The sequence below is a fragment of the Colletotrichum gloeosporioides genome (assembly GCF_011800055.1).
Source record: "Colletotrichum gloeosporioides strain Lc1 chromosome Unknown consensus_65, whole genome shotgun sequence".
NCBI lineage: Eukaryota > Fungi > Ascomycota > Sordariomycetes > Glomerellales > Glomerellaceae > Colletotrichum > Colletotrichum gloeosporioides.
This window is the reverse complement of record NW_025544710.1, coordinates 441,612-981,776: the sequence shown is the minus strand read 5'-3', so window position 1 is coordinate 981,776 and position 540,165 is coordinate 441,612. Positions and strand designations below refer to the sequence as shown.

At 53.8% G+C, this 540,165-nt stretch overlaps 145 protein-coding genes and 1 pseudogene across 146 annotated transcripts in view; 81 read left to right on the top strand and 65 right to left on the bottom strand.

Moving 5' to 3' along the window:
- The window catches only part of GCG54_00012548 (uncharacterized protein), a gene marked incomplete at both ends in the record, with an annotated part of 2,068 nt that extends 476 nt beyond the window's left edge, over positions 1–1,592 (bottom strand). The window contains 3 exons of the mRNA XM_045412424.1: positions 1–951; positions 1,011–1,124; positions 1,478–1,592. The exon at positions 1–951 is cut by the window's left edge and continues 476 nt beyond it. Of these exons, the coding sequence (XP_045261459.1) occupies positions 1–951; positions 1,011–1,124; positions 1,478–1,592 (1,180 nt within the window). The remainder of the gene's footprint in view (positions 952–1,010; positions 1,125–1,477) is intronic.
- Positions 1,593–7,430: 5,838 nt separating this feature from the next.
- On the top strand, positions 7,431–7,976 carry GCG54_00012547 (U6 snRNA-associated Sm-like protein LSm7; the record flags this gene model as incomplete). The annotated part of the gene is made up of 3 exons (XM_045412423.1): positions 7,431–7,644; positions 7,706–7,777; positions 7,846–7,976. 3 exons carry the CDS (start codon positions 7,431–7,433, stop codon positions 7,974–7,976), a joined length of 417 nt encoding a protein of 138 aa, XP_045261458.1.
- Positions 7,977–8,688: 712 nt separating this feature from the next.
- GCG54_00012546 (PAN2-PAN3 deadenylation complex subunit PAN3) lies at positions 8,689–11,678 on the bottom strand (the record flags this gene model as incomplete). Its single annotated transcript, XM_045412422.1, has 8 exons — positions 8,689–9,773; positions 9,818–9,973; positions 10,029–10,173; positions 10,222–10,404; positions 10,463–10,563; positions 10,613–10,773; positions 11,410–11,564; positions 11,592–11,678. Coding segments are annotated over 8 exons (2,073 nt in total), but the record flags the coding sequence as incomplete, so codon positions are not given.
- Positions 11,679–13,435: 1,757 nt separating this feature from the next.
- Positions 13,436–15,052, top strand: GCG54_00012545 (uncharacterized protein; the record flags this gene model as incomplete). The annotated part of the gene is made up of 2 exons (XM_045412421.1): positions 13,436–13,573; positions 13,640–15,052. 2 exons carry the CDS (start codon positions 13,436–13,438, stop codon positions 15,050–15,052), a joined length of 1,551 nt encoding a protein of 516 aa, XP_045261456.1.
- Positions 15,053–17,444: 2,392 nt separating this feature from the next.
- On the top strand, positions 17,445–19,248 carry GCG54_00012544 (uncharacterized protein; the record flags this gene model as incomplete). Its single annotated transcript, XM_045412420.1, has 5 exons — positions 17,445–17,511; positions 17,613–17,689; positions 17,744–17,779; positions 17,841–18,215; positions 18,271–19,248. The coding sequence occupies 5 exons, from the start codon at positions 17,445–17,447 to the stop codon at positions 19,246–19,248; spliced, it is 1,533 nt and encodes a 510-aa protein (XP_045261455.1).
- Positions 19,249–27,707: 8,459 nt separating this feature from the next.
- GCG54_00012543 (uncharacterized protein) lies at positions 27,708–29,414 on the top strand (the record flags this gene model as incomplete). The annotated part of the gene is made up of 3 exons (XM_045412419.1): positions 27,708–27,797; positions 27,877–28,130; positions 28,187–29,414. The coding sequence occupies 3 exons, from the start codon at positions 27,708–27,710 to the stop codon at positions 29,412–29,414; spliced, it is 1,572 nt and encodes a 523-aa protein (XP_045261454.1).
- A 9,624-nt stretch (positions 29,415–39,038) lies between these two features.
- On the bottom strand, positions 39,039–40,461 carry GCG54_00012542 (uncharacterized protein; the record flags this gene model as incomplete). Its single annotated transcript, XM_045412418.1, has 2 exons — positions 39,039–39,743; positions 39,796–40,461. The coding sequence occupies 2 exons, from the start codon at positions 40,459–40,461 to the stop codon at positions 39,039–39,041; spliced, it is 1,371 nt and encodes a 456-aa protein (XP_045261453.1).
- A 20,842-nt stretch (positions 40,462–61,303) lies between these two features.
- Positions 61,304–63,262, top strand: GCG54_00012541 (putative methyltransferase C1347.09; the record flags this gene model as incomplete). The annotated part of the gene is made up of 4 exons (XM_045412417.1): positions 61,304–61,341; positions 61,624–61,861; positions 62,051–62,137; positions 62,762–63,262. 4 exons carry the CDS (start codon positions 61,304–61,306, stop codon positions 63,260–63,262), a joined length of 864 nt encoding a protein of 287 aa, XP_045261452.1.
- A 116-nt stretch (positions 63,263–63,378) lies between these two features.
- Positions 63,379–64,477, bottom strand: GCG54_00012540 (Sedoheptulose 1 7-bisphosphatase; the record flags this gene model as incomplete). Its single annotated transcript, XM_045412416.1, has 4 exons — positions 63,379–63,472; positions 63,548–63,766; positions 63,918–64,181; positions 64,299–64,477. The coding sequence occupies 4 exons, from the start codon at positions 64,475–64,477 to the stop codon at positions 63,379–63,381; spliced, it is 756 nt and encodes a 251-aa protein (XP_045261451.1).
- Positions 64,478–65,985: 1,508 nt separating this feature from the next.
- GCG54_00012539 (uncharacterized protein) lies at positions 65,986–66,895 on the top strand (the record flags this gene model as incomplete). Its single annotated transcript, XM_045412415.1, has 3 exons — positions 65,986–66,521; positions 66,578–66,686; positions 66,737–66,895. 3 exons carry the CDS (start codon positions 65,986–65,988, stop codon positions 66,893–66,895), a joined length of 804 nt encoding a protein of 267 aa, XP_045261450.1.
- A 466-nt stretch (positions 66,896–67,361) lies between these two features.
- Positions 67,362–69,116, bottom strand: GCG54_00012538 (Ubiquitin carboxyl-terminal hydrolase 6; the record flags this gene model as incomplete). The annotated part of the gene is made up of 2 exons (XM_045412414.1): positions 67,362–69,046; positions 69,101–69,116. 2 exons carry the CDS (start codon positions 69,114–69,116, stop codon positions 67,362–67,364), a joined length of 1,701 nt encoding a protein of 566 aa, XP_045261449.1.
- A 619-nt stretch (positions 69,117–69,735) lies between these two features.
- GCG54_00012537 (Actin-related protein 2/3 complex subunit 4) lies at positions 69,736–70,900 on the top strand (the record flags this gene model as incomplete). The annotated part of the gene is made up of 5 exons (XM_045412413.1): positions 69,736–69,891; positions 69,957–70,283; positions 70,387–70,512; positions 70,576–70,620; positions 70,775–70,900. 5 exons carry the CDS (start codon positions 69,736–69,738, stop codon positions 70,898–70,900), a joined length of 780 nt encoding a protein of 259 aa, XP_045261448.1.
- Positions 70,901–73,034: 2,134 nt separating this feature from the next.
- On the top strand, positions 73,035–75,823 carry GCG54_00012536 (uncharacterized protein; the record flags this gene model as incomplete). The annotated part of the gene is made up of 5 exons (XM_045412412.1): positions 73,035–73,355; positions 73,417–74,556; positions 74,616–75,032; positions 75,086–75,472; positions 75,545–75,823. Coding segments are annotated over 5 exons (2,544 nt in total), but the record flags the coding sequence as incomplete, so codon positions are not given.
- Positions 75,824–78,313: 2,490 nt separating this feature from the next.
- GCG54_00012535 (Phosphatidylinositol transfer protein sfh5) lies at positions 78,314–79,814 on the top strand (the record flags this gene model as incomplete). The annotated part of the gene is made up of 2 exons (XM_045412411.1): positions 78,314–78,981; positions 79,052–79,814. 2 exons carry the CDS (start codon positions 78,314–78,316, stop codon positions 79,812–79,814), a joined length of 1,431 nt encoding a protein of 476 aa, XP_045261446.1.
- Positions 79,815–83,621: 3,807 nt separating this feature from the next.
- Positions 83,622–86,222, top strand: GCG54_00012534 (Histone-lysine N-methyltransferase ASH1L; the record flags this gene model as incomplete). The annotated part of the gene is made up of 3 exons (XM_045412410.1): positions 83,622–84,816; positions 84,869–85,248; positions 85,299–86,222. The coding sequence occupies 3 exons, from the start codon at positions 83,622–83,624 to the stop codon at positions 86,220–86,222; spliced, it is 2,499 nt and encodes an 832-aa protein (XP_045261445.1).
- Positions 86,223–95,400: 9,178 nt separating this feature from the next.
- GCG54_00012533 (Palmitoyltransferase PFA5) lies at positions 95,401–96,711 on the top strand (the record flags this gene model as incomplete). The annotated part of the gene is made up of 3 exons (XM_045412409.1): positions 95,401–95,515; positions 95,572–96,006; positions 96,056–96,711. The coding sequence occupies 3 exons, from the start codon at positions 95,401–95,403 to the stop codon at positions 96,709–96,711; spliced, it is 1,206 nt and encodes a 401-aa protein (XP_045261444.1).
- Positions 96,712–100,846: 4,135 nt separating this feature from the next.
- Positions 100,847–102,863, top strand: GCG54_00012532 (N-acetyltransferase eso1; the record flags this gene model as incomplete). Its single annotated transcript, XM_045412408.1, has 2 exons — positions 100,847–101,064; positions 101,114–102,863. 2 exons carry the CDS (start codon positions 100,847–100,849, stop codon positions 102,861–102,863), a joined length of 1,968 nt encoding a protein of 655 aa, XP_045261443.1.
- Positions 102,864–106,848: 3,985 nt separating this feature from the next.
- On the top strand, positions 106,849–108,100 carry GCG54_00012531 (uncharacterized protein; the record flags this gene model as incomplete). The annotated part of the gene is made up of 3 exons (XM_045412407.1): positions 106,849–107,091; positions 107,150–107,834; positions 107,889–108,100. 3 exons carry the CDS (start codon positions 106,849–106,851, stop codon positions 108,098–108,100), a joined length of 1,140 nt encoding a protein of 379 aa, XP_045261442.1.
- A 5,588-nt stretch (positions 108,101–113,688) lies between these two features.
- Positions 113,689–117,524, top strand: GCG54_00012530 (putative importin; the record flags this gene model as incomplete). The annotated part of the gene is made up of 7 exons (XM_045412406.1): positions 113,689–114,120; positions 114,154–114,232; positions 114,322–114,788; positions 114,844–115,028; positions 115,080–117,123; positions 117,174–117,300; positions 117,352–117,524. 7 exons carry the CDS (start codon positions 113,689–113,691, stop codon positions 117,522–117,524), a joined length of 3,507 nt encoding a protein of 1,168 aa, XP_045261441.1.
- A 2,608-nt stretch (positions 117,525–120,132) lies between these two features.
- GCG54_00012529 (Secondary metabolism regulator laeA) lies at positions 120,133–121,625 on the top strand (the record flags this gene model as incomplete). The annotated part of the gene is made up of 9 exons (XM_045412405.1): positions 120,133–120,183; positions 120,232–120,261; positions 120,341–120,431; positions 120,480–120,521; positions 120,572–120,735; positions 120,799–120,836; positions 120,898–121,035; positions 121,086–121,505; positions 121,565–121,625. 9 exons carry the CDS (start codon positions 120,133–120,135, stop codon positions 121,623–121,625), a joined length of 1,035 nt encoding a protein of 344 aa, XP_045261440.1.
- A 760-nt stretch (positions 121,626–122,385) lies between these two features.
- GCG54_00012528 (IMP-specific 5'-nucleotidase 1) lies at positions 122,386–124,103 on the top strand (the record flags this gene model as incomplete). The annotated part of the gene is made up of 5 exons (XM_045412404.1): positions 122,386–122,410; positions 122,541–122,600; positions 122,731–122,889; positions 122,954–123,259; positions 123,319–124,103. 5 exons carry the CDS (start codon positions 122,386–122,388, stop codon positions 124,101–124,103), a joined length of 1,335 nt encoding a protein of 444 aa, XP_045261439.1.
- Positions 124,104–135,161: 11,058 nt separating this feature from the next.
- On the bottom strand, positions 135,162–137,254 carry GCG54_00012527 (uncharacterized protein; the record flags this gene model as incomplete). The annotated part of the gene is made up of 6 exons (XM_045412403.1): positions 135,162–135,742; positions 135,799–136,082; positions 136,146–136,370; positions 136,435–136,935; positions 136,996–137,064; positions 137,136–137,254. The coding sequence occupies 6 exons, from the start codon at positions 137,252–137,254 to the stop codon at positions 135,162–135,164; spliced, it is 1,779 nt and encodes a 592-aa protein (XP_045261438.1).
- A 479-nt stretch (positions 137,255–137,733) lies between these two features.
- Positions 137,734–139,689, top strand: GCG54_00012526 (Efflux pump roqT; the record flags this gene model as incomplete). The annotated part of the gene is made up of 5 exons (XM_045412402.1): positions 137,734–137,958; positions 138,024–138,411; positions 138,474–139,003; positions 139,065–139,174; positions 139,227–139,689. The coding sequence occupies 5 exons, from the start codon at positions 137,734–137,736 to the stop codon at positions 139,687–139,689; spliced, it is 1,716 nt and encodes a 571-aa protein (XP_045261437.1).
- A 13,083-nt stretch (positions 139,690–152,772) lies between these two features.
- Positions 152,773–155,077, top strand: GCG54_00012525 (Serine/threonine-protein kinase HAL4/SAT4; the record flags this gene model as incomplete). Its single annotated transcript, XM_045412401.1, has 2 exons — positions 152,773–152,842; positions 153,012–155,077. 2 exons carry the CDS (start codon positions 152,773–152,775, stop codon positions 155,075–155,077), a joined length of 2,136 nt encoding a protein of 711 aa, XP_045261436.1.
- Positions 155,078–161,870: 6,793 nt separating this feature from the next.
- Positions 161,871–163,011, bottom strand: GCG54_00012524 (Autophagy-related protein 3; the record flags this gene model as incomplete). Its single annotated transcript, XM_045412400.1, has 3 exons — positions 161,871–161,924; positions 161,980–162,451; positions 162,506–163,011. 3 exons carry the CDS (start codon positions 163,009–163,011, stop codon positions 161,871–161,873), a joined length of 1,032 nt encoding a protein of 343 aa, XP_045261435.1.
- A 916-nt stretch (positions 163,012–163,927) lies between these two features.
- On the bottom strand, positions 163,928–164,929 carry GCG54_00012523 (Pre-mRNA-splicing factor cwc24; the record flags this gene model as incomplete). Its single annotated transcript, XM_045412399.1, has 1 exon — positions 163,928–164,929. The coding sequence occupies one exon, from the start codon at positions 164,927–164,929 to the stop codon at positions 163,928–163,930; it is 1,002 nt and encodes a 333-aa protein (XP_045261434.1).
- A 3,994-nt stretch (positions 164,930–168,923) lies between these two features.
- Positions 168,924–174,673, top strand: GCG54_00012522 (Anucleate primary sterigmata protein A; the record flags this gene model as incomplete). The annotated part of the gene is made up of 3 exons (XM_045412398.1): positions 168,924–169,379; positions 169,436–174,497; positions 174,552–174,673. The coding sequence occupies 3 exons, from the start codon at positions 168,924–168,926 to the stop codon at positions 174,671–174,673; spliced, it is 5,640 nt and encodes a 1,879-aa protein (XP_045261433.1).
- Positions 174,674–176,017: 1,344 nt separating this feature from the next.
- Positions 176,018–185,612, bottom strand: GCG54_00012521 (DNA polymerase zeta catalytic subunit; the record flags this gene model as incomplete). Its single annotated transcript, XM_045412397.1, has 5 exons — positions 176,018–178,559; positions 178,610–179,154; positions 180,566–183,576; positions 184,207–185,301; positions 185,363–185,612. Coding segments are annotated over 5 exons (7,443 nt in total), but the record flags the coding sequence as incomplete, so codon positions are not given.
- A 380-nt stretch (positions 185,613–185,992) lies between these two features.
- On the top strand, positions 185,993–187,390 carry GCG54_00012520 (Pre-mRNA-splicing factor SLU7; the record flags this gene model as incomplete). The annotated part of the gene is made up of 1 exon (XM_045412396.1): positions 185,993–187,390. One exon carries the CDS (start codon positions 185,993–185,995, stop codon positions 187,388–187,390), a length of 1,398 nt encoding a protein of 465 aa, XP_045261431.1.
- A 261-nt stretch (positions 187,391–187,651) lies between these two features.
- On the bottom strand, positions 187,652–188,460 carry GCG54_00012519 (40S ribosomal protein S9; the record flags this gene model as incomplete). Its single annotated transcript, XM_045412395.1, has 4 exons — positions 187,652–188,063; positions 188,155–188,253; positions 188,332–188,388; positions 188,453–188,460. 4 exons carry the CDS (start codon positions 188,458–188,460, stop codon positions 187,652–187,654), a joined length of 576 nt encoding a protein of 191 aa, XP_045261430.1.
- Positions 188,461–188,809: 349 nt separating this feature from the next.
- Positions 188,810–189,520, top strand: GCG54_00012518 (60S ribosomal protein L21-A; the record flags this gene model as incomplete). Its single annotated transcript, XM_045412394.1, has 3 exons — positions 188,810–188,845; positions 188,910–189,025; positions 189,190–189,520. The coding sequence occupies 3 exons, from the start codon at positions 188,810–188,812 to the stop codon at positions 189,518–189,520; spliced, it is 483 nt and encodes a 160-aa protein (XP_045261429.1).
- A 1,496-nt stretch (positions 189,521–191,016) lies between these two features.
- GCG54_00012517 (Endocytosis protein end4) lies at positions 191,017–194,454 on the top strand (the record flags this gene model as incomplete). Its single annotated transcript, XM_045412393.1, has 5 exons — positions 191,017–191,103; positions 191,134–191,264; positions 191,319–191,800; positions 191,860–194,270; positions 194,368–194,454. The coding sequence occupies 5 exons, from the start codon at positions 191,017–191,019 to the stop codon at positions 194,452–194,454; spliced, it is 3,198 nt and encodes a 1,065-aa protein (XP_045261428.1).
- Positions 194,455–199,904: 5,450 nt separating this feature from the next.
- GCG54_00012516 (uncharacterized protein) lies at positions 199,905–200,923 on the bottom strand (the record flags this gene model as incomplete). The annotated part of the gene is made up of 2 exons (XM_045412392.1): positions 199,905–200,578; positions 200,629–200,923. The coding sequence occupies 2 exons, from the start codon at positions 200,921–200,923 to the stop codon at positions 199,905–199,907; spliced, it is 969 nt and encodes a 322-aa protein (XP_045261427.1).
- Positions 200,924–203,190: 2,267 nt separating this feature from the next.
- Positions 203,191–204,034, top strand: GCG54_00012515 (mating type protein mat1-2-1; the record flags this gene model as incomplete). Its single annotated transcript, XM_045412391.1, has 3 exons — positions 203,191–203,390; positions 203,458–203,783; positions 203,835–204,034. 3 exons carry the CDS (start codon positions 203,191–203,193, stop codon positions 204,032–204,034), a joined length of 726 nt encoding a protein of 241 aa, XP_045261426.1.
- Positions 204,035–204,882: 848 nt separating this feature from the next.
- Positions 204,883–206,958, bottom strand: GCG54_00012514 (DNA-(apurinic or apyrimidinic site) lyase 2; the record flags this gene model as incomplete). The annotated part of the gene is made up of 5 exons (XM_045412390.1): positions 204,883–206,525; positions 206,580–206,712; positions 206,762–206,807; positions 206,861–206,873; positions 206,931–206,958. The coding sequence occupies 5 exons, from the start codon at positions 206,956–206,958 to the stop codon at positions 204,883–204,885; spliced, it is 1,863 nt and encodes a 620-aa protein (XP_045261425.1).
- An 807-nt stretch (positions 206,959–207,765) lies between these two features.
- Positions 207,766–208,595, top strand: GCG54_00012513 (uncharacterized protein; the record flags this gene model as incomplete). The annotated part of the gene is made up of 3 exons (XM_045412389.1): positions 207,766–207,916; positions 208,064–208,088; positions 208,322–208,595. 3 exons carry the CDS (start codon positions 207,766–207,768, stop codon positions 208,593–208,595), a joined length of 450 nt encoding a protein of 149 aa, XP_045261424.1.
- Positions 208,596–208,802: 207 nt separating this feature from the next.
- GCG54_00012512 (Anaphase-promoting complex subunit 5) lies at positions 208,803–211,276 on the bottom strand (the record flags this gene model as incomplete). Its single annotated transcript, XM_045412388.1, has 3 exons — positions 208,803–210,303; positions 210,355–210,448; positions 210,496–211,276. 3 exons carry the CDS (start codon positions 211,274–211,276, stop codon positions 208,803–208,805), a joined length of 2,376 nt encoding a protein of 791 aa, XP_045261423.1.
- Positions 211,277–212,035: 759 nt separating this feature from the next.
- On the bottom strand, positions 212,036–212,934 carry GCG54_00012511 (Complex I intermediate-associated protein 30; the record flags this gene model as incomplete). Its single annotated transcript, XM_045412387.1, has 2 exons — positions 212,036–212,793; positions 212,856–212,934. 2 exons carry the CDS (start codon positions 212,932–212,934, stop codon positions 212,036–212,038), a joined length of 837 nt encoding a protein of 278 aa, XP_045261422.1.
- A 1,080-nt stretch (positions 212,935–214,014) lies between these two features.
- GCG54_00012510 (uncharacterized protein) lies at positions 214,015–216,672 on the bottom strand (the record flags this gene model as incomplete). Its single annotated transcript, XM_045412386.1, has 8 exons — positions 214,015–214,950; positions 215,008–215,078; positions 215,134–215,553; positions 215,606–215,696; positions 215,754–215,883; positions 215,931–216,185; positions 216,238–216,352; positions 216,462–216,672. 8 exons carry the CDS (start codon positions 216,670–216,672, stop codon positions 214,015–214,017), a joined length of 2,229 nt encoding a protein of 742 aa, XP_045261421.1.
- A 3,461-nt stretch (positions 216,673–220,133) lies between these two features.
- On the top strand, positions 220,134–222,124 carry GCG54_00012509 (MFS-type transporter; the record flags this gene model as incomplete). The annotated part of the gene is made up of 4 exons (XM_045412385.1): positions 220,134–220,361; positions 220,416–220,474; positions 220,523–221,196; positions 221,247–222,124. The coding sequence occupies 4 exons, from the start codon at positions 220,134–220,136 to the stop codon at positions 222,122–222,124; spliced, it is 1,839 nt and encodes a 612-aa protein (XP_045261420.1).
- Positions 222,125–222,844: 720 nt separating this feature from the next.
- GCG54_00012508 (putative aspartate-semialdehyde dehydrogenase) lies at positions 222,845–224,150 on the top strand (the record flags this gene model as incomplete). Its single annotated transcript, XM_045412384.1, has 3 exons — positions 222,845–222,872; positions 223,033–223,287; positions 223,348–224,150. 3 exons carry the CDS (start codon positions 222,845–222,847, stop codon positions 224,148–224,150), a joined length of 1,086 nt encoding a protein of 361 aa, XP_045261419.1.
- Positions 224,151–224,746: 596 nt separating this feature from the next.
- GCG54_00012507 (uncharacterized protein) lies at positions 224,747–228,751 on the bottom strand (the record flags this gene model as incomplete). The annotated part of the gene is made up of 6 exons (XM_045412383.1): positions 224,747–227,210; positions 227,260–227,314; positions 227,444–227,745; positions 227,991–228,190; positions 228,300–228,412; positions 228,718–228,751. The coding sequence occupies 6 exons, from the start codon at positions 228,749–228,751 to the stop codon at positions 224,747–224,749; spliced, it is 3,168 nt and encodes a 1,055-aa protein (XP_045261418.1).
- A 5,136-nt stretch (positions 228,752–233,887) lies between these two features.
- Positions 233,888–235,081, top strand: GCG54_00012506 (uncharacterized protein; the record flags this gene model as incomplete). Its single annotated transcript, XM_045412382.1, has 1 exon — positions 233,888–235,081. The coding sequence occupies one exon, from the start codon at positions 233,888–233,890 to the stop codon at positions 235,079–235,081; it is 1,194 nt and encodes a 397-aa protein (XP_045261417.1).
- A 1,121-nt stretch (positions 235,082–236,202) lies between these two features.
- Positions 236,203–238,866, bottom strand: GCG54_00012505 (uncharacterized protein; the record flags this gene model as incomplete). The annotated part of the gene is made up of 4 exons (XM_045412381.1): positions 236,203–237,239; positions 237,291–237,552; positions 237,617–238,553; positions 238,619–238,866. The coding sequence occupies 4 exons, from the start codon at positions 238,864–238,866 to the stop codon at positions 236,203–236,205; spliced, it is 2,484 nt and encodes an 827-aa protein (XP_045261416.1).
- A 377-nt stretch (positions 238,867–239,243) lies between these two features.
- GCG54_00012504 (putative polyketide hydroxylase) lies at positions 239,244–242,390 on the bottom strand (the record flags this gene model as incomplete). The annotated part of the gene is made up of 5 exons (XM_045412380.1): positions 239,244–240,102; positions 240,174–240,321; positions 240,392–240,417; positions 240,657–241,440; positions 241,502–242,390. The coding sequence occupies 5 exons, from the start codon at positions 242,388–242,390 to the stop codon at positions 239,244–239,246; spliced, it is 2,706 nt and encodes a 901-aa protein (XP_045261415.1).
- Positions 242,391–242,896: 506 nt separating this feature from the next.
- GCG54_00012503 (6-hydroxynicotinate 3-monooxygenase) lies at positions 242,897–244,276 on the bottom strand (the record flags this gene model as incomplete). Its single annotated transcript, XM_045412379.1, has 1 exon — positions 242,897–244,276. The coding sequence occupies one exon, from the start codon at positions 244,274–244,276 to the stop codon at positions 242,897–242,899; it is 1,380 nt and encodes a 459-aa protein (XP_045261414.1).
- A 352-nt stretch (positions 244,277–244,628) lies between these two features.
- Positions 244,629–247,750, top strand: GCG54_00012502 (Pisatin demethylase; the record flags this gene model as incomplete). The annotated part of the gene is made up of 7 exons (XM_045412378.1): positions 244,629–245,098; positions 245,163–245,314; positions 245,367–245,709; positions 245,928–246,286; positions 246,345–246,703; positions 246,762–247,361; positions 247,418–247,750. The coding sequence occupies 7 exons, from the start codon at positions 244,629–244,631 to the stop codon at positions 247,748–247,750; spliced, it is 2,616 nt and encodes an 871-aa protein (XP_045261413.1).
- Positions 247,751–248,345: 595 nt separating this feature from the next.
- On the top strand, positions 248,346–250,450 carry GCG54_00012501 (uncharacterized protein; the record flags this gene model as incomplete). The annotated part of the gene is made up of 5 exons (XM_045412377.1): positions 248,346–249,066; positions 249,134–249,323; positions 249,387–249,789; positions 249,871–249,992; positions 250,078–250,450. 5 exons carry the CDS (start codon positions 248,346–248,348, stop codon positions 250,448–250,450), a joined length of 1,809 nt encoding a protein of 602 aa, XP_045261412.1.
- Positions 250,451–251,805: 1,355 nt separating this feature from the next.
- Positions 251,806–252,320, bottom strand: GCG54_00012500 (uncharacterized protein; the record flags this gene model as incomplete). The annotated part of the gene is made up of 3 exons (XM_045412376.1): positions 251,806–251,865; positions 251,930–252,103; positions 252,165–252,320. 3 exons carry the CDS (start codon positions 252,318–252,320, stop codon positions 251,806–251,808), a joined length of 390 nt encoding a protein of 129 aa, XP_045261411.1.
- Positions 252,321–253,029: 709 nt separating this feature from the next.
- GCG54_00012499 (uncharacterized protein) lies at positions 253,030–253,425 on the top strand (the record flags this gene model as incomplete). Its single annotated transcript, XM_045412375.1, has 1 exon — positions 253,030–253,425. The coding sequence occupies one exon, from the start codon at positions 253,030–253,032 to the stop codon at positions 253,423–253,425; it is 396 nt and encodes a 131-aa protein (XP_045261410.1).
- Positions 253,426–254,542: 1,117 nt separating this feature from the next.
- Positions 254,543–255,225, top strand: GCG54_00012498 (uncharacterized protein; the record flags this gene model as incomplete). Its single annotated transcript, XM_045412374.1, has 3 exons — positions 254,543–255,041; positions 255,105–255,133; positions 255,187–255,225. 3 exons carry the CDS (start codon positions 254,543–254,545, stop codon positions 255,223–255,225), a joined length of 567 nt encoding a protein of 188 aa, XP_045261409.1.
- Positions 255,226–255,622: 397 nt separating this feature from the next.
- GCG54_00012497 (uncharacterized protein) lies at positions 255,623–256,480 on the bottom strand (the record flags this gene model as incomplete). Its single annotated transcript, XM_045412373.1, has 3 exons — positions 255,623–256,005; positions 256,073–256,162; positions 256,222–256,480. The coding sequence occupies 3 exons, from the start codon at positions 256,478–256,480 to the stop codon at positions 255,623–255,625; spliced, it is 732 nt and encodes a 243-aa protein (XP_045261408.1).
- Positions 256,481–257,563: 1,083 nt separating this feature from the next.
- GCG54_00012496 (uncharacterized protein) lies at positions 257,564–259,096 on the bottom strand (the record flags this gene model as incomplete). The annotated part of the gene is made up of 3 exons (XM_045412372.1): positions 257,564–258,220; positions 258,303–258,397; positions 258,451–259,096. 3 exons carry the CDS (start codon positions 259,094–259,096, stop codon positions 257,564–257,566), a joined length of 1,398 nt encoding a protein of 465 aa, XP_045261407.1.
- Positions 259,097–262,576: 3,480 nt separating this feature from the next.
- Positions 262,577–264,504, top strand: GCG54_00012495 (Sulfate adenylyltransferase; the record flags this gene model as incomplete). The annotated part of the gene is made up of 2 exons (XM_045412371.1): positions 262,577–262,745; positions 262,949–264,504. The coding sequence occupies 2 exons, from the start codon at positions 262,577–262,579 to the stop codon at positions 264,502–264,504; spliced, it is 1,725 nt and encodes a 574-aa protein (XP_045261406.1).
- Positions 264,505–267,587: 3,083 nt separating this feature from the next.
- GCG54_00012494 (uncharacterized protein) lies at positions 267,588–270,245 on the top strand (the record flags this gene model as incomplete). The annotated part of the gene is made up of 1 exon (XM_045412370.1): positions 267,588–270,245. One exon carries the CDS (start codon positions 267,588–267,590, stop codon positions 270,243–270,245), a length of 2,658 nt encoding a protein of 885 aa, XP_045261405.1.
- A 1,494-nt stretch (positions 270,246–271,739) lies between these two features.
- On the bottom strand, positions 271,740–273,756 carry GCG54_00012493 (uncharacterized protein; the record flags this gene model as incomplete). Its single annotated transcript, XM_045412369.1, has 2 exons — positions 271,740–271,917; positions 271,976–273,756. 2 exons carry the CDS (start codon positions 273,754–273,756, stop codon positions 271,740–271,742), a joined length of 1,959 nt encoding a protein of 652 aa, XP_045261404.1.
- A 4,818-nt stretch (positions 273,757–278,574) lies between these two features.
- GCG54_00012492 (Rho GTPase-activating protein 27) lies at positions 278,575–281,095 on the bottom strand (the record flags this gene model as incomplete). Its single annotated transcript, XM_045412368.1, has 5 exons — positions 278,575–278,852; positions 278,900–280,051; positions 280,100–280,712; positions 280,770–280,823; positions 280,877–281,095. The coding sequence occupies 5 exons, from the start codon at positions 281,093–281,095 to the stop codon at positions 278,575–278,577; spliced, it is 2,316 nt and encodes a 771-aa protein (XP_045261403.1).
- A 2,923-nt stretch (positions 281,096–284,018) lies between these two features.
- Positions 284,019–284,444, bottom strand: GCG54_00012491 (uncharacterized protein; the record flags this gene model as incomplete). The annotated part of the gene is made up of 1 exon (XM_045412367.1): positions 284,019–284,444. One exon carries the CDS (start codon positions 284,442–284,444, stop codon positions 284,019–284,021), a length of 426 nt encoding a protein of 141 aa, XP_045261402.1.
- Positions 284,445–286,362: 1,918 nt separating this feature from the next.
- Positions 286,363–287,374, top strand: GCG54_00012490 (uncharacterized protein; the record flags this gene model as incomplete). Its single annotated transcript, XM_045412366.1, has 2 exons — positions 286,363–286,500; positions 286,562–287,374. 2 exons carry the CDS (start codon positions 286,363–286,365, stop codon positions 287,372–287,374), a joined length of 951 nt encoding a protein of 316 aa, XP_045261401.1.
- A 1,519-nt stretch (positions 287,375–288,893) lies between these two features.
- Positions 288,894–289,783, bottom strand: GCG54_00012489 (Protein CMS1; the record flags this gene model as incomplete). The annotated part of the gene is made up of 3 exons (XM_045412365.1): positions 288,894–289,181; positions 289,241–289,464; positions 289,552–289,783. 3 exons carry the CDS (start codon positions 289,781–289,783, stop codon positions 288,894–288,896), a joined length of 744 nt encoding a protein of 247 aa, XP_045261400.1.
- A 1,387-nt stretch (positions 289,784–291,170) lies between these two features.
- GCG54_00012488 (putative RNA-binding protein) lies at positions 291,171–292,335 on the top strand (the record flags this gene model as incomplete). The annotated part of the gene is made up of 2 exons (XM_045412364.1): positions 291,171–291,783; positions 291,845–292,335. The coding sequence occupies 2 exons, from the start codon at positions 291,171–291,173 to the stop codon at positions 292,333–292,335; spliced, it is 1,104 nt and encodes a 367-aa protein (XP_045261399.1).
- Positions 292,336–293,125: 790 nt separating this feature from the next.
- Positions 293,126–293,997, bottom strand: GCG54_00012487 (Ras-related protein ced-10; the record flags this gene model as incomplete). Its single annotated transcript, XM_045412363.1, is given in 6 exon segments — positions 293,126–293,189; positions 293,242–293,510; positions 293,527–293,707; positions 293,761–293,819; positions 293,873–293,905; positions 293,968–293,997. The coding sequence occupies 6 exon segments, from the start codon at positions 293,995–293,997 to the stop codon at positions 293,126–293,128; spliced, it is 636 nt and encodes a 211-aa protein (XP_045261398.1).
- A 5,447-nt stretch (positions 293,998–299,444) lies between these two features.
- Positions 299,445–300,479, bottom strand: GCG54_00012486 (NAD-dependent epimerase/dehydratase FUM13; the record flags this gene model as incomplete). Its single annotated transcript, XM_045412362.1, has 1 exon — positions 299,445–300,479. The coding sequence occupies one exon, from the start codon at positions 300,477–300,479 to the stop codon at positions 299,445–299,447; it is 1,035 nt and encodes a 344-aa protein (XP_045261397.1).
- A 1,498-nt stretch (positions 300,480–301,977) lies between these two features.
- Positions 301,978–303,784, top strand: GCG54_00012485 (uncharacterized protein; the record flags this gene model as incomplete). The annotated part of the gene is made up of 3 exons (XM_045412361.1): positions 301,978–302,825; positions 302,885–303,523; positions 303,625–303,784. The coding sequence occupies 3 exons, from the start codon at positions 301,978–301,980 to the stop codon at positions 303,782–303,784; spliced, it is 1,647 nt and encodes a 548-aa protein (XP_045261396.1).
- A 17-nt stretch (positions 303,785–303,801) lies between these two features.
- GCG54_00012484 (Surfeit locus protein 1) lies at positions 303,802–304,884 on the bottom strand (the record flags this gene model as incomplete). Its single annotated transcript, XM_045412360.1, has 3 exons — positions 303,802–303,901; positions 303,959–304,064; positions 304,116–304,884. 3 exons carry the CDS (start codon positions 304,882–304,884, stop codon positions 303,802–303,804), a joined length of 975 nt encoding a protein of 324 aa, XP_045261395.1.
- Positions 304,885–305,418: 534 nt separating this feature from the next.
- On the top strand, positions 305,419–306,992 carry GCG54_00012483 (uncharacterized protein; the record flags this gene model as incomplete). The annotated part of the gene is made up of 3 exons (XM_045412359.1): positions 305,419–305,601; positions 305,651–306,895; positions 306,951–306,992. 3 exons carry the CDS (start codon positions 305,419–305,421, stop codon positions 306,990–306,992), a joined length of 1,470 nt encoding a protein of 489 aa, XP_045261394.1.
- Positions 306,993–307,327: 335 nt separating this feature from the next.
- GCG54_00012482 lies at positions 307,328–309,167 on the bottom strand (annotated as a pseudogene). The gene is made up of 5 exons: positions 308,990–309,167; positions 308,768–308,940; positions 308,537–308,718; positions 307,700–307,974; positions 307,328–307,592 (listed from the first exon to the last, which is right to left on the bottom strand). Coding segments are annotated over exons 1-5 (1,073 nt in total).
- Positions 309,168–309,615: 448 nt separating this feature from the next.
- Positions 309,616–311,967, top strand: GCG54_00012481 (DNA-binding protein; the record flags this gene model as incomplete). Its single annotated transcript, XM_045412358.1, has 4 exons — positions 309,616–311,099; positions 311,406–311,433; positions 311,500–311,606; positions 311,685–311,967. The coding sequence occupies 4 exons, from the start codon at positions 309,616–309,618 to the stop codon at positions 311,965–311,967; spliced, it is 1,902 nt and encodes a 633-aa protein (XP_045261393.1).
- Positions 311,968–312,203: 236 nt separating this feature from the next.
- On the bottom strand, positions 312,204–313,061 carry GCG54_00012480 (Ubiquinone biosynthesis protein coq4; the record flags this gene model as incomplete). The annotated part of the gene is made up of 1 exon (XM_045412357.1): positions 312,204–313,061. The coding sequence occupies one exon, from the start codon at positions 313,059–313,061 to the stop codon at positions 312,204–312,206; it is 858 nt and encodes a 285-aa protein (XP_045261392.1).
- Positions 313,062–313,841: 780 nt separating this feature from the next.
- GCG54_00012479 (uncharacterized protein) lies at positions 313,842–315,021 on the top strand (the record flags this gene model as incomplete). The annotated part of the gene is made up of 2 exons (XM_045412356.1): positions 313,842–313,961; positions 314,017–315,021. The coding sequence occupies 2 exons, from the start codon at positions 313,842–313,844 to the stop codon at positions 315,019–315,021; spliced, it is 1,125 nt and encodes a 374-aa protein (XP_045261391.1).
- A 348-nt stretch (positions 315,022–315,369) lies between these two features.
- Positions 315,370–316,935, bottom strand: GCG54_00012478 (uncharacterized protein; the record flags this gene model as incomplete). Its single annotated transcript, XM_045412355.1, has 3 exons — positions 315,370–315,526; positions 315,822–316,502; positions 316,553–316,935. The coding sequence occupies 3 exons, from the start codon at positions 316,933–316,935 to the stop codon at positions 315,370–315,372; spliced, it is 1,221 nt and encodes a 406-aa protein (XP_045261390.1).
- Positions 316,936–318,364: 1,429 nt separating this feature from the next.
- GCG54_00012477 (putative protein transport protein Sec61 subunit gamma) lies at positions 318,365–318,632 on the top strand (the record flags this gene model as incomplete). The annotated part of the gene is made up of 2 exons (XM_045412354.1): positions 318,365–318,449; positions 318,505–318,632. 2 exons carry the CDS (start codon positions 318,365–318,367, stop codon positions 318,630–318,632), a joined length of 213 nt encoding a protein of 70 aa, XP_045261389.1.
- Positions 318,633–318,954: 322 nt separating this feature from the next.
- GCG54_00012476 (LEC14B protein) lies at positions 318,955–321,075 on the bottom strand (the record flags this gene model as incomplete). The annotated part of the gene is made up of 4 exons (XM_045412353.1): positions 318,955–319,103; positions 319,153–320,622; positions 320,678–320,812; positions 320,880–321,075. The coding sequence occupies 4 exons, from the start codon at positions 321,073–321,075 to the stop codon at positions 318,955–318,957; spliced, it is 1,950 nt and encodes a 649-aa protein (XP_045261388.1).
- A 1,099-nt stretch (positions 321,076–322,174) lies between these two features.
- GCG54_00012475 (GCR1-dependent translation factor 1) lies at positions 322,175–323,839 on the top strand (the record flags this gene model as incomplete). The annotated part of the gene is made up of 3 exons (XM_045412352.1): positions 322,175–322,792; positions 322,845–323,718; positions 323,769–323,839. The coding sequence occupies 3 exons, from the start codon at positions 322,175–322,177 to the stop codon at positions 323,837–323,839; spliced, it is 1,563 nt and encodes a 520-aa protein (XP_045261387.1).
- A 974-nt stretch (positions 323,840–324,813) lies between these two features.
- On the top strand, positions 324,814–327,370 carry GCG54_00012474 (uncharacterized protein; the record flags this gene model as incomplete). The annotated part of the gene is made up of 2 exons (XM_045412351.1): positions 324,814–325,471; positions 325,533–327,370. The coding sequence occupies 2 exons, from the start codon at positions 324,814–324,816 to the stop codon at positions 327,368–327,370; spliced, it is 2,496 nt and encodes an 831-aa protein (XP_045261386.1).
- A 1,319-nt stretch (positions 327,371–328,689) lies between these two features.
- On the bottom strand, positions 328,690–328,953 carry GCG54_00012473 (uncharacterized protein; the record flags this gene model as incomplete). The annotated part of the gene is made up of 1 exon (XM_045412350.1): positions 328,690–328,953. One exon carries the CDS (start codon positions 328,951–328,953, stop codon positions 328,690–328,692), a length of 264 nt encoding a protein of 87 aa, XP_045261385.1.
- A 1,435-nt stretch (positions 328,954–330,388) lies between these two features.
- Positions 330,389–332,056, bottom strand: GCG54_00012472 (uncharacterized protein; the record flags this gene model as incomplete). Its single annotated transcript, XM_045412349.1, has 1 exon — positions 330,389–332,056. One exon carries the CDS (start codon positions 332,054–332,056, stop codon positions 330,389–330,391), a length of 1,668 nt encoding a protein of 555 aa, XP_045261384.1.
- A 1,371-nt stretch (positions 332,057–333,427) lies between these two features.
- Positions 333,428–334,246, bottom strand: GCG54_00012471 (uncharacterized protein; the record flags this gene model as incomplete). Its single annotated transcript, XM_045412348.1, has 1 exon — positions 333,428–334,246. One exon carries the CDS (start codon positions 334,244–334,246, stop codon positions 333,428–333,430), a length of 819 nt encoding a protein of 272 aa, XP_045261383.1.
- A 725-nt stretch (positions 334,247–334,971) lies between these two features.
- On the top strand, positions 334,972–336,472 carry GCG54_00012470 (Secondary metabolism regulator laeA; the record flags this gene model as incomplete). The annotated part of the gene is made up of 9 exons (XM_045412347.1): positions 334,972–335,088; positions 335,144–335,176; positions 335,235–335,328; positions 335,384–335,425; positions 335,479–335,633; positions 335,690–335,727; positions 335,790–335,927; positions 335,972–336,391; positions 336,442–336,472. The coding sequence occupies 9 exons, from the start codon at positions 334,972–334,974 to the stop codon at positions 336,470–336,472; spliced, it is 1,068 nt and encodes a 355-aa protein (XP_045261382.1).
- A 7,026-nt stretch (positions 336,473–343,498) lies between these two features.
- GCG54_00012469 (Mediator of RNA polymerase II transcription subunit 12) lies at positions 343,499–348,195 on the bottom strand (the record flags this gene model as incomplete). Its single annotated transcript, XM_045412346.1, has 3 exons — positions 343,499–346,669; positions 346,716–346,920; positions 346,970–348,195. The coding sequence occupies 3 exons, from the start codon at positions 348,193–348,195 to the stop codon at positions 343,499–343,501; spliced, it is 4,602 nt and encodes a 1,533-aa protein (XP_045261381.1).
- A 4,514-nt stretch (positions 348,196–352,709) lies between these two features.
- GCG54_00012468 (uncharacterized protein) lies at positions 352,710–353,289 on the top strand (the record flags this gene model as incomplete). Its single annotated transcript, XM_045412345.1, has 4 exons — positions 352,710–352,746; positions 352,810–352,978; positions 353,028–353,125; positions 353,186–353,289. The coding sequence occupies 4 exons, from the start codon at positions 352,710–352,712 to the stop codon at positions 353,287–353,289; spliced, it is 408 nt and encodes a 135-aa protein (XP_045261380.1).
- A 471-nt stretch (positions 353,290–353,760) lies between these two features.
- GCG54_00012467 (uncharacterized protein) lies at positions 353,761–354,776 on the top strand (the record flags this gene model as incomplete). The annotated part of the gene is made up of 2 exons (XM_045412344.1): positions 353,761–353,913; positions 353,937–354,776. The coding sequence occupies 2 exons, from the start codon at positions 353,761–353,763 to the stop codon at positions 354,774–354,776; spliced, it is 993 nt and encodes a 330-aa protein (XP_045261379.1).
- A 254-nt stretch (positions 354,777–355,030) lies between these two features.
- GCG54_00012466 (uncharacterized protein) lies at positions 355,031–355,639 on the bottom strand (the record flags this gene model as incomplete). The annotated part of the gene is made up of 1 exon (XM_045412343.1): positions 355,031–355,639. One exon carries the CDS (start codon positions 355,637–355,639, stop codon positions 355,031–355,033), a length of 609 nt encoding a protein of 202 aa, XP_045261378.1.
- An 818-nt stretch (positions 355,640–356,457) lies between these two features.
- Positions 356,458–359,251, bottom strand: GCG54_00012465 (uncharacterized protein; the record flags this gene model as incomplete). Its single annotated transcript, XM_045412342.1, has 2 exons — positions 356,458–357,080; positions 358,972–359,251. The coding sequence occupies 2 exons, from the start codon at positions 359,249–359,251 to the stop codon at positions 356,458–356,460; spliced, it is 903 nt and encodes a 300-aa protein (XP_045261377.1).
- A 306-nt stretch (positions 359,252–359,557) lies between these two features.
- Positions 359,558–363,602, bottom strand: GCG54_00012464 (uncharacterized protein; the record flags this gene model as incomplete). Its single annotated transcript, XM_045412341.1, has 2 exons — positions 359,558–363,004; positions 363,060–363,602. The coding sequence occupies 2 exons, from the start codon at positions 363,600–363,602 to the stop codon at positions 359,558–359,560; spliced, it is 3,990 nt and encodes a 1,329-aa protein (XP_045261376.1).
- Positions 363,603–364,108: 506 nt separating this feature from the next.
- On the top strand, positions 364,109–364,900 carry GCG54_00012463 (uncharacterized protein; the record flags this gene model as incomplete). The annotated part of the gene is made up of 1 exon (XM_045412340.1): positions 364,109–364,900. One exon carries the CDS (start codon positions 364,109–364,111, stop codon positions 364,898–364,900), a length of 792 nt encoding a protein of 263 aa, XP_045261375.1.
- Positions 364,901–364,924: 24 nt separating this feature from the next.
- GCG54_00012462 (uncharacterized protein) lies at positions 364,925–366,457 on the top strand (the record flags this gene model as incomplete). Its single annotated transcript, XM_045412339.1, has 3 exons — positions 364,925–365,426; positions 365,461–365,729; positions 365,759–366,457. 3 exons carry the CDS (start codon positions 364,925–364,927, stop codon positions 366,455–366,457), a joined length of 1,470 nt encoding a protein of 489 aa, XP_045261374.1.
- A 33-nt stretch (positions 366,458–366,490) lies between these two features.
- GCG54_00012461 (uncharacterized protein) lies at positions 366,491–367,078 on the top strand (the record flags this gene model as incomplete). The annotated part of the gene is made up of 1 exon (XM_045412338.1): positions 366,491–367,078. The coding sequence occupies one exon, from the start codon at positions 366,491–366,493 to the stop codon at positions 367,076–367,078; it is 588 nt and encodes a 195-aa protein (XP_045261373.1).
- A 121-nt stretch (positions 367,079–367,199) lies between these two features.
- GCG54_00012460 (Bifunctional dihydroflavonol 4-reductase/flavanone 4-reductase) lies at positions 367,200–368,320 on the bottom strand (the record flags this gene model as incomplete). Its single annotated transcript, XM_045412337.1, has 2 exons — positions 367,200–367,843; positions 367,930–368,320. 2 exons carry the CDS (start codon positions 368,318–368,320, stop codon positions 367,200–367,202), a joined length of 1,035 nt encoding a protein of 344 aa, XP_045261372.1.
- A 1,488-nt stretch (positions 368,321–369,808) lies between these two features.
- On the bottom strand, positions 369,809–370,507 carry GCG54_00012459 (uncharacterized protein; the record flags this gene model as incomplete). The annotated part of the gene is made up of 1 exon (XM_045412336.1): positions 369,809–370,507. The coding sequence occupies one exon, from the start codon at positions 370,505–370,507 to the stop codon at positions 369,809–369,811; it is 699 nt and encodes a 232-aa protein (XP_045261371.1).
- A 7,770-nt stretch (positions 370,508–378,277) lies between these two features.
- GCG54_00012458 (putative aspartic-type endopeptidase) lies at positions 378,278–379,875 on the top strand (the record flags this gene model as incomplete). Its single annotated transcript, XM_045412335.1, has 4 exons — positions 378,278–378,694; positions 378,777–379,214; positions 379,271–379,493; positions 379,562–379,875. 4 exons carry the CDS (start codon positions 378,278–378,280, stop codon positions 379,873–379,875), a joined length of 1,392 nt encoding a protein of 463 aa, XP_045261370.1.
- Positions 379,876–380,516: 641 nt separating this feature from the next.
- Positions 380,517–380,870, bottom strand: GCG54_00012457 (uncharacterized protein; the record flags this gene model as incomplete). The annotated part of the gene is made up of 2 exons (XM_045412334.1): positions 380,517–380,588; positions 380,682–380,870. 2 exons carry the CDS (start codon positions 380,868–380,870, stop codon positions 380,517–380,519), a joined length of 261 nt encoding a protein of 86 aa, XP_045261369.1.
- Positions 380,871–382,156: 1,286 nt separating this feature from the next.
- GCG54_00012456 (uncharacterized protein) lies at positions 382,157–382,562 on the bottom strand (the record flags this gene model as incomplete). The annotated part of the gene is made up of 3 exons (XM_045412333.1): positions 382,157–382,249; positions 382,307–382,472; positions 382,531–382,562. The coding sequence occupies 3 exons, from the start codon at positions 382,560–382,562 to the stop codon at positions 382,157–382,159; spliced, it is 291 nt and encodes a 96-aa protein (XP_045261368.1).
- Positions 382,563–383,833: 1,271 nt separating this feature from the next.
- On the top strand, positions 383,834–385,008 carry GCG54_00012455 (Alcohol dehydrogenase 2; the record flags this gene model as incomplete). The annotated part of the gene is made up of 3 exons (XM_045412332.1): positions 383,834–383,985; positions 384,045–384,769; positions 384,827–385,008. The coding sequence occupies 3 exons, from the start codon at positions 383,834–383,836 to the stop codon at positions 385,006–385,008; spliced, it is 1,059 nt and encodes a 352-aa protein (XP_045261367.1).
- Positions 385,009–385,138: 130 nt separating this feature from the next.
- GCG54_00012454 (uncharacterized protein) lies at positions 385,139–386,545 on the bottom strand (the record flags this gene model as incomplete). The annotated part of the gene is made up of 1 exon (XM_045412331.1): positions 385,139–386,545. The coding sequence occupies one exon, from the start codon at positions 386,543–386,545 to the stop codon at positions 385,139–385,141; it is 1,407 nt and encodes a 468-aa protein (XP_045261366.1).
- Positions 386,546–387,183: 638 nt separating this feature from the next.
- GCG54_00012453 (Fujikurins efflux protein) lies at positions 387,184–388,597 on the top strand (the record flags this gene model as incomplete). The annotated part of the gene is made up of 2 exons (XM_045412330.1): positions 387,184–387,631; positions 387,690–388,597. 2 exons carry the CDS (start codon positions 387,184–387,186, stop codon positions 388,595–388,597), a joined length of 1,356 nt encoding a protein of 451 aa, XP_045261365.1.
- Positions 388,598–388,730: 133 nt separating this feature from the next.
- On the bottom strand, positions 388,731–390,720 carry GCG54_00012452 (High-affinity glucose transporter; the record flags this gene model as incomplete). Its single annotated transcript, XM_045412329.1, has 8 exons — positions 388,731–388,910; positions 388,967–389,113; positions 389,178–389,468; positions 389,523–389,664; positions 389,700–390,151; positions 390,179–390,258; positions 390,317–390,552; positions 390,617–390,720. The coding sequence occupies 8 exons, from the start codon at positions 390,718–390,720 to the stop codon at positions 388,731–388,733; spliced, it is 1,632 nt and encodes a 543-aa protein (XP_045261364.1).
- A 1,390-nt stretch (positions 390,721–392,110) lies between these two features.
- GCG54_00012451 (uncharacterized protein) lies at positions 392,111–393,974 on the top strand (the record flags this gene model as incomplete). The annotated part of the gene is made up of 6 exons (XM_045412328.1): positions 392,111–392,234; positions 392,294–392,547; positions 392,600–392,689; positions 392,731–393,303; positions 393,349–393,724; positions 393,787–393,974. 6 exons carry the CDS (start codon positions 392,111–392,113, stop codon positions 393,972–393,974), a joined length of 1,605 nt encoding a protein of 534 aa, XP_045261363.1.
- A 3,639-nt stretch (positions 393,975–397,613) lies between these two features.
- Positions 397,614–399,089, top strand: GCG54_00012450 (putative aspartic-type endopeptidase opsB; the record flags this gene model as incomplete). Its single annotated transcript, XM_045412327.1, has 3 exons — positions 397,614–397,836; positions 397,893–398,141; positions 398,191–399,089. The coding sequence occupies 3 exons, from the start codon at positions 397,614–397,616 to the stop codon at positions 399,087–399,089; spliced, it is 1,371 nt and encodes a 456-aa protein (XP_045261362.1).
- Positions 399,090–399,800: 711 nt separating this feature from the next.
- Positions 399,801–400,893, top strand: GCG54_00012449 (Glucan 1 3-beta-glucosidase; the record flags this gene model as incomplete). The annotated part of the gene is made up of 3 exons (XM_045412326.1): positions 399,801–400,066; positions 400,166–400,524; positions 400,655–400,893. 3 exons carry the CDS (start codon positions 399,801–399,803, stop codon positions 400,891–400,893), a joined length of 864 nt encoding a protein of 287 aa, XP_045261361.1.
- A 6,395-nt stretch (positions 400,894–407,288) lies between these two features.
- Positions 407,289–408,296, bottom strand: GCG54_00012447 (Zinc-type alcohol dehydrogenase-like protein; the record flags this gene model as incomplete). The annotated part of the gene is made up of 1 exon (XM_045412325.1): positions 407,289–408,296. The coding sequence occupies one exon, from the start codon at positions 408,294–408,296 to the stop codon at positions 407,289–407,291; it is 1,008 nt and encodes a 335-aa protein (XP_045261360.1).
- A 439-nt stretch (positions 408,297–408,735) lies between these two features.
- GCG54_00012446 (Kelch-like protein terF) lies at positions 408,736–409,696 on the bottom strand (the record flags this gene model as incomplete). The annotated part of the gene is given in 3 exon segments (XM_045412324.1): positions 408,736–408,992; positions 409,031–409,252; positions 409,264–409,696. 3 exon segments carry the CDS (start codon positions 409,694–409,696, stop codon positions 408,736–408,738), a joined length of 912 nt encoding a protein of 303 aa, XP_045261359.1.
- Positions 409,697–410,398: 702 nt separating this feature from the next.
- Positions 410,399–410,791, bottom strand: GCG54_00012445 (uncharacterized protein; the record flags this gene model as incomplete). Its single annotated transcript, XM_045412323.1, has 1 exon — positions 410,399–410,791. One exon carries the CDS (start codon positions 410,789–410,791, stop codon positions 410,399–410,401), a length of 393 nt encoding a protein of 130 aa, XP_045261358.1.
- Positions 410,792–412,562: 1,771 nt separating this feature from the next.
- Positions 412,563–413,181, top strand: GCG54_00012444 (Protein RTM1; the record flags this gene model as incomplete). Its single annotated transcript, XM_045412322.1, has 2 exons — positions 412,563–412,735; positions 412,842–413,181. Coding segments are annotated over 2 exons (513 nt in total), but the record flags the coding sequence as incomplete, so codon positions are not given.
- Positions 413,182–415,386: 2,205 nt separating this feature from the next.
- On the top strand, positions 415,387–415,719 carry GCG54_00012443 (uncharacterized protein; the record flags this gene model as incomplete). The annotated part of the gene is made up of 2 exons (XM_045412321.1): positions 415,387–415,518; positions 415,585–415,719. 2 exons carry the CDS (start codon positions 415,387–415,389, stop codon positions 415,717–415,719), a joined length of 267 nt encoding a protein of 88 aa, XP_045261356.1.
- A 569-nt stretch (positions 415,720–416,288) lies between these two features.
- On the top strand, positions 416,289–418,548 carry GCG54_00012442 (uncharacterized protein; the record flags this gene model as incomplete). Its single annotated transcript, XM_045412320.1, has 4 exons — positions 416,289–417,293; positions 417,341–417,398; positions 417,459–417,666; positions 417,717–418,548. 4 exons carry the CDS (start codon positions 416,289–416,291, stop codon positions 418,546–418,548), a joined length of 2,103 nt encoding a protein of 700 aa, XP_045261355.1.
- Positions 418,549–418,723: 175 nt separating this feature from the next.
- On the bottom strand, positions 418,724–419,928 carry GCG54_00012441 (putative carboxylesterase 6; the record flags this gene model as incomplete). The annotated part of the gene is made up of 2 exons (XM_045412319.1): positions 418,724–419,817; positions 419,868–419,928. The coding sequence occupies 2 exons, from the start codon at positions 419,926–419,928 to the stop codon at positions 418,724–418,726; spliced, it is 1,155 nt and encodes a 384-aa protein (XP_045261354.1).
- A 506-nt stretch (positions 419,929–420,434) lies between these two features.
- On the bottom strand, positions 420,435–421,301 carry GCG54_00012440 (uncharacterized protein; the record flags this gene model as incomplete). Its single annotated transcript, XM_045412318.1, has 1 exon — positions 420,435–421,301. The coding sequence occupies one exon, from the start codon at positions 421,299–421,301 to the stop codon at positions 420,435–420,437; it is 867 nt and encodes a 288-aa protein (XP_045261353.1).
- Positions 421,302–422,181: 880 nt separating this feature from the next.
- GCG54_00012439 (uncharacterized protein) lies at positions 422,182–423,096 on the top strand (the record flags this gene model as incomplete). Its single annotated transcript, XM_045412317.1, has 1 exon — positions 422,182–423,096. The coding sequence occupies one exon, from the start codon at positions 422,182–422,184 to the stop codon at positions 423,094–423,096; it is 915 nt and encodes a 304-aa protein (XP_045261352.1).
- A 574-nt stretch (positions 423,097–423,670) lies between these two features.
- GCG54_00012438 (uncharacterized protein) lies at positions 423,671–424,872 on the top strand (the record flags this gene model as incomplete). The annotated part of the gene is made up of 4 exons (XM_045412316.1): positions 423,671–423,978; positions 424,033–424,085; positions 424,137–424,224; positions 424,278–424,872. 4 exons carry the CDS (start codon positions 423,671–423,673, stop codon positions 424,870–424,872), a joined length of 1,044 nt encoding a protein of 347 aa, XP_045261351.1.
- A 678-nt stretch (positions 424,873–425,550) lies between these two features.
- On the bottom strand, positions 425,551–427,046 carry GCG54_00012437 (Oxidase FUB9; the record flags this gene model as incomplete). Its single annotated transcript, XM_045412315.1, has 8 exons — positions 425,551–425,626; positions 425,676–425,752; positions 425,815–426,068; positions 426,122–426,196; positions 426,249–426,416; positions 426,474–426,811; positions 426,865–426,898; positions 426,953–427,046. 8 exons carry the CDS (start codon positions 427,044–427,046, stop codon positions 425,551–425,553), a joined length of 1,116 nt encoding a protein of 371 aa, XP_045261350.1.
- A 968-nt stretch (positions 427,047–428,014) lies between these two features.
- Positions 428,015–429,798, top strand: GCG54_00012436 (putative quinate permease; the record flags this gene model as incomplete). The annotated part of the gene is made up of 5 exons (XM_045412314.1): positions 428,015–428,117; positions 428,172–429,144; positions 429,195–429,335; positions 429,387–429,451; positions 429,503–429,798. The coding sequence occupies 5 exons, from the start codon at positions 428,015–428,017 to the stop codon at positions 429,796–429,798; spliced, it is 1,578 nt and encodes a 525-aa protein (XP_045261349.1).
- A 2,839-nt stretch (positions 429,799–432,637) lies between these two features.
- GCG54_00012435 (uncharacterized protein) lies at positions 432,638–434,492 on the bottom strand (the record flags this gene model as incomplete). The annotated part of the gene is made up of 4 exons (XM_045412313.1): positions 432,638–433,224; positions 433,359–433,454; positions 433,504–434,162; positions 434,215–434,492. 4 exons carry the CDS (start codon positions 434,490–434,492, stop codon positions 432,638–432,640), a joined length of 1,620 nt encoding a protein of 539 aa, XP_045261348.1.
- Positions 434,493–439,994: 5,502 nt separating this feature from the next.
- On the bottom strand, positions 439,995–441,147 carry GCG54_00012434 (Nuclease S1; the record flags this gene model as incomplete). Its single annotated transcript, XM_045412312.1, has 3 exons — positions 439,995–440,239; positions 440,311–441,003; positions 441,084–441,147. The coding sequence occupies 3 exons, from the start codon at positions 441,145–441,147 to the stop codon at positions 439,995–439,997; spliced, it is 1,002 nt and encodes a 333-aa protein (XP_045261347.1).
- A 1,159-nt stretch (positions 441,148–442,306) lies between these two features.
- On the top strand, positions 442,307–443,577 carry GCG54_00012433 (putative vacuolar amino acid transporter YPQ3; the record flags this gene model as incomplete). Its single annotated transcript, XM_045412311.1, has 4 exons — positions 442,307–442,450; positions 442,496–442,595; positions 442,751–443,302; positions 443,366–443,577. 4 exons carry the CDS (start codon positions 442,307–442,309, stop codon positions 443,575–443,577), a joined length of 1,008 nt encoding a protein of 335 aa, XP_045261346.1.
- Positions 443,578–450,168: 6,591 nt separating this feature from the next.
- On the top strand, positions 450,169–450,714 carry GCG54_00012432 (uncharacterized protein; the record flags this gene model as incomplete). Its single annotated transcript, XM_045412310.1, has 1 exon — positions 450,169–450,714. The coding sequence occupies one exon, from the start codon at positions 450,169–450,171 to the stop codon at positions 450,712–450,714; it is 546 nt and encodes a 181-aa protein (XP_045261345.1).
- A 3,600-nt stretch (positions 450,715–454,314) lies between these two features.
- GCG54_00012431 (Heterokaryon incompatibility protein 6) lies at positions 454,315–458,273 on the bottom strand (the record flags this gene model as incomplete). The annotated part of the gene is made up of 4 exons (XM_045412309.1): positions 454,315–454,393; positions 454,448–457,054; positions 457,118–457,772; positions 457,829–458,273. 4 exons carry the CDS (start codon positions 458,271–458,273, stop codon positions 454,315–454,317), a joined length of 3,786 nt encoding a protein of 1,261 aa, XP_045261344.1.
- A 352-nt stretch (positions 458,274–458,625) lies between these two features.
- On the top strand, positions 458,626–459,553 carry GCG54_00012430 (uncharacterized protein; the record flags this gene model as incomplete). Its single annotated transcript, XM_045412308.1, has 2 exons — positions 458,626–459,059; positions 459,145–459,553. The coding sequence occupies 2 exons, from the start codon at positions 458,626–458,628 to the stop codon at positions 459,551–459,553; spliced, it is 843 nt and encodes a 280-aa protein (XP_045261343.1).
- Positions 459,554–459,938: 385 nt separating this feature from the next.
- On the bottom strand, positions 459,939–461,933 carry GCG54_00012429 (uncharacterized protein; the record flags this gene model as incomplete). Its single annotated transcript, XM_045412307.1, has 1 exon — positions 459,939–461,933. One exon carries the CDS (start codon positions 461,931–461,933, stop codon positions 459,939–459,941), a length of 1,995 nt encoding a protein of 664 aa, XP_045261342.1.
- Positions 461,934–463,759: 1,826 nt separating this feature from the next.
- On the top strand, positions 463,760–464,728 carry GCG54_00012428 (uncharacterized protein; the record flags this gene model as incomplete). The annotated part of the gene is made up of 4 exons (XM_045412306.1): positions 463,760–463,829; positions 463,883–464,008; positions 464,059–464,081; positions 464,129–464,728. 4 exons carry the CDS (start codon positions 463,760–463,762, stop codon positions 464,726–464,728), a joined length of 819 nt encoding a protein of 272 aa, XP_045261341.1.
- Positions 464,729–465,964: 1,236 nt separating this feature from the next.
- On the top strand, positions 465,965–467,057 carry GCG54_00012427 (Hydroxyquinol 1 2-dioxygenase; the record flags this gene model as incomplete). Its single annotated transcript, XM_045412305.1, has 3 exons — positions 465,965–466,192; positions 466,249–466,730; positions 466,784–467,057. The coding sequence occupies 3 exons, from the start codon at positions 465,965–465,967 to the stop codon at positions 467,055–467,057; spliced, it is 984 nt and encodes a 327-aa protein (XP_045261340.1).
- Positions 467,058–468,801: 1,744 nt separating this feature from the next.
- GCG54_00012426 (Eukaryotic translation initiation factor eIF-1) lies at positions 468,802–469,314 on the top strand (the record flags this gene model as incomplete). Its single annotated transcript, XM_045412304.1, has 3 exons — positions 468,802–468,904; positions 469,018–469,110; positions 469,166–469,314. 3 exons carry the CDS (start codon positions 468,802–468,804, stop codon positions 469,312–469,314), a joined length of 345 nt encoding a protein of 114 aa, XP_045261339.1.
- Positions 469,315–470,124: 810 nt separating this feature from the next.
- GCG54_00012425 (uncharacterized protein) lies at positions 470,125–471,296 on the bottom strand (the record flags this gene model as incomplete). The annotated part of the gene is made up of 4 exons (XM_045412303.1): positions 470,125–470,391; positions 470,454–470,601; positions 470,657–470,712; positions 470,772–471,296. The coding sequence occupies 4 exons, from the start codon at positions 471,294–471,296 to the stop codon at positions 470,125–470,127; spliced, it is 996 nt and encodes a 331-aa protein (XP_045261338.1).
- Positions 471,297–472,702: 1,406 nt separating this feature from the next.
- GCG54_00012424 (uncharacterized protein) lies at positions 472,703–473,955 on the top strand (the record flags this gene model as incomplete). Its single annotated transcript, XM_045412302.1, has 2 exons — positions 472,703–473,216; positions 473,279–473,955. Coding segments are annotated over 2 exons (1,191 nt in total), but the record flags the coding sequence as incomplete, so codon positions are not given.
- Positions 473,956–474,176: 221 nt separating this feature from the next.
- On the bottom strand, positions 474,177–476,669 carry GCG54_00012423 (uncharacterized protein; the record flags this gene model as incomplete). Its single annotated transcript, XM_045412301.1, has 5 exons — positions 474,177–475,264; positions 475,321–475,665; positions 476,268–476,300; positions 476,440–476,519; positions 476,608–476,669. 5 exons carry the CDS (start codon positions 476,667–476,669, stop codon positions 474,177–474,179), a joined length of 1,608 nt encoding a protein of 535 aa, XP_045261336.1.
- A 2,335-nt stretch (positions 476,670–479,004) lies between these two features.
- Positions 479,005–479,232, bottom strand: GCG54_00012422 (uncharacterized protein; the record flags this gene model as incomplete). Its single annotated transcript, XM_045412300.1, has 1 exon — positions 479,005–479,232. One exon carries the CDS (start codon positions 479,230–479,232, stop codon positions 479,005–479,007), a length of 228 nt encoding a protein of 75 aa, XP_045261335.1.
- Positions 479,233–482,103: 2,871 nt separating this feature from the next.
- On the top strand, positions 482,104–482,577 carry GCG54_00012421 (uncharacterized protein; the record flags this gene model as incomplete). Its single annotated transcript, XM_045412299.1, has 1 exon — positions 482,104–482,577. The coding sequence occupies one exon, from the start codon at positions 482,104–482,106 to the stop codon at positions 482,575–482,577; it is 474 nt and encodes a 157-aa protein (XP_045261334.1).
- Positions 482,578–488,170: 5,593 nt separating this feature from the next.
- Positions 488,171–488,608, top strand: GCG54_00012420 (uncharacterized protein; the record flags this gene model as incomplete). The annotated part of the gene is made up of 2 exons (XM_045412298.1): positions 488,171–488,380; positions 488,435–488,608. 2 exons carry the CDS (start codon positions 488,171–488,173, stop codon positions 488,606–488,608), a joined length of 384 nt encoding a protein of 127 aa, XP_045261333.1.
- Positions 488,609–489,474: 866 nt separating this feature from the next.
- On the top strand, positions 489,475–492,345 carry GCG54_00012419 (uncharacterized protein; the record flags this gene model as incomplete). Its single annotated transcript, XM_045412297.1, has 1 exon — positions 489,475–492,345. The coding sequence occupies one exon, from the start codon at positions 489,475–489,477 to the stop codon at positions 492,343–492,345; it is 2,871 nt and encodes a 956-aa protein (XP_045261332.1).
- A 1,078-nt stretch (positions 492,346–493,423) lies between these two features.
- GCG54_00012418 (uncharacterized protein) lies at positions 493,424–496,265 on the top strand (the record flags this gene model as incomplete). The annotated part of the gene is made up of 7 exons (XM_045412296.1): positions 493,424–493,580; positions 493,642–493,697; positions 493,748–493,849; positions 493,909–494,571; positions 495,116–495,364; positions 495,446–495,547; positions 495,597–496,265. 7 exons carry the CDS (start codon positions 493,424–493,426, stop codon positions 496,263–496,265), a joined length of 1,998 nt encoding a protein of 665 aa, XP_045261331.1.
- A 763-nt stretch (positions 496,266–497,028) lies between these two features.
- GCG54_00012417 (uncharacterized protein) lies at positions 497,029–498,217 on the top strand (the record flags this gene model as incomplete). Its single annotated transcript, XM_045412295.1, has 6 exons — positions 497,029–497,129; positions 497,189–497,730; positions 497,779–497,810; positions 497,868–497,941; positions 497,997–498,067; positions 498,117–498,217. 6 exons carry the CDS (start codon positions 497,029–497,031, stop codon positions 498,215–498,217), a joined length of 921 nt encoding a protein of 306 aa, XP_045261330.1.
- Positions 498,218–500,073: 1,856 nt separating this feature from the next.
- Positions 500,074–500,948, top strand: GCG54_00012416 (uncharacterized protein; the record flags this gene model as incomplete). Its single annotated transcript, XM_045412294.1, has 3 exons — positions 500,074–500,350; positions 500,402–500,715; positions 500,772–500,948. The coding sequence occupies 3 exons, from the start codon at positions 500,074–500,076 to the stop codon at positions 500,946–500,948; spliced, it is 768 nt and encodes a 255-aa protein (XP_045261329.1).
- A 117-nt stretch (positions 500,949–501,065) lies between these two features.
- GCG54_00012415 (uncharacterized protein) lies at positions 501,066–503,630 on the top strand (the record flags this gene model as incomplete). The annotated part of the gene is made up of 8 exons (XM_045412293.1): positions 501,066–501,216; positions 501,284–502,134; positions 502,188–502,201; positions 502,256–502,510; positions 502,575–502,773; positions 502,821–503,154; positions 503,207–503,281; positions 503,335–503,630. 8 exons carry the CDS (start codon positions 501,066–501,068, stop codon positions 503,628–503,630), a joined length of 2,175 nt encoding a protein of 724 aa, XP_045261328.1.
- A 708-nt stretch (positions 503,631–504,338) lies between these two features.
- Positions 504,339–504,766, top strand: GCG54_00012414 (uncharacterized protein; the record flags this gene model as incomplete). Its single annotated transcript, XM_045412292.1, has 2 exons — positions 504,339–504,375; positions 504,435–504,766. 2 exons carry the CDS (start codon positions 504,339–504,341, stop codon positions 504,764–504,766), a joined length of 369 nt encoding a protein of 122 aa, XP_045261327.1.
- A 222-nt stretch (positions 504,767–504,988) lies between these two features.
- Positions 504,989–505,360, bottom strand: GCG54_00012413 (uncharacterized protein; the record flags this gene model as incomplete). The annotated part of the gene is made up of 1 exon (XM_045412291.1): positions 504,989–505,360. One exon carries the CDS (start codon positions 505,358–505,360, stop codon positions 504,989–504,991), a length of 372 nt encoding a protein of 123 aa, XP_045261326.1.
- A 2,220-nt stretch (positions 505,361–507,580) lies between these two features.
- Positions 507,581–507,948, top strand: GCG54_00012412 (uncharacterized protein; the record flags this gene model as incomplete). Its single annotated transcript, XM_045412290.1, has 2 exons — positions 507,581–507,828; positions 507,885–507,948. The coding sequence occupies 2 exons, from the start codon at positions 507,581–507,583 to the stop codon at positions 507,946–507,948; spliced, it is 312 nt and encodes a 103-aa protein (XP_045261325.1).
- A 500-nt stretch (positions 507,949–508,448) lies between these two features.
- GCG54_00012411 (uncharacterized protein) lies at positions 508,449–509,513 on the top strand (the record flags this gene model as incomplete). Its single annotated transcript, XM_045412289.1, has 1 exon — positions 508,449–509,513. The coding sequence occupies one exon, from the start codon at positions 508,449–508,451 to the stop codon at positions 509,511–509,513; it is 1,065 nt and encodes a 354-aa protein (XP_045261324.1).
- A 1,066-nt stretch (positions 509,514–510,579) lies between these two features.
- GCG54_00012410 (uncharacterized protein) lies at positions 510,580–510,917 on the bottom strand (the record flags this gene model as incomplete). Its single annotated transcript, XM_045412288.1, has 2 exons — positions 510,580–510,663; positions 510,756–510,917. 2 exons carry the CDS (start codon positions 510,915–510,917, stop codon positions 510,580–510,582), a joined length of 246 nt encoding a protein of 81 aa, XP_045261323.1.
- A 2,079-nt stretch (positions 510,918–512,996) lies between these two features.
- Positions 512,997–514,645, top strand: GCG54_00012409 (Bifunctional solanapyrone synthase; the record flags this gene model as incomplete). Its single annotated transcript, XM_045412287.1, has 3 exons — positions 512,997–513,159; positions 513,217–513,629; positions 513,695–514,645. 3 exons carry the CDS (start codon positions 512,997–512,999, stop codon positions 514,643–514,645), a joined length of 1,527 nt encoding a protein of 508 aa, XP_045261322.1.
- A 2,198-nt stretch (positions 514,646–516,843) lies between these two features.
- GCG54_00012408 (uncharacterized protein) lies at positions 516,844–518,988 on the bottom strand (the record flags this gene model as incomplete). The annotated part of the gene is made up of 1 exon (XM_045412286.1): positions 516,844–518,988. The coding sequence occupies one exon, from the start codon at positions 518,986–518,988 to the stop codon at positions 516,844–516,846; it is 2,145 nt and encodes a 714-aa protein (XP_045261321.1).
- A 2,134-nt stretch (positions 518,989–521,122) lies between these two features.
- On the top strand, positions 521,123–522,895 carry GCG54_00012407 (uncharacterized protein; the record flags this gene model as incomplete). Its single annotated transcript, XM_045412285.1, has 2 exons — positions 521,123–522,571; positions 522,806–522,895. 2 exons carry the CDS (start codon positions 521,123–521,125, stop codon positions 522,893–522,895), a joined length of 1,539 nt encoding a protein of 512 aa, XP_045261320.1.
- Positions 522,896–523,817: 922 nt separating this feature from the next.
- On the top strand, positions 523,818–525,551 carry GCG54_00012406 (uncharacterized protein; the record flags this gene model as incomplete). The annotated part of the gene is made up of 1 exon (XM_045412284.1): positions 523,818–525,551. One exon carries the CDS (start codon positions 523,818–523,820, stop codon positions 525,549–525,551), a length of 1,734 nt encoding a protein of 577 aa, XP_045261319.1.
- Positions 525,552–526,256: 705 nt separating this feature from the next.
- Positions 526,257–528,812, bottom strand: GCG54_00012405 (Protein goliath; the record flags this gene model as incomplete). The annotated part of the gene is made up of 2 exons (XM_045412283.1): positions 526,257–526,560; positions 526,609–528,812. The coding sequence occupies 2 exons, from the start codon at positions 528,810–528,812 to the stop codon at positions 526,257–526,259; spliced, it is 2,508 nt and encodes an 835-aa protein (XP_045261318.1).
- Positions 528,813–533,252: 4,440 nt separating this feature from the next.
- GCG54_00012404 (uncharacterized protein) lies at positions 533,253–534,421 on the bottom strand (the record flags this gene model as incomplete). The annotated part of the gene is made up of 2 exons (XM_045412282.1): positions 533,253–534,249; positions 534,303–534,421. 2 exons carry the CDS (start codon positions 534,419–534,421, stop codon positions 533,253–533,255), a joined length of 1,116 nt encoding a protein of 371 aa, XP_045261317.1.
- A 566-nt stretch (positions 534,422–534,987) lies between these two features.
- On the top strand, positions 534,988–536,936 carry GCG54_00012403 (60S ribosomal protein L37; the record flags this gene model as incomplete). The annotated part of the gene is made up of 4 exons (XM_045412281.1): positions 534,988–535,826; positions 536,438–536,510; positions 536,617–536,665; positions 536,797–536,936. 4 exons carry the CDS (start codon positions 534,988–534,990, stop codon positions 536,934–536,936), a joined length of 1,101 nt encoding a protein of 366 aa, XP_045261316.1.
- Positions 536,937–537,600: 664 nt separating this feature from the next.
- Positions 537,601–538,550, bottom strand: GCG54_00012402 (uncharacterized protein; the record flags this gene model as incomplete). Its single annotated transcript, XM_045412280.1, has 3 exons — positions 537,601–537,888; positions 537,941–538,225; positions 538,320–538,550. The coding sequence occupies 3 exons, from the start codon at positions 538,548–538,550 to the stop codon at positions 537,601–537,603; spliced, it is 804 nt and encodes a 267-aa protein (XP_045261315.1).
- Positions 538,551–540,165: the final 1,615 nt, after the last annotated feature.

Sequence of the window (540,165 nt, the reverse complement as noted above, 5' to 3'; positions counted from 1 at the left end):
CTTCTTCTGTGATAGTCTTCCAGCTACACTTGGCGTGCTTTTTAGTGCAGCCTTGGCAAGCTGTCAAATGCTTTACACAAGGCGATTTGAGTCTACGACAGCGGTCGCACGGGGGCCAAATCTGATCCCCTTTGCTCAACTTCTCGATTCGTGCTGTGATAATGCCTCTGTGCGCGGATGAAGGGTCGTATGAAGAGTCTCGCTGAGGGATGACCGGGGGATGCACTGCTACTGGCGGACGGCCCTGCAGAGGAAGCGAGTGCGGATGAGGGTTCGTTGCAGGGGGCGTATGTTGCCCGGAGTGAACCTCTAGGCCGGCACTCGATGGAACGCGCGGAGGATAGATCTGAGATGTTGATAGAAATTGCTGGAGTAGATCGGCATGCAAGTCATAACCGGAACCATGACTGCCGACATGACGTTGAGAAAGGTTGACGGAGGAGAACGTGGAGTTGCTCGATGTTTGGCCCCCGTGGCGTGAGTTGATGCCGGCTTTTCGACCACTCAGATGGTAGTTTAATTGTCGCGCCCTCTTGGCAATTTCGTCGGCCTTCTTGATGAGCACCTGCAGTCGTTGTTCCACGATTTCCAGGGTGGCCACTTCGGCCGTCTCGTCCTCTTCCAATGGGGCCGTAGAGACAATGGAAAACCTGTCCAGAGCACCATTCATAATGAGTCGCCAGTCGTCCTCCAGGATCTGGACCTGCAAGCCGTTCAAGTAGAACTGGCAAGTGCGCTCTCCGTCGTGGCCGGTGGTCAAGACGAACTTCTCTGGATTCGTCTTGGCAAATGAGACAATGTCCAGCCAGCCCACAGACGCCGCGCCGTATGCGGCGGGCGGATTTGTGATGATGGGGCCTTCAAAGGCACCCTCCATAGCCTTGAGCAGGCGAGGGCCTGTTAGTTTCGCGCCCAAGTTTGCTGCCAGACTTTCATGTCTATTGAGTACCCCTATTCATGGCTAAGTCTTGGCATTCAGTAACACGAATCAGGATCAGGGCAAATCTTACCTTCATACTGGTTTAATAGGCCAAGAACATCGGTAAAAGTGTCAGGCTCGCCCTGTATGAGCCTGAGCTTGCCAGCACTGGCTTTGGAGAGGTAGTTGATGATGGATGAGTTGCCTTGGAGGTGACGATTAGCACTTGCTCCATGGCAGCAGTCTGGATCGCGCGCGAACGAGGTCGAGGGGAGAGTGTAAGGCAACGGGCTTCGGGCACAGAGGTCTCGATGCAAATTCCGAGTGAAAACAGGCGAAGAGACAAGACAGAGAGGAAGGGGCATAACAAGGGCGGCGGCGCTGGCAGGCAGGCCGGGGCGAGGGATCAATGGCGAGTCTAACCTCGATTGCCTCCGGGCGCGATGACAAGATGCAGTTGCAGTTGATGGACGAGATCGACGGCTCATGCTTTCCGCTTGTCTTGTTCTTGTTGTTGGAGTTCGGCATGGATCACACACACTGGCGCACCGCACATACCTGACTGAGGCGGAGGAGGCTGGGGAATGCGATCGGAGTGAGCTGGCTGGCTGCCGCTGTCGTCTGCGTCCCGTTTCCGTTTATGAGGTTCTTGGGAATCCTGGGCATGCGCCATGGCGAGCAGATCACCAGCGAGTTGGAGATGATGATGGGTCTCACGGGGTGGTTGGAGTCGCCAGGTGTTTGTGTATGTGTGGCTCCCCTTCTCTCTCTTTTGGTTTTCTGCGGTTTGCTTCTGCTGCAACCCTCCCCCGGTCAAAGGGCACAACAAAAGATGAGAAGGATGAGTTGTCGGCGTCAGGTTGGAAAACGGGGGGGCAGAGAGGGCTGAAGGCTGAAAGCCTTGGAGGGTAGCAAGAGAGATCGGAAACCTAGTAGTAGGTCGTTTGGTTCATGGCGAAGCAGCACCTTAATAGGTGCAGTGGCAATGCAAGCCGAGGGCAGGCAGGCGAAGAATGCCTGAGGTAACGGCGGAGTGGGAGTTGGAGCTTGACTGGAGCAAGCTTCGAACGAAAGAGGAACGAGAGAATTGTTGATGGAGGGGAGAGCGCGACAAGGCGGCCGGGCCAAGAAAGACGGGGGTGGTGGTGGTGGTGGTGGTTGTGTGGTGGTAAGAGGGGGGGAACCCAGGTCAGACAGAGTGAAGGACAGAGGGAGACTGGGAGAGCATGGAGTGAGAAGAGGGCGAGGGTTAGAATTGGGATTTGTACGGGGAGGTAGGAGTAAGGACGGAGATGGACGTTTGGCAGCGGCAGGCCTGGGGTGAGAAACGACGAGGGACTGGACTAGACAGGACAGGCTGGAGACCAATGGGGGCGAGACAGGGCGAGGGATTGCAGTGCAGTGCACCTCAGCAGCGCAGTACCGGAAGCAAGGTAATTAAGGTACAGTGCCGAACAAGAGAATGAGAGAATGAGTGGAGAGCCTGACGGGACGTTTAGGTAAGGTAAGGCGTGGTAATTAACGATTGGAGGCGTTTGAGCGAGACTTACAGAGCATCTCGCCTTCTATTTACTCGACGGGAACCACTCACTGCCCGCGCAAGAGAGAGGAACGGCGGGCGCAGCTTGTAGCGGCGAGGAGGAGGAGGAGGAGGAGGAGGAGGAGGAGGAGGAGGAGGAGGAGGAGGAGCAGGAAGGGGGAGGAATTGTCCAATTGCAGGCGCGGAGGAGGCAGCTGGCTTGACGTGCCGTGTTTCCCACCCCCCTACACTGTGTAAACCTGTGTGAGTCTGCGGCAGGTCCGCTCACTGCTGTACCTTCCAGTACATACCTCTTCGGTGTAGGTGCTTGCTCGTGGTGCTGGAAGCTTGAAGGGGACACCACGCTGGGACTGGACTTGGGGAGAATGAGATGCAACAAGGGCGGCGGGGTTCCACTAAACGGATGGGGCCGGGGGTGGGAGGGTGAGGGGGCCCGTCGTCCTCTTTCGTTCGTCGGGAGGGAGGGAGCCTAAAAAGCTTGGACAGACGGAACCCGAGGAGGGCGCTCTGGCGCTGGTTGAAGCTTTTGAGCAGGGTGGAGGACGCCTAAGGGAGGCAAGCGGGAAAGCGGGCACCGGCAGCAACTAGGTAGAGTCCTGGACCACAACCCTCATCGGTCCCTACCTACCTACCTAGGTACCGTACATGACGGCACCAACAAAAGCACGATGGATTACGGATGACCTGTGGACGTGCAATGTACGCTGCGCTGTCCTGCCTTCCCGACTCGGGACTGACGATGATGCGCCTTTTTGCGTCCCCGACTCTTGCGACTCTGCGGGCGTCTCGTCTCGTCTCGCTCTTGTCCCGAGGCAGCCCAGACCGGCCCAGCCCAGCTCAGCCCGGCGGAATAAATGTCGCAAATATCCCACTGCAATGAGAAATAAACTGCGACAGGAACTACCTTACTTGAGGTAATAGATCGCTACGGGGGTGGCGCGGGGACCCGGCGCAACAACCTCCAGTGCTCTTCACGAGCCCAGACACGGTACGGATCTGATGCGCATTAGCTAAGATGAGGTAAGATTGAAGGGCATCCATGCCATTCGGAGGGCAAGGCGAGTACTAATAAGAAAGACGAGACAAGGGACGGCACCACGGCAGCGGCACCACGGCAAGACGGCGGCGGCGCGGCGTCGTTGAACGATGTCCTCGCCGGCCCTCGAGAACCGAAGGAAGGAGGCCGCTGGGCGCAGTCTACTTGGGTAAAGTCCCTGCCTGCCTCCTCCCCTAGCGCAGCAAATCTGAAATTAAGAGATCAAATAATACGACGAGCGGGCCTAACAACCTTTGGGGTGCCTGTTTTGTTTTCAAAGGTGCCGGCGACTCCAACAAAGTGCAGTGCACAGCCTGGAAACTGGGGAAATGGAGCCCGCCGCGCCTTGTTTCGACCAGTCGGCTTGGACATGACACCAAAGAGAGAGACTTTCAAGAACGGCCTATTGCGTACGGCGCTGGTACTGGTAGCTCGACCATCATCTGGCGTACACACCACACCGCAATCTGGTGCTGTGTGTCCCCTGAAGAGAAGTCACTATACATTCATTCATTGAATGGCTGACCTTGCCGTGAGACACGCCCGCCCGCCCGCCTGGATTGTGAGACTCCCAGTAGCGATCCGCCAACAGAAAGAATGGCAAGGTTGGCGGGTGGGAAACCGGGGCGGCCTTGACCATCTCCTTAGTCCCTGAGACATGGACTTTTTGGGCCCGCCACACTCTACCTACAACGTCTGCTTGGTTATATGGGTGGTGATGTATAGGCTTAGAGGTAGCCCTCTGATTCGCTAGAAAGGCTAGTACTTGACGTTTCCGGCCTCTTCTGCCCTTATGTTACCCTCATAGCTGCCCTTACTACCTCTCCAGTAGGTGGCTTTGTACTGTGGGCACTGAGGGCATCTCCCTACTGGCTGCCCTGGCCCGTTGGAAAAAAGTCCATGTCTCAGGGACTAAGGAGATCACTCGTAGTGTAGATCCTCACCTGTTCACATGCCGCTTCAGGACACCGAGCCTCTGCACCAAAGAAAAACCTCGGTGGATCGATACACCGTGTCTATCCTATGTCCATGTGTGAGTGTGAGTGTGGTGTGTGGAAGCATCTTTCCCATCCATCATCACCCAGCAGGTCTGCCGTCTTACCCTGCCCAGGCTTAGACACAAGCATAACGTTAAACAAATACACGCACGCCTTGCCTGACTGGCTTCACACATCGCCTCCCGCGGGGACCAGACCAGAGCAATTGCTGGAGCGGAGAGGTGGCGGATAGTCAGTGCGAAGCCTGTAATTACCGCCCATTTGCGGTGCGGCGTGGGAAGCAAAAACCCGTGCCTTCGCCCGCTCATGTGTGCAAGGGCACCCGGGTCATGGCACAGGACCTTGGATGGATGGAACCTTTCTAGAACTGGCACTGGAAACACACAGAGACCCGACGGTTAGGAAGCTTTGTCTCCTTCGGACGGAGCGGAACGCGAGGGAGACGTGGGAGTCTGGAGACGGACGGTGGAAGGGTATCAGGGTATCAAACTTACGCTGTCAAAGTATCTACACCAACTTTCCCATTACCACACACGGTACATACCATACACCAAACCATCCTGCGTAAGGTATTCAGACATTCTCGGGTAAAGGCAAAGGTACCCGGCAGCATGCTTCCTCCCTCCGCCTGGGATGCCTGCCAGCGCGCCGGCCCCGTCGTGTCGTGTTTCGGGGCGACTCAGCAGGAGTCGGGCGCAGGCTGCGGAATGAAATAGACGGCACTTGAGAGGATGCCGTATCAAGAGGCATGTTCCTAGGGCCAACCTGAAATGTTCCCGCAACGCTTCTAATTATGTCTAAATCTCACATGGTATGTTCCCGCCGGCTCATCCCTGCTTCTTTTCATCTAGGTAGTCTCAACTTTTGCACTCCTCCACAGTGTCTTTGCCGGATCTAGCCCGACTTTGCCGTTGTCTGTCTCCTGAACAAGACAGGAAGTCCATGTCCAAACGTCCCAAGTTCTTCTCATCATGCACGTGCGGATCTTGAGGGCCGCTGAGGTGGGATGCAACACTTTGCGACAGTGATGGGCGAGAAAGAGTCCTCGGCAACTAACGACTGATCAGACCACGAATACACACAAATACTAAGTAAACGCTCTCTGACAGCATACCACTGTTTCCGAGCTCCCCCCAAGTGAAGTAACAACTTACTTTTTTTTTTTTTTTCTAATTAATTAATTAGGGGGACTGTCATGTTTGAGACTGTCGGCCGGGTCACTCCTCCGTCGCAATGCATATTGTTTGGTTTGGTTTGGTTTGGTTTCCCTAGGGTGTTAGTCCCCGTCCTTCGTTCTCGTCGATTGCGACCCCCTGTCCCGACTCTCGTGATCCCCCTCGCTTCGTAACTGCGGTACGTAAGGCATGTGGTCCAGAACCAGATTATCGGAGAAGCGCAATTTCGACTGTTGCCCGGGGCCCGGCCGTCCTCTTTGGCTTTGTCGTAAAGCAGAGATTTCCTACTGGCATTTTTGACCTGCCTTACGCGACCTCGCTTTGCCTAGGTACCTAGGTAGGATATGAAGTAGGCATACATGTACTTGCTCGAGGTAAGTAGGAAAAGTAGGTACTTGACAAAAACCCTGGCTCCTGACGTAAAGCTTAGCGCGTCCCTCTCTGCATGGCAGACCTCCTGTGTGGCACGGAGCGGTGTGCCAAGACTTGCTGGAAATCAGAACAACGGCCGAACCTCACACCAGACACCACAAATATCGCTCACCACGCGTCGCGGTTCCCCCAATCAGGCAAGAAAATTGCATCCAGCCACGATCCTGGATGACCAGTACCTGGGCCAAATCTTCTGTACATGATCCATCTTGCATATGACAGTGGCAGTGTGCGTAAGGTTAGGTAGGCCTAGGCCTCCCCTCCGCCCTCTTCCGTCGCCATGCCGGGCGCGCCCATCTCGGCCAGTCGACGCATCACTTACACGACGATAAACTGGCCGTCGCTGCCGTAGCATTTGAACGACACCAACCTAACCCATTCGCGCCAAGACGTTTCACTTTCCCCTGCCTTGCTGCAAAAGTCGCCAGTCAGACTGGTCGATCTGAACGAAATTAGATTGCAGTTCACTGCATTCGCAACGGTGACGAGTCGACCACACACTGGTTGTTTTTGATTTGCCCTGCACTGCAGAGACGTGCTCGGTATCGCTTGGGTTTGCACCTTGGTCTTGGCGTCGAGATCATCACTGTGCTTTTTTGGGACGTGTCTTCCGTCGCTTGCCGCTGTCGCTGTCTGAAATCAATCATTGGATAAGTTCCACTGTATCCTCAACTGCTTCAGCTCCGGTATCTTGGTGACCTAAATGAGTTTCATATGGCGGCCAGCAAGCGCCGAGTGAAAACGAGTTCATCCCGTCAAGCAGAGTTCTCGATCGCCATGGTGTGGTGACAAACGCCGAAAATAGCTCCTGGCCCCTGGGTGAATGCGACAAGTCCATCCACGAAGCAAGCAAGCAGCGAGTGGGATGCATGCATGCGATGTAGTTCAAGTAGTAAATCTCATCTCACCTCAGTCTATCGAGAAACCCGGCCAGAGAAGCTGCCTCAGTGCCCGTCCCGCTCCGATCTCAAAATCATCGAACCAAGGTTCCCCGCCAATCACGGGGAAGGGTCGCTTGACGGCGGGGGACGCGGGCCCCACTACAGCCCGGACCAAGCTCAAGCTTCCTCTTTTTCCCTTTCCCGCCGCCCACCACCGACCTCACCCCAGCAAGTCCAACGACGACCAGCGGCGCGACAGGCACACCACGACGTCACACCAGCCAGACCCGTACCGAGCTCGCGCATCAGCCAGGTACTCGGCGATCAAGCACACCGCTTACCACGCACGAGATTACGACGACGGGCGGCCAATTGCGAGCACTGCAAAAAACAAACACGCATACAATCACAACCCCGCCACCACTACGACACACCTCGAGAGTGCGACGATGGCGGACAGAGGATCCCACAGAGGCGGCGGTCGAGGGGGCGGAGGCGGCTACCGCGGCGGGCGGGGAGGGGGAGGTCGCGGCGGAGGAGGCGACCGCGGAGGAAACCACGGTTCCGGCGGCGACCGCGAGAGACCCAAGAAGGAAAACATTCTCGACCTGTCCAAGTACATGGACAAGCAGATCACCGTCAAGTTCAACGGCGGACGTGAGGGTACAGATTCGCCGTCATCCATCACACAAACAGTCCGTCGTCTCGCTGACCTTGGTAATAGTTACTGGTACCCTCAAGGGTTACGATGCCTTGATGAACCTGGTCTTGGACGAGGTCCAGGAGGTTATGAGAGGTAGATGCACCCAGGTTCACCCACTGCCTTACGAGCCGAATATTTACTAACCCGATTCTCTGAATCAGATGAGGAGGGAAACGAGACCACTCGATCGCTCGGCCTCGTTGTTGCCCGTGGAACTTTGCTTGTCCTTGTTAGCCCTGTCGACGGCAGCGAGTCCATAGCCAACCCCTTCGCTCAGCCCGAGGATGAATGATCGGCCTTAGTAACCATACCTGGAAACGAGTCTAGACGACACGATGTGTGGTGGAAAATCAACGCTACCGGCGCCATGCCCGGGTTATGCAGCATGGTGTCCAACTTATACCCACAGCCAAGGGCACGAATGAATCAGGGCATGTCGTAATATTTGTGCTCATGGGAAGCAAGGAAATACTTCCGCGCATCGCAATTGCGCAAGATGCTAGCAGCGATGGGAACCGCCCTTCTTCGACATCCTGGTGGCCAGTTGTAGTACTGGTGGTGCGTCTACTTTGATGGATACCCCCACATCGACATGCGCAAGAAAAGAAGGAATAGGAAGAAATCTGTTTCGCTGTTCTCTGCATCACCTCGTCTACCAATGTCTCGAAAAAAGGGGAAGAGTGAGATGTCAACCCCTTTCCTATCTATACCGCTTTCCCCACTCTGGGTCGCTTGAAACGCACTCGCTGTGATAACATTTGAACCGTGCAAGTCTGTTTCCCGCTCCCGTCATTTCTCCGAGCATAAAATCCTAGCCCCGTCCATTCAGTCATTTCCAAACCTCAATAGGCCAACGTCGATATTCGGTTCCAGGCCGTGAGTGTCTTGCCGCGCCAGAGACTTCCCGCTTCACACGCAACCGCGAGATCTCATCTTCTACCTCGCCTCCTCTGGTACCCGCGCGCCCGTGTGCTTCATGATTTTTGATGCAGAACATTCCGGTCCTAATGGGATGGGCCTTGAAATCCCCGACCCGCCGGCTGTTTCCCCCCTTTGAGAAGCTCCCCGAATGCATTGCCAAGCTGCTTCTTCAGCTCCTTATAGCTGACCACGAAGCTGGTCTGTTCATCCCGGCTTGTCAAGCAAATTCGGTCATCACTGCCAGCATCTAGCCTGTTCAGACACCGGATGATGTGGCCCATATCGACCACAGGGTTTCCGTTGGCGTCGACTTGGTGGAAAACATAGTCGCGGAACAGCTTCAACATATACCTTTCGCCGTTCTCTGACCATGCTCTGTCACCGTCGAATTCTTGGCGTTCATTGACCGCACCCAGCTTCGCCATGAGCCGCACCAACCGGCCATTTTCCAGTTCCCTGAAAAGCTCCGACTTGAGTGTGTCGGCTTCGTGGAGGCTAGCATCCAGGGTTGCTACCATGTGGACAGCGATGCCTCTCACGAATTCTTCGATTCCCTTGGGTGTAGCGCCTGGAGGAGCCGGCGTCAGAAGCCACAAGACAGTATCGGTGATCTCCTTAGAATACGTCCGGCCCATCTGCTCAATCGGCCCCTTTAATTGACTTGCTTGCAGGTTGGTCAGCTGATTTGGTAGCGTGTTTATCGCCAATGACAGAATCAGCTTGCCAAAGTGGATCAAGTCCTCTTGCTGGAGATCCTGTATAGGCCGACGTGCTTCAAAGTGGACTACATCCAAGATGGAGCAGGCGCCAAGGCGAATGCGGTTCTTGTCTGTAACTATGATTTTGCTCATATCTAGACACCGAGCGGCAAGGTTCAAAGCGTGAATGGCCTTCAACGCGTTGGCTATCTGCGAAACGTAGCCCCACAAGACGCCTTCAGCAATCGGCGTTTTGGCGGCAAACCTGCTGGCGTGGGCGGTGCCCGCGTGTGGGAAGTGTAGCTCCGCAAGGGTCTTGGAGAGCGGATGGTAGTCCTGGACAAAGAACAGGGAGCTGTCTCCGAACGCGCGCGTGGTGAACGCATCATGAATCGACACCACGTTGCCGTTATAAAGTCGTCGCCACTCCTTGACCGAGCGAATAGCGTGCTCGTTTGTCAACCGAAAGCCTGAAACTGTTAGCAGATGTACGGGTAAAGCTGGGATAAGCCACCACCTTCTAGTCTTCGGAGGCAGTAGGTCCTGCCGTTCTTGGAAGACGTTGCCTTGTACACCCACGTCGTGTATCCAAAAACACTGGAGCTCTTCCTATGGCTGGTGTCCAGGGGAACGAGCGAGAAGTAATTGTCCAGCGGAGGCAGTGTGGAGTCTGCCGGGTCGTTAGCGTTTATGGCCTCCCCCGTCGTTCCTGTGGTGATACTCACTTGGCATAACTTGTTGCAAAGCTTCGGATCTGCGTTGCATGTCCTCGCGAAGCTTATCAGGAATAAAAAAATCATGAACCTGTCTCTGGAAGGGGGCCAGATCGTCTCGATACGGACCAACAGGGGAGTATAGATGATATTGCAGCTACAATCGTCAGTAACCGTGAAACCCTGCCGACTAGCTATTTCTTACGGGTTGAAGGGGTCCAGTGTAAGCGTTTTGATGTGGGAAGAACGCTGCATTAGAACCAACAAGGCCTGTCGGATCATCTGCATAGGGGTTGAATTGTGTCGTCGGCAGGGCCTGGGCAACACTTGTCATTGTGAAGGGATCATAATTGATTCCTGCGTCAGAGGTAGCACCATTAGCGGTGATCTGGTACAATTAGCCATGACTGTTTCTGATTCCTGAATGTTCCGATGACTCCTCTTACACCAGTGCTTAACTCAAAGTTTTGGGGAGTGAATTCTCGCAACGTGGCGGGGTTGAAAACGGTTGATGAGGTTTCGTTCTCTTGTGCAGCAGGTGTAGCAGCTGGCAGGCATCAGCAGCGACTTCGTAGTTTCAAAACTTCTAGACTTACAGCCTGCTCCTCTGGGAGTAAAGACTGCTGCACTCGCAGCCTGCGATGAGAACGTTGATTTCTTTGTCGGGGCCCCAAAGACATTGGAGCTTGGAGATGCTGTCGAGGGTAGACCAGCGGGAGTGAAGGAGGGTGAGTCGACGTTAAATGTCTTCTTTGAGCTATTATCAACCTGTTAGCTCTGCCTACCCATTGATTGCGTGTGGTATGTGTGTTTTTTGTGTGTGTGTGTGTGTGTGTGTGTGTGTGTGTGTGTGTGTGTGTGTGTGTGTGTGTGTGTGATTTCTGCCATCACGTTTATGGCAGATGATAAAGTGTAATGCCTGCACCAGCTCAGGGCCCAAGGGAAGCTCTGACATCTCTCGATACCCCCTGGACTTTGTTGTGGGAAACCTTAAGATATTTGTTGAGCCGCATGTCAAGTCTCATTCCTCAACGAGACTCGATTTCCTTGCCCCCTGGCCGTTATCTCTTCCAATACCGCTTGGTTCAAACATGCCCGATACAACGGCCTGCCCTCTGCGCGAACCTTCTCCTTCTGTCTGCCTGGACATATGTGTCGTGGAAATGACGCGCTCGTCCCTTGCGATGACACAGTCCAGTAGTGCTGCCTTGTTCGCCTTATTTGTAACTATGGAGCATCGGGGAGTCCTCAAGATACGGGGGTGACGCCTAGTGTATCCGAGTGCTCGCAACGGCACGATTCGACAGTCTCGTAGTGGTACCAGAACGCGGCGGAAGGTGGGCAATGGGAGGAGTGCGAGGCGGGGTGGATGAGGGAGAAGGAGATCACCTACAATTCTGATTGAGTGTTCTGCCCTCCCGGGCTATTCTGGGCCGAGTTGGGTCGATTTTGGTCATGGTTGAAGGCGCAACCAGCGTTTTCGTACCGGCAGTGGCCGTATATCATCACGTTTCGGCATTGCGTATCCTTGTTCTCTGAGCCAATTGACTACAAGTCAGTTATACAGGATTGGACGGGTCGGGCAGGTTGCAAGTTCAGTCGCGGTTGTCTACTCGCCTCGGGTTTTAGGCTTTGGTGATCCGACTTGACGACGGAGGTCGGACTGCGGGTATCGCGAGGTGGCCATGATCAGTATGGTTGATAGGTGAAAGTTTCGCCCCCTTGGTCGACGCTACGACGTCTGCAGAGAGTCAGCCAAATGCTAAGCCCATGATCTCGACAGCGAAGTTGGTTCCATGTGTTGGTTGAACGCGCGCGCGCTGGACGTGGAACTGGAACTGGGACGGGGCCTTGGACTGGGCGGGGGAGACAAAGCGGGCAACAGAATCGAAGCAGAAGGACTGGAGCTCGCGTGGGGCTGGGGCGACGGGGGTGGTGGTAGAGTGAACAATTTTGGCCCGACGCACTTGATCCTTGCAGACATTTCCCATGCTTCGAACAATGTTGGTGGGGTAGGCTTCTCGGTCATGGACACGACACGGGCAAAGCTGAAGCTGGCTGAAGTTGGCCGACGGCGATTCGCGGAAAGAACTGGTAAAGTGAGGTCGAGCGGCTGGTAAATAATGCAAGGCGACGTCGGAAGAGTTGGAGAAGGGTGGTGATGGGATAACGAATGGTATACCAGACGATCGATTTGCGCGCTCCGCGACGGCGCAGGTGGAGGAGACAAGAGATCTGCAGCTCACCGCAAGGTGAAGTTGGGCGGCGCAGCGACGTCGGCGGCAGCTACGAGGACGATGAGGACGTCGAGTGGTAGCCGCGACGATGCGAAGACGACGATGCAGGCCAGGCCTGTTCTGTTGTCTGCCAGGTGGGAAACTGGGAGAAGTGCACGCGCGGGACAGCCAGCCAGAAACCTTCCCTACTTACGTGCCTAACCGTCGGTACCTTGCCTGTAAGCGTCTCGCCTTGTCCAAGTCGAGTCCCGTCCCGTCTCAAGTTCGGGGGCAGGAGGAGGGGAGATGATGACACTGGACCCGACACCTGCATGAAAGGCCTCCTCCGATGGGCAGGACAGACAACTAAAAAGTGCTCTCTCAAGCCTACAGATGTGCTGAAGCCACTGGGCTGGACGGACAGTCCTTGGAAAGCACCTAAGGTACCTAAGGTAATCACCTAACCCAATGGAAGGCGCCAATGTCCTCCGCTAAGTGCATTAAGCGCAATGGACATGATTCATGTTCTCCGCGATAAGCGATAAGCCTGTTAACACGTTGCGACGCCCCGAACGCGGTGCACTGCAGACGCGATTCCAGGTATGTAGCCTGAGGTGGGAGTTGGGGGCTCGGCAGAGCAGATGCGTAGATAGGTAAATAAATACTGGATACCTACGGGGTACCTTAGGTAGCTTTCCTGCCTGGCAGCCTCTTCCACACGCGGACAAGTGTCGTCACCGGACGACAAATGCCTGCAACGATTATTGTCTTTCGTGGAAGCATCAAGTGGACCGCTCTTGGCTGCCCGCCTTCAAACACCTCACCGGTGCCTTACCTGCCTCCTCAAAGCCAGCTGCTTACTCTTCATTTCTTTCTGCAGCGCTTTAGCCTCTTCCCTCAGCCATTCAACCTGTGTGCGGCTGACCACCTTGTTAGCTCATCCAATTACCTAAAGATACCTACCTACATACTTGCCTTTAGACGACCACCGTCGAGTTGGTTTCCTCCAACAACCGACTTCTTTCATCCTTTGTTCCGCCTGCGACATTGGCGTCGCCGCCACCAAGCATTACCGTCTTCACGACCCTGTCATAAAAACCTTCCAGATTATTGCCAAGGCACAGCCCGCTTGTCATCCACCTCCCTCATGGGCTGCCGAACCGATTCTACATCAAGCGCACCAGGACAGATCTACAGCCCAGCATGGCAGAGACCCAGGACATCGACGTAGGACAACTGTCCGCAAGCGAGCAAGAAGCTTTGCAGCAGTACACCCAGGTTACAAATCAGGAATTGAAGGATGCGATACCGCTACTGCGAAGATCACAATGGAACGTTCAGGTATGCACCAGTCCCACCAGAAATAGCATCTGGCCCCGGCTTTCGCTCACAAAAGTCTTTCAACAGATTGCCATCGCCAAATTCTTTGACGGCGAGGGGCCTGACCCCGTCGCAGAAGCCATGGCTCAAGAAATTCCCAGAACAGCCGCACGACACGAGAACCTCCAAGAGAGTCTAATGGCCTCCTCAGGTCGCCCGCAGCCGCCCCGAAGAGATCGACCCGACCCCGCCCCGCGAATCGTCCCCCAGCCGAACAACTACCACAGGCCACCATTTCTCGTCGGACTGTTCTTGGCCCCATTCTCTATCGGCTACACCATTGCTTCCAAGCTGTTCCGCACCGTCTTCTACTTGCTCAACTTCCTGCCTGCGCAGCTAAGGCCACGAGCGATCACGGCTGGGTCGAATGCCGGCCTGAGAAGTACAAATGGGCGTCGCATGCTGATGCCGCGGGACACCGCTGCCCGATTCAAGCGGGAGTTCGAGGAGGAGTATGGCAACACCGAGCTTCCGTGGTTTGAAGGCGGAGTTGCCCAGGCGCAGGACCTGGCCAAGAAGGAACTCAAGTTCCTACTGGTCGTCCTCATGTCACCCGAACATGACGACACCGAGTCTTTCACCCGCGAAACTCTGCTCGCTCCCGACGTCGTCAGTTTCATAAATAACCCGGCCAACAACATTATCCTTTGGGGCGGCAACATCCTAGATTCGGAGGCCTATCAAGTCGCGCAGGAGTACAATTGCACGAAATACCCCTTCTCGGCCATTGTCTGCTTAACCCCAAAGGAAGGTAGTACCAGAATGAGCATCATCAAGCGTCTGGCCGGGCCCATGCCCGCATCGACGTATCTCTCGGAAGCACAAGCTGCGATCAACAAATATGCGCCAGACTTGGCTGGTGTCCGGGCTGAGAGAACAGCACAGGAGGTGGCACGGAGCTTGAGAAATGAGCAGGACTCTGCCTACGAGCGCTCACTGGCAAAGGACAGGGAGAGGGCACGACAGCGACGCGACGCAGAAAAGGCTGCTGCAGAGGCCGCGCGAAAGGCGGAAGAGGAGGCAGAGGCTGCGGCGCATTTGGCAGAACAACGGGATCAGTGGAAACGTTGGCGAGCAACGACGATCGAGGACGAACCTCCCGCCAGCAGCAAAGAGATTGTCCGCATTGCGTTGAAAATGCCCGAGTCGTCCGGAGCGGGGAGAATTGTGCGCCGGTTCCGCAGCGACACTACCATGGAAGCGTTGTACGCTTTCGTGGAATGCTACGACTTCGTGGGGGCGTCGGAGAAACCTGCGGCACAGCCTGAGGGTTACGAGCATGAGTATCAGTTCCGAATTTCATCAGTCATGCCCCGGGTAGTGTATGAGCCCAGCAAAGAGGAGACAATGGGTCAGAAGATCGGGCGGTCAGGAAACTTGATTGTTGAGGAAGTATCAACAGACGGGGACTCTGATGAGGGCGAGGATTACTCGTCTTGATTGGCGCAGGTCATAGAACAACCCCCCATTCTATGCAGGACGGGTATACGATGATTCGGTTAATAGAGTAGACGGCGGCAGCATAATGATGTACAGAACAATTCAGCAGTATTTACAGCCATATTTGGTCCTATGAGGCGGCCGTGTCGGTCTAGACCGCTACTGTGCCGGACCCTCCGAACAGAAAACTTATCGCCGAAGACGTCAAGCGGGAGCCGTCTTGGCAGACGAGTGAAGTGGGTTGTCGCAAAGGAAGTCAAAGCTTGAAAGAGGCAGCCAGAGCCCGATGATGAAGTATCGCGGGGGCGCTACGAGGGGTGATTTGCGTGGCCTATGAGGTTTGGTGTCTTGGGAACCCCACAGGACAAGACTGACAGGTGCGTGAAGCTGCAGGTGCCGTGGCGCTGTTGATAACCACGTAAGTGGTCAGCTGTCATGAGGGTGTACGGCGGCAAGTGCTTGCGTGGAATAATGAGGCTGTGCAGCAAACGACTTGGCTGGTGCAGCCGGAATTTATGGATAGCAAGGAGAGAGTGAGAGAAGGACGCGGACACGGGGAAGGAATTGGACAAGTGTGAGCCGTATAAGACAAGAGAGTACGAAAATTCGATATATTCTTCTTAGCTTCTGGCATGGACTCGAAATAAGGGCGAGCGGTTCTGGTGACGGCATACAATGGCCGTCCGATGATTGTATGGCCTTGCCTTACTGAGTGCGAGTAGGTAATAGGTGCGGAGCGGGTGGAGGAGGACCCTGAATTATGGCATGAATATACTTTCCAAGTTAGACCTTTACCAGCACATGTCCAAACGGGGGCTGTCTCTAGTTGATGCGACTCCAGTTTTTGCTCATGTTTCTTTTTCTTTTTTTTCTATTGTTTAATGTTGTTATTTTTGTATTTTGCGATATGGTTTCACTGCGTATAACGGCAGAGCAGTGAGTGCTTGGTGGTTTAGTTCTCCATGTCGTCTGTTTTGACTGGAATGCCATGTTGCAGATTACATGCGGGTGGACTGCTAGACTGGTCACTGGTCTGGGGACGGCATTCGCCCCGGTCTTCGGGACTGCTACCTACCTTATCCTAAGTTACATAGTAGGCACGGTTACGGGTAAAGTACGATAGACTATCTGTATGGTGGAGATGGATGGGGATTTTGCGATGGCGTCGCCTCGTCGTCGTCGTCACGTCTGCACACGGGTCTGGACGCCGTACGAATACCTGGGGCTGGCGTTGGCACCTTGCCGCAGCAAGCAAGCCCTTCTTTCCGATGCTCCAGCCTCTCTCCCTCCTCTCTGATACTTCAACCCCAATTCCTCCGACTTTCTCTCCGCAGCGGTTAATAGGTATACCTAGATCTTGCAGCGACCAAACCATAAGCTTAAACTCATTGCCTCATCTCCCGTACCCTACTTATACTTACATACCTACCCGACTTACCAACCTACTCGTGTTACCTTGGACGCAAGACCGCTACCGCCGGCTTCCGCTGTCGCACATTGCAAGAGGAGGCTCAGACTCAAACACCCGACCCGGCCCTGGCCCTTGCCGTCGACTTCTGCTGTCTCCCGTGGCTGCTGAGCTGCCCAGAGGCTAGCGGTGGCCCGGTGCTGTCAGCTACCTAGCTTGCCTACCTTACCTAGGTCGAGTGCATTCGTAGGCAAGGAGACTAGCCCCTCCAACCACCCCCGCGCCGGCAGCAGATCGTCTACAACGGTCGAATCCACTGCCCATCCTACACCCACCAACATCCAACACACACTTGGCACCAGACAGAGACGCACGTACGCACGCACTCACTCACTCCCGTCACTCACTCCACGCACTTAAAGGGACCCCGTGGACCATAGAGCGCGCGGGAAGCCGGGCTGAGGTTTAATTTAAAATAACCCCCCAGTTCGTCTGGCCCTTCCCACCACCGAGCGTCACTTCCAGGCTGCAGCTCGACAGGCCCTGCGCATCCGTACATTCTTCGTTCCGACAAACAACAGCCCGCTGAACTTCCCGTCCTGTCCGTCGCTTCTTGTCACGGACAATCCAATCCAGTCCTGTCCCAATCCCAAACAGCTGCAACCTACCTACCTCACCTACCTTACCTCTGCTGGCACTGCACCCGTTCGCTCCAACCCTTCGACCCAGACCCAGACACAGACATCTGTCACTTCTGTCTGTTCTTTCGCATCAGCTATACTCGTCCGAGATATCCCCCCTCCCACTGCTCGTCCGCCATCACTTTTATCCTACGCCCCAACCTAGAATCCTGACCGCCCTGCCTTTTTTTATATTCCGCCGGTTGGTGCGCCTCTCCATCTTCGGACCCTTGAAACCCGTGCTTCCTCCATCTTTTCCCTACCACCACTCAGGCGCTCCGACGCCCGCCTACCAGACGCAAAGATGAAGGCCATGAAGGGGCTTAGCGTTAATCGCATGATGAGCACGCTCAAAAAGCGAACGACCACAAGTGAGTAAAGAGGCGCCTGCGCGCGTGCTCGCCCCTCTTCCTCGGCCGGCACGGCATGCACGGTCATCGCGAAGGGAGTGCTGATCGACGTCCCTCCGCAGGCTTCAGTGGACCCGGCGAGGTGTCGGCGCCGGACCCGCAGAACGATACCCCCGAAGCCATCGCAGCTCGCAGCGTCGTACGCCAGTCCCGCCTCTTCCGAACCAACCTTCGCCGCTAATGATCTTCTCAGAGACAATTCTGCGAGTCTGGAGGTCCTAATGCCCAAGTACGTTCTCTATCACGACGCACGCGACTCCCAGGAGACACCCGCTGACCCGAACCTCTAGGGCGATGAAGTCCTCTACCTCCCGCCCATCGTCGAGGCCGCCGAATCCTCTCCCGCAGCCGCGGCCGAGTGCGCCCGCATCATTCGAAAATACTTGTCAAAGGACAACATGGCCAAGGCCTCGTGGCAATACAACGCCATTATGTTGATTCGCATCCTGACCGACAACCCGGGCCCAACCTTCACTCGGAACATGGACAAGAAGTTTGCCGATACCGTCAAAGATCTCTTCCGTTCTACGCGCGACCCTAGTGTCAGGCAGATGATAATGGAAACGTTGGATACCTTTGAGATGACAAAGTTCGATGACCACGGCCTCGGAGAGTTGATTGCTATGTGGAAGAGGGAGAAGGAAAAGAGCTTCAAGCAGCACGGGGTAAGCCTCGCAACTTTCAAGTCATATACATGCCCCTTAGCTGACGATCACGCAGCAACCTAGGCAGCAGCAGCCTGTTCAGCCTGAACCGCGATCAATGAATGCGCCTCCCTTTGATCCCCATTCACAAAACTACTTTGCCCGCCATCACAACAACCCGAGCTTGCCGAGTCCTTCGGAACTAGCAAGCAGGTTAGAAGAAGCGAGGACGTCCGCGAAACTGCTCTCTCAAGTTGTCATCAACACGCCTCCTCAGGAGGTGCTTGACAACGACCTGATCAAGGAGTTCGCTGATAGATGTCAGAGCGCTTCGAGAAGCGTGCAGCTGTATATGAGAGCCGAGAATCCGTCGCCTGACAACGATACCATGGAGAACTTGATTGATACCAACGAACAGCTTCAGTCAGCCCTGAACCAGCATCAAAGGGCAGTACTTGGTGCGCGTAAGCAGCTTGGCATTGGTGCGCGGTCAGAGAACGCCAGCCCAATCAGTCCACAGTCAGCCACCGGCCAGCATTCGGAGCCGCCACAACAACAGTGGTCGCAGGCGCAATCATCATCATCTAGCTCAACGCCCGCTCCCGTTCTGCCAGCCCGGCCGGCCGAGGGTAACGGAAAGGGAAAAGCAGCTGAGTCGTTTGCGCCGCCTCCCGGCCCCCCGCCAAAGTCTCAGCCAGAACCCCCGGCCGAAGATCCCTTCAAAGACCCCCAGCCGCAAACCAACTATTCGTCTTCTAGCAAAGCCGGTGGATCAGGCTACGCAGCGGAACTTCCATCCGAGGAACCACGCCTTGCTTTCGATCCATACCACCCAGGCTTCAATACCACCCCGAGCTATCTTGGAAGGCAGGACAGTGCCGTGGGCAAGGTCACTATGCATGGTGCTGATGCCGCCACGACGCCTGGCCCCCTCTCAGGTAACCCAATTCAGACGGTTGACCTTCGAGACCGTCACGAGGCGCCTCAGGAGGCATCTGATGACGATCTCTACGAGTCCACCCCGAAGAAGAGAAACCAAGGTCATAGGTACTGAGTTGGCTGGTAAACCTCAGGCGCAGGATGGAGGCGATCCTCTTGGCGTATGGTTTTAAAGGCTGACTTGGGATAGAGTGAAGCCTTTTGCGGCGATACATGGGTAGCTTTGGCGTGGAGCAGTCACGCACGCTGCATAAGCGGAAGTTGTACATTGATTTGGAACTAAGGCATCAACAAAGCATGGCGTCTGGCTGGGGAAGCTTTGGGTGGAATCAGGCCGTTTACAACTCATGAATTTGTTCTTCAGTTATATTTGGCAGTTTCCGTTCACGATATGCCTCTTGACAAACCAGCTTCTTTGTTTTCCTTTCCTCCCCCCCACCCCACCCCTTCCCACTCATGAACCATGACTCTTCGCAACCACTTCCCAACTGGTGTAGCTTTGCATACTCACCGACAATGTCGTTATATGCGGACAAGCAAGACAAGGACCCATGTGCCACGACATGCCTTGGCCTCGAGGGTTGACATCACCGGGGTTATATCCGTCGAGGACCAAACAATGGCCAGGAGGCTGTGGGCTGATGGCAACCCGAAGGAGGGCTTTTGTGGATCGACGAATAGCATGTGCCATCCCATCCACTCCGGTTAAGAGCCAGGATCATTGCTTATTTCTCCGGGCGGCGTCGTCTTCAGCCTCCTGTATTGCCTAATCCGTTCGTTACTTGATGCGCAACTCCGTACAAAGTCGGGCTTGCGGTGAGTGTCAGATTTGGGCGAGCAACTCATACGCTCGAGATTGCTCGACGAAGAGAGAAACACTCCACAGGCAATGGATGTCGAGATGAGAAATATGAGGAGCACGGCATCAAGTTGAGACGTCAAGAGAAAGAGGTCAGATTTGCAGTGGTCATGCCACAGGGCCCCCTCGCCTCGTGATATTTCGGGCCCGAAGCCCAGATGATCCGATCTCTTCTTCGCCGCCGACGATGTACGCCGGGCATCACCTACCTGCGCGGGCGAAAGCGGCAGCGCCTGCCGGGTTTACTCGAAGCTCCACGGTGCTAAATAAAGAACGAGGTGCGCTTCTCTTCCTGCCCAACCGGCTCTGTTTCGGCAAAACGCCCTGACATCGCTGTCTGGCGAAGCGACGTCCTCATCCGGAGTCTGAGAGCAGACGGGAGCTGGTGAGGGCTTGGGGCATTCGGGTGCTTGGACCCTCTGGCGAACTGCATGCTTCTGCGGTCGACTTTCGGCTTGGGGGAGTGGCTCGTCTGAAGGCATTTGCTGAGAACGCGAATGGGGTAACAGTTCCGGGGCAAGTACGACGAGGAGGTCGGATCGTGGAGGCAAGGACTTGATTGAGTCTGCGCATATGGAGAATCTTGCATTGTGAGAATGCAGGCCTCACTCGACTTGTCGATTTGTTGTCAAAGCCAAGAGGCTCCCAGAGACACGGTCAAGAAAATGACAAATACCTATCAAGGTCGGCGACCTTCCTCTCAAGGTGACTTCAGGGGATCATAGAACCAACAGCAAAAATAAAGACAATAGCAAGTCATGCCAAAAGAAAAGACATACAACACCGGGTATTCGCTGGTCGTCACCGACCCAACTACTAATCCAGCCCTCACTGGCTTATCTATGGGAGAGCGGACGGGATCCCGAGTTTTCCAGTGGGTATGGTCGTATGTGCTTGTGTTTCGAAGTTGTTCTGCCTAAGTTGCCAGTCAAGCTGTGCCCAAACTCCTGAGTGACCTAGCCGGACAGCCTGGGGCGACATAAGGGGATGGAGGTAATCAAAGCAAGACAGGCTTGCTAACGTAGCCGACAGATACTCGGGAGGTGAAAACCCTGTCATTTGAAATATCCATACCAGAGGATGTGTCCACGCCTGCTGATGGAGTGCTCGAGGCCATGACAAAAACCACCAGAGGCTGCTCGTAGATTGCAAGCTTCCTCCAAGAGATCTCTCACCCTTGCTAGCTCTTCACATCCGGAGATCCGACCCGAAGCAATATGCAAGACGAGATGAAATCTGACAAATGGGCCTCTGGCGCACGATCACGGGCGTTACCTGCGGCAATCAATATGAAATCTTCACTTACGTGTCTCCCGCCCCCCCCCCNCCCCCCCCCCCCCCCCCCCCCCCCCCGCGGTGGCTAAGAACGGTGGTATTTCGCCGGCAGTCTCGGCGAACGCTGGCCGGGTCTTCTCGATCTCGCATTGGGCGAATCGGAGGGCAAGAAAAACGATGATCGTGAGCTCTGCATATATTGGCAGCCACTTGGAGATCCTCCCTCCGGAGGGTTGCAATGGTCTCGTCTCCATGAGACGGACGAGGTTGGTGGGAGGAGCGGAGCAGCATGGTTTGTTCTGCGGGAGGCGGGGAGGGGGGGCGGCATCTCAGGCATGTGGTTCGGGATTCGACGTCAAGAATTTTGGGACGGTTAATGTGCCTCTGTCTCTCTTTGTCCCTAGAGAGAGATGGGATGGAATCGCCTACCATTCTCCGACGTTGACGAGGAACTGTCAGACTTCTCCGTCTGCTTAAGATGATGAAGATGGCCGGATCGGATGATGATTGCGAGGGCACATGGTTCAGCTGATCCTGTGTGGCTGACTCACTAAGAATGCAGCGTTGCGGGCTCTGGGATACGTCCGTACTCGAGAATGTGATGCTGTGGAGGAAGAGCTTGTTGTTTTGAGTGCCTCTGGGTAAAGGCAGTTCCTTTCCCCAGACGGCGACACGTATTTAGATAAATCATATCCGATTTCACTGAAGCTCCCGGCTGTGGAAATTCCAATAGCGTTCTTGGCTACCGCCGTAGCACGGGCAAGAGCCATGGAAGCCATTTCGAGCCGCAAGCCAGTCCTAAAAGGGGAAACGATGGAAGGCGTGAGCGCCACCAATCGCGACTCTTGAAGCGCTAGAAGCCCTCCCTCGTCGGCACTGTGCTAGGTTGATCCATTGTATAGTCAGGCCGTCCCTCCTTGCCCCGACTCCAAAGTCGGCAGGCAAAGACTTCTGTAAGCTGGGGAAACGGCTGGAGATGGGACGTGCTGGGTGCTGCAAACAACACCCGTCTCGGCAGATGGGACGATGAAGTCAGCGCGAGCCCCCTTCTATCCACAGACGTTAGAAGCCTACTCTGCACGACGACCCTTTTGCTGCCAGCGTCCATAGTAAAACCTTCTCCCGCACAAAGGCGGCAAAACATGCCAGGTTCGCCTGGCCTCAACTTACGGGTTTGGAGGGAGGGCTCGGAACCCTCGTCCGCCAGCCTTGTTTCAACGACGCCCTATCAAAGATGAGCAAGTGCCGCGATACTCGGGCGTTGGAGACGCAAGGTCTCAAGTAGGCTTAACGCTCATGAACCCCTTGAATCAGACATTGTGCGGGCGAGAGAGGGGGGGGAAAGGGTGACGAGGCGGAGAAGATGCACAGAGCATGTTCGATCATGTCAGCGAGGGGTACATCCCACGGATCATGTTCAAAGGTCCATATCGTGAGCGAGCGTGACAAGGACAAGACGGAAGTTACCACATGCAGCTGCAGGAAAGCGGATTCGACGGATTGTTTCGTTGGTTGTTAACCCGGGCTGTTGAAACCAACCACGGTATTGTTTGCGTGCTGGGCCTCTTTACAGCAGCAGCAGTCTGGGCGAAGAAGGAAATGACAGTCGTTGGTATCCATAATTCATTGCAATCGACTGTGGTGTTGATGGAACCAGGCCAGGCCAGGCCAGGCAAGGAGGGCATTGTGAAGAAAGTCGTCAATGGCTGGTTAGCCAGGATGCAACGTGGAAAACCTAGCGGCGGGCTGTGCAGGGAGCCTGACATGGGTGCGATGGACCACTCGCATCTCTGGAATCTTTGGGCGGAGATCAGACGATGCGGCTGATGGAACAAGATCGACCAGCCCCTCAGCAACCTTAGGCTCCGTGCGCCCTGTTCTTGGGTTATTATCCTTTTGTTCTGGAAGGAGAAATAAAAGTAGGAACGTCAAGTTTGATCAGGGATGGCGTCGGGTTGGGTATACATTCTTGGTGCTCAGCGGCAATGGCCAGCGTGCCTCTCGGTACCTATCGTTGTAGGGGGGCCGATTTAGAGTTCGCACCTATGTTCTCAAATCAGGGCCACCCACCATGGCTTGACGCGTAAACGTCTTGAGATGAAGTGGACAAGTTGCCATTTGGATGGACGTGGTCGTGCTGACGCCTGGGAGTGCCTTTCGTGGTGCGCGCTTGTAAAGGGCTAGTTTGGCGTCCATGTGTTTGACCGACAGTCTCTTTGTTGAAGAGCGGCATCGCCACGAGACGAGATCGGGAAAACGCGAGGGACTCGGACCGAAATTTGCGTCGACCTACGTATACGTAATCATCAAGGCGGGTGGGTTTGTGTCTTCTGTATCGTTCCGATCTCTTCTTGGGTACGGAGGTGCAGTGAGGGCGGATGATTGAGGAATGGAATGACGAGCTCGTCAAAGTGAACTCAACATCAAGCGCCCCCCATTCAAGTACAAGGATTGCATCGCCAAAGCACAAGGATTTCGATAGCAGTGTCGTTGCGGCGTGTGGGGCGGGTCATTCACCTAAACGGTATTGGAGCCGCCGCCCGCATGCTGCGCTGCGCTGCCCTGCGCTGCAGCCAGTCAAGGCTTTCTTGGTACCGACGTCGCGACTCGAGCCAAAAGCGGTTTCGCTCGTTGACGTATGCATGCATATGTGCACGAATAGCGCGGCGGGCAGTAGTCGCGACGGCTAGTCTGCAGTCAAGACGCATATTGACGCAGCATGTTCTGACATTGCGGCTTCTCACTGACTGACGTGGATGTTCCTCTGGCTTGGGTTGGTTGGGCACAATCATTCGTTCGTAAATAGCAATCCCGCGACGAGCGTGCACACAATGAGGTGGGATGTCATGCCGCACATAAGGTAAGGTGGTGTAGGTACGCACGTACTGCATAGTATGCCTGTACCGTATGCATGCATCTATATGACGCGTGGAACCGCGGACGGCACGGAAATGTGAGCGGTGGCAGCCGGGATTGATGCTGCTTTTGCCCCTAACCACAACGTTGTTTTTGGGTGCCTGTCAATCCTGTGCCGCATCGGCGCGCATGTTTCTTGCGGCAGTGCAGAATCGGTACACCGTTCACAACAGCCCGGGGGATTGAGGGAGATGGAGAGGGGGAAAAGCAAGAATAAACCGAATACTAAGCAGGCCGACCTTCAGCACAAGTCGCGGGCACACAGGGCAGAAAGCACGGGCGATCCGGGGGGCCCTGTTCGACAACGGATGCATCAGCAGGGGTGCGGCCGAGAAACCAGACGAGCAAATCGCATCCATTTGCTGGCCAGCAGCCCGGATAACGGAATATTGCCGACTATGCCTAGCTGGTGTGAATACACACAGAGTTGAGAGCCTTGGGCGTAAGACAGAAGTCTTGCTACCAGTTCCCAGACAACGTCGTAGGAGATAATCCAACCCACCATGGCCCTGGGTCGTCATGGGATATGGGATATGGGTCCCGTCCCGGTTGGTTTACGCGGGTCGGTCACTGGGTGGGAGTGTTCAGTCACGACCCACCCCAATCCAAAACGACTTGCGGGCCGCGAGTCGCAGGGAGCACGGAGGTTGTCGAGCAGGGGCTTTCGAGTTTGACGGCGGGAATCTGAGCGTCACAAGTCAAAGGGTTCACATTTCTTCATGCGTTGTGAGAAGGAATCGAAAGCATCCATACCACACATACTATGCCATAGAACCTCCTGAAAACTGAGATGGCTTGACATGACATGCAGGGAAACGGTAAACCACACCTATATCCCATCCCGTCTTCTGTCGCCAGCTTTCACCAGCGATTGGGTCGTGAGGTTGAAAGTTCACGTGTCAGGTCCTACACCCCTGCGACTTCATGTCTGTTCGCAGCCCGGCTCGCGATTGGGTTGTGGGCTGGATGACAGGTGTGCCAGACGTGCGCGGAGGGAGGCTGATGACTCGAGCGTTGTCGAGATCAACATCCTTATGTCGCCTGTCGCCCGTTGGGCCGGCTTGAATGGCTCGACAAGGCACCGACGTCCACTTCTCAAGCAGGGCAGAGCAGGTTTGCACGGCCATAGTACCCGAGAACGAAGTGGCTCTGTCTCGGTCTTACAGCCGGCGACCCTCAAATCAGCGAAGAACGAGTTTCTTGCCATCTCGACAAACACATGTGGTCATCTTATCAACCGGGCAAGCGTCACCGTGGCCATGGACTGTAACAGAGGGCCCCAGGCCAGACCCAGAATCGCAGATTACGAGGTTGAAGATTGGCAGTGACTGCTGGGGCGGCAACGTTGGCATACGCAGCATCTACCATGTTGGTCCCATCCAACGTCGTCCGATGATATGACGAGCGGATGGCTGGTGGTCGAGGGTATGCCACATGCGTTACCTCAAGTGGACAGGATTGGGTAACAGAGACGAGACAAGACACGGAGGTGGCCGCGGGAATTCACGAGCCATTGCGACGTGCCGAGCGGTAAGCTCCCTTGCTGCCAGCCAGCTAGCCGGGTCCTTGGGAAAGCTGGGAAATGAAGATGGATGTGGCCAGTCTAGTAGCGTAGTATGGAAGACAAGAATGTTTGTAGACATTGAATCGCGGGTGAATGATGTACTAGCAATACCCAAGGTTGGGTTGGAGGCAGGTTCCGTTTTGCTGGGAAGCAGTGGAGAGGGGCACTTTGCAAGGAAGCAAGTCTCTGGGATTGGAATTGGGATCGTGGTTCCATCCGGAGACGAAGACGCGGAAGATTTTTTTTTTGGTCTTGACGAGAGGAGACGACAGCAAGACAGGGTTGCAGAGCAGGGCACGGAGCAGGGACAGGGCGGGCTGGGAGTCTGGGTAGCGGTTGATTGGAGGGTCATGAACGGCGGGCGGTGCGTGGGACTCGACAAGTGTCGAGCACTCGAAGAGGAACTCTGATATCTGGTGCGGATATGCATAAATACCGTGTTTATGCATGCAGACGGCGGCGATCTTCGGATTGCTGCAACCCCCGCATTAGCCAGGGGGTCTTTCTAGACTCTGCCGGGATCCACCCATGTTGCTGAAATCTGCATTTCCCTTTTGGGACATTCTTGCGAAACGTCCCTTGACCTACCGGCTGCTCACCAATGGGCGCGCTCCCATCTCCTTCTCTCTCCCTCTCTCTTTCTCGCGGCCGTGTCTCTCCACGTCCACCACGTCTGATGTTCATTTTCCTCGCACCTTCGCTTTTGCAGCCCTCATTACATACACCTGTCTTCTTCGATTCGTCTCCTCCTCCAATGTTTCTTTCCCTGCCACTGGCTCATTGACGTTCCTTAGCACCAGGGGGTACACATTTACCACGCAGTCAGTACCTCACCTCCAGTAACCAGGACCCCCGTCTCAAGGCGGACAAGGTCAATTGAAACATGTTCTATCCACTCGGTCTGGCTGTCCATGTCCAGGGTCCCAAACCTCTCCAATCCCTACCTGCTTTTTTCGCTGCTGCTCCCAAAACCACCAAATGTACGAGGTACGGGGCACCCGGCGAGCTGCCCGCAGGTTCGTGAGTATCTGGTATCTCTCTCTGTGTGTCTGTCCGTCTCTCTGTCTCTCTCTGCCGTTGCTTCTGATGGCCTGCGTGTCACGCATAGCGCTGGCACGCTTGTTCGGCCTGTCTCATCATTTCACCTCCTTCAATGGCGCTTGTCGTGTTAGTCTTAGAAAAGTGTCTACCACCCTGACCTCCGTCCACATATTTGTTCCTCTGTTGACCCATTCGCCTCTTTTTTTACGACTGTGGCCTCTCACAAACGCTGCCTGGGCCGCCATTTTTAGGCCGCTTTCCTTGTCCCTTTCCTTCATCACAGTCGCCCGGTGCGAGTCGGAAGACGGATCAATATCAAGACGCCATATTCGCCTCTCCCACCAAATCGAGACATCGCGGCAGCCAAGAAACCTGTCAACATCTATACGTACATACGCATACGTACCACCAAGACCTGGGCTGCATCTTGCTACGCCTTCGTCTTGCAGGCGGCTTCCGCGAGTTAATGTAGATGGCCCCTCGTTGACTCCATCACATCCCTAACCCGGCGCTGGATCTGTCCAGTCTGCCTCCACCTGGACCTCCTCCTCATCCTCCGCCTTTTCGTTGCCGTCGTCGGTGCGCCTCTGTGTTCGCTTCCGTCCCGCAGTCGCCACACGGCTAGTTAGCTGCTGCTGGCTAACCTGGGTCATCTTATTGTACCCGCTCGTGACATTGTCCGCAAACAGATTAGCCCCGTCTGTCAACCGGCGGATCATGACTTCGGACCATCCCAGCTCTCTTCAACAGAACAACGCTTTCGCATTTGATGGAACCGTTGATAAGACCCTTACTTCCCCCCTCGATGCCAACTCGGAAGCTTCTCTGCTTGCCCCTACCTCTACCTCCCTCCCCCTATACCTAAACCCATCCCTGACTCTCTCCTGCTCCTTCATGTGGAAGCGCCACTTGTTGGCGAATGGCTACCGCATCCTCCCTCCGCTCACCTCCTCAAAAATGGTCTCTTAACGACCTGAGCTCTGAGCTGCTAGCTCTGATTTTTGAGCAGGTATGTGTCTCCCGCCGGTCGAGCTCAACTGCTCCACAGGCATAACAACTCGAAGCATTGACTTACCAGGAACCTGCAGCTGCGAGAAATTGACGAGCGTGCCGTTGCCGCATCACGATGCATATCAAAACGTTTTGATGCGATAGCGACACCCGTAACGTACCAGACTTTACGTCTTAATGAGCGCATTGTGGCGCCCGACGCCGAAGCGCTGTTTCCTAATCTTCTGCGCCATGTTTCGACCTTTACCAACCACGTGGTCGTTCGTAGCGACCTGGACCCGGACGGCATCCGGAGAGTGCTGGATCGGGTCCAAAGGCTCAAAACTGTGCGGTGAGCTGATCCACGCACCTGGCAGCGGTTCCAACACCCACTGACTCCTTTTGCAGGTGGCAGTATGTAGACGCGGAGTTCAGATCAGGGCGACTATGGCTTCCGTCAGACGTACTTAACCCACAGCATACGCGGTTCAACGGGACCAAGCTGTTTGTAGAGGATCTCCCGCTCCGAGAGTTCGAGGGGCAGCTGCGAGATACCTACGTTCGAGCGATACCGACCGACCTCCTTGTTTCCCTCAAACTCGCGAGCCCTGCACCACCGCTCACGACCCGGCTCAACTCGCTGAAACAGCTTCTCCTGCTGTCGCGCCGTCTCCAGACCTTTCACTACGAAGACCGAGGTCAGGGCACAAACTTCAAGTTTGCGAATGGTGAGCGAATGCCTCCGCTGAAGGACCTGGTGCTTAAGTCGTACGATTGGAACCACTCCAAGGAGGAGACACGTGCGTGTTGGGATTTCGCCCATCTCGAGTCGCTCGATCTGATATCCGTCCCGGTCTTTAACTTTCTGTCTTCCGTCGATTTCACCGATCTGACAGGCCTACGACGGCTGCACTGCGAGGACTACAGTGCACACTTGGTGGACAAACGCCAGGAGGCGACAGGGGGCATGTATTTGCTCGTTGCCAACCACATACGGGCGCTGCAGACGCTGAGCATAACATGCCACGTCCAGCTCTTTCCCTTGGACGGTATCTTGAGGCATGGAAACTCGCTACAGGAACTTCGATTCCGCGATCATGTGGGATTTGGCGAAGAGGACAGACGATGCCCGACCCTCTGGGCCGAAGACATCGCGACCTTGGCGCAAGGACTGCCGTACGTTCATACGCTCGAGTTGGACATGGACGTGGCTCTCTGCGACCCTCCCCAATTCTTGCGCGCGCTCTGCAGTTTCCGTAGTTTGCAGACTCTTACACTGCACGTCCAAACGGTCCTCCATCCTCTGGAGGTCGTTCACCCAGGCATGGACCGCGACTACGACGCAGCTGTCCGCACCTTCCAGTTCCTATTGAGCGGAAGAGAGCATACCAACCCTGAGTTGCCCTGGAAGCAAATCACCATCAACGTGGGCGGCTGGCGGAAAGTCATGGTTCGCCGGTTCAGCGCCGCCTGGCGCCGGCAGAACGAGAACGGCGTCTACGCCGAGCGGTGTTTTGTGCTTGAAAGGAATGAACACGGACAGATGAACTACCGCGAGGAGACGAGCGTAGAGGGACGCTCGTCGACGCCAACGCCTGATCCACCAACACCCAACATGGATACTGATTACGACTGACGGTGAGGGAAAGGTTTCAGGGATCACAGCATTACGTGCGCGGTTGGATGAGACGGTGGACATGTGCATGCGAAGGATGCACAATAAAACAAAAACGGAAGGAAGCCGAGATACAGAGCCATCACCGGCACACAGGCATAGATGGAGGCTGGTCGAGGCTAGCACTCTAATCTTAATGATACCAACGACGTTCATGATCTCTAAATCTGGCTGTCCGGTCGTCCTCGACCACTACCACCGCACTATGAATATCTGTGACTATTTCCGCGCTGGGTATGACTTCCCAGGCATGAGAAACCGTCCGCGTGATGCAATTGGCTTGGCAGGTTAACCGAACAGCACAAGGTTTGCCATGCATGACGTGTCGGCGACCAGAATTGGAACAGCATCCCAAGACGGGTGTTGTTCGCGACTTGACCGGGCAGAAGATTGGGCGCGACAGCAGACAGCCGTAAAGCGTAAAAGAGAAAACCACATGGCTTGGACGACGTTGACTTCTCATGGTGTGAAGCCAAGCCTTGTCCAGCCCGCTGGTTCATTCGTTCCGCCTCGGCAGCTTTGACAGGTGACAGCTCGCACCAAAAATGCAGACGGCCCTTAAGCCTCCCCCATACATGGCAAGGGTTGGTCGAACTTTGCGTTTGTCGCGACACGCAGAGCCGGCTTGGAACCCCCCCGGGGCACCCCTGGTCGCCGCTTCGCTTGGGCATGGCGGCATGGCTGCCGCCGGCTTCGGGAGCCGGTCTTCTATCCGTCCCGGTATCCACAGTCATCGGTGAAGCTTTCGGTGAAGCAAGTCGGTGAATATGCGCTCACCGATCACCATCAGAGCACAGGCACCTTCACCTAGGTGAAAGGTGAGGATATCGTGCGTCAGGCTGCTATTCACCGAGATATAAATGAATGGTGGGCAGAAAAATTATTAATTCAATTTGAAGCCATTCCCGATAAGATCTGATCCTGGTGACTTGGTCTTTGTATTTCGCTTGCCTGCTGGGTGTTGAGGTGGACTTGAGAGTCGCCGAGAAACTTGAGACACAAAGGTAAATATTTAGTTGTTTTGGAACCCACAAAGCACCCTGCAAGCCTGATAAGCCCATAGGTACTCTTGAGTGAATTATGATAGTCTTCTAGCTGTAAGATGGCATCTGCCAGAGTCAAAAGGGCCTAGTTGGCCTAATTGACGGATCCTTTAGGTCCTTTGACAGCTTTGCAATTCACAAAGTGCAAATCGATTCAAGGTGACGAAAGATTCATCTTATGATCAAGGTAGTAGGAATAAGAGAGTATGTATTCTACGTCAAGAGACAGAGCAGATGACGCATTGAAGCCTCCTGTTGTAAGAGGAGCAGCGGCCTGCAGGCATGCCAATGCATATTTCCACCAGGACGAGGGCATCAGCTACCAGTCTTCAATGCGTCCAAGATCTCTGGGGCTTTCTCATTCCTTTTACGAGAGTAAAGAGACAGACGGAAGGAACGCAGATGATAAAGCGAATGGTGCCTTGCTTCATGACCATGACTTTTCTCCTGTCGTCAGTGGCTGATATGCGAACTGCAACAAGCAGACGCAGTGCTTCTCTCTTGCCAAGGCCACTCGGCCTTTTTCTTCGCTTTTCTTCTCTTGTACCCAAGGTTTGCATGAGCTACACTCGTCGCTGACTGGAATTTCTGGTCGAGGGACTCAAATCGCAAAATGGATCAGCTGGCTAACTGTCGGATATCCTCAAAGTCACATTCGACCTAGCAACCACTACTGGAATCTCGACCGCATAAAGCTTCGAGGAGTCTCCATCCAGGTCGGTCATTACCTCGTTGTTCGCAATGATACGATTTTGAAGAGCGTCCCCAGCCGCAAACATCGCCATAGAGGTATGGTGGTCAGCACCAAAACAAAAGCTCCACACGGTGTGGGAAGCCCCATATCCCGTGACAGATTGCTAGTCAAACATGGTGGTCTCCCCATGAGGTACGTATGGCGAGACATTGCATTTGCTGGGCAAACAAGCCGAGACCGAACGCTCCTGAGCGTTGACCGCATACGGCAAATGTCTCACGGCGGCGTCGGGTGTCGACTCAGAATCGACTATTGCCACTGAGCCGTATACGTAAACAATGAGACATTGGTCCCGACAGTCTGGTCCAGACTAGTTTGTGCCAGGGGAATTGGAATGGTCCGCAAGACATGCTCCAGCCGTGCCGCCTTCGCTTAACCCCAGGATGCTTGCAAGACCTTTTGTCACTCAGACCTTGTATACCCTCGGATGACTCGAGCGGAGACTGTACTCGGTAAACAATACCTGGATTTGCATCAGCGATTGTAACCCTAACCCTGGGGAGAACCAGAAGACACGACAGAGAGGATACTGGCAGAACCATAATTAGAAGTAACCATACATGTCGAGCATTTCAACATGATAGTTCTCATGTCTCAGGTGTCCCACCACCCCCGGCCAGCGCACGCCTCAACAAGTATACCGGATAGAAGCTGGCAGCTTCGGACTAGGCGCCGCGAAGCTGGCTTTGGATCGTCCAAATTCTACTTTTCGAAAATGTGTCTCGATCGATATTATGGCTGACTCGCAAAGGCATTTCGGTCGGTGTTCCTCGATCTGCTGCCTTCTTTTCGAAGCCACACCAATGGTGCTGTCTGTGGCACTTTAGGTCCCAAGGAGTCGGGCCTTCGGGCGGGAGGAAGATTCCGCAAGGGATCGGAAAGGGTAGTGGTATCGTTTTTGATCGTTTTTGGCTAGCCCAGACCATCAGGATGCTTGAAAAGCTGATGTGAGACAGAGGCCCAGTAGTTGATAACCATGATTCTTCTTGTTCGGAATGTCTGTACTGAAATGTCGGCCTTCCCTGTTCTCTGTATATGCTTTCTCATGGGCCCAAAATGCCCTTCTCAGTTTGATGATTGGAATCTCTTCGTGACTTCGACACTAGCCGTCATAGTGACTCCTCTCCCTTGATTGCTCGAGCGGGGAGAGCCGAGAAACAGGCGTGGGCGGGAGGGACAATCCGATCCATCCCAGGAATGCGCAATAAATGTGATTCATCTGGGATCGACAAGTATCCTCGGCCGCCTAGCGCGAACGGTTCAAGGGAGAACCAACCGAGTCGAGAGATGGGGTATGTAAATTAAGCATAGCCTGTTTATCTTGCTAAGGCCGGTCGTGTGCAGCTTCAAGGGCAATTCGCCTTGCTCTCGAGTTGTCTCGGCGCCTTTTAGATCACATTTCGCTCGGATAACTTTCTTCTTGATCGGCGGAAAGGACTGTGGTTGGACTGGCTTACGGCGGGCTGTCACTGGCAACAAATCGCTGTTTGTCTTCTGGAGGAATGTAATTAGCTGGACATAGTTTGAAGCAAAGGACGGGTAGAGGTAACCGTGAAACTAGAGGGGAAGATGATGGTCATTGAATCAAAACCATTGGACTCTGGAGAGACATATGCGTCCCCTGAAATCGCCACACGTGCTTGGCCCATGGATCTACCGCGATGTTGTCAGCCGGCCAGGGATATATCGAGTTCAGAAGCGGCACAACAACTCCACCATAACAAAATGGATTGGAAACCGGATTGTGACAGCCGCAAGATGAGTGAGCAAGAGGGAAGGCACAACAGCACGTGTCCAAGATGACCGTGGTATTCTTCGCACGTCATGGAAAGTAACTTCGATGCACTTCACGGGTCGAGTCTCAAGGTTTGCTCTCGCCATTAAACGTTCAAGCGTAGCAGCACCATACCATCTGAAATAGCTTGCCGCCTCCAGCTGAAATGTTCCTGCCGTCTGCCTACCTTATTACGTCTGTTATGGCGGCGTGGTTTCCAGGTTCTTTCCTGTTTGTTTGCTGCCAACCCAAGACTGCAACGCACTCCCTTCTCTTCCCTCGTTCGTACCTTGGCGCGGCCCAAACGTTCGTCCTTTCCCATAACTTTAGCTCTTCAGCCAGGCTGGGAAAGCCACAACGTAAATCCAACATCCGTGCCGCTTGGGAGAGAGACACATCCATAGCGCCGCCGTTTTCAGTCAGCACGCCTCATTCCATCCCTTCCTTCGTTGCCCCTCACGCCCAATTCCCACACCACCCCCTTCAGAACCAACTGGCCGCCCTGCCGTCATCTGCGGCACGTCCATCGTCCGAGCTTCGGGTTCGTATCGTCCTTTCCATGTATGTTGGACTCTCCCGGGTTCTCTCATTCCAGAGACCGTGAATGAGTGCGTGGCCAGAAGACGACACTCAGGTACATGGCCGTACAGTCTCCGATGTTGTCTGACACACGTACCTCAGGGTGCTGTCTCGCAGTTTGTACGGCCCACGGCGACAGGCCGCAGGCAGAGACGTCGCCATATCCTGGGGAATTGCGCCCGCATAGCGTCAAGGACATGTGACGTCCCTTTTCGAACCAGTCGACAGAAGACTGCCCAACCACACTAGGTAGGAAGACCCATTGGAATTGCCGTTCACAATGCGCCTCATCGTTCGTTGTAACGAATAGAGACAAAATAACCATCCTGGCCATTTTAAACGGACAGATCGAAGACCAAGGCTCATACGGACGTACCTTGATGCTTCCGGATGGACAGCTGTCCTGCAAGATTGATGCACGTCAGGATGTAACCTCAGAGCCAGACGAGAACGAATCGAGGCCAGACGAACGTCTGGTGTTTACGTCCCGTGTCCCGCCCGCCCGTCGGCCTGCCTCCTCCAGGTCTGTGAATAGGGACATTCGGATCTTCCCCTCATTCTTCGGTGGCCCCGAGCCGTCAAGTCCAGGTGCCGCTTGGTGCCCAGTGTCTGGAGCGAAGTAGATGGTACCTGACGATTACACCGCTCAGATGACTTTTTCTCTCGTTCCCCCTTCTCTATTGCCCCCTCTCCACACCATGTGGTGGTGTGCACGCTGCAAGATCCCACCCCCTTCCCCTCCATCTTCCCAACTTTACGTCTCCTCTTCTATTCGTCCATTCTATCCCGCCTGGTTTTCTGACCGTCTGTTTCATTCTCTTCATGGCCAAAAAAGATGAGCCCCTCCTCGCCAAGCAAACCGAACTAGAGCCGCTGGACAATACGATCCATGGTAACTAACCCAAGGCCGCTAATATCATGTCATCTCATTCATCCGCTCCATACCGCCAGATAGCGCCTTTTCTATCGGCCTGTAGCACCTATGCCCCTACTCCCTTGGCCTCGCTAGCAGACCGCCAGGCCCGTCATCTTGCCGCCACCCTTCCAAGCGTACCAGGAGCCGGGTGGATGGCCACGTCGCCATTGGATTCCTCTAGTCCGCTGTGTTCCTTTGTCTTTCCGCCGGCTAGCAAGCCCTTCCCTTCGGAGGTGGCCCTAAAAGAGCCAAAGGCCATTTTAATCGGCAGAAGGCACGTTTTAGCACATCACGAGCCTTGCGCCGTGTACACACAGAGATTCAATGCCTGGGTTGACTCTCCCGACCCTGCTCCTCTTTGAACAATTATCCATTCCATGTTTTGGAACTTTGATTCAGCGTCTCTCCTGGTGCTCCCCTTCTCCCCCAAGAAGTGGATAAATAAGAAAGTACGGTGTCTAGTGCGCTGCCGGTGATATGGAAGTTGATTGTACGTCCATGTAGCCCCAAACACTCTAAGGATATTTCTGAGTTCAGAAAGTAGCTGCCACATAACGTTTCTGCACGCGCCATATCCACTTTGAGAGGGCAAAATGAACTAAATAGAGAGAGGTACAACAAAAAAAAAAACAAAAAAAAAAAAAAAAGAGAGAGACCAGACCTGCGTGCTATGCGGACCTGCGTCCGAAGGATTTCCCACGAAGCAGGGACGGGGATAGGAGCGAGTAGTATCAACCCGGCGGCTTATCGCCCTTCAGCTTCCCCGTAGGACGTGTCTCCGTAGTCGATGTCGCCCTTCAGGCTTCAGCTTCAGCTTCCCCCGTTGAGTTTTGTCCCCGTCGTCGTCTGTTCTCCCTGTAGGTGACAACGCAGCCCCCTTTCACACCCTCCGTCCCCATCAACAACTGGTATTGCTCCAGCCGCACATCTCTCTCTCGACTCGCTCCGCCCACTGGTCTGTCTCCTACTGGGTCTGGCTGGCTGGCCGGCCGGGACAAGGAAGTCGGGCCAAGCGCGCCCAAACCGAACTAAGTCCTTTCTAGGGACTGCTATCACAGTGCCTTACAAATGTGTTCCCTGCTCGCCCGCGCGCACTTGCCTCCGGCCTCCGCTTCAATCTTGCGCAAACCCAAGGCACCTACCTAGCTCATCTGCAAAGCATCGGGAGGGTACTTGAGTTTAGTCATGTACTTCGTGGTAGTAGTTCGCCTTTTTGGACTGGGCTGGCTGGGGCTGGCTGGGGCTGGGCTCACCGTTGAACTTGGAACGGCCCATGAACCGCCCGCGCGCAACGCGGACACACTGACTAGGCAAGGCGGAGGAGCTGCTCACTTGGAAGCCACCACCTTCCCTTCCCTCCTGACTTTGCGTATGCGGCGCTTCGGCCCCGACTGACTTGCATCCATCAAGCACAGACGTATGTGAGTAATTAGCCCTGCGGGTGACAGAGAAGCCGGTGTTCACCCTAACTGCGAGCTAGAGCTATGGAAACCTATCAACTTTCAAAGATCCAGAATCTGCTCTTCTCTTCTTTTTTGCTAGTGTAGTTAGCAGTAATTGGTGATAGTGGTGGTAGTGGTGGTGGTGGTGGTGGGTGTGTGTGAGTGTTGCTCTGTTCTGATATTGAGGGCGACAGACAGACAAGGGAGCTCCAGCCTCCTCACCCCTCGTGTCATGTCGGTGAGCAACGTACGTGTGCGTGTGTGGTGTGTGTGTGACTCGAGTGTACATACCGGTTCTTCGGACCACAGTGCTCGACGACGCCAACGGCATTCTCCTTTGGGTGACCGCCCTTACCCTCCCCTCTTGAACACCCCCCCTTGCCTTGGCACGCTCGCGCGGTCTGCGCAACTAGGATCAACCCAATCCTGGTTCTCCATGAGTGTTGATTGCGGAGAGGGGCACCGAGGCCCGGCCGCCTCTCATCCAACCCATCACTCATCCGCTTGCCTCTTGTTTGTCGTTGACCCGCTGGGCAGCTGGGAATTGGCGGGAGGGGAGGGGAGGGGAAAGGGGACCAAAAAAAACAAAAAAAAAAAAGACACAGAGAGAGAAGGTGAGCGAGCGAGTGAGAGTTGACAGAGAGAAAGAGAAGAGGCAGAGAGGAGTAAGAACGAGCACTAGCGTCAAGGGTCCCCGAAATCTCGACAAATGGCCTGTCGAGTCCTCGTCCACTCCCCAAAATGTACCAACCTTGACCTGGCCTTTTGCCTCGAACTGCTTGCCTGTCTCGCGCAGCAGCGGCCATCCAGCGCGGAGTTGTTTAAAGTGGCCCTGCTCAGAATTGGGACAGCGGACGGTAAACGGTGGTACTGTTGCCGCCCGTACCTGACCTTGACCTTGACCAACATCCATCCGTAACAAGGAGGTCCAAAAAGAAGGGGAAAGAAGAGTGAACACGACTTCCATCCACCACAACCACAACCACCACCAACACCAGTCCGCCGCCGCCGCCACACAAACCACAGAAAATACGCACAGAGGGTGGAACGAACAATCGGCGTTGATTTTATGTGGGCCAATAAAATTTGAACCACACAGATCCAGCTGACATCTTTTTTTGGATTTAACTTCTTCCTATTGTTCGTTGATGTTGGATATTCTTAATTACATTTCATTCTTGTCAGTAGTTCTCGGCCTTGTCTGGTGTCGTGTGTTTTGGGCATCTTTGTTCTTTGTGACCTTTGTGTGTGGTTGTCTGGGGCAGAGCTATTGCAGTGGCGTCGACGTGGTCTTCCTTTGTCCGAATTGTGCTTGTACTCTCCTCTGGAAACCCGATGAGCTGCCTCGGTTTCCATGTCTTTTTTTCCCTTTCCAGCCCGGAATTAAAATCTGTCCCTTCTTTTGCCCCCTCTACTGATTCGCTCTATTCGAGTCTCCCCGAGGAACAAACCGGCTTTGTCGCCTTTTTTACTCTCTGGTGTCTTACCATGCCGTAGACAGCAACCTCGCCGCCGGCTTTTGACCGAAGGAGGCAATGGAACAAGGGATGGATACCTACCAAGAGAAAGGCACGGCACGCACACCGCGCCGTACCACACAATAAAAATCGATTAAGCGGAGCAAACCATAAAAAAATAAAAAAAATTCCGTCGCTTTTCACAGTTCTTCCCAACCGCTAAGACGGCACGGCCAACGGCTGGCTGGCATCGGACCGGCCCCAAACCTTGGGTTGGGTTTGGTTTCTGGGCTGGGGAACTGCCACGCGCGTGCGCTGACCTGTCCGTCCGTTCCCCCCCTTCCCCCGAGAGTCTCCCCTCCCCTCCCGTCCTTTGGCCCCCAAACCGGACTGGCTCAAGCTTTTCGGTCGGGGGGTGTGTGTTGTTGGCACGTACGTTTTTGTTATCGATGTATTAGTGCTTGACGTCCGTTTTGGCAGACGTATGGCGTGTGCCAGACAAATGAATTGCATTTGGCAGGTCAAACACGATTCAGAAATAACAAGCAAGGGCCATGAAGTTCAGCAGCAATTGCAGTAGACGCCCAACGACGCCGACGCTGGCCTTTGACATTTTTTGTGTGTGACAAAATGTATGCTACGCTCCTTTCATCTCATTACTGCCGCTTCGTCTGTTCCCCTCCCATTTTCATGATTGTGCGTCATTATATCCGATGATGGTGGACGGGACAGAAACATGAGAAACAAGATGAGAAAACAATGTGGTGGATGAGCAAGAGAGAAAAAATAGGGGAGGGAACACAAAGCTGAATTTTGTAGCCCTCGCGGTGCCATTCAATAATTTCTGCCAAGGTCGATAACAAACGCAAAAGTGATATCTCTGCCGCCCAGCCCTACCGCTTGCGCGATTTCACATCGTAATAAGTTCGAGGTTTTTGGGTAACATAAGTTTCGGAAATGACACAATGAAAACAAAGATAGGACAATTGACGCAAGAAAAACATTCCGTGGCAATGAATTGTGGACGATAGGATAACGTAGAAGAGCGCATCAAAAAACCAAAAGAGACGACGTGTGCCGTGAGGCAGACCATTCTTAACCCTCTCCGTTCCTTCGGGGAATGACTGTATGAAATGAAACATGCGCAAAGGAAATCGAGATTGGCCATGTGATCGAGGCCTCATGCGGTCTGTAAGCAAGCAAAATACCTCCCACCATTTTCCCCCAGCAAACACCTAAAGCATAAAATCAAGGCGATGCTGGCCCGTTTGGCTGAATGCCGGTGTTCGTATGGAATATCGTCCTCGCCCTTTTCTTTTGTTCCAAAGAAAGCCCTCGAATTGCTTCGTGCTCGCAACAAACAGAGCCGAATCAAGTTCGTCTGTATGCGACCAGGATGATACCACATACAACGCCTTTGTTGCTGCCGCTAATCAGCAGCCCACCAGCAATCGCCAAGTATTAGGTAAGAGTGGAGATTTCTTTGTCGTCTTCGTCTTCGGGAATTCAGAGACCGATTACCTGACCAGCAGATTCGTCCTTCTTGGGCCAGGCGAGGCGGTCGAGACCAGATATCCATATTGGCGGGCTGGGCCAGAGCGACTTTGCGGTTCTGCCGATTTACCTCCTGGGAGGTGGTCTGTTCAACCGTCCCAACATGTTTCTATCAATGTCATGAGGCGCAGGGTTGTCCACCAAATTATTCAGGCTCATGACAGAGCTTGAGGATGCGGCAGGAGTTGATGAATTGCTCTGGCGCTGAATTGCTGCTGCCGCACGTTCGTCGCCTGTGGGCTGCGAAGGAGCCGAAGACGGCTGTACTGGGCTGTGTCTGGCCGGAGGTGCTCTCGGGTCGTATCCACCAGGCCCAGGTGGCTGATAGTTCATGTAACCCGGACTGCTGTGGTTCGAGCTTGATGCTGGAGATCGTCGGCGAGGATCATCTGCCGAATTGGGGTCAGGTGGTGGAGGTCGAAGCTGCTCGTCACCCTCGTCATCCCTTGGACGCCTTCTGCCTCGCTGCGCATCGTAGGGCGAGTAACCGCCTGTCGGCGAGGGCAGGGCCTGTTGTGGGTAATAGCCCCCGTTGCCTGGCTGAGGAGCGTATCCCTGAGCGGGTGGCGGAGGTAGCGAGCCCTGAGGCAGTGGTTGACCGTACGCTCCGTAGAGCGGTGTGCCGGGAGGAATACCACCTTGAAGAGCAGATACCGGAACGAAGGCGGTCGAGCTAGACGAAGACACAGGCTGGAAAATACACTCCTGGTTCATCCTGCTGCAGTTCACGCATTTGCCGCCAGGTGCGCTTTGGTAGCCACTGCAGCGAATCTAGATACTGGTGTTAGCAAGAGAAGACCAAAAACGGCGGATTTTGACCAACCTTTCTTTTGCGGCAGTATCTGCATGCAATGGAAGTTCGCTGTCTCGGAGCTGCTTGTTGCATATTTGGGCCTCCCGGACCGTACTCGTACCTTGGCGGGCCCGGGGGACCGTAGTCGTATCTCGGAGCACCCGGACCAGGCGGGGGGTAGTCGGGATAACGACCCGGTGGCGGAGGACCCTGGCGATTGTAATGGTCCTGGTAGTAGGGGTCATATTGCTGAGGAGGAGGCTGTTGCTGCTGTCTCCTGTAGAAATCATCCCTCGATTCAGGCGGTGGTGGGTAGCCTGGAGATCTCGGATCGCCTCCTTGAGGCTGCAGGGGTGGCAATTGCTGGTGAGCGCCCGGCTGCGGCGGAGGATATCCGTTCACAGAGTTAGGAGAGGCATTGTAGCTGCTGGCACGTGGATCGCCTCGCGGGTCAGGATGCGGCGGGTATGATCTTGCGTAGGCAGGCTGGCCGTATGCGCTGTGAGGATCTTGGATGGACGGGAGAGACACTGGTGCGGCCATGTTTGGTCTTTGATGTCTGTCGTCGTGATATCTAGAATCTTCAGGGGCTCCTACAGGAGGCAGCCGGTGACGAGCTTCGTCTTCTCGCTGTTGGACGGACAAGTCTTCTCTGTGTGTAGTAGAAGGCGGCCCTCGTCCTTGCTCCTCTGCCATGCCTTGGTTGCGGTCAATCCAGCAGGATGCCGCGACTGAAACCTGTCCTTTGGACGCCTTGCGATGTTAAAGTACTGAAAGTGAAGTAGAAAAGGTGGTAGAATGTGCTGAGGTCTTGGCGTCTAGACTGTCGCAACCAAGAAGCTTGCTTTGATGATGGCAAGCGCGTAGGCTAACCGTCAAAGCCCACTATCAGAAAAACTCGGCGGGCAGGCGCAGGAAGGTCAAGAATCATGACCAAGCAAAGCGTGGCGAAGAATTGGCGCAGTCAGCGAGTTGGCGATTTCGGGTTGTCCGTACACAGTCTGTCGTGCGAAGAAAGTCGAACGTCAAGAGAGTGGTGTGCCGTGTAAGCCGTCAGACTGCGCAGGCGCAAAAAATAATAATAAGCGGAGCGGCGCGGCGCGCGATGCAGTGCGGCAACAAAAGAGAGAGCGTGCAGCTTTGACTTTGAGCACGGCGCAACTGGAATGATTAATCTTAAAAGAGGCCGAAATCGATAATAATCCGACTTTCTTGGGCGACGACGAATGACGCAAAGGCGGGCGACAAGTGGGACAGGAGTTGGAAGCTGCTGCTGTCGAGGAATGGAGGTGAGCTCGGGTCGGCGACAGTCAGTCACAAATGCCGATGCTGCGGTTGGCGCGCGATAGAAGGCGGCGCGGTGATGACGAGTGCTTTCGTCGGATTGTCCCCTTCGCCGCGGGGAGCAAGAGACTGCGTCGCTGTCGTTGTCGTTGGTGATGTTGGGTAATTGTGGCTGCGATGAACGCTGAAGGACAAAATGTTGGTCAGTCGGCAGGTAGGTAATGTATGGTCAGGTGAGGATGACCAGGTTGGGAGGAAAGGTAGAAGCAGAGGTCGGAAGTAAAAGCCAGACAAGGCAGGCAAGGCGGGTAATGTAATGTTAAAGGTCGGTCGGTAGGTGCCAGGCCAGGTGCCAGGTAAGGTAAGGTAAGGGTATTGGCAGTGGGGAGAGAGAGAGTGAGAGAGAGAGAGAGACGGAGTACTGGGAGGGGGGGGCGTGTGGAAGAGACAGACTGGAGAGAGGGGAAGGATTGCGCCAAAAAGATGGGAAGATGTAAGAAGAGAGCAGCGGCAGCAACTTCGCACTAAGAAGTACGGCTAGGTAGGCGAGCCCAGTATTCGTACTTGGAAGGGTTGCCGTGCGGTGCGGTACGGAGCGGTACTAGGAAGGTACGGACGGCACTGGGCCAGGGACGGTAAGGTACCCAGGACAGGACAGAGACCAGCGACCAGGAGGCCAGGACAGACCGGGAGAAGAAGAAGAAGAAGAACAGGGCCAGGGTAGGGCAGGGTAGGTAGACGTGCGCGCGGTGTGTGGCTCCGGCCCAGGGGGGTGGATAAGTTGTAAGGGTGCGATGCGGTGCGGTCCAGTGCGGACGGGGGTGTAGGGGTCAGGTACGTTAGCTTACCCAGGTAGGTTGGAGGAGCCAGGCAGGCGGAGGCGGCAGCGGCAGGCTGGCCCCAAAAGAAGGAGAGGGAGCGGCGGCGGCGGCGGCGGCGGCAGCGGCAGCAGGGCAGCAGCAGGCAGTGGACACACGCCGTGGCTGCTGTGGCAGGAGCCGTGGAAGCACGCCCAAAGGCCCAGATGCGCGGTGAGTCGAGTGTGTGCGGAAGATTCCTACCACCACAACCATCCATCATCAGCTCAAAGTGCTACATACATTGCGGTGCGCAGCAGAAAGTGCAGTAAGTGGTCGATGTGTGCCAGAGCATTAGGTAAGGCAGCGAGGGTAAGGTGAAGAGACACCATGGGACTGGCAACAACCCAACGACATACCTCTCGTATGGACACTCTAGATGAGCGCGTCCTTGCTGGCCTGTGGTTAACCAGGTAGTGAGTGGACTGGCGATAAACAACAAACGGAAGTTGCCAGTTGGCAGAATCGTAGACCAAGATGAGACGAGTTGTTGTGGTCGAGGCCAGGAGAGATGCCGTCCAAAACAAGAGATGGATGATAAGAAGAGCGAGCGTGCGTGCGTGCGACAGGCGTCGTGAGGTAAGATAGGCAAGAGTGATGAAGCGTGTCGATGATGCAGGAGGTGCAGGAGTTGAAGTAGGTAGGCAGGCTGCCTGGGCAGGTAAAAACGACTTGTTGCGCAGTCCCAGCCTCAAGGTCCAGGTCTCAATCAAGGTGCGTGCGAAAAGTAGGTGAGATGAAGTCGGCAGGGTGCTGGGTAGGTAAGGTAGGTAGGTACCTGACAAGTGTTAGGTAGGGTATCATCTGTGCCTTTGCTGCAGCACGTACCTTATTTTACCGTGTGTGCGCAGCAATTAAGGCAAGGTAGCAAGGAGGTAGGTAATAAGGGAAGAAGAGCCTTGAGGTCCCGTCGATGAAAAAAGAAGGGCGGGATAATACACGGGAATGCGGCCGGGGAAAGGCGGCGATGGACGGCAAGGCAAGGCAAGGCACAGAACGCACATCCATTGAATAGTCCAAACGCTCCCTACCCTACCTTACCCTGTCTACACCTTCCTCACCCTTTTTTTTTCTTTTTTTTTTCTTCTCTTCTTTCCATCGAGGTTCCTTACTGCATTTGCATGGTACAAGTGCCTGCCTGCATCCAAAAGGTTAGGAAAGGTGAAGGTGAGGGTTGAGGAAGGCGCAACGGTGTGGACACCACGGTCTCGCTCGTCAAGAAAGGTACGATACCTTCCTTACCCTACCTGGGAAGTGGTAGCCCAGGTAAAGCAGGTAAGGTAGGGGAAGGTCCAAAAAGCAGGGAAGGTCCAGGTCCAGGTCCAAGCTGCAGTCCGAGGTGCGTGCCTGCCTTTTTACATCCTGTACCCAGTACCACCTTTACCGACTCCCATCACCAGTGCAACAGTACAGGAGCAATGTGCAGCAGGTCGCAACAGCAGAAGCAGAAGCACCATCGCATCTTGCCTCCAACTCTACTGTACCTTAGGCCCTGCGTCCGCACCCGCATCCGCACACGCTGCAAGCACCTGCAGGCTGGGCCAGCTGGAGCTGCGAGTTCCTACCTACCTACTATGCAGTACACTGCACTCACTACACCACACGGTAAGGTGAGGTATTCATTCGTACGGGCACCTTCCTTACTGCCATAGTACCTAAGGTAACGAAACGACCTTTACAACCTGAGGTGGGCAAAGTACCTACCTACCTACCTCTTACCCGTTCTCTCCTTCACACACCCCCTCCCCCTTCCCCCGGCCGCCAGGGTCACACGCCCCCTAGTCGACATCACGGTGCATCCCATCTCATCCCATCCCATCCATCCTCACTTAACCTGGAAAGTGTGGATGGTGCAAGTGCGTGGTGGAGAGCGGGAATGACAGAGCGGGCGGATGATGTCGCGCCGCCCAATGGGTGACTTTCTTGAAGGCGGGAGTATCCCCCCTCCCTTCCACCCTTTCCCCCTTCCCCCTTAGGGGCTCCCGTCCTTGGGTTCGGTTCCCATGAGACGGGCTCACTTCCAACTTCCAACAGGTAGCACACTCCGTTGGCACTTGCCCCCGCGAACCACTCACGATCCAGAACCCATCACCGGCCCAAACGGCCTGGCATTAGCACTCCTCCGTCGCTGCACTTCGGTTTGCATCGCGCAGTGCAGCCGCCCAGCCCTCTTCTTGAAATGCCCTTCGCACCAACAACAGCAGAGCCACGGCCAACCCCGTGTTGAAACTTCATCCAACAACGGAACTTAGTCACACCCTCTCGTCCACAGTGTGTGTTGCCCAAGGGAACCCGCAACACCACAACCGGCCATACACAGCCAGCCATATCGTACCCGACCCCGTGCTACACAGAGACTGTATTCCCGAGGTCAATGTCTTTTTTCACCAAAATGTCGGTCGTAATATGGGCAAGCATCGAGGCGAACCAGCCCGCAACCCAGCTGCCTTCGTTGGCTCCCTTGACCGGCCCGTCTGCCTTCTTTCTGCCGCCTCCCTTGCTCGGTAGCTTGCCATGCACCGTGGCACTCTCGACATGGTACCGATCCATTATACCCTTCAAACGAGCCGCCTTCCAAAGACGTCGGTGGCCAAGTCATCATTTGGATGGCAAGGTCGTACAAACCTCTTGGCCATGACAGATGAGCCGTCCAAGGGCGTGTGTATTATGTGTGCCCGCGCGAGGGGCCAACAAAGGGATTGAAAGGGTACTTCCGTCGCTTTGCAATGTTTTCTGCCGGCTAGGTGTGAAAGGACCGAGATAGGTCTAATCCGCAATTGTTCACCTTGCGGCGACCTCCGTAAAAGAGTCGCAAATCCTACACGTAAGTGGTGGGAAGCACCTGACGGGGTGGGGAGCCGACCCGGGTTTGCTGTTGGGACTTGGAACTTGGAACTTTGGGGCGTCGTGTTGGTTCCAGCTTCCGTATGCCATCCCGTCCATCGCCTTACTAGATCGACAAGGTCTGCTTCCAATCCCTTCTGGTCCGACTGGCGACCCCCTCGCACCCTCCTCCTCCTTCTTTTTCACCTTCTACCTCGCACGCCGAGGTAGCAAGTTTTCTTTGCTGCAGACCCTAAGATTTTGCGGGCCGTTGGCGGTGGTCGCCGGCGTCGTTGCTGCTGCCGCCCCGTGCTCGGGTTTGCCCGCTGATTTTTGGCCGCCGTTGTGCCAATCCTGGGTAGTAGTTCCCCCAAGCATCGCCATTCCCTGAACAGGCGGACAATGAATGACTCTCGACATTGCTTGGTCTCAGCGCGCACCGGATCGTTGGATTCGGACGACCTCGTGACAAAGAGAGACTAGGGTCCGGGGACGCGGCAATAATGCAGAAAGGAATAAGAACAAAGGACCTCCGCAGGTACCTGCGGCTGGACGGCTGGCTTGGGGAACGGTTTTGGGATGGGCCCCGAGCTATTGGATGTGTCACTTTCCAGCCAAGCCATTACGGGATAAAGAGTCAAAATCACTGTCGACGGGCGGCTGAGAATGGAGGCGGCCTGGGTCCATTTTAGACCCGCGTCGCTCGTCGTTGGCGGCTGAATGGTGGTTCAATCTTGTCCAAAGTGACGTGGGCGCCTGTCTGCTCGACGCATCTTGGGGAAATCGGACGTGTGCCCGTCCGTCTGAGCCCACTTGTTGCTGCGGATTGCTGTGCCGCGTTCACGCAGGTGATGTTGGTGCATGTGTCAATTTTAGGACATGGTGTTGAAATGAGGAGCGTAACCCGCACGGAGTCCGACGATGGCTGTTGGAATAGTGATGGTGATGGTGCCCTGGACGCAGCAGAGAGCGGCGCCGGGACGGGAGGACGGCTCATGGGCGACCCCGCTGGTTGGCTTGTTGGTCAGTACGGACATCGCTGGATACACCCACAGCATCTTACAGCCACCTAGGGCGATGAACCCTTCATGGCGTGTTCACAAGTGCATCATTGGACTCGTAGGAGTCTCGCGGCAGGTCTTCTCCCGTGGTTTGTCTCTTTTGCCCGCCATCCAACGCTGTTGCTGCGAGCCGGCCCCCTCATCTCACCCCCCTGCTCGTGTGGCCTGTCCTGCCCTGTCCCGTCGGGCCCTGGCAAGGCAAGGTAGAGAGTGCCTTAGGTACGGCCCTGGCCGGTGTCGTCTGTGGGTGAGGTGTGTGGTGCGGTGCAATAATGTGGTGGAAGTTGTGGAGTGAGGTACCAATCAGGGTAAACGTGCGCCTTGGCTGGACTGGCCGCGCCTAATCCCGTGTCTGAATCCACCAGCCCGGGCGGTGGTCGCAGATCTGGCCGCAGGCAAGCCAAACAGTGTGTTGGAACTTGGGTAGTTGGGGGCGGCCACCACCGCCTGCTGTCTGAAGCATCGCATTGCCTCGCCGCAAGTCAGAACAAGACGCAGCGTTGCCTTGGGGTCGTGGCTTGTTGCCGTCCTCGTCAATGATCATTGGGGCTGCTGGTGGCGTCTCTCTCTGTCGCTTCGACACAAATTCGTTCGCCATCTCGATTGCCTGGCGAAAATAAAGGGTTAAGACCGGACTGCGCAATACAACGCGACGCGACGCGACAAGAGTTAAGTTTTCGTGGTGTCTGCAGGGATGAACATGGGCCGTTGCTCTTTCTCATCACTTCCTGAGCTGATCTTTGTGAGCACCGTCTCTACACTGGCGACATGTATTTCCATCCTTTGCCGATGTGTCTCAAAGCGGGACGTCCCTTCTCACACAGTCCCGTCTGGCCTCTGTGTTCCTCGATCTCTGTACACCCACGCTTCAATCACTGCCGATCCCACCACCAATCATGAGTGTGTATCATAAGACCTTTCAAGTCCATATTGGGTTGGGAGGTGGAGTGAAGAAGGCGAGGCTTCGCAATGGTTGAACCACGTTTCATGACATATGTCATTGCTTGATGGAACCTGGCGAAGTCCAGGCCCTGGAGCCAACTCGTGTCGAAGCCACTACAAAAGTAGGTAGTTCGGCTGGGAAATAGCCAATATCGGCCCGAGCGAGCCAGAGAAAATCAGGCAAAGCCTACCTAAGTCAGGTCAGATCGGTTCGGGCAACAAGCAGAACGGCTGCCCAAATCTGACGGGTAGCCCGCAGGGCACACGCGGGTGTGCAAACTCTGTTGTTCACTTGTGTCCGTGTCTCTCTGCACTGCGGATCTTGCCGCCGACGTCAAACGGTCGCGAGATTTTTGCCGTCATGGCCGGGATCCCGCTGTCTCCAAGTCCGTGAGCTCCGCCGTGGTAGCAAGAACGGATGGCGGTAATGCGGAGATGAAGGCTGAAAAGCCCCAGCCCGAGAATAAGGGAAGAACCCAGAAAACAGAGTGCGCAGTCAAACCAAGCCCGCCGATGTTGAACAAATTTCGGCGCGCACCTGCAGCGTTAAAACTCGTCGCAGAAAATCGTGAAGAGACGGGAATGCTGCAGAAGCAGGCTCGCGGTTCTGCCTGCGGTGAGTACAGCTCACAGCGGTATGCTTGGATGTGTCTCAAGATGATGGCAGCGGGCGGTGAAGGCAACAGGGAACCATGTACTGCGTAGTATGTCTGTGGGTGTGGACATGCAAGATGCGTGCCAGAGCAATGTACCGTTTGTACTCCTTGGTGCACATACGCCGAAGGTACTTCCATGTTGACCTTTTTCTTGCCTGCGTATCGCCAGTCCCGGGCCTGCGCGTCCCAGTCAGCAGCAACGCCCCCTTGCCCGATTTCGAGCTGCGTCACAGGGCGCCGTGGTCCTGTGATGTCGACCACCTGCGCCTCGCCGCCATTCGCTTGTTGGTGGATAGTGGAAGTATGGATCACCGGGTCTCGATCCGAGCACACCCAGTCCACTCAGATGAGTTGAGTACGCTGAGGAATTGATGCGTAAGATGGGGTGCATCTCCGACGCACGCTGTCAAAACGGGGGTGTCATTTGTGGTCATTCCAGGCCTAGGCCTTTCAATCCCCGATCCCAAACACCCAAGCAGGTCTAATCGCTCAAATCTAAGGGCTCAAGTTTTAGTCTGGTCTTGTCCTGGTCAGCCCAGAGCTCCTCCACACCCACCGGGGCGGGAAATCTGCGATGATCGGGTTTCAGAAACTCCAGACGACGTCTTTCGTCAACTCCTTCAAGGCTGGTGAAAATGGAACATCTGGGGTCCTGGAGATACGAGGTTTCCAGGAGCAACCTTCTTGTAAAGAGTTTCCAATATCCCTCATATTCCTGTGATTAGAAAGGGCAGCCCTGCTTGCTTCCACTCCATGCCGGGCTACGCCGTCCTGCTGACCGCATGTGGCTTAACTCAATTTCCCGGCAACACAAGGTCGCGCGATGGGCCAACGTTCGACAGTGGTGGGACGGGAACCGTTGTGTCAACCATTACATAGATCGAGGTTTGTGTGGCGGTCGAGGTAACTGCCCCATGGTGCCATTTCAGGTGGTTGGCGCCCGAAGAGGATTTTTTCAACCTCAAAACCTTGGAAAGTGGTCAATGCTGATTCATAATGATGAGTGCTCGGATCAGCTCGCCAAATTGATGTCAAATCGAGGCTAATTATGGCCAATATCGTCGTCTTCGAGTCGTCTTCGAGAAAAGCCATACTGCATGACGAGGCTAATTCCAGTGTTAGGGATTTCGGGCGGTTTGGAGAGGTGGACAAGGATAACAGTTGGAGTGGGTTTGATTGAGTATCGACTCGGGGATGATGTCTTGCTTTGGCGGGGGTTCTCCTTTTTTGGGTCCCTTTTGACAGCAAACGATCCGCACCCGTTCGTGTCTTTGCCTGCGTCTTCTTCTCGCCCGATTTCGATGTTGTGGTATGCCTGGTATGCTGTGTGCGATGAGCAGGTGAAGCAGGCATTAGCCTGCTCCTCCAGGCAAGCGGTCTTTTCTTCCTTCACGTCGCCTTATTCTCCGCTTGTTATATGCCCCAGTGAACTGTTGTTTAATTCAGACCATTCAATTGAATTGTGCGTCGTTTGTCGTTGTGTTGGCTCTGGTCTGATTTCGGGGTTGTCGCTCTGCTCAATGCTTCTTCTGCGCTGCACGGCTGCGGTGGACACGGTGGCTGGAATAAATTGACGGATCAGGAGGCTCAGCCATCAGCAAAATCCCAGGGGTCGACAACGGCTGGGGCTTTCTCTTCCGCAGCACCCAATGCGACTCGGGTACCCTCTCCTGAGTCTTATCCTCGTGCCTGGCCCCATGTTGCTTCCAAACCGCGTGCGGATGGGGCCTTGTTTTCCCATCAGCCCTTCCCGGTCCCTGTTCTGCTGCCCTGGCTTGTTGACGGCCGCTTTGTAGGTCGCCTGGGATGGGATGGCCTAAGACTGGGACAGCCCACAGGAACCGGCGGCAATCTGACGTTGACAAGGACAGCCGCTCTTGCCCCAACTGTGGGGTAGGGATAGTGGGTGGAACCGGTCGACGGGGAATGGGCCTGGTACACGAGGTGTAACTCTGAAGGCCGACACAGGTATTCTTCCGATGAAAGTCGTGCAGGAGATGCTGTGAGCCGTGGTGCCATACCATCTTCACACACCAACAAGAGTTGTAAGTCAATATTGCAGGCAGCACACCGCAGCTCGTTCGCGTAGCTCCGAGGGCCCGATCGTCGTCCGAGATGGCGCACCATACAGAGTTGTCGCATGAGAGCACGGTGCCCTGTGTTACGACGGCATGGTTGAGGCTGGGGTGAAGCTCATCCTCGTTGTATAAAACAATTTCCTTGGGCGGGCTCGAAAGTGTTAGTCTGCAGAAGGCCCAGGAAACAGCCATTTACGCTCGCAGAAAGGACAAGGCTTTGCGCATGATACCTTGCATGACGGTGGGCGGTGGGCGAGGAAATGCCCGATTCCGTCCGCCCACGAACCATTGTTTGTTGCCGCAAGCCCAGGTGCTAGTACAGGGCCCTGCACGCTCCAAGCATTGCATGCCGTCGCTATGAAGGGTGACAGAGAGATTGGTGCCAGCTAAATTCTGGCTTAATGCGGAGGAAGACCCATGATATCGCACCATCATTGTGACTAGACGCGCAGGCAGTTGACCCCAGTGGTAGTCGAAGGTCCTCGTCCCGGCTCCAACGCCGTTCATCTTCCATCAACTCGCTGAGCTCAGCCGAGCAAGACCTCGTGCTCGCCTGAGATTTTGAGTCGGCGTTGGATACGAGCCAATGATGGGCTCTATCCGGGAGGACGCAGGCTAGCTGTGAACATGGGTATGCCAGGGCGGCAAGGTACGGTGTGGCCCTGGCGCATGTCGACTTGCAGATTCCCTTCCCGCCCGCGCCCGCGGCTCACCACCGAGTTTCCCATGTCCCCGTACACACATGGCTGTCAAGGCCGGGTGATCCACGAGTAACCGTTGTCCCGCTAAAGATTGAGTCGTGCTGAATCTGAGGAAGGCCAGATGGGATCTCGTGGAACTCCACGACGTTGCCGTGGCCCCCAACGGAAATCTATTTTCCTTCTTCCCTCTGTTTTCCATGATGACCGAGACATTCAACATGTCACAATCGGCCGGGTGTGGCAGAGCACTTTTCCATGCACGCGATGCAACGGCGGCAGACTTTGTCGGTCATAACCAACGGCAGAGGGATGCGGTGTTCCCCCAGGATCCAGAGCTGGATGATGTCTCTGTGTCCCATCACATTTGCGGCATGGCACAGGCAGCACCCCAGCACTCCATCACATTCGGAGTAGCCACCATAGCGGAACTGCAAGCACAGGTTGGTCAACGAACTTTGTTTGACCAAACAGACGAAATCCATGCGACGTTGAAAGTATGGCGTGGTGCATGATACAACGGCGGGGTTGAAGGGCGCAGGAGGCAGATGGGACGGGCGGGAACTCCCAGAGGAGTGCCATGTGCTGCTGTGGTGCCGGCCGCTGATCAGCCGGTTCAAGACGTGCGAGACCACCAATACAGGACAAGGCGCGTCAACGACTCGTCGCGTTCACAAGTTGGCCCCAGGGACACGCCTGTTGATGGTGTTCCTGGTTGACTTGACAGAGTTAAAAGACTCGGTCGCGTGAGGTGGAGAGCAGAGTCAGTGCGGTGGTGTGTCTGCTAATCGAACTGCGCCCGTCAGACGGCGGCGATGTCGTGGGTGTTGAATTCGCGACACGGTCTTTCGGGTATCGTCCGAGCCGAGGAGGGTTTGGCCGCTAGCTGACGCAACGAGAAGCTGAAGATTTGGAAAGGCACTTTGATGTGTCTGCACCATGGTGAACGATGAACACGCGGCTCGGCCGATGATGCGAACGTGAAGTGGGCTGCGGAAAAGTTCACCAGTCCTGGCAGCAGGTAGGCGATTCACCTATCTGCGAAGGAGCTTCTTTCCCTTCCATTGCTAGAATCCATCGCTACCTTAGGTTCCCTTCAGATTGTTGGCAGGAAGGAGAGACGGCCGGTGCCTGGACCTGGAGGAAGGAAGGACTGTCCCATCCTCAGCGCCTGCCTTCATCTGACCCGGCACTCCGTACCTAAACTTGTTGCTGCGCAGACCGACGGGAAGGCAGGACCCTCCCTGCCTCGATACCTGCCCAAGATGACCAGTCTCTCCCTGCACCGCAATTCGTCTCCGTGTCCCATGGATCTCCATCCGCATCTCCAACCTCCCTCCCATCTCTGCATCTAACCACTCCCTCCGCCTCCGGGTCTCCCATCCCGCCCGACGCCAAATTTTGCTCACTTCTTGACCGGAGCCCCCCGGCCATCCGTGACCAAGGCACGATCGTCGCTTCCGCACTCCTCGAGTTCCCCGCCTCTTCGCTGCCGTTACCTTCGTCTTGGATTGCGTTCCATCTTTCCGGGATATCCATCTTCGACTTTGCCTTTGTTCAACTAACCTTGACCCTGACAAACGTTACTCGCGTCCTCTCTCAACTTCCCCGATCCTCACGCTACGTCTAGTACGTCTTTCGCTCCGCCTCCGTCTCGCTCCGCTTGCCACACTGCAGCCCGTCCTCGCCGAGTGTTTTCCTCCACCGTCGCAAATACGACACTCCCACTTCTTCAGACGCCCCTCACTTCTCCGGTTGTGGCTCCGCACATCTGGCCCCTCCCGAAAACGCAAACTCCCACGCGGTCCTGAAGCCCCAAATCTGGGTCGACCGAGGCATTCCGGTACCGCTGGTGATTGGTCACTGATGCTACCCCCCCTCCCATCTTGGAGCTCGGCTGTGACGAGTTCTTTGGATGCGAAGCCGACAGACGTCCATGATCCAACAAAACACCACGACCAGGGGATTGGCTCCGCTGGATGCGGGAGCAAATCGACGCACGTTCTTGCCATTCTGCCCGCCCATCCATGATCATGATCCATCAATCAATCACCTCAACTGCTCCTAGTCAGCTCGCCAGCCAGCCGTATCCGACATGACTTGCCCGGCTCCATACCGGCGCCAAATTTTCAACCAGTACCAACGTGCCCTTCACCAACAACTCTCTTGGCCAGTCATACCGATGCCATGGTGTGCTGTGCCCTGGACTCAGCCCGACGCCGTGCTAGTGGCGCACTCCAGTTCCCCTCTCGTCATCCCTTCTCTCTATCACCGCGAACCGAGCTGATGGAACGCCGACGAGCCGTCTACTAGCTACCGGGTGAAGACCCGCATCTCTCGATGTTCGAACCAGCAACCACTGCACCAGCCCGCCGTCCTGCGCAATGAGCCCTTCACTCGTCCCATCTCCGCCCACCCAAGCAAACCACCAAACCACGCCAGCAAGCACTAGGCCAGCTCCCGTCCACCAACTTGCTAACGATCTGCGACGATCAAGAGTTTACTAGGTGCGTATTAACATCATACCCTGCAGAGCGCGAAACAGAACACCCGCTCGTGCCGCTGCCGCTCCCTCCACAGACCTAAAGCTTTCGCAGAATCCTTTTCTCAATTTTTGTCAGAAGAAACCGATTGCAACGGGGAAGCGCACCAGTGACGGACTCGGTCCACTCTGCGTCATCAGAATGCGACAGGCGACATGATTTTACGGTCAATATTGGCGAGGATGGAGCATCCATAGATGGTACAGACTTTGGTCAAGATTGCCTTTGTTCTCTCTCCCTCTATCCACACACACCAGCCAGAGATCACTTGACTGATTTACCTGTCCCATGTGCGCCCCATCGGCTGGCAAACATGGGCCATTCAACGCCCGCCCACACCCAATGGCGGCGAGATGTCCACCGCCCCTGGGCTTTAGAGGCTTGTGCTGACAGCAGCGTCGGGCCATGGGCGACTAAGGCAGTCCCAATCGCCTGTCAGACTTTCTTTTTCCGTCCTTAGCGGTCCATACTGGCGGGGGGGGGGGGGNCCCCCCCCCCCCCCCCAAGTTCCACCGGGCTCATGGATTCCCTTGGTGTTTGCCAGGCCGGCGACCCTAAGTAGTCTTGTACCCGGTACTTCCACAATACTCGTACCGAGCTCATGGGTCGGACAGAGACAGCCCCGCCCCCCTTTGTCTCGCGTCGCTTGACGCCGCTCTGGACACTCCTTGTTTGGTTCGAGTGGCGCGTATGAATTGCGCCCTCAGAGGAGTTTGGATTCAAGCCGCCTTGGGAGCTCTGCTTGCGAATGATCTCATGGAGAAGAGGTTGAGAGACAATTGCGACGGTGTACCAGTAAGGATTCTGACGACGAGTGCTGACATGGGTTGATCGCTCTCCCCTAATCCCAGTCACACGCTAAGGCAAAAGGACAGGGGGCTGGCGCAAGGACCGGGGCCTGCCGACCATGCAACGCCGCGCCGCCCGCTCCCTAATGGGTACTCCCGTTTCTGCCGTTTCGTCGTACATATCCCGCATATCCATCTCCCTCGCCAACGCGAATGGCCCTATGACAATCTACTTCGCCGCGGGATCAACGCCTCCATTCCTACGCACCACTACAGTCAGGGCACCGAAGGTCCATGACGGTGCAGCGAGACCACCTCTGCTGAACTTGCATCCGCAAACTAACCAATTCCGCTATCAGCTGCAGTGTCATACCATTTGTTGTGGCTCCAGAACAAGAATTCAAATAAATGACACAGCACTCAGCTTGACCGCTTGATATGGGACGCCACTCAAGACTGGGGCTCCATTCTGTTGCATTTTCCCAAAGCGACTGATTGAGTCTATTTCTATCGCTCGCGTCTAAAGCGCGATTCAGGTCGAAAAAAATCGGACTTCAGGGAACCTCAGCTTCGTCATTAATCAATTATCGAGGAGATGTTTTGGATACTAGGCGCAAATTCCAAGATTGAGCCTCAAATTGCGAATCGCGTAGCCGATCTCGATTCGGGCGTCGTGAAATGGACCAAGCAGTCCCAGCCCTTTCCAGGACATCCTCAATTATTCCAAACATTCAGACACGGCAACCCCGCACTGCTACTCCCCGTGGCTGGTGAACAGAGTAGCTTGGACTGATTGGACCTTTCTGCTGGGGCTCCAATGTGTGAATCGGAAGTCATGGTTCATCTGGTTGGCCGAGGCGCATGAGTTCAGGCGTTGAAAAGGGCCGTGTTGTCGGGCTTCCCCACAGTCTAACCACGAGGGGGAGTCCAGCAAGCTTTCTGAGGCCTGTGTTAATCTTCAACCGCCTGTGGACTCATACACACAGAACCAGACAGACAGCTCAAGGGATCTCAGCTCGTGTCCACGACATTTTACTGACGCCCCTCACCAGGTTGACTCTTGCGTGTGTCAGGGGAAAGCTTCTTGGCCGAGGGTTCATATGGACGGTAACATGCGTCAAATAGATCCTGGCTGGCCGACATCTTCTTGTGCATGCTGCTTATAAGCCGCAGCATTCTGTAGACTTTGAGGTAAATTTCACCGCTTTCATCGATGCCCCGCGCCAGACAGCCTCTCTTTTGACACAATGATACGGCATCATTCTGTCTGCGAGTGAACACAGCAGATGTCAGCGTAGCGTGTTTTCCGGTAGATGCAATAAGTCACTGATCGTAAAGTAAGGTTGTTAGGAAACAACACGAGCTCTCTGGGGTTGGCGATCAGGGGAAAGCACTCCACCAGATGAGGACGTGCGCTCAATCCAACTATTAGCGATAAGGTTGCCATCTGATGGCGAGGAACCTCTCAGCTGCGGCACGACATCTCTCTGCCACAAAAGTTCGAATCTCGAACCATAAGGGCAAGCTACCAGTTGGATCATGACTTCCGATTCTGCACGAGCCTTGGGCTTCTTGGGAGGCGTATGAAATTGCGATGGATTGTATGCCGAGTCACCCATCCGAGAGAGCCTGCTCTTGTCTCGTGGTTAACTTTAGGCTCTTTGCATCTCTATCGCGACCTTTACATAGTTGCAGATCGGGTTGGAGTGTCCAACGACCTCGAACGCGGGCAGCATACCTTGGGTTGATGCGACAACGAAGCGCTATCAGTAATAGGGGTCATATGCAACAGATAGGGGTCCTATTGGCTACGGGACACCCCAAAAATGCAGTCGGATGGGAGGTTTATGGCGTATGGAAATCATCGATCATGCCGTTCGCAACGAAGCTGGCGGCGAAAGGTCCTGTTGCGTCGCGCCAGTACTATCCTGTCAAGCAGACACTTCAGCCATCCCGGGCCACTGCAAGGCGCCGTGGAACAGAAACCTCCCCGTTCTCTTCCATCCTTTCGCTTATGTTCTTCCTTATATTGCTGCGTTTGCAACGATGAAGCTGTGCCTGTGGGCCTGTGGCAACGACGCCGAACATGCCTCTTAAGATGCCAAGATGAGTTCTGGTTTGGCAACGCAGGCTAAGTCTGCGCACCTGGTAATGCGAGAAGATCCGACCAAAACCGAAATTTATGACCAAGGAGAAATCAAGAAAAAGGCACGGACGGGCCAACCCTCGTCAGCGATTTCGTCCGGGAAACACGAACGGATGATGGTCCCTGGCTCTCAACGAAACGAACCAGTCCCCTGAGCGGCAAGAGTGCAGCCATGACCTTCTGTGAAAATCAGAGTTGGAGCGGACGCTGTGTTGAGATGAATCAAACACTCACTCCACTGCCGCCGCAGCAGACAACCTCATAATACTACTACTATTGCTGCGATGCAGGTTAGCTGCACGCCCGCCATCCATTGGCTCGGGCTGACGGATTGAACTTTCAAATCATTCCGCAATCGATGTGGCTTGCTTTGTGACTAGACAGATTGAGAGTTGGTCCGGCTGGGTGTCGGAAGAGGTTCAACTTGACAGCCATCTTTCTGCTTTTTATCGACTGTGCTCTGCATATCTCACCTCAGCCTAAATAGCAAATCTCCGTCGGCCACAACAAAAGTCAACGCCTCGAAAAGCAACATCGAGACTCGAGATTGAAATGCCGGCATTCAACATGGGGCTGTAAAAAATTGACTGGGGCAGGTCAAGGGGATCTCATCAAGCAAGCCATCTCCAGGTTAAGAAGGACCCTACCTTACAAGCCCATCAACGTGGCACAAAGATCTGGCGCCATCTTCCCTGGACGGCAGGACGGTAATTACGATGTACTTTGCGCGGTACCTCACTCTACCTGGCCGACGGCTACCTGGGCAGACGGGGACGACGGGACGGGGTGGTGGTGGTTTGGGTTGAAATGATTGGATGATGGAGCGGACATTGAGTTAGGGAGGGTCACGTGACCGCAGGCGTATGCATGCAGCCGCCTCTGGCCCGTCGCTCCCGCGCAGGTCCCCAATTTTACCTTCGATTCCCTTGTTCTGGCACTCCACGGCGGGCCACTGGAAAAAGGAGACGAGAGCCCGCTTGCCCCGATCAAGACCACACCTTGGGATCACGGACCTCTTCTCAGACAACCTCCATCCCAGCCTACTCGCCACCTACCTGCCTGGTCCTTGCCAGAGCCTGCTTCTCTCACCTCGCGCCTTGAAGTTGGATTGGATGCATCTCGGTAACATGGTAGGCGACTGGCAAGTACCGCACGACGCCAGTAAGGGAGGGAAGGGATCGATGGATGGATGGGGGCCAATGTGACTGCGGTCGCCCCCCTCAACGCTGCTCTCGCCTTGTCACCGACTTTCAACCATCCGTCTCTGATCTGTCGTCTCTGATTACCGGTCCCCGTCAACCAGGTGTGGTGAGCAGAGGTGTGCCTTTGCTGTACATACGGACGCTACTGGCAATGTGGGCTCAGAGGAATGGATGCATGGGTGAGCGGATGGATTCAAGGGAGGCGGCCCTCGTCCTCACACCCTCGAAATGGATCAATCCGACCATGCGGCGAATTCAGACTGAACAAGCAAAGGAACGACACGGGCGACGACGGCGACAGCTTTTGTGACGTGTCAACCGCTCCGAAGACGTGAACACGGACGCAGCCAGCCTTGCAAAACCGCACGTCCCTGTCGCAGCGTGACCACACCATCCCTTTGCAATGAGAAAAGCTGCCCGTCCCTCATCTTCAGGCTCTGGGCGTCACGGCAGGCTGAGGTTGGAAGTCTGTCTGGTACGGATGCCTTGCCTGGGTACGCGACACGAGCAGACAGAGCTGGGAGAAAAAGTGACTTTGTGATACAGTGCGACAAGCTTCTTGTCACACATGCCATGGTGCCACGGTTTGACAGCCCGGCTGACCTGGCACGCCTGGCGGAATCGAACCAGTAGGGAAATTGCGGCTTTGTTGAGTCAGGGCCACCGGTGGACTTTCATGATGGAGCAGCCTCAACAGCTCCGTTCAATGAATATCAGACGGGGAGAGAAGGCCAGGCGACTGGAGTCAGTCATGGTTCATGGGTGAGGCCTATCTGCCACTTGAGTGCTAAAGACAATTGTCATCTACAACAGAATCATCTTGTTATGGTACACGAGCTACTTGGCCTACATTTCATCCAGTGACACGTTTGTGGCCGACACGATTCTGGAGAGTTGTAACCGAAACGCCGCCGACAATCACCAATCGAAGACGCACTCAAGTACGCACAGCATGCCACCCTACGCAGCATACTACATGTCGCGTTGGCTTGCTTTGGGCCTAAGAATCTGCCCACACGAAATGTCCATCGGTAGGCAGCGTTTAGGCAATAGCATGCCGCCGGCGTTTGCGTGGCGCCGACAGAACCGCTGTGTACCTCCGAGATGGAGATGCAGATGCATACGGAGTACCTAGCTAACGACTGAGAGCTATGCACCCGCGTCTCTAGTCACATCAACCGTCTTCCACGGGACGTCGGCGGCATGCAGGCAGGACGGGTGGAGAGTGGAGAGACTCACCCGCAGTCAGGGCAAGCTCAGAACGGTGCCATGCCATGACAGCGCCCAGCGGAGGACAGGACAGCCGGCCGAACACGCTAGGACCCATGCCGGATGGACGATTGACGGTTGCTCGACAGACTTCCCGCTGCGCATTAACTCCCCCCAGCCAAGGCATGTGCCGCGTACGGTTCGCTAAACTGAAGAGCCGGCTAGCAGATGGTCAGGTTCAACGGCGACTGGATACCTACTACTGCATTACCCTAACCACAAGCTATGAGACGGCCTGCCGAAGTGGAAGATCTCGAGACTGTATCGTTGGCTAATGTACTCATTACGGCACGGCACTCTAGCGCGACCTCACCCGGCCTAACGCGGCACTTATGGGTCTGTCATGGTGTTAGCTAAGTACATTAATGCCCTACTTGCTATGAAGGCACGGAAATGGCTGTCTCCTTGCCTCACACAGGCTTCACGATGGTTGAGTGAATGATATTGTAGTGACAAGTCTTGGGGCCGCGGCTTGGGTGATGGACCGTTGACTGGAAAGTGGAATTGGAAATGATCAATCAGTACTGACAGGGCAGCAGAATACATTCACGTTCTGGTCAGAGACATGGGCGTGCTGACTGAGCGCGCTGGACGTGAGATGGTGGGGGAGAGATGGAGACGAGCCATCGCGAAAGTAACGAGGATGGTTGGTCCAGGTTGAACAACATGGGATGAGCAAGGCAGCAGACGCATTACGGCGGCAAAGCAGCGGTGAGCAGAAAATCTGACCTGTTGCGTACTCTCAGCTCGGCCACGAAGTTCAGTTCGCCACGGCCTTTTATTTTGTCAATCATTCTGTATCGTTTGTTTCTCCCCCATTTCCTGCCCAGTTCCTTATCTTACGCGGGTTCGACTCGGTGTTCCCCTGAACGTCTTACTGTGGTCGCTTTTTCACTTCAAGCATACATGATGCAGCGTCTAGGCCCAGAGATTTCGCTGTCGTGCGATGCGGGAGTTTGTTGTTGGTTGGCAAACGAGCAAAGATGACCTGTCAGATCTGACAAGAATTTCGGCGCAAGACTCGCAACAACGATAACAGCAGCACTCGTTCGCAGACAACAGCGGAGACGGCGTCAGCGACAGTGGTATGTGCCATGGTACCGACTAGACTCGTGTAGGAAGTCAGGCTCTAGCATCGAGGACGGCAGATCTGGGGTTCCGGGGTTCCTGATTTCTGCCCTAAGCACAGAATGCGGGTGAACCCTCGACAAGGCATCGAAACGGCAAAAAGAAAGCAATGGAGAGAGACTGGGAACGCGCCGTCATCTGACCGCCTTACTATGTACGGACACTGCGAGTACACGGATTCGCTGCGGTGGACGGACGGCCTGCGTGAGGGGAGGGGGCTGCTTGCTTCTTTTCCTTCTCCTCACCCGCCCATTCCCAGCCCCGGTCCATGATCCAACATGTTCTTTTTCCTTCCTTCCCCCGCTTGTCTACCGACCAACCGTTCATGGAGGAAAATGCTCTCGCCCCTCCCTCCGGATCGTGTCCGTGGCTGCCGACACCCTGTAGCAGATGCAGGCTACAGGAAAAATGGTCCTGCGGTGCCCTGTCGTGCTGTCGCAGCCGGCGACTGATATGGTGGTGATGATGCATCACGTTGAGGCATGTATGGTACTTTGGTCACTCTCTCCGCGCCCAGCCCCCAGGCAACCGGGCATCGCCCACCGACCACGTCGCTCACACCCAAGTCGGACCTCAGACGGGCCTGCTTGCCTAATCGTCCCTTCCGGGCCACCTGCATGACAGGTTGCACTCAGAGAACGGGTCGGACCAGTCAGGCGTGGCGGCGATATTTGTGCTACTCCAGCTTGGGCCCGTCACCGCCCGCATGGTGCTGCAGTCACAAGCGGCGGACCGATGCGGCCTGCAGCAGGATCGGCGTCGATCCGCTTGTTTTTACCACCAAACCTGTCCACGGCAGCTGTCTTGGTCAAGTCCGGCGACCCGTAAGCCCCGGCCACGGTCACACCGTTTAGGCCCCCGTCTCTCCGGCTCTTGCACCTCCGCCTCTGTCGTCTCCCCCCCCCCTGGTGACGGGGATGCGTCGTCCATTGCGTGCCTGTGCGTTCTGTACAAGCAGACGCTGGTCTTCGTTTTCCAATCCCTCTCGGCGACGGCGATGGCGACGACTCTTGCTGACTGCGTGCGATTCGCTGCGTGCAGACTACCCGCAGCTGCGTGTGAAGGGCGTGTGATCCTTCCCTGTACAGAGTACACACACAATATCTTAGCTGTTGGTATTATGGCGTACGTGTGAGGTGTCAGTTCCTGTCGTCCGACCTGTCACGCTTGCAGTGGGTATTTCGAACGGCCCTGGCCCTTTCTTGCCGGCCCCGTAGCTGTAACCTGATTTGGGCCCCGGATGCGTCTTCGCATTCCGCCCGGGGCGGCCTCGGTCGCAAGAACCAAACACACCACAGAAGAAACCCTTCTGTGCTACAGAAGTGAGGAAAAAAGCATGGTTGTACATGAGCGGCTACATACTACGCGCGCAGCCGGTAGACTGCGGAGGGGGCACACCCATAGCCGTCTTCGACGCGGGAAACGATTGAAGTCGTTGTCTTGAACCATTTCTGACATACCCCGGGTCTCCAGGTACGTCCGAGAAGGCATGATCTGTCTGAGACAATATCGTTCACGTGATTTCGACTCTCGTGTGAATGGCATGGCGCGCTGTTGTGTGGTGTTCGGGGACCAAGTTCGGGGCCTTTGAAGTGGGCCCACGCCTCTATCTTACCTAAGTACGGTACGGTACCTTAGTGCTGAGCAAATGCGGTCTCCCATCCGGACCAATTCCGCGCTGAAGTGGCCGAGAACTCTCCGCGATGTTGATAAAAGCAACTTCATCGAGTCTGCGTCGCCTTTTAGGAGGAAAAGGAAGCAGACCGGAGCGTGTCACAGTTCAGCGCTTGATTTAACGAGTCAAGCAAGAGCACACTATCTTTTACCGAAGGTCCAAGGTCAGGCATATTTCCTTCTTTTTACCATATGTCCCCAACGAAAAGGCGGGGAAAGAAGAAAGCAATCCGCAAAAGAGTTTGCAAGGGAGACATAGACCAACATCTACCGACAGAATTCAATTCAATCCAATCCAGCACCAACCCCCAACGAGTCCACACGCACCCCTAAGTCCCAAGACCGTGACCGCCTACCTCAGTAACAGCAAGTCACAAATCTACCACACCATGACGGACACGGCCACCGCCAACAAGGCTTACTTCAAGTGCGTATAGAGCAGCACCCTGCTCCAGATCACCTACCTACCTACCCACACACCCCCGTGCTTGCAGCACCGATTCAGCCCCCCAATCACGTCTGATTTGCCCACTGTTTCTCTCGCGGGTTCCTGCAGATACACCCATCGCGTTTCCATTCCATAGTCGACGGGAAGGAGGTTTGCATGGTGATACGACGTGCCCTTCGTATATCGATGGCGTCTGGCAAGAGAGGCACCCTATTTCTCATGCCAACCCTCCATTCTCTGACTGACGTACTGTCGCCATAGTAAACTTGCTGCCGAATACGACTCCAAGTACGAGAAGACCATTTTGCAGCTTGAACGAGAGATTCGCAAGCGCAAAGGTTTCATCGGCGTGGACTGGGTCGATGAAGACGACGACGAGGATGAAGATGAAGGCGACGAGGACAGCGGGAAGCCCGCCGCCGCCGAAACAAATCCGGCTACCGATAGCAGGCCGGTGAGACTGCTCGACTACGCTTGTGGCACCGGCCTGATATCAAGGGTAAGTTTGCCTGCCTCGAGTTATGTCGAGTCTCAGCAACGCGCCGGCAGTTCTGTTTGCTTGCGCGTTTGTGTACAACGCTCTCGCCCAAGTTCACGAAACCTGTCTCCCCGACAACAAACACGACAAGAGGGAGGAAGACGAGACACACACTTGGTTCACTTGACTGACAAACATCGCATTGCCCAGGCCCTCGCCCAGTTTACCACGCATTGCGTCGGCATTGACATCTCGGAGAATATGGTGGCCGCTTACAACGCCCGGGCCGAAAACCAAGTAAGCCAAAGCTTTCTTCCGTTGTTTGCTCCTTTGCCCTTTACACACAGACGCAACCCAAGTTGTAAATACACCCGAGTCTCCCGAACGTGGCTGTCTTTCTTGTTTTCGCAATGGTGAGAAGGGCGCAGCAGCAGCAGCGAGCGAGAGCGAGCAGGCAGTGAATTATTGCTGGGCGACATGACACACAGAATCTGTTCGCGTGCGCCGCCTTGAATCTCTGCTCTGGTAACTCCAAGCACAGACGGCAGTCTGGTCCGGTCTCTCGATCTCACCTTGGTCTCAACTCAGCCCTGCTGACCCCCATGACGTGGACGCGGACGGCGGTGCTGTGACCACTTTGACACTCTCATACGCCGCCGTCGCGCACACACACCCGACGGGACCGACGGCGGCTCATCGAACCACCCCTCCCCTTCCCTCCCTGCCTCCATCCCCCTCTCTCTGTACTGCAATTCCCCCTTCCTCGTCCGGGCCACCCTTCCCCCGCGCCCAATGTCATCTCATCACATCCCAGGAGCAGGGCGGGAATGCACGAAATAACCTGTGACCGGACAAACTTCGTGATTACGTTGCAAAAAGGAGTGTGGCCTTCAGCTGACCCCGCAACCTCTTCCGGCACAGGGCCTGAGCACCGACGAAATGCGCGCGTATGCAGGGAACCTCACGGATCCCGCCGACCCGGACCCGGCCGCCTTCGTCGGCGCCGGGTTCCGTGATTTCGACGTCGCCGGCGTCGGGCTGGGTTTCCACCACTTTGCGGACCCCGAGTACTCCGCAAAAAAGCTGGTCGAACGGCTCCGGCCCGGCGGCGTCTTTATCATTCTCGATTTCCTGCCCCATGAGAAGATGCACCACGGTCTGCCGGCCGCGCACACCGTCATGCACCACGGGTTCTCGGAGGAGAGGATGCTTGCCATCTTTGAGCAGGCCGGGGCCGGGAAGGACTTTGCCATGCAGGAGCTTGGGAGCGGCGTGGTGTTTGGCGGGCAGGGACATGGACATGGCGAAGGTCATGATCACAACCACGGTGACGGGCATGATCATGGCCATGGTCACGAACATGATGCACCGAAAGAGGGGATGAAAAGGCGCGTGTTTCTGGCGCGTGGAACCAAAGCTTAGAAGAAGATAAAGGCGTTTAGTCTATGGAAAAGAAAGGATGTCTGGTATGAATCGATCACTCCACGAACATGAAGCAAGTGATGGAATCGATACGCTGGCCTGCCCAATATAAGACTCTACTGCTGCTGCGCTTGGTCCTTCTCAATGATATCGACGGCGAAGGCGCCTCCGAGCAGGATAGCCGGCTCCTCGATGCTGTGGTGTTCGTAGCTGCAGCACACGTGTTAGTGTCTCTGCCAAAGAACTGAATTGCTGCTGCCCGCGAGGATGTGTGATGATACTCACCTCAAGGTGCCGACACCACCGGCCTCAAGCAAAAACGCGGGGCCGTCTTGAAGCGTCTTGCCGGCCCAACGCATGGCGAAGGCTCGTAGGATGTGACCGTGGGCGACGATCAGGACGTCTCCCTTCTGCGCCTCCTTGTCGCCGATGACGGGTTGGTGCCATCTGTCACGGATGTCTTTGATAAGTCGGTCCAGACGTTCCGTGACGTCTTGGGGGCTCCTGTGTGGTGCATGCGGTCAGCTGCGATACGCATTTCACATGGTGTCCTTCACTTCCTTCCCTCGAATGGCCCACGCAAGATGAGTTCTTCAGCAGGAAGCATAGCAACGGGCTGATCCTCCGAGGATTGGGACAAGCGGAAAGTACTCACTCGCCACCCGGGCAGCCATCACGCCAGATGTCCCAGTTCTCGGACAGGCCCTGTTCCTTGCGGATGCGACGGATCTCGGGGGATGTGATGCCCTCATAGTCGCCGTAGTCCCACTCGCGAATGTCCTCGGTGACCTCGACGCAGGCCTCGCACTTGGGTCCGCCGCCCTCTACTTGGCCATGCTTTTTCCAGGGGAGCTCGTCGGTGAGGCCGAAGTTGAGGAGCTCAAATGTGCGCTGGGCACGCTGGCGCGGAGAAACGTAGCTGGTGATAGATTTAGCATCTTCCAAGGCAAAGGCAACACAGATTGAAGTCGACTATTTCAACAAATGTATGCGTAGGTAATGATTGCAACAGCATAAAGGAAGAAGGCAGGCGTACATGTGTGATATCTTCTTTGGCACGATGAGTCGGTCACTTCCCACAAGAGCCCGGCCGGTGGCCCGGACACGCTTCTCGCCGTTGGCCGTCAGGGGAATGTCGGTGGAGCCGGTATGGCGGCCGTTGAGGGACCACTCCGTCTCGCCATGGCGGATGACGAAGGCGCGCGGGGTCGACATTGCGGCGGTGCGGTGCGGCAGAGCCTCTTTTCTCTTGCACACTAACGGGGCTTTGACAGCGGATGCAACCTCGGATGAGATGGGAGGAAGCCGTGGGTTGCGGCGTGACGGGGGGCCGACGGTTGGATGGTGTGGAGGAAGTCAATGCAATGTTTTACGGCACTCCTCTCGTCGGCTGGTGGAGGGGAGACAAGGATATCGAGTTAGTCTGCGTGGCGTTCTGCGGCAAGATGTAGGCAATTCTGTGATGTCCGCGCATGAGAGAGAAATATCGGGCAGTAGAGCAATACCGCCGTAGGGCCGGGGAAGTTGAGACGACGCGCGGGAGAGGCAGATGTAGGTGTCGAGTGACGTGCCCCTCGGCGGTTTGGCTTTCCAGCCGTCCCGCCTTCCCGCGGTTCCGCCCATCTTCAGCCCAGCTCCGCACAGAAGAGCGGGATCTCAGGAAAGAGGGTTGAACCGGTGCTTTAACATGGAACTCCATAGAGTTCGGCAATCGGACATGCGAGCGCCAACTTTGGCTGATGAAGTCGCTGGTCCCAGCCCATCATCCCGCGTCCCGCGATATCAGCCAAGCCAACGAGCCCACCACCAACTGCAGCTGCGGGGGAGGCGGTGTTTGAATCGAACTCTTGTCGTCCTCTCGATTCGACTTGACGTGTGGGAAAAAACAGACAAGCCTTCTTTCCCACGTCTTCCGCGGATCCTCCACCCCTGTATCCTGACCTCTTTTTCTGGTCGCGAGAACGAGACATGATCCGCAACTCCTTTCGCGTGCACTTGCCACAAGTTGCGTCCCATCAGCGGTAGTCACCTGGCTCTGTGACAGACGTCTGGCTTCATGCGGCCAGGAAGACCGGGGGAAGAGAGCAGACAAGTGCCAGAAGAGAGATTCCTCCGTTGCGGTGCCATGAGATGGATGCGTTTCAGCCGGGGTTGCGACGGACAGGGGGGCCGCACACTTGTCTGCTTATTCCCCCCATGCAGGCAGATCAGACAAGACAACACATCCGGGTAAGCCACCGATAAGAGGATATCCGTATGGGAAAAATCCCGCCGTTGTCTGGCGGCGCTTGGTGCCGAATAGAGCGAGCAGGGGGGGAGCAAGTCGTGATTGTCAGGCAGGAAGACGCAAGGAAAGGATGAAGGGTGGAGGAAGAGACAAAAGAGTTGCGGACGAGGGAAGGCCAAGGGGTGGTGGTGGAGGGGGGCCAGAAAGAGCTCTCACGAAGTTTGTTTCAACGCACCAGAGATGAGTGGGCAATGAATAAGCCCGCTGAAATGCTACCGAAGGACAACCAAAAAGGCAGTTTGGTCCCTATCTCTCTCGCTCGGCCGGTCGCTTTGGGTGTTGCAAGCGAGGAAACGCAAAACTTTTTTTCAACACTTCCTCTGTCTCTCTCTCTCTCTGTTGTTTGAAAAGGTAAAGGCACGGGATATATATTAAATAACTCGCTTTTTACTTGCGCTTCTCCATTTACCCAGCGCCTTGCCCTTTGCAATCAGTCATGGCCGACGTCACGCCCGCCGCCGCAGCAGGTCGATTACTAAGGACGCTGGGGCTACCGGAATCACAGCGACAAAGTCTTGGTCTTCAGCGGGGCACCGGTGTTCCCGCTCCCGGCCGCTGCTCACACGGCGTCGCCTCTGCAGCAGTCCACGCTCTCCATTGTTCGACAGAGGAAGCCCCTGAGGCGATCTCGCCAACAATTTCCCTCGAGCTCGAAGCTTGGCCTTCAGAGCCATCGACGCCATCCACCGCCGAGTCGTCCGAGTGCGATTCCGTCGGCCCCTCGACGATCCCCCCGGCCCTGCGACGCAGGTATTCGCACTATTCGCCGCTTGGCAGGTTACGAGGACACTCGCGAACCAATTCCCTCGACTCGACGGCGTCTATCGCCTCGTCTTCCTCTACATCCTCCACGCGGTCACGCTGGAACATCTTCGCGCCGGTGCTGGACGAATTGACGGCCTCAAACCACCGATCCGACTACGCCAGCGACAAGAAGAGCAGGCAGTCAAGAGAGGTTTGGAGGGAGTACTGGTGAACTTTTGCTCGCAATAGGGAGGAGACGAAAAACCAGACACCGTCACAATGAGCGGGTTCACAAAGTTCCGCGCCGGCCTAACCGCTGCCGGCTGCGCAGCCATCATCTTCACGGGCGCAACATACGGCGCTGGGCTCAAGACGCAGGAAGAATGGACGGAAGTGGGTAAAACGCATCTGGTCCACGCTACCTGTATATTGACTCCTCGCAGGAACGACAAAAGTTCCATGGGTCGCCATATGATGAGCAAATTGCGCTCCTGGAGGGCCAGCGAATCCGCCTTCTTTCTGAGCGTCGAAACTGGGAGAGAAAGTCGACGGCATTGGAGGAGAGGATACGTGCGAGAGGAGCGAAGAAGTCAGACAGCTGATCGAGTTGAGACGCCACTCGGCCCAAGTTGCCATGCGATGGCTTGAGGGGGCCCTTGGGTCTTGAGCAGACCTGAACACGCCCCACACGACTTGACAGGGCCAAATGGAAGAGAGGCGAGCGAGAAAGATTTAGTAGCAAAAGAACCGCGAAGCCCGGTATCTTGTCGAATCTACTGCTCGTATATACAGCAGCAGCAAACCTGCATGCACACGTAGTCAGGGAACGGAGACCATCCCGACGAACGGGCGGCAATGTAATAGTAAATGTATCACAGAGATGGGAGCATCACCACAAGCGAGAACGAATAGAGTAATGAACTCTGGCCATTACGTTCACCGACCTGTCTATCTATTCCCTAGTTTCATGTCCCTATGTCATTGTGTCGTTTTGTATGCCACCCATAAGCTCGTTCCGCTCGTAAACGCCTAGGCCGATGCTCTCAGCAGCTTCTCCGGCTGCCAAATTTACTCAGACTTCTCCTCGACAGTGGGCAGTGGGATGGCTCTGTAGAGAAGAATCAGAGCAGAGTGGGACTCGCCACCGCCCGCAAGAGCATCGATCTTGTCTGACGTAACCTCCGAAACCTTGTCATCGTTGAACCACCACCACTTGCCGTCTTCCTCGCCCTTCGCGCCGGTCTTGGGGTCGATAGGGGCAGTCTTCTTGACGTATGCAGTGTAGTGACCGCTATCGGCGCTGGCACCCTGGTGGGTGACGACACCGCGCAGCTCGTAGATTCCAGACTGGTTGGAGCCCTCGTCCTTGGCCAGATCCTGGTTGACAAGTGCATAGAGCTCCTTCTTGGCGGCGAGGAGGGCGGCGTCCTTCTCGGCCTCGACTTCGGCGTCGGTCTTGAATGTCTCCTCCATCTCCACATCGCCATCAGAGGTCGTCGCAACTACCTTTCCAGCACGCTCAGCCTTCTTCTCGTTCGCCTTCGCCAAAGCCGTCTTCTCCTCCTTGCTGGGAGCTCCGGACGCCCCCGCAATGTCGCCCCGGTCGTTGGGGTTGATCTTGCGCCTCTTGCGGGCGCGCTCGATATCCTCCTCGTCCTTTCGGATCTCGCGAACCTTGTCGCGGACGGGGATGAGCGCCTTCTTCAGCTCATCGGTGCAGAACTCGACGACGTCAAGCTCATGGGGGAAAGTGACCTTGCGCATGATCTTGGCCTTCTTCTGGACCTCGCGCTTCCAGAAGAAGCGAACAAAGTGAACAGTGAGGTACTTTGGCAGGCGAGAAATCTGGGACTTCTTGGTGTAGGTGGTGTCTCTGTCCAACACGGACGACTTCTTCTCCAGCTTCTCCGTCAAAGCGGCCAGAATACCATCACGCAAGTGGTTGATTGTTTGATCGATATGGCAGTTGAGCTTGAGGAAGGTCTCGCTGGACTTGATGGGCTCCTCGCCGCCGTCTCTGGCGGCTTGCTCATCAGCCTCGAGTGTAGACTGTAACTCTCCAGCCATGTACCTGTCGATGAAGGAGGAGCCTTCGGACTCGGCAAGCTTCTGCTTCAGCTGAATGAGAATCTGAGACCAGGCCTCCTCGGCATCCTGCTGAGCATATCCGTTTCCTGTCTTGGACTTTTCGGCGAATTGGGGGTAGACCATGCGCAGCGTGCTCAGGAAGGTGAGCGGGGGAATGCTGCCCTGGGTCTCCGACATATTCTTGTAAAGGTCCGTCAGCTGGGTAGCCAGGTCGGTCGATCCCATGCCAAAGCTGCTGCTGCCACCGCCGCTACCCGACTTGTGTGTAGTCAATGCTGTCTGGAGTTCGGGAATCGATCGGAGGGTCTGGAGGGTCGAGTTGAGGTAGCAAGTGTTGCCCAAGTTGGTGAGACCAGCGGGCGTGGCACCCTCCTGTTGGGCAGCTTCGGCTTCGGTCATGTCCTCGACGAACTTGACCGCTTCCTTGGGTCGGGCGAGGTCGGCGTTCTCTCCGGAAGGCTTTCCCATCATCATGAGGGTCGCTCCGGCCTTGAGGCCGAACTTGGCCATGTCGTCATCATCCTTGACCTGCTTGCCCTTCACCAGGATCTTCTGTCGCTCGGGCTCGACGCCGGTCAGGCTGTAAAGTTGATACTTGAAGGTCTCGCCGTTGGACGAAGTGTCGACCTCGACTTGGTACTTGGTGCCTTGGTGGCTAACGGTAACTACGCCCCAGTTAGTAAGCATTGAAGCTGCCGATTGCTCCTAAATGTTCTCACCTGGTATTGACGCCATTGTTGCAATGCTGGCTGAACTTTTTGCGGAAAGGAAAGGAAAGGATGTGTGCGGTATCTAGAACAGAACCCAACTGCAAGAAGTGCAGGTACAGCAGAAGTTTGTTGAAGGCACCAGAGATTTGCGTCAGTACTGGCAGCTGGTGGCAGAAAGATGTAGTACAAGGCAACGGGGGGCATGTAGGCGGGGAAGCGGTGTACCTGCAGGGCCCGTTTCAGCTGCCGATTCGTTTATTGGGATATCCCCTTGTAGCACCCTTTATCACCTCTTATCACCTGCATTCGACCGTCTTCGAACGTCTTCGGAAGGCGAGAGATGCTCCTGTTCGTGAAGGGAAATTTCAATGCATGCGGGCTCAAATATTCTTGCAGTATATTGATAGTGAATCTAGGAATCTTGGCACCCAACCTGGCCCAGATTATCTCCAGAAGCACTTGTTGACTGAAAGTGACGTCGGCTGAACACCTCCATCTCAACATGCGCTTTGGCTTAACGGGGACATGCAACAAACAAGCACAGGCGGGGGATCGCCACTCGGGAGCTTGCTCTCAGATCACGTGGAGAAGTTCGGGGATGACTCAGCAATGTTGCGGTGACAGCTTGCGCATGAGCACGGTCGATGGAGCTCTGCGGCGGTGCTAGTCGCCCCACTACGAAACGTCAGGCTTCCGGCTGTGCCAACCTCAGTGCTCAACCTCACGAACCCCGCGGTCAACATCCAACTCCAACCTCTCAGTATCACCAAGGTTGGACGCGGCCAGGCTTCGCCATCATGGTAAGAGCTTCTGTGTGATATCAGGCTTTGTCTTTTGACTCAATTCGCTAACGTGACTCTGATAGTCTCAATCCTTGCGACCCTACCTCCAGGCCGTCCGGAGCAGTCTGACGGCCGCCCTCACGCTCTCGAACTTCGCTTCCCAAACCGCCGAACGTCACAATGTCCCCGAGATTGAGGCCCAAACCTCCCCCGAGGTCCTCCTGACCCCCCTCACCATCGCCCGCAACGAGAACGAACGCGTTCTGATCGAGCCGAGTATCAACTCCGTGCGGATATCCATCAAGATTAAGCAGGCCGACGAGATCGAGCACATTCTAGTCCACAAGTTCACCCGGTTCTTGACACAGAGAGCCGAGTCTTTCTTCATTCTCAGGAGGAAGCCCATCAAGGTATGCCAGATGCCCCAGTCGCTGGCCGGTCTCGGCGGCAGTTCCATGCCACGTGGCACACGAGCCCCTTTTCCAGAGTTAGGATGCTGATGAGTCTATTCAGGGATACGATATTTCTTTCCTGATTACGAACTTCCATACCGAGGAGATGTTGAAGCACAAGCTGGTCGACTTCATCATTCAATTTATGGAGGAGGTTGATAAGGAGATTTCGGAGATGAAGCTCTTCGTACGTACCACCGATAAATGCAGGGTCACTACGCAGGAGGACTTCATTGCTAACAATCCCCAGCTCAACGCGAGAGCGAGATTTGTTGCCGAATCTTTCCTCACTCCCGTAAGTTGATTTGCTCCTCACACTCAGCCTTGACGTCATTGACTGTGTACCTCTAGTTCGATTAAATACCCATCAAAGCGTAACAAAATCTGAGAGGCTAGTATCGGGAAACAAGTGAATGTTTCCCGCCTACTTCGCCCAAGATACTAGCCAGATCGAGGTTTCGAGCAAGGATCATGAGTTGGAGTTAGATGTTGGCTCGAGCGTAGCCGGAATGCCGGGATCCACATTGGGTCCGACTTCGACATCGGTCCGCAAATCCGGGGCCGTATGGGAATGATGATTTGGGACATACTTGATACACAAAAATTCAGATATGATCATGACCCTGAACCTTCACCGTGCGCTGACAACGTCAAGTCGAGGACCGCATCTTTCTGCATCATCCTGAATCAATGATCTTGCCAAGGTTGTCGCTTACTTGGCAAGAGATGTCTGATGGGCACATCCCTAGCTGCGCTCGAGACTTCCATGCACCTTCGTTCATGTGAGCTGGATGGAATTAGCAAGAGACCGCCTTATTATTCCCTGTGTGCGCGGCTAGATTTCCTGTGTACTTAGTTACTTATATAATGGGCGATAGCAACGACGACGAAAGTGACGATCACGGTGATCCTGACGACGGCGATGACGACAACGACGACGACGAAGATAGTAATAATAACGACGACGATAGCAAATCGGAGTAAGGTGCATAGCCACAGGAGAAGTAGTCGTTTTAGCACAGGAAGAAACACTCAGGCGGTTTCATTAGCAAAGCATTTCGTAGATCAAGTTGCGGTCACAGAACAATGACTTGTCACCCTTCTACCGAATCGGCAGGAACTCGTCAGATATAGCGGCCCAAGCCAATTCTCCACAGTTCCGAGCTTCTGCTGTCTTCTCTTCGGCTTAATTCAGAAGTTTGGGACGGGGTTGGCTGCACCTGCCTTCGTGTCAGTATTCAAGACGAATTCGCCAGCATAGACAGGAACAGTGAGATGTCTTCTTCCTACTGAGCTACGAGTCTGCCGTGATCGTTCCTTCCGTCTTATGGAGAACCTCTGGGTATCTGGTTTTTATCCTCGCTTAGTACCTCCCAGTCAACAACCCTCATTCACTACCGAGCAACCAGAAGACCAATCTCATAGCAACTTTATCGCCCTGCACGGTCCTTTCCCTCCCGTGGTTTCTTTCCATTCCTCTCTACCTTGTCCGAACAACCGCTTTGGTCCTTTTGCAACTGGCACACGCCTACCTTCACCTCTCTCATCACCATCACCATCACTACTCATTGTGTTTGGCCACGATTCAGCCAGCCCGCCAGCGGGATCAAGTCTATCTTCTCGCTGGACTTTGTTTTGTCTTCACAAAATTTGGTTCTTGTCGCAACTTTGGTAAGACTCGCTCTTCTGATCCCCGCCTTCCTTCTCAGTCTCGTTCGTCTGGAACGAGATGTGATCTTGACGAGCAGCTTTTCTCTTCCTTGCAATTTTCACTTTTCTCCCCTCCTCACCTTCTCGCCTCCTACTTGTTTTTAACTTCCTCCTGACTTTGTTCTAAAGAAACTACTTGCGGTCACTGGTGTCAAGAAAACTTCTTGCTCCCATCCCCCAAACAACCAACTCATTCCTTTCTTAACCGACCCTAACTTCCCACACACCTCTGACGACGATTACTATACCTCTAGCACTCGTCTGTATTGGATTGGTAGGTGACCTCTTTTTCTTCCAAAAATCCTTCCTTCCTCTTTTGTCTCTTGCCTTGTTTGGTTTTCACCCGGCACGTTCGGTTTTCCTGCCTTCACTCAAACAGCGGGAACCCAAACTCGTACTTCTTCCTCACTCACACCAACCTCGCCCCTTCACAACCCACCAAAACACATCCTTCCTTCACAATCTTGCTCTCAAATCAGTTTCTGGTTGTATCACACACCTAGGAAGCTGTCTGAGCCGGCTGCCCGAAGGAAGCTATCGCGTCATCACTCCGTCTCTGTCCTTGCCCTGTCGCAAACTTGCGCCTCGCGCGTCTCACATGTAAGAATTCATTCTATCACGGATACTTTTTTTCCCAGTATTTTTGCACTGGAGAAATTGTTGTATCAATCAGATCCGAGGAAGGAGCACTGGGTTTGTCTTGCTCTTGCCTATTTTCTTCACTTTCGTCTGTCGTCCTCTCGGCAACCGAGCACCTGTCCCTCTCATTCACCAAGAGGATTTTTCTCTGCCCACATTGCAATCTTTTCTCTCTATCTTCTATTTTTCGACCCTCCCTTCGGCACTTCTTACCAGCTCAACCCCCTTCCCCTCTGTTTGCTCTTTCCCTTCTTCGCTTCTCCAATCCTGTCGCTGACCTTGCTCACCCAGAACACCTACTGTTCTCCCTCTCCTTGCCGACCTCTGCTCCTCATCCGCTTCTCTATCCTTACTTGTCAGCCTTATTCTTTCGCCCGAGATCATCTGGCTGTCGCTGCTTATATGGCTGCCCCCAAATTTGCCGGCATAGGCAAGGTGGATCAGAAGAAGATGCGCAAGCAGATGCGCGAGATGGCCCGCCAGGGAGCCTTCAAGGTCACCGATCTGCCTCAGACTGTCTCTGAGGAGTGCGAGGCCGTAAACGAGTCTGGTGGTGTACGTCTCAATGGTATTTCCTTCACTGCCCATTCGGACAAGTTCCAAGACAAGGCATCGTCGGACCTGAACCCCACGTCCACCCCTTGGCTTCCTAACGAATCCAAGGTCGACAATAACGACAAGGTATGTAACAAATTCCAGTCTTCACACAGCCAGAGATCGCCATGACTTACAAACACAACAGCTCAACGGCCAAGTCTCTCGCACCCAGTCATTGAACGGAATGACGAGCGGCTCTCACTCGGTCGCAACTTCTCAGGCTGGCGAGATCGACGAGGACCAGGACAAGTCCGACATTATCGGCCAGGTCTCCTCTCCTGCTATCACGACCTTGCCTCCAGCTGTGTACAACAACAGCCAGATCATGTCCGGCTTGCAGTTCGCCCCCGGCCACTGGGCTGCTCCCCAGCAGAATGCTTCTGTCTCTACCAGCAGTGTAGCCAATGGTGGACATCTCAGCGGCAGCGCTTCGATGGGCAATCTCCTTTACCACACCCCCACCCGCCAGAACAACGGTCTTGGTGTTCTTCTCTCCAACGCAGGTAACCGAGCTACTGTCGACACGGTTGTCTCCAGCCCGGTTGGCAATGACACCCCCACGCCGAACAACCTTGGCATGATGACCGAGCCGCGCAACTTTGCTCCCCGCATGACCGACAACTTTGCTCATCTTGGCATGCCGCCCAAGTTCACTTTGAAGAGTGCGGACGGTAACCCTACGACCACGACTGACTCTCATGATCCCTTCGCTGCTCAAGCCAACCAAGGCGGCCCTGTTCAGATGCCTCTTTTTGGCTCTCAATACAACGCTACGCAGATGTTCATGAATGGACAGGCCTCCTTTGGCACCCCTACTGGCGAGACTCTCAACTTTGACAACCTTCCTCAGGATGACCAGTCAGCCAACGCCATGGGACCTAGTCCCCAGCCTTCTGTCAACAACGGAGGCCTAACTCAGAATGCTCAGGTCCACAATGTGCAGAACGTGCCCCTTCAGCATGTTCGTGACAATGGTAACGTCACGACGCATCAGGGATCGACTCAGTCCTACACCAGCCAGGGCGAATTGGTTCCATACCAAGTGGGTTATCCGCCGCGAAATGTCGCGCCTCGAACTGTCGTGACGCCCTACCTGGCCCCTCCCGAGGCCCCTCTTACCAACTACATTCGCAGCCAGCGGTCTCCTCAGCTCAACCGTCTGACGGGTACACCCACGGGTTTCCCCTCTGTCGAGACGGCCCTGAACCATGTCAACTTCCCGTTCATCGAGCCAGCCAACCGCCCGGGCAACTCTGTGGTTCGAGGTGTTGTCAAGATTGGTAACGTAAGTTGGCCTCAAGACTTACTGTGATAACTTGTGCCACAGGTACTGATCAGCTATAGATTCCCTTTGTGACCAACCGTTCCGAGATCATTGCTGTTCTCGGCCGCAACTCCCGCATCCTCAACGATACCGAGGAGCCCGTTCACATCATCATGGAGCGTGTCACTGGCAAGACCACTGATGCTTACGTCGAGTTCCACACTCTGGAGGATGCCACCAAGGCCGTCGAAAAGCATCAGCAGAACCTCAGTCGCGGCAGAATCACTCGCATCGGCCAGCGCCCCGTCGAGATTGAGCTCTCGAGCCAGTCTGCTCTCATGAAGGACCTGTTCCCTTCCTCTCGTGGTGTCTTCTGGAACGGATGCAACCCTCAGGTGCTTCCGGACAACGCTCAGGAGCCTTGGGAGAACTTCAAGGGCTTTGTCTCGAACGAGGAGATGACCATGCTCGTCAAGCACGTCGAGGTGCCTCACCGCGTAAGTCTGTCCCATCCTAATTACCTAAACGGTACCCTAACACACCGCGTCAGTCCCCCTTCTCCAAGGAGTGCCCTCAGCGTCCTTTCGAGTGCCTTATCAGCACCTTGTCCAAGTTCCCTTGGCACATGAAGACGCACATCACTGTGCAGCAGCGCCATGCCATGCACAGGGCCACATGCGACCTGCTTCGTATCCTGGTCAGTAGCATCCGCGACCACCGTGACGAGGTCAACTTGACCCAGCGTCTCCTGAAGCGCGTGGTTGCTGCAGCGATGCGCTGTGAGGGCTTCTCGGCCACCCAGAAGGACGACGTCGCCTACCTGGTTGACATGGAGGAGATGGAGCAGAGGTCTTTCGGACAGCCGCGTTTTGCCGAGAGCTGGCGCCACCTCTATGTGCTTGTGCCCAAGAACGGCGTTCCCCTGGACGTGATCGAGGTAAGCTTCCCACCGAGCGGGACAAGATTTCGTGAAACTTGAGGGTCCAGAGCTAACCGCTTGTGTCTCCAGTGGTACATTTCTGTCATTCGCGACGAGACCAATCGATTCCTTGAGTCGCAGCCGTTCCAAGAGAAGTGCCAGACCCGCGCCGTCGGCGACGCCACGGATGGCTACTTTGGCTACTTCTGGCGTGAGCTGAACCACCCCGTGGGTCCGGTCTTTGACACCATGACTCTGGCTCAGCTGGCCTCTCACGAGTATCAGACGATGGAGTCGATCATTCGTCGTGCTCTGATCACTGCTGACCTCCACCACCGTTCGGCGCTGCCTGGCATTGCTGCCCACTGAAGGGTACGCGTTTATCGAGAAGACAACCCAGCGACAACGGCGAAACTTGATTAGGGGAGTTGCTGCTTTCTAACTGGAAGAAGCTTGACGCGTTGCACTTTCTGCTCTTGGTACTTGCAATTTTGCGTTTTTGACTCTCGTATACATACACATACGTCGGGTCAGCTTACACATACGTCGGGTCAGCTTTTCTTTTCGCTGCAGTTTGCATCCATACAGGTCGCTTTCTTGGGCCCGTTTATCTTTTTTTTGCGCTTTGGACGAGTCAAGGATAGGGCAGAAGGTTGCCAAAGAATTACGGGCTGAATTTGGTTTGTCTCAGGCTGAAGCTCACAGGAACAATGGGGGTTTTCTGGTTTTCCTTTCATCACAGGCGGGGGATTGCTTCGGATTGACTTTTTTGAGGTAGACTTGGGGGTTCGAGACAGGCTGATCTCTATACCCGCTCAATGAGAATCCTACGGTAGTTTCTTGCGTCTTTTTGTTCGGTTGCCCCTTGAGTTCCTTTGTTTGAAACGAGAGTGCCACGGCATCTAGCCCGTAAGTTTAAGTGGCGTCGCGACGGCGTGGGTGGCAGAGCGAGAGGTGGGCGGTTTTGGTGGTAATGGTGAAGTTGAAGTTGGCGAGTGGAGTGCCGTAGTCGCCCACCTTAGTGTTGGTGGCACGCCTAGCGGCCCAGTCAGATGCGGCTACGGGCCACCGGGGTGGGGGACGTGGAGGGGGGAAGGTACTTCGTACCCGTGGACATGCTCTGGCTGCAGGAACCAGCGCGGCATCAGGACGGCATCGGCCGGCAGCTGCAGGTTGAGAGTGCAGGGCAGGACCGGACAGGGCGACCAGAAAGGGACGTGATAGGGCGACGCTCAGTGGGAATGGAATTTGGAGGGTTCCATACACTAGGTTCCCCTAACAGGGCGTTCTACCGGCCCGCCACGGTGGTTTTTGGACGTGTAGCGTGCGTGCCCAGGCGTTGTTTGACGGGCTGCCCTGGCGAGCGCGAATTGAAGGGGCACGGGCCAGAGGCGGGGCTCGTCTGCGGTCTGGGGCCACTAAGACGACGATGGACCGTCACAAGGAAGCAGGAGCCCCTGAAATATTCCATGCAGGCTGGCTGCAGGTTGGCGACGACTGGACAGTGGAAGCAGTACAACAACAAAGTGTGATGGGCCGGATGGGCTCCGGCATGGCTCATTACGGAGGGCGGGGCGGATGGAATATTGGCAATGGAAGGTTGTTGGGAATTTGGTAAATGGCGACGGGGTGAGTTTGATGAGTTGAGGAAGAAGTAAGGCAAGTTGCCGGTATTTCTCCGATGTTCGGTTTGATCACTTCAGTGCACCGAGAGCAAAGTCTGGTGGAAAGCTGGACATAATTGCCCCGACGATTGATTATGCCGAACATGTCGAACAGCCAACACAGACTTCCGGGGTTACATCGATCAATGACTAGCCGGGCAACATAGCAGGTATGTCCAGTACCTTAACTAAGGTATGTCGTTGTTCCATTGGCCCAGTTGCCCAGGCGCAGAATACGGATAAGTCTACGGCAAGGCGGCCGTTGATGGGGAACGGTCAACACAAGTTAGAGCACAAGCACAGAGAGACCAGCAGCAGAAGTGAGCTTGTCAGCGAACAAGGCAGTAGATGTCCGGACCAGAGTGCTAGGTACGGACAGAGGCCCCAAGCAAGCACCGTCGAAACAGAAGGCGCGAATCACTTTCAGGAAAAGGGGGTCCATCTCCACTCCACTCTCCCGAGCTGCACAAGCTTGAGCAGGAGCAGTTTGGGATTGGACAGATTGAAGCACTGATTGGATCAAGGTGGATTGGCACCATCGAGTTCCCCGGAAGCAACGCACGGGGCACTCAGCGGTTCGATAAGGTAAGGAAGGCAGGTATCTGAGGTGAAGGAGCAACGGATGTGAGGTAACAGACTGGGCAGACAGTGTACCTGCCTATGCCACCCAGACCTGTCACTTCTTTTGTTGCGGGCTGCTCGTGCTGCTACGGGTGCTGTCGTATCGACTGTAGCCGGACAACTAATGCAGAATAGGGTCAAGAGCATAGACAGAGTACCTTACGTTGCGGTAGCAAGGTTCCATGCCGGCGTGATGATCGTGGTGGTGGTGGTGGTGTGGTTTGTTTGTTGCTGCCACTTTCCGTGCGTTTCCTTCATTAATAGTACTTACCCAAGCTATTCCGCACCTCCTGCCTCCGCTGCCCTGTTATTACCCAACATCTTTTTTTCCCCCCAAAGGAAGAGGGAGAAAAAAGAAAAAAAAAAAAAGAGAGACCCCAACGCGCACTCACTCAGCACACGGCACACACCTCAGGCAGCTTAACGCGACTTGCAGGAAGAGGGGCGGTAAACCTTTTTTATTTTTATTTTTAATTTCTTTCCGTCCTTGTACAGAAATACAGCCAGGAGTTGTCACTCGGTTTACACACGCGCACACACCACAGATCACATTCTCACGGATTTTTCTGTCACCATGTCTGCTCAACCTGCAAACGACACGCCTGCTGCTGCGGCGGCTCCTGCTGCCGCTCCCGCACCGGTTGCTGACGCTCCGGTTGCTGCTGCTGGCGGTGCTTCTACTCCTGCTGCCGATGCTCCTGCTGCTGCTGCTGCGGCTCCCACCGCTCCCGCAGCCGCCGCTGCCCCTGAGGCCCAGCAGCAGACGACCGAAGACGCTGCTCCTGCTCCGGCCGCCCAGGCCACCGAGACGAAGCCGGAGCAGAAGAAGGAGGAGAAGCCCGCTGCTGCTGATGAGAAGCCTGCCGAGGAAAAGAAGACTTCTCTCGCCTCATTGTTTGAGAAGCTTCCCGGCATTCTTGAGGCCGCCAAGCACAAGGAGATGTGGGGTGTCCAGCTCTCTGACAACACTCATGTCCCGACCACTGTTGTCCTCCAGAAGTTCTTGCGCGCCAACGACGATGATATCGCTAAGGCCGCTGACCAGCTGCAGAAGGCTCTTGAGTGGCGCCGCGATACTAACCCCGGCAAGCTTCTCGACGATGTTTCTTTCGACAAGAAGAAGTTTGATGAGCTCGGTTATGTGACCACCCACAAGGACACCGAGGGCAAGGAAATCATCATCACTTGGAACATCTACGGCGCTGTCAAGGACAAGCAGGCTACCTTTGGCAACGTTGATGAGTGAGTATTAGTCTCATCATATGAGATTTTGATCTCGCCGAGAAAACGTCTTAGCTCACCGATTTCCTAGATTCATCAAGTGGCGTGCTGCTCTCATGGAGCTCAGCGTTCGCAAGCTGGCCCTGGACAAGGTCCAGACCCCCATTCCCGAGGGTGGCGAGGATCCCTACCAGATGATCCAGGTCCACGACTACCTCAACGTCAGCTTCTTGCGCATGGACCCCGCCGTCAAGAACGCCTCTTCCCAGACCATCAAGATCTTCGCCATGGCTTACCCGGAGCTGCTCAACCACAAGTACTTCGTCAACATCCCTGCCCTGATGGGTTGGGTCTTCAAGGCCATGAAGGTGTTCCTTGCGCCCAAGACTGTTGCCAAATTCCACCCTCTTGGCTACGGATCTGAGTTGGGCAACGAGCTCCCTGCTCTGAAGCAGTCACTACCCAAGGACTACGGCGGCAGCGGCGAGAGCATCAAGACCACCGGCCAGACCGTAAAGCTTGCTGATGCCGCAGCTCCTGCTGCCCCCGCCACCGAGACCAAGGCTGCTGAGACTCCTGTCCCCGCTGCCCCTGCTGCTGCTGCTGCTGCTGCTGCTGCTGCTGCTGCTGCCCCTGCCGCTTCCGAGCCCGTCGCTGCTGCTGCCGCTCCTCAACCGGAGAAGGTCGCCGAGGCTGCCCCCGCGGCCTCCGAGCCTGTCAAGACGGAAGCTCTGGAGGAGGAGGCTCCCAAGACAGAGGGCTCCGAGGTCCCCAATGTCGCCGACCTCAGCATCAAGGACGACGCTGAGGCCAAGGAGGCCGGCAAGGAGGAGGCTAAGCCCACCGCTGCCTAAACGGCGGCCTGTCTTCGTTTCCTTTCTTTGTATTCACTTCCTCCGGCTTGACTTTGGGATCGTTGTGGGTTGATTTGCGGGACAAGGAGATTTGGTGGCCTCGCGGAGGTCGAGGAGATGGATACCGCCGTTAGACAGACTGGATTCGCCTTTTTCGGCTTGGGGTTGGTCTGTGTTTATCCTTGCGTTCATGCCATAATACCCATCTTGTGTGTGTTCGTGGCGTTTTCCGAAATTCGATTTCGATTGGAACAGAGATCCTCAGACAGACAGATTTCTTTTAATAGGAACAATCAACCAATGTGATTTACACTCTTTTTCTCCCCTTGTCATTTCAAGGTTTTTCTTTTATGGCCTTGCCTGACTCGGTGATTTGTCTGCCGTCTGAAACAGATTGGTGAAGACGCACATTGGTCTTTTTTTAATGGACTTGCTAAGTCTAGGCAGACTGTGTGCGATCGAGGTCACAGTGCTGGTGGTGCGCACCCACCTCGTCGACCCGCCCAGGGGGGCATCGCCTGAAATCCGACATCCGGAGGTTTTGGGGCCATTGCTATTATCAGCACGACTTCGTCATGTTACATTCAAGGCAGCTTCAACTAGCTGTTTCGATTTTTATAGCGGACACGGTCTTCTGAGCAGATGTAAATTGAATCAGCGTGATTCAGATATCCACGTCATCACCGGGTGGCGTGCTTCTCCGCTTGGTGCAATGCTAAAGGCGGCATCCGTTTCTTCCGTAGTCTTCTGTAGATCACCTGTTTTGACTGTGCCTCTGTAATCAGTATGTCTACTATCATCGCCATCTCTACTCTTGTCGACGTCCTGGAGCCTCCAGTATATGTACTTCGAGCACAGGAAATAAAGTCGCACATGCGCCGCGACGAAGGCGAGTCTTCTCTGCTGTCACTGTGTAGCCACGCTTTCAGCTAACCTCCAGAGCAACGATTCAGATATTGCTGCAAGCCCGCGTAGCTGCCTTGAATCTCGTCCTAGGTATCATCTTGCCTTCAACATTCCGCGCAGGCAACTCTGGTCCGCTGGTGACAGACCTCTTAGCCCCCCCATGAGCCTTACATCTCTCCAAACTTGGAAATGAGAAAAACAATTGAGAGACGCCTATGTCCCCTGTGTCTGCGCGACTAAACTTTCCCTATCCGAGACGTAGATGATCGAAAGAAGCAGGAATATCGACGATAGTAAAGACGGCCATAGTAGAAATGCAAGAGACGTCACGGGAGATGCAGTCGCCAAAGCAAAGCCGAAAACAGGTCGTCTCACAATTAAGTCAATGGGAGATAGGTAGTGCTTCGTCATGAAGTTGTAACAAATTTGAGGTCAACATCTCTTGTTATCTTCATATCCCGTTGAGTCTGCGGTCGAGATGTGCTAATGTGCTAAGTTATTTGGCTTCATTCCGCCAATGGCATTTTGGTGCGAAATCTCACGTCTTGGAGGTCTCACAGCATGCACTCCTTCCATCATTTCGGCCTGGTTTCACCACTTGAGTTGTTTGAGGATTCTAATTGCAACTCACTTTTTCATTTCCTCGTACATGGAATTGAGTCGATGTAGGCAGTTCTCACGGAGCAGTCCATGGCCCGTATTGCACCTACCTTGCAATCAAGTCGCTTGCCTCTCTGTGTGACTAGGCATCATGGGCGAAAGTCCAAGATCCCCTCTGAAGAGTTGAAATTGAGTCATTTCAATGCAGATCTCGCGAGCCCATGAGACTGAGGTTTTGTTGTGAACGACTGGTAACTAACATTTTGGTGAATCGGCTGAGACTCAAAGCAGGCAGGCGACCTGGAGACGGCGGCAAGCGGCTGGGGTAAAGAAGACGATACGTGCGGGAAGTCCGAGGTGTGGTGTTGTCCATCATGCCTCTATCGGGGCGAGGCTCGGCCAGCACAGGCAGGAGTGGCGCGCCGGTAACAGAGACAGAAAGTAGGAGGTGGTCCGAGGAGATACAAACAGCACAACCAGATAAAACTTGAACATGTTCAACTCGAATCCCCAAAACCAACCACACATGATGCGATGGAGGGCTTTCAACTTATGGAATCAATTCGTGTTCCCCGAAGCATTTTGACTATATACAACTCAAATGCCCCGGGTCAGCCGGGAACTTGGTCAATGGCTGCGTAGTCAGCTGATGGAAGGATCCAATGTTCAACTGGGATGTATATAAGTGGAGGAGGACAGGATGGGATAGGACAAGAGCTGAGGAAGGGACAAGAGGAGACAGGAGAGGAGAACGGGAGACAGCCCGAGGGGAGGCACACACGAACCGTGGGTTTCTGTTTACCTTTTTTTTTTTTTTTTTTTTNCAGCCCGGGGGGGGGCCCCCCCGAACCGTGGGTTTTTTTTTTCCTTTTTTTTTTTTTTTTTTTTGTAGAGACCAGGTCGGCGGCCAGATCACGCTCTTCTGTGTACCTCGCTCATCCTTCCATGTCTGCAGTCTCACTGCCCAACCTCATTCTCATTCGCACAACCCTTTGCCATTCGCATCCGCGTCTATCTTCCTTGACTCGACTTTTGACGAAGGACCGGACCTTACAAGACCGGCCGCAGAGGAAAGCGAGGCACTCGTAAGGAGAGACCAGACTGCTGCGGCGTATCCGTCCACATTTAAGGTCCTCTCTGACACAGCGCCAACACCTCGCAGCACGCCAGGCAAGTCTTCCCGCCCTGGGCCCTCTCGCTCTCTCTTTCTTCGAATAAAGACTGCGTGGTCTGTCTCCTCACCCCAGCAAGCACTTTACCCACCACAAGCACCTCCTCCGGGAAGTCTTCTCACAACCACCGGATCTCCACCACCGTCTTCCACTTCGTACTTCTTCGCTCAACCGCGTTCTTCATCTCTTCTGTTTTTGGATTGCCTCATCGCACAACCTAGACGACCTATCTGTCTGTTCCAGAAGACCCTGACGCTTTCTCACGAGATCATCGCAAACAGTCGAAGAGGAGTAGCAGCAGCAACAGTGCGGTAGCAACGCAAGCAATCAACCGAGAGGACAAGCGGGCGAGCAGTCACATCCGTCAATCAGCTCGCTCCATCCCCCCAACCATCCACGCATCCATCCTCGATCAATCAATCAATCAATTCACATCGGTCGCGTCCCCACTCTCCGCAACACGACACGGAACGTCCCTCAAGCCATCCCGCCCTCCATCAAACCGCTCACTCACTCACATACCGCGTCTCCCACCTCATCTCACACCTTTTCGCGCCTCTAACCGCGCAACCTCTCTACACTCCCACACATCAGCCCGCTCTTACCACAACCCTTTTTGCTTATCTGGCACGGTCCAGAAATTTTCATCAATCGACACGCTGCAAATTCAAATCTAATTCTCAGCAACAGCCAACTTTTTTCAAGTTTCTTGTCTTTGTTGCAGACTCCAATTTTTTCAGCCTTTCCCTTGTCAAACAAACAACAGCCCCCTTTTTCCTCCCTCAGGGCGCTACTGTTTTTGCACGGTAGCTTCTTCAGCACTTGCAGCACACAGAGTAGCTCGCAGACCAGCTCCGGAGGTTACCTTATTGCCACTCAATGCCCGGCGAGTAAGCTAAAGGGTAGCGAACGAACGAGCCAATTCTGCGTACCTGCCCGTTTCCGCACCCCGGTCCAATCCAAATCCCTCCTTCCGCTTTTCGTGTCGGGACCTCTGCCGCCCCCAACTTTCTTCCACGCACACACCTCATTTTGGAACGCGTCGCAACTCGACTCGAGATACTCTCGAGAAGCTTGTCGACTTTGCCAACGCTCAAAATCGCGTCGAGACTGGGCTTTTCATCCCAATATGTCTCTTTTTCCCAGCGAAAGCGGCTTGTCCGCTGCCGCCACTGATTGCTCTTCCAACATCGCGTCGTCGAGCTCGACACCCCCTACTAGCATTTCCGACGTTGCCAGCCAGGCCTCGGACGGCCCCAAACTCGACGATGTGCCCGTCCTCCTCGAGACCGAAACTCACATCGAAGCCCATATCGAGGCTCAGATCGAAATCGCTTCCGAACCTACTGTTGCAGAGCCCGCTGCTCCGGTCGAAGAACCTGTTGCACCTACCGAAGAGCCAACACCCGAAACTTCCTCAGAACCGCTGTCTGCTCCCCGTTCTCGTCGGTCTTGCTCCGGAAAGGCCGTGTATAACTTGTCTCAACTGAGCGGTACCGCTAACCGCGGGCACCGACGCGCCAAAGGCGATGATGTGGCCAGCAGTCGTCGCAGAACCATTTCAGGCGACACACTCGTCAATGGTGAAGCTGATGCTGTCTCCCATGTTGCCGGCAACCTTGTTCGCGACGGGATCGACGCGTTGGACCTTCAATGGTCTGTCGGCGAGCTGAAGGCCCCGCGCGCGAAGAAGGCCAAGGCGGAGAAAGCAGAGACTCCCAGGCTTACCCGCCACACTGCCCGCATTTTCAACACTCCTGTCGACTCGCTTGCGACCAAAGTTTCAAGCCTGGGCAAGCGAAGTCGCAAGACGTTTGAGCAAAAGATCACCAAGATGTCACGCGAGCTGCGCCGCCTCCAGGACACGAACGAATTTGCCGGTATCGAGGAAAAGCCCGTGATAAGGACGGTCTGGTCAAACGGAAAGATGGTTATTGTCGATCAAAACGGCGATCCAATCCAGCCCAAGAAAAAGGCCAGGTCTGAGGAGCCGAAGAAGGAGGAGGCAGCAGTGGAGAAGCCCGCAGAGGCCGAGAAGCCCAAAAAGACGAAGCGCACAAAGAAGTATCTCGATCGTGGACTGTATGCTGGCCAAGCGACTCCTGCCGACCTGACCAAGGGTCTGTCGAATGCAGAGCAAAAGAAGCTCGCACAGACTCCCGAACTTCAAGGTTACGGGCGTCCCAACAAAGCGCTTCCGCTGCCCATGTTCAGTGGCTTGCGACTGCTTCTCAGTGGACGCGACTTTAAGCTACCATTTGATGTCTGCAACCCTCTGCCGCCCGGCCAACCGAAGCCTGACGAGTTCAGGAAGATGACGAAGAGTATGTGCCGATTTTGTACGCTGAAGTGCTTGGTTATACTAACTTTTGGTAGACCGTTTCATCGGCGATTCCATCATCTACTGGAAGAAGACACCTCATTTCCTGGACCAGTCCAAGTGCGTTTGCACACCCGACGATGGCTGTGGCGAGAGCTGTCAGAACAGAATTATGCTCTACGAGTGTGACGAGAAGAACTGCAACGTTGGGCGCGAAAACTGCACGAACCGCGCCTTTGCCGATCTTCAGGAGAGAAAGGCGGGCGGTGGAAAGTACCGCGTTGGTGTTGAGGTCATCAAGACGGCAGACCGTGGCTATGGCATCCGCGCCAACCGTTGCTTTGCGCCGAACCAGATCATCATGGAGTACACGGGTGAGATTATCACAGACGAGGAATGCAGCAATCGCATGGAAACCAAGTACAAGGACAACAAGGTACGTCTCCGCCCAGTCACGTGTTACGGACATAAAGCTCACATTACCAGTGCTACTATCTCATGAGCTTCGACCAGAACATGATTATTGACGCTACGACTGGAAGCATCGCTCGCTTCGTCAACCACTCATGTGCCCCCAACTGCCGTATGATCAAGTGGATCGTATCTGGCCAGCCCAGGATGGCGCTTTTCGCAGGAGACAAGCCCATCATGACGGGAGAGGAGCTTACGTACGACTACAACTTCAGTCCTTTCAGTGACGAGAACGTCCAGAAGTGTCTCTGTGGCGCACCGAATTGTCGCGGCATTTTAGGGCCGAAGCCTCAGGAAGTCAAACAGCCCAAGCCGCCCAAATCGACTCTCAAGGCTGTAGTGAAGGGTGCTATGAAAGCTAGCAAGCGCAAGTTCGAGACGCTGGTGGGAGATGATGACGAGACTGGCAGCGCTGTCAAGAAGCGCAAGATCAAGGCTGCTAAGGGAGCGAGACATTCGCTGTCGGCTACAACCAGCCTGAAGGCCGTCAGCAAGGCTGCTACAAAGGGCGCCGCAACTGTTAAGAGACGCGTGTCGGCAATGGCAATTTTGAGCGGCAACACAAAGTCAACTCCGGCAAAGGCGACGCCCACGAAGGCAGCCGCCAAGAAGGCGACACCGAAGAAATACACGGCACCCAACCCGGCGCGCAAAGCTACCGCTGTCCGTAAGTCGGGCAACGGAAAGATGCTCAAGACGTACGGAAAGGGGTCGCCCAAGAAGGTGTCGAGCCGTGCACCCAGCATGACGATCGTGGCTGCGGGAGCAGATGATGACGAGACACCCGTGAAGAAGACGACGATCGCTACCAAGCTGCACAGAAGCCTTAGCAAGGCCTCGCGCAACGCATTGGAGGAGCTCTCTCGCGAATCTACTATCAGGCTCGTCAGCCCCGAACTTGTGAGCCCCGGGGCGACCATCACAGCGCGACAGGACTAGAAGAGGGGGCGTGGCGGATGAGCTGTACTTCGGGTGCACGGCCAGTGGTTAATCATTTAATCGAGTTCTGACGTCGACAAACGAGGGCGGTCCGGATATGTTTGGCGTTCGCAGGTGATTTCGGTCTCTCAACAGGCGAAACGGGGACTTGTATATTATGGGATGGACGGACATGGGGACGACGACGAAAGGGTTGATGAAGGGGTGACGGGAGGCAACAGCGTCAGCTTGCCACTCGCGGAGCAGAGGGCATTTTCTCCATCTCGCTGCATACGTACGATCGGGCCCCTTGGCCAGTGCCGGGTCATGTTTTTGATAGTATTTTTTGCGGTGGCAGCAGAGACAGGTCTGGGCATATTTTTTCTACTGCATCATTTCCGATTGGCAAGGGTCTCTCCGGCGGCGGTCATTGTCGACGCTCTGAATACATAAAGCACACATGTTTAATGATGAAATGGGTTTTTTGCATCGAGTTTCGGTCTCAGCAGCGCAGGGTTTTTGAACGATGCGGCTCACAGAGCGGTGAGCTCACCGAAGCGTGAATTATAAGGCGGCAAGCGCTGATTGATGACTTGATGCCATCTGAGGCGTCAGCGTCGAGGCGGCGTGCTTGGGGCCATTCGTCTGACCGAGAATCGCAGATGTGGATCCGTCACCGACTGGGTCGGATAGAAAGGGAACTTTTGTTCCCCCGCCCGGTTTCGAAACAACTGACATTTTCTTGGAGTAGCAGTGTCTCGCTTCTCTTCTAGAAGCCTGCCTCATATGAGCTAGAGCTGGGCTGTGTGCTCGGGAGTAGATGACAGGAAACAGGAAACAACACAAAAGCTATGCGCTCTCACCCTCGTCACCTGACGCTAGCTGCATGCCGTGTAGGCGCCTTATCAAAACACACTGGCGGGCTTGCTGCGCAATATTGTATTCAGATACGTCATGTCAACGAACATTTGTGGGAGAGAAGCGGAATGATAAACCTCTGATGTTTGTGCTGTGATGTTACATAAGCCTGCCCTGAGACCTGAACAACTTAGGCACCTCTGACCTCGGCCGCCAAATCTTATACGTCATGTCACGGAAAATATGAGAGTAAGTGGATTATTAGCTGAAACAAGACACGGGCTGATATTACGAGGAAGCCGCCTGTATGCCTTGAGTGAGACCGAGTGAGAGAGGCAGAGACGTTTAGTGTCACTTGGTAGGCCCTTTTTTTTTTTTTTTTTTTATTGAAAAGACCGCTGGATATCCTTTGGTTGGTTGGCGTTGGTTTGGCTAGCTGGGTCTGTGCCGCACGCGACAGCTCTGCCATTGGTTCGCACCACCCAGATACTTTGCAGCTCCTGATGCATCATCCTGACCTGACATCAAGCACAGGTGCTTCTGACTTGAAAAGGTGCTCGACGACCAAGAGGCAGTGTTACATTCAGCAAAGACCTTACCCAAGTGCACATTTTTGGTTGGAAACAGACTGTCGGGTTGCACTTCTGGTTTGCCTCGAATGAGCTACTGGTCCAGGGATATTTGGAGACTACTAAGGTAGGTAGGTGGGTACCCACGTACCTTACCTACACCTATCCCACGGTCTTAAAGGTTAGTGCGGTTCTTGCGGGGCTTTCCATATCACGAAGCCCCGCAAGTACTACGCTAACCTTTAACACCGTGGGATAGGTGTAAGGTGCCTTAGGTGGTGGAGCTCCTCGGCCGTTGTTGATGGTCTGTGCAATCGACCAGTGCGTGGTACTTTGAGCCGCATCGCGTGTGTCCAATCAGAGTGCCATTGAGGCAAGCCCCACTAAGCCAAGGACCCCTCTATCACTTTGGGGGTGTTCACGTCACCCAACCTCATCCTCAATTTTCCCCAACCACGGAGCCAAACGGTGACGGTGAACGACTTCGAAATATTTCGCGCACACAACCTGCGTAAATATGCCCATGAAAGATTCAGGCTACCGGTAAGCAAGGCATCTTTCCTTTCTCTAACGCGAAATTCCAAGTGGAGCTCTGAGAAACGCGCAGCCGCGCAAGGATAGAGAGCTAGTTTCGCGCGTTCACCGACTAAGTGGGCTTCCCGCAATGGACCCACGCCAAAAGTCGACCTCACATCCTAGTATGAGGTTCATTCGTTGGTGGCTTGATGCGGATGAGCCACGAGATTCATAGATTCACCGAAGATTGTAATTGGAAGAAAATGTTATTGCTATTCATGCTGCTATCAAAACTCCTCTATCCTTCTATCCCGAAACTCCATGAACAAAAGAAATGGCCGTTGATGGCGGTGCTGGTTACCGACGGGCGGATGACACTAGGTACTGCTAATCGTTCCGCGCCGTAACATGAATCTATCTATCCGTGGCTGTGCAGTGGTCCTGTCGCCTTACTCAACGATTTCCTTACGTTTGCTCTCCGTGTGCAAGCCACCAACCCTCCACCGCTAGTCGCGAGCTTGAGTGAAGGCGGTTGGAGTGGTGGCGGCAGTGCTGGTTTTACACCGAGAGATGTTGGCTTGAGATAATGCTCGGTCCGCCGTGCCGTGGGCGAAGTTGTTTGCGATAGCTGGCGGGCCAGATATTGTGAGCGGCCACTCGATCGAGGCAGACGAAGCGCGAGCTTCCCCTGCTGGATTTTCCATGGACTCGGCCGAGCAGCTTTCCATGTGTCGAGATGGCATTTATCGGTTGGCTGGGATGGCAACCTGCTGCATGTTGCAGTACTCACAGCGCCAGTGGTGGCAGCTGGGACAGGCTTGGTCTGTTGAAGGGTTCAAGGGACCAGTGCTACAGTTGCTACAGTACCAAACCCAAGCGTAGGTTACCGCGGGCTTGCTTGGTCTCTTGCTGCTGCCGCCGGTGGCACGGCTGGAGGAAGAGGAGTGCTTGTGGCTGGGCATGGTTATTGATTGAGATATTTGACGGGGCTTGAAGTTCGTGGTGGAATGATCTAAGAACGAAGACAAGGTCCTTGCTTGATTGCCTGTTTGTTGCGAATGGGAAGAGTGTTGCTTATGAGGAAAACTGATGTTGAGGCGGATGATCTGCTTCTGAGAGTAAGAATCGAGGGCATCGCCGGGCTTCTTATGTTCCTTCTGAGAACGCCGGATGGTGTACAAGACCTCTCACGAGATGGTATTTGGTTTTTGACATTCTGCGCAATTGGGCATTGCAAATGAACGCAACGTCATTGTCCTCAAGTTCGCGATCCTGGACACAAATACAGCCCCGGGGGCGGAGCGCCAGTCCCGCTCCTCGGTGAAGATATGGAATCGCGCATCTGCGCTATACGCAAATACCACAACAATTCCCAAGTCAACTTAAACAATTCCTTGTCTACCGCAACTGTCTCATCTCAATATAATTAAGGAATAAGTGTGAGAGCTTTTATTTTGCAGTTCGTGACAGGGCGAGAGGCAGTGCCTCCGGTGTGTGTACCTCAGGTATCGGTGTCAGCTCCGCGATCTTCCAGCCCGCCCCGCCCCGCCTCGTGTGTTTCCGGCACCGAGACTTTAGACCGGTCCTTTCACACCTCCTTCCACTATGTGCACTTCTGACTCTGGTGCCTGACTACGGTGCTTTCGAAACTCCCTCGAAAACTTCTTGTGCATGAGACTACCGACCCCGCGGCGCTTCACCACACCCTTAAAAAGGACTATGCGTGCTCTAAAAACGGCGACAACCAATCGCGACGCCTCAAAATATCAGAGAGATGTTGGTCCCTTCGCGGGTAGGCGCGGTCCTTTTGACTTCTGTGGGTTGCATTCCGCTTCATGCGCATGCGTGGAGCCTATGACTCAATATGCAATGCGAGAGAGCTTGAAATGACGGCACTGTAAAAGTACCGATGCAACGACACCATGGCCGTGAGAAATCGGGATGCTGCTGCTGCTGCTGTCCTCAGCCGTGGGCTTCACTTCTCGCGATAGCTCTTCAGCTCTAGGAGGCGCTGGCTGCCAGGTGTGGCTTGAGGATGAGGTTGGTTTCACGAATGAGGCACCAGGGGCGCCAGAGGCGATGCAAACTGTCTGAGACTTCTTCCTAATGCTGAACTCAGCGACAGAGAAGAGGCGTGTCTTTTTGCCAAGGCTTACTGTAGCACGAGATCTATTAAGATGCGCGCTTATCTTTATCTTTGGACGATGAAGCCACTGAGACAAACCCATTCGCATCTCACATCAACGTCATTAAGGCTTACTCGAGGTTCTCAACGTTAGCTCACATCGCACAAAGTTCATGGGAGCCTTCGGAATATAGAAGTGTGGCTGAAAGAAAGCAAGTGAGATCTATTGTAGAGAGTGTGTCGTGAGACATCTAACCTGTAGACATGACCCCAGACCCAGACAGACATGGATGGAAAAAGAAAAGTGATACCAGAACCGCGCCAAGAAGTCTAGATGTGAGCCAGTCCATCAATAGGAAACCGCGTGCATGTCCCCATCTTGACTCATTCGACAGCTAAGAAACGTCGCCAAAAGAAAAGAAAAAAACACCAATGAGGCAGTTCCCCGTAAGAGGAAAAGGTAGGTCCATGCAGATCATAACTCCAAAAGATCAACTCCCCATGCGTATGCTCACAAAACCCCCGAGTGGCAAAAACCACCTCGGCCACTTCGATTGGTCCAATTGACCAATGAGTCTTTGCAAGTTCCGTCTAATCCAGCTCTTCGACACATGACAATTGGGTCGAGATTTGACTTGTCAGAGCTGTATCGGACGATTCTTTTCGTTGACCACTTCTCGAGAGCGAAGCGGCGACGTAAAAACACGACTCCTCGTCGAGGAAGCTCTCAGGCGACCCTGACCTTGACCTGCTGTAGAGGGCAGTTTGCGCAGCGGAAGACATTGCAATTGGGGCAACCCGGAGTCGAGTTGCAACTCATGCCCGAATCACCACATTGGCACTAAAAATCATGAGCATTAATCAAAGAAGATTAGGGATCGGGCTTTCACTTACGCATGTCCAGACCCAATGATGCTCGTACTTCTTGGAAGAAGACTTTGAAGAGTGTTTGTGGGAAGATCCTGAAGGCATATTGGAGTAGAAGAGACGGAATCACTGTGAGACAGTACTGTAGATAGAGTAGTGCAAAAAAGTGATTGAGATTTTCAAAGCTCTGTGAGGAGTGACGATGGAATCTGAAGACCGGTGATGATCCAAAACTTCAGGCCACAACGACATCCAGCTCTGTCTTTTTATACATATCCTCCCAGAGGTAGATTCGCGACTTCTCACGGGCTCCCATATGAATTCGAGGCCAAGTGTCATTGGCATTGTAAGGCGATGTAATTACAGACAACCAAAGCTCTCAGCCACGTACGGCGACCACTAGACGCCTTTTCACGCGATGCCTTAGGCGGTCTTGCCGAAGATGTGAATGAGCCCTTGCTCGGTGGGGTCCCTTTTGTGAATCGGTGTCGGTAGCTGCTGCGGAAAGGCATCCTCGTCCAATATCAAGGATTCATGGTTCAAGACAGGATGGAGCAAGACATCCACCCCCGCGTCGTTCCCAGGCTTGAGGTTTGCGCCTCTCGATTGGAACGTCTCTGCGCGATTCATTGGCAAGGAGCCTCGCTCGTCATGGCCCTGCGCGTTTTGCGCCTTGAGAGTCAGGGCCGTCGAGACCGATGCTACGGTCCGCCTAGGCAGATATGGCATACCGCAGTCCCTGTGGAACAGTTAGCTCGAGACAAACTAGCCGAGTTAATCCACAGGGCATGGGGCCAGATGACTCTCTGGTTGCCGAAGCTACGGAGAAGGGCAGCCGAATGAGAGGCGAGCAGCAGGGTGCGAAGAAAAAAGGACCGCAGGAGAGTGAGGACGGGGAAACAGTAGGGGACGAGGCGAAAGACCTTGATTGCGGCTCTGCGCGCGAATTGGCGGTGGGGGCAGGTGTTGTCTGGCTGCATTGCCAGTTCTTGGTGAGGATTTGGCAACCAGGAGGCTCAGGGGTTACCACACACCAGGAAGGAGGCTCTACGGTTTATTTCGGGTTGGTGCGGATTAATTGCGCCTGTTTGGTACTTTGAAGGTTGGCATTGCGAGAGTCCTCTTTGGGGAAGCGCAGCCGCCTGGTTCCCAAGGGTTCCCAAAGTCCTGTACACCGACAACTAGGCAACCGGACTCCACTAGTAACCATGGAAGGCGGGCTTGTCTTCGAGTGTTGGGCAGCGCAGAGCCGCAAAGGAATCACTCTTCGGCTGAGTTTGGCTCTGTGGCACACTGCGACCCGCGACAAAGTCGACTCATACGGCTGTTGCGGTCGTACATTCCACCAACACGAGCCTGATCCTGTGTCTCTGTCTCCCTGCAGGCGTGCATGGTCGAAAACGGGGATTTGAGTCGCATGTGTTGACATTGACGAAAGCTTGAAGGTCTTTCTCGCTCTTTTGGCTAGACCCGCACCAGCTTGCAGGCAGCAGTACCTTCCCATCAGAAAGGGAAACGAAGCAGGCTCTGGTCTCACTGTCGGACACCATGTCCCAAGTCTTGGGACAGCGTAAGCATGCAGCTGAACCCCGCCTTCTTCGTGTATCCCATCACGTGACCACTGAACATCCCGGTGATCGGCTCTTGGCCACAGGTGATCGAACACTGGGGTCATTTTTGTTGATATCTCAGTGTACTTGAGTCCCGGTTGGCCGATGGAAGTGCAGGACATTGACGATCCCACTTGTCGAGAAATTTGAAAGCCGGGGATGTTTTGCCGTAATGTGGAGGCTTTGCCGTTCAGGATAATACGACGGCAGCGACATAACACTGCTATACGAAAGCGTAAGGCTAAAAGGGGCGAAGAAAAGGTTAGTAAACATGATTAGTAGTATAGAAAAAATAAGAGTAATGTCGATGATAGGAACAAAGGGGAAGTAAAATACTCCCTGTTCCAAAGGTGTCCACCCGTATGTATGACAGAACTGTCGTTCGAGAAGATCGATAAATAAAGGGGTGAGGGGAGGGGGGGGTTCCGGATGCAATGTTAGAAGCTGAATGAGCACATGTGGCTTCGATGGGTTCCGTACCTCTGGGAATGAGCACAACATCGGTGGAACCTGGATCGTTGATGCGTTGGTAGTCGTTGACAGCCGCTACGTATTGAGACTCGGCAGACATATTCTTGTTCATCTTGATTCCTCCCTGTCTGGTAGTGAGTCGATCGTAAATGCCAAACACAGCCAAACTGTTGGCCCATTCATCGATGAAACTCTTCGTCCATTCGTTCATTCAGTCGGCGAATCAGTCGAAAGATTTCCTTTAGGCGATTTGTGACTGGAATTCGGGTTGCCGGTGAGAAGACAATAAGAGAGGATGTGCCGTTATATACTTGATATTGAGGCTCAACACCACAACACCTGACACTTCAGGCCAGCACTTCAGGCCAGCAAACTAGGGCATCCCTGCAGCAGCCGTGATCAGAAGGCTCTCGCATTGAAGCCTTGCGAGACCGACCAGCTGACGACTTAGGAATAGAGGCCTTAGGAGGCTGCAAACTTGCAAGACTAAAAGTGCACACTCGAAAGAGCCTCGGCTGGAGTATGGCAGAGATCCACTGTGAATGGGCCCATTTGATCATGCCGTTCTGGCGGTGGCTGGCTGTCCGGCTTACAACACAGACCGCAGAGCCGCGGGTCAGAACCAGTTGGAAGCGAGATGGCAAGTGGTCTCGGTGTTACCTCACTAAACATTTGCGGCTCCTTCTGTCGCCGTTAAGGTTGTTGAGCGAGGGTGTGAAGCAATGCTTGGGGGTTTTGAGGCATGCAGGCGCCTTGAGCAGCGAATGACCGGGCTCGCGGTTGATGAACCATAGCTGGAAGGAGAGAAGATGCTTTTGGGGAGCAGTTGTGGGACTGGTAACCCCATAAATCTGTGAAAAGTCGAAAAAGTCGTGTCATAGGTGTATGATGCACGGGGTTTGTGAAGTTCGTTGCAGCATACATCTGTAGGTTCACCCAAGTGTGGTGTGCTGCACCTCGAATGATGGTAGTTCTCGATATGGAAATAGCAAATAAGCGAGACGCTTCTGTTTTATCAGTAGATGTTGAAGCAGACCGGAGAGGAATCTGCGATGGACAATTTGGGGCTCGTATGACAGTCGGGGTCACCATGGATGCCTAGATGAGAGCTGAAATGAATGCAAAAGCGCGGGTTGTGAAGTACGCCGCGAATGGAAGTCCCTTGATCACCATGCCCAAATTCAAGTTGGCGACATCGCTGATTACGGCAACGTAAACACTCGCAAAGCCACTTTAGTTGACGCCCAACTTTGCTGGGCAGCAAGACGGATCTCAGGCCACGATCCGTTGCAATGTTTGACGCGCGTTTGTAAACAATCATCGTGATTCGTTGCCGGCCATCAATGTCTGCGAAGGAGGGTTTGCCGGACGTCAGTGCCTGGATCGTCCGGGGGGAAAACGAAGGTCTTTCATTCGATGCAGCGAGGCGAACAGAAAGAGAGAGAAAAGTAGCAGTTTCAGGGGGCTGCCAATGGCGAAGTGTGTAAACGAGGGACACACAGAAAGCAAGATGATTCGCATGAACGGGTGGTGGGTGTGGATGACGACGATCGTAAAATGATGGAAAGGCAGTGTTTCCGGTTCCCAAGTAGGTTGGGTGTGACAGAGCCAGAGAGGTTGGTTGGTACGGGAAAAGCGTCGGCCGAGAGGCAGTGACGAGACAATAAAGTTGCAAAGAGAACACGCGATGTCCCTATTCGTAGAAGGCAAGTACACTGTAATTAATCGGGTAGGTGGGTGGGTGAGGTCATAGGGCTGAGTATGTATGTTCCACTTTGGCAGGCGTTGTTGCGGCATTCTTCTGCAGCGCGTCTTGCCGTTGCATGCCACCCTGTGTGAATGGACCGCTGCTGCCAAAGAATCTGAACAGTACGCTAGCCCTGTGTAAATTGCATGGAACGGGTCTTGCGCGGAATGGACGGCGGAGCAGCACCCGCTTCAGCGTCTACATGTGGACACCCCTGCTCGCCTAGACGCTTGCTCGGCTGTCGTCCCGCCAGACGCATGGCACTGCGGCCTCCCAGCCAAACTCGTCTGGTGACGACAAACCCGATTGCCCGCGCAAACTTGACGCGGCCGCAAGTCCGCCGTCGATGCGCCGACCGAATCCTCATTCGTACACCTTACTCGTCACCAACTTGGAAACAGAACCTCAATGGTCCGGCAATGAATGTGCAACCGCCATGTCGGCCGCCACAAGCACAAAGTGCGCTTCGCGATGGGTGACGCGAATCATCCCAATCATCATTACCAGCACCAGCGGCTATGCTACCTACGTGATTGTTGCGTACTTGGGAGGTTGGTCTGCCTCTCCCTTGCTCCGTTGCCCATTTGTTAACCACTCTGCTCCGCAGTCGACTACTTGTACAGGACTAGACATGAACACGGTACCGCCATCGCGACAATCACGATATACCTCTTCTTCTACCTCTCAACGATTGCAACATACCTTCGAACCTTTCTCAAGATCAAAAAAGACCCTGGCCTGGTCCCGCTGGGTCCTCAGGCGCAGTTGCCCGATTCCAACTCGAAACGCAGGCGGAAGAAGGACGGAGACTTGGAGAGCCAACCGTACTTCACTGGTCCCGACCAAAACCCGGATAGCCCGGGCTTGGAAGATTTTTACAGCAGAGATGTCTTTGTGTGCGAAAACGATGGGCGTCCCAAATGGTGCTCGGAATGTCGCACTTGGAAGCCCGACCGCGCACATCACTCCAGCGAAATCGAGCGATGTGTTCGAAAGATGGACCATTATTGCCCTTGGGTCGGTGGCATGGTGTCAGAAACCTGTCAGTGATGAATCTGTTTGTTGGTGACAGTGATGCTGACCATGCACAGCCTTCAAGTTCTTCGCTCAATTCACCTTTTACTGCACCCTCTACTGCACAATCTCACTAGCGACCGCGGCCTACTGTTTGTCGAGACAAGTGCGAGAGGGCGGAGCTGATGGCCGGACAATATCTGGTGTTGCAATTGCCGGATTCTTTGGCATCTTTACATTCCTCATGACCGCAACGTCGTGGAGGTTCATTTTGCTGAACATTACTAATATTGACGCGCTCCGCAAGTCTTGGGTGCATCAACTCGCAATTCGAGTCCCCAACGACACGAGCCCCGGCAACGGATACGGGATCGTCACATATCCTCTGCCAAAATATCCTCAGCGAGCACATGAATCATCAGATGCCACTGTTGATAGCGAATCGCCTAGAGATCGCCTCGCAACCCGAGTGTTCGCCATTGTCAGCACCGACCCCGACGAAAACCCCTGGGACCTGGGCTGGAGGAGAAACTGGACGTCTGTAATGGGTTACAGCCTGATCGACTGGCTTCTTCCGATACGCGGCTCGCCGTGCGCTGTACACGATAGCATGGAGAGCGATTACGAGATGGGACCTGTGGTGCAGGTCCTGAGAGAACGATACGGACTCCGGGACCCGAACCAACCAGCCTCGCAGGTTGAGATGCAAGAAGTGAGGCCAAGCGCACGTTGAGCACATATCCGAGATACCCAGTAAGACATGAGTTGGCGTTGGTTGTTCGATGAACATACTTTGACGAGCGTCTGCTTTGGAATACGCGGCCCCGGCCACGCCATGCTCATATCCGTTTTTGTGTAATACTTAATCTAGTACAGAATAACCGTCATGCTTTTATTTCCTCGCTGCCCATAGCCATACCAGTGAAAGAAGTGTCAGTCGAGGGGGTTCGGAGGATGAGTTTAAAAAAGGGGAAAGAAATCCTAACTGGGCTCCGAACCTGTGATCCCTGGCAGCCACTCACACCTCTGGTCAGTTGACCAGTTGAGCCAGTTGGACCCAGGGCAAGTCCGACAGCGCAGTTAGCAGACCTGAATCCGAACCACTCTATAAGGTGAGCAGGCAGTCAGTCCTCAGGGGAAGGTGCGAGGTGAGAGAAGCGAATAGTGAGGTGAGCTAAGTGAAGTAATGCAGCGAACACAATTTCATGAGGCAGACGTCGGTTCGGCTACATGCAATCTATCTTCTTGCCTATCAAAGCCCTAGATTATATCTCGATCGAGAATAGTTGGAAGTTACTCATGGTGGGAAGGTCCCAATAGGGAAGGAAGCCAACCGCCACGTCTGATCCGACACGCATCGCTTCATGTGATATCGGTGCAGGAACTGCACTTCATGTGCTCGCATCCATTGGAGCACTTCATGGTGCCCTCGTCATCCGTCCCGCACATTTCAGAATTGTTGTCCTGCTCACAGCTGCAGCATGTCCAAGACCCTTCAGGCATCCGTTGCCGGCTGTTGTTGGGAGGAAGGGATTCGGCGCCAGAATCAGAATCAGACCTGCCCCATGATTAGGTTAGCAAGTCTATACAGCAGGCATTAATTAATTCTCACATCTTGTGCAGTTGTCTTCCAGTTTGACGACAGATCGAAGAGTGATATTAATGATTGAAATTGTTTGTTTTCTCTCTTCCAGATAAAAAACCAATATGAGTTGAGATAATATTGAAATGGGTTCTTCTGTAAATGATTCATATGTTCTTATAGATATTCCCTTAAAGGTTTTTGTCTGGCAATGTCACGAATCCGACTGTTTGAACTCTCGTCCTGAGTATGCTCGACTTTATAGCACCGCGGCCTTTCGACGAGTAACGGCAAGAAAGAGCCGCCCCTGATGTTTCTTACCTACCTAGTAGCCACAATTCTTGGCCTGCGGTGAGAACTACGGAAAGCACTCGATTTCAGAAAGTCTACCCCCAGTCATCAACATCGATGAGCACCCGTCGTGGATAGGAGTATCCGTTCTGACGACTCCTTCTGGAAGAGTATAGCTAGTCCAGGGGTGCATCCATTCTCCGAGATCCGATGGGTGGGTTGAATCTTGCAGCTGTCTCAGACGCAGCAGGCAGAAGTTATGGGACGGCCCCCTCTGGGCTGGTTCAGTGATACCTTGGCCCCGATATTCCTGGTAAACAGCCCATGAGGACGACCTCTGACTGGTCTAGCTGCGAGATCAACTCTGGGAGATGACCTGATACCGATGACCGGGTACGTCGTCCACCTACGCAGACCGACAGCCACCGCGGGATGCCCGAACTCTAGTCCGAGAAAGGGGCTAATCAGATGAGAATGCTCGACCGCCGTGCTTCTTGACTTTACCGAGCCTTCACCCTCCCGGACGATGGATCGCTTGGGGTCCATGGGGCCGAGAGACAGAGACAAAAGTGCCGCTTCATTTCTCTCTTGCTCGGACAAGGCGACGTCAGAAGGCAGCCAGAAGACCCACCCCATACGGCGTTACAGGACAGCATAGAATGAGGTTGCGTCAGGTAACTCGTTACTAGACTCCCCCTTTTTTACCACAAATACCACCTCCAGCCTTTCTTCTCTCAGTGCATGCTGAAATAGCCAAGCCCATAATGGTTCCAATTGGAAGGGTCCACAGCTTGAAGTTGTCGTCCGTATGAAAGCGATTCGTTCCCAGCGCAAGATACCTACAAGTAAAACACCATCAAACCAACTCGGTACAACTCCGTTGGATGATCGTAGTCGTCCAATCTGGCTTTGGCACCACAATATTGCTTCGACATTCCAAGTGGCTGGCGGGCCGCAAATTAGAGGTTTCAGGTAGGGCCAGATGCCTGGTGCTGCTGGCGAGCCTCGCCTGTAACTTTGAGTTCTTACATCATAACCCAGACACTTTTTGCACTTCTACGGCCCCCCTCTGCCCGTAGGATCACGGGCCTCGACGATTCACGCGATGGAATTGATATCGAATTCGTCGAATAGGTGAAGGCGATGGTCACGGCGTTACGTGAAGCGTGGGGTCGGGAGTATGGAAACTGACGCTCGTTGGCCATATGAAAGCCCATGTCTCATTCCCCTCTGTCATCTTGGAGTACTAATTTCAAAGGGTGTAACCTCGGGGCCTAAGATTCTGCACATGGTGATGGTTGGACCTGGGAGCCTTCCGTCAGCGAGCGGGTGCAGGACAACCAGAGGCTCCAAGCATCGGCGGCGTCGGATTGGCCAAATAAACGCTAGGGCAGCATATACGCCATGTGGTAATGGTAGCATTGGACAAATCTTAGCGCATAAGGCTGTAGGATCTCCCACAGCGTATGACGATGTCTTGCTTGAAGCGACGAAAAACGGAGGTGTGAAGCGGGGGAACCGGAGCGGGCAGCCAACCTGAGTACGATGGCAGCTTGTGCCACCTTTTCCTTTGGAGAGGTGGGCATCCGGAATAGAAGCTGCAGCCTTACGAGCAGTGTCCAAGAAGATGCTGAACGTGTTCGGGGGCTGCGTCTTCGCAAGGTAGGCTTGATTGAGGATGGCTGCCTCGCTCTCGATGCATGCCGTTGATGACGCCTGATTGCATCAGCCTGTTCGATGTTGAGCTGTCGGTTCCAGCGGATAGATGTCAAATTTGAGCAGCATGGGAGTGGAGAAGAGGAGTTGTCGTCACTGCCCCGATTGGGAACAATGGTTTCTTGAACTGAAGAAGCAAACCTGTCAAGGAAAGATTTGCAGGTACATGATGCTAGAAAGGGAGGAACATCCAATGGCGCACCCATCCGTGTCTCGAATGCCTAGAGTAGAGCAGGCCGTGTCAGGTCTCGCGTGGAATGAGCGGCCGAGTAACACCACCATCCCGATGTAGGAAATACTGTGTCTTTCGTCGATAAGACCCCAGTCTCCGGAAAGGCGTGTTGCTGCCAGTAAATCGACCAATCAAGAAGACTCACCTAGTATCGTTCGTGTGAGGATCCATTTGTCGTCCACCGCCTCGCGGGACATCGGGTAACGAAGCTGAACGGAATTTCGTGGGGGAGGCAGCAACTATCGTTGCGCAGGCTCTAACTAAGAAGAGCTGCAGGCCTGTCTTTTCGTTCGGTTGGAATCAGGCTGGGCTTGCACGCTGTGTGCGCCATAACTCAGTGACGTGTTGCTGGATGATGGTAATGTGGTAAGGCAGGTTGGTACTCAAGCCTAGACGGAAACAACGTCGACTTTCTGAACGATGTGGAACTTTGACACAGGTACCAAGTAGACGTTGCCAGCCAAAGAAGTGTCTGAGAAAATCAATGATTGTGACGGTCTTGTATCAACGAGTCCCGCGGTGTTGGTCGGTATCGTTGGAATCCTGAACCGTTAGTTGGAAGTGGGAAGGTAGCGAGCGGGGGAGGTGATAGATCGGAAAGTGACCCACGTCAAATCTGCGGATCATCGTTGGAGAAAGAGTGGGTCCAGACAGCCACTAAGCGCCTTACGGCAAGCTCGTCTCGGTGTTGAGGACGTTGCGCGCCGGTGACCAGCACTTTCACGTCTGTTCTTAGTGCACTGTGTTAGTGGAAAAAAGACAGGCGCGTCAAGGATCGCGTCTGCGTTTGCTTCGACTACCTACCTACCCACCTAGCAAGCGCAATCCAATATCTATGCAACGACCTCCAAACCTCAACTTACACCTGCCTTCCCTTGGTATCGTCGAAGGACCATTCATGCCGCACACTTTCTGCGTGCTGCGACCATCAAAAACTCAACACCCCCTATCTTTATGCCAATGTCTGTCTCACCCGGCCACTACTGAACTGTGGCAACTGCGCCGACGACACCGGCACTTGTTGCTATTGCTGCGACTCTTGAAAATATGTCGTCCTCCCAGTCCTTTCGGGATTCATCCCCCATCGCAGGCACCGGCAGACGCAAATCACACTTCACCTACCGACATCTGTCTCAGCTTGCCTCATACAATACGTCTTGTCCTTTGCGAGTCGTTGCGCACATCGATCTAGATGCCTTCTACGCTCAATGTGAGATGGTCCGTTTGGGCGTGCCCAAAGACCAGCCCCTGGCTGTCCAGCAATGGTGAGCATGGCGTCTGCACCATCTGCTTGCGTCTACTAACATGGCATAGGCAGGGTCTGATTGCTGTCAACTACCCAGCACGGGAGCATGGTATCGGCCGCCATTGCACCTTGACCGAAGCTAAGAAGATGTGCCCAAATATAATTGCTCAGCATGTAGCCACATGGCGGGAAGGCGACGACAAATGGGCCTACCGCGATGATGCAGCCGCCAACATTCAGAGTGACAAGGTCTCTCTAGACCCTTACCGCCTGCAGTCCAGAAAGATCTTGGCAATCATCAAGGAATCCTTACCCCAAGACCTCCAAAAGGTTGAAAAGGCCAGCATAGACGAGGTCTTCTTGGACCTGTCTGCGCAAGTGCACTCCGTTCTGCTGGAGCGGTTTCCGGAACTCGGGAACCCACCTCCATACGACGACCCTACTGAGAATCTGCCCAGCCCGCCTGTCTCAGCACTAGATTGGCAAGCAGATGCTCTAATCGATCTGGACGAGGAGGAGGAGTCTGTGGACCCGGACTGGGACGACGTGGCGATCCTCATTGGATCCGAAATTGTACGAGACGTTCGACGTCAGGTCCTAGAAAAGCTCTTTTACACATGTTCGGCCGGCGTTGCCAAGAACAAGCTGTTAAGCAAGTTAGGCTCCGGTCACAAAAAGCCCAACCAGCAGACTGTGATCCGGAACCGAGCCGTGGATCAATTCCTGTCTGGTTTCAAGTTCACAAAGATGCGCAATCTCGGGGGAAAGCTCGGCGAAAACGTCGTTACGACCTTCAACACTGATGCCGTCAGTGAACTGCTGCCCATTCCCTTGGATCAGATGAAGGCAAAGCTGGGGCATGAAACGGGAACATGGGTATACAACACCATTCGAGGTATCGACAACAGCGAAGTCAACTCTCGTACACAGATCAAGTCCATGTTGTCAGCCAAATCCTTTCGACCTTACATCAACACGCCCGAGCAAGCTGTGAGGTGGCTTAGAATCTTTGTGGCCGACATTTTTGCCCGACTGGTGGAGGAGGGCGTTTTGGAAAACAAACGCCGGCCAAGAACAATAAATCTACACCACCGTCATGCCGGTCAGATGAAATCACGGCAAGGCCCGATCCCTCAAGGCAGGCCTCTGGATGAGCAGACGCTCCTCGAATTGGCAAAAAGCCTCCTCAACCAGATCATAGCAGAAGGAAATGTCTGGCCTTGCGCGAATTTAAGCTTGAGCGTTGGGGGATTTGAGGATGGTATCACTGGTAACATGGGCATCGGAGCCTTTCTGCTCAAAGGAGAGGAAGCCCAAGCCCTAAGGCAGGGCGCCCGTGAAGCAAGCGGCACATCGATACCGGAAGAAAATCCATCAAAACGACGGCGGACTGAGGAAGGGGCCATCCATCGCTTCTTTACACGGGGCGTTTCCACCGACGACGAACTGCTGCCCGACGATGCAACCATCACCGAGGATATCAAATCCCGAAAAAGGGCGACCACGGCAGACTCGCCAGCGGCTACACTTACGGCGGATCGACCGCAGGAAGCAGTCAACGATAGCTGTGGCCAGCCACCAATCACGCCCTTCGTATGTACGCGCTGCAACACAGGCTTCGAAACGCCAGAAGAACACCAAAGCCACGCAGATTGGCACTTCGCCAAGGATCTACAGGAAGAAGAACGTGGCAATGCCGCATTTGCCAATCGATCCACTGCACGCAGCTCTGGCACAAAAGCATCGGGTGCATCGGCCAAGCGAGGCGGCCGCGGAGGCAAACTCGAACAAGGCCAGAGCAAGTTGAGGTTTGGATGAGTCCTGATCACACACCAAGGGTATCACTACGTCAAAAGTTTGTCGAGCGGGTCCTGCCACTCGATACCTGATCTGATCAAATTGAGGACCTCGCGCCCTGAGACTCGGTTCAAGGGTCATCGCGGCAGAGCAAATTAACGATGTCGTCCCTGGCGAACCTCAAAGAACGGTTCCTGAGGATGCCGAGCTCATATCTGCTCACCATACGAAGGGCGCAACAAACCTTAGATGAAGGGACCCATTAAGCAGGGACGTTGTTGGTTCGGATGCTCTGCAATGGCCACTTTTGGCTGCGATTCAACAAGTATTGCCAACTGAGATGCTGATTCGATGCCCACCTGACGCCCTCATCTAGTATGGAGTTACTTATTGCCTAGTACAGGCGTGTGCTGGGTCACATTTCATCGGAGTAAGCGGTTCGAACAATGAGGTCGGAGAACTTGGCCGTGACAGCCTGACAAGACAAGGAGAAACATGCTTTCCGTATTGTAGGGGAGCGACGCTATCGATGGCTGAATGTGGATATACAATACCCGCCAGTGTCGTCATCCCATCTTCCGCCTGCACTATCCGCGACATGGTCGGGTCCCCGCGTGTTGGATATTGGGAGCGTCAGGGGCGATGTCTACTGAGGAACAGGGCCTCAGTCATGATAATTCCAGATGGCCCAAGGATCGATGCTGAAAGTGACAGAAGAAACATTGCAGCCGCGCTTTTTTCGGAATGCCAGGGCCGGGATCGTGTCTCTGATTGAGGTCGTTGCCGCGAAAATGCCAGGCCCGCTCGTCGCGTATGGTTTTGGATGTGTCGGGTCGTCTTGTCAGAATCCAGATGGCGTCTGTCGATGATTGGCCATGAGTTAGGCATCTTTTGGGCTAGTGTGGGTTGGGCCACAATTATTTTGGCGCGAAGCATTGATACCCAACGACACCAACCACCGCCCGCTACCAAGTTGCGATCGAGTTACCTCAGCACGGATTGTTACTTCTAAGGCGGATGAGGGACGCAGAACACGCGTGATCATCCGCACATACCTTCTTGACAATGACGGAACACCGAGGATGAAGGGGGAGACCAATCGGCGAGGGATTCGTTCGATACAAAATACTCTTATATCGTCGTCGAGGCCGCCCGCGCGGAAAAGCGCCTAGTCGAACGAGTATTGCTCACCGGTCTCTAGAAAGTGACCGTTGTCCGACAAGCGTCAACCGCACCAAGCCGCTGGGATACGTGGGCGTCGAACGGTAGACGAACCCGACGCAAGGACGTGCCGACCATACTGAGTACGACCACAGTACTTCGCACGCACGGGGCCTTGGTTCAATCAGCTGGAAAGTGAAGTCAGGATCTGCCTACCTCACGTTACGCCGCTGCCACCGACCTGTCGCCATTTGAGCAGCTGGGATGGCCCGGCTCTGTAGGGTATCAACAACTGTGACGGCCAAGTTGATAAAAATGGAAGAAAAACGGAAGAGAAAATGACAGGCATCACCTCACTTAAACTCGCCTCACCTTGGGCAACCTGACGAAACAATGATCATCAGGGTCTGGCAAATGAAGCCTATAGTGGATGTTTGTCTCCGCGCTTTTGAACATGGAGTGCGCGAGGGGTTGGCAAGAAAGTCTGATGTTTCGAAAGAGCCGGATTCGCATCCGATTTCAAGTGGAAACCCATACTCATGGCATATTTCGTGTGGCATTGTGGTCCGAAGTTCAAGAATCAGAATTCTCATGGGCCCCGGCAATAAAGCACCGGGGAGACAACCGACAACACCCTTTTGCGCGGTTGCCCAACGCCGCTGTGCGCTAGCAAGCCGTCATTCTCGACACATCCTGGACACGACCAAACACTTGTTGGTCTAGAAGGGACTACTCACGAGCCACATCTTCCCCAAACCTCATCGTCCCAAGCCGACGGACGGCATCTCAGCCTCAGCTGCATAGGATTCCTCAAACGAGAGTTTTCGGCACTAACGGTCTAGATCTCTGTCGAGCCCTCCCGCAGACAGGAGAGATAGCGATTTACAAGATAGAGAGACACGAGTAACAACGCCTGAATCACATTCATCTGAGCCAAGTCTCCCGTCAAGGACCCAATATCCGTGCTGGAACGCGAGAGTTTATCGACTTTGTGTTATTCGCCGGTCCCCTAGGCACTCGCTCCCTCGGCTCTCCCGCGTGTTCCACTGATCCGCAACATCCTCTATTGGGCACCAAATAGCCTTGTCGCATTAGACTGGAAAGGCGGTGGCAGTGACAAACAAACCATGCCGGTGCCAGAGTGAGCCCGTACAACGACACTGAGAGCCCTGTTGCGACCCTCGTGAACAGCCGATAAACCTTGCATTGGATCTCACCGCAGCTCGTCGCCTTCCGATGTCCCTTGGGTTCAGGGACAGACAGACACGCTGGGAATACCGATTCCAGGGCTGTGACCGCAGTTGATGGGGAAGCCACTGGCAGTGCTGAGTGCCGAGCCCTACCAGACCGCCCTCACCTCGGTTGTGCTGCCTCTCTGACTCGCCTTACTCTTTACGTATTGCGCCCACAACGGCTACGGGATCACCAGCCGCAGGTAGTATCCGGTCGCTTGCTCACGACGTTTGGGGGCTAGAAACCTGGAAAACCCAGAGGATTACCTCATCTGACGCTCCCACTTAGCACGCAGTAAACTGTGCAAGGCGGGCATTGGCGAGCCAACGTCAGTTTGCTTCTCCGGTGGCGCATCTCCACCGTGGAAAAACGCTCATTGGATTTGCTTCTTCTTCTCCCGACGTCAAATACTGCCTTGCGAATCCACGCTACCAATTAAAAATGGCGGCGACGACGTTGGGATTGGCGCGTGCTAGAAGCCGGCAGCCAAAGTCGCTTCGAATTCTGCTACTCTAGTGCGTGCACCGGGCAGGGAAGCGGGAAGTACACGCCAGATACTCGTTCTAGACGAAGTACAGTCTCCTCGGTATCCTTTTTGGGGCTGCCCAACCTCCAGCAGCTGCACCTCATCCCGTCTCCATCCACTCAGAGCGGCCGCCACCCAGCTTCCTTGCTGCCGCCCAACCGCTGTCCGCTTCTTGCCTTCCTGCTGCTTCCCAACTTTTGTCTGGCTCGTCAGCTCTCACTGGCTCTCTGCTGGTCCTTTTTTCCCACCAAACCAAGATGCAGGCTAGGCACAGGCAGGCTCTCATCGGTCAGCCAGGCCAGACTTGGCCGCACCAAAAGACGCACCATCACCCACCCCTCCCAGCCCCTAGCCCCTCCCGGGCAAGGTCCAGGGAGTCACAGAGTGGCAGATTTGCCAGGTTGCTGGGGTTTTGCTGGAGCGCCTGGGAAAATCCGCACGGGACTGTCAGCCAACAACGTGGTGCCAACAAGCCCTGTTTCTCTGACCAGTCCTGAGGCCTGCGGTTACCGTTTCCTGTGTACCTGCTGTACCTCTGCGCTGGGCCACGCACAAGACAGACATAGACAGCCAGTCAGCCAGAGACACACACACGCACACGACGCACACATATCCAGAGTGTGAGGACGAAGAGGGCCTCCCATCCAGCGCGTGTACATTTACGGTACATCCAACCCGACCGTTCGCTCGCTCTCTCCCGCCTCCCGCCTCCCGTCTTGCGTCTTGTCCTGTCCAGTCAGAACGAGGACGAGGGTGTGCTGGTGACCACTCACCACTCACTACTTAGCACTGACTTGATCACTGGCCACTGGTCCACGTCGGTGACTTACCGCTGGGGGTCCCGGTTTTTCGAACAATCCCCACCCCCAAGAGAAGAGCCAGACTCTGGCCTGTTCCTTTTCTTCTCCCACCACCCACTCCCTGCCCGCCTCTGCGCTCCCATTCTCTTTTTCTTTCCGCCATCTCGCCGACATTTCCATCCAGCCGTCCCTCTCCTCTCTCCTCTCTCGTTCCCTCTATTCCATCTTCTCTTCATATTCCGTCCGTGTCCTCGTCTCCGTTCGACCCTCACGAAACCCTTCGATCATGTCGTCCAGAACATCGCGCGGTGCCCCTCCTTCGGGCAGCTCCTCTACGGCACCCCCCTCCAGCGGTCGTTCCAACGAGTACTTCGTCCCACGAGATGGTATTGATCGCGAGGTCATCACGGCAGACATCTGCCGCTACCTCGGAAACGATGCTTTGGTGCGACCCGGTCACTACGAGAACCCTCAAACCGGCCAAGTGGTTCAAGGCTACTACATCACCGCGTACCGGAACCTAACAACAGTGAGACCTCCGACTCGTCATGCTATCACAATACGCATGCTAATACGAAGCCCCGCAGGCTATGATTGATGATCTCAAGGCCGATTCTGCGCGTTGGGAGGCAGAGAGGCGGCAGCAGGCCGCCCGGAACACCCAAGGAGGTACATTTGCCTCGAGAGACGCGGCGGCTCCCTCTTTGTCGAGACGATCTAACTCCCCTACAGCAGGGTACCGCCAGTCGGAGACTCATTCCGCGCGCCAACACTATGGCCCCACGGATCCCGCTGGCTACCCGGACGTAGGACGTGATTCCTATGAAAACACACCCAGATACCCAGGTTCTCAAGCCCCAGGATACTCGGGAAATGCTGCGCAGGGTTACTCTGGATCATCTGCTGCTGGTTACTCCCAACAGGCCCCGTCTCCTTATTCTTCAAGTGCTGGGTACTCCTACCCATCGGGAGGTTCTGCCTTCTCTCCCCAGTCGGACCCGAGAGATCCCAGATACTCTGGAACTCCCCAGTACGGAGGAGAGCCGTACACTGCCGTCAACGCGAACATGGCCGCTTCGCGCAACTTTGACTCCTATGGTTCCTCTGGACAGCCCGCAAGGATTCCCACCACTATGGCTCCTCAGTCGGGACAGACTTACATTCCATCCGGATCTCAAGCTCAGGCAGGTTACCCCTCCGGCTACTACCCGCCGTCATCGCAGGCGCCCTACGGAGCTGCGCCAGTATCCCAAGATCCGTTGTACGGACGCGGTGCGTATAAAGTCACACATTCCCTGTCCTCGCCGACATCCTCTAATTATGTAGCGTCCCCAGCAGGTGCCGCTCACCCTTCGTCGTACAGCTCAGGCCAAGGATCACAGTATGATACAACCCCAACCCCCCGCGCTTCGGCTACCCCTTCGAATTCCAATGCTCAGATGGGAAACAGTGGATCATCCTCGTCGCACTCCCGCCGCAGTGAGAGGGACTCCGACAGGCATCACACATCCGACCGCCACCGCCCTCCGCGTCGCTAATACGTTCTCTACCCGGAGTTTGCTCTAGCCATCCCGACTGCATGAGATACCTGTCTCGTGAGTTGTCTGTTATGAAATTTCTTCCTAATGACCCTGGGATTTGGACCCATTTCCGGCGTCGGCTTCTTTCATCATTTGTTTCTCCCGGATAGAACCTCCCAGGCCCGGAGGAGGTTGTGGAAACCATCTCGAGTTGCAAGTCTGCATCTCTTGTGCTCCGTTGTCTGGCTTTGCTGGCGTTTTGGCTTCGCGCCCTGGCTCGGAGCTCCTTAGCTCTATTTCCACTTGGACCGTTCCCGGACTTCTCTACCATCTTTCCCGGATATCGCCCCAAGAATGGATTCTTGCCGCATTCTACTCCTGGACGTTTCACGACTGCATATATGGATGGACCCAACGATTTTTGCTATTCGATTTGAATGCCCTATTGGTAAGCAAGACTGCGCCTTGCTTCACATTTTTAAGGCCCTGGACCTGGATCGGAAAAAAAAGACGCGCTTTTCAGATGAATTATGTCGGCAATTTGCTTCTCATCAAGGACCACCTTGCTGTCTGGATCCGTCCTGAAGGTGGGATGTGATGTCGCTTGCTCTCTTCTCCTGGTCTGGGTTTTGTTTTTTCTCTACTTGGACTTCCGGAGTTCTGGGTGAACAAGGCTTTTCTAATAGAACGTTGAGGTCGACATCTAGACAGCAAGGTGAGTCTCCGGACTGTATATACTATCGAACCCTTATGGGATTCATTCTATGACGACCTCAAGCCCTTATCGAGGGGTCTCATGGATTCCTCCTGTGAGACTTCCCATTTACTGAGCGCAACAGCCTCCAGCTGGATTTGCACACCTACTGGACCTCAATCACCTCCTCGGAAGTCTGCCTAGACACAAATCTGGATTACTGGAAACCTTCAAGCCCTGGACAATATTGCTGCCTGGAAGACACTGCCTGGACAATCTCAAGGAGTTCGCCCCATTGCAAAGGATGCTGGACAGCTCCTCCCGGACCCAAACGTGGCAGTACCACTATCTGCACACAGCCATCTTGAGACCACCTTGACCTGTTCACTCAGTCAAATCATCGTGTCTACCAACAAGGACCTATGGCTCGCTGAGCTCAAAAGAAATTCTATCAAGATGGAGAGCCAACTCTCCCTTCTGGGTAAGCTCGGATCATATCAGGAAGCACGATCCAACTGGTTACCCACACCAGTACACGTCCATGGATTGAGTGAAATAGCAATTGCGATTTTTTGCTCGGTTCAGCAATGAGCTTCAGGTTTCCCGGACATGCTTGTAGCTTTGATGCCTGCAGCCAGCCATGGGACATCAAGTCTGGCGGTTCAGATGGTATACCGTTCACGGGGAACTCTACAGTGCGGTCCCAAGTTGCCTACTTGGCTCCAGGAGACAAGCAAATTGCCGGACCAGCCACTCAGGAACATTCTGCCAACCCGAGGATCATGTTTCCCGAGCCACTCGTGGGAATGTTCGTCGCGACCTCGCGGGCTAGCTCGTTAGTTACCACTATTTCTTGTCATTCGTCCTTTTCTTTATTTCTAGTATGGAGCAGCCATTCTGCCAACCAGGAGACCACTGCCGGAGGACTAGACTAACTCATCACCACAGGTCAGACCACAGGCAGAAGCAATCAGGACCATGCCAGAGGGGCGCTTGGGTTACGTCGGAAGGTTGATGCTGAGGGTTGTATGCATATTATGTGCGTGCTTTGGTATTGTGATATGTTTCTCTACTTTTTGGTTTGAATTAAGGGAGCGGATAAGAGTCTTTGGGTAGACTCGGTTTACGATTATCATTATTTACGTACTTGGCGCTAGTATCGGCATATGGGTGCGGCACTCGTCAGCCGTTGATTGAATGACACTTAAGAGTTTTTATGACTGAACCACAAACCTGGGTCTTCCCGCGACTCGAATGCTGATCATGAACATTTGTCAACCCTACTGTGGTATTTCACGCAGTGCCATGATACCGTGGAGGTCGCATCGCGTCCACGTTTCTGGCATCAACCCGGCTCGGGACGTTATTGTGTGATGTCACCCACCACTGCCACCACTCAGATCCCCATGCGGAAATTTTGGATCACAACTTGAATAGGCGTGTGCGCGTGCGTGTCCCAGTGTTTGAAAACCCAACTGTCAGGCACCACTGTCCTGGGCCGCCTCACGTGGGGGGTGGGGGGAAAGGGGAAGGGATGAGAGAGCATAGTTGGGCAAAGTTGACACTCATCGGACAGGGTCCTTGGGTGCAGCCTCTGGCAACCTTGATTTTGTATAGGATGCGAGTTGGCAAGGCACAGGGGATTCAGGGTGAGAACACACACGCACACACACACACACACACACACACACACACACACACACACAGTTGGTAAATGAATAGAGTTTGCGACAAGAGACGTGATTGCGATCCATCGCATCCGCGGTGGTGTACGGGTTTTGAAAGTCGTCCTTATGAGAAAATGGAGATGAACTGCTTCCCATCTGCTTGCCGCCCCCCTTCGAATTCGTATTGCGTATCTTTTGAGTTTCTCTCTCTTTTTCGCCACGTTGATCGTCAAGACTTCAGACTTTAAGATGTTTCCCCATCCCTTTTCGAAATGCAGAATTTGGCAAAATCGAATATGTGCGTTTGAAGCGGAGAAAGGTGGCGAGTGGCTACAGGGAGCATCCGCGCCGGGCGGAAGCTGTTGAGCTGAACGGCTATAAGGAGGGAAAGTCCTGGGATGAGGCTTGGAGCATGATTAGACGGTGACCCTGAAGATCGCGGTTTTATGCTTTCGGAGGGATCTGTGGAGGAAGGCGCCACGGCGGTGTTCCTTGCTTGGTTCTATTCACAGATCACGGCGGCAGGATTGTTCGGATTACGTGTCAACTGCCGGAAGGAAGTGAGTTAGTTGGGAGATGGGACATGAGGCTCTCGCTTACTTCAGGGGCGGGCTGGGTTCCCCGACTACTTAGCAAAGGCCCCCCGACGAGATCACGGGGTGTTACGAAGACGATGCTGAAAATATTGCCGTCCAGGCCGGGAAAGGGACGGTTTGCTCGGTGTCCTTCTGTAAAGACTCATCGGCTTTCGATGGAACTCATTGAGGGGTGGTCCCCTCCACGCCCCGGCTATTCCACTCCGGTCGGTGGGTGAGGCCCGCACCGACGGACGGGGCGATGGCGTTCGATTTCCCAACGATGAGACGGAGGGGCAAAGAAAGGAAGAGGCCACGCACTCGGGACTGGGCTTGATGAGTAAGAAAGAGTGTAAATAAACACACGCGGCGGCGGCTCGCGGTGAGCCTCTTTTTTTTTTGCCCGTCGATCTGGTGGCACGGTACGCACGGCATGAATTGATTGTTGGAGATTTTTTTCAGGAGGGTTACAGCGGGGAGCAGCCCTGTGAATTCAGCGATGGCACTGATGGGATGGACGGAGGTGGAGGGGCTCTCTGAGGGGGCCGCGCGCAGGGCAAGACGGTGCCTCAGCGCGGAGGGGAGGGGAAGGGGACGGCGGCGGTAGCTGGTGGTGACGGTAGTGGCAGCCCGGCTGGGCAGGACACCCGGGGCAGGCCAGTTTCATGGGTCGGGTAACACTTTGAGGTAAGGTGGGAAGAGAGAGTCGACGAAGCAAGCGTGGAATCGTGGGAAAGGGGACGGGGACCCTTGGGGGGGTTTCGGAGGGGTCGAACACTTCACCTTCTAAGGTACCTTACCTAGTAGTATATGAAAGTTGACCGGGGTCCTGCTGGGTTCCGGGCGGTGAAGAGAACGAGTCCTTCTGGGAAGGGGGAAAAACACCAACCCAAAAACAATGAGATGCATTTATCGCGGCTGTGGAGACAGGCACGGCTGCCCGATACCCATAATTACTGAAAAGGGGCCAATTAGATACTCGGGTTAACGCCTCGGGCTGCCCTGATGCCATACCGCTTTCGGGGGCCAGTGGAGGCGGTGGGCGGCGCACTTTTGCGCTTTTGCGCTTTTTCTGCCGACAATAAGCTCCATTCCAGCGCGGCGCCGGCGTCTGTCTGGTCTGCCATGGATCGCGGTGACAATTGACCCGCAACCTGACAGATGCTTAGGCAATTACCAACCACCGCATTGCAGAGCAGCACATGGACAGAAAGATGACACACGACACACAAACATCTGGGGAACTGAACCATCGACGCTAGCTGGGAGTCTGTAAGTGTGTGTGTGTGTGTCTCGGTGTCGAGTTACAGGCACTTGAATGTTCTTCCAACAAGGCAACCTCGGGGAAAACACACTCGAATCCAGGAGCCAACCAAATCAATGCAGGCAGTGAGTGTACTGTTGCATCCACGTCCAAATTCATAGATGGCCTTATGCCTTAGCCGTCGGTACCCTGCTTGCTTGGACCTTTTTTTTCTTTGCTTCTTCACTTGCGTCGACAGTATGCCCACACACACACCACATATATACACAGGTACACAACACGTCTGCCGCTCCTTATTTCCATGAGACGCGCTGTCATCTGTCTGGGGAAATGTGTAATCAAAACAAGCCTAGCAGGCCGACCACTGATGCGAGGGCTAGGCAAGGCAAGCCAAGTCACCGCGATTTCCTTCGGTGAGTCCACGTTTAGATGCGTTGAGCCGAAAGCAAACATCGTTTCTGCAGCAGTCAGCCAGTACCTTAAAGTAGACAAATACGACAGCGTCGTTATCAAATCAAAGATCATGCGCTGGTTACTATGTATCCGTCATCCATGGAGATGCCGCTCTGATAGCGCTCATGTCGAGGCATAGAGAGAAGAAGAGCGGGACACAGAGAGGGAGAGGGCATGGTCAAATAAATTATCACGATACAGCCAACACACCGCACTGCTCACCCGCCGGCCTGAGGTCCGATCCTGAATCCGTCAGAACCAGAACCAGAGTCGCGGCATTCCAGCCAGTCCGGCGGCTGTCACCTGGGACCTTGGGGTTGCTGCCTCTCTTTTCTTCTTTTCTTTTGAAGAGAGAAGGGGCGCGGATAAACACACACAGCGGTGGCCTGAATCTGTCTGGCTTTTTTTTTCCCCCCCTCTCTCTCCAGGTCTCTTTCTCTTACCTAGATATTTACACCATTGTTGGTCTTGGTCTTGACTCTGACCCCCCATCACCTATTCACCCAGCACTTGCACCCGCACTCACTTGTACTGATACTTGTACTTGCACCCGGCGCCGCCCAACTCGTCCAGTCTTTTCTGCCACCCGACCTCTGGAGCGACCCCGAAATCCAGCGCCTTCGCATTCACTCGGCGACCCCTTCTCCCCCTGACGCCCTACGTTATTCCGCCGACGATACGCCTGGACTCACTGCTACAGTCCTGTCCCTCCCCAACTAACTACGCCCGTGCCCTGCCAAATACATAACCAACTACCACCTAGATAGGTACGGGCACGCACAAAGGTACCTCCCGCCTGTACCTGTCGACCACCGCCGCCGTGGCATGCCCCGCCATTTCGAGGCAACACAGACGACCCGCCCAAAATTTTGTCTTCACCTCCCGCACCGCTTTCCTTCCTCTCAACTCCTATCCCGCCTTCGCCTCGACATCACCCCGTCAATTCACCCAAGATGGACACCACGGCGATTCGAGGCCTCCTCGCGGCCAGTTTGGACCCCGATGCCGACACGAGAAGGAGGGCTGAGATCCAGCTGAAGCAGGTACGACAACTCTCGTTTATCTCCAGTCTCCCACCACCCCCGATGCCGTCCAACATGGACGTCGTCCTCCTTCCTGGCCGTCCCCCCTCCCCCACGAAATGGCCCCCCTACCGCTCCGAACCGATCCGCACCATATCGCACGCACGTACTGCACACATATCACACGCCCGTACCAGACGCACACGCACACAAGTGTCTACACGTCCATGGATGGCCGGCTACCTTCGCATCGTTACTCTACGCTTTGTGCTGCCCGCTCCGATGAAGACGTGTACAGTGCCGAGCGCTTCGGGGGAGGAGGGCGGATGGACCATGCCCACGTCGCGACTCTTTGTTGAACCGGTTGACTGACACCATGTTTCTCTGCAATTATAGATCGAAGAGCACCCGGGGTTTATGGACGTTCTCCTCGAAGTCCTCCAGAACGAGCAGGATAACAGTGTACGACTATCAAGTACGTTGACGAAACACCCTTCCTTGCCATCGCCTCGCTTCTCTCGCACCCCACACGCAGGCATACTAAACGCGCTCTCCGCTCTGCAGCTGTCATTTATATCAAGAACCGCGTGAACCGGGGATGGGAAAAGTCGGATCACAACCCCAACGACACACCAATCGCCGAAGATGAGAAAGCGCGCTTTCGCGACCGCCTGCTGCCCATCATGGCCGCCTCTCAGGGGCTGGTCCGGCAGCAGCTGATTCCCGTCCTCCAGCGCATTCTGCATTTCGATTTCCCCGAGAAATGGCCCAACTTTATGGACTACACAATGCAGCTCCTCAACACGAACGACGCCCCCTCCGTCCTCGCCGGTCTGCAGTGCTTGCTCGCCATCTGCCGTGCCTACCGCTTCAAGTCTTCCGACGGCGACAACAGAGTTCACTTTGACAAAATTATTGAGGCTAGCTTCCCTAGACTGCTGGCCATCTGCAACGAGCTGGTTGCTCAGGAGAGCGACGAGGCTGGCGAGATGCTGCATCTGGCTCTCAAGGCGTACAAGCACGCGACCTGGGTAAACACGGATGTCTCTGCATCTGATTTGGTGCCGTTGGCTGACAGGATATTAGCTCGAGCTCTCTGCTTTCCTGCGCGCGCAGCAGACCAACTTTGGCTGGTGCACCGTTTTCCTTCAGACCGTTTCCAAGACGATCCCGGCCAGCGCCATGGTCGACGACTCATACGAGCGTGAAAAGCACCACTGGTGGAAGGCGAAGAAGTGGGCGTACTTCAACCTCAACCGTCTGTTCATTAGGTAGGGTCTACGCAAGAGTTGGGCGTTGAAGGTTTTGCTGACATTGCTTAGACATGGCAACACGCAATCTGTCGCCAACACCAAGGACGAAGATGCGGTTCGCTTCGCCAAGGAGTTCTCCGCCACGATTGCCCCCGAGATCCTCAAGCACTACCTGCAAGAGATTGAGAAGTGGGTTGCAAAGACAACCTGGTTGAGCAGACCCTGTCTGTCCTACACCCTCGTTTTCCTCGACGAGTCCGTACGCCCCAAGGAGATGTGGAACCACCTGAAGCCCAACCTTCAGAACTTGGTGACACATTTCGTGTTCCCCGTTCTCTGCCTTTCCGAGGAGGACATCGAGAAGTTCGAGGACGAGCCCGATGAGTACCTCCACAGGAAACTCAACTTTTACGAGGAGGCATCAGCACCGGATGTGGCGGCCACCAACTTCCTCGTTGGCCTGACCAAGAACAGGAGAAAGCAGACCTTTGAAATCCTCAAGTTTGTCAACGCCGTGGTCAACGAGTACGAGCAGGCGCCGGATGACAAGAAGAACCACATTGCCAAGGAGGGTGCCTTGAGAATGATCGGTACTCTGGCGCCTGTCATTTTGGGCAAGAAGAGTCCCATCGCCGACCAGGTCGAGTACTTCCTCGTCCGCTACGTTTTTCCCGACTTCACCAGCCCCCAGGGCTATCTCCGTGCCCGGGCTTGCGACACGATCGAGAAGTTCGAGCAGCTCAACTTCCAGGACCAGAACAACCTCCTCACCATCTACCGCCACATCCTCGACTGCATGGCTGACGTTGCCCTGCCTGTCCGTGTTACTGCTGCCCTCGCTCTGCAGCCCCTTATCCGTCATGACATTATTCGCACAAGCATGCAACAAAGCATCCCTACTATTATGCAACAGCTTCTCAAGCTCGCCAACGAGGCCGATATCGACGCTCTCGCCAACGTCATGGAGGACTTCGTTGAGGTCTTCGCCACTGAGTTGACGCCTTTCGCCGTCGCTCTGAGTGAGCAGCTTAGAGACACATACCTTCGCATCGTGCGTGAGGTGCTCGACAAGAACAAGGATAACGGTGACGATGAGTATGGTGACTACCTCGATGAGAAGAGCATCACTGCTCTTGGTGTTTTGCAGACCATTGGAACTCTTATCCTTACTTTGGAGAGCACTCCTGACGTTTTGCTGCACATTGAGGCTGTTCTCATGCCCGTCATCCAGGTCACCCTGGAGAACAAGCTGTACGACCTGTACAACGAGGTATTTGAGATCATCGACAGCTGCACATTCGCTGCCAAGGGCATCTCACCTACCATGTGGCAAGCTTTCGAGCTCATCCATGCTACCTTCAAGGCCGGTGCGGAGCTCTACCTCGAGGACATGCTGCCTGCCCTCGACAACTTTGTCCAGTACGGTGCTGGCCAATTGGTCCAGAAGCCAGAGTACATCGAGGCACTCTTCTCCATGATCTCTGATATGTTCAACGATAACAAGGTTGGGGGCGTCGATCGTATCTGCGCTTGCAAGCTGGCCGAGGCGATGATGCTGAACCTGCGTGGCCACATCGACAACTACGTTTTGCGCTTCATCGAGTTCGCCATGAACGTTCTCAACGCCCAGGATGTTAAGGTCAAGGCCTACAAGATCCACCTCATGGAGCTGGTCATCAACTCCATCCACTACAACCCCATCCTCACTCTGCACATCCTCGAGACCAAGGGATGGACTAACAGATTCTTCAGCCTGTGGTTCGGCAGCATGGGCAACTTCACCAGAGTCCACGACAAGAAGCTTTGCATTGTCGCCATCTCTGCCCTCCTCAGCCTCAAGGCTGATCAGGTTCCCCAGAGCGTTTCCGTCGGATGGCCCCGACTGCTCCAGGGCATCACTGAGCTGTTCAAGACCCTCCCGGCTGCCATGAAGAACAGGGAAGAGGCACTCCGTGACGATTATCACCTCGAGGCCGGCACGTACGATTATGGTGACGAGGATGAGTGGGCTGAGGATGAGGCCAACTGGAACGTCGAGGATGAGCCTGAAGAGGAAGAGGCTACCGAGGCTCGTGATGAGAGCACGGCGTACCTGGAGTTCCTCAACGAGGAGGTCAGTAGAAACCATTTGCTATCAAAGTCATTCGAACTAACTGTTATCAGGCCCAGAAGTTCAGCCGCGGTGTCGAGGACATCGAGTCTGAGGATGACTTGGGTGAAGACAGCGTTCTTCTTGAGTCTCCGCTGGACAAGGTTGACCCTTACCAGCTGTTCAGCGCTACTTTGATGAGTAAGTGATGGCTGCAGGTCCTAGAATGGCCTATGACTAACAAACGTACAGAGATGGAGGAGGAGCAGCCTCAGTTCTATCAGTCTTTGGCTTCTCATCTGACCGCCGAGGACCAGGCTGCCCTGCAGGGTGTCATGCAGAAGGCCACCGAAAATGCCCAGGCCGCCCAGCTGGCCCTTGCCCAACAACAAGGTGCTGCCCCCGTCAACGGCGGTGCCAGCTAAAGCCCTACCCGCGATTTCATCGATGACCGAGCCGGGCCCCTCCACGACACGGGGTTTTTATCTTCTTCCCGAGCAAGAACGTAGTCTTCTCTGACCGCCCCGGTATTATGACGTGAGAGGGAGACGCGAGATGATCCGAGTGAGCCGCTGCCGCTACGCACGCCGGTGGACATGGCGCGCAAGTGCCGAGGAGTTGTTGTGGACGAGCGGTCACAGGAGAAAGATTGACGAGGCAAAGAATTACGATTATCCCCATCCCCTTAAGAGTACAAGAGGCCCCAAAAAGGAAAGATCTTCAAGAGCATTAGAGCGTGCAAACGATGGCTGGAGGCCAGCTGGATATGAGAGATGATGCTGCAGCGGGGAGCTTTGGTAGGTGCTCAGAGCAAGGCTTCCCCCTATTTGTTGTCTGCGTGGGAAGCCCAGGGGAGGAAAATAGTCTTGTTGCAGCTTATTAGGTGTCAGTGAGGACACTTCGATTGTCATCATGGCCGTCGTTTACTGTCGGCAGGCATAGCGCTGTGGGAGGCCTGCGTGTGGAGGTTGAAGCTCATGATGTCAGAGTTTTCTAGGTAGTTTAAATTCCCCCCAACTTCAAGAATCAGAATCAGTTCACAACCACCTGTCTCGTTGCTCTATCCTATTGCGGGTGAGTAGTGATACCAACGATGGCATCAACTCATAGCTTTATGATTTTGTAGCTTCGTGTTTCCGTTAGTATCAGTTGTCTCCCGAAACCTTTACCTAGCGACAACGGATACATGCCCCGCGCAGTGTTGATCGAGGAAATGATGGCCTTGTTCGCTCACTAGTTATGGCATAGTTGGCATTTACTAGGTTAGACATGCTTCCTTCGAGAGGCTGGGTTGCACATCGCCCTTGATCGCAGCGGGTAGACGTTCTCGCGGATAGATGACAATCCGCAAAAGGGCGGCGGGCACGAATGTTACAGCTAGAGCGCTACAAGACGATATTCCTACTTTATTTATTAAGTGACGCACTTGGCGGATCGCGTGGGCATCATTGACGCAAATGCGATGAACCACGTAGGTGCTTCTCATTCCGAGCTGGTAATTTTCTTCACTGCATTTTGAACCCGCTCCGTAGGTTCAAGTTTGGCAACGTACGTGGGATTCCTCCAATCGAGGATTGTCGCTATTGCTCCTTCTGCTTGCACCTTGAAACAGCACGTAGTTGATTGGGCTGACTTGGGAAGTATTAAAAAATGCTTATACCAGCGGGCATCATAACAGAATGGATTGGCAGAGCAAAAGTGGCTCACCTCTGACGTTTCTGCACTTTCGTCTGTGATGGCACCAACTGAGACTACAGGTTGCCAATCGAGTAAGCCCGCTCGTTTTGTTTTCGCTTTGGGGGGCGGGGTTTGGATGATATCAAGACACCAGGCACGAAACCGTTTAGAAATACAGGTTAGCTTCACTCTTCACTGCATTTTGAAACCGGCCCGAAGTGTTCTAAGTCTAGCGATTTCATTCAGCTAAGGGTTCCTCCGGATGGGTTAAGAATGCAGTGAAAGTGAACTCGGGATCCCGTCCGCTCTGCGATAGATAAGCCCATGAGCGGGGGAAGGAGGACTGGAGTAGGAAGAGTAGCTAAAAAAAAAAAAAAAAAAAAAAAAAAAAANACACCGGGCATTCGCCGGTCGTCACCGACCCGACTACTACTCCAGCCCTCATTGGCTTATCTATGGGAGAGCGGACGGGATCCCGAGTTTTCCAATGGGTATGGTCGTATGTGTCATGGTCTCCAAGCAAAGAGGACTATATTGTGCGCAGTGCAGGGTCGGGAACAACGTCTTTGAGAGGGCAAAGGGTTCGCAAGTGGCTCTACTGATTGGCACTGTCGTACTCAGCGCTTTCGACGAATCAGATGGGCCTTATGGTTATTTGAGCTTTCAGCGGATGACATATGGTGCTACTTCAGACGACTTGGGAGCGGCGCGATTGAAGGCTACATTAATCTGAAATCGTGACTTCGGGACAGCCAAATAACCTTCTTTCTCCTAGTGCATGTTGTGAAAAGAACGCTTCCCCACCGGTCACTTCGTTGTCTCGAGTCAAAATATTTTCAATGAACCTCACGGTTGTCTCCAACCTCTTGGCAGCTCGATACTCAGCATGTGTTTGCTCTGGAAAACAGTTGCCGTACTAGGCATGTCTCTCGTGGTTCTTGACTGGCTACCCTGTGCGCGGAAGCGGGTGAGGAAGCCGAGAGAAGAGGTGCGGCGATATCTGGACTGCTCCAACAGAGGGAAACAACGTGCAAACATAATTCCGCTTGCATTCACCCCCTGCGAATATATTCCCGTTTGCCGCGTCGTTTTTCTTCAGCTCCACACTGATCGCTGCAAAGAGGGAAGTATGCCTTGGCGCGCATATGCATGTTGGCGCTTCTGTTGGTTCCTCTTCCCTGGGGGCCGGGCCTGGGGACTGTCTCGCCAACAATAAAGGGCTGTCCACCCCTCCGCAATCTCCAGTAGCCCCGTTCATCTTTGCAATTGAGGTCGAGGTTTCATTCAGTGTCGCGTTCGATAAGTTGTGATTGAAGTCCACCGAGGTTCGAACGCATACCGATCGTCAGCACGGCCATGGCTGAGACTCGCGCGATCGACCACGAGGTGGCGATCGCTGCTGACGATGTGAGCATTGCTCCTCCGAATCTTGTGGGTTTACTAACGATGTAACAGGTGACTGACGATAGCGCATCGGAATCAGGAGTAAGCTGACATTACCTATCTCTGATTCTCCTGGTGCTGTATTGTGCTTGAACTCGATCGCTCACGCCGTTTTGCATAGAGTTTCGCTCTTTCAAGTAAAAGTGTGACCAGTTCTCTCCTTCAGTATCGAGTGGAGAATGGCAGAACCTATCACTTCTACAAGGAAGGCAGTAAGTTTATTTGTTCTCGCTGTCGAAACTTTGACTTACGAATGCCAGAATATGTCATGCCGAACGACGACAGAGAAAGCGACAGACTAGGTATGTATCTCACAAGCAGCTTGGTTCTTCAAATACAGTGCCACTGACAGAGAAGCCAGACGCTCAGCATCGAATAATGATCCACACACTGGGAGGCTGGCTTGGATTGGCTCCCCCGTGCGACCCCGAGGCCAAGGTCGGTCGCGTCCTTGATGTCGGTACAGGAACTGGAATCTGGGCGGCCGACTTTGGCGCAGTACACCCTGAGGCTGATGTAAGTCATACCGTGTGGAAATCTACATAATAGTCGCTTGATTTCTCGGTCTCCGCGTTGCAGGTCCTTGGCATGGATCTCTCTGCCCCGCAGATAGAAATGTAAGGATGCACCCCTCCCATGGAAGACTCCCGCACATACCTAATCATTGTCGTTTCTCAGCGCCCCTGATAACGTTAGGTTCGAGATTGATGACCTGGAGGAGGAGTGGATCTACTCGCGCCCGTTTGACTACATCCACCATCGACTGCTGAACTCGTGCATCAATGATTGGGACGCGTACTTGACCAAGATTTATGAGTAAGATTTCATGTCTACTTTCCATGCTTATTTAGCTGACAGCACAAAAGAAATCTGGTGCCAGGTGGTTACGTGGAGCTACAAGAGGGCGAGATCCGCCTGAAGTCCGACGACGACACTCTTCCCGCCGACAGCGACCTGGCCAAGTATATTGACCTGCTCCAAGAAGCCGCGGAAAAGAACGGCCGCAAGTGGATGGACATGCGCGCTGTCAAGGCTAAGATGCTTGAGATTGGTTTCGTCGATGTAGAACTTTACTACTACAAATGGCCGATCAACGATTGGCCCAAGCATCAGTATTATAAGGACCTAGGAACCTGGAACTACGAGAATACCTCCGACGCCCTCGAGGCTATGTGCGTGGCCCTTTTCACCCGCGTTCTCGGATGGAAGCGGCACGAGGTCAACGTCTTCCTCATCGGTGTCCGGAAGGATCTGAAGAACCGGACTTATCACGCCTACTTTCCAATGTGAGTACCTTCCCAAGGTAGACATGTCTTCCTGGTGAGCGTTACTGAAGAGGCGTCAGCCCCATCATTGTTGGACGCAAGCCAGAGGCCAAGAAGACTCCTGCGAAGACCGATGCCTAAATGGGCAAAAGCAGACATTGATGAAGCATCCATGATCTCTATGACGTGTATACAATCAGAAGGAAAAGAAACGCTGGACAGCAAGAAACTCGGACTCAGCTGGGATCGAGTGTTTCCGGGAAAATGACTGACGAAGCGATGTCAGGACTTCAGCACTACTCGCTGCAGTCAAGTATATAGGCACTTGCCGCAACCTTATATAAGCCAATCATGTCTCGCATCTTCAACGTTTTGATAGATCAACCAGAAAAGAGTCACACATCTTGTCTTCTTAGTTTCCATTACACTAAAGAGGGGAAGTCGTCCAGGAAAGCGGTCCAGGCCAAGTCAGGTGCAACAATCACAAGGTACAGGGATGGCGGGGAAAGCTGCCAGCGCCGCGTTAGTGGTTGGCGCCGAGCCCAAACCGCGGGTAGCGGCGGCCTCCGGGAGATGGTTTAGCGGGATCCGACCCCTGATTACTGGTGCATTCCGGCGACAGCTGCAGCGGTGTCGCAGGGCGCCTGGGCTCTGCAGTTGGTGGTGGGGGGATCCACCTGTGGAATCTCAAGTGTCAACATCACTTCACCTCTTGCTCACCGTTGACTACACTTCCTCTCTTTTCCCTCTTCTCAGCCTCTTGAATCTACCGAACTTGTGTGAAAGCGTACGAATCGAGTGATTCCCGGATCGATTAACTCAACCCAGGCACCTAGCGTCAAGACTCTACCGACCTAAGAGACGCCTTAACCCTTCCCCGCTCTTCCCCAACACGGCCAACATGACGACCAGATACAGAGTAGAGTGTGGGTAATACTTTCCGGTATCCGTCTATCATGTAACTAATACACACTCAGATGCTCTGAAGACTCACAGAAGAGATCAATTCATCGGTAAGACAACACCAGCGATGTTTCTCGGCAGCCCGTCCCGCAGCACGTATCCGAGCACTTGATGCCAGCTTCACCGACCCCTCTCTCACCAGCAAGGGCCGAGGTATCACCAAGCTCATCACCGGGCAATTCATCTCAGACAATGGCCCGGATGAGATGAGATGATCTTCGAAACCTCTTGCCATATTCTCGTCATAAATCCCACGAAACGACTCAACTGACATGTCCCGCAGAATGGATCAAAGGCCTCCTCGCCGTCCCCTTCGTCCTCTACTCCCAACCCACCGGAGTATTCGACACAAACACAACAAACCTGGACCGCATGCGCGAAGAAGCTCACCGCCGCTACGCCGAGATCTTCCGTGACGTCGAGCACATGATTGACGACCACAGTAAGCCCCAATCTCTCACTCACTCATCATCGGTCACCCACTAATGCTCCCTCCCCCCGCAAAGTCGGCCGCCAAAACGAATCAAACAACCTCCCCTCGAAACTAAAGATGCTCGTCCCCAGCGCAGGGCCCTTCTTCACCCGCCTGCCCCTCGAGGCGGCCTTCAACCACATGGACAGCAAGCGGTACATCTCCTCCCGCCGCTATGTCTCACCCTCCTTCAACGACGTCCGTCTCATCCTCAACTCGGCCCAGATCATGGCCGTTACGGCCGGGTCGCTGCAGCTCGTCACCTTCGACGGTGATGTCACGCTCTACGACGACGGCGAGAACCTGGAACCCTCCAGCCCCGTCATCCCCCGTCTCCTCGGTGAGCAGCCGCAACATCCTCCCCGTCACCTCTGAGAAGCATCTAACACCCTCCCGCAGACCTCCTCCGCAAAGACATCAAAATCGGCATCGTGACAGCCGCGGGCTACACCACAGCAGACCGCTACTACGCCCGCCTCCACGGCCTCCTCGACGCCATCGCCGCCTCGGAAACACTCACGCCAACCCAAAAAGAATCCATCGTCATCATGGGCGGCGAAGCCAACTACCTCTTCGAGTACTCCGCCGCCTCCCCGCACCGCCTCGCCCCCGTGCCGCGCGACCGCTGGCTGACGCCCGAGATGGCCGCCTGGTCCGCCGACTCCATCGCCGCGCTCCTCGACGTCGCCGAGGCCGCGCTGCAGGACTGCGTCAAAACCCTCAACCTGCCCGCCACCATCCTCCGCAAGGACCGCGCCGTCGGCATCATCCCCACCGACCCCACGCTGCGCATCCCCCGCGAGTCGCTCGAGGAGACGGTCCTCGTCGTGCAGAAGATCCTCGAGCTCTCGGCGCTCGGCAGCCCCAACGCGCAGGCGGAGGCGGGGGAGCACGGCGGCGCGGGGCGCCCTGGCGTGCCGTTCTGCGCGTTCAACGGCGGCCGCGACGTGTTTGTGGACATTGGCGACAAGTCGTGGGGCGTCACGGTGTGCCAGCGGTGGTTCGCCGCCAAGGCCGGGCAGGCGGACAGGCCCATCGCCGGGGAGAACACGCTGCACATTGGCGATCAGTTTCTGAGCGCCGGCAGCAACGATTTCAAGGCGCGGTCTGTGGGAACGACGGCGTGGATCGCGTCGCCGGCCGAGACGACTGAGTTGCTTGACGACTTGAACGAGCGGGTTTAGACGGACGGACAGATGGACTCAAAGAGGGAGAGGGGGAGAGACCGCAACCGCACGAAGAGCGGCCTGTCACTGCAGGTACGGGGCTCATCTTTTCGAAGAGGGCTCACCGTGCAACAGGGACAATGGAGAGAGGAGGAGGGATAAAGGGGCCAAGTCCGGGAGAATTTGTTTCGGAGAGGGGATATGCATTGCCTTGCCTGTTTCTTTCGGTGCATCTTGATTTTGCCAGACGGGCGCTATTGCGGGGAAATGGAGGGATAGGAAGACTGCATTGCCTCTATCTACGGTAGAGAGTTAATTTATGACCTGCTTGCTCACGGCGCAACAGAGTTAGTTCATTAGTATGTCATATTAGGACTACCATGCTGAGGCCATCATGATCATGAGCAGAAACGAGCAGGGGCGTGAGAGTCAGCATTGACGATCATCAGAGGCATGTCACATGTCAGGCATTGTTTCGCACAAGGTTGACAAAAAGCGGCCGTCAGTGGCCGCATAAGCAATGGTATTCTGTATGACCAAACACTACATTGCCCTTTGTCTTTGGTGGCAACAGACAGCTTTGAAGCCGCCATTGATCCAGTGTCATTCTACCCCACCTCCTCCGTGTGGTTGGCATCTGATTCCAGCCATGACCACTTCCGCTCCGTGTACTCCTTGCCTTCTTGGGCGCCTTCCAATCTTGGGTCGAGACGTATGCGTCGCGGTACCCATGTAAAACAAAACCAAGCCAAATCATGAGGATTCCTTGTCCTCTGGGGGTATTGTGCATTTTGTGTCGAAACCATCAAATCCGTCCCTGAAAAGTAATGTTGCTCCGCGGGGCACTGGTCATTTCATCCAGTCGCCCCTTTCTATCGCCGTGGAATCGAAACGCAAACCGCTTGTCTCGCGGGATTATACAAAGGAAAAGAAAGGTGTTGAGGCCGGTCTATTCTGGCGACCTGTGCCAAGTGGTTGATGGAAGCCCATAACTTTGTACAGAAGCCCGGGACCGTATGTGCAGAAGGGGATCCGAGGATTATGAAATGTCCATGCGTTGTGTTGCGTCTGTAGTGTCGTGGAGACTAGCTCCCAATAAGAATTGTAAGCGACGAGAATGCCCCGTCAATGTTTAGAACATGGAGCCCAGAGGCGCGCCAAAGTTGGTGCTCTTCTTAAGCTTCAGAGGAATGTCGACCTCTTCGATCTTTGGCTGAGACTCGGAATCGTCGTCTTTGTCGATCGTAGAGCCAATGTCGCTGGCCGCGTCGGTGTCGGCCTTGGCAGCGAGGATGTTTTCTTTCTGCTCCGAGGGACCAGCCAGCAGATCATCGGCCGAGTCCCTCATACAGGTCGGCAGGGCATCCTCGCCGCGACTCACGTCCTCGAGCTTCTCTGACAAGCGGCGGAAGAAGATTTCGTCGTGGGCCGGAATGTTACGGATCATCAAAGGGCCCTTCAATCCAGTGTCGTCTGTTGCCTCCATAGGGTACTCCTCGTAGTCGTCCCCGAAAACGTCATCCTTGACATCGGACGACTCACCTCTAGCCCTGACGTCACAGAGGGTAGCTGGGTTGGAGCTCATGTCCGTCGGAGCCAGAGTAGGTGTAGAACCACCGGTGCCATCAGCAGCAGTGGGAACCTCAGTGCCAGGCGCAGTTCCCAAGTGAGACAACGAGTGACTAGGAGTGTGGCCGGCGTGCATCACGAGCCTGTCAGTCTCGGGCGCCGCAAGAACTTGCATGGTTTGCTCCTTGGAGGGGCTGCTGCGGCTTGCCTTGCCAGGCTCTCCTGGAGGCGACACATTCCGAGATGAGTTCTTGGAGTTCTCTGGGGTGACGCCAAAGTCGGTAAAGGTAGGCTTCTCGATGGCAGGCACCTTCAGAGGGACGCCTTCGAGTTGAGGGTTGATGATCTGGATGTCGACGATAGGAACCGGCTCCTCATCTTTGGGAGAAGCAAGGAAGTCGACGGCGTTGCTTGTGGTGGGCTGCATATTGGGGTTGAGGGGGATGAATGGCGAAGACTCTGGTTGTCTTGTGGGAGAAATCCTGGAACTGCCGGGGCTAATAAAGTGAGATCGGACTTGGGCCGGCGAAATGGAGGCTGAGGCAGAGCCGTTTGTTGGCCTCGGCTCGCCAGCGTGAGTGCCGTGAGAGAGGCCGAACCGCGCGTCATTGGGGTGCGAGGAGAAACCTGGGAAGGAAACTTCTGTGGGGCACTCGGCCCCACCGCCGCTTGTTCCTGTTCCTGAAATTGCAACAGTGACGCCGGCGACTTTGCCTGCCTTCTCTAGCTCGTAGCGGTGCAGCGCTCCTTGCAGCCGGTTCTTGTCGCCTTCGATCAGCGCGACTTGTTGCTTCAATAGGCGAATCTGCTCCAGCAGGTCCGTCTTCTCTGAATCCCAGGCGGAACGCTCTTCTTCCATGATGACGCGCTCCTCCTTGTAAACCTCTTCGACTCGCTCGCGGTTGGCTTCCATGTACTTGCGCTCCGCTTCCCAGGCCTCTCGAATGCGTGCATTTTGCTGGGCGAGTTTGCGAATGATCTGTGCCGACGCTGGAGCCGAGGCTGCATCGGCCGAAACGGACCGTGGGTGAGGCATGCCGTTTGTTGACACCCTTCCGACGGCGGGATTGAGACCGACGACTTGATCCAGGTTCGTCGGCGAAAATGTCATGGACCTCGGTTCGTAGGGGTTGACACCGGGTTGGTAGTTTGAGCCGTTGGCGCCGTTAAAGCCGTTGGGGAGGAGGTTCGGGGAGAGGAAGCTCTGTGGGTGACGCACTGCGCCAGACGACTGAGGTGAGTAGATGGAGGTTGCTGCGTTGGACGTCGACTTGGTGTCGAAGTAGCACGAGGAGCCGGCCATTTTTGACAGTGACAGTGGTGAAATGACGGCCGAGAGTGGCATGTTGGGATCGTGGTCGGTGAAGCCCGAGGGCAGGAAAGAATCGGAAGCCAACATAGCGACCGGCCGTGGGATAAGTCGAGGTAATTAGTCTGGGTTTTAGGCCCAGGAACGCAGCATCGAAAGTAGTGGTGCACTGGGCTGAATGTCTTGGGGGTGTGCCTGCGGCGGCAGGGAGCGAGGCGATGCAGGATTCGCAGGTGACAGTGCAGCGCGGTCGCAGGGGGATGACGCAAAGCTGTTGAATGGCTTGTTAGCGCAGTTGCTTTTTGGGGCGGCGGCAGCTCCTTTGAGCCGTGCTCTTTCCGCCGGGCGCCTTCCAGTGTATCGTTTTTTGCCCTGTGATTCTCGTTTCCTAGGGAGCTGGAGACCCCGCGGATCGCATGCCAGAACTAAATCAAACAAATGACTTACAATATGTGCCTCTTGCGGGCCGAGTTGGTTGTGTATGAAGACTGCGTAATGTGTACTTGATTGGTGCTGGCGAATTTGGAAGTCGAGACTGGGACTGTGGCGGATGTATTGGCGCTGAAGGTCGGTTGGCGTGTGTATATATGTGTGAATCAAGGGCTTGTGAGAACCCGGAGATTCTTGTCGAGGGATAAGGTTCGTAGTCTCGTATGGTTCAGTCGCGATCCAGGTCACAAAGTAACCAGTATAGTAGCGGATGAGTCATTCGCGGTTCGGTCGTGAGGGAGAGGAGGAAAGAAGAAGGGTGCGGCGAGGGACCAGCAGTTATTGTGAAAATAATAATGGGTGGTGAGCTGTTGCGGTGGTTCAGTCCAGTCAATTGGGAAGAGGAGGTGACCAGGGTGACGACGGGTTCTTGTTCTTGGTGTCCCTGGTAGGTGGTAAGGGCCTTGGTAAGGACCTTAGGTTGGGAAGGTAAGGTACCTTACTCCGCAAGGTCAGGCAGGTACCTCGAGGTCAGCCGGACATAGGTGAATTTCGCGGCTAGTGGTGACGGGTCGAGAAAGCGGGTTCGCGGGTCGGGTGGATGTGGACACTGGATGAGGGTGATTGTTGGCTGAGGTTGGGGTTGGGCTGGACCGCCTTGCTTGCTTGGGCTGGGGGGCGGGCAATTATGGGAAATGCAGCAATTCGATTGTTTCGGTAGGGCAGCGGTTATTGTTATTGTGGGCGACTGACTCCAGTGCTCCACGTCCCATGCCGGACACTGCCGCCTGTTTTTGTCCCTCCTTCTTAGGTTTTCCTTTTTCTCCCCTTTTAGCTGTCGTCTCGGGCGGTCTCTATCGCTCTCTTGACACGCGATCAGCCGGGGAGGCGGCAGATCAAGGGTCGTTGGGGGCGGCGCAGACGGTACGGTACTGTATGGTGGGTGGACAAATGGGACGAAGGGGTCCTGTAGAGGATTGGCGGGATGTGCAGCCCGTCGGTCGCCAGACGGAACGGTTTGCCTGGTAGCCGAACGCCCCGGTTGTTGCGACCTGCGCCTGCTTCCTTTGGAGCTGGACCCTGAAGCTGAGCGGCCCAAACAGGGAAAGGAAACGCTGCTCGATTTGTCCGTCGGGACAAAAGCAACGAGAGGAAAGGTCGTTGACAGCTCAGAGTGCAGGAGGCCAATCGACGACCACCCTGGAGAGACAACCGGCTGCCTTTGTTGCGGCTGGCCTGGGCTGGGCTGGAAGGGAGGGGACAAGACGAGCAAAGTTGGGGTAGGCGTGCCGAAGTCGTGGAACCAAGATGGTAATTGGTGGCAATATATTTGGTCTCACTGGTCGGGGGCTTGCCACTGGTAAAGTACCTGCCCTGGGGTGCAATGCTTGTGTGCAGGAGAGCTAGGAAAGGTAGGCAGGCAGCTGAAAGAAGGGGGTGTATTCGACCATTCGGTAGGGCGGGAAGCCGGTTGAATGAGAGCGGATGGAGAGTTGGAAAGTGAAGGGGGAGTCTGGGAAGGAGACGTATTAGAAAGTGGGAAGCTGACGATGCTAACTACGAAGGAGAGTCCAAACTCTCGATAGAGGAAGAGTCCTGGCCGGAGACTAGATGCGCCCCGCAGCCTTTGGGGAGACACTTGATCAATCACATGCGCCTGAGAGAGGGAACGACTGAACGGAAAGCAACACTGTGAAAGTGTCTGTTGCTTTTTTGGCTTTAGGTGAGTGAGCAAGCATGGAGCAACAGGAATAACCCGAAGCTGCATGACCGGTGCAATACGAATCGCATTTCCCAGAATCTCTTATCCCCCGTCCCTTTTTTGCCCTTCCATCTCCCTCGACCCGGCTTAGCCTTTTTCCTTACATGAGCTCCGATTAATTGTCCATCCACACTTCATCGCCGCAATGCTAGGTAGCCAAGGTACGTATGGCGGTACTTGATGCATCTGCTGGGTTCCTTACCTCTACACGTGTACAGTTGCACACAATTGGGTAGCTCCTTGCCAAAATCGGGGTCCTCCATCCTCCATCCGACCCTTGTCAAGGTACCCGTACCTACACCACGGACAAAGTCTCTTACGGCTGGCTGGCTGGCTGGCTGGCGTCTGGAAGGGACGGGAGATGGGGACATCAGAGATGGTAGGGTGTGCCTCAGGTTCCTGATTGCGCATAGCATGCCTGCCTGTTCTGCCAAACAAACCCACGTCCGTTTCATCTTTAACCTCAAGTTGCTCAAAGAATACATCCGTGACTTGGGGAGCTCGGCTGGCTCTCTGGCTTTCCAGTCTTTTTGGGATACCAGGCTTGCAGGCTTTCCGATTTTGGCGTCGGAGTGGCCTTTCCTCGTTATCCGTTGCTCTGAGCGCAGGTCTGTCAGCCCGCCGGACACCCCAAGAACGGCATCGCGGGGGTCGTTGCTGTCCCCATTTGTGTCTTCGTCAGCTCCCCCGTCTGCCTCCCTCCCTCACGCTCCGGATGGTGAGGCTTTCAAAGTTCAGGCACCTCTACAGATACCACGGACTCAAACACGTTCTCGTCGTCCAAACCGCGCAGGGGACAGCTGGTGCATTGGATCGAGCTGGTGTTTGAGTTCCAATCGGGGAGGGAGCGGCTTCGGGCCGTGTGGTTTGACTGATGATTCAACTGATTCTTGCCCGCTCTTTGTGATGGACGTCGCAAGCCCCTCGTCCCTGGACGTGTCCACGTTGCTTCAGATTTAAGGTACAAAGAAGTCATTGGAAACGGGCGTGGAAAACGCTTGCTTGCTCTCGTTTGACACGTGAAGAGGCCCTGGCCACCGCTGGTTTGTGCTTGTGCCGGTGCCTCTCGTCGAGCCTGAGAGCCGGTTGATGCGACAAAGCATACCCGGTACGTATTGGTCATGGTTCGAAACGGACGGGAGCTGTTCTTGCTGCTCCGGAAGTCTGGCCTGCGTGCGTTCCTGGACAGCATACATCGGCTGTACTTGTCTTCCCCGCATCGTCACAGTGGTGAGCCAAGTACTGCGTATGCCGACGGTACGTAGCTGATAGCGAGCCAATCAGCTGGCTGCCCTGTCTGGAAGAGTGCCGTGCCTGGGACGCGGAGCCCGTTCCTGCTGCTCCTTCCCCCCGTCGGCTTTCCTGCAGTGGTGTTGGACACCCGCCGAGACGTTAGTCCGGGGCGACAAGATGCTTCGACCACGTCGTTCTGGATTGCATCTATTGGATCACTTCCTATTGGTTCGGCTTCAGTGGTCTTAGCTTCCCTACGGAGTCGGGTCGGAGGGGCAAAGGGAAAGTGACTTGCGTCTTGTGCCCCCTCTGTCCTGCCCCTGTGCAACACGTCGATAGCCCCTCAATCTCGACAACTCATTCCTCACAATTTGATACTCTTTTCGGACTTATCTAGGTGCAGTTTAGAGGTAACGCAGATAACGCGGTGTACATGATGAAGTCATAATTCTTGCCCAACGACTTGCCCAGCTCTTCGGATACCTCGCTCTGCCTCCAGCTCGCTCGCACCTTCAGGGCTAATCCCAACTCAGCCATGAGCTAGACAATTATTAGGTCCATGGAATACTAACCGACACCATCGACGCCGGGCTTTCTGCTCCGTCAGGCTGACCTGTGTCCCGCCTAGCCGCAACAAAGGCACTGGAGCCACGCACGCAGCACTGGCTGGTCGGTTCGGTTTCAGTACGATACACTGCGCAGCTTGAGGCCTTTGACTACCTGGCTCCCAGCCCTCAGCTCAACTGTCACCATGGCCAGCCCAGACATGACGAGCCCGAACGCAGTGTCTGGACCAAAAGACAACGAGTCTAGGCCAGCCAGAAAGAATTACTCAGGGCGATTGAGACAGGCGAACGTTGGCTAGGGCGCGATCTCACAATCTTCAGTTTCCATCGCCATGGGGAGAGGCAAGCAATCGAGAATCTGCGTACGTCACAATCACCAGCAGCGAGCCCACTAGGCCGCAACCACCAGAGACAGCATCATTCTCTGCTTTGCTGCTTGCAGAAGCCCCGCCGGTGCAGACGTACAGGTCCGCATGTGAATGATTGCAGATACGCCATGGACAGTGAAGTTCCAGTACGCACGGGAGATCTGGTAGTCCATGTGGTGCCGGTAAGCCTGCTCCAAACTTGCGACGAGACGGACAGGAGCGGGAACGGAGCGGGAACGGCGACTGGCCCTTTCACCATCTGCGTCCTTGTCCAATGCGAACGCTCCGTCGACGATAGCTCCTCAACAGTGGCAGCCCAGGATTGACAACAAGGCGTTTCATCCCAGGAAAAGATCCAGAAATAAGCCGCATACCGCCTTACAACTGCGACGGGCGACTGCTGCACCTCCTAGGGCCGGTAACACCCAACCGCCACGTCGGCCAGCGTCGCCTGCGTGCCTGAATCGTCTCACGCCAACAGCCCTCACCGGCGTCCACGCCGCCGGATTGGGACTGACGGGCGATGGCAAAACCACATGGGGCGCCCGTCTCTCGCTGTCAGCTGCCAGCCACAGCACCTTACGTTTTCTTGTTCCTGAGACGCCTGGGGCGGTGTGGCCCCCCGGAGCTTGTTCTTCTCCTTTCTCGGTCAGGTTCCAGGATCGCTGGCCAACCAATGAGTGTGCTTTTCGGGATATTTTTCTCTCGCTCAATCGATCGGGCCTTCTCCGAACCACACGCGGATCCACTGTCTTCATGCCCATTTCTTCAAGCTGTTATCTCGACCCTCACAGTTACCGCAATTGTTATTCGGCGCAATTCCTGATGCCGCGATACTCGTTGAAGAAAAGCAGCCTCCGTTGATGAGAAAGCTTCCTCACATTAGCGCTGTCTGGGATTCATATGACGCCTTCGTCACTGCCCAGCCATTATCCATTCAGCTTCGTTGGTATTTTTTTCGCCAGTGGCCTTACTGGTTCAGGCCGATGGAAAGTCTCGTCGGTTGAACAAGTCAGCAGAGTGGTCCCTTGGTTCCAATCTCTACAGATGCGCCAGCCACCATGATTCAAAACCTGGTGGCAATGGCAACATGAATGTGGCAGAGGCGACAATCATTCCCACCGTCAGCAGAGTCGTTGGAACAGACCAGCTTGACCAAGTCACCAAAGTTGCCTCATCCACGTCTGACTCGCCCGCCGAGCAGGCCCGCTTTTGTTGGCCGACGCCTCCGGGGGGCTGTCCCGAGCGCTGCCCCGAGCCGTTGCCGGACTTGGATACACGTACGGAACGCAGGACACCTCGGCAACCACGGCAGAATGTCGGCCCTTTTCCGCATTCCGATGGCAACGGTATCCACATTGCCTGCCAGGGGAAAGGAGAGAGATCCGCAACCTGTGGTCCTTCTAGAGTCCACCTAGAACAAAAATTGTATGGCGCCGTCGAGCGGCATCAAAGAGCCTCCTGCGTGCATCCACATCCTCAACGCTAGACTCGAAACTCGGGATGTTATCAATTCGGCCATTGCCCGGCAAAATTCTGCTCGGGTCGTTGGGGCGATGGGCTCATTCGTTGTTGAGGCTACATGGCAACTGATCCGTCAAACTGGCTTCGCCCGCATGCATTCGTGCCGATTCGGTGTATCAATCGGTTTACAGTGTTCACTTTGCGGTGTGGTCTAGCAAGCAAGCACTTCGGATTTGCTTAAACCGCCTTGGGGGGAAATCCAAGGTCATGCGGCTTTGCATGGTCGGGAGCTAGGCCCAGTCCTGCAGCCGACCTACCTACCTCAGACACGCGCGTAACAAACCAAAGTTGACGATGTTTCGAGCGCATAAACCTTCGCTGTGCCTTGAATTGGCATGGCGCTAGATTGAGGAGAAGCGGACCGGTCAACCACCGCACTTCGACCAAGGTAAACGTTTAGGCATGCTCTCTCTTTCTCACCTCTGATGCCTGCAGCACCAACGCGCCAAGAGGTCGCGCGTCGCCCCTTCACCGACACTCTAGAAAAAAGCCAACCCCCCAGCTCTCGCCATTCCAGACCTGCATCGTGACCCACTTGGCCAGCTCACACCGTCTGCTTCTCGCCTCTGCAGCTCTGCCTAACGCCGCAGGCCAGCGTTTTTCAAAGGCAAAAAAGGCTGGTGCGTGTTATAGCATAGCTTGACTGCAGAGTACGTGAGGAGCGGGAGGGAAAGTTCAGGTGACTCATTTTCGATAGGAGTGAGTGGCATGCTCTGGATCAGGGCGGCTGGTCTCCTCCGGGCATGGCTACGGTATGGCCAGCTGTTAGGTTCATGGCCATATGTCATGGTTCTCGGATTCAAGGAGGTTGGCACGTTAGCATGTGTGGCATTTCTCCTGTCGAGGAGGTATGGTATCTTGCAACTGGGTAAGTTGGCTGGCTCCCAGGGCCTGCGATCAATGGCTCTTGGTAATGAGGTGCAGTCCCTGTTTGGAGTGCCGGTGATCTGCTGTGATGTTCCGTTCATCCCAAGTTGCAAATCTGTTCGGATGGTCAGATATGGATCATCTATCGCCACTTTGAACGTGTGCTCATATGGTTTGTCCCGGGAGGAGTGAAGTTGCGCGACAGGGAAGCTTCCCTGGTGTTGCGAGGACTGTTCGATTATTGCTTTCAACTGCCTCTGGATCGATCGGGTGTTCGGTGCTCACGTAGAGGCTCCCGCAAAGAGGACACGCGAATCTGCAACCTCAAGACGTTGACGCAGCAGCCAGGCTTCGTCACAAACAAAATTTAGCTGTGTTCGACCGTCCTGAAGCTCTTCGGTCTTCAAGCCTTCCCAGGTCTTGTGCTGAGACGTGCTGCTGATCCAAAGTAAATAGCCGATATCGTGAGCTCGTCTGGTAAACGTGTTGATTTGCAGCATTTTCTTTGTCAGTAAAAGCTTGTAGATGTAATAAGAATTACATGTTGCCGCTGTAAACTCTGAGAAGCGTATTATTTGACACAAGGGCCTTTGTGATCTAAGCTCCAGAGAGCTGGATTCAAGGAACGCAAAACACCTCAAGGTTGGAGCAGAAATTAACTTCATAGTAAGAAAGTTTCCTCTTCGGAAACGCCAAGTAATGGTCTTTAACATACTCGGTCGTTGCGTAGGATTCTAGGGGGGTGGAGAGGCATGGATGTGTCCAGTCAGCTCCACAACTTTGGACCTCACCAACTTAGTCAGACTTACCGCAACCTCGGACACAACCAATCACCACAGTCGGATCGATAGCTCAGTGGTAGAGCGAGAGATTGCAGTTCCACGCAGTTATCTCTAGGCCCCGCGTTCGAACCGCGGTCGGTCCTTCGCTTTTTGTCGTTTCAACTTGCCACGTTCCTTTTTGCACTCAACAATTCATTCTTCGCCAGCGAAATGACTTTGTCCCCAAAATGACTACCAGCTACAAGACTGACTAGCCTTTTCTTGCAACCCTTCTCTCTTGCTGCGCGTATGAAGACTATCTGGATGGTGTAAATCGCTTGCCCCCATTCATTCCGCAGCTAACGTTCAGCTCTCAGCCGCCGTAACCCAGATATGGCATATTCGGCTCTGGAAGAGGAGAATATCGAGTTGGCTTTAAGTGATCATAAATCCTAGATAGTGCGCATCAGTCGAGATTTGTGGCTTTCAATTTAGGGGATCCATAGAGCAAGCAATTCCGCGCGATCACCAAATAGTCCGTAATACTGCCAGCCATTGCAAGTCTAATTTCATGCCCACGCGAGACATCTCTCTGGCCGTCCAGCTACACGATACACAACCGCAGATTCCTCCCAGCATGACAGCTGCGGTAGCCTCGCAATGCTCGTCAATAGGAACACCCCGAAAATCAAGTATTCGGTAGGGCTCCATAGGTCAACTCCGACAACTGCTGCCAAAACTCAAAGCCTTCAGGCACTCCCACACCCCCCGCAAACACAGGATCCATCATCGTCGGCATCGTACTGGTATTACCTGCAGGACCGACCTTGGACAGAAACCAGCGCCTGATTGCTCTGTAGTTCTCGGCATATGAAGATAGCAAGGGCTGGCGGTTAACAAGAGACGCGCAACCGGCGGCGTCGATACGAGTGGCAGTGTCGAACCGCTCGCTCAGGATCTGAAGCGTGTCTGCTAGGCTGAGGCTCGCCCTCGCCGTTTCGAGGTCCCAGTCGCGGTCTTTCATGCAGAGGAGGCCGCACGCCTTGATGATGGCAAGCGCCAGGTGCAGGATCGAAATGAAGGTGAGCGATGCGTACGCTTTAACGGGCAGGGCGAGGAAGGCGTTGAGGAGCTCTTGGATGCTTGTCAGGCACTGCCACATCATGCGGGATCTGAGGTGAGGTATCTGCGGTCGTGTACTGCCTTGGACGTGGATGGCCGGCTCGAAGAGTCGGACACGGATGGCTGCAGATTGCTCTCGCAGGAGGTCTTTTCAAAGCAAAAGGTCAGTAGATTTATATGCAGCAAAGAGAGGAGAGACGTACAGTTTGACCGTAGCGGAGCGGGCAAGGAGTCCATGAACGAGTCCAACTCCTTTTCGACGGTTGCAATGGCCAGGGCGTGGAGGCCCCCGAAAGGCTGGTCGTTGGCAAGCTCGCTCTGCTCTCTGAAAGTGTCATCCACCCTGAGCGCAACTTTCCGAACTCCAATCAGCTTCACAAGCAGCAGATCTGTCGAGCATTCCTGGGAAGTGGCCAGCTTCTCGCAGCAGTCGTCGAAGTAACGAGTAAACACCAGCCAAGATGATCTGCCGAGAAGACCGGACAGCCTTTGTCACGTTCAAGCTTGTCAGCTGTTGGAGATGTGATGGATGTTTGCCTAGCCGACTTACACAGATGACACGTGGAACAGACCTAAAACAGCCCTTCGACCAGCATTCGTGTGCTGGTTTCTTACCTGAATGTCCTCCCTCAGGAAGGCGGCATCTTCGTAGATGGAGCCAGACGGGGACACCGGAATGCCGGGGCGTTTGGTAAGCCCCAAGTCTTCTGCTAGCCCGCGAGCAAGCTGCATGAGGCTCGTGTCGCTAGACCTCGCGTAGTAAAGAATATCGTTCCTATCGGTACGGAGACGTGTCAGAGAGACTAGAGCAGAGAGCCAACGCGGAGTGAATGGATTACCAGGCAAAGTAAACGAGCAGCGCCTGCAGAATCTCCAGGTTCTTCTCCAGTAGGACGACGACTCTGTAGGCAATATGTTGCCGGAACCATCTCTCAAAAGCCACGCTCAGGTCCCGGCTGGGAGGCATGCATGTCCACAACACTGTTTTGAAGAGCAACGGCTTGCTCCTGTAGAAGTCGTATGCGTTGTCGTTAGGCAACGGGACGAAGGGGAACTGTGGAACGAAGTCGGATGTGTAGAGTTGGAAAATCAGCTCCGCTTCTTGGAGTGTTACTTGGTAGCCAGGGATGATGGTGATTGCCTCGGCACCAGGATCGATGATGGTCGGAGGTGTGTAGAATGACAAATGCGGGTCTTCCTCTCCCTGACTATGTGAAGCGAGGCCGACCAACGGCGAAGGTTGACTGTCGGACGCCTGGCTGTTTTGAGCTGACAGGTCGCGTTCTCGATTCAAGAGCAGCACGATATCATCCAGCTTGCGTTCAAGAATCTTTGCGTGGCTTCAGGGGTTTGTAAATCATCAGCCTTGCGTGTCTTCAAAACAGTCGGAGACGTCTTACGTCGCCTTTCCTCTCTTCCTCTTGGCCTGCGGCTCTGACCTCGAGCACTCCAGACCGTTGCTTGAACATCTACGACGTGAACGTGGTCAGCTCAGATCTCCAGAAAGAAACATGTTCTTCAATTTTCCAGATAGACGAACCTTTGGCAGACATGGGGCTCGGAGTCATCTGCTGCACTAGACCAGACACATTTTGCCTTGGACCGGGAACAGTTTGTGCAAGCTCTCCTTTTCTCACCTGCGTGAGGAACATCCGGCATGACCAGGGGCCCAGTCAATTGTCGTCGTCGGCGTCGTCGAGCAATTTAATTTTGCATCCGGGATGAATTTGCAGGCCGCGGAGATCCGTTAAAGAAGCAATCGGCGTATGAGTCACCGAACTCGAAGCGGGAGGAAGTCGGACGGGTGTGGGAAGGGGCGACACAAAACGCATGAGACGCCCGGGCCCGGGAGTCAAAAAGCCTTCCGAAGGGAAGTGGCCGATCGTCACAGGTAATGACCGTCGTCTGGCCGCGCCGTTCAATTACACGGCCGACGTCCAACTCCCGGGAGGCATTTTGCTGCCCGGCGCCGCAGACATGTCTCGTGTAATACCAGTATATAGAAAAGATGACATTTTGTCGATGAAGGTTCGCTCGTGAATTCTCTCCCTCCCCGTCACAATAATTTTACTTCTACAGTAATTCTTTTCTTTTCTTTTTCACTTGACAATCTTTGACATCACATATCCTTTGCAAAAATGGCTTCGGATCACCAAGTTCAGACCAGCGAAGTCCCGCTCCGAGACGTGGGCAAGGACTCTGGCCGGCTTGAGAAAGAAGCCATTCCCAGTGACCAGTCCGACAAGAAGCTAGACGGCATCACGGAAAGTGACTCTGATGATCCCGAGCCCGAGTATGCAACCGGCCTTGGCCTGGTCTGCATCGTCGCCGGTCTCACTCTGGCGGTCTTCTGTCTGTCTCTGGTAAATCCCCCATCTTTCAATGCCGCATTTGTCCGAACCATACAACTCACATTTGTAAACTCCAGGACCGTACAATCCTCGCAACAGCAATCCCCACCATCACGACCGAGTTCAAGTCTCTTGGTGACGTGGCCTGGTACGGAACCTTGTTCCCCTTGGCCACGTGCTGCTTCCAGCTCATGTTCGGCAAGCTCTTCGCCGAGCTCAGAGTTACCTGGGTATTTCTCGCTGCGCTAGGCATCTTCGAGGTCGGATCGATAGTCTGCGGCGCTGCCCCAAACTCCATGGCCCTCATCATCGGCAGGGCGATCTCTGGTATCGGCTGCGCGGGGATGCTATCAGGAGTCTTCATCATCATCGCCTTCAGCTTTCCGGTCCAGAAGCGTCCCATCTACACGGGCATGATCGGTGGCATGGCTGGTATTGCTGAGATCATCGGTCCGACGATTGGAGGTACGAATATGCTTTCCTTCCATATGATACCAACTAGCGCAAAACGCTCACAACACTCTTAGGTGCCCTCACCGACAATGCCTCCTGGCGATGGTGTTTCTGGATCAACCTCCCCCTCGGCGCAGTCACAGCCGTCATGGTCATCCTGTTCGTCAAGCCTCCCAAGAAGACGGGCGAGACCAAGGCGATCGGCCCCCTCCTCAAGAGCATGGACCCCCTTGGGAACGCTCTGCTGATGCCCCTCATGGTCTGTTTCTTGCTGGCCCTGCAGTGGGGAGGAACCGTATACGCCTGGAGCAACTGGCGCATCATTCTCTGCCTGTGCCTCTTTGGCGTCCTGTTGATCGTGTGGCTCTACGTGCAGTACCGTCGCGGCGACGAAGCCACGCTGCCGGTCCGTCTCATGCGCCAGAGATCCGTCGCCAGCGGGACCCTATTCATGCTGGGAACGAACGGCACGGTGTTCGTCATCGTGTACTACGTCTCCTTCTGGTTCCAGGCGGTCAAGGACGTGACGGCAGAGCAATCCGGGATCAACTTCCTTGCTTCGTCCCTCTCCGTGTCGGTTTCCTCAATCGCCTCAGGATTTTTGGTAGGTAGCAAACCGAGAATGAGACTTTGTGGCCTCGTGGCTGATGTATCTCTTTCTCTAGGTGTCCAAGATCGGCTATTGGGTGCCCCAGATGGTTTCCAGTACGGTCCTTTTATCGGTTGCTTGCGGACTCATCTACAGATACAACCTAGAGACCTCGACGGCATACTGGTGTGTACATAGGACTCCTCTCTAACTCTGACGTACGCAATCTCTCTAACAGCTATCCAAAAAGGGCCGGGACGCTTGTGATGTTTGGCCTCGGCGTTGGGCAGGGCATGCAGATGCCGCTCTCAGCCGTACAGACCGTCCTCAAAGGGCCAGACATCGCTCTGGGAACATCTGTCCTTCTCCTCGCCCAGACTATGGCCGGCATCATTCTGCTCGCAGTCGCGCAAAATTTGTTCCAAAGCACGCTGCTGAAGGAACTCACGAACAAGGTGCAGCAGGTTGACGCCAAGGTCATCATAGACCACGGTGCCTACGGGCTCAAGAGCATGGTCACGGAGAAGTATGACGCGGAGGCCGCGACCGCGGTGCTCAAGGCTTACAATGAGGCACTCCGGTCAACCTTCCTGCTGTCCATTGTTCTGGCTTGCCTGACGTTCCTTGCCTGTCTTGGTACGGAATGGAGAAGCGTCAAGGAGCAGACCAAGAAGACTGAGGAGGTCGAAGAGGCCAAGTAGGGCATCCGTGAACTGTCGAGCCGCGCCAACTGACATTGACTTGGGGCTCTTCTGACACCGGGCTGGTCCACGGCGAGGAAAGCTGTCAAGCATATCTGGGGGAAAGTCCTGCGGGTGTCATCACACCATAGGTTCTCTTCGGCCTCTTTCTTGTACCATATTGCTTGTAATCGTCCAATAGAGTTTAACACCTTTTGAGCCCGAGATGGCATCACAAAACCCTGACCTTGACCGCAGCGTAGTTGCGACGTGCAACTCGCTTGACCGTGAACCGTCGTCACCGAACGGGACAGACTGTGAATGCTTTGCAAACGAATAGATCTGAATTCGCAGCCGATCAGCAAACTACACTTGTAGTCCAACGTAGGCGACCAAACGGACTTGACTTCAACATGGGATAAAGGAGAACGAACGCCTGAACACGTCTTTCTACTCCATCTACGGTTCGCTGAGCGGACAGGCGCCGGGAGCATATCCATCGAGACCCCAATACCAGTCTTACACGGCTTGGTCTGCCAGACTAGCCCAGCTTCGTGACGAGAATCATGATTTCAGATATCTCAACAATGATGTGAAGTGCACTTGCAAACTCGCAGGTCAACTGAGATCAAACATCCGTTAACTCGAAGCATCCTCTACCATCTTCTCCCACTTGAGGGCCCAGTCGATGATTTCGACCTGACCCCTCGAGACCTCACTCGAGGCAGAGACGCAAACCATCCTCATCTACCTAAAGATAGCAACGCCGCGTAAACCCCCTAAGTCGCCCTGCGAAACGCGCAATCCCGTCAGTCACATCCCAATGACCGCCGTCCACTTGGCAAGACGCTGCAGGATCTCCCAACAACGTCCAAATCGATATCCCCAATGATCCTCAACCAAAAGGTTCCAATCAATTTTGCCAACGAGACAAAGCTGTCCTCACAGCCACCCCGTTCCCGCCACGGCCCGCACGAAGATCGCCAAAAAACACAGCCATCCCGCAACGCAAGCTTTCCACGTCAACGCCGCGCGAACGCCCCTCTCACCGCAAAACCGTCTTTTTCTCTCTGTCTCCGACACGAAAGCACACGCCCCCTCTTGGCAAAAATCTTATACCAAGCCCCAAAGAAACGAAATGTCCATCACCTTGACAAGCCTAGATTGCCAACGAAACGAGACAGAAACCATTGAAACTCTCTCTGTACGTCTGTCTGGCCCAGTCTCACCAGTACCAAATTCGCATCCTCGAACGTGGGAAAGATCTTCTCGGTCAGGCAAATGCACAACCCCCTTCGCCTTTCCCGCCAAGAGACTTCGCCAAGAAGTGCGAGGAACGCATCGGGAAAAGAAAAGCACGCTCGAGCGGAACGGTGCGGAAAAGGTGCACTTTCAAAACCAATGCCAAGAGGGACATCATCATCATGCTAAACCGCCGTTATTGCTATTTTTCCTTTTCATCCCATGAAAGTCCTTGAGCCGTAGACAGCCTCGAACGGCAAAGGAGCTTGATAGCCGCGCGGACTACGGACCATGCCATCTTGGCGTGCAGAGACACACGTCTACATGAGTACCGCTTTGCACAGCAAAGGCACCGGGAAGCCATCCCCGGGAATGTGTTGGGAAGGCGCAAGACGCAAGAGAGCTCCGGGTGTCGGAGGGTGCATTCCCCGGGGCCGCACAGGTAGACGCCTCCTTTCTCACCTTTGCCCATCACGTCCGAACTTCGGGGTGGGTGTCTGAGTTGCGTACCATAGATTTCGTCCTTGCTCTTGCCCTGTTCTGAGTTGTTCGTCCTGTTGCAATTCGCCTTGCCAACCTTGAGATGGTATTCGTAGAGAGCAGTAAAACCGTCGTCAAAGGGGACAAAAAGCTTGACACGTGGATTACACGAGATCGACCGTCGCCTATCGCTCAATAGGAGAGCCCGAAGAAGCCAAGATTTGGAGATGAAAATCAGAGCAGACAAAACTGGCGTTACCTTGCAGAGAGACTTGGCAAGGTCCGGTGGTCTGTTCGGACTCTGGGCATTCAGCTCTGCTGACTGGCTGCCGGTTGGCTTGCCTTTGCAACTCGTGTGGTAGCATCTGGCAGAACGCCAAGTCTCCGCCATTCACACATGTTCGAGTCTCTTTACTTTGGGTGGTTGATCGCCGTCCACCGCACTAGACATGCGGACGTCGCCGACTCGGGAAAGGCAGGAGAACCGTTCTAGAAGATCTGGCCCGGACGTCTTGAGCATGCCACTGTTTCTTTGCCACCAGAGATAAGGTACTGCCTCCGAATGCTCGTAGGCTTCATCACCCCACTCAGGCTGGTGACGCCGTATGCAGAATGAAGAGTTTGTTATCAGAGGACCGCTCTGGAGACGCTCCAGGCTGAAGGGAGAAGGAAAAAAAATTCAATCCGACCTGCGCATTTGGACAGGCTGATCTGACCGTCGATTGTTGAGCCGCAGAAGTCTCTACGGCAGATGGGAAGAGGCCAAAGATGTATCCGTTACTTGGAGTCCCTATGAGCAGTACTTCTAAGCCGTGGAAAGGCAGCCACCACCTCCAACCTCATCTTCGCCTTCGTCATCATGGTGCATAGAATGTGAGGGATTTTCCGGGGCTGTCAGGGAGAATGGACTGTTCCCTCTCAACGACGAATAGAGTTCCTTGGGTGGGATTGTGTCGGGACAAAGGAGCATCGTGATAGGACTCTCCATTCAGCCCTCTCACCCCGCGAACCCCAGACTTTTGCCATATTGAGGGGTGTGGTGAGAGCTCATCCGCGTATTCCTGGAAAGACCCGGCGCAGCTGCCCGTCTGCGGTGCGACCAGGACACCAAGCAGCAGCGTTGTATGAAATGGCCAGCCAGGAGCCACGCTGCTGCGGCGCGGGAAGCTGCGGTGAGAGGCGGCTCGACAAACAGCTCTTCGAAAACAGAAGGCAGTCGCATGAGCTCTCAAGGGCTTGATGCCGGGGGCAGCGGCTGAGCATCGTTGCGTCCGGTATTCGCATCTCCTACAGCGAGATGCAGCAAGCATTGAAGCGAGATTCCCAACCCCTTTCACCAGCAGCATACTGTACAGCAGAGCACAGCACAGCACATCGGCGTCACTGTCTGGCATCCTTTCGCTGGCACCGCAAGGCCCGTAACAGTTGTTCAAAGCCCCAGGGCCCGCCCGCTGTGGGAGACTCCGGTGAGCGAAGGCGGAAGGCGGCTTCCAGGACGGGGATTGGAAGGAAACGAAAAGAGGGGCGCGCCGCCGGGCGAGCGAGTGCGAGGATCAGATGCAGGCCGACGCTTCCAGGGCTTGACGGGCCATTGCTACGCAGTAGCTCACCGCCACTTGGCTTGGCGGCAAATCCGTCTTCAAGGCGTGGAGAAGCCGCCCGAGGGGGGCGCTTGAGCGGACGGAGGGACGGCGAAGTGAGCGGCGGGAAGAGGAGACAAGCTCGGAAAAGAGGCTGGTACTGGAGGTGATCGTGGAGACGATGATGTGGTGGTGGATTGGCAACGGAGAGCCTTCAATTGGACAAAGACGCCGTTTTGACAGCTTCTTCTCCGAACGCCGAACCAAGTGTTCGTCCGGATGCCAGCCCACTGACAATCGGCAACAGCCAGCCACATTCGCCCACAAATCCCATCTCATTCCACACAATGTGTTTCCTATCGAGACACCGAGAGACCGAGTGAATGGAATGGCAACACGAAAAATCGGAAACTGTTCCCCCACCTTACATGTTATCAAATGCTGCTGTGTTTGGCTGTTTGACTTGTACCAATACTGGTGGCATCGTCGAAGTCAAGGGTACCCCGTCATGGAATCCTTCACCTCATCAGGAATATCGGTATCCGTCGCCATCCCGTGTGGTTCTCTGCCGCATATCTCGATGCGAGGCAAGCTGCTGCAACCCCTCATATCTCATCAAAAGGCCCTTCTCTGATTTGTCGCCGTGCTTCAGTGTGGCATGCCGCACCAGCAACGAGGAGGCATAGCTCGCGCGTCTTGGCTGAGGCTTTACGAGATCAAGAGCTCTCGCCTGGCCCAAAAGGCGTCCTGATCTGCGATTTTTGGCCAAGGCCAGACCTGTACTTGCCGTTGCCTTTGCTGTTCCAGATGGCAGTCCCCCCATGCAACAACCAACTTGCAGATATGCATGTCGATGTCGAATGTCCAATCCGCTTAGAGCTTCCAGCTGGGGAAAATTTGAGTTTCGGCGGCGCCATCTCAACGTGTTGCAACCACGGAATTGGGGGTTCAATTTGGGGGCCCAAGTCGCTTCTGCTAGGGACACCAGCAGAATCATCAATGTGAACCAGTGTCAGTGGTGCAAGCCAAGGCTCGCAAGGAGCAACGATGAAAAGACGGCGCTAGAAACACCGAGGCTCGAGCGAGGCACCGCTGTCTTGGACGCGGAATCGACGGGCGCGACATGATTCCAGGAGAGTGTTGAACAGTTTCCGCCCTGACCCTCGATTATTATTCATATCGCCTGGCCCTGGTCGATAAAGGCGTGTGCGTGTGTCCACCGGCGGCTCCAGCGCCGTCGGCAAAAAGTCTGAAGAGGGCATATTAATTTCTGGGGCCGACTGTCGGTCCCTCAGTGACAGGAGACTCCGGGGCTTATTTCGGAGCAACTCGGTCGCCAAGTCATCGGCGAGAAACAGAGCGCGAGGTGTCTTCGGGTCCAGACGGTCAAGTGATGAGACCCATGATCCGTCCTCTGCTCCCTTCCACCCCTCTCCGTCGCGCGCATCGCCGGCGGCCAGCGCCAATGCCAGCCTTCATTTCGTTATGCATCTCCCGCCTCATTTGGGCCACCTGCAGTAGTGCATCAAGCGAACCACTCACCGGCGCTGTCGTAGGCGTCGCGGTCCTGTCCAGCGTGGGGGACCAAAAGCTCGCGGATTTGCGCTGAAACAAGTCGTGGCCAACAGGGCTGTCATAAAACCACTTCCAGCACACCCTCAGCTCCTATCGAATGTCGCCTTGGACGGTCCCGACCCGCGCGAATGTCACTGGGTACGACGCGGGTGACCTGTGAAGCAAGTTCAGGTAGCAAGAGAAGCGGTGACTGTTTGATGATCGGGACCGCCCTCCGTGTTTGCAAGTTTGGCACAGTATGATTGATGGTAGACGCCAGCAGAAAGGATCGACCGTCGGGAAGGACATGTGGTACCGACGAACATCGTCGTTCTCCAGTTCAGCTTCATTTGACCCCATCCTCCATTTGCCAGTTGTCGCTGACCTTGGGCCTCTGCGTCTGGGGAAAAGACTCGACAAAGAGCTTCCAGGCGAATGAAACAAGCCGTCAGCCGAAACAGGGTTCGGCCGGAGGGATGCGCATTTGCAGGGTGACAAGTGCTTGGCGTACGCAAGGCGCCTCTTGCTGGACCACTAGATTTGAGGCGCCGAGCCTTTGGTACGCTGACCAGCAGTGCTTCTGAGGTTTTCCATGTAAGGTACTGCAGGGCCTGGTGCTGCACGCATTTTGATTCCCGGTACGGATCCAGCCCGGCCCAACTCTGTTGACAGTAGCCGCGTTGGCCAAAACACCACTGATGGTGATCAACGAAGGGCATTCATGACCGGAGGATGAAACCGGCACCGATCAAGACATCCGGTTTAGGTAATTGTCGACAATTGAGACAGAGCGCAGCGGGTTAGTTCGCGGTCCAACAGCTGGGTATGCTTATCCTCGTGCCGTTGCAGATTCCCGGAAGGAGGCCGCATAAGGAACGCAGCACAGACAACGCACTATGGGTTGGCGGTGCAAGTGCCAACGGCAAATTTCACCCTTCGTGAACGCCCTTCTCGCGATATTGGCGATAATATGATATGTGGCATAGCCAGCCACCAGGTGTGAAAGTCTCCTTGAAGCTCGCAAGGCTGGGTTAGACCGTAAAATGCATCTCTTGGCAGGCGGTTCTCGCTGCTGCAGTATAAGAGCATGCCTTGCTGTTAGATTTGGCTTCGAGACTTCGCTGAGATTGAGTTGCTGGGCGTGCGCTTTGCTCCCAATTGCCAAGTGCTTCCTGACGATCTTTATAGCCTTATTTGAATATGGAGTGCAAGCTCTAGGAGATTAAGCAGCTAAAGAGGCGAAGCTCTGGCCGCAGCGAAGTCTCGAACGGCATGTCGAGCCCAGCCGCCAGCATAAGACCGTTACCGACGTTGGCAAAAAGGTACTGCCCATACCACGACTTTGGCGGTGCAACGTCCTGGAACAACCGGTGTTGTTAGATTTGGCGGGAGCAAACAAACATTACTCGAGGCACTGCCAAGAAGGCGCTGCGCCTTTCCCTTGCGTCCTATGCCGGGAGAAGCAAAAGGCCAAAACATGAGACGACGGCATAAACCGTTCAACTAGTCTTGTCATCCCAAGAACGATGTGGCCAAGGAATTTGCCATCGTATTGTGTCAGACAGGATTGTCCCCTTGAATCGGTGTCATATGAAGATACCGATGACTGTATCTTCCCTCGACCCAACGGTCACGATGTACCAATTAAGTAGAGGTGACGTTGGATTGCTTGGTGAGGCAAAGCGGTAAGCAGGTGAAGACAGGTTGGCACCCTCATATGCTATCAGCAGTAACGTTTCCGACGGTCGGTATTGGTGAGGTGTGGGAAAGACCTCCACCGCAACCTGGGGAGCATGACGCACCTTGCATCGTGAACCGTACCCCTGTCATTTTGTTCCCAGTCTGGAGGAGGCTGGAGCCATCGGAGTCTCGGCACCTGCTTCAGCGACCCTGGTGCATTTATCCTATTTGATAATTGAGCCGCTGCAGGCGCTTGCAAGATATCGTGCCTTTGCCGTTTGTCTTGATGATGGAAAGCTCCAGTATCTCCGCCTGACGTGTTAATGATTTATGCCAAAGATCACGCGGTGCGGACCCGTGCTTTCTGGAAGAGCGACGACAGGTGACGATGGACGATGACGGACGCGACTGCAAAATAATGGATGTCGCTTGTGGAAGATATGAGAGATGATGCCGAGGACGGACAGTGCTCGGTACGTATTGGGTGTACCGAGTAAGGTGAGGTCAGTTCACAGGAAGGTATCGGCGCAGGGTCCAGATTAGGGCCGTTTATTTTCAAGCTAGCATTCCCTTGCGGGTCGCGATACCGGTTATCGAATGGCGATCCACAGACAACTGGGGTATTGGAGCATTCAAGGCGGGCTTGGCTGCGACTGAGAACAGATGCCGCAGAGCGCGAGAGATACCGAGACGTGTGCATGAGGATCCAGCAGAGTCGAGCTTCGTCCCTCCGTATTGGGAATATCAATCACCATGTCCGTGACGGGCCAAGACTGTCAAGACTCGCATGACGGTGATGAGGATCCTTTGAGGCAGAAAGTGGTGAGACTCGATGGAGCGAATGCCTCTCCGCCAAAGTTTATCGTTTTTGGCCCTTCCAGAAGGTCTTCTTTCCGAGATCCTGGGGCTGCAAAGTCAATCGATGACAGCGAGCGAGAGCGACAACGAGACTTGTGGCATTATCGTCCGTCGGGAATCGACAATCTTTAGCCAAAAAACGCCTAACCAGGATGTGGCGTCCGGCTGCTAGGCCGTTCCTGGCCGTGACATGATGATAGACTGCGCCTGGCGTTCGTTTGGATTTGCGCCCAAGACCAGGTCGGATTGAAGTCCGTGTCGAGTTCAAACTTTGCAATGTTGCCATCATCCGTAGGCGTAGGTATGCCAAACATTATTGTGAAATGTATTTTGGCATTATTTTTTCTCAGATCGGATCAGTCCGACAGCACCATAACCCCTGGTGAAGGGACATGCCCAAGTCAGGCACTCCGAAGTGTTTGGTGATGAGCGCGCTTGTCGTTAGGTAGATGCAATCAGTGCCGGGTCTGCCGAGTATATCCAATCGGCGGAAGAGGCACACACGGCGGACGCTGGATGCTGGAGCAGCCGCGGGGACATCGGCCCTGCTGGTCCTCCTCGAGGGCGCTATTATTATTATCGGGGCCTCCATCTCGTTTAGCCACTGAGGATGGGCACTGTGGCGGGACTCTGTCCGCCTACCGTGTTCTCTCTCCAGGCTCCATAACTCAGGGAGAGTGTCTCTTCTCTGAGGCCTTGGGGCCTCTGTGGTCAGCAGCGCCTCCGAGGAAGGACCCTGACAGCCTGACAGGTCCACTGTAGGATAGCGGCTGGTTGGACGAGATGCTAATCAGAGGGTCAGTGACAGAGACAATACATATATGTGTGTGGGTGCCGAGGCGCTGGACGGTGGATGGTTTGATGGATCGTGGGTGGATGGCGGCGGACATGAGGACGACGAAAGAATGCCGGGATTTTCCCATGACGAGGCAGTGGACGTGGACCCTGCGGAAGCGGCCCTGGTCTCCTCTGTTCCTGTTCCTGCCCTGCTGATGAGCCCGGGACTCTCACTCCAGGCTGACTTGCTGGGCGCTGCAGGCGGAGATTCCCCTGCCCAGTGCCTGCTGTGTCTTCCTTTCCCATTTATTTTAGGTATTTTGGGTACAACAGGGAGGAGCAGCAGCAGCTGTCATTGTCGGTGGTGTCGGGTATGTCTCGCGAGACACGTCAGGTACCGCCGTACCTATTGTGCTGTGTACCACCCGGGTTCCTGCCGGAGCGCGTGTTAAATCACTCACCCAAGTGCTGGCCAACCCGTTGGGTCTGGTCGATGGCCACGGTCATCCTCCGGCAGAGATATCTCGAGGCATAACTCATGTACTCTCGTAACAGCTTCTAGTGGGAATCAACCAACAGAGTGACTGTTGTGTCTGCATCCACCGATCTTCTGCTGCTTTCCACTTGCCGAGGCATTTGTACCAAGACTGCCGCTGCTTGTTTGAATGCCTGCAGAATCGTCATCATCACCAAGGCTGTGGTGATGAACGACCTGAGCCAAGCAGCGGCTCAGCATCCATGACCTAAATGGAAGCCGCAGCCGCAACTCCAGCCACGAAGCAGCTGACTTTCTCAGTGGCGGGCGGCCCTGCGGCCAGCAGGAGCCAGCCTGGCGGGTTCTCCAATGGTGCCTGTGACTTGAATCCCGTCTCAGCAAATTTGCTCCGCAATAAGCAAAATGCCTGCTGGCAGCAAGGCCTGTGGACAGCTTCAATCATGATAGTCACAGCCAAGAAGCGGCCAAGGACAGCAAATGACCTGGTGTTAGTCTTCAGAAACAAGCCTGACCCTTACGGTCTGAGGTAAGAAGATCCAAATCACGAATTGGTAGGTAATGCTCAGATTGTGTCGGTGCGCGTCTCCATTCATCCCCCCCAAGCCCGTCGAGCGGAAACACGGATAGAAACACGGGAATACGGATACCTCCACGGTCAGGAAAAGTGCACGGCCGGGATGACGATGGGTTCGGTTTCCCCAAACAAGCAGCGCCATCGTCATGGGCGGGTTAGCAGGCCCGGCATGGATGTGCATGTGGATGCATGCGCGGATGCGGAAGCAGCCCTTGGACAGGGACCGTGAATAAGACGGTCGCTCACTCGTGTCGACGACCAACGAAGAGATGGACCCCTCCCCAAAAATCAGTTGGCTGACGGCCGGGTTTTTCTGACTTGTGATGAGGCGAGGCGACTGAGGAACGAAACGAGACAGAGAAGGCACGAGGGCAAGAGGAAACCCCAGATGACGCTGCGCGCTAGAGCAGATACGTGAGGGCAAAGTTCCCCATTCGCATTTCCTTTTCTCCAGAATCAGCAAGACTGCCAGGCAGGATATGGAACCATGAAGGATGATTTCCAGGAAGGCCGAGCATGGCATCATCCACCCCACAAAGAGGGAGACGTCTTATTCGCCCGTCTTGTGAAGGAATCGAGTCGGAGTCGGGAAACCCCCATGCAATGCGATGCAGGCCCCCTGGGGGGGGGGGGGGGGGGGGCGCTTTNGGGGGGGGGGGGGGGGGGGGGGGGGGGGGGGGGGGGGGGGGGTCCTTGTCTGTCTTTGTCTCTCCCACATTGCAGAAAGGCAGCGACTGGATTGGCCTGGGCTAGGCTTGACGGGGGTTGACGATGGCGGTCACGCATGTTGGGTCTCGCGCTCGCCCACCCAGAGTACGCCCCTCCCCAAATACGCGCAGGCGAGGGGATAGTAATTCAGACACGACGGATGGAGCTGGAGCTGGAGCTGGGGCCGGAACTGACTTGGAAGTTGGCCTGTTGCTTGCTTTCGATGCTGGTCACTGCCAATACCAAATGTCATTAATAGTAGTAGTGTATGATAGTGCTTCGAGTAATGCCAACACCACAAAAGCTATGTATGGCAGTTGTCGTTACAGATACATGTGCATGTTGTACGTACTAGATTGGCTAACAGATATAGATTTGCAAAGTCGCAGTAGTATTTCGCCAATTCCGTTACATGAACACCGCTAGTAGACGAGAAAGAAGGTCGATATCTGAGGCGTCCGAGTCGTTGGTGCAGGCCGTTGCGATCGACAGTGTCAACAACGAGACTAGCAGTAGCAGGAGCCGGTCACTGCCGTAGTTGGACTTGGTTTGGATCTTCTCTCGGGACGTCCATGCTTCTCGGGGTATTCTCGCCCTGTTGCTGTCCCTGGCATGATGCGCGGTTTCTGCAGTGACTGTCCTTCGAACAATGGTATTTTGTCAGTTATCGCCTCGGATGGGACCGGTCAGGTCAGCAACATGATGACAATGACGGTGGTGGGAGCGTGTTGTGCTGCGGCATCGCCATCAGGAAGAAGTCGGTGGAGGAGCCAGGGAGCCCGACTTCGGGGTCCCGTCCAGAGGCACCTCAGCAGTGGAAGCGCCTAATGCGTGTAGGATGCGCCGGGCGGCCGTCTGATGTCTGAAATGTGCCCTGTCTGGGCTGAAATGCTGTGCTGTGTACGGCGTATTGGCTGCGGCACAAGAGAGGATACCCTTACGCAGTGGTGAGTTGATTGACGGGCAGGCCAGGGCAAGGGCAGGGCTCATCGGTGCAAGTGGACGACCAGTGGAGTGGATCCCCAGATACCCACCGTGGAGGGCCCGCCTTTTCTTCGTCCCAGCCCAGGGCAGGGCAGGTGCAGGCCGCGGTGCAGTGTCGTGTTCGGTGCAGCAAGATGGAGATTGAGCGGGTGCAAGTGCCAAGTGTCAGTGTGCGAGAGTGTATCGTTGTTGGTGGTCACTGGTTACTGGCTGTGGTAGTGGTGGTGGTGCAGCAGGTGCGAATACTCGCTCAAATCCAAAGCCTGTGTCTTGTGTCTTTCTTGGCTGCGCGCTGTCTTGGCAGCAACTCTCGCAAATTCTAGACGGGCATTGGACACGCTGAGATTGATACTGGAATGGACGAGGCTTGGCTCTCGGCACCAAATCCAAAATGTCCTTTTTTTTTTCTTCCTTTTTTTTTTGTGCTTCGATGCCATCGTTGTCTGCCAATCTGCCTCCACGTCCCTCCGCGGAATCGCAGCAACGAGAGACAGGCTCTCAAGGGAAGGCAAAGCAGGCCGCCACTTGTAAAGTAAGAGTGCACCGAGTGCATCCACTCCTCCAACTCCGTCAGTCTTGGCCAGTCAAGTCCATTTGTTGCCTCCAGTGTCTCCTCCCCCCCAAACCACGACATCCACCAATCCACCGTTTCCCCCAATCCCCATCGCCGCCCATCCACAATCCCCAATCACTCCAAAGTCATCCCGGCTGGCCCTGATTTCCCGGTACCTTTCGCAGTACGCAGTACGTACGGCGGTACTCTCTAATTCTCTCTCGCTCGCTCGCTCCCTTCCTACCCAGACAGACTGGAGACAGACGCCTTCCCGGAACCAGCCCAGTATCGTCCAGTAGTAAGGTACTCAGTACCGTACCCAATATTTCACAGAGTCCAGTGTCCCAGGCCTACCACCTAAATAAAACCCACTTTCACACAGCTCTACGTACCGTTCTTCGTCTCTCACACCCGCCCCGCGGAAAATACCTTACTGTGGTACAGCTAGCTAGACCACTCTACGACTTCAGATTTTTTCCAACACACACACCCCTCAGGACCTGGTCCCTCCTCCCCTCCCCCCTCTAAGCGCAGCACTGGCAGCGGGGGGTTCTTGCTCAAGCTTGTCTTCATCCAAATCGAGAAACCGCTGCCCCCCTTCTCGTTCTCTCGCGAAGGTGCCCCTCGACGATTCAAAACTGACAGCCTTCCCACCACCCGCGCCGCCAAGCTGATTCCAGAAAAATGGACGCCTGAATATCATCACGCCCATTCCCTCTTCTCTACCCATTACCTCGTTTCCCTCTCTTTTGACCTAACTCTCTCCTAATATTACTTCCAACGACCTTCAAACTCTTACCTCATCGCCGAACCGGACCCCGACTTCTCTGATCGTTGGTTCTCACCTTTAAGTACATCACCAAAGAAGTCGGCGTTCCTCATTTCTACATATACCTCGACGGCGACCCCTCCAAAGAAGCACAATCCTCGCCGACCTCCCCAGACGAGCTTCCCGGGTTGTTTGCTTCTTCAACACTGCAATCCTGCAGACGCTCGCGTGCACACTCTTCGTTGGACTGCGCTTACACACACCCGGGCAAAAGGGTCGATTTGTCTGCAAGAAGCAACAACTTGAAAAAGCCGCAACAACCGTTTGATTCGATCAGAAACACACAAAAAAAAACCTGGCGGAGTCTGTCACCCACGCGACACGAGCACCCAAACACCTCTACAGCCACGAGCAATGGGATAAAGCTTTACGGAATTCAACTCCGTTGTCTTTTCGTCGCCTTCTTCTTTTTCCCTCCCTCGCCCTCGCTTCTCTTGGCCTCCAAGGCTTATCACCCTCGCGAACTCGCCTTGGCCGAACACACGACCCGACTTATCGATTCGCTCACGTTGTCGCACCAAGACCGATAATTGGGGGGAGTCTGTCACCACTCCGCCTACTGGCCACCATACTCTGCTACCGCCTACCTACCCCTCGGTAACGCCGTGGAAGTACCTAAACCCATTCTTAGCGATAAAAACGACACCGGTACCGACACCAAGCATTTCTCCTGGTGGTGTGCTGCCCAATTACGTATTGACCCATACCTGATTGCACCCAGCACTTCGCCTTCAGCTATCTTGTCGTCCTGCACACCGGACTCAAGCCGACCCGACAGGCGCTCCAACAATGGCAACCGTCATGTCCAGCAGCAGCGTGCCTAGCATGGCAGCGTCCCAACCCCAGCCCATCCCCCAAGGTACGTTTCGCTGGTCACTGCACCCTCCCCCAAAACCCAATGCCATGCCCCCTTCCCCCCTGTTTCTCACTGTCAAAGCCCTTCCGTCATTGAGCTGCCGTTTCCAATCCGCCCTGTTTCCGTCCACCGCATCCCTGGCAATAGCCGCTAACAACGCTTGCGACTCCAGTCAAGCAGCCTGCTGCCCATCAACAAAACAGCAGCTTGTCTTCGTCTCCTCGTCAATTTCCCTCAGACCTCACTTCTCCCATCCTCGAAGCCGATGAATCCGAAAGCGAGTCCCCCAATGAACCTGTGACCCCCATTAGCAGCGGGCGACAGTCGCAAGAGTTCACCACCCGTCCTAGTCAGGACCACGACCTTCACCAGGCCCAGACCACCCCTAAGCCTCTGCTGGTCAACACCGCTGCCACACCTTCGGCCACGACACTGAAGCCCGCTAACTCGGAACTCCAAGCCCCATCATCAGCTCCTGCTGCTGACCAAGAACCGCCACCGACTCCGCTGTCCAGGCGGCCCACCCGAGGCTCTACTTCAAGCTTTAAGCGGACCATGTCCAACATCTTTCGGAGATCCAACTCGTCGCTGACTAGACCGGATTTCGGCTTCACCACTGACCAGCTGGCTGGCGCTTCAGAGAGTGCCTTGGTCGATACCCAGCCTCCTAAGAGCAGCGGAAGACGGCCCTCCATGAACACATCACACAACACAACGAGGTCCAACTCGCCTCCTTCACCAGGCTCCCCCGTCGACCATCCCGCCTCTTATAGAGAGTCTTCCCACATGCCTACCTCGGATGACTTCAACAAGAAGAAGAACAGGGCGTCCACCGGCCTTTCTCTTCGCGGACGCGCCGTCAACTTTGTCAACGCCAACGTTCCCGGGCGCGAGAAGCATGCGTACAAAGTGCACACAGTCCGGCGCCGCGCCAGTAGCTTCGACGATGTCCCTCGACAGAGTCCCTCGACAAATTACCGTATCAACGCAAACTCGGCCGTGCTCCCTCTCGACCACAATACCCCGTGGGCGCAACTCCCCGACACCGGTGTTGGTGTGAAGGCTCGCCGTCTGAGCATCTCTCTTCCCGATGACCTTCAGGTCGATGTCGCCGAGCTTGCGTCCGAGTTTGAGTACTTGTCCAAATTTGGCCGCCATGGCAAGCATCTCGGCAAGGGTGCCACATCAAAGGTCACATTGATGTGCCGAAAAGGATGCCCTGGCGAGCTGTACGCCGTCAAGGAATTCCGCGCCAAGCAGAAGTCTGACGATACCCCGACTTACGAGAAGAAGATCAAGTCCGAGTTTACCATCAGCAAGAGCTTGCATCACCCCAATATCGTTGAGTCCATCAGACTCTGCACCGACCATGGCCGTTGGAACCACGTCATGGAGTACTGCGCGGCCGGCGATCTTTTTTCTCTCCTTGAGAAGAAGTACTTGATAGAAGAAGACCGTCTCAACGACCGCCTGTGCTTATTCAAGCAGGTCATCCAAGGCATCAACTATCTCCACAGCAACGGCATCGCTCATCGCGATATCAAGCCTGAGAACCTCCTCATTACCCAGGACAGTAAGCTCAAGATTACCGACTTTGGCGCCTCAGAAGTCTTCAACGGTAGCCACCCAGGCTATCGAGAATCTGGCGGACAGTGTGGCAAGAACATGAAGACCGACATTGAGCTGTGCAAACCTGGAGTCGTGGGCAGTGAGCCGTTCACAGCGCCGGAGGTGCTGGCCAAGGACTGCGAATACGACCCTCGCTGCGTTGACGTGTGGTCCGCCGGTGTCATCGGCATTTACCTCTGCTTCGGCGGCGGATTGTGGAAGAAGGCCGAGAGGAAACCTTCAGAAGAGTGGTACATCAAGCTCTGCGAGGCCTGGGAGAAGTGGTACAGAAGAAACCCCGAACCCGACGCAAAGGTCACAGAATCGAGCTACCCGGCCTACCTTCCCTTTGACACATCACTCAAACCACCCGCGTTCCGCCGCGTCTTGCTCAAGATGCTCAACCCTGACCCCAAGAAGCGGGCGACGATCACCGAGATCATGAACCACCGCTGGGTCAAGACCATCGAGTGCTGCCAGCTGGAGACGTATGACGATCCGGCCACCATGATCGATGCGTCCAAGAAGAACGATGCCAAGCTGGTCAAAAAGGTTTTCTGCCACAACCACCTGCCGCTTGTGAGCCATGGACATTCTCTGGGAAAGATGCCTGGCCAGGCTGGGTATTGACTTCTATACTCGGCCACGAATGTACGAATTATTACATGTTGGATCTGCATAGCTGCGATCTTCCTCTTTGGCGTCGGTTCTCTTTCATGAACCCGCAGGAAGATACGCTCTCAACATTCACGGCGTTACAAGGGTTCTTGGAACAATCCTGGACGGGTGGCCTTTTTTATTTCACTTGGATGGAATACATCAATAATCGTTTTTGGCACCATGGGCTACGAGCCTTTTCATGCCACAAAGATTTGTGCACGCATGCGACCCGGACTGAAGGTCTTTGGGACTCCATGTGCTGCAGCCGTACATAATCAATTCTTTACTTTGGTAAAGGCGCGCAAGAAGTCTGCAGTGACAAGCACGCGAAGAGGGAAGTGTGTTGAAGAAAAAAACACCAGTATAGCTTCCATGGCATAGACAAAAGTCAAATAAACACAAAGAGAATTACAGAACAAAACCATGATGCAATCAATTTCCGGGATGTTGAGAAGTAGTATGTTCTGTTGGCTCTATTCCTGGCTTTCTGCCTCTCAACAACTGCCAACCTGGTTGCGGTACTCCATACTTGCAATAATGGCCGCCATTGCTTCGGGCCCGAGAAGGATTCGCCAAGTTGTGTCGATACGACGTATGTGGCTCTCTGAGAAAGAGGGGGAAGGTGATATATTCCCCCGCAGCCCAGCCAGGTTAGGTAGGCAAGGTACCTTACACAGACCTACCCAGCGATCCGGGGCGAGCAGTGCGGAACATGTAGGTATCCGTGACACGACCACGACCCGGGAAAAAAAGTCGTTTGTTATCGTGGAGAGGGGGGGGGATGGTAAGCCCGTTGGCACTAAACATTCAGCCAAGATGGAAAGGACCGGGCTGGGGAAGTGTTTGTTTGGTAGGCGGCCCAATCAGCCGGAGCTCGGGGGTTAAAGAATGACGATGTACCGAACACCGATCCAAGCGCTTTCCCGCCCGGGGTCTTTCACTGTTGATTCTTTGCTCGCTGGTTGTTATAATGATGTTGCTCTAAATGGCCGTTATTTTTTCGTTCCCGCTGCACGGGGGTTTAATCGGGATGGGTGAGCCGGCCGGCCCTGTGCGTATCTCACGTTGCTCGAAACTATCATCTGTTTCCGGGGGGCGGGATATGCAGCCATTTGCTTGTTTTTTGCAATTCCATGGGGGGACTGGATACACACCCCTCTCCCTCCCTCCCAAGCGGTTGCTGCTCCTCCTGCTGCTGTCCGTCATTCGGTACTTGCCCGGGACGGTTGTTTTCCAAGCAACTACGCGGGAAAGCAGAGAGCTGATGCACGTTCATTGGTGAGGACTGGTGTGTTGGCCCTGACCGTCGTCGCATGGGACAGTCGCAGGCCGAGTCCGGTGAGAAGGCGGGTGGGCATGCACGATCATGCGTGGGGTTTGGGGTGGGAGTGAGGGGGGAAGAAGTCGGCGAGCGACGCAGGAGATGTAAAATGCAGCAAAAGATGGACGCAGCACACACGAGACACACGAGGGATGCTTCTCCTACTGCCTTGTAAGCGGTCGAGAAGGGGGAGCAAGGTAGCGCGCAGTTTTGTTGGTAGCACAGCACCATCACCAGCACCAGCACGCGGCGCGATATCTGCATTGCAACGGTGCTGGTCTGCTGCTGCAGTGCTGTTGTGCACTGGTTTGGCGCTTGCTAGAGGCCAACGACCTAGCAAAAGCACTGCTGCTGCTGCTGCTGCTACTGCTGCTACTGCTGCAGGGTGAACAGTTCTAGGCAGTGACAAGCTTTTTGCCGTTTCTTTCGAACTTTTCGATCGACGCGGGACCGAAGAGCTGGATGCCGTCTTGGCACACGGGGTTTCCCCGTGTGCTGCCTTTGTCTTGGGAGCGGCGGTGTGGATCACTGCACTGGGATGGAGGGCGAGAGCGATAAGTCCGCGGCGGCGGCGGTTGGGGGAACGTCGCGGCTTGAGGTTCGGGATGCCAAGTCGGGGATGTCGTGCCTGTACCTGCCTCTGGTTTTTTTCTTAACTCACATGTTCACTCCCTCTCTCTGTCTCTCTTTTTCTGTTCCCCCACGGATATGTCGGGTTGTGATAGTTAGTAATCCGTACCCTGGTGACGATGGTGGGAATTTGAGGATTTCGAGAAAGTGTAAGCAGCCTCGGACGGGAACGGCTGGGGATCTCACTCCCCCGTCTTTGGGATTTCCAACCTCTCTCTCTCGCTCGCTCACTCGCGAGGCCCCGACTCGGGCCGAAGAAAGGCGAGGGTATTACTAGTCAAGTTAGGTAGCCCCGAGGAGCTGGGAGCTGGAAAGCCGGCGGCGGTTTTGAGGCTCGCGTGGTACTATTATTGCTTGATTATGTTAGACCGATCGCAGACATCGAGTCAAGCTTCTGCCAAGACGGCGGTGGGAAGCGGGTATGTCGGCAACCCTCTGGTGGGAGGCCTGTCAGACTTTGTTGTCATGCGGCGTTGTTCTTTCCAGCGGCGGCGGGGGTTGAGTGGGAGTGGAAAGTGGGAATGGAAGGATGGCAAAAGGCTGGCATACGCCGTCGGTTTTTCCCTCCCCCCCTTTGGAGGATGCATTAGTCTTTTTGGTTGGGGGGGCGTGTCTGGTTTGAGGTGACCACGGCGTCGGGCTGGTGATGGGCGGTTGCGTTAGCGTCGTGATTAGTGTTGCTATCTCTCTGACTGTCTCTCTCTTAATCTGCTGCGTGTGGTGTTTTGGGTGGTACGCGTGGCCCTGGCGAATCATGGCTATAGCGGTGGGAGGAAGATTGGGGGTCAACTCGCGAGGTATGGAAAGAATGCTATGCGTATTGGGTGGTAAGAGGAATGTATGTATGTACTGTGTACTCAGGTCGTTGGGAGTGTGTCTTGTTGGTTTAGTTCGTGGGACAAACTGCATATTGCCCACGCCTTTCGGATGCTGTGTGACGAGCGGAGCAGCGTAGGACAGACAGGACGGGAATGTTGCGGAAATACAGCGGGCATGTGAAGCGAGGCATGCGGTTGAGGAACAGGAGGCTCTTTTCGGCCAGGCTGGTTGGCTGTGCTGTGCGCCGATGACTGACACCTGAGTCCTGAGAGGGAGTGAGAGTGCGTGGCGTCGGCCGTCCAGTAAGGGGGAGTGAGGCTTCGCGCCGGTCACGGCGCACATACGTCGGCCGCTCCGTGTGCGGAGGCACGGAGGCAGGAGGGCTCCATCCCCGCTTGGTTGGCAGCTGTTGTGTCTCTCGCGGGCGGAGACTAAGCTTGAACCCTGCCGGCTGCCGTTGTCGGGTTTACTGGGCAGGGGGCTGCGAAGTTGTGTCACCTTCGAGTCTGGCGCGTCCAATCTTGCTTCACCACTTGGCGTGCTTTCGCGAGGCCGGGTTGAGATTAGTCTGTTTTGTCTGAAGGTATGTATGTTGTGCTGCCAGGGGCGAGGTGTATGGTGGCGGGGAGGTGTCATGCTTGCCGATGATATGTCAGTCTCACTGTTGTCATACTGGAGGATTAAAAAGTGAGACCTGTCACGCGGAGACGTCCACGGTACTGGACAAGGTCATTCCTGATGTCTGGCATGTGTTTCTTGTCATCTTACATGTGACGAAATATCGGGCGAAATCATAAATCATAAGGGTCCCAGGAACGAATGAGGCGTTGAACACGGGCGAAGGAACCATTACCGAGCAACGTGGCATTCAAGATGTGATGGGCGAGTCTGATGCCTGTGATAGTTGACAGTTCGTCGGTAAGCCGAGGTACCAAGACTGGATTGATCGACAAGAAGACGGCGCGGCACAGTGGCAATTACGGATCAGTTTTCCAGGAGTTAGTTGCACTCATATATTTGACCGTGGACTATGAACTCTGGCTAACAGTTTACATTGATAACTCAGTCACCTGTAATGTCATAACACAGGAGAAGCGAGTCATCATCATGTCGCTGGACGCAAAGTCTTAGAAACAGGATATGTAGCCCCTGATTTCCTCCTCTAGTGAATGATATGTTCTGTTGAGAACTTGTAGATCTTTATGTCTTGAAATTGTGTTGAAAGACATCTTGGGCACCTCTTATACAACGCAGTGGTCGACTTACACCCATATCAGCTCAGTAAGAGTAGATTGACACTCGTCCTCTGCAACTGAAAACCTGAATTTATCATCATACTAGTAGTTTCTTCAATTATGTAGTTTTGACTTTCATGTGCTCCGTCCAAGTTCAGTTCCTTGTCACCAAAAACCGCGATATCTGGGCCGGCTTTGAATCTTAGAGGGAACCAGCATCTGTCAACTTTCTCATAGACTCAAGCCATCTGATATTTTGCGTCCGCTGTCAGCTTCACAACCAGCCTCGTCGTAAAAGCTAGCCACTCGACTACGCGGATAAACTTACCTGGCTAACGGCTAGGCAAATCCAAATGCGAAACATGGTAAATTGCGTAGAGATCAAATTAACACATGCGATCGCTTCCTTGCTGCCTGCGCAGTACAGTCTGCATTCAGATGCAACAACAGTTCTATCTGGACTATTCTCGCGGTCAGTGGTCTGATGACATCGGGGGTTAAATGGGGAGTGGAGATGATTTGACGCGGTCCAAACGAGAGGCCACATTGTTGAAGGAGTGATAATGCAGCGTCAATAAGGAGTTTCAATCCGGTAGGGAATTCTTCTGGGCTCTTTCGAGCTGCCGTAGGTCATTGTCTCCACCTTGATCACCAAGCCTGTCGGAAGTTTTGGTAGTTAGACCTTGACTCTGCTGCTTCATCTCGCAGTCTGCAGAACCTATACTGAGATGAACACTGTCTTGACATTCAAAATTCTCAGCCTTACTCTTAAATCAAGATTGACATTTGTATACAGAACTCGGAACAGCACAATTGAGTCACATCTCACTGAACAAGAGCAATATACGTGGTTTACCTAGGTGCAGCGCGACAGCGATGGCAACAAAAACAGACGACTATTGAATCTAAGCCTGATAGAAACATGGCTGATCATGAGAAGAGTATTGTTTCTTGATTTCATGATGCTTTTCCTACACCAGTAGACATATTGGCCCCAGTCTCGGTAGGCCTTCCATGTCTGTCCATGGGTTCTACGAGATCAACGGCTTATAAGAAACCTAACCCGAAGGTTGGTATACAGAAAGAAGCTGAATAGTATATGATGGAACAACAAACTAGCTACGTGGTTGATGTCTCATGAATATGCAGAGCCATACCCCATCGAGGCAGCTAGGAGTTACGCAAGATGAAGTTCCTCGCTCTGCAGAGGGCTCTCGATGTCTCCCAAAACGCCAAGTTCCTGGAATATAATGACAGAGAAGGTAAGCTCTGACCCTAAACAACATCACCGTCTTCCAGAAACCCGCACCACCCAGCTCGGTCTCCGCCATCATCGACCCCCACCCCAATATGAAGCCGCATCCACCCTCAGCCCCTCACCGATTCCAACATCGCCAGGATCGTCTAACCAGCGCCGATGGTTTAGTGGTAAAATTCTCCGTTGCCATCAAGCAGCGTCGGGGAGCCGGGGGTTCGATTCCCCCTCGGCGCAGCTTTTTGGTATATTTACGTGGGTTGGCGGTTGTGGGTGTTAGGATGTTGGCTTTTTGGTTTTCTTCGTCCCTGAGGTCAGTCAGTCAGTCTTTCAGATGAAAATTTGCGTGTGGCGATAATCACTCGGAAGTGCCCCAACGAGAAGAACGAACGACAGCGTACAGTTCTTGCTTGTGTAGACTAGAGCTGGGATGTTCTGCGCGGTCAGCTAGACGCTGAGCGCTGTGATAATTTTACGCTACGACGCACGAGTCTACGGGAAGAGATCTATCCGCGTTGAAGCGAGTTCTCAGCGTGAGTAGAAGTAAATACGAGACATCTTAGGCTGCATTGGCTAAGGCAGTCCTGTTCGTCAAGCCAATTGATCGGGTAAAGACAGCTAGATGGTTATAGTTTAAACGTACAAGATATTGCACACGTAAAGTACACATTGAAATGTGTGCATACAGGGTCCAATGCCGCTACGAGGTCGGTTGGCTTTGGTGCCCTCTCTCGCGGTCAAAGTATGACTAGACGAGTGTTCTGTCCGCAAAGCAGAGTCTTCTCACGCGCAAGCTCTCAAAGGCTTACTCGTGGTTTACTTGGAATGGGTTTCAGGAGACGTGGCCATATCAGGAATTAATGACTCTATCTGGTCCTCGCTCGGAGGTAGTAAATAGTCTCAGAAGAAGAAAATAACATATCTTTCCTGTGATTCTGACACTCTATCTCCTATGCACTAAAAGTACGACTGCATGATTATAACCTCCAGAAATAATCTAGAGAGAAACTACGCGGTTGTAGATCGAGGCCAAGTTTTCAAAGGTGATACTTATCTCATCAGCGGGAGGATATCGAGGAGGCATATGACGAAGCACCTAGAAGCGGGACTGCAGCTAACTAGAGAATGTGACCGAGAGTAAATCTCAGGTAGGTCTTGACACTAGTCGAACCCAGCTGAAGCTCACTTGCGCCGGATAGTTGGTATTGAATGAATCTCACTGCCCCATAATTTCTTTTCGGATGCTGTGTTCCCCTGATTGCACATTATCGAAACCGGAAACACGGCCGCAATTCACGCAATGCCTACCCATGAGCATGGACGAACGAAGACCGGACTTAAAAACATGCCATAGTGTCTTCTTGACTTTGTACTCTAATGGAATTCTCGTTATCGCCGTTACCCGTAATCTAACCCCGTGTCCAAATCTGATAATGAAAACCTGCAGTGGTGCGCAAGCCATGAGGAAACAGACTCCTAACCCAGAACCGTGCCAAGTAGCATTTACACTCCCATCGTGAAATCGTGCTCGATACCAGGTGTCACACTGGCCATAAACTGCGTTCCTGTTAGCAAACACACTGGCCGTGCCTCCAACCTGCGAGGTACGAACCTTCAAGAAAACAACCAGGTACTGATCCACCCGGATAGCAACCTCTTGATCGTCAACCTCGCTTTGCTCGACCTCCTCCCACTCGTCGTTCTTATCGGCGATGGCCTGGGCGTCCTTGACATCGAGCTTGCCGAGTTCGTCTACGAGACCTTCCATGCCCTGGTCGCCCCCCACGGCCTTGCCGGCCCTCAGCTTCTCACGGCGGATGCGGAGCGCGGCGTCGGCGCGGTCGAGCAGCGTCTTCATGACAGAGGCGTGCTTGCAAGGGTGCACGCTCGCCATCTTGATGTTGTTGGCGAAGAAGGGGAAATCCTCGAGCGTCACCGTCTTGTCCTTGTAGTCGCCAACAATGTCGTCCATCATCGACTTTGGGGGAAGAGGCTGCCCGTTGGGGTTGTAGCCCGACAGGTAGAGGCGGGGTGTGCGGTAGTACGCCGAGTACATGATGTAGAGGGTATATGTTCGGCGACCACTTTCGCAGGTGTCAGCATCACATTACGACGGTTAACCCAGAGCCAGTCCCTACCTGTTCTTGTTCTCTCCTGCGTCGGGAATGATAGCCTCGTCGTCATCCTCGTCCTCCATGTCCGGGATCTCGTCGTCTTCAACAACCTCCCTCTCGCCAACGTTGCCGGAGTCGTCCACCGTCCGAATCTCCTTCACCTTCAGCGGCTGCGAGCTCGCCAGACCACCCGTCCGCAGCCAGCCATCCTCGTCGTCGTCACCGCCTCTAGCGCCCTCGACGACAGCCTCCTCGTGCCCCGCGTCGCCAGCAAAGTCGTCATCCAGCCGGCGATTGCAGGGGACGTTGCGCGTGACGAGATATTGCTTCCCGGGAGGCAGGTAGCTGGCGCGACGGCTGTCGGCGTCGGCGTCGCCCCACGACCAGGTCGGGAACTTGTAGACGAGGTAGTCGCCCGCTGCGACGAACTCGTCGGGCGTGATCTCGCCCGTCTGGCGGAAGGTCGACTTGTTCGATACCGAGGCGTACCGGTCGCGCAGGGTGTTTACGGTCGAGTAGAGCAGATTCATGGTCGTTTGCTGCGGGCACGTGGGTGCGTGCGGTGTGTGTTCGGTCGTGCTGTTGCGTTAAGGATGGCGGGGTATGTTGGATAGTCTGTACTCGTTGTGATGCGATGCCGTGCGATGCGCGCGGATCTGTTGCGGTGCTCGGCTCGCGGGGCTGGAGATGTAGTTGGTAAGAGTGAAGTCGGCGTCGCGGTCCGGCTCTCTGTCGTCACCGGAATGATGTAGCCTCTGAGGTTCCGCCTGATGTCGATGACTGGGAGTAGAGCTGTGGCAGCTGTTCCGGCCGATCACATGGATGGCGGGGTTGTCTCACGATTGGACAGGGAAGCAGGTGGCGGGGTGACGCCTGTCTAGGGGCTTATCTTATCGGCGCTGGTGGCTCTTTGGTGAGGTAGGCAGCTCTTGACTTTGAAGTGGAGGTGACGGGATCTCGGAAGACACTGGCGCCATTCATAGTGACTGAGGAGGGGCACGGATCTCATTTGCCAAAGCCGTTTGAACCGTCTTGAGTGTGCCTCTGCCACCTGCGCAGTGTTTTGTGTATTCGTAGGTGGTGCAGCACAGGCGCTTGCCGATCCCGCCTGAAACTCGTGTATGCTAGCTTTCTTATTCTGGGCGTGGGTGTTCTCAAATTCCATTTAGAAATCATGAAGCAAATCAGAACTACGGAGTCAAGGATGCGATGAAAGAGACGGCCATGCAAACTGAACCACAGCCTGCGAGACGATTCTGCGTACTTCATGACTTAAAGGACAACCTGTAGTTTGGAGCTTTGTTGTTGGTGACTGGTTTAAAAGTCAGGTTTGTATATTTGCATGGAATATCTCACATGCCCAGATTATACTTCTGATGACGCTTCTTGAAAACCTCAATGGTCGACTCTATTTTGGCTAAATAGCCACTGGTATCTACGTGTTAGTCATTCTTCTTCCTCATCGCTGACCTCTTCACCGGCCTCAATCGCCTCCTGGCGCCTCTTTGCAGCGCGTTCTCTCTTGCGCTCCAACAGCTTCTTCAAGCGCGAGGCAGAGTTGAAGACGCCGTTGGTGCCTGAACCGCACGCAGCACACGTCGGGTCTTTTCTATACCTCTTGAGAGCGCATGGCTCGCAGAAGTAATGCCCACATCTCGTGATAATTGGCGCCTTGTACATCTCTTTGCAGATGATGCACGCGAACGGGATGTTCTCCAGCATCGCTTCCTCCTCATCGTCGTCATCGTCGTTCGCCTTGGTCCTGTCCGCGCTCGCTACCACGGTGCCTCCCATGTTCTTCTTGCCCTTTGTGACGTTCTCCCATTCCTTGTCGAGCTGCCAGCCCGCCTTGTAGTCTTCACGAGCGTGAAGGAACTTGCAATTGTCGCCAAATCCACAGAAACCTGTCTGTTTATAATCTTTGCAAACGTCTCCTTGAAAATCGGTGAGGGTGATGGTTCTGATATTCGTGGGTGCCTTGATGGGCCCTACTGTTCGACTCGGCGCATCGGGGTTCTTCTGGATGAACGATGTCTGGTTTGCAAGCCCCTTGTAGGTTCCGTCAGGCGCTTGCGATGGCTTCGTCCGTGTTGAACCAAGGAGGTTCTTTGCGTCGAGCGCGCCTTTGCCATCCTCGTCATACCAGTTGCTGTGTTTCGTCGCATCGTTGCTATCCGTGATGGGAACGTTACGATCGGCTTTGAAGACTGTGGCTGATAGCTCCTGCCTCGAGGCAGCTTGGTCTTTTGAGGATGCGGTGATGGCGCCAGTCTTCTTCCGTCTCTTGACCCTTTGGCCTGTTTCGTCTTCGGAGGAGTAGTCGGAATCAGAGTCGCTGTTGGCGGGTGGTGGCGTAGCGGGCCTCTTGCGGATATTGGCCTTTCCCTTGGCGCCTCTCTTCTTGAATACAGCAACGGGAGCAGCCGCTGCGTCTGCGCCTGCGTCCATGTCTTATGGATTATCCGGACGGGCTCGCTCGTGGGGGTGTGTGTAGTTGATGGAGGACGGACAGTATGTATCTCGTCTGCGGGAGATTTTGTCTTCGCTTGTGGAGCGCGTGTGTCTGATGAAGAACGGAAAGTGTTTATCTCGTCTGCCGGATATTCATCAACTGGTAATTGGCAAAGGCGGTAGTTGAAATGAAGTTTGGGTGATCCTGGGGCGCTTCTTTAGCTTGGGCGTCGATCGCAAATGATGAACTTCTAGAAGGCTGAAGATCAAGCCACAAGGCTGACAAAGCGCGTGGCTTGAGCTGGACGACGATGGTGACGGGCGAGGCCAATCAGCTGACGGGCGGAGCAGTTGGAGCTGGGCCGGCGCCGGTTGACAGGTGCAAATCAGCGGTATATCAGGGCATGACATGATTGGGCAATAGCGGGGTCATTACGAGAACCTTGCAGGGATAAGCTTCCACGACCAGCTAGCGCAGAATCATAGCGGAACCACTGGACCAGGCTAAAATTGGCCAAAGTTATGCGGGCAGCGGCCAGCAGCCTGCAGGCAAAAACACATCGAGCAGATCGCGTCTTTTTTGTTTTGAAGCGATGAGATATGGCGGTATGGATTGGCGGGGGAAGAAGCGAGAGGTTGTGGATGAGTTGTGCCTTGCCGACGCCATGCCATGCCATGCGCGATGCGACTGATTGCTTGCATGATGCCGCGCCGCGCTGGGGAAAATTGGCTTAGGGCGCACTCGCGGGGACGAATAATCCGTACTTTGGAGGTTATCGCTCTACCTCACTTGAATATGAGGAGGTTGGGAACAAGGTCGCCAGGGTCAAGGGCCGTGTGAGGACGAGGTTGTGTTGTTGAATCTGACCCCCTCGATTGGCCACGGCTTTGGTCGTGGAGGGATACACAGCTACAAAGAGTGTATGACTCTGAAGGGTGAAAGATGGGACGAACGAGTAAACATTGCCCCTCGATGGTGCATGAAGCCATGGTAAAACACATGCCACTGAAGTCTAGTCAGACTGCCGATAGGTGCTCCCGAGCTTACCTTACCTGAAGAGCGCAGTAGCATGCAGAAGCTGTGCTGCGTGCAGCAGGAGGCGCCCCAGCATCAGACCGTACAGTGCCCTGTACTCATTCTGTGTAAGTGAGGAGGAGGAGAGTGATACCCTGTGCTTGTGCTTGTGCTGCGATCTGATTCCCCAACGCCTGGCTGCACCCGTGTGCGGCGACCCTGCAACTGTCGTCACAGTGGCTTCGCAGTGCCTCGCTGGATGGATCCCCAGAAGCTTTCGCTAAGGCATGCTGAAATTGAAGGCTCCCCAGAAGGGGGTCGAGCTGAGCTGGGGCAGTTGTGGTGATGATGATTATGATGCGCCGGATGGATGACGGCCAGGGGAGTTTGTTGCTTGGTTCTGGGAAGTTGGCTCTGCCCATGCCATCATGCCGTCTTAAGAAGATTCAGGAAGCAATAACGGTTGGCGAGGGGAGCTTTGCACACCAGCTCAATAGCGCTACCGAGGGTAAGGTAGTTGGGTAGCTACGCCATGAATAGGCGTGCGATGGCTTGACAGGAAAGACGAATTATCGAAAAAGGCACGCAGCGTACTGCGCGAGAGCACACGATGCGTATGTAAGGTACATGCGTTGTCGGCGCATCCCGGCCAGAGTTCATGTACCTGATCCGCCAACACCCACATACTGTAAGGTACCCGAGTTGCACACTTTCACACTTGCACAACTCAAGAGTGGCAGCTCCACGGTGGAACCCTGAAGTGCACCTGGTCGTGGTTCATTGGAGAGGATGGAGACGTTGCCAACAATCCTAGACAAGTCGCTGAGAAAACCCTGGGCCAGACAGGCATTCGCAAGCAAATGGGACAGGCTCAGGCTTGGGCCTAGTTCACAAGCGAACGGGCAGAGAGGAGCTGGCTCTCTCGTCAAAACCTCATGTGCTGGGTCCTGCTCTTTCTGGTCCTGGTCTGGATCCATCCTGCGGTCGAAGAGGAGGAAAACACATTCTCAATATCCCCTCGCGTCTCCTCTCTCTCATTCTTTCTCCTCTTTCCCATTAACCCTCGCCTCGCCTTACTAACCCCCTTCTCCCTCCTTTCCATCCCTCCACCCCTCTCTCTGTTTTTCGTGCCGACGCCGACAACCGCGACCGCGTTTCTTTCGTCCCTCACTTCTCTTTACGGACCGCCACTTTGTACTCGTAGTATTCGTATCACGAAGTCGAACTGACGACCGTAATCGGAAACCAACCACGCACAGGACACAGATCAGATCAGATACAAGAGACGTAATAATCTCTTCTCTCTCTGGGCTGTTCATGTCTATGCTGGTTCGGGGCATTTTGTTTTAATTTTACCCTTCTTGTCACCCATCTTTTTTATTTCGTCTTACATCACCTTGCCCTGTACACATTTAGGTGTCGCGTTTACTCCCACCTTCCCTACCTCACCTCACCGCGCGGTACCAACCATCATCCAGCTTGGTCGCCAACCTACAGGTATCTTACCTGCATCTACCCGACCCTACTACCCTCACTACCACCTCCCGTTACCCTTTTTGTTATCTATTATTCTTGTCACTCTTTTTCATCTTTGCGCAAGTCTTTGTCGTCCGCCCACAGCCCACTCCGTCCGCCGCAGCGCACTCTCATTCGTTTCCGACCGATCGACCGACCGACTTTGCGACCCTGCGAATACCCAACTAGCGGCCACACAGAGAGAAACACAGAGTCAGTCACCGCCTCGCCAATTGGAAAGCTGCAGTCTGCTTGTTGCCCGTCGCCAATCCAACGGCGACCTGTCACTGTCGCTCCCACGCCCACCTGACTCCTCCTCCACCGCCGCCGCTGCGCACACCGTATCGCACTGCATTGCGGGCATCCATCGTACAGCTCAGTGCCGCAATCTCTGGATCTGCAGATAGTCAGCCTTTCCCAGGGACTGACTGAGACTGAGACCTCTGCTCCTCCCGAACACGCCAGATCATTTGCTTTTTCTCCCCCTGGCATCGTTCGCCCGTCCCAACCGAGACTCCGGGAAACGGCAGACCTTTCCTAATAATACCTTTGTCTCTCCTTCTGGCGGTTAATTCCTCATTGTCTTTTTTACCCAGCTCGTCGGCAACACCTGTCCAAAAGACGTCGTCTTCCGCCCGGTCTTTTCAGCTGACCTCATTGCGTCCGTGTGTGGAGAGCAGCCTGGAAGAAAGAGAGAAAGAGAGAGAGCCGCTGGGACCTGACGTTCTAGCGCTGCAAGCAAAGCAAGTCAGTGGTGCGGGCGCGTCTAGCTTAGGGCCATCCCACCAACCCCGTCCCATCCCATCCTCTCTAGCTGCAGCCCCCGTGCAGATACTCTAGGCCAAACAACAAAGCCGACAGGCACTGCCCTGCTTTCCTGGGCACATCCTGCTGGTCGCGTAGCCCATTTCTGGCCAGCGGCTCGATCACACAACCCGGACCGGGAACCACCACTGCTGGGGACGCATTCCAGTCAACAACACACAGCCTGCACCCGCTGTCTGGGGGGGAAACAAACAACAAAGTCAAAGGTCAACAAAAAACATCACCTCTCCCCTCCCCTCGTCCCAAGCTGTTGTTTTTTCCGTTTTCGACCATACACGGCCACCGCGATCCCCTCTCCGGACCCCTCCCCTCCTCTTTCTTGTCCTTCTTTTTCTTGTCCGACCTGTTGTGTCGACAAACTTCCTGCTAGGTTCTCCAGCAGAACGGCAGCCGGCTCTGCACGCCCCGCGCTCCCCTTGCAGCATCAGCAGCAGTAGCAGCAGCAGCAAACACAACCTCGTCCACCTCGGCCAAACTACCGGAGCTTGCTTGTTCTCGACCCGGTCGCCAATTGCGACAACCACAACCACCACCTAGACACCGAGGCGACAACACGACAACAACCTACACCGGATAATTGCACTGAATGTGGCCGCAACGAATCTAACGGCGGCGCCCCCCCTCGTTACCACCAACATGGCTACTTCACTCGCCGTCGATAAACCACATTTGCCGCCCGGCGATGCGGATGCGAACGATCCCTTTGTCTCTCCCCCGGGTCCCGCCAACCAGCGATACTCTGGATACGACAACCAATTCTTCGCACTCGGCCCCGGCGCATCGCCCGACCAGGCCAAGCGCGCATTGCAAGCACACATCGCCGACACCGAACGTCGCCTGGATGAGGCCGGAAAGCTGGGAACAGCTTTGGTTCAGCAGCGCAAGGAGCTTGCCGAGCGATTGAAGGAGGTAGAAGAGCAGCAGACTGAAGGAGAACTCACGCCAGACCTGCGCTCAAAGCTCGTTGAAATCGAAAAGGAATTCAATGATGTCGCCCGAGAGACTGCACGGGCGTTTTTGCCCAAGCAAAGGGTACCCAGCAACGAGGCTGCTGGAGGTTCACCCTATGTTCCGGACGGCAAGATGGGAAGAGTAAGTTTCGCATCTTCTGATGAATGCGCGCTCTGGCGCTAACCTCGACGCTGCAGCGCTCCGTCAGCCCTTCAAAGTTCGAGAACATCGCCACAGGCTCGCCGTCCAAGTTGAGTGTACCAAATCGCAAAGTCCGCAATCAGCCTTCAAGTCGCATACACGATATCGAGTTCGCCGCCGAAATCAGCACTTCGCTTATCGCACAAGTCCGCAATCTTCAGTCCCTCCTCGCCGAAAAAGATGAGGAGCTCAAAGACACCAAGGCCGAAAAGTCAAGGCTAGAAATCGAGACAGAGAGCTTTCAGCAGCGCGTGAAGACACTAGACGAGAGCGAAAACAGGTACAAAGATGAGAACTGGAACCTCGAGACACAGGTGCACGACTTGGTTGCTGCCCAGAAGGATGCCGCCGATCGCGAAAAGAAGTTGACGCAAAGTCTCAATGTCCTGCAAGCAGAGAAGAATTCGGCGCAGAAGGAGCTCGACGAGGCCAAGGTCTCTATCGCCAAGCTGACCGAGGAGCACGAGAGATTCGCCAGGCATCTTGACCTGGACTTGACAACAGCCAAGAAGAATGCTGCCGTCGCCGAGACGGAAAGAAACGCGCTGCAGCGCAAGGTCGATGACCTGATGAGCCAGAACCAGGAGCTTGCCAGAGCCATCTCCTCTCAACGTGGACGCCTGTCTGACCGCGATTTCGGTCGTCTCCCTAGTGACGAAGACTTGGATAGCGGAGCGGACGGCTTCACCCCCGAGCACTCACCGCCGCCGTCCCCTATCAAGGGAACTCCCCGCCATGCCATGCTCGAGTCTGAGACTCTCAAGAGCTCTCTTCTGCACGCTCAGCGCACCATCCAGAGCCAGAAGACGGTCATCCACCGCGAGAAGACTGAGAAGCTCGAGCTTAAGCGACTGCTTCAGGACACCCGCGATGAGCTGGAGAAGCTTCGCACCGACGCCGCTCCCGCTCCCGCTCGTCGCAACCGCAAGGTCGAGTCTAGAGAGTTCAAGAAGCCTTCCCGCGGATTGCTTGGAGGTCACCGCCACAGCCGCAACGAGATCTACACCGACGACGCTGAGTGGGAGGAAGCTACAGAAATTGGCAGCCCCAGAACATCGCCTACCTCGTACTCGACCTCGACTGTTCGCAGACCCGGCAGCAGGATGCAGATCACGGACACCAGTGATCAGTTCGACACAGCCAATGAGACTAGCGATGCCGCCTTTGAGACTGCCAACGAGCGGGGAACTGAGACTGAGGACTTCCAGACCGGCGCCGAGGATCTCTCCGGCTCTGATTCCGGAACCGAGACCGAGAGCCCGTCTAAGGGCCGGGAGCTCCGCCAGAACTTCGCGCTTAGTGGTGGGCGCAACTCCTACGACAGCACTGCATCGACCTCAGCGGATGAAGACGACGACTATGTCGAGTACGTGCGAACACCGACATCGCAGCACTCTCATCAACGCATGCGCGTCAAGCTTAGCCGGGGACTTCTCAACCGCCGCTCAAGGCAGGCGAGCGAGGAGCCAGCCTACCAAAGCAGCCCGGCCAGCGCCGCCACCGGCAGCGCTGCTGGAACACCTCAAGCTGGTGGTCAAAGCCTGTTTGCTGAGCTTGCTGAGCTCGAGACCAGCGATGCCGAGTCCGTCGAAGGCACTCCCAGCCGCGCGAGATCTGCTACCCCGAGTGCTGATTCGGAGGTTTCTCAAGCCACGACAACCATTCCGTCGTTGTCTCTCACCACTCCCGACACCAGCGGCATGACGGACCCCGTCAAGAGGCCAGCTGCTCCCAGACCTGCTATGGTTGATTCCGGAATGATGACTGAGCCGATGGTCCACTCTCCTCCGATGTCACCCGTCAGCGTTGTTCACGATGACCGAGATATCCCATCACTTGGTTCTCTGGTGGCCGCAAACCAGATCTCCGACGGACTCAAGTCTCGGCCGCTGTCTACGATTTCCTATAGCGATGCAGGCGCTCAGTACGACATGGACGAGAAGCTCGCGCAGTTCCCCATGCCGCCATCCCCCAACAAGCAGTTCGTCCTGCCGCCACTGCCCGAGCTTAGCATGTCTTCAATCGATATTCAGGACATCGAACCCATCGTGGAGCCTGAGACGCCTCCGCCGGCGCCAGCCCCGCTCACTATGACATCGATTGTGTCTGAGGCGGTTGAACCCAAGGCTGAGCCTGAAATCGTGCCACCAGCCCCTGTCTTGGCCTACACTCCTCTTGTCTCGGAGGTTGTTGAGCCCAAGGCTGAACCTGAGGTGCCGCCTCCCACGCTGAGCATCTCATCCTTCCTTTCCGAGGCGGTCGAGCCCAAGGCGGAGCCGGACGTGCCACCTCCAGTGTTGAGTCTTTCTGCACTCCACGCACACAACCTCGAGCCCGTGGCCGAGCCACCGGTTCTCCCGCCGGCACTCAGCCTGTCTGCGCTGCAAGCTCATGACATCGAGCCAATTGCGGAGCCTGAAGTTCCTCCTCCAGCTCTCAGCCTTTCGGCCTTGCATTCCCACAACCTGGAGCCGGTTGCTGAACACCAGGCCCTTCCTCCAGCTCTGAGCCTTTCTGCTCTTCACGCACATAACCTCGAGCCCATCGCCGAGCCCGAGGCTGTGGTTCCTATGCCCGACCTCACCATGTCTGCTCTTGTGTCTGAGGACATTGAGCCCAAGGCTGAGCCCGAGTCCGAGGCCGTCAGGGCCGTGCCTGCACCTATCCCGGTTCCGACACCGGCGCCGGCTCCAATTCTTAGTCTCTCGTCCATTGCCTCAGAGCAAGTTGAACCCAAGGCCGAGCCCGAAGTCGTTCAGGAGACTCCTGTTCTCAGCCTCTCTGCGCTCTACGCCCACAACCTTGAGCCTAGAGCAGAGCCTGCGGTTTTGCCTCCTGCCCTCACTCTGTCGTCCATCGTGGCGGAGAATGTCGAGCCCAAGGCAGAGCCCGAGGTCGTTCCTCAGTTGGCGTTCTCGTCAATCGCGGCTGAGAACATTGAGCCGAGGGAGGAGCCTGAGATCATCCCCGCTCCGCCAACCCTCAGCCTCACAGCGATTGCCTCTGAAAACATTGAGCCCAAGGCTGAGCTCCCCCCAACTCTCACGTTGTCTTCGCTCTCATACGCCAACATTGAGCCTCTTGCTGAGCCTGAGGTACTGCCACCGCCGCCTCCTGCGCTTAGCCTTTCGTCCATCGCGTCGGAGAACATTGAGCCGAAGGCTGAGCCCGAGGTCCTCGCGCCTCCCCCTGCGATCCTGGCGTACTCCAACATTCACTCCCAGGCCGTGTCGCCCCGCGCCGACCCTGTCCCCTCCTTGGACTTCTCTACGCTTCTCTCCCAGCAAGTCGAGCCTGTTCAGTCGCCCGAGGCCAAGATTCCCAAGCCCAACTTCGCCTTCTCGAACATTGAGTCGATCGAAACTCACCCGATCTCGCCTCGCAGCCTCAAGCGGGACGGCTTCATCATCCCCGCCGACATGGAATCGCCATTTGATGAGGATGTGCCCAGAACGCCCAAGAACGGCCTCATGGGCTCTGTCTTCGGTCGCGGCAAGAACAAGGCCCAGGCCGACCCCATCATTGCCGAGGACGAGACCCGACAATCCCCTAGTGAGGTTCGACCGTCTGAGACTCCTGAGTCTCAGCGTCCCTTCAAGGAGATCTCGACCAACGCCAACGGTCGCCCTGCCCGCAAGGCCACGGTCCAGACGACTGATATGGGCGCCCAGACTTCGCTCACAGCCGAGGCTATCGATGAGATGCTCCTGGCCAAGACTCAGCCTGTCGAGGCACAGGATAAGTCATCGGTTTTCATTGGCACTCCCAACTCTTCGGGCACTGTTCGCATTCGCCGCCCGTCTCACGACAGCCTCAGCAGCATTTCCACCGAGCAAAAGATGGGAAGACCAAGCAGTGCCAGCAGCAACCGCATGCTTAACCAGCCGCTCCCACCGCTGCCGACGAACCACAAGGAGGCCATCGAGGCGGCAAGGACTGGCTCCAGAGCTGGATCGTCACAGGGAAGCATGGGACCCCCTCTGTGGCCCGCTTCTGCCATGAGGAGCCAACGACCGCAAACCCCTAACGGCGGACGGCCGCAGTCTCCCCTGTCAATTGTCACCAAGAACTCGGCTACTCCTCGCATGGCTCGGGCTGGTCCTTCGTACGGAACCGCCGAGGTTGCTGTTCAGTCCCCGACTAAGCTGTCGACCATGAGCAGACAATCATCGGTGTCCTCCTTCGTCTCCGAGATTGACCATCGCTTCAACCCTCGTAACGAGCTGGGTGGCATGGACCCATCTGGATTTGGCGCCAACACCGACCCTCGCATGATCCAGGCCATCACTTCCACCATGATTGGAGAATACTTGTGGAAGTACACTCGCAAGGCTGGCCGTGGAGAAATCTCCGAACACAGACACAGACGGTACTTCTGGGTCCACCCATACACCCGCACCTTGTACTGGAGCGACCGTGACCCGGCAGCTGCCGGTCGATCTGAGCTCCGTGGCAAGAGTGTTCCGATTGAGGCTGTTCGTGTGGTGACGGACGACAACCCCATGCCCCCCGGCCTCCACCGCAAGAGTTTGATTGTTATCTCTCCTGGCAGGACGATCAAGTTTACATGCACAACCGGCCAGAGACACGAGACATGGTTCAACGCTTTGTCTTACCTCTTGCTCCGCACAGCCGATGAGGGCCAGTCTGACGTCGAAGAGATGGCTGGGCACATTACCCAGGCCGATGTGGACGAGTTCAACCCCCAGTTTGGCCGTCGCACCAACTCCACGGCTCGCCCACGGCCGCCTCCATCCGTGTCCTCGTACAACTCGAGGACGACCCGCAACCAGTCCCCTGCGATTGACATGTCGATGAACGTCCCTACTCTGACCCCCAACAAGGGTCAGGCCCAGAGACCTTCCATTGGGACCCTGGGAAGGATCAGCGGCTACTTTAACACCTTCTCCAGCATGAGGAGCCGCAGTGGAGTTGCCCCCAACTCCAGCATTTACGAGGCCAGCGAGGTGCACGATAGTGCCGAGGACCTCCGGGAAATTATTGAGAGACAAGACCGGGATGCCGACCGACTGGAGAACGTGCGCGCCTGCTGCGATGGTAAGTCTGGGCCGCAAGAAGCCTCACATTGCAACGATGCTAACAAGTTTACAGGCAAGCACGACGTTGGTACACTTCATCACCACTCTAAGAGAGGCCAGCCTTCTGGCTCCCACTCCCACTCTCAACCCGGACGTTCTGCGTCTGCCATGAGCACCTTAAGGTCGCGAGCCTAAGCTGGTGGTTCGCATTCCCATCGAACATCTCCACGCGGCTGTTGAGCAGCCTTCCTTCCCAAGTAATTTTAAAAGCAATGAAGCATTCTTCCCATCCACTCGCTACGCCACAACTGGCTCGGGGGCACCATCCCCACTCTCATGATCAATTCGCTCGCACGCAACGGATCACGACGTCTATGACAACCTTCTCCTTGCCGTCTAAACAGCCTGGGATTACCCTGCATGCCTTGGGCACCATTCTCCTTCCGTTTCCGACCTAATCAATCACGACTTGCATCCAGGACACCGCGTCCTACGACCAATTTCCTTTTGCGCGTCTAAGTCGAATGACTTTTGATCAACAAACCCACCACTACCGCCATCACTGCTAAAAACCAACCCGCGAAAAAAATTACCGGGGATTGCCAACATACAGATTATCTGGATCATGCTGGCTCTTATCTTTTTTTTGTGTCCGTCTCTTGTTGTACTACCGGGAGCAACCTGTTCTTGTTCCATATGGGGAGTTGGGTTAATCAAACTTGCCGAGCTCTTCATTTCACCGGCGTGTCGAGGCGAACTGGGGGACCCGTGGATTAAAGCATGCATGGATCGGCATTGGGCAAATGTATCACAAACACAAACCACCGCGATGGGAATCAGTGTGGAGTTTTCCTCATTACCGTTTTGCTTTACACAGCGCGGCACTATTGTGTTTGTTGGCACTCACACACTCACACACACCAAAAAAACAACAATCTTCTATGTACAACCTCTCTTGTTCTTAACTCTCTTTTTTACGTTCAGTATCAGCTCGGGCGTGGCTCCGGCTGTCTAGTGTAGATGTAATGCCTAAAGTTGCTTCTGCCCTTGATCATTTGGCGCGCACGCGTTTGCGTTCTAGTGTGAGTCGGGAACAGCTCCGACTGGGATCATCCCGCGACTTGACATTTCATGCGCCGTTTGTCATCTGGCACCGCCATCCGTAAACGGGGGATTGGGGATGGCATTTCGAGGTTAGCTTCTTTGCTTGTCGTAATTTCGGCCCAGACGGATGGTGAAGATCCACCAGCCAGACCAGACTCACTCGGATGCACAGACATAAAGTCGACGGATGTGTTGATAAAGTGTGGATATGCTATTCTCAGCCCAGGGACACTAACCGTCATATGTACAGGAACAGTTTTTAAGTGTATCAAAAGTATGTTGCGTCCTCTCTCTCTCCTCCTTTATGCTGCTGCTGCTGCTTTGGTAATGATCATGGTATCCTGAAATAACGCCCCTTCCGTTTGCCCGAACCCGATTTCCCCTAATCCCAGAAACCCTGATGCCAAAGAAACACACATACAAAAAACTCAATATTTAACTCGTCGCTGCTGCGGGGGCTGCAGTCCCATTGCTTCCCGTAATGATGGGCTTCTTATTCTCTTCCTCGTATACGTCGTTGGTGTTATCGTCTTCCATCCACGCGGAGTAGTCATCGTCATCGTCTAAGTTGGCGGGCACCGCCTCAATGGGGCTCGCGCGCCTCTCGGGGAGGGGCGGCGGGGTGCGGCTCGCTTCTTCGCTGGTGGTGCTGCCGCTGCTTCCACGGCTCTCGCGGGAGGGAGCGGTTGTAGAGATCGGTTCCTCATAGTCTTCCGTGTCTTCGGCCCATGGCTGGACGTATGCCGGTGGAGGGCCGTTCTCGTCCATTGGGGTTGTGGGCTCAGAGTCGAGGGGCGCTTCGACGACAAGCATGTTTTCGCCGCCGTCGTTGCTGTTGTCGATGTGGCGGCGTGAGGGCAGCGGGGGAGGCGGCACTGGTCTGCGCTCTGAGCGGTCCGACTTGCTTTCGACCAACGGTGGCGGAATCGGTTTGCGAGTCGGCCGGCTTTCGGACAGCGCAGCTGAATGGGGTCGCTCGGGCAGCTCTGGAGGGGATATAGGCTTTCGCTTCTGCACAGGGATCGTGGTGACCTTTGAGCCCTTCACGGGAGGCGGGAGGGGTGTGCCGGGTGGTGGCAGAGGTTGTCCTCGTCCCATGGGCTGGTTCAGGTCTACCGGCGGATTTTGCTCACTGGCGTTTCCATTTTTGGCGTCCTTGTGTTTCTGGAGAGCGTTCCAACCCCACTGCCTTGCTGTGACTGCGGCGTTTGCGACCGCAGCAAGCGTAGTGCGTTTGCCTTCGCCGTTTGTAGAGGCGGCGCTCGATGCCACCGTGCTGTTAGTGTCTCGCCTGAACAAGCCCTTGGAGATTGAGCCCGTAGCGCTCCTGATTGAGGGTGCTCTCGAAGTTGCCGCCGTTGGTGAGCTTGGATCTGTTGACTCGGTCGCTCGCAGCGACTCGGCGGACGACGTCGTGCTCCGTCTCTTATTGGCTACCGGCGTTCGATCGGTCTCGTTCTCATTATCTGTAGCTTCGCGAGAGGACGCAGAGGACTGGCTTCGTGCTTTCGCGACGGGTGGGGGCTTTGCTGGAGTATCGGTGGGTGTCGCAGCAGCAGAGTTGCCCTGGGACCGCGCAGACAGCGCTGCCATCATGCTTGATGCATGGTCCGGCGGTGAACTGGACGGCTTAAACATGTCTGCGTGAGCCGCATCCGTTCCGACCACTGGGTTCGCTGGACTCGATACGGACGGCGATCTGAACGGCTTAGGCTTAGATGCCGGTGATGTAGGCGAGCCCACGACATCGACGCTTGTGGACGAGCTGTTCAAGGGGCTGCTGGTTCCCTTGCCTTGTATCTTCCTGCCGAACAAGCCAGTGTGCGACGAATTCTCAACGATCGGCATGCTGTGACTCTTCTCGAACGGCCTCATGTCGCTTGGTCTCAGGTCGCTTTGCAGGTCCCCCGTGTCCTCCAAGCGGTCGACTCCCTCCACATCGCCCTCTTGTGCCACGTGAGCCTCCATGCTAGGCGACCCGACGACAGCGTCATCGTCTTCCCAGATTCCGCCTCGCCACTTCTTGTGCTCTGTATTGAAGAAGGGCATGTCGTCCCAGAATGGTTGCACCAATGTTTCCGCAATAACCTCCTTGATCCGGTTTTCAATCTGTCGTAGAATAATGGTGTAGGTAATTTGCCTAGCACTGACAATAGGCTCGATGGTCATCTCCACTTTCGGCTGACTCTGGAAGGAGAGCCAAATTCGATTACTCGGTGGCGGCTTGATCTTGAAGAGCATGTGTCCTTCAAGCTTCTTCAAGACGACAGCGAGAACGAGGTCGACCTCGCGGACCTTGAAGCGTGACCCAAGGTCGATGCGAGCTGTCGCAGCCACCTCGATTCGGAAGTTTCCAGTATACCGTACATCTGCCTCCATCACACACTCACCCTCCACGTTCAAGTCCCTGTGGCGAGGGTTAGTGATGATGGGGGCTGATTCGCCAGTTTCAATCCCGCGGATGGCAATGTTAGTAAGGAATGACGGCCGCTTCACCCGCGCAATCTTCTTAGTGAGCTTCTCTCGAATCAAGTGCTCCAAATCGGTCGTCTTGTAAATTCCGAGGAATATGCGGCCAATCATGGCATTCAACCATCGAGTGGATAGATGCTCTTCAGAAGAGTGTAGCTTCTGGACCAAAGATATGATGTTCTTGACCTCAAATTGCTTCGGTTTGGGCGCTATCCGGTCATTGCCAAAAGTCTGCTCCTGGTTGCGGAGCAAGGCGAAGTAGAAGTCTTCCTTTGCTGAGCAGTTCTCCGAGAAAAGGTAGAACGGTTTGGAGAGCTGGCTATCTGGACCAACTTCCGGCCCGTCTGGCCTCCTCGACAAACACAACGCATTCCTCTTGATGTACAGCTCTCCCTCGGGCGTCACGTCTCCCCCGGAGTATATACTGACATCGTGGTGCGCAAGTGATATGACATGTCGGACTTCGATCTGCTCGTCATCGTCAAAGAGCATCAGATGCCCATGCCTGGTGCTTGTCAGTCAAAGTCGCGAGGCGCATGGACAAGGTGCACCGACCTGAGAACAACATAGAAGACATTGCCGGCGTTCTTGGGACGCTGGCTCAACCCGTTCCTGTCCAAAGGTCCTGGTGTCGGCTTCCGCTCGAAGATGCTCTTATACATGGTCTGGTAGACGCTCTGGCTCGGGGCGGCGACGGTAGTCGACCCGGTGGGCGTGGCTCGCTCGATGGGTTTCGCGTTGATCCCCATGGGCGTGTATTCACGACACACGGCGAAGTACCCCGCTGCTACGTCGTTGTCCTGGGTCGCCGGCCGCTTCGCCTGCCCGTCGTCCTTATCGCCAGCCTTTGCGGCTTGCAGGGCCGTGAGATCGTCCCCGGGCTGCACGACGGAGTCCTGACCGCCATCGGCGTCAAGGCTTATGTCGGCATCCTGGCGGTAGGGCAGAGTCAGGTAGGCATGGACGAAGACGGCGACGACGACCAAAGGTATGAAGGTCAGGCCTCCCAGGAGATAGGTGAACAGGAAGCCGGTCCAGCCCCCCATGGCTGCTGTCGCTTCACGTCCGTCTCCCAGGCGTTCCTCTGTCGCGCGGCTGCACTACGATCTGCAGTGCTGCTAGCAGATGGGTACGACGAAGTGGAGGGGTGTTGTCGGGAGCATCGGACGCTTGTTGTTGCTGGCGAGAATCTCGGGGTGGTACGATTCGGTGTTTCGCGGGGAGGGAATGGGAGCTCTTGTTTCAGGACGAAGGCAAATGAACACACGATTTAGCAAAGGCGACTTTTCAGAAAGTGGACAAGAAATCCCACGCGGGTTTCTAGGTCTTGGCCGCAGGACGGCGTTTCTGGATCGGAGATGGATCAGGTAAGACCAGTGGGAGGTCAGGTAGGCAGGTACTCTGGTCACTTTTGGAGCTTCCGGCGTCCAATGAGTTGCTCGAATGCCGTCATGTGATGGAGTTGCGGCGGGTGCCTCCCATAAGACAGCTGGCTTGAAAGCACCTGGGCAGGCACCTGTAGAGAGCCTGTACAAAGACCCTTTGACTTTGGGGGCGAGAATGAGCGCTGTAAGGTTGAGCTGTGGCCCTTGCGAGGCGTTCTCAGGTCTGACCTTGTGTGGATACGCAGGGCGGCTAGTAGGAGTCGTAGCGCACCAAGAGCCTGAGAGTGCCGAATGACCCGCAGACCGCTGTTCCTCGGCGGGAGAGCAGCAGCTCCGATCGGGTCGGCAGCCCACACCCTGTCTACCCCGCGAGAATCATTGGGAATGGGTCCCCTGAGCAGCGTGAGGTCACTGAGCAGCAGCAATAAGTACGCTGAGTGATGGGCCATGACAGAAGCCCAGACACTCTAATTTTGGGTTGACTGTTTGGCTTCGAAGAAAGACTTCTCAGGCTTCATTAGGTGTCGATACCTGGTCATAACAAGTCGCCTCACTTCCTTCAAGACAGAGTCAATCCGGCGCGATGAGATGAAGGGAACCATTTCATTGCGGGGACCAATCTACATGCCACTCGCTTGGTGGTGTATCGCATCAGCACTTGAATCGCTCTCTTCTCATCTCCTGAAAGCACAATGAAGTCAATAACACGTCTTAGCGTATTTCTTAGTCCGTAGCGTTGGACCAGTTGTATCCGTCTAATCTCCAGCTACTTTCCGTGTGTCTTTGTTGCGACCATCCAACCGAAACAACCGCCCGTCCAACAGTGACATCATAGCTCTTTATCAACCCAAGGCCGTTGCATCAGCCAAAACGTCCCTCACAAACGCCGGGGAGGAAACATCCCACACCAACATGGTATCTTGATTAAAACACAAAAGCCTCACCATTCCAACGACACCTTCCCTGCCTTTAGGACTAGTTCCCGAATGACCGGATCCAATACGCTCTTCTCCGTCTTGAGTCTCGCGCTTTGTTTGACGCGCGAGTAGAACACGGGGCAGTCTTTGCTGTCGCAAGGGACATCGTCTGCCGCAGGGAGTCCTGAGCAGCTTCGGCATATTCTGACCACTTCCATGTACTTTCTTTCTTCGTGATTTAGGCGCGTCTGGAGGTTGAAGAGAGACGACGGCGCGTCTTGCTCGCACTTCGGGCACAGGACGCCCTCCACCTGCATTTTGGCGTTGCATGAGATGCAGGATGCAGACTTCAAATACGATTCTAGAGTCTTCTTGGCCATCCCACCACCGAGTGTCTGGTCGACGCGACGGATTCGCTGTACCTTGGGCATCTCGTCGTACCACTGCCGGACGTTGGCGCCCACCAGGTTGAAGATCCTCTCCAGCGGCGGGATGAGGTTCTTCGATATGTAGTATTCCGCATCCAGCTGGGAGTGTGAGTCCTTTAGGAGATCTTCTGGAGCGACACATCGATCGATAAGACGCGCTCCTGGGGCACCAGTTATAACCACGTAAGGCACTCGCTCTCCATACTGTGGCTCTGCTCGCGCATCTTCGAGCATCCTTTTCGTGCTAATCAGCGCGCCGGGCGGCGGTGGACCTTTATCACTGTATGTTCCGAGCTTGACTTCTCTCGCGTAGCAAAAGTCCTGGACCGAGACGGACCCACGCATGATCTTTTCGCATTGTTTCTGGAAATACGACTTGACCTCGCTCAGGTTCGCCGTCTCGAAGAGAATCTTGAGCGCCTTCTCCTCGATCTTTTGCTCTGCAGGCGTACCGTCTCGTCGGACAGTCTCGATACCCTTTGCATCAAAGTCTGGCTTGACCTGATCCTTGCTCTCGTATTTGTAGCCAACGTAGCGTTTCTTCGCAAGCAGCACGCATGGGTGGTACACCTTCTCGAACTTGAGTTTGATAGGCCGCGGGTTCATGTCGGTGATAGCCTTGGCGATCTCGTTGCCAATGTCGAAGGCTTGGTCTTTGGTCCGGCCCTTGAGGTAGACAAACAGACTGTCAGTGTCTCCGTATACAACCTCAGCCCCCCAGCGCTCCTGCGAGTGGATAAATGCAATGGCTCTTTCCAACGTTTCTCTCCCTGTTTGCACAATGCTGTCGGCGATTTCGGAGCATGGCATCCGACCGGAGAAGGACGCCGATGTGTAGCCGTAGGTGACGTTAGCAAGGAGCTTCAGTGCGAGCTGTCGATTGTTAAGCAATTGCTGCAACGTCTTGTCGTCCTTGTCTTGCTTCATCCCACTCTTCACCATGACTCGAGTTTCGAGGATCTCACCAAGCATCTTTGCGAGCAAAGACTTGCGAATCTCGGGCCTCACATACATCATCCCGTTGGGGGTAATGTTAATGTGGTCTTTCAGGAGCTCCAGAAGTCGCTTGTGTCTCTGATACTCTGTGAATCCCATCTTGTTCATTCCTCTCCAGTTGACAATGCGGCCGAGGAAGGTCGAGTAGCAAAGATTATAAGCGATCATGACGCTGGGATACAGACTTTGGAAGTCGAGCACCAGGAGTGGGCTGTTGTAGAATGCGCTCTGAGGCTCCATAACCAGTGGGAGACACTCAAGTGCATTTTGGCCACCGACCTGCTTTCGGCTAGGAGAGACAAGCATGAAGTTCTCGGGTTTGGCGATCCTGAACATGATAGACTCGACCTTGAACTGCGAGCCGCGGGAGAACACGGAGAAGAAGTCTACTCCCAGTAGTCGGGCCTGCTCACTAGTCCTAGGAATCAGTTCGTTTGATTCTAGGATCTGAATGTCAATCCGTGTGCGAGCAAGATAGTAACGCAGCAGCTTGTCAAGATCCCGTTGCTTGCTGCTCTTGTACCATTCCGTCAAGGTTCTCCAGGAATAGTGAGGTATGCGGCGGTGGAGCACATGCCACACGACGTTTTCCATGGTGTACTGGAGCAAATTCAGCTCCCCTCGCATGGCTCGCCAGATGTTGATCATATGTCTCCCTGTGACACGAATAGTTGAGGTCGTGTTGAAGCCCCAACGATCATTCTCTTTTCCGATTCGGCCATGGGAGTTGCTCTTCATACGAGAAAACTCGTCGCAGAGGTCATAATCGTACTTCAGGCGGGCTCTCTCAATAAGGTAGCCCCATGAACTGCCGTGGACCTCGTAGCCCGTCAAGATGTCAGGATCATGGGCCCTGACAATCTCCACCATACGGACCATTAGATCCAGCTCAGATGACTCTTCCAAGATTTCTGCTGCGATGTATCGTCTCATTCGCGCAGCAAGCTCACCATCGGGTGAAAGAACGACAACACCAGCAATAATGCCGCCAGCCGCGTCCTGGCTAGCGCTAATTGTGCCGTCTGCCTTGATAGACCAGAAGATGCATTGAACCTCGTCCTCTTCAGGATTCGGGACAAATTTCCCTCTCGTATTGACATGCACCTCCAAAGCCATGGTACTCATATACTGAGCCTCATGCTTAACGCTTGTTGACTTCTTTTTCGGTGAGTACTTGAAGCCATGCTTGTTCTTTGGTGTAGGGCCGTCGATTTGAGAAAGATAGCGTTTTGAAGCCAGTGGGGTTCCTGCAAGTTTACCATCGATTTTCTTGGGCCCCTTCTTCGGAGGATGCTTCTTCTCCCACCATTCTTGCACCTCCTTAGATGATGGTGGTGGTTGAGCTATCTCCCAGCTTCGGTAAGAGCAAATCCTACCTTGCGCCTCATAAGCTTGGTCTGTCTTGGTCCTATCGTACGGCGTGTCTGGCTTCATTCCCACACTTGCTGCAGATGTCCCAGAAGGATCAAAGTCTGCAAGGTAGGGCAGCGTGTTGCTCTCGAGCCGGAACTCCCGACCAGCATATTCTCGTGGCCGAGGAGGGACATCCTTTTCCTCGCTGTAATATGCATCTTGGTAGATCGCATCGGGTATTTGCAAGTCCTTCAACGATGACGTGATGTCCTTGAGAACAGGAGGCAGCGTTCCGATGATAAATTGTCTCTTGTTTGAGAAAGCCCCGAGCGCCGTCTGCGCTCGATGAATCAGATTTTCTGTTCCAGTTGAATCTTTGGGCGGACTCGCGATACGGACTTTCTTGGGTGTAGGGTTGGAGTCAAGCTTGGTACCCACGGTGTCTGGAGCGAGATTGAAGGACACGTGCTTCTGGGACTCTTTCTGCTCTTGCTGGGACCCCCGAGGTTGGCTCTTCTGGCTCAGCCGAAGCCTGGTGGTTGGATCTTCCTGGCTTTTGACTACCGGAAAAGATAGTTGCTGATTCGCCATCGGCTTTCCATCAGGGCCTTGTGAAGAGCGGGGGTTGTTTTGGGAATTGGAAGGAAGCATCACAACCTGTTTCATTTCCGAGTCTCCTTCTGCTGGAAGGTACGCTTTTGCGGCGACAGGAGGCGCAGAACGTGGTTGTTTTGATGGTTCTGTGGTGTCTGTTCGGGTACGTTTGATTGAAGGCGCCGCTGGATGAGGCGACACCGACCTCTTTACTGCCACTTTTCGTTGCGTGTTTGAGCGCGCCTCTTCCTTCGATCTGGAAACGAGACCCTCCGCCTCGGCGGCATCAAGCAACTCCTGCCAAACAGGCATTACAGGCGGAGTGCCAGTTTTGAGCCTGCTTGTACAGATGCCCTCGTATGGTGGGAGCGAAGGATCTCTCAGGCCCTTTACTGTGTTTGAAGCCTTCACAACATGACCTCCGTTGGCATTATTACCTGCCACATCTGTTTTCGGCTTCTGAAGCCCCGGTCTCTTACTCTCATTTTCAGCAGCCGGGTCCAATTGGTCACCCTTCTTCAGACCAAGTTCGTCCAACTGCATGAGAGCCTCCTCGTCAGAATCGACCGGAAATGGGTCGAAGTCTTCACCTTCTAGTTCAAGAACGCCCTGCTCGTCGACTTCGATACTGCTCGCGGGGTTTTGGTTTGATGGGGCGTGATTGGAAGGTAAACCTAAGGCGGGCAAGAGATTGGTCGGGTACAAATCTTCTACAGACTGTAGCGCTGTTTTGACTTTGGATTCCAGAGGTTTATGCTCAACAAAGGTGTCGAAGTTCGGCTCAGAAGTGTCTTCTGGGTCCTTCTCGGCTTCGATGAGCCTAACCACTTCTTCTTGGTATTCCTCTTCGTGAATCCATCCTTGCGGCTGCGAGTCGCGTGCATTTGCTGACATCGAGATCAAAACTTCAGCTGGGAAGGGACTGCTGCCAGGGTCTGCGTTTGGCATCTTCAACTTCCGCCGGCGAGTCTCATCCTTCCAAAGCCCTGCCATGCTGTAGACCAGTTTAACATCCGCAGGAAGCGGCTTCACTCTCTCCACAAAGTCATGATGAAGCCTGCGTTCTTTCACCATCCGGCGGTTGATGATGTTTTGCACGCAAATATCAACTTCGACAGAGCAATGACTGACCCTGGGCAAGCTCAAGTCCTCCAGCACACGGCCTCTTGGGATGGAATGGTCATGCCAGAGGTGCTGGGAGTTTCCTTCGACGTCGTAAGACGGTATCGGGCCTCTGAAATAGACATCAGACGCATCCAGATACCCGCAGCCGTATAGGTTGTAGTCTGTCATGAACTGCAACAAGTACTGAAGGTGCGCTTCGTAAGGCTGGAACTTCTTCTTCAGAATGACACCCTGTTGAAGCAAGTCGGCCAGCCTTGTCATGACGATCGGGTTGAACATGTAGATCTTGAGAAAGAATCTGTAGCCGACATGAAAGCCGTAGAAGGGAACACCCTTCACAAGGGTGATTCGCGCCACGAACTTGGCATTATCTGCATATTGATCACGCCGATAGCTGACGGCCAGGGCATGATCAATGGAAAGATGAAGGCGATATATGTAGGCTCCCACTGTACGCTTGATGAGATTGTGATATTTAAAAAAAACAAAAAACGGAAAAAGTATACTTACCATCCTCTGGCTCCAAGCTGCCTTGATACTCGACATACAAGTACGGGAAAGCCCCATGTATGTGAGCGCATACTTTCTGGCCAGTTTCCGTTGAACCAAAAACTCTAACGACCGGGACCTTGGGGCCCTTCTTGGCTTGTGCAGGGCCTATGTCATTGCGAAGTTGGGGGTCGTAACGTGTTGGTGTCGCCTGGTAGTGGTCGATGCAGTTCAACCTCACCCTGAACAGGTCCATCGTGGCTGCGAGCGAAACTCATGGAGGATGAGAGAAGGCGGAACCGACAGAAATCATGGTCAGCAGGCACCGAACACGCTGGAGCACATACTGAGGGCGTTTGTCTCCTTTGGGAAGCTCAGCGGCGACGCGACCTTGTCGTGTTGTTGCCGATGGGAAGCGCGTCACTAACGCCTAGGATGAGCGGTGTCACGTGGCGATAAGATTCAACCCACACAGCCACGATTTAGTGTCTCAGCCACGCTTTCGGATTTGCTCAAGCTCGGCCTTACTTTCGTCGCGTTTGCCTTCATCTCGTCCAACCTGCCTACCTATCTCTTCGTTAGGTGCACTCGGCATATCTCGTCTCCCCTTCGCTACCAAGCAGAACGACGCACTTCTCTTCCAAAGTCAAGATGCCTCCACCACCGCCCCCCCGAAAACCCGATCCCAAGGCTTCAGGCGCCGCTTCAAAGGAAGAGAACATTTACATCCCCTCTTTCATCAGTAAAAGGCCGTTTTACGCCGGCGAAGAAGGGGACCAGACCGACTACCTCGAGCACCAGCGTCTACAAAACAAGAAGAACGATCAGTCAAAATGGTACGATCGTGGGAGGAAGGCTGGCCCGGCCGCGACCAAGTACCGCAAGGGCGCCTGCGAGAACTGTGGCGCCATGACACACAAAGCCAAAGACTGTCTCAGCAGACCGCGCGCGAAAGGCGCAAAGTGGACCGGCAAGGATATCCAAGCAGACGAAGTCATTCAAGACGTCAACCTCGGCTGGGACGCCAAGCGAGACCGCTGGAACGGATATGACCCCAAGGAATACCGGAATGTCGTGGAAGAATTCAACGAGATGGAGGCGCTGAGAAAGAAGGCACTCAAGAAGGGCGACGCTGAGGACGAAGATGATGGCGACAAGTACGCAGAAGAGAACGATATGAGCAAGCACCAGAGTACTGCTACGCGCCAGCTCAGAATACGAGAGGACACCGCCAAGTATCTCGTCAACCTGGACCTGGACTCGGCCAAATACGACCCGAAGACGCGATCCTTGGTGGACGGAGGTGCGACTGCGGACAAAGCGGCAAATCTCTTCGCGGAGGAGGGTTTCATGCGCGGTTCGGGAGACGCCAACGAGTTTGAAAAAGCTCAAAAGTACGCTTGGGAAGCGCAGGAGAAGAGCGGTGACACCACGCAGCATTTGCAGGCTAACCCTACCGCCGGAGAGTTTTATCGCAAAAAGGAGAAGGAGGAGGCGGAGAAGAAGCGCGCAGAGAGGGAGAAAAAGCTCAAGGATATGTACGGCGACACCTCGCAGTACACGATGCCTGAAGAGATGAAGAACCTCATCACCGAGTCGGAACAGTACGTTGAGTATGACGAGAGCGGCCTCATCAAGGGCGCACCGAAGGTCATCGCGAAGTCCAAGTACCCTGAGGACGTCTATATCCACAACCACACCTCTATCTGGGGAAGTTGGTGGTCTAACTTTCAATGGGGTTACGCTTGCTGTCACTCGGTAGTCAAGAACAGCTACTGCACGGGCGAGGAGGGGAAGCAGGCATGGGAAGCTTCGGAACGTCAGCGAACTGGCCTTGCCTTGGCTCCTCAGGAGGAGGCTCCCGAGGCTCCCGAGGCTCCCAACGAGGAAGAGAAGCAGGAGATTCCTCCCGAGAAGGTGGCAAAGAAGCGAACGGTGGAGGAGATGATGGGAGGTGTATCAGAAGCCGAGATGGAAGAATACAGGAGGAAACGGACGGCAGCAAACGATCCGATGGCAAAGTTCCTGGGCAAGGATGAATTGGTTTAGACTATCGAGGCATTGCATTGGACAAATATGATACCCATTCCCTTCATCACTGGCGTGCAAGGGTGAAATGTGTTTCCTGAACAAAATTGACTTTTCTGTAACATTCATTCGTGGTATCCCGTATTTGATGCAATCATTCCATTTTGCCTCTGGCGAACGCCGTGACTATGAACACCCCAATTCCCACATGGTTGGTTTTGTTTTCCAGCCAGTCCCAGAGCTTTTGTTGACCTATCCTTAGCCTAAATGGTGGCGTTGCATTTACTCCTCATCCTCCTCCTCGTCACCACCGTCGGCCTTCTCGGCGGCGGCGGCCTTCTTTCTGCGGACACGGCCGGGGCGGCCACCGCCGAAGGGCGAGGTAAGGGCGAAGTCAATGTGCTTCTGGGAGTCGAGACGGACGATGAAGGAAGGAACGTTGACGATCTGCTTGCCGACACGGATGTGGCGCTGGCGGATGAGAACACGGGCGTGGTGGATGGACTTGGCGAGGCCGAGCTTGTAGACGCAAGTCTGGAGGCGACGCTCAAGGAAATCCTCGACCTTCAGGGCAAGGACGTAATCGAGCTTCATGCGAGACTCGTCGAGGACACCGACACGCACGAGACGGCGAATCAGGGCGTTACCCTCGAAGAGGCGCTTGGGGTCCTTCTCGTCAAGGGTCAAGAGCTGACTATGATGGGTGTTAGCTATATTGTGCCCCTCCCACACCAAGGGCGCAAACATGTATGTTCACATGCGCAACCGGGAAGAGCAACACATACCGGGCAGCACGACGAATCTTGGAGAGGGTAAGCTGGACACGCCAGACCTCACGCTTGTTGCGGAGACCGTACTCGCCCACGAGCTTAAGCTCGGAGTCCCTGTTATGTCGAAGTCAGTTTTCGGAATTCACGACGTAAACCGAGCAAGCTCAAGTTCAGTGGCCGGAGAATACTGACAATCGGGCGGCCTCGAAGGGGCGACGGGGGACCTTGGAGGTCTTGGAGTAAGTGAGACTGATGCGCAATCATCGTTAGCAAGTCGAATTGCAGTGCGCCATCGCCATCACCAGCAACTTACGGAGCCATCTTGCCGACCCGTCGATTTTCCTCGTTGTCGTTGTCGTTCGATACACGAAGAAAAAAAAAGTGTCAAGGCAGACAGTAAAATGCAAAGGTGGGCAAGAAAGGCGTGGGACAGGGCTCGCTTGTGGTGGAGACGCCCTGCGCTGGCCTTGCCCAATTGGGGATGGCGGGTCACGTGGCGGACCCAGGTGCCCTAAGGAAAGTGCGACCCCCAGGGCCCTCGGGAAACAGCTCCCACACGACGGCTGCCGAATGCGAAATTTTGCCTGGAGTTTTTTTTTTCGCGATCTCCTCAGGACCTCGACGACAACTAACCATCACCAACCGCCCTTAACGACAAAACACCGGCAAAATGGGTCACCCAGCGGGTCTTCGCGCGGGAACGCGCGTATGTCTAACGATTCCAACGATTTTTCGAGATTGCGGGCGGATTGCTGACGGTTCGTTTGCAGTATGCGTTCTCCAGAAACTTCCGTGAGAAGGGTATGATCAAGCTCTCCACGTACCTCCGCGAGTACCGCGTTGGCGACATTGTCGACATTAAGGCGAACGGTGCCGTCCAGAAGGGGTAAGCAACGAACCCGCCCGACCTTGGAATTGCAATGGCACGGCACACGGCGCAATCGAGGAAACTTTGAAGTTGGCCGAAATTGTGGTCGTGTGTGCGTTGTGGTGTCAGGGTCTTGTGTGTCTTGTACACAAAACAGGATGACTGACAGGACGGGTCTGCAGTATGCCTCACAAGGTCTACCACGGCAAGACTGGTGTCATCTACAACGTCACCAAGTCCGCCGTCGGTGTCATCATCTACAAGAAGGTCAAGCACCGCTACATCGAGAAGCGCATCAACCTCCGCATCGAGCACATCCACCCCTCCCGCTCCAGAGACGACTTCCTCCGCCGTGTCAAGGAGAACGCTGCCCTGAAGAAGAAGGCCCAGGCCGAGGGCAAGCCCCTCCAGCTCAAGCGTCTCCCCGCCCTCCCCCGCGACGCCCGCACCGTCTCCTTCAAGGAGAACAAGCCCGAGACCGTCACCCCCCTTCCTTACGAGACGACGATTTAAGAGTGTCTTTGTGGGGGGTTTGGCAGTTCTTCTTTTGCATGGGGTGTTTACGTGAGGAACGGAAAGAATTCTAGCATGGAAAGGCATCACGTTTTCGGCAACGTTCATAGGGAATGGAAAAAAGAAACCAATGACACTTCATCGTCTGCCTGTACGCCGGAATGCTACTCGTGAGACCCGTTGGCCCCTCTGCGACCTTGCCGCCGTGCCTCGGGGTCGTCCCTCTGGGTCGGGAGCGCGGTACAGGTCCGGTGTCTGGGTGTTTTGTGTTATTGAGGAAACCACTGTCAATCCAGTGCGCCTGTTTGGTTGACAGGCAGAATAGATCGCCCAGGTCCTCCGCCGGGCTTCATGATACCCTCGATCAATGGAAGAACATGACCTTGCGTATTGAATGCAATTATTGAAGTGCGATGACAAAGCAAAAAGCTTCACTTGCCATCCTTGAAATCCCATCAGATCCTCCTCGTCTGGGTTGGTGACTTTCTTATTCTTTCAGCACTACTCCCGTGCCCGATACAGTACCCATCAACAAGGTTCGGGGCCGGCATTGCATGAGTAACGGCCACAATTGTCCATCACAAGCTTATAACTGCCCAGCATATGGGAACAACCAATTGGCTCCGGGTCTGGTCTGGTTCAGAAATCAATGCACTTGGGCAACTCACTTGAAACCCGCCATCGATGCGAGGGGCGATTCCTGGTGCATCCGCATATGCACTGTAGCTGAGTTCATCCCCTTGACTACAGTCATGAGTTTGTTCTTGATACATGCAATGCGCCATTGTAACCGTGTGTCGAAGGACCGGCTGCACAAAAGCTTCCACAATTGCTTGCATTCCGTCTGTCTCATTCCAACTGTAGTTCATCACTTCGCTTGACAGAATTGTCGAGAGACACATCTTTAAGGGCCTTTCCGTGTGCATCGCAATTAGAAGTCCGGGCAGTGCCGCAGGGACCTCTTGGGGCCAACTTTGATCGTTTTACCCCACCATTATCGTCATCAAATCAGGCATCTGTCCGGAGCTTAGGTACCTGGCCCCTCTGTGGCAGTGGTAAAGTGACAGCCCGTGTCACTGACATTTGCCCCGGATTAGTGTTGTTCCATGGCTTTATGCCCAACCCGACTGGAACCGAGCCGAATCGCAACCTACGGGGTCGTCTTGGCGCTACTATCGCCGGAGCTTGCGCATGTTGCAGAACCCAGCCACACTCGAGCTGCCAAACGTTCTAGAGCTTTGTCACCGCTGACGACTCTTCCCGCCTCTCTCTTCCACTCGGCACGGAAGTCGCTGACGATTTCTTCTCACGATTCTCTCGTTAATTGCTGCTTCCTGTAGTCTGGTTCCCTGCGACCGTCAGGCAGCATTGCACGTGGAGCTGTCTCCTTTTAAACGTTTAGGAGACGTCATATCCTCGGACCATTTCGATTAGAACACCAGCGTTAACCACCCCCCTCCCGAGTTCCGCCTTTGCGCGCGTACGAAACCGACGAGATGGCTGCCGTGCCTGATACCAGACATACCAAGTCTGTCATTTTCCTCCATCATCAGCTCAATGCCTGGCTTGATTTCGCGGTGACGGTGCACTGACACTTCTCCAGGACCGACCAGGAGTTGGCAATCAACATTAAGAAGGCCACGAACCCCGACGAGACTGCGCCGAAGAGAAAACATGTCCGAAGCTGCATTGTTTACACATGGGACCATCGTTCCTCCCAGGCCTTCTGGGCCGGGATCAAGGTGTAGGTGAATGCGCTCGCAACGAAAAGGCAAACGCTGACAATGCTGCTCTGCAGCCAGCCTATTCTCGCCGATGAAGTCCAGACGTTCAAGGCTCTGATTACCTTACATAAAGTCCTCCAAGAAGGACACCCTAACACCTTGAGAGAAGCCATGGCGCAGAGAGGGTGGATTGACAGCTTGAACCGCGGGATGAGCGGAGAAGGCGTGCGAGGATACGGACCTCTGATCCGGGAATATGTGTACTATCTCCTGGCCAAGCTTTCTTTCCACCAGCAGCACCCGGAATTCAACGGCACCTTCGAGTACGAAGAATATCTCAGTCTGAAGGCCATCAACGATCCTAACGAAGGTTACGAGACGATCACCGACCTGATGACCCTCCAGGACAAGATTGAGCAGTTTCAGAAGCTGATCTTCTCGCACTTCCGCCACGTCGGAAACAATGAGTGTCGCATTTCTGCTCTTGTGCCCTTGGTGCAAGAGAGCTACGGTATTTACAAGTTCATCACGAGCATGCTGCGCGCCATGCACTCCAGTGAGTCCCGCAATCCCTTTTCCGTTTGAAGCGATGACCGATCGGACTGACTTTCGTAGCAACCGGCGATGCCGATGTGCTCCAACCCCTGCGCGAAAGATACGATGCTCAACACTACCGTCTCGTAAAGTTCTACTATGAATGCTCAAACCTCCGATACCTGACCAGCTTGATTACCATTCCTAAGCTGCCGCAGGATCCGCCTAATCTGCTGGCGGAGGACGATGAGGCGCCCGCGCTGCCCGCCCGACCGAAACAGGAGATCGAGAGACGCCCGACACCGCCCCCTGAGCCGAAGTCGCAAGAGCCGGATGATATCTCTGAGTTCTGGAAGAACGAGCTCGAGCGTCAAAACCGCGAATATGAGGAGCAGCAGAGAGTATTGGAGGAGCAGGCACGACAGCAGCAAGCTATGCAGTTGGCGGCACAGGAGCAAGCGCAGCGCGACTTCGAGGAGCAGCAGCGTAGGTTGGCTGAGCAGCAGCGCCGCGAACAAGAGGCGCTCATGCAGCAGCAGCTCCAATATCAGACGCAGGGTAGACTTGCGGAGCTGGAGCAGGAGAACTTTAATGCTAGAGCTCAGTATGAGCGAGATCAGCTCATGCTGCAGCAGTATGACCAGAGGGTGAAGGCGTTGGAGAGCGAGCTTTCTCAGATCCAAGGACATTTCGGCCAGCAACTCGGCAGCAAGGACGACCAGATCCGGGCTCTGCAAGAGCAGGTCAACACATGGCGCACAAAGTACGAGGCCCTTGCGAAGCTCTACTCACAGCTTCGTCACGAGCACTTGGACCTGCTTCAAAAGTTCAAGTCTGTTCAGTTGAAGGCAGCCTCTGCGCAAGAAGCTATTGAGCGCAGGGAGAAGCTGGAACGTGAGATCAAGACCAAAAACCTCGAACTCGCGGATATGATCCGAGAGAGAGATCGCGCGCTCCACGATAAGGACCGCCTTTCAGGGGCGAACAAGGATGAGCTTGAGAAGCTGAAGCGCGAGCTCCGCATGGCCATGGACCGGGCCGACAACATCGAGAGAAGTAAGGGTAACGAGCTCTCAACCATGTTGTCCAAGTACAACCGTGAGATGGCCGATCTCGAGGAGGCTTTGCGTCTGAAGTCTCGCGCTCTGGATGATGCGCAGGCTAAGCTCAGGGATGGCAGCAGCGACCTCGAGCAGCTTCTCCGTGACAAGGAGGAAGAGCTCGAGGTTTACAAGGCGGGCATGGACCAGACGCTTATTGAGCTCAACGAGCTGAAGCTCAACCAAGGTGATACGGATCAGGTTATTGACGGACAGATTGATGCCCTGATCATGGCCAACCTGGACAAGATCAACGACATCATCGACTCGGTGCTGCAGTCGGGTGTGCAAAGAGTGGACGACGCACTGTACGAGTTGGACTCTACGATGCAGGCAGGAAACCAGAACGCCTCGCCTTCGTACGTTCTGTCGCAAATCGAGAAGGCCTCTTCCAGTGCCATGGAGTTTGCCACGGCATTCAACAACTTCATCGCTGACGGCCCTAATGCCACTCATGCTGAGTTGATCAAGACCATCAACGTCTTCGCCGGTGCCGTCGCGGATGTTTGCACCAATGCCAAGGGTATCACTCGCTTGGCTACCGATGAGAAGAAGGGTGACTCCTTGATGAACGGCACTCGTCAGTCTGCCATGTCGACTGTCAAGTTCTTCCGCGGTCTCCAGAGTTTCCGCCTGGAGGGCATGGATCCCATCCAGAAGACTGATGTTGTCATCAACAGCAACAACGAGGTGCAGATGAACCTGCAGAAGCTCAACAAGCTCGTCGAGACCTTTGCTCCCAATGCCGGCAAGCTCGCAGGCAAGGGTGATCTTGGTGACATTGTCGACCAGGAGCTCAGCAAGGCTGCCGATGCCATCGCGGCCGCCGCAGCTCGCCTGGCCAAGCTCAAGAACAAGCCTCGTGACGGCTACTCCACCTACGAGCTCAAGGTTCACGACACGATCTTGGACGCCGCCATGGCCATTACCAACGCCATCGCACAGCTTATCAAGGCTGCCACGGCGACTCAGCAGGAGATCGTCCAGGCTGGTCGCGGCTCCTCATCGCGTACCGCCTTCTACAAGAAGAACAACAGGTGGACGGAAGGTCTCATCTCGGCAGCCAAGGCCGTTGCGACGTCGACCAACACCCTCATCGAGACTGCGGACGGCGTCCTCTCGAACCGCAACAGCCCCGAGCAGCTCATTGTGGCTTCCAACGACGTGGCGGCATCCACCGCGCAGCTTGTCGCCGCCAGCAGAGTCAAGGCGGGCTTCATGTCCAAGAGCCAGGAAAACCTCGAGCAGGCCTCCAAGGCCGTCGGCGCCGCCTGCAGAGCGCTTGTGCGCCAGGTGCAGAGCATCATCAAGGACCGCAACGAGGAGGACGAGGCGGTCGACTACTCCAAGCTCGGTGCTCACGAATTCAAGGTCCGGGAGATGGAGCAGCAGGTACGTTATCACTCGGCATCGTTGCCTTCTTGGCAGACGAGGCTTTTCTTGGCGATGTTTAAAAGGATGGTTTGCTGACGCGTTGCGCTACTATTAGGTCGAGATCCTGCAGCTAGAGAATGCGCTGTCGGCGGCACGACACAGGCTAGGAGAGATGCGCAAGATTTCCTACCAGGAAGAGTAGAAGTCGCGCTGGCTGTGGCAGTCAGTCCTATCAGACGACGGATATATCTTCCGTCGTCAAGGGGGTTCCGACGACATCGCCGGTCACTTCCCGTGAGAGGAGCCAGTTGTGTATTCGCGTTTTTTTTAAAGCTTCAAAAAACATACCGAGGTGGGTTGGCGATGGCGGGCACTAGTAGCATTCGTTGGTAGTCGTTGTTTATTAGCTCTATTTTCACACCCAATCTACCGCGCGAGCATTTACTCAGGGTGGAAAGGACTGGCAGAATTTTGATGAAGTTTCTTGGCTTTTCAACTATCCGCATGCTCTACTCACCCGTTACCCGGTCTTCTCCCTCGTTTGTGGCTTGTTGTCTCTTGTCACCCTCCGTCTCCCGCCCTTCACCTCCGCCCCACAGTGCCGACGTGACAAGCCAGACATGAAAACGGAAAACGCCCTTTCTACGACCCAATCCTAGCTGTATACCCCTCAACAGACGTAGGTCACATCACGAGTAATCAGCTTAGCGAGAAGCACCTCAACGTCCGAAAGCCCGGTAATAGGAATACGTCCGGAGTTCTAAGGGTCTGGAGCGTAAGCGGTGAAAGGGCAGCGGCTGGGCGGAGGCGTTGGAGGGCGCGTCGGAGCTGAGGCCGTTGGGTTAGTTGGAGAGGGGATTCGGACCTGAGTCCGAGGCATGATGTTGTGGCTTTTTGGCATGCGGTTGGCGTTTGTCAAAAATTCCAGGTGATGGTTCGTTTGTCGAGCGAGGATGCTGCACTGTGCTGGGAAATATGGAACTTGTCCGAAAGATGGGTCAATTTTGGCAGTCATCTTTGGTTTCGATAGCTCAATGTTGCTAGAGGAGATATCATAACACCAATCACCCGAAGCCAGACATTTTAGTATGAGGTTGTTGTCACGATATTGCTGCCGTCACAGCTACTATGGGGAACATGCGAGCACCCGCGGGATCACGGAGCACTCCCCCGTCGAAACAGCAGGTACCCGTGTCATAGCAGCCTCACACCCCAGCGTCGCAGCGGCTCGAAAGTGAAATCCGACGACATTTCTTGATCTGTCATCTCCCGCTTCCGCCAGGGAGAAAACAAGAGCGGCTCCGCGGGTCGTGGGAGGCACGCGAGAGCGCCAGCTGACGTGCTAAGACAGCTCGAAGGCGGGTTATCGTCTCTTCTCATCCAATCACTGAGGGCTCAGTTGTCACCATGGATCAAATTGCCATACTGTTTTCTCGCGCCGGTCCTTTCCTCGCGTCCGCCTTCGCATCCCCTGGTTCATCTGCTGGGCGGGTCTGGTCTCAGCTGCTAGAGTAGACCAAACGCTTTCCGTCGATAAATGGCAAAGGGGGCTCTCAGACATTTGACTCAGTTCTGAGTCGCCCGAGATCCCGCGTTGAGTCAAAGTATCTTAAAAACGCAACCCGGGGCGGGGTCCGGCCCTCCGAAGAACGTGATTTTGTCAACTTCATCTCGGAGGTCGAGCCCGCCTCCGATGGAGCCCACACGAAAGTTATACAAGGTGTTCTCCGCGGTGTCAGACGGATTACACATCGGATATACTCTCCGGCCTAGACCCTCCTCATGGTAAAAGCCACTGCTCTTTGTCATTTGAGTGAAAGACAGAGAGGTTGAGGAGAACCAGAGTGGCCACGACAAGCGATTAATCTCGTCGTTCGGGATTACCGTGACCCCGAGCGTTGACTTCAAGAGTCCAGACTGAACTACAAGATCGAAGTCGGGTGAGAAACCGGGCATGCTGTCCAATCACGGTCCTCAGAAGATGCCGTCTGGAAGACATCCATCCCCGAGGGTGGGCCCGGGCACCTCCTCCAGCCCCGGTTCGCCCAGAGACTCCGATGAGATCTGAGCATCGGGACCTGTCCATGCGTGAGTACTGGAGCGTCTAGCTGATTGCGTCTCTGTATCGTAGTGGGTTACTCCAAGGGGTGTAGCTCCAGCCGTGGGCACCGTTGAGAAAGCGACCAGGGGCATCAACCATCCTCGTGTGATGTTGTTGCTTCGTAAGGGGCTCCTGTCAGTCATTGTGGCGTACGTGGGTGATGATCGATTGGCTCGGAATCAAAAGCCTCCTTTAGCCAAGGAGGCGGGCTGCAGGGCATGGCGGACGACATGGTGAACAACTCTTTGGAGAAGCGGCAAGGAATGACAGGGTGCTGGTGAAGATGGGCACTGCTTTGGTCAGACATGAGCCGCTTTTCCTTGCTCTGTCAGTAATTTCAAGACGCAAGGCTTGGCTGAGACGAGTATGATGGCCTTGGAGATCCCTCTTTCATGTCTTGTCGGCATGTCCTGGTCCTAGCCCACTCGTTTCCTCCCTGCTCCCTGGTATGTCTGTCTTGTGTCATTAAGGTACGAAGCGAACTCTAGTACGCTAGCCAGAGGAGGAATCACGCCTATCGAACAAGATGATTGGATATTAGAGACAGGGTTGACGCGTGTTGTCGGAGAAGGTTATGTGACGAAGAGAGTTTGCTGGTGGTTAGATTCGGAACGAAGGCATGGGTTCTAAAGCGCAGATGACAGGTCATTGGAGGGGCTGTTGGCGACCAGTGCTCGCCTGGTCTTTGAGCGCCTTGTACTGCTGCCTGTAGACTTCATAACAAACGAACCTTTGTGCCACCACACGAAAATAGGCCACTCCAAGACCATGAGATTCCAAGCGCGATCGTATATCTCACCAATCGCCCCATTATCAATCTTCGCGCTTGTCCGCCACCTCCTCAATGATGCCCTGCACTTTCTCGCTCGCTGATACTCACTCTAGAAGCTCACGAGGTATCGTATTGGGTAGAGAATGTACTTCATGCAAGGCCGCTGAAAAGCGCGCGTCCCGCGCCAACCTGTGGCCATCGGCGACGAGAAGTCTCTGCGCCCGCTGCTGGGAATTTGTGACGCGCACCGACTGTTGCATGGTGTGGTGACCTCGTCTATCATTCCCAGCATACGCCTGACCAGTTGAGCCCTGGATCGGTCACTTTGGTCTCCCGACACAAGAGAGCGATGAATCTGACAACCCTCCCGTTGCTGGCGCGACAAAGGGAAGAGCTGCTTCAGATCTGCCCATCTCTCAGGTCCATCTGCTACTTTACTGGGTCTATCAACTCGATGACCCCAGCCGCTGGTTTTTGACCGCATTTGTATCCGCAAGGCTTTGTGAGCCAAGTCGTGGGGTTCGGGATATGGAAAGCAGGTAAAGCCCCCACAGGACTACCACATAGCGACTCTAGCTAGCGCAGGAAACGCCAGGTCGTCACGGGGGTGTTCTACAGGCTGCCGGCCTCATCCAATATGTCTTGTTCCCACCTAACATCGGTCCCCTGTTGCCTTACGGCCGTACGTCTGTGCTGGAGACCAGGTGTAAGATCGAGTGCCGGGATCTGGGTGGTTGGACCGGGCGGTGACTTCCAGAAGGCGGGCGACGCTGTATTTGACAATCGCTTGGCAGCCGGAAATTAGACGCCGATAGCTGATTGCAGCCGTTGCGCAGAGTGACCCAGGGGATCGTTTCCTGTGAAGACGGGAATCCCAAAGGGGTCCCTGTTACGTTCGTACCCCTGGACCTCCAGGCGTGTTCCTTGGGGGCCGTTACTAGGCGGTCAGGGAGGCCCGCAGGCTCGGATCATTTCTCACCAATGCGGGGGAGCAGCAGCGGCAGTCTAAAGCGGTGATGATTGGTCGGTAGAAGCGTACAGTATCCTGATTACTGTGCCGGGGCGGTGTTGAAGAGTGTCGATGAGTCGACGATGCTGGACAGATTGCGTGGGGCATGGGTCGATGGGTGTCGAGTGGCATCTTCCAGATTCTTGGCGATGATGTCGGCAAGGTCGGTGAAGGCCTCCCTTCTTTCCTGACAAGGGCAAAAATAGGTTGGTAGGTGCCGCGAGGATCACAAGGGGGACACGTTGTTGAGCCCTAACAGCCAGCTCCTGCCGCAGCTGCAGAAGGGTGTCGCAATTTGGAGAAGGCGGGGGGGAGAGAAGGTCCGCCGTCATGTATGTCTGATCGAAGAGGGAAGGCTGCAACAGTGACGATGGCGCCTTCTTTGCTCCGCCTGATGAAGACAAGTGTTGGAGATCAAGTGGGAACATCGGCGACCACGGGGACCAAGAGCTGCAGGGCCAGGGTTCCGCGTCCATCCCTTGAGCGCGTGAAGTGATGGCAGGGGCGGTGCTCTCCACCACATATCTCGGACTGGATTGAATGCCTCAAGAAGCAGAGCGGCTTGCTCAGACAGCCCCGGCATAGCCAACAAGACTGTGAACAGCCCATTTCTCAAGGAGACGACTGCAGTGCCTGGGTCAACATCCCTGGAGGTGGAGGCAGTCCTCCCTCTAAAGTTCCAGGACCCAAGCGTCGATCTTGCTCAAAGCGGCAATGTTGTTTGCTTGCGCTGGTTCGGTATTGGTGGCTTTTGAAAGTGGGCTTTGAAGACGGTCAGCTTCTCCTGCATGAGTTTGGGGGTTATCCACCACACCAAGCGCACGTCTCAAGCAGATACGAGGGGCGCAATGATGTTCCTGTCCTCTGTGTTCTCGCGCAAGGAAGTATGCTGTTGTTTCGCAGCCCTTTTCGCGCATTTCTTTTTCGTAGATGAGACATGTCAAAGATTTGGAGAAAGGAGGGGGGAACCGTGGAGCCTTCAGATCGCAGAAACGGGGCCCAGAGGAGCCCAGTTCGGACGGAATGTGGGGCGTTGACAGGGGTCCTTCTGCCGCTAAGCGCAAGAGGCTGATCTAATTCGGCTTGGTCTAGATGCTAATCTCGACGACGAGGGTCTTGCTGCTCTTGGGGGTTACAACGTTTGTTTGCTCTCGCAACCAGTGTCTCGGTACCCAATCAAACGCATCCCATGATTTCCAGCCAAGATTCAATTCGTCAAGCATGTTTGCCAACCACACTCACTTGGCTCTTGAGGCCCTGCTAGCGACAGTCACGTCAAGTGGCCCGCTTCGCGCTTCGCCGCACTGAGGCAGGGGGAAAGGGGAGGTTGAGGGTATGCTAGAGTGAGGAAAGTCTCGGTCATTTCTCTCTCGTCTTTCGGCTGATTTCTATCTAGCGTCTAATCCAGAAAAGTGCCAGAAACATGCGCAGAGCCTGATAATTGATCACGCAGAAATGCATGGCGATCCAAAACCCCTACCAACGCCACCTTCCAGAAGCTGAGGTCAAATGCCCTGCAATCATACCCCCCGTCGATAGAGCCAAATTCTGCTGAAGACAAGCTGCCATTTGTGGCCCTCCCAACTGAATTTTGGCAGAAAACATCGAGCGTGCTGACCTTGTTCAGGACCAAACTGCCCAAATTGAAACATGTTTGCCCAGAATTACAAGTGATTGCACCGAACCACACAACTTTAAAAGAAAAATGAAAAAAACGTTTACCACATTTGTTTGATAAACTCAAAAGAGAAAATTTGATTGGTAATGAAATTATCTCTGCGCCTTGACGGGAATAATCTCGCTCTCCCCGTGAGCGTCTTCGTCGTCGTCGTGGCTCTGGCCACCCCTGCTGGATTCGTTGCCTGTAGGAAAAATGTCGTCCAGCGCCAGCTCATGGAGGTGCGTCGTCATCGGAGGGGCAAAACCCATGTCAAATGAGTCGCTCGCAATCATTGCCTGGCCGTGAATGTTGGCAGAGAAGTCTTGTGATGTGAATGATTCAAAGCCGTGAATTTCTTCCGATTCCGGGCTCTGACGGAAGGAATCGTTGAAGATTGTGCTGGCAAAAGAGCCCGCCCCTATCGAAGGATGCGCCTGAAATTCGCCGACGATGCTTTCATCCGGGAAGCTGACGAAATTCTGGCCATGCATCGGAGCGGGAGGCAAATCCGTTTCTTTGTCTCGTGAACGAGGTGCATGCAGGTGGGTGGCCGTGGCGGATGCGTAAGAGGGAGGACTCGCAAAAAAACTGGTGTCACCCGAGGGAATGAAGGGATCCTTCTTTTCTGAGTCAAAGCGATACTGATCGGTAGGTTGGGAATGGGGCGGCAACTGCTGGTAGTCGCCGTTGGTTGCCGCCAACCCGCGACCGAGATGCTGTTGTGGTTGGTGGCGGGCTGCGTTGGAAGCGCCGTTGAGTGCTGTGTCACCTCGGCTTTGATATGCTAGTGGGTGTCAGTCATGGTCCCCGAGTGATGATTATGGTGTAACTCACCAGGGGCAAATTGATAGACGGTGCAGTGGTTGTAGATTTCCTCTTCGTTGGTGACCGCCGAAATGTTGACTGGAGGCATAGGCGCGGGAACCAGATGTCCTCGCTGATTTGGAACGCAGTAGGCTGCCTGAAACTGATGAGGACGACCGACTTCTGAGAGAACCCAGTCCCCTTCAGGAAACATGCGCGAGGTAGTAAAAATGTCGAGATCGCGGCGTGGTAAAACTTCGTTCATTGCCTGGGCCCTCAAAATGCCAGGGCTCTCGCTGGATGCAATCTCTTCGTCCCGAGACATGTTGGAATGAGGTGGCGGCAAAATACTAACCAAACTCGTGGCAGCCGTTGGCTGAAGAAATGCGGTGTAAATGGATGCAAGAAGGGAATGAACAAGAGGCTATCGTACAAAAGAAGAAAACGTCGGATGGGGGCCAGTCCGAAGATATGCTGTAAAGATGAAAAACGTCGGATGTCCTGAGATGCGAAAATAAGTAGAGATGAAGGAGACAAAAAGGTCCAACGCTCGTGAAATGTAACAAAAGCGACCCTTGACCGAAAACAGCGTCGCGATGACATCCGGCAAAAGTATTTTTGGGGAATGGTTTTTTGGAGAAATGAAGATGAAAAGAATACAGAATTGTGGGCACCAGATCTATTCCCTCTTGGTCGCTGCCTTATTGATGTAGCCAGTCTTGAATCCGGAGAAAAATGTCAAATGTACCTCGAGGGCAACGTGGGGTGTGTGTCCGAGCAAGACGTCAGGAAAGCTTCTCGAAAACATCAACTTGGTGCAAAACTTCGTAAAGCCTACCCTGAACATCGCACGGCTTGAGGCTGTGATACGTTAATTTACGAAAGCAACAAAATGCAGGAACATCCACGGAGAAGCTCGGGCGATGCCATTGATCCCAGACTTTAGGGTTGAGATAGCGACCGCTGCAACCACGATGCATCAGAACTAACATGCCCCCTCTCGGCACAGGGCAGCATGCAGCACTTCGTGACCCTCGCCCGGTAGACTAATATCTTTTGTCTTTTTTTTCTTGCCTGTCACCGAGGTGGATGCTGTTGCTGGCTGATATGTACAGGCGGTGTTGGCACCTCTGTCTTCCAACACCAGGGTTCCAACACCGACCACATCAGAGGTGCAGCAACAAACCCAGCAGGGTGGTGTGCCTCTGTTGGTTGCTGTTTTCCACCCAAATGTGCTGAGAACCCAGAGAGCACAGCCCATAGTGTGCACCCAGGAGCAAGACTCGTTAACAGATGCCCAAACCGTCATTAGCTGTTCTATTTTCCTCGCACATCATCCATGCCTGGTCTGCTCATCCAAACATGCACCATTGCATCGTGCGGAGAGCAAGGTAACGTATCATGGATTGCTGCTGATATTGCCATCCCTTCTATATCATTTGTTGTGCTAAAATACCATTTCAATGTGTAAGAAGCAGGGCACGATGTTTTCGCGAGAAAATGGGGAAATGATGGGGTTACTAACTGCTCAGATCCGGGGGCGAGATGCGTCCGGGAGATAACACCGAACCCAGCTTTATACCCGAAGGATCCAAGAATCTCAGCTACCTATGCTCGCGCTAGAAAGCCAAGACGACGGTAGCGAGGAAAGACTGCAGCTAGCAGTGCCGGTGGATGACGGTCGACCAAAACTGCATGGTTGCATGGAGACGTAAGCGGCCGTTGAGATTCTCTTGACAGCTGGGCAGACTGGACTTGCTTCTTTTCCCCAAACCGGTGCGAGGTACCTGCATCTCGGGCCGTAATCCAGCAAAGTATCTCCCTGCCCTTTTGCCTCCTTCTAACTACTTGGAGACAGGCGTCGCCGCGTCGCAGGGACAAACATGAGGTGTACAGTGCAGCGTCGGGGTTTCGCCTACAGTGGAAGGAAGCCAAGGAAGGTAAGGTAGACAGGTGCAGATACCGTAGGACCGCCGGTCATCGATGCACCTCCACGTCCTCGTCCAGGGCTGGCGGCTTCCTCTTCATCTGGCCCTGACCCTGGCCCTGGCCCTTCATCCCCTCCAAGAGCGCAGGGCAGGGCCCCAGACACATCATGTAACCGGAGCTTGCCATGACCATCCAGACCTGCCACGGCAAGATGGATCCCCTGCAGTGATTTCTGGTTTAAGACACTGCCCCACACCAAAAAGCTGGGCACTCTCGCCAACCCGTTCCTCGAACGTCGTCCTGAGGCATTGCGCTCTGTGTTCTATGAGCTTGGTCTGTGATGAGGGGTGCTTTCCCCAAATTTAGGACCCTTCCATGAACGAGCCTTTCCATATGCGATGTACACTGCGTATCTTGCCTCTCGCACCCTCCTCATATCTCTCCCCCAACGCTGTCCCGGACTACCTATGCCTCGTTTGTAATTGGCACTTTCTCGCCAGTATATCTTGCCCGAGACCCCTTCGATCTTGGAAGATCTTGTCTCCATCTCACGATTCATCCTTTCATCTACACATACCATTTCCCATACCCATAATTCCAACAACGTCTGCGCCAACTTCAACCCCGCATCCTGTCCGTCTTACACCGCCTCGCCAGCTCGCCATGTCATTCCACGACTTCAATCCCGGCCAGACCATTGCCGGCTGCATGGATCCTTCTCGGTTACAACATGACATCCTACAGATCGCAAAGGAGACACTGGATCTCCAGCTCAATAGCTTCCAGTCCGTTGTTGCTGTCTCTCAGAAGGATTACCTTGGTCTTGGCCAGGACGGGCAAGCATTCATGGCCTTTTATATGGGGTTGGTCCACCTTCAGCCCCAATTCCTTGAATCGACATGCCAGAACGCACCTAACCAAAAACTGCAGACGCATATTTAGGAAGCCCGTCATGTGGGCAAAGGATGGCATGGACGGCAACGCAGACAGATGGGTCCTCGGGCCCTGCGAGAAGTTCGTCTCTGGCCCCCATATGATCGTCTCAGTCAACGGCATCGCCATCGTCGTCCAGCGACCACCAAGCCATTTTCTCGAGGACGCTTCTGGTTCAGAAGCTGGCGCCCATTGCACCGAAAGCCCAGAGCCAGTTTGCAAGATCAAGGTTCCTCGACCTCCCAACGCCTTCATTCTCTACCGAAAAGATCGCCATGCCACCATGAAGCAGGAAAACAGTCATCTAAGCAACAACGATATTTGTGAGTGCCTTAACTTGATTTCCCTCGGGAACAGGTGCTGACCAACAACAGCCATTAGCCTAGGCAAGAAATGGAACAGCGAATCACCAGCAGTGCGCCAGAAATACACCGAACTTGCAAAGATGCACAAGGAGCGCCTCCTGATGATGTACCCCGACTACCGTTACACTCCACGCAAGCCGTCTGAGAAGCGTCATCGAAAGCCCAGTGGCCAAAGCAAGAAGGCCAGCTTAGCAGCGTCGATGAGGTAGAGGTCGTCTCCTACCCGAGAGCGACGACACCATCAGCGCGCCGACTTGTCAGCTCAAGACGGAGGAGTATGAGTTACACCTACCGACTGCGACAAGTCGCTGTAGCATCAGCAACGAATTGGAACCGATATCGGCGCTGCCAGACCACCTTAAGTTGTCTTTGTGCCCTTGACTGGCAGCATCAGCGACCAGGGAAGCCTAAGAATATGGCGCCTTTGTGCAGCTGTCTTCGATCTCTATCCAGTCAGCGTGGCCAAGCAGGCAACCATGCATCTGGTCATCGATTCCCTTCTTATATGCTGCGGCAAGAGTTACCCTGCGCCGGAAACCAACAGACCTTTGTGCGGCGATACTTAGACGTACGAACGCTAGGAGATCACCGGATCTGACGAACCAAGAATCATCCTGGCCCATCTGCTTCGATAGCTACGCGAACCAGAGATCTTCGATTTGATGAACATATTGGTAGAAAAATGTACTCACAACCCATGTATTCGCATGTTCAAAGCGAACACGAACCTTTTTCTGTAATTTGATCTGCAAGCCAGTAAATATCATCTTCATAGACCATCTATTCCAGCCCGATACCTAGAGTGTCATTTCTTTTCCTAGCATAAAAATAATGATTCGCCCATGTGATGCTCTTCGCCACTGCCACGACCGCGCATCACGGGAATACTAGGTCTGATCTTTTTTCCAGTCGCTGCTCCAGATGAAGGTCCCGCATCTCCACTCCGTCCCCGATTCTTTGACCCCCGACTTCCCCAACGGGCGGGCACATACGTAGAATGATCTCCCTGGACAGCTCGTCAGCACGCACTGCACCAATCACGACCCGCGGCATTCGCCTAAGTTTTCCGAATAGGGAAGACGTTGCTTGGATAGATCTCACCACAATTGATGCCGGGCTTCTTGGTTTGGAAGCTGACACAAGGCTCGCCGTGTTCGCATTTGGGCACGACCCTCTTACCCAGGCTGAACTTGGACCACGCTTCTTTGGTCTCGATGGGATCAAAGACCTTCTCAGAAGTTTCGATTGCCGACGGGTCCAGGGTTGATGCCGGCTGTTGCTGTTTGCTGGGCAAGGGCGAGGTCAACGACTCCGCAGCCACAGGGACCTCTGCTACCGTTGGGAGGGAACCGGCTAGCACTGCAGCCTTGTTCTCCTGTGACTGGTCCTCGGGACCATTGTTCTTGTCGCTGAAACCGAGGATCATCTCGCTCTCTGCGTGGGCGCCTGTCGGCTTCGGGGCCGGGGCCTTGGGTTTGAAGAAGCCTGTCAGAGTGCTCTGCTTGTTTGTCTTGGAGTCGTTGTCGTTCGTCTTTGTTCTCTTCAGGGACCGCTTTGTGTCTTTCGCTTCTGCCTGCCTTTTTATGGGGGCAGATGAGGATGGAGGTAACGTTCTATCAGGGACGCTCGGAGGTATCTTGCTCGTGTTTGACGGGACAAAGGTTTGTGAGGGAGGATCGTCGGGAACATTGGGAAACGAGGGGCTCTTTGGCTGTTGAGAAGGGATATCTTTGGGGATGGAAGAGGGAGGGGTATCAGTTATTGGCTTCGAGGTTGGCTTCTTCATGAACATGTCTCGTATACTTCGTCGCTTGTCGAATTCGGGGATGAGCTTAGCGGAGAGGGGGAGGAGGTCCTTTGCGGCCCACTCTCGTAGGCGGTCACCTTGTCGGAACATGTCGCTCGGGTTCATCAGATCGACGATTGGAACCTCCTGGTCGTCCTTCTTGACGACATCACCAATGATTGCGTATACCGGGCAGTGATCCGACCCCATCAGCCCCTCCTGAATGTTCGAGTCCGTAAACCAGTCCTTGATGCCCGACGAGCAGAGGATGTAGTCTATCCTGCTCCCGTTGTTGGCTGGGCGTGTGTTTCGCTTGGTGTCCCAGCAGGTGAACATGCCCTGTCGGTCGGGGTGGAAGATGCGCGTTAGGTCGTGTAGCACAGGCTTCTCCCGCCCCTCGTCCCGGGCTCCGGTAACGTTGCCGCCGACGACCAGCTGGTTGAAGATGCGCCGCGACGGCATGCCCTTCCAGTCCTCGACCGTCATGCCCTCCTTGCGGAGCATCTCGCGCAGGTTGCAGGTGTCCAGCTCCTCGAGGATGACGTTGAGGTCGCCCGTCAGGATGACCTCCTTGCCCTGCGCGACGAGGTTGCGCACGCGGACGTCGAGGGCGTTGAGGTAGCCGAGGCGGAAGTCGTCGCGGGAGGAGTCGCGCGTGGCGGGGCTGTAGGTGCCGATGAGCACGAAGGCGGGGAACTCGAGGACGACGCAGCGGCCTTCGGAGTCGAGGGTCGCGGCGTCGACTTCGGACGACAGCTGGCCGGCGCGGGGATAACCGCCGATGTGCTGGTCCGGGGGGAGGTCGCGGTACGGGGTGGAGGAGCACGGCGGGGTGAGGACGCCGAGGATGCCTTCTTCCGCGCGGATGGGGGCGCAGGTTGCGTTGCGGGTGTAGATTGCCACGCCGGAGTATCCTGGGTGTGTCGGTCAGAGGTGAGAGAACAAAGCGTCTTCGGGAGAGGAGCTACCTTTCTTGTGTTTTGGCAGGCTGAAGAAGACATCCCAACCGGGGACGAGGACCATCTCATCTGTAAGGTCTTTTCGCTGGATTTTGCATTCTTGCATGATTACAATGTCCGCCTCAAGGATGTCGAACATTGCCTGGGCGGGGGGTCAGTGAGAGATTCATGTGAAGATGGGGGCGTCGGACCTGGTATGTTCGCTTCTCCCGCCATGGTTGGTATCCGAATGGGTTTCTGAGGGTTGTTAGGCTGGCTTTTCATGGGCGCGCATATGGAGGCTTTCAAACCTGATGCCGTTGACTAGAGATGAGTTAACAAAGCCGGCCTTGAAGAGACGTCAGATGTGCGCTCACTGACCGTTCCATGTCACGATGCGAAGCCCCATCTTGGCGAGGAGGCGCTCTTGAAGCTGAGCTCTGCAATTTCAAAATCAAATGGGTATCGCTCGAACGCCGGTATCAACTCGCTTCAACATCAAAAAACCCCAGAGATGCCGATTGACGTCGATGGAAGGACCAATAGAGAAGGTGCAGAAGCGAGCGGCGAGTCACTGATCAAATGAAGAATATGACCCGAATACTGGTGCTTTTGGCTTCATGAGTACAAAAAGTGAGAGCGAGGCGTCTGGCTGGAGCAACTTCGCCCTCGACCGCTTACACGTCGTGAGTGACCGCGCGACGTCGCTGCCGTCATGGACGCGGCACGACTTTGAGGCGATGTCACGTGACCCGATTCAACGCTGCCTCGACCCATCAACTGGCGTCCTTTGCATGGCAATTCAGATCATTATTTACACCCAAGAAGCAAGCGAAAACTCAGGTTTGAATTACGCCAATTTTATTTTGGGTTTCCCTTTTGGTAAACTCTGACTGTTTGCAGGGGGTTTAAATGCCTTGCTCCTCCATCGGCCCAGGAAAACAGTTCCTACTTCCTCCGCAAATGACCTGACATCATTTAGTCATCCCGCAAAGCCCGCCCACCAAAAAAAGAGAGAGCAGCAGATCCCTGCCCTTTATCCCTGCCTAACAATCCAGGCCACAAACCCGGCCATCACCACCACCGGTTCCCGCTAACCGAGCTCCATGACCTGATCCCGTCCCGCAACGAACCTCAATCTTCACCACCCCGACCGACGACCGAACGTCACAAAAAATCTCCCCTCCACCACCACACCGGATACCGCACACACACCATGAGCGCCCGCCTCTTCTCCGCCGCCGCGCGCAGCGCCGCCCGCGCCCCGGCCGCCCGCTCCACCGTCCAGCGCCGCTTCGCCAGCACCACCGACAACGCTTTCGTCAGGGAGCGCGAGGCTGCCAAGCACCACGCCGCCGGCACCACTGGTTCGTCATACCACATGCACCCCTTTGCTGTTGTACGGGATTGCGAGCGGAGGAGGGAAGAGTGACATTGGGGACGGGGAGCCAATTGAGCCCCGCGGGGAGGAAGTCAATTGAGTGAAATATAGAAGTGCTAACGAACGTGAGCAGAACTCTGGCGCAAGATCTCCATCTAGTATGCCTCCCCCCCGAACCCCCGAACATCACCCGTTCTCCGACTGAGTGAATCCCCACGCCGTTGAAGAGAGTATTCATGCAGGACATTGCGACGGAGGAAGTGTTGGAACTCGAATTGGAAGTGAAGGGGCATGAATCACGAAGTCGACGGCACGCGGGATTTGTCAATCGGGGATCGAGCGAAACCTTGAACCAAGGAGACCGTAGGCTGACCATCTGTGTGTGATACAGCGCCTGCATTCCCGCCCTCGCCCTCGCCGGCGCCAACGCCTACGTCCTCTGGAACGAGCACTGGGAGCACTGGAGCCACATGCCCCCTCTGGAGGAGCGCGTTGAGTACCCCTACCAGAACATCCGCACCAAGAACTACCAGTGGGGTAACGGTGACAAGACCCTCTTGTACGTGTTCATCCCTCCTGCGGGCTATGAGAGAACGGGCAAGTATGCTAACGTGGTCCACAGCTGGAACGACTCCGTCAACTACCACAACAAGGACAAGGCTTAAATTGCCAGAACTCGGGCACCAGTATGCGTGAACTCGCATCGGGGAGGGAGCGATCCATAGACTCGGGACACGCTTGTTGGGGGGTAGACTATTCTGTACATTTTCCCTATGTCACAGCAATCGAAGAGATGCGGCCTTCTTAAAAGAAACCCCCATCGCATTACTTATGCACCGTCCCAATGCAAATGAACTCTGTCGGTCTATAGCCTATGATACCGAGAGCGAAGCAGCGCTCTTTCGTAACGCTACATATGCGGCCGCGTAGTCGGCTGCGAGGACCTTATCTCCCGCCACCTTCATGATGGTGGCCTTCTTGGCCATCATCTCACACTGCCGTGTGATGTCCTCGATGCTGGAATAGTAATCAAACGCCTTTTGGATGGCGCTGGTGGCTCGAGTCAGATATTCTCTGCGCTTCGCTGACTGTGGTGCCATCTTGCCTGCCATACCCATGTTGGCGTCTGCGAGGAAGGAATAAAGCTGTCCTGCCAGGGCCGCAGAGTCGCACTCGAGGCTGCGTGGGAGGATGGCGTTCAGCAGCTGGATGGAAGCCTCGAACTCTTCTAGCGACGTCAGGATGTTGGCGATGGCACCGATGGCCTGCCACAGGCTTGCTACCAGCCTCGACCTCCAAGCCATGCTAGCTGCCCGCATGGCGATGGTGAACCCTCGTTGTGGTCGACCACACTTGTCGTAGAGATGGACCTTAAGCAGCATCAGCCTAACGCGGAGCTGGATGTCCCTCTTGTCGTCCCGAAGCGAAGCAAGCATGATTTCTACCTTGGAAAAGGCTTCTGGCAGGTTGCCCCGTCGGATAAGACAGTCGACGTGAAGGAAGTCGATGACGAAGGCCATGTCTACCTCGAGGTCGTCTTTCTTCGACTGTAAAAGTTGGGCGAGTAGCTGCTCCGCACCATCAAGGTTGTTATGGTGCAGATCTCTCCTCAGCTTGATGATTCCGCGATACTTGAACCAGTACTGGTTCGGCTTCCAAGCTCGCAACGAGTTTTCGTCTAGCGTCTCCATTTTTTGCAGAGCCTCGTCAAATTTGCCCCTTGCCACGAGCTGTTGAGCTAGGCGAGCCGTGATCTTCAACTCGTCTTCAAAGGTCGAATGCCTTGCATGACAGCGAAGAAATATCTCGCAGTTCATGGCCGAGAGCGATGCGAGGCCGATTCTGTCCCACAAGGCAATCATGATGGAGAGCTGACCCCCGAACATGCTCTTCATGTTCCGCTCAACAACCAAGTGCGAGCTCCGGACCATAAGCTCGATGGAAGTGGCCACACTTTCACCGTTTGCGAGGCCAAGTTTTGCCTCGCTGAGTAGCACTGAAGCCCACAGCATCCACATTCCCGTCTCCTTGGCCTTGACTCGCAAATAGGCAAGACTCTCCTTCGCCGTACCCAACAGGCTGTCCGCTTCCAGGTCCTTAACCAGGTCTGGGTGGGCCATTCCAAAATGAAAGAGCCAACTGAGGGCGAAGTTCAGGCAGGACATGTCGCGGTTTTCGCGAGCCGTGGATACGGTCTCGAGCATCGCGGCCACGGCCTCTTTGTAGCAGCCAAAGTCTGCCTGAAGTACGGCCAGGTTCATTAGCGCGTATTGGTAGAATGCTCTGTCCCGGTTCTGCATCGTGTAGTCAAAATACTGGTGAAGGAAGTCGAATGCTGTAGGATAATCGCCGGATTTCCACGCGTCCAGAAAGCTGTCAAAGGTTAGCAACCTAGCTGCAGCATGAAGGGCAAACGAGACGAACCTCAAGTAATGCCTCAAGCTGGGTACCATGAAGCTGTCGCCCAGAAGGTCATGAAATTGATTGCGGAGTTCGAGCGGTATTCGTGTGCCGAATTCTGGTCTGGTCAGCTACGCTTCGGGCTTCTCAACGCGATGGACTGACTCTGCATCTGATCGATTTGAAACTCCAACAAGAGCTCAATGTCATCTGTACTGACAGGAACAGCAGAGGGCATGCCGCTTGACACCATGTCCCCGTAGACGACAGAAGTCAGCGCCGCCACGCCCTCCGGATCCCAGTCCGCCTGGTCTCCTGTCATGAGCACATTGTCGAAGCTCAGCCGTCCGAATGACGGATTCCTCCGACGCAGGTATCCCGCTGTAGGTTGTCGGTACTGAACAAAGTCTGTCCAAAGCTGCGTGACATCGTGAAATCGCAGTCGTGAGAACTCCAGCTGACTCCTCCTGATGAACTGCCCCAGGGGCGAATTTCTCGACAGTGTGATGCCCGCCCGTTTTAGTTGCTCCTGTGTCGCCGCATCACCCTCAATCCCAAGTCTGCGCAGTTCCTCTTTCGTCTTAACTAGGCAATTCGATTGTCGACCAAAGAATTGATGGAGTGCATCCAGGGAGTTAATGTCCCATAGCTTTGCAAGGAATGTGTCCCACAGCTTCCTCCCGGGCAGACCAACGACGACGGAGTGAGCGCTGAGCAGCTTTTCGAAATCCTTAATGCCGATGACAAGGCTGACGGTGCTCTCTGCCTTCTGCCAGCGATTTTCTATGCTGGCGGCCGTTGTCAGACTCTGCGGGTCGGGGTCGAGAAGACGGGATGTGATGAAGGACAGGACCGGGATGATGGCCGTGCTGGGGACGTGTTCGTCTGTGTAGAGCTCGACGAGGGCGAGGAGGCCAATCTTGGCTGGCGTGAGGTAGCGCGCCATTACGGGCCTTCCTCAATGCGCAAATGCTTTGGTCTCGCGTCAGTATGACTTTTGGAAGCTGTTCATCTGAAGTCGTGCTGAGAATCTCCAGGGTCGTGGATGACCATGTTTTGGAGGTTCCAGGCAAGTGAAGGCGGTAGGCGCGTCGGGTCCGCGCCAAACGGAACCCCCTTGAGCACGAGCTGAACCAGGGCGTTAGGAACGTAGCAGCTTCTTCTGTCGGGTACAATCAGCGACTAGACGACTTTTCGGCACCTTCCACCTTTACTCAAATGACCAGTGGTGATGCGATGAGTGAGTTCGAGTGTGATGCTTCGAGGCCCACACCGTCTTTGGCGGGGTATGATTGGCCATAAATGCCAGGGGAATAACATCGTGATTTTGACCAATCATCAGCACAGCTACCCTCTCCAGAATTGGTATCTCCCAAAGATATATCACCTTTCAGTGGGATGACAGAATGATAATAAATTCACGGCAAATATTTATGATCGTCTGTCTTATCGGCCAATTGAAATGGTCAGGGTTGTTCCAAGTGCATTGATATTCGTTTGGTATTTTTACAGAATATTTCTACACTGTCCAATCCGGCTACGAGCATGCCATCAGTCTTCTCTGAGCTGCCCGTGCTGCACTCAATGGTAACTGTCTCGCAGACCTGCCTGCCAGCTTCCGCCGGCGATCTAGATGCGCGCAAGCAACCCCCATACTTGCACATTTCCCAAAGCTCCTCGTGGAGCCTGATGCAACACTGGCACATCACCTAATTGACCACCGGATACTTTGCCCCTGCTTATTCCTCAACTCGCTTTCCCTCGCTTGCCTGGCCTTCTCCGTAGCAGCCGCATCGGCTTCCGCCTCTGCCGCCTCTGCCTCCTCGACATCATTTGTAGCCCATATCCTCTCGATGCAGAGCTCAAACGGCCCCGGCCTCCGATCCGTGAGTCCAACGCCCACCGTCGTGACCTTGGACCTCAGCATCTCCGTCTGCGGCTCCACTACGAACCCGTGGTTCGTCCGCACAAAGTCGTTCCACTTGACAAACACCGTCTCCCACTCGCCCGGCCGCTTCGCGAATAGCCTGTGCTGGTGCAGATCCGTCGGCACGACCGAGTCCGTCTGCAGGTTGATGAAGTAGCTGCGCCCGTCCGACTTGACGCGCATCGCGAGGTATACGTAGGGGTCAATGTCCCATAATGACTTGCCGAACACCGTGGGCTGCTGGTTGGGCGTGCGCCATGCCGCGAAGCCTGTGCGCTGGATCTTGGGGTCGTCTTTCGGCAGCGCAGTGGATATCGTGCCGTGGAAGCGGGCGTAGCCGGTCCTTGTGGGTGTGCTGCTTTCGGTGGTTTGTGTCGGGGAGGAGGATGTTGAGGGGACCCAGTCGAGGGCGACCTCGGAGAAGCCGCCGATTTCGCGGTCGGAGAGGAGTTTGCAGTCTTCGGTCGAGTTGGGCGCGCGGAAGTCTTGGAGTATGTAGGGGCCTTGCGCGCCTTTTATGCCTTCTGCTTTGAAAGCTGCGGCGGGCGAGGATTAGTGGGGGGCCGACGAGCAGGCCTTGGAAACGGGAGAAGCTCACCAATGGTCGCGCTTCGCTTGAAATGATCCAAACTCCGAGCCCAGAAGCCCTTGCCCATGAGTGATGGTGTTGCCCGCATCTTTTTGGTATTTTGCCGGCGTAGCCAAGGGGTTTGGTGGTGTGGTTTTTGGAGCCGAAGCTCAGTCTGTGATGCGCCACCAGTCGCGGGGCTTGTTTCTTCGATCCCTCTCGCTGGGTAAATTCGGTGCTGTCAATCTCTGTGAAGTGGGAGATTAAATTTCCATAGGGCACGCTTGTAATGGTCCGTCGCGAACTTGGAAGATCTTCAGTTGCTTCCTTCAAGCTCCGAGGATGTACAAGGGTACATGGAGCTGAAGCTTCTCATCGGGATAAATATGGCCCGCGCTACGACTGCTTGACGACATGCCTAGGTCACCGACTCAACCTAGATGTCAACACAACATGACTTCCAAAAGCCGCAGGGAGTGTCAAACTATTCAAGATCTGTGGCGTTCGGCTCAATTAGCCGGATCGAAATTTCGGTTCCGCCGGGCTGAAGGGGACCCTCAAAGATGTGTCCCCATCACATCACACTGGGTCGATGCCAGGTCTCCCATATCTACAGATGTCCTGGCTTTTGACTCGTCGCGATAGCTTCAGAGACGAAGATGATGGCAATCTTGCAGCATATTAGAATCCGTGGATCGGACTTTGCGCTCGCCAAACCCGACACCCGCAAATGCTCTGGTCACGAGATCAGCAGCACGGAAGCTTTTACTCAAGACTGTATTGCTAACTAGATGAAAGTCGGCCTGACATCGAGAGTAGAAAAGTGCTCTTTGGCACAAACAAAACCTTCTATGACTCCATTTTGTTTCCATTTCTCTACTACCGAACCTTGAATCCATCAACCATTACCCTGTGTCACAAGAAAAAATCCCATCTGACCACACACCAAATCCCAACACCAATTTTGTTTGTTTATGGTTTGTAAACCACGTAAGAAAGAAAGAAAGATGAGATTTGTCGAGCAATACGATTGGGTACCAGTTGGTTTCGAACCGAAATGTTGGATTTCCGAATGATAAGCCGATGTGTAAGTAGTCGAATGATTGGTTCGGATTGTGGAGAACCGAAACGTTTGGGAAAACCGACAACTGGAACCGGGATGATTGAAAATCGAACAAGAGAAAGTGGCCTAAGCCTGGGTGATGCTGTTGTCAGTCATGACAGGCTCAGACTGGGTGACCTGGTTGGCCTCAAGCTGAGGACCAGCGGGAGCGACGCCGTTGGAACGAGCGGGGGGAACAGGGCTGGTGAAAGCCATGAAGGCAGCAGGGTCGACAGGGAACGGAGTCCAGAGAGGAGTTCCGTGACCGTAGCCCCAGAAGGGAGCACCAGGGGAAGGCTGAGGAGTCATGAAGCCATAGGCCGAGCCAGGACCCTGAGAGAAGGGACCCTGGGAGAAGGGAGTGCCCATGTAGGAGCCAGACTGGGGCATCATGGGGGTGTTCATCTGAGGAACGGGGGGAGGGCCCATCTGCTGGTGAGGGTGGTGGCCCATGGAAGTGCCCATGTGCTGCTGGTTAGGGTGAGGACCCATGGGGGTGCCCATCTGAGCAACGGGAGCAGGACCCATGGGGGGAGCCATGTTGAACTGCATCTGTCCCTGAACGGGAACTTGGACCTGAGCAGGAACCTGCTGGGCAACATAGTTCTGAACCTGGTTAGGAATCTGGTTCATGATGGGGCCAACCTGCTGCTGCGCCTGGGCAGGCATCTGCTGAACGTGCTGGGCTTGCATGCCGTTCTGGTGCTGAGGGGTCTGAACAATGGTAGGCTGCATGGCGTTCTGAGTCTGAGCCATGCCAGAGTTCATCTCGTTGCGGAGAGGAGTCTGGCGAACGGGAGTGTTCTGGACAGCCTCCTGGTTGAAGCTGGTACCGGCCTCGATAGCCAGAGGACCACGCTGCTCGCGAGCGGGAGTAGAAGGGGCTCTGCCACCCATGTTGGAAGGGCCGGCGCCACTGAAGCCGTTGCCATGGAAGCGGCCGGGGGTGTTGGAGACACCACGACGGTTCTGGTTGGTGCGACGCTCGACGCGGATGTAGTAGCCCTGGATGTTGTTATTGTGCTGTGAGGTATCAGTCACTCATCTTGATAAGTTGTGAAGGGAAGGGCGAATACTTACGTAGCGCTCGATGGCCATCTCGGGGACGGTCGGGTTGGTGAACTCGACGAAAGCGATGAGCTTGGGTCCCTCTGTTCATGTGTTAGTTTGACTCTTGGATGTGCAAAGGGAGAAATGGTAACTTACCACGGTGGTAGTCAAGGCGCTTGACCTGAACGGAGACAACGCTGCCAACGTCCTCCATGAGAATGCGAATGTCGCTCTCGGTGAATTCGAGAGGCAAGTCGCCGATGAAGATGGAACGACGGTCGCGGTCGTAGGTGTCGAGGTACACGCGCTCAGGGTTGCGAGACCTGGCCTGCATAGCCTTCTTGAAGTCGTAGGCCTCGACATGGTAGACTCTGTTCAGGCGGAAAGCCTTGAGAACCTGCTGGGTAGAGTCGAACTCCTTGAACTGGACGCGGATCGTGACGGGCAGACGCATCTGCTGCTGGATCTCGTCATCAAGGAAGCGGGCGGTCTCGAGGTCGCCGAAGGGAGTGAGAAGCTCGTTGGCCTCCTCGACGGTGATCGCAGTGCGGTTGCGACGGTAGATGATGTAAGTGCCTGTGTGAAGAGTCAGTATGGGAAGAAGATGAGGCGGGAAATGGCAACGTACGGTTGGCGCGCACAGTCTCGGTGCGGCAAGGACGGCCGAGGATCATGGCACCCTTGCCCTCGATGCGGGCCTCATTGGCGTTCTCGTCGTTCTATGATTGGAGTCAGTATGATGAGGTGGTAATAGAAGCGATGGTGGAGTTACTTACGGTGAACTGAACGAAAGCGAATGGCATTCCGTTGGTGTCGCGACGAATCTTGACAAAGACGACGCCGAAGCGCTGGAACTCCTTGGTGACCGCAGCCTCGAGAGTGTAGTCCTCACGATGCTCAGGGAGGCTGTAGAGGTTAGCAGAGAACCGACCAGAGCTTGTGAGAATACTTACTTGGCAACGAAGATGCAAGCAGTTGCAGGCCAGGTAGCCTGAGGGTCAACAAGCTTGTTGCTGGCAGAGCGGGGCTTCGTGGGAGAGCCCTCGTCGTAGTTGCGACGAACCACATCCTTGCCCTTGAAGCCGGCCTGCTGAATGTGGCTCTGGTTGAGCTTGTAGGCAGAGGAAGACATGCCCAGGGGCTTGTCATCGGCGGAGCGGTCGTTGAAGACATCACCGTCGTCCTGAGCAGGGCCCTTCTGGGCGTGACTAGGGACAGGTTAGCTGCGGTAGAAACAAATGATCGGAAGTGCTGACTTACACAGACAAGGTGGCAGTAGCCGACATGGTAGGGCGCAGAGCCTTGCCAGCGGCCTCGGAGCGGCGAGCGAAGCTGTTAGGGCTTCCGCGAAGGGAAGACACGTCCAGGGGGACACCTGTGACCGAGACGTCAGTTTTCATCGCAAAGGAAGCGAATCGCGGAAAATGGAAGTTGGCGTCACCGGAGCGACGAAAATGGAGGGGAAAAAAAAGAGGAAGGCTTACCACCGCCGCGCTCAGGGTCGCGATCCTCGGACGAGGCCGACGAGAAGTCAGGCGACTTGCTAGCCGAGACAGACAGGTTCTGGAGGCCGTAGACAGGCTCAGCCATCTGGGAGGCGGCAGAACCAGCCATCGAAGCCTGCTCAAGCTCGTGCTGGAAAGAGAGCTTCTGGAGCTGCTCGAGGAGCTTTCTGTTGTCGGTAGAACCAGACATGATGGACGATCTTGATTTTTCCGCGACGCAAAAAAAGATGCAGCGAAGTAGTCAAACGAAGCTCGTGAAGCTGGGGATATGCGAAGCAGGGAAGGATTCGGGTAGATGGAGATGGAGAGATGGATGGAGTAAGATGGGTAAGGTGGATGAGGGTAGATGGAGATGGGTAAGTGTGTGTGGGAGAGAGATGGAGAGTTGGAGAGGCAGGGTAGGAGATGGGTTGCTTGGGGGAGACAAAGAGACCAAGTCTGGGGGTGGGTAGGGTTTCAGAAACCAGCTGGGTAGTGGTGGACAGAGGGGATATTCCAATATCTCAAAACGTGGGCTGCATAGGGCTTCAATCGTGGTTAAGAGAGCTCTCGGCGTTCATGATAATTACAAGAATGGCGAGAGCAGCCTCCAGGGAGAGGGGACCCGCCAGCTCTCGCCCTCTGTGAAATCAAGAGTGGTGGCACTGGCCTTTCGAAGCAGAAGAGATTGGGTCTGTGTTGATCACGATGCTGGCAGAGGTGGTGGTGATTGGCTCTTCTAGAGGTGACTTAAGGGTCACACGCTCTGAACAGCCCCTGAGGTGTTTTGCACTGATGTTGGTGCTGGCCGGAGCACACCTCCGAGTTTGTGGGCCCTCCGAACCGGTAGTAGTCAAAGAACCCCCGGTACCTCCGGGCATGTGGGTGCAGAAGTTCACAAAGTGGTGTGAAAAGACTTGGTGCCTTTGTTGATATGAAAGCAGATGAGTAGAATGGCCTTGGATCTTCATCTTCGAGTGCAATCCTTCATCATCCAGCCCTTGTTTATGCAGACCCTCGTGAGCTGGCTCAAAGCATCCACTTGTTTGCTGGCTAATCTTCTTATTCACGAACTGGAGATAAATAAGTTGTGATGTATCTTTTGCCGAGGCAGGCTAGGAAGGCTACGGAGCTCCTGAGTCTGCTTGCTCATAACTTAGGCGGCTATCAGATGAGCTCAAGGAGGCGGAGGTGCCAGGAAAGCCACCAATCTGGGCCTTCACTCGCTGCATAATTGTGGTTAAAATCATTGAACAAGATAAGAGTATGCTGTCGGAGATAAGTTGCCTTGATTACACGATGACGAAGAGCTGAATGATGGTGGGCGTGGAGAGAGATGTGATCACCTGTGTTGATGCAGGATCAACTTAATACAGACACGACCATGCGATATTGGACGTAATTGAAGAAAAGAAAACCCATCGTGTTGGTCGTCTTGGGTACGGAGCAAATTGCGAAGCACACATGGCGTCAGGTTTGGCAGCGCAGGGTCACAATATCGGGGTTACGAGTGGAGTCACATACCACAACGCACCGGGGTTCAAGTCTTACGGATCTATAGTATGATGTACAAGGCTTTTCGTCAAGTCAAGTAAAGATTGCAGGTTTCGACGTAGTCAGGCCAAAGCTGGAGTAACCATCCACCGATAATCGGCCTGGGCAGGCTCGAAAAGATGTCTATCCGCCATCTATTCAATATTGCAACTCCATGATGCTTCGGGTTTGCCTCTATAATCTTCGTCCGTATATCGAGTTCGTCATCCATGATTGGTGTCTGCACTGGCATATACTTCATCTCGTCGGATAAAAAAGCAAAACGTCACATACAACAAGGCAGAAACAGCATTAAAAGGACACGAGGCAGAGCAATAGCCACAGAGACGGCAAATTTGACGGCAATGACGTCTGTAGGAAATATGTAGCGCTGCGCGCAGATAACAATCCCAATATTTGGAGCTCTCATGTTTCCTCTCAACCAGTGGCCGCGTCATATCCTCTTCCAAGAGCCACCTTGGAGTTGAGGGTTGAAGACACGAGAGATGACCAGTATTGGGCTACCTCTTAGATAAATGCGCCATATAGAGGCTTCTTTCCTTCTATTTTATCGGTCTACAAAGCTGAAAACCGTTTGATTGCGAGACGTGCTGATTGCATGGTGGCCGTCGGTTCTTGTTCAACTTGCGCGGATGGATTGCTAATCAGTGCCTTGAGGCGGGATTATCGAACATGTGAACGGGCTTGAGTTGAGCAGCTGAGACATATCCCACTCCGGAATTGATTTCCCACTGCGAGGTGGAAAGTTTTGTGGCTTAACTTTGGTGACCCATTGAGCTTTTGTACTTGACGTTGTCTCCCACTGCGGCCCAACCTGGTCCTTGATAGAGATTTGATCCGTCGTCGGGCTTGTCGGGGAATCTGCTCAAAAGCCTTCAGGTAATCAAGTTCATCCGATTCAGCGTCCTGCAGCTGGGCTTGCATTCGGCAGTCGATTCCCAATACGGAGGTCGGCTACCCAACGATTGGTTCCGCAGTTCCATCTCTTGGCGGGTGGGCATTTTTAAGCACAACCGTCGGGTCTTTCGACTCCAAGGTTTACGCCTCTCGCTTCTGAGCCACTTTCCTAGCCTGAAAAGACCAACTATTCTCGATCCCAGTCTTTGACGTGAACGTTGGAGAACCGTGTGTTCGGGACCTTCTCCGCATCTCCAAAACCCCTTGTCACCGCAGAGCTAGGGGGCAAGTACCGCTCCCCGGATTCCTCAGCCCTGGGACGTTTCTCCCCCCTCCGGAATTGGTTTTCCTCCTCCCGGTCTTCGACCTCGCTCATGTTCATCCGAGCCCAAACATGCGGAACGATGCGACCGCAGCATGTATGCCACACCATGCGCCTCGATGATTCAGTGTCTTTGCTTTTCTAAATGCCAAACGCAGGGTGGTAGCCAGGCTACCTTACCCAACCCTTCGAGTCCGAATGCCCCTATCATGAGGACTGGTTGCTGACTGCTCACTAACACCTGCCCTACGACGCGAAGGCTTGGTGAGCTGACTGGATGTCATCCTGGCTGCGACATCGCCTTGTCTACTTCAAGCCACTGCACGTTTGTGGCCCGCACTAAGTCGCATCGATGGAGATCCATCTCGAGTACGCGGATCCAAGCGAGACAGGTCTGGGCTGAAAGACGCTCTCTCAGCCACTGGGCTCGCCGATGTCTCGCCCTAGAGCGCCCGAGGAATGCGACTCCCCAAGCCTATCTATCTTCTGTACCACCTCGACGGTGCTAGTTTCACTCGTGAATGCGCAAGAGCCCAATCACCCTGGACTCTTCATTATCCATGTCTCCAGCCTCTCACCTGCCCTGGGGAGGAACCCCCCCCTGAATCACCCTTCTTGCCGGCCACGACTTCCCCAGATCCCTGGATTCCGGGGTTGCGTGGGGAAAGAATAACCATCCTTTCCCTTGAACTGGGGTAGCACATTCCGGCGATCCATACGCTTGGATGAAGGCGTCCGTCTGCTGAGGGGAGGGTGACCGTTCTATTTAATATTGGCTATCGTCCCGACTCCATGGTAGCGAGACCCGCAGCCAGCAGACTGGATGTTTTCTTCGCTGGATCTGAAGACTCTAGACGTACAAACATCTCCGCCGATATTCGGTATCTAGTTCAACGGCCATGTCTTCCTCAGACGGGCAGTCCGGCACAGAGGCCAAGGAGCCCTCTGCGCGCCATCTCGAGACAGAAAATGATATCAGCAAAGTACAGACTCACGACGGCAACGTCACCAAAGTGGTTCATGCCGATGGAACCGTTGACTACATTGATACGAAGGCCGTCGGTGGCAACTACGATGCGATGCCTGCCGGTTACTTTCGCAGCCCACAGTTCCTTGGAACGTTGACCGTATGCTAGATTGACCTGATCGGTGTCTTTGAGTTGAAGCTGATAGGGTCCTAGGCTCAATGCCTCGCAAGTATCTGCGCTTACTTGGGATGGGTACTACCTGCGAACACACTGTAAGTCATCAACAATGTTCACTTGAGGAGATACTGACCTGATTGAAGTACACTCATCAACGCAGACCTCGGTCCCTCCAAGAACATCAACTGGGTTGCCACCATGTGGACCATGGGCAGTTCGATTGGCTTCCTTCTCGTCGGTCGACTCTCTGATCTGTACGGACGCAAGTGGATGGTACTGGGGACATCGATCCTCGGTCTCATTGGCTGCGTTATCGGCTCATGTGCGCAGACGGTTGAGACCCTCATTGCCGCAAATGTCTGCAACGGCATCGCGGCGGCCGGGCAGCTGTCGTTTGGCATCGTCATGGGAGAGCTTGTGCCGAACAAGTGGAGAGGGCCTATCGTCACTATCGTCTTCCTTTCCTCGCTACCCTTCGCTGTCTTTGGCCCTGTCATTGCTCGATCCCTCTTCGACAACACTGTCTCAAAGTGGCGATGGAGCTACTACATGGGGGACATCCTTGGAGTACTCTCGTTGGTTCTGTACTGGTTCTTTTACCACCCGCCATCATACGACCAGCTACATGTCCACGGGAAGACCAGGCTCCAGATGACCAAGGACTTGGACTTCGTTGGCATCCTTCTGTATGTTTCCGGGTGCGTGTTATTCCTCATCGGACTCTCGTGGGGAGGATCCGCGTATCCATGGGCGAGCGCCGAAGTACTCTGCACCCTTCTTATTGGCATCGCAACTCTTGCTGCCTTTGCCATCTACGGTAAGTCTCAAAATTGTTCTCCACGTGGTGCTTCAACTAACCTCCGGCAGAGGGTTTCTTCTGCAAGGTCCAGCCATTGATGCCTCCAAGGATGTTTAAGAACATCGGCTTCGTCGCTATCATAGCCATCGCGACAGTCGGGGCGATGGTCTACTACTCCCTCACCGTTCTTTGGCCTACCATCATCGGCAGCATTTACACCACAGACTCGATGAAGATTGGGTGGCAGAGCTCGGTGGTCGGCGGCGGCATTCTTCTCGGCCAGACTATCGCAGGGTTTACCATCTCTTACGTGCCCAAGGTGAAGTGGCAGTGCGTTGTCGCGTCAGCCTTATCATTTGCTTTCATGACTGCATTAACCACGATTTCGCCCGATCGATGGGCTGCGACTATCGCTCTGGGAACCCTGGTGTGTACCTGGATTGGCTTCGTCGACAACATTTCGTTCCCTGGAATCACACTGGTCTGGGAAGCTCAAGATATCGGGCTCGCAACAGGCGTTATGGGATCCATTCGTGGTCTTGGTGGTGCAGTGGCGCAGGCGTTGTATACTTCTGTCCTGACAAATGAGCTGAACAAGAACTTGCCAAAGTATGTGGTTCCGGCAGCAACGGAGGCAGGTCTTCCGTCGTCGTCGATCGAAGCTCTCTTCGCAGCCATTACGGCTGGTGACTTTTCGACTGTCCCGGGCATCAATGCGGACATCACTTCCGCAGTGGGGAGCGCGCTCAAGACGGCGTACACGAGCTCCTTCAGGATCGTGTTCTACACAACAATTCCGTTCTCGGTCATTCTTTTGCTAAGCTCGTTTCTGGTACCGAACATGGAAAAGTTCCTCAGCTACGATGTCGCAAAAAAGCTGCAGAACAGCGAGAAATCCGATGTGCAAAGGAAGACGGAGAAGACGACAACACAGCCTCAGGTCTGAAGTTCGTGGTTGTCGTCAGTCTGTAGTCAGCAATTGCGTTCAATTAAATATCGGAGTTTTATCATCGTCGCTTTTATCAGTGCAGTCCGTGGTACGATTTACACTTGGCCGCCATCTCAGCTTGAAACCTGGACAGTATGCGGGGTTGAGATACACTGGAGCAGACATGCTGTGGAATCAGAGGCACAATGAGATGAGAGTTCGTGATGGGATGACAATGCACCGAGCCGGGAACTGCTACTCCTTGAGTATGCCATACTCGTGACAGACCACCTGCAATGACTGCATGATTCCAATCGCCGGCCGGCGATGTCGACAAACACCAGATCCCGACCGGTCTCTGGACCCTTGCCATCTCCTGGCGCAACAACGGCGGGAGAAGGGCGGCAGATGGCAGTCGCAAGTGGGAGACAGAAAAAATGAGCGACAAAAAAAAGTCAGTTCCCAATCAGAGACGACCGATTTACCGCGCTACAGTTGCTCAGTCCCCTGCACTGCACAGAGACGCAAGCTCCGATGGCGGGGCATGGCGGGGTGCTACCGACGTCGCTCCCTCCCCCAAAAAATAATCGGGCCAGGGCGCGGCACGACATGCCACTCCCCTCTTGACTCACATCACCGTCGCCCATATATCAAGCCCTCCCGCTTCTCGGACTGGTCTGTCTTTGTTTTGCTCAACCCAATTGATACCCTCGATACCCCCCGAAACACTCAGACACCATGGGCGAATTCCCCGTCAAGAAGTGCGGTACGTGCGAACGCGATTGCCCCCAAATTGCCCCTCCCCCGCCATGAACCGCTGCCGCCCCTGCGCTCCTCCGTCAACGGAACCTACCACGCACACGAGACCACGATGATGAAGCCCAGACTCGAGAACACACAAATACTGACATGATACGATTACACAGGCGTCCTCGGCTGCACCGGCTCCGTCGGCCAGCGCTTCATCCTCCTCCTCTCGCAGCACCCCTACCTCAAGCTCGTCGCAGTCGGCGCCTCTTCCCGCTCCGCCGGCAAGAAATACCGCGATGCCGTCCGCTGGAAGCAGGCCTCGCCCATGGGCCCCTTTGGCGACCTCGTCGTGCGCGAGTGCAAAGCCTCCGAGTTTGCGGATTGCGACATTGTCTTCTCCGGCCTGGACTCCGACGTCGCTGGCGAGATTGGTTCGTTCCCTTGACGCACCTCTCTGTACATTGTCACAGCTAACACAACCACCACAACAGAGATGGAATTCCTCAAGGCCAACCTTGCCGTCTTCTCCAACGCAAAGAACTACCGCCGCGACCCCCTCGTCCCCCTCGTCGTCCCCACCGTGAACCTCCCCCACCTCGACCTCATCCCCCACCAGCGCGCCCAGCACAAGCTCCAAAAGGGCTTCCTGGTCTGCAACTCAAACTGCGCCGTCATCGGCCTCGTCATCCCCTTCGCCGCCTTGCAGTCCGTCTTCGGCCCCGTCGACGCCGTCTCCGTCGTCACCATGCAGGCCGTCTCCGGCGCCGGCTACCCGGGCGTCTCCTCCATGGACATGATCGACAACGTCGTTCCCTTCATCTCGGGCGAGGAGGACAAGCTCGAGACCGAGGCCCAGAAGATTCTCGGCAACATCACGAGCGACCTCACCGCCTTCGAGGACCAGAAGGACCTCAAGGTCAGCGCCGCCTGCAACCGCGTCCCCGTCCTCGACGGCCACACCGCCTGCGTCTCCCTGCGCTTCGCCCGCCGCCCGGCCCCCAGCGCCGAGGACGTGAAGAAGGCCCTGCGCGAGTACGTCTCCGACGCGCAGAAGCTCGGCTGCCCCTCCGCGCCCGAGAGCCCCATCATCGTCTTCGACGAGCCCGACCGCCCACAGCCGCGTCTGGACCGCGAGCTCGGCCGCGGGTACACCGTCAGCGTCGGCCGCGTCAGGGAGGACGAGAGCGGCATCTTCGACATCAAGTTCGTCGCCCTTAGCCACAACACCGTCATTGGCGCCGCTGGCTCTTCCATCCTCAACGCCGAGGCCGCCGTTCTCAAGGGCTTTGCCTGAAGCGTCATTGAGTGATTTCTAAAGATATATATACATACATCAGGTGTCGGGCATGGGACGGGGTGCATTTTCTGGAAAGTCAAAAAAGATATATAGGGAATCTTGGACATATATTTTACGGTAGATGAAAACGGTGCAAGCGGTTTTCGACGAGCAATTCCTCTCAAATTATGATGCCACTGCAGACTTGAAGGGTGAATGAATTACTTCAATACTGAATTTCTAATTCTAAGCAGCTAGGCTCTATCTTGGGATGCCAATGACCACTTATATCTGCAGATGTATCCACGGGCTGCCTTGTCCAAGGCCGCCAAATATGTGCCTGATGCAATCTGGTTGCAAGCAACCAGCCGCTCATCCCCAACACTGTGGTGCCATTACAAAATATTCCTTCTTCTAAATGAGTTCTTTTTCCCGTCCAACGCCTCATAATCCGTTTCTCATGCAAATTCGTTCAGGCCGGGGTTGCGGCCGTCTATGCAATGCTATGCAATAGTGAAGAAAAACGCCATCAAGGCGTGTCAAAACGATGAAGTCGCAGGCTTGGTACACGGCTTGGTGGTGCCGTTGAAAACAATTCGTGTCTAAACACCATTTCAAGACTTCTGATCCTTCTCTTGGATGGGCGAAACATCCCCCTTTGTCGCAAAATATTTGTCCTCGTCTCCCTCATGGATGGGCGAGATCGTGGACTCATCCGACTTGCTGTCGCGCTTTTCGTCCGCAACCATGGCGCCGGGAGTCATAATGTGCTCCTCCGGAACCTCTTCGGTGGGCGTCATGATCCGGCGAAGCTCATTCGTTGACGCTGACCGCTCCGGAAGTGGCGTGTTATTGTTAGATCCACGACCGAGATCTGGCTGGGATTCCGAGTGAGACACCTGTCGGAAGGAACCATTTCGTTGATGACCATTGCGGTGTGTAAGTGAGCCAGACCGCTCACGGGTCACCTGCTTATCCCACTCGGCGAAATCGGCTGAACTCCATGACGCGCGGTGCGAGTTTGCTCTGGCACGGCGTGGCAAGGAGTTAACTGAGTAGCGCGAACTGGCACTATTCGCTCGGTTTCTGGTCTTCGTGCCCGGTGCAAACTGTACAACCGATGCATTCACAGGCCGAATGACGTCCTCCATCTCACCCGCTTCGTGCTCATCTTCAATCTTGCGAGCTCGACGAACACTGGTTACGTTGAAGTACGGCTGTGGGGGCTCCCGAGGGGGAAGTTGGCTGGGGTCGGGTTTCGGGGGCGGAGGGAGATCGTCCGCCTTTGCTGCCATGTGTTCGTAGTATCTAATGCGAAGTCCGTCCAGCTTCTCGGGGAACTGCTCGCGGTTCCGGTTGAGCGACATCCATGACGAGATGCAACCGAGGACGATCAAAACCAACACCGCGACGACGAGGAAGCCCTGAACCACGATGATAATGATGCCAAACACTGTCGATAGAATGCGACCAATAGCAAAGGCGGGCAAGAAGGCAATGGAGAAACCGGCAGTCGCCACCTTTGCAATGCCGAGCATCCAAATCGCCAGGGAGTTGTTTCGCTGGCCCTCAAACGGGTTCAGTTTGATAAACACCAGGAAAGCGATGATCTCCCAGATGAAAAGTCCAAAGACTTGCGCAAGCGGGTTTCGGGCTCCACCGCCGACGAAGCATGCCCGAATGAACTGGTAGCCGAGCCAACACGCGAAGAACCACCATCTCGTCCGGCGGTATCGAGCAGCAAGCCAGCCAAATCGCTTAATGTACGCCTCGTCCTTGTGGACTGTCGTTCGGTTGGGGTCGTCATCAACGTAGCGAATCTTGAAGAAAGGCATCGATCCGTATCGTTTCGCCGTCGTTTCCTTCTCTCCGAGGTTGCTTGCGCGGGTCGCAGCAACAGCCGGGACCGAGCTAAACAGCTTTCCTTGCTCAAAAACGATCGTGTCAGGACCCATTTCGTACTTTCCGAGGCGTAGACGGAAGAAACAGGCATAAGTGGCTATGCCACCAACGCCAACCAATAGTATGAGAAAGACGATGGCAGCAATAGCGGTAGGACCGGCGGGTGCGCGGATATTGAACTGGAACAGGGCCAGAGTCATCAGAGAGAAGAACGCAACGAGGAGCGTTCGCAGAACACCAGCCGCCAGGTACCCTCCTAGATGGTTCCTGAAGTACAAGAAGCGGTCCTCGTTCATCAGCTTGAACCGTGCCATTGCATCAAGGGAAAACTTGAGAACGGTAATGGACAGAGCAACGAGGCCGATTGCTACCAACCACCAGACGAGACCGATGGTGAAAGCATCCGCGGCCGGGATGCCAAGAGCTGACAGATCTCCAGCGAATCCAATCCATTTGCCAGGTGTAGGCATTCCAGGGGCTACCGGAGAGCCGGACCAGTAGTATTCGTAGGGATTGCTTGTGTTGAGCTCTCTGACAGCGAGCTTGGCGATTTGCGGGAGAGGGGCAACTTCGATGGGGGTGTCCGAGAGACTATCAAGTGAGCGTCCGTAGATCTGTTGGACTATACCGCCGCCGGTGTTGATGACCGTCGATCCTGCACCACCGACTTGACTAGCATTACCAGTCACTCCGGCAAATCCGTCAATCGAGTCAACCATTTGCTTGCTGTATATCATGCCTGCAGCCCATCCAAAGTTGCTCCACCAGGCAGGCAAAACGCTGGGCCAGTCGACAGATAGGGCGCCGGAGAAAAAGACGGTCTGGAAAGTCTCAAAGATGACAAGAACTGATAGAGAGTGGGCGTAATGCGTTCTAATGTGAGTAATGCTGACGCCGTATATTGCGGTTGCAACCGAAGCAAGGATTGCGGCCAGAGTGAAGACGCCAAGAATCGAGGAAATGGCTGCAGGATGAGAGAAGCTGTTGCCATTCCGCATAACGGCCTGGAAGCACCCAATTTGAGTCTCGCTCGAGTTTGCGAAGATCTGGATACGGGCTGAACCTTCAAAGTCGGGGATGTCGAGGGCGATGGAGGGAATGCCATCGATCTGAGCTGGCGTGAGCCTGAACTCGGCGAAGGCAGTAATCGGAACGCTCGCATTCAAAGGGCACAGACTATGCAATGTCAGCGAGTCATTGCGAGGACGCAGGGACGTTGACGCACCTCGCGATGTTGGTCATGCACGGGTTAAAGTTCATCTCGAATCTCGTCTCGCCATCTGCGCCAAGTCAGCACATCCCATTTCTTGCATGCAAGTTCGTCTCAAGTCGGCTTACAAGCTTCGACGTTGATGTGCACTATTTCAACGTCAGTAGTCTGGAAGAAGCTGGGAATCATTCAAGCATACTCATCAACGACTCGTTCCGGATGTTGGTTGTTCCATCGAGATGGAACTGGACCGTCATGTTGTCGGCATAGTAGGCGGCGTCGAATTTGGTGACGTTGAAAAGACTCTGTCCTCCAAGGCAGTCGCCAAAATCGCCAGTGTACAAGGCGGGACGTCGGTTGGTGGCGAGCTCTGCGGTGTTGCCATCCTTATCCTGCCCGGTAATGTAAATGGTCTCCGTCGCAGCAAAAGCTGTCGTGAACGAGGCGAATACGGCGAGCCAACTCGCAGCAGGCGATAGTGAAGCCCCCAATCTGGCCATCCTGGGCAATCGAGGCAAGTGACGACAGAACGGTTCCGTGGGCTCGCAGGGCGAAAATGCCCGAGAAAAAAGATCGGGTGTGACGATGGACGGGTGTTATCTGGTAGCTGCAGAAGCGATGTCTAGGGTGTATCGAACCGAGCTGATGGTGAGCAAGGTCAAAGACATAGAGATGTTTCAAGCTGCGAGAAGCTGTGTTGCAGGTTGAGACTCGATGTTGTTCGGTGGTCGCGGAAGATCGTGTACGCTCCCGAGGAGACGGAAAGCGGGTGGTGGAGAGCTCTAGGGGTGTCTCCGAGACGTAATGGAGCTGTTTTAGATGGTGTTGACCGGGATTCTCGGTACTTATTTCGTTTGTACGGTGATGACGAATGCGTAATGTTGTGGTGAGCCGGCGAAGCGGTTCTCAGTCGGAATTGGATCGCATTCACGACGTTCGGAGAAAACTGGTGATGTTTGACTCGGTGTGTTTTTGGCAGACGCGGTCGCAGCGGCGAGACGTGGCGACGGATGCTGGCAAGAAAAGGGTGTGTTGCTTTGGCGGGAGGCAGGTACAAGATATTGAGAGAAGTTGCAGGGGGGGCCTGTGATGTTCAAGAATTCCCCCAAACCGGCGGCAGACCCGATGGCAAGGATGAGCGCCCAGATATCCGCAAGGCGGTTCGCACCTGCAACCTGCAGTGGTCAATCGAAGTCAATCGCGGGAGGAGGAGCGGCCTTCAGCAGGTCAGGGTTCATTCACCTCTCCCGGTTTGGTCAGGCAGTCTGGGGAAGAGGGAAGGATGAGGCAGGCCTGGCAGGAAGGACATGCATGGTGGAAGTCAGGTATTGGCAGACACGGGTGGGCTGGAAAGCTCGTATTCTTAAGATGATTCTACGGCGGCAACACTGGGCGGCCTTCCTGGTTGGAATGCCCATTGCCATGTCATGGGCCTGTGGACAGCACTGCAGACGACCGTGGATGTGGACTGACATGGGTGGGTTTGGCCGTTTTCCCTCTGCACCATCACTTGCCCGAAACTGGTCGAAACCGGGATGCAAGCAGGGATAGCCCTCCAAAAGGGGACAAGACGGTGGGCGTTTAGCGGTGTTTTTGTGCACATATCTCGGCCTATCGAGCAGCCAGGCAAGGAATCTTATTACTGCGTAAGTGCAAATCAAATGGAAGTGATGGGCATCGGGGGCACGGAGTGAGCAAGCAACCGAGTGGTGCAGTGTAAGGTAGGCAGTGCGGCATCCGTACCTGACAGGCAGTTGGCAGCTGCAGCGGCGCGAAGAGCTCGGGAAGGAAGCGCAAAGAAAGAATTACAGAAGGAAAAAATGTTGGCGCCATCTTCGCACGTGTAAATAGACTAATTCTGACCTGGCAATCTAGCTTGTCAAAGAGATACGAACCGATGGCGTTTATTGGATTGACAGAATTCTTGCTTTGGCTGCATAACTAGCTAATGCCTACCTTACTTAGGTACTCGTACCCAAGCAACCACCTCAACACCACACTGTATCCGTACCTTGTGTACCAGGTAGGCAGGTAAGCCGCCCGAGTCTGGACCTGATTTGCACCGCTCTGCTGCAGATACGCGGACACACACTTAGGTACCCGACGAGCCATCACCCGGCGATGACACCCTGTGCGGTGCCCGTCGGTCGGTCGATTCCAGGCCATCAGTGTTTGCTGCGTTGCCCTGTACAAAACATCCAGCGGATCGGTCGGACCGCAATGCGACGAGGGTGCGGTGATTGCCATTGCCACCACCATCTCTGCCCGCTTTTAAGCTTGCTGCTGGCGCTTCCTTCAAGGTACCTACGGATACGTACCTGTTGAAGGGGTACGTACTCGTCTTCTGAGTTGTCGCTGGCCCAAGCGCCATCGTGGCCGCACAGGTGCATCTTTCATCCATCTTTCAACCTTTCAACGTTATCTTATCTTCCTTCCGCTAACGCAGTTGCCTCCTGCCAGAATCATGGGACGGGATGGGCCAGTCTGGAGCCCAGCCCTGGCTATTCTCCTCCGCTGGCGGTGCTGATTGGCGCGTTGTGCTTCGAGATAACCTCATCGCACCCTCTTCTGCGGATCCAGCAGACGAATTCGCCATCGGACTTGCGAGCCTGGAATTCGACACCTCTGTCATGTCTCGATTCGCATGCACAAATTCAAAGACCGTTGACCGGACTGAAACCAGCCGCCTGACGACTGCGGTCCACTTGTCGCCAAGCTGGAACACCATTGCCATAGCGCAGTTTGCGGCATCAAAAAAAGACACTGGTCGAAAACGCAGCGGCCAGTCCATGGTCCATCAACGGATGCTCTTGTCTCACAGTTAGTGTTACGCGCGCTACTCCAAGCTCACCGCGGCTCTGGTGTTGCTCAAGTGCCAACCAAACGCACTCGGCCCCCAATCCTTCTGCAAGTCCGGCAACGTCGGGCTTGACTCTTGTCCGCCGTTCCAATCCAAGACACAAAACCCCTCGCACCCCTCACCCCACCTCGGCGGGAAACCAGCATTGTCGTTCCACCCAAGGCCCATTCCCAACCACCCGGAAGCTTGCCAACAAACGTCCACCGCCCAATCTGACCGTTTTCTCTGTCCAGCAATACCAAGCCGGGATAGCCTATCCATCGCCGCTGCCAAAGACGGTCTCTTGGATCTTGGCTCCATCCAACTCCTCACCGCAGATCTTCGTGTCCATCTCCCGACCACTCGTCTGCACCGTCGCCCCGAATCCTACCTTGAAAAGCTCCGTTTCCCTCGTTGCGTCTCGCCATTGGCTGAGCGACCTTTAACCACGAGGTCTGGAAGTCTTTTGGCTCTTTCCCTGGTCTCGACGCGGCTTGCCCTAGAACTGCCGCCACCGTTCCACGAATGGTAGTGGCGGCTGTGTTTGAGAGGTGCACAATGGATGCATTTTACCCAGGAACAGGGCGAGTCAGATCATGTCCATTCCTCAAAAGCGATGCCGATGACGGAATCAAGCACGTCTCAACATTTGCGTTCGACATCTTCAGAAATGCATCGGCCCCAAATACCCATGCTTCGTGGCTGCGCTAGTCGGCGTTAGTCTCACCGTCAAGCATGCCGAATCGTGATTACGCAGAGACGATTTCCCAACCATGACTTCACCATTCTGGACAACGCACAAACCGCGGGATTATTCTTTTCAGTCTGGTTTCGGCTACGAATGAGGCCATCAATAGTTTGATGGCCACGATGTTGACACATGCTGCGCAAGACGATGTTGCTCGATCCGGCGGACGTATCGCCGATCTCATCGAACGAACACATGGACAACCGTATTGAACTCTTTTGAAGTGCAGTGTGACTTGCCATCCCTTTTGTCGTCCTCGTTGTCGTCTCTGTTACCCCTGTCCAATTTGGATCATCAGAAGTATCTGCGCAAAAAACAAGACGCTGCCAGTTTATCTAGGATAACCACATGTAGGGGCAGAGGCAACCTGGGACCGAGAGTTATCAGTGGTCATCGAATAGAGCCGGGTTCACAAAGACGAAAGCGAGTTGCAAGTCTGATGAGTCGCCGGGTCCGTGAAATCAACTCTGTCCTCGCCGGAGGGTTAACATCTGGGATTGTCATACTTGCGCAAAAGGTCTGTCAACGGCAACCCACGACCGTTCTCAAGTGACGGCCGAAGGACTTTTTGGAGCGTTTGTGATCTGCTCAGTGCCGATCAAGTGCACGAATTTATGCCCGCCCTGAGCCGACTCAGACTCCTAGGAAGCCATCACAGAAAGGACCCTCGCAGCTAGGAGTGGCCTTCTAAGCAGCCATTCTGGCCAGACAAAACTCTCACAAGCGAGCCTAGCTAGGGACGTCACTGCCTTCGTTGCACTTGACGAAGTTGCCCAGATCGTCGAAGTACACCGAGTGGTGCCGTCTGACCAGTCCCAAGGACATGGCTCTGCACTTCTGAGCTCCCTTGCTGCAAACGGTGACAGACGAAGCAACCCTTCTCGATAATGTTGCGAGTGCTGAAATACTTGGGCTTCTCGGCCTGGAAGCAAGGATCATAGCCTTGCCTGGTGCAGTCGCCAGACTCCGTCTCTCTTCTGTAGCTAAGGGGTCGATTCAGGGGCCTGAGAGTGGAAGCTCAACTCCTGTGCAGGGCTCGAACCTTTCGAGGTACACCCGAGACGGCAGCGGAGCCGTTTTCTGCCGCGCAGATCTCAGTCGTAGGATTCCTTGTACTGGGCGGCGACTTTCGTGTGGTTGAAACACTGACGTCTCGGGAATCTTTGTTCAGTTGGCAATCACCAGCGATCCCGAAGCTCAATCTCGTTGGCGTTGTTGCTTGAGGACCTACCCGCTGGCGCGGGGGAGCATGGCTTCGTTGGGTGTTATCCCGGCGTCATATGTCACAGCCAGTTCGAAGCGTCCAAATGGATTCACAAGACTCAAGGGATTGGGTCAATGTTGGACGGTGTGCATAGAAGCCAGCCTGGATGACGTCCTCTTCTAGAAGCGGCGTCTATGCTCTAATACAGACTCCTACCGTCATGAGCGTGCCGAAATTGGTTTCGGCGAGGGAGAAGATGCGCGTCAGCATGGTTCATGGTCTCCAGGTTGAACGAAGCTGATGAACATAGGGCCACGGGTGTAGATGTCGATGGCTATATGTGTTGAACTCGTATTCATCAGCCCACGGCTAGCAATCGCCAAGTTAGAACAAGGGTGTACACGCGAGAGAGACGAAGCAGATCTAAGGAGATGGCGCGGAACGACATGGACTCGGCTGCAGCGATGAAGGGGCGGTGTCGGGTTGGGTGAGAATACCAGATGGTGGCATATGACATTAGCCGAGGAAGATGGACAGGCAGATATATTTGTATGCCCCAAAGGCGCCATGCAACCCGGTTCTCCGCTCCCTCTTCCAACCTCCTTTTTTTTTCAGCTTCTGCCTGTTGATCCAAGGGTAAGGCTACGGCTGAGGCCATACCCCTTGTAGCGCCTGTTGGTTGGCTCGCCTCCAAGAGGCCAGCGAAGAAGCCAGGGAGAAGGAGTAGTCTGAGAAGATTGGGCGCGACGATAGCTCGGATAAGGCCTCTCATGAGAGCGGCATCGCCCAGCCCATATCGTTGTCGCTTCAAGCAGAAATGCCTGACCAAGATCGTACCCTCCAAATAGCAGGCAGTGTCTTTGGACATTGACACTACCGGCCAGACGCCGGGAAGTCGAAGCCACTCTCACCCTGAGGAGAGCATACGACAAGGCTGGCGACAAGAGGGGTATCTGATATGACAAAAGCATGGCCCTGATTCGCGGTGCAGAGTCGCTGAGTGTGATGGGCCCGTTGATGGTGTGTCCATTGAGGATAAGGGGCTTGGCGGCTTGCCGGATAGAACGTCCTTCTGATTTGTGCATGCTGTCAGCGCAACGATGGTCGGCGTGTGGCTATATGAGTTGTACTTCAACCATGTTGAGAGGGTTGACAGCTGTTTGACCAGCTTGCACTGCTCCCTCGCGTCACCGTCCCAGATGCCAAGCTCCTTACAACACATCCTCGAAGGCGCCCGTTTACTGCAGGCTCTGGCCCTGTGACTGCTCGTCATCTGGTCGCCGGATATTTATGGATTGCGGCTGAAGCTCAGGAAGTTCTCGTTCAGGGGTTATGGGTGGTCTCCTCTCCTTGGCTGCTGTCGTGATGGCGTAGGCCGAGCACATCAAGTCCGCGGTTTCCGAACAGCGGGCTTTGCTTTCAAAAGACAGTGCATGGGGTACCGTAACCGCCGGGACTCCACATGAGTCTATTGCACATAAGGCGTGTGCTAGATGTAACCCGAGATCAGGCGTAGCTTCACCAAAACCTGATTCGTTCTCAACGTTCTCGTGGTAACGTCTTGTCGAGATTGCAAAGGACCATATCGAGAGATGCATACCGGTTAGTGAGATGCGAATGATTGCACCAATAAGGAGATACTACATCCCCACGCAGCGAAGGCCCCGTTTTGAAGGGCAGATACGCGCAGGGGTTGTGATAGTCAATCAGGCTGCGCTGTTTCAATACAGATCAGGCTGCGTCTTTCCAGTATAAGAAGCTTGTCCCCCCCCCACCAACAAGATTTGAGGCTTTTTCACTGCGTTTATGGCAGCCTTTTCTTTCACCGGTGCCGGCGCGCTCCCTTTCCAACATGTGTGGCCCTACCCTCAGCCGCTGGCATTGGTTATTTGCCTTCATCATCGTCACAAACGTGCCCTCAACTCTTGCCGAGGGTCCATTATTCCAACAGTTCTTTCCAGGATGGGATGGTCTCATAAAAGGGTATTTAAACGAAAGTTGCTCCGATCAACTGGCCGAATACAACAAAGATCCTATGGGTGAAGGGAAATGGAAGGTGATCGACTGTTTGTTCGATGATCCATTCTCGGAGACGCGAAAGGCAGAAGCTGCAGCCGCTGCACTCACACTGGGTCTCGCTCCAATGGTTCTCCAGACCATTGGGCCAAGCACCTCCGAGACGAGTCTTTTGTTCACGCGTCGGCCTCTTCTTGCTTTACTGCTGGCCATCTCGTCACCCTGGCCGCGCAACCCGGACGATAACGCCATCTACACAGACTCAACAGACCCTGCAATTCCGACGAAAATTTTCACGGAATCTCTTTTGTGGTTTGAACCCATGGTGTTGTTAGTTGAGTATGCTTTGGCGCTGGGTGCAGCTGCAAATGTGGCGTTACTTGCATATCAGCTCGGCCACTGGGCGTTCTTCATGTCGGCGAACAACGTCAACGACCCAGTGTGGTGGACCTACTGCTCGTTTCTCATCCACCTCATTGGGATACTTGGAATATTTCTACGATTCCGTTTGGGCGAGTCCAATGGGGTATTCGACACCGAGACGGCGAAGATGCACTGGTTTCAACGGTGGAGTTATCACGAGTTCAGACCAGCAGCTTACAACAACAAGGACAACGACACCAACAACATGAACGGCAGCCCCAAAGAAAAGAAAAAGAAAAACCTGTTGACACTAAAGACGCGGAAGTGGTCCGAGAAACGTTGGAATCACTGGATAACACTTTTGTCGGTGCTAGCAACGTGGACTCTGTCAATTGCACCGACGTTGCAGGTCCTCATGGGAACAATCATGTTATCTGGGTCGCTGCTTACCAACCAGGCGGATGCCCGCAACTGTCTGTTCAGATATGTTTGCAGCGCGATTGTTGCTCGCGCTCTGCTCTCCTTCGAACTCACGTATTTGACGCGCGTGGTAGACCCGAAGGACCGGAAGGACATGAAGGACCCAGAGGAGGGCGAGCGGGAAAATTCCGAGAAGACGATGCGAACACAAGAACGTCATGTACTACTCACGGAGACATCATTCTGAGCGCTTTTGGCGGTTCCGACAGCCGTTGTTCCCAATACGGATTTCGTCGATGCTCTCAGAACAACACCCTGCAGCACCGGCAGCTAATTAGATGGGCTAGTCTTGGAACGACCGAAGAAACCTGACAGCTTATCAACCTGCTCCTTGAGCGGTGGATTATGTTTTATCCTGGCATGCGATATTATCTGGTGTTGCCATATGCTTTTGGCGACATAGCGCATATTTCGTTGGTGGCTACGATCATATCGTTGATCTCGGAGGGAACAGGAACAAGTTTCAGCCCGGTATGACCTGTATGTAGGCTTAATTCAACGAAAACCTCAATCTCTGTCATATACAGTGTACCATGTGCGTGTGAGATGGCCCCTCTTCGATTGGCCAGCCTGTGAGAGCAGTCTGACATGGATGGAGATCAATAGTTATCTTCACCTTTCTGCGGTGAGCAGGCCTGTCTAAGAGGATCACTGCGCAGACACCTATATTCATTGGCTATGCCCCGTTTTGCCCCTCCTCTCCCCTCCTTTCCCTTCCTCCCTGACCTTGGCATTTCATGATCTGACAATCTTCCCAGTATCACAAGCGAAGTGTTGGGCCGAAGTGAATCTGTTGTCGATTCAAGAACATCTTTCGCCACTTGTTATCTTCTCTCGCACTGCATCGAGACCGGTTGTGCTGCCAGCCTGATTCTGAGGCGACCGGCACCGGTCATCATGGAAGCTTTAGGCGTCGTCGCCAATGTCATAGCCGTTGTCGACTTGTCGTTCAAGCTAGGGGTTCTGTGCGGCGATTACATCAACAAGGCCCGCAACGCGAAAGACGACATACAGAAGCTGAAGGTAGAAACCGTCGCATTGAGTCGGAACATCTCACAAGTCAAAGACCTCCTGAACGGAGAGAACATAAGCCAGAGGCGTCAGCTAGTGGCATCACAGAAGTTCCGATACGATGTGAAGCAATGCGAGCAGGTACTTCAAAAGCTACATCGAGGGTTCCGGCCCAGTAAAATTGTAGAGGAGATACTAGGAAACTTTCAGATATGCTTAGTATCAAGATACGATTTACATCGTCGTGCCTTGCCTCATTCTGCACCGTCGTGGTTTTCGTTGTGACTCAACTCAGCCTCACACCGCTCTCTGTACGTCATGTCGGTGATGTATAAGGTCTGGAGGATGACCTTTACCTTGCGTCTCGAGAATAATCGACATCTCCTTAGCCATCCTCGAGACCGAGGACCCACTTGCCATAATCCGTGACGCGTCTTTATACAAACGAGGCACGCTGCGGCCGTTATGCAACAGACCGACCCCAGTAATGTGAGGTCTTCTATGGTTTCTGACCTCCAACCAGCCGTTCAAAAGATTTGCATCAATGACTTGGTCGAGTCGGATGATCTCCGTGCTAGACGTTCTGGCGCTGGCCCCGGTTCCGGCGGAATTGGGATCTTGTTGCTCAAAAATATCTGCATACACAACCATGTAGAGCACGCAGATTAAAACGCTTAGGATGTCGAGTATCGTTGCGACTCTCGTGGTGCGAAAGTATTGAAGAACCTGAGCCGCGTAGTACAAGCAGTGCCTTGCTCTGCCGACGTTCTGCGGTACGATGTCCAACAGTTCGGACCGGGCGTTGCTGTGGCCTGCATCTGTCGTCTGCCATTTGCTGTAGGAGTTGAGTAGCCGCAACGGTGTAAACGAGCAGATGGAAAGAACTCGAGACAGCAAGGCGAAGTCGTTCGAGTTGGTGCCGGCGTCCGTTTCACGCAATACCTGAGAGCATCCTACTTGGGACAACGCATCGAAAGCTTTCTGGGAGAGCATTGTTCCCATCCCTAGAGCTAGACCGGGTTGACTAGTAGTACTGCCGGCAGAGCCGAGTCCCATAGCTCGTAGCAAATCGCTTTCGGCAGCTTGCTGCACGATGGCCGAGAGCAGTATTGTAGACTTAGCCGGTTGCTCTAGACTTGCCGGCACTACATCGCCGAAACCAACGCGTGCAATTAGAGCACAAAGAGTTGATGACGGCTGCGGTGGCGGGTGAAGGTGCCACTGCTCGTAACTCGATGACCAGTGCGCATCAGCTGTGGGCACCGGAATTTGCAGTTCAGCAATTGAGAGCAGAGGAGGCAGCATGAAGAATGTCGCCTGGAGACACTCCCACCCTTTTTGTGTAAGTTTAGTAGCCGAGGGTGGGCTTAATGAAGATCACTTACTCCAAGTGAAGTGGATGATCCGGCGTTTGGCTTCGGCTTGTATCCACTGGGACCAGGCGTGGTTCGCGTCTTCAGCGGATGTATGCGTGTGCATCAAAGTGCCCTCTCGAGACAGAAGTTGGCGACACAGGGTGATGAGGATGTTCCGGTGGAATTGCACCTCCATGACAATGTTCCACTCGCCCGAGAGCCACTGGCTTTGATGAAACAACAATAGGGATTGGGCACATGTCAAAACATCATTGCTCGATAGCTCTCGAATCTGCATGATGTTGAAGATCTTGTCAGCACGATATCATGACGAATAGTTTGATGATGGGCCTTACGTCTCTTTTCAGCATATGCTGGGCAACTCGCTGCAGTAGTAGAACATGATCGTGATGGTGGTGCGCCAAGGAGTAACGACTCCCGAGACACACCACACTGAGCACCAGTTGCCACGTCTCGGGCGACGCCTGAAATGTCGACTTGTGTAGCAAAGGCATACGTGGATGAAAGTGCTCAAAATACAACTGCATGTATGTATCAAGGTGTCGCAAGGATGGGAAGTTGGCGTCAAGCCCTGGGGCTTCCTGCTGTGGCAGTCGGGCTTTGATGGCTTGGATCATGTATGCTCGCGTTTCTGCTGTCATAGGAGGTATATGAGGAATGTGCTCGGCGACCAAGGTGTCTTCTTCTTCTGCTGTCAGACTGTCTGGTACATTGAAGACCTCAATGGCCTCTACGCCTACTCTTGGTGTTGCATTGGCACCGAAGCTGTTCTGCACGCTCTGGTCATCCGCAGATTCACCGATGGCAGCCAAAGCGGTGTCTCCGAAGCAGAAGTCTGTTGATGTCCCTGGTCCAAAAGAAGGCACCGGCGAGAAAGGAAACAGGAATTGGGCAGGGGTCAAGAGGGCATCCCAAAGGAGGTCTGGCTCGAGCGAAAGCTGGTCTGAGACACAAGATTGCGAAGTGATAGGCTGCAAGTGCTGGCGAGGTGGAGAAAGGGCAGCGGATACGTCGCCATCGGCTGCAGGTTGCGCAACGAGGATAGTCTCGTCGTCACCAGAAGTTAGTTGGTACAAGCAGCGACGACCTTTGTTTGTACAATTGGTACAAGGTGCCGGCCTGCGACCATCGCAGCGTTGTTTAGCTTTGGCGCAGGCTTCGCACGCACGACGTTGGTCTCGTGAGGAATTATCATCATTGTTTTGCGTCCATTCAGCGAGGACTGCAGTGCCATGTGTGCGAACATGCCGTTTCAAGGTGTCCCTTTTCCCGCTGAAAGTCAGTCACAGACGCACGAAACATACAACATATTGAGCATAGGCACGGAGAATACACACCTCCGAGAGAAGGCTCTCTTGCAAATACTGCATGTGTGAGAACGACGGCCGGAATGGCGGTCCAGATGGCGACTGAGATGCTCACGCCGACGGAAGGTTTTCCCGCATTCGGGGCACGGCAGTGATGCGGAGGCGGTGGAGGAGGAGGGGAAGGATGGGGGGCCATTGTCGTCACTGATGCCGTCGGCAGCACCATCGTTATCAGTATTATCGCCTCGGTTGGCAACAGCGGAGGCACGCGATCGCATGTTGAACGATATAGTGAAGTGTGGAATTGCGGTATGTCTGGGGAGCAACAGGGGAAATGTTGGGGTTTCCGAAATCTCGGGGCGGCGGCGGGGGTGGGGTAACCCGAAATATATGGAGATTGCGGCGGGGCCGCGGGAGTGGAGGGATGCCGAGGAGTAACTCCCGTCTTTCACTCTACCGACCGCCACCGCAACTCGCGAATGTTGAGTAGACGAGACGAATTTCACCCTCTCAAACAAGTGCGTTCACATTAAAATCTAGAGATCAAGTTGCCTCATGCATGTCAAGAAGTCATTATAGCTGATACTTTATGAAAGACATCGTATTGCTCCAAGCCGTAATCTGAATCCTTTGTATTACAATGATTTTGCGATATTCAGAATAGTACATCCGATTTGCCCAGTTGCAATGAGGTCACCTTAGAACTCGTCTCCTTCTCAACCGCTTGCGTAGCTGGACTTACATCCACCGTCCACGGCTTGATCGGCGCCTCATCATGCAAGCACCAAATCACCTTCTTGGGCTCTCCCAGAAGTTTCGACACTTGCACCGCGAACTGCGCCGCCGATCCATCAAACGGTCGCCCGTTCAGGTTCGCCCGCCCAGCAATCGCCTGAATGAGCACGTCTGGCTGTGGCTGCACCGTCTTCAATATTCCATCGTACCCGCCCAGGTGCCCGTTCCACAGCAGTGTCTTGCCCTCTCCAAACAGGAAGTTGTGCATTAGCTGCCCTCCGTCAAAGTGAGACATGCAGTCCCTCGCCGGACCGTTGACGTAGTCGACGAAAGAGCGCATGCCCGAGTCCATAGCGTCGCGAGGCATGTGGTCGCCGATCTTTAGGAGGCCGTATTTCATACCGAATGTGATGTCCAGTGTGCAAGCGTACTGGCTTGCTCCTCCAATATACTCTTTGCCTGTATCCATGATCGCGGGCACATCAGCATGCGACCCACCAGGCATCAGACAGTGCAATGAAGGCCAGACATGGACGGAAGCCGCGGCCAATTTAGCATCTGGAGCCTCAGGGGCGCCTGGCGGCCCAGGAGCGATGTCAATTTCACCACGAGCTGCTGCTTGACGACGCTCGAGAGTAAAAAGAGGGATGCGCTCGCCGCCAGATACCGGGATCAACTGGTCTTCGGGCACTCCAGCTAGCCGAAGGACGTTGATAGCTTCGCCGTTAGCAATAACATGCGCTCCGGTTTTGATTGCGATCTTGTCGGCTCCGGGAAGACTGAGAGACACCTAGTGAGCCGGTTCTGTGTGTACGAATTGGCATGATTACATTGCTGGTGTGACACTCACTGGTCAAAATGTGCGTGGGAGATGAAAATGTAATCCGCTTCAGTCACATCGTCGATAGCCAACACTTTCGGCAGGACATCTGGTCGCTCAAGCCATGTGTCCAAAAAGATGACGAGGCCGTTGGCTTTTACGCGAAACGTGGTAGCACCTGCATGATTAATGAGCCTCATGAGCCTCAGCTGGGCAGTCAAGAGACACTGAAGATGGTGGCAACTTACCGAACCACTCGATTGTTGCATCCATGCTGTGAAGTGGTTGTCGGTCAGCACTGCGAAGTAGAGAACGAAGCAAGTTACAGTTCAGATTGACATGACTTCGTCTGGATTGAATCTGATACATCCACCTAAATATAGCCAGTTTGGAGTCGGAGATCCTCCGGTGACCAAGCCCGGGGACCCCCGCAACTCCGCACCGCAAGACGAACTTGTCCCACACTGCCGGCTTTGCTGAAACTATTCCGTCCAACGCGGACTCTATAACTACTTAACGACTTTCAAAATTCTGTCGACAAGCCGTGTCCAGCCTTCATCTCTGGCTTGTGTCAATGATCCTCGCCAAGCGACAATCCCGTCGGGCCTGACAAGCACGCCGCCAGACCAGTCTACACCGCGGTACTTCTCCCATTGCCCGGTCTGGTCTTGCCATCCATCTCTTCCAACAACCACCACTTTCACCCTGTGTTCGTCGATCCTCTCCTCCAGTGTATTCTCTACAAATAGGGTCAGTGCGTCCAAGTCCAAAAGATCACGCAATGCCACTGTCCTATCGTCGCGCGTCACCCACGCATGGGGAAGATGATGCCCTGGAATCGTCGACATGTAGTACGTGTGATGTACTAGTGTGCCGTCTGCCAGCTGTTGTCCCCCATGCGTCGCTCCACCTTCAGAGTTGATATCTGCACTTGGATAGAACCAGCCTACTTCGTACCCTGGTGCTTTGAACTCGGTATCGAGCGCTTGTGATGCCAACTGGATAAGTCGCTGCTTCTCTGCGTATTCGGGGTGCCCTTTGTCGAAGAATGCCGCACCTGCTGCGAGGTTCTCGGCTTGACTCTGCGACGCGCTAATCCCCATAACACGATCAATCTGGCCTGAGTGAGAGCGCATGTTGTTGAGGCTGGTCTGTCCGACTCGTTTTCCGACCTCTGCGCGCTCCTCGTAGTAAGTGTCCAGGAGACTGTCATAATGCCTGCCTGGATCCTTGAGGGCCATGGACAGTTTCCACGCGAGATTATTTGCGTCTTGTATGCCAGAATTCATTCCCAAGGCTTTTTTAAAATCAGCATTGTTGAAATATCACGTCAAACTGAAGGCATGTAGTTTACTTACCGCCCCATGGTGGAATGCGGTGAGCGCTGTCGCCCACCAGGAAATGGCGTCCAACACGCCATTGCGATGCGTAAAGAGCATTCACCGTCCACTCACTCAAGGAGATCAGCTTCATGTCAAGGTCCGGTATGCCGATGGTCTTCCTCGCTCGAGCCAGAGCCGTCTCAGCATCAAACTTGGTCGGGTCGTCTGCTGCCTGCGCGCAGACAAACATCCATTCCTCTATTTCTGGACTGGTCATCGCTTCCGGCCAGGGTCCCAGCTGATAAAGGTAGCCGGTGAGCGTGCTGCCCCCCATTGCTGGGTTCGTGAACCACGTTATGAAGTTGCGATTATCGGGATGCAGATCTCTGATCGGAGAGCGGATATGTGCGCTTATCATGGTCAAGAGGTCGCCCTCGCCGCTCCACTCGACTCCCAGTTGTGTTGTGAACTGACGACCGCCATCCGCAACGATCACGTACGTCCCTCTGTGTCGGGAAACGTCACCCGTGCGGAGGTTCCTTACAGTAACTTCCGCAAATTCGCCATGGTCCTCTGTCGTCAACACCTCATTCCCGTAGAAGATTTGATGAGGATTCAGCTCCACGGCGCGTCGTTTCAAGATCGGTTCCAGTTTTATCTGCGGCAGAATGCAGTATCTCGACGGGCTGTGCTGGGCGTACTCCGCTGCGTACTGGCCGCCTCCCCACGCATCTCTGGAGAACACTTCTTTCCCCTCTTCTCCAAGCGACGTATACCAGGCGGTTCGTCCGGCTATCTCGGCCGGTGCTGCAATGGCGTAGACATTCTCTTCTACTCCCATGACACGAAGAATCTCGGTCGTACGCTGGTTGATGCCGCACGCTTTTGGATGGATTGAAGTTGACGGATGGCGTTCGAAAAGCATGTTTGAGATGCCTCGCAAAGACAGCAGTATGGAACATGTCAGGCCAACTGGGCCGCCACCAATGATGACAACAGGAACGACTGTATTATCTCCTTCACTGGCCATCATTGCAAATCTCACTGGTTAATTAGCTGAAACATGTAGCGAGAGCTTGCTAACGATATATCAGATGTACGAAGAAAGCAAAGTTACAACGAGTAGAGCAGGTGTTCCGTGGCACACCCCGCACGAGAGAACTCGCCTTAATACACACTACGACGCTGCAAGTGGATTACGAAAGCACTTTGTCATTGCTTCTGGTGATGAAGCGGCGGGGTCCCCCGTTTGCTGCGGAGAATGTTTTGTTGCGGAAAATGTGCAACAACAAATGCAGCGGTTGTTCGTTCTAGGATATCCGTCACAAAAGGGGGTCGGTAAAGCAAATCCCTCGTCATTCTACACTCATGAAATCCTTCACGTTTATGTACACCTCGACTGAATTGCTAGGTACAGATCTCTTACGTGCACTACTTCTCATGCGATACATAGTCTACCTTGACTTCGGCTTTCAAGCCAACAGTCTCCAAGGCCGAAACAAACCAACCCATCGCGGTCAAAGCCATCCCAATGAAACTTATGATCATCTTGCCCGATACCGTCGTCAAGTCCAGCGAGGTTACAGTCTCACTGGCCTTCACCATTTTGAATGCCCGTGGGTACATCTCCGCGTCGAATGTGCGCACCAGAGCGACAAGCTCTCCATCAAACGGCACGTCCTTCTTGAATGTTGCTTGGTGAAAAAGCTCGACAAGATTTCCAGCGTCAGTCAGTGCCTGGTTTGCACCCATACCTCGGCCGGGCGTCATTGGATGCACGGCGTCGCCGAGGAGGATCACCCGCGAATTCTTGTCGACACCTTTCCGCCAATCTGTCTTCGGTTTGAAGGAGCTGGTCACAAGACCTGTCCGGACAGCCTCAGTCGCCGATCGCATGATAACTTCTAAAGGTTTTCCGTAGCCGAGATCATTTCGGAAGTAATCTATAAGGAGAGGAACGATCTTCTGAGGGTTCGAACCGGCCTTCGCTATCAGCTCATCTCCCCGAGCTCTGGGTATACCGACCGACCAGAACAACGTGTATGACTCTGTATCACCGGTATTGAGGTCCTTCTTGGCGTCGTAGACAGATGAAAATCCAGCAACGTCTTTGCCGCCCAAGAACATTACCGAGCCAGATTGGACGAGCGACTCGGGTAGCTCATCCAGTACGGATCGTGAAACGGTGCCGCGAGACTGAATCAAGGTCATGGCCTCCAGCTTAATTTTGTTATTTAGGCCAACCTGTCGGTTGACCTGGCTGCCGCTGCCGTCTGATGCGATAAGAATGTCGGCCTCCTGTGAAGCTTGGCCATCGAAGTGCAGCAGGACGCCACATTGCTCGCCTGGCATGAGCTCAAAGCGCGTAAAGGTATGGCTGAAGTGAACCCGCCCTTGAACGAGCAACGGCTGTAGGAGAGCACCACGAAGTCCCGTTCTGGGTATGGCCTGACTCTTGGGATACAACTTGAGATCGCCTAAGCGTAGGCGAGCGGCGAAAGTCTTGGGGTCAACAATCGTGGGCGCTTCTGCCTGATCACCAGCCCAAACTTCGCGGATCAAGGACCAAAGTTCAAGGTCGGAGACTGTCTTCAGAGCGTTCAAGCCATTGGCACTGATACGGAGCTGATACCCGCCACGCTCTGAGTTGAAAGCAATCGTATCGCGTTCGAAGACCTGGACATCGAATCTTCCAGCTGGGTCTTTCAGCAAGCCGTTGGCGACGGCAAGTCCAGATATGCCTGCGCCAATGACGGCGACTCGAGTTTTGCGATGATCCCCTTCGTGAGGGAGAAACTTGGACGAGGCCATGGTGACTTATATGGTTAAAGTGAATGAAAAGGTTATATGCGTGACAACCAACTGCGGTATTTGGAATGAAGAGAAACTTCCCATCTCGGAAGCCATGAGGTCTGGCTAAAGTAATCATCGCCTGTGCTAAGAGGCCTGCATTGTGGCCTTGTTGAATTGCTTTGAGGGGACGGCGCAACACCGTGCCACATCGGAATACCCCACAATGCGGAGGCGTCCGTATGAAGCACGGAACCTTGGACGACGGCGTCATGTTCTTCTCCTCACCGTAAAAGCACCCACCGACCGTACGAGGGCTTGTTGTGTGCTGCCAACATTCAACGCATCTGACGTCCTGAGACACACAACAGCCATGTCAACGATCAACATTTCAGGAATAGCCATACCCCGCCTATGCTTCGGAGTGGGAACCCTCATGAGATGGGCACCCGGCCACACCCACCCACTTCCCACAGACAGCAGCGTCGAAATTCAACAAGCCATTGACGCTGGCTTCCGCCACTTCAATACTGGTGATATCTACACCAACAATGACAGTTTTGCCAAAGTCCTCCGCCGCAGCAATCTCAAACGCTCCGAGATCTTCCTGTCCCTAAAGATCAACACCTACGCATCGTTAGGATGTCGAGGGCGCGATCACATGATCCAAGCCGTAAAGCAGGAGGTTGAGCGGTTTGGGATATTAGAAGGTTATGTCGACATTCTGCAGTTGCACTTCCCGCCCCGCGGTCACGCTGGGAACATGACAAATCGCGAGGCATGGCGTGTGCTGGAAGACCTCAAGGATCAGGGACTTGCTCGCATTATTGGTGTGTCAAATTGGTATGTTATCAATAACGCAATAATGTGGTGTAAGCAGATCAAGGCTCACGAGCGCGACTTGTAGGACATTGCCTGATTACCATGACATCTTTAACGCCAGCGACCTCAAGCACCCTCCACAGCTCAACGAGTACGAGTTTAATCCTTTCTTGCTGTCTGACCCCAAATTCCGGCAACTCCGGGAGTTCGAAGACAAGCACAACGTTGTCACAATGAGTATGTATACCATCCAGCCAAGTCTTTAGGGAATCTGCTGACAGCCGCGCAGACTATGGGGTTTTGACAGCCATCAACGGTCGCTTGCCTAATCAAGATAGCACAACATTATTCCAGAAGTTGGAAGAGCAGTCGAAGCAGACGAAGCTGTCCGTAGCTGATCTGCTGCTCAGCTGGGCATATTACCGGCTTGGCGGCATTCTTGTGACATCTACATCGAAGGCAGACCGCGCTAGAAAGACCTTCGAGCTTCTTTCGGCTAAGCATGCGCCATTCAACGGTCAGATCTACGAGGAGATTGAGAAGGCGGCAGCACTGGATGGCCCCGAAGGCAAGGTATTCTATGGCCATCCTCACATGGAGAAAGCTCGCCAGGAGCATTTGAGCGCTCAGAAGTAGGATAGCAAGTAGTTATTTCAATATCTACATCTATCAACTTAAGATGGCTTGGACATCCCATCCTTCATAGACATTGAATCACATTTAAGCCTTCAAACCATGTGCTCTATTAATCGACACGTTTCGCTACAGTTGCGTCGTCTACTATTTTAATGTAGGCTACCGAATTCTCATAATATTACTTCAACCCCGCGTTAATACTCTCTCCTACAAGAGAGCTCAACTACCCCACCGCCACTTACCATGAGAGTTTCGGCACCCCACCACAGCCTGCGACGTCACTAGTGTTTCCCCACGCCCTCATTCCTCAAGAACCACACGATATAAGCTTTGTCTACACCACGAATTTCCAAACGAAGCATCTCCAGGCGAAAATTGCCATGTCTTATCTTGGGCTCTTTGGTTCTCTCGCGCTCCTTGCCATTAGCTGGCTGCTCAGCCACATCCGTTCATGTCTTTCTCCCCCCGGAGCGTACGGTCCTGCATTCGCCAGATGGACTGACGCATGGTACATCTGGGAAATATGGCAGGGCAAGTATGAGGCATACGACATCGAAGCACACAGAAGTGGCTGTAAGTGAATATCATTTGGCTCCAGTCAGTCCTCGGTCGTGGCTGACGACCACCAAAGCCAGAAAAATCGTTCACATCGGGCCTCGCATGTACAGCATTGATGACCCGGCCATGGCCCGTGTAATCTATGGCATCTCATCTCCTTTACCAAAAAGCAAATGGTACGATGCATGGGGAGATCCTCGCATCCCGAATCATAATCTTTTCAGCGCGCGCGATCGCGTCGTGCATGGCCTCATGCGCCGCAAGGTTGCCAGCATGTACTCCATGTCGACAATCAAGTCCTACGAGCCCTATGTGGACAGCTGTGTTGCACTTCTTCTGAAGCGTTTCGACGAATTCTCCGAAAGCGGAGAGACGATCGACCTGCAGCAGTGGATGCAGTGCTATGCATTCGATGTGATCGGTGAGATTACTGTGAGCTTGGTGTTGGCTTGCTTGCCCAATTGTATCAATTTTCTGACTTTCATAATAGTTCGGCAGACGAGTGGGTTTCTTGGAATCTGGCGGGCAAGATGTCGACGGCATCATGCGAGGTCTGGCAAATGCCAATGCCTTTGCCACACTTTCGGGCGTCAACGCTGTCTTACTGCCAATCCTTTTTATCCTCTACGGTAACCCTGTTCGTGGTATCGCAAGTTTTGCGCGAAAGCTCCAATCTGAGAGCGATGAAATTGACATCAAGGAAAAGCATGGCGGAGAGACCTTCCTGGCAAAAGTCCAACGACTGCAGAAGGAAGACCCGGAGGAATACGAAAAATTTCGTATCCGAACGATTACTTTGACAGGAAACGTCGCAGCTGGAAGTGACACCACAAGCATCTCTCTGACAAGTGCGCTATATCATCTCCTTACCACAAACGGTGTCTCAGAGCGCATGTATGAAGAGCTTGATTCTCAAGGCTTCTGCTCTAGTCTTGACGAACACATCACTTTTGACCAAGCCCAGCAACTTCCATACCTCCAGATGGTCATCAAAGAAGCCCTGCGACTCCATCCAGCCGTCGGCTTGCCCATGTGGCGCGAAGTCGTAGGGTCAGGTCTGGACGTGGATGGAACCCATTTTCCACCTGGGGTATGCCCTTACAACGTGGCACAACCGCATGTAACTTAACTGACAGTTCTTTACAGGCACTCATCGGTGTCAATCCCTGGGTAGCGCACCGGAACGCAGATGTCTTTGGCACGAACGCCGCGGACTTCGTACCAGAACGGTGGGATCCCCAACACACCTCCTCGGAGACTTTAGCAGCGATGGAGCAGTACTACCTGCCTTTCGGAGCGGGCGCGAGGACTTGCATAGGGAAGCATATATCACACCTGGAGATGGTGAAGTTGATCCCAGAGCTAGTCAGACGGTATGAGTTCAAGTGTACTAGTGGGGAATTGAAGACAACGAATAGGTGGTTTGTAAAGCCGCAGAAAGTGCTCTTCAGCGTCAGGAGGAGAGGAACACGAGCTTGAGTTTGAATAGCACAGCAAGGTATTTACAACTTGTGTAATAGGCAAAGGGAAGTTAAGAAGTCCCCATCCATTATTACTGGCGGTATGCTACATTCTTAGACGACTTCCGCATGGCGTTCCACTATTCCAGTGTTATAACTGAACACAACTTAACCTCGCAAGCTAATTCTGGATTTCCTAGGTCAATATCAAGACCGGCTCGATATTCATATCTGGAGAGCGCGCAAATCATACATATTCCTAGTTTGTTGTGTGATTCAAGGGAGCTGCTTGGCCAATCTAAAATGCGAGCCACCTCGCATCATAGACGACAACGGGACAAAGCTCTTTCTCCTTCTCCCCCCACCAGGGGCTCATCTCATCGCAAGTCAAAGAGTTCAGAACATCCTTGCTCATTCGGTTTCTGACCTGGATGCGGCGCGTCTCCGATTGCGGGGGTGGGGGGCCCGTCTTTGGAGCACCGCAAAACGAATCAAGGGATTACAGAGTTCTTATTCGGTAGTATACTTTATAATACGTGGAAATCTGCGTCTATCTCTCCACAATCCCGACCTTTGCATTATTATTGTATGTTGAATTACGAACAACTTACACCATGGCACAAACTGCACAGCTCTTCTCTGTACCCATCTTATTTACCAAGCTCGATCATGAGCCAAAGAATACTTGGATTGCCTATGGCTCTTACGAGAGACGAATCATTTCCAAAGGATGGGCCAAAGAAGAGGGTCGCAAGGCTTTTGCGGTCGATACGGTCTGGGAGAAGGATGTCCGCATTCCGCTCCGAGATGGTGTCGAGCTCTTGGCTGGCATTTTTCGTCCGCTGACATCCGACGACGAGCCTGTCCCAGCCATCATGCCCTGGAGCCCATATGGCAAGACCGGAACTGGTATGCTGCAGCTCGACATGTTCCCGTGGAGAGTCGGCGTGCCTCGCTCTGCGACGAGTGGCCTGGAAAAGTGGGAGGCTCCTGACCCTGCTGAATGGGTCGCCCGCGGTTACGCTGTTGTCAATGTCGACGCGCGAGGGGCGTTCAAATCCGGCGGCGATCTTCACGTCTACGGGACTCAGGAAGGCCGTGACGGATACGACTGTATTGAGTGGATTGCGCAGCAACCATGGTGCAACGAGAGGGTCACCATGGCCGGAAACTCGTGGCTTGCGACAACGCAATGGTTTATCGCTGCTGAGCAGCCTCCTCATCTGACTTGCATGGCACCTTGGGAAGGCCTCGGGGACTACTACAGAGAGTCTATATGTCGTGGTGGCATTCCTGACCATGCCTTCTGGGACGTGTTGATGGGATGGGCATGCGGTAGGCGTTGGGTGCTTTTCATATGGGTGTTATTTGCGAGCCTGCTCTGACGTAAAATTTGTCACAGGACCTGGGATGCGCGAGGACGTTGGCGCGATGGTGGAAAAGTATGGTACTTGGAACGACTACTGGGAAGACAAGAAGCCGAAGCTCCGCAACATTACTGTTCCGATGTATGCCACTGCCAGCTTCTCGACTGGACTACATACCGAGGGATCAGTCAGAGGATTTCAGCTCTCTCGATCATCTGAAAAGTGGTACGTCTACCGTCGGGGTGAAGCGTATTAATATCCACTCTGATTACTGAAACGCCGGAATAGGTTGCGCTGGACTGCAACCCAGGAATGGCACGATATCTACAAGCAAGAGAATATTGACGACCTGCAGCGATTCTTCGACAAGTACATGCTTGGCAAAGACAATGGCTGGGAGACTACGCCCAGAGTCCGATACTCACTGCTGGGCTACAATCGGCCAAGCATAGTCAACGAACCGGCTTCGCAGTTTCCGCCGGCCAAGTTCAAATACGAAACCTTGTTCCTCGATGCGACGAGTGGAGCTCTGGAGAACCAAAATCCCTCAACTGAGAGCGTGGTTGAGTACCAAGCGGATTCGCCTTCTGACGATGGATGCTCGTTCCTCCATAGCTTCAAGGAGTACACCGAACTGTGTGGCGTCTCGAAGGCCAAAGTGTACATGTCAACACTTGATCATGACGATATAGTAAGTTTCCCGTTCAGGAGAGGTCATATATATGCGTACATCAAATGATCAAATTGCTTAATAATGAACGAACCTCCGCAGGATGTCTACGTCGTTCTACGCAAGCTCGATAAGAACGGCAAAGCACTGTGGCACCAGAATATTCCCATGGAAGACCTCCCAAAGGGCACAACAGCTGACGATATTCCGAATGAGAACATCTGGTGAGTTATAACCGTGCTTCAATTCATCATTCATAGTCAGGATCATGCGCTCCAGGGGCCTCTGACACTGACGAACCATGTACAGGCGCTACATTGGACCCAACGGCCGTCTTCGCGCATCGCATCGCGCCATCACGAATGAGTCGCTCGAAGGCATTAGTCAAGACGAATACAAGAGACTCATGGGACCCGCGTGCGTGTACCATCCACATACAACACCGCAAGCATTACGCCGTGGCGAAGTCGTCGAGCTTGAGATTAGTCTCTGGGCCGGGGGTATGATCTTCGATGCTGGAGAATCTATGAGGCTCGAGTTCAAGGGTCGACTCCCTATTATGCCCGAGTTTGAAGGTCTGGACAAGCGCATGGTGAACCATAACGTTGGGCGGCATAGACTGCACACTGGTGGAAGATATAAGTCTCGGTTCTTAGTGAACCTGTGGAGGAGCGGTAAATAAGGACCAGACAAAATCGGTTTTTTACGTAGCTATTCTCATGTGAACATTGCTTAATTTAGCCAAATGAGACATTTTTTTTAATTTTCTTTTTACTTGCAGGTTTATGTTTTTTTAAGAAGGCTGAGTATGATCACGTCGAGTGTTGGCTAGCTGAAGGATATCAACATAATCCTATTAGACTCACGGGCGCGTGACAACATCTCAAAGGACTTCCCGTCTTATGTTTCTACTTTAAGTGAATCTCTAAAGCTAGTCGCTTTAAATAATGGCTTGGCAGGGATTTGTCACGACCTTTCGACATGGCAATCTTCGCCTCGGTCTGCCATGATCCTATTTCGATCATCGCACCGGAACTCAAGCTTTCTGTGTCGGTATTCAGGCCCGACACAATGCGCGGTCCTTGGAGACATTTACTTCAAAGCCACTTGGTTTCGGCACGTCCGTGAGCATATGGGTCGGTATGAACGACATTATGGCGGCTTGGCATGCCGGTGGCATGAGATATTCAAGTCAACAGCAGTAACAGTACTAAGGCATCTGGAAATGCACTTTCTTACCATTTCTGAAGCAACAGATTGGTGTCTTTCATTGAAAAATTTACGAGTCTGGATAGGGGCGGCTAAGTTGGCATTGACGATCAGCCCGACCACCAGTCATAATTGACTCGACCCTCTCCTGTTGTCACATACGACCATACCCATTGGAAAACTCGGGATCCCGTCCGCTCTCCCATAGATAAGCTAATGAGGGCTGGAGTAGTAGTCGGGTCGGTGACGACCGGCGAATGCCCGGTGTTGTATGTTCTTTTTTGCGCATGCTAGGTACTCAACTAGGTGAAGGTCTTTCAAGTGTAAATGCTTTCTTTTCAATTCGTTCAACAAGTCACTTAAAGAAGTGTCTTAGATAAATTCTCTTTTTAGAATAGATTCAACCAGCTATTTTCATGTGGGAGTTGTGGTTTTAGGTTTTAACATCCCTTGCGGACAAGAAACTTGGCTGGCCACGATCACAGGGAACCCTAACCCCCTTGGTAACGTGTCATCCGTTTCTCAGAGAACGTCGAGCCTTGGCCGTTGTCCCGCACGCTACTCATGTAGGGCGTGTAGATGTAGATGTAGATGACCAAAGTGCTGCTACTTGTGACTACGAGTTCTAACGAACTGGCCAACTGCCCGAACCGTACAGCTCTTCGGTCGGCTTGACAAGATACACATTGCAGCTTGCTCACAAGTTATGTTCCCAAGGTCACTTCTAAAATTACGTGAACAAAGTTAGATTGACTGAATGATGCATTTCTGGCTAGAACGAAGATGGTATATTGACGAGTTGAAAAAAAAAAAAACAATCGAATGCATTTAGCAGGTTTGGCAGACGTTGCCACTGCAGACCTGCCCTTTGTCCGCGCACGACTCAAACTGTATATCGATGGTCAGCTTCACTGGCTCTGGCATTTCACATAATGTGAGGCGATGGACTTACAAAGTTCCATGTCATTTTGTCCCTGCCTGGGAAAACGTTGCACTGTACGATATTGTTCCCAGAGCACCCAAAGGCGTCCTTGTATACGCAGTCTTTGCCCTGATCGGCCTGCATCGCGACCGTTTCACAGTTTCCGGTGTTGCAGATTTGTCCCTTATCGGGGCATGATGTCTCCTACGTAGAAGGGTTAGCTTTGGTTGTTCTTGTTGGAGGACAGCCGGAGCAAGAAGCTTACAAAGTTCCAAGTCATAGCACTGCTGCCTGGGAAAACATAGCACTTTACAACGTTGTCGCCCGAACAGTCTATGGCATCCTGGGTATCGCAGCCTTTGCCTTGGTCTGCTGCCAATGCGGCCGTGGCGAATAGTGGGAGTAGGAAGGAGAAGCGCATAGTGAAAGTACGATGTGAAAGAGGGTAATTGTTCAATGACGAATGGCGAAGTGCAGTAATGACGATGTAGTTGAGGTGATTACGTCTGATCTTTGTAAATGCGGAAAGTTGGGCCCACGCACCTGGGCAGGCCATGTTCTTTAACTCTCTTGACCGTTGACATTAGAGCAACTCCCGTAAACTAGAGTTTGCACAATTTTCGAAAACACATCGAATTTGTCTTGGCATTCAGGTACAATCCCATTAGTCGGATAGGCCGACGAGCATAATTGAAATTTTTATGCATAAGCGAGTCAGGACCCGTCAACTGCCTCGCACTTTTAATAGGGGAAATGAAGATCATAGGTGCATTGACATAATTTTCTGAGGCCTTTCACAGCCACGTTGATTAATTCGACACTCGAGTCAGTTATGAAAATGTCTATTAGATTGATCTCCTGACAATACACGGCTCTAAATGGGTTCGCCGAGTTTATTCTACCCCAGTGAGCCTAAATTACAGGCCAAACTTACCTCTACCAGTGCTTCAGACAGAGCACATAAAGTCTACAGCTCAGAACCCTCCGGTTGTGCTGAATCATGTTGCTGTCGAGAACCGAAACCGAGTCTTTGGAATAAAGACATAACAACTGGCACAGCACATCACCAGGTCTTTCAGCGCACATCTTGTCTCTCCACAATTCGATTCATCTTCTACTTCTAAGAAACCATGAAGCGCCACATCGAACTCAACAGCTTGCGAGCCACTGCCGCAGCCTTCCTTCTTGTCCAAGGCGCCAACGCCGGCAAGGTCTACTGCGCCAATGCAGAGGAGAAAGTCGTAGCCGAATCAAATTGCGACGGCACCGCACCACCAGGGACTTTCTACATGTTCAACAGCGAAGAAGAACTCGGCATCGGCTCCAAAGTCTCACTAAAGAACGCCGAAGTATACGACAGCAACGGAGCATTCGAGAAGCGACACGAACTATTCCCGGCCGACGAGCCAATGCAAGATCTCGAGGACAATGGTTTTGGGAAAAGAGCCTGTGGAACCGGATATGGTGGTGGTTACCGTGGGGGTGTATTTATTCCTATTGTTGTTCCCGTTATTGTTGGCGGTTGAATAGGCGCGCCGCGCGCCTCTCCAACACACAACACAAACTTGTCCCCTCGCGCTTCAGCTGAGGATGGTCAACCGAGCGATACCCCTGAGTTGAAAAAGCAATAAATCTGATTCGTTACATCTTCAAAGTTCAGCGCCACAAAAACAGAACGTGACTTTCTTGCTCATGATATCGTGTGATCGGCCAGAGACAGCTCCGTGGGCCTTACAATGTCCTGCTCTTAGCCGGACTGTTAGAACGCAGTTACCGTTCCTGCCAGTTGTAGCGCTTTTAAGATTGTACTGCAAGGCCGTTCGTCTCATGTTCGTCTCATGCTGGCAACTTTGGTGGCACACTGATCACCCTGCTGCCCTGCACTGGCGCAGTTGCAGGGCCAGAAAGGCCCCCACGACATGAGCACACTTAAGCACTTAAAATGCCCACATGATGCGACTTCTTTAAAATTAGCCTATTTCAAGGGTCCATCAGAAGCTGAGCTGAGCTAGGTCGCTCGTGAGTGGATCGAGTTGTGAATAGTGTCTCGATTACTCATCGCCCACCTGCAGTAGCCCCATCAAGAAGGAGCTTAAGGGTAAGCGACATTTTTGTCTTAACAACTCCACACCTTTGCGTATACGAGCCAGTCTTCAGAAATCTTAAGTGAGACCAATGTCAGCTCATAACCACAAAAAAGGGGCAAGGCTATTTGTTCCTAGGTGGTTGTAAGTCAGAGTTGGTCTTACTTACAGTTTCAGCTGCCTAAATACCTGGCGCCACGATGCAACCCAAGGGAGCGGTTGCTTAGTAGAAGAAAAACATCGTGAAGTGACAAAAGTTGGGCCGAAATTCTCGGAAAGACTCGGAGTCACGATGTCTCTTCGATCGGACCTCTGTCCCTTGACCAACAGTTGTTGAAGTTCAGCCGTGGACGGTTGATGTGGAGATTAGTTGTCAGCTTGGAGAATGGGAAAGCCAAAGATCTCTGCCATGTGAATGACCTCCGTTGCCGTTTGGATATAAATAACATAACATTTCCTCCCTCTGTGCCTTGTCTTCACCAAATCTGGACTGCCATCAAACATTCTTCAGAATATCTTTCATCCGCACGACGAACAATCTCAACCTCAGTTATTCGCAATGAAGCTTTCTTTCATCTTCCTCTCCGTGGCCACCGTTGGCGCAGCCCTGGCTGAAACCATTCAGCTCCCCGACCTTGCTGATGGAAGCTACATCATCAGCATTGACGGAGAGGGCAAGCCGACTTGGACCGACATTACTGTCAACACCACCGACTCTGCCCCGGCCACAATCCCGAAGCATGACGGTGCCAGCAACAGCTTCCGCGCCAACAAGCGGTACAACTGGCCTTCTGGAACCTACCCATGGTGCCCCGGTGGGGACTGGTTCTTGGAGAACGACTTCTACCAGCACGGTTGGGACGCGTTCTATGCTCAGTGCAAGGCGAACGGCAATCACAAGTTCCCGAAGAACACCGTCTTCGCGAATTACCAAGGAACCTCCGTCTCATACATGTGCGCGTACACTACGAACCCGTGCAACGTCAACGAGTGGGCTGATGCTGTCGGCTGGGCCGCTTCCAACTGCAAGGGCCGCAGCAATGGCTGGATGGAGCCTGGTATGTATTCTAACCAATGCTTCAAACGAGACTGATGAACATGGAACTGATCATTGAATACAGGATATCTCCATGTCCCCGGATGGAACAAGGTAAGAGATCTGGAAAGAGTTCGAAAGTCGAGAGAAGCTGATTGCGGGTACAGAGATACGGCTATGCCAAGTCGGGAGCTTCAATCTGCTAAATGGGTTTACCGCCGTAAATTCCTCCCTTGAAAGTCAGAGTAAGGAAACTAACGCCCGTTCCAACGACATTGCCAGTCGGCACATAAAATTCTCGTTCACGTTGGCACTTGTTTCGCACATTTGGAAGAGATCGTATGGTCAAATATGTAACTACGCCGAGCCCCTGGGTCATGTGTTTCTTCGCAGCATTGGCACTACACTCGAAACAAATAGTAGCTAATCACGTTAACTGCGGATTTCAATACAAATACATATGCTCTTATCCAAGACAGAACTCGTGTTACCATTAGAGCGCTATGTTCAGGGTTGATATGTACTGAAGGTGATGAACATCACAAATGGCCAAACTATACACACTGACGTAGCCCAAGCCTTGTTTCAGCCGACATAAGATTCCTAAAACTTCTTCTCGAACTTCAAATCAATGACATCTTGAGGCTTGATAGCCTTGACCCTGCTCCCTCTGATGTCCGTCCTGTTGAGTAGCTTCTCAAATACAGGGGCGAACTCCCTGCTAGTGGTGATCGGGAAACCGTGGAAGTTCGTCATCCCCGGCTCAACCTCGAGCTGAACCCGGTAGGCGAGGTAGACTTCGTTGAAGCGGATGTTGGTGTCCTCGTTCTCGCGAGCCGCCGCGACGGCAAAGCTGAAAAGGGCGCCCTGGGTCACGGCCGGGGCTACTCGAAGGCCCCACTCGCCCTGGGCGCCGGTGCACATCGTCCAGGTGGTGCCAGGAAAGCCCTGGTCGAGCAGGTAAGGCACAGTAGCGCGGTAAGCAACTGTATTTTTCGTCAGTTAGATGCTGATTTATTTCTTGAAGAAGTGAGTCTTCGAGGTTTTACTGACTGATGTACGTCTCAAAGTTCGCGGTCATACTCGCACGAAACGCGGCCACGTCGAGGTCTAGTATCTTCGCGTCCGCGTAAACCCAGCCAGCTAATCAAGGTATTTCAGCTCCGCGACCTAGCACTTCAGAATATCCAATGAAAACTTACGCGAGGCCCAGACGTGTTGGAAAGAAGGCAGCTTTCCTGCTCGCACTTGGTCGACCACCCCCTTGATCGAGTCTTCCGAAGTCGTGTCGGCCTCGACTGTCGTGATACCCTCACGAGTGCCGACATATTTGAAGATCTTCTCCGCGCTTGCCTCGTTGCGTACGATGGCAATAACATTGTGCTTGGCGTTGAGGGCGCCGATAATGGCGGCGATGCCCATGTTGCCAGAGGCGCCAAACACGAGAACAGTTTCGGTCATGTTGTCTTTGATCTTGATGCGTCGTTGATAAAGTGTGCGTTAGTCTGTGACTGATGATCTGAAGTTCTTCTCAGCGATCTCGATGAACTCCAGGCCTTTATATGACCTCACTCCCGCCCACTATCACCATCGCTCAACCGAGTCTCTCGCAAATCCGGAGGAACGGCTGGATACGACCCAACTGAATACTAAGCAGCTTACACAACAGACGGCGCAACCCGGAAATTCGTCGATGTTGAGGTGGTAGGTTTTAATTGTGCAAAGGATTCCTCGGTCTTTTCGCGTGTTAGCAATGGCCGAAAAGGCCGTACGGTGGTGATACGGATGCTCGTAGACCGAAATGTCCGTGCTGCGTTGGTTGACGCGGTTCGCAAACACGCGGGGTTCCGTGATTAATAATGAGTCGTCTTACTCTGGAGGCAGCGGTATAAAACGGCACAACCCTGCCAAGCATGAACAGTTCGTAAGTCAGAGTACAATTGTGTGTCGAAGAGCAGATGGGTGTCGGGAGGAGGTCTGTCGGAAAATCGAACCGCCAGTCTCCTTTGGCATGGTCGGTCGGGGTTTTGGTTGATTACCCCCGTGGAAGGGTATAGGTTCATATAAAAGAACTTTCAAAGCGTATATGAAATTAGACTGGTCTCCCTTCTGTAGGTCCTTTGTACAATTTCGAGTTCGGCATCCCACTCCGTTAGCAGAGGCCCGGTTCATGTAGCAGCCGGTGTGAAAGGATCGGCATCCGGTGTAGGCCCCACAGCCAGCGACGCAACTCCGCCGGCCAGGCAAGTAGCGAAAGACATGCTGAAATAAGGTTACTCTAAGTAATGAGCAACAATGATAAATCTGATCGTTTCTCCCCAAAGACCTAGAGAAGATATTTTGATTGTATTTGTAGGAAACAAATGGCATCATGATTGAGTCATGTCAAAGCCCTTCGAGCTTGACGTATAACTAGCGTATGTTTATGTTTCAATAAGATGTGATATCTGTTGTGGGAATGCGTTTAATAATATTTAACACCCGTCACTTGGCTAACTTTACTCAAGTCCGAGACATGTCATCTGTGTGTGACCTTACATACTTTCAATCCTTCATTCGATCATATGTCTCCGTTTTCCATTTCTCGACCAGTGCCTGTTTCTTCTCTTCGCTCAGTCCGGTAATTCTACTGAAGTCGTAGCCCTCTCGGAGCCAGTAGCCGTCAGCACCTGCCAACCAGAGGTCAGTTCTCTGTCTTTCGGATCGTTGGACATCCTCGTCGGTCCAAGAGGCTCCCAGCCGTTGGGTGGAAGGCCCTACTCGTCTAATCGCCGAGGATCTGCCTCGCAACCGCGTCTCGGGCAACTCATTGACATCCCACATAACGTAACCACATTCCCAAAAGCCTTGGTCCAAGGAGTTGAAATTTGTACTCCAGATTCCATCGGTCCAGTGCATAGCCAACCACACACGGAATGGAGTCGAAGAGAGGGAATCCTGTGGACCATCCATTGGCCCGGCTATTTCATCTAGTCTGCCCCTTTGATAAATTAGAGACAGCTCCGCTTCGTCTGCTACATTGAGGAAAAACAGGTCTTCCTGATCGTAATAGTCGTCTGCAACTGCCGTCAGATACAGCTGTTGGAAAGGCTGGTAGTCGCCATCTACCAACTCAAAGTCGAGTAGATCTAATAGTTTAAGTCTTTCTTCGTAAGCTTTTGCGTTTATGACCGACACCAAAAATGGAAGACCATTGCAAAGCTGCAACTCAGACGTAAGCTAAGGTGTCTATAACTAGTCTCTGAGAGATTGAAGACACGGAATAACTTGGTGCATAACTCACATAGCTCTGGACTCGGTCCAACTCCTGAGGGTCACGTCGCCATTGCACGGGAAGTTCGCCCCACACGACGTCATGTGCAGCAAGCTCATCGTATGCTCGGGTGCTAGTTAGTGATGTTGAAAGCTGAAACGATGCCTTCTACACATACCAGTAATGACATTGTTCTCAAGATAATGGTACACGCAGACGAGCTGCTCGTTGACCCATGGCGAGAATTCTGTGTAGAAAGGATGTCTATGGCCGAAGTACGGGGAGTACTCCCTTTCAGAACCCTTCCTCCCGCAGTACAGGTTACACATGATCTGGTAACGATAGAAGGCCCTGTCCAGACGGAACGTTTCCTGCGGGTTAAGATGTCCGGCATGCTCCAGCTCGAATCTTTCGACAAACGCGGGAATCGCCTCTCTGGCAAAGCCATCACGGAGAGACTTAACGGCCTCATGATTCTTGCTTAGAAATGCGTAGTCATCTAGAGACAGGCCGGTGAGAGCTGCTACGGCACGGCGGGGCTCGGATACGCTCCAGGTGAGATCTTTCAGCAAACTGTGGATGCTATCTTCAGCATCGCCGTTGATCTTTGTCGACCCGAGAAGTGGAAGAGCGAATGGGAGTGTGATGTCAGGAATCTGATTTGCGATGATGCCGCGGACTACGGAGTGAATGTTGTCTTTCAGAGCATCGTGGAATATGCGGTGACTGAGGATGGCGAGCCCGAGCTGCTGGATAGAGGGCAGGTGGGCAAGAATGATGGCTACCACATGCAACGGCACCCGTTGAAGTGGACTCGATGCCATTTCCAATACATGAGGCCCCCTGAATTTTGCCAAGGCAACGAGCAATAAAAAAATCAAAAAAGAAGGATGAAAGCGGCAAACAAGATGGACTGGGTATGAGCATAGGAAGCAACAGACTGTCTGAGTCAATGCCGACGCAGGCAGCAAGCAACCACGCCAAGAGCAGGGAGGTCTGTTTGCTGCCGGCGAGGCATTGACTTGGTTGGTTTAAGTCAGGCTAAGAACAAACAAAGATTGGATAGCTGATTGGCTGCACCCCGGCCATAAACGCGTCTCTGTCACAGCGATCTTGAAGTCGTCCGACATTTTTCAGCTTCTTGCCCGCTCAGACTGTAAAGTTCAAAGATGGGTCGAATTTGATATATGAGTGCGAAATCTAGTGGTTAACTTGCTGCTGAGATTTGGAATATATCTTTAAACAATCTTCATGTATAACTTCTGTTTATAAATGGTTGATTCGCATGGGGACTCAGAGAGTGGGGTAAGTAAACCAAGAGATGAGACGCGCCATAGAATTCACCAAGGGTATTTTCTTTGTGTTCTCGGTTGGCGTTGTGAAGGCTTAAGTCTGTCGGTGAAGGGGACGGGTTATGTGGTGGCCGGTGAGAACCGGTCGCAGCCCCACTCCGACTGTTGCAGGGCTGCTTCGCGGGCCGGCGGCAGGCAGATATGCGGCATCGAGCCACCGTTCCAAAGCTCTCGGCGACAAATACGATTGTGGAGTATGGCTGTTGCTTCTGCAGGACTACCACGACGCAAGACTGAAGGAAAATATCAATGAGGATCGAGGAAAACAGAGACGAAGAGGTTGGCGAAGGCGGCGGCGGCAGCAAAGACGACATCAGCAGTGGTGAGGATCAAGACGACTGCAGAGACATCGAAGAAGACATGGGAAACGTATCCGTAGTTGGATAGCACACTGAGAACGGCTGGACACGCCCTCCTGGACAACCGTCACCTCCAGCTTTGGGGCAGTGAGGTCAGTGTTTGCGTCCGATCTAGTTTCAGCTCTTTGCCATGGACAGGCGGCTAGGTCATTCCAATCGGCCACATCTTTCTATACCACGACCGATTCTTGGCGGGTCATCTTCGACCAGTAACAAAAGTTCTCGCTCCGGCCGACGACGCTGGTCTCCGAGTCGCGGCTTTCTGGGAGATCCGCCCGTGTTCGGGTGAGATCTGCTACCCGCCGAGCCAAGATCCGTGTGATCTCGAGAGATCGGAGTGTCAACCCCCGGTTGATGTGACGTTCGAGAACTGATGCATTGCTCCGACTACTAGTGCTCCCCCCGGCTAGAACTCAGTAGTTTTCCCTTGTCATATGGGTCGACTCAAGACAACGGCAGATACTTGCGAGTATCTGCAATCAAATGGATCGATCAGGCAACTAGCTTATGTTTGTGAACAACAACTTCATATCCAGTCGCAAAGCCGAAGACATCTGCCGTCATTAATGGGTTTGCGGTCAAAGTCTTCAACAACCAAGCTAGGTAGAGCCCCAGTTAACTCTGCATAAAGCCCGATTCGACCTCTACTGCGTACACAACCTTGAGGATTTCCATCGTCTTTGTCATCGTTTCCGCGCAGCGCCAAAGGCGGGCAAATGTTCCGCAGCAAGCCCAGTCCGTTCTCCGTGGCTGGGAGAAACGGCAGCCAGCCATCTCCAGTCAATTGGCCAATTGCGTCAGCGGATCGTCAGGAACTGGATCTAGCGTATAGAATGTTGGCGACGGGTGGGTGTCACGGTGGAGAACCACGGAGCCGAAAAGTGGACATGGAATGTCATCGTTGACCAGGCAAAACTCGCGGCGTGCCATCGTTTGCCCATCTCCGCGCAGCAGCCAAAAACTGGAGATGATGGCTCTCGGTGTACCACTAGCGATATCGGGTCCGACCCCGCAGGCCCCGGCAACCGCGAACCGACAGCCGCTAAGCCGATCGACGCGGACGTCGGGGGGGTCTATCCGTACCCCACCGGCCCTGACCGAGCTGACCGACGACGTTTGTCCATGCTTTCGCTGGAGCGATGGGAGGCAGATTTGGGATCAAGGTTAAGCGGGCATGATCTGCGAGCTGTCAAACTTGCTGCCGTCGAGGATCCTGATCCAGAATATTGGGTTCATGTTGGTTGGAATGAAGCGCGGCTTTGTAAGACTCGCAAACGCCACATGTGATGCGCCAAGCAGGACGTTGGACGCTGGGGGATCACGACATTATCATCACCGCAGACAAGTCTGTTGGAACCAGATATCTCACTGCTTCCCTGTATGATACAGAGCGGTTTGTTTCTTGGAATGTCTTGCCAAGGCGAGTAGCTCCTCGGTGCTCTTAGCCCATCCCGCGCGTTGGGCGGGAGGAGGTCGAGTTTAACGGGTGGTTAGCCCGCAGCCAAGAGACTCGGCACCAGCACGCCAGACGAGGCTGGGATTGCAACTTTGACGAATCTACTGCATGTCTCGTCCAGCAAACGTGGTCATGCTTCGCAATTGGCTTTTGGGCTAAGGGAAGACAGCGTGGCGCGAGGACCCTGAAGGACGAGTTCGGTGAACAAGCCACATTTGGCGGGGTAATCATTTCGCTGTATCAACGCTCCGGAACCAGACCCCGGCAGGACACCACGTCGTTGTCTCGTCGTCTGATCGCAGCTGGCGTCTGTTAAGGTTGTTTCTCTTACAGCTGGCTAGGCGTAGCTCTGAACACAAGGCACAAGCAACCACAAGGTGTTGTCTCTCGCGGCGGGCTTACAAACCTTTGCGCCCATTACCAATCCGTCTTGTCTCCGGTGTGCAACGGATGGATGCCGGAACACCGAGCCGTCGCTCAAGAAGACTTGCGACACAACAACAGAAAGGGACCCCACGGCTCCATGGATCTCCCATGGGTCGTCATCGGGGTTCGTTGTGTCAGCCATGCGTGGGTTCAGACTTTTTTATCCCTCCCGCGGCTGCACCACGAAAATGGCCATCTCCATTGGGACGGGGAGGATGGATCTTACGGGCACTTATCGTGGCGATACATGACTTATGCGTCGCTACAGAGTGCTAAACACGCCGCCAAGGGGGGTACATCTGCAAGGTAGCGATCACGTCATTTGAGCTAAACAGCCTCCATTTTTACCTTGGACAATGGGCATGCAGTACCAGCAACCGCAGACGACAGCAACGCCGATTTCACGCCGGGGGACACTTGAGGGACAATTTTTTTCTCTTTACGTGTCGAGCCCGCATTTCGCATTGAGGAAATAAAAAGACACCGTTGCGCCCCTCTACTCTGCCGCATTGTCTCTTCCTCCTGCTGGCTCTCTCCTGTGTCTCTCTCCTCCTCCTCCTCTGCAACTCTTCCTCGACCAAGCCAATTGGTTGTATTGTGCCTCTTCTGAGCTTTTCAGGAGCTTCGTATACCCCCTCTAGCGTCTTTGTTTCTGCTCAATCCCGAGTCTTGTCCTTGCCCCGCGCAACTACTCTCAACTTCACATACACAATGGCCAACTCTCCCCACGGCGGTGTCCTCAAGGACCTCTTCGCGCGCGATGCGCCGCGTTCCGCTGAGCTGCTCGCCGAGTCCGAGAAGCTCCCCTCGCTCGTCCTGACCGAGCGCCACCTCTGCGATCTCGAGCTGCTGCTCAACGGTGGCTTCTCTCCCCTCGAAGGTGCGTTGTGTTTTGCTGCTGCTGCTCCCTTGCTTGTCTGCGATGGTGGGGTTGTTGCTACCTGCTGCGGCTGCCGCTGCTGCTGCTGGACGGAGACGACCCCGCCATGATTTTTTGGAGGGGCAATTTGTGCCCCACCATTACGTTGCGCTGTGGAAAAAAACAGTGGGAACCTGGCTGACCGAGGCACTCCCGCATCGCAGGCTTCATGACCGAGAAGGACTACAACGGCGTCGTCAAGAACAACCGCCTCGCCGATGGCAACCTCTTCTCCATGCCCATCACCCTCGATGTGTCCCAGAAGACCATCGACGAGCTCTCCATCAAGCCCGGTGCGCGCATCACGCTGCGCGACCTGAGAGACGACCGCAACCTGGCCATCCTCACCGTCGAGGATGTCTACAAGCCCGACCGCACCGTCGAGGCCATTGAGGTCTTTGGCAGCGACGACGACACGCACCCCGGCGTCAAGCACCTCTTCTCCAACACGGAGGACTTCTACGTCGGCGGCAAGCTCGAGGCCATCCAGCGCCTCGCCCACTACGACTTCCTCGACCTGCGCTACACCCCCGCCGAGCTGAGGCTTCACTTTGAGAAGCTCGGCTGGAACAAGGTCGTCGCCTTCCAGACCCGCAACCCCATGCACCGCGCCCACCGCGAGCTGACCGTCCGCGCTGCCCGCTCCCAACAAGCCAACGTCCTCATCCACCCCGTCGTCGGCATGACCAAGCCCGGCGACATTGACCACTTCACCCGCGTCCGCGTCTACAAGGCCCTCCTGCCCAGATACCCCAACGGCATGGCCGCCCTCGCCCTGCTGCCCCTCGCCATGCGCATGGGCGGCCCCCGCGAGGCCATCTGGCACGCCATCATCCGCAAGAACCACGGCGCCACCCACTTCATCGTCGGCCGCGACCACGCCGGCCCCGGCAAGAACAAGAACGGCAAGGACCACTACGGCCCCTACGACGCCCAGCACGCCGTCCAGAAGTACTCGGACGAGCTCGGCATCCAGATGGTCGAGTTCCAGGAGATGATCTACATCCCCGACCGCGACGAGTACCAGCCCGCCAACGAGATCGCCGCCGGCACCCACACCGCCAACATCTCGGGCACCGAGCTGCGCAACCGCCTCAAGACCGGCAAGGAGATCCCCGCCTGGTTCTCCTACCCGGAGGTCGTCAAGGTCCTGCGCGAGCAGAACCCCCTCCCCGCCCAGAAGGGCTTTACCATTTTCCTGACGGGCTACACCAACTCGGGCAAGGACCAGATCGCCAAGGCGCTGCAGGTCACGCTCAACCAGGGCGGCGGCCGCTCCGTGTCGCTGCTCCTCGGCGAGACGGTGCGCTCCGAGCTCTCGTCGGAGCTGGGCTTCAGCCGCGAGGACCGCTTCCGCAACGTGCAGCGCATCGCCTTCGTCGCGTCGGAGCTCACCCGCGCGGGTGCCGCCGTCATCGCGGCGCCCATCGCGCCGTACGAGGACGCGCGCAGGCAGGCGCGCGAGCTCGTCGAGAAGAGCGGGCCCTTCTTCCTCGTCCACGTCGCGACTTCCCTCGAGTACGCCGAGAAGACGGACAAGCGCGGCATCTACGCCAAGGCGCGCGCCGGCGAGATCAAGGGCTTCACGGGTGTTGATGATACCTACGAGACCCCCTCCAAGCCCGACCTCGTCGTCGACGTTGAGAAGCAGACCGTGCGCTCGATTGTCCACCAGATCGTCCTGCTCCTCGAGAGCCAGGGTCTGCTTGACAGATTGTAAAGGAGAGGCGCATTCGATTTTGGGAGGGGCATAGCGTATCAGAGATGAAATGAACACTGGGTGGGCAAAGACTTTTGTTCACGGAGTTGATGAGAAAAAAGACTTACATGGATATGGGTTTTTAGAAAAAGCCGTTGGGGTTTTTGTGTTTTTTGGATTTTTCATATATAACATACACTTGAGATGAATATCATGGATATGGATATGGATGTGGATGTGGATGGCATTTAGCATCTAGGTCAGAGTCTTATCCTTCCCCCCTCTAAACAGGAGGAGAAGAGAGAAGAGGATTGAATTGACGAATATGATTAAGCAATTGTTAGTATCCATGTGTCCTGCTGCATGGTGATGATATTTTAGAGTTCCTTATCGCGATCGTATTGTTTAGTCTCGCATTCGAGTTCCGATTGTCGAGGCGATCAGATTTAATAAGCATGGACGACACGGCGTTGCAGGGCGGACGGACCCCTCCCAGGACAGGAACCCGAACGATCGCAAACGGCCGAGCTCAAGTGCATGATGCATTCCCGCCGACGGGGGTTAAGAGACGTGAGTTCAGACTTGGTGGAGGGTGGAAGTTGGTTCGGTTTGAGATGTTGGTGTCTGTACTGCTGCAGTGTGTGGTCGTGTGGTTGTTCACGGTTAGAGTGATGGTGGTGATGATGGTGGTGTGGTACGGCCTTGTTGCAGTGGTGGAGTGGGGGAGACACCCGGTTGGGCGCTTAGCTTGACGCGGGTATTGGGCGGGAAGGGCCATTCTTGGTGCCCGACGATGGGGTTGGCGCATTCGTTGGCGGGTAGCAACACATGGAGAGGTGGTATCAATGGGATGGGCATGCAACCGATGTGAACTGGTGAGGGGTTTAGTTAAGGTGTGTTTTATTTTAGGAAGCGGCATCTTTTCGGTGTTGAGGGGTAGTTCCGATCTTGGTGACCATGGGTGGTGGTGGCCTGTTGTGCTCTTTGAAGTAATAGGTTTACAAAGACAGAGAAGATGGAACTGCAAGACAGGTGCTACGGTCGGTGAAGTGAGACGAGTGCTTCGGGATGGCAGGTGAGAGAGCTGTGTGAGGCAGATATTTGATGGTGTTTGCCGGATTACTACCACAGTACTAGAAAGAAGCTAGGAGAGCTGTCTCGCGGGGTGTCAGACCCGTGGCTCGTTTGCCTTGGGCCGAGACATGGCATCGCGACCATTGACTGAGCTGACAGTCACCTACCTTAGGCCTGCGGCTTCGATCAGGAACAGATGGTCATCTGCTGCCTTACCCAGAGACCTTCATGGTGTAAAGCAGAGTGAGTAGCCGACAGCTCCGCGTACCTGACGTGGGGCCCAAGACCAGTTGGTTTGCCGCAAAGCGATGCGATGTACAGGCCAATGATTTGCAGATGCGATCCAATGGCGGCGTCCTGCTTGCCTGCCTGTCTTGCCTTGGCCGTAGTGTAAAGCATCTGTGCCTGAAGCTTCTCACCCGTCTCTAGGTGTGTCTTTCTTGCCTTGACCAGCAGCTCAGACGGGGCTCAGGAACGCAAACCCACGGGCCTTTTCCGCCATCCCCGGAGGCTTCTTCAGATTCAGCCAATGTTATGCCTTTCGGAAACATGCGGAAAATGCGCCACTCGCTGGGCTTCCTTGGTGACTTTTGGCCGGCGACCGTCCACTGCCTGCCAGCCACGCCGTCGGATGAAGGATTACAGTGTGCAGTTTGCAGTGCGTATGACGATGCGGTGGTTCAGTGCCTGAAGTGATTGACCTTTTTGCCGGGTGACTTGGATCTGGCCCAGGCCCGAGCTTCTGGCAGTGGCCGTTGTGGGGCTCAAGGGACCTCACTCACCACTACGCAGTAGAACCACTTCACCTCTCACACACCACCACTCAGCCCAGTACGGATGCACTAAACCTGCGACTCTGCCAAATGCTCAGCCCGGCGAGGTGAATGCGCCCGCCACGTCAGGATCTGGCCACTGTGCAAGTCAGCTGTTCCGAGTCTGTCTTTGGGTTTGCTTCTGGCGGGAGTAAAGGGAGTAAAGAAAGGAGGGAATGAACGCAGTTTGCAGCCAACAGCCCAGCAAAGTGAGTGACTTGTGTCACCGCCCCAGCCCTTCACATCCTGACGGGAGGGACAGGTTCCCACTCGCCCCCACAGCCCAGCCCGTCGACGGCCAGGTTGCCAGCGTCTAGTGTGCAGCATCTTCCCACCGCCCACCGCCCTCCGCGTCCACCCCCTTCCCAAGTGCGTTCCCAAAGTGCGTTTCCTTCCCTCTTCAGTGACGGGTGATCCACACTTGCCGGCCCTGCCCAGCCTGTCCAGCCTACCAGATCCGTCCCAGGCATCGAAGCCCGCAGCACCAACGCTGGCAACGCAGCAGTCGACAGGGGTTGTTGCCTTTGCCTTTGCAGACCACTTACCACAAGAGAAAGGACACTCGTGGAAGGTACGCCAGTACGGATACAGTACTCTCTGCTGTGTGCTGTTCCATTCTCATTTTTTTGGTCGAATCACACCCGTCCGAGCTGCCTTGTGTCAACGAACACCTCCTCCCTCGCAACCGCCCACCGCCCATCGTACGTACGGCTCCTTCTCTCCTCCGTCTTCCTCTGGCCGCTCTTCCCTCGCTCCTGAAGCTCTGCTACCTCACCATACATCATCCCGACAGCTGAAACCAGCCTCGACGGCGAACGTCACTGACGACGGGACAGACACTAAATCTTCCAGAAGAACCCTGAACCCTCGACCAACGCTCGCTCGCTCAAAACAGGGGGGCTAGGGGAAAAAAGTCACCGCAATCCCCGGTTTTTAACGACTGCCGAGTCGCCTTCAACCTCTTTTGATCGGTGAACCCCAGACCAGGTTCTGCCCGTTTCCTACCCGCACCTCTTCACAAACTCGTCCAAAACCTTGACCTCGACGACGGATCGCTCGCCGACGGGCCCCAAAACCTTCCCACCCACCATCTCCTCCCTCGACAAACAGGTTTATTCAATCCCTCCTCGCCCGTCGCCCGACGACCACCACGCCCACGCCTAAGCCTCGCCGCGCAGCTATCTGAGCTTCCGGGCTCGCATCCATGCGCCAGCCACTATGTCTTCCGTAAACCGTGACGTCGATACCGTCGTCGACGACGTTGACAAGCTCCCCCGCGAGAAGAAGTCGTCCCGCAGCAAGTCGGAGCGCAGCCTCAGATCCGACAAGGGCGACAAGGAACACCGCGCCTCCCGTGTGAGCTCACGATCCTCGAAGTCGAAAATGGTCGACGGCAGCGGCCTCGGAAGCGATACCCACTCGCGTTCCCACTCTCACCGCCGCCACCGCACCCGCGAGGAACGAGACCGCGACCGCGACCGCAGAGACCGAGACAGAGACAGAGACAGAGATAGAGATCGCGGCCACGACCGCTCCGCCTCCATGACCGACCTCGTCCCCGAGCTGGCCAGAACCTCCCTGACCAACTCTACCGATCGCGTTTCCGTCCCCTACCCGACGTTCAGCAAAGCGCACAGCAAGGAGGCTGTCCGCAGCAAAGATGACGTCTCGGCCGTCGCCGAGAAAGAAAAGCAGAGAGACCCCTTCACCCCCGAGGCGACCGACCTTGGACAGAGCGATGTCCACCGATCCAAGAGCGTGAACGATGCCTCGCGCAAGGTGTCGACCAAAGAGAGGCCTCCCAGCCCGCCCGAGACAGACTTGTCCGACAAGAGACGATCTGAGACGCCCGAGTCGTCGCGCAAGGAGCGTTCAAGCTCAAGATTAACCGAGAAGAGGGATAGGGATGACAGACCGATCTCGCGACTCAGTGGCCTTTCGATTTCAAGGTCGGGATCTAGAGCCGACGAGAGATCCCGGGTGAGCTTCAAGTCCAAGAGCAGTAGTCAGGCCACCTACGTCAAGTCGCCCTCCTTTCCTCCCGGCGTGCAGGAGAGCCTCAACATCAAGCCGAGCAGGTCTTCCTCCAAGCGCAGTTCGTCGAGCAAGAAGAGCCGACGGTCCGATATCCAAGATGGCGACTCGTCTCCGGAGAGCGTGATGGATTCGTCCCCCAAGACCCCGACGCAATGCCCGAACTATCCCCCGCCCCTGCCGCCGGACCAGAAGCCGCACCCCGGGTTGGCTCAAGTGTATGCCGAAGAGATCACGCCCTCAGGCACCCCGGCGACCGACCTCCCTGGACCTCCTCCCCCGCCGCCACCTCCCCCGCCTCTGGACGTCCACGAGGCGCCTAGGGTCGACTACCTCTTGCAGAACGGCGGTCTGCTTCAACCTTTACCAAAGACGTTTTTGTCTGTTCTTCCTCGTCAGAATGGCGCCAGGCCTTCCAACCCTCCTCTCGTTGGCGCGCAAACACTGTTTGCTCCTTTCTTCAACTTGCTGGATCAGTACAACTCGGTGCTAAACAAAAATGGCTCTGTTGCCGTTGCAACCGGTCACCGATCGGTTGCTCGTAGACTCCTGGACCGCCTTGAGAATGTGTTCTCTCGGGAGCTGCCCGAATACGGATGCACCTGCGTTTTGTGTGAGAGAGGGCCCGATATCCAGCATCGCGGCCTGGGTTGGGGCGAGGTTCTTGAGTGGGTTAGCGGCCGCATCGAGCTCCCACAGTGGCCTCCTTTTGACTTGGCGACCTTGGGGTCTGCTGCTGCGGACATTGCCGCAGATCTTCCCCCTCGTCCCGACTCGCCCATCCAGATCGATCCCGATATCGCCGAGGAGTTCCGCGAGCACTACCTCCAACGGTCTAAGAAGGTCAGGGGAGCTGTGGACAAGTGGTTGAACAAATGCGGTGACTCGACCGCCCCGACGCCACAAGACGTTGACGACGACACACTCACGTTCGCCATGCTTACGAACCTGGACCCTGAGGATCAGCCGTACTTCAACGCCATTCTCACCGGCTCTAGCCAGCTCAAGCCCACGACAAGAGCCCCTACACCCTCTCACTCTCACCGTCCCCGCCCCGACTTCGTCATCAAGGCCGGGCTTTCCCTCCAGCGTCTGTATCGCTTGCAACAAACACCTCGCGATGCCGAAGTTGCAATGTACCTTGTCAAGAACCCTCATACGCACGACCTCGTCGTGACAATGTCCGACATCAACACCCAAGAGTGGGAGATCTTGACTTCGGGCAGGTTCGATGGCTTCTTGTGGTCTGGCGCCGACGGAGACGACGTCAACACTCCGATCGCCGACTCCCGGGGAGCCACCCCTGCGAGCGGCTACTTCCCCTCTCGACCTTCAACTGGAGGGCCTTCTCGCAACGCCACCCCGTATTCTCGTGGCGCCACTCCAGCTTCCTTCGTGAGCGGTATGTCAGCCGCCGCGAACCGTCAAGCAGTGTCCCGTGATGAGGAGATGGAGATGGCCGTCTTGGCGGAAGTGGAGCGTGAGATCTACCAGGGTATGGAGGTGCTGGAGGATGCCTTCGAGGCACTTCACCTCAGGGCGGAAGTTGTCCGGACGGCACTGCGCAACAGAGGTGCCGGTCTCGCACACAGCCTGCAAAGCCGCCGGCGTATCGATGTGCTGCCCGGCTCCGGCAACTCCCAGTCTTCGGGCTACGAGCGCCCGGGATGGGCCCAGGGCGATTTGGACAACAGCGATGACGACTGGATGGGCGGCGACGACTTCGAGCTCGCTCCCGACGACTCGGCCAGCAACATCAGCAGCTCGAGACACCGCCGCCCCAAGCGCCGGACGGAACGGCGGACACCTGCCCCGATCGAGGAGGACGACGAGGAAAACTGAACTCAAGGATAATGAAATGCGATTGTTACTGCTCAACTTGTTTTGACGTCAAAGTGAGCGGGCGTCATGAAAAGCTGCATGTGCGGGGAATACCAAGGATTGATGAGTAAGGACGCCTGGACATGATGGGATGAAGTGGGAAGTCATGCGATGAAAGTTTCTGTTGGAATCTGCTTTGTTTTTTTGGTCACGACGTGTTCATCCCAGTGTTTTGCGCCGGGGAAGATTCGAAATGCCTCCCGGTTGGATGGGATGATGACATAACGAGGGTGGTGGAGGTCTGAACGAAAACGCTTGAAATTGGAGGTTTGAATTTCCAGGGAGGTTTGAATATCTCTCGTTGCGTGGCATCCGTCTGCGTTTGAATTTCTCCCGCTCCCCTCTCACAAACACACAACACACACATACACACCTTGTTCGTAACGCTGAGCTTGGCTATGCCGGGTCTTGGTGGTAGCTGCATGGTCTCGGAGTCTAGGTTCATTACTGCCCGTCCTGGGCCGGTTTCTGTTGATTTTTTAATGACAAAGTTTTTGAGATGAGTATCTTGTGTGCCTTGATGATTGCACTTGTGATTGTTATGATTGTGAAATGTCGTTGGATTGGGGAAGGGGCGAGCGGGCGAAGGTGACGGACGGACGGCCTGCGTGCCTTACTTGGGTGCCGATGCTGCCTGGGTTGTCAACTCCCGGCGAGAAGAGCAAGATGGCCCAGCGGTCGGGACAAGCGCAACCGCAGCGCCCTGGTGTTGCCATGTCTGATCGATGGGAGGTTAAGGGTTCAAGTGGATTCTTTTTGGCTCTTTTGTTTGTGTTGTTTTGGGTGACTTGGTGTCACGGTCTAAGATGCATGTTTTCTATGCCCTGCCGCATCAATTAAAGCAAGAACAGCGACTGTAGTCGCTAAGATGAGGATGAACTCAGGGAGCAAGTATTATCAAGTAGGAAAAAATTCAATAAGAAGTATGCGGCGAAGCTTCTAAAATACTAGTGCCCCTTCTTCAACGTCAAATCAACGCCGAAATCCCGTGGCTGCCACCCGTCTACCGCAACTATGCTGCGTGCTTATGAACGTATGCTGCTGGAAATGAGCAGCCAGAAACTCTGATTCGAAAGCCAGTCCCGGAAAGCCAAATGCTTGACGCCTACCAGCGCGTCTAATTTTGGTGCTTCCGTGACAATGACGCTGGTATGAATATTGGAGCGCTGCCGGGGGATCCATGAGGAGAATTTCAGAAAGCACTGTTAACCAAGGAAATGCTATCAACTCCTTCGGGTATGGCTCCTAAAATACAATTGTCCCTTCTGTGCCAATGCCAAATTCAACGCCGAACTCCGTGATCGTCTTGAAAATCAACTTCGTGACCGACCGGTGCCTCCCCTGCTGCTCCAGTGACGATGATGCTGATGAAATATCCGCTGAAAGATACAATGCTGAGGTATCGATAAGAATGCTGTCATAATGTGGTGAAGAAAACTTGGATGGCTCCTTCCGTCAGGCCTGACGAAGATATTTGAAGAAATTGAAGCCTCCCTGGGTGAGGAAGTAGCCGAGAAGGATGAACGTGTGGGTGACGTGTAGTACCATAAACATGCTGAAATGCGAAAGCGTACCGAAGAGCTGCGGGAGGCTAGACTCTCGCTCGCGCGTAAGGGCCTCGGGTTCGTCAAGACTGGTTAGAAAACTGTGAGCTGCTGAGAAACGAATGACTGTGAGATTGGCGCTCTTACTGTACCGGATGCGCCTCAACTTCATCAGTGTCGAGAAGGGTCTTCAGCGTCACGATGGTGACGTTCTGCTGCTCGAGGGCCATGTCGAGGTCGCGGCGTGCAATGTCGAAGGCGTTACCGGCACGTCCGACTTCGCGCGAGGCGTGCTCGACGGCGAGGAAAGCGCGGCGGAGGCGGTCTTTGTGGTGGTGGTGCTCTTCGTCGCGGAGCTGGACCTGGGCGGTGACGGCGGCGCTCATGTCTGCCATTTTGGACATCATGTCGTGGAAGATGGGAGGAAAGGATTGGTCTGAGGTGGGAGGTTGGGATCGCATTGGCGTGCTAGGGATGGTAGTAGGTTGAGGAGTGCGGGTGCCGGGGAGGGCTTGGTCTGCTGGGGGAGCGACGGTGGCTCTGGCGAAGGTTGCTGAAGGGAAAGGCGTGGGAGGTGGTGGTCTGGCGGGGTTGTTGAGGGAAGACGCTCGGGTGTTGGTGTTTTGAGGCGCAGATGAGGTGTCGAAGAAGTTCTGGCGCGGACTGGTGACTCCACGCGGGTGGGTGGTGCTTGAAGGGAAGGTCTGATAGTTGCTCCTTCTTCCGGGAGTAAAGCTCCCACTTACACCGAGAGGATCGCCCGGCAACATGCTCGTTCTCTGTCTCTTTGGGTGCTGATCCGATTCTCCGTGGTCATCGGCCGAATGACGCTTGGAGGCTCTCATCTTTGGAGGAGGAATTTGTCCCTCCCTGTCTTCAGTGCTCGGTGCCGGGGTTGATCTCCAGAGCATTTCCAAGCGTGGACAGTCATCTGGGTCGAATTGATGGTTGTACGAAGACGCAAAGCCCGATAGTTGAGGTGGTGTTGGCGTCTGCGGTCTTTCAACTTTCTCGGCAACTTCAGGGGAAGCGGGAGTTATCTCTTCATCGCCCTCTGGGGTATCCGGGGGTGTGTTCGCGGCCTCTTGACCTCCGTCCACTGGCCTAGGGGTAGCCGGCTGTTGATGCTGCGTGGTTGTCGGAGGGTCGGTTGAGAGTTTCTTCTCCGCGATGGACAGCTTCGGGTTGCAACATTTCTCGGCGTCCCAACCGGCATTGGCAAGCCACTCGCACAGCTCTCGAGGCAGCTTGCCATTGTTCATGATCCTCGTTGCCTCGAGGTCGATGACGGAGGGCACGTCATCCGGTCCGCGTTCTCCATCGGGACCCCAGCGCCCCATGAGGAAAATAAAGGGCTGCTGCAGCTTGTAGCACTTTGGGGTTTTGACGTTCCATCTCACGGCTTCGAGGTTGTCTTCGAGCTCCGCCCGCTCAGGGGCGTCATCGAATGCCGGATTCTTCTGGCGCTTGGCCCATTCCATCCAAGGTATTAGCTCTTTTGGAGCAAGGTCTTCTTTCTCCTTCTCTGGTGGAGGCGGAGGCGGAGGACGCAAGATTCTTTCTATCGCAATCAGATACGGGTCGGTGCATAGGCTGGGCTCCCAGCCTGCGTTCCTGAGAAGGCTTGAGATGATGTCGGGAAATTCGCCGCCGTTCATGATTCTCACTGCCTCGCAGTCCACAGGTGAAGGCGGACGCATTCTGTTGTTCTGGGTATTGCCTAGGAAGACCAGAAGTCGCATATAGGGCGGTTCCTGTTTGACGTGTACTCTCTTGTGCATCTTGTCCCAGGAAATGGCGTTGATAACCCGGCGCAGTTGGAAGTCCAAGTCTTGTACTTCGGCGTACTTTGGGTGCATTTGAGCCTTGGCCCATTTCAACCAGCCTCTTTTGCATCTTGGAGGATCCTGGGTAGTGGTTGTGGACATGGTGATGAATGTTTTGCCAGCAAGGGCCTTCCAATGAAATTAGAGAAAAGAATTGTGCTGGCAAAGGATTCGAAACGAAATGTAGAAGGAGTTTCTGTAAGCTTCAAAGGTACGAAACCAACAATTAAGAAATGACTTGGATGGTCTCGGAGATAGAAGTGTTGCTGTGCAGATAGAGGACGACGTCTAAGTGATCAATATGGTGTGGTTGCGTTAAAGAAAAGATTCAAAGGTGATAAGGAACGTGAATGATGAGCCAAGGAACTCTGTTGAGATGGAGCTTATGTCTCGAGATGTTTGGTTGATAGACAAGTAAGGAATGACTTGAGTGAGAATGATGGTGTGTGGGTGGAGAAACTAGTCGTGATTTGAAAGGTGGAAGAGCACCTCCGTACTATGTTGATACGGGTTGCACCTGCTCTTGCAGTGATGAATGGCTGAACAAATCGGAAGCATACGTCTCGTATGGGTTGAATCGTTTGATGCGAAAGTAATGAAGTGGAAGTAGCTCATACGGATATCTAATTTTCTAGTAATGTAAACTGAAGTGTGGAAGAAGTTGGTGGGTGGGAGTTGATGGAGATTTTGGCAGCTGGGAGGTATGTAGTTGTGCAAGTTGCATGGATCTCTCGACCTCCTGCCACATTTATGTAGCCCTGTTCCGGGTACACATGGCAGGCTCGAGGAAGACGACGACGACAACGGCAGTCATTGATGACGTTGCCGCTTGCCTCCTGGTGAGAACAGTGGCTAGATTATCCCTGCTAATCTTGTTCCTGGTTGGAAACATCCTAGAGCCCTTCCATATCACCACTCACACTTGCGCAACGACATCGCTTTGGACCCTGAATGGCCTTACTATCATATAAGTTGTGGACAAGAAGTCGCACTATCTGTCCCTCGACACCCAGAGTCAACAAACGGTTCGCCCTCATGTTCGAATTCCGTGGCAGGTGCCTACACCGTGTCATACTTTTGGAATGAGAGTCAGCTTTCAATAGTAGTCTTGCCAGGTGATTCGGGAGGCTTCGTCTGCTGCGCTGACATTCACAGATGGTGTTACCGGTATAGGTGATGGCATAGTGGACATAGATTCCAGAGAGTAGATACCTGTTTGCAATTGACCCTTGCCTCATCTGCTTTCACTAACGCCGGAACGTATAAGAACTCTGCCCATTCCGGAGGGCATGACCTGCTTTGTCAACTGATTTGGGCTCATCATCGCCTGTATTTGGATGATTTGGAGGATACCTAATGTGCCATGAAGGCTACCACGCGAGACTTCGGCTCTCTCGTATACTCATTTTCATCCGCCGGCTTCGTCTCACTTGATCTAAGAGCTATAAGAACCAGAATAAGCCCATGGCAATCGCAGGCTGTCCAACAGGCTGACATCGAATCACTATCTACAAAAGAAAAGATACGGCACTGATGCGAGGAGAAATTGGGATGCGGTTGGTGCCGTTCTTGATTGCGGTGAATCGCGATGGTTGTCTTCATGTGTTGTCCCTGCATGAACAATAGCGGTTGCTAGTTAGGCCATATATGACCTTTCTCCATGCTTCGTAAATGCCTCTAGCTTATTTAGAGATTTCCTCAGATACTTCGGTCGTCTATTGATCACTGATGTTTGTTGAGCGAGGCAAGTTTGTTGATGTCTTCGACCTCTTAAGTATGCTGAATACGATCAAGGTAAGTAACTCTGAGGACAGGATATAAATATAGAACAATTCAAGAGATTCTGGAGGGACCAAACCGGCCAATTGATCGGACGCATCTTTATTGGTGTCGATCGACCGTAAACTTAACGCTGTCTACTGGAAGTCTGTCCCTCTCCATCGAAATCAGAATCCATCCAAGTGTGTCTAAGCATGGGGTGACATCCTCGATCGTCTTTGTCACTCACTTTGCGTCGGGTATTGTCAACGCATTCAGACGAATATTATCATTATGCGTCTGGTGCCTCACGCTCAAGGAAGAACGGGGAAAGAGAAGGCCCGTATGAGGTGCGAAGCGCATCGTAGTAGCTGGAAGGCTGGCAGTTTCAAAGTCTGCGGTTAAGATTTGTCGCTTGAACACATACAATACTACGTTGACATAGACATATAGCATGTCAGAGATACAAACTGATATACCAGCGTCCGACGATGCGCCTGGGACTCCATTCCGGCACCTACGGGGTCTCGCTAGGGGTATAATTAGGATGCGCCAACCGCCTCAGAGTGCGTTTCCAGGCCAAATGTGAATCAAGCAATGTTGCGTTTTTCAGCCTACACGAGTCGTTACCTTGCGTCTTGGTCCGAAGATGTCCAAGGTCGAGTGCGTAAATCCCAACTGCTATAGACCTGTACTCCAAGTTTGCTCTTTCGTAGTCTATCACCGGTATCTCTTAAGGTGTATTCAGCTGGTAATAGGTAAAGGGAGAAGATTGAAGGGCAGTTCACATGGAATGGCGGAGACCAGTCGACACCTCCAATTTCATCAGTAAGCGAAGGCAGCAAAGACCCTTTTGGTTATTCATAAAAATAATTGATGAATCTGAGAAGATTGTTCCAAGGTAGCGGCATTTATACCAAGTTGTCGTTGGTCCATCACACCGACAATGGCGAAAGCAAGCCCTATAAAACAGCTGGGCCTGGCCGGTATAACTGATTCCACAATGCATTCGCGTTGTCATGATCGTTCGCCGATACGAACAAGTTTCAAAGATATCGTGATCCTGGTTATTGCTTCCGCCTTGGCTGACCTCGGATGCAAGGCGCGGTTCATCCAGGTATTCATCGTCACCGCCGGGATGGTATTCATCCCACACACTCCGCGAGTACCTCCATCATGTAGCTACTCGTAGTCTCCTGTTACTCAAACAGCACTAATAACATGACACCAGGGCCCACATTCGACTCCGTGTCTGAACCAGATGCGGCTCAGTTCATTTTCTGCGGTACAGAATACAAACAGAGTATCCCTCGCGAGCTCTCTATATATCATTACGGGGCTCAATGCCACGAACAGTTCATCCTTTAAAAGGCAGGGATGCGCTCCATACCCAAGGTCGTATTCTCACACGCAATTCCGTCCTCTTTGTCTTGTTCGTGGCCGATGGCAGCCGTTGGACTCATCAGGCGTCTGAGCAACGTCCAAACGTCATTGCTCGTTCGTATTTGTGTCTGAAATCTCTGCAATGAGCCGCGTCTATCGTTCATGACCTTTCCTAGGCTATTCATCGACGCATACTCGACTCTTCCACGTGCAGAAGTCGAATGCTTGAGGCAGTATCTCGCGTGTCACGAAGCGGAACGTCCTCAGCTTGGTGGTCAGGTAATAGCCAGTGGAACGTAGCCGCCAAAGTTGTAGAAGCACAGATGATTCCCTTGTCCAGCTCGTCCAGAGAATGCACCGCCAGGCACGCCTTTATACAAAATGCAGGTAACTAGACCATTACCATCTCATACTAAGACAGTAGCAAAATTCTGATCGTGGCCCGCAGCGACCAATCGGCGGGTTCCTATATAAGTATCAGAGACAACGCACTCTTCCAGACACAAGCAGAAATATGTGGTGAAGAAAAAATGAAGTTCTGCGGCTGATGAAGCGAGAGAACATGATCCCGCCGTTACAACTTCCATTGCTAAGAAGATCCGATCCACCGTTACATGACAGCATGACCGTAGCCTCTGTCTGATTATCTATCGGGAATACAGCCACGGCGATGACCGCTAGTAGTCAAGAGCCAGAAGCACAAGTACCTAGGTAGGCGTCGGTGTTCAACCCCTTCTTCGAAAGACGTCATTGGTTTGGGTGACTCGGTAATTGAGGTTGGCCTCGGGCAGAATGCTTGGAAACATTTTGCAGATTTCTTTTAACAAGCAAAGGCGGAGCAATTTATACTCCAAGCTAGATCAAAATGCCACAAAGTTGCGTGAAAAGGAAGAGGAAGGGAAGCGCGAGATGAAAGTAAATTCAAAGCATGCGAGAAGAACAAAAATGAAATCGAGCACGAGGATTCGAATCTGAGCTTTCGAGAGGATAAGCATGATCTCTGTGTTCAGCTGGCATACTAGTTCTACCATACGGCGCATAATTACGGCCATTTATTCCAGCTCCGTTGTTGGGAACTCTCGGGCACTAACCATCTAAAATACCTGGTAGCGCTCTAAGGTGAAGTCCAAGGTGAGTTTTCAGGCCGGCCGCCTCAAGTCTCCAGGCTGCAATACCTCGGGAGGTGAGAGGAACTCACTTACTCTTGTTCAGTTGATGCCTGGCTTCGTCGTCCTCTCCTCACAGTCGCTCCGAAGATGGAGGATTAGCCTACGCCCCCACACCACGGACCCTTCACATATTACACAGGCAAGTGTCATGAACGGCAGCAAGGATTGGCTATAAAAGGAGGACGCAACGCTGTGCTGCAGAAAACCTACGGTGGTATCCCTGAAAATAAAAGATCACCGATCAATGACGGCGAGAAGACAAATACAGAAGACCATGTCCACCCACCTCCCCAACGCCGCCGCCCCCTCGGTTTACGCTCAATGACCGTGAATAAGGGAAAACAAGGTGAGTAAAAAAAAAGGCCAATGGTTCGAATATTCTCGCATCCTGCTCGCTAGATACCTGGAGAGTGGGAAGTAGAAAGGGGGAGCGTTCCAGCCGCACGAGGACGCAAGCTATATATGTGCCCAGGATATGCGCCGTTCATATGTACGGTCCGACCAGGGTGGCGAGAATGTACAAAGCGAGAGATGGAAAATCCGCCAACGCCGTGATGCTTTTTTTGCTTTTTGAAACACGCTAAAGCGAAGAACTACAACGACGCGCTGTCTACTCGTCGTCGAAGATCTCGTAGCAGTTCTGCAGAATCGTGTCGACGACCTTGATCTGCCAGCCCGCGTCGGCAATACTCGTGCTCGGGTCGGTGCCCATGACAGTGGGACCGAAGATGACGGCAAGGTTGTGCGAGTTCATGCGGTTGACGTGGGAATTGTCCATGACGCGGTGCAGGTGGAGGGTGAGAGAGCGCAGGGTGGCGTAGTTGGGGTCGGGAAGGCTGTTGATGATTGCGTGCAGCGAGTCGCGGCGGACAATGTCATCATCGTGTTCTGGCAGTGTTAGATGGGGACGACTCGGGGATATTGGTGAAACTTACTGGCTGCCTCAATCAACTCGCTGTGATGCTCTGTAGTAAGCAACGGGTCAGGGAGATCGCGGCAGAACTGCTTCAACAGGCCCGTAACACTATTGACGTCGTGGTAAAAGTTTTCCGGATTCCTGAAATCAAGCGCAGGGTTGCTGGAGTCGGTATCGAACATGGTCTTGAGCTTGTTGATGTGCGTCAACGAACCAGACTGGCGGTAGATACCCTCAACGCCAAGGCCGTAGAGGTCCACTGCTTGGATACACTGATAGACGACCATAGGCACGGGCAGACCATCCCGCTCATACAGGCGAGACAAGGTGAGCCCGAATACGGGCCTCGCGGGGTTGGGCGTTGGTGCCGAGTTGTTGCCGGCAAGAGGAGGAGACTGCCTGTTGTACGCTTGGTATTGAGGAGCTCCGGTAGGCGGCCCTTGGGCAGGGTGTTGCTGCAAGGGGTTACCCTGCTGCCGCTGCTGAGGTGGCTGCTGGTACTGGCTCTGAGCTGGCGGGGTGGGCTGCTGCTGTGGAGGGGGCGTTTGACTCTGCGAAGTCTGGAAGGGCAGAGCCCCAAGCTGTGGCGGGCCCTGAGAAGCAACGGTGCTGCCACCGCCATTGTACCGCGATTGCAGAACTCCAGAGTTGCGGTTGGCCTGGAATTGCTGCTGCTGGCTGGGCTGCTGGTTCAGCATGTTGCTGGTGCTGAAGCTACGCCCATGCTGCTGCGGCTGAGGGGCGGACTGCTGCTGAGACGAGGGACGCTGCTGTTGAGCTGCCGGCATGCTAGGCGGTTGGAAGCTCGACGGGGACTCGGCGGGCGGTTGAAAGTTGTTTGGCCTGGCGGGAGGCGGCATTTGCTGCTGCTGGTTCTGCGCAGGCGGCGGACCGCTCGGCGTCATCTTTGGCACGTTGGAGACCGAGGCGTTTGGTTGGTGGCTCATATTGGGATTGCGAGGTGTCGCCAAGATGGGATTCTTCTCGTACTTGATCTCGTTGTTCGTCGGTAGCTTGGAGTGGTGGCTCATCAGAACGTCGCTCAGGTCCTTCTCGTTGTTGATGGCCATGACGGCCTCGCGGAGGCTGCGCGGTCCTCCCCCAGAACCCTGTCCCTTGATTGGGCTAATACTAAGGCCGTTGCTCAAGAGGAGCTTCTCGCTGAAGGACGCTGCCAAGATGTTAGCTCAGATTGGCCAAGTTGATCAACATCACCCACCGAATTTCTGCATCTGAAGTGCCAGTCCGGCATCTGTGTCCCTAACCAGGTCCTGGAGCGCAGCAATAGCCTCGGGTCTTGTCCTCGCAATCAACTCGGCCTTCTCGCTCTGCAATGTTTGAACCTTGGCCTGGTAGTCCTGGTCGGCGGCTTGTGCCTTTCTCAACAGGTCCTCCTCGTGTTGCGGTCCCGACTTTGCCTTCAAACTGAACATCTTTCCGCTGTTCCTGCTGGTGTCGCCGGTGCGGGCGCGGTCGTACTCCTCTGCCAGACTGTCGTACTTGGCCTTTGACTTGCGCATAGCGGCCTCGAGGTCTGCCACGCGATGCTCCGCCGCCAAGCCGTTCGCCTTCCATCCTTTCCGGCTGCGCTCGGCCATGGCGGCCATCTCGATAAGGTCGTCGTGCATTTGGTGCAGTGAAACGGCAAACTGGATGCCGTTCTCGGCCATGCGCTCGTGGATGTACATCATTTCGGTGTAAGCCTGGGCAAAGGAGCCTTGCTTGTGTTCGGGCTGGTGCATGGTCTCCTGGCTCATGCGGGACAGTTTCTTCATCGCGGACGCGTGTGTTTCTTCGATGTGTGATCGCTTCTTGAGGAAGAGGGCGAATTCCTGGCGGGGTAAGCGTCAGCGGCCGCAGCGACTCGCGAATGGACCAGCGTTGCTCACCTTTGCAGACGCGATGCTCGCCTTGAGTTGGTTCAACATGGTTGACACGCCAATCTGCATGCTTGTCAGCGTCCGGATTGTGGGAACATGGCATGCGGCCGCCTTACATCGGACGACAGGACTTCTTGGACCTGGCGCGAGATTTCTGGGTTGGGCGCCGAGGGTGTCTCGGCACTGGCGGCGGCGGAGGCGCCGTTCGCGGGGCCATTTGCGCCATTCTGTGGTGGTGTTTCTGTGTTTCCAAGCGACATGCTGCTCGTCCTATCGCGCTGCTCTTCGTTGGTTGCAGGCAGGTTGTCGTCGGAGGGGGAGCGGACGTCGGCCATTTTGAGGGATCGGGAGAGTTTGGCAACTCGGCGCAAGTGTCACGGAGTGGTAATACGAGGATTCGGGGCTCCAGTGGCGACGGCGGGAGGCTTGAATCGGGGGGTTGGACAAGGAAGTTCCAAGAGGTCGGTGGTTTCGAGCGTCGGGCGTGTGATTGCTCGGTATGCAGTGTGGTGGTGTAGTCTGTGTTCGCCGAGGTGGCAGTCTCTGGTCGAGGCAGGTTCCCGGGCGCTGGCTCTTTGGGAATCTGATCAGGTGGAGAGGCAGGGGGTGAAACGGGGGAGATTCATGCGAGAAGGGAAGCTCGAAGACGGGTAGGATGGGTCGTCCAATGTGACTCGTGAGTACGGGGAAGTGATGGGTATCGTGTGGAAGAAATGTGGCCTCGAACGGTGCACACGGATGAGCGCGGCGAGAGGTGGTGGTGGTGGTGTGCTGTGTGTGTCGAGCTGCAGTGACCGGGGAGCACGGAGGACGGAATAACGTGGGACGAGAGCGACGAGGATGCGGACGAGGACGAGGGGGGTAAAGGCCGCTAAGCAGCTCAAAGACAGCCGGGGCGACGGGGGTGGCGCCTGAGGGGAGCTGTGGGTGATGGCGAGTGGGCTGGACGAGGGTTGCTTGGTACCTTACCTACCTGGAGCCTGGAGGCAAGGCAAGGTACGTCAGGGTCCGGCGACCACCAAGCAAAAATCCAGACAAACAGTCTACAGAGACGGACGGACGGAGAGAAAAAAAACAGAGAAAAAAAATAAGTTGATCTGGAAGCAGCATGGAATCTACGATGGAATGTCTCGGGTTCGGAAGACGAGACGAGACCAGACTACTGTGCCTTAACCTTAGCGCAGCCAAACTCCTACCGCAGTACTACTAAACTTTGAGAGCGAGGAAGCTGCTTCCGCTGTTCCCTCGGGCAGGGCAGCACGTCGCACGGACAAGGACAGTCGAGTAGGTCTTGCAGATTGACATTAGATGCTGCTGCAGTCAGCCCAGCTGGGAGGAGCTGTTGCAGCTGCAGTTGGGCAACCGTGGTGCGCTTTCGTCCCGTCTGCTCGGCAGACGCAAACAGAACCTGCAGACAGCCTTGCGAGACAAGACAATACGTCGAAGCGAGCTGTGTAGGTGAGCTAAGATATGTCTTGCAGTTTGCGACGCGCGGATTCGGAGGCGAAGCACCACCGAAGAATGCTGATATGCGCCGCCAGAGCTGCGACACAACCCAACACGTAAGATGAAGTACATGGACCATACAAATACAGAATCATTGACGAATATCATTGTGTGTGTGTGTGTGTGTGTGCATGCAGGAGGGCATAACCAATTGCTTCCTTCATCGGGCATCAACCTCGTGAACCCGCATCTATGAATAGCGACAGATAAACATCCATGATCCAGCAGATCGCGCGCCCTCATTCCAATTCCTCCACTCTCCAGGCTAAAACAACTCATCGAACATTTTAGAGTGGTTCCCATGCGCCAACACCACAGACCTCGCACCACCACCGCTGCCAATCGCGGGTGTCCTACTCCCCTTCGAGTCTAGCCCCCTTCAGTTGAGAGCTGAGCACAGCCACCGCTGAAGAATTCGGGGCCCGCGTGGGATGGCCGTCATCATCTGCATTGCTGAACGACACACACGCACACGAACCTGAAGCAAGCCGCACGGAACGGGGGAACCAAGCAAGACAGTAGAGCAGCGCAACACAGACAGCAGTGTCGTAACAACGAACCAAAGCTTCTCCAACTTGTTGATCCTCTTCAGCCCAGTGACACCTCGCTTATTCCGGGAAGCCAAGTCCAACCCAAAGAAAGTTCGCAAATCTCACTCACGGTCCCGTTCGCTCCCGGCCGCAGTTAAATTGCCATCCAGACGACCCTGAGTGGGACCCCATCCCAGGCTAAGCCTGCCTCTCTGGCTCGTATTCCGCGACTTTTGAGTTGCAGCGCTCGCAGTTAATTATCTGATCAACTCGACTCAGGCTGCCGTTGCAAACCGCTCAACTATCATCTCGTGCTCAGTCCTCTCTCTCAACACCTCAACTCACCAAGTTCTACAGGCGTCACACATACATCATGTTGAGGCACCCCGTCACGTTGCTCAACGCCAGCAACCTCCTGCGCCTCGCCAACCTACCTTACATTCCTTAATGCAGGCCCCCGTCAACCCGGCACAGCGAACTGCTGCATCTTCACAAATCTCCAAACCGGCGCCGTCCTCTTCCTCTTCGTCCCAAAACCGTCCCCTCGACGTCGATCTTGGTTAAACTGTATCAGCCCCCTTGTCCCAGAACCCCGGCACCACCACCACACCCACCAGCAGACAAGCACTAAACCCCCGTCTTTCTCAGACCACAGAACCACAACTTTCAGACCACTGCAACCGAACAGCTTAAACGGTTCGAATCCTCCTCACTTACAACCCAACCCCACTTGCTCGGCACCTTTTTTTTTTACTTTTCAAACAGCCAAAAACTCGCCTCAATTAACCATGTTAGCTCACAGTCCCGTTCGTCTAGACTAACCGCATGAAAAAGGTGACAGCTGACGGCCCCCAGGTGGCGGGCGAGTCCAAGCGCCCTGCAGCAATCGCTAGAGAATGAGAGCAGAGCCTCAATAGCTACTTAGCAATAACCTCATGGTCTAGCAGATGGATTAAGATAGAGGGTTCATAACCTGCGTGAGGTGTCTTGATTAATCTGTCTACAAGCACCAGGCGTGCCTGGTCACAAAGAGGCGTATGCGATCCCTTACGTAAAGACGGACTCGGGTTGGCATTGGCCAAGGGCCGACTTCCGTCTCGCAGAGACGTCGCCAAATCCGTGAGCTGTCAGCTTTCCGATGATACCATCTCGTGTTCGTGGACGACACAACAGTGGTTTTCGGGACACTTTGGAATTCTTGTGAATTTCTCGACAATCAAGGCTATGCTTTGCACCTCTCGTAGCTTGAGTACCCCATATCTCCCGACCATTGAGTGAAAGCCGTGACCAGCGAGGGACTGATCCCTCGGTTCGTTTTGACGAAAATCGTCTCGAACGGATGGACGCTGAAGCCGAAGTATGCTCCTTCTCTAAGAGTATCTTTAATATCCGGCATAACTGAACCGCAGTATGTATCAGGATCGGCGTCTTTGTGGAAGGACGTCAGCAAGGCGTCGGCCTTGTACCCCGCCTTAGTAATGATCGAGGTGCTTCCTATCTCGGCATGGACAGCCTGCCCATGTTCGTTGTAGCAGCCGCTCAGCCCAACCCCGTCGTCTTCAGTGCCATAGAAATCTGGATTGGAAGGCTTGCTCAATGCTGGATCAAGGAGCAGCCCCATTCCGATCTTGTCCGTCGCCCAGATCATGGATTGAACATGATACACAGGCCAACAGTTAACCGTCATTCCAACAAGCTACGTGCCACGTCAATTAGGCTGGGATTCAGACAAAACAGTAGACCAATCAAATCGATTACCTTGACTTCATCTGTGACAAGATCAAGAAACAAGTCAGACCAACAACTCTTACTCCAATGTGGAAGGAAGGGACCCCGTATGCTGGCGTTCATGGTTATAAAACGGTCGTATTTTTTCCACAGCTTGTCTGTTTGCAGAACCTCCCCCATGGCTCCCAAGTCGAAGCAAGTGTTGTCCCTACTGACGACCCGGATATTTGGTTCTGTGCGTGGCACCAGCTCAGTCGCATTCGTCTCACCATTGAAGATGAAGACAAAATCAGCAGCCGAGTGCAAGCCATGCTTGAGAAAGAATTGTATGTTCTCTCGTGCTTCTTCAGATTCGTAGTACGTGTAAAGTATCAAAAGTCGATTTCGTGGTTTAGATATGTTCGGTGTCTTTGGGGGAACGGGAACCTCTACGTGAGGTTCCTGGGAAACCGACGGCTCAAGCGATCCACCTCCGTACTAGTAGAAGTCAGTGGTGAATTACGAGCCACGTATTCGAGACCATGAACATACTAATGATGTTGTCGGTGAGGTAAGAAATAGTAGGGCTGCGGCAATCGCCAAAATCGTGATTGCGCGGTAGCTAGCAACCAGATAACTCATGGTCGTAAAGATTGGAAAGACCAGGTAGCCTATGATATTTCCAAAGGAAAAACGAAAAAGGAAAAAAGAAGAAAACAGCCTCAACAAAAAAACACTTCCCATGCTCTGAGGGTGAAGAAACACCTACATATGAGCTTTCGATCTGAAAGATCCCCGACCAGACCACGTTACGGATCGCAAGGATTCTTCTCTCCCTCCTTTTCCCCCCTTTTTTCTTTCTTTTTTCTCCGACATATTCATCAAAGCGATGAGCCACGCCACGAGGAAAGTGCGCTCACTAGTCTTGACATCAGAAAGGGGGCATTCTTTTCCCTCAACTTTCGAGACGATACATAGCTTGATCTGCCCTTGAAAGGCGTGTGTGGCTTTGTCGCGGAATGAATGATGTCCGATCCAGCTATCAAGAATCACATAGCGTGGTACTTCGTTAGGAGAGTCAAGACTGTCTCTCTTTAGTGCCTACTTAAGTCTGTAGGAAATATTCTCTTGTCTTAGAGATAACGACGCGGTTCAGGCAGGGGGCGTAATAAGCTTTCAAGGATCGTGTTGTACATCCTCTCAGTTTATGCGACACTATGAGTGACAGACGGTGTTAACTGGTTTGCCAGGAGAAGAAGGGTTGCGTTTCTCAGCATACTGTGCAAAGAATCATATACCGCCGCCCACCGCTATCGCCCAATACATACACAGGGAAACCAGAGAAACAAGGGAAACAAAATCCAATAATTCTTGTGCTGTCGTTGATCAAGGGCGGGATCGACTCCACCAATTGATTGCCAAGGGAGTTTTCGGAGAATCCCGGCCGCCCTGGATTCTTCCCGCGCCAACAAGGCGTAAATAAGCACGCGATTCCCATTCCGAATCATTCAACTTGATTCTAGATTCATTGGTGGTCATGCCGGGAGACGTGTGAGGAATGGCAGCACGACAGCCTCATGCCAGATGCGTGTGTGTGTGTGTGTGTGGAAGCCCGGCAAGGGAGCTGAAAATACGGCTGACAGAACAAAGAGACGCGTCCGCCTTCACCCCATCTGATTATAATACCAGGTTCAAATTACAAGAAGAGAGATACAACAAATATAAGAGAAGTGGGCTTAAAGCTCAAGTGGGCTCGCCGAAAAATTCATGATCTGATTGCACAAAGTATCAAGCCCATTGTTGCTGACGCGTTCACCTTGTCACTGTCCATTCTCTTTACAGGTTCACTTATTCTTACCATGGTCGCCATCTTGGGTTTCAAGTTGACCAGTAAGCATCCTTCTTGGGACCATGGCAAGTTTAAGCGGAAGCATCGCACTCAGTTGATAATCATCACCGTTTTCATTTTGCTGCTGACAATCTGGAAGATATTCAAGGTATGACTTTGGCGGATCTACCGGTCCTTATTCTGCAACCCACTGACATATTTTGATTTAGGAAAAACCCTTGGAGCACAGCGGCTACCTCGCAAGGCGTGGTGTTCAACATGTCCTTGTCGGAGACGATTTCTACACCTCAGATGCTCTGAGTGCACGTCAACCCCGAGAAAGCAGCAGCGTCGCCGTCATCATCGAGACGGACATTACAAAAGTACCTAATCTGGTTCCTATCGTACTTCATTTTGCCATGGTGTTGGGACCTACCTGGCCGGTAGTTCTCATGACACTGGAAGCAAACTGGAACCCCCCCGACTCTCCCGCCTTCAAACGCTTGATGGACGCCAATCAGATACGGGTGATATTCCTTCCATCAGAGACAAGCTTGTCAGAGCATCACTCAGTGTCTGTGTTCCTCACATCACCTTGGATCTGGGAACAATTGTATTCCTTCAACCGGGTGCTGTTGTTTCAAGCGGACAGTATGATATGCTCCAAATCTCCAATGCAAATCGAGGACTTCTTCGAGTGGGATCTGATTGGGGCTCCCATCGCTCCTCAGTTCGGCCATGGTTACAATGGCGGCTTGTCGTTGCGTAACCCGAAGTTGATGTACAATATTACCAGTGATCCAGGCGTTGCTCTCGGGGCAAACGAATTTGAGGATCAATGGTTTGATGCAAAAGTCAGGGAACGCAGCGGGAAACTGCCAACCCCGGAAGAGGCCATGAAGTTTGCAGTGGAGACCATGTATCACGACAAGCCTTTGGGATATCATCAACCACACCGATGGCAACAGGGAAATTTGGACGAAATAGCTGAGTGGTGCCCAGAGATTAGCTTATTGCAAGGAGGTGGTCATTTTTTCCGCTAGGATACCAATGGCAATAATTCGGATTGCAATAATAATTTTAAGTTAATTAACAGGATGAAATATGTGGTGACATTTAAAAACAGTTCTCTGGTTGCCACCTTGCACAGAGTCGGGCACGGAGAGTGGTGAGGGTATCGCGATTTAGAGTGACTTCTGACCCCCACTCCCTCACTCCCTTTTTGTTTATATATATATAAAAAAGAAGCTTTCTCTTCTAGAAACGCGCTGTTTGTGCAGCGTTCTATTTCCTTCTCAATTTCCACCATGTCCTGTGTCTAGACCTGAACCTATGAGCCTGAAAATATCTTTTGAATGAACGAGGAACCTACAACCTTAAAACTACCGTGGGCAATGTCTACTGTGAGCTAACGCTTCTTCTCAGCCTATAGATGGGTAGTGTTCGACGTAGAGACCCGATGGTCAGTCATTTATTAGCGGCCAGTGAAAAACCAAATGCTCCAAGCGGGTCAGCGCAATCAGCTGTAGCACGACGTAAAAGCTTTGGCAATGATTTCTCCGGCATTATTAATCCCTGTTCCCGTCCCTGGCCACGCTGATCCTAACACAGCGGGTGCTCCTCTGACATGACTATGTAAGGCGCACGAACCAGAGCATACCTGTTCCATAAGGGCTGCAGTGCGTGGAGCAGCTGACAACCTGGATTGCACGGGTAATAAAGGGATAGAAATCATCCTCAAGATAACTGACACAACCAGTGTCAATCATGCCGAAGATGCATTCCAGCAACCATACAATCCCGTACTCGTCGACTAACTTGGCCCCATGCAAGGAATCCCTTCGTTCGCTCCTCGAGTCCTCTCCCAGGGAGGAACGAATGCAAGTCGGTAACGTGCGAACCCTCCTGCCTCATCAGCACTCGAATGTGAGGCGATCTCTGCTACCGAAAGCATCATGCTCCCAGACCGATGTGCCGTGGAATAACAGAGATCTGATATAACACACCATCGCCGTCGTCAAACCACCTTCAGACGAGCGGGTGCATGATCCCCCCCGGCGGAGCATATGCGCATAGGGTACACCACAGATGTCAGCCAATGCAAGCAAGCAAGCCCTGCTTCTCCCCCTCACTTACAAAAACCTTCATGGATCCAGGGCGCGGTCATTCAGCCAAACAGCAGGTTCGCATATCGTGAACCATCCGCAAAAAACGCCCGTCGTCTAGTAGCAGCGGCCCACTACATGCCGGGCGTGACAGCCGTCATCGTCTCATGTCTCTCACATCGTGCGGTACTGAACGCGCAGGCATTACACTCGACGGTGAGATGTTGGCGATCACGTCTGAACAACAACCCGGCTCTCGCCTCATATTCCGATTCGTCTTCTATGCCATTCCCATATGATGGTCGGCCTCTCCCGGTATTATGTCGTTCCGGATTCCCACAGGACTTCACGGCCGGTATTCCTCAAAAGCTTCGCGCGCTGTAGACCTTCTGCATCAGCAAATGCCTCCTCCCCCTTACCAAGCATCCTCCCATCATGACCAACCCTTCCCACATCCTCAGAAAAACACCAGGTCCAAATGCCTCTTCTCGTCCGTGTACCTCTCCTTCAGCTCCTTACGCGACAGCCACCTCGCAAGCGGCATCATCGTGTCCTTCATGTCCATCAACCCGCGCTTCTTCGAGTCAATGTGCGACGCGTCGACCACGACGCGCTGCACCTTGTCCAGACACAGCGCGCCGTTGTCCGCGAGCTCCATCAGCCGCGCCGGCGTGCCGACCGCAATGCCCGTCCTCGTGCCCTGAAGGAACTTGACCTGTTCCTCGACCTTCATGTGTTTTGCAAACTGTGACAGTCGTTAGCGAACCCGTCGTGGTTACAAAACAAGGAGAGAGCAAAACTGACCAGCTTCGCCACGGTGCTCTTCTTCGTCTGGAACCCCCTCACGGCCCTCACAATGTCCGCCGCCCTCAGCCCCGCGCCCGCGACGATGATGGTGTGCGGCGTGCCCTTCTTCTCCGGCGCCGTGGGCAGCTTCTCCGGCTTCTCGGCGAACTTTTCCAGGAACGCCGCCAGCTTGTCCGTGGACCGGGGTTCCGTCCATGACGTGGTGTCCTTGATTGCGTTTGCTGCATGCGTGTAAGCGTTTGAACATTCTCTATCTCTCATTACGTGAGAGGAACATGTAGTGAGTAAGATGCGACAGAGAAACTCACCTGAGAGGGACAGATCGGAAATCTCGACGGGGCTGAGGTCCGTCGCGAACCGCGCGAGCTTCTGCGCGGTGTAGTCCGCCAGCAGCTGGTTGTCCATGACGGCGAAGGACTCGTTGATGCCCAGCTCCTCGTTGAGCAGCGTCTCGTCGACGGTGTAGGCCGACTTCTTCTTTTTCTTCTTGCGCTCGCCGTCCTGGTCGGGCGCCGCCGCTCTCTTTTTGGAGTTGGACATGGTTTTGATTACTCGGGGAGGGTTTCCTGCCTGGTGTGGAAATTGGCCGGGCGGCGAGGTGAAGCGGAAAATTGCAGGTCGATGAAGGGTATCGAATTTTGGGTGAGAGTTGGTGTATGAGACTGAAGGTGTCGCCGCTGAGACGAAAAATTCAGATCCATGTCGGGAAAAAGTCAGTTTCGCACTGTGGGACCAGGCGTCCGGGGGGATTGGACCGTGAGCTAGGTCGCTGGACTTGACCGCTGCAAGGTGCACAGTGCGGGAGATGTGGTGGCTAAAGCGGCCGGTGACATGCCCGTGGCAATTCGACTTCATGGACTTGACTTTATGTTGACGACCCCAAAAGCCAGGCAACGCCTCGGACTGAGGGCTTTAAAAATGACGGTGATTCCGTTAAGTATGTGATTTTACAGACGGAACGATTCTCATAATGTGGAAAAACGGCCAGAGTGGTCTCCGCAGACATAACCGGCCACGGTCTAAGCCAGTCGCGAGAGATGTAGAAATGCTGATATTCCGTACGTGTGAGCAGCATATCCGGCTTTGAGGAAATATCAGTCTGCTCTGGGTCTAAAATCACATGGCTTCCATGAGTTCATGAAACATTCTACTGGAGACTGTTTGCATTTCCCTCACATACGCAACCACATTTCCTACGTTTGCAACATGCTTAAAGCTAAGAGAGGTAATAAGAGGAGAATAAGTAGCAACAGTACTGACTTGATGAGAGCCGATAAGAGGCAACGATAGCCAAGACGACAACTGCAACAACAGAGCCATGAGGAATAGAGCTTCTATAGCATAATCAAAATGTCTTCACTGCACCCAAGTTCCCATACTAGGCCATAGTGCTTGCTTCAATGTCTTCAAGCACTCTCAACCCTCAATTCTCACCAGACAACCGCAGAAATTATTACACCGGAGGTATCAGTACCTCCTCCTCTGCAAATAGTACTAACCATGCAGTGCAACCACCCCCCAAAAGGCCATGCATCACAACAAAATCCCCGCCGCCGCCGCCGCATCCTCCGGCGACGGGAACCGCTGGTCCCCACACCCAGGCCGCCGAACAGGCCGCATCCACCCACCCCTTTCCACCTGGTGCAGTGCGCCTCCGACCGCCTCGGCGGCCCCCACAAAATTTTCACAGGCGCGCTCCCTTATCCCCCCACACCGACGACTCAGATAAGAGATTTTTTTGCCCAGCGCCGTCTCGTCGTCCGTCGGCCTACCTGCGTTGCGTCCCTCAACCAAACTGTTTTTCCTTACGAAAATTTCTGGGGCAGCATTCGCGTCTCGATACTCCACCAGTCGCGAACCGTCCTCTCGCAGACTCATCCGTCTCTGAACTGATTGAATCACCTGCGGCCGCTGAGACACCACCACAATGGCCTCCGCCGAACTCTCCAAGAAGCGCAAGCGCGCCGACGACGACGCCGCCGCGGCGAAGAAGTCCAAGTCCGACAAGAAGGACAAGAAGGACAAGAAGGAAAAGAAGGCCAAGGCCGCCGCGTCCGCCGAAGACGAGACCGCCCCCGCGACCGACGAGTTCATCGCGCTCGACGAGTCCAAGAAGGACAAGAAGGAGCGCAAGCGCAAGGAGAAGGAGGCCCGCAAGGCCGCCGCCGCTGCCGAGGAGCAAGAGGAGGCGGCAGACGTCTCGGCCATGGACGTCGACCCGCCTGCCGACGGCGAGAAGAAGAAGAAGAAGGACAAGAAGAGCAAAAAGGCCAAGACGGAGGAGACGGCGGAGGAGGCTGCCGCTCCCGTGGAAGAGGGGGTGAAGGAGGAGAAGAAGAGCAAGAAGGACAAGAAGAAGGAGGCCAAGACCAAGGAGGAGGCTAAGCCCGAGACGAACGGCGAGGAAAAGTCCAAGAAGAAGGACAAGAAGAGCAAAAAGACCAAGGAGGAGTCCGCCCCGGCACCGACGCCAGCTGCCGAGGAGCAGGAGGAAGAGCCCGCCGAGGGCGGCAAGAGGGAGAAGTACATCGTCTTCGTCGGTGAGTCTATCTGCGCCAGTCCCCGCGACGACTTTCCAAATACTGACCACACCGTCCCCAGGAAACCTGCCCTACACTGCAAACAAGGAATCCATCCGCGCGCACTTCTCCGCCTACAACCCCTCCGCCGTCCGCTGCCTCAACAAGGACAACGACCCCAACGTCTGCCGCGGCATCGCTTTCCTCGAGTTCTCCAACGGCTCCAACATGCGCACCTGCCTCGACAAGATGCACCACACCGAGTTCGACGACGGGCTGTCGCCGGCGCGCAGGATCAACCTCGAGCTTTCGTATGCACTGCCCTCTACCCCTCCCCCCTCTTCCTCAACGGACCCGTATGCTAATCAAGGTCTCTCGTACAGCGCCGGCGGTGGCGGCAAGAGCAAGTTCCGCCGCGAAAAGATCAAGTCCCGCAACGTGCAGCTCGACGAGAACCGCGTGAAGCGCATGCAGAAGGAGGAGGAGTACAAGAAGCAGAGGGTGTCGGAGGGTGGCACTAACACCCAGCAGGATAGCATCCACCCGAGCCGTCTCGCTTTGATGCACCAGTAATTATCGGTTGGAGGATTTTCCGCAAAATGTACGATTCGTAATTAGCAGCAGGTGTCGGAGCATAGACAGAGAGAGCTCTTGTATACACCTCTTGACAGCTTTAGGCAGGATCATGATTAGGATTCAGAAAAGTTTTGTTTCAATGGCACAGGGGCAATTCATACATTTTGGTCGCAAGGACCTTTTCGTTTTGTTGCAATAGCTGCAGGTTCCAGTCTAGATACCAAAGGGCACTTGCAATGACAATCAATTCTCAAGGCGAAGCTCGTATCCCGTCCCGACCCCAATATCTAGTTCCTCCATGAAAAAAAGAAGTGTGTGTGTTTGTGACTGTGTGTGCTATCTACAGAAAAGCTTGGGATATCCTTTGTGATGAGATGCAAAGCTTGCCTGCTACCAACGATCCCCCCTCTCTGACATTTGCAGCAACTCTCTTTGATCTTTTCCGATGAGAAGGAGTGAAAAAGAGCGACAACAAAAACCACTACCATTCCTCACACCGCCACACCTATCTGAAAGGTACTCTCATGTCCAGCACACACAAGCGCAGGCTGAGCAAGTGTGTAATAATCGGGGGTCATTGCCGTCATCGCAGGCTATGCTTAGCTCGGCCGTCATGTGGGGTGCTTCCGAAAAGTATTGGTTGTTTCCTCCAAGATAAGCGCAAGGCGCGGGTCGAGCAACATGGTTGAGCCCTGACGGTCAGGTAGTGAAGATCGGTTCATGTAATCCACCCCGATACGCCGTTTCCAGTGTTAAAACCCGCAACGCTGAAGTTCAATTGACGTGTTCACAAAATCGTGCACTTGGACTTCTTCTTCTGCTGAGGAACAGGTCTGGGGTTCAGGACAGCACTGGGAGGAATTAGCAGGTTGGTGGTGGTAGATTATAATTATCAAGACGTACCGGATGGCCTCGTCAAAAACACTCTTGAGATTTCTCTGCGTCAGGGCAGAGCACTCCAGGTACTTGTGTGCCTTGATTTCCTTGGCGCAGATCAGAGCTTGATCGTACGACACGGGCTCCATGCGCTTCTGGCGGAGAGACTCGAGGGTGTTGGGGTCTTCTCTCAGATCCAGCTTGGTGCCGACGAGGATGATGGGGATGTTGGGCGCGTGGTGGTCGATTTCGGGGTACCACTGCGCATGATTAGTGCTGATCTCCACGCGGCGAGGCTGCAGGATGTCATACCTTGGCCTTGACGTTGTCAAATGATGGCGGGCTGACGATGGAGAAGCAGATGAGGAAAACGTCGGTCTGGGGGTAGGAGAGCGGGCGCAGTCTGTCGTAATCCTCCTGACCGGCAGTATCCCACAGTCCCAAGCTAATTGGCTTTCCATCGACCATGACACTCGCAGAGTAGTTGTCGAAGCTGTGCCGGTTGTTAGATTGAGTCTTGCCGTCGATCGAGGACGCGAGGCTTACACAGTGGGGATGTACTCGCCGGGGAAGGCGTTCGTTGTGTAGGAAATGAGCAAACATGTCTATCCGCATCGTTAGCTGGCACTGAGGAGATGCGATGCTGGTCGAGACTCACCTTTCCGACGGCACCGTCACCCGTCACCACACACTGAGATGATCATTAGCCTTTTGCTGCCACCGGGCGCTGTCGAGATGGCGGTCGCGACGAACCTTCAGCGACTGAACTCCTGGCTGAGCCATTTCTGTGATATTTTGAAGAATGCGTGATTCGATTCCACGACAGTGTCTAGCGCGAATAGAGTTCGCGGGTTGGGAAGGGCGGCGTCGAATTGGGAACCGATCCGAAAGGGGAGAACGGCAAGATCAAGTGTGACGCAAGGTTGCTGCTGAGTTGGAGGGACAAGGGAAAATGGCTGGATATTTCTCGGCGGCAGCCCTCGGGGATGTTTGGACCTTGGTGCTAGGAGCTCGCAATTATTGGTGTGAGGTATAGGATGGTCTGGTATAGTGAGGTGCGGGATGACACGATGTGGGCGGCGACGAACGTTGTGTCGAACAAACGGAGCGGAATGCGTTCCAGATGGTAGGGCGTCGATTGAGCGAGTCTCGAGCGGTCGGTCAGCGACGGGAAACGATGGCTCTGTGGGCGGTCGGTGGAATGGTGTGTGATGTCGAGGTGTGTGGTAGAGTAAGGTAAGGTGCGGTAGGCAGAGCAAGGAGAGAGGCAAGATGCAGAGCAGAGCAGACACAGACTGCGCGGCAGCAGCTTCAGCAAAAGACAGTTGCGGAGTCTAAGCTCTGGTGGGTTCCCTGGGCTGCATAAAAAGTCGAGGTCAGAAATGTTTTGACACAGCGGAAGGAATTAGTGCCGCAGGAGGTGAAGCTGGAAGGGTGATAACGGTACCCTGTATATCTAACCTTCTTCTCAAGCAAAGAAAGTGGGGATGGGGGCAATTGGGAAACCTGAGGGAAGGGAAGTGGAGGGGGTCGGGGTGGGAAGCGGTTTAGGTAGAGTCGCAGCGCGGTAGGGTCGTCGTATGGTCCAGTCTGGTCTGGTCTGGTCCCCGGCTGCTTTGGGTGCTGACCTGGTGCGGTGGTGCGGTGCTGTGCTGGGTGTTGGTGGTGCTGGTTGGTGCTGATGCTTGGTGTTTGGCGCTGGTGGTGGCACTCGCTGCACAGTACCTGCTGCTGCTGTGTGAAGTAGTGGCCGGGGCAGGCAGGCAGGCAGGCACAACCACGCAGGTCGATTGGGAGTGGGAGGAGGAGCGGACGGGCAGTAAGGGGACAGGCAGGCAGGTAGGCCAGGAGGGGGGAGGAGAGGCGAGGGTCACGAAGGATAATGGCTGGAGGAGAGATACAGAGGCAAAGAGGAGGGGGAATAGCTACCGTTTGGCAAGAGGGAGAGAATGACTCTGTGTTCGTGCGCAAGTCAGTTGGGTGTTGGAGTTTGGCCGTTGTTGGAAAAAAAGACGACGGGCGAGATGGATAGGTAGATGTCGAGGAGACAAAGGCGACGAAGCAGAAACAAAAGGCGAGAACAGACGCTTCGAGTGTGGAGGGGGAAGGATGGGAGGGTGCAGCAGTGGTAGTGGTGGTAGTAGTGGTGGTGGTTGGAGACGGCGACAGCGAGTAGACGGACGGCGGTACAGCCAGATGCAGTGTGGACCAGGTACAGAGGGTAAGGGGAGCACAGCGATAGGTACCCGGGACAGAAGAGAAACAGCCGTACAGACTGCCACCCAGGCAAAGTACACGCAGCAGTACTTGCGGACCCAAGCAGGTTCGGGTTCAGGATGGCACGTACCGGTGTGCGGTCTGCGATGTGATGCGATGCGATGCGATGCGCTGCAGCGTGTGGTGCGGTGCGGGCAGCAAGGAGCTCCTGGCTGCAACAGTTTCGGCGTCAAGGCGCTTTATCCCAATGAGAAGAGGAGAGGAGACGGTGGCGGCAAAACGATGATGATGGTGGGCAGACAAACAGAGCAGCAGAGCAGCAGAGCAGCAGATGGATTGCAGTGCAGTCTGGTAAGGCAACGCAAGCAAGGCAAGGTATTGTACCATGTACGTTGAGGTAAGGTATGGGGAAAAGGGGACCGGACGAATGATGCAGATGCAGCCCGGCGGCAGAGGTAGGTACTTTGGGGCAGTGGGCGGACGTGTGAGAGGAAAGATGGATAGGTACGAGTAGAAAGTCCTCCGTAAGGTACCTAAGGTAGGTCCCGTACTTCGTAGTGGATGAGGGATGCAGCAGATGCGGATTGTGGTGCACAAGGCGAGACGAGGCGAGGCGAAGATGAGACCAGCGGCGCGCTGATGACTGTTGCTGCACGGCACTGGCCTTTTGGTAAGGCAAGGCAAAGCAGGGAACGTAGCCACCACACCCAAGGGACCGACCTTATTACGCGGGTAGGTAAAGAACGGCGCTGGCACTGGACTGGTTGATGATGCTTGGTTGCTTGGGTGCTCGAAACCACCTTACGCAGTAGTACTAAAGTATTGGTCGGGACTTGGTATGACTTGGGACTGGATGCTGCGCTGGACTGGAAAAGGAGAATTGTCTCGATTGGTGAGAAAGATCCGGCAGGCGGGCACGGTGCCGGGGCCAGTGTGCCAGGAGCAGGACGGGAGGGTGTGGAAGTGGATTTCAGGATGGGAATTGAATCTTTGCATACATCACATCCCACACTACTGCTGCAACCTGAGTGGATGTCGATTGTGCTTCTGTGGCCCTGTGGATGCCGATAGTCTCAAGTGTGGATGATGTTGAAGACGTTGAGGCCTGGCTGGTGGTACGAGGACCAAAGCATGCGCCGACGTTCTAACAGCCTCGCTGAGTCTGCCAATTGCAAGGCATCTGGGTACGGATAAGGTATCTATTAGGGAAGACGAGAGGCTGGTCGTGGTCCATGTGAATCAAATCAAAACCGGTGGTTGGAAGTCGCAGCCGTAAGGCATCTCGAGGCGCATCCAGGCACAGACGCCGATGCTGGCCACTCAAAGCCGACAGTCTTGATGACGATGCTGTGATGCACCTAACTAACCTTACCTTACCTCGCTTTGGTTCGATAGCGTAGCCTCTTAGCGCCGGATATCAGAGACGGGCGATTGGAATTGGCAGCACACAAACGGAGAAAAAAACAGCAACAAATCACGGCATGAAGTTGCATTCTTGCCGATTCACTGGTTGGCAGCCTCCGGCTTCTCACTGAGAAGGGTATTCTACAAAACACCCCGCTGCTAACGCTGCCGCTGCCACTGCCACTGCCGCCCGTTCTGGGTCTGATTGCATTTGCAGTTGAGACTCGATCAAGATTTAGTCGCTATGATTGGCTGCAGGTCAACGACAGCCATGTTGGAATGGACAAATGACGGTATCAAGTCTGACGGGGCGCGATTCGGGGAACCTCAGCAACGAACCATGGGACAATGTCAACGTTGAGATTGGTGCTAGGCGTCTGTGTGGCCTACGGCAGTCTGCTCTGCTACGACGGCTTCCACTTCTCGAAAGCTGTCCGATAATGGCCGCCCAAAAGAACTCTGCCGTTCATCAGACCAAAGTGTGTTCAAGGTTAGCCTCTCGCAATGTGTTTCGCGCCAACCAGCTGTCATGAGATTTACAGGCCATGTGCGATGATGCAAGCCGACAGTGACACTGACAGACGCGATTCCAGGAACGCAACGACCTGAATGGGTGGCAGTCCATGTACTGCAGCGCTGCAGCGAGGTGGTGAAGGGCAACACCAAGCAACAGGAGGCAAGTGCTGGTTGCAACATCCAGCAATTTCACTGTGAGCTACTGCTAAGGTATATGATGGTCGCCGTCACTCGTCGGCCACGAGATCGGATGTGTGTTCCATGCGCACTGGTGAATGGCAGCCTCGATACCTGATCCCTGAGCGCGCCCCCATCAATCAATCTTCACTCCTTCCGTTTGGCTGTCAATGGCCGGTTTATCACTTGAATCGGGGCGGACCACCGTTTCTGGGAGGCATGGGAGGGGGTTCTTTCCCTTCACAGTGTTCTTGCTGGACATCCACGGCAGGGAGGCCAGCACCGGATAAGCGGGTCTGTGGCCCAAAGGGGCATGGCTCCGGCCCGTCCATCCAACTGGGAGACTTTGCGAGACTTGCGAGGGGTTGGCCGTGGTAACTGCCAGTCGCGCCAACCGCACCAGAAACATGTTAGCACCTGCCATGTGCTCCCTCCGGCTCGACGTCGCTTCAATGTTTCGACGACTCGTCGCCTCTGCTCTCCTCTCCTCTGCGCTCCTCTCTGCTCCTCTCCCAAGCCTCCTTTGTTTCTTGTCCGTCTCCATCTCTGTCTCTACCTTAGTCCACCACGGTCCATGGTCATCACCACCACCACTACTACTACCACCACCGGCCGAAAAAAAAAAAAAAAAAAAAAAAAAAAAAGGAAGATGTCTCCGTCTCTTCTTAGCACTTGGTTTGAGGATCCTTCTACAAAGAGGGGGAGGGGGGAGAAGACGAAAAAAAACCAAAATCCAGACCAAAAACAGGAGGTCCGTCCCCCTCGCCGCCCGCCCTAGACTTTCTTTGAGTGAGTTCAAGCGTCACTTGACGCATCTCTTGTTACAATCTGCAGTCTCTGATGGAACACCCGAGGAACGTTTTGAAGCTCCTTCTTTCCGCCTTCCAGCCCGTGTCCACCATGCCTGCTTTCAAGGGGTGCCCAGTCACTGGCCACACCATACCACAACCACTTACACACCCGCCCATCTTCATATTTCACCTTTGCACGCGAAAGACGAGGCTCCGCAGCAGTGAGATTGACGAGCCCAAGGCGGAAGGACCGCTGGTCTGATTTGCTGGGAATTGCAACGGTCCATGGCTCTATTGATTCCAACCGCCGACCAGCCCACATACCCGACCGGCCATGCCTCGTCGTTCGTCCGCCAGGCACGGATATTGAGTCGGCTCCATCCATTATCCTAGTCGCAATCCCTCTTCGCGCCACCTCTTCGCCGTCCACTCCAGTCATTCGCTGTGGGGGCCCTGTCCGCCGCTGTTCCGGCCGTCCACACCAGCCGCCTTCGGAGTCCATCCGGCTGCCATCAAGCACACCTTGTTGCTGACTTTCTCTGATCCCGCCAACCCGTCCTATCGGTTCCTTGCCCAGCAACTCCTGTCAAGTTGAAAGAAACAATCGTCAGATCATCCGTTTGCTTGGCGGCTACATTCCCGGCCATCACGACGTTTCCCCGGCTCTCGAGAGCACCGCCCTTGGGGCCTGCTCGGGGCTGTCATGGAACGTCGAGAACCAGGGCATGTGTTTCCTCGAAACATTCAGAGGTCTCATCCGTACCTCGTCTTCGAACCGACCCAACTTGTTGCGTGCCGCACAGATCACTTTCTCACATGTAACCGCACCTGTTTCCTCATGCGCCTGATTACGCACTACAGCACCACGGACGTCGTCACATCGCCGTGGCTTGCATGCGAAATGCACAGCATCGTCGGCCTTGCAGTCAGTTCGTTATTTGCAACGATTATCGAGATGAGCTTCGCAATGCTGCATTCGCCAATGCAACCTGGCGGTGGGCATCCGGTTTGAGAATCGGAAAACGACTGGCATTTCTTCCAAACGGGTTCTAGTGGCCTTCTATGGATGCAAGGTGGTTGCATTACAGTTTGCGAGCTAGACGAGCTGTCTTGCTTTGCTTTTTCTCAGCTTCTCTGCTCAGCGAGCTTCACATACTGCGCCGCAACTTCCTTGACAACCTCCTCAGCAGTTGCAAACCTGCGTCCGAGTAGCTTCTCGCCATCGGAGGCATCTGTCGGAATGCTGACAGTTGGCTGCACGCCGCTGTCACTGAGAATGCCTTTCTCAAACGCCTGGGGGAATGCCTTCTTCGCGATTTCCTTGGCCTCTTCGAAATCGAGATGTTGAGAGAGGATGACAGACTGGCCGCCCGAAACAGACGGGGACAATGCAATGACATGCGCGTCCGCTAGATCGCCAACCGAGATGTAACCCGTGTTAATGGGGTAGTTGCGCTCGCCGCCCACTAAGAAGTAAAGTAAGGCATTGTTGGAGCCTGACAGGATAGCTTCTGTCGATGCGGCAAGTTCTTCGTGTCCCAGGACCCAGCCGGGCATGATCGATATGAGGTCAAATGGCGGACGGTGCTCCTCCATCCAATTCTCAGAGGCTTCGAGGGCGGCAGTCTTGCTGGCGCTGTACGGGTCCTCGTAAGGAGGAATAGGCCATGGAAGTCGGGATTGTCCGGTGAAAGCTGGTCGATCCAAACCCTCGCCCCGGAAGCAGGACCTCGGCATGATGGCCACAATGGAGCTCGTCACAACAATCCGCTGTACTATATCGTTGGCATGCGATGACGCACTTTGAAGCATGCCCAGGACACCTTGCACAGCAGGTTCGACGTAGATCTCGTCTTCTCTCCCCAGGCCGCCGTCAGGTTGGAACTTGACCACCGGAGACGCACAATGGATGATGTATTTGGCGCCCTTGACTGCCTCGTCGAAGGCGCCCACTGTGGTGAAGTCCGGGACGACAGCCCATGATAGTTGTGAGTCTGACGGGTTGAGGTCCCGCAGACTTGGCGCTGCTAAAATCTTGTCGATGCCTGACTGGGACCGAACGGCACATCGAACGCGATATCCAGCTCTCAAGGCTGACAGAAGTGTTCTGAAGCCCACAAAGCCGGTGGCACCGGTCACAAGTACGAGATCGCCTGACATTGTATAGAAAGAGGGCGTGGAACTAGATATGTTCAACACGTAGGTCCGGTAAATTTTTGGTTGTTGTATGCGTCCACAGATGCAGAAGACGCCCCTTCAACCGAAAGCCAGATATATTTTCGGGTTACTACTGAGAAAGGTAGGTAAGATATGAGATCTGGGCATCTGTAATTCACTACACTGGCCCAAGAGCGGACATAACGTAAATACGGCATACAAGAAGACAACGTTATGGTATTAGTCTACTTGATTCCTCATCTTCACTCAAAAGTCCATTCGACTCCGGTTGGAATTGCCTGGAGATGTCGTCGCATTTGTGAGACACTGGCTTCATTGGCTAGAGAGGCACGAACCTGCAGCCGAAAATTTACGGGCTCCTACACTGTTGATGCAACATGCCAAAGTCCGGGTTGGACTGCGTAAGAACAGACGGCTTTACTGCTAAGTCCGAGATTGAAGACCATATTTTGATTTTGTAAGCGAGGGTGCTTGGTGTGAGCACTTATGGTGGTCTACACTGATGGGATTGAGGACCGACCCGTGTTGGATGGCATAGAGGTTGGGGGCGATTTGCACCAAGGTTTCGGGAGTTTAATCTTGACTGAAAAGATCCTCCTGGCAGGGCTGAATGTTCTTTTTTTGGAGTTCGGTGCACTGAATCCGCCGCAACGCTGCTTTTATCGAGAACGAGAACGAGATGTTGGGAGTGGAAGACGAGGCGGTGTGGTGTGGTATGATGAAGGCCGCGAGGTAATCACTCTTAAGCTTAGTTGAGACCTATCCCGCTAGAGTTTGACAGGTCGGCGGTGGAAACTGCAAGGTCTGTAGCGACCTCGGGCTAGAAGTACGGCGAGACGATGCCGAATTGACATCATCAGACCGTCTCGCGTCGATGAACCACATGTCATCCTCGGAATCATCTGCGCATACCTTAGCTCAGTCGTCAAGGCCTCAACGACTCAAGAATCGCCCCCAACGTTTTCGGGTTCCAGAAGCTGTACCGCCAGAAAGGAGATAAGAAGCTGCATGTTCTTCCAGAAACACAACCCTTGCCCCCGATTGACTTTCTGCTGCACGAACTTCAGTCAACCCTTAGTAATGGATAGAGTTCTCGGCGCGCCGGACAACTGAAGCCCGGCCGGAAGAGATCCATGTTGATGGAGGTGAGTTGTGCCGGTGGGTGGGGCCGAGAGAAAACATGGCCCGTGCGCACCCTGCTTGTTTGACGACATGCCGTCGAAGCTGGGCGCGTCGATTGAGTCGCGTCTGTGTCTGCCGCGGGGGAAGTAAGTGAACTACCAGTATTGCAACCCACACAACGACGACCGACACAACTCCACCGGCACCCCGACTCCGGATCGCGGCCGTGATGCCGCATATTGAATCAGTTTTTCAGCTCTAGGCCTCATCAACTCACACACCCCTCCTGCAAAGCTAAACCGACGACGAAAGCGAGGGTGTAGCACCCCGTCGCAACACACACACACACGCCACGACAATGTCCTTCAACACACCCACCACCGGCCGCGACGGCGCCTCCTTCCTCTCAGACGACGACGACCCCCTCTTCTCCTCCGCGATCATGGACACGCACACAGGCCGCCTCAACGCGGCAGCACGCACCCCGACCGCCCGCGGCCGCGCCTTCAGCCTCGACCCGCCCTCCAGCCGCGCATCCCTCCAGACGCCCTCGAACCCGCCCCCGTTGCGCTCCTCGCTGCGCAGCTCGGCGTACCGCGGCGTCCCCGGCACGCCGGGCCTCTCGGCCTCAGGACGGCGCAGTCTGGCGGCCACGCCGCACGCGCGGGCGGCGTACCGCACGATCGACCAGCGGCGCGCGGCGGCGCTCACGCCCGGCGGGAAGAAGCGAAGGGAAAGCATACGCCCGCGGCGGGAGAGCATGTTTGATGTGCTGAGGGGTCTTAGTAGGGTGGCGAAGCACGACACGCAGGCGATCGCGTCGAGCTCGTCGCCGAGCGAGAATGGGGCCACGGGGCGCGCGACGAGTCTGCCGATTCGGAACCGGAGCTTTGCGTATGATGAGGAGGATGATGATGACGACGAGTTGCCGATTGATCGGCCGCGGCTGTCGCTGCCGCTGGATGTGGACGAGGATGATGATGAGGATTTGGTGCCGCCGCGGCTGAGCGATGTGAATGACGAGAATGCGACGATCGAGTTCTCGCGGAGGGCGTACACGGAGCAGAATAGCCGGTTGTCGATGGGGGATGTGAGGGAGTACCGGGACTACGGCGATTTGGACGATGACGATGATGGGGCCGGGTTTGATCCGGGCTTTGTCGATTTTGACGAGGATGGGAGGGAGAGGGAGCGGAGTCTTGAGAGGTGAGAGCCCACTGATGATTCTAAGAGGAAGAAGACGGTGATGCTGACGATTATGCCAGGATCGAGGAGGACGCGACCAGACGGGAGACGCTGATCCCGGCGCGGGAGAGCGACTTCGGATTCCAGGTGCCCGTGGACGCGGACCAGACGACGTTCATGATGGCAGTTGAGGGGCAGAGCTCGCCGGCGCGGCCGCTGCCCGAGATCACGGACGAGCAGCCGTCTATCAACATCGGACCGCTGCCCGGCGACCAGCCGCCGCCTGCGTTCGGGGACTTTGAGGACTACGGGCCGGCGTACGATCTGCGCAGCTCGAGCCCGGAGGATTACGGACCGCCGGCGCCGGAGGACGGGATGGATCTCACTGGCGTAGATGCGGATGCGACAGAGGAGGAGGGCGGCGGGGCGAGTGTGCATCTCGAGCAGAGGCGGAAGCAGCTGTCGAAGAAGGGGCTCAAGCTGTCCAGGTATGGTATGGAGTACCCCTCGCTGCCGCCTGCGGTGGTGAAGAGGCTGGCGGGGACGTTTGCCAAGTCAAGCGGTATCACGAAGACGAAGATCAGCCCCGAGGCGCTGGCGGAGATCCAGCGAGCTTCGGACTGGTTCTTTGAGCAGCTTGGAGACGACCTCTCTGCGTACGCGAAGCATGCGAAGAGGAAGACGATCGACGAGAGTGATATGCTTACACTCATGCGAAGGTATGTTGCCCCTTAGGAGAAACATGGTGGCCCCCGTTTTGGGTATCTATCTTTTGCTTCACAGACTGTACATGCATGGTGCTGATATTTTACATTTACAGACAACGCCAGACCAACTCGACGACTACGCCCTTCTCCCTGGCGCAGAGACATCTGCCCCGGGAGCTGTTGCAGGAGTTGAGAATGCCCAAGCCATTACCGCCCGCTGAGCCTAGGAAGAAGCGGCGTACCACAAAGGGCGGCGGCGAGGATGGGAGCTGAGACTGATTAAGTCTAATTTACCAGTGCTTGTTCATGCGAACCCGGCGGGAGATGTCGGAAGCAGGCTTCTTGACGACCATCCACAACATGATGGACGTCGCAAAGGCGAGGCCATACCTATGATTAATGTCAGCATATACCTATTGGAATCAGGAACGGAAAGGGGAGGAATACCATGTAAATATGTACTGGGCGTGGTTGTTCCGCAGGTTCACTTCTGCGGCTCTGCCGATGGGGATACCCCTGGACTTGAGGTCGACGATACGGAAGAACTCGTGCTCTGCGCGAGCGTAAGCATGCTGCACAAAGAACGAAACACAACGAAACATACCCATAGTAGCCTCAATCCATACCGGTTGGCTGCCCGTGAGCTCCGCCATCTGGTGAACGTCGGGGAAGAAAAACTCCCACCTATCCGGCCTGTTCTCGGGCGTGAACATGTTCTTCTTCCACGGCTCCCGCAGCAGGCCCTCGACGGTGACCTCCCCCCGCGGCAGCCCGTACGGCCGCTTGCCCTGCTCCGCCATGGCCTTGCTGATCCACCCGCGGTTCACCAGCACCGTCGTGCCGTCGCCCTCGCGCTCCAGCGGCGTGACGACCATGTAGCCCTGCTCGCCCTCCCACATGCGCGGGCCGATGAGCATCTCCTTGTCGTGGCGGAAGCGGCCGGTGGCGTAGACGCGGCGGTAGTCGAACTCGCTGACGGCGTCCGGGTCGATGCGCGGCGGGAGGGGCAGCGGGTCGCGGACGAGGCGGTCCTCGTACTTTGCGATCAGCTTCGTCTTCCAGTCCAGGCGCTGGACCTGCCATGTGCCGAGGACGAAGGCCGTCACGGGGATGAGGGCGAGGATGATGAGGCCGGGCCCGTGGCGCCGGCCGGTGCGGACGAGATCCGGGGGGTTGTCTACTATCGAGTGGAAGTCGGGGCCCGGTTGGACGTCGGCACGGCGGGGGGTTGTGTGGAATGGGCGGCGGGAGGACGGTGCTGGTGGTGGTGCGGGTGCTTGTCGTGATGATGCGCGAAGGGCGATTGACTTTAGGCAGAGGTTTGTCGTGGACATTGGCGCCCGGAAGAGGGCTCGTGGTATTGGCGGCGGCATTGTGACTACTGTTGGCGGGAGAGCGTCCGCCGGAGTGTTTGGCCAAGATTTGAAGCTTTCCACGAAGCTGCGGATGAGGTCAGGACGGTTTGGATTTTTGGGGTCTCGATGTACCCCCTGTAAGGTACCTCCAGCTGCCCCGAGAGGAGCTGCAGCGCGGGAGGTTCGGTGGCGTGGCGTTGGGTGTGGGGTTCCCTTGGGGTGGTGTGTGTGGTGTAGGCCTTGCCGGATTGGTGCTGTCTCGGACGGAAAGCGGAAAGGGAGGACGCAACGGACGACACCTTGTCCCTTGTCATCATTGCATGTGCGTTTTTGATATCTCGTCTGCGGGATCACTTTCACTGTTGAAGCGTTTGACTCAAGCTGACAGACGGAAAGCTGTGGTGAATTTCGAAGCTTCAACGGATCATTGCGACCCTAGAAGCGTTTGCAGAAGCTTTATTTAAGGCAGCACAGAGCTGTTCACATCTCAAGCTTCAGATTCTCCTGTCTTCTGCGCCCAAACGTTTGCGCCTACAGCTTCGATCTCGCGCCATGTTCTTCACAGGAAGCTTGCAAGAAGGCATAGCCTCTGCGCTTCAGCAGAGCAAATGTGTCTTTTGCTTCGTGACAGGTAAACTCTTAACGCCGACGACGCAGCGACCACTCACTCACATGCCTACAGATGAGCAGGAAGAGAGCCAGCGCTGGGAGACCGAGTATCTCACCGAGGACTCTGTAAGTCACCCATCTCAATCCCTATGAGCCATGATCTCACACGTACCAGGTCGCTACTCTACTCCAAGATGAAGCCGTCGCCCTGCGTCTGAAGCAGGGCTCAGAGGAGGCAGGCTTCCTGGCCGCCATCTTCCCCCTCCCCAACACGCCCACCGTGGTGGTCATCAAGAACGGCGACCTGAAGGAGTACATCGTCGCCGGCACCACCAAAGACGAGTTTGTCCGACGTCTGACGACTGCGTTCCGCGGTGCTCAGGGCCAGCCCGCCGCAGCGCAACCTGCCCAGCCGGCTCCCGCCCCGGCGCCGGCAGCTCAGCAGGCTGACGACCTGTACGACGAGGAGCCATATTCCGCCCCTCAAACTACCACCCAGACCCAACCGCAGACCACTGAGCCCACCCCAGCAGCAAACACCCAGACAGACCGCGAGCGCGAAAACGCCCGCGCCCTCCAAGCCGTGCTCGCCGAGCGCGCCGTCCGTCTCGAGGCAGAGCGCGCCGAGAACGAGCGCAAGGCCAAGGAGGCCCGCGCCGCGAGGGCGGAAGCCGACAACTCCAAGCAGGCCGCAGACACCCGCAACCACAAGGAAGCCCTCAAGAAGGCGCGCCAAGAGGCGGCCGAGGAAAAGGCGCGGATCCTCAAGAAGATCGAGGACGACCGCGCCGAGCGCCGGGCCAAGGCCGCCCAGCGTGCTGCGCTGCGGGAGAAGGAGGCCGAGCCGAAGCTGGGGGACGTCGCTGCGGCGCTGACGAGGTCCGAGTCGAGCTCCCTTGCGCCGGGGAAGTCTGCCTCGAGCGGTATGACCGCGCTGCAGGTGAGGCTTCTGGACGGGTCGACGATCCGGAACCGGTTCTCGAGCGGGAAGAAGATGGCGGAAGTCAGGAAGTGGGTGGACGAGGCGCGGACGGATGGGAGCAAGGAGCCTTACCGGTTCAAGGTTGTGCTTGCGCCGTTGCCTAGCCGGAAGATTGACGACACGGAGGAGGGGAAGAGTCTTGCGGACTTGGGGCTCTCGCCTTCGTCTACGCTGGTTCTGGCGCCTGTCGGGGCGCATGTTAGTGCGTACGAGGGCGAGGGCGTGGGAGGCATGTTGGTCACGTTCTTGATGATGCCGCTGTCGTTGCTGCAGTGGCTCTGGGGGCTGATTACTGGTGTGTTTTCTGGTCTCGGCAGGAGGAATGAGGAGGGGGCGGCGGAGCCGGTCACGGTCAGGGAGCAGCGCAAGGGCAGGTTCTCACAGTTTGAGAATGCGGATGATCGGAGGGGTGACCAACAGTTTTACAACGGCAACTCGGTAAGTGCAAATTTCCACCGTTGGGAGGGGACGAGGCGGATGCTAATCCTTGCAGACCAACTTTGAGCCACGACCCGATGAGAAGAAGGACGAGTGAAGGGCGAGGTCACGACGAGCGACAGCTTGGATGAGGGAAAAACACGAGTTGGCGAGTGGGAATTTCCATCTATTGTACACCTAGGAGATGTAATATACTTTCGAGAAAGCCCCTCATTCTGAAAATGCTTCCGCCAATGCAAAATGCCCGTGATGAATCAACCCCAATGGAGCGAGCCTTGAGCCCATACGCTCCTTTGTTGATATTTTGGTTCCCATTTCCGTTGTGTTACATTAAGTACATAAAAACATCCGACGTTAACTCGGCATCACCCAAGTCGCCCACATGTCTACTCGAGAGAGCGGACCGCAGGTCAGCACCTGAACAGAAGAAGCTTAGTATTGGCTGGCGGCAGCTTGGCAGGCCTTGAGCTGCTCGAGGTACCAGTTGCAGATCTGCATGTTGCCGTTCTGCTCGTCCATGCACTTCGTGAACTGCTGGGTGGCGCCAGCGCAGTTGTTGCCCCATTGGGAGGTCGTCTGGGACTCGGCGCCGGCGGCGACGGGGGAGGCGGACTGGGCCTGGGCGGGGGCCTCGGAGGAGCCGCCGGAGAAGAGGCCGCCGATGGCGTGGCCGACGGAGGAGCCGATGGCGACACCGCTGGAGGGGTTGTTAGCATTCTGTCATGGTCTTGGTGGCATAGGGCGGGGGAGTTTCCGGTTTCGAGATTTGAGGATGAGGATCTTGAGGGACGGGACGGGACGTACGCAGCGGTGCTAGCCATCTGGCCAAAGAGACCGGGGCCCTGAGAGGGAGCGGCAGCGGCCGGGGGAGCGGCGGGGGGAGCGGCGTGTTGAGGGGGAGCGGCCATCGTGGTGGCAGGGCGAGCTTGGGTGGGAGCGGGCTTGGAGGCCGGGGCGGTAGGGCGCGAGGGGGCGCGGCCGACGGAGCGTTGACGAGGCATCTTGGATATGTGTGTGGTGGTGGTTTGTGTTGTAGAGACGGGTGTGGTTCGTTTACGGCGGGCGACGGTTGTTGATGTCTTGGGGATATGTAGTTTTTGGCGTGGATTGGGAGGGAAGTCGGCAGAAGTTATGCGCCGGAAGGGTATGCGAAAGGTGGTTTGGAGCTCGGCTTTTTTTCTGGGCTTTCGGCCGGGGGTGGCGAGGTGTGGCCAATCAGCGGAGGGCGAATTCGGTCGTGGTCCAGAGCGTGGAGAGGGGTCTTTTGTTTCTTGTGATTGGTGGGTATGCTTCATACGGGCATATCGCTAAAAAGGGGTACATTGAGATGCGGTTCTGTCTTTGGTGATTTCATTAAGTGATTCCGTGTCTATTTGAGGGTATAAACTTTTGATTCCGATGCGTGAAATGATTCCTTCTCCCCTTGCAATGTACTGATGTCTTCTGCCTGAAGCCGAGACCAAAGCTCGTATGTCCGCATTGCGGCCGCCTGCTTGCCACCTGTTTAGCCGTTGGATCCGGAGAGCAGTCTCCTACGCAGGCACCCCTCGTGACCCTGAGTCACATTCTGGATCCATTCCGACCGAGTGCAATTCCTTTGCTGCAAATTTCGCCAAACAATCCTAAAGCTGCTCTCAAGACTTGTTCTTCTTGCCGGAGCTCTTTCTCCTCGAGTTCCTCTGCTTCTTCTCTGGGCCAGAGGAGCTGGCTGACGGCGAGTCTGGCGCCGGTCTCTTTGTCTTCTGCATGGAGTTGAGCAGCGCCTTTGCGCGCTCTTCGGCCAGCTTCTCCTCCAGCTTCTTCTTCAGAACCTTGTCGTCGCTCTGTTACAATCAGTATGGCTCGGCGAGCAAATAAGATGGATAGACTCACCAGATCCGCCTTGAGGATTCTCGTCGCTGCTTCCGTGTTGACAGTCATGGTCCGCTGGGCGGGGTTCTGTGCCTCCTCGACCTGCTTGATCTTGCCAAAGTACTGCTGTACGCGCTTCAGTTCCGTCATGACATTGTGATCCTTGGCGTCGACGCCTTGAAGGCGAAGGGAAGCTGTGAGGTGGTCAGTTGATGGCCTGGGAGAAACGAGGGGCTCACTGACAGAAGAGGAGGGATTCGATGGCGTAGGCGGTAAGAGCGAACATTTTCGCTTTGTCGAGAAGGGGCAGCTCGCTGGACATCTGAGGCAGGTCGGAGACTAGGGGCTTGAGAGCATCCTCGAGAGAGTCGATGTGAGTCTCGAGCTTGTCGAGCTCATTTGACATATCCTTCATTGCCATCTTGAGATTTTGTTGTGTCAGATTGAATGACGGTGGCTCTGATGAGTTAAAGAAAGCACCAAGAAAGAGTGAGCAGCGACGCGTTGATATGGTATGTCACCCTGATTGAGACCGCGATGAGATTGATGTTGAAAATTCAGAAATCCGGTTATGGAAGGATGATCATGCATCTAACGAGGCGCTGGGGTACCTGCAGGGCCAGTGGGCCGGGCCTGCAAGCCGGGAATCCACGGCTCCCACGTTGAGCGCCAAATTTTTGAGGTTAATGTCCCCGTCATTAGTCTTCGCCGCCTTCCAACTCCGATATCGACCCTCGGTTTTAAAATAACGAATTGGCCGCCCCTCGCGCTCCGGGGCTCCTCGACATACAAGACGAAATATCTTGGTGGCACACGCAAGAACCACGCTGCTCTTTCACTTTGGAAATCCGACGTACATCGCGCAGCGCATGCGCCGAACCCACCAACCCGTCACCGTGGCAGTCACTCTGGCAAGCCTCCCGAGACCGCGGCTCTCCGCGCGGATACCTAAAACACAGTCGATATGGAAAGCAGGTAGCACTTGCGCCGGCCGGGGAGCCAGATGCGTCTCGACAGACACCTCGAACAAACTCGGCCTAGGGAGACCAACCCATGGCATTGCCCCCGGGAAGGTGGCGCCCAACGAGATGATGGCCACGGTACCTGGTTCCTCGACACTGGGTGTGCCAGAAGCGACAAAGGAGAAGTTTAATAAAGTCTTGGGTCTGCAGCCAGAGCAGCACGAGAAGGAGCTCTACGCCATCTTCAAGGCGGATTCTCTGTCGAGGTTCTACGTGCCTGCCGTAATGATGGGGCACGACTCACCGCCGCCGCCATCATCGAGGATGGTACACATCCTGGGGGCAGACGAAAAGACCAAATTTATATCGCATGCGCTACACGGAGTTTACGACTCGGTGCAGACGCTCAACATACCGAAGGACACGCGCTATATGAACGTCACTGGTAATGTGAGCAAAGATTCTAAATGGAAGGAAAAGGCACCCTGGAGTGATCGCAACCATGCGATTGCAGAGCGTTCGGAATCTGTCGACGACGACGGCCATATCAGCAATCTTATCGTGGGCGGACGGCCCGCCCAGGTACTCGAGGTGTTGGGCAAGGTCCGGCACCGCGTGGACGACCGGACGGCCATCTGCTATATGTCAGACGGGCTTGGAGTTGCCGAGGCCGCGAACAACAAGTACTTCCAAGATGAGGAAAGGAGGCCCTCCATCGTTCTCGGGCATTTCAGCAGCCCAGTCGCATATAATAGGAATTCGAAGTCGGTGCGGGTCATGCAACCAGACTACGCCACATCACTCACGGGGGTGCGACCGCTCGTGGAGGGTAGGGACGAATACCTCTCGGAAACGGCATGGCTTAGGACGCAGTCTATGCTGCAGAAGTTTGCGACGGCGGACCTGCTCAAGGCGCAGGGGATGCAGCTCGAAAACTGGATGAAGGTCAAGATTCCGGCGCTGATGTTCTCGGCCGTCGCAGAGCCGATCTGTGTGCTTCTGGATAGGCCGTACAAGGACCTCACTAGAAATCGTCATGCCAATTTGCTGATGGACCAGCTTTTGGAGGAGATTGCGGATGTGGTGGCGATTATGCCGGAGGTAAAGCGGTCGCCGGAGCTGCAAAACATGCTACGGAGGGGGTACATGAAGAAGATGATCATGAGCCAACTCTGGGGGAAGAAGGATGCACCAAGCAGGATGGCATTACAAATCCGGAGAGGGGCGCTTACGGACATCGACTATCTGAATGGGTTCTTCATACAGAGGGGTGAGATGGCGGGCCTGAAGTTGCCTGCGAATAAAATGGCCGTCAGTATGGTGAAGGCAAAGCACAAGACCGTCTGGAGAAAGACTCAGTCGTATGTTCATGTAGAGGAGACTTCAAGGCGGTAGATCGGTCATGAGCATTTGGGCATTTTAATAGCGACATGATTTGTATGATTTTGTTGGAAGCAGACGAGACGAATTCCGTTCATCTGACGAAGAACGCCATGTCGGATATGTTTTGCGAGTGATATGTCACTGCGTCGGCTGGCGGTCAGACCACCCACCACACCCAAGCAAATTGGCTGTGAAATTTGTAAGGCGCCAGTTGAGCAAGGTAACCCCGCCAAAAAACTGCCGTCAGGCAGGGCGGCCCCGCGTTTCCCTGAACCAAACATCAACACCGGCGCAACCCACGCATCACTCCCCAGGAAAATGGACGACTCCGAGCTTGACCAGGTGAGCGCATTCATTCAACGCTGCGATTGAGACTGGCGAAAAGCTAACCCCACATGCGTGCCGCAGATTCGCAAGGCCCGCCTTGAGCAGCTCAAGGCGCAGGCCGGGGCTGGAGGAGGTTCCGGCGGCGGCGGCGGCGGCGGTTCCCAGCAGAAGCAGGCCGAGCAGAGGCAGTACGTCATTCCGCCATTTTCTTCTCCTTCCTTCTCTTTCGCACAAAGATTGGCTGACTTTACGGACGTATGACATAGACAACAAGAAGCCGAAGCGAGACAGCAGATCCTCAACCAGATCCTCCACCCCGAGGCCGCGGACCGGCTGGGCCGCATCCGCCTCGTCAAGGAGCAGCGCGCGCAGGACGTCGAGAACAGGCTCATCATGCTCGCGCAGTCGGGGCAGCTGCGCAGCAAGGTCACCGAGGCGCAGCTCAAGGAGCTCCTGGCCGCCGTCGCGGAGAACAAGGAGGAAGAGAAGATTGTGGTCAGCCGGAGGAAGGGATGGGACGACGACGATGACGACTTGCTGGATTTGTGAGAGGGGCACGTGAGGAGATTCTTCAGGCACGCCGTTCTCGCTGCGGACGGGTGCCCCAAAAAAGGCATCTGCCATGCAACCTGCCGCACACGCGATGAATGTGCTGGCGATGGAATGGCGTTATTAGCATGCTGCAACCGCAGATTGGTTTGCGACTATTGCAGTGCACCGCGAAACCTACAATTTTTAACCTACACTACAAATACATTGGCTCGTCATGATCACAAGAGCGAAACCTACGGCCCCGCCGCCGCCTTCTCCATGGCCTTCTTCCTCTCCTCCCGCTCCTTCTTCCGTATCGCCCTCATGTTGGGCGGCCTCTCAATCCCCAGCTCGGCCCTCAACTCGTCCACGTCCCGCTCCATCTGCTCCTCCCAGTAGACATTAATAACCTCCTTCGCCCTCAGCCCGTTCCTCACCGCCCACGGCCCGTAAATCTCCCTGAACCGCCTGCGCTCCCCCTTCTTCAGCGTGAGGTAGCTCATCGTCGCCAGGCCCGTCATGGGGATCAGCGTGTTCGCGAACTCGAACGCCTTGAGCGCTACCTCGCCCTCCCTCACCACCGGCAGGCCCGTCAGCGCGTGGTAGAAGTCGTGGCACTCGCGGTAGCGCTGCATGACGTACGCGCACTCCGGGTCGTCGATGAAGCGCACGCTCGTGCGGGTGTCCGGGCTGACGCCCTCGGCGTCGAGCCAGCCGACGTAGGCGCGGCCGACGCTGTTGTCGGGCAGCTGCCGCAGGCGGTCGAGGTTGAGCGTGGTGGAGGTCATGCGGGGCCGGTCGCGGAGGATGCGGCGGCCCGTCGGGTCGGCGAGCATGGCGTCGCGGAGGCGGTAGATGAAGTAGGGCGTCGCGGTGGCCTCGCCGACGGCGGCGATGAGGTCGGCGCGGTACGGGGAGAGGAGGGACCAGATGCCGGCGCCGATGGCGAGGGAGGCCTTTTCGATGCGGTTTAGGGGGACGTGGCCTTCGTAGTTTGGCGGCGGGCGGTTGAGGACGGAGAAGGGGCGGGAGGACGGTGTTGTCGTCGTGGTGGCGGCGTAGAGGGCGGGGAGGCCGCCATTTGCGCGGGGAAGGGTGCGAAGAACTTTCATTTTTGGATGTGGGAGGTAATTGAGATTGTAGATGCTGTCCAGAGGAAGCATTCACGGCGCGGACGTGGGATTAGAGCTTTTTGGAGCTGTGAGCTCAGCTCGGCGTGGTGGTGGTTCGATCACGAAGTGCAACTTTTGGGAGCTCGGACGATGTCAATTACCTCACAAAGTACCCCCGAATGGCGGTGCAGAGGGGCCGAGGGGTCGGGGCATCAGCGGGGTTTGGCACCGACCTGCAATGGTGGGTGGTAGTGGCATTCCAGGGTACCTATTTTCCGATAAAATCGAGACTGCGTCGAGAAGAAGCCAAAAGTTCAGATTTGGCAAGCTTTCCTGGGGTGGCAGGCCCCGCAGGTGAGCTGTGATTGGCCAGTCTGGTTTTTGACGGATGACCGTCTCATCTTGAACTTGAGTCTCTTTAAACTCTACATCCATAACTTGCAAGCTTGAATGACTCTATTCTGGAACATCGTTTCGATTACGGATCTTTTGTCCTCATCTTGCTAACTGGCCATGTCATGAATGAGACTCGGGCATACTATTCGTGTTGAGATACGGTTGCCGTGTATGCTCATTTGAGAGGCTAGGCAGTGTGACTGGAACTCATCCAGACCGTTTAGAAGGCTTAGTTACACGATTAAAGTTGGCGACTTTGGTGGACACTTATCCTCCCTGTTGAAGTGTTTTATTCAATCTTGGGTAACAAGCTCCGGTTCCTCTGTCAAGGACACAGCGGAGAGGGGTAGTTTCGGTGAATATTTCAACACTCATCTATTCACCATGGACGCCATCGAGAACCTCTTAGCCTGGGCAAAGACCCAAGGCATTACCATAAACAACGTCGGTCCCCGCGCTCTTCCCGGCCGCGGCATAGGCATCGTCGCAACCTCACCCATCAAAGTCAGCCTCCCATCCCTCATCCTCGCCCGCACCATCACTAACACAACCCCCCCAGAAAGACGACGCCGTCCTCGACGTGCCCATCCCCTGCCTAAAAACAATCGCCACAGTCCCCAAACCCATCTCCCGCCTCTTCCCAAAAGACACCGCCGTCCACGCCCTCCTCGCCGCCGACATCGCCCTCGACACCTCCCCCTCCTTCAAAACCTGGTCCGCCGTCTTCCCAACGCCCGCAGATCTCTCCTCCTGCCCGCTCACCTGGTCCGCCGCCCTCACAGCCCACCTGCCCCCGACGGCCGCCGCCCTCCTCGCCGCGCAGTCCGAAAAGTTCGAGGCCCACTGGTCCCTCGCCGCCGCCGCCCTCCCGGACCTGGACTACGCCGCCTACCGCCACGCCTGGCTGCTCGTCAACTCGCGCACCTTCTACCACGTCACCCCACGCACAGCCAAGCGCAGCCGCGACGACCACATGATCCTGCAGCCCGTCGCTGACCTGCTCAACCACGCCTCGCGTGGGTGCAACGTCGCCTTCGACACCGAGTCCTTCACCATCCGCGCGGACAGGGACTACGCCCCCGGAGAGGAGATCCACATCTGCTACGGGCGGCACAGCAACGACTTCCTCCTTGTGGAGTACGGCTTCGTGATGGGGGCTGGGGAGAATGAGTGGGATGAGGCGTGTCTTGACGAAGCGCTGCTTCCGAGGTTAGGCGCCGTGCAGAGGAAGAGGCTCGAGGAGAGGGGGTTCCTGGGGAAGTGGATGGTCGATGCGGAGATGGTGTGTTATCGGACGCAGGTTGCGTTGAGGAGTTTGGTGCTGCCGGCGAGGAGGTGGGCGAGGTTCGTCGATGGGTTCGAGGACGGGGAAGCGGAGCAGGCGGAGGTTGATGAGATTCTGAGAGAGGTGCTTGTGGCATATGACGAGGAAATCTCCCGCAAGGTTGAGCTGATAAGCAAGCTGAGCGAGGGCGAGGACTTTCAGCGGGAGATGCTTGTGATGCGGTGGGGACAGATACAAGAGCTCGTCCGCACGACGATACAGAAACTCAAGACGAGATGAAAAATGTGAATACAGTAACTTTGATAAGCAAACGCAGCCTGGATGTGTGTACAAGGTGCGGTTTGTTCAAACAACTCTAACGCCAGGACCGAGCTGCCGGAAACCATTCTTCCCATGCAATCAAAATTCTAATAGTACACTTTGTATCCGATCCAGTGATTTAGCAAACGAGCAGGCAGCATTGGTCTCATTCTATCCTGCTGTACAATGTGCTGGGACAGGTGAGCAGACGATAATCTGTTTGCGAGCAACACTCCATTATTCGTTGAAACTCTCCCATTGAAGTCCAAGACACTATTTCGAGGTGGGGCGTGGGTGAGTTGCCGAAGAGCCTTTTCTCCAGGAGCCCTACTCCGGCCGAGGTCTCTTTGCACCGTGAGGGTTGCCCCAGTCGTTACCTCCGCCCTGGTTTCCTCCAAAGAATGCTGGGTTGAACTGTTGGGGCATGCCATGGAAGCCTGTTTTGTCGTTAGCGTGCGGCTCTCGACCGATGAAATAACTGTGACTGAAAACAAAACAAAAGTAAATCGAGGTCAATGAAAAGCTTGAGCTTGTCCAGGAGGCCGTTTGAAGCCTGAAAAAGACATGGCCGTCATGGCTCAGGAGAGGTTCTGGCAAGCCAGTCTTTCAGACGTCGGTTCCTCAGGTCTGGCAACTCCGCCATTACTTCCGCTGCGCGTTTGCTCCTCAGGTCTGACGCCTCCGCTACTACGTCTGCTGAACGCATGCGTTTTGCAGGTTGCCCAGGGGTGGGTTGAGACGCAGAGAGAACGGATTGCCCGGGAGCGGAAGAAAATAACGAAAGTGGCCAAAGGCTCGGTTGAGACGGAAAGACAAGGGATTGCCCAGGGGGAAGACGAGCAATTGAAGGTGGAGGACGAAGTTGAAATCCACAGGGAAGGGGAGTCGTACCAGGCATTCCGCCGCCCATCATGTTCATGTTGGGCATACCTCCCATCGGCATACCGCCCATCGGTCCCATACCCATACCACCCATCGGGTTGTTCATGCCGCCACCACGGCCGCCGCGCATTCCGGGACCGCCGCGCATACCTCCACCGAAGCCGCCGCCCCGGTTAAAGCCGCCGCCTCCGCCGAAGTTTCCGCCCATGCCGTTGTTGAAGCCGCCACCCATGTTGTTGTTGAATCCGCCTCCCATGCCGCCGCCACCTGAGAAGTTGCGGTTGAAACCCTGGTTCATACCTCCGCGAGGTCCGTTAAAACCTCCTCGGCCGCGGTAGCCGCCGCGGAACTCGCCGCCCATCGAGGAACCTTGGTTGTTGTAGCCGCCGCGAGAGGATCCCTGGTCCTTACCCGCGCGGTTTGGTGCATCCTTAGGCAGCGTACGGAACGGGTTGACGTTGGGGTTCGAGTAGGTGACGTTGTGCTTCTTCGGGACACCGTTGACGCCATCTGTTGATTCAATCGCATGCTTGGCTGCCGTTGCTGCTTGTTGAGTGGTAAACTCGACGTATACTTGCCTTTGAGAGAGTTAGCCAGCCGACAATCCCTAGGAGGACCATCAACCTACCCTTTGCTCTTGCCGTTGACCTTGTGTTCACTAAACGTTATGTCCTTCAGCTCGTCTTCGCAATGGCCTTCTCTGCACCATCCCCTGATGTCATCGTCGGTGTTCCACCAGTTCAGATCGGAAATCATGATGGCCGTCGTTGCACCTGGGTCGACAGGCCGGTCGTCGCCCTTTCTCTTCACGCCCTGCTGCGGGGCAGGTGCGTCCTGCTGGTCCTGCTCGTTCTGGTCGTGATACTCTTCGTGGTTGTCATGCTTCTGCTCCGCGTGGTGATCGTCGGCGTGTCCGTTGGTGGCACCTCCATCGTAGGCCTCCGCGTTGCCGTCGTGGTTATCTTGGGGCGCGTCGCCGTAGATGTCGATCTCGAATTCCTCTTCAGCCATGGTGCCGGTGGTATCTGGTAGCCGTGAGTTGAAGTAGAGAGCTTGGTTGTGGTTGTAAAATGGTTGTTATTAGTCTGCGAAGATACAGGGACCGTCTGCAGTCTTTGAACGGGATCATCAGCCGCTGCCAGGTACAGGGTCATTGCCAGAAGAAATCTTGAGTCAAATGGAACTCGAGCAAAAAACAGGATGGAAGCAGAGAACAACTGATACGTACACTCCTCGTTCCGCAGACAGGACAGGATGGGAAGAGGTTGGATTGAATGCCCCAAGCCAGGAGTCCTCTCCCTTTTCTTCTCACCCAAGTAAAAATTGAAGACGAAGCTCTGTGCCTCGGTCTTCCGTCTTCCCAGAAGGCGTGATAATTTGTCTTTCCTTGTTTTTCCGGCCCCAGAAAGCCTTAGGTACAGGCAAAAGATAGAAGTTGGACGAGGGAGAGAGGTGGAAACAGGATCCCGAGATTCCAGAGTCCGTTTGCCCGTTCTGCCACCGCCTTTTGGCCGTCGCCTCCTTGCGCGTGCCTGCCCGCTCAATTGTGCGGCCGAAGCTGTCAGCCGGGGGTGGTTAGTAAGGGATCTAGGAAGCCAGTCAAGGTTTCCGGGTGAGGTCAGCAGCCGCAGGTGCTTCGCTGGCGACTCGGTCTGGTATTTTCAAGGGCGTCAAAGCGACGCGTCGGTTTCGATAACGTGTGCTGGATCGGTATCGGCCAGCGGATGGAGGTAAGGTCGTCTTGGTGTTGACGCGATGAAGAAATGCAGTTGAGGTGGGAAGCCGGAGGAGCGTTTGGAAAGAGAAGAAAACTGGGGGAAGCTCCTGAGAGAGCTGAGGTCGCATCCTGAACCAGGCGGGCACAGACGCCGCCGGTGGATGCCCAAGTGGAGCCCATGTCCAGCTTTGAGGTGCTTAGCAGTTGCGGTACGTGCCACTATCGCTAAAGCACCTTATCATGTGCTGAAGACGCGGGACTCTTTGGCTGGACCAGGCCCAGTCCAGCACTCCAGCACTCCACTTGTCCACTGGCGGGGGAAATCCAGGGGCTCACGAGCACCACTCCACTGAAGGAGGCTCCATTCGCGCAATCAACCTTGCGACACCTTAGATAAGCAGCCCGTGGTGTGTGCATCGGGGCCCGGCGCATCATTCCTCCACGCCTCCTTTATGGCAATCTGGCTTCCTGCCATAGCGGGAGCTTAGCCCGAAATTTTGGGACCCTTGGTGACAGCGCGTGCTCTCTCTCAATTTAACACATCTCCCTTCGCCATCGACCTCTCGAATCTTCCACCCATCCGACCTGCACGTCTTAAACACTCGACGTCGCGCCCTCCTTTAGTCCACTCGACGGTTTCCCTTTTATATCGCGACCCATTGGGATTCTACTGCGTCCTTTACCCCGTCTTCTCTTCTCGATACCCACGCGCTTCTATCCACAATGGCCGACCAGGTTAAGGAGATCCTTGAGGTTCCCTCCGAGTTCGCTCAGGACGGTGTTCAGTTCATGAGGAGGTGCACCAAGCGTACGTAGCGCATCACAGTCGCCATCTCGTGCGCCAATTGCTAACGTGTCACTAGCCGACAAGGTCGAGTTCCTGAAGCTCTGCCAGGCTGTTGGTGTCGGTTTCCTCATCATGGGCGCTGTCGGCTACATCGTCAAGCTGATTCACATCCCCGTCAACAACATCCTCGTCGGAGGCGCATAAACGGCGAAACTTCTCGTCAAGCGGGAAGTACCAGTGAAACGGACCAGCTTCTCAAACCAAAACCGCGTCGACTTGTTGTCGGCCAAGATGAACACGTTATACGAATAGCAAGGGGTTCAAAAGCATCGCACGGCTAGATTGCAATACAGCAACTTCGAGAGGCGGAAGACGCATGCAGCGTCAGGAGATACCCCGGACCCAGAGGCTGCATCGATCATGTATCATTGCCAAAAGAGGGGTTGACATTTGTGGAGGATGTACAAATAATCGAAAATAATCATCCCATGCCGCCTTTTCGCCAGTGATGTGTGCCGCAAGAGATCTACATGTGGAATCCGACGTCGCCTACCGGACGCAGCTTCTCGTCCAAACTACGACCCATTTCGGGCTCGGCCTCGTCGTCCTCGGTTTCGTTGTATGAATGCAAGGTGCACGTTCCATGGGCCATATTGAATCCGTTCCAGGCAGAAGCTGCGATTGTTAGCTATTGGGTTGTAGACGTGGGTTTACCGTTACTTACCAACGAGTACTGGCGCATTGGGGTGCCAGCTTACGTCGCGCACGCATGTATTCCAGCCTGGGAAGTCATCTCCATGGTAGATGCGATACCTGCGCTCAAGAGGCCGTGAGTTCTTGGTCGCCTTCCTTACATCAATCGTGCCCGCCAAAGTGGCATCCAGGTTCCAGATGTACACCTTTCCGTCCTGACTGCCAGAGTAAACGTATCGCGAGTTCGTGCTGGACGGCGGCGAAAAGTGGCAGCGAATCAGTGTGCGCATCACCCTATGGCCCCTGAACGTGACGAGGGAGTTGTCGTTGGGATGGGGAAACCAGTCCTCGTCCCTGTACGTTCCCCATCTGTAGTCGAAATCGCTATTTCCGGTTACCCTGGTGGGGTTGACTTCGTCGTACTTGGACATGGACATGACCATTCTCAAATCCCAGAGCTTCATCGTTTGGTCTTTTCCGTTACTTAGAATGTATCGGCCGTCGCCCTTACTGTCGATATACGTGAGACCTTCGACGTGGCCAACGAATGCTCCGGCAGGTCTTTGGTCTCCCATACTGCGTCTATCCCAAACCTTGATGGTTGCGTCGTCTGAACCGGAGTAGAGGATATGCGGGGAGGATTTATCTGCAAAGCAGACAGCGTTCACGTCGTCCTCGTGGCCAACAACGTTGTGCAGTACCGTGCGCGACTCAATATCATAGACGACAATAGATTGCGTGTTGGTACCAGCCACAAGTTCTCGACCGTCGCCTGAGAACCTAACCGACCAGATTCCGAAAGCGTGTCTCGTCCGCCATCCCTGAGCCCGCTGTTGCTCTACGCTTTGCTGGGCGAGGTCCAGCGTGTACGGATCGCCGGTGTCGTTTGGATCCGTAGGTGCGAGGCATACGTTACTTTGAATGGATGTGTAAGCCAGCCAGCGGTTGTCAGGGCTGAGAGATGCGTCTGTCAAAGTCCATTGACCCCAGGGGTAGTTGACCGTCTTGTAATACTTCCAATCGTACGGGTTCGAGGTGTCGTACATGCGGACCTTGAAGTCATGACCGCATGCGTAGAAGAAGTTGCCGTCGTCGGAAAACTGGCCAGAGTAGACCGGGTCGTCGTAGTGTACAATCATCTCGGGTGTTGTTGATGGAATCATGCCCTGGGCCATGAGGTCTTGATTTTGTTGTCGGTCCCGTCTGCCACCGAGTCCCAGCTCGCGATCAAGCATCCGCCTCGCCAACTGCTTCTTCGAAACGCGGTACTTGTTTGAGCCAAACGCGCCAGAGTGCATCAGCTTCGTGCCCTCGTCGCTCGGGACCTTGGGAAACTTGACCGGCTCCCGGGGAGTCCTCCTCCTGCGTCTTCCGGCTCCCCACGGATTGACGTCGTCGTCCTCGTCGTCTTCATCAACACCGCGCAACGTCACTTCGCCCCTCTCAATCAGACCGAGCAGCTGGGCCCTTGTTAGAAAGCCCGTTCCGGTGCGCGCACCCGCTGTTATGTAATGTCAGTCGCGATGCCAAGAACTGGTCATGGGAGCAAGACATACTCAAGAGCGCCATGATTCTTGAAATTGTATTGTCAGGTCCAGTTTCATCATCGTCATCGTCTTCTTCCTCGTCATTCTCGCCTGCGTTCAAAAGCATTTCGACTTCGACGTTGCCGTCGCCACCATCGTCGGCATCTGCGGGGTGTAAGTGACGAGGTCAATGAGACTGTGGCAGCTCAATGCAGGCGGTAATCTAGCTCACCATGATATTCACTTTCATCGTCGTCCTCTTCATTGGGCTCGTCTTGGAAATCAGGATCATATTCGTCATCGTCATTGTCCATCTCGTCAACCTCCTCGGGATCGAAGAACAGCCTCCACGTGGGTTCACCGTCATCGCTGGACGGGGCCATATTTGGAGGAGAGGGCGACCGCGAGTCACCACCGAATCGAGGCATTTCGAGCCAATAGTGTTCACGGAAGCTCGGATTACAGCGGATGATACAACGGAGCTCGGATATGAGACTGCCGATGTGTGATGGGGGTTGAAAGCGAGAGCGTATGTGGCAGCTTCGCTATCGTCTGGCGCGCGAGAGCTTCTATGGTGAATTCAGGTGCAAATGGACGATTATTAGGTGAATTACGTTGAGAAGCGATGCTCGGTTTATGTTTCACGAAGAGGCGGTCGTTGACGACATCCATAAAGAGTCCCGGGGTAGGTGGGGTTCCCTAGCAAGTCGCCGGTCGGCGGAGATAAGATAACGAAGCTGCTGTAAGCTCCGGCACTCAGTGCACCAGCAGCTGGAGCTTCTGCGACAATCCACAACGATGATGCTGATCCGGTACGTATCCTGGAGCCCGTTGTGGCCAAGCAAGCTCTCGGAATTCTGCGAGCAAATCTGGGGTTGGTTCAATGGATGCAACCCGGTCCACGGCTGCATCCACCTGTCAGGAAACACGATGAACAGCAATACCTTATTTTCCCAGTTAACTGTGTCCCTGTCCATAAGGTATTGGCAGTCCGAGGTAGATGTAGTCCTGTGCCTGTTGCGTGTCGCAGCCAACAGCAGCAGCATGATTTCCAACGCCACTGATGAAGCTCCGTCCAGTACCCGGGCTGACCGTGTCCTCTATCGAGTTATCCCATATAGGCCCCCTCAGTGGAATGGAACGACTCACCCGCTGCAAGAGGAGGCGTGTTCTAGGGGGCCGCGGGGGGCCCGCCAACACTTCACAGTTGAACCTAAGACTGAAGTCGCCCCTTGTGGGGCACGTTTAGCCCGTCGGAACATGGGGGCACCGCGCGGCGCGTCCTCCAAATGGCTCCCCCGTGGCCGTGCAGCAGAAAGATACGTAACAATTTAGAAAACCCGTGGCTTAGCTGCAGTCGCATTGGCACAGTAAATCAGAAACCCGTTGCCCTTTTCTTGCTATTGCCCCTGGCGAGGACAGAAGACTTTCTGGGCACTCACCACACTTTCTTTCACATCCCACCCTGTTGCTCCCTGCTGCTGCTGCTGCTACTTCGAGGCACGATCCCTCGAGAATCACTTCACCATGAGGCGACCCTCTCCTCTGCTCCTGCTCCTCATCCCTGGTCTTGTTGCAGGCCTCTCCGTCGATACCGCGGATAAGAATGTCGCCAAAGCCGTAGCTTCCACCGACAAGTCTACGGACGAGTCCGCCGATGCGCCCGTTGGCTCAACCAAAAAGACACGATACGGCACCGAACACGCCCCCGTCGACGGCAAGGATGGCATGCCCCATCAGGGTCCTTGGGTCGACAAGAGCGACGGCGACAAGAAGTCCGCCGATGCCGATTCGAAGAAGGGCCTTCCTCCCTTGAAGGGACGCCCATCGGACCCTACCGTTATCGATGGACAGAAGATTCCCGAGTCCAACGATGGAGTCATGGACGATAAGACCCGTCAGAAGCCCAAGGAGGGCACCACCGGCACCGAAGGAGGTGTCAGCGAGAAGGACAAGGCGCGCAAGGCCGCAGAGGGCAGGACAGGCGGAAAGGTTGACACAAAACCAGTAGCTCCAAAAGAGCAGCCTCCTCTGCCACACAGCGAGCAGGAGAAGGTTCTGAGCGACAAGACTGCCAACAAGGATACTAGCAAGGACAAGGAACATGAAGACCGCTACACGCCTGAGCACGTCGCCGGCCTTGAGGTAAGCTTGTGGTAGCTCAGTGATCTTGAAGCATAATGCTGACATGTCCAAGAAACCCGCAGATCTCCCCAACAAGCTCGACGACAAGCCCAACCCGATCCCGAACTCGGCCCACAAGGATCATCTGGATCTCCCGAAATCCAAGGGCAAGTCTTCCACCTCCGCCGGCGAGGCCGAAGAGGGTGTGATCCAGCCCTTCCACTCCTTCGTCCTGTCCTTGACCATGATTCTGGTCTCCGAGGTCGGCGACAAGACCTTCCTTGTTGCTGCCCTCATGGCGATGAAGCACGACCGCATGGTGGTTTTCTCGGCTGCTTTTGGCGCCCTGCTGGTCATGACCGTCCTCTCTGCCGTCCTCGGCCACGCGGTTCCGACTTTGATTCCCAAGCACATCACGAGCTTCCTCGCCGCTGCTCTGTTCTTCGTCTTTGGCGCAAAGCTGCTGCGTGAGGGTCTCGCCATGGACCCCAACGAGGGCGTCACGGCTGAGCTTCACGAGGTCGAGCGAGAGCTTGCTGAGAAGGAGAAGGAGGGCAAGCGTCGCGGCTCTGCCGTGTCCCCTTACGCCCTGGAGATGGGCCTGAACGACAGGAAGTCGAGATCTAAGAGCCGCTTCCCCTCGCCTCCGCGCTCACCGTCTACCTCTCCCGCTCGAAGCCTGTCTCCAGGCCCTGGTGGTCTCCGGGGCTCCCTGCAGGGTCTGAACAACCTCTTCTCCCTTCTCCTCAGCCCTGCGTGGGTGCAGACGTTTGTCATGACCTTCCTCGGCGAGTGGGGTGATCGCAGCCAGATCGCCACGATCGCCATGGCCGCCGGCCAGGATTACTGGTGGGTCATCCTAGGTGCCATGGTCGGTCACTGCATCTGCACTGGCGCTGCCGTCATTGGTGGTCGTGCTATTGCAGGTCGTGTCTCTTTGAAAGTTGGTAAGTTTTGGTATCTTTCTCTTGTAATGTTCACCGCTAATATTTCGCAGTCACCGTTGGCGGCGCCGTTGCCTTCCTCATCTTCGGCTTCATCTACTTCATTGAAGCCTTCTACGCATGATTCGTCCTGCGTCCAACTTCGACTCTTAAAATTCCTTCTTGTATAGAATACGCATTCCACACGTTTCATCAGCCTTACTCTTAGTGTTGTCCATCGAAACGACGCAATCCACATTCGCTGCGTACCAACTTTTAATCAGAAAGGTCCTCGGTTGATTTCTACTATTCGGCGCGGGAAAGGTACGAATCATATGGCTGAAAGATCACACGAGACGTCGAGTCTGCCTTATTGTTCTGGATCATACATATGAAAGCAAAGGGTTAAGGGGAGGGGACATCCCCTTGGGAAATCAGCGTTCGGCTGCCATGGAAAGCAAAAAAAACAGAAAGATGTGTGAGAGCGGGATCATGTATAATAGCGACAGTGCTGGCCATAGGGGCATGGGTTGGGAGTTACCAGGAAGAGGAGCCTCTCGGGTGTCGTGACCCTGGAGGCTCCAACTCTACACAATGTATTGACGTTATCTGCACCACTCCGACTTGTTCTTTTGCGGCGCTCTTGAACTCATCATCATGCCTTGGATGGTATCAAGATCTATGGAAGAGGAATCGCAACATTCGTGCAACAAAACGACGGTAGAGACGAACAATCACGAGTGACAACCATTTTCAATGACTTCACAGAGAATACACCATGACGCACTATCCGGAGCTTGTTAGGAGTAGCTCGAAGCCATGCTGCACTAGAGTCGTAGTTCAAGGATCCGGTTCCTTGGACCAACATGCTGACAACCATGTTGCTCCCCTTCCTCCCCCACCTTTTTTTGACGTTCATCCATGGCAATTGAGTCTTTCGGACTACAACACAAAGACGACACAACCATGGGCACCATTTAGCGAAGTCATCCTACCTCTGCATATCTAAGTAGAAAACTGCATCACCAACCCAATTACCCACTTTAATTGGCCCCAGACCTCACCTCTCTTAAGTCTCAAACCGAAAGCCCACAACTCAAAACTCCACCAAGAACCCGAATGCTCGGGCGGACATACTTCTTCCGCGCAGACATCGACTTCCCCAAAGGCGGTGCCCCGTCGACAAAGCACTACACCAGAGACCTCGCCGCGCGGCGCCCCGACGACCCGAGCCCGCGGCTCTGCGCGCGGTGCCAGGACTGGGACGTCCCCGAGTTCGCCGCGGGGCGCGGGTCCAAGGCGCATTGCTACCTCCCGCTCGCGGCGGTTCTCCGGACCGGGGCCGGGTGTCTTGTCTGCGCTGCCGTCGGGGCGGCTGTGGAGGCGAGGAGGAGGGCCGGGTCCGGGTGTGAGAGGGAGGAGTGGTTGAGGCGCGCGAAGGTGGAGGAGGTGTATATCGCTGTGCAGGGGCCGTTTTTCCTGGACTCGGGGTATGCGGTCGACCAGGAGAGGAGGCTGGCGAGCGGGGAGGTGAGGTTGTTTTTGGAGGTGACGGTAAGTCTTGTAAGAGACGGGGGAGGCGAGGTGCCGGTGCCGGTGCCGTTTGCTGTGACGCCGCAGTTCCGGATGAAGTATTCTGCGGGAGGGGAGGAGGTGCCGCGGCTGGTTGGGGTTGAGGAGTGGGAGGTGGATAGGTTCGATATCGGGACGTTGAAGGGGTGGATTCAGCATTGTGAGAGGTGGCATGATGCTTGCGGTGCTGAGTATGCGTCTACATGTGAGTTGTTCCCTGACTTCGGGAGGGAGCATGGATGGCTAGCTGATCATGGGGGGTGCAGCTGAGCTGCCGCGCGGGTTCCGCGTGATTGACATGCGGGATATGAGGATCGTGCAGCCATCTGAGCCGGTGCGGTTTGTCGCGCTGAGCTACATGTGGGAAGCCAGTGAGGGCACCGGCCACGCGCAGCTCGTGAATGCTAACACGGAGGATCTCGGGGCGGAAGGCAGCCTTTTATCGGTCTCGCTACCCCGGATAATCACGGACACCATCTCGCTGTGTAGGGACCTCGGGGAGAGGTATCTGTGGGTGGACCGGCTGTGCATCGTGCAGGACGACCAGCGCTCGAAGCCGGACCAGATTGACGGCATGGATCGGATTTACAGGTCTGCGGCGTTCGCCATCATGGCTGCCTTGGACGACCGCACGGGAAAGGGGCTGCCGGGGTACATTGACGAGAGGAGGTCGCGGGCTTCGCTTTGGGGACCGCCGAGGAATCGGAACAGTCGCCGTGGGATCGATCCGAACGGCATCCAGGCTATTGTCGACCCCTCGCTGTGGAACAGGCGGGGATGGACGTTCCAGGAGAGATTGTTTACGAAGCGACGGTTATTCATCACGGAGTATCAGGTCCTGTTCGAGTGTTGTCGCGCGCAGGCTGCGGAGGAACTCACGTGGGGGCCGCGTTTGAAGGACGATCCGTTTTACTCGCCCGTTGAAGAGGCCGACCACCAGGATGATCATGATTGTGGCGATGCCGATGCAGATGCCGGCGTCAGTGACGATGGCGAGAAACGAAAGAAAAACAAACACTCGTTCGGGACAGGATTCTACTGCAAGCCGAGGTTCGGCAAGTCCATCACCATCCAACTCCAAGACCACATCACGCTGGCGGATTACTGCCTCTGGGTGGAAAACTACACGCCGCGCGAGCTCTCGCACGGCGGGGACGTCCTCAACGCCTTCGCCGGGGTCGGCAACGCGGTGAAGAAGGCGATGAAGACGGAGGTCATGTACGGGCTGCCTGCGGTGTGTCTGCCGCAGGCTTTGATGTGGAGTCACACGGGCAGGGCGGCGCGCCGCGAGGAGACGGCCTGGATCCCGAGCTGGAGCTGGGCGGGATGGGGTGGGAAGGCGGGATACAGGTGGATCCATGGAGAGGAGAAGCTGAACGACTCTAAGCTCGTCCGCGTCGTGACGCTGGTTGCATTCCACTTCCAGGATCCAGGCCGCGGCCTGGGGAGGGTGGGCGTCAGGGAGCGATGGCTGGGCATGGAGATGCGCAAGATGAACATTCTGGGCCCGGACAAGTTGCCCAAGCTGCAGCGGCGGATGAGCGGCGGCCGGATCATCGTGTCGGAGGAGACGGACCGCATGTACGAGGAAATGTGGAATGCGTGTCCTCATAGCCCGTGGGAAGCTCTTGCGCGCCCAGGGCTAGATCCCGCGGCCGTGGAGATTGCGGGCGATTTCCCCGGGTGCTTGGTGTTTAATACCACCGTCGCGTCGTTGCGGATTGGGCGTGATCACAGACGACCGGGAACGAGGGCGGCGACAGGCGAGTTCGAGGACGCAGAGATTCTGGACGTGATGGGCCGGCCAGTTGGGTACCTTGACAAGATGGACCCGGAGTGGATTGCTGGGCGGAAGGGCAAGAGGGATCGCAGGAGGATGCTCGATTTCATCGTCATCAGCGCTGGGATGCAGGAGGCCACCAGCGAGAGAGGCCAGTGGGCGTTCATCGAGGGGCAGTTTCATGAGTTGTGGCAGTTTAACGTCATGCTTGTTGAGCGGCTTCCGTACGAGCAGTTTGTCGCAAGGAGGGTCGGGGTCGGGTGTGTGAGGGTGAGTCGATGGAGGGAGTGTAATCCACGCTGGGAGACTGTCGTGCTATGTTAGATCATGTGAAAAATGAGACCTCTTGAACGTTCAGATGTTCGTTGTGAGCTGCCGTTGAGGTGAAAGTTGCTGCGCTGACGATATTGGGCGGTTTACATGGTTGCTATTGGTGATCGCGGCGCGAACCTCACAACGTCTGCTGGCGACTACTTAACGGCTTTCGAAGCGGCAACTGTAATCCAACTGCTCAAGTTCTATCAATGGAGTCTGACATGGGCACGAGACGAAGTTGGACTCGAGGGCTGAGGTGGACGGCAGGTGCGGGAGCGTCGCGAGTTCCAACCTCAAACGACAGCGACGACGAGAACTACACGCACGACGACAGGGCGACAGCAACGGCAGGACCGACAGCATGCTCTGAACGCTCGACAGAGCAACTCGAATTACGCGTACATGGGCGTTGCATTTCAATCAGAGGTAGCGCAGAAAGCGACACACGGATTACAGGTCTCTTCTTCATACCACTGCTCGAGGCAGTGCGCACAATGAAAAGATGTCTTGCGACAGGCAAAAATCAAAAATTGCACCCACGATGGCCCCGAAGGACAATCGAGAGAGGTCGACTCCGCGATGTGCAATGCAGGCCTCCCTCTCTGCCGCCCGGATTTCTTGATCCCCAGACGGCCAGATAAGGTAAGTATGAAGAAAAGAAAAGAGAGGAAAACAAGCAAAGACGCGCGAGGAGGCCACATATTTATAGACTTCGTGAGGCGGATTGGATGCCTGGGATAGCCTGACTCGGGGCCGAACCACCACGTGACGCGATCGGAGCTTTGCTGCTTTGGGGGATGGTTTGGCAAATTGGGGAAGAGAGTGTGGGTCCAAGTCGTTGCTCATTAGGTTCACTTCGAGAATGCTGGGTCCTTAACGCCGATGTATTCAAGTTACACAAGTTACGCAGTATCTTAGGTACATTTCTGGCCTCTGAGCTTTCGCAGAGATGAGTGGACTGCCATAGATGTTGGAATGATTTACTGCTTTTTGCGCTTTGAATTATCAGCGATGATCAACGGGACCACTCGCAAACGCTAGCTACGGACTCAACTCAGAGGCGATAACTACTCAAAGTGGCGTTTGCTGGAATGAATTTTCACTTTTTCCAATTTTCTTTTCGTTGAAACGCCAGTGTCTACTGCAAAGCTAAGTGCGTATTGAACGGCACTACTTGGCGAGAATTAGTTCGTGAAAAGGTCGCATTCATTGATGTACGAAAGCATTAAAAATAGGTGCCCCCAACAATGACTTTAGCTGCCACTTCTTGGTTTCTCAATGAGATCGTTCCTTGCTGCGTCTCTCACGCGCAGCGTTGGTGAAACCGACTAGCATACTTTGGTCAGCTTCTGTAGTAATGGGACGAGAGAGAGAGGAAGAAGTTGCGGACCAGCTTCGTCGCGCCATGAGGTTAATCTCTTGAGCTCTTCGGGCAAGTCATTAGCCCATCGATAATGCCGTTCAAGTGCGAGACGTAGGCCCTCGCCACAGTTCTTCTCAAAGTTTCCATCTTTTCCAAGGTGGCGTTCTAGCTCGCGCAGTGTCTTTCCATTGCCCGCATGCCAGTGCATTAGCTCGCGTGTGTCGTTCATGACTTTTATGACTTGATAAATGATATTATGGAGTACACGCGTCCAAACATTGGATACTGGCTGAGACGACTTCGGTGATCATTGTGTCGATTTCGGCGACGATAGCGTCAGTGGCTTGTTCGGATAGTTGAGACATGGGCGGTAGTGAATGCTTGTGTGCTTGCAGTAACCTAGGATGAGGAGTTGTGGTATTGTGTACCTTATTGTCCAAAAACAATTGAATAAGAAAGTAAAATGGTGGTATATGGTAAGGGAAGGAAGAAACATGCGGTTTGTGACGTGAAAGGACTTGCAGTGAAGTTGAGAAAATTCACGAAGCTGTTTGCGTTTAGGTCAGCGGAGCAAGCAGGGCCAGGTTTTTGCCAACTTGGATACGAGGTGCAAAGGGAAAAGTTAGAAGGGAAGAAATATGCATGCCACCGATGTTGCCATATAAGGTAGGGAAGGAACATTTTAGCCGTCCTATCACGCCAGCAGAGCCGAGAAATAGAATATCGGAAAAGCCACAGCTTTAAATACTTCCATATCGAAGAAAGCAAGAGCTTAGATCGCGATACCTTACACTCATAACCAAAGGCTACCCGGCTGAAGCCGACATCCATGTCACATCTAGAGTCAGTATCATGACTTTGGCTCAAGCTGATCTCTCAATTAGCTACGTACACTGCGATGGCACTGGAGAGAGCACTAACCAAAGTACCTTTGCTGCTTCCCCCCCAAGGTACCTTACTGTGAAAACCCGAATTGGGAGGGCGAGGAACTTCCTCAACGTGTTGCAGTTGGCAAGATGATATGTCCATCATATTCGTGCGCCTGATATTTGTGAGAAGTATAGGAAAATGTGAATTGTAATTGGTGCTTTGCTTGAGTGTCAGCCTCCATCTTGGAAACAGGCCATCGAAGGTGTGGACCTCGGTTTCTGACGGTTTGGACTGCGTCAAAACCCAATCCAATCTGACTGATAAGCAACTCATTCTGAAGTCTTTTGATTCCCTGAGATGCGCCTGCTTTCTCTGCTCCCGTGACTCCTGCGAGAGAATCTACGTTCCGAATGGGGCGTGGTGATGGAAATTTGGCGGTATCGCGAAGTACTGGCCCGAATGTCTGGCGCAGGTGGCAGTATCAGTACCTAACTCTTAGAGTCAGAAAATATATCAGGAAGTTCTTTCTTCGTCTGTTTGCGAGTTTCATTTGAGCCTTTGGCGGGGATGATGCTTGCGTGTTTGCCATGGAGAGATGAAGGGATGTGGCGCAAAGGCTTGCCTGCTTAAGAAGAGTGGCAACACGATTTATTAGTTTCTGCTACTACATAGCTACATAGGGATTGACGGACTCCTTCATTTACTGATCAGTGCCTGTTACTCGATGCCTGAGTGTCCCAAACGCTCCAAACGTGTGATCGTCTATACTTCATGTTGGCTCATCGTCTGATATCTCAGGCGAAAACTGCGACCTTCGCGATGTCTCCCAACACTCCCTCAACGTCTCCTAAAACCTTTCCCAACGTACTATCAGCTTCTCCCACTCTAGCCCCACCTTCCCCAGCCCCTCCACGTTCCCCAGGCTCTCCAGCGTGACTGTTGGGATTCGTGGGCCCTGTAGTGGGCTTTGGATTTTCTACAACAACCGTTTTGGATCCCAGCTGGTTGGGATTCCCGGACTCCACGACAATACTCTTCCCGTTCGGGGCCGACCCAGGATTCTCAGCTGCATTGTTCGCATCGGATCCACCAGAGCTGTCGTTCACATTCCCAGATGCTTGGCCTTCTTCGCCTTTGGGAGCGTCACCATTTGCTGGTTTGTCAGCTCCTGACGGCTCAGTCTCTGCGGGCGTCGGCTTTGGCGCAATATTTCGAAATTTCTGAATCAAGGAGCTAACACCCTTGAAAAGAAACTTGAGAGCCTTCCAAACGTAGGGCAAGGCGTGGATGACTGCCTCTCCGAGTTGTTGCTGCATATACATGTTCATAGCTTCATTCCCAAGGGTGACGAGTGCAGACCATCCATTCATGTCTTGGATAGCCCCTTGAGGGGTTTGAGGCGCAGTCAAACCTGCATCGCTTCCAGAATCCGTTTGATCTCCGGTAGTGTCGCCGGAGGAGGAAGCGCTTGGGCCGTTGACATAACCATACCAGTTGAAATCTGCGGGTTGTTGGTCTCCGCTGGCCCAGAAACAGCCTCCAAATTGGTCGCCAGTGTAGGGACTATCAGGATCAGAACCCGCGATAGTATCATCTCTCATCTTGAGAATAGCGTTCGAAGAATTCCCCGCTGCCGAGTTCCATTCCAGTGTGTCGTTATTGAAGGTTGGTTGGATGATTGTAACGCCGCTGAAGCTGACATTCCCACTCGAATCGATTGTAACTGTATCAGTACTCAGTTGGATACCAATGTTTGGACCCTGCTGAGTCTGATCAACTGTGTAAATGTTGTACTTGCCGGCCCACTGTGGAAGGGACGAGGCTTGGGTTGGTCCTTGACTGGTTTGAGCAGCACTGGCGCTGGTGCTGGAACTGGGGTCGGGGAATTTCCCCATGCGGCCCATGAGGTTGGCATCGCTGGGCTGGTTGTGGCCCTTGGCCCAGAAGAAGCCCTGAAATTGTGGCCCAATGTAAGGATTCGCAACAAGATCATCGCTAGCATTCTTGTTATCTCGATCAGAAGCGGGATCCAGTTGGGAACCGAGCCCAACCAGGCTGACAAAGTTGAGCCGGCCATTATTCCCATTGGTGCTATCCGACCAGGTCAGGGTCGATTGCTGGAAGGTGTAGTTATTAATCGTTATTCCAGAGATCGTGATATTGCCGCCTTGAATCACGATCCTGGGCCCCGGTGTGCCCTCGTCAATGAGCTGAGTGTTGTAGTCACCCTGCCAATAGGACAGGTCATTAGCGGAGACGCTCGCCAAAGCGGCGTTGACATCGGAGAGTGTGGTTTGATAACCCTGCTTTTGGAAGAACTCGTTCAAGGCGGCGGCGGTCGGAGGCACGTCACCATTGACGACGAACTCATCGTTGTAATCTTGATACAGACTGTCGTTGCTTCGGAGGGCTTGGACAAAACGGGCGGCTTCAGTAGTTGGGTTGCTGGTAGTGGAAGACATAGTGCCTTGAAGTTTGCTTGTGCTTATCTTTGATGGATATTTGTACCTAAAGGTAAGGTAGTAAATGTAGAATCGTAGATGAAGAACTTGGGGAGACAAACATATTGGGCGTCACTGGGTGCCAGCCTTTATAGATTTATCCCCCCATATACGCCAACTCCCTATTGCGTCGACGTGAGATTCACAATAGACTGTCCGGAAGGAACTCCTCAAAGCCCATTCCTCCTTCGGTTTACGATTTACTGTAAGTATGAAGCGTATCTGATAGTATTTGCCGCGGGACTGGACTGTCTGAAGTCTCACTATCTCAGGGCCTGTCTCGGTGATGATGTGGGGCATCGCGTCACTTAACGCATTCAGCATTAGCAAGCACCAATCTAATGTGAACTAACAGGGATTTTGAGCGCTAGATTTCCTTAGTCCGCATAACGCAGCATAGTGATGTGCTATAAGCACACAGTTTAGTCCTTGTAGCGAGTGTGCTCCGCGAGCCCCTACTCGAGGAGCTTCCAGCCGCAGCCACGCCAGTATCACCCGTTTGTGATCGTACGACAACGCACCAAATACGGATAATCAAGCAGTATGATGGCTTCAGCTATGAGAACAATTGTGGTCAGTGGAGAGCTGAAAGCTCATGAGATCAGTCAATACACTTACGCATGCAGATTCAGCTACGAAATATGACACGTTTGTCCCCGGACAAGAAGCAACAACTTACAAGCATCCTGGGCAAGGGGTAGCACACTGTGAGAATTCAATCTCATTTGATACTTGGTTTGGACCTGGAAAACGATTAGATTCCTGTCTCAGCTGAAGTTCGGGGTACCGTGACCATCTTCTTTCCAAGTGCTTCGTTTCCCATGAATCCGTGTGAAATATTACGAAAAGAGGTACAGCATTACATGGACAATATGACAGATTCAAATTGAACGAAAACCTCGCCCAAATGCAGAACGAACTTATAGGGGAGGTTGCGCCCCAGAGAGTGAAAGTGGAAACTGAAACCTGGAGCAGTGGGCGCTCATCGTTCCTCTCGGAAATACAAGGATGTCCTATTTCATTCGCTTATTTATTTGAAAGACCGTAGATTGCGATATCTCTGCTGAGCGGAAATCTGTTCACAGATACTTTTTGCTGTCAAGATTTGATGTGAAGGCTTCCAAAACCGCAGTGTCATCATGCTCAGAAGTGAAGAATTTCTGTTGTTGCAAGAACGAACTTTTGATCAGGAACTGCTCCGGTTTCTTCTATCAGGGCATAGTTTACGTGATGTGCCGAACTAGCCCGGATTCCCCCCATCCCACTGGTCAAAATGTGCAGCTGAAAGACATCTTGTCACACCTTTAAACCATAGCCGTATATGGTATGTGATCAGAAATCGCAGCTCAGCACTTTGTTTGCATTCAGGTCGCTCATATCAGGCACCTCATCATCCTCTCCGAAATGAGTGTACCAGGCCAGAAAGTCCGGGATGGTCTCAAATATGTGCTCACCATCAACGGCTGTGCACAGAGTGTACCTCCACTGCCAAGCATCCTCGTCACATTGGCGGCAGGACATCATGCTGAAGTTGGCATCAGGTCCGGTTCCCGGCGTCCAGCCTCCCGCAATCTGCCAGAAGCTGCCGAGGCCCGCATACTCCTCCAGTTCCTCGGGCGTCATGACTGTTGAGGCATACGAGCCCAGGTACCGTCTACACCCCCACCAGAAAGCTGGCTGAGTTGCGTTGCGCCAGAAAGGTATGCCGTAACCGAGGACGCCGTCGACCAGCCCGGCCAGAATACGAAAATCTTCTGGGATAGAGATCGTCTCCCGTACGTCCTCTCTTGATTTCAGCTTGATATTCTTCTCGATTTCGTCAAGGTACTCGCGTCGCTTAGCCTCGCGCTCCTCGTGACTGCCCTGGTGCATTACGTAGGTGCCGTCGGCGCCGATCTTTGGGGCGAGCTCGTTGTAGCGTGTTAGAACCTCATTTGGCTCTGAAACACCAAAATCTGGGAGAGTTGTATCGAGAAGGGAGCCCAAAGCTTCCAGGCGGAGCTCATTGAGATCTTCGTCGTCTTCCAGCTCATCGGGTTCGGCTGTGGCGATGAAGGGTACGTAAACGTCCAGAACGCGGCGGTTTTGTGCTGCGATGAACGATCGGTAGGCTGCAAGCGAGGCCGCGATATCTTCTTGAGATGAGGGCATGTTGTGAGGTGGATCAACGCCGATATCTCGTTCAGAAAAAGAACCAAACTTCGATCGCGGTGATAAAGAAACAAATTGGTCGGGCACATATGATGTTTGGTAACAAAAGAGCTAATGCAGATAATTCAATGACCCCACATCGGACGCTGGTGCCTAGAACTGATAATAGTCTTCCATCGTTAATAATAAGATCTCAGGCTTCATGCTTGCTGAGGTCGACAACGCGAGTTGCCTGGTCCTGTTAGGCTGTCTTCCACTGACGCGGCATGTTATTACTCCAAATTTTACAATGAAGCAGAAGTTGCTGATGATCGCTTCAACTTGATCGTATTTTCTATCTTTTCTGTGTTGCCTCAGGCTTGCTTCTGATTGCTGGAAACGAAATTGCGAACCTACAGGAAACCAACGAGAGTCGTCTCATAGCCGCCAGATGGGCCCTTGCCGCTGTGCCGCATCGCAACTGCATGATTTTACGAGTGGCTCGCTACCAAAGGTAAAAGAATGCGGGTTTCTGCAAGTGAATTGCAACAAATATGCATGGTGTCTTCAGCCGAGAAGAGGGGAACCTGGAACCAACAAGGCCGAGTCTCCCAATGTAGCCACATCGCCGGAGGGCAGAATGAGTTATGATCTGACTTATATACGCTCGAAAGAATTCTTAGCCGCTTGAAAATCAAGATTTCTTAGTTTCTCTTTTGCCGACAACCGTGCTGTCTTTTTCCAATATGTCTGATCAAAACGCTACAGCCAGAGCTGGGCTCAGCAATAACGCTCTCAAGAAGAAAGAACGACCATCTCACGCTGCCAGCGACGATAGCAACAGTGTGCTCGCTGCCGATGAGGTCAAAAATCACAAGCACAATGAAGCGTACAATTGCTGACTCGCTTGACTTTTAGGTCGCGGTTGACGATGTCTCTTCCATCAGCGGAGTGAGCGATAGAATCTGACACATCATGAAAGCACGACGTTGAAACATTTCTTACACAGGTAACCTTCGCCTCTTCAACGACAAGCGTCACTGGCTCCGTTCTCGAGTATCGACAAGAGAATGGACGGACTTATCACGCGTACAAGGAAGGGAGTAAGTCTGTATTTGTCATCAGCTACAAGAACGAGGTCTGACCTACCGAATTCAGAGTACATGGCGCCAAATGACACCAAAGAGATCGATCGACTTGGTAAGAGCTTATGATGTTGCACACGTGGAGCGTTTGTAGCTAAGTAACCGTAGACTTACAACACAACCTGTTTATTCGCACCTTTGACGACCGACTTGGAACTGCACCGCCCAGCCAGTCAGGCTCTAAGGTTGGGCGTGTATTGGATGTTGGTACAGGTTCGGGCTCTTGGGCCATTGACTTTGGCGACGAGCATCCTGAGGCTGAGGTTGCTGGATACCCGATTACTCCTTCTCCTTGATGCGGTATACTGATCTTTCACAGGTTCTCGGCATTGATCTGTCTGCCGTTCAAACCACATTGTATGGGATCCCCTGAGAAACTTCTCCCGAGTTTCATTCCGAAATATTGACGCTTGTTCTAGCGTACCGCCAAACGTGACTTTCATAGTCGACGATATCGAAGAGCCATGGACCTTTTCGCAGCATTTCGATTACATACATAGTCGAACCATGACCGGAAGTATCTCTGACTGGAAGAGATATGTCCAAAGATGCTACGAGTAAGCCACATACCTCGGCCAATACGCCACGCTAACAACACAAGCAACTTGAACCCTGGCGGCTACTTGGAGCTCAACGATATCGATGCTGTACCTGTCTCAGATGATGGGACCTTGACTCAAGACAGCGCGATTTTGAAGTGTGCAGACCTCTGCCTGAAGGCGATGGTCATCTTCGGATCGCCTTTCCAGGAGTTTGGTCGTCTCGAAGGGGTTCTGAAAGAGGTCGGGTTCACCGATTTGCAGGTCCATCGCTTTAAATGGCCGACCAATAGCTGGCCCAAAGATCGGAAGCATAAGGAGATTGGTGCCTGGAACTATGAGAACATTGCGCCCAACTTCGACGGGTTTATCATAGCTCCCCTGACACGAGCCCTCCGCTGGACGAAAGACGACGTTGTCGCCCTTGCCACTGAAGTTTGCAAGGAACTTGGCGACAAGAGCATCCACGCCTACTATAACATGTGAGTGGTAGTCGTTGTTAAAGGGAAAGACATGTTGCTAATTCGGGTAGTTGGTCCATTCACGGAAGAAAGCCTCTGTGAGCCAAAGGAAGTTGATTCATAACGGAGGTTGGGAATTTGACCAAATGATGATTTACCGAGAGGCCAATGGGTTAGGAGAAGCGAGCTGCTTGTCAAGCAAAAGATGTTACATGTACTTCACTTGGAATTGGACCAGATGTGCACTTCAGAACAAAACATCGAGAAGTGACAGCGACTATTACGGACCAATGTCCTCCAGAGAGCTGATTCAAGCCTACTTAAGAGTTCACTAGTCAGGCAGGTGAGTCTAATCAGTCAACCAAAAGATATACCACCTCATCATTGTCATTACAATCACTCTCACTGCCCTCATTATCTGTTGTCTCTGTCCGGTGCGCCAGCATAGCAGAGTTCCTACCCAAAGCAAACCCCATCATATTACCTACGGAAGGCAACTTAACCAGAGTCGGCTGCAATCATCTTCTATCTGAATGCTCCACAGCTCAGATTTCGGCCCTGACTTTGACCCCAATCCTCATCCGTCCATGTTGTCCTACACCACAACGCCATGTCTCACCTCAGCTCTAAGCAACCAATCCCCATTTCCTCACACCTCACGATCTTTCCATCATGGTTTCGAAACATTCATCGTCGTTCATTCACAAGCGGGCGATTGGTTTAGTGGTATAACGATCCCTTCGCATGGGATAGGTCCTAGGTTCGATTCCTAGATTGTCCATTCTTTTGCCCCTCGTGATGGGGCTTTTTGCTGCCGTGCTTCCTGAGAACGCCACAAGTCCGTTCTCGACTTCCGACTGGACCAGACCTCCCCCAATGCCCATTCCGGAGCATTCCTGTGCATATGAGAAGCTGAAAAGCATGCTCTTTCGTTAAATGGGCGATTGGTTTAGTGGTATAACGACCCCTTCGCATGGGGTAGGTCCTATGTTCGATTCATAGATTGTCCACGCATTGCTTTTTGCTGTGTTTTACCCGTGCCTGGTGGCATCTCGCCGAGAGTGTCAACCATTTGAAGCGTTTAGGCACGTGGTAGGAGGCTTTTGTGACCAACAACGAATCATACGGCGATCGGGCCTCCTTACCTGAACCGCATTTAGGTCTAAACCAGGTAAGGATACATAGAGCAATGAACAGACGACGGTGAAGGAGCTGCGAGTGCTGTACTCAACCTTTACCGTATAGTTCCCTAACCATCATTCTTTTTTCTCATAGCATTCATTAGGATAAACGAACAGCACACTTCAGGTCTGAGACAATGGCGGTGAACGGTCTACTGAAGACACATACTTCACCAGCAACAATAACATTCGTGCAGCAGCCTACGAATGCTGTGAACAGCTGAAGAGAACTTGAGCCAATGAAAATGGCTATGCCAACACATCGCGTTCCTCGCGAATAGCTAACCAATGCATAAGTCTCCTAGAAGAGATCGCAAAGATGCTCAGGTTGCGTTGTTGAATCAGTGACTAAACATCACCACTGTGGAGAATTGGGAATGCAGATTCAGCCATAAAAGCGCATATGAGCTGCATCAGATCTGACAGCAAACCAAAATTGTTGTGATTGTCGTCGTTTTCTCTCTGCATTCGCTGCATTCGACAAGGGAGCCGTATATAAATTACGCGTACACAACGTGCCAGTCGAGATCAAGATTCGATCTCATCCATCAGATTCGACTACCACGTCTTCGAAGATTTGGGAAGGAATACGCTCCAGACGATGGCAGTGATCTATGATAGAAAGGCGAGAAAGCCTATGAAGCGGTGCGCGGCAGATATGAATCAAACTCCGTGGAAGTTTGAGGAAGGCTGCACTGCTGAAGTAACGTTGAGACTTTGTTTATAACATCGCATGCACTCGGTCTTTATCGAAGCCAAATCGCAAAAGGGAGATCTATAAGATACTAGACTACCACCACTTTAGCGTAGTCCCATAATGTTTTCAATGCATAAAAGAGCTGTGATCCATGCCGAGGTTTTATCTATAAGAACGAAGGAAACAGATATCTCAGGTGCTGCAGTGGGCTCTTCTGTTTAGCAAAACAATCTAGGGCTGATTTGAGACGAATGCAAATTAGATGATGTCCCATCACATACGAGAATGTGTCACAAGAGTCACTAGGTTATAACTAAGTGAATGCACCGTAGAAAATACGGGTTCCAACCGGCGAGTCCGAACGGCACCCTCAGAGCAAAGTATCATGTACCTAGGGGAGAGACTTGCCGGCTCGTGGTCACTACTCACTTTACAAGTACCCAGCAGGCCGCGATTAACGAGATTTCTTCTTCTTCAGATGCGAGTGCTGTTGCCGACTCCATAGACGAAGGCAATGCCTGGTTCTATATTACACCCAGCTCCCTAACGCAATTGGCACTCACGAACAAACCACGCTCAACTGAGCATATATAAGGCAGGACACCTCGCCGTTAAATCTCACTGAAACGCACAATGCTCTGGCCGCGGCGTGCTAGAAAGATCGCTGATTTTCTCAATTGAAGTCGAAGTAGGGCCAAAAGTCAGCAACGGTAAGTGAGGAATGGAAAGGCTTGCTCTTTACTACGGAGCCTCCAGAGCGCTGTTCACCTGGACTTCAAGGCGAATAAGCCATAAGAACTAACACAGGAAGACGGTATCATTGCCTCCGACAAAATATCAAATTAATCGGACAGACTCCACACTTTCACCATACTCAGAAAGGCTATCCTCCCAAAAAAAGAAGTTCCGAAAATCCCGAAACTCAATTTGATGTCCTCTGATTGGCACCCGCAAGTAGACCTTATAACCGCTTATTGCATAGTAGCACAGCTAGCAAGACTGGCACCTGGCTGCTTTTCGTCCCGCGCAGTATATATTCAGATACCCATCTCCCTTCGAAGACGACTCAGGCACAAGATGAGCTCGCTCAAAGTCGTGGATGGCACTTCTTCACGATGGTCACGGGGACATTTGAAGCAGCTGCAATCACCAAATGTCACCCTTTGACGAAAGAGCAGCTCGCGCTACTGATGATATGATATAAGGACTCATCCCCATTTTCTGCCGTTTTCCCTCACGTATTCACCTCTGAAATAATCTCACATTGCCACGAAATCCTGCCATCTATTCCTCTCAAGGTCCACGGATTCGGGAAATCCTTGCCAAATACAACGGGTGAGCGGGGTGGCTGAAGACTCTTGAGCAGCCGCTACTGTACCGACGACTAATCACGGATGTCATTGTCACGGTTGATCGGGAGTGAAAAGAAGAACGAACGCAGACGAGCAATCCATAATTTAGATTAGACAACGTAAGGTATGTTTTCTTTTTTCAACACGCGTGCCCCGGGACCCTTAGCGCTTAACCTCTGCCACCTTCACAACGTTCCAAGGCACCTATAAATGTGAACACCCCTCTTCCTAAAGTGTCCTTGTAGCGAAGCAACGGGAAATGTTTCTCATCCTGTATCAAGTTCCTAGAGGGTCGTTCTCGACAAGTCAGCTACACCAATCCACTCCAAAAGTGTAAGACGTTGGAGTCACGGCTCCCGCAGTCACGTCACATTAGTTAAACATCTTCATCCATCATGTTCTCTTTCGTATCCGCCTGAAAAACAATCCCGCACCGCTACGACATCTTATCGCCTGTTTCCTTGACCCTCAGTGTTCGCAATCAGGGGATTCTCGCTGAAAACGATAGGTTGCTGGGATTTCCTCAGTATTCACTAGCGCAGTATAATTGTTGGGATGGGGAAAAAGCTAGAACGAGACGAAAACACCGTGATTTATACCCAAGAGTATCCGAATCAAGTGTTCTTCCAGCGCGGACCCCGGCCCTCATTCATTCACCTCCTGTGGCTATATAATCCCACCACACTCTTATCTTTCCTGCTCACAGACAATCGAACCCAGTCTTATCCTCATAAATGACACTAGTAACGAGAAACAAGTATCAACCAATCAAATCCTGGAGGTGGTCACCCAAATTCAAAAAGACAGAACACCATTCAACCCCATCTTCCTCCAATCCGTAGCCGTCCCCGCCTTCTGACGTGTATCACGTCCACAATGCCACAAAGTCAACGATGCCAGCTAACAACCGCAAATCCACGATATCCCACCGCCTGTTGATTGAGTCTGATTCCTTACACGGGAGAGATTCTTGTTGTACATAACAGGTCATGAATAATTCTTTAGCAGATCCCAATGCAACCACTTTGAAGCGACTTGTATTGTGAAAGAAGAGAAGGGGTATCATACGAGCAAGTTATGTTTTATACCTGACAGAGTCAGGCATACTGCCTCCTCAACATAGTCTCTTCCTTCACACACGTCACCTCTCCACCACTCCAACGTGCAGGGCTTCACCAGCAAACTTTGGGTATATAACACGGTGGGAGTCGCGACATTACTTTTCCTGCAGACAAGTAATGGAATCTTTTCGAAAAGCGAGGTTTGAATAAAGAGAAGCATCCAGCCTAGCGCTCAGCGGTGACCCCTTCCCTGAGGCAGTGATCCCCAAACCTCAAGGAATCCACGCTCCCTACAATCACATCTTGGCCTGTTTCTCCCACTCATCGCCGTCCTCGGCTGCGTATCCCATTTTTAAACCCAAAAGAAACCACGCCAGCTATTGTATGCTCTTCAAATTCATTCATCCATGCTACAAGATCTCACGCGGCCTCAGTTTCCAGACGTACTACAGCTTATCAAGCTCAACACGCAAATCCTCAGTCATCACTTGTGTCAAACAGGCTGCGAAGATTGGATTGAGCCTGAACACAACACGCTTATCACCCCCAATTTATACAAACACCCCGCCCCTAAGCTCAGCTACCCCTTGACACGACCACGAGAAGATCAGATGAGCCCGCCGAATATAAAAGACCAGCTAAGCCCCATGCTTAAATCCCAGGCGGCCAGGAATCGCCTTTTCCGTTGAGTCTGTTCCTAATAACCAAGGTTCATTTACACCTAACGACCTACATCCTTTCCAAGTCCAAGAGTATCTATTACAGGGCGCAGGATACCCAAAAGTCCCTTCAGACCGTGTATTACCCCGTTCCGTTGTTATCCCCGTCCTCGGGCACGTATTCTATCCGTAATGTGCTAAAACACCGACGACCGCCCACTCGCGAAGATGATCGTGAGACCCTCACGATAGGTCTAAGCCACGACATCTTATTATGCCCAAGGAAAATTCCCGCCCTCTGAGATCACGACATTATGAATGGTACTCACGATTGCGCCGGCCCCAAAAGCAGCACACCAACCACCTCCCAATTTATACAGCACAACGCTCCACAAGGCTCTGCCATCCTGCAACGCAACCACGAGAACACCAGACTGACCCGCAAGGTATTAAAGACCAGTCAACGCCCGTCCTTGTCTCCCAACAACCAGCAACGAGCCGAAATCGTAGCGTTTGTAGCGCAAGAACTTGCCCGGTTCCAACGGACTCCCGCGAAACTTTCTACACGTAGAGAGGATCACAAATCACTCCCTCCAACATCCCATCAGTTGCTTCCTCATCCTCCCCTATCCATCATTCATACCCTCATATCCGCCAGGGAATAATCCAAGCCCAGACTCTAGCCCACATCAAAAGGCACTCTCCACCACCCCTCCTCGAGGACCAAAGCCGTACGTTGGACAGCGCCCGCACATCTTCTATGACACCTGGAACCCGAGCTAGTTTGGGTGGACTGCCCACATTTTGCTTGTCTTCCCCATGACTGTAAGTAAACTCAAGGGCTTTTGTACAACTCGTCATACCAATCAAGTCTGGAGTCGCTACTCCTACCTACCTAGGATGCTGAAATCGAACCGTCAAACAAACCAGAGAAGAAGCAACTCACCCCGAAACGTAACCCACGAGAACCCCAGACCGACCCGCCGCTGATAAAAGGACTCGAAGCCCGCTCTTCATATCCAAGCAGCCAAACAATGCAATTGTGACACGTTTGGGCAGATCAGATTGTGCTCTCGTTTGGACACCGCAATCCCTCGTGTTCGCCAAAGACCACAGACCTCAACACGCAGACCACACCATAAACCTATTTTCCCTTCCCCAATCTACAGTTCTCTTTCTGTATCCATCATCCACACCCTCGTATCCGGCAAAGAATACTCCAAGAGATCGAAGCAACGTCCACAAGATCTACCCACCATCGCCCTTTACCCAAGTGACCGTATCCTAGATGGCGATACACGACCTCCCGGAAACATTCACAATCAGCACCAAATAACTCATCATTATGATCACATAATAATCATGAAATATGCTGGAATTGAGTCGTTACAAAGAGAAAAGAACAAAGGAACTACTAAGTCATGCTCGCCCTCGTAAGAGCATCAGAAGACAACGTGGAACCACATTTCCACCTTCCATCATCCATGCCTTCGTATCCTGCGATGCATACTCCCACAACGAAGCAGAGTCCACAGGCACCCATCTCATCATCCACCTCCCAAAGGACCGTACCTGTATGCAGGATAACGACGTCCGGCGAACCAATCCCATCAACAACCTCAATGTGTACGATTCCCAAACAGGCCGATTGCCTTGCCCATTTCAGCATCTGGACTGGAGAGCTTCTATACCGAGCGCCTCGACCTGACGCCGCAATTTTCACTTCCATCCGTCTCGGTGCCATTGCTTGAGGAAACAGTCACAGCCATCACTAAATGAGTCATCATTACGATCATAGAATAGTCATGAAATATGCTGGAATTGAGTCGTTAAAAAGAGAAAAACAAAGGAACCAACTCATGCTCGCCTGCCTGTGCGTCACTGATACAAATGAATTCCCAACCACCCCTTGCTCGCTCGCCCACTCTTCTCAAGCCAGCCCCAGTCGACGCCGGCCATTTTGCCCATCCTGGTATCAAAAGCAGCCTTTCTCTCGTCAATGTTTCGCAACCACCCGAGTCGTGGTTTCGGCTTCTAAAACCGCGAAATAGCGGAACCCCAGTAATGGATGGTATCTATGATGAATGAAATATCCTCCTCGTCCTTCCTACAAACATAAAAGATGATGATGCAATGATAATGTAATGTTGTATGCGTGTGTTCTGCCTCCATTCTCGTTTACTGAATCTTAATGGCCTCGAATAAGGTAAGGCTCAACGCCGTATCGTTTTCTCCAATGTTGGGGGTCGGCTCGCTAAGCATCTCCCATCTGCGGTAGGTGAACGGCGTGAGCTTGTCGGTTCCCTGCATGGAAATGGGAACCTTGAGTCGCGGTGGACCGGCTTGCTGTGTGGTGGGTTGCTGACGGTGGGCGAGCACGAACTGGTCCGTCGGCGGGGCCATCTGGCTGAAGAGGTATCGCAAGCGGGCGTCAGAGGACGCTGGGTTTTGCGGCGTGCCGTTCGTCAGCAGGACACGTACGCACTGCAGGCGTGTGTCATCGGGCAGGCTGTCGACAAGGAGCAGGGCCAGGTCGAAAACTTGCTGGCTCAGGGGTCTGCCGGTCTGGGGCTCTTCGAGGGCGAGCCCGTCTAACTCGAGGGTGAGGCCAGCCAGAACGATAAGAATCCGTCCGCGAATCTCAAAGGCGGTAGTACTGGTCGGAGGTTTCATGTTCGCCCCTTGGGCCGGGACAGGTGCTGCTTCGTTGGCGTTCGTGTGGAGAGTGATGAACTTGAGCAGCGCCGGAAGCCAATGTCTTAGGATAGAAGTGCGTAGCTCCTTTTTGTCGTCACCGCCAGCTGCCAAGATCTCCCAAAGTTCCGAGAGCTTCTCGACCATACCGGAGGTAAGTTGAGAAGTCCTCAGTGCGGGGCGGCCGCGGACAATCGCCTCGACCACAGACAACAGACTGCCAGCAAGCTGGATGCTGTCCTGGGAGAGGGGGTCGGAAGCGGAAGGGTTCTTTTGAGACGGGAAGAGACCTAGGAACCGTAGGTGAGCCTGCCTCTTGAGGTGTTCCGTAACCTCCTCGTTGAGATAAGGCAACATGCTCGTCCACATGACGTTGTTCGCAGACACAGCCCGGTCCATAGCGCGGGAAAACATGTCGAACTGCGACATGGCCTGCTCTCCGCCTCCCGGGCTTGTAGTGGTGTCTGCGGGCAGGCCGATGGACAGCTTGAGCTGGCAAAACGGGAGAGTGAATTCATTGGCGAGTTCAAGCACAGTCTCGAAACTAAGTGGCGTTCCGTCTTGAGCTCCCGGCATCAGCAGCTTGGACGTGATCTGCGCGAACAAACCGCTCAAGGCAGGGTCAGCTGTCTTCGTTCCCAGCGACTGAACAACGGACGGCGCATCCAGCAAGACTAGGAGCTTCAGAAGCTCTAGCATATTGTCTCCACATGTCGTGTTCGACAAGGGCAAGGAGATCCCGGGTTGGCTCTGCAGACGCGCATATTCAACAAGAGCGTTTCGGACGAGAACCACCATGTCCTTGTGATTCTGACGAGGCGCAACTTTTTGCTGGATATAAAATCGGTACGTCTCTTCTGGCGTCAGGGCCGTCTTTAGTGCAAGAGGCATGACACATAGGCTGAGTACCTCCTGCATGTACGTGGTGGTGTTGTTGACGGGCGCTGCAGGGTTGCGGGCGACGCTGCTCGAATCGACGGTCGTCGTGGTGAGGAGAATCGGCAATGTTAAGCAACCTATGCTGATGAGCAGAGGGTAGATGTCCGCAAGGCCAGGCCGGCTCTTGAGCGCGCTGACGTGATGGACCCAGTCGGTCATCCGCAAGTCGAAATGCTGGGTGTCGAAGATGCGCAGTCGGCCGAGGAGCGCGCTGTAGGCACGCTGCCGTTCTGGCGAATTAGACCATGAAGATTCCAGTCGGCTGACAACAGTTTGGAAAAGACGGTCCATAGTCGGTCGGTCCACGCTCGTCCCGCTGGTCAACAACTTCTCGATCTCCTCGTGCAGTTCCCCTTCGGCGTCCTGAAGCCTGCCAGCCATATTATCGGACACGGGCGAACAAGCGTCGATAGCAGTATTGCGGTCACACTGGTGGAGTTCCTTGCGGAGATGCGTAGCCGTGTTCGTCAGGCCTGGCAGACGAGCCGCGAGGTTCGCCAAAGACGCCAAGAGAGGCCGAGCGGCGACACCCTGCTCTTCTCCAACCACCTTGAGTCTTTCCAACAACACATCAAAAAGCTCCTTGCCCACGCTCAGAGCAGCGAAGATCGGCAGGTGGACGTTGACGGTATCGGCGCAGGAAGCGAGAATCTCGGGATTCGACACACGGATAACGACCTTGACGATTTCAGCCAGCACGGAAAAGTCCGAAGCAGCCTCCAGGATCGCGCGGGCAAAGTTGAACATGGGCACAGAAACCTGGGGCCCGTTCTTAGTCATGACCGTCTCGGTCGTGAAGATTTGCATAAGTCGAGCTCCAACCTCGGTCTGAAGAGCACGGTTACTGTTACAGATTAGACGGCAAAGTTTGCCCAGAGAGACGGGCTTTCGCTGGAGGATCGGATCCCCAGGCGGAAGGGGGAGGCCCATGGCATGTTGAATGCATTTCAGGGCCGTATTAATATCTTCTGCTTCGTCGTTGACATCGTACGTCGCTCGTCGGAGTAAGCTCGCTCGCGTTGCTAGAGACGCTGGGTCCAAGGCGTGAAGCGGCAGGTCGACAAGCAGCCTCGTTGCGCATGAGCCCTCTCGTTCCGTGTCGGAAGGTTCCCGAAGACCGCCTCGCGCAATCAACCAGAAGACATATCCTTGAAACTGAAAGTCCCCGCTACGCGCGATTTCTGATACCAACATGTGGAACGTCTTCTTCGCGTTCGGCTCGGTCGGCGGGCATTTGCTGAGAAATTCCAGGATGGCGGTCGTCACGTCTAATCCGGTCGGAATCCAAGCTCGCAACAGGCTGGCAGTTATGTAAACTTTGGCAGCGCCGGGTCTGTGAGGCGAAGTGCACCATTCTAAAAGCGTGCGCACAATCATGCTCTTGTCCTCGCTGACTATCCAGCACTGCGTAGCCAAATCGGCTGTGTATATCGTTTGAAAGGTTGTGTCAAGTTGTTTGACGAGTATTTGGCGGTTCGCTGGCTGGGAGTTGTTCGCCGACGCAACCAGCTGTTCGTTTCTCGAGTTGATCGATTTGAAGGCAGTCTGCGCAAAATCGTTGTCGATCGGGATAGAGGCGAGGAGTGCGTCCCTGTACTTGAACCAAGTCGCAGGCGCAACAAAGTTGTCGGGATGAGATGATACAAGGGGGATAAGTAATGATGTTAACCTCATGGACAGTTGGATAAGAATGTCTCGGTCAGGGTCGTTATGAATCTATATCCGTCAGATATGCGCGCGAGTCTATGGACGAGTAACTTACCGTGTTGAGATGGCCGAGGAGCGCATTGACTAGTCTCCGGCCATATCTTCTCAAACGAAGCAGATCTTTCCAGTATATCTGTGTAATCAAAATCCACATGGGCAGCTTAGCCTGTGTAGAGTTTTCCAACCCGGATACGAGCCAGTCCATGTAGTGGTCGCGCTCGAGCAATTGTTCGGCATATAAATGTGTCGCGAGTCGAATGCTGCAGCTTCGTTAGCTTCGCCAGGCCAGGCCACTCAGAATAAACTCACGCATATTGAACCTTGGCCTTCCAGTCGTTATCGCCAAAGGCCGTGGAAACTCCCTCGACAAATTGCTCGACAAAAACCGTCCAATCTCTCAACCACTTTGCCTCGCCAGTAACGACGAAAGGGCCGTTGGGGCCGGTTCCTTTCCTCTTGACTGATCGGATCTCGTTCGCGCCGACACACTTGACCAGCCACACAGCCCTCTCCGTCGGCACATTCTTGTTGAGACAGTGGTCCAGCAGGACCTTGCCTCTGATGCCGTGGGGGATGGTTCGGCTGAGGCGGCGCAACGATATGGAGGGGTTTGCCAAGTCTCTCAGCCACATTTCTCGCTTCGTATCGGTAAGGGTGACACGCGGTGGCGGCTTGAAGGTCGAGGGCGACGAAATCTGGCCATTCAGTTTCCGCTGGTTCAGAATGCCGGTGAAGATGTTGGAGAGCAAGTTAAGCCCAGTCTTGTGCTTCAGGGCAGGGAACAGTGCGGCCTTAGCGGACGTGGTCTCGGCCGTGGTCGCGGGAGGCTTATCGAAGTAGCCGTTCTTGATGATGGTCTCGGACCACTGGTCCTCCGGGTGGTTGCCGGTCCATGGGAAGAAGTCGGCATGGCCCAGGTCTTGGGAGTCGCGCGCACCGCCGCCGCCAAAACCTTGTTTCGCCGTCGCGTCGGATCGAGGCTTGCCAAAGGGCGCGTATCGGGGGGCGGCGGCGGGAGTTTCGAGGTGGTAGGGCTTCGGGCGGCCGTCTTTCTTGACTGCGACGACGGGCGCAGGGGAGTCTTTGATGGGTGTGGGGACGACGAATCGCGGTCGGCGCTTCGGCATGGGCATCGGCGGATTATCGACGTCGATGGGCTGGCCTTTTGCGGAGGCAGGAGAGCTCATGTCGGTGAGGTTTGAGGACTCGTTCTTGGGCATGAGGCGGTTGGGGGTGAGGATGTTTGGCGAGTCGCTGGGGTGGTGCTGAGGAAGCATGGCGTCGTTGGACAACTCGAGCTTGAGGCGGGAGCCTCCCCTCCGCGGCAGGGTGCCATATCTGTTCTGGGCGACGGCAGCATCGTTGTCGGCGCCGGTCAGGTCGATCAGGTTCTCCTTGCGAACGGGCGACTGAGGCAGATACTGTTGGGATAGGGTGCGCTGGTGGGTTGGCCGTTGGACCGACAGGCCGGAGCTGCTGAGGGTTCGCTGCTGGGGCGGTCGCGGCTGGACGCCCATTGGGGTCCGGGAGGTCATCGCAGGCGGATGGACTTGAGCGACATTGCTGATGATTCGGGAGAAGTCTTTTGGTGGATTTGGGGGGGCTCAAGGCGGGATGGATGGGCGGCGGGCTGGGATGGGATTGTGTGCGGCGTTGAAGGGTTGTCGTCGTGATAGGAAAAGGGAAGGGGGGATATCGGTCGATGGGTTTGGGTGATGTCGGGGATCTGACGGCGTCAGCCGCGCTATCTGTGCAGGGCCTTGGGTCTGGTAGGGAAGGCACAGGTACCGTCCAGTGGTAAGCAGGTGCGTGCGTGCGTGCGGTGCGGCCAGAGCCCGAGGTGCGCGCGGATATTCCACGCCTGGCGCTGTGAGTTGAGTACGGTACGGATACGGGGGGTTCGGTTCGGGGAGCAGTGCGGTGTTACAGTGGGCCTCTGGTGTGAACGTGGGAGGCAAGTGCCCCAGCACAGTGGGCGAGGGAAGTTCAGGCGCAGTATCTCCGAAGGTTCCCGCGCGTGCCAGGTTCGGCTTGTCAGATGACTCGCGACGGCCCGCTCGAAATCTTGTTGCGCTCAACGTCGCGTGGCGATGGCGGAGGTGGTGATGTGAGGGGAAGGGGAGATGTCTTGATGCAAGAGGGACGGAGAGGATATCATGGGCGAGGGTGTGCGAATGTGACGAGCGAGTTGCCAAGTGATGATGGCGGCCGGCTGAACACCACGTTGGGCAACTAATCGAAAGAGACAAGTTGAATCGTCCAACTGTGAGGGAAGGTAGCTTCAGCTTGCAGTCAGCCCAGTGCAATAAAGTCCGAACCCAGGGTTTGGGTGGTGTGGTGGTGGTGGATGGGAATGCGATTGGGATTGTGATTGGGGTTGGAAAATGTATGGCAAAGGGGGGACAGTGGCAGCAGCAGCGGACAGCGGACCCGACAGCAGTCGTCCATCGGCGTTAGCCCGTGTTGGTGGTGTACCAAAGTAAAAACCGCTAGCCGTGGGGCGCCACCGATGCGATCTGCAGTTCCAGCGGGACGACGTCGCTGTTTGGGACACGGCCTGGGGGGAAAAGATTCCGAGCTCACGGACGATTCCTTACATTACGGAGCATCCGTAGCTTTGAGTCTTTTGTTGACGGGGTTGAGTTGCGAGGCGCTGTTTAGTCAGTCTGTTGGGCTATCTCTGCATCATGTACCTCCACCTCATCACACCTTCAGTCAGCGAACGTGTTCAGTCTCTCTGTTGTTCGGCTACTGATACCGCTGAGTGTATTACCGAATACCGATACGCAACCTGCAAAATCAACTCGGTGGCAGGAACGAACTCCACACGTCCTCAGTCACCTCAGGCTCAGCATCCGCTAGCACGCCGTGGGCGCGCCAAGCCCGCGTGGGCAGGGTTGCCTCTCATGGGCCGCCGCGCCTTTCTTTATTACGGATCCTATTGGCTCCTCCGCCCAATGTCGTACAGCTGATTCGCCCGCCGCACCGCAGTCCCTGACTTTTGCCGGGCCCTGGCTGGCTGTGAGTGGCTGGCTGTCGCGAATCCACTGTCTCTCCACGCCGGCCAACTTACCAAGTCTCTCTTCTCTCTGCTCCGAACATTGCCCGGACCAAGACACCAGGTCTCGGAGTATGCAAGTCACAGTCGAATCGAGAACCAAACACATCTTCATCGTCATCCTCATTGTTCTCCAAGCAATCTGTCATCCTCGCCAGACACAACCTACATTAGCTCCAGCTTAGATCCAAACTCTTCCCAGCGTTAAAAATTGGAAGCTGACAGAGCGGACCCTGGGCTTAGTCAAACCATACCTAGGTACCTACCTACCTACCTATCCAGGTAAACTGCTGCTGCCGCCGGCCGGGAACCCAGGAACACCCCCCAGGCCCCCGGGGCCCCCTTCAAACCCTCTCTCTCGGCAAACCGTACCGCTGGAATGGGTCTGGGAGACGAGAAACCACAGAGAGCACGCTCACGGAACCCGGAGAGGGAAAGCCGCCAACGAGAGAAAACCTACCTACCTAAACACTGCACCTACCAAAACGCCTCAAGGCCTGGCCCGCGCCCATGACTTCAAGCTTCCCCTTTCGGGAAGCCATCCCTCGCCTGTTTGTCCCAGCAGACGCCACCAAAGCCCACAGCCAACCAACCACTCGCTCCCAACACCGCATCGATCACCAGTCACCAGTCACCACCCATCGCTGGCTGTCTCTGTTCATCTGCATCCGATTTGCCCTGCAAACCTCCACTGTCGTTTTGTCTTTGCCTCCTCCTGGGTGGGCAACATACGACGAGCAGCAACATAACAAGGCCCCCCCCAAAGACGAAAACATCTGAGCGGCGCACCGCCGTCAGGGAAACGTTAACGGCACAGCTATTCGTAACAACCACACACAAACACCCGGCCTTCCTTTTCCCGCGTTTCGTCCAGAGAATCCAAAATCCCACCGGTCCTCAGCCAATGCGGACGTCGCTATATTCCCCTCGGCTTATACGATCCCCATCCTGGTTGTTGTCCCAAGTCTGCTTCCCCCCTCTACGAAGATGCCTACCACGAATAGCAAGTTCGGTTTCTGTTCCCCAGGTACGTACGGAATCCTCTAACCTGCTGGCGCGAACGAACCAGCCATTGACAGCCCACCCGTCGGGGGGCCTGTAAACGCAAAATCGGACAAGACCAGACCAGACCAGACCAGGCACCGGGCCGCCATGGGATGGGGTGGTGCGCCGCCGTCTATGTGTATCGTGCTAAGGGCCCTGTCTCGATATGGCCGAATCGTCGCCAGGTGTCACGCAATCTGCCATCGTACTGCATGCGATCCGCCGCCAATGAAGTGTCTCGCTCACGACGCCTGCCGAGCCGGTCCAGTGCCAAACAAATCACCACTGATGCACACAACGATTGCGCATCGGGGATCCCTTCAGCTGACACCCGCCGTGTGACCCCATCAACATATCGCACTTGGCAGCGTGCCTGGACTCACTGGCCAACATGTCGTGGAAGCCGGTGCAAGGTTCACTAAAGGCGAGACGGTGCCAGCTGGACTGCCTCTCTTCGGGCTCTTCGTCCCACCACGGCCATGTCCATGTGGCATGCCGCGCTGCCCGACTGGGACAATGTCTCGCTCGCTACCTGATTTAGCCAGCGGGTATTTGGCTCAAAAACACACGGGTGAAGTGGCGGCATGCCCGTCTAAAACCACAACAAGTGGTCGACATTGACGATGATGATGATGATGCCAAAGACAGTGACAGACAGCTCGGCAATCCAGCTGGCCCACTCGTCGTGTCGCTGCAACCAGGACTTGTCCCGGTACGCGCACCATACAACGCAAACACACCGCATCTCTGGCCGACGCACCTCGACGGGAACACCCTCCATCCGGCTGAAGGGACCTGCAGGGCCCGTGTGGGGGCGGACTGGAAGCAAGCACCTCAAGCAAACCAAATGCTCCTGTAGGTCGGCCGCGGCGTGCCTGCAGCAGCAGCAGCAGCAGCAGCAAGGCGGCCTACGTACCTATCTTTCCCTGGGCATGCAAGTCTGCCTGCCTGCCTTCGCCAGCCTGCAGGAAAGGTGGCCCGCAGATGACGAGACTTTCCGCCCAAGATAACAAGACCATCGTAAGAGCTGGGCATGCAGGCCGCTCAAACGACACCAACAAGCCCCCGAGAGAAAACCTCCGGTGGGCAATCTCGGAGAATGCGGAGGAGACGGCCGCTGACCAACGACTACATTTTTTTGCTGATTTTGTGATTTTTCGGCTGCAATCTGTAATCAACGCTCTCGAAACCCAGCTTTCTGAAAGATTCAAGTTCCGCCGTGTCCATTGGGAACTCCATAGCCCGCGCCCCTCCGCAGGCCGCATCTCCCGAAGTAAAAGGCCCCGCAAAACCGGCCCCCAGGATTTCTTACACTGTTGGAGTTCGCAAAGCCAGACTCGCACTTCGTGGCATCTCGCACCGCTCCATCTTCACAGCCGCAACTTCTCCAATTTTCGCACCGCGGCAAAAAGCAACGAACGAGAACAACCGCATCCTCGTGAAAACCCCCCTCGCAAACCAACCGGGATACGCCCGGCCCGCGGCACAGCTCAGACGGTGCTCCCCGTCCGGTCTCAGGCCAAGACGACACCCAGAATCTCAGAGTGTGTCCCTTCGTTATCGGAACCTCACCCGCGTAAAGTATCGTAATCATGGACGTGAAGTAAAGTAAACTTGTCGGATCGGGTTGAGCAGCGCGGCGTTCGGAGGACCCGCCCGACGGCTCGCGCGGCCAATTGCAGCTGCAGCGGCCACGCCGGGTGTGGCTGTATCCGAGAACGTGGTCGGCGGAGCGGGGGCGAGGGATTGGCCCGGATTTGCTTCCCCAGCTTGGGAGGATGCCTAACTTCCCAGGCGTGAAGTTTGTGTGATTGCGCCTGGGGAGCTGGGGAAAGCTTCACCTCGCAAGGTAGTAGCAGCACGTGAACATCGCGACGACGTGCAGCAATCTTTCTCTGTCAATTTGCTCGTCCCATAACCCCAATCTTCCGCACCGAATCCGAAACAATGGCGAGCAAGAGGGATATGCGCCGGCCGGACCTGAGTAAGCACTTCACCCATCCTTCAATTGGGAGGTATCGCGATGGCTGACCCGTGCTGCGTACAGTCGTCCCCTATCAGGAGCCCCGAGCCAAGGGCGAGAACGCCGAGTTCTCCTCGACGCTGTCGTCCACGCTGCCCATGGCCGCGATGCTCACGCGGAACAAGTTCATCGGATGGTACGCAGACGCCTTTGATTCCCTCGCCGGCCCCTATTCGATTCCCGCGGACGATACGTGGCACATTGGGATCTGGACAAGTTGCTGACACGATACAAAAATGCAGGGCCTCCGTCGTCTTTTCCGTGCAGACCTGGCTCGGTGAGAGCGAAGAGACTAAGAAGAGCTCCGCGACGCCGGGGTACTTCTCCGTCGGCATGTCAGGTACGTTCCCCTCCCGAAGCTGCGGCACTGGGTGGCAGATAGCTAACGGGCGCGCGACAGTCATGGCCCTGGCCGTTACTTACCTCCCCATGTTCCTCCCCCCGCCCGTCCAGCGCGGCGCCGCCACCGGCACTGGGCCCGCTGCCCCCGTTCCCCCGGCGTAGACGACGGGTTGTGTATGATTATCAGTCCGGACGGATAGTACGAGGTTCAGGCGGATGAGGCTTTTATGGCGGTACGATATCATGGGAGGGCCAGTTGCAAGAGCAAAATACAGCAGGCGCGCGGATGACGAGATGCCGGGGAGTTCGGCGGACGATTTGTAGCATAATACCTCACCGGGCCCACGCACCGCGTGGCGCCTTTCTCTTGGTACAGAATATCTTAATAGCAGCAAGCAAGCATTGAACGCACATGATTCCGTCAAACAAACCTCCAGATTGTCATGTGATGGTGCCTGCGTTGGTATGTGTAGGTGGTTTCTAGGGAGGATGCGTCTTATGTCGTCATACCTGGCCGTCAGATAACAGCCCGGGAGTCGCAGCCTCGCCTCAGCTGCGACGTTACAGGTTCAACCACCAGATCTGCGCAGCACAACAATTATTTCCCGAAATTGCGGAACAGATCTGGGAAAGATGGGATCCCAAGTCATAGACGAGGCTTCCGTCCTCAAGCAATTCGACGCCCTCGTGCGCAAGGGGACGGTCCTCTACAGCGACGACCTCAAAAAGATTCACCACCAAGATGGCGGGTTCGAGGCACACCACCCCTCCCCCATCTCGTCTCCCGTACACCCAACTAACCAACACAGTTTGAATTCCGCCTCACCTCGGCCCTGAAAACCAAACCCGCAGCCGTGTTCGACAACTCGGAGCTCGACGCCGCTACCACACCGCCAAAGTCGCCCTCACCCGCCGCCTCCAACGGCACAAACACGCCAATGGAGCTCGACGCAGAGGGCCAGATCCCCGGCGGCGACATCTCCGTCGCGGGATTTGTGATTAATCCCGTCAACAACACGCATGTGCTCATGTTCAACAAGTTCTGCGCGTACAGGCCGCACCTGATCCTCCTCACGGCGAACGGCTACCGGCGGCAGTTTGAGCCGCTGGGGAGGGAGGACCTAGAGGCTGCGAGGGACGTTCTGCGCGGGCTGAATTCGAAGGGAGGGAGTGAGTATCTTGTGATTTTCAACTGCGGGAGGGACGGCGGGTGTTCGCGGCTACATAAGCATATGCAGGTCATACCCGCCCCGTCAGATTTCCGGCTATGGCCTGATGTGAGGGAGTTAGAGGCCGCGGTGCCGTATGAGTGCCTCCTCAAGAGGTTCGAGAACGGGAATCCCGGGGGGGAGGGGTTGGGCGGGATGTATCGCGAGATGCTCCGCGCGGCGACGGCGCTGGTGCCTGGGCGGGAGGCGGTTGTGGAGGAGGACGGGGACGGGAACGGGGTTGCGGTGCCGCATAATGTGATCCTGAGCGAGCGGTGGATGGTGGTTGTGCCGCGGACGAAGATGGATGTGGAAGGGGGCGGGGTGAATGCGGCGGGGATGCTGGGGATGGTGTGGGCTTCGGGGGAGGAGACGTATGAGCAGTGGATGAGGCTGGGGCCGAGGGAGGTTCTGGCGGAGGTTGGTGTGAGGAAGAGGTAGAGTGTGGAATGATGATAGATGGTTGAATTCGTAAAGAACAATGTACAGGATGTAAGCGATATTAGAGCAACTAGACGACAGTACGGTTTGGATTAGTTTCTCAGCAGCGAAGATATATGTGTCATTATAGAATTGCTTCTTGCGTCTCTAATACTTCTCATCAGCATCTTGACTGGCTTATGCGCCGCCGTTGTCGTAGGTAGCAAGAGACTACTCTCGCGATACCCTCTCAAACAAACCCCAGCCCTCACCCTCTACAACTTCCCCTTCCTCTCCTTCTTCTCCAGCACAACATACCCCGCCTCTGCCCTCGCCAGCACCGCCCCCTCCTCATCCACCATCTCTAGCTCAACCGCAAACGTCCTCCCCTCAACCCTTACCAGCCTCGCCACAACACCCACAACCGCCCCCACCGGCACCGCCCTCCGATACTCCAGCTCTAAAGTCCGCGTAACATGCGGGAGCATCTCCATCCTCCCATACATCTTATTCACGAACCCCACCGCGCCAGCGCACTCGTCAAAGATGGAGGCCACGACGCCGCCATGCACGCGCTCGCGCTCGAGGGTGCTTAGCCCGTGGGAGAGTTTGAGGAAGAAGCGGACGTGGGCGATGTAGCGGTCTCCCAACTCTGTATCTGAGTCTGAGGTGGAGGGGGAAGTGGGGTGGAAGCAGCCGATGAAGTAGGGGATGGTAGCTTTGCTGTTCAAGGTGACGCCCCAGAACTCGGAGGCGCGGACGGCGGGGTCGAAGTGCCGGGTTATGGGCGGCATGGAGATGAGGCCTGGCTCGCGGAGGGTGGCGGAGACCCAGGGGATGGTGTTGAAGTAGGCGATTTGGTCGGCGTAGGCTGGGTCGGACATTGTGGCGGTGATGGTGGTATGTGGGTGATGCCGTGGATGGTTTTTGAGAGGTGAGACTGAGTTCGTCTTATGTTTCTTGAGATAAAAGTGAGATACCGTAAAGAAACGGCCGGGTTGGCGAGGGTCATGTTCCCGGGTCTGCCGTGTTCAAGTATCTACGGCGGAGGTAGCCCGGCCACCCGGCAGTTGGCCGTCGGATTTCCGGAGTACGGCAAAAGCCCTATCGGTGGATCACGGCAATTGAAGAATTGCATGACGTGGAGCATCGCGATATCAGAGTTTATTCTTGGCAAGAACTCTGATATATCATGTTCGGGGGTGTTCAGTAATCTGGTGGTTTGAGTTGTGTAAGTTGGGATGGCATGTCTTGAGATACGAGTTCGACAACTCCAGGATGATGAAATATTAGAGAAAGCAGCTCGGCTTTATTATCACGGACTACCGAGCATTGTAGATTGTATTTCATTGAATGGCATTTGCCACTTGCTGGTTACTACCAGCCAATAAGGTAGAGAGTACTGTGTTGGAAATGAATTATTTATCTCTATTCTCATAGCTCTAGTTGTCATCATTGGTTTCGTTGCTGTTACTACGCTCTCGTCATATCTGTCGTCCTCATCGTCTCTGTTTTCTTTCCTCTTGTCGTCCTAGCAATACCTTAACTACGGTTTCTGCCATCATTTCCTCTTTTCAATCAAAATGCAGTACCTCCATGGATATCAGCATTGAATAAGTCTGTCTTCAACACCAGGGAGAGTACGCTACCACCATTATCAATCTCTTCTCAATGGTGATGAAGTTATTGTAGTGTGAAAGCTTTAAAGCTTCACGAAAGCATCTGTCTCCCTCCAAAACTCCTCTGGCGCCTCGATCCACGGAAAATGCCCAGCTCCCGCAAGAACCTTGATCTCAGAATGTTTGATACCATCGGCAACAGCCTGCGCTCCCGCTCCACTACAAACCGAATCCTCTTCCCCTTGAAGAACCAGCGTCTCGGCCTTGACTAATCCAGCATCCTTGATATGAGGCAGCGTGTTCTCCTCAGACATATCAAAACGGTTTGTCTGCCACGCAGATGCAGTCGCGGGGTTCTTGCTCGCCACGGGCCCGGCAATGTCCCGTCTCAGAACGTCAGCATTCTTCACATCAGCGAACCACCACACGAGCATCGTGTCCAGAGACTCCCTGAAGTGCTCATCGTTCCTGGGGCCCCCGGCCTTCGCAATCTCAATCAGCTTCTTCACAGAAGGAGCATACGCCTCATCGTCCTTTCGCTTCTCCATCCAGGCTCTAACATGGCCCGGAGTGCAGTCCATCACCTGCGGCGCGATAAGAAGCAGCTTAGAGACGTTTTCCAGGTACCGCTGGGCATAGCGCAACGCGATGGCGCCGCCGTGCGAGTGTCCGATAAGACCCCACCCCAACTTCCGAAACACCCCCACTTCCGAAACGCATCAAAAACCGCGTTTTCGCATGCTACCCTCTATATATCTCTAACTTTATCTTCTTCTTTCTTAACTACTATAATTAATATTAATATTTTTAAAAATACTACTATACTTTAGATAGCTATATATAATAAAAGCTATATTACTATAGCTATTATAGCTATATATAGTAGTAAATCCTATTAGTAAACCTTAAGAGAATAAGGTGTACTATATCTTACTATTTATTATAGAATTAATAGTAAGAGGCCTAAAAAAGAAGCTTATATAGGCTAGTAATATATCTTAGTATAATAAGAAACCTCTCTTGCTATATAGGTTCTTATGTAGGTATTATTAAGCTTTACTCTAAACTACTAATATATCTAAATCTTTATAACTTAGATCCTCTATACTAGTAGTAATACTTAACCTCTCAGTAAGAAGTAGATAGAGGGCTTCTTATATTATAACCTATCCTATAAGATAGTAAAGGCTTAAAAGATAGATACTAAATATATAAAATATATTATAATTAATAGTATTAAGTTATTCTTTAAGATCTTCTAACTTCTAGTAATTAAGATAATCCTAATAAGTTTTAGATAGAATATAGATAAGATAGGTATTACTAAAGGCTTATAAAAGGATTATTTAGTAGTAGGATATACTAAGAAGCCCTTAGTATTTATTTAGAGTAATAAAAACTACACCTAGATAATAATTATTAAGTATATCTCTACTACTAGTATATATTTACCTCCCCTTATTATCTTTAAGGGGAAGACTATCTAATAGTAATAGTTCCTTAATAATCTATAGGAGTTTAAGAAGTAGTAGTTTATATTATTAGTAAATAGCTAAATATTAAATACTATTAGTCTTAAGTAGTTAGATAAAATATTTATACTAAGGACTACTATAGAGGTGAAGAGACTATAATCTAAGTATCTACTAGTTATTAATAGCTATAGTAACTATATTTCTAATGATTTTATATAGTAATACTATATATATAATATTTACTTAATATATCTACCTATATACTTATTATATATCACTTAGCTACTTAATATATTAGTCTTTTTACCTCTAAAAGTGTTATATAGGTATTAACTAATAGATTAGAACTTCTAGCTAAATTTAGTACTAATTAATAAGTAGAACTTCTTCTAATACTATTTATATATAAGATCTAAAGCTTTATAATTATATATTATTAAAGTAGGATAGGTAGTAATAAAACTATAGCCTATTAATATCACTAAGTTACTAATAAATAAGTTTATCTTTACTTTAGCTCCTATAGATATTCTAAGAGCATTATTATAAAAAGAGGTAGCTATAGATAATCAGAATATTATTATAACTCTAGAAAGCATTATAGTTAAAATACTTAAGTCCTCTACTAATTTATTATAGTTTAAATAGCTATTTTATAATAGCTTATAGTTAAGACTAAAAGCTATTAATCTAGTAGTATATATACTATTTATTAAGAAGCTAAGTAAATATCTAAACCTTAATAATATATCTAATACTAATAATTAATAAATAATTAAGTCTCTAAAAGCTTAAGTTAAAGTACTATAACTAAAAAAACAAACTAAAGTTAAGCTAGATATAAATAAACACTTTATAATAATTAAGTAGATAATTAAGAAGAAATAAGAGGTATAGAATAACCTAAATTAGGTGAAATTAGTATTATTTAAAAGTAAATTATTAGATAATAAAGAGAGTATAAAATTATATATTTTTATTATAGATTAATTAAGATATTTAGCGATATAACAAAATATAATTATTGTAGTGAGGGTTAAAATGTATCGAAAGTGCTGTTTCGGAAGTGGGGGTGTTTTAGAAGTTGGGGTGGGGTCTTAAGAAGCGGGAACGCTTTGATACCGAGGTGAGATCGTAGGTGTTCCAGGTCCTCGACCATGGTCCTCGCGTTCATGGTCGATGGATCTGCTTTGCTGGAGTCGCCATTGCCGCGGGGCTCGAAGTACAACACTGTGCGGCTGGCCTCGAGGCGTGGACCTAGGCCGTTCCAGAGGTAAGATGCGGAGAGACCCCAGCCGACGGATTGGATGACTGCGAGGGGGCCGGCGCCGCGGATGAGGTAGTTGAAGCGGACTCCGGCCGAGTGGAAGAAGTGCTGGCTGACGGAGAGTGGAGGTGACATTTTGGGGAGGTACTTGATACGAATTGCAAGATTTTGCCGGGCAAGGTGGTAGACGTTCCGGTGCATCTGACCGCGTTTCTGATCCCCCAGGATGAAAGGGTGAAGGAGTATATCCGTAAGCAAAGCTCATTGGGGTTAGATCCGTCAACCACACTAAAGTCTGACATCAATCCCGCGAAATGATGCTTGAGAGAAAAAGTATTACATCCTGGATGACTTATCCTTAGACGTTTGGGCAATTTCCCTGCCTTCGCTCATAAGAAGATCACCTGTTTTATCTCTTTTTGTACGATACTCCTCATTCTGCTACATGCCGTGAGACACTCGAGTGCCTCGTTCAATCGTGTTATCAATGCTGTCCACATCAGTTGCGTAGAAATCGTCGAGCTCCTTTTTCCACGACTCCAGTTTGTCCATCGCCTCATCCTTACTAAGTCGATGACCATCAATGCCTTTCATCTGAATGTCGACTGCATGAGCTTCCATGAGAGTTTTCATGGTCTCAAATCGGTCGTACCTCTCATACACATGCATAACAGGTCCTCTTGATGCTTGACAAGCCTGGCGTGACCCGTTGTAAACATCGTCAGTAATAAAAACAGAAAAGTCAGACCCAATACTTTTCAAAAATAAGTTGACTTGGTATGATTTCCAAGAAGCCACTCTTTTCATCATGATCTCCGTGATCGTGATGTCATCTCCGCCCAGTCTCATAAGATGGCCTACATGTAAGAAGAACGAGTGTGGGAAGAACGAAGAGTCCAGGACCTCCTTGTTTTCAAAACAAGTCTCCAAACAGCCTTGTGTGAAGCCAAATCCATCCTGGCATGCCAAGAAGTCTAAAGTGGCCTTTCCCCCCAAGCGGTTGTCCGTAGCACTTAAAATCAAGTCAGTTGTGACTTTTTGCCCGCCCTCTATTCTGAAAAGCAGATGGAGCATCTCTACGCTGATTTCGCCGTTTCTAGAAGCCGCGCAAAAAGCCTCTGCAGGGATCTTGAGTTCAGGATGCTTCTCAGAGAGGAACTTCACGATATCCAACCCAAGCTTCCGGTTTCCAGCCGCCAAAGCCAACGCACGGTCACTTGCTTTGGCGTCTGGGCTCCGTTCATAGAGGATTTTCAGCACTTCCAAGGCACCATGCCACCTGGCACACGCTTCTTCTACCATCTTTTCTGTTACATGAAGATCAGAACGTCTGGAGAGAAGAACATCCACAGTATCTGGATCGCAACTTCCGTTTCCGATAGCTGAATAGATCATTAGATCCGATAGCTTCAGAGCAGGCCGCTCGTGCATCAGTAGCTTGAGTATGTCGCCACCATGGCAAATGTTTCGGACTGCGAACTCAAACAGCTTCGTTGAAGATTCCGTATCTGGGAGCCTCTTCAAAATCAGGCTCAATATGCGGATACCCTCGGTTCTCCTTGCTAAAAGTTCCCAATCTCGTTCTGTGATAGCTGGCGCGGGCGTACATGTGAAAAGAAACTCAACGGTCTTCATTTTTCCGTGACTATTTGCAAGCTGTATGGGTGAACCGATGTTCAAGGGATTGTAGTTAACGTCGGCGTTTCTTTGGACAAGCATTTTGACCATGTCCAATTGTCCGTTCCATGATGCAGCTTGGAGAGGGCTGACCTTGTTGCTCATTGCTCGGCGTGAATCAAAAAGATTTGTTGGTGCGATCTTCTCAAACAAGTGCACAAATCCAAAGAAGGCGGCAAGGCTAAGCTGGTCAAAGCTCTCGAGTTCCAGGTTGAAACTGCGCCTAAACATGCTAAAAGACGTATTACGATCCAGCCATTTGACAGTGCCGGGTTGTGCGACATCGCAGAGTGCCCGGATTTGGTCATGATATTCTTCTTGTTGACCAGGATCTAGCCTTGCGTAATGATAAGGCCAGTATTCAGCGGCGTACTTTTTGAAATGTCCAGAACGAAACTCAAACCCTTCTCCATCGCCTTCATTACCCCGCTCAAGTGGAAGTAGCGACGTCCGTAGTGATTTCAGGCAAGTAGAGAACATTGCAGTCTGCGTCTTAGGGTAGCTGAATCTCCCTTTCCAAGAGCCAGGGGTATGCTTCGGGCTGAGTAAAAACTCCCTGACCGTCTGGTGTAAGAACGACAATTTGTATTCGCGATGCCAATTTCTTCTCATTATCACCAGAAACCCCGTCCAGTTCTGCACGACACTTGGGAAGCCTTCGCCCCAACAGTCGTTATCAAAATCTTTCAAGGACTTCCATTGATTTGTCCTCGAGAAGAGAATAGTCAGCGCTTCGTCTGCCTCTCTTACAGTGAGTGGCCGAGGAGCGGCCAGCATGAGTTGGAAGAGACATTCTGTCTTAGAGTCCAGGTCGTTATTCAAGCGCCCGAGAATTCGGTCATAGACCATTGAGACTTTGGCAGGTAGACTGTCAAAAAGTTGAAGGATGTCTGATTTCCTCATGTATCCCGTGGGTTCCTCTTTGATCATCTGAAAGACGAGGCGTAGCCAGAGATACGTGCGGTTTTTCATGGCTTTCAAATGCTTCCCAATGTCTTCCTGATCGCTCTTGGAAAGATGTCCTGTGATAGTTGGAAGGTTCTTCTCGATAACCAGTTCGATTTCCTTACTAATTTTAAGCAGGGTTTCATCTCCGTTGATACGTGAGCTCTGCGAGGGGTGTTCAGGTTCGAAAAGACCCTGTAGAGAAAGTTGTATGGCTTTCCAAGAACGACTTGTGATGACAAACTTCAAGCTAGAGGTTGATGGCGATCCATGTTCAAATGTGTCGTAGAAGTTCTTGAGATAGCCCACGAGTCGCTCTCTTTCCTTCGATTCACATTCGTCAAGGGCGTCCAGAACACAGATTATCTCACCCACGTCCGGCGAATGAATGCAACTTGTGAGGATGTCGCAGAGCTCGTCGAAAGAGTCTCTCAGGCCAGCACCTGCACGGTGGTAGGGAGTCTTTGCCTTTTTGATGAGATTACCGGTCCAATCTTGAGCGAATAGCTGATGAAGAATGGCAGCAACAGCATCACATGCCCTCTCTCGCTTGTCATCGCCACCTTTGAAGAAGAAATAGCAAACAGACGAAGTTGCAGCCCTCTCTGGAGACTGGAGAAGGCTTTCATCGATAAGAGCCCTCGATAAGACTGACTTTCCGTAACCTGGCCCGGCCGATATCCAAAGGAGACTCGAGGATCTGCTGTCTCGCCATCGACGAAATTTCGGATCTTGTAAGACCCACTCGCAAGTTCCTTGTACTCGCTCGGGATTGGCGTTCTTGTGACCTTTGAAATTCGCATACAGACTTTCTAACAGCCTTCCCTCAAGCTGGTCTTCATACTGAAATTGAATTTCCTCCAAGCCCCTGGAAATGTCTTCGAGAGCGAGTCGAGAGTTGTGGATTTCGACGAGCTGCATCTCCATACCATCTTGGGATGCTTTACGCTGAGCGGCTTCGAGATAGGTCTGACAACTCTGGTTCAAGTCGTTCATGCTTCTGGTCTCGGCCTTCCAACCATTCCACCCAAAAAGATTTTCCCGCGCTCGGGAAGTCTGGGTAGATGACAAATGGCAAACTGCATGAGCGTAGTATCTGATAATACGACAGTGCAAGTCGATGAAGACGTCGTAAAAGCTTCTTCTTTCGTGGCTCCTGAATGGATAGACAGAGCTCTCTGAAATTTTCCAGAACACCAACATGCGGTTGATCTCTTCGAGGCCAGTCATCATTGCCTCGTGCAACTCGGTGCCCGCATTCACAAGCTGAACATATTAGCATGTGTATTTAGATAGCAGACTCAGACAATTTATATCTTACAGGTAGAAGGATGGAAACTGCCGACCATGCTAACGCGGCGTACGGCTGTGTGCTGAGTGCAGGCTTCACGACGGTGTCTGTCCATAGCAGGAATTTCACCATCTTTTCGACTTGCGAGCGGACGTGAATACTCTTCCCGGCAAACGCAACTTTCCACTGCTTCTCGTCTCGCTTTTTTTCAAGATTCTTAACGGTCGACTCGACAAAGTTAACATCGAATCCAGCGTTATCCTCCTCATGTGCAGGATTGATAATCTTGGCGTAAGCTTTTGCTAAATCACCATCGCTCTCCTGGAACTTTCGAAAAGCTGCAGCCCACACATCATCAGGCGTTTCAGGCTCTTTTTGCTGTATGTCCAGTGCCTCAAGCTGCTTCTTTGGTGTTGGGTCGGGTGTATTCGCTCGAGGTGGCGAAAGCGCTGTGGGTGCGAGCTCAGAGGTAGAGGAGACCAACTTGCTATCGTCCGCTTGCGAAGCCGCCAGTCGTCGGTCTTTGGACCCGAATAGACGGAGAAAGGTATCTCTTTTGCGCTCTCGCGCCATGGCGATGTTGAGATCCTGCTGCAATGCACTTGATCCCCTGGGAACTGCCGAATGCCGCAAGGGCTTAGGAAACGCTCTTCTACCGAAGTGATGTGATAAACGTAGAATGCATGACCAGGCTGGCAAAATGAGTCGATGGACATGCAGTAAACCCCGCATATCACGTGTGTATGCTACACAGAGCTGCATCCGTATTCTGAGATCCACTGCTGGACCGCGATAATCCCATGCGGCGCAGCCCTCCCTCGCTCGTTGGCGATTTACTGACGGCCAATAGTCTTCGCCGCTAAGCGCATGCAATAGCATCCTCCTGAATTCACTGATTCTTGGTCTCAAAAGGGGAAGGACATCCGCCAGGTGACTGCTGATCCCTGCTGGTGGGTTGGTAAATGGTGGATGCAGCAAGATGTGGGCGACCCAAAGCCGGCATGGGTCGCCAGAGCACGAGGCGGTTATCTCGACAGTAAAAAAAGCCTACAATTACCTTGGTTGTTGGGGATCACGCGATGAACTTCACCCCGATAACAGCTTTCGTCTGCCCGACATGTCCAGCTCGTCTCAGCCCCATGATTAAGCCCGTTGATATCCGCAAGGCTTCTATCGAGAAATTGCAAGATGGCGCCGATCGCATCGACAACTTTCTGGCTACCATGGACTCAGGCCACTCGGACCGGGCAGCCATATTGAACGATAAGTGCACAGTTTACTATGTGAAGTGGAAGAAGTCCGGAGTCCCAGAAGACGTCGTCAAGGCTGTTCAAGCAGGCCGGGCAGCTGTCGAGGCGCTTACGCCAAACGAAACTAGCAAGGGACCGGTCTTCAACAAGTTGGCCGCCTCACTCAAAGGTCGATTCCGATACTCCAGTCAGGCCGAGGATCTCGAAGATGCAATCAAGTACGGCAAACGTGTCTTAACATGCTTCGCTCATGGTACCCACCAGTGGAGGGCGGCAAATGCAAACCTTTGCGATATGATTTGTGATAAGGGTTGCTTCTATCGCACCAAAGAATCTCTTGACGAAGCCTTCGAGTTTCTGGAACATGCAGGCGCACCTGGCATCCAACCGACATTTTATGAGTCCTCGCGACTTTCATATCTCTCGGCTGTCCTAGTGTCTCGATTCGAGGCGACTGGATCCGTTCAAGACCTCGAGAGAGGCATAGAAGCGGGTTACAAGTCAATTGAAACACTCCGGGACGGAGCCATACGTGACCACGAATACATGAACACGTCAGCGGCTTTGATTACGCACTTTCATCTGACTGGTTACTTGAACAGCCTGGAAGAAGCAATTTGACTTTCGGAGCTCTTTTTGGCTTAGATGAGCGATGAGCGATATAGCGACGCGATGCGTGCCTTTGGTCTCTGCTCACATGGCTCAATGCTCGAGCTGAAAAGCAGGAGATACCAAGACCCAAATCCGCAATTGTCTATGGAAACCCTACAGGAGGCAATGAAGTTTGGCCGGGAAGCTCTTTCAATCGTTCCGCCTCACGCAGAAAACGTGCCGATGCTAATAAGTACTGTGTCTTCGTGGATGAGGACCATGGCCAAGTTGACGCAAGACGTCAAGTGGACAGAGGAGGGTATCGAACTTCTCAACCGCGGACTTGAACTGAACAAAGGCTATACAATCGATAACTCTGACCTGTTTGCAAGCTTCTCGTGTCTTTGGGAGATTCAGTACGGTGTCCTCTGCGGGAGCACGTCAGATGGAAAACACATCGACATTCTCCAAAGGGCGATAGAGACCGGACAGAAAGCTCTATCGAACACCAAACCCGACAGCAGCATTATTGGAGAGAGAGACGAAAGAATCTTGCGTCGATGATGTACACCAAAACCTTGTCTTTCAAGACCCCGAGTCACGCCCAAAAATCAAGGAATTGTTCATTGAGGCGGCCAGGACAGAAACGGCGACACCTCTGGTCTGGATCCCTTCGGCACTCCAGGCCGGTCTCATTCACTGGGAATATGGAGAGCTGGCACAGGCGAACGACATTTTCCAAAATGCTATTGGTCTGTTGACTGAAAGCAACATCCAAGCGGCATCTGCAGAAGACTTACAGCAGACGCTACGTGAGATACCGAACCTCGGAAGCCTTGCAACATCTGCTTTATCGGCCGTGGGACGCCCTCCCATTGAAGCAATAAGCCTTTAGAAGCTGCGAACTGCATTCTGGCGGGGCTTGCGATGAATTCAAGGAACGATGTTTCAGAACTCGAGAGAAGATACCCCGAATACGCCAATGCCTACATTGACCTCAGGACCCGAGTTGCACATGCAAGTAGACAGTCCCAAAGCGCCGCCAACTATCAAAAAGACACGGCCCTTCAGCAATCTCTGATCCGGGAAATGGCCTCCATGAAAGAAGAGATCAGACATTTGGAAGGGTTTGAGAAGTTCCAGTTGCCCCTCAGCGCTATTCAGATGATGCAACTTGCGACAGATGGTCCCATCGTAACGATCAACGTGTCCGAACTCCGCAGCGATGCCATAATTGTTACAGAAGAAGGGGTTCAATCTCTACACCTGACGCCTGCCGCTCTTCAGAGCCATGCCTTAGTTTCCAACAGCCGTTGGAACCCAGCCAGGGACATCCGAAGACCGCCGATCTCCCCAAACGTTTCCACTGAGGCTGGTCTCCGTTGGTTATGGGAAGTGGCGGTACGTCCATTTCTGGACGGCACTAAACTCACATCGTCGGGGCGTTTGTGGTTGATCACTAGTGGTTTGGCGGGAAGGGTGCCGTTTCATGCGGCAGACAACTATGCCGGCGGCCCTGAAGAAATTGCGCCTAGTCGGGTAACCTCGTCTTATATCTCATCGCTCAAGGCCCTCAAATATGGTTGAGACAAGGGTACCGCAGCTTTTTCTAGTCACAATATGCTCCTGGTCACGATGTCCACCAATCCGCCGCCGCATCGCCATCTGAACACCACCTATGAGGAAGAGGCTATTGGAGCAGTTTTTGGAGCAGACAAGTTGCTTCACCTAGCCGAACCTGACCCGGAAAGTGTTCTCAAAAAGATACCGGAGTTTTTGTTTGTGCACTCCGCCTGTCATGGCGCATCGATCAACAACGACCCGAACAGGAGTGGGCTTTTACTCGTTAAGGACGGAAAGCCTGCAGATCTGACGGTTGCCAATCTTGAGGACATTGAGCTTAAAGAGGGCTCCGTAGCTTATCTTTCAGCATGCTCCACAGCCCAGCAAACAGATAGCAAGCTTGCCGGGGAGGCCATCCATCTGGCCAACTCTTTCCAGGCGTTGGGCTTCCAGCACGTTATCGGGACCATGTGGGGAGCAGACGACGCTGCAGCTGGGGAGGTAGCGAAGAGGTTCTATGAGAAGCTCATGTCACCCACAGAAAAAGGTATGAGAGACGGCCAGCTGAATGTTGCGACTGCGCTGCACGAGGCCGTCAAGGAGTACAGATTGGCATCTCCGGGGCAGAACAGCGTGCTTAAGTAGGGTCCTTTCATTCATGTTGGTATATAGGAAAGCATGCTATGTATGCATATGCAACGAATCGTCGTATAGTTGATGGTAGAACCGCTGTTCATGTCGCTTGACTCAATAGTCCCATCAACATCTACCCTTTCCATGCTTGGTAATGCTCCCTGAGAGTAGTCTCCAGAGGTCGATACTTAATTCCGAGTTCCTTGATACTCCGACTGTTATCCACGGCGAACTTGGTACCCAGGTTTCTTGATATCCACTTCCTCGTTAACCCAAACAAGGGTCCTATTACTCGAACTAGAAAGTCAGGCAGAAGGTGGTCTGGAATGAGCATTGATTTACTGAGACTCCGGAACAGCTTTGATATCTCCAAGAAATGGGTCATGTCTCGTGACGCCACGATGTATCGACCGCTTGCTGTGGGTGTTGAGGCAACTTTGATATGTGCCATGACAACCTCACGCACGTCGACTGTCGCAAAATTGAGGTTAGGCACGCCGAAGAACAGCTTGCCACTGAGAAGCTCGTCGATCAGAAACAAGCTGCCTGAGTCCGATGCGGCAGACAATGGTGGTCCAAGGACTAGTCCTGGGCAAACCACGACAAGATCCCATCGGCTTTCTTCTTTGGCAATTTCCCAGGCTTCCTTTTCTGCGAGTACTTTGGAGTAGTGGTACGGGTTGTGCGTTACGGTGCTGGTCTCGTTGAAGTACTTTTCGGATAACGTGCCTCCCATCTTGTCGTTGACGTCCTCGTAGTCTCCAAATATGGCACCGACTGCAAACAAGATTTAGAAGTCAGCAGCTTGTTCCTACTGAAACGACGTTGCTTCGGTCGTAGAAAAGTGGAATGCGTGGACATACTTGTAGATGTTAGAACAACACGTTTTACTGACGTTGTCTCTTTGACGCTGGCGAGCACATTTCGAGTACCTTCCAAAGCCGGTTCGACACATTCCTTCTGGCCGTCCTTGATCATCTCCGCCATCATGAACGGTGATGCAACATGATGGACCACCGAGCACCCCTGCATCGCCTCCTCGAAAGAGCCAGGCTTGAGGAGGTCGGCCTCGAAAAGCTGCAAGCGCCCTTCATGCTTTTCTTGAAGAGCATTGAGGGAGACTACCTTTTTGGCATTTCGGAGGCTGCGTACTGTCGCGTTTACGCGGATACCCTGCGATAGAAGTTCGTTGACGAGGTGTTGTGCGATGAAGCCGCTGCCGCCGGTGACAAGGTGCGTTTCGGCGATTTCCATGCTGTATTAAGAAGACAGCAGAAAGGCACTCCTTCTCTGGACGGCTGGTCTTTGCGTAATGTATAACTTTGGATGAATTCTCTTAGCATCCCATTTCACCCAGAGCGGCGTTGTCTTTTGTTTGTCAGACCTTTGTTCTGGTCGAGAACCACTAACTCTTCGGCGTCCGCGGATAGCCGGTCCGGGGGCGTTGCCATCACAGAGAGGCATTCTTTGGTGGAGCTGATCGACTTTTTCGCAAAATACGATATGCTCGGGTTACTCTGTAAGATCCGCGGGTTGAAGCCGCGATTATGAATAGAGCTGACATTGTCTCGTTGCGTTCTTGTTTGTGTGTGTGTGTCGTCGCATTAATCGGCGCGTCTCGTCAATGACGCGGTTGTCTCCGGCATTGAAACACGCATCCGTTTTACCGAAGATTGAGGGAAGATTCTCTCATGTCTTAAGTCATGTCAATTTTGGCCGCGGAACACCGAGCTTCACTTGAGATGGCAGTAGCTCGGCTATTCATCAAGAGGGTTGACCACTGAAGGAGCTGGGTACTTGTATATATAACCCCTGATCGCGTACTACATCGACCGAGAGGACCGTTCAAGCGCAACCATTCTTCTATGGAAACCAGCAATATTTACCGCTAAAAGTTTCTGCCGTCTTATCTTACCATCAAAGGCCATCCCCTGGCGTCGATCAGTCGTCAAACCAAGATGACCGGGCTCCATTGTGGATTCGCGCTCGTCCAAGTCTCGGGGCTTACTCTCCCAAGAGTCAGCCTTGAGTACAGTGGACCTTGTCTGGATGCCACCATGACAATAATCGCCCAGGGCTCGAAAAGTCGAAAGTATGGATACTTCCCTGAGAAAAACACATTTTCTCTGTCAGCACTTTTGAACATGTGACCAGCAGCAAGAGCGAAAACAGGGTATTTTTCCTCAACGAACTGTCTCTGAGCCAATCCCCTGTCCATCAATGCAGTTTCCCCGACGAGTAAGCCCTCTTCGGTGTATATACCCATTCGAATGGCCGAAGTCTCTTGACTCTCTACATCGTCCCCGGGCAGGACCCTGAGTCTAAGTAGAGCCACAGTAGTGTTGAAGACCAGACAATGAGGATGCTCTTCAGCCATTCCCCGGGTGTCATCATCGATATCAATGTGTTCGAGGGCATTCAAAGGGCCATGCACGCAATTGTTCCAGACACCAATCGGGTCCTTTCCAGGTCTGCTTTTGCTGATGGTGTTGCCAAGTATTTGCTGTGAGACGTTGGCCTGTTTCCCCATTTCAAGTGGCTTTGAGTTGAACCAGATTCGGTCTTCTTCTAGCGGCCGCAAGCACGTAATCCCATTGACTTGGTCGCAATAGAACAGTGAAACCAGGCTGCCGAAATGGAACCGACTGAGGGGACGCAAAAACCTCAATGGGTGGTCATTGAACAGGACTTGGCCTGCCCACGCCGCCCATGTCCAGGTGGGCAATCCGGGGGGCTTCGCCGCTAAACCTGCGTGCCTTCGTAGCCCCAGAGAATGGCCTGCAACATGAAACGTTCAGGAATACCGAAGAGAACGAGAGTGTTGCTCAAGTAACAGAAAACCTTCAGCACTCCCTCAAAAGCGTTCAGGATGTCGCTCCTGTAAGTCATTGCTCGACGAGTATAGCTCTCAGTCAGCCACCCATACATTTCGGCAAAACTTCCGTAGTAGGATTCGCTCTGACGAAGACTAGTCTCAAATCCCTGGCCGTGCGATTGTCGACTCATTCGTTGCAGGGCGCTAGGATCGGTCTCCTTTGCACCAAGTCTTGAATTGTCGTGGAAGCAACTGAAGAAGACGTCTGAGTCGCCGAAAAAGAAATGCCGGCGACTAAGCAACCTTTCTTGATATGTCCACGCTCTAGTGTTCCATTCAGACTTTTCAACAACCTCAGATATGGTGATCATGCTAGCTCCGATGCAGTGTCCGTCGATACTCAAATGCCAGCATCGGTTATCAAGGGTTCCTTGCCGTGGTCTGTCAACAAGACCAGGCAACCCAGTGCCAATACCATCAGCGCAGGCAACGATAGTAGCAAAGGCCTGCTGATATATCGTGTCCATGCTCTGTATCTGCGAGAGTTTGAGATCGTCATCATCTTGGACAATGCACAGTCGATCTACCCACAGGTACCGGCGGCCCATGTTTCTACACAATAGCATCGCGTCGCTGATTACCTCGGGTATCAGTGATTCCTTCAAAGATTGAGGTCTCTCAAGCTCATCCATGTTGTTCTTTGTCAACTGGAGATCTGCCTCTGGGGAGGCCGTCGCGGTTCGCCATTGATAACTCAGGGCCATGTATTCCATCCCCTCCTGAGCCCGAATGACACACCGAAGAGCGGCATCGATGAGTCTGAAGCCACCTGGAACCGGTGTTTGAGATATTGGAACATTGCATTTGTGGTCATGGTAATTGGTGCAGTTTCCCAGGTATTGCTTGAGCTTTGCTATATTGCTGTATGATCGATTCCAGCGATTAATAGCATGTATCCTTTGGCCCCAAAGCTCATATTGAAGATCGAGCTCCAATACTAGGGGCTCAAATTCAATGATACCATTGGACTCTGTTCGCAAGCATATGGGGAGAATGCATTGCTCAACCATAGCTCGAGCTTGTTCGTCGGCGGTTAGCCCTTCAGTGGGTCGACAGTGGTGCACCGGAAAAGGTCTCCAAATAGCAAGTTCAGCATTTCCCTCGCCGAAGACATCGAGGTAGGTGAGCTGCCGGCCTACGTGAGAACAGAGAAGACATCTTTTTTGCGATGAATAGAACTGTAACGGATGGAATTTGAGGTCCGAGAAACCCTGGTCAAATTGAGAATCCCTCTGCGGGTGGTCTTGCGAACCGTTGGCTCCAATGTCGAAAAAATGAGGATTGATCCGCGTGTAAGCTTCATCTCGACAGAATACCACGTGTGTGAAATCATCCCATGGCTGGCAAACTTCGCAGAGGAGCGGGTTGTCGGGTCGCTTGGAAGATGTGTCATCGCAGAAGGAACAGGTCCAATCATGCTTCCATGCATCTGGGCACCAACGGCACTTCTTCCGCAGGGTAACCTCTTGCGTGGGCTCAGCCGGTGGAATCTCTGACGCCGGTAAGTCCATATCCGCAAATTACGCCTAGCGAAAATGTGTCGAGGTAAGCCTGTTGAGCTCCAATACCGATTGAAATTCCCAACACCAGAGTGCTTTCGTGAAGCCCACTGTGAGTCTGATGATCAGGCAGCAGTGTGACGTCTTTACCCAGTAGAGATCGACGTGCAGCAACAAAATATGGGGCTGCCAAAGTTCGGGCGAATAGAAACGCACCATCTGTTGCGCATTCTTATGGAGATGTACATGGTCAGACATGAGAGGATTAGACATGTAGAAAGAGAAGAGAATAAAGGGCCCTGAAATGGTCTAATATGAAAGCATCGGACAATATATAGGCTAATCGACTAACAAATATTGATCGAGAAGAATTTCGATAAGGTATGGCGCACGTCTGATTACTCACGAGACTGAGCGTACACATTACAGCAGTGCGGGTCAGCGACTCAGTGAAACCAGGCACGTCCAGACCTGAGAGCTTTGATAGCGGACTGTAAGTCAGCTCCTAGATAACCGTGGACTCAACTCAGCGTCCACGCTTCTCAACTGTGTCAGCGGTCGATCTAATCTCCAAAGACATTGTTACTAAACATCTGGGAAAGGAAATGCTCGCCTTTGTAAGGACTGCACTGGAGACAAGAGAACACGAAGTCGGCATAGCTCGGTATACTTATGCCGACTGCCGTGATCAGGCGACTCCACACACTACGAGTGAAAGAGCACACCTTATCGGGGAGACTTGTCGTCTGACGATGAATAGCTGTTAGTCTAACTTAAGTTTAACAAAGGGTCATAAGATCTTATCGTCGATATTAAACTGCCGCAGATGTTTATCGTCGTCTTCGTGGGCCGTTCAGACTAGCTCACTGACCCAGTAGATCGGCAACAAAAGCTTAGCTAAAGCTTAAATCGCACTTATTTGCGTTTGCCTTACCTAAAACCCCTGTTAGTGCGTAATTTATTACCCCTCTATACCACTTTTTACTATTAATAATAACACTACTAATATTAATTAATACACTTTTTGATATAATTTAGGCTTTTTAATACTATTTAGAGCGTAATATAGATATAATATCATAATACTAAAGTAGGATAATAATAATCCTACCTCTATATAACTAATATAGTTATTAAGGCTGGGCCGCTAGCCTTATATTGTGAAATTTGACTGGTATTAACTGCGAAAGCTAGACTGGTCCCCTCGCCCTCTACTAACGACCTTTGGGTTATATAATTACTTAGATATCTTCTTTACCTCTACGCTCCTCCGTTAGACTTCGACTATTATAACGAGCTAAGTTAACTATCTTCCTCTAGTCACCTCTATCTCTATTAGTCTCCTCTATTTCTCACGCTATATTTGATCTACGCCTATCTTCTATCCTCTCCTCTACTATTCGGATATCTGCGCTATAAATAACGTCTTCCGCCCTACTATGTAGTCTTAATAGCCCTACTGCTATTAGCTATACTCTTAATATATTCACCCTTCCTAATTTACTAACGTTCCGCTTAGGCCGCCTTAGCTATCTTAAGGAAGCTTATGAGATATTTATAGGTATTAGGATTATTATTAGTAGCCTTAACTATATCTATATTCATCTTAAGGCTATATAACTACTATAGATCGTCTTTATTAGTTATAGCTTTAAGTAGGTATAGCTAAGTGAATTTAAGAAGGGTTATCTTATTAGTATAAGTAAGTAGGCTATAGCTAGAGCCCTTAATATCTTTAACTTTAGTTTTATAGATTAGGTTATCTAACTTAGTTTTACTTAGCTTATATATATATTTAAAGAGGGGGAAGGATATTATATAAGGTTATTACGTATATAGGAGGAGGATATAAGGAATAGGCTTAAGGCCTCATTTGAATAATTAAGTTCTTATACTATAGCTATAAGAACTTTTTTAGTTATATAAAGAGTTATATTATTAAGTTTATACCTTTAAATATAGGTTTAAGTTATTACTAAGCTCTAGCTACTGCGAATACTATTAGTATTCTATATTATAAATAACACCTTTATAATATTATAAACGACACTCTCATAATTAGATAATAGTATTATAAATAACACTCTCACTAGTATATTTTGCCACCCTACTACCTACCTACCTACCCTCTTCTACTAGGGATAAGTTAAGCTAAGAGTTAATAACTAGTTATACTAAGATTTATTTATTTACTTTATTAAGATTAGATATAAGTTAAAGTGCTACTATTAGGTTTAAAGTATAGGGAAAAAAACTATATAGAGTGAACTGCAATACCTACTTATATAGGTTAACTAGACTACTAATATAGTTATTAAGGCTAGTAGTATTATATAAAAGTAAGAATATCTCTTTTAAACTAAGATTTATACTAATAAGATTAGTAATATAAAAATCTTTCCTACTTACTTTAGTTCTCTAAGAAGAAGATTATAAGAGAGAGTTTATATTATATTAACTTTAATTTAACCTAAAATATATTACTTTTAATAAGATAACTATAATAGGAAGTCCCTAGTTAACTATAAAAAAGATAGTAAAATCCTCTATTAGCTCTAAAAGAGGTAAAGCTAGCCTAATTAATAAAGAGTATAGTAGTAATTAGAACTCTTAAAATAAAATAAATATAAAAAAAAAAGGTTTTATACTAATAGTAATATATATAAACCTATAATTATAGTTATTACTTAATAGCTTTAACTATAAATAAACTTTATAAATAAGTAGTATAACTTATTAATACTAAAAGTAATAGAGGATAATACTAATAAAGTTAAAGAGATACTTATAGAATAGCTAAAAGTTAATAATACTAAGGTTATTACTAAGCTTATAGTTAAGACTTCTATTAAGCTACTAATTAATTTTACTACTAAAGAGGATAACCTATTTAATAAGTATTTTTTACTACTTTTATTATAACTATTACTATTATTACTACCTCTTATAGAGGTTTAAATCTATATAGAGATTAAGATTATTAGAAATAAAGTTAAGATATAACTAAACCTTAAACTTAGAGAGTTAAACCTAAATAACTTCTACTTAGTAGTTAACTATATTATATATAATATAATCTAAGACTTTAACTATAAATATAAGTTATAATATAGTAACTACTCCTTTAAGTTTCTCTCTATTTAAATCTCTTTTACCTCTAAGTTAAACTATTAAATAGTATTCTTAAAAGAGATATTCTATATAAACCTAGAAAATATTAGAGTATTATAATTATAGCTATTTAATTATTAGTAATAGCTTATTAATACTATCTCTAATAATAATAAGAAGAATAAGCTATTATAAATTAAGATTCTTACTAATATTATAATAAAAAAACTTAACTAGTATATATTAATCTCTATAAACTATTATTATAAGTCTTAGTAGTTATCTCTAATACTATTTAGTATAAGTTCTATTTAAATAAACCCCTCTATTAAAGTAATATTAGTTTAAAACTCTATTAAGATACCTTTATAACTAAGTATTACTTTATAAACTTTATAGTAGAATAATAACTTTATTAAATCTCTTTTTATTAAGTTTAGTAATACTAATAAGCTATTATATTAATAGAAGTAATAGAGTAACTTATTATTAACTAATAAGTTAAGGTAGAAGCTAACTTAAGATACCTATTAAGTAATTTAAACTATATATAGATATAAGTTAGGAGTTAAGTATATTAATAACTATAATAATATTACTAGTAATTATTATATATCTTAACCTTTTACTTTAATAAGACTACTATTATATCTTTAAATTAATAAAATACACTTTATAACCTAAGTAGAAATTATAACTAAAGGATTAGTAACTATTAATAAAGTTCTAGAAGAGATTATTATAAATATAACCTTATATTATAATAGATATTTTATTAAAACTAAATTTAAGCTATAGAGTAAGATTATATTAAAGTTAAGAGGTAGTAAAAGTAGTAGAAGTAGTAGAGGTAGTACTAATAGGTTTAATCTACCCCCTTACTTAAATATTATAAACTAAGTAAATATCTTATTACTATTATTATATTATAACTATATACTATTAAATTTTCCCTTTTATAACTATACTTCTATTTAGTTATTATTATTAATATTATTATTAATAAGGTTACTATTAATACTACTATAAGCTAAGAAGTAGAATTTACTAATTTTATCCTCTTTATTACTTATTTCTTAAATTAAGCTTATACTATAACTTCTCTATAAATATCTATAATATCTATAGAGAATAGAAGAGATAAGAGATAATAAATAGGATATTAATCTCTATACTACTCTTAATATTATCTTATAAATTTATTTTTAATTTAAATCTCTCTAAAAAGTATTAATAGATTAGTTTAAAAAGAATAATATCCTTATAGGTATTATAAAAGTAATTAGAAGCTAAATTAAGTAGTTTCTACTTAAGTAGTATATTATAGATTTAATAGTAGAAGATAGTTTATACTTATTACTTTATATTATTAAAAACTAACTAGTTTTTAGGTAGAAAATATAATACTTCTTATTAATATTACTAAATAAAATCCTCTTACTAAAATAACTAATTATATTTACTCTCTTATTATATCTCTTACCTAATTACTTAATAATAATAATAATAATAAGCTTTAATAGGTAGAATAAGGTTTTTTCTTATTTCTTTATAATAATATAAAGATTTTAACTTTAATAACTAGTAGTAATTTATCTAATAAATAAGATATACCTCTAATACTATAACTAAAGAGAAATATATTATAATTAAGGTATTATAAGGCTAACTAACTATTAAGATTAGATTATTTTTTTTATATTAATATTATATTATTTTAAATAAAAGAGGCCCTTAATAGTATTAAAGTTAAATATAACTATAACTATAAAATTAACTTTATAGTAAGCTCTCCTCTCTATTAGTATTTTTAACTATTTTAATATAAACACTATAATAATAAAAATAATTTAAAATAGTATTAATATTACTAGCTACTTTAAGAGTATAATTATAAAAGAAATTAGTAAAAAAGGTATCTATTACCTTAAGTTATTTAAATTATATAAATTACCTCTATAAGTAACTTTTAAGGTCTCTAAAAAACACCTTAATAAGGTTAAAATCTAATAAATATATAAATAAGTATAGTAACTTAACGCTATACTATTAATAGACCTCCTCTAACTATCTCTTATTATACTACGCTATATTATCTATAACTAATACTAATTTTAAGCTAAGAAATACCTCTATCTTTAATAGTATAAAATTCTTAATCTAAAATAAAAAGCTATTAATATCTATATATCTAAGATAAATAATATAATTAAAAAGACTATTAATAGTAAGGGCTAATAAGATATAATACTATATACCTCTTTTTAGAACGCTTTACTTTAATAGCTTTATACTTTTTAGTACTTAGTCTATATATCTAATACTACTTTAATAATTAATACTACTCTTATTAATAAAAACAAATATATTAATAATATAGTTATAAATTAATATAATATATACCTCTTATATAACTTAATTTTATTACTAAGTAATATACTAAATCTTCTTCTTCTTCTACTAAATCTTTTTAAAGTAATAAGAAATTACTAATATAGATATAAATAAATTAAACTCTTCTATAAGAAAAACCTAAACTTTATTAAGGTAATAGTTAGTTTTATTATATAAAAACTTAAAAATTACCTCCTTATAAATTAATAATATTTTATAATACTTAAAACCTACTAATTAATATAGTTTTAGTATATCTCTAAATACTTCCTATTATTAATAATAGATCTAAACTATTATAATATTATACTTAATAAACTTTATAATTACTTTATTATTAAAGTAGTAGATAAGTAGTAACTCCTTTAATTAAGTTTATTACTTACTACTTAATAGCTTTAGTATTATCTACTCTATAATATTAATATAATTTTAATTAAATATAATACTAATAAAGAGAATAAATAGTAAGAAGGCTATATTATATATACTTTATATTCCTAAATAGGTTTAGTAATAAGATCTCTAATATTAATATATTTAAAGTACTTTATTACTAAGAAATAGAATATAGTTATATAAATATTATACTATAAAAAGAGACTTATTACTAAACCTATTTAGGAATATAAAGTATATATAATANTACTAATAATTAATTTATACTTAGATTTTATAATAATATATATTAATTTACTAATAATACTAGTAGGATAGATAATAATAATATTATAAGCCTTAAATTAATATACTTAATAATAATTTTAGCCCTCTAATATCCTAAGATATATATTTAAGAGGAGTTAACCTTATAAGGATAAATAGAGTATTAGCTTATAGATTTTAGTAAAAGAAAGCTCTTCTAAAGCTATTAATAATTAATTTATATAATAATTTATAATAATTAGTATTAATTAATATGTTTTTAGTGTTAGTATATATAAATAAACAAAAGTGGCGTAGAGGGGTAATAAATTACGCACTAATAGGGGTTTTAGGTAAGGTAAACGTAAATAAGTGCGTATCCCACGCACTGTCTGTGCTCCAGAGACCTCTCCTTCCTTTTCAGGCAGGAGACTATTCTTTAACCCCAGCTCTTATCAATAACACGAGCAACGGAGAAATTGAGAGTTCGGCTATTCGGCCAACATCAAATGGGTCCATGTAGTGGCACTGCGATCACGAATTCCTGTGTACGAACGCACACTGAAGGGATAGGTATAAAATCATGGCGCCTGGTCGCCAAGCCGTAAAGTATCTCTCGTGGATGACTGCGCAAGGTGTGTATACTCGCAAGACTTTATTCCTTTTCACCAACCTCTTACGCTCATTATGAAGTCCGTTGCCGCTATCGCGTCGGCGGCAGGCCTGATCGGCTCTGCTGCAGCCGCATCTCGCGTGCCTCTCCAGTTCGACATCGCTGAAGTCGACCTGTCTTCTCTGCAGAAGCGCAGCGTCGATAGCGAGCCGTTGGAAGTGTCTCCTCACGTACTCCAGCTGAACAGAGTTGCCGGTACCTCCCCTGCTGAGACATGGATTCAATCCATTCGAAACGGACCTAGTGCGAACGGCCTGTACAAGACAGGTCATGTCACTAACATGACCGACCTGAACGGCTTCGAGTACATTGCCAGCATTGGCTTCGGCGACGAGACTCTGCAAGTTATCGTTGACTCTGGATCCAGCGATACGTGGGCTGTGCAGAAGGATTTCATTTGCCAAGACTCTGACGGCACAAGATTGAACGACGTGAGTAATGCGTTGTGACAGAGCACCCGACGCAGGGGCATATTTGCATTGAGACGATCTGACTTGGAGCCTTGGGGAGCAGACATCATTGTGCGATTTTGGTCCCACATACAACGGAACATTCCAGCATGGCTCCATTCCCGGCGTGCACTTCAACATCACCTACGGTGACGGCGAGTTCGCAACAGGCCTCATGGGTTATCAGGACATCACTCTGGCTGGTCTTGAGGTACCACATCAAGAGGTCGCCTTGGTGAACAAGTCTTACTGGAACGGCGACAACGTCGCCAGCGGTTTACTCGGCCTCGCCTATGATCTGCTCACCAGCGAATACGACGACGCCACTGGTGCCTCTAAGCCTTACGACTCCATCTTCACCACCATATCTAAGAAGGGCATCGTCAAGCCCGACCTCTTCAGCATGGCCATGGACAGCAAGTCTCAGACTGGTCAATTGGCTTTCGGTGGCCTGCCTCCCGTCAAGACCAAGAGCGAGTTCATTAGCACGCCCATCCGAATGGTGAGTTGTTCAAGTAATAGTTGACGAGCTAAAATAAGAAGCTAAATTGAAACCAGATCGCCCTCTCCTCCCGCATGCCCAAGGCGAAGACGGAGTACTCTTTCTACACCATTCTTCCTGATGGCTATGTCATCAAGAATGTGACCATGGCTCCTACTACCAACGAGACCTTGGCTTCGAGCAAGTGGAACACCGCGGTTTCCAAGCCTTCTGGTTTCCACAACAGCACTACTCCTACCATCGTCGACAGTGGCACTACTCTGATGTACGTGCCTTCTGGTAAGTAATCGAGCAACTTTTCATGTCCTAGCACTAGTAAACGACGGCTGGCTTACCCATATGTCCAGACATCTCCGATGCCTTCGCAGCTGCGATCCCTGGTTCTTTGTACAACTTCTTCTCAGGCGCGTACTACGCTCCTTGCAACGCTACGGTGCCGGACTTTGGTGTTGTGATCAATGGGCACACCTTCTACGCCGACAGTGCCGACCTCATCCAGACCAGTGACCCCGTCGACAATGGCGATGGCACTTTTATCTGTCTGCTTGGTGTTAGTGACGGCGGCGAGGGACCTTACATCTTGGGTGACACTATGATGAACAGCTTGGTGACTGTGTTTGACGTCGGAGCCGGTATGATGCGCTTCGCTAGCCGCGAGTAATTAAGCTGGACACATTTAATGAGAACGCACATGCGGCCCAGCCTTCACTACCACAATTCGTAAGTGCTGGGGCGCATGACTTATGGAAGCTTGTATATAGTAATTGTACATACTGAATTACAGTAATGAGATGGTGAATTGGAAACATTAGTAATACATTTGAGGCAATTTACAATATGCAAATTCCAAACAAGGATGCTTTGAAACAAACGATTCGTTTGGTGCGAGTGTTTCCTAACCGCTCTGGTCATTGTTATTCAAGTACGCTTGTTTTGGTTGCCTCCTACTCTTGACAAGACCTCTTGCGGGTATAGGAACCAAGTTAGGCGACTAGTCTTACAGCAATATCGCCCTGCCTAGTGGTTTCTCAATGTTCGAGGCAGAGCAGCCTCCTAGCTGATCTCCTAAGGGCCTGGCGAGAAGGATGGCTCTGCAATATCACATGGAGACGCAGTAGTAACCGTAGCTGCATGGCTTCTGATGTGCTTTCGTACCTGCTCTTGGCTAAAAGATTTTACAATCACTCAAGTTTCATAGCATGCTTAATGGGATTTTTGAAAATTTGAAGTTGACTGTTGTCAAAGCCCGCAGACATTGCGAGCGTCTTATTAACATGAAATGAAGTCCCAACCCTCGAAGCCTTAGATCTCCACACATCCAGGGAAACCGCTTCCAGTTCCCGCACCCTGTCTGTCGCAGCAGTTCTGGTAGGTCTGTTGCCTCGTTAGTAAAAGTAGTTCCATTTTCTGGCGCAAGGGGCCTTGAAAGGTCTCCGCGTCAAGGTTTGCGTTTGAGTTTTGACATACACCGGGGTCAGGACCATTGTAGCTGCAGCAAAGGAACCATTCTCCCCACACAAGCTCGTGGGGGAAGGGGGCAGAAGTGCCGTTGTTGTAGGGCTCGCAATTGGGGGATTGGCGCTCGACGACCGTGGAGGGGGCGGCGCTCGTACCCGCAATGAGGGGAAGAGCAACGGCAATGATGGAGAACTTCATTTTTGTTCCTGTGAAATTGAGATGACTGAGCAGATTGAGATGAATGATTTGGAGGTGATGAAAGTTGCTTCGAAGACTGGATGTATGTTCGTCTTATAAAAGCATTAGCACATGGCCTGAGTTGTCTTGGCTCAGGGGTTGTCATGATTACGGATGAACACTGTAAGGCGGTAAAGGCGGGGGATAGCCCACTTGCCCGCGCGCCGTGTCGAATCATTTGTCGCGATCACCTCGGTCGACTCGGTTGTTACTTTTTAAGTTGACCAAATTTCCGGTTTCCTTTTCACTTTAATTGCCTGGATATTAGCCAAGATGTTATCGATGTGGCTAAGCGAAGTGTTGATCCTTGCATAGCCTGACAGGACAACTAACGATCAGCGTCTAGGTGACACTCTTGGCCAGAGTTCCAATCCGCACGTAAAGTACCATGAGTTCCAAAATTTTACTCTATCCATTCAAGCCTTACATTTTGGTGCAATCGCAATTCGCAGAAAGATACAGAGCCTCCGATTGGGGTTGAAGATTGCGACGGAACGCTGTAACTCTGCGATTGCTTGAAAGAGAAACAGTGAAGGCCGCCAAGGCGACTTTCTGAGCTGGCCAGTCTGATTGCATCATAGCCAAACTCGATTGCAACTTCATATCTTGGATATCTGGAGATGAATGCCCATCCCTTGTGACAGTCGGAGCAACAATTCACCCGTGTTCACATCTGCACGGAGGACTCTAGTGCCTGATTTAGAAGGCGGAACGTCCCACAACGCCGTGTGACAGAATTCGCGGGGGGCCAAGGACCAGCCATACAAGCGATGGGGCCTTGCGCGGGGATATCACTCCGATTCGGGAAGGATCTGAGACGAGCCATCACGGACACACAAGGATGGCTTGTTACCCAAGCAATAACAAAGTATCTCAATGTAGGCATGCACTTGTAGTTATTGAGGTTTTGAGACTACCTTAGCTGCGCAATAAGCTTTGAACTGATGTTTAGGTTCCTCCCACATTCGGCTGATATTATGGAGAATAAAGAACAAAATGGAACTCGTCGACCCGATAGAAAAGTCAAGCGAGCATGGGCACAGGGCACCCAGTCTTCTGCGTCCAGATGCATTTAGAAGATTGCTCTAAGCATTTCTAGCATTCATCTGGAGTGTAGCTGACACATGAAATCTAACCATGAAAAATGTGCATTTTGACAGACTATGTGCATGATCACGGGTGTGTTTCCCTGCTTCCGACGTCTTGCCAATGATCCCGGTAAGAAGCACCGAGGATATCAATCGTATCTAGGCGGGGTTAAAGTTGATGGCGTTCTTGCCGCTGTCGGAACAGCATGAAGACATGTAGGAAATAGCCGCAGAGTCAGAGGTGGTGCAACACTAGATTGCTAGTTAGCTATGTTCCCGTTCAGACTATGAAACCAGTGGAGAACGAACAAATGTTCCAGGGCCATCATGGTAGGTTTTGCCATGAGGAGATTTGCAGCAGCTCTGGGTGAGTGCGTCATGAAGAGCTCCCGGGGCGTGAACGTCCTGGCAAACGCCAGCGTAGAAGCTTCCCTTGCAGTCGGCAATAGACGCAAGCGAGCCGGATGCGAATGCGCTGTGATTGAGGGTAAGCGCTGCCCAAGTAGGCAGACAAATGGTGTCTGAATACTTACGCGATGATGACAAAGATCTGTTGGGAAAGCATTTTTGAGACGTGCCGGTAATGACGGCTGATCAGATGAACACCTAATAGTCGAGATAGGGTTTGTATGGCTGGAGTTATGCTTGTGTATGAGATTGCTACATTAGTCGGAGGTTACGACTCTTTTATATTCCAGCTTCACATCTCTTACCTCGCAGAGAATGCGAGAAGAGCGAGATACTGACTCAATTTGCAATTTAAACCCTACCCGTATCAGAAGAAGGTTGAGACTAGTTGAAGCATTCAACGTTCACCGCCTTCACGAAACCCGAGGAAGTCGGAACAGTCGGGCCGATAACACGATATGGTCTGTGGATTTCCAGATTCCAAGAAAGCGTGATGCTCAAATTTTCAGCCGTGTTGACATGCCGTCCGCGTTGGTGCTGTCATTATACTTTTCAGCTCTTGCATTCGGCCGAGTTGATTATGATTTGAATTACTAAGAGAATGGATCCCTTATTACTTCCGTGCCAGGTACAGAGATTGTGTTCTTGCGAATTGACATACACTCTGTATTACTGTGACGATGGTCTTCGTCGCCTCTACATTTATCATTGCTGCTACTACTGTCGTCCGCACTGCTATTGTCTCTACTACTGTTGTCATCGTTCGGAGTAATCTGAGTGACAGAAAACGAAGCCGCGCAGGCACAAAAAATTCAGCAAGCCCCGACGGGCTCATCCGCTAGCGTACATAGCACGAAGTTGAAAATGTATGCCGTTTGTTGCATGTAAATGGTTTGCAAACGTCCCTGGGCTAATGTGTTCGTCCAAAGAAACAAGAACTGTATCACAACATGGAGATGCTACGTTGGTCGCCCAAACCAACGACCTACGTCATCTTGTTTCAGTAACCATAACGATTCATTCGGAGATACATTGTTTACTTCATCACATCCCAAATCATCTGCCTAGTCCATGGCGTTCGCCAAAGTGAAATGTGACTGGCCTCCAATTTGCGAGAATCCGGGGCAAGCCGCCTCATTCAACAAGACAGATCTGCATCACATGTAACTCCTAAAACCTTATCACGGACTTCAACTCACTAAAAAAAGAAAAAGGAAAAAACTTCGGATCTTGCAGCCCATCGGCTCTACTCCGAAAGTTCCCCACATCGACGGCTGCGACAATGCCGGCCGCAGGACCCGGCGCGGGGTATGCTCCACCGTGCTAGACTACTCCGTCAGCGAGCACCATCTCGCAACGTCGTTGTCTATTTCAGCCTCAAATCTTTGTGTTTGATCTTTCACATTACTTTCATCCCACTTTATCAACATGGACGAAGACGACGAGCTACCTACGGTGCAGAAGGCCGCTGTCATTCGAAACCCAGGGCCGAACGCCACTATTGTGGTACAGCACAACGTGCACGTCGGGACTCCCGGGCCTCATGAGGTTCTCGTTCGCATCAGTGCCACAGGCGTCTGGTACATCTTCTCATGTTCTTTTTGAATGACTGTTCATGGCTGACTTAAACTCTGGAAAGCGGATCGGAGACTCGAGCTTTCCGGGGTTGGGGTGTTTACGACCCCATTGTAGGCCATGAGGGCGTTGGGAGAATCGTCAAACTGGGCCCCGGTGTTTCTGAAGATTTGCTTGGCCAAAAGGTCGGGGTGAAATGGCTTTACAGTGCCTGTGGAACCTGCTCCGTCTGTGTCCGCGGACACCAGAATAATTGCCCGAAGCAGCGCAACACCGGCAAACATCGCCCCGGAACGCTTCAGCAATATGTCGTGGCTGATTCAAGATATGTCACGAAAATTCCCGACGGTTTGCCTGATGCTGAAGTTGCACCTTTGCTGTGTGCTGGTCTGACCATGATGGGCGCGGTTTCAAAACTGGAAGGAGACCTTTCTCCTGGCGATTGGGTCGTTATCCAAGGGGCTGCTGGAGGTCTGGGCCATCTTGGTGTGCAAATTGCCTCGCGAATGAGAGGTTACCGAGTGATAGCAGTCGACTCTAGTGGCCACGATCAATTTTGCCGAGACAACGGAGCCGAAGCGTTCATCGACTACACGAGGGAAGAGGTTGACAAGAAGGTCATGGAGTTGACAGGGGAGGGATCTCACGCCGTCCTCGTGGTGCCTGAGTCGGAAGACGCTTACATCATGGCGCCCAAGCTGGTCAGGTCCATGGGAACAATTGTATGCGTCGGTTTGCCTCGCAACGATTTCGATATTCCCATACCAGTCACCTTATGTGCTCTCAAAGGTAAGTCCTCACTACGTTTCAGTTGGTACCAAGGCTAACCTGACTGCTCTCATATAGCTCTCAATGTCAAAGGCGCCATGGTCGGCACCGAGAAGGAAATGTCTGAGCTATTGAGGGAGGCTGCCAAAGGTCGCATTCGAGCATCCGTCGAATACTTTCATATTAATGACACGGAGGAAATTGTAGGACAATTGATGAATCAGGAGATGTATGGGAGAGCTGTTATCACTGGTATTTGATAGATGTAAACAAGCCGAGGCACAAGACAGGTAGATATGTTTGCCGAGCTTCTGGTACTATTAGAAAACTTCAATTGCCTGAAGAAGACAAGTACTGCCTCTGAGAAAATGACACGTTATTGATCTAATTCTAGTAGTCTTTCGCTGTTGAACCAAATAGGTGAACCCCAGTTTCTAGCACCTCGATTTCATCACCAACCTCAACATACAGCCCCGCCCTCTGCTCCTTGGCTTCTTCTAAGTCCTGATCCTCCGGTACGCAATGCATACCGATGTACCCCAGCGCGGATGGGTTCCCTGTCTCGACCGTCCGGTGTTCTATCAAAGTCGCGCTCGGCTGCGGCTTGCCCTTCTTCTTTCCCGCAACTGGTATGTCTGCTTCAAAGGTCCCCGTTTCAAGATTGACATTCGGCATCGTGCACCGCGATGTACGACAAACAACCGACAATTTTGGCGCCACCTCCGCCCTTTTCTCATCTGAAACGGCCTTTGGTAAGATTCGATAGCGCTTCCAGGACTCTTCGGCAAAGGCCGGAGCTCCCGTGATCCAGATGTTTGCGCGGAAGCGTAGTGCGTCTAGGGGCTGGTTTTCTGGCGGTAAGAGTGCCGAGACGGCGTGTACTGAGGAGAGGGAGTTGAGGTTGACGGGTTGTTGATCTGTGTAGCCGTGGACTGAAGGTGTTCCGATGGACTTTAGCGGTGCGAGGTTTCTGTCGCAGCGGGTCAGGGTCTCTGGGGTACATCGCATAAGCGTGAGGCCGCGCTTCTCCGGGATTTGGAGGTATTTTTTGAGCTTGGGTAGCGCTGCTGCGACGGACGGGACGTCGCCCAAATCCAGGCCGCTAGCCTCACGAGCGTGGATGCCGAACTTTTTGATTCTGATGTTCAGCTTTTCCACTTCTGTCGGCGTAGGTTGAAGAGGTGCCACCAAGAAGACCTCCGGCACGGCGGAAGGATCCCAAGTATGAAGAAGGGTCTCCAATCTTTGAGTCCAGGATGGAGGATTCGGGTCTCTGAATGACAGCACAACGCAGCCGCCGGCTTGCGCGAGAGGGTCGCTGGGATCACTATCCTTGTGCGGAAGCCATATCTCCGTCTTGATGTGGCACATGTTGGGTTTAGTACGTTGACTGATGAATTTCCATGTTATTGAGCCATTGTCTGGGTCGACGACTTCGGTGGAAATGGCGAAGCATCTGTCGTACAGAAATCCGGTTTTGGTGAGCAATGCGCGGTTGACCTCGATGAAGCCGCACGACTTCACTGGGTGGATGTAGAGAGACTTGATCCGGATCGGGCCGTTGGTTTCGGTGTCCTCCGGAGCAGCGTATTTGGTATCGAACTGATCTGTCATGTTGCTTGTTGATACGCCAAGTCTCTGGAGGTGGCGGAGCTCTCTCCGTACCCTGTTGATGTTGCCATTACGAAGGACAGCAACTACTGTCAAGCCCAACAGGAAGATAAGACTGGCAACCAGCTTCACGACTGGGAGAGTCCCCAACTGGCCAAAGAGGCCGCTGAGCAAGCTGACAAGCATCTTTTGATCGGTCTCCAACTCGAATGTTGGTACAGAGCCAATGAGAGATGCTGCTCTGCAAGAAACTGCCTCTGCGATATGCATCCAGTCGGAAGCTGATAGAGTTGCCGATTCTCGGATGTCGTCATATCGCGGAAAGAGATCCCGCCAATCATTCGGCATCCCGCAGGACACGTCCCCACCAAACGTCAATTCAAGGCGCGATTGACGTTGCCGATGCGCGTTGAGCCGAAGCCGAGGCCGGTGCCAATTTTAAGGCGAAACTTTCCCAAATCGACTCGAAGATGTTGGTCAAAGGAAGGATACACTCAACGATTGGTAGGATGGATTTCTTTGTTGTAGTTTTGGGCCATTAGCGGGTCTAGCCAATTGTTCCTCTCTAGCTAATTTCCAACTCCAGCGGGACATGTCATTGTAGGGCGCGTTACCACATAAAAACATGGCGAGCGAAAAGTTTGAGCCGACAGGTTGGGGGCTGACTGAGAGACATTAATTGGAGAGGGGTGAACTATTTGATGACTCTATGATTGAAATAAGATCAATTGGCTGTCGCGTTTGATATAATGACCTTTGAGTTCTTGGCTACTCAGCATTGTGCTGGGTGAGTTTTGTGTCTCCAATAGATCCCAATCCCAGCCATGGTATCTCGATCTTCAACTCCGAGGCCCACGCCTGACCCAGAGCTTGCAACGCAGACTGGTTCTGTTACTCGACAACAAGAACAGTCTGAGAAGTCTGAACAACCACCTAGCGTGACAACCGACGCGGTACTGGCACCGATAGAGAATGACTACCCAGAAGGAGGACTTCGAGCTTGGTCCGTCGTCCTAGGTTCCTGGTTTGCTTCCTTCTCAGCGCTTGGCATATCTAACACCATCGCAACGCTACATGCGTACGTCGGTACGCACCAACTCGCCGGATACAGCGAGGGCACTATCGGATGGATCTTCTCAACGTACATGTTTCTAGTCTTCTTCTGCGGCATCTACGTCGGGCCCCTCTTCGACAAGTACGGGCCCAAGTGGCTCATCCTGGCTGGCACCATCGGCGTGGTAGCGGCGCAGATGCTGTTGAGTTTCTCGACAAGTCCGTTTTTGGCCCCTAAGACCATGTCTTCACCGCATCCGCTAACCTTAGATACTAGAATACTGGCAATTCATGCTCGTCTTCGGCGTCCTCAACGGCTGCAGCGCGTCACTCCTCTTCACGCCTTCGTTCGCTGCCATCGGCCACTGGTTCTACCACCGCAGGGGACTGGCTACGGGCATCGCGTCGACAGGCGGTTGCTTCGGTGGGATCGTTTATCCCATTATCCTGCGCTACCTATTCGAACGTGGGGGATGGGGCTGGGCTATTCGGACCATTGGGTTCATCGTGCTCGTCTGCTGCGGCACGGCGACTCTCCTCATCGACACGCGTCTGCCTCCCGCCCCGAATGCTTCGCCGCATCCAGACCTGCGTATCTTGCGTGAGCCAGCTGTCGCGATGACGACTATCGGTCTCTTCCTCTTCGAGTGGTCCCTCTTCATCCCCCTCACCTACATCTCCAGCTATGCAATCAGCAAAGGCTTCGAAACCGACTTCGCATACCAGATCCCGACAATCCTTAACGCCGGCAGTGTGGTAGGTCGTGTCCTAGCCGGCTGGTGGGGGGATTATGCCGGGCCCTTCAACTCGCATACTGCAGCGCTGTTCCTGAGCTGTGTTGCATGTTTAGCGATCTGGCTGCCAGCGGGCTCTTCCATGGCGGGTATCCTGGTATTCGTAATTCTGTTTGGATTCGCTAGCGGTAATAACATCAGCATCAGCCCGGTCTGCATCGGACGGCTCTGCAAGACGGAGAACTATGGCCGCTACTACGCGACGGCATACACGGCCGCCTCTTTCTCTTGTTTGTTCGGGGTGCCCATAGCGGGAGAGATCATTGCGGCGCAGGGTGGAAGTTATCAGGCATTGATCATATTTACTGGAGTGATGTATGCCGCTTCAGTTGTGGCCTTTGCAGCGGTGAAGATTATGCGAGTAGGTTGGAAGCCGCTAGCTATCTTCTAGCCTTGGGATCTTCAAGAGAAATCTTCTCATATCATGGTGATTGGCCATTATCTCTTCCGTGCTGGTTTAATGCGAATAGCGCTGGTGTAGAATTCACTGTTCTTCAATGTGTGGTCCATTTGAGCCAGAGTCCTTACCGATTGACGGCGTCTCCTCGCTCAGTATTCTCCAATTGCTCAACAACCTTGGCGTCAGCTTTTCCTCCCTCCAGCACAGCAAGATCGTGGCTGAGACCATCCGTCTGGAACTTGTGGAACTGCCATGCGGGGATGTTGGCTTCGAAGAGCTGGTCAATTTCCTCCAGGTTTCGGCCCTGTTGCATGATCAGCTCTCAACCTCATGAGATTTAGGTCTGTCCACTGTACTCACCTTAAGCTCAGGCATAAAGAACCATGCCCAAACTGACGTCAAGAAGGCGAAACCGCCCCAGATGTAGCCCAGCCCGGCGCCAATCTCAGCGAGGAGGTACGGGGTGACGAAGACTACGATGAACCCAACAACAACATTAAGCGCCGTCTGAGGATTAAGTCAGTACCCATCTCCCCAAATCACGAGTAGTCATGGAAACTGGAGAACTTACCGACAAAGCCATCGTCTTCTCTCGCAGAGTTTGCGTCCCCACCTCCGCGGCAGTGATGTACGCACCCGGGCCCAGGGTCATGTGGAGGATACACGTATACAGCTGCATGCCCGCAACGATGCCGTTGCTCTCGTGGACGTTGGGGCTAGCCTTGCGACCGAGCGCGCCGATGGCGATCAGGAAGGCGCCCTGGGACCAGCCGCCGTGGAAGACGAGGGTGCGGCGGCCGAACATGTCGAGGAAGACCATGGCCATCATGGCTGTGACTACGGAGGTTGCGTTGTTGACGACCTGTGATTGACTATTAGTGATGAGATGGACCTGACGTGGGTGAGGAGGGCTTACGGCATAGACGAAGGCCTTGTCTGCTAAGCCTACAGATCTGTAAAATGTCGGGCCGTAGGAGCTCGAGAAGGTCACTCCAGTAAGCTGCTGAAGAGCCATGATGGAGCATGCGATCCTGTTCCCCTCTGTGATTAGACCAGATCTGCCAGAGTAAAGCACAAAGTTCATGCAACTTACCCAGTCCTCCTCTTATTCTTCTCACTAAACAGATCCCTCCAAGGCCCCTTCTCCCGCTTGCCGGTCTGGCCCTCATCCCGCATGGCCGCAATCTCCATCTCAGGTCTGCCGTTATCCACATCCTCCTGCCTCCTGACCTTCCTCAGGACGGCAATGGCCTCGTCCGATCTGTCGTTGAAGACGAGCCACCTGGGCGAGTTGGGCGTGAACCACAGCCCGCACATGATGAGGACAGCAGGCAGAGCCTGGATCGCCGTCGCGATCTGCCAGCCTGAGCTGTCTGTCCGGCGGGACATGGACTCGTTGACGATGCCGGCGATGAGGGAGCCGAAGGTGAGGCAGAGCTGGATTGAGCCAACGAAGAAGCCGCGCAAGGGGGCGGGGGCGATTTCGGATTGGTATGTCGGGACGACCTGGTAGTGATACACGTCAGAAATCGAGGCACGGTTGAGCTACTCTTTGGACTTTTGCCAGCTTACGTTCTCGACCAGGCCGACTGCCGTGTACACCAAAAAACGGCCCGTGACAAATTGCGCGGCGTGGTTACTCGTAACCTGGACTTCATCCTCTCGTCAACCTCTCTCCCTGCCTGGACGCTCTCAAGCGTGTGTACTCACTGATGGCTCCCACAATCTGCACCAAACACGTCACCCCCATCGCCCTCCTATGCCCGATCCTCTCAATAATAGGCCCCACGACCACCGTCCCCGTGAACTTCCCTAGCAGCGGCAGACTATTCATCAAGCTAGCCGTCCGGCTGGGGAGGTAATATGCCTTCTTGGTCGCGCTGTAAGAACCGAACTTGTTCATGAAGGGCGTCATGGCCTGCACTCCGCCGAATGAAGCGCCGTCGCTGGTGGCAGACACGTATCAGATCTTGACCTCTGAGGAAGAGGAGGGCACCAAGGGAGACTCACTAGCCGAAGAAGACGCTTCCCATGGCGTAGATGAGGCAGTAGAGCATCAGGCGGGGAGTGGCGTTGGCGAAGGCCGCCTTGCCTGCGAAGATGCCGCGGCCCATTGTTGGTGATCGAGTCAACTCGGGTTGGACGATACTTAGGGCCCAGAATTGAAGATCAAGACTTATTCATATTTCACTGCAACATCTGGGAGCCAACGCCTTTTGAGCCATCAAGACAACCGGTGCCAACCCACGCAGCCGAGCTTTCAAGAATGGGCCGATGACCGGAACCCCTGCGACAGAACGTTTTCCGTCTTTCACCACTCTCCCCCGCAGTAGAAGACTTGGGGTTCGGGGGTGGGTTCTGTGGGGGAGCGAGAGCATGGAAGCGAGGATTATCTGACCGACATTCTTGCCAACTTCCTAAACCCGGGGTTTAAGGCGGGGGTAATAGTGAGAGTAGTACGTCGGGACTTGTCCGACGCGACGAAGACAACCGCGGACTTAGACGTTTGCGCGGTCAACTTCTGCGTGTGATATGCCTCCGCAGCCAGGTGGCCTGTGGGGGATCGACCTCGGCTTTCTTCAGCCAGAATCATCATCCAGAGCCGCCGTTTACCAGGCCATATTACATGCGATCGGCACCGCCTTCACCCACAGAGATCGCGAGCAGATCCCCCGAGAGACCGACTAAACCCACTAGCCAGCAGAATTTTCCATACTTGTTCAGCAAAGGAAGATTTCGAATTGAAGTAGCGGAGCTCCAGTTGGTTCAGACCCATAACGAATCCTTCGTCGGAGTCTCCCCGCTTCGACTGTCTCGTTGACTGCGTCGCTTGACGGCGCTTCGTATTGCTCAAATAGGCAATCTCCGCTAGTAATCCCAGAATTCGAACCAGTTCTTTGGCAACCAAATCTCATCAAATAGTTACTTCTGAAGCCTGTCACTTATGGTGAGCCTCAACCGTGATCTCAAAATCCGGCGCTGCCCCGATTCTCCGCGTGCAAAATCCGGGATGCGGGGTCGGGCCCGCTTGTGCCCCTCCTCCAGCAACTGGTCAGGAACGCCCGCGGGCCAGGTGAGGGATCAATGTTTTGTAAGAATGTCAATCAAAAGAAGGAAAGAGACAGGATTCGTAGGAAGCATGGCCGGCATGTTATTACAGGACTGGCTGCAAAGTTGATGTGAGTCAAACGTGGGTGGATAAACATTCATCATCGCAGCGAATGACGCCAGTCCTTCCGCGTCAGATGCGAGGGGAACAGGGAACTTTAATAGGGAATCGCACGCGCCCGAACTCGGAACGACGAACACCTCTCCGCAGCGAAGCATTGCGTCTGAGTCAACTTTGCGATACGCCTTCACCAGTAGGGTACATACACAATTGCGACGAATCAGGCGGCAGCGGAAGACGACTCTACTTTGAGTGCGATTGCTGCGAATCCTGGTTGCTCTCATCACTCGATGATTGCCTCATTCGTGAACCTCTTTCGTGCGCCACGCCTAACCATGTTGCAGCCCGGGACATACGACATTGTAGTCTACGGCTCGACGTCCGGCGCCGTCGCGACGGCTATTCAAGCATCTCGGCTCGGGAGGTCAGTCGCGTTGGTCTCGCCGCAGGAACACATCGGTACCACCCCTAATCGTCTAATTAAGAGACCTCACGCGTGGAACTGACCATATCGTCAGGCGGCATCCAGATCAACGGCCTCGGTGCCACAGATATCGACAACCAGGCTGAATTCCAGAACAGCACCACGTTGGGCGGTCTGAATCTCGAGCTTCACCAGAGGATCAGTCGTCACTATGGCCGTCTGGACAGGCTGAAAGAGGTCGTTGAGAAGAAGCTCAAGGATCCTGATGTCTGGAGGTTTGAGGCTAGGGTTGCGGAGCAGGTGATCAAGGACTGGCTGGCTGAGAACGCGTCGATTACCGTCGTCAAGGTGAACTCTTGGTGAAGCGCTTCCGTCAAGAGTGCTTGCTGATAGACACCAGTCGAGGCTCATCGAGAAAGATGCCGTTGAGAAGGATGGAACGACTATTCGGGCGATCCGTCTCGAGAATGGCCAGACGATAACTGGAAAGGTAGGGTCACCCTCAGATGTCGAATGTCGCCCTTCTCACAGACCCAGATCTTCGTCGAGGCAAGCTATGAGGGCGACCTTCTCGCCGCCGCCTCGATATCCTGGACCCACGGCCGCGAGTCCTCGGCAACGTACAGCGAATCCCTGGCTGGCGTCCGCGCGGAGACGCTCTACCGCCAAATCGACGTCGACATCGACCCGTACACTGTACCCGGCGACCACTCCAGCGACCTGCTCTACGGCATCTCCCCGGAAGCCTTTGGCAACCCCGGCGACGGAGACTTGCATCTTCAATCATACTCGTACCGTATGCCGCTGACCGACGTCCCAGAAAACTGTGTGCCCTTCACCGAGCCGGAGGGGTATGATCCTGCATGGTATGAATTGCACAGACGGTTCTTGAAGGCTGGAGGGGAGATTTATGTGCCAAAGAAGAGGTTGCCAGGAGAAAAGACGGACTTGATCGGAAGCGAGGGGGCGTTATCGACGGACTTGCTGGGGATGAACGATGAGTGGCCTGTGGCGGGGTATGAAGGGCGGAAGAGGATACTGAAGGATACAGCGGACTTCACGAAGGGATTCTTTTGGTTCCTGGCGACGGACGAGGCCGTCCCGGTAGGTTTGGCTGTCCTCCTGAAGTTATAGTGCTAATAGCAGCAGGAACCGATTCGCAAAGAGTGGTCGCGGTTTGGGTACTGCCGCGACGAGTTCCCTGACAATGAGCACTTTCCACACGAGCTCTATGTCCGGGACGCCAGGCGAATGGTATCGGACTACATCGTCACGGAAGCGACGGCTTCCCAGAACGGCGCGCCGGAGGTTCCAGACCCAGTCGCCGTAGCGTACTGGCCGACAGATACGCACAGCGTGCGGCGCATACTCCGGGACGGGCGGGTCCACAACGAAGGCTTCATCTTCAAGGACGGACACCGTTGGCGGCCCTTCGGTATCGCTTACCGTGCGATGGTGCCGCGGAGGGAGGAGGCGGGAAATTTCGTCAGTGTTACTTGTCCCAGCTCGTCGCACGTCGGATATGGTGAGCGTTGCATCCTTGGTGATTTGTGAATCCGTGGTGAAACCTGGCTGACGGGTGGTTAGGGGCTGTGAGGCTGGAACATCAGTTTTACGCGCTTGGCCAGGCTTGTGCCAACGCGTGTGACATCGCTTTGGAGAAGGACGCCTTGGTGCAGGATGTGCCGTATGCGCCCCTGAGAGAGAGGCTATTGAAGCAGGGTGTTGTTTTGGATGCCTCTACCGTTGGCGTCCCGTCGTTTGGTGACGAATGAGGCAGTCTTGGGAATTGGCATTGAGACATTGCCGAACCAGCTGGAATAATGCCGTCAATGAGGCTTATTCGGGGCTCAGAGGTATTGGATCTAGTTAGTCTGGAGCCTGATTTGTATCATGATACATTTCGACCGTTACGCTACACCAGCCGATCGATGGCTTGTGGCTGATTCAACCGTGTCTTCAGTAGTGGGCTGCGTATTATTGCGGACTTTTCGCTTTCGCAATTGAATATCGACAGATATGACAGCTCTGTAGGGCTGAACACCGACAGATTCTAGGAAGAATGCTGCAACTGATACAAAACCTGAAAGGAATCATCCGACTTTGCCTCTGGATTACCTTGGCGCTTACTGCTTGGGCGCATGGCATTCCTTTTGGCCCAGGCAGCCGAGGCGGGTTGGCGGGAAGGATGCGGTAGCACGACCAATCAATTGCGGAGAGACTGAACACGCTTTGGCACGAATAGACGCAGCGGGCAGTTGGGGTTGGCCAAATCTATCTCTGGCAGGTTGGCAGGGATATCAAGGCAGATCTTGAACTCTGTGTCGGCAACTGCGTTTCCTCAGATAGAGTTGCCTGCTATCCGCAGGAACAGGATTCCATGACTTGTCTTCCAATGACGTGAAGCATGTGGCAGCGTTACTGAGCGGCAAGCAGCCAACCATTGGAACAGATACTGGAATCGCGTGGTGTCCATTGACCACGATTATGTCAGGAGGCGAGAGCAAAGTCAAGGCAGGGACAGCGGTGAGCCCAATGCTGAGAGGTGACAACCTCGCCTCTCGAGCCGTAGCTCATCCCCGCGACGTGACTCGAAGCTTGCATGAGGAGCAGCGTGGCCATGATTCGAAAACCGCCTCCTTGACTGACTAAAATCTCAGCTGGCTGCGAAAATGCGGCTCCGTTAATATTTGCGTCGGAGCTGAGCTTGCAGGTATCCATCCGGGCACATGTGTAGTTCAGGGCTGAGAACAGAAGTCTCGCAGATTGCGCCCGAAGCAGATGAGCGCGGAAGCTAAGCGTTGGAACAGGGCGGATTTTGGGTTAAATGGCAGGCAGCAGGCTGACGGCTCGGTCACTAATCCACTCAGCAGGTATCCACACGGGAAAAGATGCATAATTTCGTCAGCTGCGGACCCCGAAAGCTCCAGGTTGGAATGATTCCCTGTTTGGACGTCACGGTGCCAGATCAGCGAGACGGGGCGGTAACGGTGGCTCGAGCTGGGAAATTCGGCAACTATTTCCCCACCGCTGGACCCAGATCTGCAATCCTGCGCATCCACAGGGGATTCCAAAGGCTGCTGTTTGTCACTGGGAGCCGGGAATCACGCGGTGTGCGGTAGTGAACACGGTCGACAGCCGAAATCAAGTGGAATGGGAGCCTGCGAAAGTTCCAATCCGTGAGCCGATGCCAAGGGTCCGGGACGGTGTCGGGGATGGCAAAGATCAATAGCGTAGGCAGACCCGGAGAGATTTTCCTTCTTTTTCAGCGTCATCGACTCTTTTGGTCGTTGGGGGCTGGGCGGCAGCGCTAGTCAGAGACATGCCTGGTCTTGGGACGAACGAAGCCTCCCCGACTCGCGGCGGCAACTCCAGTGGAATCCGGTATGACAATGACAGAATGGTTGCTTTCTAGCCGCACACAATCCGGGAATGCCGTCGGACGATGGTTCGCCATGGCAGCTAGAGCAGAGCGGTCGACAGATTCATACGTCAAGACTTCCAACCGGCCGAGGCGGAAAGTCGGAGACTAAGGCGAAGGGCCCAGTTGCCATGGCTGCCGTTGCGTCCCGTTCGAGACAGGATGCCAAGACCCCTCCGAATTCTCACCAGCATGGGCCCAGCGGCGAGAGATGAGTTGACGGGCGCGAACGGGCTCCTCCTGGCCCTCGTTGGAACGGGCACCAAACAGGGTCGCCACAGACGGGCAGCGAGACAGCGAAGCCTCTTGGCCGTCGCGAAAGGCCACGACTGGTGAGGTCTGAGATGGATGGCAACAGTCGTCGTAATGCACTTGCCGTGTGGTCCAGTCAGAATGCGGCTGGGCGAGAGGAGGTGGACTGTTTGGCGACCACAGGTGCATTCAATATCGCCGACAGCCAATGGTGTTTGGTAACTATGGCTCTGACCGACTCGACCGTCTGATGAGAACGGGAGTGACAACAGCTCAGCGATTCAAGGTTGTGCAGTGCATCACCCCAGGCTGAGAGGGGGCCCCGGGTGCCAGCACCAACTGTGCCGAATGGCCGCTGCCTATGACTTGGGAGGCTGTGCACGGCCGTCGCTTCCGACGCCACGTTTGGCCTCTGTGTTGGCGGCGGTAGCTTCTAATCTCGGGCGCCGCTTCGATCCTTCTCGTCCGTCGGTCGTTTTTTGCTGCTGGTTGATTGAAGGATTCCATTCGTGAGATACCCTGTATTGTGCAATGAAAGAGAGCGGCAGTGGCGTGATGGATAGCCTCGGCGTTGGTTGATGGAGGAAGTCGAGTCAAAGAAACGGGTAGCCTCGCGGAAAGCTTGAGGGGAAGAAGATGCTGACAAAAGACATTCCTTTGGGCAGAGCGGAAAATAGCTTGCGTGTGTCTCAGTCGGGAGGCGCAATTCCCCAGCCTCCAATCACGGGCTGGCTGCTCAACCCCAAGGCCGTCAGCTCCCGTCTGTTGCGCTGCGACGGCACAAACGAGTGTCAGCATTGGGCTTGGTGATGTTGATCGACTGGAGCTGAGGGCCCAGAGGCAGAGAAAAGGCCTGGGAGTGGCTGCAGGTCACGCACCGCGTAGTGTTGCTGGCAGGAGAAGCAGGTCCCCGCAGTTCCCAGGGACGGGCCAATCGATTTGCACCCGCGCCAGGTGGGTGCGGTGTTTGCATGGCCCATGCTTGCTGAGACAGAGGGAAAGTTCGATGAGCTCAGCCTCAGGGAGGTTCCTTCCCTCCAATGCGCGGGACCTTCGTGCCTTCCTTCTCCTGCCCACTGCCGAGCACAGCATGCACAGCGAGCGCAGCCACGCTAGAGATGCTGATGCTGAAGTGATTCGGTGAATGCCCGCCTCCCCACTGCCTGCCTGCTTGCTCTGCCCGCTGCCCTGCCCCCGGTACGTTAGCGAAGGAAGGAGGGAAGGAAGGTACCTGCCTGCGGGCTGCCTTCCTGAGGTGCCATTACGGATAGGTATCCAGATTTCCATGGATTCCCCATATGCTAAATCAGCGAGTGAGGTCACTCGTCCTTTCCCCTTTGGTGCTGCAGGTGAGCATTTGGAGCTGCAGGGCGCCTAGACATTTGCTCCACGCATTTTTCTTGGCCTGGTCACTCTCGACCACCAAGTCCACCTCGCCGTTCGCTTCGGATTGACGCTACGAGCCTGGGCGTCCACTTCGCCAAGGCAACACTCAGGCCGGCTGCTTAAAAGCATTACAATCCCACTCTTTTTCCTTGGACACCCCCAGTCGCTTGCCCTCTCCGTCCCCCGATCTCAATTTTGGGATCCCCTATCGAGCTTCGCTTTTGATTTCTAGATTTTGCATCTATTTCTCAAGAGCAGCATAGCATCGTGTCCCTGATCTCCGTGGTTACATATCTGCAGTGCGCACCTTCGAACCGGCCCGATCTCGAGAACCGCCTTCGACACCCGCATCACTATGGTCGCCCGTTACGCCTCGATCGCCGCTGCCCTCGCGGCAGGCGCAACCGCCCTCTCAGTTCCCCGCGACGAGTCCAGCTCCGGTTCAACTCCCGGCGTTCTCTCGCTGCCCGTGTACCAGGATATCAGACTGCACCCGCTTGAGAAGCTTCGGAGGAGAGCCGTTTCGGACACGGATGTTCCAGTTATTAACGTTACCTCGACGACGTACTTGATTGAGCGTAGGTGGAACCGGACCACCGTCCGAATTGTCGCATCCAACTAACATGCGCGACAGTGGACATTGGAACTCCAGGACAGGACACCAAGGTCGCCCTCGACACTGGCTCCTCGGAGCTGTGGGTGAACCCCAACTGCCAGAAGGCCGGCAGCACCCAGCAGGCTCAGTCGTGCCGCGCCAACGGTCAATACGACCCCGACAACTCTAGAACCTCGGTTGTCTACCAAAACACCGGCCGCATCAAATATGGCAAGGGAGAAGTCGCACTGCAATATGTCGCCGACAACATCACTCTGCCTGGCAGTGGTATGTCTCAATATACCCATGAGCCTCGCCAATAACTAACAAATCGTAGACATCGACCTTTCTCAAGTCATCTTCGGCTATGCTACCGACAGCGTCGACCTTAACAGGGGTATTCTCGGTCTCAGCTTCGGAGAAAACAAGAACAACACCGGCTACCCTACCGTTGTGGAGGAGATGAAGGCTCAGAACGTTATCGAGTCTTTGACTATGGGTATTGCGCTCGGAACCAAGGATGAGCCCACCGGCAGCGGTCTCATCTCCTTCGGCGGTGTCGACACCAAGAAGTTCAGCGGCAACTTGCACTCTGCCCCCATCCTGGGACCCCAGAACGGCGAGAGCTTGTGGAGATACTGGGTCCAGCTCGATAGCATTGCGCTGAGCAAGTCCGGCAGCAGCAAGACGACCTACTCCAACTCTCAGTTCCCCGTCTTCTTCGACACTGGTGCTACGCTGAGCTATTTCCCCTCGGCTGTCGTCGACTCCCTTGGTTCGGATCTCGGTGGTCGCCTCGACTCCTCTGTCAATATGTACGTCGTTCCGTGTAGCACCTCGGGCACGATCGACTTCACCTTTGGCGGCTTCACCCTCCAGGTGCCTATTTCTGAGTTCATCTGGGAGGTTTCTGACAACGCCTGTGTCCTCGGAGCCGACAAGGCCAGCGATGGCTCCTACCTCCTGGGTGACTCATTCCTGCGCTCAGCATATGTCGTCTTCGACCAGGAGACGCCTGCCCTGCACTTCGCTCCCTATGTCAACTGCGGCACCAACCTGCAGAAGATTCCCCTTGGCGCCAACGCCGCGGCCAAGTTCAGTGGAGAGTGCTCGGCTAGCAACAGCAGCAGTGGCAGCGGCAACAGCAAGAACGCAGCTGGCCGTGCGTCGGTCAGCAGTCTCTGGCCTGTGGCTGGCGCGCTGATGGCTGTGCAGGTCTTCATGTCTTTCCTTTAAGCATAATGTAATTCAACGGCTGGCTTTTCATGCATGAGTTTGGAGTTTGGGTTGGACAAACAAACAGGGTTTGCATCAGCAATAGAGACGACGAATTGGGCCTCCTGTACATGGCGGATTGCTTATACCCTACTCCCCTGGCCTGGGGCTACATAGTATTTGCTTAGTGAACACACAAGATGGTTATCTTGCATCTTCTGCTTATGACGTCACCTGCGTGAATTTGAGCTGCTTTGTGATCGATACTCCAGCTGATGGGTCTTTGGGAAAAGGTTGGCCTTGCAGACAAGCTGTCGGCACTTGTGTTGTGATTAAACAAGGAAGTCAAGCATCGTGCCGTCCCACTGGTTCATCCAGAGTTGTGAGGGAGGTGCGGGAAGTGCAGCATGGATCCCTGCTGCATCTACGCCTTCCATATTGGGACATGGCAGAAAGCCTCTTTCCCCAGCTTTGCTGTTGCCTTTGGAAGCTGCCGACCTCACAAGGCACCTACTTAGTTAGGTATGGAAAGGACCTTCAGTGTACCTTTGTTTCTGAAATTGCTCGACTTCTCAACGTCGTCCCTTTGCATTTCCACCACATCCCACCTCATCGCAACCTCGATCCCTAAGACCTCATCATCCACGACAGATCATTTGTTAAATTCTCCTCTTGCTCAGCCCCTAGAACCTATCAAACTGTCGCTCACAAAGGACTTCAAAAAGAAAAGCCATGCGTCTCGCGGCAGCCTTTCCAGCCGTCTTGGTCATGGCACCCGGTCTCGCCGCAGCCACCGGAGCCCTGGGCTTCGCTCTGGGGGCGAAGCAGCCGAACGGGCAATGCAAGTACCAAGCCGACTACGAAGCAGACTTCAGAGCGATTCGAGACGTCTCCGGAAGTACTATCGTAAGAATCTACGCCGCTGACCAGTGCAACACTGCCAAGGAGATCCTTCCCGCTGCGAAGAAGGAAGATTTTCAAGTTATTTTAGGCGTTTGGTAAGTTTCCCGAGTTTCCCAGCGCACCAATCACGGCCATCCTGTCAGCCAAACTTTGCCGCAAACTGTAAACTCAGATGCCGACTGACTCGGATGTAGGCCCGACACGGATGAGTCTTACGCCGCCGACAAGGCCGCAATTCTGGAGCACATCTCCGGCTTTGAAGACCAAGTGTACGCCGTGACGGTCGGCTCCGAGTCCCTCTACCGCGGCAACTTCACCGGCCCCGAGCTGGCCGACAAGATCAAGGACATGCAAAAGTCTCTTCCCACTATCCGCATCGGCACCGCGGATAGCTGGAACAAGTTCCAAGACGGCACCGCCGATGCTGTCATCAAGATAGCCGACATCCTGCTTACCAACGCCTTCTCGTATTGGCAGGGCCAGACTCGCGACAACGCCACCGCGTCGTTCTTCGACTCTATCATGCAGGCGTTTGGTCACATCCAGCACGTCAGTGGGTCACTCAATAAGCCTGAGCTATAGGTTGGCGAGACAGGTACGCTGACTGTTCCCCTATCCACTTCTCGTGATCTGCGCCTTGATCTGATCTTCGGTCAGTGGCTAACCAATCCGTCCGAGCTTAGGCTGGCCCAGCGAGGGTGCGAAGTACCAGAAGGCCGAGCCTGGCAACGACAACGCCGCGGCCTTCTACAGAGAGGGCGTCTGCGGGATGGTCTACTGGGGCTTCAACGTGTTCTTCTTCGAGGCCTTTGACGAGCCCTGGAAGCCACATGCCATTGGCGAGGACGGCAACGCGGCCCCCGAGGTGCACTGGGGCGGAATGAAGGCCGACCGCACTCCCAAGTATTCCCTCCAATGCTGAGATCGCAGGCTGATGTGAGGAAGCTCGCGTGAGCACCTCGTGTTTTGGGGCAGCAATCAGATGGCATGGGCGGTGTTTTGGCCGTTGCTACGAGTTATGACGTCGAGATGGTAGATACCCTATGAGAAGCTAGACAGAAGAGATTAGTCTTTTTACACTGTGATGCCTTTTTGGGAAATCGATGAAGAGGCGTGAAGACTGGCGGCCCAAAAGACCTGCGATCCAGCAGACATGTTCTATTTTCTGAGCATCTGACGCGTCGTCCAAAGGTCAGGATGTCTCGGGACCGAACATGGTTCTCGAGGCCCGCCCAGGCACTGCGTCTGCCAAGCTTGCTGCAGCGAGGAGTGTGTGCGCGGGGACTCCCTCAGTGGCCCATTCTCCGTGTCCGTCAGTGAGCGCGAGCGTGCGAGGTGGGCGCGGTGGTTCACCACTGGCTGGGCCTCGCCTTTCGCGCTCCAGTCTGCACCTAGGGTCAGTGTTAAGGTTATGGGAATAGAGTTTCGTGCGGCTCGCGGTGTTACAGTTTACAGAGGATAAAAGTCCCGTAGCCGCGAGGTGGGGAAATCCCGCCCCCCCTTTCACGGCTGGGCTGGCCAGGCACGCTGCGCTGAGTGGTGGGACACTGGGAATGCGGGAGGGAGCGCCTTGCCAGTGGCTGCTGCAGCACACAACTCACGGACCCCTACCCCGCGCCGCGCGGATGCAGGCTGAGAATCTGAGGCACGTCGGGCGTCATGTTCAAAACACGTTCCTGACGGGGCGCGACCACCGCCACGGCACCACCAAGGAAGACATGGGCATGATCCTGGTCTTTTCTGGGCGGTGTTGTTTTTGCGGTGTATGATTTGCAGTCGGATGTGAGTGTCACCGTTCTTAGCGAGCGGGGATTTTATCAATATTTTCAATTTTTGTGGTTATCTCAGAATTTGTGGTTTTGGGGGTGATATGTCTAGTATATGGTAAAAGTTGGGGGGTGGAGAAGAGAAATGGAAGTGCCGAGGATTCTTCGCCCGTCTATCCGCTCGGTTGCGCTGGGTGGTGGTCATTTGCGGGAGGCCCGGTTCGGACGTCCGGTGCAAAGTGGCCATCAACACAGCGATGTGAGGGGAAGCGATGGGAACGGAAGAAAGCCTCGGATGCTCATTAGATTCTCGTAGCAGACCATACCCAAATGGTCGCCGTAAACCGCTTGAAAAAAAAAGTAGTCCTCCCCCCGTGGACTGGATGAAAATGCCGTTTGAAAGAGCCGCTGATGCTGATGCTTGGTTGGTGTCGTGAGCCCGTCACGGGATGGAATGTTGGGAAACATTTGGTCGTGGATCGCTTGCTTGGTGTGGTGGTTGGCGATACTGGGAAAGGTGGACGGATCATCGGCGTTGGTGTCATTGCCCTGGTTGTTTGGCAGCAGAAGGCATCTTCAATGAGAGGGCCTTCTGAGGGCTGACGTGCCGGCCTGTCCCGGGTTTCCCGATCGCTGTGCGATTACGGTGTTGGGAGTGGATTTCATGATCTTCTCAAAGGACTACGGATTGTATTAGTAAACTGCTCTCGAGGCGGATGATGGTTTGTAGACTTACGCGCAACCCTGCGGTGTCGTGACGCCGAAGAAGCAGTCGCCAGAGTTTGCCGGTACCACCTGGTTCTGCTTGACGGGCGTGATGACGACGCCGGCGGAGACCATGGACGCGCACAGCGTCGTCAGGAGAGCGAGTGAGACCTTCATCTTTGCTGGGTTTTCTGGTATTTTTTTGTTGGTGGAGGTCGTGGGAGTAGAGGCTGCTCAGGATAGCTGCCTCACGTTACGGGTCGGACTGGAGCGCTGCTCTCAATGTTTGTCCCCTTCTAATTCCTCTCTCTTTCTGGTCGAGATGTTTTCCTTTTCCCTGGGTTTCCTTCAAAGAGTGATCGTGGAGTTGTCGTCGTCGGACTAGCGACGAGTCGAACGGGTCGGGTTGTTGGAGGTGTGGGTGAGGGAGCGTGGAGCGTGAGGGAGCGGGAGCAGCGGGCGTGGAAGCTGGGTAAATTGGGAATATGTATGCAGAATAAGATTTGTTCAGACCAGCTGGTATGCACGGGTATTGAAAAGAGAGTGTGTGTTTGGGTAGAGACTGCGTTGCGTGATGCAGGTGACTTTCGCTTCCTTCGCGGGTCTGGGATACGAAAGATGGAAAGTATTAGACTTTTGAGGGAGGAAGGCAAAAGTGACGAGAGGACGGGGTGGTGGGTGTGGTTAAGAGGCGGCGGAGGTGGTGTGCAGCGTGCAGATCTCTTGGCGTGCGTGCGGTGCCGTGCGTTGCGTCGTGAGGCGTTTTGGTGGTTTGGGGTTGGGGTTTGGTGGTGGTGGTGGTGTGGTGAGACGAGGTGAGGCAAAGCGAGTGGAGGGATGGACGATGGGATGGTTTTGCGTGGTGGTTTAGCAGAGCACATAAGGAAGAAGAGAGAGGGAAGTGGGAAGAGGGAATGGGACGATGATGGGCTGTGACGAAACTCGTCTCGACAGGGGTAGAGGGGGCACACAACACGATAACTAGGTAGGTACGGCACAACTGGACTGGACCTCGGAGGGACGAAGCGAGGAGAGGGGCGGACGTGAGTGGTCACTGGCCGCTCGTCAGCGGTGAGCGGACTCGTTCAGGTACGAGTCCAGTGCCCTGCGGGTTGAGAATTTTGACTATGCCGCTATCGATGCTAAGCATTTGGCGACCAGGGGGCGGCCATCGCGGGCAGCAGGGCATGGGTTTCCTGAAGGGGAGGAGGGCCGAGATGAGCGGGTGGAGTTTCAGGGTTGAAACCCAGCGCTGCGCGGTGCGCGATTGCGGTGAGAGTTGGTGGGAGTCTTGGGACCATTTACGATTATTACAACTGCAGGTAGGAAAATGAAGCCAATATCTTGGCCCGTACGATGGATCACGAGAGGCCATCACGAGATTCACGACGGTCGAGATCGAGGGCGAGGCGCTTGTGGCTACCTTACGGCGGGTGCAGCGTCCTCGGAGAAAAAGAGGACGTCAAGAGGACTCCCGCGACGATCTCTTCTCCCAGCGCCTCAAGGGATTAAGGTTGTACGGACGGTACGTACCTCGCAGCGATTGGGCAAAGGACCGTTAATGGCAGATTGGCGGTGGCCAATGAGCGCCGTGCTGTCCGGGGGGCTCCAGATGTTCTGGAACGGCAGCCAGCAGACGGTTGGATGGGCGGCAATTCGGTGCCTGAACCCCTGGGACGACGGGTGGGGCGCCTGATTGGACGCGCCAGGGATACCACGGGACATGCGACACGCCTGGGATTCCAGTGTCCAGTGCGATTCCAAGCCCGCGCCACAACCTGCGGATTTCCCGGGCTGGTGGGTCGATGGTGGTGCTTTTACACTACTCCTTACAGAGTAGTCACACTAGGCTGTAAGAGTCTTTTGCCTTTTTTTGACGGTTCAGGTACGCGGGCAGATTTGGGATTGTGGTTGGTCGTCTGCGTCAATCGGGACAGGGATGGAAGCCCTTTTTCACTCCAACGAGGGCCCGAAGCTGGAGAAGCTGAGAGAACACGCGCAGGAGGGAGCGGACGCAGGGACTGCGGGAGGGCGGGAATTCAAGGGGCAAAAGCCAAAAGGGCCATACAAAAAAAGGCTGCACTCTGCAGAGAGCGCCAGAATGAAGTTTTGTTAGTTGATGCTTATGGCATGGCACAGAAACTACGGCGCAAACTCTACGACTCCAAGGGGGTGAGGGGGAAGGGCTCACGACAGGGCGAAACCTGGCTGGCGAGTCTCTCACGCACATGGCGCAGCAAAGGCGTGCCTGGCTGAGACAGGGGCTCCGCTGTCAGCCTGTCACTCGACAAAACCTTGGTGCCTCTGCGGATACGCAGGACTGTGAGGAATGCGGGCCACATCCTGGGTTGACAGATTCCGGGTTCAGAACAACCTCGACGGCGACCCAAAATCCCAAATCCCTCCCTTCCCCCTTTGTCATTGGTGGCTTGTGTTCGATATCCACTGCATTGACAGTCATCAGTCCACAATCACACCCCGTCAGTGTTTAATCGGCGGGATCCCTGGCGCTGATCTGAGAGATTTCCCTCCTGTCTCCCTTTTGGGGGCCAATGCTGTCGTTCGTGGATCTCTGGGCGACACCTTCAGACTGAGGGAGGCGACGGGCGTGGCGGCTGGGCATATGATCTTCCAAAACTTGACGGGGGGCTCGGCGGGCTTGGGAGGATGACGGACGCGTGGGCGCGGGCTGTGGCTTGTCTCGACGAGGAGGATCTTCGTGATCCAAGGGGGTAATGTGCCGTTCGCGATCATGCTCTCGCGACGCATCACCACGGCTATCGAAACCTCGTTTCTCGACACAAACGCACACTCGTGGGATGGCACGTCTCTACTTTCCCTCCCTCCCGTCCCCTCCCTCCACAAACCACAACAACCCACCACCACAAGTAGAACCTGCTACAGTACTCCAGCAGCGTGTGGTCGGAAACCTGCACGCGCAGAGGCTGTCGCTTCCATGTCCCAATCGGTATCGCTGACGAGCCCAACTCTCCCTCAATCACCGGCAGAACCTTTGCCGGGTCCTACCCTGAGGCCACCCCGCGGATACCAACCTGTGCAATGCCGTCGAGCTCGTAGGGACGAAGGCCGCCCATGAAAGGGGGCAGAAACAGCGATGTAGCAGTGGGAGGGGGGCTGCGATACAGGAGGGAGCACGAGCCAGGCACGGCGCGATCTCCGCTGACTTATTCGTTCTTGCGGCTCTGCCGTTCCGTTCCCGGGGCGAGACGGGACCTGATGCGCTGACGCAAATCCCGCGGGTGTTCGCTGATCTTTTGATACGCCTCGGGAGAAACGTGATGCTACCCTTCCCGCCCGGATTTTCATGCTGCCTTCACCAAGCGATGTTCTGGATCGCGTCCGTGGGTTGTGGAAACAGCGTGTTTGCCATCTTCCGGTTTTGCAAACATTGAACGATTCTATGTGTGAGGCACGTTTGTCCTGCCTGGTGCTACCGGGTCGATCGGGACACTGTCTCGGTGCTACTCGACCGTTGTCCGCCCCGCGAGGTCTCACAGCACCGCAATGTTGAACATGCAAGCGGACCGTTGGCATCGGAGGAATGCGTCCGAGTCATTGGACGCTTACGCGCCCAACGGGCAAGCGGCACGAGGACCGTTGAAAAAGTCTTCGTCATTCGTCATTCGTCATTCCTGGGCCGTGCTTGGGGGTTCTCAGACATCGAATCCGCGTCGACGTCATCGCCCGTGCCCTCGATTTCAGACTGGAAATGTGATACTCGACGAGAAGGACCCACCTGCATTTTCGCAATCTTCCAGAAGCCGTCTTCCCGTCCGTGGAAGGGGCATGTTTTGTCTGTGAATGACTAAGTAGGTTATTGACTAAGTTGTCGGCGATTCATGGGATCTCTTCGGTGTTAAAACCCACGATCTCGCTGGGATGACCAGACGAACCGCTTTCGCCACCTCCGATCTGGGTGCGAGAGTTTGGGAGCACGTTGCATGCGACGAGCACCCGCGATCACCCTCGCGTCATTGGCTCGCTGGTCGCGGCTGCTGGATGAGGCTGTCAGCCATTACGCTCGAGGCTGCAGTCGAGTTTTGCATCTTTTGGAGGAACATTCAGTCATATTCGTTGCGTCTGAAGAAGCTTCTAAACTCAAAGGCGAGGTGTGCTCATTGTGGAACGCGAACCTAGAACATCATCCCCATCACCACGTTGTTGTCATGCTATTTCTCCTTCATGGTTCATACGGAATGGCGTGGCTTATTCAGGTATCGAGAAGGTTATTGGAGCTCTGATATGGGCCACCTGGCGATTCTTCTCGAGGCGGTTGGTTATCGTGTGATAGAGTTAATTGCTGCCATTCGAGGTCTCATTCGCCGTGTTTACACAGGCTTCTAGTGATCGCTACGATCAATCGTATCTTATCGATCGGTGATAGACATCTAAAGTTCTGCGCTGGGTGTGACCTGGAACTTGCCGGCAGTTCACGTTGTTTCGAGGTCGTCGAATAGCTGTCTACAAAACAGAAAGCGCCATAGAAAGCAGAAGTTCGTACAGCGATGGATAAGGTCAGCCAAAGTACTAGTAGTTGCGAGTCCGGAATGGAAGCGAATCACTATTCAGGGCATGATGGCCATACCCTAGACGACAAAAGGGCGACAACCAGAAACGTGAGTAATGTTTCTGATATGGTCAGTCTAAAGAAATGTAATAATAATAGATACAAGCAGAATTTCGCCCGATTAGCCACACGTATCTATCCAAACGGGGATCTCAAGTGAGATGGTTTTTGATAACCTTAGTAAACCCAATTTCAAACAGTATAGCTCAAGCACTAATAACTATTACTCAATAACAAACGTATAACAGGCCTTGTATCTCATGCTGAGCCAACGCGGATGATTATCTTACCCGTCGTTCTGCCCAGCCTTAGCTTCGCGTATGCTCTCGGCGCATCGATCCACTCGAACTTCTCATCTATCAATACCTTCACCTTCCCCTCGGCTACCCAGCGACCGATCTGTTCCAAGTCCTCTCGACTTGGGCTGACCCTCACCGTCTGGAACCGCCTCTTCCCACCGCCCAGAAACCCCGGCAGCATGCTCCTGCGCAGCATGCCGACCATAGACTTCTGCATAGCAACCTGAACGAAGACGCCGTCGGACTTGAGGAAATGCGGGCTGCTCTCGAACAGACACTCCGGGCTACCGACGTTGTCGATTGCTACGTCGAAGATGGGCCCTTTCGCCTTCAGTTCGACCAGGACATCAGATATTCGGTAGTCGATCACTTCATCTGCTCCGAGGCTCTTGCAGAGGTCGACGTTTGCCGCGGAGCAGGTCGCAACGACGTACGCACCGACGGCTTTGGCGAACTGGATCGTGAAGGAGCCAACGCCGCCGCTCCCGCCGTTGATGAACACCTTCGAGCCAGGCCCCAAATGCTCCTTAGGAGGTGATTGGAATGCCGTCAGCCCAGCCGTTCCCAAAGCAGCCGCATCGTCGGGATCAACACCTCCAGGAAGGGGCGCGATGTGGGAACACGGAGCAACCATGAGTTGACCCAGGCTGCCGAACTTGGGCAGCTTGGCCCCTATGCTCAGTGCGCCAAAGACAAGCTGGCCCGCGGAAAAGCCGTCGGCGCCATTTTTGGCCTTGATACGGCCGCAAAAGTCCAGGCCTGGACTTGATCGGGGCTGGATCATGAACTTTCCGAAGATGGGGGTCTCTGGGAGTTTGTACTCGACGGGGTTGATGCCGGCTGTGATGACTTCGATGAGGACATGGTCTTTGGGGAGAGAGGATGCGTTTGAAGGGGTGGCGATTTTGTTGAGTGATAGGGAGTCCTCGAGGGTTTTGGTGATGGTGGTGTATTGCCAGGCTTGCATTTTGCTGGTTGAGATGCAGTAAGTTGCGGTAAGAGTCTGGCGGTGGTATGGGACGTTCTGTGAGAATGTCTACAGATAGAATCGGGCGCAGAATCAACAATTATAAGACAAATGGGACTTGCAACATCTGTTCAATTACATTGCTTCAATTCATCTACAAGTGCTATAGAGCCAAAGTCCGCATCTCAGTCGAGTTGCAGGGGTGGTTTAAGGTTATCTCGGGTTCGGATTGATCCTGGTTCACGTTGCGGAGTTTGTACCCTCAACGCGCTTCAACCTTTGAAGACAGCGAATATTGAATTCCCTTTCGTCCAAGAGCAGTCAAGTTGGGAAGAAATGAATTGATGGCTAGCTGGACACTATGTGGCTAGTTTCCTCCACAGCTCATGGGAGCCCGCTGGTCCCAGCGAGCGTAAAGGGGCGGCGGCGTTTGGTCTGATTACCATTTGAACGAGCCAGGATGCAAGACCTCCATGTTATCAACGATGTCAAAGTCGCGAATGCCACCTCCAGGCGTGTATATGCTCCCGTTAAACGCAACCGCCGCCATGCCGTGGCGGGGCGTGTTCATCGGCTGGACCTTCTCCCAGCAGTCGCCGCGGATGTCGTACACCTCCGTCTCGTTGAACACAAACCCACCCTCCGGATCCAGATTTCCTTCGCCTCCAAAGGTGTAGATGCGCTGCCCGAGAATCGCTACCGAGACTCCCCCCTGGGCGTGGGCATGCGCGCACGCTCGCTCCACTCCAGCGTCTTGAGGTCGAGGACGTAGACTGTGTCGCGGACTGCGGTTTGGCTCCGGACGCGGCCTCCGACTACGTAGAAGCTGTTACCAAAGACGCCACCTCCGGCATGCTCGCGGCTTTCGGGGAGATTGGAGAGAGTTTCCCATTCCTGAGTCTTGATGTTGTAGGATGATACGATGTCGACGGTCTCTTGGAGCCCGTCGCCCCCAGCTCGAGCAAACTGATGCCACCGGCGACGATGATCTTGCCACCATACGCTCCAAGGATAGAGATGCCTCTCTCCGTATCCTTGGGCATGGACGGGAGCTCAGTCCACTTGTTGGTAACAGGGTCGTACTCATAGCAGTTCGGAAGTGCCCAGAAGGCGGCGCCGCCGGAGAGCCCGCCGAGAACGTGGATCTTTCCGTTGGTCGCGATGGCGTTGGCATGGTTCATAGGGATGGGCAAGGGCGCAACGAAGGACCACTCATCCTTAGGAACGTTGTATCTCTCCACCGAGTCGATGGTTGAGACTCCGGTGGATTGACTTGCATCAGGCTCGATTCCCGCAATGACGTAGATGTTTTCACCGAGAGCCACGGCGGCGTGCCTTGACGTGGGCCCCCGACCAGAGGACTGAGGACTTCCCAGCTTTCGCTGCCCGTTGGGGTGCATCGTGAAGGCGACGGGGCAGCTGCTGAGTGTCCACTCAACAATGGCAGCAAGGTAAGAGAGAAGGCAAGTTGTGTGAACATGTTTGTGTAAGAAGAGGGGGGTTGGAGGTTACTGAGATGGTTGTTTCAGTGGTACCTATGTGATAATGAACAAAACACATTTGGCACGGACAATCTGCCTCTTTAATAGAAATCACTGGCCATTCGAAAGTGCAACTTCTCCTGATGTCTATATTGCTAATACGAACGCCAAGGGAATGCCTGGCCTGTAGGCTTTGATTGTCAACTACCCGCGCCAACGTTTGCGATACGAAGGTGACAGCCACATTGAGCACCTCCGTGACAATTCTTCAACTTCGTGAAGCTCCGTATCATCAAGTCACTGAAAGAGAAAACAAGACTAACGAAGCACTGCCTCTCGCGGCCCATGTGAATGACACAGCATTTCGGTTCGGTCCGCCTCTATTGTTGGTGCCGCGCCCATTAGTGGCTGTAAATTCCGCCGAGAGAAGTCATAACCATCACAATAGTAGTTTCTTGACGAGCTGTCAGGTCTCAACCAAGCATCACATACATGAATGTGTTACGCATATATTGCCATTGCCAGCGGAGTTAGGCTTCTCTGATGAAATTCAGTGCACTAGTCAAATCCAAGGCACCATCATGAATGGCCGGATTCTGATCATCATACTCTGTTGTACGGTTAAACCCATCCGAAACTATCCTGTGCAGCATCCTCGTTATGATTAGGGGTGTCCGCATTGATGTAGTGTACAGGCCAGTCGATCAGCTCGTGCCACTTCGGAGCAAGCGATCTCAAGATGGCGCTGATGAGATGACTTCCCCAATCTTTCATGAACCAGAAATGAAGCCCACCCTCGTGAAGAACAGTGCAGTAGTGTGCGAGCACAACCAAAGCTGCTGGGTGCTGGGCTTCCAACAGGGCCATGAATCCACTGCTGAGGACCATTGGCCAAGACACAGCAACATTCAACGCCGGAGTTGACGCTGATGCTATTCCGACGCTTTCTTGCAATCCAGAAATTGCGCCCTCAACAAGACTTTTGACCTCGGGACTCATATCGCCTGGATCCATTCTATTAATAGCACCCGTGACGCTTCGCAGTAAAGATTGCAATAGCTTACTACCTCCAGAATACCGGTCGCATTGCATGAAATCCCTTAATATGCCGTACCGCACATTTTCCTTGGCTGAAGTTAGAACGCCGCTGACCCCTCGGATAAGGGTGAAAATCTCTAGGATGTGGTCCACCCCCAGCCGGAGAGGGCTGTGTAATGCCGGGCTAGACGCGGCGAATGAACCGATGAATAACATTGATGATGCGGCAAACAGTGCGTGACAGTTCTGCGGAGTGACCTTGGAAATCTCGGCGTAAACTCCGCGAATCGCGTGTTGTTGGTGTTGCAAGCCCAGGGAAAGATTTTCCTGACGCTTCTGTGACTCAAGGCTTGCAAGATGGAATGCGGAGACTGCGAGGATCTGGTGCATGAGAAACGGATAGTCTACCGCCACCTGTGGTACCTTATCTCTCCATGTATGTAGATTGGCGCCGGGCAGGGTAGCGGAGGTCACAGACGTAAAGTGGTTCATCAGCCCGAGGTCCGCCGTCCAACAAGACCACCGCTCGGATGCGGTTTCGGCAGCGGTTTCGGCCGCCAAGGAGCACGGCGTTGTCAAAGAGGCTCCGGATGCGCCGCTGGACACCAGGGTTGGTGAGAATCCCCGACTTTCCAGATCCGAACCCGAATGGCCTTGTGTCGTCGGCAAAACCCCATTGATGGGAGATGGGGCTAGGCTGCAGGACATTTGCTGTCTAACGCAGGCGCCACATGGTTTCCTTTCATCGCACTGGAGCAGAATTAGCTCCCGAACTCCCAGATTTGAGTGGTTCGAGTTCGTTTGACGTACCTTGACTTTCCTCTGCTTGCAGGTGGAGCAACCGTTTCGCGACTTCTTGTGTCCAAGTCTGACCATATTGAGAAATTCAGCCGAGCAAGACGAGCGAGAATCCAGGTGCGATGAAGATGGTTTAGGTGCTGTTTGGAACGTAGTCCGCAAAAAGTAGGCGTGTGAATCCGAATCCGACCGGCCGTTCTTATATCAGATAGAGTTGCGGAGATCGATTGGTGTCAGCGGACTTTGTAAGCCACTCACAAGTCGTCCCGCCTAGATAGTTTGTAGCTCCCAAGGGGAACTGGGGTACCCCAGAAAGACATCCGCTTGATAATTCAACCATATTCCGGGCGGGATGTAAACATCAAGACATCAATATCGCCAAAGGCACGAGCATAGCCTCAATTCTAGATACGAAGGATGCGCGTATGAAATTTGTTTACAGATTTTGTATACGAAACGAAATTGCTGAATTATTGATGGAGAGACTTTGAGCAATGTTAAAAGAACAAAGAATCCAGAAGCATCAATTTTCTTTTTCGCCAACCAGACTAGCGCAACTTCGATTCGTCAACAGGAGGTTATAATACTGTATTAATCGTACTTGAAATTTTCTCTCTGTAATCTCCACTTCAAGCCATGGCTTCATCAATGCAGAACCCTGGATAATTCGTTTTCTATCACTATGATCCGTCTCTTCCAGCTGCGTGCACATTCATCGCTCTATTCGGCATCTCGTTTGCCCTGCATGTCTTCCAGATGATCAAGTTCCGGGCCTGGTACTTTGTAGCCTACAATTTCAACTACCACAGGCACCAAGTGTTAGCAAAGTCGACAGAAAATCAAGGAGAGCAGAGCAAAGCGATTTAATCACAGCAGCAGCCAATCAAAAGTGGTACATAGGTCGGGCGCTGTCTGCAACTGAGACTCCAAATTGGACCACAACATCATATACCATCCAGAGCCTGACGCTTCTTCTCGGGCCCGCACTCCTCGCTGCATCCATCTACATGGTTTTTGGCCGTCTGACCTGGTTCCTGGAAGCCGAACATCTGGCTTTGATTCGCACCAAATGGCTGACGAAGATCTTCGTTCTGGGAGATGTCATTTCATTCGTTACACAAGGCGCAGGTTCGCTTCCTCCACATTTTGGAATACGAGTGATCTTAGCTGACTTTTACAGGTGGCGCAATACTTTCCCGGGCCAAGTCGCTGAGTGATGTTGATGTCGGAGAAAACATTATAATCGCCGGCCTCGCTGTACAGATTGCCTTTTTCGGGGTCTTCATCATCGCCATATGCCTCTTCCATTACCGAATCAACAGATCGCCCACATGCCCCTCAAGCTCGGTCATACTAAGATGAAGACGCTTTATCTGGATCTTGTACGAAGCAAGCATCTTGATTATGGTTCGATCTGTGTTCATAGTGGCCGAGTATGTTACAGGCGGCAACAGACCGCTGATGGCAAGCGAAGTCTACATCTATGTTTTCGACGCGGCCTTCATGTTTATGGTCGCTGCCATGTTCAACCTCTTCCACCCTGGGAAAATCATCCGGATGGACCATAAGTTGACAGCGATCTCTGAAAGTAGCATGAGAGTTGGTCTGCAAACCTTGCCCTAGTAAGGGATGACTCGTCGTTGGTCTGGAGACTGATAACTAAAGTAGCAATCAACAGCGCTGCTAGGCGAGTTGTTGATGAGAGGTGTGTGGAGATTTCTCCCCTGTACTAGACTACTATTTGAGTCAGATTCACAGAAAAGAACATGTCACCGAATGAGAGGCTTAAGCTAGGGAGTCCTGCCCGTATGTAAGTAGCTTTAGGAGGCAATGTGAGATCTAGAACATGCCACGAAATGAGTTGTTAGTATTTATTACATGTCCATGGCAGAAGGATTTGACGTATTGTTATTGCAAAAACAACCAATGAAACAAGATCAGGTAATACCTGGCAATTCGGGAAAATCTTGACAAGAGACGATTTTACAAGATTGAAGTTGAAACGCTCGATTTTCAGAACAATCAAGGGGCACATTGTGCGACGTCCAGGCTTGTTTTGCTCTTTCGAAGCGGGATCAAGGACTTCAGTCGATCCTGCGTGTTCGAGCCTCGCACACAATTGGCGATATATAGATAAGAAAGGGGTATGTCATCCTTGTGTTTTGAAGCCAGGGACACCCTTCAGTTCCTAGATAGCTTCCTGGTTATGTTTGCTTTTGCAACGCACTCGGACATAAGACACAAGTTTTAGGAATGGTCATATTGGTCTTCTCAACATACGATCCGTTCCTATGAGCAGATTATTGAGTTGAATGGCTTCGGCAAAGTTGGCTCGGAGCAACCTGGAGAGAGTCACGCATATGACCTAGCCTACTCATAGCACACAAAAGTGTGAACAAGGTCAGAATAGAAGAGGGAAATCCAAAGATACTAAGAAAGACTGGTACTTGGATTCATGTATGCGATCGAAAGCGGTCATCGATGATGTTGGTACGACAACCCTTCGACAGAACAGCAACCCTCGGAGTTTTGTTGAGGAAATTTTGGCCCTCGTCGGGGGTTTCGCAGCAGGGGAAACGCTCAGAGTCTTATGTGAGATGAATTATCAATATCCGAAGCAAGTCATAGTTTTCATGAACGAAATTGATCTTCGATTATCCTGGAAATGTTTCATTGAGAGACTGCTTTGGTATACAAGTTCTACCCGGAAACATGTTGATATGTAACCCCCCAATTTCTGGTCACATCTTTTACACGAGACCTTTGAAGACGTTGCATTCAATCTATATAACAGTGTAATTTGCTAGATTATTAAAGTTCACCATGAAGCTTGATTGGAGGACTTAATCAAAGAAGCCTTGAGAACGAATGAGCGGTATGCTCAGCCATGAGTCAGTTAGAACTCCAGAGACTGCGTTGAGATTCCTCTTTTGCCCTGTAACTGTTGCGCTGCAAGTTTCTGGAACACGCGCTAATCTCCCTGAGGACACTAAAACCAACTTCCCCAGAGAATAGAGTTGTCTCTTATGAGACCTGCGCCACTTGTAATAAGGGAGCCCGCCGGCCGCCCGCACGTCTGAAGGCCGGGCGGCGCATGACCCCACACGGACTTTACCCCGTTTTTCGCAGCCCGTTGACCGCAAGGCACGAATGGCGGTATGTCCACCAGCGGTGAGCAGGTTCGGACAATTATCAGATCTCAACTCTTTACTTGAAACCAGGGTAGTCACTGTTGGTAATAGATCATGGGGTAGGATGCCGGAGTTCAGCCTTGGTGTTACGCGTTCTAGAATGCTTCAAACTCTATTTCCGCTGAAACCGCCAGTACGGCGGTAGGTACATGTATGCACCGTTTGAAAGAGTTGCAGGAGCCCTACCGGACATACCGGGTGCTAATATTTCAGATGGCGAGTAATGAATGTATCGGATGAGTTCCACTTCGGCATGGTGCTCCCACGTTCGGTCACTTATGCCGAGCCAAAATAGGTTGCATCAGATGAACCGGCGCCCGTCCACAGCCCCTGGTCCTTGAATCCGATACCGAGTGTGTGGAATGCCGGTACGTAGAGCAAGTTTACGTGGAACATAGCTTCGCAGAGGATAAACGAAAGCAAAGAATATATAAAGCGCAGACATTTCAGTAATCCGGAATATGTTGCTGCCCACCTTCATTACGACAGCTTAACTCACTACAAGCACCTGACCCAATTCCTTCTTTTTAATTCTCCGAAGAAACATTTTACGACAGAGATACCCCCACTCCAGAAATCAAAATGCTGTTCAAGTCCGCCATCGCCGTCGCCACTCTCTTGCAGTTCGCGCTCCCCGCATCAGCGGCATTCATTTTCTGCGCGGGAGCTCCCGCCGATGGTAGCTGCCCAGCTGATAAGGGAACTAAGTCTAAGGTTGGTCAATCGATAGATTTCTCCGTGCGAAACCCATCAGGCCTGTGCTAACTTGTATATTCACAGTGCCAGGATGTTTGCGGCAACTGCCAGCCCAGGTGCTTCGGAGGCGGTGTGAAAGATCTGGGCGCAACATGCTGCACTCAGTCTGATGGAACCATCAACATCTTCTGCTTCAGAACAGGAAAGAACACCTGCTAGTGTAAGGTACGATAAAAGGCGGTAAATGGTTATGAGATAAAAGAGCAAATAAATCATGCCGTAAGCAGCGCTTGCGGCTTTTCTTCAGCGCAGTTGTGATAGCTCACATGCATGCATGTATGAAGCCTGCTACTCACTAGTGACCAAAAGCCACAATGCGAATTAACCTGACCAGGCCGACATTTGGGGAGCATATCCCAAGGGATATGAATAGAATTGCAACTTCGCATGTCTATCTGCAATATTAGATGGCTTCACACACGTATTGAGAAAGGTCGGGATTCGAGCCCTCAGTTGGGGAAAGCGGGGTGCAGAAGCAAAGACGGGGAAATCGGCACGATCCAGAGGGCCACTACCCCAGGTTAGTCAAGTCCATTGCCAGGGTTTGGTTCAGCATTTCCTTTTCTGGCCTGCTCTGAGGCCTTTCGGCTGCTTCCCCGCGACTTACTCCGCCGAAGCCATGAACGCCGCGGGCTGCTGCTCGCTTGCAAATAGCACGACAACCGACATCTCACGGACAAATCACTTGCGATGTTGCATCAACAAACCAGCAGTGCTTTTATGCAGTTATGTTATATGAAGTTCACCCTTCCTATGCAGTTTACCCGTCGTCGCATCTAGATCACCAGAAGACGGGAGGAGCTCAACCGCCCCAGACTCCTCTCACATCTTCTACCAAAATGTTGTTGTCTCATGGGACATGGCAATTCTTTGCCACCATTGCCTTCTTTGCATCTAGCTCATCCGCAGAATGCTGGAGAACGACTACCTGCGATGGACCAGACTCGGCAGCATTCCCCGGAGATTGGGACAAATACAATTATGCCCCCAGCTCTCGCAATGTAACGCCCAAGTTCATTCTTTCCCTTCCTTCCGGCGAAAAGATATCAGATTTCAATTCCTCAGTTGCGCTTTCACCGGACAGCAAAGGATTTGTGTTTGACTTTGGCATCGAAGTCGGCGGCATAGTCACCGTTGACTACGAGCTCTCTGGGTCTAGCAACGCTACTCTTGGACTCGCCTTCACGGAGGCCAAGGACTATATCGGTCAAAAATCAGACAACTCCAACGGCGGAACTGGCCAGGACGGTGCCCTTACTTACCACATCACATCCGAAGGTCCTGGGACCTACGTCATGCCCGACGCCAAATTGCGCGGCGGCTTCCGGTATCTCACGTTATTTCTCACAAATATTCAGTCAAAGGCAACGTTGGCAATCCGCAACATAAGTCTTGAGATCAGCTTTCAGCCAACCTGGTCGGATCTTAGGGCATACCAGGGGTATTTCCATTCCAGTGAGGAGCTTCTGAACCAAATCTGGTACAGCGGCGCGTACACGCTGCAGACAAATTCTGTTCCCGGTAAGACTGGACGTGTCGGCACAAGTACCTTGAAGTCTGGGTGGCAGAATGACGCATATATCGGCCCAGGAAACACCGTTCTTCTCGATGGAGCAAAAAGGGATCGCTGGGTTTGGATTGGAGACATGGGTACGGCAGTGCCGAGTGCGTTTGTGAGCACTGGCGACATGGAGAGTACCAAAAACGCATTGCAGGCAATCTACGACAATCAAGTCAGTAATTTTCGTCTCGTTTGAAGCCATCACCTGACTTTCGACAGGGATCAGATGGTACATTACCAAAAGCCGGACCTCCTTATCCCTCAAAAGACAGTGATAGTAAGTCAGCCGTATCTGGATGCAAGTATCAACAGCGGAGAGTTAACGAAGCATTGCCAGCCTATCATTTGTGGGCGCTGGTTGGCACGTACAACTACTTCTTGTATACCGGAGACGAAGAGTTCATGGTTTCCATTTGGGCCAAGTATCTGAAAGCTATTGCCAACAGCAGGGCAAAGGTCAACTCCAAAGGTATCATGGCTGTTACGGGAGAGAAGGACTGGGGACGTTGGACATATTCGAATGAGCGAAGCTCAGCAAGTATGCTGTGAGTAAGCCCCTCGTTCAGGAAAGTACTGGCCATGCTAATGGACTTAGCTTGTACCGTGCACTCAAGACTGGTGCCGACATCGCGTCGTGGGCACCTGAGCTCACCAATGCTTCCACTTACAAACAAGAATGGCTGGATGCTGCAGCAACGCTTCAGCGTTCCATTATGGCAAACCTGTGGGATAGTGGCAAAGGTGCTTTCAAGGAAAGCCCCAACGACACATCACTATACCCTCAAGATGCTAACAGCATGGCTGTGGCCTTTGGCGTGGTGTCAGCTAACAGCACCGAGGCACAGCAAATATCGGACTATCTCGAGTCGAATTGGACGCCGATTGGGCCTCGCTGCCCCGAGCTCGCAAACAACATCTCTCCATTCATCTCTAGCATTGAGCTTTCAACTCATTTCCGCGCCGGACGAGCTGACCGAGCTCTGAATCTGATCAGGGATGCATGGGGGTGGTACCTGAACCATCCCAACGGCACTCAATCCACCGTTCCGGAGGGATATCTAGTGAACGGTACATGGGGCTATCGGGGAGATCGAGGTTATAGGAATGATCCTACGTACATGTCTCACGCCCATGGATGGAGCAGTGGACCAACCTCGACCATGACTGAGTATCTAGTCGGTTTGAGAGTAGTCAAGCCTGGAGGCAGCGAATGGCAGCTGAAGCCCGTGCTGAGTGAGATTTCCGAGGTAGAGGCTGGATTCACTACCAGTTTGGGGAAGTTTTCTGCAAAATTCAGAGTGGGAGACAATGGTACAGCAGTTGTAGAATGGAGCACGCCGGCGAACACGAAGGGCAATTTGGTGTTGCCAGGGAAAGAGTTGCTTAGGGTCAAAGGTGGAACGGGTTCCACTACCATCAGTATTTGAGCTAGAATACTTTTCGACGCATGATATGCCGCTCCTGAGTTCATAGCCAAGACGATGATGGCGCTGAGTGGGCGTTGCTGACTGCCTACAGAACAAGAGTATCTGCCCGGTTCACACATGACCATACCTCTGCCATCATCGAAACAGTCTTGACCAAAGATCAAGCCTGAACCGATCAGGCCTCCCTAGTTGGTACTAAAACACTCCTCCACCAGGTTTTCATGGCTTTCGTGCAATCCCCGCCATCTTTGAAATTGCCTTCCATGACGAGGAAGTCATGAGCATACTGCGGCTGCAGGTCGAACTGCACAGGTAGCTTAGGATTACCACGGCGCACCTTATCCACGAACTCAACGTCCTGGTCTAGGAAGACTTCTTGCTCGCCGGCGGTGACATACAAATTTTTGACAACCTTGCTGAGCCCATCATCCCAGATGTCATGCTTGTGCAGTGAAAAGACGCGGCTTCTGGGGTTCTGAGAGTTTTCCGACGGCCCAATTTCTTCAAGGATGTCTCTCGCAGCTTTTTGAATAGGCCACGACGATAGCAAGTCAACATTGGAGTTTTTAGCGAATGAATTGTCGTTTGTGCGATCGCTTAGCCATGGAGACACAAGGCATGCGCCACCTAAAGGCTCGGCGAGCTGAACCTGCGCGACCCTAGGGTGAGGCTGAACCAGATGCCCTAAGACCTGTGCCACCAGATTACCACCGGCCGAGTCTCCAGCGAGAAAAATATCGCCGGGCTGGAAGCCGGACTTGATGAGATGGGAGAGGGCGCTCGCAGCTTGGATGAGCTGACTGGGATACTTCACTTCAGGGCAAAGTGTGTACTCGAGCACGGCTACCGCAGTTTCGACGTCTTCTTCGATGCCAGCGGTAACGTAGGCTCGCCAGCTCCAATCCAGATGCCCATCTAGTAAAGGGATGACGTAACCGCCTCCGTGGAGGAAAAGGACAACCTTTTTGGCCTTGCTTTTGTCTCCTACCCAAAGCAGGAAAGACTTGCCATCCTCGAGGGTCTCGACGTCGTGACTTAGTCTGTCGAGGACGACACGATCGTTGACATTCTGGGCCTTTTGAATTTTGCGGCGCACCCAGCCGTCATACGTCTTTCTCGTCGCAGGTGTGACGAACTGGATTTGACGGGCGCGAAGACTGTACAGGTAGGTTTTCGCAAAAGCGGCGAGAACATAGAATCGCAGGGGTAGCCCTCTGATCCAAGCGACGGAGACGACAGTCACTAGGTTCATGAGCAGCTGCAGGGGGACTGATGAGCACGGTTAGTAACATCTCTCACATTGGAGCCGCTGAACCTACAGATGAAAATCAGGCGCAAGGCCAGGCGCAGCTTTTCCTGCAGAGAAAATTCTGGATTCATGATGGTAATGACTGAACCTCTCTTGAATGGTAAAAGAAAGACTTTCGAGCCAGATTTAGGAAGACGCGTTGTGAGGGGGGCTGGGTGGATTGATTTATCAGCCACCAATGAAACATGCAGCTATCTCCAGCCGAGGCTCCCCACTTCAGCTGTTCAGATGAACCGCCGACATGTCACAGCTTGGCACATGTACCCAGCCGTGGACTCAAAACAGTCGAGCAGAAGATGAGTGGTCAAATGAATGCGCCAAGCACCTTACGTAAATCGAGAAGAAACCATGAAAAGCAAATTTGGCGCATCCGCACGGCTTCCGAGTCGTGAATGTTCAACCGGTAGTAGTGTTGAGGGTAGTTTTATTTATGACGGACGAAGTAAATAGACTGAAGCGGCTGGCACAAATGATGGAGTATAACTGTATAACACTAGCCTGATTACCCGTTATCGATCATTGCACTTTGTGCGCATCTCATTGAGTCATGCGTAATATCTTCAATTCATCAATGACTTTAGTCCTCTAAGCCAAGAGCTGACCAAGTTCTCTGACAGCTCTGCTCTAGGAGGAAGCGGTTCCACCTCTGCGGGTAGCGACGAATCATGGCTTCCTCAAGCTTCTCAGAATCTCCAGCCTTCTCCAGCTCTTCTTCGAATGCCAGTATATAAGCCCTCGTGGCCTCAATCAGATATGATCCATCGATCTGGGAGGCTCGTTTGTGGCCAGGCACGACAATGTGAGGATCCAAGGCCGCTATTTGGTCCAAAGACTGAAGCCACATTTGTCTTTTCTCGGGAGTATTGGCTTCACCAAGGAACTGATAACAATCCCCGTACACTATGTCTCCGCACACAACGAGTTTGAGGTCTGGAACGTGAAGAAATGACGAAGCATCTGTGTCAGAGTGCGGTACGTCGATGCCTTGGAGTAGGTGGCCATCAATATCAAACTTTCCGTCCGCAGGCAAAGCGTTGGGGATATGCTGGTCGCCAGCGATCTGCTTGTTGGGAAAGAGCTTGTCCCAGAACGCCAGACTGCCAGGCCATTGTTTCCGGATGCCATCAACAACGGAGACAGTGGCAACGCATTTGGCTTCTGGGAAATGGCGGAGAAGAATGGGGTTGCCGAGAAAATGATCTCCGTGTAGATGCGTGGTGTAGATGTACAGCAACTTCTTGCCAGGGGCTGTCTTTTTTATCCAGGCAGCGAGGCCTTCGGACAGTTCGATGGTGGCCGGCGTATCGACCAAAACTGCTGATGTTGGCCCTTGGATGAGGGTGCAGGATGTGGGCGAGAACCATCTTTTAGATGGATCTAGGTGGCCGGTGGCTATGGGTGCAGCCGGTGCAACATACACATCGACCTGAAGATTGCTGATCATGATTGAGTATGTGACGAATTGAGAAGAAGTTACTCAAGGCTTGACAGACGATACTGCGGCCACCTCAATGTTCCTCGGTGGCTTCTTATATGTAGGTTTCTCGTTGAGTATTACCAACAATGACAAGGATATCTCGGTAATCATCAAGCTCAGCAAGAACAACTCGAAAGCAGTTATCTCCAGCTACGGAATACGAGTACGAGACGGCGGACATGCATCTCGTCTTGGGTCCGCGAGAGGATTGCTAAGCAGAACCATGATCAGGACGAAGACTCGTGTCATAGATCAATACACTTTGCCAAGCCGTGCTCTATCCCATTGGCAGCAACTAATTTGACATGATCAAGATCACATATTGGCCAGTGGCCCAGTTTGCAGTGTCGTAGTTATCGCCGATGTGGGGTTGATGCGAACAATTGGTCCACTAAGAGCAAGCCAAGTTGATTACTGAACAGAACCGCGGTCGTCAACTCCCGGTGCGCGGCCAGTCTGACAGGGTTTAATAAGGCATTGCAGGTCACGGATGTTTTAGATGGCCAAAACTTGCTTGGAAAGGCCTACTGAGGTTTTTACAAGTTGGTATCATCACTATCTAAAGCATGGTATTTGTAAGCCGTTGGATAAGTTGAGGGCGAGAACTCTGTCTATGGCGCCATCACCGCCATCAGCTTCAATCATTTTGACTCGTGGTGAATGGATGAAGTGTAAAGGGAATTTCACGTGGATCTGTCCAGCTGGAGTGTCTCAGCGTCAAATTTCAAAGATATAAGTTGGTCAGAAGGGCCGTGTTTAGATCATGTTCAAACCGAGAGCACCATCGTCCCATCGTCTCATCGCCCGAAACCTTTGATTATCTGTCTTGACTTCAACTTCTATCAACATGAGCTCGACTTCTATCCGAAAAGTTGTCGTCATTGGTGCAAGCGGCAACGTCGGAAGTTCAGCAATCAAGGCACTCTTGGATGACGGGTTCCAGGTCACTGGACTTACTCGAAAAACTTCGGCAGCATCGCTGCCAGAGGGCGTCACTCATGTGAAAAGCGACTTTTCTAAGGCCTCGCTGGCGAACGTTTTCAAGGGCCAAGACGCAGTTGTCAGCACCTTGTCAAGCATATCCCCAGCTGGTGCCCTGGCCTCTCAGAACTTCCTCATAGATGCGGCCATAGCTGCAGGAGTCAAGGTCTTCATCCCTTCAGAGTATGGGGTTGACACATCTGATCTATCGGCCCCGGAGATCATCCCTTTTCTTATCGACAAGGTTGAAACTCTCAACTATCTCAAAAAGAGTCAGGACAGAATCTCATGGACTGCCATCGTCTCCGGGGCTATGTTCGACTGGGGCTTGGCGATCCCTGGTTTCGGGGGTTGGAACGTGGCTGCCCGAACTGTCACAATTTACGACGGCGGAGACATTCCCTTCGACGCCACCAACTTGGACCAGGTCGGCAGAGCCATCTCCAAGTCTCTGAAGAACCCGGAGCTCACCCAGAACCAATACGTCTATGTCAACAGCTTCACAATCACTCAGAACCAGGTTCTGCGAGCCCTCGAGAAAGCCACCGGAGACAAATTTGATGTCTCTCATGGTTCTGTCGAAGAACTATGGCAAACCGGTGCTGCTCAAGTCCGAGACGGGCAGCCGCTGGGTGCTCTTGGGCTAATCGCAGGTGCTGTCTATGGAAAAGGAGGGTTGGCACAGTACTCGGCCAAGAATGGCCTTTGGAATGAGAAATTGGGATTACCAGAGGAGGATCTTGAGCAGTTCTTGGAGCGCTATGTTACAGGAAAACAGTGACACTGCGTTAGTGCCATCGCCAAGGGCCCATGCCATAATCCGCCATAGCCATGGATAACACACAGTACCTCGTAGTCAAGATAACACTGGATTCGCATTCACAGATCCAGATTTAAGCAAGAAACCATATCAATCCAAAAGACGGACTGGAAGTGACAAGTGATAATACGGAGCCCACAGCCATTCAATGGCAATGCCTGTTAAAGCCGCTGTCGCAGTGACGATTAGGTACCCAGCTCCAGAGCCGAGTCAAAGATTGGCCTCTGAAATGCGGGGGTTCCCCACCGACAATCTGCGGAAATAGAAGGGGACTGTGAGCCACGGCACGGGACGTCCGTTAGTGGAGAAAGCCACTGGAAGTCACTGAGACTCTAGATAATGCTGGCGGATCAAGGCAAAATGGTGCAAGGGCCGAGTCAACTGTGCCTTCAACCCGTGTAGGCCAAGCCAGTGTCAGAACTAACTCTGTTGACGAGTCACATAAATAAGCCTCAATTCCAGACGAAAATGAAATTCAGCTGTTGTTTCTTGCTGCATTTTCTTGCTTACTTCCAGGAGAATTGAAGCATTCAAAATGAGCTCCGAAGATTTCCTCCTGATTCTGATGCCGTGGACACCGGACCCGGCCTGGGTTGCTAGTCTCGGAATGCCGGTTGAGTCCCGGAAGATCGGAATGTACCAAACAGAACTGCCGGGCGACATCAGCCCGGAGACATGGGCCAAGGTCACTGTCCTTTTTACGTGGAAGTCATTCCCAACCAAAGAAATGGTGCCGAATTTGAAGTACTGCCAGCTTCTCAGCGCTGGGTGCAACCAGATCTTAGGACTGCCGCTCTTTGAAGAGACAACCATCGATTTTTGCACATCCAATGGGACGCACCCGTAAGCAACCAACGCAGAGCCAGGACGCTGTTTCTCGTAGCTTACATAAAACAGGCCTCAAATCGCGGAATGGGTCTTTTCGACTTTCTTGGCTTTCCAACATCACAGTAGGCCTACTATGAAGCTCTGCATACCAACGACTGCTGACGCATCCCAAGTTCCCGAATACCTTGACAATCAGAAAGAGTCCAAATGGATCGACCCTCCATCAGATGAAGACACTGAGGATTCAGTAGGTCTGCGAGTGTATGTGCCAAACCCCGACACCACCACCCAGAGTTTCAACTAACAAGACCTAGAGGAATCCTCGGCTACGGCTGCGTCGGCCACCAAGTCGCCCATGTAGCCAAAGCTTTCGGGATGAGCATCCACGCTTACACCCTGCATCCACGCCTCACACCTGAGTCCCGCAAAGACGACTCTTTCACGGAGCCGGGTCTAGGAGACCCCAACGGCGAGTATCCATCCAAGTGGTTCTACGGCAAAGATCAGCTAGACGACTTTCTCGCCTCGGATCTTGATCTGTTGGTCATCACGCTGCCCCTGACGGACCAGACTAAGGGGATGATCTCTCGCGAGCAATTCCAATTGTTGAGCAAGAAGAGAACTTACGTTTCTAATGCCGGAAGAGGCGCCGTGATCAACACCGACGATCTTGTCGATGCGCTTGATGGGGGCCTCATCAGAGGCGCGGCACTGGATGTGACAGATCCGGAGCCGCTTCCTGCTGAGCATAAGTTGTGGACGTACAAGAATGTTATCATCACACCCCACTGTGCTGGAAACTCAAATCATTACTATGAGAGAGTGCGTAAGATACTTGTTTACAACCTGGAGAGACGCGCCAAGGGCCAGAAGCTTGTCAACATTGTGAGCCGGTCAGAGAGATACTAGACTAGAAGATCTTGACGTTGGTGTACATACATCGTATCTGTCTACCATACTTTTAAAGTGATATCAACGAAGTAGTATTTGGCTGTTACTTGGTGATCTATTTTCCACAGCAAGCTCTCTATCATTTGTGAGTTCGCAACGGGGAGCTCTCTGGTAGGGTTGGGATCATATATGATGTGGTGGCAAACTTGAGTGAATTCACGAAAACTGGGGTGTGAAACTGATTGCTTCGGTATTCTTCCTACGCTCACGTCACGATGCTGTCAAATTTTAGGGTGTCATCTCAGCCAGCATTCAAGGTTGGCGATTAGGGATAATTCTGAGTACTTTGTGAACTCAGCCAACATATTTCTTCGACCTGTGAGTGCCGTCTCTGTTGTAGCACTTCTACTATCGCCGTCCCTACTATCGCCGTCCCTACCACCGTTGTCTCTATCTTCGCCTACACTATTTCTAGCCACTCGGGCAGCACAACTTTCTGCGTTTCTTGTGAGCACTCAACGACCACATAAAGCGAATCAAGTTATCGAGAGCAGAATATTATATTTGTTTACTAAATGTAGACCGTTCAAGTGAACGCAGCGCTATAGATGGCATATATGTATTCGGAGTTTCAGCAAGAAGCTGCCACGCGAATTGCTTGACTAGCAGCCTCGCTTGTGAGCTCATTACTCCAGCTCACAGCTTTGCCAAGACTCCGTTGGCTTGAAGGAGTGATAGATGTCCTTTGTTGATGTCTTTGACAGTCTTGCATCTGAAAATGGTCAGTGTGGTTTCTCGTCAACTTCGTCTGGGACACCTACCCAGCAAGACACATGGCTAGCTTCAACTCATCGCGAAGCAGATTGACTGCCAACTGGACACCTTCAGATCCATTATACTAATCCCGGATACATCAGTTTCTTTGGTAACAATCAATGATGGTGTTGGAATCCCACTTACTGCCAGTCCCCAGATGGGAACTCGTCCTGCGAAACAGAAGTCCGCACCAAGGGCAAGAGCCTTGAATATGTCAGTGCCTCGCCGGATCCCACCGTCGACTGCAATCTTGATCTTCCCCTTTGCGATAGGGGCACATTCTCTCAGGGCATCGAGAGTAGCTGGAACGCCATCAAGTTGCCGGCCGCCATGATTCGAAATGAGTACACCGTCAACACCATGCTCGATGGCCAGTGCAACATCGTCTGCGGTGTAGACTGGGAACTGGGTCAGATTGGTTCTTTACGGTCTCGGTCAATGGGTGCGTTACCTCCTTTGAGCCATACATCCAGCTTAGTGTTCTCCCTTATCCAGCCGAGGGCCTGCTCCCAATTCATACCGTCCTCTGACGGATGTTAGCATCTCTATAAAATATGGGTGCCCGAACGTTCTATTACCATATGTCAAGTCAAGGCCTTGATCGACGAGGTTTCTCATGTCCATGCCTGGTGCAATGTTGGGATACCCCATTCCTTCGGGCAGACCAAATGCGTTCCTGTACTCGTTCAAGCGACGACCAAGCATCGGCGCGTCCACCGTCATCATGACGGCCTTGTATCCTGCGTCTGTTCACGGGCCGAGTCAGCAAGCATCATCGCAGCCATTTCACCCGTCTGACTTACGCTCCGCCCTCTGGAGGATCTGTCTAGTGATGTCTCGATTCTTCAAGATACTAAACTGCATGATGTACGGGTTCCCCTGGCCTTGTGCGATGACATCTTCGAGAGAGCAAGTGGCGTACGCAGAGAGTGCCATCGGAATGCCCGCCGCCGCGGCAGCTCGGGACGTCGCTACCTCTCCCTCCGGATGCGCCAACTTATGAGTTGCTGCAGGTGAGAATCCGAAAGGTAGCGCCACCTTCACGCCGAAGATTGTGGTGGATGTGTCGATGTTGGACACGTCTCTGAGGACTCGGGGTCTGATCTTGTAGCGGTTGTAGGCATCCTCATTGTCTTGAACTCTGTATTTTGATGTCAGCTGATGATGAGAGACTCATTCGATAGCAAGACCCACGTAATCATGTCCATGGCACCTTCATTGAAGAATTCTGCCGCAGGGATCAGTCTCAGTCTAGCCTCGGCGTTTACCTCAAAGTGCTAACCTTTGTAAGCCCGGGGAAGCTTCTTGGAAGCTTCTTCCTTCAGGTCTTTGATACTGAAGACCTTTTCATCAAGAGTCTTTCCGCGGTTAGCCATGCTGGAGATCGTTTTTCAAGGCGAACAACTGGATAATGAGATTGGTTGTGAGCTTGCCCAAAATCGGAAATATTGACTGGCGGAAATCAAGCATCGCGACGGTGATCCAACAGCTATACACATATGAAAGTCATTGAAAACATGGGCACGAACTCATTTGGCGTATTCCACATCCCCGGCCGATTTGGTTTCTCGGGCGGTGCGGGGGCGGAGCGGCGGTTGAGCCGAGTCATATCTGACTCGGCCCGCAGCTAGGCGGCACACCCCGCGTTCCTCCCCCGACCACTGCAATCACAACCAAGTTCGTTCCGTGTGATGAATTTCCCATTTGAGTTTCTTTAGGCAATCGAGGTAAAAACCATGTCATTGCGGGGCAGTAGTCCCGTTGACTTCATCCCCGGGCATGCTACGGCCGTGTGGGGTTGCACGGGAGCCATGTGTATTGAATGCTGGCGGGGGAGGAGCTCCAACGGATTGCCTATCTCTCATTATTTCCATCACTCTCCAGGCTTCACTGTATTGATCATCGGTGCATCCCTTATCTGATGTCAGTTGGCAGGGGTAACAATCATGCACATGATACACCCTCTTCTATCACACAAAGCCGGGGAGCTTGCTAGTTGGTTGGAGCATGAACCCATTTGGGTAAAAGAACGCGCAGCCTTTCGATGATTTTGGTGTACTCGTTGGTTCCGAAGCCTTGGTTCTGAACATTGACTTCACATCCATATGGAACGTCGAGAATCTCAGCAGTCGCGATGTCACCCGTCAAAGAACGTGTGGTGTTGACATGTATCACGAAACGATAGGAGATAGAGAGAGGGAGACATGAAGCTTTCAGGGAATATTTAAGATAGATACAGGTCTAATAGATGTAAAGAGTCCGATCTTGACTTCATAGGTGAAGCTTCTCGCGCCACATCTACTAGCTGCTGTGTGTGCTCATCAACAGTTAACCATTGTTCGTCATGGCGCTCTCTATAACGCTGCAAAGCCCTGGAAAGAGCTTCTTCCACAACTACCGAGTCTACCTACTAGCAACCGTGTCTTACATGGGCTCGCTCCTATTCGGTTCGGTCCCATGCTCCCGAAAACAAGCCAAAGCCCGTATGCTAACTCTACCAGGCTACGATGTAGGCGTCATGGGCGGCCTCCTCCCCTTCGAAAGCTTCAAACGCGACTTCGGCCTCCCATCCGGCTCATCGGGTTTCGCCGACGAGAAAGTCGCCGAAGTCTCCTCCAACGTCGTCTCGCTCCTGACAGCCGGCTGCTTCTTCGGCGCCCTCTCCGCAGCCCTCGCCAACGAACGGTATGGGCGGCGCTACTCCCTCATGGCTTACTCCGTCGTCTTTCTCCTCGGGGCATCCCTGCAGGTGGGCTCGCCGAAGAGTCTGCAGTACGTCTACGCGGGCAGGGTCATCGCCGGCCTGGGCATCGGGGGCATGAGCTCAATCACGCCCGTCTTCGTCGCTGAGACCGCGCCGCCTGAGGTACGAGGCCGTATCACCGGTCTTTTCCAGGAATTTTTGGTTCTCGGAAGCAGTATTGCGTACTGGCTTAACTACGGCGTGGAGAGAAACATGCCGTCTACAACAAAACAGTGGAGGATCCCCTTGGGCGTGCAGCTGGTTCCCGCAGGCCTGCTACTGATCGGGTTGATCCCACTGAAAGAGTCCCCGCGGTGGCTGGCTAAGCACGGTCGGAACGAAGAGGCGCTGGCTTCTCTAGCTTACATGCGTAATCAGCCGACCAATGACCCCGACGTTGTCAGCGAGTTCAACGAGATCACCGTGTCATGTGGCGTCGACGCCGAAGCAGCGCGCCAGTCAACTTGGAAAGAGTGCCTCAAGCCCGGCGTGCGGAACAGATTCCTGCTCATCTTCGCACTCATGGTGTGGCAGCAGCTCACTGGCACGAACTCCATAGGCTACTACGCCCCTCAGATCTTCCAAACTGTTGGCGTCTCGAGCGCCGACGCGTCGTTGTTCGCGACGGGTATCTACGGCATCGTGAAGCTCATCTTCGCTGCTGTGTCTCTTCTCTTCGTCATTGACAAGATTGGCAGGCGCTGGGCCCATACACTCGGTGGGTTATGGATGTATGTTGCGTGCTCCGGCGTGGCTGGGTCATCGTACTGACGTGCTCCAGGTCCGCCATGATGTTCATCCTCGCTGCCGTCCTGGCCACTCATCCCCCTGAGGATGGTAAGGCAGTGTCCTCGGCGTCGATCGCCATGTGTGTCCTCATCTATCTTTATGTGATCGCCTACACGGGCTCCTGGGGTCCTGGGTGAGTTGCCTCCATGAGCCAAGAGTTGCGAGTTGCGACTGACAACTATAGGCCATGGATCTACGCAGGAGAGATCTTCCCGACACATCTCAGGTCGTACGGGGTGGCATTCGCTGGTATGTTATGCAGCACGATCTTTCTGGATCAACGAGCTGATGAGTCCTCAGCCGCCACTCAGTGGCTGTTCAACTTCATAGTCACCCGCGTCACGCCGCAGATCATCTACGGAATCGGCTGGAAGACTTTCATCATCTTCGGCGTCTTCTGTCTCGCCATGAGTATCTTTACGTTCTTCTTCATGAAGGAGACGAAGGGGATGAGTCTTGAACAAGTCGATGTCTTGTTTGGGGCGGCGGGGCAGCGCGGCGGCCATCTCGAAGCCGGCGAGACTGAGGTAGTGCACGGCGTGGAGATAGAAGAGCACGTGAAAGGCGAATCGCACTCCAAGGGCGAAGATGATTGAGAGGGCGACTGTCTTGGATAGAAAACACGCCACTGTAGAATTTGGGGGTTGTTGCCATTAGCAAATATGTGAAGATGGAGGGGGTTCGGGTCATGATGGGATGGATGGCTGACCGAGTGAATGCGAGTGTAGCTCGCCAAAATTAGTTTACAGTACAGCAGATAGGGCACCTCGGGATATCTCGAGAGTGGAAATAGAGATCTTGTATCAAATTCTAGGCCCCATCGGCAGTGTCGTCCCTCACCCACTCTCGTCTTCGAAAGCGCGACTTACGCGTTCGACCCCGAGCTATCGGGTTTCCCACAATCACAGAATGCAAAGACGCATTCCGAGCTCTTAGCAGTAGTCTACCTCAGGGGTGTTTCTCCCAGACGTAACAGGATCAGGGCCCGGTGTCCAAAGAACGTAGTATCGCGCGGTAGATAGCAGCGCGCCCACAAGGCCCTGCCAACCTGCACCGGGCCCTTGGAAGAGAGGTCGCATTCTCCTGTTGAGAAAGGATTGCCTCCCAAGGTCGGAATGCTTCATCGGCAAAATGCTCCTGTTCCTATGATATCAACGCCCGCAAGGCCGGCCAGCAATCTCGCCGGCCGGTCTCCAGATACGCCAAGATCCGCCCGAGCTCCAACCACGGTATGCTGATGACAACCAAACTTCCAGATCCAACCGGCGAGAAATCGCAAGCATTCAAACAAAACCGACACGGTCCATCAAGCGTCATGTCCACCGCCGCAGGATCAAACAGCCCGGCAAAACACAACAGCAGCAACCAAACATGTCCAAAGGTCAATACTTCTCATATGCCACATTACAGGCGCAGTCGCATTTGTGACAAACGCGTCAGACCCGTCGACGCAAACTCGCTTCGTCATCTTCGACGCTGTCGCCAGCTTCAACCCTCCAGCCCATCTTGGCAACCCCGCCAAGACCGCTCTCGAGAATGCAGCCCCAAACTATCGCCGACCGAACACCGTCCAACCTCCATCTCAGCCCTCCAAGACTCCCGTTCATCGCCAAGACGACCGGAGACTTTTCCAGTCGACGCAACTCAAAACACACGCCGCCGAAAAGGAAAACGCTGGTTTTCTCGACTCTGGAGCGCGCGCTTCGGCGAGCGGCGAAGCAGCGGCCGATGGAGGAAGAAGAACGGATGAAAACGCGGAAATGCAACCCGGAGAAAAGTCCCTAAACTCAAAATTCGTTTGCCCGTCGGGCTCCATCCGCAATGCCCACGATAACGTCCGGAAATGCCCTCACTCGAAGGTTTTCCCACCGTGGAACTGGGGAGGGATAGCCCACTCACACCATCGCGACGCAGCCCAAAATAAAACTCTGAAAGGGAGACGCAGAAGAGGCCGAATAGCGAGGGTTCTCTTATCGTGCACTTGCCACATACCCAAAAAGCATAGCATAACATGGCATGCGCAGGAACCCAAGTTCCTCACTCGCGAGCGATGAAGCAAAGGAAGAGAGAGAGAGAGTCATGAAAATAAACCTTTTCCACATCAAAACACCTCCCACTTTCCACCCGTCCAGCGGCGCGACCTAAGAAAGATGAGATAAGGCCATATTTAAACATCAATCAATCTGAAGAAAAGGGGAATGGGACCCGAGGACGCTAAGGCTTAAGCATGCCCTCTACTAAGTAAAGAAAATTCTCCTAATTAAAAATCTAGGGCCCCGGTATGCTCCAGCGTCACATCACACGCAAACAAAAGCATATCACCCCCTGTCAACAGCTAGCCCCCCCTAAGCCCCAGCGTCACAGACCACCGCTTCTCCGTCCCAACTCCGGACCACAGAAAATCACATGAAACACCGTCTCGACAACGCACAAACCACCTCGTGTTTCGGACCAAGGTCCGCGACCTGGCCCCCCTCGTCCCCCGACACCTGCCAAGATCTAGATTGCTGGCTCAGATTCTTCAAGTGAGCGGGATGGCAGGCTGACATAATCGGTTGCATGAAGGTGCCAGCCAGAAAAGAGAGGAAGACGAGACGAGAGCGCGATGATCAGACGCCGCAGCTTGGACTGGGGCATCCCACACGAACTCACCCACACACACTTTGGGAGGTGCCGTTGCTTTCGGTATACCTCCTGCCACCCCAAGATTCCTTGGCCCGAAAGTGAGTGTGTTCAACCCAAGTGAGATTAAGGTTGTCAGGCTGTTGGCGGAAGTTTGCCCACCACCCACTCGGAGTTGTCACGTCAAAGTTAGTAGACATCACCAAATACGCATCAGAAGAGAACATGACCGAGGAAAAAAAGTGAACAAAAAATTATGTGCACTCTACTGGAATTGTGTCTTCCATTTCTTTCCAAGCCATGCTGCGTATCCTGTCAACGGAAAAGAAAACAACTCCCTCTAAATGTACAGAAAGGTTTCGATCATGAAAACGGTTTGGGTGGTCGTCGAGGAGGAGGTAGGAGGGGGGACATTAGAACAATAATACGGGGAGGTGTTGAGGGTTGCTCTGCCAATGTTGTGTGGTATCGGGGGGTAAACGGTTTTTCATGATCCAGGAGTAACAACAAAAATAAAGAAAAACCACCAACACGGTGCCCACGGCCCATTGGCAACCAAGATTCGTCTAGTAATAAAACCTTCATTGTGTGTAGACCCATTCGTCGTCGAAAAAGGTTGGACGACTCTCACAAAGAGAAAAAACAAAAGAACACCAGAACATTTTTGTCGTAAACCCATCATCGGGGGGTAAAATAGATTGTCGGTAGGGTAGCCCCGTTGGGTGAGCGGTGCCGTCAAATATTCCAATCCTCGGGGTCGTCGTCGTCGTTCGTCGCAGAAGAAATGGGAAAAACACTCAAGAGGGGATTCGATTACGAGAGCTCCTGGATGCAGGCCTGGACCTGGGCATCGCATTCGGATGTGGAAGCCCCGTTACCCTGTCCACCGTTGATAGCATTGAAGCAGGAATTCCGTTGAATGTCGCAGGCACGCTGCACGGCGTTGGCCTTGGAGATGAAAGAGTTGCCGTTGACGGAGAAGGGTCGGCTGCTATCGCCCGAGTCCGTGACCGCCGGGGCCGCGAGCCCGAGGATTGCGTTCGACGTTGCGCCTCCCTTGCCACCAGCGGATCCGGAAGAGTTACCGTTGGCGTTGTTGGAGTTGCCGGAGGCGCCTCCGGTCTGGGTCGGCACCGCTGCCGACGAGGCTACCGAAGAAGTTGCCGACGAGGCGGGTTTACTGGCGGCGTCCCCGTCCTGAGCGGACGTGTTAGCATCTGCGGAACCTTGTGCATTCTGTCCGGACTGGGTTTGTGAAGTGGCCGCACCAGGGTTACCGAATCCAGGGAATTGGCCTTGCCCGAACGGGTTTCCACCGTTCTGGCCGCCAGGGAAGCCTCCTCCATTCTGAGCACCAGGGAAACCTCCATTTGGAGCACCAGGGAATCCTCCAGGAAAGGCTTGGGTATGGGTATTAGCGCGAGGGCGAGGGACAGAGGGGGGAGAGAAGGGGGAAAAAGAAATGAAAATGCCTTGGGTTCAGTGTGCGAAATGCAAAGGGGGGTTCTAAGGTGTTATGCGTTGTTGGCATTACCTCCTTGACCGGCGCCTCGTTGTCCCGCACCAGCAGCGCGGTTGCCGCCTTGAGCCCTCTTTCCGGCGTTCTGCTTACCTCCGCGGTTGCCGCCGTCTGTCGCCGTGGTTAGCTTCGGAATCACAATGTCTGCGGGGTTACTCACTCTGGCCGTTGTTGGCGTTCTGGCCATTGTTGGCGTTCTGGCCGTTATTGTTGTTGTTGTTGTTCTGGCCGTTGTTGTTGTTGTTGTTGTTTCCTCCGTTGTTGCCGCCGTTTCCGCCAACGGTGAACTTGTTGCAGTCGTCCTGGGCACCACGCTGAGCGACGGGCATCAGAACAGGCTGGTGGTTGGAGGCGGAAGACATGGTGCAGACGCGGTAGTTTCCGGCAGGGAGACCACCAGTGACGGTGGCCTTGAGGTTGCCGTTGCCATCACCGGCATCGTTGATACCCTTGAAGAACACGAACTTGGACGCATCCAGAGGCTGCTGAGGGGTGAGGGAGTTGCCCATGTCCTGGATGGTGACGTGAACGTGACCGACGACCTGGCCCTGGCCGTTTAGGTCCTGGGGAGCAGAGTAGTAGGTGGCCTGGGCATCAGTGAAGGAACCGGCAGCCAGGTTGTTGACCTTGAGTTCAACGTCAAAGTCCTGGTTGGCCTGAATGTTGCCGTTGTGAGGAGGGTTCTGCAGGACGGTGGAGACCATCTTGGTGTTGGCGGGAATCTTGCCCATGACGATACCGTTGCAAGATCCAGCGGTGATCTGCTTGCCGTCGGTGACTGTCTCGCCGGAGCAGAAATTGATGAAATTGGCGTTGTCACTGGCCGAGTGGTTAGTACATCGCCGGTGTTTGACAGGCTCGGTGGACTCACGTAGCGGACTGGGCCTGCTGGGCAGCAGGTGTTCCGGCAGACTGAGAACCCTTCTGGACGGCGTTCTGCTGCAAGCAGAGCTGGCCGTTGTTGCCTCCGTTGTTGTTGTTGTTGTTGTTCTGGCCGTTGTTGCCCTGGTTTCCACCACGGTTTCCACCACGCTGCTGACGCTTAGCCAAGGCGGCGCTCAGAGGAGAGTCGATGTCCATGAAGGTGACGCCGGCCTCAGCGACGACGGCCATGCCCGCGAGGGCTGCGACGAGGTTCTTGATCTGCATCTTGATCTCGGGTACAAAAGGTTGTCGAATCGAGGGAGTTCGAAGGGTGCTGTCGACCGAGTCGCTCTCAATAAAATACTATAGTTGTCGTTCGAAAGGGTGGTTCCAGACCGAGGAGCGAACAGAGTAGAGTACGAAAGGAACGGTCACAGACACCGGATACGAAGCACAGCTGAAATTGAAATGAATGAATGAATGTGAAGACACACTCCCAGCGTGAGGCAACAGGAAGAATGAAAAATAAAGGTTGGAGGGTCGAAAGGAATGATCGAAGCTGAGTGACTGCGGATTAAGAAGGGGAGGGCGGGAACAAAATAGTCTGAAAATGCCAAGATATGGAGTCTTATATGCGCAGGGCTGTGGTTGCAGGCTGCTGCCGGTATGGGCAGGGGACCGGGGGGTCGTGGGGACGGAGACAGGCACCCATGGCTTGCTTGGGAGGAGGAATCGTCTCCACGAGTCCAAAACGCGGCGCAGGGGAGTTTTGGGAGGAGAGGGCGGCGGGCGAGGAGAGGAGACTAGGGCTCGCTGACAGGAGAGCGGTAGCAGCAGCAGCAGAAGGAGGAGGCAGAGGGAGCAACAGAGTGTGCGCCTCAAACGAAGGACTGGGGGGTGAACACATGGATGCTGCTTAGCATCCGATCCCCGTGCAGACCCATGGGCTGCGGTATGCGAACCCGCAGCGGATGACGAGCAAGGGGCGTGGGAGACGGGTTGGGGGGGCTTTGGATAGCAAACTACTGTACGGATACCCAGCAAAGACGAGAACGAGGGCGGCAGAGTGGAAGAACGGCAGCGGGATGGAGTCGAAAGCGAGGCAGAGACGGAGAGGCAGAGACTAGCACGGGGGTGGCATCTGTCTGATGAGATGCGATGCGACAGCTAGCTGACAGGGGAGGACGCCTCCGGGGAGAACTAAGAACTAGAGGATTCGGGATCGAGGCGACGAGGGAACAGAGAGATCTGAGCTTCGCCTGTGGCAGGGGTTGTTGGGTATGGTATGGGACGGGAACGGCGACAAAGTTGTTAGTAAGACAGCGATTGTGTGTAGGAAGTGTGCAGAAAGAAGGCTCGTTGGGAGGACAAGCTACGTCGGAGCAGGGGTGACCGCTGCCAATGACGGTGGCCGTCCAGGACGGACAGTTCCCGACTCAACAGGATGGCAGGTAGCAGGTAACGGGGCAGGAACTTGAGTCGAACCTGGCGGGCAGGGCAAGTTCAGGCCGTTCCGTATAGTTTGGGGGAGAAGATGGGTTGGCAGCAGCCTGGCCGGCTGGTAAGTCGCAGCGAAGTGGGAATTGGTGTTGGAGAGAGACGGCACAGAGGTGGAAATGGAAAAGTCGTCATGTCTGATGCGGCTCCTTTCGTCGCAGAATGGGGTCATGGAGGCTCCACATGGCCCCGGCGCGGCTTAGCGAGCCAATAAGGAGGTGGGGCGCCCAGGACATCAGGCAAATGGCGTTTCGCCCGAGGCGTCGATGAAGCGAAACGAGACACTGGACGACATTTTCGACCTCCTTAAGCGCGGTTGACAAGACCTTGGGTAGGTATCTACAATACTTACCTACCTTACCTTGGATGCCTTAGTACCTGGAGAGTAAGCTAAGGTTTGACCGTCTGAGCGGCGCCTCCTCCGTTGCAATCTCCCTCCTTCACAGCAATAGCAGCAGCAGCCAGCGAGACACCCTTCAGCGCTCATGACAGCCTGTCAGCCCCCCCTGCTTAGGGCGTTGAGACGGATGGCACGCTGTAGGTAGTTTTTGGCTCCGTCGACAGCCAACCTTAACCTCAGTGCCCACCCCAACGGTGCGGATGACCTTAATTCCTGAGTCGCGAATTATGGTTAGCACCTCATGCTAAGCCTTGAGGGATCGCCCATGATTTGCTTCCGGACACCGGCTGCCCTTCAGTCTGGATTGACGCCCAGACGAGTGACGCGCACGCTACAAACGTTGGCTGCCGTACGTCCAGCGCCTGCACGGTACCACGGCATCACGGCGCCAGCAATCCGTTCCTCAGAACACGCACGCACACCAGGCATCGTGATGAACGCGATGGGTTTTTCTGATTGCCGTCGCCAATTCGGCGATCTTCCTTCGAGCCGCGCTGTTTCTTGTTTTCGAGTTCGTCCGACTCCCCCTTTCTTTTCCGTGGCTCGGTTTTCTGTGGTGCTTTGCGGGCACCCGCGACACGCAGCGGTCTCAGTCTTGGCCGGAGAGGAGCGGCAAATGGATGATTGGCAGCGGAACGGTCTGAACGGTTCGGGGGTCCTCAACGGGGCGAGACACACATAATGTGGTACAGTGTTAGTGCGACGGCCCGTCAGTCGCACCAAGACGATAACAGCTGCTGCCCTGCCGATTGCATTACCATCGAAGCGCCGGCCTAAATCCGGGACGGCGGCTTCAGCAAGCTGGACTGGACTGGACGGGATCGCTGTAACCAGGCGCTTCGCATCGCATCGCATATCAGCATGGCATCATAGGTGCCTGCCAAATCCATTTCAAATCTCCACCGCATTTTGTTCCACCCAAAAGCTTGCTCCTAAGGGCTCCTCCGCACCGTGGCACTCGAGGTATCGTGTGCCTCGCTTGCATCGTGAGCGAGTGCCTCGTATTGCTTGGCGAGGAGTGCACGGGTGGGCGGCTCCTCGGCGCCGGTCGTGGGGGGCCGCGGAGTTGACTCGCCGGTTGACGGCAGCAGCAAAGACGCCGCGGCGTTCTTCTTGCTGTATTGGGTCGGAATGTGGAGTTTCGAGGAGGAGGCGGCACAGAAGCAAACATCAAAAGTGCCCGCAAGGAGGCCAGTATGGGGATGCGAGAGAAGCGAGGACGAGGGCTGCGATGCGATGCCCTGCGCGCGCAACGGTGATGGCATCAAACATCCAATAAACCTAATCTTCCACTCGGCAACTTCGGATGACGGCCAGGCCCCTGGGACGACTGGCTGCGGCGCCCCTCTGTCTGACGGTTAGAGAAAATAGGGCGAGCCACACTCACCAGAAGACGAGGCACGCAAATGCAGGGAATGCGCTTTTGGTGTGGTAGGTGTTGGTGTCAGGGAGGAGACGTGCCTCCTCCTGCTTCTCTGGGCTTCTCCTCTGCCCAAACGGTGAGAAGGAGCTGCGCACTGAAAGTTGCGTCGAGAAGGTGGGAAGGAGGGCGGTACGTACCGCTGTGCCTTATCTCCCATCTCCCTCAGTCCCTACCACCAGCACTCGGTACCTGCAGCGGCCCCGTCGCGGAGATCCCAAGAACCCACAATGGCCGTCCAAATGAGGAATGGTCGGGTTCACCCCTTCCCTTAACACACTTTTAAGGTTGCCTCTAGCATCCCGTCCGCTAAGACCCGCCCCGCCTTTCCAACCCTGGGAAGCTCACACTCGACGTGGGCCGGCAGGGGCAAGACGTGGAGTCCCTGGCCATCGGCGCTGCTTCACCCCGTGTCTCCCATCTCCCCTTCCGCCGCTCTTCCATGGCTGCCCATGCCGCCTTTGCCATTCTGCCTCTGTTCGTCTCTCTCGACCGGCCTGCCAGTCAATCCCTCGCTGACTGGACGACGCCTCCTCAGTCGGGCTGCGATTGGACCGTCGGCGTCGCCCTGCATGAGCCATCCGAGAAAAGTCAATCTGATTTTCCTCATGGCCAACCCCTGGACGACAAGATGCTTATCCATGGGATGACGGTTTCGATTTGCATTTCGTCTGTTATTTTGCAGTGTCAACACGTCGTATACGACTCGACAAGTTGCCCATTTTGGCTCACTCGAGGTCTATTCTGGATTCTGGGCTGTCGGGCAATTTTTAAATGTTCCTGAGTTTAATGCTATTGATCGCCCACACCCAATTTACGAGCAATCTAAACTGACATATCTGATAGCCTTGCCATAGCGCCAACGCGTTTTTCCGTTTCGGTGGATGACATGGAAGTCCGCCAACACCCATACTAGCACGTTTGGCTCGCCTGCCGTCGTCGGCGTGGGCTGCTGGAGAATCGGCGTGGGGACGGGCAGTCTTTCTGACCGATGGCAATTCTGTGCCGCTCACGATATCAATACGAGCCGTGTTTTCCTCCTCCCTCCCAAACAAACGGGTCACCGGCTCGCTTGAGGTCATTCGTCCCCAAAAGATCTCCTCGCGAAACCATAAAATTTGCACCAACACGTCCAGCACACCAAGCTCTCGGCACACGGCAAGCTGGTGCCCCCCATCTTGGTCTCATCATCAACCCCTCGAGATGCAGGAACAATCAATTAAAGGGCTGGTCTTTCAATTGAATCCTTCCTTCGCCAGTGGCCCACAGATCCGGTTTGCCTGCTCGATGCGACTCCGGACGGCAACCCCTGCACAGACAAGCGAGAAAAAGTCGAGAGAGAGGCCCACCGCACCTCCGCCAAGGGGGCGCACCATTCTGCGACACGAGGCTGAGTTTGAAGCCTGTGCCAAAAAACCAATGGTGAAACAGGTTCACCTCAACTTTCTTGCCCGTCTTGTCACTCGTGTCAACCGGCCCAACCTCGCTTCCGCCACACTTCCCGTCGAACCTCGCTGCAGGCATTCTCCTCGGACCCGGGCCGCATGCCTGCCTTTCATCCCAGCTCGGGACGACCATGTTGAAACTCGACGACCGTCGGAAGAGGCAAACACCACCCTTGCCAAAGGAAGGAACAAAGCATCGACCGCCCGTCGTCGCAATATTGCGCTGAGCGATGCCCAGAAGCCGTGCCAATCCCGTCCAGCAATCCTGCCATGCGCTTCTAATGGCATCCAATCCCCTTTGCGCCTCTTGCTAGGACTCGGACCCTCGGCAAGGGCATCGAGAACGATGGCAGCCCTCCACCTTGCCAGACGTCACCTATCATCCCAAATGCCACGCCCCGCCGCTGTCACGGCTGGACTTGAAAGGGGACGCTCCAAGGACAGATGGCGGATTCCAAATCCCCCCACCCAGGACGTCGACATCACGCCACTTTCCCTGGGCCAGGAAACGTTTGCCGAGTGTCGCTCTGGGAAACATTCTTCCCATGCTAATCAAACCTGCGCCGTCATCAGAGAGACATTCTGCCGCTGCTGGGCCGTTGAACGCCCGGCCAAGACTACAACGTCCCCGGCGTGATCACCTTCTTCCGCAACGCCGGTCCGTCAAGCAGTCTCCGGGTCCGTGAGCTGCCGATCCAGAGGCTTCGGTACCGATCAGACTTATCAAAGGTCACGTTGGCAAAGCTGTCAAGAGTCCTTGGCAAGCCACCCATCGGCCATCGTCAGATGGCCCGCATTGTGGTCGGCCTCAGCCCGATGCTGCACCTGAGCGGAAATACCATCGCGCGGAGATAAGCAGAATTCAAATTACGCAGTATGAGCCCCCAATCACAGTCCGCGAGGCAAGCCAAGCTTTTGCTGCCTCAAAACACGTTTTGCCCTGCGGGAGAAACGAGGGGATCTACTTGTAAGGAAACTGGAACGGGGGTCATAATCGACGGAACATGCTTGGCGTCTCATCTCCATCACAATTCCTCCGAACCCATGTCGGCGCCGCCCACATCGGTGTTGCCGTCCTTGTTACCCTCGGCGGTGTCCATCTTTGTCGTCCCCGTCGTCGCCTGCGTGTACGCTGCTGCAATAAGGTCGAGCCAAGCCGCCATTCGCACGCCTGCCTTGGCAACCTGGAGCTCGATGACTGGCGCCGCCTTCTGGAAGTACTCACCGCCGAGCTCCTGTCCGGCGATCGCACGCGGGCCTTCGGGGAACACTTTCAAGCTTAAGTCAGTTTAAACGTCACCCAGCGGGTTGTGGGGAGCCGTTCTCGGGGGATCGACATACCGTGGGTGCAGACGAATGCGTTTCCCTCTCCTGCCCACGCGAGGGCAGTCGTCTTGACGTCGTTGAAGTCGAGCGTCTTCAGCCAATCCGCCTTTTGCGCGGCGAACTTGCCCGTCTTGATCTCATCCGCGAGCTCGTCCGCCCAGCGCTTCGCGTTGTCGTACGGACGACGACGAGCGCCGCCGATCAGTTTCTCAGCGATGGAGCTATCCCATACGTGGTGCAGGTTGAAGTCGGTGCCATACCACTTCACGTGGATTCCGTTGCCGCCTCGAGCGACGTCCTCGTTGTGAAGTGGCTGGTGGATATCGCCGATGAAGTGGACGACGAATCGAGCCGCTTGATTGCGCTCCCAACCGCTGAGCTTCGTATCTAGTGACCTGGTGGTGTAGTTTGCTAACGCAGTGACCACGCAGCCCTCCGCCTTGCAGTCCCTTTCAAAGTCGATGCCGCAGTAGTCAGGCGGGCTGTCGTGGGCATCGATGAAGTGGAAGGGACCCGTGAAATGACCCCATCTCGTGTAGCGAATGGTATCGGCCCACGTTGCCACACCTGCCAGGTAATGCTCGGTGTCGTTCCGCAAGAGGTCCTGAAAGAAGGCCTCTGTGGTGTTGGCAACGAAGTGGCTCGCGATGTATGCGGTTGTGATGTGGCCCAAGCCTGCAGCGGTGACGGTCAGCGGCAGCGACAACACTGGCGATACCGGAGACCAGCGCCTCCACCGGAGACGATTCCGGGGACGGCAGACGGAGCTGGGCGAAAGAGACACTTACTTCCCCACGCCACAGCACCGGGCAAGGACGCGCCAAGCAGCGCGACGGTGCTAGACAGCTTCATGGCTGCGTACAACGAAATCACGGGCGGTATCGAGGTCGGATTTGGTGGTACAGTGCAAGCGACGAGTCCAAACTATCGCGAAATTGAATATGCAAGATACGCTAGAAAACAAGACAGCAAGCCACGGAGACCTTTCAACCAAATACACCGTCCATAGACAAGGCCGGACGACGCGAGCTTAAATGGCGACGCGTGGTCGGGTCACCAGCGCATCTGCATCCCCCACGTCAACAGGCCGCAGTGCAGGTCGGCAAGTTGGCCGAGGAACGGACCTCATCCAAGCATCTGCAGCACGCCCACCCACCACCGAGACTGCTGTGTCAGCCACAGCGAATCATGGCGGTGCAGGTGAGGGGCAGCCACGTGCCCCTGATCTGGCATCGGAAAAAGATGACGCCCGACGGATGTCCGGTGACCAACGGGTGGTGCCATTGAATGCAAGTTCCTCTGACAGTCTTCGATTGGTCACCGCCATCAGCAGGATCAACGGCTTTTAAACTTCGGATGATGGGCGCCCATCGCATATGCATCAAGACAGCCAATCTGTGCAAATCTGGGCTGAGCTAGCCGGTTCATCTCGATGCTGATGCAAGGCAACAAGTAAGCTTGCCTGCGCAGTAATGCTCTTTTTTCAGTGAGGCTTCTTCATCTCAGCTCTGGCTTGCAGCTCTCAGCTGCGATGACCAAATAACCTCGTCTCATTGGCGTGCTGAGCTCAGCTTCTTCCCACAGCACCCACATCAGAGAAAAAGTGGCGGTAAGCCCGCCTTTCGATCAGGTTTTGCGGGAGACTGGAGTCATGCCACACCGCCGTCACCCCCACTAATTCCCCTCTTGAGCGTGTCGCCAAGGTTTTTTCAACCCATTGGCTATGTCATGCAGGGTCCCGTCTCTTATCGCTGCGCTTGACCGCAACCGATAGCAAGATAACGGCGAGCAAGGTGGATGGTTGGACGACGGGTGGCTATCCGTAGCCGGCCTATCAATTCCTGCTGCGTGACTCTGCTTCCAACCATCCCACTTGATCTTCCCCCAACCCACCTGACCACGGCCAGACACACGACAAAAGGCGGCTCTGCTTCTTCCTCTCACCCTGCTTCAGCAGACGTTACGCCAGTCCTGCACTGTTCAATCGCGTCTTCGGAGGAAATCAGACAGCATGGCTTCATTCGCCGTTACGGCCTACGCCGCCTTATCGCAGACACCCAAAGTTGAAGATGCGCTATCCGGTATCTTTGGCAGCATCAGCTTGACCGCCTGGATCTGCCTTCTCGTGCGTCTTTCTGGAGCGTCTCCGAAGCACGTGAGCTTCGCTTTCGAGCTGCCAGTTTGCTGACATTGCGAGTAGCTTCCCCAGCTTATCGCCAACTACAAGGCGCAAAGCGCAGATGGCCTCTCCATGGCCTTCCTCATCGTCTGGCTCCTCGGTGACGTGACGAACCTGCTAGGTAAGAGGAACACGACCCCGCGATACCTTTGACGCCTCCGAAACACCACGCGCCCCAATTCTCTGTCTGCCAAACTTGTCTTTACCACCCCCAACGACACCGAAAATTTCTCCCACTAAGAGAAGCACGCACTGACTCGAAAAACCTCCGAACAGGCGCCCTCTTCACCCACCTCGCGCCCACAGCAGTCGCCCTCGCCTCCTACTTCTGCGTCGCCGACCTCGTCCTCATCTCGCAATGCGTCTACTACAACACCAAGAACGCCCGCCGCGCCTCCCGCCGCCGCTCCTCCGCCCACGTCACCGCGACCGGCGCGGAGCCCACCGAAGACGAGCCCCTCCTCGCGCGCCGACGCTCCTCCTCCGCAGGCCTGCCCGGCTCCCACCGCCGCCACGCCGTGCACAACGAGAGCTCTCTCGACCCCCTCCGCAAGATGGTCACCGGCGAGGACGAGACTCCCGACAGCAACCCCTGGCTGCACAACACGCTGAGCATCTTCGCCGTGTACCTCGTCGGCGCGTTGGGCTGGTTCGTCAGCTACAAGGCCGGCGCGTGGAACTCGCCTGACATTGACGTCGGCGCGCCCGAGGAGGTCAAGGGCACAATGGAGAAGGTCGGCTTGTTTCTGGGATACGTCTCCGCCGTGTGCTACCTCTGCGCGCGCATCCCGCAGATCATCAAGAACTGGCAGGAGAAGTCTTGCGAAGGTACGTCTATTTGGGTATCTGCTTTTCGAGGTTGTGCATCGGGTGCTAACATAGGATTGACAGGTCTCGCGCTGCTCTTCTTCCTCCTCTCCCTCACCGGAAACTTCACCTACGGCGCCAGCCTGCTCGCGTTCAAGCAGGACAAGGACTACCTCCTCAACGCACTCCCCTGGCTCCTGGGGTCCTTCGGCACCATCGCCGAGGACTGCATCATCTTTGTGCAGTTCCACCTCTACTCGGGGCGCCGCGAGGCCAAGGACGGGGACCAGGCGTGATTGTGGAATGCATACGCACGTTGTCACGGAAACCTGCATGTGCGCGCTTGCGAGGCCACGCAAATATGCATCGTGTCTCGGTCGGATCTAAAGACATGATTCATCTTGCATCGGCCGGCAGCAGCTGAAGATGTCGCGGATTTAATTTTGCATGCTTGGGAGGCTCGGGGGGTGGGGGTGTTTGTACCAATTACGACTTTGCTGCATTTCCGGCGTTATGGGTTTGATGGTTTTTGCATCATGGGTCACCATATCTAGGTGTCTGCATTTTCGGTCACGATGGTCCTATTGCCTCTGACCACGAAGCATGGCTGCATATATAATGAATGCCGAATTTACGCTCTGTTTTTTTCAAGATTTATGAGTAGTGCTCCCAGTTATCAAGTGCAATGTCTCTGCGGTGACTACGAATCGTGAACAGATTTTCAAGTTGCTCAATTCCATGGAGCTTCGCTGGCTTAGAGACCGGGAGGAAGGTGGGGCGTATCGCGTGCCGCGTATCATGGGTCACGTGAGCCATGTTGAAGAGCAACAAGATTAGTCTTTTGACAACGTTAGGCGAGTAAGAATGTGAACCTAAGTCTATAACTGCTTTATTACGTTTGACGAAGCCTTTGAGTATGGTTTTGGGGTCGGTTGGAGGTCTTCAGGGGGGTTCTGGGTAAACTAACATGATCGTCTTCCTTGCCCATGAGTTGTACAATAAAAACCGTACATAAACACACGACAAAATTCGCAGATGACACCACAACTGGAAGATGATACCCAAAAGAGTCAGAATGGTAGAGAAATGGCATGTGATTCATCATATAGCTTTATTTCTTAACGGGGAGTTGGTTATGCAGCTGGAACCGAGTCATCATCGCGTTTGTCGCGTGACGAACGGCTGGATCTCCTCGGAGCGAGCTGAGAAGCGTGCCGCGCTCCCGACGGACACTTCAACCGATTAAGCATTCAAGATACGACGGAGATGCATGGTGGGAAGAACTTAAATTTCGTGAGCACGTTTTCGTTTCTCCGACGCGCTGGCGTCGGGGGCCGTACAGCGGTGCCGTCCTCCCGGCCCCGACGGCAAGTCTAAGATGTAGATAACATGTGTATGCATATGCATATGCACACGTGTAAGAGGACAAACTCAATTATCAAATTGCTATGAGTTGTCAGAGTGTTATGTTGTGAGCTGCGCCCCCGAGGGCAGGTCAGTTGTAGGCAACGACGCGACGCGATGAGATGGAGGGAGGGGGAGAGTCAGGCGCGGAAAGTTAAGCGGGATCTTATCTCTGGACATGAGTCGTTGATGGGCTGCTTGGATGATGCTGGGGAGGATGGGAAGGCGAGGTGGAGGTTTACCTCGTGCTCGGGTCCCGAGGGAGGGTGGTGACGGCGGTGATCCCTGTTGCGGGGGAGTGGGAGTGGGAGGGGAGGATGTGGTTTGGTAAGTGCATTGAGAATCCCATGTCGCGTGAGATGTCTTTCTAGTTGCTGGGAGGAGATTCGGGTTTCATGGAACGATGGGTACGTCATGGGGCCATGGCTGGTGGTCATGAAAGATGGCTAAATCAGGGGTTATGTTGAGAAGATTTGGTAAGGCAGGATGAGGCTCTGACGCTAGAAACTAACAACGGAATTTTGAGATTGGACGTCGGCACATTGTTGAAGTGTCTGATTGTGGTAGGAATGGATGGATGAGTGGACGTGGGTCTTTGGTAGGCCATACTGATAATGGCTGATTGATGGATGCCCTCATTGACCCTTACATTCACGCAACGAAGCCTTGATAACCCACCGAATCTGTGCCGATTAAATTGAAAGAATTGTGTAGTTCGTAGGTGCATTCCGGGCACCCTAAAGTGCGGGCACAATCGTCTGGCAATCCCTCAATCAGTGTCGGCGGCGACATCGGCCGAAGCGCGGCCGGGATGACCCACTTGACGGCCCCACATACGGGTCCATAGGCGGCGACATGCGGCATCGTTACGTTCGGCACGGGATTTTCATCATGATGGGAGTTGGCTCCTTATTTCCCTCAACATGAATGTGCTATAGAAGAGGGGGGCGATGATAATCTGATCGCCGTTTCCAGGTGAGTATTTGTATATAATAATTTGTGCGTAGCTCATACATAGTAGAATGATAGGGCATATCTCCGTACCACGGAGCTTAGTCATACTGCAAGACAATACTGAGACCCAAGCCAGGCTATTAGATCCAGGGTGATAAAGCCACACATCAGCTGATGTCATTCTTGCGCTCCAGCAGCCGGCCTTTTACCAACGTGACAAAAAACTCGTGTCATTGGGGCATTTGTTTCTCGTTGGCTGCGTGAATGTCTTTTGAATTCGACGACGTCCCAGACTGCAAGTTTCTGATAAGACCGAGGACGCTGTCCAGACTTTGAAGAAAATTGAAAACCGCGTGCGCCACATCGCAAGGTCTCTGAAAACCGGGCTCAAAGGCACTGCCAAGAAGTTGAGCAAGATCGAATCAACCGAAAAGCACAAGTTCCTCTTTTTCATATTGTACCTGTGGGGAAATGTCGCCGAGACAAAATATACTCCCCGGCGGATGAACTACCCTCTCCCTGGCCAAGGCTCCTGACTGAAAAATCTTCTCGTTATGTCAGCTATCAAGCCAACAGAATCGCCTTGACTTGCTAGTAACGATGGAATGGCGATGGATCTGGTACTTCCAGGGATACGCGCGGCATCTGTTTGACTCTGGAGCTCAAGAAGATGGTGCCTGTCTAGCGGCGGTACGTCTTCATACACGGCTTCGAGAAGCTCCCTTGCATCACTTCTCACATCCCGGTCTTGAAACAAGAGAGTAAAGTTTTGTAGACTCATGATGTCAGTGTGAGAAACCCCGAGAACAAGAGCTGCGAGTAAGCACAAGTACTCAGGGGTCGGAAGCCGTCGTTTAGCGTAGATGACAACATATACTGCCAAAACAACAAGAAGCCTAGCGGAGAGAACACTGAGGGTCATAGGAAGTGGTTTGGCCAGAAAGGTCGGGCGAAAATCATCATACTCTTCTGCTTGAGCCAGAAGGCTGATCAGCAGTAGGTGAGATATCTCATCCCGCGATTGAAGAGGTAGGTATGCCCGCCGCAGTACAAGATCCAGCCCAGAGCTAGGAACACAAATGCAGTTGTAGAGTTGTGCGCAGAATCTCTGACAGTTGTTCTTGAGAACGTGATACTCGTTCTCCATGGCTTGTCGAACGTGTGTCGCTGAGGGCGAGAATGATTTAGTTTATATTTGTAGCCCTAGCTGCGATTCATCTGATACGTACCGTACTTTAGAACATCGTCATCGGTCAGTGTAGTGTAGCCAATCACCTTCAAGTGACTCAAGGCTTCCATCGGTCCCCTCTGTCGAATTTGAGGGTGCACACCGTTGCCAATGACTTGAATTTCATAGGTATCGATCTTCGACGTTTCCTCTGATTCAATCAGAACGGCCCAATGCTCTACGGCATTGAAACGAAAGAAAGGTCGACACCTTTCGTATGCACGAGAAAGGGTCAACGACGGCGTATCCTGATATTCTGATCGAAAGTCGGATCGACCTATGGGCGATGTTTTCAGATACACGGCCCGCTTGTGTGTCTGCTTAGACTGGGGTGTAATAGGCTGTATGAGTTGACGAAGCAAGGCGAAAGATTCCTTGTCGAGATTATGCGATGGTTGTAGATAAAGCAACTCGAAGGTCGTAATTCGTGCATTGCGGGCGGCTTCTGGAAGAAATACAGTCTTGAACTTGAAGTCTAGTGATTGGTAAACAGTGCGAAATTTCCGATCGTCAATTTCGTACAACACCCTGTTTAGCCTCTTCAGAGCAAAGTTTATGTACCAAGAAGCTCGCAGAAAGGTTCTTTGCTGTTGCTCGAGATATGACTTGAAATCTGCTTCGCGAATAAAATTGCCTGCCTTGGCAATGGCCAATAGATGCCTATCAGCCGCTTTGTTGACCTCCTCTAACATTCTAGGGGCCATAGTGCGGGATCGAGTGTACTCATGCACCGCCTTGTAATACAACCTAAAAAACAGTCGTCAGCTACTTCGAATAGAACCGTGGTCAATAGCTGGTTTACTGATTGAGCGCTGGATTGGTGTTAGTAAACGTAAAGCAGTGCTCCATGATGGGACTTTGTACCCATGAAATTGTGTATATCCAACCTCAATACACGACAATCTTGGCGGAATTCTCCATGTTTCCAGAGGCATTCAATGACATCGATACATTCTGTCACGAAACCCTCCGACTTACGCCGCAATTCGGGAGTGTCCATTTTCCCTTTTCGAGAGAAGGATTGAAAGAGAAGGATTGATGTGTTGTAGGGCGAAGCAGTGTACTAACTTTTGACGGTAGATGATAGAGAATGCCAGAAATGTGACGTTGACTTTGCCTTCAAGACTGGAACAGGTGATGTAAGGGCCGGAGTGAAATAGAAAGATCTTAGAAGCAGGAGTAAAACAGGAAAAGAAAAGCTGCGCTTTGTGTTTATAGAAGCATTGTTGCTCACATAAACTGATAATACCACATGATTACATCCCGCCTTCTGCTTCTTTTCTGGTGAAGAAGGTCAAATAAAGTCGGTGTGAATGTCGGGCGTAATGCTGTGCGACGACTGCATGCTGAGTAGTGAAACATTGTGTCTAAGCCTCTGACGCGTATGTGCTATGCAGCACCTGTGACTGGCATTAGCTTATGTCGGAAGTGCAGAGATTGGCGGAATGAACAAAATATGGCATTTGCGTAGCCGGCTATAGATGCATCTCACTGCAACTAGCCTATCAAGTAGGTACACGTCAGGCTACGTGGCTGTGGCCCATAAAAAGACCGCCAGAGGCGATGGTTAGGCACAATCGACCGCACCGAGACTGCGAAATGAGGCACAGTCACCCTGTTTGAACCGCACGTGGAGTCTTGGTCGGTCTCTTCATTCTGGAAAATGTACAATAGGCAGTCTGTTTGACTGCTCGGCATATTTCTGGTTTTCTATAGTATTTTGCAATCAGTAGATAACATGATGATGGAATTATCAAGAAATAGTGGCATCCTTCGAGTGGTTTTTAGACCATGGTTCATGACCCATGAACCAATTCGGAGACTTTTGAATACCGAGGCCTCGCCGCCTTCCGAGCAGACCAAGCCTCTCTCCGCAGATCGACTCACGGAAGCATGGACCAAGCAAAAGTTGAGTGAGTTGTCATTCGTTGGACTCACGGTAAGGATTTAATTCGCTATAAATTCACCTGTTCAACGACTAACGTTATTTAGTGTGCTCTATTGTCAGGCGTTATCGCTGCTGCGCTCGCGTGGCAAGACCTGGACAAATTTCCATGGTCGACTAGGAGCCTTTGGTATGGAAGTCTTATCATAGATTTGACCTCTATCTGCCTGGCTAGTCAGCAGTCTCTGGCGTTGAACCGGATTTGTTGTTATGAGGACCGGTGGACGCTGATTCGAAACATGCTGGGATACTCCACCAATGATGGTGTGCGACCAAGACGGTCTCAACTCTACCTATGGCAGACAGCCATCATGTTGCTGAACATCGGCATAATTGTTTTCGTGGTCGGCCTGATAATTCACGTCTTTGCTGTAATGCAAAGAAGCTGGTCTGCAGAAGACATCAAAGTCAGAAGAGTCAAAACACGTTCCTCTACGATACCCATCACTAACTTTTGAAAACTACAGACTTCGATAGTTTTTATGGTGGCGGCTACGTTCTCCGGAGGTGTCTATTTTTCAAGCTCGTTCTTGTTGTACTCACACCCGCTCGACGATGCTAGAGATGTAACCCCGGCAGCAATGCTGCAACAACGTAATAGCTTGCAACATGCAAGCTCCACATCTTTACCTTGACTTAACTAGCTGAGAGTATGACCGGGACTACCATTAGCTCTCGTCGAGTATCTGGATTGCTGACAGGAAGACGGAAGAACTTAACTGGCATTTGCTATTCTCCGGTAAATTTGAGAGTGCCGCCTAGATAAACTGTTCTTCCGGTTTTCCGTCAGTACCAGAGATAGGATTCAGAAGGCAAGCACCTGATAGGGATGCTCACCGGGCTAAGGAGTGTCAGTTGAATCAGTTACCGAGTCACTGTGAGGCCCTCATTACGGTGTTCTGGACAACTAGAAGGGTGAATTAGACTACGTAATAGAATCTTGTAGAGAATTCGGCAAATTCGCTCGTATGATGCCCACGCGCGATCTCCAAAAAAGTAGAGGCTGTGTTTATGCCAGCTGAAATGAGTCAACTCAAGCTCCAGGGGTTTGAATTCATCACAAGCAGGCTGCGAGGTCGCTTAATTGTCTTCCACCTTGCCAACCCATGTCGCCGCCAAAATTTCCAGCTTTATGCAGATGATCGTTCCGTTGTTGGTGGATGTTCCGCTATCGTAAATGCCGGTTGCCGCCCAGCCTGTCAACCGAGACGAGTTGATCAGGCTGCAGCAAACGTGCCATGATCCCTCTTAACACCCCAGATTCTGCACTCTCGTGCTATCTAACTTTTGGTTTTTTGTAAGATTTGAACGGGCCAATGTTCTAAGAGCATTGCCAGCTCCCGATACACTGCAGCAATGAAGGGTACTTCGACCAAGGAAAGAAAGATCGAGGGAGGGGAGGAGCAGCAAATCTTCAAGAACCGGCGGATTGAGGCTACGTATAGTAATGGTTCATACACCGTCGGTTGGGTACTTGCGCTTCCAAAGGAGCAGACCGCAGCGGTAGCAATGCTTGACGGAAAGCAACCTGCTATTCCGACCCCGGCTGGAGACCCGAACGCATACACCCTTGGATCCATCGGGGGCCACAACATCGCCATCGCCTGCCTACCCAAGAAACGAATTGGGATTGTTTCGGCCGCAACAGTCGCCGCAAATATGGTGAACACTTTTCCTTCCATCAAGTTCGGTTTGATGGTCGGTATTGGAGGTGGCGTGCCACGAAAAGGAAGTGATGTTCAGCTGGGAGACGTAGTCGTCAGCAGTCCATCTGGACAATTTGGAGGAGTCGTCCAGTGGGATATGGGGAAGGCCAAAGAGGGAGGCAAGTTTGAAAGAACTGGATCCTTGAACAGCCCGCCAGCATCCCTTCTCTCGGCTTTATCAAGGATCGAGACCTAACATGATATGAACGAGCCTATCATTCAAGAGTTCATCGACGAAATAGCAACCAGAGGGCCCAGACTGGCAGGGACATATGGAAAGTCAAAAGACTTAGTTAGCATCTTATTCAAGTCATCCTGCCACTACGAAGAAAAGCCATACAACGCCGAGTTGGATTCAGAAGATGACTCCGAGGAGAACGATGACGAGTGACGGCATTGCGACAAGAGTAAGATTAAGCCTTGCAAGCATGCATCCACAGCCATCCAAGTTCATTACAGACTGATTGCATCGGCAGATAAGGTTATCAAGGACGCCATTTTCCGGGATAAACTAAATAAGGATCTTGGGGGCCAACTACTGTGCATCGAGATGGAGGCCAGTGGCCTAATGACCAGCTTTTCGTGTTTGGTTATTCGGGGGATCTGCAACTATGCTGATAGCCACAAGTTAAGGCATGGCAGGGGCACGCCGCCGCTGTCGCTGCGGCATTTGCCAAGGAGTTACTTCTCGATCACGTACAATTGGTCGAGGTCAACAGAGAACGGAGTGCTCATGGTCAACTATCAGCTCAGATTGCAGAGGGTTAGTCTCAGATCATCCCTTATGTAGCGCATGTAGTCTAAATCTGATCCCGATTATAGTTCAAAACACGGTTACTGCAGTTGATGAAGATGTTAAACAGGTTAATATCAAGCTAAATACGGCAGAAGAAGAAACTCTTTAAAGATATGTTAGAGTAGCTCAGTCCAACCAATTACGGCTCTAACGAAAGTGGCTACTTCAAAATGAGGCACAAGGGAACAGGTCAGTTTTTTCTGAGCTCTACTCAATATCAAGAGTGGAACGAATCAACAGGCAAGACGCTGTATTGTACTGGGATACCCGGAGCCGGCAAAACGATTCTTACATCTATCGTCATCAATGATCTCGTTTCGAAAGCTGGAAGCAACACAGGAGTTGGTGTAGCTTATGTGTATTACAGCTTTGAGAGAGCGACCGAGCAAAGCATGGAACACATTTTATCCAGCCTGTTGAAGCAGCTAGCCGAGAGAACACCAGATTTGTCGGAGAGCTTACGCAGCCTTTTTGAAAAACACAAGAGTTGGCAGACCAGATCCTCCATTGGGGAGCTCTCACGGACATTGGAGTTGATGTGCAATACATTCGCAAAGGTCCTCATTCTCGTTGATGCTCTTGACGAGTGCCAAGACATTAGTTGCTGATCATCACTACTGGAGATTCTATTCGGACAGAGAACAGGGACAGGAGCCCCAATGCACTTATTGGCAACCTCAAGATTCATCCCAGAGATTGAGGAAGAGTTCGGAGATGCTCTGAAATGCGAAATCAGGCATCGGAAAACGACGTAAGTGACTATGTGTCGCATCATATGCCCGACTTTCGTGTGCGTATTGCGACTCCGGGTCTCGAAACAAGAATTACTGATGGGGTCGCCTATGCAGTTAGTGGGATGTAAGACAATACTTGCCCATCTTGACATACATAAACACTAACATGACGTGTTTAGGTTCCTCCTAGCACGGCTCCATCTTGGATCCTTAACAAACACAACCTCGGTAAGGGAGATTTTGTCAGCTCTAGAAGTTCAAACAACAAAGCGCAAACAAGTCTTAAGACCACCAAGTCTATGACGAAGCATACAATGATGCCTGTGCGAGGATAGACGGGCAGGAGTCTAAGCTTCGCGATCTGGGCAGAAACGTACTATCATGGATCGTCCACGCAGTGCGGCTTTTGACTACCATCGAGCTGAATCACGCTCTTGCGGTGGACACAAACAGGTCAGACACGGATTTTGACCGCCACAACTTAGAGATATTGATACTACCGTCTCCGTCTGCGCCGGACTCGTCACATTTGACAGGACAAGCGACAATGTTCGACTTGTTCACTACACAACAAAGGAGTACTTTGAGAGGAGAAAAGAGAAACACTTTCCAACAGCCCATTTCGAGATGACGAAAGTATTTACAAGATATCTAAAGTTCGCTATTGAAAGCGATTTGATGCGTTCATACCTCGTCAACTCAGTTCATCCAGGGCCTCAAATAACGCGGACGAGCCGTATCCTTTCTTCCGCCATGCTACCTACGCATGGGCATATCATGCATCAAAATGTTCCCCCTTGGTGAAAGATGTAAAAGAATTGCTCTTGGACGATAAAAAGATGCAGTCTTTGTCAGAAATATCGGTACCTAGTGAGTTTCCCGATTCTGGTCTTGGGTGGGCAGCATCCTACGGCTTACAGGAAGACATCGAGATATTCTATGGTCTGGGACGTGACCTCAATGCTCTAGACTCATTCGGAAGAATACCGCTGTTTTACGCGGCACGATATGGACGACTTGAAGCGATCAAACAACGGTGCGACCTTGGTGCATGCCCGGGGAATCCGCCACCAAATGGAGATGAGAAAGTTTTACCATTGGTGGTTACAGAGTCCCACGATCAACCAGACGCAATCAGGCTGTTGTTAGAGAAAGAAGCTCTCATTAATGCACAGGGAAAGCATCGACGGAGCATATAGTGGTAACCTGTCTCTGACGGAGCTTCTTTTGAGTCATGACGTTTGCATTGACGCTGTGGACGACCAAGACCGCATACCGTTAATAATTGCTGCCGAAGCAGGGCATAGATCATGCATTCGGCTGCTACTTGAAAAAAGAGCTCGTATAGATACTCTGGACGAAGATGGTTGCACAGCGTTGGCATATACGGCACGCTTCGGCGACCCTGATCTGGTAGCGATGATGCTTGACAGAGGAGCTCCCATCAATGCTGCTGAGGGGGAGGGTAGCACTCCTATGCAGTATGCCGCAGAGGAGGGACGAACCCACGTCGTCAAGCTCCTCATCAACAAAGGACCAGATATCGAATTTAAAGGCCGCGTCGACAAGAATGCCTCAGCTCTCAGTGCCACGGGGCGACCTAGTGAGACTGTCAAGACTCTACTTGACGCTCGTGCCTCTATCGGGTTCAAAGATAGGGGAAGCCAAACTACTCTGTCGCTCACAGCTCGGAGCGGACGCCCAGAGGCTACGCAGATCCTGCTTAAAGGGGTGCAGACGTCAATTCGACGGATTACCATGACCGAGCCCCATTGTCCTAGGCTTGCAGACACGCTCGCATTGCCCCACCGCGATTTCTCAAGACTATTCAGTTGCTCCTTAAGCATGGTGCAAAAGTTAATGCGGAAGATAAGTACGGCCGCACCGCCGTGTCTTTTGCATCCTCCGGAGAGGGTACCGACGATGCAGTCAAACTATTGATTGAAAGGGGCGCAAAAGTCAATATCGAAGACCAATGGGGACGGACTGCATTGACGATGGCTTGTAGATACGGGCGTGAGGAGGCTGCACGAATATTAGTCGAAGCGGGCACTGTGGACAATTATATTCAAATGGATGAAAGTATCGGGCCGAAGACAAAAGAGGTTTTGCGCAGATACCAGTCCTAAGATGAGTGCTATGGCATAGTCAATTGGCAGTCGATGGGGTACCACGGATTCAGTCACGTTTGCACAAGATGGACTTAGATCTTCTTATCGGTTCGTTATTGGAAACTAGGTTATTCAGTTTCAATTTTCCGAAGATTCTATGCAAGGCGAAATCTTTCGATCCTAGTACACATTTCGGCGGCCCAATTTTCGTCACCTCCCAGACCATGAACGTAACTAAGTACCTGTTAGTATGCTATCCTGACCTGCTTCTCACAAATCTGTACTTACCACTCGCCAATAACAGACCATATGGGATCTTCTACACCATCGCGTTTACGGAGAATGAAGGGCAGAGTTCCACCGCCGAGCATTGCGATCGAGTCGCCAGAAGACATCGCACACGGGCCAAGTCCCAAATAGCCTTCTGCTGTCAAAAATAGGCACCGTCCAGTGTTGAACACCAACTTGTCCGTGATATCAAAATACCTGAAAAGCTTATAAGAAAGTCTGGGCGTTACGGGAGGGATAGTCTGCCCCCGGTATGTGTCCACCCACAACTTCACACCATCCGGCCACTGATTTGCCAACAGCGTCCTCCATACCACCTCAGTTGCTGTCTGGCCCGGAGGTACTCTGAGTCTATCTGAGAAACACTTGGCTGTACGACGTGCTTTTTGTGGCACTCTGTGACTACGCCAACCAAATCCAGTGAGCTGGGCTGAGAGGGTTCGAAAGGCGTCGCGACAATCTTCATCATAAGGCTTGGTAAGGTTGAGCGACGGAAATATCGTACTCACAGAAGTGAGAATCACGCCTGACAACTCAAGAATCGTATTCTTGATGCGTGGGGCTCCAACAATCTCGAATTTGAGATTCCGTCGTAGAGCTTCCGTCGCAAAGTTTCCAACATAGTTGACCCCTTTGAAACCACCAGCCGACAGCGGGATCATTCCGGAGATCCGTCTACTGAAATCGGGAACCCATGAAGGAATAGAATCGTTATTAGTGACTGATGCATACGCTGCGGCGTCCAAGCTTTTCATCTGGATTAGCAGATTGAAGGTCGTTTCCTTATACAGCTGTCTCATGGGATAATCATCCGAGTAGGATATCTTGATTTCGAACTCATGTTGCGATATGCTACCGAGCGCATACAGTCGATCGCGAGCATCATAGCATTCCAGCTGACTGAACCGGTATATGAGTTGCGCGAGAGTCGGCCTGTCGCCATGATGATATTCCTTGCGAGTTTTGATGATGTTTAACGCGGCGTTCCAACCATCGATTTCTTGCAAACACCGTCGAATTCTTAGACCATCATACGGGAATTGTTCATCGAGAATCGAGTAAATGTCGTCTATGACGTCAAATATCTGTTCTGCGGATGCGATAGGTATCGAGAGATTCCCATACATCAATATTGGGTTGAGGCTTGTTATGGCTTCTTGCAAGACCCACAAACGAGTCCACCACGGGGTGACAAACAGATACAGCAAATGTTGTAACTTGTTGTCTTGGTATAACTCGAATAATGTTTGCGCAGCTTCTATAGTGTTTCCAGCGGAAGCGAGATTTGCTAGGCGGTAGAAATATTCGACGTCGTATTGATCTCCCTCTTCCGGTTGGCCGCGTAATTGGATGACGGTGGCGCTAGCCCCATGATAAATTTCTGGCATAAGCGGAATTTGGCCAGCTTTTTCCTCGTTGTCATTCTGATTGATACAGATCTGGTCCATCCAAAATGCCCTAGGTGTTTCTGCTGCGTGAAATGTCACATATGGCAGCGTGGAAAGTATGAAATCAGCATTCGGTGATATTTTTATGTCAAAGTCAAGAAGACAACGGGTTGCTGATAATATTGGCGGTCCCCAAGTGAACGAAATTGCTGTGTAAACTGGAGCTTGTTCTATAGGGCAGCAGAGAACACGCCAATTTGAAGGGTCTTCCGCGTCGAGGTGGGGAAGAATGCTAAGAAGTCTGATCATCCTCGGACATGAGCTCAGGGAAGATGCTGAATATATCTCTGCTCTGGACAGTTTTTTCTCATGAATGTACTCCCAATAAGACTGGGTAAAGAATGCGGTATTGAGGGATTGATAGAGTATGGACAATCCTTCGGTTGGAATCCAGCTAATCCAGTCGTCAAAATTTGACTTGCTGGCTGAACCCTGGGCCATTGTAGTCGATGAAAGTTGCTCTATATTTGCTGCAATTCTGGAGCTCTCGAATTTCGTTTTCAAGCGTTTAAGCAGGCGGACCGCAAACACTCGCGGCATAGCGTGCCGATCTTCGTCCTCAAAATTCTTCAGATGTAGCTCCCAGTTGAACCATGCATATCGGGACAGTGGATGGCTTTCTTCCTTTGGTTCGACATGTCTTCGGTTGTAATGGTAAAGGTAGACAATGCACCCTCGTCCAACGATTTCATTTGCCGCTTCGATGTTGAAGCCAAACGATTTCGTGGTTGTGTTGCGGATTTCCACGCTTGTCAAGAACTCCTGAACCGAGTTGTGAGAAATCATCATTGTATGTTGCCTTGAAGGAATTTTCTCGAAGTTTTGGATGCGAGGCTGAACTGTGACAAGCCCGCGAAGGACTTGGATGAGGTCTGAGGCAGGGCAGCGGTTGTTATGTTGCTTCTCAGATAGTGGGCTGTCCGTGCGGATGTAAGCCGCGTCTACCACCTCCTCAACGAATAGGGGCCTTTTAGCTGCGACAATCCATTTCAAGGCAGATATGGCGATCTCCCGGATATTGTCCGGTATTTTGGCTAGCATTTGCTCGTAGGTTTCGTTGAGAGTTGTTGGTAATGCGGACAACGCCAGACGCACATCATCCTGTCCTCGTAGAGGCAGGTCTTTGAGCATGTCAATCTTGAGAGCAGCTAGACGAAACCTAAGCCGCATTTGTGAGCAATTTTCGTTCGTAAGAAGGTAAATGTTGATAGAGCTCACTGACATTCCTTCTCCTTGCCTGGCAGCGCGCTCGACAATGTCGTTCTTCAACCTTTGGTCCAACAACCTCAACCTTGACGAGCTCAAGGCATTCAAGACAAATTTCTCGACATCCTGCACAATGTAGGATTTGTTCATATCTTGCTTTTGCCATCTAACAGGCTGCGACAGAGCCATGTCAAGATCCGGTTGATAACGGCTGGTGCATAAAATTCGAAGCTTGGGTACTTCCAGCTGACTGAGATCCTGCAAGAGAGTGGTGATAGACTCTATCTGGTCGTTTGGGACTTCGTCCAGTGCATCAATGAGAATGAACACGTCTTGGAGAACTTCCGATTCGACAGAGGTTGTCTTAGTGCAGTTGGCCCTGAGTGATTCAATAAGAGCTTCTCGAAGCTCTTCAATGGAAGGATCGTCTGGAGGGTACACTTCTTGGCAACGTTCATATAAACTTTCCAAAGGTTCAGGAATGAACGAAGGCTTGCAAAGTTGTCCTAAAAGAACTTTGAGTAGTTGCAAGACTGACTGCCTCATATTGTCTTGGAATGAGAAGAAGAAGAAGCATATCGATACTTCTGAGGATGCCAAGCGGCCGCTCCTGGTGAAATTGTGCAAGCTGCTGATTATTGATGAACAAAGAACTGTTTTCCCAGTTCCGACTAGTATAAATTGTGAATACATGACGTTTCGGATCTTTGAATTGGTATTTACTCACCTCCTCCAATAAGCCACAGACAAGGCAGAGATCCAGAAAGCCATTGGCGGTACGTTTCGGATTCAAAGAACCATGTACCAGTGCCTTCTACTCGTTTGGAAGATTCGCTCTTAAGCGTGCTTCGATGATTTTGAGGCTTCGACGAGAGCCATTCCAAAATCTGACGATACCTCTGCCTCTGAAGGTCGTCTCCACTAGGCCGAGGCCAACGGCTGCTGGTGTAGTTGTTGGTCACGTTCTGGATCGGGCCTGTAAAAGTCGTGTTGACAGAACCAACTATCTGCCTCGAGTTGCCCGTGGCGATTGATACGTTTGCGGCGCCTGGTGTTCTTGGCCCCGCAGGAGTGAAACCGGGCGCCCCTCCCATGAACGACGTGACAAAATCTTCATCAGCTCCGTCAATGACAGGGAAGGAGTTCCCATTCCATGTGCTGTTGAGATCCATGTCGCGTCAGGGGCTCGTCGTGAATCCCTTGGTGATCTCAGACGGCGACCATCATCTTTTGACCTGGCTGGGCGTAAAGCGAGAACGACATGAGTGAAGTTTTGTCCGAAGTTCATGTTAAGCGGGGTGCGTCATTTGATCTGCTCGTGCGAAGCCGCCCGAAAATCAGGCTGCGTTGGAAATCAGCCAATAAAGTGGACACACAATTGTTGACCATGCCGCCAAGTCACGTAAGCGCCCATATTGAAGGCAGGCTGCGCCCCTCACTTCTCATGTTCACACTTGTTCAGATTTCTCAGACCCCCCGCGCCAGACTCTGCAAACCTTCATCACTGCGTGACACCTCCTCAATATGGCTGACCCCTTGAGTATCGTCGCCAGCGTCATAGGTGTTGTGACCGCCGCTGTCCAAGTGACCCAGACGCTCCACAGCTTCATAGGGGGAATCCATGATGCTCCCCAAAATCTTTACGACACATCGGATCACCTAAAAGCATTGATAGATATTCTTGACAAGTTTGAAGTTGAGCTGAGGAAACATGACGAGACTCCGGGAAGTCTTAGTACATTGCTTTCACAAGCCAAACCAACGATCGAGGCGTGTCAGAATGCATGCAATGAGTTCCATGCTTGGCTGATGAGGGCGACACGGCATTCGGACACGAGTCACATCAGCTGGCGGGACCGCATCGGTCTTCAATACGAAGACAAAACCATCAACGCATTCAAGTCACGCCTGCAGAGTTATGAGTCTACAATCAATCTCGCTCTTGGCTTTACATCCCTGTAAGTATCACTGCTATCGATAAATCACAAGTTTGTGAAAAGGATACGGGTATTAATACATTGAGATACTGACCTCTTTACATAGTAATCTGATGAACCAGAACGCTGGAGACCTCCGGAGCATCGGAGACACCGCCACGAAGACTTTGGAAACAGTAACGAGTCAGATACAGGGACTTTCCATCGGGATGCAGGCTGTGATTGAGTTCGGAGCGGAGAAGAATGAGCTGATGAGCGCACTGGAAGAACAGACCAAGATGCTCACGCAGTGCGCGCGCGTTTGCATGCCAGTTCTCGAGGCAGCCACGAAGACTGAAGGCAACACGGTCAAATATGCGGTTGCTCTCGGAGAAGCTCGGCAGCTCGTTGGTGTCATTGGTGATGTCAAAGCTGGAGGAGCTACTTTGGCGATCGATCAGTTGATCGCGAAGGACAAGGCCAGGCAGATGGGAGGCACGATCTCTGGGGATGTTGCACTTGCGTTCATGAAGTAGAAGCACGATCTCCGATTCAGAAGTAACGTCAGGTGGGATCTTCATGATCTGGTCCCGTCCCCAAAATCGATTATGTAAATCGTGGCATCGTTGAAGTCGCCCAAAAATTATGATTATGCTGTTTATTCTGTTGATTTTCTCAATAAGTCTGTTCAAACATACATTAAACGGGGCTCCGGAGACATGTGCGAGTTCACTCATCTCCACCGTCGTCATTTCGCCACCCCCGTCTATTCCATCTTTCTTTCTTCATCTTTATGCTAGCTTGTAGGTTCCCCAGTATCATACTACTGTCAAACAATTTCCTACTTATCCATATCGAAACCGTAGCTTACAATGGTTTTGCTTTCCGTACTTCAAAGATGCTTTGCCCCAGAGTGAAGCATCATGACAAGGTCAAAAGAGGCCAGTCTTCCAATGAGGCATCGGTGATACCTTGCCCATCCATCAAACCGTGAACAATGCTATCTCCGATGAGTTCATACAGTTTTCCATTCTCTTTCTTTCTTAGTACCAAAGGAACGCTGCAACCTTGTATCAGAAACAGCTCGTCTCCAGGTTGACAAGAGCTGATCGCCCATCCAAGGTGGTCCTGGTCCGTCATGAACAGCCGCATCCCCATTCGGACGGAGGAGTAGCATCGCATCGCCTTCTTCACGGTGTCGGGGCGGGGTTTGTCGGAGGCAGCGCTCAGCCAATTTGCGAGGGGAATGCCGCCAATCTTGAACTCCAGATTCTGTTTACAAAAGAGCCACTTATAAAACTCCGGTGCTCCTTTCTGAACAGACTCTCGCACAGACTCGGTCAAAAGATGGTGAATGTCTCCGATCTTGATGTTTTTGGGCTTGGGTAACTTGTTCTTTGGGATGAGATCGTACAACAGCCAGCAACGCGATATGAGGCGTTCAACCTTGAGAGGGCCATACTTTCTCACGTCGCCCAGCTCACCGACCTCGGCGGTGCTGGCTTCGTTGTTAGTTGCGGAGCACTGTTCCACACGGCCCAGTCTCTTGTATCGCACTTGGAGCCGTTTCCGGCCAGGTGCTGTGCTCCAATAAGCCTCGGATCCCTGGGTGGCTCTCCATTTGTGGACGATTTTGCTCGATCCAGACTCGCGATCAGTTCGCTCTGCCACGAAATTGCTCCGTCCCAACAAGTAATTGTTGATCCGTTCCTCGCCCCAAGTTGCGGGATCGTTCCACTGAGGAACCCAGGTTTCCCAGAAGTGGCAGGGGAGCATGATGATGTCGGCATTCTTGTAAAAGTGGAGGAGCAGGTTGGCAGTCTTGCGATTCAGGTCGTCCAGAGACGCCTCGTAATCGGGGAACGGCACGCTGTCTGGCCCGTCTATGGCCAGGTGCTTCAAGGCGTACAGTTTGTCCTTGGGATCGGTAGACTTTGCCCGCCGGGAAAGGATGAGTGCTTCGACGAGGCGGATTGGCGACTCTCGAAAGTTGCGGAATCGGATAAGTCGCTCGACGTGCTCGAATACGGTAAGTGAGGTCAATGCACTTGCTTCGCTGCTTGTGGAGGCCAAGGCCTTGCATCCAGCAACTGCCTTTTGCAGATCCGACATCGAGACGGACTGGCCGTTCCAGAAGAACTCAACCTGCATAGACACGGCGACTTCCTGTATGATCCATGCACGACTCCAGTAGTCTCGCTGGAACATACTCGTGAGCCCTGTCCAATGCATCAGGCTTTTGAGTGGATATGAAGATCCCGACACTGGGCTGGCGGCAGTGTCCTTGTTTTGGGTCTTGGGGACATCGTCTTGGCTCGCCGAGGCGGCGATTAACGCCTCGATGAGTGCGCATGCCTTTCCGAAAAGCGCGGTGTCGGATGATCTGAAATGCCCAAGCCATGCCATCGTGACGGAAGCATATCTGTAGATGTCGCCCATGCGCTCTACCTGCTGGGCCCGCTCTTCGAAGTTGTATTGGTTGATACAGATTTGATCCGCCCACACTCGGTAATGTTTTCTTCGGCGCAGCTCCTGGAGGGCATGCGCGAGAGTTTTCGTCACCAGACGACGCGTCCCCGAGACCGTTATTTCCAACATACCATCATTTTGGTCGCCCCAACAATACGACAGGGCCACATATTTTTCAGCTACGCCCAGAGACACCTGCTCAAGGTGGCATTCAACGGGACTGGACGGATCCTCGTGAGGGGTCAGAACGATGAGCCGGATCTCCGCCCTCGCAACACCGAGATTCCAGTACGGGTAGTTGGGCACTTCGTTTGCTTTGGAGTAACCTGCTCCTCCGAAAGTATCGTAGCGATACCAGGTTCTACGGTCGCTGGAGTAATACGCCACATTGTCGTAGGAGTACCAATGTATCCTGCTGTATGGGTCGAAGTGATAGCCGGGTGCCATGTCGGCAGAACGAGCCCTGGTCGCGCGACGAACTTGGAATAGTTGGCGAACTCAGGCGACCGGAGATCTGACCAGTTCGAAGCACGCCTTTTGCCCTTGAAGGGAAACGACGGAGGCGGAACCATAAGTTTGGGAGAAGATAGAAGGTGTTGGTGGGTTAACTTGTCCCATTTGAATGTGGTCTGGAGCCGAGTGCGCAGTGTTGCAGTCAACCAGATTGAACGATCGAATATGTCTTGCATGCTGCATTAATCACGCGTTCACCAGAATCTGCCTACCTCATGTAAATACGCACTTATTGGTCAAGTACTTAGGAATGGAGTAAAAAAACCATGCTGACTGCAGGAAGCAAGTGGGGGATGCCTCTGCCCAGCGACAACGGCTCCTTTCCACGAGCAGGCTGTGGCCCACACATTGGTGACACTGCATTCACTGACGGCTCTGTATGCCAGGTCTGCGAGATGCAGTCTTACGTGGCAGCGCCTCGAATGTTTCTGCATTCCCAACGTCCAATCGACTTCGGGCTTAGACCATGCATATGTACACTGCAATTCCTCACTAGCTGCTCTTACTGGGCTTACATCACTGTTTATTCTCTGTGCCTCTGATAAGGTAGGCTGCGAAATTCATTTAACCAGCCAAATGGACGCCTTATGACGCCTTCCTGTTTGGAACGCGAACTACCCGCCCGGAAACTAGCCTCGGAGGCCAACCCCACTTCCCCGGTCCTCCTCCCGAATCAAAAGTGGACCCTCGGGAACGTGGTCCGGGAAGCACGGAGTCCTCTGCAAACGCAGCGCCCAAAAATAACCACGGTCCGTCAAATGACCTCATTTCAGAGGCGAGACATCTCAACGAAGGTTCATATTCCCGTGGAAATTTCACAAACCCATCACCACCACACCTGCCTCCCGAAATAACCTCGAGTCATGCCGTCGTAGCCAGGCCGCGGATCGGACATTGACCCTCAACCCCCGACGCCCTTCCCTCCTACATTCCAACCTAGACGGTAAATCAAATGCCTCCCACCCAAATACTCACGAAACTCCTGCCCAAATCTCCCCAGACCCAAACAAACCCATTCTCGTGGGAGGACCCTGCACACACCCATAATCTTGAAGAGAAAAGGTCCAAGCTCCTTCTTATGCCTGGCACTCTTCAACGCCGGCAGTCGGCGGTCTCGCCGCTCGGTGGATCTACGACGTCCCATGCCAGGGGTATCCCCGGCTCCGCGGCCATCGCGGGAGACAGGTCGATCTGATGTTTTCCCTTCTGGTGCTTCCCCCAAGGGGAAAATGCGAAAGCGGGTGCTTCCCTAAGTTTAAGCTCCGCTCCGCTCCCACACCTTTCTTCAAACGCTGTCCTTATCCACTTTAAGCTACCTTGCCTTTCTTCAAGCCGGCAGCACATCGCCACACTTGCAACCTCATCCTACGGCATATCATCCACGATGGCGTCGCCGGAGCCAGGACAGCAGCCTCTGGTGAGCACCATTCGCTTCTTAGAGATGCCTTTGGGTTGTTGCTGATGAGTGTCGGTGAATAGGCTCCTGATGACTTTGATTCCGACTCTGTCATTTCCGAGGTGCGTTGCGCGAGATCCCCACATTTCTGTCTTTCCTTCCCCCCTTTTGATGGACCACGCGTCTGAGTTTCATGTTGGCGGTTGGTGATGTTGTTGACTGACTGCGAATGCGAAATAAGCCGCCCGAGAGCTTAGAATCGATACGGAGCAGCGTGTTGAGATTCCATGTCGAGAATGGGCGGACGTACCATGCGATGAGCTCGGGGAGTAAGTTGCGGTGAAGCTGGTCGTGGGGATGTGACATGGCGACTGATGCGGTTGGGCTGGTAGAGTACTCGTTTCCCAACGACGAGAGGGAAGCTGAGCGTCTGGGTATGAGAGTCCACTGAGAGCGAGGTGCTGGTTCGTCGGCTGATGAGAGACAGATCTGCAACACCACATGTGGATATTGACGCTCCGCGGAAAGCTGTGTCTATGTCCCAAGGGCGAGGAAGAGAACAAGCGCGTCTTGGACTGCGGCACCGGGACGGGAATCTGGGCGATGGAATACGGTGCGGCTCCCTTCCCTCGCCAGCATGAAACGACACTGACATTCTCTTAGCTGATGCACACCCCGAAGCTCAAGTCAAACACTCACCTCCCCGTCCTCACTCTCACTAACACCCACCAAGGTCATCGGCGTCGACCTCAGCCCCATGCAACCATCATGGGTCCCCCCAAACCTCTCCTTCGAGCTCGACGACCTCGAAAAGGACTGGACCTGGTCCAAGCCCTTCGACTTCATCTTCGGCCGCGTCCTCGCGGGCTCCATCTCCTCCTACCCGGACTTCTTCGCCAAAGCCTTCGCGCACCTCGAGCCCGGCGGCTACCTCGAGATGCAGGACTTCGCCCTCCCCTACCGCTGCGACGACGGCACGCTGCCCGCCTCGTCCCCGCTCCACCGGCTGTCAACGCTCTTCCGCGAGGGCACCGCCAAGGCGGGCCGGCGGATGGACCTCGCGCCGGCGTATGCGCGCATGATGGAGGCGGCGGGCTTCGAGGGCGTGACGGAGTGGACGAGCAAGTGGCCGATGAACCGGTGGCCGCGGGACCCGCATTACAAGGAGATCGGGATGTGGACGCACGCGAACCTGGATACCGGGCTGGAGGGGCTGACGCTGGCGCTGTTTACGCGGTTTCTGGGCTGGAGCCGGGACGAGACGTTGGCGTTTTGCGCGGAGGTGAGGATGGCGTTGCGGGATTGTCGGACGCATGCGTATTTGCCGATGTGAGTCTTCCGTGTGAGGTGTGGTGGGAGGTTGCTGATGGTGGGCAGATATGTTGTGTATGGACGGAAGCCGGTGGGGAAGACGACGGTGAGGGCGGGGGACGGGGCCGGGACGGAGGGTGAAGGGTCGGTGCCGCCGGGGATTCAGTAGGTTTGGGGGTTACGTGTTGGCTGAGGATGGTTTGCGAGGGCGGCGTGGTTTTGTTGGAGTTGGCGGGCGGATCATTGTGGTTTCTGCAAGTGCTGGGTCGGTTGCATGTGTGGTTTCGGGAAGAGAAGTCGTTGCATACCCGTTGATCAAAGGAAGACACGGAAGCATTTCACTTTGGATTACTCCGTAAACCCGGATGATGGCGCAACTGACATGTTGGCGTACGCCGTTGCAAAAGCCGTTTCCCATTCACATGTGGTGGCAGCAGATGAGAGAACGAAGAAGTGCATTAAGGCAAACCACAAAGGGGAAATCACGGCAAAGTCAAGACCCGGAGATACACCCCCCGGCCCCGTTAATCCGTAAATCCACGCCGCGGCGCCGACCGCCCTGCCCCCTTCGCCGCTTACACATCCAACCTCCCCCCCGAGCCCTCCGCTTCTCAAGTCCCGAAGCAAGACCCGGGGAGACACTCCCTCAGGGCCCGTGCTCGCCTCCACCTTTCCGCGACTGACGTGGGGGCGGGGCAAGAGCGACGCTAAAACCCCGCAGAGCATTCCACTGTGCTGTTTCCCCCTCCCTGGAGTCCCTGGAGTGCTGTGCTGTAGAAGGAGGGGTAAGGGAACTGCCGCCAGCTACGGGACGGCGTTGACTTTTTGCATTCTTGGGGCATTTGTAACGTACCTGACGTAGGGCTTTTTGTATTCAGCCGCTTTGAAGTAATTATTAAATATCGACTGATGGCCCGCGCAAAGTGGTTCGGAAGAGAGGCCACGAGCATCGGCTAAGAAATCACCCGCGACGTCAACGACTCGGTAAAGTACCATGGTTAGAGGATCACCGAGCACCAAAGCAAGGTGACGCGGGGCACATCAGGTACGGGATACGCTGCCGGGAAGTGAAAAGTCCACTCGGAGCTTGGTGATTACCGAGCATTACATAAAGAGGGTCCCCCCAGCCTTGGAGCTTCGCCGACGCAACTTACACAGACCGAAAGGCATACTTAATCGTTCGATTCCGGACGACCTGTAAGGAATCGGACTGTAGCAGTGGAAAAGTCGCAATTGGAACAGGCAAGAAACAGCAAACATGGCGGACAAGACACCGGAGCTGCTGGATCTGACGATCGACAACATCACGCCCAACACGATCCGCATCAACTCGCAGAGCCAGAATGCGCGCCTCAAGTACCTCATGGAGCGGCTCGTCACGCACCTGCACGACTTTGCGCGCGAGACGAGGCTGAGCACCGACGAGTGGATGGCGGCGCTCAACTTCCTCGTGGGGTGCGGGCAGATCAGCAGCGACGTGCGGCATGTAAGTCATCCTTCGTGGTCCCTTTATAAATGAGACAGAGCAGCTGACTAGGCTAGGAATTCATTCTCCTGTCCGATATTCTCGGCCTCTCCCTGCTCGTCGACAGCATCAACCACCCGAAGCTGTCCGACTCGACCGAGGGCTCCGTCCTGGGCCCGTTCCACACGCACGATGCGCCGACGCTGGAGAACGGGGCGAACATGTCGGGAGATCCCGAGGGCGAGCCGTTGTTGGTGGTCTGCACAGTCAAGGACCGCCAGGGAAACCCGGTGTCTGGGGTCAAGATCGACATCTGGGAGACGGACAGCAGCGGGCACTATGACGTGCAGCACGAGGGACGGACGGAGGCGAGCGAGCGGTGCGTCATGGTGTCTGACGACAATGGGCGATTTTGGTTCCAAGGCATCAAGCCCGTCAGCTATCCCATTCCGCACGACGGACCTGTAGGAAAGCTGTTGGACCATTTGGGCCGACACTGCTGGCGGCCTGCACACTTGCATTTCATGTTCGAGAAGAAGGGCTGGGATCACTTGATCACGTAAGTTCTCCCAATGGCGTACAGAGAGAAAAGATAAGCTGACGACAAGCAAGCGCGCTGTACATCCGGGGAGACCCGTACGAGAAGTCTGACGCGGTTTTTGGTGTCAAGAAGAGCCTCGTGGTGGACCTCGACAAGGTTGACAAGGCGACGGCGGAGAAGTACGGAGTCAAGGAGGGAAGTTGGCTATTGGAGCAGGATTTTGTGCTGGTGACGCAGAAGGAGACGGAGGAGCTGAGGGATCGCAACGCGGTTGAGGCCTTGAAGAAGCTTGGGCTGACGCATCTGAAGCTCGTGGACCATCTCCCCGTGCCGGAGCTGGACTGAGGGCGTCCATCTGTATGGAATTTGCCGTATATTATGTCATAATTCGAAGGCCGGTTTGACCACCAGATTGCTGCACGGCCCAGATCAAGGCTTTATCGGCGCAAAGCCCGGATGCGGATGATCCGTAGGGCTGGGCGCAGCGCTGGATGCGGCAAGACGGAAACGCCGGGCTGGCCACTTTATTGTCTGAACCGGCTGGCGGCAGGTGGGGACGGGACGGTGGGATGGGTCATTCGTCCGGCGGGATGGACGCAAGGGGGATCCGGACTCTTCTTTGGTGCGACTGCGACGCAGTAAAGAAGCCGAGTCGAGTCGCATGGCACCGCCGACCGCGCGCCTTCCCTGCTAGATCAAGGCACAATGCGAGGTTTGGTTGATGGTCGTGTTTGTTTCCCCGTCAGATGATGGCCCTTGTCTCAGCCCGAGCTGGGCGGCAGGTAGTGGGATCTGGAGGGTTACCTGGGCGGAGGGTACGAGAGGGCCGCGGTAGCGCAAGGGCCCGGCCGGCGGTCGCGGGTGGCTGTACGTTGGCGATGGGTATCTCTAGTTGCCGAGATACGAAGTACGCAGTAGGAACAGTTCGTGCTACTGCGTACGGCCCACGGTGCATGTATTGCTGCTTTCCCCAGCACTAGGCCGCAACTAGCCATGGTTTGCAGACGACCTCGAGATGGGCCGGCCACAGCTGGGTGCTGGGTGGGGGCCGTGCTGGCGTGACTGCACCGACTGTGACTCTAGCTATCTTATCTGGTCCTGCTTGACTGGATGAGCTGGTCCAGTGGATGTACAGTGAGTTGTGAGCGATAATCACTGCGAAAAGCAACCTTGAGATGATGGCTGCTGTCTGTGACTGATGTCGGTGATGAAGCGAGTGTGTGTGTGTGTGTTCAGCTTGGTGCAGTGCAGCGAGGTGCGGTGAGTGGTGGTGGGCTTGGTGGATCTTCCGTGGGCTGCCTCAGGGCGGTGCTCATTGGCCAGAACCATCGGAGCCTGCCTTATCTGCCAATCACACTCAGACACAGGGTAAGCGCTCTCCCCAGGCGGTGGTTCTGGGCAGGGCAGGCATCGGCCACGGCGGTCAGCACTCAGTCCAGTGCCTTCCCAGGCGCTGAGGTGCTGGATGGGCGACAGGGGCCCGTGCGCCTTGCCCCTCGTCACCCGTGCCTCCCACCTGCGCCCCTCTCTGGCCTTTCCGAAGCCCACACTGGTGCAGCTGGCAGTGAGCCACCCCCCCTTTCACTGAGCAGCCCCCCCCGTACCCGACCGAGTCCGTCATTTCTCCCAACTTCCACAAACATCAGTCATCGATCTGCAGACCACCCACCCCCCATAAATCTTCCGACGTACAAAACCCAACAGGCCTCGCCAACTCTCGACTCCGACTGACTTCGCCACCTTCTCGTCACGTATATCACCGCCAGCCCTCCCGCCAGCTTTAGCTACCAGACATCCACCCGCGCTACTCAGCTACAACCAAACCACCACTCATCTAAACGCCCGCTGCAGCGAGACCGCTTACCGCAAGCCGTCTGTCGCTGATCTTTCATCCCTTCAACAAAACCCATTTCCCACAGTCACCCCCGAACAGACGAGTTTATGTCAATTGAAAATCTCAAGACCTACGGTACGTCTCTCTCTGTGATGTCGACTCCGCGTGTTGCCCCGTCGTCGTCGCGTGCTCCGCGATGTCGTCGGTCACGTCACGCCCGGACACGTCGCCTCTCCCTGACCGCCATGTCCAAAGATGGATCCGCTGACATCCGCCTCAATAGACCCCTTCGCCGAAGCCGACGAAGATACCGGAGAGACCAAACAGGCTCAAAATTATATTCATATACGAATCCAACGTACGTCTCGTCCCAGACACCCCCGACCGTCGCTGCCGACGACAAATCCCGCACGTGCCATGTTTAGCCGTGCGCAAACTCGGATGAGGACAACCGCTGACATTTCGACGCAGAACGCAATGGACGAAAGACTCTGACCACCGTTCAGGGTCTTCCAAAGAAATTCGACCAGAAGAAGATTCTCAAGGTCATCAAGAAGCAATTCGGTAAGCTACCCCGCCCTCCCCTCGCCCAATCCTCAACCAAGCTAACCCAACTCAGCTTGCAATGGCACCATCGTAGCGGACAGCGAGATGGGCGAGGTCATCCAGCTCCAGGGTGACCAGCGCAAGGTCGTCCAGGAATTCCTCATCAACAAGAAGGAGGGTCTCGGACTTGATGCCAAGACTATTAAGGTCCACGGCTTCTAAGCCCGCCGCAGGTCGCCGCCGCTCCTGCACAGCACCACAGCATGTGTCTGCGGAGCTGACGTCCGGGTTCGCGGAGTGTCAGGCATGAATAACCTGGCAGTCTCCCGCCGCGCAGTGTCGGCGCCCGATATCGACGTAGTAGGACGGTATACCATCCCTCCGACGGAAGAGGTTATCGGCGTGATGGTTTAGGGCGACTTGCGTCTTCTCCGACGCGATGATGATACGTCAGATATCAAGATATCTTTTGGAGCTTGCCGTACTTTCATTGATGGTTGGGCAGCCCAGAGATTATAGTCTTAGAAATTGACACCTTCGTCACACCTGCTGCTGATTTTGCATTTCGTGACCTACGGCTAACCCGGATAACCCAACGGGCTGCATCGTTCCAGAAGCCTGCAAGGTTTAGACAACGTTGCGTATGACTGCACCCAACGCAAACTCAATTTGCCCAACCGTGACTCGCGGACACTTTTTCGAGATCAACAGAAGAGACGTCAGCCACCACACGAATGGCGCCAAATGCTCACAAGTACACCGGAACGTAGACACTGTCAAGCCCATGCACCCCACCACAATGTTGACATTTCCCATCATTAACCAGCGCAATTATTCCTTGATCGTGGGTATCTATGTTTCTCAAACCAAAAAGGGCATCCATCCATACAAAAAGACGAAAACATTCAAAAACATCGCTGTTCCCATGCCCCCGTATCTTTGACCACTTCCCAACATCCGAGTGTGATGATTGTATGATTCTGTATTCTTATGTGCTTCACCTCGTGCCTTTTCGCCTGCGCGTCCTCTGCGTCACAGCTCCGTCCGCGCGGTGGTGGAGGACGAGTCAAAGGACGCGGGTATGATGCCGTCGCCCACGACGTTCCGCGCGAGCTCGAGCAGCAGGCGGGCGAGCGACTCGAAGGGCTTCTCGGGGTAGTCGGAGCCGTTGTAGTGGAGGTGCGCGAGCAGGGAGACCATGCTGATGAAGCTGGCGATGGAGAAGATGTTTATCGAGGTGGAGGTTTCCTTTTTGATGTTTATGCTGCGCTGGGTGATGTGGTAGGCTATCGTCAGGGTCTGGTCGTGGGGATGTGTGTGTTAGCGAGGGAAGGGTAGATAGAAGGAGGGAGGGGACTGACTGTTGCGATTGTGACCCAGCCCGGGAGTAGGAGCCTCGGGTCCTCGAAGCCGCCTGAGAAGGTGAGGATTCGCTCCGTGAGGAAGGCGTTTGTGGCGTTCATTGTGAGGATGCGGATTATGGTCGCGGAGGGGGTGTAGTTGATTAACCTGTAGCGCACGGAGTTAGCTACTGTAGCTTCCCAAGCTGGGAGAGGGTACGAACCAGCGGGACATGAGGCAGTCGATGAAGAAGAAGGAGAGATAGGCCGATGCGCCGCACTACCAAACTGTCAGCTAGCTTACTCCAACGTACAGGTTTGATCTGGTGTACTACGCACCCACATCAGACCCAGGGACATCTCCGTCCAGGGAAACGGTATCGCGGGGTGTGCCGGGGGCCAATTGCTCGGCGGACACGCCCCCGGCGCTCCTCCGACTCCGACTCCTCCTCCGGCGAAGCTCAGCCCCGTGGCCGCGGCCCCGGCAGCAGCAGCAGCATTCCCGAGTCCCGCGGCGGCGAGGTTCGCGGCGGCCTTCTTGCCGCCGGGGACGGCGACGGGGATGATCTGGACGAGGAGGGTGACGGCGGGGGAGAGGGCCCAGAAGATGTGCGGGCCGATGGAGAGGAGGCGGCAGGCGAAGAGCCAGGGGCGCCAGGCCTTGGGGACGTTGAGGACGACGGCGATGCGGGGCTCGAGGAGGGAGGAGGAGATGTGGTCTGCGCCGGGGGTGTTCGCGTAGGGCGGCGGGAGGTCGATGTCGTCGGTGCCGCTGGGGTAGGAGGGGGCGTCGCGGTGGTGGTGAGGAGGGTGGCCGTTTTGGGAGGAGGTCGTGGAGGGGCGTCGGGGGCCGGGAGGGGCCATTTAGGTTTGTCGTCGGGGGCTGGTGGCCATATGGGAGGAGGTTTCTCAGGATGGTGCTGGGTGTGGCATGTGTCGATTTTGGGGATTGGTGGTTTGTTTTGTATGGATAAGGATACAGATGGAGGTGAGGAGAGGAGGAGGTGGAAGAGGTTATCGTGGCTGGGGGGTTTGAGCTTGGAAGAAGGAAGGAGGGGACGGCGGACTTGGCCGCGGTGGTTTGTCTGACGGATGGTTGTTCGGGTGCCGGCTTGGCGGTGGTGGTTGTGGTGGTGGTACCGTTAGGGTAGGTGAGAGAGCTCCCGGGAGCTTTGACTTTCTTCAAAATTGGGTAGCTGTCCTTTTCTTGTTTTTTCTCGGACCTGACGACGACGGCGCCCGGGGGGTTTGGGCGGCGGACGGATTGACGTTTTGGAGATTTGGGGCAGCCAGCGGGCGGGCACTTTTTTTCTGCGGGAAAGTGAAGTGATGACAGGAACCCTGGATGGGGATGGGGGTCGCGTGCCCGCAATTGCGTCTGTGGTTTCAGTTGCGGAAATACCCAGGCACCGTTGATACGACGGGATACTGCTGCAGAACCTTGAAAGATTATTTGTGTGTGCGTGTGGGATTATTGCTATTTTGCCAGCGGGCGTTCTTTGCAAATTGTGTCATTGGCTGCGGATGGAACCTTGGGATGCCTGCACCACCTTCTGCATTGGGCCCGTCATTTGTTATCAATTGACAGGATACGGTGTGTCTGGATAGTCTTTTGGGGATGGTGTCAGAGGAGAGAGTGTAAGGGTACGGTGGTTGACGGCAATTGGATGGTTTAAGCTGTGGACGGACAGGTTCGTGGAGTTCTGGAAGCGCCGCATCCGCATGAGTGCCCAATCTCTCAAACACGTAAACGGTCAGCCCAAACGCAGCTGTATGGGGAGTGTCTACGAGAGGGCAGTTCCCGTGAGGCAAGCGAGAATGTCGGCTGCCGTCTTGCGAGTAACACGAGCTTGGCCGAGCTATCCGCAAGACAAGTCCGCAAAGTAGCTGTTGTGAAGCTTCTTATCGACATCTCACGAGATTGCGGACATGGCAAAAAAGCGGCCTTCCTGGAGACTTTCACCAAGTCAGTCAATGTTTACATTCGGCTCCGGGTACTCAAGATACTCCAGCTGTCGCGTATCACGCCTGAAGGCGCAAAGCACGAAAAGCATCAATTTGACACAGGATCTCATTCAACCCCAAGTCCCTGAGCTGAAGCAATCAATGTCGACCACAGCCCAGCAGGGTCCCTACAGCCGGTCCCGCCTTGGATGCCCCGTTCCTTACGTTGGCGGCGGATCCCCTAACCCACCGTCCACGTCTTCCGTCGTCATGTCCAGTCAATCCCTCCAAGAGAAACAGAAATAACGATAAAACGGCCCACCAGCGCGAGCACGTCCATTGAAGCTGTGCTCATTGGCCAGCACCAGCCACACCTGTGGCTATCCGACGCTGGGCAAGCTGCCTGCGCCACACCAGAGGGTCGTCCGAGAAAAAACGACGTCCCGAAAGCTTGGACCATTCTTTTTTTCGTCAATTGGAGATTTTTGGTGATCGCCAGCCGCAGTGTTCTGCCCCGGGAACGTCAGGCCATCGCTCTCGCCCGCACGACAACGATGAGCAGCAGCACAGTATACCACGCCGCGAGGCCATTACTCGGCCTGGGTCGACCAGTTGCCATGCGTCACCAGACGTTGTTCCGCGCTTCATTCCCGACCACTGCGAGGAGGATACCGGCGACGACGAGGGGCTACGCCGGCGCCAAACCCCCCTCCGCCGACATGCGAATGATGGGCAAGGCCATGGCCGCCCAGGACAAAAAGGCCTCTGCTCAGTTCTCCGCCAGGAACATGGAGAAGCAGCAGCAGCAGCAGCAGAGCCTGTCGAACATGCTGCTCCCTGGTATGTCACCGTACGCTCCAGTATAACACTACATTCCCCAGCTAACCACCACGGGTCGACAGGCACCTTCGTACCCCTCCCCCTCGCCAGCACCCCGAAACCCTACTACCCATACCTCCTCGCCCGCTTCAAGCAACGCGCCAAGGACCTCATGGTCTTCGCCGGCCTCAAGCTCCAGTCCATGCCCAAGTTCTGGAAACGCCCCCGCGCGCAGTTCCAGACCTCCTCCATCGTGCCGACCGCCAAGGCCCTGCACCAGCAGCTCGCCGAGGCCCTCGCCGCCGGCGACAAGGACACCCTCCGCCAGATCTGCGTGCCGCACCTCTACGAGACGCTCTCGGCCACCATCTCGCGCCGCAAGGCCACGCACAAGCTCACCTGGGAGCTGCTCGCGTACGACGGGCGCCCGAAGCTGCTCAGCCACCGCCTCGCGATGCTGCCGCCCGCGGGCAAGTCGCCGCTGCTGCAGCAGGCCGTCGTCGGCATCGTCAGCAGGCAGAGGCTCGGCCGCGTCGACAAGCAGACGGGCGAGCCCGTGCCGCAGAGCACGCGCGTGGAGAAGCTGGACGAGTACCTCGTGCTGTCGCGCAGCCTGGACCCCCAGTCGTACAAGCCCGGCAAGTGGATTGTGTGGGGCAACACGAAGGTCACGACGATGAAGAGCTGGAAGGCTGAGGAGGCGCAGGTCGCGGCGATGGAGGCGGCGGAGTTTGAGAGGAGGAACGGCTTCAAGGTGTAAGATGGGTTCACGGCGGGAGGGAATGTGTGGATGAGGAGCAAAAAACATGTAATGAGTGTATTATATGTGTCTGATTATCTTGGCTGGAAAATGGCCGCGGTTGCATTGGAGCGGAATGAACTCCTCCACCCACGAAATACAGAATTAAAATCTCCCCCTATTTCGTCCCCCTATGTAAGTTTTCGTCTAAGACGACATGTCTGTTGATTTGGGTCAAACATTTAGAAAAACTTGCCGGCGGGCTTGACAATCTCAACATCGGACGTGACATCGGTGTACTCCTCACGCGAGACGGTATGCGGCACGCCATCCGCGTCGGGGGTGAAGCCAGGACCGACAGGACGGTCGAGCGCGTCGAAGCGGCGGCCGCTCTTCTTGGCCATCGCGTACTGGAACCCAAGCCGCACGCCAAGCGCGCCAAAGCCCCAGAGGAAACTGCCCACAGGGGCGGCGACGAAGGCGCCAAACACGCTCCAGTCGTCGGCGTACAAACCCTCGGAAATAATCAGCAAATTCGCCGCCTTCTGCGCGTCGCCCTCGTAGAAGACCAAACCGAACAGGAAGACGGTGAGGATGCCGCCCAGCCCGCCAACGACGACCTCGAAGCCGCGCCACCAGTAGAAGCGGTCGACGAGCCCGAAGACGAGGACGGGGATGACGGAGGCGGAGACGAGGTCGGAGATGAGGTAGATCTGCAGCACGGAGGGGGCCTTGAGGGCGATGACGACGGTGGGGACAATGATGAGCACGACGCCGGCGCGGATCCACCAGATGTTGAGGCGGTTGCGGAAGAGGTCGTTGGAGGCGGAGGAGACCATGGCGGACTGCAGGGAGTCGAAGGCGGCGGTGGAGAGGGTGCAGACCATGACGAGGACGATGCCGACGACCCAGGCGGGGAGCTGCTGTAACAACAAAAAGAAGGCGACGGAGCCCGAGTCGGCGATCTGGTCGAGGGGCAGGGCGCCGGACCAGGCGGCGACGAGGCCGGTGACGCCGACCATTGTGAGGACGCAGAGGATGACGGCGACGGCGATGGAGACGCCGATGCGCAGGTCGCGGTCGGTCTTGGAGGCGAAGGTGCGCAGCCAGAAGCCCGAGAGGAAGAAGTCGTTTGTGAGGATGCAGATGGGCAGGATGTAGAGGAGCTGCCAGCCGAGGAGGGTGGGTTTGAGAAGGCCGGAGGTGTCGATGAGGGAGGTGTCGATCTCGGTCTTGACGCCCATTGTGATTGCGACGATGATGATGAGGCAGACGACCATGGCGCCCTGGAGGTTGTCCGTGATGAAGGAGATTTTGAAGCCGCCGAGGGCTGTGGTGAGGTGTGTTAGTGGGAGGATGTGGGTTGGGGGAAGGGGGGATAGGTACAGGTGTAGATGGTGGTGATGACGCATTGGACAATCATGACGGGGAGGCCGTCGAGGCTCGTGAGAGCGTTAACGACCTGGCCGATGGCGGAAAGCTCAGCGACCATGTAGAGGAACAGCGTGACGAGGGTCATGAAGCTGAGGTACAGCATGGCGATGGTGCCGTAGCGCTGGCGGGTCCAGGCCGTCAGGACGAAGCCCTCGGGGGTCTTGCGGCGGATGATGGGGCCGAGGACGGCGAAGATGAGCAGCGGGAGGGAGGAGGACAGGGCGTAGACGACGACGCCCTGGACGCCGGTGATGGTGGCGAGCTCCGGGTAGGAGAAGAGGATGCCGGAGCCGAGGGCTGGGGTGGTTAGTTTTTTGTCAACGCACACAAGAGGGGGGAGGAGGGGAGAGATATTGGAGCGGCAGCACGTTTCCCACGCAAGCATTAACTTGATCGAGTAATTACGGTACAATCTCAGCTTCATTTCCCCGGGGGCGGGCATCTCCTCTCGGGGTGGGAGGGTGGATGCCGGCGCCGCCTGGTTCAAATCCGCGCCCGTAGTGAGCCGCATCCTCGGGGTCCCGCCCGCTCTTCGGCCGGTCTGGGGACTATCCTCGACTGCCGTGTTCCAGGTCAGGTGGCCGGATTAGACGGGGACAAGTCCGCCAGGCCAAACTGAAGAGAGGGAGGTGCCCCCGAGGACTGTTGTTGATCTTTGGGTTACGAACCTGCCTGTCAGTTTCGTTGGATGTGGCACCCTGGATCTTGCTCGTCTCATTGATACTCTGGGGCCATGAGGAGCGACGTCGCGCCCTCTCATGTCAAGTCTGTCGTCTCTGCGCGCATGGCTTCCGCTGGTTTGGATTCGTGGTTCTTGCTGCTGCTGCCGTTCTGCCGCTCTCTTGTTCTCAAGAGAATGATTCGGGCCGGAGAAGCGCTCTCGCGTCTTCCTCACTCACCAGAGGCGATGAAGTTGAGGGCCAGGGGGAAGGCTGCGGGGAGGAAGAGGTTAGTCGGGTGGTGTCCAGTGAGGCGAGACATGCTAGCAAGGTGAAGAAACAGTAGCGCTCCAAGGTGCATGAAGCCTCGCTGTGGTGGTCGCGATCGCAAGAACATGAGGGGATTTCTGACCCGTCTGAGTCCTGTTACCGGACAGGAACTCTCCCTTGGACTGGTTGCGGAACTTCCACGCAATGGCAGTTCCCGTGATCCTGCGCGCGTGGTCAGCGAAAGGTTCTTTCCCGATGAGAGCGTTGGGGTCATGAAAAGGTTCCCAATGTGTGGGACTTTGATTCGTACAGGAAGAGTCCATAAGTGACGTAGATGATGGCATTCGATGCCGCGAAGGATGGCTGTCCCATGCTTGCTGTTCGTCGCAAAGAATGCGTAACTTCTGTTTGGCCAAACTAGTTGCAGGTTGCAGAAATGACGCAAATGATGCGATTCGTCCGTGACGGAGGGTTGGAAAAAGCAATGCGACGAGAGCGAAATTTTAAAGACGGCTCGGTTCGTGGCGTGAGCGAGGACAGAGGCGAGATTTGCGCGCGAAAAAAAACCCTTGCGCCGGGCGATGTTCAACCGCGACGGCGACAGCAAAATGAACCTGGGAACCTTGGCCGAGGGCCTCAGCTAATCAGATTCGGGAAGCATGATTAGTTAATGGTCTGCTAAAAGAGTGGATACGGCTAGGTAACTTTTCTGCGTGGGGGAGGATTGAGAGATTTGGTGGTGTCGCGATTGAGTGGCCGATTGCGGCGATGGGCCATTCAGAAGGGCAGGTGGTGTCGTCGAAGTGGAGGACTCAGCGGGTGGTGGGGAGTTGCGCCGTTTTTGGGCCGCCGGTGTCACTCCGGAGTCTTGCTCCGGGTTTTGCCAAACTGATTGACGAAAGACGGTCTACTCGAGACTTCAGTTTCGTCTTTGATAAACTGGGTCTGTAAATAAACAGCATCTACGTGATCAAGCACTGGCGACTATTTGATGGCAGTTGTAGTGATTGCCTGTCGCTGTTCGTATGCGGATTCCTGTATGCACATGGTCAACATTGGGTCCAACTAAGTTCATCCTTAAAAAACGGGCCGGTTTCTATTTTCACATTCTGGTCAGAGCTGAGAGCGACAACCTCCCATGTGTTTCGCGAGGGCTGTCTCTCTTTCGAACAGAGATCAAGTCGATGTCCATTAAGATTAACCTCGAGGGAGCCGAGTATTGCCAAGAAACGGCTTCTTTATAACGAAAGTCTTTCATCCCACAAGTCAGCCATGTGAACTTGAAACTCACAGAACTGGCCCTCAAATGCCGTTGTACTCTGCGGAGGCCACGCAGGGCACCCGAAACCTTTTCTCCCTTCCGGAAGAGGGGTCGCCGCCATGTGTCCGGAGCCCGGAGCTCACCTCCGGCGTTGTCCGTGCACCCCCGACGTCAAGCCAACATCCCGTCCCACCTCGAACCCAATCTACCGCACGTCAATATCTCCGGAGAGGCCAGGCCAGCCGCAGCTACCTCAATTCCAACGCACCGCCGACAGAGGTTGAGATTCTGTCCCGGCAGCTCCGCCACCAGGGGACCAAAGGGTTGTCTCAACGGCCCAGCAACGCCAGCCACCGATACTCCCATCCCGAAGAACGTGAAGCCCCGATCACAACAAACGCCCCTCGCCTTCAGCTATCAAGCCTTCCGCCATGTGTGTCTCAGCTAGGCCTGTCTTTCTCGCGGGCACCATCGTGCATCGCGGCTCACGTCAATCTTGTCTCACCTCCTAGCCGCTCCCACGAACGGCCTAGCATCGTGCCTGTGCCGTGTCCGTCCCGCCGACGCACATGCACATGATGCAGCTGGACCGTCGCGCGTGAGATCCACGCATCTCAACCCCGCCCCAGGTGGAACGGAAAGCTCGTCATCGTCCGTCATCTGACCTTCCCCGGCTCGGTATGGGATGCGAGTGGTTGAGTGTCGAAGCTCCGGCAGGCTCGTGTCTGAGATCCCACACCGGCGCATTCCTCTCTGGATCACGGCGTTGATCGACCCTGGAAACACGAGGGGGCAGGCACAGCACACCGCCGACGTCGGAAACACAGATAGGAGATCCTCAGCGAGTTCACTCAAGGTCCAAAACAGTAGTTGACAAGGCAGTAGAACACTGGCTTTCATTGAGTGTGTGGTCGGTTCAACCGACCCGACAGGTAAATCAACAGACTGGTAAAGTACACTTTTTTTTTTGGTGCGAAGACCCCGCTTCCAATACTCCAAAATCCCGAATGGGAAACCGAGAAAACAGATAACAGACCGTTGTGAAAATCAAAGCAAAACAAGAGAAACGCAGACTGACTCCTCAACAGGACCTGAAAAAATCAAATGGGTATAAGGTGCGCCGAACCCTGATGCTCTAGTAAGCCATGTCCGCGGCTACCTCCACGATACCGATGCGTTTTGCCCAACGCCGCTGCGGGGAGAAGATCCGTCTCGCCCATGATGAGAAAAAAGAGAGAACCCACGCCGTTTGGAGGCGGTTCATTAAGGAGGGGGTATTGTTTTGGTGTGCCTGATTCCTTTCCGTGTCAGGGCTTGCTTGCCGCTTGGTGCCGTCATTACGGCAGTTGCTGAATATTCCGTTGTCGTTCAAGATGTTGTCGTTGTTGCATATCCCACCTATCCCAAAAGGTCGGCAATGAAGAGAAAGCTGAGAGGCCTTCATCTTCACTCGTCCCGGCTGGGATCGTACTTGGTCCGGTCAATCATGTGCTCCCAGGGCACCTCCGTCTTGTGGCCCTTCTTCATGCAGCTCTTGCAGACCGACGCGTCGTAGTCGACCTGCGTCACGACGACCTTGCAACGCTTCTGCGTCTGGCTGTAGCGGTAGCACCACTCGGAGGCGCCCGTGAAGTGGTGCCCGCAGGCGTAGTTGCGGCGGTACCACTCGCACATGTTGGGTTGGAGCTGGTTTGGAGGGCGGGTTGGCGCGGGCTTGTAAGAAAACCGTGGTTTTGATACCGCACGAGGGAGGGGCCGCTAGACGAAACAATGGAGCCGGCGGAGGGCGATAAACGGGCTTTGCTTGCTATGGGGTTTCCTGTCAGCAACAAAACTCCCAACCCAACGTCGGGCTTGTCAGACGTACAGCAACAGGTGTGTCGTTGTGTGTGATTGTGTGTGTGAAGTCGATTTAGACTGGGAAAAGATGGGGACTTGGCATGACAACTCGGTCAAGGCAAGTGCAAGGGGCGACAGATACCGGTGAGAGGAGTAGCCTGTCAGAAGACGTCCGACGTCCCGAGGTGCTGGTTCGACGAGCGGGTATATGTAAGATCTTAAGCCCAAGTGGCTGCAGCACCGACCTTCTTTTTACAATGGGGACACTTGCGAGCGAGGGCCGCCGACATGGGGGGTGATGGGGATGGGTAGAGTAGTGCCGTGTGAGAGATGATCTCCACGCACGTTTCTATCCCTTCCCTCTCTCATCCCACCCCCGGTTGAGTCTCGATGCGCCCGCCAAGGTGTTAGTTACCCAGATAGAAAGACCGGGGTGGGTGTAGGGGAAGGGGGGGTGGAGGGTAGGATGTGGACTTTGGGCCTATCCGGAATGGTTTCTTTTGGAAAAGGTAAGATGTTGTGTTGTTTTTCCTTGTAATTGTGTGTGAATAACCGAACGGAACAGATTATCAAGGGAACAGAGGGTGGATGTTTCCGTGTGGAAGCCAGGCCTGTCTCAAGCCAAAAGAAAATGGGAATAATATTACCTATGTCATTTGGCGGTGGGCGGGAGAGAAAAGACGGAAAAAAAAGAAGGTCTGCCAAAAGAAATCAGCGTTGCCCTGGCCCAGGCTCGTCTTCGAGCCCGGTCTCGCTCATTCGTGGCCGCCGTCTATCGTTTGGTCACCGAGAGACGACGGGGGCTGGAATGGAGAATGGAACAGCAGAAAGCAGAGGCCGAGTCAGAAGTACCCTCTTTCTCGACACCCCCGACTCTAGGCGGCCCCTTTGCTAAGTGGCTTTCGCAAAAAAAGAAAGAATTTTTTGCTGCTCACGAGTGACGCTTGGAGGGGAGGGGGATACGATGGGCATTTTGAACCCCAAGCCGGGACAGCCTTGTTGGCCGAGGCCGTCGTCCACCCCTGCACGCAACTCGGCGCTATGCTTCCTCGGAAGACGGACATCCCAGCGAATATCAGACCAGCGATGACAGTGCGGTGCGGTGTCTGGTCGCGCGACGGGTTACCAATCAATCAATCAATCCAGTCTGAGGAAATCAGCCGGGAGGAGTTATTGTTCTGCCTGCATGGTAATATTCCCGAAGATAGGATGCTGTCCCCCAAAGGTCTAGACAGATCGGACTGCGAGATGAAGGGATGAGGGGCAGTTTCGCTTCGACTAGCCAGATGGAGGTTGCCATTTGATGGCCCTCCATCTCCCTGAGTCGGAGACACACACACAGTGAGAGAGACAGCGAGAGAGGTGCAGCAAGAGACGGGTGAGCAGCAGCAGCAGAACGCACTGCGGGAAATCCTGGCGTGGCGCTGTCATGCGTCGTGCAATCTGAGATGTGATAGCGCCATTGCGTCCGCAGATGGGGTTCCGCGCGATTGGGGCGGGCGATCGCCCGGGTATGCCACCCCGGTCTCCTCTCTGACTTCGAACCCAGGATGGCAGCTCGAGCAGACTGAGAAGAAGCCTGGGAGAGTGACATTGGCTCAGAAATGGTCGCTTTCTCTCTGGTTTTTTTTATTCTCGCAAATGGGTGTCCACAGAGACGGGGCGGAAAAAGAAAGCATTCCGTGGCAACGATAGCATGAAGCGAGGGGACGACACCACCACCACCACCTGGCTCCTTGCTCTCTCCGATTTTTCGTTTTTCCTGGCTCTCTCTCTCTCTCTCTGTCTGGTTCCTCGGCTCTTGCTACAAAGTCTTCAAGACACGCATGCCACCCTCCTTCATCATTATGACGGCTCAGAAAAATAAAGAATAAAGCCACCCAAATGAGGGACTGCATCATTGCGGGCCCCGCCCGAGGAACCAGGGCCTCGCTGCCAAGGCGAGTGAGACATCATGGGGAAGCAAGGCATGCAGAGCCAGAGCTGGGGTAACGAGAATAGCCATAGGGAGAAGCAAAAAGAGGCCCCTATAAATGAACAATTGACTTGGGCTTCCCGATCCTTGCATGGCAAGCATGGGTCCCGTCCCTCCGACCTTAGCCTCGCCCATCCGCCGCCGTCCGTCCTCTCCCTTTGGATCATCAAAGACAACAAACCACATCCAGCTTCTCCCCCCCGTGTCAAGGATTCGCTCCTCCCGTCGCGCTTCCGCTGCAAGGCCAGCCCTGGCACCGCAGCCTAGCCCAGAGCGAAACAGCAATCAGGATCCTCGCGTGGTCGAGATTTAGGATTGGGATCGGAGCCCGTCAGGCCTGAAGGGGGAAAGGGAAAGCAACGAGAGGGACGGGAGAGAGGAAAAAAGAACAAACCGGTCTTGGACACTTCGAGATACATTCGCTCGCTCGCGTGTTCTGTACCGCAGTACACAGTATCCGTACCCCTTTGCCAAGTTCACAGGCGAATCTGGATACTGTCGTGTTGATGACGCCAGACCATCGACAACACCCTCGTGAGCCTTGCCTCTCTCCTACACCGCATACTCTGATACCCCACAATCATCCCACCGTCGTCGACGCAGGCAGCCGGACGAACTAACGATGCCGCCTCCCGCAGCTCCTCCAAGCCATCGTCCACGGCGGCAACGCCAACAGTAGCATCGCATCGCATCGCATCACCAGCAGCACCACCAACGGCGCAGCAGCAACCATGCAGCTCCACCCTCGGACCAGCACCCCCAAAGCCTCGACCGTGCTCCGCGACTTCCTCGCGCAGGCCAAGTGCATCTGCTGCACGGTGCGCGTGGTCTCGCTGACGGGCTCCCGCGCCGTGGTGGAGTGGGGCTCGGTGCCCTACTTCACCGCGCGCGGGCGCCGGGCCGAGTTCGTTTACCACACGGCCGAGCGCGCCGCGGACCTCCGCCCGGAGGTGCTCCGCACGTACGCCGGCCGCGAGGAGAAGTCGGCCGAGTGGGTCCGCGACCGCCTGCGCGACAGCTGGCTGGTCGAGCGGCTCGTCTACTGGGCCGAGTTCCTCGAGGAGTGGAAGTTTTATCGGGAATGGTACGTCTACCGCGCCGACCTGTTCGAGAGGCTGCCCGACGTGTTTAGCCCCGGGTGCGAGGGGTGCGTCAAGACGCATCGGCCTGACGGCATGCGGCGACGGGCTTCGTCTGTGTCTTGAGGGGGCGGCAATCGGGACTGTGTGGGGAAGGGGGGAGGCAATCGGGAGGGGGAATGTGTACGGGGTCGGAGAACGTCTTGTTTAGGAAAATGCATCAAGAGGAGGATGTAATGTTTTGGGCTGGGACCAGCGCGGGTAGCCGTTGCGGTATCTTGGGAGGATCTGGCTTGCTTTCCCTTCTTTACCCGGTGGAAAGGTTTTAATCGCTCGGCTAGTGCGCGAGGCTCTCACTTACAAGGTTTAATCATCGTATCTGATATCGTTTTTTCGGCAAACGGGATGGTTTGGGGAAGGTGGTGTTGTGGAGGAGGGGCTGGTTGGTTGGAGTCTGCGGGTGGTTGCATAGGAGATGTCCCGGTTAACAGGTCTTGGTGTAAGCCGTCCGTAGGTAGCCCATACTCATAGCTTAGGTAGGTAGTTAGATAGAATAATCAAAAAACGGTGGCGGCCTCTTGGCCGCGTGGATGTGAGGTGTTCACCGGTTTCCTCTTGACCTCATGGTGGGTGTCACTGACCGAAGCCGGGCATGAAGCATCACCACCTCTCAATCTACATCGTTCTCCGGCTCATCCCACACTCCGTCACCATCAAGCGATGATTCCTCCCAGGCTTCCTCATCTCTCGATATCTCTCATCCTCCGTCTCAAACAGGCAAGCGATTCGGCAAGGGGAAAACGCGATGGCGAACACCGCCAAGAGCTGCTGCAAGGGTCCTCGGGAGCAAGGATGGCCATTCCGCGGGCATCCCATGATCCCTCCCCCGGCGATAAGTCAAATATTCGTCTACTAAGTATGCCAAAACGCCTTCCAAGACGCAAGGAAGGCCGTCAATGGAGGCCCATTGCGACATGGTGCTGGATTCCTCGCCAGAAAACGAAGCCTGCGCTGCCCTACCGCCAAACACGTGTACCACTGCCGACCACGACCCCATGCTCCGCGTGTCTTCCCCGTGAACCCCGGCCCCTGAGCAGAGAGCAAGCGAATCCTTCAACACTTCCAAACACAGCAAATCTCGATTCCTCTGGTCTTTCCACAGAAAGAAACTCTGGAAGCGGTACTCTATTCATCCTTCGCACCCTCGCCTCGGTTTCACCGCTTCTCGATTCGCCCTTCCGTGTCATCCCGTGTGGCCCATGTGGATCGTTCCCGGGACAGGTGGGCGTGCCGTTGCGTTACGTACGACTCGAACATGTCAATCAACCAAATGCCACGCCTTCAACGTTTTTTGAGTTCCTGCCATCAGTCAAAGTCTTTGTTTCTTTCTTCCCCTTCCCCTTCCCTCAATTCAACCCCCCCGGCCGTTGCTTATTCCACGTCTCGTAAGCCGGACGGGATCAACCGCATGCAACCTCGAACCCGCGGGTTTCGCCCACAGACATCAAGTCCTCGCCGAAGATGATCCCGTCGACAAAAAACACGCAACAAACACGCGCCATCTACGGACGTACCCGCTCCCGGAATACCCGGCTTTCCCATCCATGACTCCCGGCTGCTGTCACCGCCAGATGTCATCTCAACCATCGAACGGGCGGACGGCGCGGCCCCTAACGCAATCTACCCGGCTGCAACTACCCGTCCACGGGCTGCGATCCCAAACTTCGATCTGCCTCTCTCCATCGTTTCTTATCACAAACTCTAACCACCTCGCCTGGCCTCCCCGATCCTTGTGGTATATCCCCCCGTCTATCCCTACATGCCTCTAGCAGTGACGTCGTCAACGGGAATCTCCGACCGCGAGCCAAAGGGCCAGCGGCCGCTTCTCAAACCTTTTTGCCCTGACTCCTGTTCGAGTCGTGATCTCCGCATGGCTGGGACACTTTCGGGCACCATCAGACGCCCCGCCCCCAACGCCATCTCATAGAGCCTCAACATCCCTTGCCTGCCTCAAGCCCAGACATGGCGCTCACAAAAGCACTCGAGAAGCGAAAATGTCTCAAAGGTTAAAAGTCTCGGATGGCGCTATTTGCCGCCCCCCTTCTCTACGATGGAGCAGGGTGATCGTCCCGGGTTCAGGTCACGGGATAGCAGATATGTGAGCCCAGACATCTCGTTCAGCCCCAGGCGCTCAAGATCCGAGACGGGGACCCTCTTTGGGCAGGAGAGAAATCCCTCCCTCTGAAGGAGTCTGTGAGTTGCCCTCGCGGTGCCAAAAGGGAAAATCCTCCAAGCCAAAGAGAAAAAGAGAGGTTTTGTGTTCGCAAGAGCGAAAGGAAAAAGCAATGCATGCGGGCTGCGGTTGGATACATTCAAGGATCGGAGTCCACCTCTCGATCTGCTCCCCTCCCTTTCGCCGGGATACCATCCCTGTCGTTTGACAAGGGTCTACCGATTACTTCCCCCCCCAAAGAACAAGAACCCCATCCCCGAGGGAGAGACAGATCACTTTTCCTGCATCTGTGCGTTTGTGTGTGTGGCTCCCTCGTCTCGCTGACGCACTGGGGTGCTGGGTGGGCGTCCCACCACCAAACTCCTCCTCTTCGCATCTTGCGATCTCGCGATCTTCACGCGGCCGGCAAACCCCACCGCGGGCACGATGCTCCGTCCCTCCATCCCATCCATCCCACCCGTGTGCCGGGGGTTGTCTTCGACCTCGTCACTTCTCACGGAGGAATTCGCTACCGCCGATGGGAAAACTTCTTCCCACGTCGGAGGTTTTTCTCGATCGGAAACCCCGGGCGCCGCATTGTTTGTCGACCATCAGCCGGGGATATGACCAGATAGATGGACGATGTGAGATTTCATCAGTTTCCAACCCAGCAAATCTACAACCGGAGATTTACAGCACGCGTGGTAGCCTGCCCGCAAACGTGGCTTTCGGCGGCTTGCATTGGGGGGACTGCACTGTGTAAGATCGTGTGGTTGGTTGGAAGCCTCGTCTGTCTGCAGCCCGTCAGCAAGCCGCATGAGAGTCCGCGCGGCGGCGGCACCGCCCATACAAAGAGAAGACCCCCCCATGTCGATCTGGACCATAAGATCAGCCACACCAGCCGCGCATGAAATACCGCCGGTTACCTGCATTCACAATATCTCTGAAGACTCGGCTAGCAAAAACCACACACACTCAAGACGAAAGGATGAGGATGCCGTTTGGGGCAGAATGCTACCGTAGCCGCGTCAGTAGACGAAGAGGGGAAAAGACGAGACCGGGCAGCGCGTATTCTTCGGAACAGCATGGCCCAACCAACATCGGATGAACTGAAGATCAAACCAAGACAGCCATTCAGGCCCGCTGTAACATCAGACGGCACGCCGAGAGAAAGTGTGTGCCCTGTCCGTAAGTAGGTATTGCTCGTTCGCCTCCAGAGCCCAGTCTGTATCGATCCTCCGCTGCATCTACCCGTCTGACGACATCGCATGCGTCAGAAACCTGTCTTCGTTCAATTCCACCGGCCGTTGTCCCCTTCTCACAGTGCTGCGGTCTTCAAGCCATGACGAAACCTACAGTCTTCCTCACTCTCTCTCTCTCTCTGGTTCCCTCTTCAGAAGAGGAACAGGAAAAAGCAATGGTTAAGGCGGACATCAATTCAGGCCCCAATCCCGATGTAACCCCGTCCCATCGAGAAGGTTTCCAGAAAAGCAACGAGCACGTGGTCCCCTCTCCGTTGGGGGGCGTGTCATCTGCGCTGCCAACTCATAGCTGTATCTGTCCCTCAATCTCTCGTCCACCTTGGCCCGCTTGCCGTGCGCGCGCAAGGCCGGAGTCCGTAATCTTCACGGCGACGACGGCTGCTGGCGGCAATACCGGGCGGCAAGTCGCAACAAACGACGACACCCCTCACCCCCTTTTCGATGAGGAAAACGCACATAAAGTCAAAATGGGAAACAAAAGATTAGATTTGATGGGCTTGTTCTCGCAGGGCCGAGACTTGACGGTTGATGGTCCGGGGTGTGCTCTGCATGCTCAAAGATTCCACCGAAGAAGAGACCGACATGAGCATCAACGAAGACGAAAATATCCCTTCGCTTGTTCTTTTTTTTTTTTTTGTCCTGTCCCTGGATTGTGTGGCCACGCGCATCACAATCGGCTCACCTTCACAGAGGTGATAGTCCAGCCTCGTCAATGATTTCCTTTTCGCCACTGTCTTTCGGCCGTCGAATCTCTCGCTGTTGGGACTTTCCGGCCGAAGCCGCCCCGGCGGCGGTTGGCGAGACGAGGCGAGCGAGAGACACTCGCGCCGCCTTCTCCCAGCCTGCTCGAAAAGAAACGATAGCCCCTGCCCCCCGTTACACAGGACCCTTTTCTCCCCTTTGGTCCGTCCAACGCGGATTAGTCTTGACCATTTCAGCCTGATCCTGCCCAAAGGCACCCCACAGCCTTGTTCCAGACCCAAACGAAAGCCGTCATGAACCCCTAGAGAACTTCTGTCGTGAAAGCCGTTGGCTCCTTGCTTCTTGATGGCTGCCCTGTCTTGGTGGATGTGTCTTGCGGAAACATCAGATGACATTGCCGGCCGTACCGGAAGGTAAGGAAGGTCGTAGTGGCGCTTAGACTTCTTCGGAGGGCGAAAGGCGCGCATGCATTGCGACGCACCCGAAACGCGATCGGCGGGCTTGAAGATATTGCTTGTGGTTGTCGTAGACATCATGACACGACGATTATGTGTGATGTCTTGGCATCGTCCCGTGGAGCCTTGGGAATGAGGCTTTCCATCAGTTGCGTGGGTAGGGTCCGGTTTTGAGGAAGAAATTGGTCAAGTGACGAGGGAATGATTACCACCAGGCAGCTACTGTCCTGTGCATTCAACCAGCCTTCCGGGAAACCCGGCAACTACCTTGTGATGAACGAGGAAGGTTGCCTGAGGATCTACTCCCAAGCAGCCTACAGAGATAGTCTGCGTGGGTTTGATCGAAGGTCACGATATCAACAATTTCATATGAGTTGAGTTATCTGGTAGGCTCGTCATGTAAACTGCTACAATGAATTCGAGTGTATGTTGAGAAAGTTTCATTGCTCACCCTGTGAGAGGATACACAGTTCGTAAGTAGAGTATGAGCACCTCGGCCGGTGCCTCGTCCAACATAAGGATCGCAGGATACAATCCGAGTATGTAAACCGCCTAGAGGGGTCGGACATAGCAGCTCACGTCACTTATCACACCGAGAAACTGATCGATTGGCAGTTACGTAGGAAGACTTTTATTGTTCGTGCGAGTACTGGTATTTATTTGAGCATTTGGCCCCGAGAAGTCTCGATAGCAATTCAATACCAAATGAGACAAGCGATGAACTTGGATAATGAAGACTATAGAGGCCGATAGTCATCCCCAAGAAAGCAACTGCTCGTAGAGTACAACGGATCACAAATGATAAGATGAGCTACGGTTCGTAATAGTTTGCAATAAGGAACTGACTTTGAGTCTTTGCAGCAGTGCTGCTAAAAAAAAGACTTCAGAACTGCAATGGTTCGCAGCCCCACCGAGTGAACCGACGGGCTTTGACGGTCGCCAATCTTCGCTGATAGCGGTTGATTTCTTGTCCAAACGTTGTTGTGCATTTTACCACTTGCACACAAGACATAGTCGAGACTCTCTTCGTCTGCCGTTCGGCCTAATTCCGTTCCAAGAAACACAACTACATCAAGCACCCTCGCGTCATGGATTCGCAGAGGGAGTACAGCCCGGAGGTGTTTTCAGTGTCTGAGATGATGGATGAGCTCATCCAGATAAAATGCGACCACCCGCGCCGAATCATTCAGCACAACGAGGAGGACAAAAGGCCCATGGTCCCAGCTTCGTGCGCCAAGTGCTGTGACTGTGTGAGGACGATGGCGAATCTCTTCCTGCAGACCTGCCCCCATGGTTGGGTAGGCGGGGAGGGGACGCACATAATCAGACATCTTAGACTTGCGATCGACAAGAACGAAGTCCGCCACCCCATGGATATCGCAGACACGATCACATTTCGATGGAAGGCCGCGCAGCTAGCTGATCGCATCGTCAAAGAGCTCAACCTCCCTATCCCGAGCAACAAGAGTTGCATCATGTGGGACCCGTGTTATTGGCGTTCTTCCGAGGCTGCGGACTGTTGGTAGGCTCATGATGATCATGACGATTTTGTCCGAATCGCGCGGCAACTTGAAGATAGAAACCTGCCAATGCCGTCGCCCCAGCAGGCTTGATTTAGTTAATCACCTCAGGCTTAAGACGGGAAAGGGGTAAATCATCCACAGCGGTAGGCTTTCACCCACGAAATAACGAGTTGGGTCCTTGGCAAGGGAGCTAACGAAGGTGTGGGGCTTAACCTCAACTCAATTTGGAAGACGGACAGCAAGGTAGTCACAAGTTAAGGTTTGCAAAAGAATTGCCTGTCCATCTATCAAAAGTACAGCATCTATCCAATAATTGAATTCTGCTATGTGCACCTGCGAGGAAGTCGGATATTATAGGCAATTAGTCATTGCAGGCTCGAGATGCAACTAAGGTCGACGAAGGGGAGGAATCGTTTGGAATCGTACTTGTCAAATCTTGCTGGCTACATCGCCTAGTTTTCGTGTGCTAGAGAGATTCAGTTTCTTCCGGCTGACATGTAGACTGACTTTCGGTATTGCTATCGTCATCGCCGTCCGTGGTTGTCGCTCGTCTTCGTCGTTACCTCTTTTCTCTATGAACTGTCTGCTTGCCTGTGAAGATACCCTTATGGTTCAAGTGAAGGTCCAAGACACAGGTGATTGACGGAGTATCCTACCAGGTACCAGATGATGACCCTTACGAACGCTGAGTCACAGACGAATCTCCGAAGCCTTTATGACCTATAATAATCCGAGCACGCTCGCCTCATCTTGTTCAAGTGTCTCTCATTCTATGAGAATATCAGTGCGAACGCAGTACGAACCGTTCAATTTCTTGTAGTACACCACCGCTTCTCTTTTCTACCACATCACCATCAAAGTCGTTCACCATGCAGTCCAACATGAAGCAACCCATCCCACCCAGCTTAACGCGCACAGCCCACCACCTCTCGGTGACTCCCGTTGAGCTCGTTCTGCCAATCATCGACGTCCTACCTCTTCACAGGGTCCTTGACCTTCTTGCCGCCGAGCGCAGTATCGACGATGGTGGCTCGGCTTTGGAGGTTGCGATCCGTACAAGCGACCCTTGGTCGAGCCTGCGAGATGTGGATCTTGGCCGCCTGTCCAAGCTTTGGGTGGCCTTCAACCAGCTATCGTTGCTGATCACTGACCGGAGGGTCGTGAGTAGCCGCTTTCAGTTACCAGAGATGGAATACATGTGCTACGACTTCAAGAAGAGAAAAGCCACAGGGTTGGAGTTCATGGAGAAGCTCGAAAAAGATCTCGAGACCATCTTCAATGACGAAATCCTCTGGGACGAGAACTTCTTCGGGAATCAGCGCAACTCGAGGAGCGTCAGCCTCAAGGCCGTGTGCCAGTTCACTCCTGACCATGTAGACCTGTCGGACTACTACCCCCCGCATGGCGTCCCCAAGGAGCGACCTGAAGGGTCACGTATGAAGACCGTGGCTGATTGTATCGAGCTGCTCCCACACCTTTTCAGCGGGCATCGGCGACTGAAAGAAGCCAGGTCATCTGAGCTTCGGCATCTTGCCGACTTATTCGAGATGTATCCAGGTTATCTGATGTCTTCGAAGTCTGGATACTACGGCGTAAAGAACACGCAACATATCACGAGAGAGCTCCGCGGCCGAGCTCGGACGTGGAAGAAGTCCAAGTCGTACATGATGTATCGTCATCCGGTATTGGTGCCTCAAGACGTCTGCTTTCGGATATTCTCCGTATACTTTGAGAATGTACGATTGCCGACGAGGGACAGAGACGAGGACGACAAGGAGTCCGAGGACCAACGAATGGAGAGGAAGATAGCAACCATAGCCGGGATTAATGCGGACCTTCGAAAGGATTTTCACACAGCCGCGGCGGGCATCAAGTCTATTCACACCTACGAGGGCAGTTTTCCTCGCCTATCGTCTTCGGTGTCCGAACAGGACTATATTGACTTCCAAAGGGAAGTTAGGAGGGATCGGTGGACGGTCAGCACTGAAGCCAGGAAGTACGGGAACTTCTTCCCCGCAACCCCAAAGGAGATGGCATGGCTGGATTCTTTCCTGCGCTGCGTCAAATGGATCGAATCCCACAACGTCGCTTGGGCAGAAGACTTTCAATGGTATCCTTCGAGATACTACAACCGGTCTCGGAGGGGTATTGACATGAATACCTACGGGAAGACGACACCACCGAAAACAGAGATGTTACTTGAGCTGTCCGACTTTCGAGATTTCATCGACAACGCTCCCGTTGAGGAGGTGGCTAGGCAACTGCAAGCCGACCACGACCTGTCAAAGGAAACAGAGACGGCGGGGCTTCCGAGTCTCACCGCCCTTTATATGCCCAAGTGGCCCTCGGCGAGGGCTGTAGAGGTGGCCAAATGCATCTGGCCTGAGGGATGGGGTCAACGATGGGACCGCCAAATGGCTGGGTGGCGATATGCTAGCATGATCAAGTCCATCAAGGATCGCCTCAAGAAGCCTCAGAAGAAGGAGGCCGCAGATGGGCTGAAAAGCGAAGACGTTCAGGGATACCAGAATCAGATTCCCCAGCGACAATTGTGTTATGTCTGCAGCAGGTCGCTCAGCCAGGAGCAGTGGCACAAGACACTGGGATCGATGTGCGTTGCATGCGGCGATTTCAACCTGGTCGAGAGAGCGTATTCGATGCCGGGACACCTTTGGCTGTTTCGAAAGACGGCGCTGGTGACCGGCGCGCGGATCAACTTGGGCTTCCATACAGCTCTGCGCCTGCTCCGCTGCGGCGCGTTCGTCATCGCTTCGTCGCGGTACCCGGAGGACGCCCTCTCGCGCTACCAAAAGGAGCTCGACTTTGAGAAGTGGAAAGACCGCCTCAGGATCGTCGGGGCAGACTTCAGAGCGGCAAAAGACGCCTTCGCACTGGTCGAGGCCACGAAGGCGATACTGCGAGCGGAAGACCGGAGGCTAGACATCTTGATCAACAACGCCGCGCAGACTCTCACTGATCCTATCAACAAGGAGCAAATCGCTACTGCCCGAGAGCAGGAGCTGCTCGAGCAATCGGCGGCTTCGGATGCTGACAACCACGTTGTCGTGCGCAAGGGATATACTGCGCGGGTTCGTGGTGGCGCGACTCTGCCGGGGATCTCTGGCCAGGATACGAGCCTTCTTGAGGCAGCGTCGCAAACGGACTCCGCTGTCATAGAGACGCCAATGTCGAACATGCAAATCTCTTCACCTCCAGGGCCATCTTCTTGGGTCCAGTCTCTCTCCGACATCCCATACGAGGACGTCATCACAGCGCACAGCGTCAACACCTTCGTGCCCCTCATCCTGATCCGCGAGCTGCTGCCCGGCATGCAAGACGGGCACATCGTCAACGTGTCATCGAGAGAGGGCATCTTCGAGACGGACCGCAACAGTTCAGCCAAGAGGGGCCACCACGTGCACACCAACATGTCCAAAGCCGGGCTCAACATGATCACTGAGACCGAGGCAGCCACGGCCTGGAAGAAGCACAAGGTAGCCATGAACACCGTGGACCCCGGATACATGAGCGCTGCGCCCGAGTACGAGGACGCGCGCGGTGGCGAGAGACCGATTGGATGGGAGGACGGCGCAAGTCGAGTACTGTGGCCCATTGCGAGGAGCGTCAGAGAGCAGAAGGACCCGGAGACGATGCATGTGAGAAAGGATTATGCGCCGATATGGGGCCGGTTCTTGAAGCATTACGGGGCGGTACGTGTCGATACTCGCCTGTCGCAGTAGACGGACTCTTCAAGACAGCGGGCTGGGTAGGTTAGGAGACTGGGTACAAAGTGATAGCAACATTCATACCGTGCAGGCAAGCACCTCTGGCTGACGAGAGGAATAGAATATAACTAGCATGGCTGTCATCTCTGTTGTCCCCTTTTATGCTGACCATCCGCATAATCCAGTGCCCCTCCCTGTGATGTATTCAGCCTGTTGAACCACTGTCAAAACCAGAATTAGCTAGTTATAGGGTACGACCTGGTCTTTAAAGATGCACTTTCAGACCGCAAAGCACATACCATGCGCATTTGAGTCCTTCCGGCCAATTCTCCGTGTCGGCGCCGGCTCCGATCCGATGGGCCCACTTATCGCCGACGCATCACCGGGCTGCCTCTGTCGAGCAGCTACGGCGATCTTTTGGAGTCAATCTGATTGGCTATGATTAATTGATATATCATGATGCTCTGCACGAGACAGGACGAGCCCAATTGTCAATGAGAATGCGTATGGTGGTGTCGAGGCAGGCGCATATGTCGTTTGTCGTAGATGTGACAGGGCCTCGTTGGATGTGAATACCTTATCATTTCAATGAAGAAGGTCCACAGACCAGGTCAAATTTCCCGATATCCTTGTATTCTCAATCTATTTACCTGTCCTAAAGCAGGCCAGAGGTCCGAGGGAGAGCAGCAAGACAACAGCTTTGTGCTGGGGTTGTTTGTTGGTCGGGTAGCTGCTGCACACGCATGTTTGGCCTGTGCTGAATGAGCAAACAAGAAAGGCACGTCCAAGGTTCAGAAAACGCGTTGAGGCTTATGTCTTGCTTTCTATCTAAAATTTCTGGTCGCTGGTACGAGAGATGTTACCAGTCTCTTGCTGCACCCGACTTCTCGAAGCTTCGTCGACTGGAGGCTGCCATCAACAATCGTTCCTCCCAATTGGGAGTTCGTTCTTTTCCGTTCTTTCTCATTGGGACTTCACAGAGAGCCCCACATAACGAGTGCTTGCCGGCTACCTATCCGCGATCCCATGCTCCTTGGGCTGCCACCGAAGGTCTCGCAAACCCATTTCCACCGACAACCACACAACGTCCACGATGCCCGAAACTTCCGTCTTCGAAGCGGCCCTTGCTGCCGTGCCTGATGAAGTTCGCTGGTGTCTCCGGTGCTTGGGATGGTATGCAGGCGAGTTCAAGGGCAACCGTGGACAGTTCTGTCAGGACGTCGACTTCGCATGCTCAGGAGCAGTCGGAGGTAGGCGCGCCGCTGATCTCGCTGTGTTTCCGTGAAGCACCACAGGCTCACATCTTCGCAGGCCCCGACGAAAAGTGTGCACGGTGTCCCACAACAGAAAAGCACAAGTGTCTGACAGTGAGGAACCTCGGACTCATTGCCGATACAATTGCTGATAGCATTCCCAGATTCCGGATTCTGTGTGGAAGCTCGCCCGCGAAATCATTGCTCGCCGTCGAGCCATGATAGATTTTGAAAAGAAGAACCCGATGAGAGACATTAGTGCTGCAGTAATTACCCTTGAGATGAGCTGCTTGACACGTCGCCATAACTAACGATTGCCTCGCAGGACCGTCAGGCTCTGAAGGCCGACTTCAAGATCGTCAGAGACTGTACCAGGGAATACTATAGAGACAGCGAGAAGCGCGATGCGGAACATGTTGAAGACTCCGAAGACGAAGACGATACACCCCCACGCAGAAAGCGCCCTCGCCGTTACGTCTCCAGCATTCTGTACGACGAGTTCCACGATTCCGAGCCTGAGACGGTACGCGACGAACACAGCCAGCAAGAGCGAGCCAGCGCGAACACGCACGCTGACGATGACCTGCAGAATCTTCCCCGAGCCAGCGTCGGCTCTCGAGTTCAAGAGAGGTCGCCTGCGGTACCTGACGGTACCGAGCATCTTCTCCAGGCCGCTAGCAATGCTGTCAAGAAGGTGGCCAGGCTCAATGCCATCAAGCCCGAAGCCGACAAGCGCTTTGCAACCGCGGCTCTGCAGTACTTCGGACTAGGCCCCAACGTGCCGAACAACCAGGCGCCGGGCGTTTCCCAACTGCTGAGACAGACTGGTCATCACGCAGATGGCGCCGCTCGGGAGGCTGCCGGGGAGGTTTCGAGGATTTCAGGGGAGCTCAAGGATGCGCACACTCGCCTAGGCGAGGCCGTGTTCGCCATCGTGGCATCTGGAGGTGTCCCGCCTGAGATATCAGGGGACGAAGCGATTTTGGGGGTGCTTCGGATGCTGGGACAGAGAGATGGGCAACAATTGCTGGCTGGCGGATCGGGTAGTGGAGCGGAGCTGTAGGAGAAAAACTAAAGGTGAACCGGGCAGCATGGTGTCGAGCCGTGGACCTAGCAGAGGAACAACTTCGTCGTTGGCTCCTTGTCGCCAATGTCAGGATCGGTACCTACCTAGGCATATGGGCTATATGAATTGGTTGTACTCGCCGAGAGACCAATCGCGAATAGAGTGTATGTATTCTCAGGAGTCTTTCGACGCTGCCGGTCTCAGCTTGTTCCGAACGTGTGTTTTCCTCCTTTGACCCACCTTCAAGGCATCATACCGAAAGAAAAACACAAACAAGTCGACCCTGCGGCCTCGAGGCAGCCACTTTCGCTTGGTCTCTCCAGTGTCCTCGTCTATCTTCTTCTCCTTCATCCATCCTCTCTCTCCCCTTGCCCTCCTCTTCTGCTTCGTCCATCCTCTTCTCCCTCCTTGCCCTCCTCTTTTGCCGTTCCGCTTCAGTTCACCACAATACCTTCCAGATTAGCAGCATCTTTCCAGACACCCTGTGCATCCCGCCGTCATGGTCTCATCAAACTTTGGCCCTGCATTTGCTACCGGCATCGAGACTCGATGGTGTCTCCGGTGCTTGAAGTGGTACGCCGGCAAATCCAAGAACAAACGCGGGCAAGAGTGCCAGGAGCTTGATTTCACATGCAGCGGAGCTTCTGGGGAAGGTAGGTACCTCTTTCCGCTCTTGCCACGTATTGCTGACTCCCTGCCCAGACAGATGCGAGCGGTGCGTGAAGTTGGGCAAGTGCTTTATCGTCAGTAGCACCTTCAACGTCGCCATCCAGCCCACGTACTGATCAAGTGCTAGATTCCTCCGTCGCAGTGGCTTCGCGCCCAAAATGTTATCGCTCGTCGTCGCGCAATCTTGGAACTGCGCCAGCTTCATCCCGGCGCGGAGATTAGCTCCGACGTAAGTCTCTTCTCAACCCAAGTGAACGCGTCTACTGACCTTTGAGAAGGACACCAGCGCTGTAGTGCGCGCCCTCGCAGCTGTCCAGTCTGGCACCGAGAATTACTACAGCCGTCTCGAGAACAACGATGATAAGGACGACGATAGCGACAGCGATGATGCCCGCGAAGACGACGTCCAGACCGCTTCCTTCCCTGTCGATGCTGATACTCGTCCTCGACGCTCCGTGCCTACCGTGAACTACTCTCGGTCCGCCTTGTACCCCGCTGAGACACTCAAGGCCTTTCGCTCGGCAGGCAAAGACAGGATCTCTTCGAAGACCTCCACATCTAACCCCGCAGCCGCCCCAATCCCTCGCCCCGTCAGTCGCCAGGATCCCTTTCTACCTAGCGCAGGTCCGGCTGAGCCCGTCCCGGCTGGCTCAGCCGTCCTGGACCCCGGCGGTATTGCCGGCGCCCTCGCCGTCTCTCGGCATGCAACACCGGCACCAGCTGCTGCCATGGCTGCCCCGGACCGATTCGCGAGAGTCAGAGAGGCCATAGGCGAGGTGTCCCGTCTAACGGCCGCTCGGAATGAGGCTATCAACCGCTTGGGCGAGGCATTCTTTGACGCGGTTGTGCCAGGAGAGCCCGCACCTGTCACACATCTGTCGGAGGATCAGGTGCAAAATGTGCTGACAATGCTGGGTCAGGCCGGTGGGAACTTTGGAAATGAGTGAACTCCACGAATGGACTTCGCAGAGGAGGCAAGACCCCTCTCACGGAGAACAGAAGCAGAGGAATGACGACGGCAGGGGCGGACGACGACGGCGACGACAGCAGAGACCACGATTAGTGGTCAGAAAGAATAGTAGTGATGGAGGGCAGAGAGTTGGCTATATATCGTGGGGCTGTTTGGAGGCGCGTCACAAACTCACGATGGCTTTGACTAAATGAATCAAACCCCTTAAACTCCTATGCCATCGTCGTTTCACCACCCATGTGGCGTAATTTGATATGTGGCTGTGGTGGCGCAGCATCCCAACAAGCAGGCGATGCTGGGTGCCAATTCGCTGCCGAGATCTTCAAACAAGAACATTACCGAGGGAAAATGATTTCCTTCGTCTTTGGATGCATGAAGAGTCTATTGCAATTGACTCCTCCTTCACGCCTGGAAGCTGCATATTCTGGTATGGCGCATGCCAAGCCCTGGACGCCACACCTCGCACGCAGCAGGTTCTAGGCCTGGCTTGAGCCACACTACGACGTCATAGAGCCATCACTGGCTGGCACGCCAGGGAGCTCTAGCTCCGGTAGCTCAGCTCAGGTAGCTGCGCGACAGCCAGATCGCGATTGCCACGACCAAATAAAAGCTGGCTACAGGCCTATGTCACTTTTGTTTAGCAGCCACTTCCCCCAGCTGCTCTCGCGATCTTCGTTTACGACACCAACGCCATCTCAAGAACCGCAACTTGACATCGACCCCGCACATCGCTCATCACCATGGCTGACCAACAGACTGTCGCCGAAGGGCAAGCTTCCGGTTCCAACAGCCGCAACCGACGAGTGGCCAACTCGGTGCAGGCCAAAGCCCAGGAGGTCCTGTATGTGACACCCCTGAACTTCCATGAGCATCCGGCGAACGCTGACCAACGTGTAACAGGCAGGAGGACTACGACAAGGCGAGAGGTCTCGTCGCCGACGCTGCCAAGAGCAAGTCGTACCTGTATCCCATCAAAGGCATCGTCTACTTCGCCACGCACCGAGCGCTATGGAAGCCTCTGATGTCGCGCATCGGGGCCTACATCCTCCTGTCCGCTGGTGTTGTGACAGGCATGTTCGTCTTCACCTACGTGCCCCAGCTTGCTATCCTCGTCTTCGTCAACGGCCCACTGGCGGTTTTCACCACCGTGCTGTTGATCCTGAATGAGAGCTCGACAATCATCAACTTCGTCTCACGATCATACCTTCTGCAAGAGGCGCTTTTGGATACCTTTGACGGCACCTTGCTATCGAGGGACGAGGATGGCATCGTAAAGGAGGGAAGACAGGTCCGCCCTGGCTCTGACCCAATGCAGAAGCTGGGCAAGATCCTCAAGAACCCGTTCGAGAGGTTCAGCCCCAAGGCTCTCATCCGCTACCTGGTCTACCTGCCCTTGAACTTCATTCCCATCGTGGGAACGGGTATCTTTATTCTCCTCCAGGGTATGTTGACAGAACCACTCGTGGCATAGCTAAGCTAACGCGTCACAGCCCGCAGCCGAGGTCACAGTGTCCATGGACGCGTACGTATCTCCTGATCGACTCCATCCGCACGCTCCTGTCTGACTTCTCTTGTCTAGTACTTCCAACTGAAGAACTGGTCCGCTTCCCGGAGGGCCGACTGGCTCAAGATGCACACTGGACCTTACACGGCGTGAGTTGGTCTATTTGCGCGTCCGCTACACGGGGTACTGACTAGCATGGTACAGTTTCGGCCTCGTGGCAACTGCGCTTGAGATGATCCCCTTCGTCAGCATCTTCTTTACATTCACAAACACGGGTAGGTGTGCTCGAAGCTCCTGGCGAACATCACTGACAACTGTCACTAGTTGGTGCTGCTCTGTGGGCTGCCGATATCGAGGCCAAGAACACGTCCATGACCGACAGCACGGCTCCAACTCTTCGCGAGACGGCTAAGAATGCCGAGTAGGCGACGACGCACAGCATTGTGGAGCCGATCTCAACTGCACCGGCCGAGGTAGTGCTTCAACTTGGCACCTAAACGATGCGGGCCCACCTCGTTTCTTCGGGTAATGGTACCACGGCATCTTGACAGCAGTCTTGAATCTTGTGTTCCTTTATCGAACTCGGCTCGCGGGTCTTTCGCAGCGAGATCTCACGGACAGGTGGGGGGCAATGAGAGAGACAGCCTTTGCGTGCATTAGCATGATTGAATTTGATTTGGCGTCCTTAGGGTAGGTCCTTGGGCAAGGTACATGAAAACTTTGAGGGCAACGCATGAAATAATTGTTAATGACGATTTGGAACTTTACGAATGACAGCAAAAAGATTGATAGATGACTTCCGCGCACCAATATGGACTGCCCCGTCTTGTCTCGCAATCTTAGAGGGTCCCTTCACATGTCCCAGAGGCTTCACCTGCGTGGCTGACACTCAGTAACGATTCTTACACAAGCAGCTGTCTTGAAGAAGCAAGATGGAGCGATACAAAAAGAGAAATGACTCCAATTGCTGGGGCGGACACTAATCGATCCTGAGACGAGACACCGCGAGCCCCCGCACTGAGGACATCGGTCTCGTCACACACTGCTCAGGCACAAGCAATCTCGTTTGGCAGTACACGGCTACCCACAGGCTGCGCGATCTTCAACTGAACACCGTCCACATACCGTTCCGTCTGTCCCCCAAGAAGACCGGAAGAGGAAGGCCCCTGAATCCAAGTCCGGAGAGCCCGTTGGGGCCATGCCTCAGCTCCGTCGGACGTGCATGTCATCAACATGTTACCGCAGGTGCGACTATGGGAGATACGACACCCTTTGGTGTTGAGCGTCATGTCACGCTGTGCTTGGTGACTGATAGTGGATGTGACGATGCGTTGAACATGAGAAGAAAACGAGACTCGGATCATGGTCGCTTCTTTCATCACGGCAAGCTCAACAGACGGCGACCAGATGGGCTTCTTGGAGTAGAGTGTCTCGCATCGGAGATTCGATTGTGCGCTCTGGCGAAGACGAATCAGGAGGTGCATCCATAGCGGTGGAAGATCGCAAGTGAGGCCTCATCGTCAAGCGCCTCGAGCTTCCTCGTCGGATCTTTGCTTGCTGGGACGGGTGGCGATGGTGATCGACCGAGGCCGTTGCCCGCTATGGCTAGCGCTGTTACCGGCAAGCTCACCTATGGCAGCAGCCCAGTTGAAAGGAACGTTGTGCTATCGTGACCGAGCAAGTCGGAATCCACCCTGATCCATCCGATCCAACCATGTAAGCTTCCCCGGATCGCTAGTACACGGCCACAGTGTATCTTTCAGAGTGGGACTTGTATAAACCGACTTGACTGTTTATGGGACGAGTCGGAAGCAGGAGCATGATGTAAGGCCACGGCGGGCACGATCAAGTGCGGAAGACGTGCCCTCCGGGGACGCAATGTGTGACCGATGACTTTCTTGAGAAGACCAAAGAGTGACTTTCGTTAGAGAATGTGCGGAAAAAGCAGTGTCTTCTTCGCACGAGGGCGTCCCTCCATCGAAGATGTCGCGACCTCCGCCTATATGTGCTCTGCCCCCGTGGTTGGTACCCATCTACCTTACTTCCAATTCCCCCTCGGGTCCGCCTCTCTTCCTTCTCCCCCTTCACAACTTCCTTGCTCCCACTCGAACCCGAGTGCTAAGGTTGTCAACGTTCGTTTCTCCTACTTGAGGCTTTCACTCATTCTATCCGCATCTACGAGCAAGAGCAGCCGGCGAGCCCTCGAACGCGACTGCCAGGATAGCCCTCCTCCCTGTCCGACCAAAAGCGGAAGGATTTGACCTTCGTTCAGCTCATCGACATGAGATTCTCGAATCTCAACGCCGGCATCGCTTCGGTTGCTGCGCTGCTCCCGTCTTTGGTGGGCGGCACCGCAGCTTCCCCTTTTGAGGTCTATCGCCAGCAGGACGAAGTCCAGTCCGCGGCTCTCCACAACCTGGAACACCATGCTCGAGACGCTCAGGACTCTGATGATTTTCTCAGCTACGACTATGGATACTCCGGCCCTCCTCCGCCTGCTCCAACCACCTATGGCGAGGAGTCGTCGACGGAACAATATGGTGCCAGTACCACCGATGGTTTGTTCCTCCGTTCAGGAACATGTGCGCGGTTGACTAACTCCCACCTAGAAGAATACTCAACAAGTGCAAGCACGGCGACAAGTCCGAGCGGAAAATCTAGTGACTCTTACCCTGCTTCTGCCAGTGTCACTGCTACCTCTGGATCATCTTCCGCCTCTTCGGATGCCGCCACTACGTACCCACCTACGCCCGTCTCCTCAGGCGACTCTTCGTCGTCAACTAGGTCAACCGGCGCTGTCTCATCACCAATCACGACAGATACTGATTCGGGTACCCTCGCAACAGTCTCAGAGACATCCACGAGCTCAAGCTCAAGCTCAAGGGGAACGTGGAACACCACCACTCTTGCGCCGTCTCCGGCCGTGAGCTCTTCAATCTCGTCTGCAACATCAGTGGGTTCCTCTGCCAACAGTAATAGCACTGCAACTACTTCCTCAACACTATCCGGTTCAAAGTCTGCCACTCTGGTACCGCCGTTCACTGCGTCCAACTCGTCAGCAACTGCAACTGGTACCGCGCCAGGGACATCAATCTTGCCAAGTTCGCTCTTCAGAACATCGTTCCCAACTGGCCCGACTTTGACGCAGCCTGTTGAGCCCCCATGGTCGACTTGGAACTCGTCTGCCATTGCCTCGCCAACGTCTTCCGGAGTGTCACAATCTACCACCTCAGGAAACTTCACGTCCATATCTGACATCCCGATCCCTCCAGCATGGACGTCTGGTACCACGACCCGGGCTTCAAACTTGACGAGCCTTTCTGCTACATCAACCATTCAGGGCTCAACCACAGGACCAGTCACGGTAGTGCCGTCTGGAGTCTCTGGTTTACCGTCAAGTTCTGCATCTCCCACAGAAACAAACGTTCCCTTCCCATTTCCCAATTCGACGATCACCATCTCTACTAAAGGCACAATACTCATTTCTACAGTGCCTAACACGGCGTCGGTCTTTCCAACAAGCCTTACTGCCGTGCCTCCTTTCCCCGCAAATTCCAGCTCCATCATCTGGCCGAGTGGCACCATTGCCTCCATCACTGAAGAGCCTGAGCCCTCGTCAACTTCACCTTGGAACAGTACTTTGACCTCCTCGCCAGTCATATCAGGAACCAATCCAACTCTTTCGCTGTCCCCCAACTCAACACTCTCGGCCAGCGCTAATGCTACCTGGACGGGGACCAGTCAACCTGCGGATCCAGCGACGTCTACGTCTGGTGTTTTCGTGCCGCCGTGGCCTGTGTCCAATTCTACGACCCTACCTAGAGGAACAGGAACGGGAACGGGAACGATCCCCATGACAACTGGGACTGCAGTGCCTTCAGGCTCAACTCCCACAGTACCATGGCCTACGTTCAACTCAACCACGGTATCCCTCACAGGAACCGTTTCCATCCCGGTAATTACATCGTCCATAATTGTCGGTACGGGGTTCTCAAGTCCCTCCAGGGTCTTCACTTGGACAAATCACACCTCGGGTATTCCAACTAGCAACAGTACAGGCACTGGTGCTATCACCGCGACGGGCTCAGTAACCGCCACCACTCATTGGCCAAGTGTGAACACTACGTTGAGCTCTCAACAGAGCGCGATTCTCTCTCCAAGTAATGGGACAATTTTGAATACCTCAACGTCGAATGCGACTCCCAGCATCACATCGGGAGGGTTTTCTACAACCGACGCTCCTCCGTTTCCAACCGGCAACTCCTCTGTCGTTCCCTTCCCGACTGGGTTCAATACATCGAGCATCTGGCTCTCCACAGTCATGTCGACCCTTGTTATACCCGTAGGAACAGGTTCTTCACCTATCGCTACGATCGCAGTTTCAACGGTGCCTAGGCCACCCTTCCCAAGTGTGAACGCAACATCTGCTGTTAGTTCGGGCAATGCGACTGCAACAATTTCAGGAACCGGGGTCACCGCCGATCCCACTCTGACCGGAATCTCCTCTACTGCCAATTCTACGAGACCATTACCTTCCTTACCACCCTTCCCGTCAGTGAACTCCTCTCGCCCAGCGAACACAACCATTACTATCTCCGGGACAGGCACTACGGTGATATCGACATTGACTTCCAGCACCAACTCTACCGTTTTCCCGTCGCCTCCATTCCCGGTCACGAACTCTACTTCCCCTCCGTCTACCTTGGGCAGCCTAACGGGTACGATCTCAGGCACAGGTGTCACACCGATACCCACGTTGACTGGCGGGACTTCAGTTGGCAGTGGTACCATCACAGGTCTCCCAAACTCAACCATAGAGCCACCGTTCCCAACTCGGAATGGAACGTCGGCGGCAGGACCTACAGGAACCGCACCTCCGGAAGGATCTGGAACTGTCTTCTTCACAACTGAGCCCCCAGAGACATCGAGCGGTCTCAACGCCACGGCAACGACGCCTCCATTCCCTGCTGGCAATGTCACCGTGATCCCGTTATCGACTGGCAACGTCACCGTCACGTTGATCTCCAGTGCACCATCAGGCGCGGTAGCTTCGACATTGACAATCACAAGAGCCGACCGCCGCACCACGCAAACCCTTACAGTCTTGCGGTCTGCAACATTGACGCCGCCGTTCCCAACTTCAAACGGAACCATCGTGCCTACTGCCACAGGGGCTGGTCCTCCACCTGGAACTGTGATTCCGAGCGTGCCCTTCAGCCAGTTGCCGAACTCAACATTCTCGTCGCTGCCATCTTCATCGTCGTCGTCTTCGCCAGTGTACCCTCCTACTGGGCCTTCAACTACTCCTGCCACTGTCACCAACTCCACAGGGCCGACGGGGTCTTCAACACCATGCCATACGGTCACCGTAACTAGTGGCACAGTGACTCAAGTTATTACCAGAAGTGTTCTAGTCTCATCCATGCCAACCTGCACGTCCAAGTGGCAGAACACGACCTCTACAAAGCCCTCAACCGGAGCTACAAACAGTAAGTCTTAGCCTGTTTCTCCACAAAGGCCAGGAAACTAACAAATGTTCCAGGAACTTCCAGCAACACCGCCACGACTCTCCTAACAGCAACAACCAAGGCTTCGGTCTCGGTCGAGGGAGACAGTACCACCATGTTCGAGCCCGATGGCCCGGTGGTGCCGACTACCACAGTCAGCGACTTCACTCTGCCATCTAACAAGGCCTACCCGTGGGGCGGCAACGGGCCCCTATTCCGGCGTCCTAACACCACCGCCTCCGACAGTGAGGAGATGCCAGTCCGCCAGCCTGGTGGGTGGTGGCTGCGGTGGAAGCGGCATTTCGACCGATCGCGATCGAGAGCGAAGTAGAGTGAGGCAGATGTGACTCACGAAACCTGGGATGTGCTGTGAAACATTGATTTTGCGATCCTAAATCTTTTCCTAGTTTGTTTGAGGGGCGGTTAGCTTTGGACATGGGAGAACCACTTTTCATTTTTCTTTTCTCACTGGATGGATAGGACATATGCCCACACCCTGATCTTCTCTGTAATAGTCAAATGGCGTGTTGGAGTTTATCTTTTGCTACAGTAATGGAACGAAAGTCGACGACCATGTCTTATAATGACGTTCTCTTGCACAGCACACATTATCAAACACCCTTGCCTACCAAGTCTTCAGGCAAACTCCTTTGAATTGGGAGAAATTAAAATACAGTACTGCCTCATGCGCTGCTACTTTGGAAGATATCCAGACACGGCACTGATTACCTCAGATGCAGTGCGTAATCATAAAGCCTGCGCCACGCGCTAGTCATGTGAACGCGGACAAAAGATCCAGAAGCCTCCCGTAGACGATCTGACGGGCTTCGCACGCAAGCTGTTGACATGTTTATCCCCGTGATTGGCTGCCACTGCTTGCCAACCAGCATTCGCCACTCCGTGCCGCACGCCTGCCTCCGACGCCCGCTGCATCCAGAGTATTGAAGAAGTGCCAGGCCCCCCGAGCATCCGCCCGATAGCTCGGAGATTTTTCATCCCACATGACAATCTTGCATCGAATTGCCTTTGCCGAACGGAGATGGCACAGCAGGGCGGCACGTATAAAGCCCCACCGAGTAAGTCCGACCTGCCGACTCAAAACTATTGTAACGGGATTGCTGACGGTCGTCAACAGGGTTTACCTTATCCTTCGGCCGGACCCAGTCTTCCACCGAGCCTATCACCGAAGATGATGGCTGTGTCGACGAGAAGCCAGCAGAGACCGACATCGTCGATGAGAAGCCTGCCACTGCGATTACAACAGGAAAGAGTGCTAAGAAGGTGGAGGATGACGAGCGGGAGTGGGTGATTGTGCCTAGTAATCCGGAAGACGAGCCGGAGGAACGCGCGGAGCCGAGGGGGATCTTTGTGTCTTACGGTATTGGTTCACCATGCGGCTGTTCGGTGAAAGGCGAGTTCAGGTTGGAGTGGGGGAAGGGAGGTGCGCCGACTGGGGAGGGGTTATGATGGGCACTGCTTTTTTGGAACTTGTGATGGAGGACAGAGGCAAGTCGGATAGCATGATCATGAATATGTTTGGAAATTTCTGGGTATAAAGGGGCTGTAGAACCGTTCTAACAGTTGAGAAAACAATTATGTCAACATTAGACACCGCTGCTGGATTTCCGGCCGCATCCCCGTCTCTCCGAACCCCGTGCTGACCGCAACCAAGGAGCAAGACTCACAGTCTCAACCGGAAGGGTTGCACTTGAGGTGCCACGAGCTTTGCGGCGTGCAGACAATCTTTTCGTTGTACTTGAGCGCCGTCTCGGCCTTGTCGTCGCGCTGGTGGTTGTACGTGATCCAGATGCCCTCCTGCGCGATGTCCCTGCCGTCGGTGCTGCGGCAGTCGGCGTTCGCCTCGTTCCACCAGCCCGCTTTGAGCTGCAGCTCGTCGCGGCGGTTCTGCATCGCCCACTTGATGTCGCCCCAGCCGAGGTCGTTGCCGGTCCAGAGGCCGGAGCAGAGGAGGCGTCGGGCCGGGACTGTGGGGCCGGCGTCGGATGGGGCTGGGGCGGCGGTTGCGCCGAGGGCGAGCCATAGGAGGGACTGGAACTTCATTGTGACTGGGTGTGGTGGGGGTGGGTACTGTGATTGAAGGTGTGATTTTGTGGCTTGTCTGGGACGAGAAAGGGGATCTGGGGTTAAAGGTGCAGATTAACGATGGGACGATGGTCAGGCAAGACCGCTGGTCCAGGTATAAATACCACTTTGAGCATGCGGGTGTTCTTGGGGTTCAATTTGCTCGCAATTTACAGAGCTTCATGTGCGATATGATGCGTGGACCTAGAATCAGTCTGCCTTACTGGTGTCAATGACACTTGAAGTTTTAAATCGTCTGGTGAGTGCTCATTGGGCCATGAATAACGATGGACGACGACTGATTCAGGCACTGGTCGTTTCACCACAACCAGTAGATTAAGTCCCGGTGGGATATCAAAGTCCCCATGTCCCCTTTCTATCGGCCAGCCCGTGCTCCCGAACCCCTCGCGTCGTCGGTTGGTACACCTGAGTCGTTGTGCGTCAATTGCCTCGATGATGAGATGGTGATGGACTTGTTCTAGGCCCCGGCAATTGAACGATCAAGTTACCGACAACCGCAGCAAGACGGCCAGAGAGGATCCTGCAGAATTTTCCAACACACTGTGTGTATTTGGACTTGCAGGGCATTTGAGCCCGTGCAAGCCTTGTGAGGAACAGCAAGCACCAAGGGTTCGGTTCTAGTTTGATGAAGCATCCAAGCCAAACCCCGCAAGTTCATCGCAGCCACCGTAAGCGCAAAGCTTGTCTTATGGAACCCCCAGGATTTCAATTGACAGTTGCTGAATCTGTGGGCCTTTGGGGTGTGGGCGGCATACCTGTCACTGATGGTATCACCCGGCTATCGTGCGCATCGACCCGAATGCGATGTTGTCGCAGGGAAGACGACATTGATTGACTCGTCGGCATTGCCAATTATCCCGTCAGCTCTCTATATCGCCGAAAAGGACCTGCCTGACCAATGAAAATCGGCCCCTACTCAACAAGCTGTTCAATTGGTTTGACAAAAAGAGCACTCAGGGTGCGTCGGTTTATGCCACTGGCAGTCATGGAATGAATGGCGAATGAAAAAGCACACATGCAAGTTTTCTCTGGATTAGCTGAAGTCTCTTTAGATCACAGTCGCCACCGAAAAATAGCGACGCTTGTCGCTGCACGCCACAGCTTATCCATAATCGGCAGTATTTTGATTTTTTCGCAGTTCGAGGAAAGAGAATGGGGAGCGGTCCTGTCATCTTCTCGTGTGGTGTTGAGTCATTTACTCATGACCAACCCGAGCAGCTCGTTCCCAGAATCAAATGCCTTCACGCTCCGCATCATGCTGGTTGTTATAAACGATCGTATCACCTTTTAGAAGTTGAGCTTGAATGACTACAACGCACTTTCTAACTTCGCAACTCAATAACGACACTTTTGGTTCATTCGAATAGAAGATTACTCTGTCATTCCTTTCCTCGCCGTCGCCGTCGCCACGGCGCAGGCATGCGGCTACTGCCAGTGCCAGTACTCCGATGGCAGCCACTGCTGTGCAGCGCATGGCAACGGCAAGACATGCGACGAGGTCTGTAACGGTGCCGCCTACGGCGTCACTCTCGGGGGGGCAAAGTTGTACTGCAATGCTGCGGGCGCCTCCAACTGCATCTCATGGTCTTCTTGCCAAGACCGGAAACAATGCATTGTGTGTAGTTCACAGTCCTGTATTCTGATAGTGGGAGGCTAACATGACGTCACAGTAAATCTCATCTTGTACCATATTGTTTCGACGATGGCTGGTATGAGAGCATTATGATGCGTAGAAAAAGAAACTTGCGGGACTCATTTTGGTATTTCGGCTTTTGGAAGGTTTTTGAGACAATCAGGTACCTGAGGTGTCTGTTAGTGTCCGTTCTATAAAGAGCCATTGGCCAAAGTTCAACTCACTCACGTCGTCGGATGGGGCGGGAGATCGGGTGGCGTGTTGCGTCAGTCACTTGGACGTTTCTAAAAGATGGAAAATTAGCACGAACATGTTTACATAAGTGAGCCCTTTGATGGCACTTTTAACCAAAACACCCATTTGAGTAATATCAATCAACAAAAACATCAAAATTGAGTTGAGCTTGGCTCCCAGTGAAGTGCCGGCGGGCAAAGAAATGTCCGACGCCTCGGAGCGGGGCCGGCCCCGGCCTTACTTACACCGGTAATGCACCACCCGGTGCGCCGCTATCACATTGGTAACTACCGCACGCCACTTGCCCCTGAATGCTGCTGACTTACCTTGTCACAGTCCTGTTCAAGCTCAAACCCAACACCGACTCATCCCGAACCTCGGAGATGCGAGCCGCAGGCGACGCAATGGTCCGTGTCGTCCCGGGCCTCAGGTCCTTTACCCTTGGCCCGCCGCTTGCAAGCACGGCGCACCGTGCGCAGGGCTTCGATATGGCGCTGATGACGGTGATGGACACCGAGGAACAGGTACTGGCTTACGCGGGCCATCCCGCGCACCTCAAGTAAGGAATACCCCCGACGAGGTCGATGGCGTGCCTGGTCTGATGGGATAATTTAGGCTCCATAAGATTCGGGAAGCCGTTTGCACGGAAACTCTGGCGTACGATCTGGTCGTGCCTTGATTGGAACGGAGCGAGAATGGAAGGGAGATCGGACGAACTCCGACGGAGGAGGGCCGGGTGGGTTCCGGTGGGTTCCGATGGGTTCTGGTGGGCTGCCGCGCTCACCGTATGCGACTGCTTGACCGAGGATACACGCGAAGAACTGCTGTCGACGGTAACAATTGATGGTGTTGACGCCAATGATACTCATGTTTCGGCAGCGTGCCGACTCAGTGAAAATGTTGTGATTATTATTCAGCCCGCAGTAGCCAGTCCATATCCCAGCAGACTGAACAGCACAATCGACGGTATTAAGGTTCAACTCGTTCCTAACTCCTTGACTACAAGCCGGGATGAAACGGACACTTTATCTCCCGAAAACCCGCACTGCGCTTTCTTGACTTTGTTTATAACGTTGTTGCCCATGCTGATTGGGAACAGAACGATAATGGCCATTCACCTCCAGACGTCAATTGACGAGTAACCAAAGCCGTTCTTTGAAAACGCAAATATCATATGAAATGACCCAAGTCACGAACACCCTCCAAGAGCAGTACCAAAAGCTGCGTCTTTCGCCGACAAAAATAGAAAAGTGGGAAGATGGTCTTCGAACTGACCCGTCAAAGTCAGGCGTGTTCGAATGGTGGTATTTTGACTCCCACTTGGCCAACGGCGCAAAGTTGATGGTCGTCTTCCATACCAAACTCTTTGCAAGCCCCAACACCAGCTTGGACCCCAAGATCCAAGTGCAGCTCGACACACCCGACGGACGCTCGTGGGCCATCACCAAGACCTACCCCGCGAGTAGCTTCAACGCGAGCAGGGAAGAATGCAACGTCACAGTCAATGGGGAGAAAGACGGTCAGATCAACTTCTTTCGCGGTAGCGATTTGAACTCATTTCAAATTCATGTCGTCGTCGATGACTTGACCATTGACGTACAGCTCATCAGCACGACTTCACCCTGGCGGCCCGGGACCGGGCACGTGTACTACGACGAACAAGAGTACTTTGCCTGGCTAGTTGCGGTGCCTCAAGGCAAGGTCACCGCAACATACAAAATCGGCGGCGAAGAGCCGGTGACGGCGGAGGGCGACGGGTACCATGACAGGAACTGGGGCAACGTGTCGCTGGCAAAGGTCATTAACCATTGGTACTGGGGACGGGGCACTGTGGGACCGTATACGGTCATCTCTTCCGCTACGATCAGTTCAGACAAACTTGCGTATGCGATGGGTATTTTCTTCATGATCCAAAAGGGCGATGTTGTCGTGGCCGAAGACGCGGGAAAAGTGGTGTTCACAGCGACAGACGTCGGAATTGACGAGCAAACTGGCCGCTCCGTTGCTGGTAGGCTGCATTTCGAGTACCGTGATAACGGACTGGTCTACACGCTTGAATATGTCAAGGACGAGTTTACCTCGCGACAGAAGATGGGTGATGGGTGGTATTTGCGCTTTGCTGGCACTCTGAGGTTCAAAAGGTATGAGAGTGGCAAGGTGGTAGAGGAGCATAAGAGCCGCACTCAGTGGGATTCAATGTGGTTTGGCCAAGCTCACAGAGATGCACTCATGCATCAGAAATGAGGAGGACGGTAGAGCAAAGACCGGGTCAATATACATGAATCAATGATCAGAGGTTGAATCTTTTTTCCCTTCTAACTTTTCCTTCGCAGTTTGCCGCCTGGACGCGCACCTGGTGGAAGTATACTACCATGATTCACTTAGCTGATTCTGCACCCCAAAATCTTCATCATGGAGAATAAGACACAGTACTCCTCCATCTGTGAAGCATTCGGCCTGCTGCTTTCTCAACGGCTGAATCACCTATCAATAGGATCAGAAAATTTCATATGATTAGATTTGTAGAAGAGTTTTGCTAGCCGGGTAGTGTAGTTAGCTATCCGGGCAGTACCTGCTTTTACTTTAATCGCGGTACACTTCATACTTCCATCCCAGTATACCTAGTATTTCTATAAGGACGAAAAGGTTAAATGATACACCACAACAATACATAACGATTACTGAAGACGATAGTAAATGGCGATAGCAATGATGAGAGCGACGACAACAGCGACGGCAAAAGCAAGCACATAGGAAACGTGGTCGCTTTAGCACAGAAGACGGATTACACGCGTGCATGTAGACACTACACAGATAGCCAATCGACACTGCCCGGCTAGTAAGACTCTTGTGAAATTAAGACGACTTTCAATACTATATTGGTAGTCGGCTTCGATCATCTGAGCACAAAAGTCGGAGGCAGTGGGGCATGACGCGACTCTTGTAATAAGTGACGTTGCTGTTTCACCGCTGAGGCGAAGACATCATCAACATGTATCGGCTACGCTGATCAACCATACTAAGGCTGTACCAAACATGATAACCCGTCATGAGAAACCATGTATTTTACTATCTATATTCCTGTCATCCTAGTCATTGTCGGTTAGTCTCCACATGTCCCAGTCAACTTAACGTGCAGTCATTGTGTTACCTGTCATCACCTTCACCAGTACATATAGTATGTTACCGACAGAGAAGATTCCTGACAAGCTAAATTAGAAGATAATTGGGAACAAATGTATATTTCTCGGTCTCATGTCCTGTTATAGCGATGATAGGGACGCGCAGTTAACTCTACTACTCATCACCCTCAGTTCCTGCATTCGCACCCGAAGCAACCTCCAGAGGGGCAGTTCTTGTGGACCTTCCACTTCAGCTGGTCGTTGCAAATAAGCTAGCACATTTCATAATTAGCAAATGCTTCGTTTCATCGGGAAATGATTCTGTGAGAAACTTTTGATGGGACGGGTTAGGGGCATGACTTACGACGTTGCCATCATTTCCTGGGCCGCAAGTAAGCAAGCCTTTGTTGTCAGGGATGCAGGAATTTCCGGCACGCTTGGGTCCCTGGATGCATTTGGTCTCGGCCATGGAAGCCCAGAAGGCTGCGGCAGTGGCGACAGTAGCGATGATGGAGTTGAACTGCATTTTGGTTGTATGTAGATTGAAGGAGACGTTGGCTCTTGACAGAAATGGTATGTGATTGTGTTGATGATTGAAGTGTAGGCAAATGTTTTGAAGACGTGCGAATTGAGTCCTTTATATAGTTTTTTTCCTGGGCAGTTCAGCTGCTTGTTTCCCTTGATCGCCCGAGTCTCATGCATACCAACATGCAGTAACTCATTTGGAACGATCAAACTTGAGATAGAATCAACAACTGGTAGTTGCGGTAGCTTGAGACCTGATTTGTGGGAGCAAGTAACAATCTCCTGCTGCCTAGTGGCACAGTCTCATCCACAGTGGCTGGGACAAGTAGCTAGTCTCTGCATCCCTCTCGAGCATTACTTTTTACTGGCAATCAACATCACAGCTGGTGTCAAATGGAACATTCCTTCTCATGGATCAATCCTACATTTTCGGTCCCGGGCATGGTGGCATGGTATGGGCGACTAGCGCTAGGGCATTTGCGTGCGATGTAACCTATTCTAAGACCTGCTTTCAACAGGAAAACACGGGACTTTCACGGCCCCCACCTTGCTTACATGTATGTATCACCATCATCTACGCCGCCAATATTGCCCTTGGGGGGCCGGAAATCCTTCCTTGCTAACATGCCTTGCCACTGTGGCACAGCGTCACGGCGACATCACTCACAGGGGTCGCCAGATCAAAGGATTCAGATGGTGACCACACATCCGCCCAAGAATGCCCATCCGAAGGATTAAAAGTGTCACTGACACTCTGTCTCGGGTTAAACGAAGTTATTCGGGACCGAGGAGCGTATCTCAGCCCATCGCGGCAAAAGAGTCCAAGACAATCAAAGTCACTTATCACAAGGAGCGCGCGCCTGACACTACAATCTCTTGAGAAGTCCATCTAAATATGATTTGTCTACACAGCTCATTTATCTGCTCACAATGTTGAGCACAATGCCACAATCTTATTAGTAGAGACGGTCATGGTGAGAACGACGAGGAGGACGAGGACGAAACCTTTCAGTACAAGTCTCATGACTAGCCAGTTCGGTATGTCGGCTGTTTGTTGTGCTTCTTTCATCGAAGGAGAATGGAAAGGGCGGCTTTGAATTTCCTGAGTATCTGAGAAACGAGAGCAAGACCGTCTGTTTTTCATGACAGCTTGTAAGGCTTCAAGTTTAAATTACACACCAACAGAAACAAGAAGAAATCGCAGCACAAGATTTCAGAGTCATCATCAACAAGGGCAATTGAAAATGCCTAGTCGGGCTCGGTACATTTGGAGTTCCGGTGATGAACTTTCAACCCCCAACTGAAAATGCGTGTTGTCGTTTACGACAGCGCGGCCCCGTGCCAAGACTGATCCATGCCACCGTGATGTGCGGTGGATTCTCACGGGTGCTACTGTTCTGTCGTTCCTCGTACACTAGCGCTTTTTCGGCATTGATCCATTGGATCCATCACACCGTATTCGCTTTCGTCATTCAACTTCACTTCACGTCCAACAACGCCCGCATCGATAGGACGCAGTGGATAATTCAGGCGCAGTTGCAAGGCAATCAAATGACGGTCTTCAGAAGAGTTTTGCTATCCGGGTGGGTAGTAGGCACAGACGATAATGAGGGCGACAGGGATGACAAGGACGACAGGGACGATGGTAGGTGATGATACGAATAACAACATTATTATATGAAATAAACTGTTGGGCCTAATGTAATAGTTATTCGCCTGGTTAGTAAGACTCTTGCACACACGGTCATTGACGCCTGCGGGGATTCCTTGGTGGACTGACATAAACCTCGGCAGTTGATGTCGTCGCCTGTTGACCGCGTCAGGTGGTCCACAAAGATGGAGGTCCAATTAATTGAATTCCTTGGTATTGTAAGCTAGTTGAAATTCCGATTTCTGGGATAGCAAAGATCCTACCACGGCGGAACGATGGTGTCCCGGCGGGACAATTGGGCTCCCGACAAAACTATTAAACTATTAAATAAACTGAAGACATCTTTTCTTGGACTGTCAATCGTCCTGTTCAGATCTCACATTTCAACAAATTCTCTGAAACATCATAATTGATCATTTTTCTCACGCGATGCAGCTTCTTTGCTTCTTGGTGGCCACCGCCGCGATAGCGGCTGCCGTCTCAGAAGGTCCTCAAACCGAGAAGGCGGGCAGGGCGTGCCAAAACCTAAAGAGCGCCTTTGCCAACTCAACTATTCTCGCGGATGATGAAAGTTATACGGAGGAAACCCAAGGTTAGTCGCTCTACTCAGATACCATCTCTTCATCCTGCTTACGGCTGTCGCTCGTAGTGCCATGGTCCGCGAGGTCTTGGCTTGGTCCAGCGTGTATCTTTGCTCCCACGGACGCGAATCAACTGTCTTCTGGCCTGAGATGCATTGTTGAACAGGAAGTGCAGTTCGCCATGCGCGGAGGCGGCCACATGCCCATTTCGAATGTTAGCAGCATTGACACCAACGGTATTCTGATATCGAGCGTGAACATGAAAACCCTCACCATTTCCGAGGACAAGAATACGGTGGCCGTCGGCCCAGGCCTGCGGTGGACTGATGTCTACACCGTACTAGACGGGACTGGAATCACTGTTCTCGGTGGACGGGGCAGCCCCATTGGTGTCTCTGGTCTTTTGCTCGGTGGAGGTGTTTCTTTCTTGAGCTACGAATACGGACTCGCATCGACGAATGGCAACGTCAAAGCGTATGAGGTACGTCAAACGCGATGTCACTTCTTGAAAGACGCATAGGATTCAAGGAACTCACATGAAAATAGTGCGTCTTGGCTGATGGAGCCGTTGTGGAAGCCACTCCCACGAACGAGTACGCCGATCTGTTCTGGGCGCTTCAAGGTGGCGGTAACTCATTTTGTCTCGTCACTCGCTTCGATCTCCAAACCCATCATTCTCCATCCGTCATGCTCGCTTCACCAGCTTATGGTGGTGAGGAAATTAAGCAGCAGTTTATCGAGGGCGTTTACAACTTTGCTGTCAATGGGCACGAGGATCCCAAGGCTGCCGTCCTGCCTGTCATCACTTATGTCAGCGGCACTGATGGGCCAACGTATTCGGCGACATTGTTCTACAACGGAAACTCCACCTCGCCGGCGGTTCTGGGAGATTTCCTCGGCAATATCCTGACTCCAGACAATAGCTCGATGTCGCTCTCGTCATTTCCGATGGGGAAGTATAACCAGGCAGTGTTGCCAGCCTTTCAAAAAGGCGGTCGCTCCTACGGATCGAGACAGCGATTCCACTTGCTTCCAATCTACGCCAACAAAGAAGCCATGCTGATTGCTCACGACATGTATTTTGAGCTTGCCAAGTCGATTTTCAGCAACACCGAAGGAGCAATCATCGGGTTTGCTTTCAACCCCATCACTTCGGCACTTCTCGCAGCAACCAATGCCCGGCCAGGTGCAATCCAAGGAATTGACGAGTCGCCCTCATTCTGGATCGAACAAACCTATAGCTGGACAAACGAAGCTGATGACGAAGTAGTCGACAACTTCATCAGCGAGTTCAACACCAAAGTCAGGGAGCGCTTGGAGCCAATGGGTGTGCTGTATCCGTTTTACTACTTGAACGAAGCAGACATCGGCCAGCCTGTGTTTGAAAGCTACCCAGATGGCAACCTTGATCGTCTGAAGGAGATCAGGGCCAAGTACGACCCTGGTAGGGTCTTCACTGACCTCATGCCTGGTGGCTTTAAGGTTGCGGCAGCTTAAATGTCACATTCGGTTTGGAGCCTAGGCTGTTTGTGATGTTAGTAAGAATAATAGTGGTGGCAGCAGTGTAGTACAGCCCTTCGGAGGCCCTGAAGTTCTTAGCTCTTGTCCGATGTGCATACCATGTCCCAAGGTGGGGAAGCATGCGTTCATTACCACATTAAGGTAGTTTGAGAATCTTACCCCATATACGGAGAGCAGTAGTGAGGCCAGTAGTTAATACCCTCAATTCATCAGGCAATACACAATAATCAAAGTTATCGGTGGAGCGTTGGGATCATCCTTCCCTTCCACTCTGCGCAGCTCCCTTGACCCCCTGGGCGATCCCCGATTGTGCATACGGATGGAGTTCATTCCATGTTCCTCGCCTTCTTATCGCATGGCCAGACTGATGAAGCCGTGGCAAGGCCAGCTATGCGGGTTCCATCTAGACGAGGCACAGTAGGTGCAGAAGAGCATTGTCAGAGTGCAGCTCGATCGCTATCATCTTGTCCGATACCAATAAGTACAGTAGCTACCTAGCCAAGACAAGGAAGAGCGAGGCTCAATTCCAGGAGAAAATCTCCTAACCCCAAAAATACTTCTGAGGGAATATCGCCGCTGAAACAGCTAACGGCTGACCACGACGTGTTCGTGCGGCTTGCAAACGGTATTCAGGTCATGCTATTGTTCATGTAGATAGATGTCTTTGCCAGCGGATAGAGTTTTGCTATCCGGGCGGGTACTGAATATACGACGATAGGAACGATCGACGACAACGACGATAAGGACGATAACGACGACAACAACAACGACGATTATGATATGAGTGAATAAAGGGATATGAATGGCTACGATAGCATTAAAACTCAATCGCTATGAAATAAACTATTAGACCTAACATAGGTAATTATCCGCCCGGATAGCAAGACTCAGCGGATAAGCCTCAGCTTTTCGAAGTCTACTTCTTCTTAGTGGGATGCTTTTGGTCGCCTCAATGTAGCGCGAAATGCGTATCATAGGAAGTCTCGCAGGAATCTCTAGGAGTTTTGTTCGGAAAGAGGGATAATAGACAACAGCGAGGCAAGCATAGATGGGCGAGCGAAGGGTATCTCACCCACCCTGATGAGTCCGCGTCTGATCACAAGTGTGGGCTTACGCACAGGATACATAAAAAGTAAAATCAACCAGGAGATATCAAGGTGTGCGATATAAATTCATCTTCAATCCTTTCAACGTGGATAATATGCTTCTCTCATAACACGTCTCACATCACGCTGCTGTAGATTCATAAGCTGCTTTGCGAACGGTCAAAATTCTCAGAAGACCTTTTTCATTCGGAAACTTGCCTAATTAAAATCTTTGACAGGTACTGGCGTTCCCAAATACTTGGCTTATGTTGAGCTTTTCGGCCACGAAGCTTCAACGACTCCACTATACCAGAACTAACACGAGCGCGCGCGCAGAGACAAATACAAGATGTCAGACAACCCCGAAGCTCGCAAGGCGTCTCTTCTGCGACGCCGCCGTTCGGATCTCACAGCGCAAGAGATAGAAGAAATCTACGATTTGAAGCACCCCCGAAAGCTTTATTGGCAGAGCAATAGCGATTTAACTGCACTCTAACAATGCTCTTCTAAATCTGCTGTGAGTCGTCTAGGTTGAGCCCATACTGGCCCTGCTGCAGTCCGCAGCTAAGAAAACCCGGCTCCATCGGTCTGGCGATGTGATAAGAAGCCGAGAAAGATGAGATGGACTGCATCTGTATGCAAAATTATTAGGGACGTCAACGACCATTGACGACAACGATGGCAATGAGGATCGACGATAACGACGATAATAAGAGAGGGATAGAAATAGCGACGATAGTAGTAAAAGTTAATCAACATAAGAAAACCTATTGGGCCTAATATAGGTAGTTATCCGCCCGGTTAGCAAGACTCATTCTAATTAGCAAGCACTCTGCTGTCTATATGATGGAACCATGGAAGCGTTCCAGAAGAGCTCTTGGATTCGAGCGAATCACTCCACAGGCAATCTGTACATTCAGATTTCAAAGTCTCGGCAAATTGTTTGGCCCGTTAGCTCGGGTGGAGATAAATTTCAATTTGAGAACATTCCGAAATCAGTCCCAAAAGCGGACATACAGTTGGAAAGATACAAATACATAGTTCCTATGGCGCACCAATTGTGATGACTACCTAGCCAAACCTATCGCCTCAGTTCATTGCCCCGCCGCTAACCCCAGAACCACCATCGGTGTCCTTGTCCTGATTAAGCCTGAACGCACTCGACACTTTGCGGACGCTTCCCAGAAACTTCTTGGATTTTCCAACAGGAGCATCGAGCAGATTGTCCGACTTTTGCTTCGACGGTCCCGCATAGTCCGTTTCGCTGTCTGAATCAGGCTCGTGGACAGTCCCTGCACACCCGGTCTTCGGATTCGTGTAATCACAATTCTCTAGCGAATGAAACCTTCGGATAACCCAGGTATCGAACTGCCCATGCCGCCAGCCTGGAGGAAACCAGCCCGCAAAGTTGGTGAGCTTCTGGATGGAGAACTCCCCAAAAGGGTGCGGAGGTTTTGTGTAACCCTTGAAAAGCTCATAGGGTACCTTCCGTTTCGTATCAATCATTGAGCTGACATAGTCAACCAAGACGACTCGCGGTTTGTCATTTTCGTATTTCGAGATGAGGATGTTCTCCGGCTCCGGCCACCAGTGCTCGACCCCGGCGTGAAGTTGATGAACGGTGTGCTTCATGAAATTCTTCAAGGTTTTAAGGCGAATCTCCCGGGTCAAGTCAAGCTGTTTGGTCTTCTCGAAGTCAAGATGTATGGGACCCGTTGGTGGCACCAAGTGATAGTGCTTGTTGCGATAACACAAGTCTTCGATGCTCTTGCCGTGAATGTATTCGATCATGACCGCTCCAACTCGGCGAGTCTGACCCTCGAACTTTGGATAAGCGGTTCCGAGTGAAAATGTCCAAGACCCATGATACTGAGGTGCTAGGTGCGGGGGCCCTGTCCTTCCTGCCTCCCAGAGGTGTTTATATGCGGCGTTTTCGCGACTGAGATCGCCATCTGCAATGATGGTGACTTTCCAGGGGCCCTTGTCTGTGTCCGAAACGTCGCCGTAGAACAATGGGTCGAAGACTTTGACGGCGACATGGTCTCCAACATTCAAGGGCTCTCCGTACAATGATGGTTCGTCAATGTTCTTGGGGTTCGCTGTCCATCTTTCCGGCTCGGGCGCTTTCGTCACCTTGCAGCGAAGAATCTGACAACCCGCTTCCGAACCGCCGCTGATGAGTCTGACGACTTCCACCTCTACTTTGAAGCCATCCAACGGATCATCAGACTTGGAAATGTCCTTCTTCTTGCCCTTTATCTTCTCTTTTCCCTTCTTTTTGTCGCTGGGGGTGACAACCGTCGGCAAGAGGGTGCTCTGGGCTTTCTTCGGTTTCACCAGGGGTAGTTGTAATTTGTGAGCGTCGTGAAAAACTAATTCCGTCCGGCTCATTGGTTCCTCTTCTTTCGATAGCATCTTGACTTTGCTGGGCAATTTGTCAGGGTTCGCGTAATGAGAGATGCCATAGGGCTCGGGTGGCTCGTGAGGGCTGAGGCACAGGGTCGTTCCGGGTCGGTACTGCAAGAAATCTTGCTTGGCAGTAGCGGCATCGTCATTGCGTGTGTGGATGAAATTCTGGGTGCTCTCAGATTCGTCATTGGGGGGCGTTTGAGGAAGATTCACGAAAGGATTGCCAGTCTCGGTGTTTTGGCCTTCTCCGGCAGGGTCTGTGGAGGGCTGAGCTGGAGCTGGTGCCCAAGAAGAAATGTTTTTGTTCAAACGACGAACACAGTCTTCCGCCAGTCCAATCGGTATGTCGGGAGGGAGGGTCGTGCCAGACGGAAACACAATGGGAATGTCGGTTGGAAACTTGCTGCCAGGCGGAATTTTGACACCAGGAGCGACAAAAACATTGGGCGGGATGTAGACCTCAGACGGAACAGCGCTGCCAGAGGGTGTGGTGACGTTGGTCGGAATATTGGTGTCGTCTGGAACGCCTTCGGAGGCTTTCTGTCGACGTTTCTCGGCGTAATATGCGAAAGCCTCCTCAAATCCTCTTGGTCCAGTCGCGGGCTGATTTTGGTGCAGCCATGCGGCCGATATCCGAGCGTCCTCCCGTATGTTCTGCTCTTCCTGTGCGTCGCGGATTCCAACTCCGGCCATGTCTTCCGCCAAGCGTGCCATGTCCCTGGATGTGCGCGCTGGCTCGTCGGTCGTAGGCGGTGCTTCCTGGCCAGTCAATCCTTTGTCGTCATCCATGCGACCATGGTCATCTTCTGGGTCACGAGCTTCCATGATGAGTCACGATGTAGCGACTCGTCGTCAACGTGATGTCGATAGTGACAGCCGAAAAGAAGTAGAGAAATAGGAAAGAACTCTGCAAGTTTCAAAAGTGTCAGCGTCAAATCCGATCTCGAGGAGTGATTTCAAGTAGATGACTTGCGACGCGATTGGCTCCTCAGCTTTGGGGACGTTGCGAATTCAGAGTCGGTTTCGTAGCTGGTGCGGACGCGGAAAGGAAGTCGCGAGCTCGAAGCAAGCTATCTGATTGCCGGAATTAAGGTAATGAAGATTCTGCCTCGGTCAGTCAGAAAGGCAACAGCACCTCTGCAGAGAATGCAAAAGATGAAGATGGAAAAGTCAGGGGTCTTCAATGGACGTACACTACGATCGAGCCGCGCGTAGCTGAGAAGGGCACAAGCGCGAGGCCGCCAGAAGCTGCAAGGAAAGAGGTGAAGCTTTCTATTCAGACACAAGGCGTGTGTCAAAGCTTTCCGCGTATGAAAAAAAAAATTCTTTGTCTGATTGGGCAGTCTGGCGAGACGGTTTTGTTGACGCTCTTCGAAAGAGGAGACTGCAGTCATGCAGGCAGCCGTTAGATTTCTCAGGGTGAAAAATGATTTTTCAGCGGCGCGTTCACCTTCTTGCAGGTCATTCCCCAAAGACCACACAACGAAAAAAGGGACAATGAGAAGAAGAATTCTTTTTGACCCCCTGTGTCAAAGCTTTTTGAAGGTAAAATTGCAAGCTTGCACACGCGAGGGTACACGTATCCTGATGGTGTACCCAACCTTTTGGGATGAATTCGCCCATTTACTACTATCATCTGGGCTCATGAGCAGCACGTACCATCACGTTGGCGAGCAGTCAAAGCTTTAACTCGGCGACTGCGCCAAACCAATCATTTCTGGGGAGTGTGGCGGCCGGTCCTCACCTTTAAGAAGGCAAATCATACCTAGCGGTTCAAGGAGCTGGATGTCCGGAAGCCAGCAACGCCAAACGCTTGGAGTCGTCGCCCCTGTTGCGCTTCCCATGGCAACCCGTAGCTCTTTCTTGGGCTGAATCTAGTGTCGAATAAGGACACATGATCCGGATGCCCTTGACTTCTACTTGTTTCATGCTCGTTATCGTACTTAGCATCCCATTGGACCTCTTGGTCAAGGCGTAGGCCAAAGGTGGTAGCTTTGAGCTTGGACCGGCTTCAGGCGGCGTAGGACCAGTGATGCGGTGGAGCACCAAACAAACGTCACCTACATGTCCCTCTGTTGCATCCGTCATGACACAGCAGGGTTGTGGTGCCACAGTGAGTCGCAGCCAACTCCGTGTGTCAGCACGTCTGATCCGTTCAAACACTTGACAGCTAGATTTACAGTATCACTGAAGCATCAATCCAGTTTACTGGGGTTGTGTCCCTCATCTGAGGGCCCCTTTATTGTTCATGTCGCCTTTATTGACTCCCGACAGTCCCTGAATATCGTTGGTGCACGCACGGACATTTCTATCCATTTACGTTGGTCTGCCATCAAGTCGCTCAATTGATGTGTTCATCAAACACATCTCCATTGCTCTCCAACACAGCCACAACCTACTCACCCATTCTCCAGACAACAGAATGCCCCTCATTAATGGACTGAACCCTGATGGATGTGCCCGTTTTGATAGTTGGTTGTCATCGTTTCCTCTAGTCTTTTTAACCGGTATAGTTCAGTACTACAAAGGAGAAATAGTTTCGTTTGAACCGCGAGGTTTTCTTAACCGCGCAGAGAAAGGCCTGAAGACCAGCGTAAACTGTCTCCATATCCCATGTAGATCTTCCGAATACTCACTTATTCTCCCATTCAGCAGGCAATCTGTCCAAAATGGTGTGCTGGGAAAAGTTTTGCTTGGAAATAGGACGCAGCCTTCGAGGTTACTCAATGTATCGTCTCCACAGCGCCCAATCTGACCAATAATATGACGCCCCGCCAACGACACCTCTTGGACCTCGACACCTACATGTTTGATTCTGAGATTGTATTGACACAATTTTGAATAATGTTTTCTCGTCAGATCTACGTTCCTCAATGTTTACTTACCCGGGCCGTAGGTCTCCCGAGCATCATCCGGTCTCTCCACGACAAGGTCCCAAGAATTGCGAGTCTGCGCCCAAATGGACCTAGGCAACTCATCGCAGGGCCGAAGCTCACAGTCACCTCCCGAAGACAATCAATTGAAAACGGACGAGTCGAAAGACTTCATCGAATCACACCTGTTAACAAACGTACTCGAACCCGAACCCCACGACACATCACGTCCTGTGACGGGCCTCCCCATGGACCACGATTACTACCCAGAGCTCGCTTGGGGCGGAAGAAGAGGAGGAGGAGGGCTCATGGAGGCACACGATTTCCTCAGGGAGGCGGGGCGTCTTCCAGTAGAGCTCGAAAAAATGGAACCAAACCCGGGCGGCGACGACGACGACGACGACTTGGATTCTGGCACTGACGACGACATTGACGCCGAGTTCGAGTATTACGACCCGGGAAACACTCTCTATCTGGAGCCCTATGATCCATGCGAACCCTATGGTGTCGAGGCCTATCCGTGGCCTAACAACAACGAGATTGAGCCCGCCATCGTTACCAAAAGCATGTGTTACCTCCAGGAAGAAGGCTCATTGACTCGAGAGGTCTACGATTGGAAACCGACCAGGAAGATCACAACGACCCCACGCAGTGAGCCCACGAAGCTCGTCGTCAAAATTCGAGACATGCTCGCGGGTGGCGAGACACCCGGTCCCCAGGTGCTCGTTTGCAACGTAGAGGAACCCTCAGAGGGCTTTCCAGGGTGCGTTGTTGTGAAGATCTGCGACCCCCTGGGCTACAATGTCGACACCAACAATGACGGAACACCCTGGAGAGAGACTTCAAGGGCCGACATACATGTCTGTTGCGAAGCCGCCACACTCGACTTCCTCGACAAAAGCCCTCATATTGGCGACAAGCGCCTCGCCCCAAAGTTCTACGGTGCCTACATCCTGAAGGTGCCCAAGATCAACCCGACTGTCGGCGAGAGCGGTACACGTGAGGTTCCCGCTCTCGTCATGGAACACATCCAGGGCATAAGCATGTCAGCAATGTGTGCCGTCAATGACGCCGGCGTCTTACGGCCTCCCACATCCCCAGCCAGATGGTACAGTAACGGCACACATACGCTGCAGATGGATGAAAAGACGCGTTTGGAGGTGCTGAAGATTTTTCTTGACGGCTACGTCCGCCAATTGTTTGCAGGCGTTGAGCAACGTCGTATTGAGCCTGAGCATATACTTATTGCGCCTACGGAGAAGAAGAATGAGCCTCGAGTCGCGCTCATTCATTATCGAGACTCGCTGATCGACTCGAAGCACAAGAAGCCGCTCAAGATGTACGAGGACTATGAGCACCCACCCCATCCTTTCACCAAGTTCAGCTGTCAGAAGCTGCGCGCTTTGACAGGCTGGTTCCCGATGAACTGGAAGGGCATTGATATGGACATGTGGCTCATTGAATCCTTCAATGATGACAAATGGGGCCCGTATCAGCCTAGCAAGATCATACCCGACTCTGGCTGGAAACTGTCTGTGAACACTGTCAAGCCTCCATATTCAGTCTAGGAACCGTCGACAGTCACATACGACCATACCCATTGGAAAACTCGGGATCCCGTCCGCTCTCCCATAGATAAGCTAATGAGGGCTGGAGTAGTAGTCGGGTCGGTGACGACCGGCGAATGCCCGGTGTTGTATGTTCTTTTTTTAAACTTGCTTAGTCTTTTTTAGAGCGGTTGTATACGCGTTAGATGAGCCGTTGAATAGACTTTGCTCAAGGAGATGGAGAAGAGGGGGAAGATCCGGAAGATGAAGGCAGAAAGTCTGGAAGAAGAAGAGTCAAAGTGCCGAATATGAATTGCCAGCTTGTAGGGTAAGCCCGTCTAACGAGTGTTGCTCAGCATGCCGCATGCCTCGACGCTCGACGGGCTAATGACGAGGCTGGCGTGGTGGCCTGCATCCCTCGATTTCACGTGGTTCAAGAATTGCTGCATAAGTACCTAATCTAGCCGCGAAGCATAGCCCCCTGGTCCAGACGAATAACAGAGGAACGACGGCGAAGACAGAGACGACAGGGGCGGTGACAGACAATGACAGAGGGAGACGGCAGTGGGCATGGTCACAGAGTCCACGAGAAATCAATGTATAATAACATAGTCAAGACAGGTGGTCTCTTTCCATTGATAAGGAGCGGAAATGATGGCGTGGCATGCTCGGTCAAGGGACCTTCCGTACGGACTATCGGCGCTGGCAGGGCCTTCGCTTGGAGCTAATGGTTGACATCTTGATGTGAGGAGGCAGTGGTTTGCGAAACGGAGGCCATCACTTTTTCGTATTTAGAGGCTGTCTTATCATTCTTCTTCACTTTTATCGATGCCTCACATTGTATTGAAAATGTTTTGTGCGTTGGTTCAGGCTAGCAGCATAAACCTAGTAGTCTTACCCAAGGAAAGAACGGTACTTCTGCAGCAACTGGACTAGATTTCATATCTCACACAAATCAAGCCGCTTTCGCTTTCACCACCAGGGTCTCTTCTTTCTTGCCATCCCGTTCTTACATAACCAAACGCGCTGTTTGGGTTTTCCGCTCATGAGTAAACCTTTGTGAACCACCTTGGGGGGCCAAAAGTTTTCTCCTTCTCCCACCTCGCCACCTACAAAATCCATTTCTTCCCGTTCTTCCCTCCTGGACGGCATCGCACTTTCTCTCCAACCACCCGACACACTACACATCACCAACACTTCTACATTCTCCCAACCACCACAGTCCTTTGTGAGCATGGATCCTCGTCACAACCCGCCGCCCGGACCCACGTCCAGTCATGCCCAGTGCGGCGACAACATGATGAGCGTCGCAGCCGTGATGAGCGGTGAGACCGAGTCGGGTGCTGACGCGGCCAGCGTGACCAGCGAGACCATCACGAGCGCCGCATCTGCGTCTGGCGGCGATGAAGCTGAGCAGCCCCTGCCGCCCACGACCCTAGAAGAGATGCCCGAGAACCCAACCGAACCGAGTCGCGAGAACCAATCCTCCAAAGTCTCGGATGAAGACGCAGACTATGAGAAGCGCATGGAAGAGTATGATCGACGCCATCAAGAACGTATGGACAAGTACTTCGGTCCGCCGCCTGACGATGATGCGGATGATGATGATTCTGTATACTCGATCGACTCTTTCACCAAAAAGCTTATCTCGCCATGGGACCCCGAAACCGACATCATCGTACACGTAGCACGCCCCGAAGACCGCGACGATCCGACCCCGTTGCCGCCACAGATCGAGACCAGCGTGGAGTTCATTGACGACTACATCGAAGAGGACTGGCAACAGGCCTACAAGCCCGGAACCTCCATCGTCCTCGTGCCCCACAAGCCCGCCAACCCGTACGGCTATGCCGCCTACGCGACCCCGGCGAACGTCAACCCCTCCGACTGGGGTTACAAGGAGCGGTTCCTGGAGCGATCGCGCTCCGAACACGCCCTCCACCATCGGCCGACCCCGTACACGTCCATGACCGAGAAACAGCGCAGAGCCGCCGGCCTGCCCCCTCCCTTCGAAAGGGACTACTCCGAACACCCAACCGAGCCCCAAGCTTCGGTCTCCCTCAAGCTGGTGAAGTTCCTCTCAGGCGGGCCCTGGTCAGGCCCAGCGGTGTTCCTTTGCGAAGTCACGCAAGGCGCCCGCGCCTTCGGCATGCCCCAGCGCGTCGTCGCAAAGTTCCAAGACCCGATGTTCTTCCAGGCCAGCCCCCCGCCCGACCAACCCTTCTTCAACGAGTTCGACCGCGCCAACTTCAACCTAAGCCGCGAGGCCGGAGCGTACGAGCAGCTGCGCGAGAAAAGCTGCCACGGCGACCCGCACCTCGCGCCGGCGTACTTCGGCGCCTTCACCGCCGAGATCCGCACCACCAACCCGGCTCTCATCGGGGACGAACCGTTCCTCCCCCGCAGCGTCGGCGTCATCCTCCTCGAGCACATCGACGGCGTCTCCATATCCTCCCTCTGCGACAGACAAGGCCCCGAAGGCGCCCTCACGCCGCGGTATCACGACGCCCCCCGCAACGCCTTCGGCCAGCTGGACATGAGCCCCGCCAGCCGGCTGGACATGCTCAAGACATTCATGGACGGCTTCGTCCGCCAGCTCTTCGCGGGGGTCTACCAAGAAGAGGAAATCAGCCCCAACCACATCCTCGTCGCCCCGGCCGCGCACGGCCGGGCCCGCGTCGCGATGATCCACTACCGCGACTCGTTGGTCGACTGCAAGAGTAAGAAGCCACAGGGGAAATACGATGATTTCCCCCACCCGCCGCACCCCTACACCATCTTCAAAGACGCGTACCACCTGAATGCGCTCGAGGGATGGTTCCCTTGCATGTGGATGGTTAAGGACAATGATGAGCTTGAGGAGTGGCTGATCAAGACCTTCGACGACGACGCCTTTGGACCCTACCACCCTCTGAAAATCGGAACAAGTGACAGCGGTGGAGAAAAGAAAGCTGGAGAAGCAGTCTGAACGGGAGGAAGAAACGCAGAAAGGAAGAAGAGGGTGCGAGCAAAGATGATGCAGGCCGGAAGTGATTCTGGATTCTGTCGACGGACATCGCGGCTCAGGGCTGCTGAGAGGCTAGGGTAGCATGTTAGCTTGTTCTCTGAATCAACTCTTCATGTTTTCTATATGATGGTGGTCGTATCCTTTTCTTTCGTACATGTTTGTGAAGAACGGCCGATAGTGCGGTTCGTAGCGAAACAGAACAGCAGGAGCCAGAATTTCGAGCCAGAATTTCACTTGTACAGTACAGTCACGGACGGTCAACTTCGTTTTCCAACAAATGTGTGCGTCTTCTCCTACAGACAACGGGTATAATAAGACACTACCTCCCGGCACTTCTCCCCATCCCAGCAGCAACACACCCAGGTGAATCAAAAACCAAAAGAACAGAAAACAGCGCATTCAAGCGAGTGTAGTGTGTTTTCGCCCATCCCAGAACACCCAAACGAGAAACACAGAGGCAGAGAGAAGGGCCGCTTCGCCCGATTCCCGATGCAACCCAGCCCAAACGTGACACCTGTGTCCCAGAAATGCCGTCAACCCTGATTACGCCGTATACCCCCATTTCTCCATGAGTCGCGGCCATGCTTTCGAGACCCGCAACATGTGCAGCAAAAGAGTCAAATACCAAATCGCAAATGTTCATGAGTAGAGTTTGTGGTGAGAGAGCTACCTGTTGCGGTCCTCTTGGGGTGGTTGGCTGGAGCGAGATGACGAGCCGAACGAGTTCGAGAGCATGTTTAGCCACCCCTCCGGTCTATTTTGGCGTCCTCTGGGTGCGGGTGAAAGGATACCCTGCTCGACATCCTCGTCTCTGTCCCGCGAGCCAGAGCCTTCGGCTTCTACTTCGTCATCGGAGTCGTCATGGTAGGCTTCGTAACGGGGACTCGAGGGGGAACCTCTGGCGAGCGAGCGCACGACGTCACCCTTGCAGATCGGGCACGTGCGGCGGCGTGTCGTCAACCAAGGTGTACTGACAGAGGTTAGCACAGACCAAGGACGGAAGATTAGAGATACTCACATGCACTCCGCGTGAAACTCGTGGCCACAGGGGAGGCTCATCACGCGGCTGACACCATCGACGTACTCCTCCAAACAGACCACACACTCGACCTGACGACCCATGTACTTCTTCCATTCGCTCGAGTAGCTGCCGTTGGCCTTTTCATGCTCTGGCCTCGCGGGAGATCTAGGCATTTGCAGGGCCGAGTTGACGGATAACAGACTCTCCGACTCAGGAATGCCTGTCGTCGTTCTAGAACGGGGCCGGGGCCTGGTCGGAGTCTGCTGAAGCAGAGGCGTGGTGGGTGTGGCGCTGGTGGGCGAAGGCATCCTAGGCGAGGGGACGGGCGACGCCGCGACGGTGTGGTAGGTTCGCACGGGCAGACGCTCGACGACAGACTTGGGTGCCCTCCAGCGTCTTCTACGGATACGAGCGCGGAGGATGAGAAGGGCATAGACGACGCTGAGAGTAATCAGAGGGCTGATGACAAGCACCAGGAGGGTGTCGAAGAAGGGGCTTGAGCTGCTTGACGGAGTAATCGTGACCCAGAGGCCATCATGACCAACTGGTTCGTCGTCATCAGGGATGGGGTCCTCGACCTTGGGAGAATCCTTGGCTTTCTCCTCCTTGGAGAAATCGGCGCCATCGTCGTCTCCAAAGATCTTGGACATCAGGCCTCCGTGGGAGGAAGAGTCCTTGCTAGACGAAGAGCCCTTGGCTTCAACAGGGGGCATGTCAGGGTTGTACTCGCCGCTGCCTGGTGTGATGCTTCCGCCCTTGGGACCGCTGACATCCTTTCCATTCTTCGCGTTTGACTTCTTGCCGGCCTGCTCCTTGGAAGCATCCTCCTTGTCCTGGGTCCCTGGAGCGTCCACCAGATCTGGGTCGCGCCAGTCTTGAACGCCGATCTGGAAGCTGTCTTCGTTCTTACGGGACTCAGCGACCTTGCTTTTGCCCCGCTTGGCAGCCTTTCCAAGACCATCACGAATGGCTCTATCCTTCTCCTCGTTCCAGTCGTCAACGAGAACCCAGTTGTGGCGGCCGCTGCTCGGAGGTTGAATGCTGCCGTCCCCGGTTGCAGAGCTGCGGCCCCAGCTGAAGAACCACCTGAACCATCCAACGCGGGGCTTGGCTTCCTCGGCCTTGGTGGAGGCTTGCTTCTTCGGTGCCTTGACCTTGGGAGGGGCTGTCGACTTGGGCGTGGGCGTGGGGGTCGCCGCAGCGGCCTTCTGCTTGGTCTTCCTGTTCTTCCGGTTCGTGCCGTCGGACTTCAGGACCTTCAAGGCAGGGCGGCCGTGCTCGTCGATGGTGTCCTCGATGAAGCTGCCCGGCTGGGTGAGAGAGGACAACAGGTGGGCTGTAGTCCGTGCGGTGAAAACGGAGGGAATGGAGACGTTGGAGGTGTCGCCTCTGGCGAACATCTGGATCAGCGGACCGCCTTTTTGGTTGTCGCCGACGATGAGCGCAATAGCACCGCGGCGCTGCGCCCACTTGACCTTCTCCAGGAACCCGCAGCCGCCACGGCTGAGCAGCACAATCTTCCCGGCGATCTCCGCCGCCTCTTGTATCGACTGGATATCGGCGTGGGTCGACTCGGTGGACAGAGCGCTATCGTGGTTCGGCGGGGGCTTTCTGGCGAGGCCCTGGTGGAGGTAGTCATCGGTGCCGTCGTCGAGGGGGCGGATCTTGGACTTCAACCGCGCTCCGGGTGGGGGCACGGTATCATCGGGGACGACATCCTTGGCGGCGGTATCCCGCTTGTGGTGGCTCGGCTTGCCAGCAGCAGTGGCAGCCTTCGCGTCGGCCTTCGAGATGCCCTTGGCGGCAGACTTGAGGATGGCATTGGACTTGCCGTCCTCCCAGCCGGGAATATCGCTGCAGCCGAGCTCGCCTTCGCCCTCGCCTTCCTGGAGGTTATCGTCGGCGAAGCCGCTGCCGATCCATAGCTGGCCACTCAGGCCCTTGGAGGGAAGGTTCGGACCGAAGGCGGCAGGGCGGGCGACAAAGGAGGTGCTGTTGTCGTCGGTCAAGCTGATGGCGGCATTCGGCGTAAAGATTGAGAAAGGCGCTGTGAAGGAGAAGAATGTCGTAAATCGTGATTGCGGGACAGCGGCCGGGGCGATGACGGTGTTGGATCGCGCCAGCGATGTGACGGAGCGGCAGAAGAGGAAGAGGGAGGCGGCGAAAAAGAGGACCAGGATGGCGATTCTCGGAGTACGCATGATTGGTATCGTAACGGGTCGTTATAGTGTGTAAAACAAGGAAAGGAGAGGTCGAAGCTCCTGATCGTGTGTCGAGGAGATAAGGCAACGGGGGGTTCGAAGCACGGCGCGAGGGCCGTCCGGTAAATCGTGCAGTCGAATGTGGTTGCGGTAGGCAGGAACGAGGGTTGAGGTCGTCGACGGTCGAGCAGCTGCTGGCAGTGGCTCAGCGGCGGACTGCACAGGTGCCGATCATGCGCGGAATCATGTGCGATGGGAAGCCGCCGGTTGTGGTGACGATGACGAGGCTGAAGGCGATGGAAGGAGGGGAAAGACTGTCTCGCTCGAGGTTGGATGACAAAGGCGGATGCGGCCTTCTGTGGTCGCCGGGAAGGGTCGGATCAAGGAAGGAGAGAGGGTAAAGGAGACGAAAAGAAGACTGGGCGTAGAAGTTGGGGGCGGGAAAAAATGGTGATGACGAAGATGTCGATCAAGATATTTGCAAAGGCAAAAAGAAGTCAGAAGGTGTGTTCGCAAGATGCACGCAGCGCGGAGCGGTGCAGCGGCGCCATGCAGAGACAGGAACCGGAGGCAGACGCAGCAGCAGACGGACGGCAGCGAGGTGAAGGAAGCAGGGACAAGAACTCGGGTGACGAGTGGAGACGGGAGGGCGAGTGTGAGGTCGCAGCAGCAGCGGGTGGCGGGGCAGTGTTGTTGTTTAGGTGCCGGGGCCTTGTGTCTTTTTGGTGCTGTGACTGCCCGAGGGCAGCTGTGGAGGACGTGGTGGAGGTGAGGGAAGTCACTTTTCCTACAGTTGGCCCAGCACAGTGACACACACGCACACCACCTGGACCACACAATGACGGCCGGGCGGGGGGCACCTCACGGCAGGCCAGGTACCTTACGCTGCACTTTAGGCATGGGTGGAGTCGCCTCGGGGGTTTAGGGGCCCTGTCTGGCTGAGGTCGGCATGGCGTCGGTGGGCGCATCGGGAGAGGTGAGGTCTCGGGGGTGGTACATACACTGGACTGTGGCTGGAGGACGCGGACCCTCTATTGTTCTTCTGGCTGTCACTGGCCCGTCCCTCGTGCGCTGTTTCCTCCTCTCCGTCTGCGGATGGCACCATCCAATTCGATCCAGCATTCCAGTCCATTCCAATAAAGCCATTCTCGGTTTTGACCGGCATTCGAATTGCTCGGCAGGTGGGCAATGAGCTCACCAGCTCACCATGCATCAACCCAAGCAGGACTCATGAACAGCGGCCATGAATAAGGGCCCGCAACCGTCACCGTCACTGACTGACAGATTTTTCACTCACGACACAGGGGCACTTTTGACTTTTCTCGTTTCCTGCCATCCTGGTCGCAACCCCGAAAAAGATCTCCCTCCCGACGAATGCAGGCAAGGTACGGCAGACACAAATTCAATGGGAGCAAGCACCGGCCAACAGACGCACCCAATAGTCAGTGTCAGGATAGCAGGGGCAAGCCGTCCCTCGACCGGCTTTGGCGGCACGTTCAAGTCGCACTTGGCCGTAAGGCAACAGCACCGTCGCCCCCAATGTTGGCTCGGCTGGGCCACCGGTGCCGTCTTGGTATTGTTCAGAGCGTATCCAAGTCTTGGGAGGTCTTGTTTTCTGGTCTGCAGTGGGCCGGCGCGTGTATGAAAAGGTCGAGTCCAGGAGTGAGCAGTTAGTAGACAGAGTGAGGTCTCCGCGGGATGAGATGCGATGCCCACGCTTCCGCCAAACAACCCCCCGATTCCCCACCTCGAATGCTTCACCATTCAGGGCGCCGTGAGAGATTCAGTCGCGGCCGGAGGTGTGTGGGTGCCGGTCCTGTCAGACTTGACGCCGGCCGCCACAATCGAAATGAACCGGGCGGGTGACTGGACGAGAGGCCTGTTTACAAGCGCCAGTGCCGACGGCTTCTGCTCTTTGTTTCACCATATCTGATGTCCATCTTGTACTCGTATCCATTCATGGCATTTTCCAGCCTTTGTGCGTATAAAATACGGTTTGTACGAAGACGTGCATCTCACTGTCTGACAGACGGGAAATGAAGGTGACGAATCTGTGTCCCTATACTGCGTCCTCAAGGCAGGGTGCTGAGGCTGAGCGACCTTTCTCCAACCTTTCCTTCTCTGCCTCCAGGGGGCAAAAACACCAACCGCGCTATCAATGACCTCACATCGACGCGGGCGCATGGACAACCCCTCGTGACCAAAAAGTTTCACTCCGCCAGTGTGTGTGTGTGTGTGTGTGTGCTACCCAGGCAGTCAGTCAGTCACCATACCTCTGCTTACGGCTCGACATGGTCTAGATCCATTGAAATGAAGTCTCTTTCCAGATGTATCTTGGGCTAAATATCTACGGCGGAAACTAACCCGCGATCACCTGCATCCCAAAGTAGCCAACATTGAAGCCATCTACCAGATGCACATCTGCAACCTCCCGCCCGCAACAGCCGTGTGTAAAGTGCATGCATGAGTCGCATGCCCAGTTCCCTCTCGATACTACTCCGAGGATAAGCTTCAACGACAACAATCGTTCCCCCGTCTCACGTGTCCACTAGGTACCCAAAACCCTCCAACAATCCCACCGCACGCGACACGTCGACTATCATAGCGTCTCACCACCAATCCCCCAACGTTGCGATAGTCCCCCTCACTACTCGCGCTCCGACACCACCGAAAACTCAATTCGCCCCCGGCGCAGTCCCTTCCACATCGCATCTACAGCCTCGTCAACTGCGTGCGATTTTGTTAGCTCTACGACAGATTTGGCATGAACGATCCCAAGCCACACAGAGCCTCGCACGCTCAGCCTCCTTTCGACGACGTTCTGCAAGTCATGAAACAAGGAACAACCCAAAATCCATTGATGCCGAAGGTCACTACCCCCCTACGCCCTGCTCCAATCCGATATCCCAAAAGAATTCTCAAGAACCTCCCATTCCTCGACCTGTAAAAGAACGCTGCATCAACCTAGCCTTCCCCCACGTACTAAATCAGCAACACCATCCCGAGGCAGTACCCGCCTGGAACCTGGGGCTTGCCCAATATCTAACCCATAAGCATTCCTGACGTCCGCAACCAGCCTCCGTACCTGAGCAGCCCACAAAGCAGCCATCCCCGTCCTCGTCGCATCCAACAACAGCCTAGCGGGGTCCCAGAGAGACCAGAACCCCTGCCTGCACCTCAAGAGAGCTACCCTATTTTGTTTCACATCAAACCCCCTCCCACTCCCAAGGAGCGAAGAAAGCGCGTATGATTTGCGACCACCCCTCCTTTGACGTTTGTTCGTGAAACAAGAGACAGGCATGCGCCGTTTGCAGGCATTCATGTACTCTCCCAGCCTGCCGTCTGCGGCTTGTGACCAGTGACATCTCCTCTGGACGTATCATCCATTCCAATTGGCCTGCGGAGGCGGTTCTCGCGACTACACGTGCCAAACTCCAAGTAGCCGCAGACGATGCCAGTAGACTCCGACCTTCAGCCTCATCTCAAGTTTTCAATTTCGGCATGCGTCGATCTAACCGCATCTTCGGACGAAGCCTCGCTGAAGTTGCGAGATACACTTGTGGAGAGCATTCCTCTTGCTTCAGGCGTTCTCATTGGCCCATCGTCCAAGTGATGTATCTCTGCTACTGGTATCTGTCAGCCCTCATTGTCTTCTTCCGCCGCCTGTGTCCCCAGAGTATGTAGTCACAGTCAGGTCTTGGCTTCTCTCTCATCGTCTACAACGCGGGCAGCCTCGTCACATCCAATGCAGGGTGGATCTTGTCCCGCAACAAAGTTCATCAAAGCCAGGAGAATGGGTGCTCTCCAGTCTTGCGTGTCTACTTAATCCCGGAATACACCAGTCTCGCCATGACAGGAATCGGGTTTCCATCTCTCAGGTGTCTGAGGTATGGCTCTTCGAAATTGGGCCGGCGCCGATGATGAGAGTATTCTGATGTTCTCACGTGCTCAGGCGAGATCGTGCGGGTAGCTGTTGTCGTTCTTTGTGATATTATAATTCGAGTTGAAATTGGGCTGCAGTAATCTTGAAAGATCCGGAAGGAGAATCACCTTTCTGGACATGTGGTATATTTATCAATGTCACCCACGGCCGCTCACAAACAACGCCAAAACTCTATGGAGTCCAGCGATTCTTCGATATCGTGGGAAATGTCCTCTTCTCACAGATTCAATCAGTCCTGGAACTAAGCCTATCTCAAGCAGAGCCACGCCCACAGTGAGAACACCATCCCAAACTCCATATCGCTAAATGCCTTTTTCAATTACCAAAAAATCATTAATCACAAACAAAAGAATCATTGCAACCTGAGGCCGATCCGATATGCAAGAAATGCCGCCCTGTCATGATGTAACCAAACATGCGCCCCGCCAACACCACGCCATAGCAGAAGTACAATCCCATCCCCTGTCACTAGAGCGGCCAACCAAATGGTGTTCCCGTCAGTTAAACTCGGAAAACAGCCCGCTCATCCCGCCCTCCTTGCCGCGATCCCACTCCCTCTTCTCCCCGGCCTTGGCCCACTGCACGTCCCTCTCGTCCTTCTGCTCGCCCGTCCGCCACTTCTTGATCATGTCCTCGCCGTACCCCGCCGCCCGCATCCGCTGCTCCTGGTTCTGCCGCCACTTCTGCCTGTCCCTAAAGACCTCCACGGCGTCGTCCCAGTTCTCCGCGCCGGCGCCGGCAGTATCCTCCATCTCCACGTCCATCTTCGGGTCGTAGTCCGCTTCGAAGCGCTTGTCGATGCCGGACAGCGCTGACGCCGCGCCGCGGCCGCGTGATCGTACAGGCTCAGGCGGTGCGGGGCCGATGAACTCGTCGAGCGGATCCGAGTCCGACGCAGCGGCGGAGTCCTGTCTCTGCGCAGCGCGCCGGCTACTACCTTTGATCGAGAACCCCGTCCGCTCCCTGCTTCGTTCTCTCCTCGTCCGGTGGATTGCCGACATCAGATCCTCGCCGTCTCCATCTTTGCCCTTGCCGCTGCCGAGGGGCGACCTGTGACGATGCCTCCTAGACTTGTCGTCAGGCGAGCGCGACCTCCGCCGGCTGCTCTTATGCCTCCGGCGTTCCTCGCGCTCAGAGTCCGACTCGTCCCTGCTGCGGTGATGCCTCCTGCCCCCACGCTCGGGCGACTCGCTCCTCCTGTCTCTGTGCCGTCTGCGCGGCGGCGAGCCGTCCTTCTTATGCGACCGCTCGTCCGCCCGCGCAGGTCTCTCCTTGTGCCCGCCGAGGATCGCCTTGATGTCGCCCATCTGTCGCTTGCGGATATCCTGCGGGCCAGCGCGCTTCCGTCGCTCCTTTTCCTCGGCGTGCTCCAGGCTCTTCAGCCGTGCTTGCGACTCGGCAGCCTCTTTGGCAAGGAGGTTCTTGTTGTGCGTGTTGGTGTCCTTGATGATGTGCCGCAGGAAGCGGGTGTTTGGCTTGGGCATGTTTGCCGGTCTGTCGGGGGTTAGGACCATGCGTATGTTCAGTCGAGGGCTGGTTGGACGTACTTCTTGTCGGAGCGGAACGCCTCCATGCCCATGCTCGAGTATTTCAGCGAGCAGTCGTTTGCTTCCTTTGAGAGGAGCTCGGCGACATAGTCGTCGGTGAGTACGGTATCGTTCGTCATCGCGGCGAACGTTCTTTCCAAAGCCAGTCCAGAGAGCGTGGTCTTATTGCGACCCTTCCGACTATGCCGCGATTCAGGAAGGTGGTGTTAGCATCGAGCGTATGGTGCGGTTGCAGGCGTTCAAGTAGACGGATGACGTGAGCTTGAGCCCCCAGCTGCGTAAATTCCGAAGGAGGCAAGATGTAATAACAAAAGGATTCCTCAATAAGGCAACTGCTTGAAGCGATTGGGAATGGCTGCGGGGTTGCGTTGAGATGGAGAGAGACGTTGTCGCAAACTGTGGCGGACCGGAGATTGATCGACAGAGCAGGAGTCAATGGAGAAAGGCCAGTGGGATGAGTTTCCGATGGGGGTGGCCGTGCAGGTGACAAGTGCCTTATCCGATAGCGATAACGATAGAAAACTTGGTCTGTGCATATCCCATTTCGGACGCAAGTAAACAAACGTCACCACACACTGGACCCTGCATCCTGTCGGACAGCGCCAGCAACCTTATGATTTAGGAGTTCGTCCCTTCATACGCGACACACGAAGTGAAAAAATCACATAGTCAATCAACTTTCACAATGGACGCGTCAAAAGCGGCGCAGGTCCTGCGCAAGATTGAAGACCTCAACGAGAACCACGAAATCTCAATCATCAAGCTCAGCGAACCAATATCCAGCGCGGGCACGCAAGAATCACGACAACGAACCTCGGATGCATCAAACGCCTCGCAGGATGGGACGACGCCAGACAGCCTCGACGCCGACCTGGCGCACTACAAGGAGCTCTTCGCCAAGCTGCGCTTCTCCTACGTCGAGCAGGTCACCAAAGAAAAGTTCATCCGCGCCATCGTCGGCGACCCGCCCGTGATTGTCACGCCGCAGGAGAACCTCGAGCTGGAGAAGGCGAACCTTGAGGCCAAGGCGCAGCTCAAGGCGCTCAAGGTGGAGGTGGCGGACATGGTGACGGAGCTGGAGAAGAAGGGCAAGGAGCTCGCGAAACGGTACGAGAGCGTGCAGCTGGACACGGCGAAGCTCAAGGAGCTACCGGACAAGATCCTCGAGTTGGAGGAAAAGGTCGCGGAGTTGAAGGAGTCGCAGGCGCCGGGGCAGAGTCCGCAGATGAACCTGCCGTTGGCCAAGACGCTCGAGTTGGTGGACGATAAGAAGAGGCAGCAGCAGCAGCTGGACCGCGAGCTGGAGCAGTTGCAGGCTAAGGTGCCGAGGAAGAGAAAGGAGATGGAGAGATTGCAGGCGGAGTTGCAACCACTAGAGGCCAAGAGGCAGAATAGCAAGGCCGCGGCGAAAGAGGCGCGGAGGAGAAAAGAGGGCGCGGGCGGTGATGAAGACGACCTCGAGGAGCGGGGGCGGTGGTTGAGAGCCAGCGAGGCAGCACTCAAGCAGATGCTGGATATTCAGGGGTGAGGAGCAGTGCTATGCATGTTTGGTAGATTAGTGGACGATGTCATGATTTTTCGTATACCCGCGAGGCAACCTGGAATGCTCGGAATGGATGGCGTTGGATGGAGTAAAGACACTCGAATTGATTCAAGGCTCACAACATTCATGGCTTTCACCATATTCACAGTGACAACGCTAGGTATGCGCGTGGCACCGCTCGCATCTGCATTGCGGCCCGCCGAGGCCCCTCAAAATCATGTAGTGGTCCATGCGCACCCAACATTCAGCTGATTGGCCACGACCGTCACCACCTATCGAGAAGCCCGGGTCATGTGACCGTGGTGCCCACCCGAGGTTCTGCCGCCCGAGGACGGCAAAAAAGCCCCAGTCGACCAAATTGTGTGCGCTCGGCTAGGGTCTCGAAATTTTGACACCGCGAGACGCTTCTCAAGATTCCTCCGCAAACCAACTAACCGCACCAGCAACCACCGCACCACCATCGTCGACCACCGAATACCGCCAAGATGAGTACGTGACGCCCTGCGATTGCCGTCATCGTCGTTGCAATCGGCATCGAACGAGCCAGACGACTTTTCGTGTTTATTTCGCGATGGGACGGAAATGCTAACAGTCGCCTGCAGCGAAGGGTACCTCCTCGTTTGGTAAGAGACACAACAAGACGCACGTTCTGTGCCGTCGCTGCGGTAAGTCGAAACCAACGGATCGGGGGAGGAGCGCGACTCCTCCCACGAAATTCCGGCGACGTCCAGGCTGACGAGATGTTTAGGTCGCCGCTCTCTTCACGTCCAGAAGCACACCTGCTCTTCCTGCGGTTACCCCTCGGCCAAGACCCGCAAGTGTACGTTTTTTCCCACACAATCCCCGACGACGCCTCTCCGAAACACCACCAATCGAGATTCCCTCATTCAATCATCAACAAACAACCCCCAACTACCGAGGACGGACATGCTGACCTAGGAACCAATGCAGACAACTGGTCCGAGAAGGCCAAGCGCAGAAAGACCAACGGTACCGGCCGCATGCGCTACATGAAGGACGTCTCCCGCCGCTTCAAGAACGGCTTCCAGACCGGCGTCCCCAAGGGCTCTACCGTCCCCGCCTCGGCTTAAACGAAGAACCAAAAACCTTTTTTCCTCCGAGCGGTTTATTCGATGCGTTAACTTCTTCGACGATGGGAATGTAAAGGGTGTCGACATGGGGGTATCTGTGCATTCGGGCAATCAAGGGGGGGAGCAAAAAGGCGTGAGCTGATAAAAACGGATCAATTCCCACGCACGGCACAGTTCGCAACGGGATATGGGCTTCTGGGAAACGAATTCTTTTACCAACGAGAAGAGAAAGCATCAACAATATTTTTGTCTTTTTTCACCCTCATGCGTTCTCCCCCTCGCGCTCCGCTGCTTGGTTGCCCAAGCGAAGGCCAGACAAGTTCAAGACAAAAAAGACAATCATGAACCAAACGAGCAATCTTGGCAACGGGTGTTTGATGCGTTTGATACCTCTCGTGGGCGAATGGGGAAACAGGTCTCGCATGGAATATGGATATGGAGAGCCGGCCTCTGGCTGCTCGGTGCCGTGATCCCACGCAACTACGGTATTGCGTGATGCTAATCCCAAAGGCGTTCTCGTGTGCATGTTCCATGTTGTCTGAAGCGTGATGCTGAACTCACGGCTTGATTCATGCTCTTTCCCCCATCTATTTGCGTTCCCTTCGCGTATGTCTAAATCTCGTAAGATCGTTGGACATCAACTTTCAAATTCAGCCACCCAACCTCACTGACCCCGTCCAAACACCTTGACGCTGCCGTCACCACCCACAAAGTACAACAACTCCGCCTCCTCAACCGTCCTCTCCCCGTCCCCGTTCCCTCCCGCGGTGACCCTCAAAACACCACTCACATCCCTCGCCGTCCCTGTGTCCAGCAGCCTTAACGCGACCACCATCTCCGCAGCGTGCGCCAGCCCCAGCACGAAACTCGCATGCTCCTTCTCCAACGTCGTCGCCTGCGCGCCGATGAGCGGCTCGTCCGCCGCAACGGTCACAACCGAGGCGTGCACCTTCTGCTCGCCGCGTCAGCGTGACTCATCCAGAAGACAGTGATTGTGACCTTACCTCTTGTAAATCGAGCAGCATGTTCTTCACCACCAGCCCGCCGACCTCCTCCCCGGTCGCGGCGAGGAGGAAATCAGGCTGGTCGACTACCAAAACCACCTTACCGCCGCCGCCGCTCACGTCCGCGACCGCCGCCTCGAGCTCGCGCTGGACGTCGGGTATCTTCGCGCCGCGGAGCGTCCTCCGGCCCTTGGTCGGAGGCGGCGTGGCGTCGGAGAAGAGCCCGCTCAGCCCGTCGACGAAGACGAATTTCCCGCTCCGTCCGAGGGTTTCGAGGTCGAGGCCCTATTGTTTTGTCTAGTTAGGCATGCTGCTTGTCCCTTCACTGAGATATGGACTCTTGAAGCATGTCAGAGGTCTGCAGGAATGGGAGACGCACCAATCTGCCCGCGCCCTCTTTCCAAAAGGCAAAGTCCCGCATGAAGCTCACCAGGACCACGCGCGTGTCGTCCGCTGGCGCGTCTTCTGTCGGGCGGCGGAGGAAGGAGTAGAGGTATCGCAGGACGAGCCAGTTCGTGCTGGCGCCGAGGACGCTGGTGAGCAGGATCTGCGCGCACTCCGGCGGGAGGGCGAGGTAGGGCTCCAGGAGGTGCGGTATCCTCGTTGCCATTGTGAGGAAGTGTGTGAGAGATGATTTAAGAGGTTCGATGAAGGGGCGTTCGTCTAAGATTTGAGATGTGAATATCAGGCTGTAAGTGAGTGATGAGTGAGTGGTGGTGTTCTGCCCTGCTGTGGCTGATGGTGGGGTCGCTGGAGAGCACACTGCACTCAGTGCGCGGGGTGCGGGGCACTGTCAAAGAGGTTGAAAACTCGGACTGGGCTTGTTGGTCGGCGTATGGAGAATAAGATGAGAGCTTGATGGCATTCTATAGAGGCATTCAGAAGCAAGACAACATCCAGTCACATCTTTGCTACGCAGTTTCTGCACGCCCTGGTGCCAACCTGACCGCGCTGTCCGCAAGATACCCCGCCATGACAGGGCCCCTCCAAGCCCACGCACCGCTCAGAAAAAAGAATTTGACGGTTCGCCGCCACCGGCAAAAGATTGTCCTCGGAGAGGCTCGAACTCTCGACCTTTGGATGTCTCTGTCTGATCACAGAGTCATATTGAATAATATGAGACCAACGCTCTACCGACTGAGCCACGAAGACAGCGTGTTATGATCGGCGAGGCGGTGGGTGAGGACAAGAAGCGAGGGCACATCGTGCGGACGACGGGGCCGATGAACAACGGGGCTGTGGGGAATTTTCCAGCTTGGATGGGTTTGCACTTTGAATTGCAGGAGTTGTCTGGTTGCGATGTGAGACGTCTGCATTTGCTCTCATTCGATGGGTTATGCTGGATGAGTTCGGCATGGCTAGAGTGAAAGTGTGAGGATACTTATGAGAAGGGAGGGTTGACGATGCACGTATGGTTGTCTTCCGTCATTTGATCTCCCAAGAGATGACGTCTAACGGTAGCTGTGTTATCTGCAGACTCTAGGAAGTAATCAGGGGCTAGTGACACTTTACATCCTGTGAAAGTCATATTGAGCTGGAAAGACACTGACTGAGGTGCTCATTGCGTTTAACAACTGGTCGGAACTACAGTGAGGGCTCAGCATAATGTCAAGAGGTGAGCTTCTCTTCGGTCCATCTCCATTCACGCTGTCAGATAATTAAGCAATGAATGTCATCCTGTGACGATCTTCGTCATCATGCAATTCAGCAATATCACTCCCACCCAGCGACGCAGCTTACATTTTCACTCCAATCTACAAAATAACTCTCACTCAGTCACACCCACTCATCTCAAGACACACAGAGGCAAGTGGGTCTCCTCCGCACATTACCAACACCCAGAAAACAACAAAAATTCAGCTCCAGAGTAAAACAATCACCACCCACAGCCGCGAAATACAAAAACTTGCGCCGAGGGGGAATCGAACCCCCGGCTCCCCGACGCTGCTGGATGGCAACGGAGAATTTTACCACTAAACCATCGGCGCGATGACTCGTGATGAGCGATGGAGGTGAAGGCCGGGGAGGCGATTATGCAGGCGAGATGTTAGGGCTGCGGGGAGACGGGGCCGGTGTGGGGCTGGTCAGTCCGATGCCCGACGTCTGCGCGGCGGATAGGTGAGGCTGCGGAAGGGGGTATGACTAGGAGCTGAGCTGAAAGTATTGTTTGAATGTTCATTTGAGCGGTTTTTTATGTGTGTTTATGATGAAGTGATACACTGTAG